Source organism: Nipponia nippon, unplaced genomic scaffold, assembly GCF_047370975.1.
Source record: "Nipponia nippon isolate SJK-2023a ecotype South Korea unplaced genomic scaffold, ASM4737097v1 scaffold_5, whole genome shotgun sequence".
NCBI lineage: Eukaryota > Metazoa > Chordata > Aves > Pelecaniformes > Threskiornithidae > Nipponia > Nipponia nippon.
In genome coordinates this window covers 40786556-41224614 of record NW_028262369.1, presented here as the reverse complement: position 1 = coordinate 41224614, position 438059 = coordinate 40786556, and the positions used below count along the sequence as shown (strand labels likewise).

At 38.7% G+C, this 438059-nt stretch overlaps 1 protein-coding gene across 9 annotated transcripts; it reads left to right on the top strand.

Annotated features, from left to right (window-relative positions):
• Window positions 1-3304: 3304 nt before the first annotated feature.
• On the top strand, window positions 3305-366258 carry DPYD (dihydropyrimidine dehydrogenase). 9 transcript variants are annotated; one of them, XM_087733357.1, is made up of 23 exons: window positions 3305-3453; window positions 24121-24231; window positions 50482-50564; window positions 103876-103963; window positions 115369-115530; window positions 124577-124773; window positions 128846-128927; window positions 132171-132258; window positions 171836-171943; window positions 175029-175198; window positions 176859-177069; window positions 186354-186538; window positions 193895-194110; window positions 225596-225760; window positions 250289-250357; window positions 252863-252946; window positions 271113-271233; window positions 271705-271824; window positions 297475-297617; window positions 316656-316835; window positions 350877-351020; window positions 361904-362044; window positions 364804-366258. In XM_087733357.1, exons 1-23 carry the CDS (start codon window positions 3415-3417, stop codon window positions 364972-364974), a joined length of 3078 nt encoding a protein of 1025 aa, XP_087589483.1. In that variant the 5' UTR covers window positions 3305-3414; the 3' UTR covers window positions 364975-366258. The 9 variants fall into 9 exon arrangements, with proteins under 9 accessions (XP_087589483.1, XP_087589486.1, XP_087589488.1 ...); XM_087733362.1 differs by lacking the exon at window positions 50482-50564 and adding an exon at window positions 7724-7853 and having other exon boundaries at window positions 3351-3453; XM_087733363.1 differs by lacking the exon at window positions 50482-50564 and adding an exon at window positions 7727-7853 and having other exon boundaries at window positions 3365-3453.
• The last annotated feature ends 71801 nt before the right edge of the window (window positions 366259-438059 follow it).

Genomic DNA, 438059 nt, shown 5'->3' with positions numbered 1-438059 from the left:
TGGCACAGCAAATTAAAGTCTGGAATGTCTTGTCTTTCTAGTACTTGAGTTGATGTGAATCAGGGGCAGTTTTGAGGGAAAAAGTGGGGAGTTGCTTGTATGATATGTCAGTATGCTGAGACCTCTAGGCTCCCTAATACATCACTGCCAGCATTTGAACGCTGAACTTTCAGAGTTTACAGTTTACCCTTTAAACTCACAGATTAACTACTGCAATGGCTGGAGGAGGAATCTTTTGTTTTAGATTGCAGGTTGTGTTCCTGGAACCATTTGAATTTGAAGGACGTGGCCTTGCTCGCTGCCTCCTGCCCTGCCCTGCCCTCCTCTGCCCTCCCAGCCAGGCAGCCATTCCCAGCACAAGGCTGTTGCTGCTGTGGTAGCAGCAAGTGCCTGCAGGCTTTCTGAGAAAGTTCACGTGCAATTATTTCTTTGGCATGTGAGCAAATTTTACCTGAAGAGCACAAGGAACAAAAGGTTAATGGCAATTTTCAAAAGCCTATAATTCAACCAAGCCTCAACAGCATTTCATGCCAGAAGTGAAAGTTAGGTCTTTAGCATCACTGCTCTGTTTCTGCTACTTTCAAAACCCTGCTAGGGGGGAGGAAAAAAAAGAAAAAATATCAGAGGCTTAGTGCTTCTTCAGGAAAAAAGCCCAAAGTATATTTAGGCTGCGTAACCTTCTGTTATTAAAATTTCATATTTCTGCTTTAGAAAAGTGGGAATACTTGTACTCTGATGAATGTTGTGCATGTCTCCCTGTTTCTGCTCGTTTATTTCATGAAACAAAGTTCAGCTGTACAGATGCTCAGTGCTGATAAGAGCACTATTTGCCACAGCTGAGAATCCAGAGATCAGAAGGGTGATCCATGGAAGACCAGCCCTCCCGAACTGCTGGGGGAAGCTGGCAACTGCAGCAGGCTGACACAGACTGGCCGACTGCCGTGGTTTGCAGACAATAAGTTGATCCTCAGGAGAAATGTGTGGGAGGGGAAATAAGAGGAGCCCACTCTACCAAGAAATATGGATTGTGAAGTAAGGCTGGGTATGGTTAGGGCTCTGAATCCCTTTCTCTGACCTGTACTTATTGGCAGAGTAAGTCCTGCTTCATTTGCAGGGGAAAATCCTACTTCTATGAAATTTAGATGGTGTTTACTATTCACTGGTTTCACGGGGCAAAAATCCTATAGGTGTCAGGTTCATTCGGCTTGGTAGGTAACATGAGGGTAACCAGGAATTTATAACCTGCAGAGCAAAAGAGAAAATGTGTATGATGACACTTTCCAAGGAGAAGTGGAGGTTCCTCAAGAGTGTTATCTGTAACAGCTGAAAACCTGGTAGGACAGAATGAAACCGGAGATCCCAGTGGCTGCTGCTAGTCTCTTCTAATGTAACTGCTCCTTTAGAACAAATGGATGCAAACCGTAGATGGTTGGACACAAAGCAGTTTTTTTCATATACATGGACATATTCCTTGTGAAAATGACTTATGGGCCTAATGCACTTGTATGGTCAATATACTGCTGTAGATCGGGAGCAAACAATGAGAAAACTCCCCAGCTAGCACCAGAGACCACTGAGCTGCTCAGCAATGTCAATATTAATGAAATGAACCAGACTCTTGGATTCGTTAGAGATAAGTACTAGCAATGCAGGGGATCCTGCTTCTGATTTTCCTGCCAACACTTTAACTGCTTTGCATGGGTGATTGTAATCAGCAAGAATTGTTATGCGATAGCGCTGAAGCAAAGACTTGAGAAAACACAGCTCTCGCTTGAGACACAAAAGACCACAACCTTATTTCTCTGCATCTTACAAGGGAAACAAAATCTCCACTGGGCATCTTGAAAGTGCTCATTTACAGAGATGGAAAGAAATAAAATAATTACAATGCAAAGAAAAATTTCCATGCTATTCCGTAAGAGGCATTCTCTCCGGAGACATGAAAGGAAGAGAAAAGGCAAACCTATTCTCTACTGCACCCAAAGGGTCATCAGTGTCCAGAAGCTACTTAGAGTTTTTCAGGCTTTTTATAAAGCAAATAAGAGTGGGAAGCCCTTTTTTTATCCTTTTAATGCTGTAATAAAGGAAAGCAGAATGAAAGCTAACTGGATAAAATGAGTGCTGTAAAGAGTATGTTGAAGACCAGATCTGGGATTCTCTTTTGAGAAGGGGAGAAAGAACCCAAGAAGTTGCCTGGCACGCAAATAGGAAAAGCAAAGGTCATAATTAAAATTCCTCTATTCTTGGGAAATGATGAGAAAAGCTCTCATATTTTGGTGGATCATAGGTGTGGCTAGTTGAAAGTGCTATCTAGAAACTGATGTTACGGTGTTTGGGTTTTATTCCAAATGGAGAATTCTTGCTTTTGCTGTTTTCTAAGGTAGTAGGGAAGGCAGAACTTCTTTGTTAGGCATGTTGCAGTGGGAATGCTTACTTCAATGATACCATAAATATTGTGTTTGAGGTATTAAACAACTGCAATGTTTGGGAGGAAAGAAACTTAAGAGAGCACAGAGGCGGTGTGACCTGGCGTGCTGGCCTTTGTGGCACTCCCTGCGGCAGGATGGCTTCTGCAGGGGGGACTCTCCTGAGGGAAGGTTCGCTGTCCCTGTGGGGAGCAGGGTGAAGGTTCAGGGACAGCCCAGGCCAGTAATGCTGGGAAGGTGGGTGCATGTGTGTAACCCCGGGAAGGGTCCTCCCTCTTGGCCTCTGGGCAGGAGAGGTGCTGTGTCCCTGAGCACAGCCGTGTTCGCTGCGGCCCTGGCGTGCAGGCTCCTCTTGTGCGATTTTCATGAAGTGGAAAAACCACCAGGGCGAGGTTTGGCCCTGTCCCCGCTTCCCTTTCCACCGACAGGGAATGGGGAGGACAACAGTGAAGGAGGTTGTGGCGTACGTGTGGACCGAGACGGGGCGAGTGCCCGTGGGCTCTGGCGAGGGGTGCTGTGGCAACCCGTGGCGCTGCGGCTGGGCCGCAGGGCACCTGCCCTTGGGGCAGCGGCGATGCCACGGCCGCGCCGTGCGAGGCCCGCGGCTGAGGGGCCGTTTCCCGGCGGGGTCTGTGTGCCGTGAAGCCCCTGTGGAGGGTTTCTGCCGAGCCGCCGCCTCTCCCCTCGGTGACCGCTGGCGCCCGCCGCGGGCCTGAGGTAAAGCGAGGCGAGCCCTCACCGCGCCGAGGCGGCGGGCCGGGACCGCCCCCGCCCCGCGGGGTGACCTGCCCCTTCGCCCCGCCGGGCCGCCCCCTGACCCGGCGCGGCTCTGCCCGGCGGGGCGGCCCCGACCCCGGCCCGGCGCGGGGGGCGCCCGCCCACTTGGGCGTTGCTGTCCGGGCTGGCGGCTCCGCCTCCTCCCGCGCTCCGCTCCGCTCCACTCTGGGACTGCGGGGAGCCGCGGGAAGGCGGTGGCGGTGCGGACACCATGGCTCGTGTGCTGAGCCGGGACCCGGTGGACATTGAGGTACCCACTCGCCCTGCCGGGACGTGCGGCTGTCGCTAGCGGGGAGGGGGCTCTGCCCGGCGGCCGCGCCCGGGCCGGCAGCGCCCAGCAAAGTTTGGCGGCGTTAGGAAGTGCCTCGCCGCTGTTGCCGCTGCCCGCCCGCGGCGTCCGGGGCCTCGCTCCGCCGCGGGCAGCCCCGCCGGTGCCGGGCAGAGCCACCTCCGGCCCCGGGGGCTGGCCTGCCGCCCGGGCGGCCGCAGCCGTTCTCGGGGGCGGACGGCGGCGGCTTGAGGCACCGCTGCGGCTCTCGCCCCGCGTCCCCTTCCCTCGCCCCGGCGAGCGGGGCGGCCGAGGGGTGTGTGGGGGCGTGAGGGGGAGGCGCCCGGCGCCTCCCCTTCTCCTCGCCGCCTCCTGTCACTCCCCGCCGGCGAAGTCGAGGGCTGGGTCTGGGCGAGCCCCGTCCCCCGCGGTGAGGTCTCCCTCCCGGCCCTGGCAGGGCTCCTGCGGGGCGGGGCGGGGCTGCTCGGGGGCCGTGCCCTGAGGAGGCCCTGGGCGGCCTCGAGCTGCCGGGCCGGGCCCTCGCGCAGCGCCTCACGGCCTTGGCCTCAGCGGCCCGCAGCTGCCCCTGGGCCGTCAGGGGTCTGCGGGCCTGCAGTTCCTCACTGTCCCGCTGCGGGCCAAGCTGAGCTGATGCACCGCACCGTGTCTCCTGGGGGTAAAATAACTGCATGGAATGCTGAGCAGGATGGCAGGAGTAGCACCCTTGCTGCAAGTGGCTGCCAGTACCTGTGGCACTTCACGTTTTTGCATGGCATTCCTTGCCGCAGGTTGGACTGGGAGCTTGGAAGTAGGGTCCGGACATGGCCTGGTACAAGGCGGAGGTGAGGTGGACTGGGACTAAGGCTCGTGCAGTGTAACGTGGCAAAGTCCTGCTGATGTTAGCCAGGTTGCATGGTTGGGACTCAAGGTAGCTTTCCCCCACCCTTCACAGGACCTTGCACGTGGCTGTAAGCTTCAGCTCTTTTAGAGAGTCTACGAAAAACAAAGTGACAATAAACCAACTTGTAGTTTGACAGTCTTGTTCCAGCCTGACACAACCTTTTGCTGTGGTATGCCTTGAAGTTTAAAATATATTAGGTTTAGGGTGGGCTACTGCAGCTCTTTGAGGGCCCAGCCATGATACATAAACGTGCACAGCAGCAGCTTGAATACACCTCTCGGTCAGTTGTGACTGAATTTCATCATCAGTTCTCATATTGAGTTTTTGTGTCCAGTCCATTTCCTAACTGAGCTGCTGCTCAAACCATGACTAACGTCCAGAAATGCTCTTGCAAATACTCTGATAAAACTGAAACATGGAATGGATGGGAAAAACGACCTATCGTAGAAGTCTTCCCAGCAGTTAGGGGGGCACTGTGGTATGAAATCAATACTGTCCGTCTTTTACCAGCTCAGTGTTTTCAGAGCAGCCAATCTGGGATTTTTCTTCAAGTGTTGAAGTTCATTTTTCTATTACAGAAGTTTGACTTTTAGCTGTACAAGTTTTTCAGTACTTTCCTCAAATTTCTCATGCAAAATATTTCTGGGATTACATTGTTTTGCATTTCTAGATATGTTTGACTCAGATTCAAAGAACAATATATTGGATTTTGTGTTGGTAATAGTGTGCAGCACTACATAATTTAGAAGACTGATGGTATTTTGAAAAAGGCTAGTGTTTGCCTTACTCTCAGGTTGAAAATAGAAGCTTTGGTCAGTATCTTCCTGTGTTTTTGTTTTCAGCACTCATTTAAATTAGCAAGGAAATCAACGCAGTCTACTTCTAACCAAATGCATTGTCCTTTCCCCATCTGTTTGAATAAATTTAGTCACTGTATTATTTGTCTCCCAGATGAATATATCAATAATTACTCATAGTCTAATTGCAGCTCTCTGTGGGTTTTTTTTTGTTTGTTTGTTTGGTTTTTTTTACCCCTGCATGGGACTTTTTTTGGGGAAAAAAAAGTAGTGTATTTTCAATAAAAACGTATTTTATCTTTTTCTTTGAAGTAGGGAAAGTGCGTGTAAGCTAAACCTATATCACTGTAGATAAACATTCTCAGAAATTTGGTTGTTGAGCAGAGAAGTCTATCAACATGAGCACTAGCAGCACAACTTGAATGTTTTGGTCATTTTTTTTGACTACAGTATAAAAACTGAATGAATGATTTCATTAAACTTATCTCAGCGGTTAGCATCTCACACAACATAGTTTGTATAATTAAAATATTAAATATGACCGTTGGAGTCTTGGTACTACTTTATCATTTATTTAGATAGTTAAGGACAGATGAAAAGACTGATGTCACTGGTTAAAGAGGAGCCAAGAATCTGTGCTAGAAGCAGCTAAAATCACAGCCAATTCTGCAAGTTATTTAATAAAAGAAAAATTCCAGGAAGCTGTCCCTGAGGAATCTTATCCCCCTTCGTTGGCTTAGCCAAGCAGCTTCAGCTCCTGGGCATCCTGTCCCTGAAATCTTTTGGCCTAACTAAAGAAGATGAAGAAATTACATAGGTAATCTTGTTCTAAAAGTCTGCTTTCCAAATTGTGGAAGACTAGGAGTGTTGTGATTAAAATATAGGGTTTTCTCCAAAAAATGTTAGTGTTAAAAAAAAAAAAACAAAACACCCCAAAAACCAGACACAAAACCCCCCAAAACCAAACAAAAACCCAAACAACTGTCAACCCTACAAAACCCAAATGCTGCCTTTTTTTTTTTTTTTTTTTTTTTTTTTTTGAGAAGGGAGTGGAATCTGGTCAAACCTATCAGAACATGCTGGGAATATTCCTTGGGTGCAGAAACTCTAAGCAAAAGGAAAAAAAGCCCTTTCCAGAATAGCTACAGGTGAAAGTACCTACCTTGGATGTATGGTGCAAGGGCTTGTCTTGGCTTTTTATTTATTGCATCCCTAGATCTTTGTAAGGAATTTTGAAATCTACGGTATGAGGACAGCATTCCCTTTCTAACTTGTAATCTGAAACTGTATGTTAAATGTACTTTCAAACTCCAGATAGTGTTTACAGGCTTCATACATACCTTTCCCAATGATACTCTGGGAAAGAAAGTCTTACTTTTTTTGCCTTCCCTTTTTTTTTTAGCTGATTCCTGACTATCATTGTGTGTAAACCATACATAATTGTATCTGTTGGAAACTTCAGGGTTCTGTAAAGAATTGAAGTTGCCAGATGAAGTACTCAAAAATTGAGGAATGGCAAAACTGAGAAGTGCTGAGTAGAATCTTAACTCAGTTTCTTGAGTTCATGCAGGATGACACAACCTTGAATGACGTTACTTAATGTTGTTCTCTCCATGCTGTGTTTTCCTGACTGCAGTCCAGTCTTTCTCTGCAGTCCCTCTAGTCATCTCATTCGGTGATGTCTGGGTGGTGGATGCTTTCTAGCTCTTTGCCATCCAGTCTACAGCTCGTGAGAGTAGGACTGCCAGCCTTCCTTGGTAAGGGCTTCTTCTCGGCAGAGCAGAGATGCTTTGCTGCACTGTTGTCACAAATCTAAATTGACAGTAAATTAACACCCACCCCCCCAACATACCTTAGTATGAAACAGCATTATCATTCTTACAGTAGGTAGAGAGTACGTTGGCATTTCACATATCTAACCTTCCCTCTGAATCATCTATTGCATATGTTTAATGGGGAGTTGGGTGTTGATGAATGGGTAATTCCTTGCTGGGCCAGCAGCTGGGTACCTGGCATGCTGTCGTAGCTGTTTCCAGATGTCAGCACTGATGCTTCATTTGTGAGAATAAAAGGAAAGGTGTGAAGGGCTAGAGCCATGTTCTGAAATAGCAATCTGGGAATTGCCTGAGAATTACCAGGGTAAATTTGTGGCGCTTTCACATATAATATAATGAATATTGTCACTGTAACTGTGTCAAGCTTTCTGTTCATTAGCTTTGGAAAGTATAGATGGCTCTTAAATCACATCTTTTTGTTTGAAAGGTTATTATAAAATTCATCCATGTATCTTTATTTGGTGTTACTTTAGAAAGCTAACATTTGCTGTGCTTCTCGTGCACTCTACTCTTATCTCTGTGGTAGTGTAATCCACAGGTATAAGTAAATTGCTGTTGCCTATTGTGGACAAAAGCTTTACAAACTACGTTAACTTCAGGGTGGAGAGGAGTGTTTTTTAAGGGCCAGACTGTGCCCATTGAGTGCTGACCTTAGTGAGGACACAGAGGAGGCTCTAGGAGTTCCTCAGTGCATGTGTGTTGATTTTGGGTTTCCTCAGCAGCAAGATACACACTGCTCTCTGAAGGCCGCTAATGAAGGTGGAATGAGGTTATAGCCCGTTTGAGCAGCTCACCAAGGATGCAGTCAACACGCCTGAACTCAAGGGCTGCAGCTGGTTCCAGGGTCAGGTAGGTGGGGGAACAGGACTTCTTGTACCATGCTCCTTGCTTCATGCAAGGGCCACCTGGGAAGTGCCCCTGAGTCTCAAGGAAGCTTTATTGTACAGCCTGCAGTTTCCATACCACTTAAAGTAGCAGGTTTGATAGCAGTGACAGTTCTTCTTTCCCTGGGATATATACTTAGCGGGTGTTACAAAGCATGGGCTACGACAGCAAGGTAGGCAAGTTTCGCTTGTCAGGTTTATTCTTCTCCTAATACAAGTGGACTAGAACAGTGAAGGACTGCAGGTAGCAAAGGCGGTGCCTTGAGGGTACGTCTGAGAGCTAAGCTTGGTGTCCTCTAAAGGGGGAAGCAGGGCAAGGATTGGAAAATAGTGTAAAAACACAGGAAACCTCCAGCAAGATAGCAGGGAATCCTACTAGTCAACATGGCTCGCAAAAGTGTCAAGCAAAGATTATGTGAATAAATAGCTGAAGCTAGCTTTCTTTGATCTAGGCTAAACTTTTATTTTAAAAAGCCCCAATTATTACAGTGTCTCTCTCTGTTGTAGGTACCTGTTAGTTGTTTGAAGTTCCATAATGAAGCTTTAATATGTAGGATTTTTTGAAGTTATTGCTTTATAGCTTGCCGTGATGATCAGATGGCTGTTCCAGATTGATGGCTGTGTCTTTCTAGGGTCATTTGACAAACAATCAGTGAGGCAACAAAACTTCCTGTTTAGCTATTTTTGTTTAATGAATTTCTCAAGCTCTTTTATTGTTTTAGTGGTTTTATTGTAGTAAACTCTTGGCTGAGTGGAACAGCAATTATAGCATGATTACCAAGACCTTGTGGAAGATTATAGACCACAATTATCATGTCTATCTTGGAGAACTGAACAATATGATTTACTCATCAAGTTAAAACCTGGTCTGGCAAGTAGGAAGGAAAGTCTTCTGTATGAAACATTTTATCTTTTTGTGTTGTACATGCAAATCCTGTTGATGCTCAAAGAATTATGTACGGTCTTGCCTCCACTGCCGATAGTCTGCTAAGTTGTAGCACTGAAATTCAGTCAAATTCTCCAAAATAATGATATTGGGGAAAAAAAAAATGACTCTTGTACTTCTCATTTTCGTTTGACCATTGAGTTTTAATGTTATTCATGAATTCAACTTCCGATTTTTTCCACATTTTAAAAATTTTACTCTTTTTGTAGGAAGGTCTTTAAAATAAGACCTGCTACTCCCACCTTTTCTCATGGTTGGGACTTATGAGAAACGCAGGCCGTTATGAGATTTACGATGGTTGTCGCTGCAGTTAACGACTCTAAAACCAAGAAGGAACTGAAATTCATTTTCCTTTCTGTTATGTAAATGGATTTCATGATGATTTTATGTTGTAGACTGGACTTGAATTTTATTCTTTCCTCTGCTTAGTGTTACATCTTTTAAGAAAGTAAAACTACATGTTGATCTAGGAAGCTGAGATCTGTAAGGTGGAATTTTGCCCATCAGATGTGACAAGAGTGCAGTGGTGCAGGGCAGCCTTTTGAGAGGCATTTGAAGGGGTGCGGTTTTAGCAGCAGGGCAGAACTTGCACAGTTTTCAGTGCAGCCGAGAGAGGTGTGGCTGTCTCTGAGGGACTGGGGCTTGCTTGGATCCAAGGTTGTACAGCTATCTCTACAAGCTAGTCTACATGCATGGTGCAGTTTTTGCTGCCCAAAGGTACATGCTGCTGCTTTTCAAATGGACACTTTTTAAAAATCTATTGTCCATCCTATCCTATGCCATTTTGCCAGTGTCAGTGAAATGCCCCAGGGAACAAACATAGCTGGCACTGAGTTGAGAACACACTTCTACTTAAAATGTTGAGAAAAGCCAAAATTCCTGGTGGCTGCAGACAAGCTGGCTTGAACGTGTCCTGTTTGTTCTGGCTACGCTAACCCTTTGACAGCACAGAGTTCAAATCAAAAACTGCTTTCTCTCCCTCCCTGGTTGCCTGGCAACCTCCCTCCTCTTATTAGCATATGATTTCTATTCCTTTTTTTATTTCATCAGTACAGTGTTACACACTCTGCTCCCTGCCCTGTGCCATCGCCTTTGAGAAGAGCAGGATTTGTGCCTTTATATGAGACTTCGGCAAGTATGTGATTTGGCAAAGAAATCAAACATTTGGGATTAGGAAACCTTTGGCCATAAATGTCTTATCAGAAGCTCAGAGGGTGGCGTTTGTGTGGGCATGTTATTCAAAGTCTTTTCATTTTCGTTTGCTGTCATTTGTATACTAAGGGCAGAATTCTTCTTGCAGATCAGCACAGCATAAATCTCTGGCATTTTTACATGTGCAGAGCATCGGTTTGTGAAATGTGCCAACAGAGATCGGCTACACAGATCTTGGTGGGCATTTTGTCATCTCGCTCTGCATGCAGTTCAAATGCAATGCCATAATTCAAAGTGTAAATATAAAAAAAGATCAGATATATCCAGGTCAAATTGGGACTGGGGGAGAAAGCAGGTTAAGAAGTAGAGCAGAGGAAATGAACTAAAGTCTCTGGTTTTCTTCTTATAATAATGCTTATTAGAAATAAGAAGAACATTTTGCCTTCAAATTGGCCAGGTGTATTCTTTTATGAAATAGAGGTGATTCAGGCTGGGTCTGAAGTTTAACTTTAAATTCCTTTTTTTCTGCTCATAGAGTCTTACAACTATAAGAAATACCCGAATCTTTTTTGTTGTTGCAGATGGCAAAGAATATAGGATTCAAGTGGGCAAGCTTCTTTAAATATAATTAGAAAAAAACAATGGCAACAACAAAAATTAGAAGACACAGTGAGGATGAAATGCCAAAGCAAGTACATTTGGGGACTGTTTCAATCAAGATATGTATAGGAGTTTTTTCTTAATATTATCCAATTCATAAGGTATTACCCATTAAGTTGTAGTAGAATTACCATTCTCAGCTCAGATTTACACCAAAGGGATCCAGTTTTCCATACAAGCAGGAAGAATGCAAGAATCTCTTCGTGAAGCAATTCTGATATGTACTCTGTCCCTGAGACAGCTCAAAAATCACTGACAGAAGAGGGGTTTATTCTCCTTGGAAATCCATCATCTGGATGACTAGCGTGTCTATATCAAACCTATAAGTGTATTTGTGAAGGGCTTAGTGTAAATGGAGGTTCCACATTAAACAGTGGTAGGCCTTAGTCAAAGCCATGAGATATTTTAATTCCTCAGATGTCAGTGTATTAGCACGCTTTGTGAGTGGTGGGAGGTGACTTACTCTGTCCAATAGCCGTAGAGTGTCAACCTTACGTGGCCAGTACTTGGGTCATGCTGCTCATGCTAAGGATGGGGAGAAATACATCTGTACCTTTGATGTGTAGTCTCAGAACAAATGAAATAACCCAATTTTTCAACATCCTTGTTTTTCTTGTGCTGTGGACTGAGTTGGGCAATTTCATTTCTGCCCTCTGTCAAAATACTTAGACCTTCTTATGAGACATCTGGTCTCTTACCAGAGATGCCTCACTAAGCCAATGTGGAATTTTGAGTGTTTTTAGGTCTTGCAGAGACTTCACCATTTGAAATTAGGGTAAGACCTCCTGTAAAAGTATTTTGTTTTTAAAAGTGCTTCCAGTATTTATACGTATAGTTGCAGAAAGCTTTATTAGTATGATAAATATTAATATATGTGATGCCAGTGTTTTATTTGTAAATTTAAAGTGATAAACACAATGAAGTCCTTGAAATGCCAAATCTTTCATCTCTGCTCAAGCCAAGGTTCAATTTTATTTTCAGTATGACATTTGCTGCCTGAAGTGTTACAAGTGACTTGACCTTAAAATTACGTTTATTTTAGTTCATTGAAATGGTTGGCCTTTCCAGTTCAACTTGAGACCAACAGTGCAAATGGGAGAAGGCAGATATGCTTGCCTGTGACTTCACTTGAAAGCTAATTAAAAATATCTAGGTGTTGAATCTAAATATTTCCATTTAGATGGGATGGTAGTCATCAGTTAAAGGCAATCATGGTGCATTCCGACATTTTAATTTCAGATTCAAAAACAATTATATATGTAATTAAAGACAGAAGTGTCCAGGCAGCCAAACTGTCTGATTTACACATCTTGCCGATGTTTGCAGGTTGTTTAATAGATGTACCTGTGCGCACACTTTGAGAATGTAGAAATGAGGTGGAAAAATTGAAAGCTGCTTTGAAAGTTTGATGTTAGTTAATCTCTTCTTCCTAATGGTGCACTTCTTTCAAGTATTAGTCATATGAGCAATGTCATTAGGTTTATATTTATTATGGAGATTGGACTCTGTGCCATTTTCAGAGAGGTTGTTGTGGTACATAGTTTATTTATTAATATGTTGCTGCACACTTTCCTTGGTTCTTTGTTGTGATTTTATTAGCTGTGCTCTGAGAGGCCTTATTTGAATTGAAACTTCTTCTGTTGGAATGAACTGTGCTGGCCAGGGTTTTCTCGGTCAACAAAACATTTAACCAACTTGAGGAGAATGAAGCAGGCTGCTGCATAGGAGATGCGTCACTGAAATTTGGGCTACAGTTCCTGAGACGGGAATGTTTGGTTGTGCTGTATGCTCTGCACAGGGCTGTCTACCCAGCCTTGTAAGAGGTCCTCATGCTGCCCAATCGCATCTCTGTTAGTTGATTAAGAAATATTGTGCTCTGAAGGGAGCCCTTTGCAGTCTTCAGTTGAGAGGACAGAAGGCAGGACGTGTCCTTCTGGGTGAGGAGAGATGGTCTGATAAATATGTGGAGGGATCTAGACGAAAGGAGAAATAAAATAGGCGCTGCAAGCAAGCTATTGCTGAATGTAACGATCACAGCATTTTGCTTTACAGCCGTTGCACTCTTAGGATGTATACTAGCATCTAGCTCATTATAAAATGCTCGGTTTTGCCTTGATTGTGGAGGGCATTCTATGAAACCCAATTCTGTTCTGCTGTTAACAATAAGCTGACTACCCTCCTATCCAGGCATGTCTAGCATCCATGCAAAACTCCAGAATGCATGTGTGAAAGTAGGTAGAAGTGTTAGAATAGGTTATTAAAAATGTAGACCCATAATGTGAGTAAAGAAGATTGGAAGTATAAAAAGAGGTTTTACACCTGGAAGTTATTATAGTTATTTAGATTGAGCGAGAATAATAACCAATTGTTTTCTAAGATGTATGACACATTTATGAAAAACCTTGAAGGATAAATGGATCTTTTTAGTATGCTACTTCCACAAAGGACTCTATGAATAAAATAATAGTGAGAGAACTCTCAGTGGATGCTGAATACTGCTAATTGATGAAATTATTACTTATTACACTGCAACTGAACTCTGCTTAGAAACACTATTTTCAGTATGATTTTTTGAGAATGACAGCTGAAATGTAAGAGGCTTTGTATTGAAAATGAATAGTGATAATTTCTTGATATCTTTGAAACGAAGGATATTTCAATGACAGTTAAAACTGAGAAAAGTGGGGTTTTTTTAAGTGCTCAAATCATGGAATATTGCTATGGAAATAAAATGAACTTTTCTGAAATCAATAAGGTAGACTTAATGTGGATTTATGAGGCATTTAAAAAAAAATTAAGTATTCTTATTTATAATAAAGCAGTCACTTATTTGTATCAGCAGTTTTCATATTATGTCATATGTTAAGGTTAAAAATGAGGTTTGTGAGATAGGGTGTAGCCATCACATTTAGGAAAACCCTAATTGTAAATTAAATCAGTATTGAAGAAGTACTCCATCACTTACTGCTCAGGGCAAAAATGGCAATGAGTACCAGATTTGGCTTTGATTTAGTATGGACGAAATTAAAGCCTGCTGTCCTTCTTGGTGTGTCATTTTAGGTCTATGTACTAGCTCTTAAGGAATGTTATCAGTAATTGGTGTGAGGATCCGTGCGCAAAGTATCGTGTGTAGTGTAATATTTTGGAATATAACTACAGGTGAATACAAGATCTGATTTCAGCCTAAACAAATTTGTTCATCAGTGTTAGAGGTATACCTCCCTCCCTGATAATCTTGGCAGTCTTCAGAATCTGAGGGACGAAGTCAGCATGTGCAAATTCACTCACACACTTGCGTGTGGGTGTGTGTGCGTGCTAATGACAGGAACATGAGATGGGAGATTAGAGGTGGTTCCCGGACTTATCCTGCTTCCATTTTAAAACTGTGTTTGATATTGCCCTTTTTTCAGTTCCAATTGAAAATGCAAAATTTTTAAAGATTTTAGTAAGCTTATACATAGCTCTCCAAAACAGATGGAAGTGAGAGAGTGACAAAAGAGTTGGGAGGAAAAAAAAAAATCAAACAAGATAACCACAACAGAAGCTGTTCTGGAACACTGGTGATAAAAGGCAGAAACGAAAAGAATACAGAACAGAAAAAATGAAAATATTATCTATTCTCAAAAAACCTACGGTCTGAGTAAAATGTCTGTAGTCAGCGGTAACCAATACTATTGACTGCTGAAGGGCCAGCTGCTCTTTGTTAGGGTATGATAAGAAGTACTTTTTGGAAGACTGTAGAATATTTGTTCTTAAGTAAAGCAGAGTAGCTTGCATGCTGCCAAACCTTGGCACCAGGTGAGGAGATAAGATGAACTGATTTAGGAACCCCAAGAAGTATTTGGCACAAAAGCAAAGTTAGCTCATTTTTAACTCCCAGCATAATGTTTTCGATGGACTTAATCAATGAGCCCTTAATGAAAAATATATAAGCAGTCTTGAGAGCTGGGTCAAAACTCTTTTAGTGCTGGAGCAGTGTTCTTGTCATACTTGCTCTCTGATTTGCTTTCGTAATCTTAGCTGAACAGCTAATCAGCTCAACTTCATCCAGGTTTGCCTTCCGTCCTGGTCCGTGGAAGGCAGGAACATGGGGATGGAGGTCTTGTCTTTCCAGGGTGACTCCAGTAACCATCAGACTATTATGCAAAAGAGCAAACCATAGCTAAAAGAGCTGACCTAAAGTCAAGCTGGAGGTAAAGACCAAATCCACATTGGATTGTTGGTTCTTCTGGCATGTTTCTGAAGCTGTCAGGTGGAGAAGAGCAGGAAGATAGCTAAAGCACTTATATAACAGCTACCTGGGTACTTTGCATCGTTTCTAGTGTACTAAATAATGTTACTTCTGTTACAGCTGTTTCTGTTACTCTGCAGTATTTGCTCTTTCTCATACCAAACCACAAACAAAGGGATGCTGATCTGAGACAAGTGTTTGTTAATATTTCCATCCTAATTGAATGACAGCTTTGTGGTCTTGTATCTTGTCCTGTAGGAAAGAGAGCTTTGTCCTGTCAGCAAGGTAGGAATTTTATTTTTGCAAAAGTCCAATACTTAAATATTTCTGCAGCTGAAATCCAAGGCTTTAGAATCATTACAGTATATTTATAGGAGAACTATTTAACTATATTTTTAGAAACCCTTGCAAATGATGAAAATAATAATTCTTCCCTGTTCAGAGGTCTCATAGCAGAAATGCCATTTGTCTTAATAAGTAAAAGAGTCGGAAAATGTTACTACATACAACACTTTATAAAATATTTTAAAAATAAGTTTTCTGTATAAGCATGTGACAAGGTATGATAGATCAGAATCCAAATGTTTGCTGGCATGTTTTTAGATTGGGCAGCCTGATCTGATTGTCCTGTTTTTTTAAGAGTATCACCTCTGCCTCTGGCCCACACATTCGGCAGTATTTAATGTCAATAAAATTTAAAAATCAAAATTGTTGAAGAAGAGTGAAGAACTCCAAGGAATTGCTTTGTATTCCCCATTATTGATATAGGTTCCATTGTCATCTATAATGCATGTGATGCCCTAAGTATTTCCGAATGTCACATTTCTTTGCTTAAAGGTGTCAACATAGGCTCACTGTGAGCTTCTGCAAAAGAAGACAATGACATGTTAAAAGGAAAAGGAAAAATTGGCAACCGTTTCCTCTTGCCTTACTTGGATGGGCTGTTAAATTTTATTGCTTGAAAATTGGCTGTGTTGTTTTTTTCAATTATCGGACATTTGGTAATATTTTAATATGTAACTTCTCACATCAAACCCTTACTGTTTATAGTATATCATTAACAAATCCTTCACACCTCCATTTTCCTTCTATGTGCTGATTTTTTTTTTCCTTTTTTGACTAGGATGCTCTAATGTATACACACAGTTACTAGAAAATCAGTAGTTCCATTGTCGGTTTTTGTATTTTACCATTGTATTAAACAGTTGCTACTGAAATTTTTGTAGAAGTTTGGACATTAGTTGCACGTCGGTAAGTTTACTTGTTGCTTCTTAATGTTGCAACAGATTTAGAAAGTTGGTACTGATAGATAGTTGGCATGTTCTTGGAACAAATACAAATGTTCATATGTGTTTCAAGCACTGAATGTACTAGATCTGTTGGATGTTGTCACTCTCATCCTCATATTTCAGGTTCATTTATTGGACTTTGAAAATCACCTTTTAACAAAGTTTTCAGAACATTGCTTTGCTCAGCTAAAATTAGTTCCGCTGATTTTGCCAATGATTAAACTTAAAGCAGTAATAACTTTTAATGCTAATTTGTCTCCTATAATCAAAAGTCAGTAGAGCATTCACTTTTCATTAACTGACATGTCTCTAATGCAAGTTTGGGTTTTGGTTAAGCAAACACCTGCAATTGAGGGTTCAATTGAGAGGTTCAATTATGGGGATACAATGGCCTGTTTTTGGTTTTGGCACTAAGTTTATTTCCAAAGGCAACTGCGCTTGCTTTCTCTTTCAATCTGTTTGTCTTCTTGCAGACAAATAGAAGTGAGATGTAAATGTATGTGTATGATAATGATCCTTTTTGCTGTGAGATATTCATTAAATGGCTCTCCATATGAGTGAGCAGCTACAAATGTTACTTAGTATTCCTCATGTAACAGAGGAATTTGATGTGTAAGTGATCCAGGCATAGATAAATATTTTACTGAGGAAACAAAATCTTCTGTTATACCTGTGACGCAAACCTAAATATTTTCTGAGGCTTTAAGTTTTGATTTGTAAAGAAGGAAGATATTTTTATTAGGAAGATGAAAAAAGGTAACTTTGAGTGTAGTTGGTTTCACAGACTGTGGAGACCATGCATGTGCTTACTTTTAAAGTAGCAGCAGTCATGAAGTTAAGGATCAAGGCTGTGACATGAATTGCTCTGTTTTTTTTCACTTAGCCAATTGCGTGGATGATTAAAGACTGTCCAGTTAGAGAGAGAGTGTATTAAAATGTTAAATGTAGGTGTAGAAGGATAGCTGCACCAAATTTTAAACCTTTCTATTTTTAAAGGCTGTAAATTAAAGAGTATTTCAGTCAACAAAATGAATACATAATAGTGAATTAAATTTTGAGTAAATCCACAAGAGCTATGCTCAGCTACACCTTCTCTGAATTTGCTATGTTACCCCTAATAGCTTTTGATGTAGTGTATTGTTTATAGTGTAAAAATGTGATCTTATCACAGAGTAGGGTGTTCCTGGAGAAGCCTCAGATCTGATAACTTCATCTTATAGTACAGTGGAGCTTGTGCCTGCTTTAAGCTGTGTGGCTTTTAATGTATACGTGCTTGTGTTAAATATGTGAATAATTCACTGAATGCTGGGATACTACTTGGATACTGAAAGTTAAGCACGGAGGGTGAGTATTCACTTTAGTTTTCCCTGTGAGCGTCAAGGCGGTTCTGCAGAGATTAGTTATGTCAAGGAGGTAGCATGCAGGGTTTCCAGCGGCATAATTTACCACCCAGAGCTCTTCCAATAGAGAATAGAAACAGTTTTTGTTTTCTGTTTTAATAAACCTTCTAGAATTTACAGTAATACCTAACATAAATGCATTGTTGAGGTAGAGAAATCAAACTCTTAATCTGAAAGTTAACGTATCAACAGAATTAGGTAAACTGTGTTTAGGGTTTTGCAATTTTGCTACTTTGTTAATCTGTAATGCATTAACTTTGCATATGTAGCAGCAAGTGCATGAGGTATACCACACTTGTGTTAATATTGACATATTCGTAACTAAGACTTCCCTGACTTCTGTGGGAGTGATTTAGAAAACTGCTCATTTTGTTAAGAGATGGTATTTACATACTGCAGGGAAATCTGAGGACCACGAAAATCTGTAGCGGTAAATCTGTTTTGGAAACTCTGCTTTAAGTATCTAGTAATGGATCTAGGACTATACCTCTAGGATACAGGTATGCTGTGATATTATTACAGGGTACAGAATAGTCTTACTCTCACTAAATATGAAAAGTCACCTGGGAAGTTTATCCTTGTTGAGAGACATGAGAGGATTGGGGCTTGTCACAGTATGATATACCGTAATAGAAATGGGTTCGCAGGCACCTTGTGACTTCGCTCACACACGCAGCTGCTTGTCTCAGTAACAGAAAACGTATCTGGTAATATACAAAATAATTCCCTGGGGGTTTCCCTTCTGAGTCCCGTGCTGTCTGGGATCCTTTCTGGTTCTAGAATTGGGTTCTCCAAAGGCTGACCGTACTGTTCCCCTGACATCTGTGGTCATTTCTCTGGCCTTCGTCGCCTCCCAATTAAACCAGGCCTGAACTACTGTGAAAGCAGTCTTTTCTCCTTTTTGAAATTTCTGGTTGAATTCCTAAGACGTATTAACAGCCAGGTTATATAAATTGTTTGTGAAGATTCTCATCAGTTCAGATCTTCAGTAAGGAAATACACATTTGACCCAAGTATCAATTTATGAGATATTCTATCGTGCATAAGCATGAGGGATAAATCCACAACATTTTCCCGTATTCTTTCAATAATGAAAAATAACACAGAGCTAGCTTCTGGAAGACATGACACCATGGATACTTATTTTTTGAAACCTTGTTTATCTTTTAGTGTTACAAACTCTCCTAGGACTAGAACTTGCTCTTGCTCATTTGGTAATGAAACTTCCACTTGTAATAGTTGGGGACTTTACACAGTGTTTGAAGTGTTGCATCTAACTTAGTGCTTCATGCATCTTTCCAAAAGGCAGACTAGATGTGAGAAGTAAAATGTGAACTAGGCAATTCAAATAAGATATTAATAGAAAGAGTTCATGCCTTAGTCATCTTTTTCTTAACTGACATGATTTTTAAACAATACTCATTATTCTGGGTCATCTAATCTCATGAAAACAAATACTTCTATCTTGAGTTCTTTGGTCTTTGACTGACTAACACTAATAAAATTAATTTCTCATTCAAATATACTAGAAAATATCAGGGGAAGAACCCCAGGTACTTGTTTCTATCAGTGAATTAACACTTGCATAGCTTTCAAATTAATTGTTTAGTATGCTCATTACTCTTAGAAAAAAATAAATATGTTCTCATTATGTTCACTTGGTGAACATATGTATCTTGCAATACATTTAATGTTACTTGCTGTGAGGGAGATTACAACTCTTTTTAAGGAAATTGGGTAGATTAATGGAATGGGGTGGGTTAAATTGCTCTCCACATGGATTCCCTAGCATGCCTAGCCTACTCCTGAATTTTAATTGATATATATAAAAGAGTTTAGCTGAGGATGCTCTGTGAAGAAACTGGAGTAAAACAGGATGTAACGTATGTATTGCAGGGGCTGGGCTAGGTAAATGTGCTGTATGCTAAGACAAAGCGGATAACCCATGGGACCACATTTTATGCCCATAATCATAGTCTGCATGTGAACAGTTGCATTTTCAGCAGCTTCATTGCAGCTGTATGTGTATTGATCTGTGGTGAACTTCAGCAGGTGTTTTGGAGCTATTCATAAGAAACTTCCCCAACAAGCTAGAGAAAGTGGACAGAATCAGTGAAAAGAGCAAATTATTACTTTGTCTTATTAAGAAGCCTTCACAGTTTTAATACTGCAACCTGTGACAGACCCTGAAGAGGGTTTTTCTGGTCCTTATTCTGGTTTTGAATTATCAGTAACAAAGATGAGGATTACTAAGGACTAAATACTCCTGATGCAACTCATTGGTTTCAGTAGGAGTTCTTCCAGAAGCAGAGTAATCTCAACTATTGAATTTTTACCAAATTTCTGTTTTGAATGGGAGATAAGGTCCATGTAACCAGGACACCTCGCTGAGGTTGTTACTTGAGGGGGGGGGGGGGGGGGGGCGGAGAGAAAAAAGCTGAAGACTTCAAAGCTTAGTGCTTTAAAGAAAAGCTTTCAACATTTGGATTAATATGTATTTTACAAAGACAATGCTAGACTAGAAGGTCTTTTTGACAACTGCCTTGAAGTTACTGCAATCCTACCTATGATGTAAATTGTACTTTTTTTCTTAAGACCATCCCTTCTCTGCCCTTGCCCCACTACTGTTGGTGTTGGAACGTTCCTAATAAGCATAGTACTTCCATAACTTTATATTTTATTTTGCTGAATATGCATTAAAAGTCATATTTAATTGCAATAGCTTCTTACGATTTCAGCTAAAAGGGTGGCTTTATGAGATGGAAATAAAATGGGTGTGACACTTTCAATGAAATGAAATTTCTATACTAGAAATTTATGTTGGATCACCACAGAACATGTGCCAAACTTGTCTTGATTTACCTGAAAATGCTGTATCAGAAAAAGGACTCCCAACTGCAGAATGTGTCCTATCCCGAATGACTGCCTTGAAATCACTTATTTTGGAGTAATATTAATTCAAATTCTTGATAAATTACTCACTGTAATATTACATGCTGTTTTAAAATTTTACAGCCTTTTCATTAATAGATGATAGTGAAGATTAGAGCTACTATTTTTTGTGTAGGCTTCTTAATCATAGCCTTTAAAGTAGAAGCTGAGCAATAAACATCTAATGAATAGCTTATGGCAAGTTTATTCTCAGAACCTATGTTAACTGTGTTGGCACAGATCAACATTACCATTTATCACTAAATTCTGAAAATTTAAAAACTGTAGCTATCACTTATACATGCTAGTCATTCTCAATGTACATTACATATGAGTAGTTTTATAGCATTTTAGGATACTTGCAACCTAAATCAATGTGTTAGTCATAATGAATACATTCACTTCCAGAAGAGGGTGTATTAGGGAATTAAACCATTCTTTGATATTTTTTAGTTTATAATAATCTTTGTCTTTTAAAAGACATAAAGGAAATCATTGTCATGGGTTATTATTAAAGGAATTCCTTAAGGTAGTCGTATTTGAGGGAGTCATCTGCAATATATATTGAGTTGTGTTCTGTAGGGACAGACCACTTGGCTTTCTTCCCAAAGTGAAGTCTTCAAATTAATCTATGGAAATAATGAAAGAAAGTATAACACTTTGGTGGGGCCCATAATCATCAGTGTTGTGCAAAGCTGCGAGCTTAACTCTACTATGCACGTTGTATGGCTGTGCCACAAGTGTGTACTCAACATGGGCTGAATTTACTTGTATGTACTTACTCATAGCCCTATTTCTTTCTCCATCAACATAGTGCCTAAAGAGATTTCTACAAAAATACAGCAGTGTTATATTCTGATTTGCAGCCATTAATGATAATGGATTTATACTTACTTTATTTTTAATCAAATAAAAGTGGCCATTTATGTAAAACACTAAATATATAATTTATAGGTTCCCCATTACTATACAAATAGCATCTTAATGTGAAATCCAAAGTTCATAGTACTCTGAAAAGTGATGTATTGTGTACCCACATCCTCCATTGGGGAACTTGAGTCTTGCCCTTTCAACATCTGGAGAGATCAAACAACAGCTCATCTGGCAAGAATGAGAATTTATGTGGCAGAATAGGCAAGGGATTGGGACAAGCAAGATCACAGATGCCCAAATAGTTCTCCTCACCAGTGAGCTCTTGCCCTGGTCAGATGGCCAGTGTGTTGGAGAGATTGGAGGTCTCAGGATTCCATTCTTGCATGTCCACGGTGGTTTATTTTTGTTTAGCTGGGTGCATACATGAAGTGTTAGTTGCAACACTCCCTCTAGAACTTTCTTCTCTGTAATTTTCCACTTACTGGCTGACCTACCTGAATTTATTTGTTAAATTTACTAAATGTCTGACTAGCCATAAGCTGCAGAAAACCAACCAGGGAACTGAAATGAATAGGAAGAAAACACCCTCGCTCATTTTCCTTTCTGACAGTTTAACAGATGCAAAAGCATTTACATTACTTTCCCATTTAGGCAGTTAACTTCTGAGCGGTTCTTAAACACCAGGGACCTCTAGCTAGAACAGCCACCTTGGTCAGCAATCCAACATTTAGGCAGATAGTATATTATTTAGGTAGTGGGAATATAAGCGATTTTTATATTGCGTATGTGATTTAGTATGTTCTGTGCCAGTTTTATTTCAGATTTAATTCTGGGACATGCCACGCTACGTAGTCCTTTTGGATTTCTGCAACTGTTGCGCTTGGAGCCATGCTCCTGCTGCAGAATTCCAACAGGAGCAAACATATGGGGGTTCTTCCGTCCTTGGCTTGCCCCACCATTTGTTCCATGTTTTAAACCAACTGGTGCTGTACCCAGTGGAGTACATCTGTTACAGTTTATTACTAGAAATTTGCAATTCATTTCCGTTTGCTGAAATAATTATAATATTCATGGCCAAGAGTACTGCATTAAGCAATTGCAAAAGAGAGTAGGCAAAATTTTGCTAAAGTGTATGTGCGATTCAGGACCTCCTGCCCAGTTTGGGTGATTTGGGCACTCAACAGCCTATCACCAATGAGTCAGATGTGCTCTGACGTTTGAGTTTGATCATCTTGAGAAATTAAAGTAGCAACTGAGATGCTGTAAGTGACATCCCTTATGTGAATGTCCCTGCTCTGTTTTAATTAAGAATGAAATAAATTAGCATAAACCACCACTGAATGCATTTGGTTGCCACATCCTGCCTGAGGTACTCAGCTGGGGAACACCCAGAAATGGAGCAGAGTCTTTGCTGCTGGAATTGCAGAGGCACATCTGATTACACCCTCTAACTCTTCCTGAAAGTCAACAGCATGTAGGCTGCTAACTAGTCTATACCTTTTTGAATGCTGTAACCTGCTTTTTTTGTCTCTTTGTGCTTCAGGCAAGCTGGGAGTTACTCTGTTGGGTTATGTTGTTATTTGCAGATGGAATTTTCAAGTAGGTGAGATTTCTGTTTTGTGGGGAAAATAGATTACTGATCAGTCCAGAGTAAGCATTAAATAGTTCATTAGAAAGTGACCCCTTTGCATTTAAAAAAAAAAAAAAAGTCCCCATAGACATCAACACAATAAAATCTTAATACAACAGATTACTTTTTTGTCATTATCACCCACTCAAGCAGACTTTTAAAATAAGGAAGTATCCTAATATAATATTCATAACCCCATCATACTTATCATGTTCAGTCTCCTTTTCTATAAGTCAGTCTCACACATCTTTGACGTATAGTAACGAAATAAGCACAGCCTATTCAGAACTATAGTGCTAAAGTCAAGTTTTTTTAAAGGAAAACTTACAAAAACAATTCCAGGAGTTACAACCAACAATATGGCTGTTTTGGTTCTCCATCACACACCTAAGTCTGGATCTGTCACTTGCATGCTGTTCACACTCACCCCTTGAATTAAACGAGGTCAGTTTTGCTACGGAAACCTGTTATTTGCCCGATTTGAAAAAGAGCTTGGGCTCCAAAAAGCTGATTTAATTTTTCGAGTTGCACTAGTGTAATGGAAGACATTACGAACTTCATTCTGCCTGTGTGGTCAGGTCATCACTGTCACTTAGAAGTACAGCTGTATTCCCAACATTTGTCTGTGTCCTTGCAAATAAAAGCATTGTAAGAGAAATGGAGTTAACTCATCAGCTCACGAGGCGTAGAAGCAGGTTCCTGTGAAGGGGAAGTTGGAATTTATACTGAAATGACGAGACATCCAGAAATAACCCAGATCCTTTAAAATATTTTTGCTTGTTTTGTTTTACAACTGTTACTTGGAGTGATATAATGAAGCAGAATTGTGCGTCTATATGCCGTACATAACAAACATCCAGGAATGGAAACCATTATCATGGCCACTAAATATAATTCTGTTTTCTAGCAGTCCTAGAAATGTCTTTAAATACTCAAAATGTAAGTGGTGTGGACAATACAAATCTAAACAAATTCGTATAAAGTTGGGCTGTAATATTGAGTAATTGTGTTATGTTTTTGCATAGCACTGTAAATAAGTGTGTGAGGTGTGATTTAAGAGGCTTTGAACTTTTTTTGAAATTTTATCTATATTTTAATATTTTCTGTTCTCTTTCTACAGAACATTCTGGCTTTAAATCCCCGAAAACAGACGCATGCAACTCTTCATTCAACTGCAGCAAAGAAACAAGTCAAGAAGCAATGGAAAAGGAATTCTGACAAAAGCTGTTCAGTAAGTGAATGTTTATTATTGCATCTGGAACACGCAATGAATCATTAAGGCTGAAATCTGAGTTGTATGAGAAATTCAAATTTGAGTTTTCTGTGTTGTTCAGTAGCTGAATTTGGCTCCTAGTTCTGTTCCTGTAGATACAAAGTTACTTTGTGATCAGCTCTTTACTTTTCAGAAGCCAGTACATGCCATACCTTTTCTGTTTTTGGTTATTTAGTAAGTCTTTGATGCAACTTTTTCCCCTTGTGTTATGGGGTCTGATCCATCTCAGGTGTCAAGTGGTGTCACAGCTGGCTCACCACCTCCGGAGCCTTGCAGAGCCAGTCGCTCTCCCTGGGTAGCCAGCCTCAGCTGCCACTTCTGTACCCTGCAGGGCTGCGGCCCACTTCCTCCTTTGCTTTCTGTTTTCCAAGAGTAACGCTGGGTAGAGGAGCACTTTGTTATCCTTTCTGAGGCTTTTAAAGGTAATTTTATTTCAGTACAGAAATAGGGGAACCCATCGCGTGTGCCTATTTTATATACTTTCGTATGTATATATAAAGCTACCTATATATGTACTGTATATACATGATCATATGTATATACATTATATATAAATACGTAAAGCTTAGATTAAAACATGGCTCTGGATTTTAAGTTTTGTGCGTTGTATTTTTCAGGAAATAGGTGGCTTTAGAATAATTATTTTTTCATTATAAACTGTCTATTCTTCAGTCTTTCTGCCATTGGAGATCATCATTTTCTCCCTAGGTATTTAGATTCCCAGTCTCAGTGTGATATTTGACTAATCCTATCAGACTTTGTTGTCTCTTTGATCTCTCATCTGATTAGAAGGTTTGTAGTGTTTTTACTGTCTTCCTACAGATTCTCTTAGATAATCCTCTAAATTCAGAAGTCTTTTAGGTAGAGTACTACTTCTTCATCTATAAACTATTTCCCTTATGGGTACAGTGTTATTGTGTCTTTTCATAGTGTTATCGAAACGTCTTCTTCCACTAAGTGGGAAAATTCAGGTTTGATAGTTGGTGTTCATTTATTATTTAAAAAAAACCCCAAACAACAAAACACAAACCAAAACAAAAAACCCGCAAAGTTCCTCAGTTTCTCAAAATTATGAAATCCAGTATAAGCAACAAATATTTGCTGGGTGGAGCAACTCGGGGTATCCTAGAATTTCAACCATACTCTAGTATAGTTTCCTGTTTTGTGGCATTGATTATAAGAATCTCTCTCTTACTGTAGCTAATATTCCTATTTTCTTATTTTATTTATTGGCTTAGATAATGTTGTAATAACTGGAAACTAATGTACGTGAAAAGCTTCTGTTTGTGAACAGAGATGATTATTTTGGGATGTCTGATGTAGTTATTGCCCACAACTGACTGTTCCTGCTGCACTGATAGTTGAGCTGCTCAGCAAGCGGCTCCTGGTCAGCTGCAGTTTACATCATTATGTTTTCAGGTGACCTGTAATCAATACTGGGCTGTAAACTCCTCTGTTTTCAGAAACTGTTTGTTAGGAAGCTCAGGTATCTATTCAGCAGGGCAACTAGGTATCTGTGTAGTAACCTGATTAGCTGTTCCAATGTAAATTATCCTAGTTAGTTAAACTTCAAACTGTAGCATACACCTATATATCTTCCTAACGGGTATGTTAACACACATTTTCTAAAGCTTCTAGGCTTTAAGATCACTCTTGATTATCTCTGAGCTTTCCCCCATATCAGCCTTGTTTGATTTTTGTATTCAGTTTATTCATAAAATGTTTGATATTTGAAGGTTTTGCTGTTAACTGTGAAAGTGCGTAGCTTTCTAGAAATTGTCTCTCTTCTTGTGTTCCTGCTCTTAGCTGTGTGTGCGTACCTCCTGGTGTCTCAAATGTTCGTGGATCCCCAAGGCCTGAGCTTCGTGGGCTGCCCAAAAGGGCACCGATTTTTAGTTCATCGCTAGCTTGCGTGCCTTGGCTGGGTTATCATTTGAAAGAAATTCTTAATGTTGTCAAATATTGCAGGGTGATGTTTTGGCATAGGTTTACAATCTAATAAACAACTTGGTTTTATAGTTCTGCATTACTGCTTGGAGATCCTTGCAGTTATTAGGACCCTGCACTGACAGAGATTTGCTCACGTGTTGCAGCTTACAGGGATAAAGATCAGCAAATAGGTGTATCTGTACATGTACACACCTTCATCACAGGTAGTTCTTATACTGTATATTATGAATTATTTGGTAGAAATGTCACATTATTTAGTTTGCAAGTCATGATAAGAAATGTAAAATGCTTGAAGAAACTGTAAAGGGGTGGTCCTTATTTTGGGGCCAGTAATGGTCCTAGTTTTTAGAACTGTCAAACTTTTCTTTACTCAGAAATATGTAGCTTACTTTTACTGTGTAAGATTTACCACACAGCTTACTATTCTGGCAGAAAAAGCCCTACAAAACTGAAAAAATCAAACCTAAACATTTGTCTGATATCCCATTACCTAAAAGGCATTAGGAAAAAATGAGAGACTTTTTACATTCTCCAGATCGTTGTTGTTGAGTGGTTTTAATAAACAAAGAAAACAAAACGATAGAATCCTTTCCTAGCCTTCTTAAAATAAGAAAGCTAACGTAGGAAAGGATACATTGACCACAATTTTCTGTTATGGTCTAAAAAGCCATTGGCAGTACGTTTAGGCCTGCTAATGAACAGATCAAGCTCTATTTGAAGTCCATAGGAAGTATATTTGTTTGCATTTCCTTAAAATCTGAATTTGGCTTTTAGCTTTGGATTCTTTTAAAGCTGTACTGATGCTGCCTTTGCAGAATTACTGTTGGAGGGAAGGTGGGAGTATGAAAATACAAAACTAATTAAATTAACAGCCCTCAAAACTCTGAACAAAAGCTGCATCTGCTGAGGCATGTACACAGTGACTTTGTAATGTCTAATACACTTCCAGATGGCAGACTTACATATTTCCTTAGAATAATTACACGAGTGAAATTTTAACTCCTAGCCTGCTCTGAGACACTTTGGGTTGCCCATTAAATGAGTTATGAAGAGGAAACTGAGTGTCAGTATCTTTCCTCAACATTGGAAAAGAATTCTCCTAAAGAAGGGTTCAATTACGCTTTCAAAAGTGCTGTTGTTTATTTACTGTTTTAGCAACCAAATTTTGTTGTAAAAATGATTTATAGCGGTAGGTGCAAGATCAGTCAGCTTTCCTTCAGAAATTTTAACTCGGAGGTTTAGATCAGAGTAGGTAAACCTCTTTATTGCTGACTCACCCTCAGTAACAGGGCTAAACCTAAGCATTAACACTCTAGTTTCTTCTGAGTCATGCTGAAAGGTGGTATAAACAGATGCCGCTAGTCTGTCTGGGGAAACAAAGGTTTCTGTTGGTCAGAAGAAATTAAAAGCAGAAGAGTTTTGAGATGGCTATACTAATAGTAAATTTTGGAGAAGGAAACAAAATTTAGATCATATTAGGTCATCAATTTACAGATAAAACTAAAGCGAAGAAATGAACTGTGGATGCTGTGAGGACTTGCTTTGATTTCGGGGTTTTCCTAGGTAGTTCAGGGTTGTTGAGACATCTGATTTATGTTTTTGTTGATGGTTTCCAATTCTCTATAATTCCATTTCTGTATGTATTCTATGCTTGCTGACATTTAAATCACGAACTAGATGGGCACACATTGTGTGCATTTGCGTTACACCCAGCACGCTGAATTCCTTGCTTTATGAGTAGGGTTTCTAAGCATTATGGGACAAGTTCTGCTTTTACCTTGTACACGTGCAAGTTTGTTGTTTTAACGAAATTCACCTCTGCAATTTTTATAAATTCATTTGTCACTGGAGAATTCAGTGAGATATTCTAGTCCAGCGTTTTATTGTAATGAAACCTTGGATAGGTGAGAAGATGATATAAACCCACCTATGTATTCAGACTTTCTTCACTTGCTACATTTAGAAATAATAGTAATAATTGCTCCAGATGGAAGAGTTGGAAGTATATCAACAAGACAAGAAAGGTAAAAAAGAAATGGGGTTTAAATTGGTTTGTAGTTAATTGCCATAGCCTGTAACAGTATTGATTTTCTGGCAGTAGTAGCGTTGTTCTTTGTCCTTACATTTGCTAAGCCTGGTCAGCATTGTGCAACAAGAGCCTCTCTTCCTTGAACAAAATAATTTTTAAGCTCAGTTGTTTTTTGCAGGGGCATCACTTTTGGGCAAGAGTCTTTAACTGTTTTATAGTTCTTTCTAGCCATTAGAGAGAACCAAATTCTTCACCTTGTCTTTCTCTGTGCAACATTAAGGTGCAGCTACCAGATTGTGCTAATGGTGGAGAGCGAGATCTGCAATTCATTGCAAGATGTAACAGATCATGTTGCTCTTTAAATTCAGAGGACAAGGTTGCTCCCTTAAAACAGCAGTAATAAGAGTTTGCTAAAACTTCAAACTGCTTTTTACTTTGCTAGTATTTCTGTGGCTGTCATTGCTCTATATGAACATCTGTAAAAAGGAATTATTTAAAAAAAAGGTTTGTAAAGGCCTCTTAGAGTGCAAATGTTCAAGCTTGCATAGAAAAACCTGTAAATAAGATGATTCTTACTTAGCTGTAATCAGTTTGTTACTGTAAGTATTGTCTTCCAATGAAATAGGAAAATGCCACATGTTTTTTGTGCCCAATCCTGTATCACAGTTACAGAATAATCAAGTTAGCAGTTCACAAATAACTGATGGGTTGAAGCAGAAATAGCGCAAATTGCAAACAAGTATATATGAAACCAGTTCACCCAAGGCCTGAAATCAGGAACCTTAATGAGTAAATGCTTTTTCAGTGAATAATTTGGCCATTTCTAGACACATATTGATGAAAGACTATATATTTATAAATAAAAAATAATCCCAAATATTGTAAAATAGAGAACATTCATTAAAGAAAATCAACTCAATTATCTTTATAATCTAAATGTATAGTTTACCTTTGCAAATATTTATTTTTGTCTTCATTGCATATGAATATGCAAGTTTAGCTCTTTTCTGAATGAATATACAATGGCAGATGTCTCTCTAATCGCTGCTCTATTCAAACATTAATTGGTAGAACATATGTAGAATTCTACTAGTCTGAATAGGTATAGGATAGCAGCAGTCTTTTTAATCACATCACTATTCAACCACTAATTGGTGTGATGATTAAGGGACATTAGAGGGAGCACTTTGACATCTGATTCTTTGAACTGATGTCTGCTCAGGCTGCACTGTATTCATCATGGCCAGACTGATTTCTTAAATAAAACGCTCTGATTCCCAAATGTGGAAAATATTGCATTAGGATCTATTGAGGTGATTAGGGAATTTGAGAATGATTCTTTTATTTAACTAGTGATTGACTGTATATGCACAAACTATTCATATGAATAATACATGGGTTACTGAGTATCAGAAAGAGCTGAGAAGTAACATCAAGAGATTTTCTCTTTTCTCATAGTGTCAATAATTAAATATTAATACACATTTTAAAATGTACAAGTTTAATCATTTAGCAGTCAAATTCCTACTCATGCATTTTTTAGATTAACTAATTACTCTGCATTTTCTCGTATCGATACCATATGCTGGCATTTCTAACCATTTTACTGGAATAAAGTGGTTTACGTGTTTATATATGATGTCACTTATACTTGCTCTAAGAAACACATGTTATAATTATTGAATTTTCTGTTTTATTTTAGTTTCAGTGTCTAAGGTATTTTCATTAGAATATCTCAATAGCTCATAACTTACCAGACTGCTACAAATTAGTGCTTTTACACACATTTTCTGTGTATCAAATTGTAAGTATTAGCTGATGGCAAGTTATGCCAAATCCTTTTTTAGTCCTCTGCAAAAGGTTCCTTCTTACCTTGTGGCTCTCCTGGAGTGCTGTGCAAAACCACCTCTGACCTCTTAACTTTCTCTGTTCAGAGTTCTTCAGGTTTGGTGTTCTTCAGATTTGATGTTGGATGATTCCCCTTCTTATAGAGCATCACTCACCAAATATTTTTAGTTCCAGGTGTATTTCTGATCTTAACCATTTAAAAACTCAAGTGTCTCAGAGTTGCAAATTATTTGATTTTACACATACATATATGACAAAAAGAAAAATGCTTGTCTGCTGCAAATGCTGAATTCTAGGTGAGTCTGATCAACTTATTGCCCTTCATTAAAGCTGAGCAGATCAGAGAGTAGAGATAGGACCAGAAGCAATCTTCACTGTTAACTTTCATCTGCTTAGCCTCATATTCTTTTAGATGTGAATTTCTGTATGTGCACTTTCCTGTGGTTATTGGATGGAGATAAAGATGCCTTCTTGTGTTGGTGTATTGGAAAACAAAACAAATAACAAGAAGACTAGCTTATCTTTTTTCAGCCCCTCTATTCCCACTTCTTTCTTTTGTAAAACATTGCCTATACTGAAACATGCTGCTCTTTTGCTCTTTCCTTTCCTATCTTAGACTTTTTTCTTGTATAGTGAAAGCCCCATCTCCATTCTGTTTAGAAATCTATAAAATTAAAAATGATCACAAGCTTTAGGTTGAGAAATTGTAAGTGCTTGAACATGATTTCTTGGAGAGAACTGTGCCATTGTTAGCCTGTTAGTAATTACTCACTCCAGATTTATTTATATTGTCGAAGTGCTGGAAGACATCTGCTTGCTAGAAGTAAAAGGAGCTGAGAGACCAATTTTAGTGTGAAGGAAGTAGTATAGCTTGTTGAATGCTGTATTTTAAGCAGGGCTGGTAGCACTGTCCAATATTAAGTTGCGCTGAAGTGTTCATTACAAGACCCTGCTTGTAGTTTGTCTGCAACTTTGCCATATATTTGGACAAAAATTTTCCGAGTACGAGTCCATCAATTCTTTTATGCATATTAAAAAAATCAGTCATATAGGCATATCAAGAAATCACTTGATGTATGAATGAACCGGTCTGGCAGAAAAGCTTGGTTTTGATCTTTTAACCAATCCTGATAGCATTATATTTAAAAAAACACTAGCATCCTCATGCTTTGAAGCAAGGATGTGTAACAGGCTGGGGATTGAAAAAGCATGTTGGCACAGCAGAACTGTCCAGAAACTTTGAAAACTTCATCTTGACCAGTTTGTGTTGTGTTTTTATCACAATGCACAGTCCTCAGGTGGAGAGCAGTTAACTGCCTCGTCACTCACTGCTCCTTTGCTTACAATATTCAGTATTTTTTGCTTACAGTAGTGTCCTGGTTTCAGGAACCCTTAAATTTTTGTTGGTGCATCTCAGGAATGATTTGAGACTTTCATAACGATTTCTTTGTTGTTTTATAAACTGATACATTGCTTGAATATAGTGTTAGAAAATAAACGTAGTATCCCATCCTAGTATTGATATCAGAAATAAAGTTTTTGGGATTCTTCAGTCTGCAAAGATTCTAGGTACTCCTTGGTACAAGAACCTTCCTTATAGCATGTGTGCTTCATATTGGTGAAATGGGAACTGGTGGGTGGTCCAGTCTATAGAGCTGTGGTCTTGCCATGTCGAAGCATATTCCATCTTAGTCTTTCTGGGTGTGTGCCTGTTCCAGCAGTTCCAGCTGTCTTCAGAAAGCTACATGTATGTGTTTTCTGCAGTCACTTCTTCCATTTCCAATCAGCCCTGTTTCTTCAGCAAGCATCTGGAACAATCGCTCAGCAAAACTTTAAGTTCCCCTCTAATACTGAAAACAGGACAACAATCTACTGTTGCTTAATTGCTAGCGAAAGTGGAAGAGATTTTCTTCTATAGAGCTAAAGAACCTACCACATGCGTTCCATTTGAAAATTGTCAAGTTGTAATTCATGTCTTTTTGATTTTTTCCTTTCAAAAAATAAGTTGAAGATTTTTTGCTCGTGTAGCACGTGAGAGGAATGTTATTAACATTGCTAAATCGAGTAAACAAATCAAGAAGCATCCAAATGACTACCTCTATAGTTGCCTTAAAGGATATGCACTATTCAGGAAAGGCAAACATAAAGGTAAAGCATTTTTTGTTAATAATGCAACAGATGGTAAAAAGATAGCAAGGGTAAAACCGAACCTTTATGGATCAAAATCACTTTAGGGAGGGGCAGTAAACTTGTTTCTAGTGTGCTAAGACTATGCTATAGAGTCTCCACACAGTTGGTTTAAATTTGGCTATGGCTGTAAATAGAAATGAATCTGATAATAGAATCATAAAAATGTTGGTTTGAGAGGGATAGTGAGACAATTTCTGGATTGGGACAGAATGAAATATAGCTAGACATTTCTTGACAGATATTTGTAAAATCCACTTCTAAAGACATATGCTGTTGGAGAATTCTCATTCTTGTTAGTGTTTAATCAATGCAACAGCAAGTTTTTCCTACAATGTATTATATTTCATTTGTTGAAGATCAAATTGTCGTCTTGTCCTTCTCCTCCTACTTGCAGAACAATTGATGATTGTTCCCTTTTGGTATAAAATCTGTTATATTAGAAGATTCCTGTTAGATATCCTTCCAGTTCTCTATTTTCGTCCAACTCTTCTTTGCTGGTCATGTTCTCTGAAACTGTTATTTTGTTGCTCTTCTTTGGATTTTCATTTTCTGCATCTTTTTCTAATCGTGATGATGAAAAATTACACATTTTTTCAGCTGGGACCTAGCTAGCACCAAGTAGAATGAAATAATTTCTTTGCCTCACACACTGAACTATCCCACAATGTGCCGTTCCTTCTGCAAGAGCATTGGATTGTCTTGTAGTCAATTTAAGGCCTAAATTCTGACCCTTCAATTTGGCTTGATTTTTAAATTCTTATCTTGCCTTTTAAAATGTTTAATATCTCCTCCTTCCCTGTTCCCTGTATTCCACTAAACATGATGTTGGTAGAAACCTTTACTACATTTTTCTTTTGCAGCTGTCCAGTTCACTGGGGTCCTGGGTGAATCATGAAGCATCTTGATTCAGGTCCTTTTCCAGTGATAGAAAACAAGCTAGGGGTTGTTTTTCAGCAAGTTATGCACTCACTAGATTTTTTTTTTTTGTCTAGACTACATTTTTAATTGGCTTATGAAAATATGGTGTGGAATACTTATAAGAAAAGTTTACTTGAGATTTGTCACATCTACCACTTATTCATGAGACCATTCATCATCTTAAGGACAGAAAATCAGATTCATTTAACTTTGTTTTTTAAATGCTCATGTTGGCTTTTTTAATATCACATTATCATTTTTAATAAAAGTACTCCATTTTCTCTGCTGGGGGCTATAATTACTGTTTCCACTCCCTTTTTTTTTAAAGGGAAACATTATGTTTGTCTGTTTTGACCTTTTGGAACCCCAAGCCCTCAGAGTCTTTGGGAGCAATTGATAGTAGTCCATGGATTGCTTCAGTTAGTTCCTTGGTGACTCAGTGATACATGAACTGCATCTGTCTGATAAAAAAAATAATTCCCAAACCTCTTTTTTCCATACTCAAACCTGCAATCCCAAGTTCTTGCTAAAAATAATACTTTTAGTAACAGTTATGGCTGTACCATGCTATCTTCATAAAGAGAGCAGGGAAGGCTGTGACTAATTCAATTCACTCTGCATCATTTGTTATTTGTCTCCTTTCCTGTATGTAACCTGTACTTCTCTTTATTTTCTTCTTACTTCTCATGTATATAGAACCTTTTTCTTATTATTTTTTTTCTTTTCCTTGCTAATTGAAATTTGTTTGGTGCCTTAGCTTTCTGATTTTATTCCTACAATGCTTGTGCTGTTCATTTATACTTAGAAATTTATATACTTAGGTATGTGTCATAGTTTCCCTGCTTTTATGATTTTGATTTCCAGGCCATGGGGGAGACGGGGAGACATGGTATGATCATAAAGGTCTGTAATGTAAGTGTCTTTTTTTTTTTTTTTTTTGCTTTGCTCAGGAATAGTTTCCCTTTGTGCATTTCTGTCAGGGTTTGTCCTCTCTCCTGCTTTCCTTTACTGATCAGTATATCTTTCAGGAGACATACCAACCTGATCCCTGTGTCTATTGAAATGATATTTTCTGAAGTTCACTGTCCTCATTCTGTTACCCTCACAACTTTCTATACTTGGAATTGATTGTAATGCTATTAGAGAGGTAAGTCATTGTAAGACACTTTGACTTTCTATATACAGCCTGGAAAACCACAGATCCTGATAATGGTAGGGCGCAGGTATTCTTTGATGTGATAACTGGCAAACTTTGTTAGTAACAGTCATTACATCAGAAACACTAACATAAAATTTTAAATAGTATCGATTTACTAATTCAGGTTCGGATCTCTGAACTGAACTAAACAGCTCAAAGACATGAATTTTGAGGAGATTGTTATTAATTCAAATATACAAAAATTATTTGGAATGTGTATCCCAGCTTGTAAAGAAGAGTTTTAGACTGAACTGGAAAACAACTTCAAAAAGAATATTAAGAGTATGAGGATAACCCACAAGGAATTGAAAAAAAATGGGATTGATGGGCAAAGCAGGAAGTACAGAGGGAAAAGTGAGAACTTTCAAAAGTCAAGTTGAGTCACACCTGGTGGAAGAAATTAAAACAAATAGTAAAAGGTTATTCAGCTATATAAAACAAATAGTAAAAGGTTCTTAAGCTATCTAAATTAAAAGAAATAAAAGAACAAGGAAAGCCAGTCTGAAGATAGGATTAAACATCGTTGGTATTGTCTGAAATCTTTGTAAATCGTTGTCCTAGTTTTAGTAAAATGGGAGTAAAAGAAGAGGTGGCTAATGGGCAGCCAAGTGCAGAAGTGGAGATTACCCCAGACAGGCCAGAAGGAAAACTTGGCGGGTTTCATCTCTGAAGTCAAAGGGACAGAAAAATGTCCATAAAAGTATCACAGAAAAATTGACATGTGAAATTACAGGCCTAAGAGTAAAGCAAGCTGTATGCTATGGTACTTGATTAAAGAATAGCCGATGCAGTTTCTGTATGTTAAAAGATGGAGAATTGATGGGCAACTATAACTCTGATAGTCTCATATCAGCAGCATGCAAAACTTTGAAAACAAATTTTGAAGCAAAGATTTATTAAACGCATTACGGTAAATATAAGATGGAATAAAACATCTTGGGCTTTATTGTTAGGGGATAGATCGTGACACACTGACAAGGTTGTGAGGTGGTGGTTTTTTTTTTTTTAAATTTGTAATGAAGTATCATCTGCTTAGATTGGAATGGTAACATGGATAAGGGACTGGCTAGAAAGCAAATGAGAGTGAGTAGTGCTTAAAAAAGAGCTTCCGGGCTTTGAGCAGAGCTTATTGAAGGATCAGTCTTCAGATTCATACCATTTAATATTTTCATTAATGAGTTTGACATAAATATTAGGAGCATGTTACAAGAAAGTCGACAGGCACTGTCAATACAGAAGGAACTAGAACATCATAAAGAACTGTGTGACGCTGAAGTTTAGAATAAAAAAAAAAGATAAGAATAAATTTAATAGTGCAATTAGGAGGCTGTACAGCCAAGGGCTGAGGATAAGAATGACTAGGAGCTTAATGGTTGGAATTAAGAGAGACGATGATTTAGAAATACCAGCTGGTCAGAGGGTGATGGTTCCATAACTGGATGAGAAAATCTGAATGTAAACTGAATGTGAAAGCAAGAGTTGTCACATCCAGTCTCCTATATACTTTAATGTTTTGGACCATAGGTGTCTGACATAGCATGCTCAGTTATTCGATAGAATTTCTGTGCCAATTGCTACCTGTTGAAAGGGGATATTCATAGTATGTAGAATAAATTACTCTTAAATCACTTCAGATACCGTAGTGACGAGTGTCATTGAAATGTTCATGGGGAAAAATAGTTCTGCCTTCAAGTAAGGTTTTGAATAGTGTGCAGTAAGGCTACACACTAAGCAGAAATGTTGAAAGGCTATCGATTAGGTGAGCACTCTGTTCTGTCTTCGGAGTCAGGCAGCGCTTCCGTGTAAAATAGCGTATGATCATAGCATTAAAACTGGTGTTTTGCTGCATGTGCGTGAAGGGGCCAAATCAAGTTTTCAAACAGCAAACCTTTTTTAGGCATTTTTGAATTTAAGTGCTTGACTTCTCAATTGCCTGTGTGTGTTTTATGGTGGCCTGTATCATCTATGGGTTCTGCTGTGTTCTCCAACCAACTCTACGTACCCTTACTTCGGCCCTTAATTTCTACAAACATTACTGTGGAAATGAGGTTCATAAACTGGGATTATGTACCTGAATATTAGTTCCTGTCCTTTGTTTACCTATGATGTGGATCATTTGAGGTTTCTCTTTACTACGTAACAATTTGTAGCTGACAGATGTAGACTGATGCTGTTAAATATCTTTTTAAGGTATGTGCTCTGATGTGTGTTCTTTTCACTTGCTACTGATACTCTGCTATGCAGACATCAAATTGCTTTGAGGCTGATTTAGCTATATAAAAAATTTCCAGGTAATAACAGTGATTTTGATGCCTGTTAGAAAGATACGTGTTAATGGAACATTTTCTCCATCCTGTAGGGCTTCATCACACGTTGGTCCTTAGCTAAATTGTGTAGTTATCTTTTGCTTTAGCGTTTCTATTTCTTGACTCCCCTTCCAGGCCTCCTGCTATCCTTAAAGTTTTAGTCCCTTGGATAAGCATTATTTCCATCCCAAAATTAAAAAGACTTTTCTTTCTCAGAAGTTGCCACTGGCTGTTGGAAGGAGTCTTTTATTGCTGTGGAATAAAAAAGGACTGTCAGGGAAACTGGCTTAGTATCTGTCCTCTTGAAACTCAGTCTAACTGGTGTTGAATCATCAATACTTTGTAAAGTATGGACTTAATGAGCATTTGTTTCTAACTTTTGAAGATTGAGCCCAGCAAACTTTTGTTTTAAAAGAAAAGCGGGGTGGGAGGGAGGCTTTGCTTTCACTTTTGTCACATCTGAAGTCATTAGAAATAATAGATATTGAAAATCTTTTAAGATTGGATCTGTAAGCTTTAGGAACAAACTTCATTTCCTTTATAATCCCACTGCATTTTTTACAATGCTTGGACCATTTTTGCTATCCTGTACAATCTGGAGGCTATTACTAACTTTTCTTTAGTGTAAAGCTTTCAGAAGCAACTTTGCAAGAACGTAAGAAGTCAATGAATCTCAGCTATTAATGCATACACAGTAACTATTTAAGAGTTGGGTGAATTTAACACAATTTTAATTGCATAAGAAATATTATTTACATTCTATTTCTCAAAGATTGTAACAGTAGTAGTATTAGTGAACAGGAATAACATATCAGCTGCGTGTGTTTTAACAGAGTACCTGAGAGACAAGAGAGCAGCGTGCATCAGAGTATGTGTCCGTTTCTTGTGCTGGAAGAGTAGTCCTGCTGTTGGAGCTTTCTCTGGAGTTTTTCTTTCTCATTTATATTTTTCTCTGCATTTATTTGCTAGTGAACGGACAAACAATGCGAGAAGGATCTTGCATATATTTGTAGCAATAAGTCTGAAAAGCTCTGTTGCCACCAGGGCTCTAGAAAAGCTGTGGAGAGGTACAGGGTGTTGCTAGGCAACACCACATGGCCACAGATAATATTTTTCTTTTAATTTATTTATTCTTCAGTTTGAGTGTGTCCTGCTTGGAGCCATTTGGGTAATAGTTAAGCAAGCACATAGAAATCAGAGAGCTGCAGGAGTGGAATAAAGGAATGCAATATAAAAAACTAAGAAAGGAAAAACCATGACACGTAATAAAACAGACCAAGAGACATGAAATAATTAGTAACGACTAGGGGAAAAAAATAAACAAGTGTGGGGAAACAGAACAGGAGAGGAAAAAAACCCAAGTAATGAAGAAAGAAAAAAAAATAGAAAAGGAAAGATAGGGCACTATTGAAAAAAAAATTAAAAATTGAAAGCTCAAACAGTGTATACACAAGGGAAACAGGGAAACTGCTGCATAAGAATAACAATTAAAATTGGAGATAAAAATGGCTTCGAGAAGAAAAAGGAGAAATTTGGTAATAAGGTTAAAAGAATAATGATTTTTGTTTCTTTTTGCTTTGCAGCCACCCTGCTCTTTCCTATTGCTCTGTTTGCACATATGCAATAGTAGTAGTGACATTCAGGAGCTGGGGACTGATTAATAAGTCCAATATGATTTCCAGAGAGGAAAAATAATTTAAAGTAAGAGTTTCAGAGTTATTTGGAAAATATTCAGTGTGTATGTTTGAAAATAGCATTTTCAAAACTAGGTTATTGCATTTTATTGTAAAATGTGGATGATTATACTAAGGGTACTAGGTTAAGCTCTGGTTGCAGGGAGGGAGTGGGTCGTTCATACTCTCCAAGTTAAACATGTTAAGCAGGGGCAGGTCTGTCCTGTGCAGTGTTCTGGGAACTAAAAGCCCTTCACTTGCAATAGTTGGAGCCACTTCTAGACTTGCGAGTAGCATAGCCATGTGAGGAAAATGCTGTGACAGAGCCAGCCCTGCTGAGAGACCCAATTTCTTAGCTCAGGAACTGTACTACCTAGCCCAAATATCTTGAGGAGCACAGTTTGTGGGACCTGAACTAGACTCCTCCAAAGAGTGCTAAGCCTAGCTCATACCAAGGAGCCTCGCATCACACTTCTCTTCTGGTGAATCTTGGCTCCATATGTCCCTGCTTGCTTGGGAATTGCTGGAAAGGTGCTTGCCTAGTACTTTGGAGCATGCTTGTATTGCTCACCTCATCTTGAACACAGGAATTTTTAAGAGACTGACAAGAAGGGGAATACAGCAGTCTGAGCTGTCTGAAGGCAGGCCAGAAGGTTTTGGGAGAAGAAAGCTATTCAGGTTGAGACTTGAAAGCTTCCAAAGGAGTAAAAACCTTACAAAGACGACAATAAATGGGACACAGAACTAGAAGAGTGCATAGTGCCATGCTGAGGTATTGGGCTGTTAGATGCTCTTCCCTCTAAGGTGGTAAATGGAACTGAGACCTGAGGCTATATATTTATCCTGGATGTTGTTTTCAAGCTGTATGTGAATAAACAGCGTTACAGCAGCATTCTCCTAATGCTCTTTCTAATGTTCACTGTGAAAAGAACTTTTGAATGCCCTGCTGACAAATGTAGCTACACATAAACCCTGTTCATTTCTGTGTATAGGAAAGTTCTTGTTCATGTCATTGCTTACAGAAAAGAAACTGATACCATTTATTCCCTTAAATTTGTATTGGGAGATTCTCAAGCTTATTAAACATGCATGGTATCTTATTCAAAGAAGATTATACTTATTTGAGCAGTTTTTCCTCAGTTATGATTATGTCTATGTGTCTGTAAATAGATGACACAACAGATGGTGATAACTTCGTAGGATCTGCAACCATTGTAATAGCCCCATACCTCTGATTTTCTGAATATTTTTTGAGAGGGAAAAAATATTTTACAGCAACAGTGTTTGTACTGTCCTACTTTGTTTTTCTGCCCTGCCCGCCCCGAGACTTGACTTTCCGCCTCCTTAGCAATGAGTGTAAGCTTTCATTTCGACTAACTTGGCTTGATGCATGATATTTAAAGATATGTAATTATGTTGACTGTTACACAGTTTTGGCTCTTAGTAAACCAGTTTTGTGGTTCTTTGTGCATTCTTATACATGCTTTCCAGTATCATGGTTTGTTTTTTTTTTTTTTTTTCTTCCATTTGTTTCTTCTGACTTTATATATAATATATTACAGAGTCTGAGGTCACTGTGTTACTGTATGTGGACCCTATAGTGTTACAATAAGGTTTTAGATACCAGTCAGTGATGAGCATAGTAAAGAATGCATATAAATATAGTAGTCTTTTCACAAATTTTTTTTCTTTATGGTATTTTGAAAAAAAATTAAAAAAAAAAAAGAAAAAGAAAGGTTTCCTCTGATTTAGCTATTTTAGATGGTAATTACTATAAAACGTATTTAAATGCTTGGCCTCCCTGAACATCTCAGTACGAGGACATGTCTTTTGAATCTCAAAGAAAATGGAAATAGAGGAGAAATTGCAACCTAGTTATTTTTCAGAGATATGTGAATTGTCAACTCACATGTCTTCTGATGACATGTCCTGCTATCATCCTCATTCAGAGTCAACATGTAGTGTAAAACATAAAAGGTGAGGTAACATTTTGTTGGTGTTTGCATATGGCATTCATAGTTTATGAATGAGCTTCAGATTATTTTAAGTCAAATCATTCTTCAGTTTTTTGTGAGGAATGATAGTGATGGAAAATCTGATACAAAGTGCCAGCGTGTAACACAACTGCACCAGGGTCTAGATACAAGGGTTGTGCTCTACTGGCTGCAGCCTTTTTCCTAATTCTTATTCTTTTGAGTTGGGTAGATGTTTCTCAAGCAAACTTAATATTTCCAGTTATTCCTCTGGGGAAATCTAGTCTCAATTTCATATTTGGCTTTGTCTGTGGTAAGTACCCTCAACTGTCACATGAGGAAATTTGTTTCATTGCTAAGTCATCTCTTATGCTGTAATACTGTTTTTCAAATAACATGGTGATCCAGAACAGAAGGACATGTACTCTTTTCTTGGTAATTCACCAAGTCAGAGGATGAGATCTTAATAGTATTTTTTGTGGAATTGTTTCAGTTTTTTGCAAAGAAGATTTGGAGGAAGGATGCTCCTTTATGAGGACGTGGCCAGTGAGCATAGTGACATATAACCACGTATGGTTATGTCAAGAAATATCAGAGGCACTGAAGTATTTTTCATGCAGAGCTATCACTGTTTTCTTCTACTTAGCTAAGCAGAAGATGGGATTTTCCCCACCCCTCCTGCAGGACAGAAACATTGGGTTGCTTGGAGCCCAGAAGTCATAGATCCTACAGTGTTCTCTGTACATCTAGTTCCTTGGTACTGTCACCAGTTCCTCAGCTCTTGACTTTGTATTTAGCATCTTTTCAGGCTCTTTCCAGGGGACTTAAAGACTATTTAAGTCTAAGTCTTTTTTATGTTGGAGAGAATTAGGAGTATACAATTTAGTAAGTAGTTCATGGAGTGTGGTTTAGCTGGTGCATGTGTGTCTATAGATGTCAATAGAAAGACATGATCTGTAAGAAGGACCTTGGTAGGACCTTGCTGTTCCGGTTTAACCCCAGCTGGGAACTAAGCACCACACAGCTGCTAGCTCACTCCCTCCACCCAGTGGGGTGGGGGGAGAGAATTGGAAGGGTAAAAGTGAGAAAACTCGTGGTTGAGATAAAGACAGTTTAATAGGTAAAGCAAAAGCCGCACATGCAAGCAAAGCAAAACAAGGAATTCATTCCCTACTTCCCATCGTCAGTCAGGTGTTCAGCCATCTCCGGGAAAGCAGGGCTCCATCATGTGTAACAGTTACTTGGGAAGACAAGTCACCATAACTCTGTCACCTCTTCATTCTTCTTCCCCCAGCTTTTTATAGCTGAGCATGATGTCATATGGTGTGGAATATCCCTTTGGTCAGTTGGGGTCAACTGTCCCAGCTGTGTCCCCTCCCAACTCATGGTGCACCTCCAGCTGCTTGCTGGTGGGGTGGTGTGAGAAGGAGAAAAGGCCTTGACTCTGTGTAAGCACTGCTCAGCAGTAACTGAAACATCCTTGTAGTATCAACACTGTTTCCAGCACAAATCCAAAACATGGCCCCATACTAGCTACTAGAAAGAAAATTAACTCTGTCCCAGCCAATACCAGCACACTTGACTAGTCAGTTCTTATAGTTATTTGGGAAAGAAGCTTATGTAAAATCATGGGAAATAGCTTAGGCAGATTAGCTTCTGCAGAATTGGTTGGGAAAATTATGTCCTGTTGTGTTATGTTTTTCTAATATTGAGGCAGCTACAGGGAGCTGTAGTGCACGGTGGACACAAAACTATGAAAGAAAATGTTTTCCATGAAAAAAATGCATGAAAAATAAGAGGGATCCTGTAAGTTGGTACTCTCAAATATGTGGGGTTAATTCCTTAAATTCTTGGTCATTCGGCTTCTAAAAAAGCAGGGGCTTTTGGGTATGTGTTTTTTCTTATGCTCTTTGTTGAAGGTCAAGAACATAATCTGTTCCTTAGGAGTACAGTTTTACCTGCATTTTAAAGATTCTTCCTTTTTTTCTAGGTTATGAGCTCTGTAAATGTTAATTCTCAATGTGAGTCTGGTCTTTACCTACATATTCTCATTTTATTTAATCTCAATGAGTCAGGGGAATATTTGCCTAAGCAGAGTAAAGAATCCCAAGGGAAAAGCAAGCTAGGTTGAGGTATGGGAAAGTACTGGGAGGGTAGGGAGTACAGCATTTGGGATATTTTTTCTCTTACTAATCTTTACTTAGTTATATTTTCACTCTCAAGTAAAAGTAGTATATTTAGAAATTCTGTGTAGAGCCTGTGTCTCTTTACTTAGACTTCACGCCCTTAAAGAATTAAATTGTAAATTTATGGTATGAGTACTGGAGAATCAGAGGATTCAGCCATCAAGAATGGGTCCCAGACAGGATCTTAAACTTCTGTGAAGGCTCTCATGTAGTGCTCAGGCTCTCCAGTAGGAAAAAGGCAAGACTACAGCTGCATTAAAAAAAGAAATAGTATCTAGATGAAGCTTGTCATATTCTAAGAGATGATGTGTATTGTTCCCTGCTACAGAGCCCTATCCCATACAGGGAAGCAGTCTTAAAAGTGTCCCTTCAGATGCAGAGGGACCGGTAGCTTGTTGCCAATTCCTCCCATTCATCTACTGATCAAGTTTAACATTTGTTCTTGGAAGAGAAAGAAAAAAGAGAGAGAGGCAAAGGTTTTCCTTCCTTTTTGTTTTCAAAGTTTTCTCTGTCTTTTAAAGCTGAGTCACAAGGGGAGGAGCATTATAAAATGTCCTGTCTAGTGGCATCACCTGCATTCTCTGCCCCTTTATTATTTCCAGCTGTGCCTCTGCTGTCTTGCATATCTTTTGTAGCTTTTTATTCTTTTCCTTTGAGTTCTTTGGTCTACTATTCTTTGCGTTGCATGCTTGGTCCTTTCAGAATGTCTTTTCTCATCTTCCCTGTATCACTACTATCTGATGTGTTATCCATTGCCAAAACACGTGGTGTCTGCATCTGCTCTAACAACAGCAGGTTGAATGCAAGCAAGATATCATACCCTTATGTGAACATGAAGGCTGTTATAAATTTGCCACTTGAAATTTGTGCGTGAAACAGCATGAAAAGGAAGTTAGCAGAATGCCATCTCAGATTGGAAGATCTTTTGCAGTCCTGGTAAAATTGCAAACTAAAGTGTTATGTATGTTTAACAAGTAATTAACTTTTATATAATTACCTGTCTTTAAGGATTAAGTGCACCATATTTTAAACTGGGAAAAGTTTAAAAAAATCCAAAATTGTCTGCTTCCACTTCAGAATTCCCAGTTATATTGATGGTATTTCTGGTAATTAATAACAAAAAACACACTTGCAGTTTCAGAAAATATCTCATGCATCGGAGTTTCCTGGTGTCAGTCCTGTTTTAGGAATATATTCCTGTTTGTGGAGAAAATGTGATACTTGTGTTTGAGTTTGCATGTGCACTATTTTTAGTGCCTGAAAAGTAATATTCCTCTTAAAAAACTGAGACAAATTAACATGGTTATGCTAATTAGGCATTGATTACAGCCAGCCGCATTTCTATTTAATATTTTGTCTCTTGATTTTTATTTGATTATTAACACTTAGAGCTGGTTTTCTGCTGGAAGTCTGCTATTTTTGATGTATTAATATCTATATTTTTCAAAGAGCCTGTCTGGCCAATGTGGCTGTATCACATAATGAAAAAATTGTTATAACAAATGTTCATGTATTATGAATGACATGCTGTCAAATGCTATGTAAATACCTGAGGGCTCAATATACTTTCTGCAGATATTAGGAATATGTACAGATTAAAAAAATACCTATTTTTCCTTTGTGAACAGCTGGTCAGGTATCAGTTTTAGGCTGCTTTTTCCCCTGTTTGGAATAAGAACCCCTTGAGAATGAGTCACAGCAAATAGGAAGAAGGAATTTAGTAGGTAGATATTGCATAGATCATAATATCTTACAGTTAGGATCAAACAATCCTTTTACTTGTTTAGTTTTTAAGAATGCTCTTAGATAAAACCCTTTGGCAAATGGCATAGGTTTTGATTAGTTGCTCAATATGAAGATAGTTTAAGGGAGCTTCCTGTATGGAATACAGCTATTGGCTACTGAATAACTTTAATAGTTGTAGCACCAACATCAGAATAAATGCAATATATGTAAGTCATTTTACCCTATAGCAGATGGGTGCTTAAGTCTGTGAGAGAACATCAATGGAACCATTTAGCTTTTTGTGTTGTTTCAGTGTAGAAAGACAGTCTGTTCCAAATCAAGAGAGAAGTCTGCTAAGAATATTTAGGTTTCATTGGAATAAAGCAGTGTGTTATATAAGTTCGCCTCAAAAGAAGTAGATGTGCTATTCCAAATTCATAACAATTGTCTATTAGTCTGTTTTTAATAATTTTTCTTTGGCATGTAATCCTGTTTAATTAGATTCTACTCTCTCTGTTGTTTCAAGATTCCATAAACTGGAGTCTTATATACCAGCTGCTAAAGCAGGAGTTACTGTCTAAATGATATTCACAATGAGTATTTGGAAGGTTTACAATTATACCCTTGCTAATAAATTGTGCTATTTTCCCCAACAGTTTTAAGTGCTAATCTTCAGAAGGCATTTTAAAATTAGCTAAAATTCTGTCAAGAGATTTACAAAAATTGTTAGCATGAAGATAATTATGTCACAGTCCTTGGACTCCGTCTCTGATTGTGTGCATAAATCAGAAAATGTCAGCTGTGTTTTCCCTTAATAATTATCCTTGCAGCAATATATTACAGTTTAGATTACTATTATAATGTTGCTTTAGGTTTATAAAACACAAGTTAGTTATTTCTAAAGTTTTATGCTGATGAAATAATTCACATTTCCAGAATAACAAGTGATTATTGGTGTTAACATTTTATATATCAATAAGATCAATATGGAAATAAGCATTCTACACTTTTTATACAGTCCCCTGAAGAAGTCAGCTTTTTTTATTACAACTTGTTAAAGGAGATCACTTCTACAGTATGGCCAACATTTTCAAAAGAGCTAGCTGATGTGGTCAGCCTTGTGGCATGTGTGGGACTTGACTTTTTAAGGAATTTTTGGACCAAAATTTGAGACTTTTCTTGCTGGATCTGTGCAGGATGTAGGTACTTAAAGTAGATTCTATAGGTCCCCAACAGTTTTGGCAATCTGTCATTGGAGCCTACCCTCCTTAAAGGTAACTAATTGAAATGTCAGTGGGAGCTACTACATCCTGCAGAATTTGGACCAGGTTGTCTCATTTTAAGCACTCGAAAATCTAGGTACAAATACATTTAATATACACATTTTAAAATTTGGATGCATAAACATTAGAAAAATTAAGACACAACATACTTTGTAGGAATCTTTTTCATGGATTATAAAGGAGAAAACAGGGGAAAAATGAATTTGTTTTAGCATTAGCATCAATAGTAAATACAAACCGAACAGGTGAGAGCTGTTCCATCTTTCAATTGCTGTACGTTCCTTATGTTTCATACACAGAGAACATTTGACAGTAAAAATGTGAGATTTACTTTCACAAATTTTTGGAAAAAAAACTCGAGCTTTCTAAGAAAATTTCCTAAAACCATGTGGAAGCAATGAATTCCAAGAATTCAGCAATCCTGCTTACCTAAAAACTTCTTTCATGGAACAGAGATGGTATTTTAAGTAACGCTTTTGATTTGGCAGTGTATCTACTAGGATAAGAGATCTACTCAACTTCAGTGACGCAGGCTGCCTTAGAATAGGTCTTATGCTGTTGTCAGATGAAAAGATTTTATTTCTCAACTATCTCAAGTTGTGTGTAAGACATTATCTGTAATACTAACACTTAGGAAAGTCTTATGTGAAGTATTTCAGGATAGAGTTAAAGTAGCAGGATATGGCTTAGTATGATCCCACTGTCATTTGACGGGACGGAAGATTTAAGGTTGCTTTCAATGGAAGTGGGGTCACTTCTTTTATCGGTACTGTATCACAGAATGGGTGAGTTTGAGTTATGGTCTTCTCAAAACTGACTCTTAGGCCTGTGATAGCAGGGCAGAGGCAGCAATGCTTTTGTGATTTAGGGCGATCCTCGGTGGTGACACCAAGCAATAGAGTGCTTTTGGTTTCTGAGCTACTTCTGCAAAGTTTTGCATTTGACCCGAGGCTAAATCAAGAATTGCTTTTCAAATGACTAAGTCAAGCAAAGAGGGCTTTTCCACCCAAGACAAAAGCATGTACAAGACAGCTAAGCTGATGAATGTTTAGAGATGTGTTTTAAAAAGTACAACTTCACTTTTGCCAGAATCCTAGGTTTTTATTTAAAACTGGAGCGATTCTTTATTAATATTCTCCAGTTATGTGAGCTAGCTTGTTACTTCAACCAGTGTCAAAGAGTGCGAATACTCTGGACTTGGTACTTGCTGACTTTCCTCAGACTGTTAGAATATTATTATAAAGTTTATGCCATGATATTATTAATATTATCACTTACTATAACTGAAGATACAGAATTATGAGCACATAATCCTTGCTCCCAAAGCTTGCAGTTTATTTTATTAACAAGAATAAATTGCAGTAGGAAAAAAAAGTCATATTTTTGTGGTTATGGGAGGAAAAGCTTTTCAACTTGTTCATTAATCTTCCTTCTTTCTCATCTTCATACATTCACCCTTCATCTTTCTCATTTCTGATTAGATGTTCCACCAGTATGCTGTGTGTGATGCCACAGATATTTGTGGGTATCCAGTCTACATCTCCCTTTTAAACTAGTTGTCATGTAGTTTTAGTTAAGATCTCATATGATAAATAAGCCATTTATTTATACATAAAATCTCTTCCCCATTCTCTTGCTTTTGGTTCATTTAAAAACCTCAGGGTATTTATGCTAGAATCCTTTAAGAAGCAATATTTAGACTTCTGTGGCTTTTTGACATGCAAGGGTAGTTTGACTCATGATGACCATGTCCCTAATTGCATCTCTGTACTTATTTTTCCTCCTGAACTTCTTAAAGGTGATATTTAGTTTAGTGTCATACAGCACTATAGATCTGCCAACAGCGATAACATATAAAGTACTATATAATTATTGAATCATGGAGTTAAAACTTCTGGACTTTATCTATACCCATGGAAAATCACTTGGCAGTAAGCCACCAAAACCAATTTTTTTTTCATTGCTTGTGTTTTGATTTTTTCCCTTTAGCTGCTGCTCAAAATGAAACACCTGGGAGTTTAATTGCCAATTATACTTAAATCTGTGAAGTATTATGGGCCAAAACATACTGCCCTGTGCAAGATGTTTATAGATATTAATGTATTTGGTAGCATGGATAATAGAATGAGCTCAATTTTTGCTACTCTTTTATTACCTAAGAATGTAAAGCTCACCCTGGTCATGGTCTACCGAAGTTTCATCATTTTCCAAACATATTCTTAAGAGTATTCTCATGCTCACAATTTCATTCATATTAGTAGCCTTTCTTAAAAACTGATATCCTTTCAGACGATCTACAAATGTAGTGCGTGAGCTGATACTCCGACCCGTGAAGAACTGGCATCTGTACACCTGTAGCTATGCTTATATTTGGTATTTCAGACACCCTGCTCTCTTTTCTCTGAGAGGATCCAACATACTGTTTTGGATGATTGCAGCTCTAACTGGAAAGCAGTGGATATGATCAGTATTTGCTCGCTCTCCTGTTCAGTATGTATGCATTAACTGATGACATAGTACTATAAGGTCATCTTCCTTCAGGAGTTTGCATCTGGCTCAGTTTTTAGTTCATTTTTTCCTAATGGTGAAGTTATTTGCTCTCCAACTGCTGTACCTTGGAGGAGAGCTATTTGTCTGAAAGTAGCTGAGAAAGATCTGGTCTAGAAACAATTCTCAGAAATGGTAAAAGTAAGTTTGTCTCCTTGCCAAATGAATTGATACAATATCTATTATTTGAGTCTATAAAATTTGTTGCTCTTTTTGTTCTGGGTTATCTATTCATTTTTGCATTGAGTTTATAGTTGAGAGGGAATATTTGTGTGTGTAAGGCTACATGGTCACAGCATTTTCTTTAGATATGGACCGCCTTTGTTGCCTTTCAGCTGATTAACACAGTATGGTCTATATAGACAAAGAAAAAATACCAGCTGAACTTACTTTTTTCAGCATTTTCCACGTGGAGAGCATCAGTTAATTTAGCTTGTATGATACAGAGATTTAGTTGTGTTTGATAAAAATCTTGCATGCTTTGGATCCTCTGTCATTTCTATGTGGTTTATACCACAAGGTCAAGAGAAATGAACTGCGTGATGCCCAGATTTTCTGAACCTGTCCTGAGATGCTGGTGACACAGGATTGTTAAAACATGGGCTTTCCTCTTTCAGCGCTTGGAGCAATGTTCCAAATGGTGTTTCCTTTAGTTTGTTTTCCTGGAGGACGGGAGGTTTGATTTTTGCTTGCACAAATACTTTCAGTTTAGTACTGATGAATCAGGAATTCTTTATTAGTTAGTATTGTCAATTTGGATTTCTTTTCTGTATTTTAAATAACTGACCGGCCTGTATGTGCTTGGAGCTGCAGGTCAATGTATGCTGATCTAAATAATGGAATACTTTATTGTAGAGTTTCCCTGTTTTTCTCGCGTAATCCCTTTGAGTTTTTGAGTAGGATTTTGCCATACAAAGTACAGCTGATTGTAATGTAAACAAAGAAAAAATATCACATTAGCCATGATTTACTACTCATACTTAAGACATGCATCATTTTTTATAAGGGAGAGAAAAGATTGCACAAGTTCCAAATGTAGCTTTGGTTGTTTCTCCTGCTCAGAAATGTATTGTTAAAGCATTAAAACTTTGTATTAAAAAGTCTGTAATCTTATTTAAAAATAATGATAGTTTAAATGTTAATTGGACAAGCTAAAATATCTTGTTAGGTTGTTTACAAATATCTAGTTATTTCTTTTCCAGTAATGCTTTTGTAGCCTTAAATTGAATGTAATTATAAAAATAAAGAATCAATGCACAAAAGAAATAACAATAGGTAACTTGTACTGTATTTATTATAACTATCTTTAAGATGTGGACTTGAAAATTAATTTGGATATTAAAAACTGTGAAAGCAATATGACCAGATAATAGTGCACATATTTTCTTTAAAGCTACTGCATAAAGAGCCTGACAATCCTGCCTTCAAGGTTGTTAGCAACACTGTTACGCTTGCAACTTGTGTTTCTTTTACACCCATATGGCAAAATTATGCCTCCCAGAGGTAAGTTTTGGTATTGGAGAAAGGTGCTGCAGAGAGCACGGGTAACCTAAAAGCCTCCTGTATTGACGAAGCCTCAAGAGAATATAAAAATCCTATGGATGATGCAGATGATCAGCGAATTCTTGTTTGCTGCTATTTCACACTCACTTTGTACAGATACAAATTTCTGTACTCCCCAGCATCTTCTGAATCAATTTTACTGCCTTTATGGGAGCAGAAGGAAAGGATCAGCACTCTGGAGTAATGGAACCAGTCACACATTTAATAATAATTAATAGAGCATAGCAAAGTTTTATTTCATTTATTGTCACAAAATTGTTGGCTTCATATTGCTTTTAGAAATATTGGTGAATTCTAATCTCGAAAAAACATTAAGTGGTTGAGGTGTCTACAAAAAATTAATCTTTTCAGTTTCTGTTATGTTTTAAAAATTAAATTCAATATGAATTAAATATGATTGGTTTGTTCCAACAACACTACCTGTTTCCTTGGGACAGAATTTATAACTTTTATTATAATTCTAAAATGCACGTTTAGGTTTCTGTTCTCATCTGCGTCTATATAGTAGCTTTGTAGCCTCACATACTGATAAAGAAAAAATTAATTTTTCTTTCAAAGAAGAAAAAAGTAAAAATTCTATACATTTCATTATGGGACATTTATAAGATGATTTCCATGACAACCATATAATAAGATTCATGTTTACTTTGTTTCTGAGTTCTCAATGTCTTTTTAATGACTCCTGTGTAATTAAAACAGAATGCATAATTTGAGGTTACATAATATAAATCAGTTTTGTTTGCATGATGTTGAATAATGTTAATACATGTCCAGTATACTGTTTTAAGAACCTTCCATGGATTTGTCCATTTGTTGCAGAACTGTGAGAAACTAGAAAATAATTTTGATGACATAAAGCACACGACTCTTAGTGAGCGAGGAGCACTTCGAGAAGCAATGAGGTAAGTCTGGGTCACCATAGCAACAGTCACAGATGTGGTAAAGAAAGAGTCATTCTTCATTATTGGGGGAACAAATGAGTTCATTGCCACCATTCAGCTCTATTCTCTAAGGTATTAATTTGTCAGTGGAGAGGCTTCCCTTGAGGCTGTACTTTGGTTTTGAAGCTGCATAAATGTTAAGCCTGACTGCACAGTAAAAAACGTAAATGTTTAATTTGTTATTTAAAATGCTTAAGGGGTGCCTTGCTTTATATTTATACTAAACTGTGAGTGAATGAAAATATTGTTCATCTAAATTCTGTAAGTGTTAAAGCAATTGTACAATGCTGTTTGAACAAACCTGTGTTTACTTTTAAATTGGATTTGTTTTTTATGTGTGTAGTTCCTGTGTACTCTGATTTTATCACCAGATTTACATGATTTTGGTTTTGCTAATGGAATGTTAAAATCTATCTGGTCTTTCATATATTGTAGAGATGTATATTTTGCTTAATATTGTCATGTCATTGCACTTAATGCTTATTAGAGGAGGTTAAAATTAGACAGTTCATGAATCTTCTGTCACCCTTACTTGCACTGTAGAGTATCTGGGTACAGGACTCCAAAGAAACTTGCCAGCTGTAGTACCTGGAAAAGGGAATGATTAGTATGCTAAAAGTTGGTGAAATCATAGACAGATTTTCTGAAGTAACTCACTGAATAATCAGGAAGATGTTAATTAGAGTATTATCTGTGGATCAGAAAATTATAGTAACCTGTAGTTTTAAGGGTTTTGAAAGTTGGATAGTAAAATGTAATGATGCAAACTAGTGCTTCATTTCACTTGCCTGATATCAGTGTAACTTATTAGACTTGCACTAGCACAGTGAAAAGTAAAAGCAACAAAAAATATTGAGAATCTTCTTGAAAAACTAATTACACCCATTTGCTTTGATTGTGTTCATAACCCCTTTAAATTTATGGATGTGTGTTGTGGTTTAACCCCAGCCAGCAACTAAACACAGCCACTCACTCACTCCCCTCCCAGCAGGATGGGGGGAAGAGAATTGGAAGGGCAAAAGTGAGAAAACTCGTGGGTTGAGATAAGAACAGTTTAATAATTGAAATAAAATATAATAATAATAATTATTAAAAAATGTGATAAAAAGGAAAATAACAGAGAGAGAAATAAAACCCAAGACAGACAAGTGATGCAAATGAAAACAATTGCTCACCACCAACCGACTGATGCCCAGCCAGTCCCCAGGCAGTGAACCCCTGGCCAACCTTCCCCCTAGTTTATTGCTGAGCATGATGTCATATGGTGTGGAATATCCCTTTGGTCAGTTGGGGTCAGCTGTCCTGGCTGTGTCTTCTCCTCTACTATGCAGAAAATTAACTCTACCCCAGCCAAAACCAGCGAATTCTCCACCCCTTATTCCATCCCATTTACGTCATGCTCAGGTCCCACACTATCCAATACATCCTCATCAACCACCCATCCTTTGATACAATACACAGATATCATTCCCTTAGTCTATGGACCAGCCCTGTGAAATGTCTGTAAAATGTCCACAAAATGTCCATTGAGTACATTTAGTCCATGACTTCGGGGCCCATCTGTTATGGTAGTCGCTCAGGACAGGAGAGGTGGTGTGTTGCGTGGAGTTACTGGGCACCAAAGCCAGCTCAAGTTGGGTCACTGCTGCACTTGCACTGCTTCTTGTAAGCCTTCTCCTCCATTGGTTTGGGTGGTTCCTGCTGTAGTAATTCCTATAACATGCAACTCAAATAATGCGTTACAACAATTTAAAGGTATATCCATTACAATCGCCACCCCTGGTCCCTTTGGGCCAGGTTATAGAGTTTAACGTTGCAATGAACTCCTCCCCTTGCTCCTAGCCTGGCTAGCAACAAGGCATTCCTGCTATAGTAATTCCCATAACATACAACTCAAATCATGGATTATTTTCACCTAGGATTAAATTACCTTGAGGTACACATTGGACTCTACCCCCGTCCTTCCGCATTACTCACAAAGTGCACCCAGGTCCTTGAGCAAAAACAATCCCACAAATAGGTTTACCCTTTCCTGAGGAAGGAATAACCCAGACTGTTTTTCACAACAAGTTCCTTATATGTGCTATGGAGATCTTATCTCCTTCCACAGTGTGCAGGGGTTTTGATTGGGCAGGGCCAGGTCGACTGGCAGATCCTCTAGTGTTAACTAGCCAAGTGGCTTCTGCTAAATGTGTATTCCAAAGCTTGAATGTCCCAACACCCATGGCTTTCAGTGTAGTTTTTAACAGTCCATTGTATCATTCAGTTTTCCCAGAGGCTGGTGTATGATAGGGGATGTGATACACCCAGTCGATGCCATGCTTCCTGGCCCGTGTGTTTATGAGGTTGTTTCAGAAATGAGTCCCCTTTTCTGACTCAATTCTTTCAGGGGTGATGTGTCACCATAAAGCTTGCTTTTCAAGGCCCAGCATAGTGTTCTGGGCACTGGCATGGGTCATAGGATATGTTTCTGACCATCCAGCTGTCGCTTCTATCATTGTAAGCACATGGTGCTGGCCGTGGCGGGCTCGTGGTAGTGTGATATAATCAATCTGCCAGGCTTCCCCATGCTGATATTTCAGCCATTGTCCTCTATACCGAAAAGGCTTTAGCCACTTAGCTTGTCTGATTATGGTACACGTTTGACATTCATGGATAACCTGTGCAGTGGCATCAATGGTCAAGTCCACCCCTTGATCATGAGCACATTTGTATGTTGCATCCCTTCCTAAATGTCCTGATGTGTCATGGGCCCATTGAGCTATAAATAGCTCACCCTTATGTTCCCAATCTAGATCCCCCTGAGCCACTTAAATTCTAGCAGCCTGGTCCACCTGCTCATTGTTTCGATATTCTTCAGTGGCCCGACTCTTGGCTATGTATCTACGTGACGTACTTTTACCACCAGGTTCTCTACCCGGGCAGCGATATCTTGCCATAATGCGGCAGCCCAGATGGGATGACCTCTGTGCTGCCAGTTGCTCTGCTTCCATTGCTGTAGCCACCCCCACAGAGCATTTGCCACCGTCTGTGAGTCAGTATAGAGATAAAGTACTGGCCATTTTTCTCGTTTCACCTTCCCCTTCAGCAGTTTCTGTGACTTGTCATGTAGGACTCCACAGAGCAGCATTCCATCTTCGATGTTTTCCCACAATATGGGGGATAAACAGGGCATGTTGCTTTTCATTTTCATTTTCAATTTATTGTACAGAGGGTCCGCTTCAGCATGAGTCACTATGGTGACATTCCAAAGTTTTGGCCCTCTGGCCAGTCCATGATCACTTCCAGGATTCCCAGGTGGTCAGGGTTTCCCATTTGAGCCCATTGTGTGATTAGTGCGACCCACTTACTCCGTGTAGCATCAGTTGAATGATGCGTAGAGGGGACCCTCCCTTTGAACATCCAGCCCAGCACTGGCAGTTGGGGTGCAAAAAGGAGCTGTGCTTCAGTACCAGCTGCTTCTGAAGTGGCTCAAATTCCTTCATATGCTGCTAATATTTCTTTTTCAGTTGGAGTGTAACAGGCATCAGTTCCCCTATATCCCCAGCTCCAAAACCCTAAAGGCTGACCTTGAGTCTCTCCAGGTGCTTTCTGCCAGAGGCTCCAGGAGGGGCTGTTATCCCTGGCTGTGGTGTAAAGCACATTTTTCACATCTTGTCCTGCCTGGACTGGCCCAAGGGTTACTGCACGAACTGTCTCCTGTTTAATTTGTTCAAAGGCTTGCTGCTGCTCAGGGCCCCATTCAAAGTTGTTCTTCTTCCGGGTCACTTGATAGAGAGGGCTTACGATCAGACTGTAACCTGGAATATGCATTCTCCAAAAGCTCATGACACCTAAGAAAGCTTGTGTTTCTTTTTTGTTAGTTGGTGCAGACATAGCTGTTATTGTATTGATCACATCCATTGGAATATGATGATGCCCATCTTGCCTTTTTATTCCTAAAACCTGGATTTTCTGTGCAGGTCCCTTGACCTTACTTTGTTTCATAGCAAAACCAGCTTTCAAAAGAATCTGAATTCTTCTTCTTCCCTTCTCAAACACTTCCTCCGCTGTGTTGCCGCACGCAATGATGTCATCAATGTACTGCAGGTCTTCAGGAGCTTCACCTTGCTCCAGTGCAGCCTGGATCAATCCATGACAAATGGCAGGGCTGTGTTTCCTTCCCCCTAGTTTATTGCTGAGCATGACGTCATATGGTATGGAATATCCCTTTGGTCAGCTGGGGTCAGCTGTCCCAGCTGTGTCCCCTCCCAACTTCTGGTGCACCCCCACCTACTTGCTGGTGGGGTGGTGTGAGAAGCAGAAGAGGCCTTGACTCTGTGTAAGCACTACGCAGCAGTAACTGAAACATCCCTGTATTATCAACACTTTCCAGCACAAATCCAAAACATGGCCCTATACTAGCTACTATGAAGAAAATTAACTCTACCTCAGCCAAAACCAGCACAATGTGTGTGAATGACTTTATTTGCATGACTCTGACTTTATGTTCACGATGCTCGTGTCTCACGTACACTGCTATGAGTAAGTGTTTGTAAAGGTATTTTGACTTGAAATGCAACCTGCCTCTTCTGAAGCCTTTCTTATTACTTCCAAATTACATTCTTTCCTTTCTGAACATTTCAACTACTGGTGTTGCAAATAACTAAAAATAATGGCATTCACCTTTCTAATTGTGATTTCTTGCTTTTTGCTTGTTTTGCTTCATACATTTAGGGTTTTCTTTCTATGTGGTGGGTTATCTGTGTAAATAAATCTTTCATGTAGTGGCAGGAAATGGAAAGTGGTTTAAAATAAACATTTGGGGAACTTTTGGCATATGAAGCTACTTTCAGTATTTTCAACAAATTGTATTTCAAGTTTTTGCTCTCCTGTAACAACGTTCTATGGGTAGGTTTGTGTTGTTTTGCGACACATGACTCAGCAGAGTTAATCTTTTAAAAACTTGGGAGCTGACAGCTCTTTGGTGATAAACATTCGCTATCAAAGGGAGCTTTGGCATTTCAAAGGTCATGTTTCTGTTACAAGGACTGCGTAGAAGATTCTCATGATTCTATGCGGTGCATACAATAAAAACCACTTTACTATCTCATAAATTTGTATCCTGGCTATTTCTGCTAGTGTACAAGCCATTCTGAGAAATAGTTATTGATTGTGAAGAGTGACAGATAGTGTGCAGTGCTGGAATTCTCTTAATTGCAGTCAATATCGTATGGCTGATTTTTTTCTTAGTTGTTTTTATGGAGGTAAAGAAAATACCTGACTAGTATGTTTTTATAAAATGCTTGAGTAACACATAAAAGGTGCGAAATGTTAACTTAGAGAGGTATATGCATGTAGGTGTACGTATTTTTCTAAAAGCGTGTCAAAAGCACTTGTTATTTTAGCCTGTATGTTTCTTTCAACCGCTACATAGTGACCCCATGTCTTTGGTGGCTGCATTTTTCTATTTGGATCCCAAGATTATGTGTAGCATATGTAATTCAAATGGTACATTTTGACAGATTAAAGCTCACTTTGTTTTCCCGTAACTATAGTGGACATAGGACCAGGCGTGGGAGGACGTAGATTTGCTGGTCTCAGTATTGTGAGATACCTTTGGGTAAGGGAAGCGTGTGGAGAGGGTTGCACATTGCACAAAGGCACTAAAATCATGTGCGCATGAAAACAACAACAACAACAAAAATCCTAGTTGGATAGCTAAGCGGATATATGTGGATCTCAGATGAGCCTTAAGTTGAGTGGGCAGTCTGCCCAAATCCTCTCTGATTTCCCAGAGTGGTAGTACTGGTCTGCCAGATGAGACATACAATGGACATTTTTCCCCAGTGCTCCTGTTTGGAATGAGACCTTCCATTTTAACTTTCTCTGTGAGAAAAATGGTCAATTTAGTATGGGTTTCAGTACATTTCTAGTCTGTGAATATCACTGTGCTCTGCATAAACAAACACTAATATCCAAGAAGGGTCTTGTTCTTTTTCCAGCTCTTCAGAAACTGAATGGTATTCAAATTAAGGATTACATGAAAATCATCTTTCTTGGTTATGTATATAGATGTATGCAAAATAAACTTTCTGAAGGGTTTTGAAATGATCGTAAAGCATATGAACTTTCTCTAGTTCTACTTTACATATTATTTTAGACTTTGAATGAGATAATGAGCTGATAGTAGTTTGCCATTACTCAGTGTATAAAGAGTGGTATTGTAAGAATTTGGTTTATTTATGATTGCACATAAAATCATAAAGCATTCAATTCAGTTAATGTTTTGCTTATTTTGTTAATGTACTCCAAATGGTTTATTTATTATTATATTTTAATGCAACTGCAAAGCTTAAGTAAACAATAAAAATACATTAGTTTTTGAATTGGGGTTTATAAATGGACAGACTATTGCTTTACATAGCTCGAATGTGTATACGATAATTTAATTGGATATTTTATGTAGTAACTTGGCAGAAAAATAGCATAGATATATACCTATAATGTCAGGTTGCATAAGTAAGAGCATTAAGCTTTTGTTAAACAGGGCTCAATTTGTTCTTAATATATAATCACTGTAAAAAATCTGGATCCTGATCCTCAGTAAAGCTTCACCTAGAAATTTAAAGGCGCTTTTAGACTGGTTTGGCTGCTACGAGGAGATAAGTATTTGAGGAGGAGGAAGTGGCATAGCTAACTGCATGCTGACCTTGATAGTCTTTTCAGAGGTGGCAAAACCAGAATGTAGGCTGCTGCAGTAACCATTCCTCTGGGAAAGTAGGGTAAAGCAGTCTTGAGGAGTCTTAAAAATAAAAAAACTCACAATGACACCCCACCCCCACGCCCCCCCAACTATAAAGTAACTTTTAGAAGTGTGGAAGAAATCCAAACCCAATTATTAATATCAATTTAGAAGAAGGTAAGGTTTAAGGAGTTACTGGGTTTAACACAGGGTGAACGACAGATTTCAGAAAGCAAGAGACGTCAGCTGGCAGGAAGGGAAATTTTTTTCCACTGAATCTGTTCACTCGCTTTGTGTAGAGGCATCCATTGTTGTTGTCAAGAGAGAGAATCACAGACTCGCTGAAGTTGGAAGGGGCCATTGCAGATGATCTAGACCGGTGGTTTCCAAACTGTTTTGATTGTGCACCAGCAAAATGTTTTTGAGCACGCACACCCAATTTGTGTATGTTTATTTCTTTATGAATTATATACATGTACCACTGTACTAATATATTATGTGCATTATAAAACACATACAAGAATAGAAATGAAAAAAGGATGAGATAAAGATGAAATAAACACTACTTTTTAAAAAAAAAAATTATTAACAGTACAAAAATTATTTTCTTCCCACATCTAAGTGTATTGTCTTGCACACACTCCACTTTGGACATCACTGATCTAGACCAGCTTTCCTGCTCAGAGCAGTGTCAAGTAGAGCAGGTTGCTCAGGGCTGTGTCCAGCCAGGTTTTGTCTATCTCCAAGGGTGGACTCCACAGACTTTCTGGGCAAACATCCTCACAGTAAAGAACAAAACCCAAACAAACACCACCAGCCACCCCCCCCCCCAACAACACCACCCCTTTATTTTTAACTGGAATTCCTTGTGTTTCAGTTTGTGCCTGTTGTTTCTTGCCCTTTCACTGGGCACCACTAAGAAGATTCTGGCTCTGTTGTCTTTATTCCCTCCCATCAGGTGTTTACACATATTGATAAGACACCCCCCCCCCCCCGCCCCCCGAGTCTTCTCTGCTCGAGGCTAAACATCCCCAGCGCTCTCAGCCTGTCCTGGTGTGACAGACACTCCACTACCTTAATCACTTCAGTGATCCTTCACTGGACTCACTCTGGTATGTCTCTCTCGTCCTGGGAAGCCCAGCACAGGACAAAGCACTCGAGTTGCATCTCGCCAGTGCTGGGCAGCAGAGAAAGATCTCCCCCTTTGACCTGCTGGTGATGTTCTACCTAACACAGCCCAGGGTGCCGCTGGCCTTTGCTGCAAGGACTGGCTCATGTTCAGCTTGTCCTTCAGGAGCCCCAGGGCCTTTTCTGCAAAGCTGCTTTCCAGCTGGTTGGCCCCAGCCTGTACTGGTGCCTGGGGTTTTTCCTCCCCAGGGGCAGGACTTACTTCTCTCTCTCCTCCCCCCCCCCCCTTTTTTTTTTCTTTTTTTTTTTTTTTTTAAACTTCATGAGGTTTCTGTAGGCCCATTCCTCCAGGCTGTTGAGGTCCCTCTGAACAGCAGTCCAACCCGTTGGAGTATTAATCGCTATTTTTGTATAGACTTCTTGTTAATAAAGGAAGATTTAAACATATTTCTTTGTACTTCGAAGTGGGAAAAGAGAGAGAAGGTTTGCTTGTCTGTTTGGATCAGTATAAAAAGACACCAAAGTTCATTTCAAATTTTCTTTTTCATTCACATATTTGCATATGGTTTTAGATAATGTGAACATGGGAGTGAGGCTTCAACTGTGATTTCCAGTTTGATAGAAAGAGTTTCTGTTAATGATGATATTCACTGTTGTCTTGACGACTGCATAAGCTGGGGTTAGTAATAATCAAGCTTCTTTTAATATGGTCTAGACTCTCAGATGTATTTGACAAATAGTTTCTATGGCTGGGAAAAACCCAAGAAAATTGCACTGTAAGAAGTTCCATGATTTCACAAGTGTTCATTAGTTTGCAGAGTAAACATTAGGGATTTAAAAACGTGAACAAAACAAGTCTGCAGCGCAAACTACAAAATACCTAGTAACCAACTTGTTAGGGCTCTGGCCTGAGATGTAGCAAATACAGGTTCATATTCTGGTTTTGAGTCAGGCAACTTGGTTTTCCCAGGTTAAAAAAGCACATCACGGAGCTGTAGAGTTAGAGAAATGCAGGCATGAAATATAAGGAAAATGAGGACAATGAAAAATGTCATGTTAAAAGCATGCCTGCTTTCCTGTATTGTTCTTAAGCTGTTCTGAGAGATGGGACCAATCTCAGGTAAGTTGAAAGGGAAGGTGAATGAGGAGAAGTAAAGATAATTGCTTCTGGGTTCCTGATCCAGGTCTCAAAGATCATCTATTCAAAGAAATCCTTCATGTTCTGGGGAGATGGAAGCCTTTGGAGTGCATTCCAGTGATCCAAAGTAGCTACTAGCCTTGTGATTAGTGTGCTTATTTGGGACTGAGGCAGTAAGTTCAAATTTCTCTTCCACCTTCTTCTATCTTTACATTTCTCTCCAGTGCAATTGTTTTAATGCTGCCTGGGGCATGTTTTTAGGGGAGGAACAAGTGATTGCTTCATATGTATTTAACAAAAATGTTGTGCTGCTTCCAAACTGCAACAACACTATGCCTTCTTGGATCACCAGCACATGTTCCTCTGATGTATCTCACCACCACCAACTAAACACTGCCCCGCTCCAGAGGACATACTAATTAGGTAAACCACTTTGATATATAGGCTTATTCATTTAGACCTTTAGTTAGACTACATTTGGCTTAGAGATATTCCTTAAAAAAAAAATAAAAATAATTGCAGAGATGTTCTCAGACTGAAAACAAAACAACCCACCAAACTGTGGAATTTAGGGAATAGACCATGCTCCCCTTAGAATTTCTTTTCTAGATATGTATCGTGACAATTTTATAAATTTATCATATTATTAATAGCATATGGAAATAAGCAGATGCTGCAGAATGCTAGTGTTGATAGTTAACATTTGGTGTTGCATAGGAATACATGCAGAATATGAGAAGCACTTGAGAACTTTTAGTAGTACTTCCATAGTAAAGATATGGCTAATAGAAATTAATTTAATTTTGTTCTGAGTGCCATTTTGAAACCAGAACTCACTATCATCCTTAGCGTACATTACAGATCAAACAGATTGTCAACACCCCTTGCATTGACCAAACGTTGGCCATATATCTTCACAGTGCAAGACAGCCCTGTATAAGGATAGCTATGACTGAACAAGCTGCTTAGGTGCTAGAAGCTGTTTAGTGGCATTAACAAAGTTCTGTGTTCCTGCAATTTTACCTTGCTCTTTGGGGGCTAATTAACTCCTGAGTCACCCACTAGCCACCCTCTGGGGGCCTAGCAGTGCCTGGGATGCATTGCTTAGATTTTGCCACAATGGAATTATTTCTGTCTACAGACAGACACTGTACAGAGCTGTAACACCAAGCATGTGTAGGAACCTGTGACATTAATGTAATTATTTTTGTGATAGTTACTAGAACTTGCATTGTCTTTCTGTATCATTTACATGGAGAATTAAAGCACTTCATATTTCATTTTGCAATTAAAAAAAAGAAGGTTGTGATACAAGTCCTTTGTTTCGAGTCACAGGTATAACTCACATTGAAGATGTTGTGGAACTAGCGATAATGTTTATTTTCTGCACTTTAGAATGTAATTGCATTGCTTTATATATTTTTAAAGTATAAATCAAGAAAACTATAAAGTGTCTTGTTTTGAGCTTGATTGTGAGATGCCCTGTTCTGTTGCATATCAACTTCATAATACCTTGACCAGAAATTTTGATACGGAATTACATTTCCAAGCTGAAATAGCTGATTGGTGCACATACATTTTTCAAAATATTGTATATAATATCTCATTTTTAATTTATGAATTGTAATTTATTTTTGATCTAGTGACACAGGCAGATGATAGGCTTGTTTCTTTAGATGTTACAGGGGAAGGGGGATCAAGATAAGTTAGACTGTTTTGCTTTGAATGTTCCTTTAGCCACCTAGCTAGCATAAAATAACAAATGCAACTTTAACTGACCTAAAGTTGTGCATCGGTGATGTTCATGACCGGCAGCTGTAAAAGGATGTAGAATTTTTTTGTGGTTCCGATTGGCAATGTAGGTTCATAGTTACTTTACATCAGAGGACTGAATTATGCCTTGTAGTGTATATAAACAATACATAGATCTAGAACAAAAGCATTGTTAGCAAAATGGCAAGCAATATAGTAAAATAGCAAAATAACAAATAATATTAATGGTTTTGGAAACTGAATTACTACTTTTGTCGATATACTGAAGTGTGCTTTGGGCAGGATCTTACGTGAACATTTTTGATAAAATTTTGCATGTTTTTCATATTCTTTCTTGTATGTATTACAGTGACTGAATGATGCTTCAGGTCTGTTCTGTATATGGTAAACACATCATTGCTGTATTCATGTGTACCATTCCCAAAATGTGTTTCAGAAGGGAGAGGAGAAAACAAAAACCACTTTTCTGTCACTTCAAGGGAGGGGAGCCTGTTTCTGCTTTTGAACCATTTAGTTTTATGATTTAAAGAAAAGAATTGGATAACTGTCAAGATTTTGCTTTTTAGCAAACTGCAGGAGATGTTGTCTGATGTTGGCGGTGAAAGAGATTTTGAAAACCACTGTGGCAGATGGCATACCACAAAGACTCCAAAGATGGCATGCAGTGGGTGCAGCGTTGTACCTTTCAGTGACTAATAGCCACTTGTCTGCAAACTGTTATGAGTAGAAAATTGCACTACAGAATCTTGAGTTCATTCTATGGGTTCCCCCTTTGTGACTGTTGAAAATGCAAGGTTTTAAAATATTTCTGAAATTTGTTCTTTGCTCCCATTAACAATCAAGGAAAAATGCTCTGGATTGCTAGAGATGATACATACAATATGGACTACGAGGCTTATGAATACCTTAGTTTCATCAGGCTATACACCTTGAAAAAGGTTTTAGTTTGTTGAATAAAAATTAAAAAAAAAAAAAAATTTGGAGATGAGTGAAGGAAATTTGCTGGTGGTCTTGCCATGAGCCATGGCTTTCTGTAGATTATTGATACTTGATTTTATGTTCCAGTGCTTTGAATGGTTTAGTTAGAAGGTGGCTTATACCATTTTAGACCATAACAAAAGTCTGGGACGTACACAGAAGCTGGGTGTGTTACAGCTTTGGCAAAGGAGTCAGATGTTTTAGTTCAAGCTGTCAAAACTCATGCTGTTTTATTTGTAAGTCATGAATTTAATCTACACTGTAGCCAGCCTATTGAGAGTGCCACGTTCCAGATGTATTCAAGAAACCCCATTTCCTACAGTAACTTCTGTTTTGTGTACAATCAGAAACCAGTCTGTCTTTACAAATGCTATTTTAAAGATATCTGCACTTCTTTCTTTTGAGACTTTTACTGTAGTTCTCAAAAGCCTCAAAAAGTGTAATCTTTCTTCCCTCCTCTGTGGTGTCCTTTGAAGTCAATGGGCTTTGTACTGCCATGGGCATCTCCGAGTATGTTCTCCTTGGAGTTCAGGATACAAAGCAAAGCGACGGGATTGAGGACAAAATATAGTCTTCATTCAAAACTGCTTTATTAGGTAGTGTGTGTCTTTGCATTGTATGTTCATTGTGGCCAGATCATCATGATCTTTTCTGATTATGGTGCGTTCAGAACCCTTTGGTTATAATAAATATTAGTAGCTACGCTTACTTCTTTGCTGCTTCTCATGAGTCCTAACTTTATATTATACTGGCTGTTGTGGTTCTGGACATAAGAGCAAACATCCATTTTCCTAGAAATGTTTTGTATATTAGGATGAGGGTGTTTCAGAGATTAAACTGTGGGTCCCACTGTGCCCCAAGATATTTAACTTCCATCAAAATTAATCTGCCCTTCCCTTGTAGACTTCTGAATTTAAATCCTGTTTGTTTATTTACTTGAGGCTATTTGGGAGAGCAAGAAAAGATTATTTAAGTTTAATGTTCCAATGGAATCAACCTGTTTATTGAAAATAAGACTCTAATGTGTATTGGATTTTTTCAATGAACTCGTTGTTAAGAAGATAAACCATCATCAATACCACACATTTGTGGCTATTTGGCTACAAAATTTTGCAGAAACAATTTTCTCTCCTCATGTCTAAGGAACACAGATACTTTACAGGAGAATCTCTTTTCTTGGAGCTTGCTGTTGAAAAGTTGGTGGGCAGCCAGTTAAGCCCTAGATCACTTTAGGTCTTTCAGGATACCACCCAGAGACTTTCACTGCTAGCACCTGGAGGCAAAGCTACTAAATTTTAGCACCCCAGGAGAGAGGAGCATTAATATTTCAGGCAACAATTTGTACAAAGGAAGCAGCTGACAGAGTGAGACAAACATAAGAGGTGTCACGGAGAATCAAGGAACAAACTAAATATTCTTGGGCAGCATCTCCTGCCATCTTGAATGCCCCATACTGCTGCCTATTACCAACTTTGTAACGTGCAGAGAATATTGGCAGTGACAAGGTTCTTTGTGGAGCAGGCATTTGCAGTGAGTTTCAATTTGTGTGTATTTAGCTTGTTCAGCCAATCTGGAGCATTTAGTTCTGGCTTGGTCTAATACTGAACTTCAAGGTGTTTTTTTGCAGAAAGAAAAAACAAAAAGACATTTTCTTCTGTAAAATAAACCCTGAACAGTTCTAAATATCACCATAGTATTTGGACCCATTCAAATGAGTTCTAATAATGGATCTGCATGTGGAACAGAATCTAGTGGAAAGAATTATAATGTGATTTCCATCAGAATACTTACAAAAGACATTGATTTACAATCTGACACCATTACAATACAATAATCATTCAAAACTGGTAAGTTTTTGTAAAGTATTTTAAAATAATACTATAACTTTTTCTACTACTATTTATTAATAGTATTTAATATTTCTACTATTACTGTACTTTAAAAATAGTGATTACCATTACTATATTCAATATTTTTATTTATTTAATAAAGTAATTACTATTACTATATTTGTAAATACTATTACCTTTATTACTACTATTCAATAGTAGTGTTTAGTGGTGCTGTTTAATACTACTAATTCTTTTATTACTGCTAGTTTATCTACTGAAGATTTTTCTACATTTGTCAGTATTAATTAGTATTAACCAAGCACTTGCTTTGTATTTGGTAATGTATAAAAAGAGAAAGAAATATGGTTTTCATCAGTATCTGACAGTATTACCAAAAGGGCAAGAAAACACTTATACTTTGAGGAGTATTTTTATTGTAGAAAAAGATATATTTATTAAGTAATTTTCCACATTTTCTTTTTTCTCCTACCTGTTATATCTTCCTGTTTGAGCATATAAGGGCTTCCTGAGCGATTCTTCCTGCTTATCTGTGTTCTTTCTAGTGAAGAGGAAAGGCACTTGAGAACGTGTAAAACAGTTGCTGTTGCCAGGGTCCTACACCATTTTGCTTGGCTCATGGCCTGCTGTTAGATGTTGGGCTGTGCCTCACAGTGTCCAGTGACTCAGTCCTCCCATTGCAAATTTACTTTCATGGAAACTGCTGGTGGTGTTAACCCTCTTCTGTCCTAAAGTGTGTTCTCTTGGGATTTCTTCTCAGATAAAATAATAAATTGGTGTGGGGATTGTTCTCCCTATGATTAAAGAGCTATACAGGGATGTTTAAAGATACTTGAATAGGAATTGTGATGTATTTAAGAGAGATTCTGGCTCCATTTTGTGTTTTCCACTAAAGAGAGCTGTGACTGCGTGGCTAAGCTTGAGCACTGCTAGCCATCTGGCTGCAGTAGCCAAAACAGAGCCTACAGCCCTGTTCCATGAACGCATCTTGCAGCCTGCACTGAGATGCAGCTGTACTGTTACCAGCATCTGGCATAACTTCTTTTTTTTGGGTAGATATAGACAAGCTTAAATGGCTCCTATGTGGAGTCATACGTTTAGTCATGGCCTACCTGTAGGGTGCCTCTGTGTCATCCTCGCTGACTCGGTCAACGTTTGTGCAAAGCCAGCGGGGCAGCGTGTGCCCAGGCCGGGGGACGCGCTGCTGGCGAGTCCTGCCTGCGGCAGGTGAGCGCTTCTCTGCTGTCTCCGATATAGCTGGCACAGGTGGCCGTGATGCAGAAGCTGCAGGGACATGGGTGTCCATGTTGGTTGCTCAAGCCTACAGGACTAGGTTAGGTTAGAACTAGGCTGAAATAAACACTACCTGCATTTCAGGAAGGGTTATGTCGGGTCTTAATGGCAACTGTCTTGTTGTAGAGACCCCCTCCTGCTTGGCCACGCTGCTCATATGTATGCAGCCATTCTAGGGTATCTTCTGCTAGAAGAGATGTAGCCATGCCATTCTAGGGATAAATTCTTCTGCAGCCAAGGTCATGGGGAAAGGCTGGTTAAAACCCTAGGAGAGAGGAGAGGACCACTGTTCACCCGGTTGCAGATGATATCCCCAATTTTCCTTTTCTAATACAGGAAGCCATTTAAGCAGAAGGGGCTATACAGCATAAATATTTTGCTCTCTTTCCTATTTGAATTAGATGTATTTCAGTAAGTGTAAAGCTCTCTCCCTGTACTCCCTGCTTCTGTGATCAATTTTTATTCTTTTATTCTACTTGAGTACACTGGGTGAGTGAAGACTTTACCCCTAAATTGGAAAGGCCTGAGTAATCTTTTGCTATTGGTGTTGCTAAACATACTTTCTCCTGCTAGTGTAACAATGTCATAACATATAAAATTTATTTTGTCTTAAAACTATAACTGCAAATAGAGCTTTGAAAGGCAAGTTCTCTTAATATTTTCTCTTCTATCATACTCATTTAATTCTTGATGTAAGACAAGAATTCATTGCTTTTGTGCTGAGAGTGTGAAGCCACAAGTTGATAATGGTGCCTCAATGTTTGTAATATAAAGTGTTGTTCCTGTAGTGTTGTCCAATTACACAATAGTAAAGCAGGGATGTAACACAGCAATGCTGCTTTCCTATTTGTTTCAGTAAGTTTAGCACAGCGGGAAATGTGGCATTCTTCCAAGGTAATGCGTCAAGCTTACAGTTGGCTGGAAGTGCGATGGAAGTTATTCTAAGACTTCGCGTGCTGGCTAATAACTCTCGCTGAATGCATGCAACTATTGTCTTATGAAATGTATTTCATGTCATTTCATTGCAAGGATTTTGTATCTTAATTTTGAGAGATGGTATTCTAGAGATATTTGAACAAGCTTCTCTGTAGATGCTATGTTTACAGCATTGCAGTTTTAGTAATCAAATATAATTTCTATATGGTTAGAGATCATGTACACTCTTTTTCCAAGACCCTGCTGAATCTTATGAAATTGGAAGTAACTACTCCGTTAATTTGGTCAAATGATGTAAATTTTTCCTCCAAAAAATCCTATTTTTTGAGGAAAAATATATCTAAAATAAGATCTAAAATGAAAATGTATGTATAATATCAACAGACTGTCTCATTTCTTTTGGAAGCTCAGAGACCTAGTCATGTATGAGCAATTTGGCAGCTGGGAGAAACCAGAGATGGCAAGGCATCTTTTCTGGTAGCGACTTTGCCATTGAGACCTGCGGGGTTGGATAGGAATCGCTTAGAATTTTTGCGGTTGGTCTCAGTTTTGACTAATTTTTACATCGCTTTAAGGCCGTTCTCCAAGTCAGTAGACATCGCTGTTGTACTGTGACAGTCAACACACCATACCTGTCTTAAAGATACATTCATATTCTTTACAATTTTGAACAGTCCTCAGCAAAATACATACATTTAAAATAGCCTGGGAGTGGCTTTATAAACTGCTCCATGGCATATCTCAGCATGTTTCAAATGTGATGAGGAACAGCCACTACTTATGGAATATTAGCAAATAGTTCACGATTAAGGAGTTAATCTTCAGCCTCATTAGCAGTCTCGGTACAGAGGTTACCAGCACATGCTAAAAACAATGTTGGGATTTCTTTTTGTGAACCACAGGTAGCTCAGAGTACATCAGTTAGTTTAAAGCAGGTTGTGGAATGGTATCATAGGTAAAAATACCACCTGTACTGCACCTGGTATGATTTAATGATTATAAAGGTAAAATTCCCCATCTCAGGCATTTTTTTTTATCCCCACTACTCATTTTTCAGTCAGCCTGCTAAAAAGAGTACCTGACACCTCTTGGTCACAGACATTTTCTCTGTGGTAGTAAGTTTGGGCTTACAGTAAAAACAGTAATTGCTACCAGCGTCTGAAGCTTTCCAAAGATCTTCAGTCACATGCATACACACACCTTGTGTGTTTCTGAATGCCTTTGGCAGCATTGATCCAGCAAATGGAAGGTTGTTTGTCACTGGCAGCATTTGTCGTTCCAGGAGGTGTGTTTGTTCCAACTGATTGGAGTTGTTTCAGCACTGACACCTGAAGAGTGTATAAAAGAAAATAAAGAGCAGAGGAGATGCACAGGGGTTAAAAAGCCAGCCATCAGGCTTGGCCCATGCTCCTTCAGGCAGAAGTAGTGTCAGGTGTGTGGAAAAAAAAAAAAAAGACCACTGACTTGGTGAGCATCAGGGCTCTGCACTGGCCTAGCAAAGCAAAGCAAACTACAGACAGTTATTAATGAGACTGAAAAAAGGGGATCAATCAGTACTGATATCCCTTAGTAATTCCTACCAGCATCAAGAGCACCAGCAAATTCTCCATGCAGTTAATATAGCGAGCTTGCTGACTGCAAATGTGTGTTGTGTATGTTGTCTGCATTTAAGGGTCCTTGTGCATCAGAATTGGCTCACACAGTGGGGAGTGGAAGAAGAGGGAGTGTTGAGTGGATGAGGGTACGTGCTGATTTGGCAAAGTATATAGGTTGAATTCCTGGGTCGATAGTGTCAATGATCAGAGTGCCTTTCCGATGAATAATTGAGTATAGGGCAGTCAAAATTTTCCTCTCAGCAGTGACATAATTTGGCATAGTATGTGCCAATATTTAATGAAGAATACACATTTGGGACTGTCCAAGCTGGCTTTAGGCTCTTACAGCTGCTTTCAGAGCTCTGAAAGCTCTATTTTGGATTGGAAAAAAAAAACCCACGTTTGAACATCACCTGTCAGGGGTTTTGGGGACAGTATCTTGTGGTAGCAATCACAAAAGGAGGATCAGTCAGAGATAAAGATCAAAACCACAGAGTGACAAAACATGTTTGTCCCTGGATATCCTGGATCAGGGTATCTGCTCAACACCTTGCTTTGCTTTGATGACTAGCGCTGACACTGAGATGCTGCTGCTTTTTCAGTAACAAAACTCCAGCTGAACCACTGAGTCTGTATATGTAATGTGCTGTGATTTTTTTCACCTGTTTCCTTACAGACAAACATACAGCGAGAGAGCAAGGCATTACAGTATGTGTTTCTAATGCTATGTAAACAGGCCTGGATTAAAAGTGAAAGAAATATCCACATTCTTTAAAAATAAATAGCATCTTTCTTTAATCCAAAGCCTCATACCTACTGCTGTACCAAGCAGAATGACTTGAAAGTTTAAACTCAGTGTTTTGTTTATTGTTACCAATCAGTAATAAGTTCCCTCCTTAAATTCCATGATTTAATGTTTTCCAGACCTTCAATTATTGTGGTACTGAATTTTCACCAGTAAATTTGTAAGCATTTCTATGCATTGTGTGGCAGAGTGTCGTCTTTTATCTTTAGTGTAGAACCCCTTTTTGGCAGTAGTAGTATTGCAAAATAATGTTGAGTCTTCAGGAGGTGAAAGGACTGTGCCTCTCAGATGAAGTGGGAATTATTTGTGAAAGCATAACCTATACAATTGTTGCCCTCCCAAATATGTCTTAGTGCTGTATGTTTGCTTTTATATTTAAAATTGCCATTTAATGATTAACGTGGGAAATGACTAGAAGAAGTGAAAAGAAATTTTCAGTGTTTTAGTGCTGCATCTTGGCTGCAGTTAGAACAATGGGTCAGTGGCACTAAATATAATCTGGTAGTTTTCTCATTTTGTTTTACCTTTGCATTCTTCCACTGTATGGATAATGGTCAGTTAATACCATTAACTCTACTGATTTCTTTTTGTTCTTAAAAAAACCCAAAACAAAACCAAAAAGCAGTGGGAAGGATTTTTTCTCATCATCTTTTCTGATTGCCAAGTTATTTGTATGTAGAGGGAAGATTCTTTTTGTATAATCAATCTGCTGCTACCCATTTTACTGCCAAGCATTCCTTCTCTATGGTAGCATAATGTTACCTAGGGAACAGCTTAAAGCTGACACATACAGTGGTGCCACAAATTAATTTCACAGTTATCAGGATATAGGGTGATAACAACAACATGAGCTACTGTGAAATTACCATTGTTCCCATTGAGTTACAGTGTAATTATTACTTTTGTGGCAACTATGCAAATAACTCATGTCACCACTGTAGGATGGGATGTGCTTTCCTTTCTCTGATTCAGTACTTTGTGCTTCAGAGACATCTTTATGTACTATAAACTAGAGCTGTGCTTTGAATTGAAATCTAAATATGGTTATATCTTCACCAAAAAAAAAAAAAAGGCAAAAAAGAGAAAAGCAACACTTACGAGACTGAAAACCCAAATCCTTTGCAGTCTGTCCATTATCACCTGGAATCAGATCTGCAAATGTGTGCTAATTTAACAAAAAAAATAATCAAACTGTTATTTTTCCATTATTTCCAGCATGAAAGTGGGAATCTTCGTTGAAAAATGGAGCTTTGGGTTAGTTACTTTTATTAAGGGACATTTTCACGTTTCTTTGCTGCCATTTTATGGAGGTGTTTGATTACATTACATAGTCCTATATTGATAGGCAAGAAAATACTTCTGGAGCAAGGTTAAGATACTGTTCCCAGTATATAAGATGGAATGTATTTTTAACCCTGAAAAATGGACCCTGGTAAAAACAAAGCAGCTGCTGTGCCTTAATGATGGCAGAAGGCAAGAAGGTCACATAATGTGGTGAAGCTGGCACAAGTGCTCCTTGTATCAATTTGTTAGAACCAGAAATAAGTATGCTTTGGAGGCTGCAGGTTAGGTTACATATTTTCAGAAAGGTAAGCTCCATGGTTTTTTTGTGTGTTTTTTTTTTTTGTTTGTTTTTTCTTTCCCATCCTTAGGCTGGGATTTTCAAAATTTCCTACAGAGAGCTTAGGTGTGCAACTTGCAGTTGTGTTTGGATAGCTCACCTTAAGCTCCTTTTAAAATTCCCATTCTAGATAAGTGGCTAATGACCAGATTTTCAAAATTGCTGAGAATTCAAGAGCTTTAAATGTTCAGATACTAAAGAAGAAAGAAAACTTTTGAGACACGCCATTTAGAAAAACATCATAGCTACTATTGCATGAAAAGAATGAGCAAATGGAACTTGATTAAATAAGTCCGTAACCAAGTGAAAATCTGTATGCATATGATAACTCACTATTATCAAAATTGTGAGTGCAAGATAAATTTCCCTGAAGAACAAAATTCTGGTGATGGGAAAGGTTTCTTTCTATTTTAGAATTCAGTGAAACTTCATTGAAAAATAATCCTAATGGAATGATATCCTCTGATTTTTTTTTTTAATTTAAATTCTTAATTTATATTTTATAGTATATAAAAAATGAAATTGGAGAAAATATTTTCTCATTTTAGTTATAATGACTTTTCAGATATTCTTTTGTAAAATATGCTTTTTAATTAAAGTTAAAGTATTTTTTTAAATTGCAAGATAGCTTGCAAACGGTATCTGTTTCCCCAGTTCTTGTTATATTACATTGACAGAAATACAGAACAGCTTGAGAATTGACTTGCGAAGGAATAAATATGAACAACGTTCTGAAGGAGCTGTCTGCGTCTGTGAGCATTTCTGAAACGCGTTATCTGTACTGCATCACCAAGATTGGAGCTGCAGAGAGATGCTGTAAATTTGTGTGAAAATACAATTGTACCTTTTTTTCTTGCATGAATGAACTACATGAATATTGTGTTTTTTTGAGGTTACAAAGAGAATTGTAGCAAAGCTACCGAAAGAGTTGGAATAAGATCCAAATGATGATGGAACGTAAAGAAAAGAGCCATGCTGGGTGTCAGCGTTCCAATATATATTATCCATGTTTTTCAAAAGAACAATTTTCTGATGCCATTTCTTTAAAACTAAGGAAAACCAGGTATGTAATCACAAAATTACAAAGCAGTGTGCTGTCCTGCATCAAAGTACTCTGCTTTTAATTGGAAATAAATAAACTGATAAGAAAAAGTCACTTCCATGAAGCTCCCACTGATCTGTCTTTCTGAATTGCTGTACCTGAAGGAGAAGCATTTAAAGCAATAGTTGGGATATTTTTCAGTAGTTTGATAGTTGTAAATTCATCTCTAGAAATGCAATGTTCTGATTCTTTCTTATCTTGAATTTTTTTTTTGGGTCAACACAACCTGCTCAGGTTTTGCACCGATGGAATATACCAGTACCATAAAACATCTGCAACTGACGATCTGGGGGGAAGTAATCACAAGATAAATAAACCTTATGTTCTGGCTCATTTATTATCCATGTGATGAATAATGGTGGAAAAGTGTGTGGTAATTAACGGACTGGCTTCATGGAATGACTCCTGTTTATCATATGGTTGTTGCTCTTTTTAGAGGTTTGCTGACAAGTATATTTATTGCAGTATGAGGAGGTCACTAATTAATATGGATGTTAGCAAGATTTCATGGCAATACTCTAAAAAATTTGATTGTTTAAAAATTTTCTTCCTGTCACCCTTCCATTTTATCAGCTCTAGATATTGAAGAGCTAAGTCAATATTTAATGCCGCATTATTGCTCAGGTGCAGTAATATTTAATCCATATAAGTTTCATTTGAAAGAAAAAGCTTGATCTTATTACGAGTTTCTGGAAAATCTGCTGCAATCCTTGCCTGCTGTTGTTAGGAGTCAGCCTTGTGGAAGCAAGTCATAAAGGTTTAGAGCTGCCAGAGGTGCTCGTTGGCCCGGTTTTGGAAGGAGTGGGCGGGAGGTCAAGGTGGGTAGTTGTGGGACTGTGGGGAACTTTTACTGTTGCCAGTAATGAGCAAGAAGCTCAAGTTGATCATAAAAACCAAATGTTGTCTTTTGTATACCTGATGACACAAACAAGCCGTTATGCTCAGGATAAGTGTTATGTAGTGACAGTTTTTTTTTAATATAAGTAGATACAATAGAATTGTTGGGTTGGTTTTTTTTAAGGAATCTAAACCTGAACTTTGTGATGGACTCTTTCATTAATATGTAAATGCAACATATCTCCAAAACTCCTTGCATAAATATGCCTGGCAAACTATAAAGCGATAATTAAGAGTAATTTGCTTTCAAAATAGGTAGCATTAATTATTGTATTGCTTTTGGTGTCATTTATTTATGGTTTCTTTGGTTTACTGGACAAATAATGATAATTCTGTGCTGCATGTGACATATCTGTTGTTTTAAAACAGCAAGGAAGGTTAGATCTCTTTCTACATTTTCAAGCAAGGGAATGATGTCAGCTCGTTAGTTTGATGGATTTCTTCCCCCTCACCCCCGATGACCAGTTTCAGCTATCCTGATGGGGAGACAGGAGGGAAGAGTGGGCTTTTTTTGGTGTTAACCAGCGAGTTTTGTCCCATTTTGTTTCCTCTGCTTTTTTTTTTTCCCCTTCCAGTATATTTTTTTAATTGTTCCTCATGTGGCCTACCATGACTTCACTAGTTAAGAGGGACTGAACCAAGTCCCGTAACATAATCTTTCTTTCTTTTGTTTATGGAGTAGCTGTTGGAAAGATTGCGACTTTCCAGGCTAATCTTACATTTTCTCCTTCAGTCTCTGGCTGGCTGATGAGTGGTCAAAGCGCTCAGCAGAAGCAGCCTGAAAGCGGAGGGCCAGATCTGACTGCCAGGGAAGCAGATTAGGACCTGGTGGTTTACAAAGGGTCAAAACCTATGTAATAGCTGAGTCACTCTCCTGCCGCATAGTCAATTTAAACCTTTGAACAGAGGTCTGTAAGCAGAGCCCTGGGAAGGTCCTTTGACAGGTTCTCATGACTCCTGTCAGATAGAGGCAACCTAATCTGATCTGGAAATATAACCTGAGCTCTATTATGTGCTGTAAGTACAGATGAGTGTGCGTGGTACTTGAATGATGGTGTAAGGGTGAGTAAAATCCTTTTTTAGGAGTGTCTACAGGCAGGACATCAAAGGACAAGACACCTGTTATTTTTATGTTCTCACAATTGACACCACTTCGTGCTTTGTGCTTGACTTTATCGAGGGAAAAAACGAACCATGTGAGAATGGGAGAAGTCCTTAGTTATGCTTCACTTGACGGAAGGTGAACTTTTAACATGGGACTTGTGTGCCCCTTCCTGTTTGTCACAGTCGGTGACCCTGAGAGACATGAACACGTGCTTACTTGGAAAAAACCCTTCTCTTGGAAGTTCCACCTACCGGAAGAGACTTAAAATGGCTTCACACAAAATTTTCTCTCCTTACCAGACTGAAAATGGTGGTCCCCTTGTTTCAAAATGATAAACCTACTATTTCTTTATGCAGGCCCACTGAAAATTAACAATTTTGATCTGTGCTCTGAAGAACACAAATAGTTCCTCTTCTCCAGGGAAAAATACATAAATCAGTGCCAAATCTAGCTAAATTAAAAAAACCAAATAACCTATTTCATTTTGGCAGGGTTGGTAATGTTCTGATCCTTGGCTTCAGGGCCAACATATTTTTCTAGGTCTACATAGAAAGATGTTCATGTCATTTCTGCCTCTACAGTAAATAAAAAGCTGGATCAGCTCTCCTATGTTGTCTCTGTAATGAGTTCCAACTGGAGTACTATCTCTCCATGCTTGGCAGCTTAGGCAGCTTTTCAGTGGAGCATTTTCTGTTTTTAGAAAGAAAGATTTTTAACCTCTTCCTTGCCTAGAAAGGTACAGACATTGTAACATAAGAGATTACCTTAAAAATAGAAACTACATCAAAGTTTTGAGATTTATGGACATTAGTATATTTTCTGTTTATCCAGAAGAGTCCTCCACATACTGACATGTCTTCTTTCTTGTTTGGAGAACCAAGAATATACTTCTAGTTTTGTTCTTCATAGTAAGATCAAGGTTCTGGCATCCATTGCACCAAATACAGCCTAGGACTGCAAGTTGCTGTCTCATATCAGCTACTTCTATACTTCTATATGGCATAAATTTCTTCTGTGTTGTTGTTTTGTTTTTTTTTTTTTAGTTACTTTGCTCAGTATTCTTTCTCTAAGCTTTTACTCATTGAAATACAAAAGCCTGCAAGAAGTTTGTTTGTAAAATGCTTTGACTGGTCAGTTTGCCGCTGACCAAGGAAACAAGTTCAGTGGTAATGAAGTTTTAACTGAAGGCAATATATGACATTGTACAGTCAAACAATAGCAAATAGGTAACACTGTCATAGAGCAGAAATGTGATCTCTACCAGCTTCCCTAGAAAATGATATGTGATTAGGGAATTCCTTGGGGAAGAATTCCCCTTTCCATTGTCCCTCACTAAGATCTGTGAAGAGCAAGCTTTAGCTTCTTATTTTGCCTATCATCAGGTTCTCATTGTGGATAAATTAGGTCTGCTACATCAGTGTGCTATTTAGTTATGAATTCCCTCCCTCAGCACACGTGGAAGACTCAGCAAAGTGCCGAGCACTTTGGCCAACACTGAGAAAGCTCTTACTCTTGCATTTAATTTTAAATGAAGCCTAATTCATATGCTTAAACTTGAACACATGCTTCAGTGTAGGCACAGCATAAAGCCACAGTGCTTAAATCTGCAAATGTAATGTCTGTATTGTATGTAGTATTTATGTTGGCTCATGGAAATAGACTCAAGTCCTGGGAACTCAGCTGTTGCTTTTTGTGTGATGATGCCCTGCCATGTGGCCAGTGACCTGCCCTGGAGCAGCTCATTTGCTGGAAGTACTCAAGGGATCAATCCTGAGTTTCATCCAGAGACTACCTACTAAGAACACTAATACTCCTGTCACACCATGGATAGCCCTGATCTTGTGTGAGCACATTTGTGTGAGGAGTAGGATTAATAATTAATGTATGTTCCCTCTGTGTAAAATAGGATAATCTCTGACAGATGGTGGTTTTTAACAAGAACACTGCAGTAATTCAGATCAGACTAAGCGTGTTCTATCTGTGCCTCAAAACTAAAAGATGTATGTGAAACCTGCATGGCTTTCTTGCATTCTATTACTAGATTTAGATCATGGACATACTGGATTTTTGAGAGGTTGTACTAGTAGTGGTGGTAGTGGGGTTATGTCAGATTTCACAGCATTATAGTAATGGTCTGCCTTTAGCTGTCAAGTGTGCCTATCTGTAGGTGAACAGCTGAGAGGAAAAACAAATTGCTACCAATAGTAGCAACTTATTAAAAAATGCAAGTCTCTGAAACAGTATTTTGAAGCAACTTTACTATTATGAGTTAATATAAGCATACAATAGTTGGGGTTTTTTATTCCTTAAATGCCTTCTATAGTGCTGTCAAGGAAACAAGATACTTAATCAGTTCTTATTCCTTTTCTACTGAGGCATGCTCACCTAAGATGTAGAGGTCAAACTGGGCACCCATCAGTACAGTCAAGCTGCAGTGGCCTCCAAGGAAAGATCATCTGTCTCGTTCTGAAAGCTGCAGAGATATATTAATGAATGATGGAATGGTTGATGTGCTATCAGGAGCTCGTCCAACATCAGCATCAGGCTGATGTGCTAGAAGGACTGCCTGATGTGCTATAAACATGTTGGATATTTAGATTCACTCATTGTGTGTAACAAACTGTTATAAAAAAGCATGCATCATGGCATACGTGTGATGGATGGGTGTCATTGCTTAAATGAAGGCTTTGAATCATAAATGTATGTGCAAGTAGCTATTTTCTTCCACTTGTAAAATACTATGCTAACTATTTCTCAGAATGAGTAATGTACCATATATAGCACCAAAACAGCGTCTAAAAGTGCTTCATATCATGCTAAGTAGAAATAGATAAGTCTATTGAATGCAGCATCTAGCTTGCATCCTTGGAAGTATCCATTTGGACCTTTTTTCTCTTGAAATGTGATTTTGAAATACTGTACATCTGTTCAACAGAATATATGTATTTTTCAAATTTATTGAAAGGTATATAATATTTTTCAAAGAAATGGGCTGATTATTTAATAATTTTTTATATTGAGAATGCTATTAACATGTGAGAATATCTTTTGGATTACTATGTCAGACAAAATACCTGGTAGTTATGAGATGTTGGGGGTGATTATTAAAGTCATTTAAGAGTTGCCCTGGTAAGTCCCTAAAGCCTGAGAGCACCTAAAGGCTGCCAGAGAACTTATGCTGATCTATAATTAAAGAGCTTCTCAACGCTGAATTCTACAGTAGGTTTCCAAACAGGGGGTCTTCCTATTCCACATTGATGCAGTCCCTCCAGGTTAACCAAGCCAGATGTACAGAAGGAGCTAGTAACTCTCTGATGCTGAAAGCTAATAGCTCAGAGGCTTAGCAAGTATGTTTGGTGTATTAGATACGTGAGTTCAAATCCCCGCTCTTCCTGATTTTTGAGTAAATGCTTGACTTTAGTACTTCTGCAGCACAGGGCTCAAACATAGGTTGTCTGATGGTCGTTGCTGTGGAGCTATGTTTTTTTTTCTTTTCCAGATGGAAAAGCAAAGTTTAAATTTATTCTTTTGTGAGCAGGTTCATAGCGATAACCTTTGGAGAAGAGGCAGGGCTCTGGTTTGTCTCTAGCCATGTCAGGTATTCAAGCAACTAAACTATTTGCAGCTAGCATCTTGGCTGGTTTTTGACAAAGAGTCTCTCATGTATACCCCTAGCCACTCTGTTCATTTAGTGTGTGTTTGGAGCCTGAGCATCTAACTTGGGTCAAACCACTTCACTGCACAGAAGGGCAGCTGGAGGTTAGCTTTAGTTAACTTCGGGGTTGCAAAGCCCAAATCTTGCCTTTGCAGATGAAACAATAGTCAGAACAATTACTTTAATACTTTCATTTTGAATTCATGGCAAGGAAGTAGCATGTGCCTGAATGGTAGAAAAAATCTAGCAGTCAAAATACAAGCTAATTCTGTGAATAAGTAGTGATGCTCGTAAATGTAAGATTTAGAAGGTAGGATATTCTAAAATCCTTCTTAAGTTTTGGAACTGTGAGAAGAGCAAATCTTATTACTGTGTCTTCAAGATGGCACGTAAGCCTGAGCCTGTAATTCAAATCACTTGCATGAATTGAGGAAAGGTAATTCTGATTCTGGTGGTGATGCAATTAGGTATGTTGTAATTCTCAAGATAAGTGTTACCATTCTAGTTGTGTTTGTGTTGAGATGAATTAGAAACAGCACGAGGGGACATCATCTTGGATAGCTAGATTCAGTTTGGACTTTGATTCCCCTCAGATTCTATTCACGTGTATTTTTTACATACCCATTCACATCTCTTCTCAGTTTTATACACCAAGGCCTCTGTTCTTCACAAGTGTAACCAAATCGGAGAGGAGAAGCAAAGAGAGTCTAAGAGCTGCATTAGTAATTGCATGTCCTTCAGAAACCCCCAGGAATCTCCCCAGCTTGGACATATTTGAGCTTTCGCTCTTCTTCATTTATGAATTTGATTCGAAGTCTTCAAATGAGGCTGGATCAATAACTCTGGCTGAGTAACTTATCTCCTTTGAAGTAAAAATGAGATGTAGTTTTGTGTTCCCTGAGTTTTGAATGCAGACATCTTCTAACACCTTCTTTTACATCATAATTTCAGTATTAGCATTAAGTCTTCAAAGTAATTCGTCTGGATACAGTACTGGGCCTTGACCACAGGAGAGAGAGATTTTATGATAGGAGCCATCCCAGTGTCATCTCCGTTTTAGATGCTGCTGTAGAGATTTGCATTGAAAGCAGCCTAAAGAATGACTGGGAGATGTGTATACTGCTTCCCACTCTGACATCACTGGGATGAGTCTCTCTAAGGCCTAATGATTGCTATTAGGTGTATGTATTATTAATTTATAGTACATGTGGTGTATGTATTTATTTAGTAAGCTATCATCTCAGTGGATCTACTGGGCAGAGGCTAGAAGTGGAGTCTGCAATGAAGAGTGGGAGCTGTAGCAGAGAGATTCAGAAATGCTAAGGCAGTGCAGAGAAATGAGTGAAAGGGAAACATGGTACAGTAAAGCAGTGTTCAAAAAGGGAGGGGTATGTATTTCCTCCCCAAGTGAGCTGAAGTATGATAATGCGGCACTGAACAAATAATGATGATAATATATAAATTCATTAATATGTAACATCTACTATCTCTTTGAGTTTTGCGTAGTACGCCATTGAGATCAATGGGCAATTGACTATAGGTTGACAATTGTCAGCTTTATCTGTTGTGTTCACAGACTGAGATCAAGAACAGAAGTTGATTTTCTCTGCAGAATAAGTTTCGTAAGGGTGTTCTGCATCTGAGAAATTACTCTCACCCACTAGAAAATATTTTCAAAACCTTAATGCCTACAGGGTCAGATTTCTGTGAAACAGTAGTCTGAAATCTGTTTTCTGTTTCCTGTAGAAGTAGATTGACTTATAAGAGTATAAAAAAAAATCAAAGTTCTGAGTTATGTCAGTACATGGCATTAGTTTTACACCTTTCAGTGTTCAAGTTCAGGTTATATATTGTAACACAATGGAAATACTCAGCGAGTATTTTCTGTAGAGTTAGGAAGAGGCTAAGAGCAGTTTATTGTAAGAACAAGGAAGATTCTGTTCTTGCCGCACTGATCTGCAGCAAGATTACTCTATTAAATATTGTTAGACATGATAGGCTATGCTGCTGTTGAAGTGGATCTGGGATACGTATTGAAGTTATGAGCCTTGCACTCTGCTTGTTTTTATTTCGTAGCATTCTGGTATTATGAAGTTAAGGGAAACGTAAGTACTCTTCCATTTTTGTTACTCCAGATATTCCTGGGCACAAAGTTGATGAAGTTATCTATCTCATGAACCTGTATTTGGGTGCTTGGGCTTTGGAAAGGATTTGAATAACTGCCTAAAAAGCAAACAAAAGCTCAAGAGTGATGATATTGCTTTGCATTTTTTTCTTTCTGCCACTGCAGTGTAGTTTGTCAGTATTAGCTTTTATTTCCATGCAGACAAATTGGGTGGGAATTTAACCTGGAAAAGTGATCATTATCATTGTACCATTGTACAAAATTCCCAATGAATATGTGTCTATTATTTTAAGCTTTTGCTTGTTCTTTTTTGTGATTGTGGTATGGCAGGGTATGGCATTCACATTGGAAGGGCTGCAGTGCTTCGTCTTCACTAATACTGCTGTATTTGCAGCTCTATAACTCGCTTGGTGTAAGTTTGTGATGCTCATCTCACAACTGGGGTGTACTTTCAAATGGGAATAAACTGTTGATCCTTTGTTCCAAGATTGGACCGGAGAAGGGCAAACAGTTTTCTGTAGTACTCAGTGTATGTTTATTGGGTTCTTGTACTAATGTTTTCTCAGTAGTGTATAATTTTTCGCTTAGAGTATGTAGACCCACAAAAAAGAGAATAAGGTGATAAAAATGAGTTTGTGTACTAAATATTTTTCCCACTTTTTGGTTGTGGTTTAAGACAACATTCCTGTTAAAATCCAGGTATTTGAATCAAAGATGTTACACCGTTAGACAGAAGTTATCGTGTCACCACGAACTGTATTTGACTTTGTTAATGGTATATCTGCCATATTAATTAAACAAGTGCTAAATCAAGGTCTATACCTGTGTGACAAAATTAAAAGCTTTAAGAATGTCTGCCCAATGAATGCTGATATTTTTTTTCATATGGTAAGTTACGTTCTTGTTACAGATTTCCCGGTGTTGGTTATAGACTGTATTTAAGAAGAGAGAGTACGGGTTTGTACAGCACTGCTGCCTGGTGCAAGTTGGTATATACCTCCCCCTGAGCTGACAGCTGCTGCAGTAATTTCAAGAAGAATCCATGTTGCCTTCCCTGTGGCTTCTCCAGGTGCTACAATGCCTGGAGGAGGTAAAATGGCACTAACTTTTACAGATGTCAACATCTGCACCAGAGTAGGGCTCTGTTGATTAAAACTTGAATAGTCTAACACCTTAACAGTAATTAACCCAAACTACTTGTGACTGTGCAAATGACATTTCATGTTACAGATAGCTTCTTCCCTCCTCCTCCTCCCTCTGAGTTTTACTGAGTTTTACTTCCATCTGTTTGTTTTGCTGGTAGGAACCCAGACAATTTTATGTGAAATATTTCTACATTTCTTAGAAATATTAATTGAAAACCATTCTTTAATAATTCTCTAAGTAATTCCTTGAATTTATTGAATTTGTTATATAGTCAGATTATTGAATGTAGTCATACTTTGAAAAATAAAAAGATTAGGATTAAACTATTATACACGAGAATTACATATATATTTGGGGACTGCAACATTCACTTTACAATCTAGATACATATCATTTAATACTACGTAGTGTAAACAAATCTGTAGGTTGTAACTTGCCTGCTGGATGGACATTACAGAAGATGCGTGGTCTGCTCTGCTCCTCTGTGAGCAGTAGACACCACGCTTGTTTTAGAAGCTCTGGAAAACACCTCTGTCTCTGTGTTCTCAGTGTTGTAAGCGATGTGCGTTTTCTGTACACCGGGACAAAGTTTCATATGCTACTTTGTGTAGCAGAGGCTGAAGGACCACAGTCTTGTTCTGGAAAAGTACTGAAGGTGGCTGCAGCTTCTGTGTAACTGACCTAGAAATGCTAAGCAGCAAGGTCTAATTAGGGAGGCGCAGATAAGGTTTGTGAGAACTGGCTGTGTGAGAATTGCATGCTGGCAATTCCTCCCCATCTGATAGGTAGCAAGGGTATGAAAGGTATGTATATTTGCAGGTAAACAGCTGTCCAGCTTCCAAATTCTTCCTAGCAGCATCTCATGTTAGATATATTTGCAGGCAAGTCTAGTTATAGGTTTTAAGAAAACCACTGTTGGGAGGAACTTTTCTCTTCTGATGTCACTTCCTTGGGTCATGTATTTTTGGTCTCTGTAGGAGCTTATAGTACTGAGGGTTGCGAAGTCCCACTCTGTCAGTGTCTTCTGTTAACTGGCAGCAGCTTTCATTTCATACTTTGAACTGTGACTTATACCTGGGGATATTCTGTTTTTCAGCTTTCCTTCGTTTTTGTTTATGATAGTGTTGAAAAGTGCGTAATGGTGAAATCTGCATATTACCTACTCATTTGTGGAAGGGAGAATAACTGTATGGTCTCCTGCAAGCTTGTTAGAAAGAGAAACTCATGCCAGATGTGACTGTGTGCCGCTTACTAAGCGTTCCAAGTAAATATTTGCCTGGTTTTGGACAGCATTTAAGATCTGCACGTATCTATTTTAAAGAGAGGTGTAAAAGCACTAGTGGCTAGTAACTAGTTTTCAGGGTGATGCTGCGCTTCCTAATGTGGTAGTACAGTGCTGCCATTGTGCTGGGCAGTCAAGATAAGGGACCTTAGTTCAAGTGAAAGGCTACTCATATTATTCCTGGGTCTGCTGTGGCTTGGATCTGGTGACCTTCAAGGCGTCCTGTAAGCATCCTCTGTGTTCCCAGGCTTTTCTGGAGCCGGGGAAAGCTGGCAAGAACTTTCTGCTGTGTTCATTATTCTAATTATTTGTTTACATTAGGATTGATATGTTAAAAGGTGAAAGAAAATGTAAAGAAAAGGTAAACTTAAGATATTTGGAAACAGGCTGAAATTATGTTGTGTATTATATATCAAAATAGCTTATTTTAGGGTTGTTTTGGTGTTTTTTTTTTTTTTTTTTTGGGCAACCAGAATGTGAACCTTGGATTTTGTGATAGTGTTGTAGCAACTGATGTTAGGAAAATTTCAAAAAGTTCAGAAAACTTAGCCTCTTGCATTTCTTCTGGACTCTCTGGACTCATAAATGAATAGCCTCAGTCTTAATCAATGACTTGTTCTCTTATAGATGAAAAGGCAGATATTCAGTCTCCAAAACCAAGTTTAGTGTTCGGCGGCAGATGTTTACATTCATGTACCTTTCTTCCCCCAAGTTACACTAATAAGGCTGAGTTACATTTTTTAGAGATTAGTATAAGCTAGAAGTATTTCCTTTTGGGCATAATTTTGTAAATTCAGTATTTTTCTTTTAAGAAGAAAGCCTCTTTAATGTCTAGAAGTTACAACATTGAAAAAATGTTGTGTAGCATTCAAAAAGTGAAACTGTCTTTTCATGTAATTGTTTCCAAAAATGGATTTTTCAGTTAAAATGTAGGAGGGCATCAGTCAATTGCCATAAAAATAAAGGAGTAAGGAAATAGAAAAATGTTGAAGTAGTGAAGCTATTTAGTGATACCACATTTAAAATCCACATGAATTATCAAAAAGAAAAGAAAAAAATCAAATTTAGGGCAGTTGACAGTGGTATTGGTCAAGGAAATATGAAGAAATTTGTAAAGCCTGGAAACAGTGATACTGAACGTAGTTAAATGAGTTTCAGTCCAGAGAATTCTCGGCCTGTGTCTGGAAACAGAGGCTTTGTGAGATAGAAATATTCCAGCAGCAAAGCTGCTTTGTTTCAGGAATACTGAAAAAACTGTTGAGATTTTAAGTGATATGTGTCCTAATGCTAATACATGTTTGAATAGGGCACTATCTGGTAAAATGGTTAGCTGCATCTTCAATGCTCTCAGAAGAAAGGGGAAATTCCTTACAAAGCAGGAGAGCTCCTTCATGCCGAGCGCTTGGCGTGGAGGCGGGTGCTGGCGCGGTGGCGCAGGAGAGGGAACGGAGAGCAGCCGGCAGGACGGCCCAGCCGGAGCGGGGCTGTGCTGTCAGCCAGCTGGTGCTGCGGGCCCCGGGTCCACCCGTTTGCGTGTGTGCTGGTTGGACGCCTCAGACTGGATGTAGGCCGGAGCACCTGTAGAACTGCAGCTGGAACGCTCTCCTGGGAGATTTGCTTCTGAAGTCATCTGCTGATCCAAAGTAGAGTGGTAACATAGATGTTCCAAAAAGCAAAGCACAGTGTGCCTGTGGCCCTGGTATCGTAATACGTTAGTGACGAGTGATGCTCACAGCCTCTTTGAGAAGCAGTATCATCTCTGCATACTACAGAAATAAAACAATAAAAGGTTGACCTTTTGTAGATCATCCAAGCAGCGGGCGGAAAAACTTTAAACTGGGATGAGCTCTTGAAACACTGTTTCACTTCTAAGCCCTAGAGCAATGCAATTAAGATATTTAAAAATATAACGAATGCTCCTGAGCTGATAGTCAATTCATTTCCACGTGCATTTGCTTCAGCAAAAGAAGCCCCATATACACAGCACAGAATGTGTTTTACGGTGACTAAGCTACGTATTATTATTGGAACAAAGAGAAAAGAAAACAGCCCCAGACAGGTATTTCGAAGATACTGCTGAATGTATTGAAAATTAATTTTTCTTTACACCATCATCCGTTATGAATATTATGTATTATTGTAGCATGTGTTCTTTGTTGGTATTCATGAATACTGCAGTATTTCAAAGGCTTGCAGGGAAAAATCTGCCTTTACTTCACAATGTATTTTTGTATTGCTGTCACTTATATTACTATGTAGTATACTCCATATAATGTCTTGTAATTTGAAGCTTCCCAACTGTAGAAGCCTCCCACTACTCATAGGGACATTCTTGGAGAATTTGTCTTCTCTTAACGCAGAATTTCATTAAAACACATACTTTGCAGCTCACTTGGTGCAGCAAGTTACAAAAACTGCCCCTCATCTAGCTCGGCTCTCTGTAGGCTGGAAGTACTTTGTAAAATTGTCTGTAGCACTTAAAGGCAGCTGTCTGGCGGGAAAGGACCTGGGGGTGTTGGTTGACAGCCGCCTGAACATGAGCCAGCAGTGTGCCCAGGTGGCCAAGAGGGCCAATGGCATCCTGGCCTGTATCAAGAATAGTGTGACCAGCAGGACCAGGGAGGTGATAGTGCCCCTGTACTCATCACTGGTGAGGCCGCACCTCAAGTACTGTGTTCAGTTTTGGGCCCCTCACTACAAGAAGGACATCAAGGTGCTGGAACGTGTCCAGAGAAGGGCAACGAAGTTGATGAAGGGTCTAGAGCACAAGTGTTATGAGGAGCGGCTGAGGGAGCTGGGGTTGTTTAGCCTGGAGAAGAGGAGGCTGAGGGGAGACCTCATCACTCTCTACAGCTACCTGAAAGAAGGTTGTAGCGAGGTGGGGGTCGGTCTCTTCTCCCTAGTAAAAAGTGATAGAACGAGAGGAAACGGCCTCAAGCTGCGCCAGGGGAGATTTAGGATAGACATTAGGAAAAACTTCTTCACCGAGAGGGTGGTCAAGCATTGGAACAGGCTGCCCAGGGAAGCAGTTGAGTCTCCATCCCTGGAGGTATTTAAAGAACAGATAGATACAGTGCTTGAAGACATGGTATAGATGGACTTGGCAGTGATAGGTTGGCGGTTGGACTCGATGATCTTAAGGGTCTTTTCCAACCTTGACGATTCTATGATTCAGAAGGGGCTGATGGTTAGAGACATACGGGGTTCTTCTCTGGAGTATACCACTTTCTAGTTGGCAGTGTGGGCTCTGTCAGGAAGATCTGTTCATTAACATGCTGGCTGAAAACAGGGAAACTCTGAGGTCTGTCGTCCCTGAGCCTCTCTTTATACCACAGATGGTTTAATTTAGAGACTGCTATATTTTGAATTTACTGAAATATTTTGAAAGAATTTAAAAGGCTGATTAGATGGAAGTGTTTTGTTTCCTTCGCACGAACTCCCATTTTATTGAATACCTTCAGAGTTATTCAATAGAATTATTAGATGCCACAGTCACACTTCAATTTCACTTTCATTCCGTAAGTGTGCATCAGACAGATGGATGCTTTATATGACAGGTGAAAGTGGAGGTTTCCTTCAGGATAGTTTCTTTTCAAAGTTGTTTATTTGCAGAGTGCAGCCTCAGGATAGCACTAATGCTTTTGTTAGCAAGTGATTTGTGCCAGCCCCAATACAAATAAAACATTTGATTTGTGCATTCTGTTGTAAACAAATGTGCACATGCTTGCTGTCTTCAGACATATCCTATTTTATCAACGTGAGGGATCCTTATTTCTTTTATTACAGTGTGTAGTGAATACCAAAGATAGCAGTGTAGTAAGTTGGTAATAAAGTGTTAGGAAACAAGTAAGAAAGTTACCTAACAGTAAATTCAGACAAGAAGTGAGAGTCTACCATGCAGAACATGTCTTCAAAATGTTGCATACAACTGGAAAATAATTTCTTTGTGTTGATCTCTAAGAAATATGTGTGAATATTCTGTTTGGATTCCTATTTAACTAAAAAAGAAGAGAGCTTCATGTTAATGCTGTTTCTGATACATTTGGTAACATATTTGAGTGGGTTAAATTATCTTATTCCATGTGGTAATCAGAGTGTACAAATCACTGTGTTTTGTTCAGTGTGTTTTGAATGTAGTCTGGTAACATTCATTAACTTTCAGGTATTTTTTTTTTTTAAACCCAGAACTTAAATGTAAAATAAAATTATTATTTAATGTTATAATGCAGTATGTATACATGCTAAATTACACCTTATATTCTTTATGAACTAACACAGAACCTACTAGATACTCCCTGTATGATTGCTATTTTGATATTTAGATACAAGAGATCAAATTGATGGGAGAATCATTAAGGGAAAGACACTTTAAAAATTAATCTGTAGGATTTCTCATTAGTGTGAGAGCATACTGTTTATTGCCATAATTGCTGCTGTAGTTAGATGCAGTGGAGAACAATGTCAAGTGAACTGAATATTATGAACAGTGTAAAGATATCCAGTCTTTCCTCATTACCAGTAATTTCAAACATACTTTCTGCTTCTTTCTTTGTCTAAAAAACCATGCAAATAAGACTACTTAGTTTTCTGAAAATGAAAAATGCTAAATATGAAATTGTTTTAATACTAACAGCAATTCAGCATATCTTAAAAAAAATCACAGAATTGTAACAGTGGTGGTTACTTGTCTGAGCTATAAAAAATGCAATATTTAGAGACTTCAAATGTCTCACAAGTTACACCTCTGTCACCCTAAATAGAAAATGTATTTTATTATCTGACATAATGCTGATATTTATTGTTGAGACTATATCTGTATCTAGCAGAATTTGAAAAACGGTCTATTCCATACTATGGGATTTTGTCCTAGAAGGCAACTGTTTCTTTTGACATGCAAAAATATAGTTTGGTTTTTAATAACTGTATGCAGTTTGTTCTCATGCAGGTGTTAAAATCCATACAATAACCTTGGTGCTCTAGTCAGTGTTCATTCACAAGTGTGTGTGATATGAAAAACAAAAATTGATGTAACATGACGTTATTTATTAAAGCATTACTCTTTTCTCAAAACAGATTTAAAAAATGTCATCGAGGAACTCTGAATCTCAATGACTTCTAAATTTACTTGTTCTGTTTACATGTTATTTTTCCTTTAAAAAGATCTAATCAATAGGCCTCCAACTTCAACAGCAGTCTAAAAATGAAACTTTTCTTTTTTAATGTCATATTAATCCCTGTGACAAGGATTCTTCATCTGACTCTCAGCAATCTTCCTGATGATCAATGACTCAGTCTAAAGTCCAGGTAACTCTTGAGCTGCCTTCACTCTTCAGAACAAGCAAAAATGTTGCTATAATTTCACCTTAGCGTACGATGAAGTTAGAGACAGTCTTCTCATTGACTTCCTTGGGACCATGATTTTATTTGCTTGGAGCAGCAGATTGAGTTCTGCTCTTGATCATGGTAGCTTTCAAATAACAAATTTCAGAAAGCTTTTGTTAAACTAAGTAAGACAACAGCATCTAACTTGAGGGTCCAGTGGAGCACCCAGGAATGAGGGATAACTCAATGGTTCTGGTATTGCCTTGGAGGCTTGGATGCAAGTGGTTTCTGTGCTGTAGGCTGCTAAAAGCTGCTAAAGTGTTCTGTGCCTTAGTCCTTCATTGTCAAAACTGAAATAATGTTTCTTTGCCTTATAGCTTTGATGGGGAGAGAAGTACAAGCCAAGAGTGAGAGATGCTCAGGTGCTGTGTTGGTGATGACTGCCTAGGTAAATGTAGGGGAATAAACACAGTCTTTTGTACAGGTGTGAACTTGCCTTGTCTGAGTTCAGAGTTGACTCTGGTTAGCACAAAGTGAAGCTCTGGGTCTCTGATAATAAGCCCTGGGATGGGCACGGAGGGAGAAACTATCTTCGAGCAGACGGTTTTGATATCTCTTGTAGAATCACAGACTCATTGAGATTGGAAGAGATGTAGGGAGATTGTCTAGTCCAATCCTCTTACTCAGAACAGCATTGACTAGAGCAGCTTGCTCTGAGCTGTGTCCAGCCAGGTTTTGAATATCTCCAAGGACGGACACTCCATAGCCAATCTGGGCAAACAAAAAATAGATGTGTCAGCATTGTGCTGAGCCTAGGTTTACGGGCCAAATAAGAAATGGGCAGAGCTAATTCTTTCACATGTCGTTATGGGCACTGATCTAGCTGTACCGCTTCCAGATCCAAAGTGAAAGGTTTTGACAGTTTGCTTTCACCTGCTCCGCGTCCCCAGGGGTGGCAGATCTGAACAGTGCTGGGGGTTGGGTGATACACTGAGAGTCAATTTGTTATATTCTCAGGGCTGCTGAGGAGGTGTCTTAAAGCTCTTTGACTTGATTTAAGGAACTACATTTCTGCATTCAAAACTGACTGACTTACCATTTTCAGGATGAACACTAATCACTGGAGTCACAATGCAGACAAGTTTTATGTTAGCAAGAAGTCATGGTTTACAAAATATTTTTGAAAATGGCTCGTTGCTTCATGATACTTGTTTCAGGTATCACTTAGTGCTTTTGTCTGTTGGTTAGTGAGGCAAAAGATGTGTCACTCATTTTAAAGCTATGGTAATAAGGCTAAGTTCTGAGCCTGCAAAAGAAATGCTGCTGGTCTCTATTAAAGGAATAGCGACAGAAAAATTCAGACGGGCTGTGTTATAACAATATTGCAGAAATAAGTTTGTCAAATAACTGTAGATGTACCAATATGAAGATTTAGTACGATACAGTGTACACGTTCATAAAGCATAATGTAAAATTAAACATTTGCATTTTGGACTATGACTCAAATATTTGTTTTCTTTTAAAAGGAAAATGTGGAAATGTGGCATTTTTGAAAAATCAGCAAATTATTATTAGTATATTTACAACAGAACTGTGGGTCTCTGAGCTGTAAATACTGGCCCCAGAATTAGTGTCTGTAGCATTCTGAAACACTTGGGCTCTTGGGACAGGATTGGCATGAGAAATTTGGCCTAGCAAGGTAAGTGTCTGTGTTAGCTAATGCCTGCTGCTGTTGGTTTTTCTTTTTCTCTCCCTTTTTCTTAATCTACATTTTTCCCTGCTTATCTTTCTATCTGCCCGGATACAGTGTGTCAGTAATTTAATCTCTTATTTCTCCAAGAATAAGGTGGTAATGTCATACTTTATATTCATGGTAAATTAATAAAATATTTAATAGATACTAGCATGAGCCATTATGAACTGACTATGTAAAAAGGTGGAATACTTGAGGGCATTTGTCACACATAATTCATGGATGCCGACTAAACTGGTTTCAGCTCTTTTGGTTGAGACAGTTTGAGTTCCACACCTTACCTTACGTATAGTATGAGAATATGGAAAATGCTGGAACTCGTGAATTTTTTGTCTTGATAGATAGAAAGGGAACATTAAATCACAACATCTAAAAATAAGTCTGATTTGTTTGTTCTGTGGAACATGAAAATTATTTGAACTATTCGTTATTATTTGTAACGTTTGTATTGTGAACTCTGGTAGTAATGAGATAGATGCATTAACAATAACTCTTATCCCTCCAAAAATGATGGAGAACCTGCCTCTATTTGAGATTTATCTCTACACAGTGACTGAGGCTTATGTTATGGAAAAAGTGTGTGTTAGAGAAGGATTAGGACAGGTATAATGTTACTGGTGTGGCAGTAATAGGATTCATCTGGCGAAGGAATGACTTCAGTTTAAAATATATGAATAGGTAGTGCTATCAGGAGCTATTCAGAAAAAATAGCTTTATATTTTCATGCTAAGCAGAAAAATGCTGGTGATGGTACAGTATGCTTACAGGCTGATGTTGAGAAATATGTCAGGAGGTTGTGTGGAGATATTTTCAGGTTCAAAATAATCACCTTAGAATTTCATTTGACCACGTAACATTTTTTATCTTTGCAAAGGCAACAAACATGCAATGTAAAGTATAAATTTAATGCATATTTTAATTATGTGCTAGAAAATTACTAATTTGCGCTAATGATAGGGAGACCCTTTTATGAATTACCAAATTGTGCAAATTAGCAAGTGAACAAACACAATAAAAAAAAAGAATAATGTATCACATAATGTACTTCATCTGTTATGATATTTGTGGTTCAGTGTTAACAGTTTATGCTAGTACATCATCTTGCACCACGCTAGTAAATGTACTCAAGTATGTTTTAGCAAAGATCATGCTGTGCTATCAGTAGAGCATTTTGCCAGAGCAGTGTCACTCCTTCATCTTTGCTGAAAAATGGGAGCGTTGTATTGCCTTATGTAATACATTGTGCATATTTCTATTGCTAGTATATCGTCGTATCCTATAAATCCTGAGGCGGGAAGCTGCTGGAAGTTATCAGATATATTCATCAAACCCTAATGCTTCTGGATTAGAAAAGAGCAACACTAAAATCACAGCAACTAAGTCTGGGATGCAGGAACAACTGGGATGTTGCTAATGTGTACTGTGTGTGTTTTTGTGTAGAGAGAGGAGGTACTAACGGAGAGTGGAAGAAGCACTTTGTACTGATTCTTAGGCTTTCTGAAATGTCTCTGTGTGACTTGTCTGAGGAATGCAGTATTTGGATCTTTGTGGACTACTTTTTTTATATATCAGTTTTAACGTATTTCTGTAATTGTTTTCAAATAACTGTGTAAAAAAGAATTGCCAAAAGGCAGACATCTGCTTATTTGTAGCAAGAGGAACTATCAACCAAAAGAGAATATTTAAATCCTTCCAGCAGGTTTTTGAAAATGCAATGCCTTTGGGAAATGGGAAAGGTACGCTTTTTCAGTTGCACTGCATTTACAGTCCTGGGATTGCTGTATTTGGTGTAGGTCTAACAATTTGAGCATATACAAAGAAGTGCAATGCCATATATTCAAGAACAAGTGATCTATCAAACCATGGTGAATCAACAGATTAATGATGTTTTTATTCATCCTAAAATTTCTCTAAGCTGCGTTTCTCTGAAAAAAAAACATTTCTTTTAATATTTTCCAGACAGCACTTAACTGCTAAGCCATCCCAGAAAATGTATTCATTCTTATGCCATTAGTTTCAGTATGGGAGGAAATGTGACAAACACTGTCTTTTATATAATCTTACTAAAAGGATGTGAAAATTCTTCCTACTTAGGTTGTAAGGGTAAAACCTAAAATGCAATATTTTTTTGTGCCTTCCTTTTAGCAACAAATGTTTGTCCTATGTTTGCAAACAGGGATGAACCGATTGTGGTCTATTTGCCACCTAAGCCTTCTTGACATTAGCAGGCCAGTGCCTTTTCTATGCTTAGCTAGTAGATGGAGTTTTCTTTGCCAATATACCTAAAAGCAGACCTAATATATAGCAGACCTAAAAGGCCATGCTATAGCATTTAGAAATCAGACCCTTTAAAAAACGTGTTCAGGTGGTTGTATTTGAAAATCCTTGTATATAATACATATTTTAGATCCTTTGGGTACTGTTATTTTAACTAGAATGCTTTTATTTACCCTAATTTTGGAGTGACTGGTAAGGTGCTAAAAATAGGGATTTAATTTATAAGGAAAATGAATACTTGTGTCACTCCTGTAATCCTAAATAACTCAAGAGATATATGAACTTTTAAATTCTTTAAAGTTTGCTTTTCAACTGTAGCTAGATAAGCAGACATAAATTTGCCATTTTTAAAGGCCATTATTCAACATACTAGGAGAAATTACAAAGATAGTGTAAACCTGTTAAGTCATCTAGTCCAGCTTTCTGTCCATGTAACTTTACAGTAGTCCTGGTTGGTGAGACTTTAAAGGTTGAACAGCTATCTTATATCCCCAATTAAGTGGTCTGCATGTAGGAGCTTTTCTGCTCTGGATGAATGAAACTGCGATAAGGCAGAAGTATGCAGTGCGGTGCTTCTGTGAACCAGCCTTGCCATCAAGAGGGTCAGGTTCTAAATTTATTTGCTGACCACTCAGATCACTCAGAAAGTGAGCCTGCATATTACCATTACTGTCTCCATAAGTTTGGGGTTTAACAAAAAAAAAAAAAAAAAAAAAAAAAAGAAAGCCTCTTGTATTTAAAGTATATATTGGTTTCATGTAAATATCAATAGTCTGGAGAGTGACTTTTGGCTATGTCATTTATTTACATCCTTATACTGTGAATACTGTAAAATTCTTCACAGGGAAGGTGATTATAGCAAAGTCTAGATATAGCACATACATACCAATCATTCAATCTTAATGAGTTAGTGTATTTACTTGTAGTAAACAAATAAGACTGAATTTTCAACTATCTACTAGTGAAACGTTACTTATATCTTTAAACTCAGGATATTAAGAGTGCAACATTGATTCTTAGTGTAATTTGTAGAGGGTTTCTCTTTGCTCTGTGCTGACCTCTGTAGTTTGCCGATATGATTTCTGTTCTTGTGTCATAAAGCTCTTTTCTTTTGCTGAGGGGATACTGGTTTTGAATCTTTACTTTCTGAATAAATTTAAGGTAGAAAAGCAAAGCCAAATTAATTCCCTTAAACAGCAAAGCATACAAGAAAATGCCACCTTTTTTAAGATGCTTAAGTATTATAGGCAGGGATATATTATTTTCCTATGGCTAAAAAATTTATGAATGATAGGCAGTTTAGAAAATTAGAACCAAAATAGCAAGCATATTTCCTTTTTTCTGGATCTTGATTGCTGAGCTTATTAACAAGTGACAGTGTCACTTATTAAGATGTCTTAGGCAAACCTCTTTATTTGCAAAAGAAGATGGAAGACAGTCATTGTACACATGCAATTTCTAGAGAAAATATTAAATCTTAGCATTTTCTGCTGAATTTTTGCAGTTTCCACACCAGTAGATCCTCTCAGGGAAAAGACAGGAGGAGTGGCACATAGTTCTCAAATAGGTAGCTGCGTCAATTTTAAGATGAGGAAAAGAGTGAGGACACTGGAGCTGTTCCTATTAGTCTGGGTGCTGGGAACTCACTTCTGGAAGACTTGCATTAGGTTGCTTTAACAAATTGCTTAAGGGCTTTCATTATAAGCAAATGAACGGTCTAACTGAGTCCCACTGGGGACTACATATATTAAAATAAAGCTCAGTTAAGCAGTCTGATAATGAACTAGAGTGTTCACCATCTGGCAGGACTGAGCTTTACTAAGGATACTCTGGCTACAACTTTTAAAATTTGGAAAAAGATGATCAACTGGGGTCAGTAACTTCTCTTCTGCATGGGAAGAAGCACCTTTATTGGGTTCACAGTGGAAACGTGACTGACCTCTTAGTTTTGTCTGGAATTCTAAACTGTAGTAGCAGCCAAAAATGTTAATTTTTTTTCTACAAGTCTGAAAACAAGGGAAACTGAAACTGTTATTTTGAATACAGAGTTCAATGAGGTAATTTGTGCTTTTGTCTGCTTCCAGAATACGGTCGATGTAGGGAAAACATTCAGGTGACACCAGCAGTAAAGCCTGCACAAGCCTCCTTGGTCTTTTACCCTCTTTCCTCCCTTCGCCCCACACCCCTGCCCCTTGCTGATGGCGTCATGGGTTTGGAAGTGGTGGGAATGCGTTGTGTGCCGAGAGCAGTGAAGCCAGCCTTGCACGTGGCTGGACTCTAGATCAACATCAGATCAGGTCTCTGGGCAAATGGCAGGATGATCGTAAAGAGAGCGCCAAGGATTCTTTGGAGCTCAGATCCTCAAAATAAGGGACGTTAGCTTATCCTGCTGTTATTGCCTTTCCCAAGACTACTTCTCCACAAAGGTTCTTTGTTTAAATCACTCTTGCGTTGACTGTGGTGGAATCGCTGGCAAGCCTAAATTGCAAGACAGATGAGCATTAGCACTATTGCTCTGATTGTTGGAGTCTCTGTGGTGCTGTAGTGAGGAAATCAGTTTCTTCTGGTTTGTAGTGTTTAACTGAGAACGTTTTCTTAAATTTTCAATTCATGCATTTTAGTTACACTATACTTTATCATAGATTGTTTATATATGTTCTTATTAAAGTATTAAATGTTTTCAGTACAAATAAATGGTAGATGTGTGCTCATGTTGTTAACGATATATTGTACAGAGTGCCATTTGTAAGATGTGCATAGATGATGAAGGCGTTTTGGGAGAAAAAATGTCTGGGACTGAGCTTGTAATGTCTATTTTTCCTGAAGTCAACCCAAAGGAGTTTCATTGGCATTAAGATAAACAACAGACAACAGGTGTTTCATATTTTGAAAAGGTAATTTACACAGGATAAGAACCATGCCACGTAAAAATAATTTCTTCTCTCCTAAAAAGACTAGAAATAATCCTTGATATAAGTCAAAAAGTCTGCAACACTTCTGGGAGAATAGTCCAGGTGAAAGAAGATTATTGTGTACAGGACAAGCTATAATAAAAACTGTCAGTTCTGTCAACCCTTCTGTCTAAGGTCTATAGAGGATTAAAAGGATATTGAACATCATGTAACAGCTGTCTCCTATGTGAAAGGGATCACTATTGTGGTGAACATAAATGTACCCGTTTAAAAAAACTCCATAAGGCTAGGTGCGGCTGAGCCACAAGTGGTTGGTTTGGCAGACAAAGTGCTGCTTTCAAGGACCTGAAAGAGCACAGTCCGAGTTCTAAATAGATAGTATCAAAGTCTTATCGACGAGTGTGTTTCTTGTGCATCTTTTGCACTACTGGAATAATATCGGATACCATCAAGTTTGGCATAATAAGCAACAAACGATATTGTGTTCCCATGGTGTTAAGAAAATATTAATTAATATGTAGTGTGAAATGTAGTCAGTTTTTCCAGAGCAGTTGCAAAATGACTTTTAACTACTTTTTTTTGTAACTTTAAAAGCTCTAAGGTTTAAATAAAAATATGTTGTTGACAGTAATAAAAACTTTAACTATACTTAGTTTTTCTGGGACAGTTTAATGAATTTTGAATGTTGATTAATACTTTCGAAAACACAGCAATTTCATAATGCCTAATATGAAACAAGAAAACGGGAACAATGCTTAGAATGAATATTGCTGTAAATCTGTAATATTTAAAATTTTTGTATTTGAAATTAAAAAAAGAGAGTTCTTTCAGTTCTGAAGTGAATGGGAGGAAATAGTCTACCTGATACATCCTTTACTCAAAAGGTGCAGGTTTGTTTGCTTGTTGTTTGTTAGGTTTTATTTTTTCTTTTCGTAAGAAATAAGTGTGAAAAATGGATAGCTATCCAGCTTATGCAATGGATTTCCTGTGTACAGGTAAAGGTGGCCTTCATATTCTTTAGTACATACTTTAATAGTTGCAGCACCTGCTTTTCCCTAAGCATTCATGTGTTTGGCCAGTGGTGTGGGTATAAAGATAAAGCTGAAAATTAAACTCAAGTACTTTTTTTTCTTCTGAAAATGTATCCTGTACTTTTGTATATTGCTAAGTTCAACTTTATTTCTTCTTACATTAATTTTAAGTAACTAAATTTGAAGACCCAGATTCCCAAATACCTTTTCTTTCATTGTACAAAGCAACAATCTTTAGGCCAGTTATGTACCAAGTCCTGCTGGAAGGAGTTTACAAAATCATTTTTTCAGAGAGCAATGGTAACTTTTTAGCCAAGCACTTGTTGGGAGCAATTAGGCCATGCAATACGTGTAAGATGTGAGGGCTGATTGCAGTACCTAAACTTAAATTCTAACTATAATACAATATTTCAAAACAGAAATTCAAGTACTATGTTTGGTGACTTTTCAGTTTAAACACATCTGGTAACATCCAGTGTATTATATAACACTATGTAAAGTCCGTCATTTTGTACGGAACTCTTATAGGATTGTTTTAAACTACTTAACCCTAGCTGGAAGTGTTCACAACAAGCTGAGACAGCTAAGTCTTCCACGGAGGATGTTTTTAAAATGGCTAGAAAGACATATGCAAAAGTAAGAGACTTTTTTTTTTTTTTTTTTTTAACATCAAACCCGAATCCCAAGACCACCTGTCAGCTTTTAAAGCCAGTGGACAAATGAATGTATTGAATTTTTAAAGCTAATTGAAACCGATGTATAGCTTGTCATTCATGGGAATTGCAAAACTGTAGCAATTTAAATACAACTTTTTTGAAGAGACTCATAGCTGCTGTCTCTGTGTTATTTAGAGCTAAAGTCTGACTTCCTCTCTGACTACGTTACCTGATGTAAACCTAGTGACACTAGTAGTGTCAAAAACGAGAGTCGAAGCAGTGTTTGATGTACCGTGGTCCTGGATGGAGCAGAAAGAGAAAATTGTTATTTTTAATAACCCCTTCCAAAACATGGTATGCTGGTAAACTGGAAAGAAAGCTTTGTCACTTGGAAGTGAATGCAAGAAATGGAAAAGAAGAACATTCAAATGAAGAATAAGAGGTACATTTTGTGTCTTAAGTTATAGAGGCTGAGGTGGAATAATTGCTGCAGGTAAAAGCGTGTAGATGGGTTTGACGTAAGAGAGCTGTGTGCACATACTTGTCAGGAACTGTATGGTTGCCATATCCCATTTAAGATCTACCACTAAGGAGGAAGAACAAATAGGTGTTGACACTCACTGGGCTTCGTGCCTTTATACAATCTGAGAGCATTATATTCCTTCACTACAGCAATAATTTTTTGTGAGACATTATCATAGTAACTTTGTTTTTGAAGTCAAAGAACTCTGAATGTTGTAGACCAATATATAACAAATGGATTATAAAAACAAAGCATAGATTTAAAGCCGCTGTAAATAAATTGCCCTAGTAAAACTCCAAAGAAGAGGTAGTCTGTGTGGGAGTGAAGGAGCTAGTGAAAGGTATTCCATACAGATTCTAGTACTGGTGATATTAAAATAAATATATTTTTAGTAATAATACTGATTTGGCATGAGCTGTATATAACATAGTTTCTAATAGAAATGTGAACCATTTATTTGATTTGCTTGTTCACAGATTGAGTCTACGAGAAAGCATAAAATGGTTGAAATGATTTGCATTATATATAAAAAAAAAATTGTTTTGATTTCTGATATGTCAAAAGGATGCTACAGCTTTTCTGATTTGGCATGTGCTGATATACATGCTTTGTGCTACAATATTCTGTAAGCCACGCTGCTTTTTTTATTTTTAATCAACTCTAATTTATACAGCAGTTTTACTCTGTAACATTGTAAATTGGAGAAACACAATTAAAGTAATGATATACAAGCTATTTAAAATGAAGTGGGTGAAAGGCAGTAGTCTATGAGGCTATACTGCAATATGGTAAGTGAAAAATTCTGTGTCCCAGTAAAATGACAGGAGGAATTTAGGAGCAGGCAGAATATAATTTCCCATGAACTGAGTCGGAGCAGGCTTCTTGCCATGGGGCGGTGCTCAGAGCGCTACCTCTGAGCTGACTACAGAGCTCTGCCTGGCTGCCTTCCCACCATTCAGCAAGGGTTTAAGAGGAAATCCCACCAATCTGCTTTTCTTCTGGTAGCCACTGTTTGCATATATCTGATCAGAGACCGAGACAGCACGGTCTTGAGTATGCAGAAGAGCTGTTCCTAGACAAGCACGGTTTTAGTGCAGGAACCTAACCGAAATGGAGGTTCTGAAGGGCTGGATGGTGGATGGCAAAAACTCAGAAGAAGGACTGAAAAGTGACTGGTGCCCACTCTCCTACACCACTGTCTTAAATACCTGCTGGCAGACACTGAGTCACGCTTTTTCTATGTTATCAACATTATCCATTAAAATGGAGGTATGCTGAAGAATGGTAAAAAGTTATAGGACAGAGAAGTGGAGAAGTTTCAGATGAATGGGGAAAAAAGACTACAGAAAACAGGAAGACAGCCAAGCAGATGCAAAGGGGAGTGGAGAGTTCCTGCACTCAAGGGGGATTCAGAAGTAGATGAGAAAAGAAGAATTATGGTCGTGTAGAGAGGCAAAGAAGAAAAGAGAAAGATGAGTCATTGATGAATGGAATGATTTGGAGTCTATGTCCATATGATTCACTACCTCTTAAGTGTCCGAAAATAACCTTGTGTGTAAGTGCCATTATTCTGCACTAGGGTAGGAGGTTTTTGTGTCTGAAGACTAACTTTCAACTCTGAGCATTTCTTCCTTTCAATAAAAAGCACATCCCTTACACCTCCTGTAGCTGCCAGCAGCAATGTCATATCTGTTTCTAATTCTGTAGACTACCTCTATTTAAAATTTGCTTCCTCTGGTCATCTTAACTTACCGACAGAGAAGTCATCCTATTTTCTGTGGGTCTGCAGAAGGCTCACAGGACCCCCAGGTGATTGAAGAGGCAGCAGTGATGATGTGGGAGTCTTTCCTTCTTTCTTCAGATATGAACTAGTATTACTAACTTATGGGATACTGTATGTTTTGTTTCTTATGATTCCTGTGCATTGCTAACAGGCTGGGCATTTTTCTTTCCAGTATTACATATCCAGGACCATGATACCTGCTTGCTTGTATAGTCTGTGTTCACTGCCTTGTATACAGTTTCTGATGCCCTTTGTGTTCAGAGATGTTTCTTGGGGATTATATGTTTCTCCTACGGTTCGTAGTTGATCCTAATTTAAGATTATTTTCTCTTTATTGTTACATTGCACATACACAACAGAGTTCTCAGCCTTGTGTGTGAGTCCCTTTTTCTGCTTCTTGACTTTGAATGAAAACAAATATTCCTCTAAGTATCATTTGTCTTTGATGCTCATCAAACCCTTAGATCAACTGTTATTGTGTTTTGGTATTTAAACCTGGCAACAAAATCTCCCTGTTGCTTTATAATCTTTTTTTCCTCTTCTATCCATTGTGAAATGTAGTGAACAGGAAGACAAAAGGGCGTAGGATTTTTGTTTGATTGTTAGTTTTGGGTGTTTGGTTTTTTTTTATAAAGAAAATAATGGCAGCATGTCTTTTTTTACAGCTGCCAGCAGTAGGTTCTCACCAATGGCTTTCCATTAAGGTAGACGATCTTTATCCTGACATCTCTTTTAAATAAGTGTATATATGTCCAAATCTCTGTTCAGGGTTGTCCTTGACCCCGTTTAAGTACAGCAAGATCAAATGGGGAGAATAAAGCCCAAGTTCTGCAAGATGAGCCCTAAGTGGTTAAAGGATTGAACCTCAAGAGAAGAACTTATGTGGTGCTCTTCACTTATGCCATCAAAGGCAACGGGCATTCAACTTGGCAATTACAGATTTACTCAGAAATAACAGATTTATTTCTTCCTTACACGTGGCTTTCTTATTCCACTGTTTGCCATCCCCAACTCAGGGTTTAGAGGTTGGAACCAAGAATAGCCTTGACATCAAAATTGGGTCTCCTGTGCAAACTGGCCTCTAGTTCATTGGACGGTATCAGCTCTACCATTCTCTTAAAATTAATTGACCAAAGCCTCAGGAAGTGTATACAGAACATCATTATGTGTGTAAAACTGTTACATGGGTATCTGGGCTATTTCTTTGAGCAGTGGATAAAGGTTTAGAAACTTCTACAAATAGTAGAGCTGGAAGCCTTTTTTCAAAACGAATGTTTGTGTCCTGCAGAAACCCACATAAATGGATTAGGATTTAATCTGCTTCTAAACCTCTGCCAACAGTAACCATGATAAAGGTTATTTGGCCTGTTTTGTGATATATGAAAATTCGATGCAACAATCTGTTGTGGAATATTACTCCAGATTATCTGTTTCATCCCTGGCCTTTCAGCATACATGTTGTTGCACTTCAGGTAATATTATTGCTAGTTAGATTGACAATCGTTTCCTGCAATTTTTAGGTAATAACTAAATTGCCCTTCTTTGTTTAGAAGCAAAAATGTGTTAAGAGCTGGTCTAGACCTAGAAATGAGACAATCTGTTGGGCAGATATTTTAACTTTAAAATAAAATACTGGGTAATATTTCAACAATTAAACAATGAAAACTATTATTTGAAAATTGGTTTTGGCTATGGCTTCCTTCTCTTTTTTCTTCTGTACGTAAGAGTAGAGAACTGGTTTCTGATATTATTTTTTCCTAAGGGAAAGATTTTGGTACAGAAATTTGTTACTTTTTTATCCTTTCTTTTGCTCATTTGCTTTCTATTCCTTTTTATGCGTAGACATACCTCATGGTTTCTTGCATCTTTTTTCCCAGTGGGTAGTATGTGTTCCAGAAATTTGCAACTTTTATTTGCCTATTCCATTTTTCTTTTTTATTACATTGAAAACACTACTTTTGAAGTGCCTTTTCCTTTTATTGTCTTCAGATGTTTGTAATCTACTGCTCTCTGTGTTGTGTGTTTTGGGTTTTTGTTTGTTTGTTTTATTAGTACCCATGCTATTAGAGGTCGATTGAATGAGTTTGTGTGTGTGCATGCACGGTTTTAGGTGCTTATTTTGCACTAACAAAATTGATAGGTACAAACCTGATAGCTGATAATGTTGGACTACTGCCTAAGCATCCTTTGCATGTGTTATTTTGTGCCTGAGAGAGATTTACAAGCACGTTCACCTTAAACAATAAATAACTTCAGTGTTGCAGCATTTAAAAACAAGAAGTTAAAGATTTTAAGTTCACTGGGGATACGTATGTATAATTTAACACTGTTCAGTATAAGATGTAAATTTTGAGCTTAGATGTGTGGGAAACGTGAATTTCTGTCATTATATAGTCACAGGCATGTCTATAAAGCTATGCCAAATGATAATATTTGCATAAATATTTATATAAATATGCTATACTTGCATAGCATTTGTAGGGGTTTTATGTCTAACTTAATTTACCATTTCACAATGAGACTGAGTTGAACCAACAGCTAAGTGCTTCCAAAATGGAAAATATCATTCCTTTTCTTTGAGTTCTTCAAGTTGGGGTTTAGTGGTGCAAAGACTATGGTGTTGCCTTTTACATGGAAATCAATATGCATATGAAGTGAATACGGTATCTTTTAAGATTCAACATAGCCTATATGTTTTTAAAGGAGATGCTGTTCCATGAGCAAATAGGGGGAAAATTGATAATAGGGTGTTATCTGATAGTTGGAAGGATTTTTCCTATATTTTTACTAAGAAATGCTGAGATATATACTCTGAGATTAACATAGGTCTGGCTTTGTCTAATTCTCTGTATTTTTATGCAGTCCAGAATAGTATGAGCACTTAAAAACATGGCTGTTTCTTTTTTTCTTTTTTTTTTTTTTTTTTTTTAATAGTGAGCATGTAGCTCTTCATTTAAATTTGGCTGGAAGCTAGCAGGTGAATGAGAGAAATTTAATCTAAATTTCTAGTTTGTTGTTTACATTATTTTGAACTAAAACCATAATAATGGAATAACCTTGTAAAATGAAAGGTGGGATTTCATAGGGTGGGAGGACAGCTAAAGAAAATGGAAAGAAGTATAATACTTAATGTTTCTTCATATGGGGACGTGCATGTGGAATTGCAGCTCATGGTAATTGTTGGCGTATTCCCTTAAGCACGGTATTTTGCCTGTGATTTTTGAAAGGATCAATCACTTGCAGCAATTTATGTAATAACTTTCTGGTGGGTGATTCTACTATGTTATTTATGCTTTTTGCCTGGTTCACCAGAATGCAATACCTTTGCTCCTTGGTACAGTAAATGCACTCTCTGATATCTATTATAGTATGGTCAAAGGATAATTTATTGTCAGATAGAAAAATAGGTCAACACTAATGTCACTTGATGATCAACCCCCCAAGTTTAATAAAACACCTCACCAGCACGCATTCTGCACAGTGCTTGATGTTTTATTAGGACTACGGTACCTTACAGTACCTAGCTATAGCGGGAGTGTAATTACTGAGCTGTCAGGGTGATAAGTGGGATTAATGGCAGCCTGGTGCACTTCAGTCTGCAGAGTGCTCAGAGAATCGGAAGATGGTATTATTATAAAAGAAAGTCTGGACTGGCATATTCATGGCACCCTCCCCTCCTCCCAAAGCTCACATTCAAGTTTGCATTACCCACGCCCCAACAGCTGACATTTTCAACAGCTGTTACTTTTGAACCAGCTCAAAAATCAAGAGAGAAATAATTTGGTAAAGATGCTTGCTAACCACAACAGGTAATCTGTATACTGCTTATCCTGCTAGGTGCCATTCTAGTCAGTTTTGACATGAGATTGTTCTATATATAATCCATGGAAATGTATTTTATGTTAAGTGCAATTCTTTTGGTCTTGGATACAGGACTGTTGTATTTTAAAGGAAACCACATTCAGGAAAGTGAAGAGCAAAAAGTCATAATGGAATTGTTGCCTTTTTTAAATGTGTGATTTTCCACTTCTATTATTTCCTTGCTGCCTACACAAGCAAAATGATCATCTGAGCCCTCATAGTGGTGTATTTTGTCTAGTGTATCTCCTTTTTTTCTGGCTTCTAGTACTAAAACTTTGCTGTCTTTCAGTCTGCTTAGAATGCTAAAAGCATCCTCTTGACTCGGCGCTCTGGCCACATCAACCCTTTGAGGTCCCCACTGGCCTGCCTTTGCTTGTTAAAGCATTTATAACGTGTGCCTGTCAGTGGGTAGTGCTGGGCAGCGGTATAGTTTACTGCCACAGCTAAACCTGCAGGTGCTCTTCTGCCAGAGCCCTCTGACATCCTGACTAGTTGAACTAGTAACCCACCATGGTGTTGAACCTGGATTTGGCTTTATCGGATTTCCCAGCTTTTGCAGCCTCTGAGACCTGTTTTCCTTAAATATTTCCTCTGGGACGTTTTCACTGTGACTAGTTCTGTGAGAAAATCCAAACAGCAGCTACCGTACATGCCTTCAAATTTGCTGGTGCCATGGTGTCTGCAATACCCAGCTAGATGATAATGAATAGGAAGATGAAAGACTAATTAATCTTTTACTTAACTGGTTTTGCCTTCTCTCTTATTCCACCCTTAATTGAAAAAGAAAACTAAACAAAAAAAAAGGAAAACAAAAGCAATGTGTGTGATTGACAAAGTCAGAGCAGTTTTTCAGGGCAGGTATTTCAGGCGTTTTATTCCTTTTAAAGTGCTTTTCATTTCTTCGTGCATGTAGTCCAAAAGCCTCTTGTAGCTTTTCTGTGTTTGAAAATATTCTGTCCCAGCCAGTTCCATAGTGTTATTACCTATCACTAAGTAACAATAATTAAGGTGGACTTGTGGAACTTATGTAAGTAGTTGTGCTCAGATAATATGTAAAAAACAAATTTTATTTCATTTTCCATAGATTGTTAAAACCACAATTTACATAAATTCTGTATGTTAGTAAAACGATACTGAAAGAGCATCTGGAATAACGTAATGAATTCTGAGATAATTAGTAGCGTGGCATTTGACCTATGATAATCACTGATATGTAAAACCAAAAGTGTGTGCCAATACCTTTATGTTTAATAGAGAACCATTTTACTTCAGCTGACTCTTACCTTTTTTTGTTAGGTTTGCTTACTGCAAATTACATAGAATACCCTGAGGGCTTAATCCTTAGATGGGACTTGCGCAAGCAACCAGGCCGGTGCATCCTCATGGATGACTACGCAGGAACAGACAATAAATCTTTGCTACTTACTATGTTCTAATATACAGTTAGGTTTTGTCATTAGGGATGACAAGAAGAGGGTCTTGGGGATTTCAGTTGAGAGTATGCATAAGACTAGTGAATTGATTTCAGAGGTCACAGACATATCACAGGAAACTTGTAGAAAAGTGACTTGAAAATTTATCAGCCGTTCTTATTCTTTGGCACATACAGTACAAAGTAATTCCTTCCTCTGTGGAAATACTGTTGCTTTTGTATGTCTGGTTGTCCAACATCCAGAATTTAATCCACGGTGACACTTCCAGAACTTCGTTAATAAATCCTCTTCACAGCACAGATGTTTTTCAAATAGAAAAATGAAATGGTCAGAAGTTTAGCAATCTTGGATTCCAGGGAAAAAAATGACTTCTATGTAAGTAGACATTGTTTCCTAATACTTAGGCATGTGTAGTCCGTATATTTGTAACTGCACCCTACTGCCTTCCTTTGTTCTGTTGACTCCAGTTTACATAACCAGTGGTGAATGGAAGTCCGTAATGATCACATAGTGCTTTGAGGTTTTAAATATTGTTGTCTCCTTGACACATTTTTCTTTATTCCTGTAGATGCTTAAAGTGTGCAGATGCCCCCTGTCAGAAGAGTTGCCCAACTAATCTGGACATCAAGTCATTCATCACAAGTATTGCAAACAAGGTAAAATCAGGATTGCAGCAGTACATGGAAGCAGATAACAGCAGTTACTTGCAGTTCTGTTAGTGAGATTGCATTGCAAGGTTTATGTTTGTAAAGTCTTAAAAAAATAGTGTTTACAACAGATGCTTTGAAGTTCAACAGTCATCTAATTTTTAATTATTTTTGCTGCTGTTCTGTGCCCGTACAGATAGTGTATAGTGCAAATCTGTTTCTTCATGTCACTTTTTCTATAAAGTTTTTGCTTTTGATGGTTTTCAAATACAAGGATATTAAAAAAGCTGAGCATCACAATGTAATTATTTAACTTTGCTGCTACCTGAGGTATTACAGTTACAAACCTTTTCTTTCATTAAAGATTTTTTTTTTTAAGAAGTGATTATAGTTTAAATTTACTTTTGGCAGAAATTTGGCATGAAGGTGGTCATTTCAAGGAATGTTTTCTTCTAGTTTATAGTAAGACACTGGTTAATGTAAATGTAGTCAGTCACTTAGACTAATAATAAAATACTACAGGAATAAATTGAACCCCCTCTTTGGAGGTACTGTACCTCTTCCTTTCTTAATAGGCTATTATACTACAATCATAATGAAATCTTAAAAACATTAGTCTGATTTGTGGTTTACAAAGGACTTTTAACAGTCAGAAATAGAAATAAATAAAGATGGCTGCAAGGTTGGTATGACAAGATTAATTAGGCTGTCTAGGATAGCCTAAAGATGACTGGATATTGATTGCCCCATTCCTTTTAAAACTTCCCCTCTGCGGAATCATCAGCTGCCGTGTGATTTATTTGTCTGTATGAGCCCAACTAGACTCATAATCTGCTGGGGGTGCTACAAAAATTTTCTGGCCGCATTCTATGCTCTAACATGTCTCACTGTGAGATGCAGCTGAGAGGGCCAACGCAGGTAAAGCTGGAGTGACGTGGGCAACAGCAGCACTGCCGTGTGCAAGTTAACAGCCACATTGCTTTTACTACACTCTGTGTTGTACGGAGAAGACACTGGTAAATTCTGCACCTTAACAAGAAGCATTAGGATAAGAGGAGATATTAAGATACATATATCAATTATAACGTAACTATGTGTTGATGTGGTTTACAGTAATTGGCATTATGCCCAGCATCTGCATATAGACAGTTTTCTTATATAATCTGTACCCTGTCAGTGCAGCATTTATTTTCATGAATGTAGGCATCTGTTTACAACCATAGTACAGTATGCGGCATATTGCTGCTTATTACCTTTTCCAGGCATCGTGAAGCAGGCAAGCTGAACAGGGAAGGTACAAGGCAGTAATGAAACTGCTAGTCTCCATCTCATCATTGTGCTGTAGTTTGTTTAGGAAACCTAAAGCAAGTTTTATGAAAGTATTTTACTAGGATGGTCTTTTCTTATTAAGGATTAGTTATGCTACTGCTTTGGGTAGGATAGCCTGATGTGTTGTTGAGGAAAGAAAAAGGGCCTGATTATCAAAACATAAAAGCTGGGAATAAGGAACCAGGGAAGATGAACTGAAGACTGCAACAGAAGATGTCAGAAGAACGAACGCCAGCAGCATCCTGGAATGAGAAATTTGGTGGGTCTTTTAGACTCTGATAGCCTCAGAAACAGAATGCCCCTTTGTGACTTGGCAGAAAGCGTAAGTCATTTTAGCAGCTGATTAATTCTGAATTCTGTGAATCTGTTACAGAGCAGAGAAAATCAAGGTGGGGTGACTGCAGAGCTTTGAGAGTTTATTTTGGCAAAGGTATACTGGAATAATATTAGGAAACTGCCTCAAAGGTGAAGTGAAGTCTTTGCCCTGCTGAAGCCAGTGGGTACACTCTTATAGGTTTTAATAGCGCTGGATTTAACCTGTCAGATGGTCAGTGAGGTGGATCAACTCTATAGAGTTTGGGCTGTTTGATGATAACTCTTTTAAATCATCTTGGAAGCTGCAGATGCTAGGTAAGACTCTGGTTTTGCCCTGAGCAGGTGACCTGATCACTTGCTGTTTTATCAGGAAATCCTGCTTTAGAAAAGAATTGCAGTATACTGCTATTCTCTCAGGAGATTTAACATTCTTTACAGAAAAACCTAAGTATCTTGGATTACTGAAACGTACTTATAGCCTTTCTTTTTGGTCCCTATCCCTATCAATAGCTTCTGTATCCACTCTGAAACTAGTTTCTATAAAAGGTATACAATGGTTGTGGTAACTGATTTTACCTCGTGTTGATGCCTGATAATTGCGTAGAGAGCAGGAAACATTCACACACAGGAAGTTTTAAAAAGTCAGGCAGTCAGTTTCTGCTAGCCGAGATGTTAGGATGGGAAATTGCATGCCTAAAATCAGCGCTGCTTCTGTGAAATCCAGTTCCAAGTGTGAGTTTACATACAGTCTTACCCTTTGCTTTCTCTCCTGTAATTCACGTACCAACCAACTTCTCAGGGAAATAAACAGTGCGTAGAGGGAACCCAGCCTTGACTTGATGGCTGCAGTCTGCTAGGCTGAATTTTCCTTTTGATGAACTAGTTTCTGGTGCCTTTGCTAGAAAATATATCTATTACCACAAATTCTGTTCTTCAGAAAAAGTAACAGTAAATTCTTCTGGTTTCCTTTATTAATAGGATTTTTTTCTAGGTATAGGTATGTACTACTGTTTTTACACTACTGCACTTTGAAACTCCTTGCTTTCTGCCAGGCAAGCAATAGATGTAAGGTGGAAGTTGAGAGAGGGGTACTGAAAGTTGAAATGATTCACCTGAAGTCCTGACCCTGGCAGAGTCTGTGTGAGAGCCCGCTACCATGGCTGCTCCTGCAGTGTCCTCTCCCCTCTTTCATTCTGCTGCTGTGGTGGTTGGGGTACCTGCACCGTACGCTTTTAGAGCAGGTAGAAAACAAGAACGGCATGCTTTTGAAAACCGCACTAAAACTTCTAACTTATTATTTTGAAAGTTTTTAATGGAACCAGTAAGTAATTTTTTACTGTTATGCATTTTTCTAAACTTCTATTGAAATAATCACTCGGATATCATTCAGCAATCTGCTTGCTGAATATTTTTGTATTATTGTCATAAAAGTGTTTACTTCACATGATCAAGGATATTTTACATGTCATTGAAAATACTTTTCAAAATGTTAAATCTTTTTTGCTGTTTTCACCTTGTAAATAAACTTTCTTTTTTAATCCAAAAGTTTATAAATATATCTGGTATCTTCTAAACAAAATAAATAGGTGAAGCGTAGAACATTCAGGTATTTGAGGTCAATAAATCCAGGAAATCGGGGTACACTTTCTAGGCTTATTGAAGTTCCTCTCCTGCTTCTGAATCTTTCTTCATCACTCACTTGAGAAACTCCCTTCAGCAGGTTACCCTTCTACTCATTTAGAGGAGATTCAGTTCAATAAATTCCGCGTCCTCATCCCTGTGTAAGCAGTAAGCAGTACTGCACGCAGGTATTTATTTAAACATGATTCATTATTAATATAGAGTATTTAGACAGCAGCATACTGAAAATGAATTACTTTGTCAGGTATTTAAGAGCTCTATTGTATGTAGTTTATTTTGTTGGAAAACTGCTATAGCAATCATAAAAGGTCAGGGATTCTTGTTCTCTAAAGCCTGAGGCTTTTTAGGTATTTACGGGCCATGTAGAATGTAGCTGTTCTGGCTGTTCTGCCGTTAGACCTGAGCTCAGGAGTAGAAGAGGGACAGGGGAGGAGGGGTTGTTTCTGGGTTGAGAGGGCAATTGAATTGCCAGACTCAATGAACCTTGAGCCTCTTTGAGAAAAAGGATGTCACTTATGCTGTATTGTGTTAGCTGCTGTGACTCAGTAGAGTTTAGGCCACGATTTCCATTCTCTTTTTCCATACAAACTGGATTACAACTCCACTTTATAAAGGTACAATCTATTCTATTGTGTCTTCCCAGTCAGTGTTTCTCTGTTCGTACAGACTGCTTGCAATTGTGTCTCTCGGAGACCAGACTCCAAATTCACCATGCACACGTTACTACTTTTGTTTCTAAACATCAGAAGATGGCAGACAAGTATCCTGGCTTCCAGCTGTCCTCTCTTTAAATACAGCCTTCACAGTGCAAAGTGTATACTCTTTGGTTTATAATGCACAAGTGCCATCTTCGTTATTTCTTTCTTTGGAAAGAAAACACACAAAGAAAAAAAAGTGTTCAGCTGCTGCAGGAGAAAGCTTCGCCTCTACCCCTGAACGAGTATCAGGAGTGATTTTAGGAATTTTATGTCCTCCTTTCCCCATGTTGATACATCAAAGCAAGAAGGACTTGGTAAAATGGAGCTCCAGCACCCGTCATCCTTTAGGACTGGCGCAATCCAATATTGTACAGCAGCAGAAAATCCTACAGCTTCCCAGATGCAACTCTCAGCCTGAACACTTGCAGCCTGTCCAGCTTTCCTCCTGCTAAGCAGAAGTGTGTGCCAGAGGGAGCTGCTGCTTAGAAAGCAACAGCTGCTCACATGCTCTACCTTTGTAATGTTCAGTGAGACAGTCTTGGAGCTTTTTGTTATCAGACACCTTTATGGTTGAGTAGTCGCATTGAAAAACAACTGTTGGTACAGTTTAGGCATGGGGATATTAAGTTGTGTTACATGGCACAGGCATAAGGAGTTGAGTGACTCAGCCTTTATAGTCTGAGTCTATAATGAAGAATTGGGGGTGCAGAAGTATCTTTTGTGTTATCACTACTCAAAAATCACACTTTGTTGCTGTAGCCCTCTGTTACTAGCTCTCACATTTTTATCTCAAGTCTTGCAGTATTACAATGATTCCTGACATTGGTTCAACAGCTTTCTCCTTTTTCAGAGAGACCATCTTCTCCCATAGTCCTTAATAATAAAGATAAACTGGTCTGAGCTGACATGTCAACCATTCTCTAACAGACTTTATCGGAGGATGTAAGCCTTCTTGTGACCAGCATTTTAAAACCCCAAAAAACCCCAGAAAACAAAACCAAAAAACCTCAAACCAACAAAACCATGGTGCCCTCTGGATAAAAGGTTGTACCTGGACTGTGCATAATGCTGGTAGGGAAATGAGGGAGAGAGAATTGAATGCCAGGAACAGTACAGAGAAAGTTGTGGAACACAGGAGTAAGTTTTAGGATTTCAGAGGAATGTTTAGGTATAAATGAAACCAAAGGAAATGTGTGGGTTTTTTTCAAGGGAGAAATTTGGTTTTTTCAAGGAAGAAATGGGAGAGGGAACAAACTGGAGGCTAGAGACGGATACCAAGGGATAAGGGTGAGTCTGAAGTTTGGGAGATTGAGAGAGAAAAGGAAAAAGTGTTTGTGGTAATGTACTGGAAATGAGAAAGAAGGAAAAGTGGGTGGACAAAGGAAGGCAAGAGCCAAAAAGCTGTGGGATCATTAAGAGAAAATGAAATGAAGAGAAGATTGTAAGGGAGAAAGGGTGGTGAGAGACGTAGGATTATGACAGGTGAGAGAAACAGAATGATGGTTTTTCTGTGCCAGAGGAACTCTGAGTAAATTAACAAAGGACATCTATATGCCATTGCAAAGACTGTAGAAAATCATGAGTCACAGTTCATATGTAAAATACTATAAGTGGGATACTGTTAATACAATGAAGGATTGTGGAAGTCAGAAAGCTGCTAGATGATTGGTAATAATTATATACAGATATGCATCACAATTAATCTTTAAGTACTACTTTGAGGCCCCAGGTTTTTGAAAGTGCTGTTTTATTCAGCTTTCTCTGTTAATCTTTGTATATTTCAGGTCACTAAATACAAAAAAACATTTAAAAGAAAAAGTAGTAATGGTGTTAAATTGATGCACTTGAAACAGTGACTTTTCTTGAGATGTCTGTTTGTACTTAGTGTAATGGAATGGCTGACAGCTGGTTTCAGTTGCCATAGTGTAATTATGTAGAATAGACTTTTGCGATGACACTATGTCAATTAAGGAATCTCTCACATTCTAGACTACAAAGGACAAAATGACAGTACAAGATATTTCTTCCGTTCTTTTTCATAAAAAGATAGTGACACTGTGTGAAATTACAGTCCTGTTATGATGACACAAGTCAAATGATGTGAAAGATTTCTGGATTGATTAAAAATCATCAGCATTATAATATAGAATATGTATGATTTGATAAGTTGCTGTTATGTTTTGTTCGTTCTTCTTCGGAAGATATTTTGGGGGGGCTGACAGACTGGGGGCGTTTCTTGTTATATTTGAACTGGTGTGTGTCAATGTGAAAAATGCTACTTATATAACAGCGTACTTTAAATAGTGGCTCTTCGGTATGTGAAAATATTTTAATCCAATACATCTTGAGTAAATTTTAAAGCCATTGCAGAACATGAACTAGAGTAGAAGGAGATGATATTTTCCCATATTTTTTGCTATGTCTCCCTTTTTCTAAACTAAACCCAGATGAAAAGGAAATTACCACTTTTTTCTTATTTTCTTTTAAAGTGTTCACTGTCCCAAAATCCTGATGAAGTCAGTGTATTCATTTTTGTTACACAAAGCATAATAATGCATAGTCTTCATTGTTTTTTGAGAAAACTGCAATATCAAAACACCTTAATACATAATGAATTTATATAAAAAGCTCTTGAATTGAATTGAAAGAAAAGATGCTATAAGCATTTCCTGATAGTAAATGCAATTTCTTCTGGTCTCTCAGTATTGATCCCATGTGCTTTAATAGGTTTTTTTCAAGTAAAAAACAGTCTCATTTGCATGCAAATTATATAATGCTTCCAAATGATACATGTGGAGATCCTCCTCTGCCTGGTTTCCACTGATTATTGATGTCTGTTTAAGGCTTGTTTTTGTTCCCTGTGTTAGCAATGTAGTATTTATTGACATTTTGATGTAGGAAACCACAAAACATCCTATCCAGTTAGATTAATTTGTTTCTATGGAAGTGCACAGGAAAAAAGATTCTATGAACAAAGGCACGAGCAGACATTTATCTCATTTAAAAATTCAGAAACATTCTAGTTTTAGACTTGCTTCCTCTGTGACGTCTGTAAGAAACTAGCCAACTGAGTCATCTTCTTATTTCAGCATCTAAAAAATTTACTCCAGACTGTTAAGGTAGCTTGCATCGTTCCATGCCCTGGAGTAATTTTGTCATTTTAATGAAGCCAGCCTCCCTTTAATTCTGATCCTTTCTCATGTACAACATGTGGCGTGTAGTTACCAGCTTGCCAGGTCTGCATCTCATGTCTATTTTGTGTGCAGCCTGCTACAGCCTGGTTTTGTGAAATAAAAGCGATCAGTAATTTTTTATAAAATGTGAATATTCTATGAATATTCTACCTTTGTCATTGGTAAATGTAATGATTATTAATACATGTATTCAGCTTAAAAAAAAGTTACGTAAGCACAAAGTCTTCATGTAACTAAACGTTTAAGATACTGTACATATACTACCGTATATATACTACAAACTCTCATTTATTACTGTAGTAACACGATGGTTTGCAGTTTTGTAACACAGTTTGTATAACACCACTTAGTGTAACTTACTAGACTATATGGTATTTCCCTGCCAGTTTTTGTCAAGTATTGGAAAATATTTTTCTAGTCATGTTTGATATGTTAGATAATAAATCAACACAGTAAAGGCAGGATAAATGTTTAAATAGAATGGAAGGACAAAGAGATGAAGCAACTCAGGGCTGGGCTCCTGAAGTCCTGCCCACAGCCCAGTCTCCCTGCTGGACTGTCCCCTGGGTATCAGGAAGGTTGCAGATGGGCACAGAGTCATGGTAGCAGCACGTGGCCATATCCTTTCCCTGGTAGTGGACAGTAGCAATGGCAATGGGCACAGCGGTTACACTGGTGTTCTGGAAGGTGGAAGAGGAGAGTTAGAGAACTGCAGCTCTTCGACGAGTATGTTATAAGTTTACCAATGGTAAAATTGACACAGGGTGACTTTTTATTGGCAGGCAGGGAAACCAAGTCAGCACTGAACCTGTACTTCCCTTTCATCTTTAGAAGTGTCTACTTTAGCACAGTTGGGGCACACTAGTGAAGCAGTGCTGAAGACTTGCCCTGCTGCTCCCAAAGATAAGTGGAACATTTTGGACTTCAGGTGTGACTGCCTTTTAATTTATCGTTAAAGCTTATTTCAGATGTTAAGACTAGAAGATATATACTCTTTGATACAGTTTATCTAATGTCTTAATGTTTAGCATGGTAACATGTACTATATATCTTTTGGTACTCTCATTTGAAGAGGACAGAGTTCCTCTTTTTTTCAGGTGCTACCACAACTCATGATCATGACAGCAACATCTCAAAACTTCCCAAATCAGGACCCCACCTTCATATACTCCATCATGTTTCCCCCAGATTAAGAGTTCAGCAGCAGTTGGCCTTACCCCCATTAGGACTTCAGTCCCAGCCTCCTCCTTACCAAACTCTGGCATGATGTTCTGACACAGGTTTCCCTAGATATCCCCTCAATAAGCCGTAATCTCAGTCCTATACCCACAGTGACCCTGGTCCCATCTCTCTGAAGTCGCTTGCTACTTTAACATACCCTGTCTTTCTGTAGCATAGCTGTGCTCAAAGTTTGGTTTGAGCTTGCAAAACAAGTAAAATATGCCAGCTGTGTTGACGCTGCCTGTAGTAGCACAGCTCAAGTGTGAGAATATACTTTACAGATATGTAATAAAATTAATTTTAAAAAGGAATAGTTTAACAGCTTTGCATTCTAGGCATAATAACTAGCTCTGTATATTGATTTTAATTACAAAGCCTAAAAATGTAGAAAATCCTTAATGAAGTTACTTAAATGGAAATACCCGTTGTTGTAATTGTTTCCATTGAACCAGAGTTGAAGATAATAAAAACAATAATCCTGGACAACACAGGAAGGGAAAATATAACTCTCATATGTAATGAAATATCAAACTGAACAAAAATTCTTTGAAAACCATTTTGTCTTTGAGTTAGTGAGAAAAATCCCCACTACTAGTTTGTAATTATTCCTTTAGAGTGGAAAAAAGGAATGACTGGGTGTAATTGTCTGGGGAACAGACATCTAGTGCCACTTAAGGTGCTGTGGAGTATCTAGGCTGGTCTCTGAGTGCCGCTTCAGAAAGACGTTGGTCTCCTGCATTGACTGGGTCACCTCGGCTGTCTGCATGGCTATGTGTCAGGGACATCTCCAATATAACTAGACTTCTGTGTTTTGCTGCTGAATTGAGCTTACAATGTCTTTACTGGTTGTTTTTAGCAGCTCTAACAATCTCTGGCATATCGAAATGGTATCATTCATCTGGAAGAGCAAAAATATTTCCTAATACGTACAACTTCCGTTTAACTAATACTCCTTTACATTGGAATAAATGAGAATTGGGGATGATAAAGTGCCTTACCGGTCACCGTAGGCAAAATGGCTGGAAGTTCTCCCAGAAGAGTTGCATAAAGGGATTGCCTGTTCGGCCAGGATTAGAATGTCAATGGATTTTAATAACGTCCAAGACAATCCTATGAAACTACACCCAGGTAGCTTGTTTGTGTTTCCAGGTGATGGACAGGGGCTCATGCTGTACTGTAGACCAGCGTCTGTAAGCAAAAGGTCCAGTTTACATCTCCAAATACATTTCTTAAACACTGGCATTCTCTTGAGAACCTCTAGCTGTATCTATAGCATATGGTTTAACTATAAGAATTTTATGCTCAGTCTTTTAATATGCCTTTAGTGAGTTTGAACCTCCCAGACCAAAGTCTTGTTACCCATTGTTGGTTATATTGTCAGATCTTGACAGTGCTCTTTTTATTCATAACTGGATTCTTGCTCTGTGTGGCATAGCGTTCACTTTGAGTAATCACTTCTGTGTACATTAGCCTACTTGACAGACAGTAAGTCACAGGCTTTGCATAGGGTCTGCTGTGACTGCGTACTCCATGTTGTTTGAATGCTACATCTGGCTGTTCTGAGTCAGCTGTCCTGGGACAGAAAGGTAAAGATATTTGTTATAAAAAGCAGTTTCGTGTTAGTGATGATTAATGAAGATTGGAATATGGAAGAAGTGGTGGAAGAGGAAGGAGACACGTTGTTTTTTAATCTCTCAGTTATTATATTATTATTTGGAGAGAGCTGGAATGAGATCCCAGCATTAATTTCTCACTGAAGAAACTTTGTGGAATGTCAGGCATGTGCTAATTCTAAGGGGTACTGTATTGTCTTCTGGCCCTTAAAGGAAACTCTAGCATTAACCCGTCTTCATGGACTTTCCTTGGTGCGGCTTTTAGAGGGGGTGAGAGGAGTGGTAAAATGAAGAAAGAACTAGAGTCTACAATTAAGTAAACTTCTATACTGACTATAGAGAAGAAAAGATAGGATGTAAACGGTTTGCTTTAATTACACTGTAATTTCATTAATGTAAATGTAATGTAAATGCAAAACTGCCATCAGTAGTTCTCCCTCTCTAAATGGGACTTCACTCCTGGCATTTCCTCTGATGCTCCCTCTTAAGAGAATTATCCAGTTTAAAAAAACAACTGGGGTTGTTTTCTCATGGCATCAGGCACTGGGAGCTTGCTAATGTCCATTCCTTAGATTTTTATTATGGAAAGAAATCTTTCTAGCTCTCATATATCAGAAACTGTTCCTTTCCTGATGTGTACTGAATAGTGAGAATCTGTGAAACTGTGAATTGTACATAACTTCTTTAATCAGTTCCCTGGTTTGCTATTTAGGGAAACAGGAAAATAAGTGTTTGCCCTGATCAGTATGTCGTTGAGGAGAAAGAGTTCAAAAAAGAATTTAGGAGTGCAATATCTACAGGTAGCTGCAGAGGAAACCTTCTCTTCTCATCACGGGTCTGGGACAATTGGCACTACTGATCTGCTGTGAAGGACAGGCATATCCACAGAGATGGTGTGCACAGATGTGTAAAATAAGCTCTTCATTCCCTGTGTCATGAAGAACTGGTAATCTAACTGGCACTTTCTGGTCAGACCTCCAACAAGGGTTACAACTTGGCTACTGCCCAATTGACCTAGAAATGGAGAAAGTATTTACAAGTACATAATGCAGGCACAGTAGTTTTCGAACGTAGATTTGTTAAACCACTAAAAATGCTACAACCACCTCAGACTGAAGATGCTTTTAGCTATTTTGCAAGCTGAAAAGTTTTATTTTTGCATAATCAACAATTCTGCTGACTTTCTTTCCAATGTTTTTGATATAATGCTGTATAATGTATTGGTACATTTAAATAATGCCATTGTTATTTAATATATTTATATATTATTTGACTAGCCAGTTAAAGAAAAAGTGTATTGTATTTTCTCTTGAATTTTTGAATTTTCGCTTCCTTGGTATGTGACTATCTTCCCCCCCCCCCCCCCGCCTTTTCTTTTTCTTCTTTTTTTCTTTTTCCTTCAGAACTACTATGGAGCAGCCAAAATGATTCTTTCTGACAATCCACTTGGCCTGACATGCGGAATGGTGTGTCCAACATCAGATCTCTGTGTTGGTGGCTGCAATTTGTATGCCACTGAGGAGGGACCAATTAATATTGGTGGATTGCAGCAATTTGCTACTGAGGTAGGTGGGACTTGCAAATGTCTTAAATTCTTTGTATGTACCTATGAGTATTGTCTAAGCGGTTGCCTTTGTTAGTGATTTGTTTTAAAAAAAGTTGGTACTAATACAAGAAAGATGTAGGAAGTTAGAATAATTATCCTTTTTCTTACAGCACATTCAGAAGCTTAGAAATGCTTTCATAATGCAACACTTCATAGGAACATAAAGAACATTATGTGTGAACAAGATGACTCTTTAGAAACACTAGTAGTTGAGACAATTTGTTTTATAATGAAAGATTTATCTAAGCCAGGTGAAATTGTGGATGTTACTGAAGGTAGGCTGCATAGGGAGAAAGATCAAGTGCACCTGCATCTGTAACTGCATGTTAAGGAGATGTAGAACTGTTCTGGGCATAGGGAACATCCTATAGCAGAATTAGTGTGCATTTGTACTGGCTTCGGGGCAAAGGAAAAGTGTCAGATGATTTAGACTTTTTACTGTCCTGTTTTGCCAAAACTGATTAAATAAGTAGTTTCAGGTTGACTGAAATATATCTCTGTGTGCATCTGTCTAGACAGATACAGAGGCACACACATGTGTATGTGTAAATTTATTAATTCTTAAAGGTATGTATATATTTTGACTACTGAAGCAAAGGTTGTTACTTGCCACTTGATGTTAGGAAGTCTTCTCAAGGGTTTCTGTTGAGGTCCATGTGCATTATTTGCGACTGTATAGTTTCAATGCTTCAATTTCCATCTGAAGAAAGACGGAAGCTACTGCTCATTTGTTAACTTCCTTTGAGGGCATGGAGAATTTGCACCAAACTCATGGTCTCAGCTGGCACCTCATCTGATCTGTCTGAAGTATCTTTGGGTAAAAATTGTGCTTTTGGTCTTCGTAAAAGCGAGGAAGTTATGGCTGTGTAAAAAAAGGCATATGCATGTGTTAAGATTGCACATTCTATACACTCCTTAACTAATGAGCAAGGCCCTCTTCTGTATCTTGAGCCATTTGGCTGATCATATTTACAAACATACAATGAAATTTCAGTCACCTTTACAAAGCCTGAGGAAAAAAAACCTTGTAGGACAGACCAAAATAGAAATGCGAATCAATCTGGAAGTAACAGCTGATATGTCTGTAAGGCCGATTTTTTTTCCTCTGCTGTCATTCATAGACTTCAAACCCCTTCTCAATGGCTGTGGGTCATGATTCGATGAGCAAATGTTGCTACCTGCTGCAAGTCTTCTCCTTTTATCTGTTTGGATCCCTCCTTTCTTCTCTCCAGGAGCTTTGTAAAGCTTCTGGAGCACCTGCTAAACTTTTCTGCTAGCTGTTGCTGAACCTTCTCTCCCCTCTGTCATTTAAGTAGCTATCCACTTCGATTTTCTTGAGATTTGAACATAGAAGCATAAGAATCAGTACAGTTTGGACCTGTTTGAACTGTATTTGTTCTATGTGTATATTCAATAGTTGGGTTTTATCAGTCAAGAGGCAATTTTATTAGCTTTTCTTCTAACAGCCTTTATTCCTTATATGTAAAAACTTAATATTTGCTGCAAAGCAGAAGTCTTCTTTTTTTCTTAAAAAAAAAAGCAAACCAAAAACAAAAAAAAAAATTAAACAGTTGTCAGGTAGATGATGAATACAATGGTGAAATATTACTGTTTAGGAAGCAAACGGAAGTAATATCTGTTAAAACTTGATTTGTGTCTCCTTTTAGCTCTAATGCTGTGATTAATAGAGAGGAATTATGGCTTGATAGATAATGCTAAATATCTGCCATTTTTCTTCAAAAATCTTTAGAAATCTATTAAAAAAGCTCAGTGCTAGCACAATGATTGATATGAAAACTGCAGAGAGGATGAATAGCTCAGAATGGCTTTGCTCCTAATGTTTCAGGTTTGTTTAAAGTGATATTAGTGTCAAGAGTTCTAACAAAATAAAATTGTTATACGGTTCTATTTAGCATTCTAACAAAAATAACATTTCATTAAATTTTATTATCCTTAATATTTTTATAGCGTCCTGAAATGTTAAAATTAGCTGTTAATAACCTTTAGATTTACTACGGTTCAACAAAGAATTTGTATGTATTGTAGTACTCATAATTAGTAATAATAAGCAGTCACTTTTGTAATTAATACTTTATTTTTAGCTTTCATTGAGTTAAATTTTACCATGAAAGTATGTATAGTTGAAAAAAATCTAATGGTATGAGTGCTTCCAAGTAACATTCATTATAAAAATATAGATTAAAATGCTGAAGAATATCATAAGGCACTACTGCTCCTACAAAAATTGGCCCAGATACTGCAAGCAAAGTGTGTTCACAGATTTACCTATACGAGTAACTTAGCAAATTGTGTAATTTAGATGTGCAACATGTGTTACTCTTAATGAGAGCTGCATGGTAATTCTCGTGCACTGTGTAATAGTTTGTCCCACAGGGGCTTATTTACTGAAAACTCCATTGTGCATAAAGCCAGTTTTAGACTTTTTTTTCCTTGGAATTTGTCTAAGGATCATACACTTGATGCATTACGAGAGCGAGTGATAAAAAGGCACAACTGCTAGCAGAGATAAAAGATAAAATTGTAGTAAAGCAGGAATGTGGGTTTAAAATGGAAAATATATGGGGATGACGTATGCCCCTTTGTGCTTCTGAACAATGACTGATCATCTGTTCATACTGCAGATAAAACTCCCTAATTGTAAAATATTTGTCTTGCATACGGTAGAATGAAAAAAAATGGCACCTCATGCCTCCTGCATTTTCCTTCTACCCTTCGATATAGTTTTGTAACTGTGTTAAGCTCATTCTCAAAACAAATCGTAATCCAGTCTGAAAAAAATGCGGATTTTGACAATTAAATGTTCAAGTGGAAAAAAAGGAAATGTCCGTTTGTATTTGTGATGTAGAATGTGTATACTGGGATGCAGTTACCACGGTAACTGTTGCATCTAGAGAATAACATGGAGTAAAAGCTCACTATTATAAATGATGAGTGTCAAGCGCAGGTTACACCTGCTACTGCACAGGTCAAAATTATATTAATGTCTTTATCTGTCTCCTTTGCCCAAGTACTTTAGAATCAGGAGACATCTCTGGTTTTGGAACACAAGTTCAGTGAAAATATACTGAAATTGCAGTGACAATACATACAGGCATGAGCTATATGACTGTCAGTCCCACAAAATAAACTAAAATTACTGGTACTCAAGTACAAGTTTGTAAGCTTGCAGTAAAAAAGAAGTGTGATCTATTACATTGTCTGTTGTAGTATTAGGAAGAAGCCCTCAAAATCTTACATTTTTGGATAGACATTACTGAACCTGTGTTTCTAGTTAATCATTCTGAATGGAGCAGCACAAGCTAAATAGAAAATGTATAATTTTAATCGCTGCATACTAGATTTAAATACTAGATCATTTAGTACTGTGACTCTTGTGCCAGCTACAGTTCTGGTGATTTGCTCCTCTCTGGAGATATATTCTGGCTGCCATTGCAGCAGAAAGAAATTGGAAAAGAAAACTTGATATGTCTTTTTCCTAAAAGATGCATTGTACAAGCTTACTGCTGTTAACCTAGGGGCATCTCAGCAAAGCGCTTGGAGTGGGAGGTGGGCTGTGGTGAGGGTCCCCCGCTGAGTGCTGAACCTCCCTTCTCCCCCAGCCCACCACTGGCAAGGAAGCAACGGCTACCCAGGGGGATTGCCACGCAGGGCTGCGCTGCGCCCTCCGGCTCAGAGTCCCTCTTTTAGTTGCATATTGACAGTTCTGATCAGTCTTTACATAGGTGGGGGGAGAAGGCGGTTCTCGTGGAGCTGCGTCTCCTGCAGCTGGATGGCCTTGGGATGGCTGCCTGGGTGCCTCACTGTCGCCAGCACGGGTGGGCGTGCTGCATCAGCAGAGTAGGATTGTTCTGCGGAGCTAAGACAGCAAGACAAACAGAAAGAAAACTCTATTAGTCAGTATTAATTTTTATTTTAACACATCTTTAGGTTATTTTCTCTTTTTAGTCATGTTGAAATCTATAATCGATTATAAAATTTTAGGCTTGTTTGAAGGGGATGGTGTAGCCTTCTACAATAGTTCAGGGGATGAATCTGAGGACTTCTGATTTCTCAGGCCAATGCTGAAAGACTTGCTAATATTTGGACAAGTTATATAAATTTCTCTACAGCATGTTTTACAGACATTAAACATTCTTTGGGTTTTTTAAGGCATTTACATGAATGTTGCTATGTCCTTTTTAGTCTTGGTATTCATGAGATTTTGAGGTATGGACTCTGCAATGTCCTAGATCCATGGGTTTTCTTGGGACCGGGATAATATTAATCTATAGTTATTATGTAGGTTTGAAAAGTCTTTAATGAGGTGCTTTAGGCCCTAGTTTTGTCAACACTCACCTACTTGCATAAGTTTGCAGTATTACAACTTTAGCTGTTAACTTGTGGAGGGAGGATCAACAAGTTTTCCTAACTAGCTCACATTTGTGGAAAAACCACTTCCTGTACATCCTGTGCTATCCACTGCAATTAAATGAAGTTAATTGTGTGACCATGTAATTTGACAATTTCAAGAACATAACTGAGCATGCAATTTACTTAATTTTTTATTAAAATCTGCGCAGAATATTATTTTCTCCTTTAAATATTCAACTGCCCCATGTTAATGTAAACCAGCCTACAGATAAATATCCATGGAAACCAGTGGGAAAGTGTGAAACTAATACAATCAGTTCCTAAATGTTACTGATTTCATTGCCAGTACTTTGCTTTCTGTGCACTAGCAAAATCTGATAACAAATCAGAATATACTAATATGTTTCACAGTAAAATAAATACCAGCTAGATGCTAATGTCTGCATCAGTAACTGTTTGGTATCTCATCATCTTAACGAAGAATATTTAATGGCAAACCTGACTAATAAACTTATTTCTATAGCCTTTTAAGCATGGAAGCAGGCATTATGCCTCAAGAATATAAAGGATTTCATTATGAAGTCAAAACTCATGTTACTAAAAGATTACATTTTCCCACTGCTCTTTCAATTTTCCCCATTTTTTTGTATTTCAGCCTTTTTCTGTTGATGAAGGTTTTGTGATGAAGATGACAGATTAACAGATGCACTTTTTACTTAAGTAATGTGACCTTCTGTGTATGTCTTGGAGACTACGAAATATGCTTTTTAGCAGCCTATCTTGTTTCATAGGATTAGGCAAAGGCTTTTTTACATGTTAACATTGAGGCTAAACTTTCAATCTATTTACTGTTTATTGAACACATGCCTTGTTTTAGTCCAGTTAATTTTAAAAAAAGGTGAATTAGACTAAAACTGACTGTATTTGAATTCTGCAAATAGGTGGAGAAGGGTATCTACAGTATATTCCTCTTAGAAAAATTCTGATTAGAAAACTCAAAAGTGACTGATGTGAGTTACTTTAATTTATTCTAATTTATATAAAAATTGAGATAACGATTTTGAATAACAGTTCTAACGTGCTCTAATGGTTTTAAATGTTTTAGATTCATTTAAACCATGCTTACTATGTCACAAAATGATTTTCATCAGGTTAGCAAAATGCATTTCTCTGAGTCACCTGCCATTCTCTGCCAAATGTCACGTCTTTTCATCAAAACGTGCTAATACTAGAGTCGCATGGTGAAGAAAAGAACCAGGATTTTATTACATGAGGAGAACAATAAGCTTTTCCCTGTCTGCATTCTGAAAAACAGCTAAAGCGAGTTGGCTAAAACTTTCCAGGAAAATTAAACTTGAATCGGATGCTCAGCAATTGAAACCACTATAGTTTGCTGAAGTGGGGAATATTGTGGAACCTTAATACAAACTTGCATTTTACTACAGTGCCTGGAATTGTGCTCTTTGTCGAGTATACTGAATGTTTTGGAGCAAGAACCAACCCCACTGCAGTGAAAGGATGTTTGATTTACAAGGGAGAAGAGAACAAACCTCCAGATTTCACACTGGAGAGAACATTGAGCAAGTGCGCTCACACCTTTACACATTAAAGTAATGCAAATAGGGAAAATGTAATATGTTATAGATGTCTGAATTAAGAGAGAATTTGTTTCAGTTGTTGGAACTTCAGCAGAATGGATTGGCTGTTTCGGTTTTGTCAAATTGTATCTCACTTGAGGGCAAATCTCCATAATCTTTTTTGTAAACTGGGATATCTTTTCTATGGACCCTAATGGACATGAAGTGTAAGAAGTGGATGGAGTCTATGTGGGTTTAGTTTGAATAGGCCCTGGATGGTGAAATAATGGTGATTGCATAGTATTTGATAAAAAGTTAAAGAATAAATGCTCAGTGTTATTAACGTCTACTAATAATCTATCTAACCTCTTTTGTTTGCATATGAGAGAGAGAGAGAAGGAAAGGCAGACATGGGGATGATGGCTGAGTCTTTCCACTGAGAGATTCAGCTTTAAAATTAATTACTTGGTCTCATTTTCCTGAATGAGTCTTGGTTACAAAGCACTGCAAAACAAAAGAAAAACTCCATCCAAACAAAAATGAGATCATCTTTTTGAGGGGGAGGTGGACAAGAAAGGCAACAGTATTAAACTTTACTTGCATCCTGACCACAGTCGGAGCAGAGAAAAATTGGAGAGGACAGGTGCATATAATGTGGCAATGAACACTTGCTTGCAAGGTAGTCATCTCTGCACAGCAAAGGATTTGTACAGAAGAATTCAGTGATATTTAATTAGGTGAATTACAGTGTAGGGAAACTTCACCATGAGGTGAGTGAAATTCTTTTGAAATGCATTGAAGCAGTTTGCTATTTTCACACAGTTACCCTGCCAGCCTTAATATGCAAAACTGCCACTGAATTCCAGATGGCAAGATATCACCGCACAAGCTGGCTGTGCTGCATAAAGACAGTTTCACCCTATTGGCAAATAGGCAGAATTAAAGTTGACCATTCAGCCTGAACTACTAGGATTTCCTGCATGAGTGCTTGGTTTCTGAAGCTTAACACTGCACTACAGTAGTGCGGCACTTTAGTATAACATTTAGTTGATGGGTATGATTATTCAATAATAAATATAAAAATAATTATGTTAATGATGAAGTAAATTTAGTGATAAATTTATTAAGCATATGCATATTCATAGTGTTCAATATGCACATTAAATGTGCGAGTTATATCATGTGTATTACTGAGTAGCCTTCTAAAACAACTGCATGAGATTAGTGGAAATTTGGTATCATTCGAGCCATTTCTGTGTGAATGTAACAAAGCAGACATTTTAAAAACATCCTATTGCATTTTGGTTATCACAGTCTAGTTTCACAGTACAATATAAGCTTTTCAGCCTGTGAAATCCATTAATAACCACATTAAACCTTCCCATATTGTATGAATTGTCAGGTTTAAATGATTCTTTTTTGAAAACAATTATCTGTCTCTTGCTTCTTGGAGTTTGTTAAAATGCTATGTCAATTTACAAAGACTGGGGGAATTTGACACAGAAATTTTAGAGGGGGAAGGAACTAATCATTGGTTTACCTAGCATGAGTGCTCAAGTACGCATGAAGAAAATGAACATTGATTCAAAACATAAATGAAAAATTCTATTCATGAGTGGAATTGCCAAAGTTTAACTTGAAAAACCTTTGCTTCTCAAGTTCTATGGAAAGTAAAAACTGTTAGTAAACTTGTTAAATAGCGTAAATATTATATTTATTAAGACAAATGACACCGTATGTATTTTAGAAGACTAGTACTTATGGAACACAGTTCTGCATTGAAATAGATGGGGAACAATGCTGTCTTCTGGTAGTTTTTGAGGTGCAGCCTTGAAGTGTTTGTGATATGACTGAGAATCCCAATGCAATGAACTCTTGTATCCTTTTGGTCTAATATTGTGCTTCTGCTACAAAGATATACTCCTTGGGTTAACTAGTTTTCCCCTTAATGCCTAAAATAAAATGAAGATGTAACTACGCTCTTACATGCTCCTAATCTTTAGTAGCCTGCAAGAGCTGTGGGTCTATTCTTTCCTTTTATAGGTTATACAAGATAGAGACTCCATTCCTTCCCCTACAATGTATGTAAATGCAGAGGACAGTGAAGTCTAGCTTAGTGAATGTAGGCTATTTCTGTCTTAGCCTCTTACCTGTATGCCTGAACAAAGAATTGATTTAATGCAAATCTGAAATAAACTGTGTGACATTGCAACTAGGTTAGGAGCCCATTGTGCTGGGTTCTTTATAAATACATAATTGTGGTCAGAGATTGTCCCAAAGTACTTTTAATAGTCAAGACAGAATGGAGCAGATCATCACCAGGTGAAGAATTGAGGCATAGGGAGAACAGTTTTAACTTTCAGGTATGCCTACAACTTTTGGACACCTGATTAAAAAGTGGAGAACGTCTGAAATAGATGAGCACCTAACATGAAATAAATCTGATTAGAATTGTGTAAGAGGAGGTATCTAAAGCATGGGTTCCCTTTGAAAATATAGCACTGAGGAGTAGGGACAGTTCCTAAAAAAAGTTTCAAAACCACCTAAGGTTGGTTACCTACCACCTCTAAAAAGTCAAGCCATAAGTGATTTATCCAGGATCACACAAGATGTTTCTTGAAGAAGCAAAGCCCCTTCACTGGTGTTACAATCCTTTGCATTATTCGCAAAAATACTTTTCTAGTAGTAAGAATAATCTGAACATTGTTTGGAAGGAAATTTTTGGTGTTACAAATATTCTCTGCCATCTGGCTGACTTTGTATTACTATTCTGTTACTGGCAGTCTGGTTCCATCTTCTCTGTAAAATTTACAGTAGTGGAAGATCTGACTTCAGACATTTATAAGACAAAAAGAATTATGGAAAGACCAAGCTCTGCAACTACAACATCCTTCATGAATGCACACATTTGGGAATCCCTATAATGTTACGAAGTGATCTGCAATAATACATCAATGATCTGTGACAATACTAGCGGAAGCTTCCATCGTGTTATTCATAACAAAATTTAAGGAGGGAATGTAACGTATGTAACCTGTTGAATGTATTGCTTTTCAGGTGTTCAAAGCTATGAATATTCCTCAGATCAGAAGCCCTTCCTTACCTCCTCTAGAAGATATGCCTGAAGCCTATCACGTGAAGATAGCTCTCCTTGGTGCAGGACCTGCAAGTTTAAGTTGTGCTTCCTTTTTGGCTCGATTGGGCTATTCGAACATCACCATATTTGAAAAGCAGGAGTACGTTGGTGGCTTAAGGTAAAAAACAATGACAACAAAGCACTATTTCCAATGATTGTAGAAAGCACAGCAAAAAACATTGTGTAAACGTAGTTTATACACGATCCCTCTACCTGTATCAAAGGAAGAGAGTAGAAGATTTCAGATCTGGAAAACTTATTTTTTATTTAAATAATTCATCATTCAAGTTAAAATAGGTACAGTTACAGGCAAGCTTGAACTGAAAATCTGGTGGCTATCCTATATTCCCTTCATATGACCTCTAAAATACCAGGGTGCAATCGTTATTATCCAATTAACACTTCAGAAAATTACGTCAGGAATCATTTTCCCTTATCCAAAACTTTTAAAACAAGATGAAGTACTTGTAGCTCTACATAGTGAAAGAATTAGTAGATGTTTAAAATGCTTTAGACAGATACTAATTTCATGGAGAATTTTAAATTTAGAATGCTTTCGTGAACTACCTTTTGCAAATAAAGGTGACAGTGAATAAATCCATCATGTATGCCTGGACTTACAGCTTTAGTAAACCATACCATAAGAGTGAAATAAACCCCCTACAATTCTCAACCTTCAACAAATTGCAGATACCAAAAGAAGTTACGTTTGCAGTTTTCCTGTATGGTAAACACTTGGCTGATATTTACATGGTGTCATGTCCTTGACACTAGAAGATTTATTTTTACCACTGTAACAATGGCTGAGATCATACCTTGTAAGTTCGTTGGAATCCCTAATTGTAAGATAAAATATTTCAGAAACTGACTTGTGGATACCAACCCATTCAAAATCAAAATTAAATTTTACACGTTGAAGATGTACTCACACTAAAGTGTTTACAAAATAAAAAGTGAAAAGAAACAGAGAGAGAAAGAAGGGTGGTGCACTCGCATTTCTCACTGAAGCATCACTGAAATCAATAGAGTTGACACCATTAATGAATTTGGTCCATAATGTCATAATGTCAAATACTTATTCAGTGCTCTGGAAGATAGAGAATCAATGCTGGAGAAGCTGAACTGATTACTTGCATTTTTCCCAGTGAGGTTCAGAAGTATTCTCCCTAATTATCAAGGTGGTAATACATAGGCATTTAACTGTGGAGCTGTTTTATTTGAACTGGTTGCCATAGAGGATTTCAAATTTAGCATATGAAATACCTATTCATCTGTTGAGTAGCACATGTTTTCCTAAATACCAGATTTAAAATCAGTTTTGTTGCTGTAAAGTAGTAAGAAATAATGAGATGTTTCTAACAATGAAGCTTTACTTGGTGACAGGTTGGACTCAGGCTGGACTCAGCAGCATAATACAGTACTTTCTGAAGTTGCTTACAGTACAATGCTGCAGTTGCTTGCTGTGTGCTTGCGTATTTGAAGCTATGTGATCTTAAGTTACATCTGTTCTTCATGTTTTTGTTTGAATTTAAAATAAAGCTTAGTCTGTTGTTTGTTCTACTGCAAAAAGCCTTACACTAAGTTTTGCCTATTCTGTTAGTATCCTTAATGGTCAAACAGTGCATTTTGATATGTCTGTCTGTCTTTTTGAGTCTTAAAAGTCTTATGGTTGGACTCAATGATCTTAAAGGTCTTTTCCAACCTAAATGATTCTATCATTTTGTGGAAGAACACATAGCAACCAAGGTCAAATTTTACTTCCATTCATTGTAGAAAGTTTTGCATCTGGTTTAAGAGCATCAATTCCTTTTGTCCTTATTTTAATCTTGGAACAGAAGGGAGGCTGGCTTGTGGCAGAAATCATCCATTATTGAGTTTGTAAGTCTTTGCAGTACATCTTTTAACAAGTTTAGGTTATTGATGGGTGTGTTTTCAAGGCTTCATAAACTATTGCAAATGGCTAACAAGACCAAATTAATTTTGGAATCAGCTGTTTGGAAGGGCAGTGCTTATGCCCTTTTTTAGTTTGCGCTGCCTTTTTTGAAGTGTTTTTAACTAGGATGTTCCTTCACATACATGTTAGATCATAGCTGACTTTAATATTTAGACAATAGAAAGCTGTCCAGTGATTGCAGTTCCTGTGGTGTGATATTTAAGCCTAGCATAAGTCTGTAGTTGTCTGGACCTGTCTGAATTTTTCATGTTCACAGGCAGATTTGCCTACATTTCATCAGTTATGTAAAATTTATCCTTTATAGTAAAGTACACATGAGCAGATCACGCTCTTGCTTAGAGACTGTGAACAAGCTTCAATGCTCATGCTCCTAGCTATGCCACTGGTTTACAACATACCAAAATATTTCTCTGACTAGGCCAAAGGGGTGTCCCTTGAGCAAAAGTAATTTGGGATCACTGAGAAACAGCAAGCACCTGTCCAAGCACCTCTAACTTGGATCAGGTTTGAGGAAGAGGTGAATTTGTGGGACACTGTTCCCATCCACTGCATCCCTCCTGCACCTCTGCCCTGTTTCCTTCTCCCTCTGTTTCTCCATTGCAGAGTCAGTCTCTTCTGGTGCTGAAAGAAATTATAGCAGAATTATTGGTGTACCAGTTGACTTTCATAAAATGTTTATTTTCATAGTAAATGTGCATGCATGTGTCCCCACAGAACTGTGTGTATTTGCATATGAACATATATGTATGTACGTATTTGTATGTACCTATATGCAGGTATACTCCACAGCATGAAACTGTTAGTAAATGTTTAATAAGAGCAAAAAATTGTTTACAAATTCTGACAGTGCCATAACACAGCCAGTGCTGTTCTGGATTCTTTTAAGAATCATGGAAATGACAGGCCTTCAACAAATATGTAGGTGGCTTGGAAAATAGAACTTTTTTTATTAGATTTCTGTATTGAATCTCTGTTGCAGAATCATATTGATACGTTAGTTTCTGCCTCAGACACCTTTTTACTTAGCATGACCTATGAAAGTTGTATTGTGACACATTCATTATACCTGATATTTAGAACACTTTTCATTGCACACTGGTCAGGAAAGGTGAAAAAAGGGCAGCATTAGAAATTATAAGGAGGAATGCCCGTTTCTTATCAGTATAATTAAAGTTGATGCAACTTAAAATGATTCTGGCTTGTCAAAGTTAGATGCTAAAGATGGTGTGGTCACTAACAATATGTAAAATAAAGCCTCAGTGAATCTCTTGTGCCAGTGCTTTGTTATGCTCCATTAATTTGACAACAGATTAGGCTGTTTGAAGCTTAGATATATCTGGGGAGAGACTTTCACTTTTCTGCAAAGTCCTTTTTTTTTTTTTTTTTTTATCTTCACTGAACAAAAGTATGTCAAGTAGAACTTCACTGTGTTTACCTGTAATGTGTTTTATGAGAGAGATTTTGAACTGGCATAAGTAGGTGTCATTTCATTGAAGATAAAGATCTGTACCAGTAGATATAAACTGAGATTCTATGCTGGCACTGCAGTTTTCCCATACAGGAGAGCTGTGATTCTGGGAACTTGAAGATGTCATTCCTAATCTTCCCCAGGAGGAAAAAATGCCATCTGATAAATGCTAAGTCAAAAAGCAGACTTGAGACCAAGAGCTGGTAGAATATCACTGACTTTGTCCATCCTGAAAGATCATAAAAAATTTATGAAGTAGAAATGGAGGAGGGTACAGTTTTAAATACCATTGCTCAAAATAGCATATGCAACACTTTTAAAAAAAAATATTGGAAATCTGATTCTTTCTTATTGGATAGCTTAATGAATTGTTACTAGAAGATCACTTTGCTTTTAGTAGCCATGAGATCTTTTCTTAAATGGATGTCTTAAGTTTGTTTAGTGTTACATATTCTGGTGAACAAAAGGAATGGAGCTGAAGCTCTTTTGGACCCAAGCTTAACATATGTTAAATGGTTACCTACAAGTGTGTGCAGGATTGGCCTCAGGGTACTGCCTTCTTGGCCTGTATTTTTAGCATTGAGTGAATAATGCTGTTTTGTCACTCTAACAATTTAAAAAAGCCAATGGTCAGGCTTCAGCACATTTACTTTCACATACGTCAGAATTAATTACGGTGTGTTATAAGTATTGAATTTTTTAACAACTAAAAAAATCCTTTTTTCCTAATAGCTGGAAGTATTTCACAGGCGTTTTTATTTATTTTAGTACATCTGAAATCCCCCAGTTCCGATTGCCGTATGATGTAGTGAATTTTGAAGCTGAGCTTATGAAGGATCTTGGAGTGAAGGTAATGAAAAATACATCCTGCCTATGTATAGCTCAAAGAAAAAACAAGAACTCTGCCAAAGATTAACAGCAAAATGTCATGCACATTAGTAAAGAACAATTAAAAGCTACGCCAGACAGAGGCAGGAAGATGCTTCCTCTTGCTCAGGGCATTTGTCTGTCTCCTGTCTGAATGCCACTAGTTTGGAAAAGGGCAATCAATAGTTCTCATCTGGCATGCCTGCATGTGATTAATTGTCTGTAAGAAACAAATTCCTAAATTGCTTTAGGGGTTCAATGTAGCTATTGGAATGATTTGATTTTTTTTTTAATCGAGTTTTTTTCGTGCAAGTTTGGCACTACTTAAAACATTCATATTTGATACTCCTCCTTTCGTTCCCTCTCCGTGAGTTTTTTCTTAATGGTTTATAATACAGTCTTGCATCCAAGTTAATTTTATAATAAAATGCATCCAATTAAACAAAGTGTTAACATGATCATCTATTATAAACAATAACAGTCATTCAACTTCTTGGAAAGTGATAGTTATGCATTATTCTGTTAAACAAATGTGTGTTGTTTATAGATAATGGGAACATTGCTTTATTGTTAATTTAGGGCTTGAGCTGAAGATTTAGATGGTATTTACAATTGCTGCACATTTTAATAGAAGTTACAAATGTAGAATGCATCACTGGATCAAGTTTTTGAGTACCAGGAGGGATAATATTTTTAACATGAAACTAAAGCGTTCAGTGAAGCAAGAAATTCTTCTTGGAATCTTTCATGTTGGTTCATATCATAAAATCAGTAGACTGTTGTCTCAAAACCCAAGTGAGAACCTCATCCTGCCCAGGTTTTATAAAAATGCTGGTAAGATGTAAGATAAGGCTTCAAATGCTACAGGTCTATTTTTCCACTCTGAAGATCCCTTTGCAACCCTTGAAAAGACTGACAGAATGGAGGTTGAGTTAGGGATGGGGCTAAAAACAGAGCACTGAGACAATTTTAGGCAAAATTGCCTGGCGTAGGCTCCTGGGAACCCTCTGGAAAACTCAGTTCCCCAAGGCTATGACAGGGTCTCCAGAATGGACTGGTAGAGCCACCAAGTCATCTTGACCTGCAAGTCCTCTGCGGTTTTGAAGTGCAGCAGAGAATCCCAATGTAAATTTGCTTCCAAGTTCTGCCATTGGTTTGTGATTGACCCTTTGGCAACCTGGTTAACTAAGTACCTTAGCTTTATACCTCTATAAGCTGGAAATATTTTCTGGTGTTTACTTAAAGCATTTCAAATCTGTGGTGGAAAGTGCTGTGTTGTGTAAATGCTCGGTACTGCTGTTTATTCAAGTAATTCTACTGAAATTAGTAAGAATTAGTCAGCTGAATAAGGATTACAGAGCAAGGCCCTAGGAGTATTATGAATCCCCACATAAAATAGTATTGCCATTTAAATTCCTTCATTAGGTTTTCATAACATATGTACACAATAGGATAAAAAAATGTAATGATAATTTATGGAATGCATTTTGTTGCCAGTGAGGATATAGCCTGTATTCTTGAAAGGATTACAACTGTACATGGCTCTTGCACCTCTGATAAAATTTATACTAAATCTCCAAAGACAAAAAAAAAGTCAGTGTTATAAGTATTGTAGACTGTATTTTACATCTGCCTTTTTTTTCAACAATAGGAGAAGTATATGAAGTGGAACATAGGCAGATTCAGTAACGAGATATACAATGACATGAAGGCAAAACTGTTAAGGTCACAAAGTATAGTGCTTACGCAATGAAGCATGGCATTTTGTAAAGTGAATACACAAGTGATATAACAAAAACTGGGGGAAAACATTCAAGTTCAGAGAATCTAAAGTATGGAGATAAAAACACACATAGCCGTGTCAGAAAGTACAAAATATCAGAAGAGGAATCACACACGCTTTACGTGCTCAAAAGCCTTGGGGTTAGGAGAGATGAGTAAAAGGCATGTGTATCTTCAATTGCATGACCTCTACACAGGAGACTGCTATAGTTGGTTTGCTGAACACGCAGCAAACACTCTTCCCTGTCTCCCTCTTCTAGCAGCTGTAGTTGCTCAACCTGTGCAGTGGCTGCGCAAAGCAGGATTGCTGGTGGAACATTGCTCTACAAATATTTTTCAGCTTTTGCTTCTGGAAGTGAGTAGTAGTTGAACTGTAACAAGTGTAGATTATAGGTGCATTTTTATTACTGTGACTTATTTCTTTCAATAAATGAACATCAATCACTGCACTCTGGGCATTGTTGCTTGTCTAAATTAGAATTAAAGAATTGCAAGCTTAAATCAAAACTGATCTCATTCAGAATTTTGAAAACCTTTGTTAGTTTACCAAACAGAACAGTCTGCTTCATTACGAGCAAGTAGGGCATGCTGTAATTTGCACAGAACGTTCTTTAGACTTACTGCCATCTCTAGCCCAGTCTTCTGCAGGCAGGTTTTCTGAATCCACAGAAACACCACTGGCTTCACTGAGGGTTTTTGGCATAAAGGTGTACTAGCTAGTGGCCTCGGTGCAAAATTCAGGCTGTGAGCTTTGAGGGTGCAGCACAAAGCAATACCATCCTTAATTTGGGACTGGCATTGCATTCTGCACAATCGGAGGCCTATCAAGTGCCTGATACTGTGCGGGAAACCATTGCTGGGTTTTCTGTTCAGAACCTCTGTTAATACAGAATAGCGTCATGTTCTTTTGTTTTCTTTATTTCTCTGTAAGAGGCTCATACTTTCACTAATGTTTCTGCAATAACCTAAACTGCTCGTTTTTTGGTTGGTGTGCTGGGTGATTGTTCCATTTAGCACATATTCCCTAAAGGAGGTTCTTGCTTCCACATCATGTTTCTTAAATTCTGATTTTCACAAGGGAAAACAACTTTTTATAGACAGCGCTGAATACAGCGATTTACTCGCAGTAGAAAACTGCCATTTTCAGCTTTACTTCAGTATTGTGTTCCATAAACAGGCTTTATTTGTTTGTTTCGTTTGCTTTAACTCTTTTAACTTACAGCAGAAACCGAGCTAGCCTGTGGTAGCCCCCATGTGAAGGTACGTTTTACCCATATCTAGTTTGGGCTGCTTGCTTCAATCGGAGCCAGTCTGGCTCGGGGGAAAAAAAAATAATTTGCTTTGTTTGTTTGCTAGAAGATCTGTGAGATGTCTGTATGCAGGACATGATAGAAATTATTTTCACAGTATCATGTTAAAAGAAAGTGGTCTTTAATTCTTTCAGATAATTTTTAGCAAAGGCCTTGCAATGGATGGAATGACACTCCGTACCTTGAAAGAAGATGGCTATGAAGCGGTCTTTATTGGAATAGGTAAGAAGAGCTCACTGTCCTGTGTTTTGTCATGTTGAAATTGAATGACTGTCTAAGAATAAACGGGGATTTGTATCTGTGTTAGTAGTGTGATGCGAGACAGCTTCAATTTGATGCATTATGAAAGTATGGAATATAAGGAAAATTTAAAAAACAAGAAGCTAAAGCTAGCTGTCTTAAGAGTTATTTGTTAAAATTTTCACATTTACATGATAGATTTTTAAGTAAGACAAGAATGTAGCTGAATGGGTTGATTTATTGTTTGTTTAAATAGTTAAAAAATGGATGAACTAAAAAATTACTCGTAATTAATTGCCCTATTGGCCTAGAGCGATACACAAGTTCAGTTTTCAATTTTTGCGAACAGCTTACTATACCCACATAATTACTGAGTCTATATGTAAGCCAGTGATACTGCACTTGGTTGCTTTTTTTCTTTCCTCCATATAAAACATGTAACATCCTTCAGATAGGCTGTAGTGAAATGTAATTATGGGATGGGTTAACAAAATAAGCTGACTTTGACTTATAATAAAACTGACATCATAGGTCTCTCTTCTCTCATATGCTAAAGAAGTCCTGCACCTGCCTGCTCTTTGAATCATTGATTCTTTTTAATGTTAGGTTAGAATTGTTATCCATTTACAAGTATTTTGAAGTACAGCTGGACCCATCGCTACCATATGATAGGCATGTTGAGCAGGCATCGTCTACAGTTGGTATGAGGCTTAATGCTCTTTATTGATCTAGACGTTGCCTAAGTGAACATAATAGGAAACAAGTTGTCCAACTGTTCCTCCTTCCTATTATTGATTACAGAGATGTAATTCTTAGTACAGCAACAACTGTTGTTTACCATCTGGGTATGCAGTATAATAAGCTTTGCAGGTCTATTCTGTCATGTGATTATAGTACAGAGCGTTGTGATTTATGTAATCCTAAATCCTCACATAGTTAGAGACCTTCCATGTATAGGAATTTCTGATGTGTCATATTTTGATGTAATTGTATACAAGGCAATAGTCCAACTTATCTTGTTTATTGTTTTAATCTATGTCTTTCAAACTGCTTTGTGAAATCTCACCAATGAGGGATTAATTAATAAATAAGCATTTGTTTTCTGAGAGTCTAGCATTTAGGAAAAAATTATCAGTCGTTTTTGGAACATCAGCAGGATTCCCCTGCATTTCTGACTCATAAGTTTAAAATAGCAGTTCAGTTAAAGGTTAGCAAAAATGACCGCTGAGCACTTTACACATAGGATTGGAATGTTTGTTTTTTGTATGTGGGTTTATTTTCTGACCTTAATAAAGTTATCCTAATATAAAATATTTCTGGTTAGAAATGTGTATAGACAACATTGTGCCATACAGATGCTAGGTAAAGGGACACAGCCAGAATTTTAATAAACAAGAGAAGGTACGTGAAGCATAATTCTCCTGTAAACCATGTGTTCGCTGATCGTATTAGGAAACAGAGGGTATAAATGCTAAGGAAGGATTATGCGTTCCTACAAAGTTTTGTTACTGGGAACTACCTTGCATTCATGATGAAGGTGGTCGCTCTCTGAACCCCCATGTCTGCCTGTCATCTCTCTTTTACAGTACTGTATAAGACACTGGACAGTAATGTGGCATTGCATACTGGTAGTGAAAGATGGAGGACAAACCAAGGGGTTACAGATTTCTAGGGTTAGCTATATTAATGCAATTAATATAAACTCTCAACAACAGCAGTTTTTCCATAATGAGTTGACCCTGTATTTCTTTTTGTGTTCTTTGCCTACTACACAAACATACATTCAATGAAATGTCACATTGGAACATTACTGTGAATCATGGGAGTAAAATAATTAGAGAGCACTACGTACATAAAATAGATTTTTTTTTTTTTTTAAAGTTCGTTGCAATTTGCTTCTGAATGAATCTGTACGTTGATGGAAAATAAACATGGTATTTTTCAATTTTCCCTACTAGTGGAAGATAGAAAAAATGCATGGGTGTGTAAAAGATGAAGTCCCTGATGGGACAAGGGAGTACACTGTGAGAGGATTTTTTCATAGCAATGAGATTTTTGAAGAGCACACCTTTAGTCATGCAAATGAGATGGAACTCAAGAATTTATCAATCAGGATTGTACAAGAGTCCACGTGATTCATGAAATGGAAGAGCACTTGTAAATAGCCAGCTACATGAAGGCAGGTGGAGATGCAAAGAGAACTCTGAAAGCTATTTTCCACGCAGTTATGCATCAGGAAAAGTCTGTTGCTCTGTGGGAATGTTGCATGAGATAGGGAACATACACTTCGCAGCTGGGTCTATGGAAGGTAAAGCATAGGTGACGGAGGTTTGATCACTACTAGCATGTGACCATATTGAAGAAAAAAGGCTTTTTGTGAGAGCTGTTTGGAAAGGTATTAAAAGTGTGCTCTAGTCAACGTATTTGCTCTGTTTCAGACCTGAAGGGTAAAGGATTCCTAAGAAGTTCCCAAAAGGATACAGGTTAACAACCTTACTCTAAAATAAATAATAATAATAATAAAAGATGCTTAGCTTCAAGTCTTTGCTTACTGAGGCATTGAGACTATGATGGTTTATCTTAAGGTGAAAGACCCTCTTCAGCGAGTAGGTCTGGTGCACGTAGGTCGCTCTTTAAAGTTCAGAAAAACACCTTGTACTAGATGTGAAAATGAACAGATGACGAGTATGTGTCACCAACCTTTGGCAACTTCTGGGGTCTCACTTTGAGTCACACCTTACCTCCATACTATTTTATTTTACACTATCTTAGCTTTCCAAAGTAGGCTGTGGCTGTGTGTATAACGTTGTAGAGACTGATGTGGAATTTGGGGTTACAAAGACATATGTTGAACTAGCAAAGACTAGATTTGAGGAAAAGCTTTCATAGTTACCTGAAGAAGTGGTAATGAACGAGATCAATCTGGGCAATGGCATACCGGAGGCCAATACTGCCCTCTGATAGCAGAACCTCAGAACAAATCGTAGGTGAATCTCGGTCACAGGACTGCCTGTTACCTGTTACTGTTTTTTTGCTTTTGGTAGTTCTTTGCTTCAGTCTCCTGGTTTTTGCCTTATCTGAACTGTATTTCATCCAACTGGTTCTTAATGCTGTACTTCTGTTTATTTCTAGAGGATCAATATGTGAATTGCCTCTTTCCTTTCCATCATTTACTCTCATGTCCTCTCAGTTTCCTCTCTACAAAGATGTATATTTTGCAACATCTGGCAGCAGACGTTATCTTGTGTTTTGCATACAAGGACCTAAGAGACAGACCATTCTTCTGTTTTTCTCCAGCAGTCCTGATTTCCGATTACAGCTAACATACGTATTAAAGGGTAGTCCATGAATCTCAGTTTTTTACATCAAAAGTAATGACAGACAATAGCACACATGAGAATTTTTTTCACAAGACTAAAAGGCAGCAGCCAAACAAAAGGAGGAGCAACCTGTTAAATATATTCTGGGAGTCTTTACTATATTTTTTAGTTCTCTTTTCATTTTCATTTAGTTTGGTGCCATTTCTAAACTTATTCAGTCTTATTTAAATGGGCAATTAAAAATACTGATGAAGAATTAGAGATGTAGAATTTCAGTCCTTAAAATTTTCATTTTAAAATTCTGTTTATCTTCCAGTTATAAGTCTTTCGGTTTTATTTTGTTATTCACAAACATTAATGAATTTCCTCAATTGAACTTTCAAAGTTTTAAAACTAACCTCTAAAACTATTCATAGAAAAAAAAACACCTTTCCAGATTTGATAGATTACATTCAACATGCTTTACCTAGAATCAGCTCTGCTTTTGATAAGAAATGTTTGTGAAGGGTTTGTGATTAAGCTGGCAAATCAGTTTGAAAATTTTGCTATTAAAAAGAAAAAAAGTCTTGCATCAGTTGCTGCCTTCTGTAAACACCATAGAGACTCAGGGCAATAGAGAATCGGCATGCTGAGAGCAAAAGGAGAAATCAATGATGGGGTGAGGGGCTAGAGGAGAGAGCGCATGGTCCTCGGAGACAGCAAAGTAAGGCAGCGAAGGGTATCTTATAGAGAACAGAGTAGTCTGAATGCTTTGTGTTATTGTGTCTCTTGGTTGATTTTCAGGATAGAATACTTACGATTTTTACAAAAAATGTCTATTTGTATGTGTCTCGCTTGGCTATCAGAGCAAATGCAGAAATACTAGGTTTTTATTACTCATCCTTCTTGAAGTTCAGCTACATTCTTTGGAAAATAGGATTCTGTGGTTCTGTCTTTTAAGGCTCCACAAAGCACTGTATGTTCTTTTTGAATGAGAAAATAGAAAACGAATTCTTTATACAACTATTTAATTGAATGAAAATGAGTGGCCTAAATATTTAAAGTATTTAAGGACATGTTTCATGTGACGCTCAAACAAATATATAGAAAGGCTATCACCATAAACATATTTTCTGCAGATTTTACGCAAACCTCTATCCTTATTCTATAACATTTTATCATAACAAAAGGGTTTTGTATGGCATTTTCATTCTTTTTATATAAGTATCAGATAAAAATATATCTTCAAAGATTGTTTTATTTGGTAAAATATTTAAAAAAACTCTTAAGCTCCCATTCCCAGAAATTGCTTAGACATTTTAACTTTAGTGTCCGTAGGCTTAAGCTTGCAGCACTAACTAACTTTCTAGTTAACTTCTCATTACAGGGCAAAAGCAGCTAGTAATGAAGCTTTCTTGTTTCTTCCTCCATCTTGTGATGTTGCTATAAAGTCAGTTTTATTAGGGTATTCAGAGGTTCTACTAAATAGTGCGAAATGGTAGGTTAGATGAGCATGAAGAGTAAATCCAAGCAGATTGTTGCTTGGATGTATCCTAAATAGTATAGCCTGCTTGCAAGGGTTAAAACCGTACATAAAAAAGAAAAAAATGAAATCCCTTGTGGAAAGAACCTTTGTGATAATTGCAGTCATTCATAGTTAATTAACATAGCATTCAAACAATAATATAATCAGATGATTCCATTGATTGGAATGAAATTACACACCAAAAAAAGAAATTAAAAGTCCAAGCATTGATGTACCTTGTTTTTAAAAAAAATCCTGTGAGATTGATTTACTGTCTCTTCCCCAAAAAGTAAGTAATCTCCTCATGCCTGTTATTATCCTCTGATTAACTATGCAGTGCCACCTGGTGTGCAGATGGGAAGAATATTACACATCAAGAGCTCTGTTCGCACCCACCCACACAGATATAAACCTACGTGGCAAAAAGTGAACAGATGTTCATTTTGCTTGTGCTATAGGAAAAAATCGTGCATCGTACTCCTGATTCATAAACTAAATTTGGAGGACATGAAATCTGCATATGGGGCCCATAGGCCCATGGCCAGCACAGACATTTATGGAGGAAATATGTCATATTCAAAATAGTTCTCATTTCAGGTTGTGAACAGACTTTTATTTGTTTGCTTCTCTGGATTTGTTTTACCTTGTATTTCTGAGTTTGCTTTTTCTTTTCACTTGCTATTTCACTTCTCGCCTCCAAAGGGAAAAGTTTAGAGGCAGAGTAATTTGAAAACATATCCCGGATTTATCTGTTGGTTGGTTGTTTTTCAGAATTGTTTTCTGTTTCTTGACATTTAAGATGTTCCCTAAAATTATGCTTTTAGGCCTTGTTGCAAAGACCTGTTTGGCTCAGCAGTAATGTAGCAAGTCATGTAAAATATAATGCATCTTGGTTAAAGATGGAACTGTAGGACAAGCATTGCACAGCCTTAGGCTGTTAGGATCTTCAGCTCTATTTTTGGAGGTTTTTTGGTGGTGTTTTGTATTATTTTATAATTTCATAAGTATTTTGACACTTCATAGATGATACAGTTTTTGCTGCAAGGAAGCCGAAGCCAAAACACCAGATAAATCACAACAAGCAAGGGAGAAAAGTAATATGTTGGAAGGTAGTGCAAGAAAGAATGATGTTGTTGGAAACATGATCAGCCAGATACTCAAAATAAATGTGTGCCTAGCTTAGTTTCTGGGTTGGTTTTATTGACGCTTGTAGACAAGGGTTGTCACTGTCTCAGAATCTTGCAAAGATGGTGCTTTTCACCCAGGATTTTAAATGGGGACAACAGTTGCCTTTCAGGCATCAGTATCCTTATGCAGTAAAAGATAATACAGGCTGCGGAGCCAGGGAAAACACTTGGAATTACATTTTATTGTGACAAAACAAAATATTCAAATCTATCTAGCTGCAAAAAGCTGTGAGACTTTGCTATTAGATGAGAATGAAGTCATCAAGATGAGTCATGAAGTCAGAGAGAGTACTTTGAACAGTTTGAAGAGCAACAGTGATGAAGACCAGTGGCAGGACTTGGACAAAGCCAATTCAAAATATTTCACAATTGCCTTACAATAACCTGAATAATTTTAAAATTAAATTTAAAAAGACTTTTAGATTAATTAAAATTAAATTAAATTAAAAGATTAGTTTTAAAAAGATCCATGAGAAGGCTAGTGATAGACACATTTGCAATTTAGTACAGAACAGGATCAAAACTATACATTGAACTGCAACTGCATGAAACAAAGTACCAAGGAAGAGGGTCTACACACGTCTGTGCAGTCAAGTATAGGGCTTCTTTATAGCTTGCCTCCTGGAGAGCCTTAGCTCATGGTGCACAGCTTGGAGAACGAATGCACCCTTCTTTAACACTGTATTTCTTAAGTTTTTCATGTCTCGTGTGAAGAGTATTATAAACAAATTGCACCATAAATTGGTCCTCATACAACACTCATTGGTCCTCAATATTCATGTTATTCTCATCTTCTGCTACTCTTTAATCTAAAAATGTTTTGTTATTAAAAAACAAAAGGAATATTGTTATATTAGAAAAGGAACTCTGTGAAAGAACCTGTTCTTACAAGCAGATGTTTGAGCTTGCTTTTATTTCCAGTGCAACATCTTTCCTGGAGACCAGCGATGCACATATATCCAAGAATTTTTATGCTTGAGGCATCTTTTTCTTCTCTTGGCATTTGTAGTAGGCTGTTCTTCCAGTTCTGTAGTCCTCACTATTGCTCTGGATATTGGTGGAACATTCCTAATACACATCAGAAGCAGTAGGCAGTTGAAAGCTTTTAGGGTTCAGATGCACAAACCAGCTTATTTGTTATTAATAGTCTTAGGACACTTTCAAAAAATACTAATAATCTGCCCTTGGGCATCCTTAAGTTATTCACTTGCAAATTACACAGATCTTCATGCTTTTATTTACTTATCTTTCCTACCAAAAAACTACTTAGCATAACAATCTCTACTGCACATGTTTTACAAAACACTCCCCTGTCTCTTTCTAAGATGCTGGACAGTTTCCCTGAAGAAATGCTCATCTAAATGTAATGATGAAATCAATTTGATGTGTATTGTTTTAAGAGTAGTTAAATTTTTAATATCTGAGCAGATTAATTAATCTAACATTATTTAGCACTTTTCGGGAGTTTATTCAAGCAGTTATTTTTAAGCATTTTGATGTTTGAGAAGTACATAAGAAGAGAAAATACTGAACAAAATGGTAATGTTAGATATTGCATTTTCATATTCTGATGTTACTTCAGTGCTTGACACCTAAAGAAAAGAGCTTTGCGTGCTTACCTATTCTTTCCAAAAGTTCACTCTACAAGTCAGTTACTTTTAACTTTTAGATGTACAAGTATTACTTATGCTGCCATCTTTTTACTTCCACATTAATATTCAGATACAGAATGAACAACCATTTAAAATACAGCTGGTAAGTTGGTGCATATCCATTTACTTTAGTTGAGCTCTCTTTCCTTGTTAGGAGAGTGCACGGGGTCCGATATGTATTTAATGCAATCAGACACTTTCTGAAATGTTGTCCTACTGAATGCTGTAGGAGGACTGACGCAATACAAAATTTAAACAATAGGTTTAGAAATTCCTTACTTTCCTTTGTCTTACTTATGAAAGATTAAAACCTGGTTAAAAACCTAGGCTTGTTGTATTTGATTTTTTTATTTTTAAAGATTGTACAGAAGTAGGAAGTGTATCAAAATCTCACTTGTTTAGTGCCAATTATTGGTGAGAAGATGGCAAGCACTTTTTCGTGTTAATGAATAAAGTTTTAAGCAGTCTTCCTGTACACATTTATGTCTCATAAATATAATGTTTCTGAACTTATATTCCTTTCACTGCCCACTCAACAACGGGTGTATCTGCTTGTTGAACTGAATTGACAAGTTAAGATAAAACTTGGATTTGTGTGGTGGATTTGTAGTACTTGTTGAAGGACTTCTAGAGATTGCTTTAGGAAACCTTCCTGCTCTGCCACTTCTCTGCTTCAGGAGAGTGGTCCCTAGGAAGCCACCAGTGGGCACGGTCAGGGCTCAAGGCTTCCATCTGACCTGGTGGTTGTCTTGTGCTTCTTGGTCATCTACTTCCCTTTTTGTCATTGCTTGGTAGTCAGGCCTTTGTTGATCTACGGACAGTTTGGTATAATGAAGGGCAGTTACCTCATTTCAGGGGAAAATCCTGACACCTGGATGTGCTTGAGGCCAGTTTTGGTCCTTCATATAACTTGGGGCACACTCACGAGTAATTCTGTTTGTCTGGGTGGGATTCACCATCCGAGGGCCTTCTGAGACCTGTAGCCTTCCTTGCCTGCAGTCCATGCCGAAGGGAATCCCTCAGTCCTTCCTTCAGGCTCAATGCATTAATGGAAAAGCTTTCCTACTCCAGTAGTATTTGTAATTTTCTTATCCAATACAATAGCTTCTACCATCATGGGAAGGCACATCCACTGCCTTCCAGATCTCTTTAGTTTTAAGGGGATGGTAGTTTTTAAAGTCAACAAATATCTGATAAGAAAATTTTGCATGTTCACTATAGTGAGTAATCCTCAACTAAGCTATGTAAATATTTTTGCTGCTGTGTCTTGAATTTTGAGTGGATAGAGATTGTCCAGCCTTTTGAACCACTTGTCATGGTCGTGACACTTGAAAATTGTTCTTTACTATTTCTAATCTATACTTTTCAGAGATGTCAGTCATATGGTTGCTTTTACTGTGAAATTAAAAGGCACTGTGTAAATACATATGTTAATGATTACTAATACTGTGTATATAGTTAGGATAGAGCATATAAATATTATAATATGTATCACATGGCAAGTTTTTTAAAAGAAAGGTTAACATGTATGCAAATATTTCTCTGAGTTTGTGTAGTGTACTGGTGTGTCCTACAGGCTTGAGATCAAATTTGACATTCCTTGTGCATAAAGTCACATAGTCTTCTGTGCACATTTTATAGTACCTAACTGTGTTCAAAATTTGTCACTTCCTTGGTGATGTCACAAGGTGTGGGGTATATACAGTAATTAAGATTCACTGTTTGTACTGTTACTGCTTTCAGTATATTAATTCTCAATTTACTGTAAATTGTCTTATAAAACAATGTTTACAAGATTAGAAGACAGAAATAAGCGTAGTAAGTACTCAGAGTGTTCGGATAATGCTAATACAAATTACATGTTTATCTAACAAAGAAAATATTTTCCAAACATTGTCCTTGACAGTGTTTTCTTTCACAGGAAATCCTTTGGCTATTGTTCATTCATTTGTGCTAAAAATGTAGTAAGCTGAACATGAACCGTTAGAGAGAGTGAAAATGCATTCAACAGCTAGTACGATGATTCAACGTTCCCTCTAATGATCTTTGGTGATTAGTTTCATAGGAAGAAAAAAATGAATAATGAGAATTTAAAGATCAACAGGTTTCAGCCAATTAATCTTTAATGTTAATACTGCAGTCGTGTTGAAATTACTAGTCACTTACCAAGTAGAAATTTGTGGTGCATTATTACATTTCTAAGAATTGTCAAGGTTTTGTTTGTTATTGTTTCATTGATGTAATGGAAAATGGTGTAACTCACTGCAGATTTCTTAGGATTTTTTTTTTTGTTGGAAATATTTCGTTGTTGGTTTGTGACTAATGATAATAGATGGTTGTTTATTTGAGTGTGATGTTTATTTTTAAATAGATTCTAAAAGTTTAGTAGATAGTGAAATTTCAGTACCTGGTTGTTATTTAAATTGAGATGACATCATTAACCATTGCCAAAGACCGTTTCTCAATAGTACAATATTTACAGCTTTTTCTCTAATACATTGGATTTTTAAAATGAGAATGAAACATATCTTCTAAAGAAACAGGTATTCTAATTTTATAGTTAGTATATTGTTTAGTAGTTAGACCTTGAAAATATCACAATTCATTATTTCAATATACAGGTGACTTAGATGTGATTGCTTTTCTGTTCGCTGGGAAACACAGGCTTGATGCTGCTGTTATGGCGCAAAACAAATCTTTTGTAGATGAAAAATGATCGCTAAATTTTTCTCTGGGAGAAGATTTCTTAACCTTTAAAGAGTTAGATGAGGGTTGCTTCAAAACCAAAAAAAGTGCTCCCAAGAAGATTTTACATACTTGGGCAACCAAATAGCAGCTGTTTACATTTTTATGTTGCTTGTGGCTCCTGAGCTTGATACTCTGCAACTGTGCTGTAGAAGAAACACTCCTGGTGGCTAAGGAAAAAGGGAAAATCCAAAACGTGAAGCAATGTGGTGCCTATTTGGAATAGATTTTAGGCAGTTTTAATGATTTGATCATCTCCCTGGGTGCAGTGGCTTATCCCCCACGTACTCCATGCAAAGCTCAGGGAGGCCCCAGCAGGCTGGCAGAGCTCTTCCACGTGGGAGCCCGAGGCTTTAGCTGAGGCCGGTTCCTGCAGCTTCCTCTGCAGCTCCAGCACAGGAGCTCGGGACACAGCATGCTACGCCAGGAGTTAGCATGGTTAGCGTGAGTTCGAGACCACTACAGATCCTGAAGTTGTCCCAGATTATAGGTTTTTAAATTGCCTGTTTGTCTCCTAACACTCAGAGTTTGAGTTCTTGCCGGTTCCTAGCAGAAAGAAATTTGCAGAGCTGGGGGAGATTGACACAGCGACCATTCTGTGCAGGAAGCATAGGGTACTTGGTTGTGGTGTCTGTGCTAATCACTGGGATAAAGTTCCTGCCTGTTTTGCTGGTGTAGTAGCTGCTTGATAATAAAACTTGGAGTTAATTTGCATTAAAAAAAACTTATTTCCTTCCCCCAATAGATAGAATCTAAAGAAATCACCCTGAATTGAACCCATGCCTTTTTTGTGCACCACTTTTACTGGAAAGCCCAATAAAATTAAGTAAAGGAAGTTTTGAAATCTTAGCACTTTTTAAATCATAGGAACATGAGTCTTAATACACCCACTATATTGGCAAGTTGGTTCCTTATTTTTCAAATGCAAATATGGGCCCTTGCACGTGCTGAATGTGGCCTTTATTGTATTGAAGCATAGAAAATACACATTGTAGCTCAGTCACTTCTGTAGACCTGCCATGCTTGCAAGAATGCAATGTGTTTAATCCGCCTTGCAGAGTGAATAATCATAGATACAAGTGTGGTGTTCAGTGTTCGTTCAGAAAGCTATAGAATATGCAAGCAAAATGTTTAGTTAAAGGAGAGTTGAGTGAATTGCAGCTGTGGCAGGAGTTGGTAGTTGTTTTTAACTGGAACCCACGTTCATTGCCTTTAATTTTTCACTTCGTTAATAACAAAAATATAAATCATGCGCCACAGTAGATCACTGGAGGGAGGCAGTGTGGTCTGATGCTCTGCTGAGACTGAGACTTAGACTCTGGCTGTTGGCCTCCTGGCTGACTCTTCATTCTCCTGTACTATCATATGGGAGTAGTGAGACTTAGCACTAAAAGGGCTATAAAAGTGCTCGGTACTGTAAAAGTGCTGTGCAGAAGCTAGACTGTGTTCTTGCTGGCAAATATCCAGGCTGTTTCTTGGCACTACAGAAGTCTTCATTCCTAACCACTTGCAATTTGTGCTGCTTCCCCAAATTTCATTTCTATTCCAGTATTTTGAAAAAGATACGTAGCAACCAAAATAGCAAATTAAATAATGCAAATTTTATTTTGCGTTATTGGCATGAATCCAGCAATTTCTCAATAGTCACAAGGAAGTTGAAATTTTTTATCAGATAACTTCTTGCTCGTGTTGTACCATTTTCTTTTAAATTTTCCCCTGTAGGATTATGCTGTTAAAGATGTATTGTATCCCACGTACTGTTTTCTGAAATGAAATTTTAATAATTTATCAAAAATGAAACATACCTTGCGTAGTGCCTAATATATATTTATTTCAACATTTCAGATATGAAAAGATCCAGACCAGAAATAGTTTGCTTACATGGTTACATCTTACTTACATGTTGGAAAAGAGCTTTGAAAACAATGTTATTGCATTTGTGTTGCCATTTTGAAGAGCAGTTTGACATTGTTTCCTTCAGTTCTCAAAGGAAAATATGCCTCTGCTGGTATAACACTCCTTCTAAAACTCCTTGTAGTAAGATCTGCCATACAGTAGGGGTTTCCATATTTCTAATAAGCATGTGGTAGTATAAGGGTCAGGGACTAACCAGTTAATAAAAGTCCAAACTCAAAATGGGGTGCCTTTCCTGTTCAGCATTGGGCAGTGATAGATACTGATAATGTTTGATTAATGAGCAACAGCCCTGTGGTGGGTGAAAACATCTGTAAGAAATGATTTATTATTTCAAAGGTATTGGAAGCTTACCGTATCTTGTAGATTTAACTATGTGTGCCTGAATAAAATAAATGAGATGCAACATGTGAAAAATGAAAACACATTAGTTGTAAAGGATGTGTCACAAGCAGGGTATTTTTGTTCAAGTACACTTTGTCGTGGGGATTTTTAATGTTGCTCTGAATATAAATCATTTAACTGGTTCATAAAATCAACCTAGTTGGAATTCTTGCATCTGTCACTGAGACAGAAATGAGGGTTAAACTTAATATGCTGGAACGTCCCTTAAATGTTTGCATTTGGCATCATATATAGCTGTTCAAACCGCACATATGAACAGAAAGGATTCTCTCTTAGAAATATAATAAAAGTGAAAAAATATAATGATGCAATTTTAACATTGAAATTGGGAAAATTAATTAATTTGTAGTGTCATTAAAAGGTAGTGTCATTAAAGTTTGTTAAATTTGCTGTAGATGTGTTTGTATGAACAAAGGTCTAATTCTCTTCTCCCTACGTAAGCCGTGTGTTTGAAAATGAACAATGACTTGTAGATGGAGGTTTTACTTTTGTGCACTTCTAGGCTAGTCTTGTAGTTGCTGGGTAGTCTTCTAGACTGCCCTTGGTTTATAAAATGACCTTCTTTATGTGGTATGTGTCTGTGTGTGTCGATCCAGTGGCAGGTCCCTTGGTTCTATTCAGAGCTGCCATGGAGTTTGGATCATGTAAAGCTTATGATGGGACAGACTCACCCCCATGAAACTGTAACATTTGTTCAGACAAGTTGGAGTGCCCTGGCTCCTGTGTTAGAGAAAACTGCCTTTTCTCTAGTTTTGGAAACAGGTAAGGTGGGACAGTGGAAAGATACAGCCTGCTTTCCCATTTTCTCATCTTATGCCAGGTCAGTGACTGTGGAGCACTCCTGTACAATGGGGAATATTTGAAAATTCTGGTCTACGCTGTTCCATAAATCTACACCTATTATTTGTGTATACCTTATCCACTTTCTTACTTTTCTGTTCTAATTCAGTAGGCATCTAAAATATTTTTCCTCTTGGGATTCAGCACTGGTTACTTAAGCATGTATAAACTCCAGCCAGAAATAGACATGTTTTCCTATCATGTAAAGAAAGTATAACCTGGTAAAGTTTTTAATAAGGTGTGCCAATTTTTAGTAAAATTGGATGAAGTACTGCTATGTCCCTTGAACCTGTTTTCACACTCTGATTTGTCTGTGGAATTTAGTGCTGAAGGGCTACAGCGTAGTAGTCACATTGTGTTTAGTTACATAGGGTCATCATTGTTTATCAAAAGTTTGGTTTAAGATCCTGTTGGATTCTATTCATAGCATTTGCTTTCTTCACATACAGCCTTTTCTGCTCTGTTCTTCATCTTGTTTTGATCTTATGGGCTCCTCTATAGTGGGAGTTAGAGAGTAGAAAAAAGCCTCTTTATCTTCAATTCTTTTTTCATAGTATCTCTAAAATAAAAAGAAGAGGAAATTAATCTTGTCCTCAGACCATGCCTTTGGCCAGTTCTTTAGGGTCCTTGAGTAATGTCATAGCTTTGAGTTAGAAGGCTCTCTTGTTCATGGAGAGGGTGGCTCGTCCTCTCATCAGGCCTTAGAAGTTATTTTTTCTAAGATGTACTGGACAGTTAAAGCAGTTATGAAAGTGGGGGGCATCTGGGTTTACTGTCACTGGATTTCACAAAATAGAGCTCCAGCAGTGATAGCAACTCCCTCTCTTTAATGTGGAAGCCACAAACTGACTACATTAAAGGAGTGACCTTTCAACCTACAAGCTGAGTGGAATTAGAGCAGCTTGCCAACCATGAGGTCTTGGTAGTATCTCTGTAGCAGGTGTTGGCCTAGAGAACATATGGAAGAACAGCTGGACACTAAGTCCTCTGAGCTCTCACAGGATCCTGACCCATGTATATTTATACGGAGAGGGGAAAGAAAAACCCAAACCAAACAAACCTAAAGAAGTCGATGATCAGAATTTATAGTAATGCTACATGGATGTTGCAATAATTTAGTCTAGCAGCCAAATTGAAACTTCAGAAGCAAAAGCTGTCGGAAGCATTGTAAATCTGATAATGTCTGCACTGAAGGATCTGGATCCAAATGCCTTCGTCAGGCAGCTAAGTTTATAACCTGTCAGGCATGTAAGAGGAAAGACCTGCTGCAAGTCTATTTGCAGGCTTCTTTTGTAAAAAAAAACGTATGTAGAAAGCCAAGCAGTTTTTCCCCTTCCCTTTTTGTGCACCAAATACACAAGAAAATGATAGTACACCCTTAACTGATACATCTTTTAATGCCTTTTTTCATTGTCGTTGTGTTTAGTGATTACTTTCAGCTTCTGAATTAAACTGGCTAATAGTGTTGTAGAAGACCTTTAAAATGCCACTGAATTAAGCTTAGGGTTAAGAACAGAACTGTTTAGTGCTGTGGTCCTGTAAGAAGAGTCTTGGTTTTGTCAAGGATCTAGTGAGATTTTCACATGCAACATGTATTTTTTTGCATACTTTTTCTTCAGTATCTTTGTGGGGAAAAAAAAGTACAGTCTAACAATGTATAACTTTTAAGAATATAAATTCTGATCTTGTTTCCACTGAAGTTATTACTAAAGCAGTTGATGGAAGCCATGTGTTTGCATCTAATGTTTGGCTTAAATGTATGTAAGCTTTTTAAGCTATATTATTACACACTATTAACAGCAAGTTTGGTGCCTGGCCTTTTGTGTATATGCAGAAATACACAGAGTAAAAGTAAAACCTTATCATGGCTTTTCCTTGCAGTCCTGAGCAGGAACCGCACAAAATACACTCTTGTTGCTTTCAGGAGTGCCAGAACTGTGCAACTACTACTGCTTCTTGACATCTCACCTTTTCTAAGCACTAAATGCAACTGTTTGAGCATCACCATTTTGTAGCAAAGACCTTGCCTTAAAGGCACAAGAGAACTTAAAGGTTGTGGAATAGGCAAGCAAAAAGTGAGACAACTCAAAGTTGAAAGGACAAGTTCATTCTCCAGATGTATATCCCAAAAGCCAGTCTTTGTTGCTAAGACTCCACAGACAACCAAATTTGTCCCAAGACTGACTTTTAGTTAAGTGGTTTAGAAGATAAGGCAACAGAACAGGAAAGAGAGAGCCTGCTTTAAGCAAGCAGTATAAATCGTAAGCCTTGTTCAGACCAAAGAATCATTTAGCAGCTTCTCTCTCCAGCTTGTCGGAACTTCAGTTAAAAAAGTGAATTGCCCTTCCTCATGTATGTATGCCTCAGTGAACAAGTGGGGGAAGGACTCTGCATCCAGCATTGTTATTGCCAAGCAGGACATGTGCTTTGAAAACGACATCCTCTGCCGTCCCTTCTCAAGAAGAACACCATCCAATTTTCATTCTTTATTTGTTGAAAAGTGTTCCCAGTTTCTCTTGAGTTACCGTAATGTGGGGAGCACTCTTTGGTATGTAACTTTTTCTTTCCATCTGTATTAGTAAAGGAAGGATGCTGACTCATGTAATTTTTTTCCCTTGCCAGTTGTACTTATCTCAAGGGTTGGTGCAGCTACTGTTTTATTTGGATCAATACACAATGGGAAGGAACAGTGTCAGATATAGGTAAGGGTTTGAATCCATGGTTTAAGTTCAATGAATGGCTTTTGCATAGAACAAGCCAAGCTTACTAGTCAAGACAGGTTTCCTGCTACATACTTAAAATCATTTGGAAGAACTGTGACTGAACATATCGGAGCCATTTCTCATATTTTAGTTAAGGAATAGTATGGCCTCATTGCATGACTATTGTAGTGTTCATAAATGAAAGTTTTCATACAAGGACAAAAAAAGTATCCTTAAGTTTCTAGATGATTTTTCATTATTTTAAAATAATTTTCAGTGGCTGAACTGATTCACATATATAAAAACATGTTATTAGGCTCTGCTTTAAGGTGCCTCTTGAAGCTTCTGCCACTTTAGAATCTAGATGTATGTTTTATCGTCATTTTTAAATTTGAAAACAGATTCAGAACTTAGTGCTCCAAGTGTGTATGGAAATGAATGACTAACTATGAGTATCCTTACTTATGTCAGGAGCTATTCTCAAAGCAAGTAGTATTCGCAGCTGTTGAAATATATTTTGCAGTCATCTCAGTGGCTGCATTGCATCCCAGAGGTATGCAAAAGTCCCATATTCAAGCCAATGTTATTTTGAAAAGACATTGATTTGGGGTCCTTTAACTGTCATCATTGTCTTCCAATGCAGTGAAACTTGGATAATAAACTACAGTATGCAAGAATTATGAACTAATGCTTTGAGATAAAGTTCATTATGTCATTGTGTGCTTTTAAAATCCTATGCTATTTTTGTTCATGTTCTTCAGCTGGGATGGAAGTGTATCTATAACAGTATGACTAATTATCTTTACATGCATTTATCACTAAATAAACTTCACACAAGACAGCAAGATTGTTTACTTAAGCAGTATAATACTGGGAATGGAAGATAGCTCTAGAACATAGGATTACATTGCCAGAATGGCACTATTTATTAAGCTATGATAGCGCTAATGTTCCTCTTTGATGTATAGCATGTGCGACTTCAGCTGAACTTGTAGAGAGCCTTAAGGATGTTTCATTGAACATTTAGTATGGCAGCAAGCCAGAATACATTTAGCCTAAACCCAGATGACAGGTTGGTAATGAGGTAGTGATTGATGACCACTGCTTCCATATGAAAACCTGCTTGATATGCTGGGGGGGAAATGCATTGCTGGCTCTTTTCATTTCGTTCCCTCTGTATTAGTTATTCTTACTCTAGAGGAGTAGCATTGGCTGCTGGTTATTCAATCCTGGTTTCACTTTTAGATGAGATTCGAGTACTCAGTTGAGATTTTAGAAGTGCAGCCCTATGGTTACATTTATGTGTAATTCAAATCCTAATTTCAATGGATTTTTATTATCAAAAATAACTGCAATTATATCACCTATAAAACACCCTATAATATTCTTATTACCTGCCTCTGTAATTTTACAAGTCCTATGATTCACCTTCTGTGCCATCTAAATGGCATTGCTTTCCCTTCTGATATAAAAAGAAAAACTTGGCCCAAAGGTTGTAAAACATTGCTCAGGCAAACAAGCCTAAACAAAAGACTACTGTTTATTTTGCCTAGTCCTCTTGAATGCTTCATTGTAAAGACACTTTGCACTGGTTATTCAGATGATGGACAAAATGTTGTTCTGTGCACCAGGAAGGATATTTAAGCCCTGTCCTTCAGCCAGATTCCAGCCTGATGTCTGAATTAGCAGTAAGAAGAGTTAGGAGGAGGCAGCAGAGTACTGCAGGGGTTATATCCATAGCTGTACACACTCAGACAGGGTGTATATTAGATGTCCCCAAAGCTGCAGGATAACTAATGGGATCACATTAAGGCCTGGTTAGAAATCACCCAGGGATGCAGCAAAGGGCGCTAGGGCAGCATAAATATCCAGTGTCAAAAGAGACTCATTATTAGTGTTTTCCCAGGCAGAAGTGTCTCTTGGTCAGGAATGGGTGAGGAAGCTCGTCACCCTAACCAGAGCAACGTTACATTCCCTCAGAGTAAAAATACGAGCAAGAAAAATTTGGATCGGTGGTAGAATCAAGAGCCAGAATAAGGAGGTGATGAAGTGGGGCTGGGACAGGTTCCGTTCCCCTCCTGCAGCTCCTGGGGATATAAGGGAAGTTGTTGTGCCTTGTGGGGGTGGAGCGGCTGCCTTTTTGGCAAGGAACTGGTGCAATGTCAAAAAGGCAGATGTGTGGTGTCTTTGAGAACGTTCATTGGACCCAAATGAGGGAGCCTCTGTCGCTGGGGTTTGCTGATGGGCCTTAATGGCAGGACAGGTTTTGACTTGATCAGGGTGCATGTCTCTGAGGCCTGTCTGATACTGCTTGGCAGCCAGGAAACAGCCACCTGTAATGAGTATTGTATGTTTGGGCTACTAATGATTACTTTGGGCAAATCCAGCAGCGCTTCTGGCATGACTCCAGGAAAGGACAAAGGAGTGGGCAAGGCAGGAAACCGCTGGACTTCCACTGATGTATGAACTGGTGGCGACTATCTTTACAAGCGATTTGTTTGATACCGCAGTTCGTCAGGAAACGGATGCACCTTCTTTTTATGGGTTGATGCTGGGGAGAACATTTTTATCAGCTTGGGAACCTGTCCAGGAATGTATAAATAAGAGCTAAGATAATCAGTAATGCCTCTTGGTGGCAGAGAGGGTCCTTGTGGAATCACAATAGTCTTCAGAGGAGACCCAAAGGCAAGGGATAGTCAGTCCCATTGTCAGGTGCAGGGAGGGGAGACGGCCACAACGCAGGGCTGGATTCAGATATGCAGTGCTGCAGTTTATGTACACAAACCAAAAATGGTTAGGATAGGAATCATGGTCTGGTCTATCCATTCATTTAACTCCGACAGAAGCAAAATCAATGTTGTTATTTTCTCTACTAAACTATACCCCTTTGATGTTTTCTTTCTTCCTATGGCTTTCACCTTTCATCTCACTCACAACCTTTTTGTGAACTTCTGTTTATTGAACAGTAAGTTCCTTGGAGAACACGGGTCTCCTTTTGTTTGGAAGGTACCCACGTCACACATGTTCAATACCAAAATAATACTTTAGAAATTAGTATCTTTCAACTAAGATATGTCATTCATTTGATGGGAACTTACGTTCCATAAATTCCTGTGTATGGCTGTAGCATCCCCAGGGCAGGTGTTCTGTCTTGAGAGCTGCAGAATTTGCCAACTCATGTTTAATTTAAACACTGCTTTCTTATGAATGTTTTAATTGAGTTTGTCAAATGTTCACACTTATAAACTGTCCCTAATTGAGATGACCACATTTTGTTGCTCACTGACCAGTGACAGGATGGAGCAGGTCCATTGATTTTTACTCTATTCCTGGAAAGACCTTAATTTTAACAAGTAGTGGCAAGTGAGGACATAGTCTTTGGGTAGAGATTAATGGCCATATGGTGTTGTTGCTTATACACTGGAAAGCTTAGTTATTTACTGTAAAATCTGACTCAAAATTCTATACGCAAAGCAGAGACTCCTACTTGGTTGTTTCCATAACAACATACAAAACAACATCAATCACTTATAGTAGATCTCCACACTCCATAATTAGGGATGCAGTTTTAAGAAGTGTGGGAGGAGTTGTGTAAAATGTTTTTATGTTAGAAACAATGTTAGGCCTTGTTCTCACAAAAGCTTATGCACAGACTTCACTTTACACAATGTAAGTAATTCCACTGACATTTATGGCTGTGTCTACACGGCTCTGATGCAGTGTCTGGAGTGACTACGTGCACCGCGCTCTGTGTCCTATCTGAATGACTGATGTATGAAGAAGGTTTGCTTGAGGGGGAGCTTGCCTTCTCTATAGGGAGCAAACTTGGTCTTGACTTGGGGTTTACCTCAATAGACAGTGTCAACAGACCACTTTAACTTGCAGCGCACGGACTTCAGTATGAGTGTAAATGTACAGTACAACAACCTATGATATTGTAGAAAAGTGATAGCAAGAAAGAACTGCTCAAAGCACTTGCTTTATGCCAAAAAAGAAAAAAAAAATTACCTGGGTATCTTTTTAATGTAGAATCTTAAGCCAATAGGACACCTGCCAAAAGTATAGACGATATTTTTAACTGGTATCAGGTATGTTCATGCCATCTCTGCACTTCCTACGGTACAGCAGTCAATGACAGATACTGCCATATACAGCTGTTACAACATCATAACTTCTTCAGTGAGCCAGTTCCGCAGCCCCATTAATCCCTTGTAGTGATCTGCAGATTGAAAAAGTTCAAAATCATTAAATGCAAGGTATTACTTCTCCACTAGACTTACTACTTTGCTAGAAAAAACTTCTTTGGTTTTTGTGTTGTTTGGTTGTGGTTTTTTTTAAATACACATGATCTATATTTTAAAGTACCAACCTGAAATACTTTAAGTTCTCCTGGCATTTTTTAAGGCAATGATATAACTAAGTTACAAGAAAACATTTTCTCCAAAGCATCTTGTAGCTGACAAATCCCTGGGCCCCTAGGCAAGCGGTGTTTGAGTTTTGTTGCTTTCAGCTGCTCCAGAGACAACGCTGGCCGTGTGAGTCTGGAAGGGAAAGGCTGAAGGGGAAAACTCTGCAAAAAGTGAGGGAGAGTTGGAAAAAAATAGTAGACAAAGGGGAAGCAAACAAGAAAAATATATCTACAAGGAAATGGAACTGAAAAAATTGAGGAAGTATAAAGGAAAAAAAATAGGTATAATGGAATGCATAAGCTGAAAAAAAAGCAAATTGAAGAAATAAAAGCTGAAAGACGATCAATATCCATAAAGATGATAAAAATGGAAAGGATTAAAATAAAGCAAAAAGCTCATATAGCTATTTTAGCCACATTTTCAATAGTTTCCTTCCTTTGATAACATAGATGTCAGGTTTTTCTTTTAAGAAAAAAAAACAAATGAATGGAATAGATGTGTTTTGCTGAATTTGGATCCTTTGTTCTTTGTAAAACATTGTTTTTCACATATACGAAAGAAGTAAGATCTAAAGTTTAAAAAAGCAGAAGTATTTATATAATAAATATATATGATATATGACTCCTGACTGGTCAGCTGTAAGAAGTTGAAAAATGGGGAAATGTGTGTATTTTGAGGATTTTTACATTGGTTTTAATTACATTACTTATTAATCTCAAAGAATAAGCATATTGCTATGTCAGCCAATATATTGGGGTTTTTTTTCAAAACGTAATTAAATCACAGCTAAGGTTGCTAAGTGACAGGTAAGAGAAGATGTATAATTAGACATGTCCAAAAAAAAGTCAAATAGTGGAAACTAGTAATCATGAAGGAAGGCTGCCATTGTCTGTGCTGACACCAAATGACCATCTCATTCAAATGTACAGTTCATTAGTCACCTCCCGCTCTGCTGCTGCAGCTGAGCTCTTACTACTCTGTGTGGAGCCAGTGAAAATAGGGGGACTTTTAATTAGGTGTTAATTTTGATTTGCTCTCTGAATAACCCTTTGACAATGTATTATTCCTAGGTTTTTAATATTAACATTCACATGTGTTTCCCAAAGGCAGAGGGTGTAGCTGCCCACCGATATATGCGAGTCTTTCTACCTGTGTCCGCTCTGTACAGGCTACTGGCAAAATAGCTATGATGTGACATGGCCTGGAGATATGATCCATCTCCTTAAAACAAGGAAGGGAAAATAGTTGCAAAAATAAGCATTTTACAATAATTAATAGATGTTGGAGGCTTGATTCCTGTCTCTAGTCATTGGGAAGCTCCTCCAGTCTCTATGGCCTTGCTAAGACCATAGAGAGTGGCATTTCAAGGACATTGCATGCTTCTCTCAGCGCCGTGATTCCTGTGTAGGGCACAGGTGGTCTGGGTGCCTCCAGAGCTCCATTTGCAAGGAGGTAACTGTTATGACAATGCTTGCACTAGCACTGTCGTAGGCAGGAAATAGTCTGCATGCTTCCTGGACCGTAAAGATTCTGGTTATGAAGGAACCACTGTTCCAGCATTTTAAAATCATATTGTGTGAATGCCCAAGAGCCATCACAACCTTGCTTCTAATGTATGATCCTCAGCAAATCACTTAAATGTCTTTGCACATCTGTAAAGCTCAGGGATAAATGTGTATCTGTTATATTTTGAGGTTTGACTGTTTGTGTAGCACCTTGAAAATAGAAAACACTACAAACAGTAAGTGCTATTTGTTACTATTGGTATTGAAATAACTCATGCAGCCAAGCGTAGAGTATAGCTTGCTGTCTGCCTAACTGATTTGCATTTCTACATGCAATGAAAATGGGAAGGTGTTGCTATAATATCACGACCTTCATTTTATAAATTTTATGCCTCTTGCAGTACAGACAGGAATTCTGCATGCTGCATTTATTATACGTTTAATTATAAGGCTTCAGAAATTTTAAATACTCTTGTTTTCTTCCTTTCTTCTTCAATGTCATGATAGCATTGCATTTATGGCATCTTTCTGATGGCTCCAATTGCAGAGTGCATCATTCTGTTTATCTCTTTCTAGTTTTTTAAGTAACCTTAGTTGGATGTATGAATTACCTTTCATTAATTAATAGTCCCCTATTCTGTAAAATCTATGCAATTGGGAATTCTGGTTTCAGTACAGTGTTCTAAACTATCTGTGTAAACGATTGAATGAATAAATAAGTAAATAGTCAAGTCCCCCAAACCTCCCCTGTGGTGCCTCAAGAGCAATCTCTTTTTATCTTGCAAAGACTGCATTTAGAAATAGCTTTGTTTCTTGCCCATTCAACAGTTTCTTCATTCAAATATTCTGAAATGTGGCTTAATTCATTACTTTATTCCTGAGCTATGAGTCTCTGAAAATGGCTTTTTCTTTTCTGTTAAATTTGTGATAGAGATGACCATGAAAAAAAGCAGCTGTCTGATACATAAGTATATATCTGCTCAGCATTTGATTGCAGGCTCAAGAGATGTTATAATCCTAATCCCTCCTTCCAAAAATTTGAGGGCATGAGCTTTTGGAAAGACCTGTACTTACAGGTATGGAGCTGTATCTGTGCGTACGCTTGGTGATATGATTGTCAGTGCAGGGTTATCAGGCTGATAGTTTTCATCGCACACGCTCTACCTGTAACATCCAGATCTGATTTTGCATTTGAATGCATAAGTGAATACTTGTTTTCTACTTACATGTGTCCTATAATCAGAAATAAAGTGGTGGTTGCCAGAATGCAGAAGTCAGAGGTAGATTTTTTTAGCAGAGGATTCTGTTTATCTGAGTCTCTCTCTTCTCACACAACTCTTGTTGCTGCTAAGGTTCAAGTGTTCAAGCAGGCATAGTCTAATTTTATATGTGAAGCAAAACTAATTTATCATTAACAATACTGGTGTGAAAGGCTTGGTTTGGTATAACTGATTTGGCAATGCCGAGCTTCTGAAAGACAGTTTTGTCAGTAGGGCAGTGGATGTGCAAAGCAAGGTTTTCCATCCACATGGTGGGATTTTTACGTGGACTTTAAGGAAGCTCCAGTATCAAGCAGTGTAAGTTGTAACCTGTTAGAAAATTACATCAGAGGTAGAATTACTGTTCTTACATGTTGCAAACATCCACGACTGTAGGTAGTGATATTTAAGAAGTTGTTTTTAAATATTGATAACTTAAATCATCTGAGAATGGAGGAAAATTGTATTCAGTTTTTGATTTAGAGTCCTTGGCCTTGTCCTACACTCCTGTCTTACAAGATTAGGGAGTATTTTTGTTGAATAAGACAAGCCTAACTCCATCACTTACCAGGAAAGGGACTGTGAGTTGGCAAGATGTGGTTTCTGCAAACAAGTATGTATGGTGCTAAACGGAAGCATGGAAGGAGGTTTTGGCGTGAAGAAGTTTCAAAAATTAACTTTCCAGTCTTGTGTGAGAGCTATGTTTCCTAGTTCTCCATCCCTGAGCTTTGTTTCTTTGTAGCATGGGTAGATGAAGAAAGGGTCTGATTCCTAGTACACTGCCGCTGGCTAGGTGGGCTCTGTAACAGATAGAAGCATATAGGGCCTGTAGAAAATGCCTGTAGATGCGTGTGAATTTCTCTTAATTTTCTGTGAGTGTCTGGTACCTGTGCCCTAATAGGGACTACTTTTCTTTTAGCTAACTGTACTAGTGGATTTTTCAAATCCCAGGGAAAAATTCAGAAATCTTTCCATGTTTTAGGACCTCAAACAGAAGGTATTTCATAGAATAATAAAATAGTTGGAGGGGACCTTTGGAGATCGTCTAGTCTAGCCCTCAGCTCAAAGCAGGGTCAGCTAGAGCAGGTTGCCTAGGACCGTATCCAGTCGGGTTTTGAACATCTTTGAATATATAAGAAGCCTTGCTCTGAAAATCTCCTGGCACTCCTGAGGTTCTTTGCCTCCAAGCCAGTCTTTCTGCTAAACAGTGCGTCAGTAATGCACAGACATACAGATCTTTTGGAAGACAAGGTATGGACCCTGAAGGTACTTCAGCCCAAATCAACCAGAGTATTTAGGCGCACACCCAGTAGGGGGTTGGTTTCAAGTACTATATTCAGTTTGTTGCATAACAGCTTTAACTCTGTTACAGTTAATGTTAGATTTCTGCAGGGAAACTTTTTTCAAAACTTGATTTTGTTGTGAGTGCTTTCACAAATGTATCTGACTTTCACTACCCAACCCTAAAAATCCCAGCTAGGTTCTTCTTCTGGCACATAGGTAGTCCCAAAAGACTGCCAAGTATGTTTCCGAACAGATTTCCAGGTTCAAAAGTTTTTGTACTAATTGTGCAAGTAAGCATGTTTATTATCTTTTAATCTTCAGTGTATTTTTTGTTTCAACTCTAAATATGTATCAATTATTAACCACTGTCAGAAGCTTTAAAAAAAAAAAAAAGTTTGGTGCTTTTTTAATTTCAGCTTTACTATTATAGCATTACACTGAATAATTTTTTCTCCTCAGTCTCTCTTCATGATTTGCATGGACAGTATTTCTGCTAAAGACATAAATAGAATGTAGCAATTTCTTAGCATAAAAGAATTTAAGATAATCTCTGTGCCTTCTTGATCCATTGATTAGCCCGAGAAAGTCTGATAGCTAACCGAGGGTTTCCGAACAGTTTCAGAATATTCAGTGGCAAATTGATGTTGACATAGTTGAAGTTGAATGTATTAATTTTGTCTTAGTGATACAGAAATCAATGTATTTTAGTAGTGACTTTGGTCTGAGTTTGATCCAAAGGGCCTAGTGCTGTGAGCAGCTAAACTTTTTCTTTGATTGTGCAGCACTCAGCCTTTGTCAGATAGTGGCCAGCACATCAAGCAGGTAGGTCTAATACTGGACAGACAGCAAGTGTCTCGACGGTGCGCAGAGATTACGTTGTATAAAAAAAGGTGGAATATTTAAAATTAGCTTAGTATGTGCTTGTTGGCATTAGAGCATATCCTCCAAGCCCTTGACAGTCTTGAACAAGTTATCTTTTAGCTCAAAATAAAACAGTGAAATAATAAAATACAGTAGACCCCAAAATAGTCTTTATGTCAACGCAACTGATTTCGGGACACCCCCCCCCAGAAACCTATCTTCAGTTTACCTCCTGAGGATTAATAGAAAAGCTGCATTTACTGGAACTGCCGAATTCTACATTTGACAAAAATTAAATCTGTTTTAAAAAGAAAGAATAGCACAAACTGCATTTTAAATTTATGCTAGTGGCATTGGATTTAGGCACTTGAAAGCAATTTCAAGAGCAGATTTGCATACAACAGAAACTTGTAAGCAAATTGAAAGTGTTGTTCAGGATTCATAGAGGAACAAAATGCATTCTCCATCTCTGACATAATTTGTCTTGAGGTTTATGAAATAATTTTTCATCGGATTATAATATTTAAAGTAATTAAAGATACAATTTGCTATTTAATAAACAATGTGTTTTGTAACTTCATTAAGGATGCTGCCTTTCTTAATTGTAATGGTCCAAAAGGTTGTCAGTGAACTGTACATTAACTGCAGAGATAATAATGATTTTATATGCTAATAATTTTTAAATGAATAACTCATGTAGTTTTTCAGCCACACGGGGAAAATAATTTACATTCCTAAAGCTTACTTTGGTATTAACCCCTTTACTTGGGGAGAGTGGATATCCTTGTATAAAATGTTCATTTGTTTTACATTAGCACTAAAGCAAGCATGTAGGACCCACTGGTGTGAAAGGATTAAAAGCAGCAGCATTAGACAAGCATGAACATTTCAGAGAGAAATCCTTGTTAGAGGGACCTATTGGGACCACGTAACTTGATTTTCTATTTATTGATCAGATGCTTCTTGTTTTTGTTACCATTTGAAACTCCACTGGGAGAGAATCTTCTTGCTCTGTAGTACTGCAAATACAAAAATACACACCAAGAAGACATTAAGAACTCATGCTCACTCCTTCGTATGTTTGTGTGGCTGGACTAACATTAGTACAGGTCGGATGCCATGTCAGGGGAAGCATACGCTCTCTTGGGACTATTTGCACCATTGGCTGCAGGCAATTTTAGGCTTCTAGTCCTCTCTCTGGACATGGCCATCTCTTCATGGACTGAAAAGGGACATAGGTTCTTACCTCTTTGACGCCTTTAAGTATCACAAAAATTAGTTGCTTAACATAAGAAGTATAAATTTCCCTTTTTGAATATTTTACTTAGCCACCAAAAGAATAAGCTTAAGAGGAGGAGGGAGCTTGTGTGCATGCCTGTGCAGATTTCTGCACCTATAAGCCAAGTACCTGGCCCATGATCTTCAGCGACGATGTTTCACTTCGTGTTCTTGACTGTTGGGCATTGAGGAGGCATTTGGAGATCTTCACCATCATTTCTCTGTCTGTTTTCTAGATAGTAGCCTTACAGCATCCGAAGTTCAACTGCATATTTCTGACTCAAAGTACCAGATTTAGTGCCCTGTCAGCAGCATGTGAAACACTCAAGGAAAACTCAGGCACTTGATGAACATGGTATAAGTAGTTAATAAAGACACTCTGTCTTTGAAAAAATTTTCGTATGAAATACAACATGCTGATGTTGGGAAAGGAATTCAGATTTAATTAATGGATTAAAAAAAAACCTTAAACGATTTGACTTCTTTCTGTTGTTGACCCTTACTCAGAATAGGGTCTGGTGAAAGTATGGCCTTGCTTAGTTATTGTCAGTATGTGAAAGTATGCAGGGGTAGCTATATAGTTGGTTTAATGTTTCTCAGCCGATCTACTTGTGTAGGAGAATATCACTTTAACAGGATATTTACATAAAACTCCTTGCTACAGCTGCTTTTAAAAGGAAAGGCAGATAAATATGTGCTTAATGATAAGGACATTGATGTGAAGTGGGTAAATGACCTGAGTGAGAAAGCTCATTGACCCTCCAGCATGTTACAAGAATGTCCTATTTGTTGCAGCGTACCCTGTACTGACACACAGCATGTGACAATCAGAAGATAAAGCCTCTGACGATGCATACTTATTATTCACCTGCAATTATAAAACTGTGTGCTATTTTTCTTAATTGATAGTGAACACTGGAGCATAATCATGTTGAAAGTGTCTCTTCAGAATGTTGCTTTAAAGAAATGAGTAAGAAAGTCTTCTCAAATGTTTTGATAGATGATTCATGGCACTGGAGCTGCTGTCGAGGAGCCAATATAGCCAAGCCTATAAATATGCAGTTACGAGAACTCTGGAAACATGCGTTCTGGTAGTGTGACAGATTCAAAAAGCAGTTTTCTACCGGAGTGGGTTTCTAAAGTTGCTTTCTTCCTGTTCTACATTCAGATACCATTGTCTAATTAGACTAATTGGCTGGCAAATTTGCCTTCTTTTAAATGAAATTATTTTGGAGGTGAGAGAACAAATACCATCAGAAACCTGAATTACTCTTTCTTTCCATAATATTTGTTTCTTTTTAACAGACCAGAACTAGGCTTTATTATTTCTAGGGAATTTCTGTTTAATTTACTATACATGGCGCATTTCCAGAAGGAATGAATATTGGCAGTCTATTTATAAACCTTTAAACAAAGTAATCATAATGGAATGACTGACCTCCACCTTACCTGCAGTGGCAGTAATGGATACAGCTCTAACAAATAACTGTTACCTGATGGTATTTTAACAAAGCGAGCTTGCTTTGAGTCGGTACATGTGAATTTTCCCGTGTTTTGTATTGTCTTCTGAAGATCCAAAATACACTGAGGATAATGAGAATGAATGATAGCTTAGATGTGTTCTTTCCTTGAACTGCTGGTTGTATTAAATCCACAGCTCTTGTGCAGACTTACAAATCTATAACATCCATTTCAGATGAATTTGGAAACAAGGGGCTGCATTCTTTTATTCTTGGCCCAGAGATTAAAATTGATCACGGAAGACACAAGGGAGCAGATTGTAGTATCACAGCTCAATGTGGTTAACTGGGATAGTGCACGGCTTCTGTTCTACTTAACTGTGCGCATACAGGTTACAAATATTATTGATTGCAAGGGTCAGTGAAGGCTGGAGGGAGGTTATGTCGCTTGATGCTATTTGGTAATTTTTAAGGTACAAGAGCTATCAACCCTCATAGCAGCTGGGACAGGTACAGTTTAAAACTGACAAATGGAGATTTATGTTTGTGGGAGCTGGCAAAGCCCTTCAGGTAGAAATAATAAATGGAAATTTGATAGCCTGTTTTATCATAGGTCAAATAATGTGCTGTAGAAGAAGGGGGGAAAAAAGATTTAATTATTACCTTTTCATCAGAATGCACTGATGATAGGTTTTCAGTTGTAGATCTGTGCTGCAGAAAAATGAATAATGTTTAGAAGTCTTTTTTTGAGGCATCATTTTAAAATATATGTAGTGATGGTTTACCTGAAGTGATTGAAAAATGCAGTGTAGGCGGAACGATATGGGAGTAATTACTGAATAAGCTTTATAACATCTTTTTGTTCTTCCATGTGGACAAAACCAGTGTATTAATATTCTAAGATTTAAGATAAGACAATATAATATGTTCACAAAGAACTGGGAAACAATATTTGTTTATATTTTATATTGAAATTTCAGAGAGAGTGGTAATTATTCAGTAGCATTTGGAAGACATTACTGGTTTACACTGAAGACTTTTATATTTAAAAAAGAAAAAAGGTTTGGGTGAATCCTTGTTATGTTTTAAAAATAGGAATAACCAGAAAGTCTGATATTTTGCAAGTATTATTTAGCGTGTGGGATTTTCTTCCTGGATAAGTAAGATTTTACAAGTATTTAATATAGATACAGTTATATAGGGTGCAAAGCTGTAATTGATCCAGTCTATTGTTTCGTAGTCACCATATTCAAACAGAATGGAAGCTATGGAAGTAGCATGCAACAGAGTAATAGTAGTGGGTTTAAGAGAAACGGCTGTAGTTAGATATCTCTGTGATTCTTCACTGTTCTATTTAATCAAATTTAGGAAACAATATTATAAAAATCAGTCTTTGTATTTGTAACACTTTGATACCACCTATCAGCTGTTATATTACTATTATATCAAAAGTACAGGACAATCTTAGCTAGTGCACGTTGTCTCAGCACACCTCATTGCAACTTCCTTACTGTACCGTGCCTGAGATCTGACCAAAGGTATTATTCCGGAATATTAATGACTTAATTATTCATCATATATTTCCTCAGGATGAATTTGCTGCTTTTGATAGATTTTTTTCTAACTGTTGCTTTGAAACAGTGTAGAGACCTAGTATTTATTTTTCTTTGTGATGCCAACTAAGCATTTGTGGTTTTTTTCTTTGTGAATGTTTTCCATCAAATTTGTTCTCGTTTTATCCATTCCCTTCATATTTACCATATGTAGCTTCTATTGATCCAGCTTTTCAAGATTTTTTCCAATTTTTTTTGAAATAAAAAATTAATGAGAGCTTTTCTATGCTAACATTTGATTTTCCCTTTGTAAACTTTCATTGGCTTTGATTATTCCAATACGCCGGCATGAGTGCCTATAAACTGGACATATTAGACAGGTAAGTTATAATGAATCTGCTTGAGGAAAGATACTGTTTCTATTGCAAACAGCTATTGTACTATTTTCTGCTTTCTTTTCAGGAGTCTGTTGCTCCCAATCTCTCCATCCAGTTTATTTTGCTTTCACTTCTACATATTCGAATTTTCTATACTGTATAAAAATCACTTTACTGTGACATATGGTTTCTGAGATGATAGATTTTTTGTGTCCTTCAAGTTGCCAATAGACAGTCCCCAAGGAGGTGATCTTGCTTTTGTGGCCACTTCACTTTCAGCACTGTTTACTGACCAAGAGTAAGCACTGGGGCCAGTTTCTTCTCCTCTGCTGTGGTGCAGCATATCACACTGACAAATAGTATCTGGCTGGTGTCTGGAGGAAGCACAGTCCCCCGTGTCTTTCCTTTGGCATTTTAGTGCTAGGAACATACTTGTGGAAGGAAAAGGGAAAGGAACTAACAACATTAGCATGTCAGATCTCAAACTTCAGCATCCCTGCTATGCCAGTTCAAGGATGCTCCTGAATAATGACAACTTATGCCAGTGGTGAGAAGTGACCAAATTCCAGTCAGGAATAAAAATCCAGTTCAGCTCTATTGTAAGCAGATTGGAGCAAGCTCTTTTCCTGGGTGGAATGGTGCATTCTTATGTTAGAGATGGATTTGACTGAGACTACTAAATGCATTTTTGCTAGTGACCTTTTCAGATTTGTCGCCAGTGTAATAAATGTTACCAAGATGACATAAGAAAGGTTTGCAGCAATATTCCACTTTATTTTTTACAGCAGATATTTCTTCAGTTACTCTGTATTACAGTTTACAGAACTCTTATGTTCCACAAATCAAGATTCATAGCAAACTGTTTCAGTGCTTTAAGTCCTGCAATAAACAATAGCAGGCAGAACAGAACCAGAGGGAAGGTAAGCAGACTTCTGCATTCATCCTTCTCTATGATGAGGTTTACTTCATAGTAATCTTCACATGTCAGCAAGTCCTTTCACCAGGACTCCCATCTAACTTCCTAGCATCCTCACTTTGACTACTACTTCAAATACGAGCAACATTAAGTATCAGTTTCCAACCTGAGAAGAAAGGCTAGAATTACCATCTGTTCCTTAATTTAGGAAGCTGTATATCTTTGTCCAACCTAGTGTCACTTCTTCTAGTGTGTCCCTTAAAGAATTATGTTTTAAAAACACTTAGTGATACTGTATGCTTCAGTTCTGAGCTATGCTTTTCTGAGAGTGCTTTTAGAGGATAAGAGCTCAGGTCAAACTGGGAGTTGAAAATTTTTATGGTGCTTAACTGAATACCCAGATATTAAGAACTGCAAAATCACAACATAGTTTCTTCAGATCTTTGTTTAATCATCTTGAAACACTCATGATTTTCACTAGAATACGTTACCTTAGTCATACTTGAGTGTTACCTGAATAATATTTGAAGTGCAGGTCCCATATGTTGACTGTAATAAAATTACGAAGAGCAATTAAGACCAGAGGTAGACTGTGGAGGGTAGGCTAAAGCCTTGAGAAAAGCTGGACTGATTATGACATAACCAAATTAGGAGTGGACTCTATATTTGATGGGGCTAATTGAGTTATGGTTCACCTTTGGACATTTTGGTCGACGTTAGATGACAATCTAATCTGATCATGGGATCACTAAATGTTGTGAGGACAGACCACAAGGCTTCAGTGTTTTGTAATCCAAGCTCACACATACAATGCTGATGGCGTGGTCATAATCCTAATTTCCGTCACTCCCGTGGATTGATTCTGAACCCTGCCTGTGACTCCCATCTGCAGTTTCTGATGCTCTTGTGAAATCTGTCTACATCTAAACTGGGATTGAACAACTGGCTTCAAAGAGAAACTGGATTATAAGAACAAATTTAGTTCTGGCTGATCTGACTACTTCATTCCTGTTATTTCAGTACCATTTGCAAGAAGTCAGATCCTTGTCTCTGTGTCTAATTTAGCAACAAAGTAAGGTGGGAGACCTATAGACTGCACTACTTCCAGGTTCAGCTACTTATTCACATGTTTTTAAAAGACATTATGGTGTGGACATAGCTGTTCAACTTAGAATGCACTGCAGCAGTTGTGTATGGCTCTTGTTGATAGATGTGAAGGGTGTTTTTTCACATACAGCGTACACAGTGTTCATTCTAACTTGAGGGTAAGAAAAGGTTAACCCAAGTATCTTGTAGTTCTTCTACTTTTCCCCCTTTTTTTTTTCTTTGAACGAGGCCTTTAGCCATCATTAGGGAATTACTCCTACAAACCTTGCAAGTGTACCTATTCCAAAGTAAAGAAATCATTAATAAAAGACAGTAGAAAGGAGCAGTTATATTACAAAATAAATCTACCAGGCTTACAAAGAAAACAAATTTGAAAGAGCCACCTGCTGTGGAGATGAGGCAGTAATCTCAACAGCAGGAAATAAACGGAGAGAGGAAGAAAATACAAAAGCATAGACATTAAAAAAGTAATTAAAACACTTATCTCTATCGACATACATAGCAAACAAAAAAAAAATCAACCACCTAGAAAACATACTCTATTGAACTTCACAACAGGAAGTAACAAAGCTGCCACCATAAAAAAAAACCTCCAGCAAAATGGGAGAGATCCTTTAAAAATACAAGCCTGAAAAGTATTTACTAATGTGTTAATCACTAATGGACTGACCTTGAGAGAAGCTGAGCACCTGCAGAGCATTTGCAACTTTACTGGGCATTTAGTCTTTCAGAATCAAACCTTTAAAAATGTAGAGAGAGTAACTCTTCGGATACCAATGGCTTTCTGTTCCATTTCTGATGAATGTCATAGCATGAGTTGTAACGGTGCATTTAATGTCATCAGCTATGTAGCACAGCTTAAGTACCATATTTGGATAACGCATTTCAGTATAGTTCATATCTAAATTGTTGCGTAATATTGATCCATGGACAGCGATGTTATCAATATTGATATGAATGAATGTGACTTTTTGTAAATAAATAGGTAGAGCCTATGCCATTGCATACAAATAGGTTCTATGATGTGTAGGGAAAACTGTAAATTTGACAGTTTTGAGAATTTACTGTTTCAATGTTATCTTTCAAGAGAACACTTTAATGTACTTAAAACTCATGGTCCAATTTATACAATTCATGGATCGTATGACATAAAATAAAACTGCTTTAAATACATAGATTTTGATCTCCATTTCCCCAGACCACAAACTAGACTTGTTGAAGAACAGAGCATTCAGAAATATTAAAGGACGCTTACGCGCTTGGAATTTACAATATGTTCTTTCTTCTCTGCCGTGCACCTTTGTAGTCACACTCTGACCATATGGTACCTGTAGCTTCAAGTCTCTGGGCAAGTGTGAAATGCTATCAGAAGTGTTACATCTGAAATATTTTTATGTGGTACCACAAGGAGTAAGGTGGAACACTCAGTGTGTAAAAGAGCAGGGAGATGGGGCAAAATGGATACTTTTCTGTTAATTCAAAAGGACCCTTTCAGAAGGGAAATGATGGATTTAGAAATTTACCTTTAGAGGGCAATTATCTTAGCTCTGTATCTAGTTCAGCACATCTTTTTAAGAAAATAAAAAACCCCATATAAACAAATATTGTTAACAAAAGTAACTTATCAGACCATGTCACTTCCTCTCTAAAGTTCCTACCAGTCTCTCTCCACCCGCCTTCCATGGCTCCTTTGCCCGGGGTACATGAGTGGGCACAACTTGTTATTCCTGTTCCTCAAGCTGGCCAAAGGTGAGGTATTGCTGTTGCAGAACCTGTGCTGCCTCATTGCTGGGCTGTGTTTCAGTTTCTTATGCTGACTATCAGGCTGGGTCTCAGCTTGTCTGGGCTTAGCCTCTCAGGTATTATTTCAGGAGACTTGCATTGCCACCAGAGCCGATAGGCAGCTAATCATATGTTTCTTCCAGTTTCTTATGAGTTTCTCACATCTTTTTCCTCGTTCTCAGTAGTTTCTGACAGTTCAAGGCTTTCCACGTGGTCCTACAATCTCCGGGGCCCCCCTTCCTTGGCAGATCCCTGTTGTGGAGACTGGGAATGGCAAAACAAGAATTTCCCCTGTAAATGTGATTTTTCAAAATCTTGTTTAACTCTGAAGCATGAGCAGGTTTTCATAGATGTGGCAAAAGGTGGGAAGACCTCCCTACCCTCTGAATTTCTACCTAATGCTCCATATTTGTATGACATGAGAACATTTAAAAAAAAAAAAAAAAGTCCCGTAAATTAGTGAATGGATTTTGATGTTGGTTTTGGTTTGCTAGTTTTAAAAGGTAGAAAAAGGGATGTGCATAGCCAGTGAATCCAGTTTTCTTTGTTTTCTTTTGAATTCAATTTGGATAAATTTATGAATGTAATGTCATTATGAAACAAAGTTGAAAGATTCATTATAAAAAATGTCAAAATAGAGTGTCTTGGCTTTTAAAAAAATAGTTCTTGGATATTCAAACACAGATTGCATTCATCAGCCTGAATTTATGTTTTTATCTGAAAGTAAAGGGTTGGTAAAAACAATCCAGCCAGTTCTCATCTTGAGAACTCTCTTCTGTCAGGATAGCAACAGCTAAGAATGCAAAGAGAGGGAATGTTGCTTGAAAGATCCTAGCTCTTCATTTGTTTATCTGGTCCAGCTTAAGTTTTTCCAAAATGTGGTGTTATCACAATTTAAAATGAATCAGACCAAACTTTTCAGCATTTGATGTGAGGAAAACCAGAAAACCTCACAATGCTTTAGTAAGTTTTGTCCCTGTAGGCTGCTGTATATTTACACTTCAACTTCAGCTCCGTTTTTTTTGTCTGGAGATTTGTTTTCAGTCAGCTGCCAGTGAAAACTACATTTGACCCTTACCGAGGACAAGGGCTTATTTTGTATGTCAGTTATTAAGACTGGCTGAGAAGTTCATTTGAAACTGCAAATCTGTCCAAACATGTCAGATTTAAGTAATCCAAACAATGAGTTCAGGTTCAGAAGGCATTCCTGTTTCTGGGGAGAGGGGATTTGATCAAAATAGGAAAGAGACACATGCTGTGCCTCTACTCCCACTTTAGTTTTCCTTTCCAGACCAGGCTAATAGTTACAGTAATAGCAGCAGTATTTATTTTCTTTTCAGACTTAGCTGACTGATGTGTTGACGTGCCTTGATTTATTTGTTGCAGCAACCAAGTGGACTAGGTGTGTTGCTCTGCATGCCAATCCCTTACGTTGCGTATGCATCGCTCTTGTATATTGTCTTCTATATCTGACAAATTGACTCTAATCGTTTAGCAATTCATATTTCGTCTGGACTAGGCAATTGTGAGAGATCTAAATTCTGTCTCTTTAAATGGAGACAATGGACTTACCACCACCAGTTAAGAAAATTAACATGCATCAGTATTGTGAGAACAGAGTGCAAGATCTTGATAGGAAGCAGGTGTTGTTTTTTCTAATATATATATGCATGTATATTTTTATATGTATATATAAAGGATATAAAAATGCGACGTTGAAGTCTGTGTTTTCCAAAGCCACTGTTATAGTGGCTAATGACTTGGAAAGTATATGGTGTGTCAGACATGGGAGAGACAGTGATGCTGAGGCATAGCCCACTGGAGAAAGGGTTGTGAGGCTCAAATGAAGGAAAGAAGGAAAGAGGCCTTCACAGTAAGAGAGTGATGCTTAGTGAGAGAGAGCTGAAGCATCTGGAGATGAAAGGCAGGGCCTAGTAAACCAGAGGGTCAGGAATAGAGATGAATTGCTTTGTATGCTGTACCTGCCCAGATTGGGACTGTCTAGATTAGCTTTTGCAAAGCTGAATTAGATCTGTCATGCAAGCTGTTATTTTCACGTTGTTTTTACTTTCACTATTCTTAGTAAATGCCGTTTTCCATAGCCCATGAGGCTTCATTGTGCGGTTTGGATATCAGTTGCTTCAGAAGCTTGTTCCCTGGCATCAGCAGGTCAAGGGACTGAGGCTTCAGGAAGTCCAGGGCTTTGGCTGCAGAAGGTGGGGGGCCGGGCATAGCCCTCTGCTTGCGTACGGGTGTGCAAAGTCCATCTGAACAACACCAGTGGAATTGTCTTTCTAGGCTGGCTCCTCTTGGTTGCCCTTCAGAAGAGTTGTTCTTCAGTGCAGGTGAAGGAAATAATTGTTATCACTAGATTTTGATACAGGTTATTTGAAGACAGGAGACCTAGAATAGTGAAAGATTGTTTCAGGATAAGAAATACCAAGTGATAAATAAAAAAAGCCTTTTAGATGGCTTGCAGGTGGATTTGGAGAGCAGAGAACTGACTACCTTTGGCTTCAGCCTAAAACCTAGGGGAAAGACCTCATGTTTTTCTAAGCATTTTTTCTTGGGTGGCTCCTGGCTGTTTTGTACTAGTGTGTGAATTCCCTTTTGCTAAAGGATCTGATTTATCTTCAAAGGGTATTTCTCTTGGTTCATTATTTTGACCTAAATTGTGTCTTTCATAGATGACTGGGGTTTTTTAAATTTTATTTCTTCCTAAAACCGTTTGCTCAAAACTACATTTTTCCTCAACAGCTGTTTTTTCATCAAATGTTCTCTCTCCTGAGAGGCTGTTGGCTATTTATCAATATTTGATCTGTCTGTAAAGTGTACTTCTGTGGGGTGGTTTATTATAAAATGGTGTCTCACTGAAGTGGATCTTATCAGTTCTTGATCTCTTTCTCTGTTTGTCAGCCTCTGTCTGCTTCTTTCTTAGCTAGCCTAGTGGCTTTAAGAAGTACTCAATCTCTCTATTTTAACAAAATTAAATGCAGTCATTATAATGGCAAACACTAAACAGCAAAAGGAGATACATCAGAATCCAGTACAACTTCAAGCAGATGCTTAGCAAAGAGCTTGAAACTGTGCCAGGTGTTTATAGGTGTAAGAGAAAAATCCCCTGCATTTCCTTCAAATGTAAATATTGCAAAATTGGTTTTCATGCAGTTTTCAGCAAAATGAAAATAGTAAAATGAATAGCAGAAAATGCCATGTATACTGACTACTTAGGCTTTTTTTTTTTTTTGTCATATCAGTCGGGCTAAACATTATTGAATACAATGCATTCTTAATCCAACTCCTTTGATTTCAGTGACACTGAACTAGTGATGGACCTGAAGCATGAACATTACAACATTCCCTTAATTCTACTCTTTCTTCAGCCAATGGGAGCTAAATTACTGATGCTGTTAGAGATGAAATAATTTTCATTAGGAGATGATAGAAGTGGCAAAAATAAGTGGAAAAAAATATTTGTGAGGGTTTCTCCTTCTTTTTGAATGGGGATAGATGTTAGGTAGAAAGGAAATTATCTTTAATGCAGGCTGCACGTCTCACTAATGACAAGAGTGTTTCTCCCAAGAGTAAACTGAGGCCTCTGAGCTGGTTTACGGATACCTCAATAGAAATAGTTGCATTACTCTGTCCTCTGCCTGTAGGCAGTCACTGAGAGCTTTTTCTGAGGTACTCTTCTTGCCATAGATAATTTTGCAATAAATACATAGAGGAAAACCTATGTAGTTTAAAAAATGATTTCTTTAATGCATTTTGCATATTGTACTTTCAATAGCACTAAGTATTTCTGGCAGCCTCTTAAGATATCCATTATTCATTCTTCATTAGCTGATATTCCAGTCTACCCAGGAAGTATGGCATTCAAAGGTCTTGAAGTTCAGTATGTGCTTTAGTATTTTCTAACCTTATTTTTCTCAATATCCAATTATAGATCAGCAATGTTTTGAAAGTCAGGTATTTAGTAACTGAGTAATGATTTTTTTTCTAAATAGAGATCAAGAAAGTGCTCAATAACATGGCATTTTTGAAATGTGAAAAATTCAGGATTTTTTTATTTGCTTCTTGGCTTGTAAGCCTTTTGAATTCACTGACAGCATGTTTTAATTTTCTTTGCTGAAGCTGTTAAAACTAAAAATATACTTTTTTTTTCTTCTTCTATTATAGTCACTTCATTCAGGGATCTAGAGGTTTAAGAAACTCATGAAAAAATCCTGAGCTTTCTTTCACTTGAGTCCTGATCTTATGCTGTAACGAGACAGATTTTTGCTGCTTCAGTAACATAAAAAGGCCCTAAACCTTCCCTACTTGGAACAGTGCTCCTCAAAGTGCAATCCTGCTTTATTGTTAACACTAACATGGTGTTTTGGGGGTTTTCCAGACCAGTATGTCTGAAAGAGGAGAGAGATCAGTCTGCTGCCATCCATGCCTGAGAATGGAGGGAGCACAGATTGCTTTGCATGCTCCAATTCTGCCTGCTTGCTCTGAGGACTCCTCAGTTCTAGTGTGTTTTCTTAGAAAAATTGTTGACATTAACTCCATTTCAGTATGTAATTATTAATTAGCATACTTTGATAATATTACGGCTTTTTAGATGTAAATATGAAAGTCGAGGCCCTGTTGAAAATACCCTGATAGATCGTTGTGTTTGCATGAAAAAAATGTTTTAGCTTCTATGTCAGCTAGGCTGTTTTTTTGTGCTGTCCAAATGTTCACACAGCAATGAGAAGATATTCTTTGATAACTAGAAGATGCTTTTTTTCTGCTTTCTTTTAATTGAAAGGTATTTGTTGCTATTATTGGTTGTGAAGTGTATCCCTGTCTGTATCCTACGGCTTCTGTATAAATGCGTGCTATTAATAACTATAAATAAATGTCAGCCAATAAGGACTTCGGGGTTTTGAGAAAACAATCAAGAACGGTAAAAAATGATGGCATAGAAATACTCGCAGATAAGACAAATCTACAGCATTGCCATTTGTCTTCCTCTCCTCATGGGTTAAGCTGTTTATTATTGCCTTATTTGTATTATCTGCAGACTAGCTGTATTGAAAGATGCCTCAAAACAAAAGGAGCAAAACCATTTCACAGCAGCAAGAGTTACATGCACGTGCAGTTAAAGCAATACAAGAAAAGCTTACAAGAGTCTTCTCTTCCCCAGTAGCTTCCTTGCTTTTGCACCCTGTATATCCTCTTCTCTCTAACCCTTTCCCCTGCATGTGTTTTGGTATGAGTGATGTGAGTACACAGGTTATCCAACAACCTTATTTTCAAGTGCCAGTACTATTAAAAGATCGCCAGTTATGTAAGCTACAGACTACAAACATGAAGCTACAGTCATTTGTGTTGTGCTTTTAGAAGCATCTGAGGGTTTGTAAAAGTGCTTGTATTGAGGACGTTTTTGAGAATGTGTATGTAACGTGAAATATATATTGGTCATTGAAATTTCCCTTGTGGTTCTGATGTGCCTTCAAATATCTATTTTAGGTCTGCCAGAACCAAACAGAGACAGTATATTCCAAGGACTGAGAATGGATCAAGGATTCTACACATCTAAAGACTTCCTACCTTTGGTAGCAATGGCAAGTAAACCAGGTGTGTGATATTATGTTTTTGATATATCAGAATGGACAGCTGGTTACACAGCAGCACATCCAATTACGAAGCACCTCCCAGTGAAGAGGTCTGGGGCAGGATTTTTTCTTGGTGTGTTGCAACCTCCGGAGTGTGGTCAGGAAAGTCAGTCCTGGAGACTGTAAAGCAAATAGTCATACATAAAAAAATCTAAGCACATGGCAAATCATTACCCCTAATAAGTTATATTTGTTATTTTGAATTATATTCAAAAGATGTCATAAGCTGCTCATTTGTATAAATTATCTTGATATAAATAGTATATGTAAGATGGTCTTGAAAAAATCTGATATTAAAGAAGGCATTGCCGACCCATATAAGCAGCTGCTTTGTCTGTTGTTGATAAATTATTTTACTTGTCCCAAGTCATGTGCTGCATGTTTTACAGACACATTTAAGGGAGCACTGGTTCCTTACCCAAAGAACTTACAGTCTAAGACTCAGGACAGCAGTAGTATGCCAGGAATTAATAAGACAACACTCAGTTCATAGGCACCAAATGCAGTCTTGTTTTATGCTTTTACATCTTTGTTCTGAGTACAGGGATGGCTGCAGTTGCTCCCCAAGGAGTATAGCTGCTTTCAGTGGCCCTGAATGTGAAGTCATAAACCCCAGATGGATTATGAGATGGGGCTTGTGATTTCTACGCCATGTTCCCTCATGGTCTAGATTCCCCAGTGTGTTGATAAAAAAGAAATCCCGTGTACAGTTTTCTGGGCATATACTTAGTGCAGTATGTGGTCTTGTACATATGACCCCATATTTGACCACACATATACCTTTTTTATCTACAAACTGATTTTCTTCGGAGCATTCAGAAATTTTTTTTAGCATCATATAGGGTTGCCTGCTTATTTAGTAGACTTTCCATAAACAAATGTGTTAAAGAATATATGTTCTGCAGCAAATTATTCTGCATATAAAAGTAAAGTTTATTACCCCATTTTATGCAAAATATTTTGGAAAGGAAATTCTGCATCCCATCTGTCCCATCTCTCTGCTGTTTTGATCAAATGCTTATTTCTGTCTGTTTTCTTAAGCTCAAAGTGAAGCTCAAATGCGCTGGGAGAAAAGAGTGGTTTTGGGATTTTTTTTGAAGAAAGAGATGTTTAAAAATGAAACAGATTGAGAATCTGCACTGCAAAACATTTGTAGATTAACAAAGGAAAAATAAATCTTGCAAAACAATCCCCTCTTGTAATAATTTGACTAAAAATACTTTATAGAATTCTGTATGGACACGTAGCACTTCTGTACTGTAAGGTGCCTGCCTGCATGAGGATCTATATACTGTGATCCGTATCTTTTAAAACGTTGCAAAGTAGCACTCTTGATTTGCCAGGATATGTAATGATATTTTTTTTTTATATATTAAGCCTACAATGAAAAAAAGGATGAACTTTGAAGAACTAACCTTTTCTGACTGACAGTCATAGATAGCTCTTTGGTGGTGTCTATTAATAAACATGGTCTCTTAATTTTCTTAGTGTCTGTCTGTAGCTGTAGCCACCTCTTGCTCTCTAAAGCATGGAATTTTAAAATAAAATATACAAGTCCTATATCCTGCACTATCCTCTTTTTTTACTATGACAGTTCTCTAAATAATAGACATAATAGACTTATTCACAGTAAAATACATATTCTGCCTGCTTATTCAGTTCTGAATACCGCTTGTTAATGTACTTTCCTCCAAAAGGGGTTCCCCTTGCAGATACATAGACATGAATTTACCTTGGAAGTGGCCTTGCTACCAAGAGCAAAGTGGGCTGCTGTGACTGATCCATTCTAGACTAGTCCTGTAATAGCACTCTGAGCTGCCATTCCCTTGCTGCACTTGTGCTTTTTCCACTGCCCAGTGTACAATTTTTGTGAAAGATTAAGTTTGTTAAAAAGAAATGAGAAAAGTTAGAGAGAATTTTAGAATAGGAAGCCTATTAGTAAAGAATAAATGCAATGCCATATACATAGGGGGGGAAATGATAGCATTTGCCATACATTAAGCATTTTACAAATGGAGAAAGAATATGTGTATTAGGATATTGCTTCTCACTCTAAATTAAAAGCATTGTTTCCTTGAATGATACTTGTGTTTCTTTACAATTGCATGTGAAAATCTGCTGCTACTATAGAAAGATACTCGTGTTACAGTGGAATGATTAAATGGCCAGCTTAGTGCTTCCTGACTGAAATTATCACCGACTGACTGAGAATATAGCTTTATATTGCTTATAGCATTATTTTTTTTTAAGTTGCCTAATCAACAGCTAGTTGTACTTAAACTTGTGATAAAGTTCAGTCTCATACAAGGAACGCACACAGTTCAGTTTTAATTAAGTATTTCTTTTATAATCGAATCATCAAATACAAGGTTAGATGACGAACACATAATGTCATTCTCTCCATGTAACTTTTTGAAAATAATTTGTAGGAAGCCACTGTAAATTAAATGTTTTCTCCCAGTGGAAGGTCTGGGAATCACTGAAATCGTAATATTCTTTCTGCCTCATGCCATAGAGAATAGCCTCTGAGAACCATGTCATAGCCAGAACAGTGTCAGTGCCTTGCAGAAAACTGACTGAGGGGACTAACTTTGAGAACTATTACACAAAACTCTCAACAACTGGTAGTCTTTTGGAAAATACCAAGTACTGTTCTTTATAATCTGTTAAAAGGTGTTGGGTTTTTTTTAACTGGGAGGGTAATAAATCTGATAAGAGAGAAACTTACTTTTTGGATAAAAATATCTCACAATGCTAATTTCAGCCTGACAGGACCCACAATCCTACAAACGTGTTGTCATTTGAATTCTTTCCAGATAGAAAGGTGCAGCTGCTTAGAGTACTGACTATGAAATTATGTATATGAGCATATCTTAAAAATGGGAATAAAACTGTCTTTCAGTGAAGCAGAATAATTTGATAGTGACACTCCATGCTTGGAAACTGTAAGATGCAATTTTACACTGCTTTGGGTACAAGTACCTTTTGAGCTGTCATGCAGAAATGGTTTCTCTACTTGAAAATGGGGTTTTCCTTTCATCTTTCAGGACTGTGTGCCTGTCACTCTCCATTGCCATCAGTACATGGAACTGTGATTGTACTTGGGGCAGGAGACACTGCTTTTGACTGTGCAACATCTGCATTACGCTGTGGAGCTCGTCGCGTGTTTGTGGTCTTCAGGAAGGGATTCACTAATATCAGGGCCGTCCCAGAAGAGGTAAAATTGAATAACAGCATTTATGAGAAGGAATATTGGTTGTTATTTCTACAGGGGCCTGAAAGTGTGCTGTAGGTACTTAAAAGACATCCACTAAAGGTTTTTTTTATAAAACTGGTCTTAAAATGTATAAATGTTTATTAAAGATCTGAGGCTCACTTTATATAGTCTCTGGTATAAATAATTTTTCTCAATTGTACCTGTTTGCTGTAAAGTCAGAGAGATGCATTTGCATACAGGGGGTAGAATTTCTTGTAAATTACAAAATATAGTAAAATTTTTATTCTTGGAAGCATCCTGGAGATCAAACAGCCACTTGAGTGTTGTAGGTGACTCTTCAGGTCATGGTTAGGTTCTAGAATGATACCTGCTGGCTGCTGTCTAATGAATCTCAGCGATCCTGACATTGCCTTGGAAGCCTATAAAATCTTGTAAGAAAATTACTTACAGTGATTTTGGTTTTGAATCACTGCCAATGGTAATAGAGCAATGTCATTCGTCACAGATTTCAGCATTCAATTTGATTTTTAGTTTGGCTTTGCACTTCGGCATTTATCAGGACATCTGCACATTTTGAAACTGACTCTTCTTCCTCAATGTATCTGTACTACAGGAGGGTTATTTTGAGTTAGATTTTCTTATTTTGGTGGTCTTTTTCCATTATCATTTATTTGGTACATACTTTACACTTTCGCATACTTGAGGATATCAGGACATCTAAGGCATCTTTATCATGAGATTTATGGTAGTTTAGTAGATCTTAGAGATCTTATAGAAGGGGAATGAAGGTACAAAAAAAGTAATAGAGGGTCTCTTGATGGATAATTTGCTTCTGTTTCTGTTACACTTCATTTAAGAATTCCAGACACAATGAGATTACTGAAGCCATTGCACAGACAGACTCATGTGCCATTCAGATTCTTATTAATCAAGAATCAGCTGTCACTCTGAACCGCAATCTTTGTTAGCAACCTGGGTAAATTCCTAAAAGTTGTCAATGTTTGTACTCATCCAGTCATGCAGAGGCCTTGAAAAAAAATAAAATAAAAGTAGCTTCAGATAGTAACGCCCATGCTAGAATGATGCCAGGCTGGATACTACATGTTCAAAAAAGGTTTGTTGTGTAAACATAAATAATCAAATCCTGAAGACTTTGCTAACACAAAATGCTGTTTGACTTCAGCAGTTTTACCACAGCAGAGATTCAGAAGATCTTAAGTCTGGATTGTCACTCAGAAAACTGTTGTTTGCACATGGTAGTCAGCATTTAATAACATCTTAAAATCATAATAAACAGAAATCAGGGCATGTACTTAGTTAATACTAGGGCTCTTCTTACAAAGATGCAGATAATTACATAAGGTAACTCTTTTGCCCTCAAAGGAGTTATGCATATTCAAAGTAACAGAGAACAATAAGAAAATATATTGGAGAAAGATTTGCATTGCAAATTTACCTAGTGCCACTGTCTAGAACTGCTTGATTTAATAGCACAGGAGGCTCTGAAGTTGGTATTAAGATGACTGTCTGTAATACTGTGCACAGGTGACTTCTACAGCAGAATGGGTGGCAGCATCTTGAGTCAAAAAATGTTTTATGGTTTTTTTCATAAAAACACAACAACGTTCAAGTTATATATTTTATTGCTTCTACTTTGCAGATGGAACTTGCAAAAGAAGAGAAGTGTGAATTTCTGCCTTTCCTTTCCCCTCGGAAAGTTGTACTTAGAGGTGGACAAATTGTTGCTATGGATTTTGTTCGAACTGAACAAGACAACGACGGAAACTGGAAAGAAGATGAGGATCAGGTTGTGCGTCTGAAAGCTGATGTGGTGATCAGTGCCTTTGGCTCCATTTTAAGCGACACTAAAGGTAACCCTGACTAATGAATTCTGTAAATGCTGATTGTTATTTTAGTTGCAGCCAGTTCCTGTGCTTTGATGGTTTTGTGAAATGAGTCTTCTGGAGGTTACAAAGCTTGTGACTGCTGGTCCTCTTCACAGGAATTTCTTTGTCCTTTAGGTATACCTCTTAGAACAAAACTTGAGGGTCTGATAACAAAACACTTTCTGTATATCGCTGTATAGAGCAGGAACTCAGATTAGAGGTACAGTTGCTCAGTATATATCTTGCTTTCCTCTCAATGCAAATGGGATCTCAATGAATACTCTTGGGGATTTCTTCTGGTCTCACTAATTAACTTTAGAGAAACTCATTATACTACAACTTTAAACTGAACTGATCCGATCTCTGAAATCTTTTCTTTACCTATTAAATTAAGACAGATTCATTATTCTGGTTCAGCTGGTCTAGCTGTCACTCATTTCTTGTGCATATGCAAGAGAACTGTGGCTTCTCTCATACACGCAGCATTTGTTAAATTCACCTGCACTTGTCTGAGCTTTTCTCATTATTTAGTTGCACTTTACAAGCTTTGGTCTTAAAAATTAACAATTATGTAGTTCCATAGTAAAGATACAGAAATTGGCACACAGATAGCATTTCAGAGACTGAATGAATTGTCTGGATATAGCAGAAAGAGAGCTGAAGAACATGAGTACAACTAAGAACATGTCAGACTGTTCTCCTCTGACACTAGGTTAGATTTAAAGAGTTCAGGCACATACATCAAATGTGCCTTGAAAGTAAAAAAAAACCGACTCAGCAGAAGACAGATTGATAAAATGAGTAGATCTTCAGCCTGGAGATGCTCATCAAGGTTAGCAGGTTCTGAAAGCCTTTGTGATCAATGTGCCTACCTCTCCAGGGCGTGGTCATGCCAGCCAATTACCCCATGACATGTTGTCATGGTCCTTTGGGTATAAATACTCTGACAGAGGACTTGGCAAGTGCCTCAGAGTGCATGTCACCAGAAGATTTGGTAATCAGATGCTGGTTCTGCCAGTGCAAAGGGAATTTCAAAATTTCTTAGCATAGTGTGGTTTTGTGAATCTTTTCAATCAAGGAAAATCATAAATCTAAAATAATCTAAGCAGAATCTAGTAGCATTTGTGGATGTACCTCAGGCATTTTCTGTGTATGCATTATAGATAACACTGTTTTAAATGAAGTTAAAGAAATGAGTTTTCTGATAGTAATATTTTTTTAGAGTTATTGGTAAAATCATACAAAAAGTGTAGTGACTTCCCAGGAAGACAAAACAGTAGTTAATGAAGATAAATTGTAGGTCCCATTGAAGAATTTTAGAATATAGCTGATAGCAGATTTGTAATCTGAATGAGCTACTCAGTGCTTCCTGTTCACCAGTCCAATTGTATATAAAGTAAAGCCATCATACAGCCATGAGAAGAGTCTAAACTCTTTCCTACAGTAAAAAAGAAGGATCAACCTGATTCCTTGAGGAACGTCTGAAGTTTATTCCAGGAGCGTTCCTGTCTTGTGTGTGTTACTATGGCTTTGGGATGGGTTTACGCAGCCTAGGCTGTTATCTAGACAGCAAGGGCACCCAGCTATGTACGGTGCTAATTACTTAGGGCTGCCTCCTGCCCTGCAGTTGCCTCCTGCACTAAAGGGCACAGGAGGTGCAGTCTACGTCTCTTTGGGAGAACAGACTCCCATTCCACTTGGAGATGTATTGCTGTATAAAGAGTCTGGCATCTATGTTGGTCCTGTTTCAGGGCTCAGTCTCTAACCCGCCCAGGAAGCAGGGAGAAAAAGTATTTTTTTAATCTTTAAAGAGATTCATGAGCGACTCCATTGGTGGAGTTGACTTGAATGAGACTTTTGGAAAGTTTTGTTGTTGTTATTTTGTAACCCTCTGTTTAGGTTTTTTTGGAAGGTTTTCTAGAACCTCATGTAGTAAATCAAATATTGGCCTATGCGATCAGTATGGTTTTTTGTGATTCATAGACCCTATGATAAAGGAGTGACTGTTTTCTCCCACATTAAAAACTGCTTCAGCTAAAAGGTTGAACTTACTGTGTTGCTCAGCCGTAATATTGTGCCAGTCTTGTATCTCCTAGTACACATTCACTGTCTAAATCAGTTGTTGTGAGGTTTTAAGATAGGAACATAAAATGGGAGGGGAACAAAGTCATGGAGTGAGCTGATCATGAAAGAAGAGAGTCATTTACCATGGGGGTGAGCAATACACCTCAGTTTCATATTGTATTTTTGGTGAAAATGCTATTAGAATAGCAATCAAATTACAAGGAAAAATGCAAGGCATTTGTTTTGGATGTTTTGAAAGTGAAAAGAAACTAAGACTTGAGGGAATAAAGTGTTTATTTTCAGCATACCATTTCAGTTGCTTTTAAATCTTTATTTTTTGACTAAGCTGTCTTAATGAAAGTCAAATTTGCTTTTCACTGTTGAGCTGGATTACAACCAAATCTCCAGGCTGCCTCAGCATGCATAACAAAAAGAAATGAAAAAAAAAAAAACAAACCACCAAAAGCATCTTATATTTTTAGTGTTTTTTTTAAAAAAAGGAAGCGCGTGTTTGTATTCGAGAGGTGGAGATATTCAGGTATTCTCCATTTAAAAGATGGAGATGAAAATACTGGAGATACTCAAAACTGGACAATGCCATGAGCAAACTGACCTGACTTGGAACTTGATCTAACTTTGAAGAAGGGGATGGACTAGGTGACCTCCAGAGGGCCCTTCTAGTCTGAATTATTCTATGACTGGATGACTCAGGTGCAGGTTGAATAAACATGTTAATTGTTGCTCGTACAAAGAGCTCTATCAATTGACCTAATGCGTAAGGCACCTCAGGGAACTGCCAATGCAGTATTGGTGTGGGCTAAGCTAGCAGGATATGTCCTCTTTGTTATTAATATTGTTAAATGCTGATGCTACTGATGTAAGAATAAAGAAAATACTATGAAAACCAGAAGGATTAAAATCAGACTTAGCCTCAGTTCAGCAAGATGTTCAGGGCATAAGCATGTGGGTGTCTGCTGTTCTGAGCAGAAATAGCTCATAGGTTAGAAAGCTTTTTCTAGTCTATTATCCTCAACAAGATGTTTCTTATTCTTGCAGAGTAACTATTAAATTTGCAACTGAGATTCTGTGTCTCACGGTAGGTATTTAGTCTTTTTTGTTTTGTTAAAATAAAATGCTGGCTGTGTTTTTAACCGGCAGTTCTAGTAGGTATTCATCCTCCCATTGGGAATCATATAAATGCATCTTTAATTTAAAAAAATGGACTCCTAAGTCCATTTTATGCTCGGGAAGTTGCTAATAGACAAAACAGGAGAGGTGCTTTCTAGACTATTTTAAGAACATTACCGCTTTACTGAAACCAGTAAAAAAAACCCCAACAAATTGTTCAAATCAAACTACTGCAAATGGAGTAAGAAAAATGTTTTGCTTCCTGTTGAAAAAAAAAAGATTTTGCAAGCACAAGCTGCTTTTTTTTTTATTGCGTAGCTTACCAGAGCCTTCAAGCCATCGTAACTGACCCACATAAACAAAGAGCTGTAAGAGAATTTTGTACCTTTCCTCATGTTCCTGCTCTTTGGCTTGGTTTGTTATTTTGGAGGCCTATGACGTATTAGTGAATTACTGAAATATCTTCTGTCACCATTCCAAATTGCAACTACTCAATATATACAAATGTAATTCTATGTACTCCCTAGTACTGTGTACAGCCTCAACAACCTACTTAACACCAGTCCAGTTGGTTTTGAAGTCTAAACTTTGAATAACCATTTTCTTATCTATTTTATTCTGATAAGCAAAAGGGAACAATATTTTTGGACTGCAAAATTTTGCACTGGAACAAATGTCCTTGTTCTGATTCATTTTCCTGAATTTCTGAGGAGAACCATGGAGAAATTATGGAAAATAGTACACTTGTTCAAAATGCACTACGAAATGCAATGCAGGACAGGGGATTAAGGCAGGGTAGGGAACTGGCAAGGTAAGTTTAGTTCAACACTGTTTAGCAGGCAGCAGTAAACAGGAGGTATTCCCATTTTCCAGTACACTGAATCTTAGCGTGATAATGTCTGTTTTATCTTCCTGGAGAGGCAAAACTGGGGAATGCAAAAATATCCAAGCAAATTCCAAATACCGCCTTTGCAAAAACCCCCGGAAATAGTAGGCTATTTGTGAGCAAAAATATGTTTTATTACATTTTTGGTAGTAGCTAGCTATTGCACGGTAACTGAAGGGCAAACTTTTATTTCACAATTCTGGGAATCAGTCACAACTTTCAGATATTTTGCTTTTACTTTTAGTAGGACTGTCATCTTGCTTGGAAACTGCAGCAGTAAACCCCAGAAGGCTTACTAGAGTATAACTACTGTGCCCCCAGTATAGTTCAACACACAGCAAAGATAAATTTTCCCAAATAGTTTACAATTTTATTATTTAATCCACTCCTACTTAATATTTATTTCTATAGATTGAGAAGCGTTTGCTAGGGAAAAAGGGGGAAAACTTGCAGAGCTCTGAGCTCATAAGTGAAAAAGATTTTAGTTTTCCGTTGTACAAATGCAGAGCTTCAAATGGTACAGAAGCCAGCGAACCTGCAGGGAGCGTTGAGTTCATCCAGTCTGCTCAGACAAGTAGGTAACTTCAGCCTGAAAGCATCAAAGCCGTGACTATCTAATGAAAGACGAGGAGGGAGGAAGAGAGGTGGCTGTGATGCCCCAGCTGGGAATGCCCACGGGGGTGACCTGGTGTCTCCCTAGTAGCACAGCATCTGCCTCGCACCCACAGAATAGACTTTTAGTCACCAAGCTTTTTTAAAAAATTGTTATATAAAACTGAAATTTACAGGCGTTCGAAAGATTCCTAGTGAAATAGGTAGGAGTTCTCCTGCTGAGTCATTTGGAATAGGATTTTTCTCCACAAGTAGGTTTACTGAATGAGTTTGAGTGTGGCAGTTCCACACCCTGAAATGATTACCAATTTCCAGTATCCAAACGTGGCTTCATGATGACTTCTAAAGCCCTGTTAACGTAGAGCAGGAATTCAGCTCTTTCACCCGACAGGCGTCAGTACACATTTGCTTGCTGGTGACAGGCAGAAAACAAAGTCAGTACCAGCTTGCAGCAGGAGCCTCTCCTAGCATACCTGGACCCAGTTTTATCCAGTCAAAGTGCTTTTTAGTCCTGGTTCAGTACGCTAGTGGGGCAGAGACTGTGAGAAGCATGATTGTGCCTTTCGTTATTTGCTGGGCATTTAGACTGAGCAGTGTCAGCAGTTAATCAGTCTATTGGTGCATGTGACAGCTGTAGATTTATATTTGAGATTAAGAAAGTTACAGTATATTTGTATTTTTCGGAAGTAATGCTACTATTCACTGTAAAGGAAGTCTGCAAGATGGATATCAAAAATAACATTAATGAGCCACTAAAGCTAAAATTACAGGAACTTATGAAATTGGTTAAACATAAAAACCGTTAAACTGTTTATTGAAGCTTCACAGATATACTGCAGCTAATGAGCATTTCTGCTATTTAAATAAGCCCAAATTGAACACACATTACATGGATACAAAATTAGTCATGGCAGTCAAACACACACAGACTCACTTTTAAAGCTTTATTTGAGGAATCTTTTCCATTTGATTTGTTTTGTTAATTAAAATATTTTTTCTGTATTCACTTATATTTTAATATTGTTTTTGCAAGCACTATAATTTGCTGCTGCTTTTCCATTTGTTTGCTCTGTGAATATAGCAAATTTGGAATATGTATTCAGAACTCTCCTTTTGTTTGGTGCTATTTGTGTTAGCATCACTTGATAGCATTAGAATAATTCAATTGTATGTTGTCTTTCATCCAGAAGGATCTTTTCAAATTATATATAATATCTCACCAGGATATGAAGAAGGCAGTGCAGCTACAGGATTGTACTTTGAATTTACAAGAGAAAAGCTATGTCAGTTTTAAACTTCAAACGGTGTGAGGGAGCAGGGATTTGAAAGACACTCTTTTCTTTCCCCCTGTCCCAAATCATGCACCAACAAAAACATTAGGTATCTAGTTTGCTTATTTTTCAGTGTCAAACAGCAATTCAGAGAACCGATAGCTGGGATCACCTCCTTTCAGGCTCAGGTTTGGCTCTTAGACTCTCTCTCACCCCTTGTAGGGGCAGAGAAGGGACTTCCCTTTGTGAAGACCAAAGTTCTCCCCTTCTTTCTGCAGGTCTAGGAGGTGGTCCCTTCGGCCTCTCAGTTGCCCCAGGCACCAGATCCAAATTGTGAGGATGTTAGGAACTCTTATATAAGATGCTTTTAAGTCATGCCCTTATTTTTACTTAACCTAAATCTTGGAGATTATAAAAAAGACAGAAGGAAATAGCTGCTGGATACCGTGTCAACCTTGCCACCAGGGAAATGTTCTGTCCCAATTTTAAAAATACAGATCAGGCAGACAAATCCCCAGGCCCTGGGGAGATGTTTCAGGTGAAGGTATGTTGGGCATTCTTTGCACTCAAAAAGCTTTTGGTATAATTATATTCGGACAACTATTTTAGCACAAAACAATCCAAAGATAGTTTTGAGAAATTTAATAGCTGCAGGATAACAGAGGTAATACCGTATTTTTCCACAAGATGAAATAAGTAGTGAGAACTTTCAGTTTTTACGTCATTTATTCTGAAAAACTACATCTCCAATAGCATGTTGTCCTTTAACACCTTTACTGTGGTTCAGTCCTGTCTCAGAGAAACAAAAGTCATCTATTAAATCCCCGATACCAAATCCCGCAGCACCAGGTTTTCCTCTGGGTTTTTTCCAAACATGTCTTTACAAGCCTGTACGTATTTAGCTTGCGAGAACTGTCTAGACCACATGCTGAGATGGTACCACTGCATGCTATAAGTTATCCTATATACGACAAATATAAAATGATCAAAAGCTGTCTTGAAGTACAGACAGTCTGAGACATAAAGAGAAAGTTAATGCATCGATTTATAAATATTACTGAAGCATTCTTAACAAAACTATCAGCACTTTCCTTTTTAAAAACAAACAAACAAAAAAACCCAAACACACAAACCAAAAAACTTATTTTCCAGACTGAAAAATTTCTCAGTCTGAAGGTTGTGTTTGGTGTGATCTTTCAGTAATTTAAATATTTTTGAAGGGAACCATTTCATCAGTTTTTGATTCTGTTACTACGCAAATACTGTTTTTGCCAAGTTAAGCCAGAAGTATGTGTGGGGTGGGAGGGATTGTGCAAGCAATAGGTCTTGAAGACAGATTAAATACTTCTGGTACGAAAACCTGCTACAGCGTTTCAGCTTAAAACTGTCTTCTGTGATTCTGGCTTCTGAACCAGTTGCAAAAAAAATACTTTGGATTTGAGTCCTCTGGATATTTGTGTATGCCAAGGGTGAGGAAGAGAGTGTAGGTGGGACAAGTAGGTGACAATGTTTGTGCCTTGCTTCCTATTTTATTATTTTGCCCTGGATTATGCACAGCCCCCACTTTGAAATACACTTCTAATACATGATTTGGAGGTGAAGGGAGATACAGAGCCTGGGAACAAAATTCCATCACAATGATGTTCGAGAAAGATGAGTTTGAAGCTTGCTGTATACTCAGGCGGGGGCAGTACTGTGACTTTGCCCTCGTATTGTAGAAATATTCTTGTCTTAAACTGGCAGGTTTCTCTTTTACATATATGACAGCACAACTACATCAGTTTAATTGACCTTGGCAATCTGCATCTGCTAGTGGTATGTCCCTGAGGGACATTGCAATTTTAAGCTGCGTTTTATTGCAGAATCTTCAGTTCCTGTAGACGAAGCTATATAAAACCCCCTCATTTTGATATATGCCATCAACATTTGCTAAAAATATTTATTGAAAAAGTGATTCTCTTCATGAAGCGACTTTGAAGTGTCTTTGCGATTATAATAAAATAATTTAAAAATGCATAACAAAAATCATGTTAATATAGAGCAAGATTATTTTTTCTGAGCATTTATGTGTATTTAATGCCATTTGTATAATGCCATGCAGTATAAAAAGTATTTTTTTTATTTTCACATCTACATTTTTTAGGACAATAATAGTTCATGTGCAGAATGCCTATATATGCTGTTTGCTAATATGAAAAAAATTAAGATATCTTAATGCATGCTCTAAAAAAAATAAGAAATTGCAGTGAAAAAGATACAAAATATATTGTCTTCATGTAACCATTTCGTTTTGATTGTGGTTTTATGGTTTTATTCTTAATATCTGTAACAAGTTTCAAAGTGAGCCTTACTTTCAGGATGTTCTGAGTTTAAATATTAAGTCAGGATAGTTTTGACTCTATTGAAATATATCTTTTTCAGAATTAAATTTCTTTAAAATCAACACTCTTTGTCAAAGCCAAAGCTTTGATAGCATAACATTTCCTGGTGGGAAAATGTTCCATATGAAAATTTTCAGTCAGGTTTAATAATGACCTGTCAAAAAGTAGCAGAGTATCATTTCTGTTGTGAGGGTTAATAAATGCAGGAAATAAATTCTAGAGGTCTAAATGAATTTCTAGAAATTGTATCATAAACATTCTTTTTTCATTTTAAACCTCAAAAATCGCATGCTGCATATTAAGTTTCACAAGAGAGTATATGGTAGGTTATTCAGGAGAAAAGTATGTTGATATGGTAAGTGCAGTACAAAGCTATGGGTGGAGGGAAAGGGAAAAAAATTTTCCTTTGTTAATATTGTTCATTAATAGGATTTTCAGAAGTGCTGGACTTTTTCCCTGGGAGGTGAATAATGCCAGCGAGAATGACTTTGTGAATGCCAGCCTCTGGGATACGCGGCGTGTTCTCAGGGAGCGACCAGAAGAACAATAGCACCAATTATTTCTTGAGCCGGCGTCGAGTCAGTCACGGCTTGTGACACTTGTGTACATTTATCTTGTACAGAAGTCTGGTTTTGCAGGCACACAGGAACCGGTTACTTTTCTGACACTACCAAACTGCTGTTCTATATAATGCATGTTGTTCTTCTGTCTGAGTCCTGTTAGTAATTACATACCTCCACTAGCTCAACAAAAATGTTCATGTATATAAAAGGACTTTTCATTTCTACTGTAAATTTATGTTTAGTTAAGTGAAAGAACTAGGACGTGGAACTGCTTTTCTAATTGTTATCAGTGTGTATTTGACAGATTTCAGCAACAGTTTTTTGTTTCTTTTATTAACATACTTGTCGTTCACTTTAATTACAGTCAGAGAGGCCATGGCACCTATCAAGTTTAACAGATGGGGTCTTCCTGAAGTAGATCCGGAAACTATGCAAACAAGTGAACCCTGGGTTTTTGCAGGGGGTGACATTGGTGGTCTTGCTAACACTACAGTGGAATCAGTAAATGATGGAAAACAAGCTTCCTGGTACATGCACAGATACATACAGGTGATTTTGTAAAACTGTTTTTCTCTTTCCCATTTCTATCTGCTTTTTAGATAGTGTTATTGTGATTGTTAAAATAATTTCATTGTTTTAGATTAAAAATACAAGTTTTAAGGAACTAATACCTAGATTATCTGGTGATTTGAACATTATAGATTCATTCAACTTGGATCACATACTTGAGTTTGTGTAGTTGAACCCAGCTTTCTTACATTATCTTAACACTAAAATTTTCTTGGCCCCAGCTCTGAATTCCACCCACGGGTAGCAAGCTTTCCTGCACAGTGCAAGTAGAAGTCCTAGTTAGTTAATTGGGGAAAAGAAGCGAGCCCATCAGTATTAAAGAGTAAAATATCTCAGTAGTGCATAAAGGAAAAATTAAACAGTGCCCAGTGTTGTTACCTGCGGAAGATGGTTTTAGTATTTTTAGATTGCAAGTGTACTAACAGTTTACAGGGCACTCAAATTATCTACATCAGAACCAAAGTTTGTTCTGATGAGGCTGATAAACTGGACACAAGAATGCACAGAGGAAAATAATGCAAAGGAGAATTTACCTGAGACGTATGAGTTTAAGGGGTACAGGCATGAAAAACCTGGTAACTGCATGTTCCCTTTCAGTGCTCCTTGTGTGCCGCTGACTGAGCACCTCTGCCCTAATTTTTCTAGTGAAAGAAAGAGCACAAAGTCCAGAGGAGCTGCAGAGGAACCTGCAGAGACAGGAGACACAGCCTGTGTGTGGAGAACCAGCTGACAAAGAGCGTGTTCATAGTGCAAGGAACTTTTTAGAAACATGATACATGATTCATTCTCCCACAAAAAGAGATTTGAACAACTGAAGTTGGGACTGTAACAGCTCGATGTCTTTCTCCCCCATCCATCTGCTCAAAACCTCTCTGATTGCATGTTTGTGCAATTTCATGCTGTTGGGGTCTGATTTCACTTCCTAAAAATACTTCAACTGAAAGCTTGTTGTTAGTATCAGTGCATATTTTTTCTCACTTGTTCTAAAGCACTGTTTGTGTCCTGCCTTCTTAGACCCTATAAAAATGCTGAGTGTGAAACATCTTTAATCCCTGACCTGCTTGCTTAATTTCTTAGTGCACAGTGAATTTGGGTAACTGTGATAGGGGGAGAGGGGAGTGTCTCCTCCTTTTTGTCTCCTTCCTCTTTAACCTCTAGAAATACATGCATCACTTAAAAACCCTCCTTTATCATGTTGCTTCCTCCTCAAAGCTTGCGTTTTTCCCCCCTCTGGAATGTATTGAATACTTTGTAAAAAATCTGAATAGTCATGGCTTGAGAATTAGAATTTTAAATCAAGCAGGCTTGTGATATTAGAGCACTTTCGTTACCCTTTGCAGGTTTCAAGGCAGCTTATTCGACCTTACAGTCTCACCAGGAAGCTAATGGGAAAGCCTTACAGCAATCTTCACAGGAAAGTTTCCAAATGTCAAGTGTCACCTTTCCAGCTGTTAGATGAATGGGTTGCCCAGGGGCATTTATTTGGATGTGCAGCCCTTGTAAAATCTGGTTGCTGTGGTGCGGAGTGCTGTAATTTGGCAATTTACTTCCCCAGTGTTTGGACCTGGTAGAAATTTTAGTGACTGGAGGAGAGTTTGTTTTTTAAAGAAGTAGTTTAGCGAAGGATTGTGTTACCCTGATGTTTATAGGGGTAGGTATGTGCATGTGCGCATGCATTTGTGCGCATGTGCGGGCGGGCGTTCAATTCACAGCTCTGTATTCTGGAAACTTCCAATATCAAATGAAAAAGCGCCCTTACACACTACCTTATTTTCTCTCTACTGTGAGATTCTAAGGCAAGCAACCTTCCTGTGATCTGAGTGTCTGAATCAAGTACACGTTAATTGTTAAATAAATACACTGATACTATTTATCCATTTGCATTTTAGTTACAGAAATAGGTAGCCATTTCCAAAATCACCAACTATCTCAGCACCAGGATCTATAAATAATGCAGTCAGCCTTCAGCAAAGTAAAACTATTCTATAGTATTTCTCAACCAACCCAAGACCATGTCAAAGACTGAAACTCAAAAACACCATCCTGACTACTTGCAGAATGCACTGTTTGAACGGCACGCTGCTTGTATCCCAACCTACTCCAGGCAAAAGGCTAAGCAAACAGATGGGCCTGATATATGCCCTGAAACTCCAATCATTGCAAGCTCTGGCACGTGGTCAAGTGAAGCATGAGATCCAGACTCAAGGACTCTCCAGCAGAAATGCCTTATGTTCAAAACCGGGAGTTATTTACAGAAGCTTCTTGGCTGCTCTTATGCTGGAAACTTTCCATCATTAGTTGCCTAAATATCTCCTGCCTCTTAACATATTCCTCCCACTATACGAAGCATAGGTTCATCTCAGAAATTATTGCCTGCAGCTGTGTCAGGTTAGTTTCTATAAACATGACCAGTTAAAGCCTAGCTAAGGATAGTTGTAGTAGAACATGTTAGAAAATATGGTCAGTCTTCCTAGAACCGTTCTTTGCAAGTCATTAGAGATCCAAACAGAATCAGCCCAACTCATGCAACTATCTACTATTCACAGTGTTTTTTCAGGATTCTCCCTTTTCTGTTATTCCATAAATGACGTAAAAATTTTTGTAAAATAATCTTGGTGATTTATTTAGTTTGGGGATTGTAATGGCCCTCACTTTTGTCCAACAGTGACTCTGATCTTGTGCAGAAGCAATATAGGCTGCTGTTCTCTTCTGTGCCTCAATTCCCATTAATTTCTTTTTGATCAGTGAATGGGATTTAATAATAGAATAGTTATTCAGGGTAATTCACAATTATTGCAGGACTAACTTCTAATTTTCTATGCCTGCCTTGAGAGCAAAGACAGCTCTCACACTGCGATTCTTCCAGTATTTTCTTCCTGGACCACTGCACCAGCCTCGATGCTTCACTCCTGCTCTATTCATACACTCACCTGTGGAGTGTTTTCCCATATGTGGCAGTCAAGTTGCCATCTTCTCACTAAAATTCCTGTTAAAAAGTGACTTTTCCTCTCTGGTTCACAATAAGTTTTCTTTTATTTAAATCTATTTTTTCTTTACTGTAATCTCCCCAATGTGGACAATTTCTTTTATATTTTTCCTAGACTGAAATGCACATGATACACTTAAAGAATAGAGGGCTGGATCCCAACTGATATAAATTGCACTTCAGTAAGATGGTATTCAGTATGAATTTTGAGCACATCACTGTGTGATTTTGAACCAGTATTATATATTTGCTATTTTTTTCTTTATCTGTGCTGTCAAAAAATATATGGGCTTTGTGTCTGAAGAGTGTAGTTGTTGAGCCTTTTATGAAGGTTGACCATTCTCATATGTTCCTCAAGCATGCATGAATGTACATTATTTCATAATCAATACCAGAGATGGGTGGTTCCCAGGAAGCTTGTCTTTGAAGCCGCTAGTTATGTTATCTGCTTCTTTTCAGGATAACCAAAGGAAAAATTGAAATGTCAATAGAACAACATATGAAACACTAGCATGGAGATGAGTAACGAAGCATTGTTTGCAAAAAGGTGGACTAAATACAAGTGCAGGAAACCTGGTATTTTAGTTGCTTACCACTAAGTAAGCAGTATGTCTGTTCTGGAAACAGAAAGCCGGGAAGGAGCTTAGAAAATCTCTGTCCAACTGGACAGAGCCCTGAGCAACCTGCTCTAGTTGACCCTGCTTTGAGCAAGGGTGTTGGACTAGATGGTCCCCAGGCATCCCTTCCATAACCATTCTGAGATTGTAGGAAATAACATAAACATATTTAACAAAGTTTAAATGTATTTAACGAAGTGAAATAATGGATAATCGGTGAGAGGATGGAAGAAGCACATGCAAGGGAGAAAAGATATATTTTAAGATCAGACTTAAAAACAGAGAAAGCAGGAGTGAGTTGAAAGTATTCAAGGAAACTCTTCCAGGCAGTAGGATTTGTAGAGAAGGCTCTCTGTGAAAAATAACAGTAATACAACTACTCACTTTCACAGTCTATCTTTGTTAAAGGCCCGAAAATGGAGTTAGACCATATCGCTGTGGTTAAGAATTTTCTCCATCTGAAGAAAATGAATGTCACATATTGTATCAGGTCTAAAGCCGAGTTCCTCTCCCTCAGCCCTGCACTATGAGGGACCGTGCTGCTTTTGCCTCTAGGCGTATCCTGGTTAGAGTAAGGTAGGGTCACCGCATGCAGCGTGCTGGGGTTTTTTCACCACCCTGTTCCAGTATCCAAAAAATTGCCGTGACTGGAACAATAAGTACCTGCAATATTGTTAGCTCAGCTGGTTGGCGTCAAATTAGAGGACTTTTTGTCCTCTATTTTTAAAAATCAAGGGAAGAGTTATTATAAATAAACCCTCGCCTGCAGGCTTTCTTTTCCTATTTGTTTGTGCAATGTCAGGGAAATCCTTCATTATAAAGACGATTTTGCTTTCAGGAAGCTGTAAAACATTTTAGTTTGCCAAAAGTTTTGCTTTGTAGAAAACAACACATCAGGGCTTAGTAATTTATTTCTTTTATAAGCATTGTGCTGAAAGGAAAAACCAGCAAAAAATAAATAGAGCAAAAAGGGAAGTGATAGGAAGGAAGGAGATAAATCTGCGAGGATGTATAGCCACTGGCTACTGAACCTTCAGCTGCATCCTGCTGCTGTGTGTTTTTAAAGACTTGGTTTATTCCACTGAAACCTTTTTTTCTCCTCCACCTGGGTCACCTCATCATTAACAAACCATTAGGCACATCTTGTGGTGCTTGAGTGTGTCTGGGTGGAATTGTTTGTGGGTTTGCTCTTTGTGAGGGAAGTTTGGCAGGGAGAATAGGCCTGTTTGCATATGGCTTGGGAAGTTGCTTATGACCAGTTTGCCTGATGGCATGCAGGAGGCAAGACCTATTCTTGCATGGGTGTATTCAACCACCTGGTTCAAAAGTCTTTCACTGCTCTGGTGGATTTTATTTTTTTATCTTGTATAGGATTTATTTTCTGTTTTGTCACAGAAAGCTCACTTTAAGTCTCTAGTTAAGACCCACTTTCAAGCAACACTCATTTTGGGTGAGAACAACTTTTAGAGATTAAATTGTCCTGCTTGGGAAAAGAAACGGTACAGTGTAACTTAAGCTGCATATTAAAGACTTAATCTGTCTCTCTCTCTATAGCAATCGATATTTGCAGTTATACAAGCAGTGAACAGTTCATGAGCGATCTACACACTGAAATATATTCACAGAGAACGTTTGAACAATTCCAGATAGCAAATGAATGAACAAATAACTGCTTTCAAAATGGAAAATCAGGTTTATTACTCACATGTGCACATAGAGTGGAATTGGCCAAAAAGCTTTCCATAAATCTTTCTTTGCTGTCATTCTTACAGAATCAAAATCAAAGAGTTCAGTGTAAGAGTTCAGTATATCAGTGTTGGTTTCAGGAGATTTCCCCAATTCCAAATATGTAGGAGACAAAAAGTGCTAACATTTTAAAAACGCTTTAATTTCAATTGTGTGACCCAGGAAGTTCTGTTTTGGCATTGCAAACAACATTTTGCAGTTGAAATTTTAGTTAAGAAAGACTAAAAAAAAGTTAAAGGGATGAAATCAAACCCAAAATAATCAAAAGACAATACTTCTTTTTTCTTTTCGTTTTTATTTTTCTTTTCTTTTTCTTTGATTTGTCAGTTAACAAAAGCTTTTGAGATGTAGAGTGCCGGGCTGTTTGGTCTTCTAAGAACTCAGATTCTTCTGGTGTAGGAAAACAGCCGTGTGGAGTATGACATGCAGGGAGCGGTGAGCACTCAGGAGGGAGGAAACAGGGGATGGCTGGCTTTTTATAAAGTGTGGCTGCATCGGATGCTAGCTGGGAGAGGTCATGATACTGAAGGGAGTTTGGTCCCACATGTTTGGGATCTTTAAAAACTGGCTTTTCTCAAAATGGCCACTGTTAAGGACGCATTCAGGTTCCCATCATTCAGGCTAGGACAATTCCACTACTTTCAGTGCTTTTAAGCCATCAGAAAATTTGGCCCCCAAACGTATCCGCTCTGTCCAAGGAATCAAAGATCTGGGGTCAGAATCTGAGACATGAATCCAGGCAGTCCCAAAGCAAAACAGACATGTGAACTCTCAGGTTTTGAACCAGCCTAGGAAACAAAAGGCACTAAACCAATGCTTATTAGTTTTCACAGGTTAAAATGGGGTAAATAAATTCCTTTTTAAAAAACAAAACAAAACAAAAAACAAACAAAAAACCCACAACAACCCAAAAGGCAGCAATTTGTAAGTGACTGAGGTTTTTACTCTGCTACAGAAGATCTTCCCCACACCTCCAGTAGTGGTTCTTTTTGTCCTGCTGAGGAAATCTGCATTTTAAGGATAGAAGAACTGCTGTGATCTTATGCTGGGACTTATTAGGAACACAGACTGTGTAGGGCTTCTTTGTGTTAGAAATTCCTCCTTTATTTCTTTGTGATTTTATTGAGTCAACCATCTGAGTGAGCAAAGATTTTTAATTCTACCTACCACAGCCTGATTAGGATGCTGTTCAGTACCCATACATGGAAAAAGATTTTCTCTCTGCAATTTTTACATTATTAGATGCAACATTTACGTTGAAAACTTTTCACTGACTCACCAGAGAAAAGGCTGTCTTTAAAAGGAAAACAAAAGTGACTGTGATGTCACAGCCATAATGTGTATGTTCTTTGTTCCAATTTTTGTCACCCTTAAAGTATTCATATTAATACAATTAAATACTAAAACAGTAATAGTTTTGCACATATTGATGTGTATCCCATTGTGTAGGCTAGAGAAAATCTTTAAAAAGGGGAGAAAAAGGTGCAGGAGTTCAAAATACAATGAGTTAGGGCTGGGTGATCCTGCACATGGATGCCTGCCTTCATTTTTCACAAGTCCCTACACTTTTTATAGATTGGCACCTGGGTGCAAAACTAGAAAGGGTCTGCCTGTGCATACCCTGTTTATTTTTCAATCTCACTGCTGCTGACTGCTATAGGGAACAGAACTGGCTGTTCAGAATGGCTGAGTAAACCTTTGGACTGAACTAGGCTAACAGTACAGGATGTGAAATAACTGTTTCATTATTATTCTTCTTCAGTTATTTCCAGCATGGCATAATATTTTAGCATGAATGCTATTTGGACCGAAGATGTTACATATGCAAGTGTTTGCATGTTTTGCTGATTTGCAAGTCTGACCACATAATAGATTATTTAAACTTTGGGTTATTATATATGAATTATTCCCTTATCAGGGTTAGTAATAAATTATATAAAAATGAATCAGCAAGAATGTCTGTGATTTTTGTTTGTTTTTTTACAGTCCTTACATGGTGTTGCAGTTTCTACTGTTCCAGAACTACCACTCTTCTATACTCCTATTGATTTAGTAGACATCAGTGTAGAAATGGCTGGACTGAAGTTTCCAAATCCTTTTGGCCTTGCCAGTGCAACCCCTACTACTAGTTCTTCAATGATTCGAAGAGCTTTTGAAGCTGGATGGGGCTTTGCTGTCACTAAAACATTCTCCCTGGATAAGGTAAGGAAATATTTTGAGGTATATTTAGCCTGTTACCATTTCTTTGTATATTTGAAAAATCTGAATCTTTTGGAAATGGCACTGTTATATCTAGCTAGTATAAAGAAAGCAGGGAAGGGTAGGGTACATTGTGTAGGTCAACTAGTCTGGGAGGTTCCAACAGTGCAGTGTAAAGGTGACACAATTTCTGATTTTCTTTGCTGTTACATTCTTCCCTTTTATTCCCCAACCTTTTAATAATAGCCAACTAGTAAGGGTAATAGTCCTTTTTGTTAAATATTGCAGTGAAAGTGTTTTCTGTGAGGGATCAGAATGGAAAGGGAATGAGTAACAGCTTTATCAAGCAGCTCATGAAAGGCGGCTTCTGTGCCAAGGACTGCCAAGATAAGCCATTGAAATTGAGTTGCAGTTGCAATGTGATAATGTGGGTGTAAGCTTGAGGCTGGGTGGGTAGTGGAAGAGAAAGATGGAGGCAACATAAAACAAGCCTATGAAGGGAAGCGTAGCTGTGCTCAAGGTTCGTAGTACAGTGACATAAACCTTCAGTAACGTGTAGTGGACGAAGAAGGAGTTAGAATTAAGTCTTGAAGGCTATGGCTCAGTGTGGCACCTAAAATAAAACATTTTGTGTCGATTTAAAGTGTGTAATTGATTGTTTGACCTGGGAATTGCATTCAGGGTGGGTTTCTGTTACTACATTCAAAATGGCAAAATGAGACGGAGCAAGAAGTTTAGACAGTGAAAGAAAATAAAAGTTTCGATAAATGTGTTGCAGAGAAAAGAAACAGGATTTGGACTGGGATGTAGATATAGTTTGACTTGTGGAGAAAGGAAAAGAATCAAAGGTAAATCATTGGGTATAGGCCTGAGTAACAGTGTGAATAATAGTACTGTGTTGTCAACCAGTGACAAACAGTAGTGTGGGCTGAAGAGAGCTTTTGAGATTAATTTGGAAAAAAGGAGCTTTTATTCTTGGTTCAGAGATAGGATGTACTAATGGATGGAGACCTTAGCAGGAGAGAAAAGGTGGATTTTTTTACTCTGCCACCTCTACATGGGTAAGTACTGTAAGTGAATTAACTGTAGAGGGTGGCCCTCTAATATGAGGAAGATCTAAGGACAAAGCACTGTATTACTACAGTGTACTGTAAAATACATCAGACTGGCTTCTGCTGTCACTTACACCTGAAGCAGCCCTAAGGAAGTAAGTGTTCTTCTGGATCGCAATGGAGATTCCAGTCTACTTTACAGGGTTTCTTATTAAAATGCTTTTTATGATATAAATGTCATTCAAGTATGTTTACAACTGACTTATGTGTATAACATACCATCAGCTGTAATTATTCAGTGCCTAGGCTAAAGGCAACTCATAGCAAGTACTGAGATTTATTTATTTATCAGTTTTATTGCTGGTATGCTCACAGTCCTGCCAGACTGCACGTTGATTACTGTGTATCTCAAGAGCTAAACAGACACTGGCTGACTTCCAGCTTGGGTGGGAGTTCAGGAGGAAAGACATGCATGTTGTAGGAAGTGATGTTGGTACTCTACTAAGCAGCAGACTCTGAGTCATTTCTCAAATGGCGACTGCAACGTGTTCCACTGGATGCCATGCTCTGGAGGTGTGACTCGGATGGAGATCTTTCAAGTGAGAGGATTGCTAAAAGCAAGTATCTTAAGTGGTTGTATTATTACTTTTTTCTTTTTTTATATTTGTTGCAATAAGATGCAAAATATTGCAGCTAGTATTTATTTTAAAGAGAGAAAGTTCAGAAGTGCTTTGGATGAATTCTAGTCCAGTGGTCATTATTTCTAGCTAAGCTTTCTTCTAAAGTCCAGTAGGAGGCAGTAGTCTTTCTCTGGTGCCTAAACTCTTGAATCCTATATTGCTGTGTGCAGTAGGTCTGTGTCCCACCCAAGTACTACCTAGTTTTTCTACTACTGTATTCTTCCCAGTAGCGCACTTCCCACAGGTGTTAAGCCTTAGTATTTGTGACATAATTTGAGATGCTTGGCTGCGAGGTGTTGCAGAAATAAAATTGCCTTTATTTATAATAGTATCATGGTAATTAATGCTACAAAAATAAAGATTTCAAATGGGAAGAAATGGGAGGTACAGCAGTTCTTATGTGAACAATGAGTACTACACAAAGACTGCTCTTGACTTAATGCTGGAATAAGGAGTTGGTAGAGTTTGGAATAATATAGGTTGGCATAATGTGCTAACTTTTTTTATTTTTTTTTAAAACTTAGCTTCTGATTATGTTGACATAAATCTTTTGCAGTGTTCAGCAGGGAGCAGAACGCTTTCTTGGGCTGTGATACCTATGGAAGTAGAGATTTCAGACTGAGCTGTCCTGCCTAGTAAGTCACAGCTAACTGCGTAGCAGGACCAGGAACAAAGATTTCCTGCTCTAAGCCTGCAGAGTCAGCGGGAGGAGGTGGAGCTGCTCCCCGGACTCTACAGGTCCCAAGAGTGGAACAGCTTCTGGGAGGAAGGGCGCTCGCTAGACACAGTTTTTGGAAGCTGAAGCTCCTCCACTGCAGTCTTGATTGTACACGATACAAGCAGGATTCTGTGTTCATCCCTCTTGTCTCCTCATTTTATCTGTTCTGGTTAGGTTTAACTTGTGCGTTTCCTTCTTATTTGCAATAGTTAAAGCCAAGTGTAAAGTGCTTGTGTGGCAGTGGGGAGCTTAGCAGCAGGAGAACTGCTTGCTTTTCCAGAGCCAATTGCTGAGTTCACCACGGTGTGCAGTCGCTGATAGGGAAAGCAGTGACTTCCCTATTGACCGTGGGCATCCTTTGGCACTTCAGCAAAAGTGACTGATGCAGGCTAAATTTGAGTGACATACAGCTAGTGAAAAGCATATACAGCCTAACCACAGATTTTCGTGCATTAACTACTGTGGGATGGAATAAGATCAGGGAGAAAAACAGGACAAATCTTGGAAGAAGGAGATCCAAGGACAGAGATAAAAAGGATTCGGGCTGGAGAGCTGTGATTCTCATATGACAGAGGATTCATTTCATATGAACTACTTCTCCTTTTCCCTCTTTCACTACCTACCACAGAAAACCCTTCTAAAATGCTAGGCTAGGGATCCCTGCAGCCCATGAGAGGCCATACTTTCTTGTATAGGGGAGCTGTTGGATAGTAATGCTGCAGTTCCAGTCCCTGAACCATAATTTACTCCCCCAGTCTTCCCAACCTTCATCTGTCTGGGCCTCACCTTGAAAGCATCACATGTTGCCACCGAGGGAGTTAGCATAGCACTAACTGTTTCATGCCGTGCTCACTCCCTTTGCAAACACCCACATACTTTGCTGCATAATTGCCTTCATGACAACCTGTGTAGCGTTTTCTGTTGGTAGGGTGAGGATTTCAACTCTGAGTGATTCAGCAAAAGTTTGTGCTTGCATACTACTGTACTATTGTTGAAACATAAAAAAAGCTATCATGAGAAATAGCTGAAATTCCTTCAGAGTATTTATACCTTTAAGTATAATGCACTCTGAATATTTTAGAAGGTACTGGATATTGTAGTGTAATGCAAATATTAATAAAAGGATACTGTACCTGCATGTGTCTGTAGGTATCTGCAAGGGGGATAGTGACTTGTAGAATTTTATTTACCAAATTAAACATCTTTGTACAGCTGCTTTGGTATCAAGTAGATTTGATTTCTTCCAGAAAAGAGAATAACTGCTTTTAAAATGGACTATCACTAGGAAAGACAAATGGTAGCAGAATAAAAATGCCCCTTCACACATCTTTTCCTACAGTCATGTCTTCCCTTTTTGACTGCAGGATCAATAGCTCGTTGCTCTGTTGGTTCAAGTAGTATTTCTGTCTTATTCAGATAACTCTGCGCCACAATGTATTGTTTGTAAATTCCGTTGGCAAGCTATTGATGGGAAATGGGGGAGCTGCATATCACAGGGAAATGGGGCAGCTGCATATCATAGAGTCCGCAATAAGTGAATACCAATTATTACCTCTTTTAGAGCTTAGATGAAGAGAAAACTACCTGCAGAATGAGAGGTACTGCATTAATTAAAGAAATAACTGTAAGTGGGAGGTTTTTAGTAGAAGTGTTATACTGAGCTGGTTTATTTATTTAGAATTTATTAGTGAGTATTGTTTAGTACATAAAATTTGCATTAAAACCTGTAATCAGAAAGTTTGTATAAACATAATATCAAAATAAGTCAGAGGTTACATGAAGTGTGCACATCTCTATACCATATCCATTACCACAATGAGAAGTTTATAGCAGAAATTTTGGTTTTATCAACTGAATTCAGGCTTTGTTGTTCTCTCACTGCATTGTATGGGCTGCTTAGAAAGAGGGAAAAAAACAACTGGGATAGCAGAAATGTTTGCTTTGAATTTTAGATGCTTCCTTCACTTCTAAAATTTAATTCTGATTAATCAGATACATCTGTCTTTATTCTGTTGTGACATGCATTGATTTGTGATGCTGTCGCTTTCAATAATGTGGAAACAGTTGCCTTTATTATGAGAACCGGCAGAAATCAACATGCAGACTAACTTCATTTTTAATCTTTAATATTTTTTTCATTATATATGGAGCAAGTTGCATGGATGATTTTAAAAACAAAGCTACAATTAAAACTAGATTAAATTTGAACTAAACCATAATGCAGAAAACTTTCTAGTCATAATAAATGTTTATACAGTTCACTGATGTAGATTTTGCAATATATTTTCAGAACTATTTCTAAATTAAAACCATTACTGGTAGAGAATTAATTAATTTACCCAGGATATATCGCATTTCTATGTGCTGTTATTGCAATATACATATTCAGGCTCCAACTAGTTCTCTCTCTGTACGTCTGCACTGTGTGCACCTCGCTTCATAATTGAAGGTGGTAAAAAATCATGGTACAATGACGCATTGTTTTCCATAACATTAGTATTTCACAGAAGTGAATCTGTATTACAAAATGTATATTTTTATATGATATTACAGCATAGTAATTTAGATTAAACTAGTTATAATTTATGGTGCCAAGCCAAAAAGCTATTTAAGATGCATTAAAATGCAGAACCATGACATTTGAAATTCTGATGTTCTTAATATGACAAAGGTTATTCTATGGAGTTTTGCTATAATATGAAATATTAATATTTCACAATACTGTTTTGATGAAGTACAATTTGCCTAGCTTGCATATGATAAAGAAATTAAATGCTTACCAAGGGAGTTCAGTGAGAATTAGAGCCCTGCCTGAACATCTGCTTGAAATGTTATTATCCTGTCCTACTGACAGCATCGCTCCCTCATTGTTTTTCAAGATTGACAGCTGAATATTGTACTGATTTCTGCAGCAAATATGTTTAGGTGAACTTTGTTTCATTTTTTAGGAATTTAGAACATGCTTTTGATTTCCATCCTATAATTTTTTTTTTATACTCTTGACATTTGTAGATGCCAGATTGAGGTCTAGTATGCTGTAGCAAAGATAGACCATTGACTTGCAACGAAATGCCAGTTGATATCTCAGTAAACAGAAATATTACTATTCTTTATTGTGTGGTCTGTATGAAAGCTGTATGGGCTTTCTTTGGGGAGACAAATGATCAGATTGTTAATGTCAAATATAAAAAGGACTGTTTGCCTTTCTACTAAATAACATCAGACAACTTTTATTAACTACATTTTTTGACCAGAAAAATGGGCATTTTACAGGATTCCTTAGCATACAAAGCTCTGTAAGTTGAATTATTTTTTGTTTTTACAAATGTTAAAATGATTATTATTGGTCTTAATATTCTTACGAGTTCTTTACATGCCTTATTTTGTTCCATCTTTCTAAAAGAATTTTAATATGAAATGCTAGCTTTATTGTTCCCCAATTTTTATATTTTTAGATCACTGCATAAAATTAGCAAAGTTTAACAGGGGAGGTAAAAGACTATTCTAGGGCAATGCAATAGAATTATTATTTTTTAAAATGCAGTAGCTATGTCATTGTATTTTACTTGAATATTTTTATACAGAAAATGTGTTATTTGGCTACAAAAAAAGGAACAAATCATTCTGTGAATCTGAGTAACTGGCAGGAAAACAGATTTTCCTCCTTTTTCCTCAAGAAAATGTATTTCTCTGATATGTTCAACTTAAGGGCCAGATCTCATCTCTACTTAGTTTTACACTACCCCTGACTCAGTATAAAGAAGCCTGGAGGCTCCCTTTAAATGCTAATAACTTTAATAGCTGCAAAATTTCTGTCTGAGGAACTGGAGAGGACTGTGTTTGACCATTCTTTCTCCTCAGTCCGTACATCTGGGGCTGTAGGGCCTTGGCACATCTTCACCCTGGAGGAATCCCAGTCTGGAGAGACGTAGCACAGCTTGAGTGACACAGTGAAAGCAGAGAGCCCAGAGTGTCCAGGACTGAGAGCTTTAACCAAGTCATTGATAAGCCAAGTCCCTTCCTACCACAGCTGAAGTCTGCACCAAGTAGATGTACACCTTAAATTGCTGCAGGCGTGCTTCCTGACACCAATGAATTTGGAAGTGAGGTAGTTTGGACCATTTTAATAATCTGTTTTTACCGTTAGTAAGTCTGGTTATTTTTGCCAATTAATACTTTGAATGTTGAAGATAATGAACTGCATTTTTAAAGAAAGAGTTTAACAGCTATCTATAAAAAGTATCTCTCTCTCTTTGTGATTGTATTTATTACTTTAGAAATGAAAAACCTTTTACAAGTTCATGATAGAACTTAAACCTGTGGGCAAGTGTTTAGTCCCACTCTTCCTGTAGCATTAAATATCACAGAAATGCTGCATTTCTTCTGCAATGAGAGCCGCGGCAGAGTCTCTGATGGAGAAGTCTGTTATCTCAAGGCATGGAGCACAATGTGACAACTCATCAGTGGAAGGCAAAGAGGGATCTGTCACACAGCAATGTGAGCATTGAGTCAGTAAACCTCATCCGTGCTAAAGGACAGATTTTTACATCAGCAAGTTGCTGTCTGTATTTTCTCTTTTCCTTTCATTCACCCTCATGGAGCGGAGCAAGCTTCACTGTGACTTGTGTGTCTTGCGCTTCCTGAGCTCATTTCATAAGTTCCATAGAGTCTTTAAGCCAGCAATGACAAAGCTTTCTCAAAGCTGCACACAAAGCTATCCATCAAAGGTAAAACTATATATATGTGCAAAACTGTTTTTCGGTAGGCTACAGGTTCCTCAATTATGTATTTGTCTAAGGATTCATTTTCTGTTCATCTGTTCGCTTCTTACACAGTATTTAGATTGTGTCTTTTTCATGTCTTTTTCTTCTGGAGCCAATGGTTTAAAACAGTAGAGCAACAGTGCACTAACACATACAAAGTGCAGATTTGATCATTAACCTTGAGCTTGTATATTTTAGGCAGCTTATATGTAAAAGACTTGTAAACCAGTCTTTTAGGTAGTTTTTAATCTGAAAACTGTTGCGTATTTTAATGAAAATCATTGTGCACTTAGAGTGGCATAACTGAGAAGCAGCTCCAGTGAAATTCAGAAGAGCGTAAAGGTTGCAATACTGGGTACTTTGCTACGTAAGCCTTTCTATAAAAAATAGCTGCCCAAAGTAGGAGTGTTCTTTCCTGCTCAGCATAATGTGTGGTGTTCTGGAAGTGACCAGTACTTAAGGGAAGATGCGATTTCTATTCATAGCGCAACTATTAGCCAATCAGTCAAACAAATGGATGGAAATTGTACAGTTGGCTAAAAATCTGAACAGTATTTCTTTTTATGTTGAAGAAGCTGCTTTGCTCTTTACTACCTTTGCTTTATTTACCTCATTCTTCTGAAAATATCTGCAAATATTTAACAAAAGAGAGACAGACAAAGAGAGCACACATGCATGATTTTCCAAAACTGCTGAGAATCTGCAGCTCCTGGTGGCTGTATCTGAAGTACTCAACAGTTTTGAATATCACATCCTGAATAAACAGGATTCTAAAAAGCAAATATGTAACATACTTGTGTAAAGTATTATTCAAGTATTATTTTCTGTAGCTGCTTTGTATGTCCTTGGAAGGTTGTGGGTAATCTTGGCAATACCTCAAATAATTTTGTGTCAGAAAGGAATTCAGCTAAAAAGGCAGTTTCAATGTAAGCTAGAAATTGCCAAGTGTAATTCTGAAATTTAGAATTTTCACACTTAAGTTTCATTCTCAATTCAGGTTTGTTGCAGACTCTTTTTAGTATTTTGCTTTCTTCAAAACAACTGACAGCATATAACTGTCTTAAGTGGAATTAACGTATTTAATAATTTATTAGAAAAAGTTGTAGTGATTTTTCTTAATAATTATATTTTTTAAATGCCTATTCAAGACAATCACAGAGTAAGACCATATTTAACATCTTGGGTTTTTCTTAGCATAAATGACATAAGCTTCCCTATTTTTTGAAATTGTCATGATGGACTTTGATAGATAACCAGAGACTTTCAGGAAAAAAACCGAAATATTTATTTTGCCATTATAGAATTCAGTAGTTCCCCCTGTCAAGTCATTGGCTGTCCCCCCTCCCCATTTGGTTAACTGCATGTGTCAGAGTTTGGTGTTTTCTCTCATTTCCACATTTTAATGATGAGAAAATCCAGAATGCAATCCGGACTTCAGTCGGTCTACTGAGATACTGAATAATAATTCAGTATTCAGTGGTCTTTATGCTTCAGTTGCTCTCATTTACAGTTCAGCATCTTTGCTGAGGTCTACATTCAGAATCCATACGTGAAGTAGATAGCTGTGGTCAAATGTTGGCTTCTGCAAGAGTCTAGGTGACGCTTTGGGACCTCACCTCTGCCCACAAACATTATCAGGCTGTGAACGTATTGGGGAAGACCTGCTTCCAGCACCATGCCTTCTCCCCTGGGCACCAGCTAGTTCTTTCTTGCTTCAGTTGTGCTTGCTAAATGGCAGCCCTGCTGTTGGATGAGCACTTTTCCCCATCTCCACCAAGAAAAACATAACAGAGCTGAAGCATCTCATGCAACAGCTGCTGCCCAAAGATTCCTGGTTGAACCATGCAACCTTGCAACATGTTTGCAGAAATGTGGTCCCAAATTGACTGCACATGGATGCTCTTAAATCAATGTCAAGCATGTATGTGGTGGTGTATAGCTTGGGTTAAAAAGTTTGCAGACATAAGCTGAAATTATATAACTAGCTCTAAACTGGCATATGTTTCTGCACACGGGTTTACAGGGGCTTAGCTTAATCATTTTTCAAGGGATTTTTGGTTATACCAGTGGAGCTTTTATGTAAAGGGACCATGCTTCTCCTAAATGCTCGAGTTATCTCAGGTCTTGAGTTCCCGCTTGGTAAATGAAACTGGTAGGGCTGTGTTTAGCATCTGATTTGCCCACACAAGAAGTTAAGAAAGCAAATTTTTGAATCTCATGGTGATATAATTGCATTTACTCCTGATTTTTGCAAAAGCAAAACGAAGTCCCATATGTTTAAAAAACCTGATAGGTTCTTATGTTAAAATACCTATTACTAATGGAATATGAGTGTATTCTAAATAACATTTCTTATCATTATTTGAGATTTATAATTATCTAAATATTTTACTATAATAGAGATTGTGGTTTTATGGAACTCCGTCCTTCAGTCAGAAACTATAGGATTTTTGTGAATAAATCTTCTAGAGTTAATTGCAGCAGGAGACAAGTGTGTCCATGCCATGAACTTCGGAATTATTACTTTAAGAATTATCCAAAATGCTCTTGTCACAGCTAATTGCAAAATCCAATTTTTGGCCTATAGAAAAAGGAAGAAGGAACACACATTTTTAATATTCCCTTAATATACATATTATCATAGTCTTTAATTGTACATTCTCACGTCATGTATTATAAGGACATAGAACTTCAGATTTGTGTAGAGGATTTCATACTACTTTAAAAAATTATTTCTACTGAATTGCACTAATGTCGTTGAATTATTATCGAGTATTGACTTTTTATACTTTAAAGCTAATCTACTTTGACTTTCCTGGTGCATTTTGGACTACGAAGCAGTTAATTACAACGCCAGCTACAGGTTTCAAAAGCAGCTATCAGCACCTTTTCACTGTTCTCGGCCATATAATTAAGCCTGCAAGACATAAGTAAGTTTACAAATTATTTTTTTCCTTAACTTCTGCTTGCCTGACTTCTCTGATAGTTCAGTGGAATATAAGAGTTTAAAAAAAAAATCCTAAAACATATTACAAATGAAAAAGACGTAAGCTAATATTATAGCTGGATGGTTTTTCGTTAGCAGCTGACCTTCTATTGCTAGAAAAAAAGAAAGTCTTGGCTAGAAGACAGTTCAATAAATGAACAGGCTATATATTGATTTTTCTTCCTCTTCCCTTGTTATGTAATATGATTTCCCTTCCCTTGCAAGGGTTGCTGTTGTACAGGATGGGGCTGGGATCATGGTCATGGAAGCGTATGGGAATGTGTAGACTAAGGAAGGCTGTCACAGCAGTCAATAAGATCTGAGAGGTGTTGACTAATTGCCTGCTAATTACACAGTAAATTGTCTAATTAAGCTGATGGTTAATTAGGGTACGCTCGCACAGCAGTCTTGTGGAATTTTTGTCTGATGTCTGGGAAGCAGCTTGTGTAATTGGCAAACTGGTAAGGACTGGCAGAGAACACGACTGGGAAGCTCGCTGCCAGTAGATGACAGAATAAGGATGCGTTTGCACAAAGGTTGTCATGTGAACACTGAGGGGTTTGTTAGCCTTCTCCAGCTACGTGGCAGCGGGCGCAACGAGAAATTTAGCTGAAAGCTACTGGAAGCTGTAAATAAAACAAGGTTTAAGTGTATAATATTAGAAAAGCAGTGGCATGTGCTCTTCTCGTATTTTAGTCGGAATTTGGACTTAAGATAATTAAGATTTTTGCTAATAAACACAGAGTATCAAAATTCTCATGTAAAGAACTTCACCACCCTGTGCAATTTGACCATGGCAGTAATTATTGTATTGTGATCTGTTCAGTGGGGTCACAAAATGATACTGTTTCCCAGGATACTCTATTTGTATGTCAATGTTGAAAAAGTATAGTTGTTAATAAGGATGGTTGCCAACCATCATAACAATCATATATGGTATTCTAAATCCTCATTAGGCATTGCGTCCATCCCTAGACGTGACAGAGTATGAAGAGGTCATAATGATGCTCTGAATTAAATGTGTATGCACTATGCATAACTATAATATGATTAATGAAAGTATCTGGATTCCAGATTCTGACCCAAAGCCGATGGAAACTGTTGGGAGTATTAAACAGTGAGAACCTGGACAGTACAGGAGTACAGACACTAATTCAGCAAAGCATCAATTCGCTGTGATTTAAATTTGTAAATCAGGAAAATAACGTGGTATGTGCGGTTTCTTAAAGTTAATTACGAACGTAAGCTTCCCACAGAATCAGCATAGCACAATACAGGATTGGGTCTTCACATGATGCCGAGATTTAATTTTGAGCTCCATATCAGCAAAATCTAAGAAAAAAATAGCTCTTTTGTATATTGTGAGCTAAACCAAAGAAAGTATGTGTATATCTATTTATTTATTAAAAATGTTTTGATGTCACAAGCAAAGTGAAGCTTAATATCCACTTTCACTCTTGGAAATAATATATTGTTTCAGAGGTCCCCATCTTTAAATTTTTTAGCATTTGCAATATGCGGTTTGGGCACAGTGCCTTCCTGGAACAAAAAAGAAAACAGGGTGAATTCCAGATCTGGATTGCTGCTGAAACTGTTGATTTTATTTTATTTTATTCTTTTTAATTTAAACCACAAATATGTTTCGTTGCCTATAGAAATAGATTTAAAAAAAAATAAAAATTTGAGGGAGTAAATTATACTTTCTTTGAATTAATTAAGCCATTTTTATCCTGTGATCTTGCTCATTCTACCTTCCTGCACCTGCATAGTTGATAATGCCTTTATGTAGCACCCTCTAGATGGTGAAATTTTGTTATGATTTTTCTTTCAAAAATTATCAGGCAAAATCATGGTACACTAAAAGCATTCTTACTGTGCCAGTCATCAGGCATGGGACTCTGAACACTAACAGGCTGATCTAGAAGGCCTTAAACCTTCTCTGGGGGGATTATAGCAATACTTGTAATGTTGCTCCTCTGTGTATATTTGCACAGAATACAATGCTGTGATTCCCCTGCATGAGATGATTCTGTGAATTGTTGCATAAAATGAAAAAGGTGTAATTCATTGATTCAAGTCAAAACCATACCTTTTTCCACATCCATCTGCACATGTGCAAAACCAAACCTCTTCAATTCATTTTTCCTTACTGTTTTTTAAGGATTATTCCTTCAAAATATTGGAGAAACTATTCTTTTAGTCTCTGACGGCACATTCAGGAACAAAGCTCACTTCCCTAGCCAACTGCAGGGACTGAAAGCATACAGTGCAACCATCACACTTGCTTTCGTTTTCTATCATGGGGCAGCAAGGATATGTTGCTAATGCATTTTATTCTCTGAAGACAGAGAAAGGAGTTCAGAGGATAATTGTTACCTTATTACGTCCTTCAAAAGGAATTTCTGGCACATGCTATTATGGTTTATGATTCAATAAATCACACACAGAAAAGGATGTTTCTGGTAATTCACACGGTATAGTAAATGTACGTATGTAAAGCCCTGTTGCAACACCAAAATCTGTAATAACTAAAAATGATGTGGCAATAATGCTGCTGTTAAACAGCATCAATTACCAACTTTTTTGAGAAACCATGTTTTTTTTAAAATGTATTAATATTTTCGTATGCAGTTGTATCTTATCATATATCTGTGCTTTATTGTGGACCCGATCAAAAATGGAAACATTTCCCACATGCCCCTAATTCATTCTTTCCCAAAGCATCTTCTTTGTCCGTTTTCAAACCTCATGCTTAAACAATGGAGCCAGAGGAACCCGTTGTCGGCATGGTTATATTCCGGTTTATTGCCTGCGATGGTTCTCTCCCTGTGCAGTTCAGGAGGGTTCCTGTTTGCCACCCTTTTATTTAATGTGTATATCAAGCCATAGAGAAGGGTTAGTAAAGTGACATTGATTGAAGTGTTTTCAATATGTCGAAACTCAGCTTTATAACTCTCGGCTGATTTAGCTTGAGCAGTTGATTGCATTATTCAGTGTTTGTGGGAGACTGGGGCATGGTTGAGAGCATGCTGAGCAAAAGTCAATCCAGACAAGATAGGAGTAATGCTGGGATCGTTAGAGGAAACATCCAGAGGCTACGGCAAGAGAATTATCAGTCCTTCCGGCTGAGGGATGTAGTTCCATTCCAGGCTGTAGCTGCAGCAGCAGATAAGAGTCAGGAGCCTACACCCCTTTTATTTTCTGAATGCAGGCCTTGCTAAGAGTATCCACGCTTTCTATGTCAAGATTAACCTACTGCCAATGCATGCTATATGGGACTGCGTCTTAAATCTATCCAAATATTGTCAGTGGTGACAAACTTCACGGCTCGAACGTCACGGAGTGCCTCAATGGGGAATTAAAAATGCGCCCAGCCCGTGCTGTCTGTTTTGGGTACACTGGGATGGAGAGGAAGGAGATGCTGGCAGTTCATCTGAACACTGTTCTTGCATACACTTGAAGCTCTTGCCCCGGGCTGATCTGTAACAGCCTGAGTCTCTTAACTCCAGCACAAACTTGAAGAGCTTGTTTTTCCTCCTTAACTTTGCAAGAATTGAGGAGAGGGTGAATGTTGGGTTCCTAGTTGCTACTGCTTTTTTTTTATTATTCTGTTTAAGTTTATGTTGCTGCCAAGAGCAGTGTTCTCTCCGAAGGTCAGTTGATTGCTGCTATTGTGTAGGAGGTATATTTTAAAGACTGCCAGGAGTACCTGGAATAGGTGGTTTCACATGAAGGTAATGCAGATCTCAAACACATAAATAAACAAAATCTTATTTTCCTGTATTCGGGGTATATTTAAACTCAGATGATTTTCTCTGCTTACATTTATGGACTTTTTTGTTTGATAGCCAGAAAAGTTTTGTGCCTTTAGGGAGAGCAGAATATTGGAGTCCATGTCGGAATTTTGGGAGTATTCATTTTTGAGTGTCACATTTTTTTAATGGCTATACTTTTGTCATTTCTTATTCCAGGCTAAAAATCTGCATTTATCTTGGGCTAAAATTGAACAAATCAATCAGCCATAAAATTCATAAGGGCATATTGTAATTTTTTTCTAGAAACAGAAAGTTTGACCTGGAAATGCAAACTTGATCTTCACTTTACGATAAAACTCTATGTATCCAAATACATAGGTGTTTTACCCTCAAAATATCATTTACATTTTCTTTTCCGTTCTAAGCGTATGGTTGGAGAAGAGTCTAAAAGTATATGAAAGAGACAGTAAGAATATATTTGAGAGTAAAGTATTAAAACTATAAACCAAAGAACATCAATCTTACAACTTGTTTCTTATGCCCCTCTCTTCAGTACTGAAAGTGATGCTTTGCTACCATAAAAAAAAAATTGTTCTTAGTGTGTGTTGGGAGTTGCATACCTGTAGATACATAAGCTCTCTTGTGATGTGTATTTCATTGCTTTTTGGGTGGTTTTTTGCTTCTTGCATTCCTCCCTTAACATAATTTAAAAAATTAGTGCCAGAGAGTGCAAGGATTTAGTGAGGTTTAAATTACCAAAAGATAACAGTTTCTACACAAAGAGACTGACAGATTTCAAGCTCTGCTAAGAATCTGTCTGACGGTGGAATTCATGCAGAGGAGAGACTTGCTTCTGTGTCAGACATCCTCCATGTGTAGCTTGCTTCAATTAGATTCAAGGGTTCACATTCCCACCATGCCTCTTCCTCATGTGTTTTCCTTATCTTTTAAGAAGTCTTTTGTCAGCCAGCCATTTCTGCTCCTAAATGAGCTTTTATCATGGGCAGTGGACCATCCATACTTGTTTGTTTTTTGCAGGATGTGCTGGACTGCTTCCCGTTTCTAAGGTAGATGTTGGAACATGACATCATCTATATTCCTGCTTTTCTATCTATAAAACAAGAGTTCACAGTGTGCTAGCTGGTATTCAAAAGCACGACATTAGTGCCTGTTTCAAAATAATGCAACTTAATAGCATAATTGAGGATGTAGTATTTGCATTCAGCATGCATGTTTACAGTGAAGTGTCTTGATATAGCTAAGCTCTCATGGACAGAAACATTAAGTGCAACAAAGAAAAACAGGGTTTTTTTTTTTGAAGTCATGGAAATGAGAGTTGTTTATTTTAAGAGATCTTATGTAAACGTAACTGGGGGGAGGGAAAGCAAACCAGCGTTTCTAGCCAATCCATGCCTGCACACATGTATCTCTTCTGGCTGGAGCTTTCCCCTTCGGTGCCATTAGCATTTTCATTTCAAAAAACGACAGTCTGCAGTGGAAGCAGTAAAAATGTTCAACCTGTGGTTTAAATTATTGATTTTTTTGAATATTGAAGCTGTATTTCAAATGGGTTTTGTTTGAGTTACTTCTGGGTAGAAGGTTCCAGAGGTAATTTGATATCTAAAAGCCTGTGTATTTCAAAGCCATTTCAGTCTTTTGAGTTCCTTCAGCTGATCAGCTGATTGGGTAAAAGACCTTATTGTCTTCTGCATTTCAGGCAGTAGATAAACTGCAGCTCAAGGTGAGCACATAGACTAGCATACAATACTCTTGGTGATTTATTATGTGTACTCGGTGTCCAATCAACTGACAAAAATAGCTCATTTATTTTTAATGCAGTAACTTATCTTCACTTAAAGAAAAAAATCTTTTGAGATGCTAGTATTCATAGTTTAGATGGGGGAACTCTGTTATCTGTATTGCTAGGTAATGATGCGTAATTAAAATTAGGTGAGTTCATGGTGCAGAATCCAGTATGTGTAAATAAAAAGTAGATGCATATATTGTCACAAACAAATTATGTTGTATTACTACAGAACACAATGGCTGCAGTGAGAGAGAAGTCACTTTTAAAGAACTGCAGTACAAGCAGCGCTTGTGTTTATATATGAATACTTTCACAAAGGGCTGGGTTGTTGATGGTTGTACACGTACAATGTGTAGGAAGTTAGCCATTCTCAGCATCCTCCTATTCACAGAAAGAAAATGTAAAAATGATATTACTATAACAAGGCTCAGATCTGGCAATGAAGCCATATTGGAATGCATATTGGAGTTCATGGGAACTTTGAAAATGAAATTAATTGCAGGAACAGGCCCAGTTAAGAAATGTTATTATCACCGGTGACACTAAATATCATAGAATAATGGGATGATTCAGATTTAAAGCAGACAGGTTTTTTCCCTTAAGGAGGCTGTGGGTTAAAGAGTACCAAAATAAAAAAATGTTTCACTAAAGTATGAATTATGCAAATTCAAAATTATACAACTTATTTCGCAAATATGCATATATAGTGCATATATGTTTATATAAAATTCAAATATATGAAGATAAGTCAGGAAAAGATGTGTGGCATAAAGAGCTTATATAATGCCTGATTGGTTTCCCTCCTACAATAGCTCTAGTTTCTGTGATTGTAGTTTAAGAATTTGTCAAAAAGTTTGTTAATATTCTTGGGATACTGCACTTCAGTGTTTCGCATTGTAGTTTACAAAATACTGCTTAAATACCATGTGGATTAAAGTTTCTGCTGTATCACTGTGTGCATCAAGTAGTTTTATCCGTGCTGTTCCTAGATGTGCAGCAAAGAAGCCTGCCCTGCTCTGTACTGGCTGCACAAACCAATGTTACCTAGGGAAAAGCTGTCTTAAGATAAGCAGAGATGTAAAAAACCAGATTCCTACTGCCTCCAAAAGCAGAAACAAGCAATCCATACCTGCCTATATACTTTCTTGTTTTGCACGTTAAGATAAGTGAGCATTGACTATAATGTATAGATTAATCTCGATACCTGGGGATACAACTTTGGGCTGAGAAGAGAATATCAGTAATTTATGGCTGTAGGGAGGAATGCTGGATCTCTGTGCTATGGAGCGCCCCTTGGTCCTGAGGCAGACTTGGCTTCATTGCTCTTGGTGTGAGGCTGTTCGTGTGATCTGGCGTGTGTCAGCAGCAGGTATATCCTGTTCCTCAGTGAGGTTTTGCAGTGAGTTGCGCTTTAAACTCCACAGTTCTGTGGTAGTAAAAAGGATGGGAAGACATGCCCTATGTCCTATTTATCACTAATATAATTATCCCTAATCAAGGTTTTTTTGTGGGGTGAAAAAACGTATTTCTCCTTATACAACTCTGTGCGTGACTTTTTACATTTAGCATCAGAATGCTTTTGAACCCTTGTCCCAGTTTTAAATCAGTATTCTGTTGGAATAAACGAAGAGCCTGCAGGTCAGGCTGCCCTCTCTAGCTGAGGACAGATTTACTCTCAGTATTCCAGTTTGGAGCATGCATAAGCCTCTTGTAGCACATCTCAGCTGGCTCTGCCATTAATAGTGCCAGAGATCTAGCCACAGCCATCATATACTTTCTTACATCCCTGTGGCAGTAATAGTGGGAACATTTACCACAGATTCCCCAAATGAAACCCTAATTCAATTGTAGTCTCTAACGACCACCTTCCTGTTGATTTCAAGGGGAATGGACTTCATGTCTACCTTATCTATGTGTGCCTGCTAGATCTTCTGATGAGCATATTTACTTAACTGACAGACCTGAGCAATGACTCCAAAGAGTGCTGGAGTTGGGGACCTAGTGTACATTTAATGAGAAAGAACATGGCCAGCTCAGAATAATTTTTTTTCTCAGTGGTAAACAGGAGAATGGTCTTGCTAGGAATTTCCACGTATCATGGCTACTTTCAGTTCTTACAAGAATATTTTAATGAACTTTGCTTTTTTTGCACTATTAAATTTGTGCTTTAAGTCCCACAGGGCTGATTTTTAAAAGCCAGTAGAATGTGTTGTTTTTCCTGGCCATTTAAAAAAATTAATAGGCGATTAACCTACTGCTATGAAAACTTCAGGTGAACCTGGAGGAAAACCAGACTTGAGACTGGGGCCTTTGTGTCTGCCACAAGCGAATGGGAATCAGAGCTTGTCCTTTGGCATAAAAAATTCTATGTACACTTCAGCACTTCTCCACATGGATTCTTGTCTGTCAGAGAAGTTAAAACATGTGCAAACACTGAATGTTTATTTATTGAGAGCTCAGTCCGGAAAACTAGAATCAGCCCAGCAGGCTGGAAATCTCCGCTTTGAGGCTCTCAAGAGGAAAAAGTCATCTCTCTCTAGATCATGGAGCCTATGTGTGGTGCCCTTGCGATAACTGATGGATGAACGCAGTGCTCTGAGAGACTGACGGCAGATCCAGACGTGCTGGCCCTACCCTTCCTGAGCGCAGCCCACCCAGGATCTGCATTCCCCAACGCCCCCCACGCCCCCCCCAGGTTGTATTCGTGGTGCCCCAAGTTTAGTCTCAGCTTTCTTGCCAGAGCTGTACTGCATCCTCATCAGTCATAACATGCTAGCAGAGTTCCTTCCATGATTCAGGGAGTCAGGAAAAACCTGTTAATCATTACAAAAATAGTAACTAAGTCAGGATGATAGTTTAATTCAGAGTGGAAGATTTGAGATTCTTGCAAGTTGATTCATAGGAAAGTAATTTCAAAAGAGTTTTGTCAATTGTTTGGTTTTCGTTATTTAGTTTAGATCTATTCTGATACTATTTCAACTACTTCTATGTCTATGAAAATAAAATCTAAGTTTGCACGCAATACTCTTATGTGTGTCCCCATTCTAGTAGCCAATACAAAGAGGAAAATACTAGTTTTATCTCATGGATTTTAAAGTAGGTGAGGCCTCTAGCAAAAATCAAAATCTATTTTAAAGATCCCGTCTAAAATTTAGTGCTGAATTAAAATTGGTTTGAATCTCTTACAAGATGTTAAAGAGTTAAAATTCATAGGGGCTGATATTTTCATGGTTTGTTTTTCCCCACAACTGTGCTATCCAGGTCTATGTATAACCAGGCTCTGAGAATGGTAGGTGGCTCAGCCTTGCAATCCCTGCTTATGCAAAAGACCTTTCTGCTTCAATAGGACTTTTGCATAGGAAAAGATAAAAGGAGTATGTTCGAAACAAAGGTAACATTTAAGAGCTCAGGTTATCAAAGTAGAAGGATTGTGGATATATTATCATTGGAATGTAAAACAAAATATTCCCCTAGATTCTGAAACCTTTCCACCTTCCCTTTACCCCTTCTTTATCTATGATTCGAGATTGTTTAGTACCACCTGGGGAATTGAGACTTTGAAAATTATAGTATTAGCTATCTAAATACCTTCCCAAATAGAATTGGTATAATTTCTTTGAATTTCTCACCCCTAAATATACACAAATGCTAATCGATGTTTATAGTATTTAAGTGTTCTTAATCCTAGTGGAAAAAGAAAATGCTGCAGGTAGGTACAAGACGTACCTCAATATTTGCAATTCATCCCTAGCAGAAAATTTAAATACATACTTCAAGGGAGTCATGTGATTCTCCTCCTAATTACTTAATCCAGCAATAAAAATATTCTGGATTATACATAAATTTAAATATAACTTTGGTGTTCTGTAACTCCCCGATGTTGATTCTTTGTGCAAGACTTACAACTCTTTAAACAGGATTGTAGTTAAAAGATTTTTTTTTCTTCCTGATTATTGAAGATATCATATTTTTCTCCCCTTAAAGGGAAGCATCTATTCTCCCCTCCTCCTAGAAGAATATAGTAGTCTTGATTTACTTATAGCAATCTGGAGGAAAATATTTTAGTGATGGGTCACAATTTACTAATGAAGTTTTACAAAACAGCATCTAGGAACAGATAGAAATACATTGATTATATGGCTTCCCTATGAGAAAACAGTAATTAAAATCATACTACAGATTCTATCAGGACATGTTAATATTTAATTAGGCAATAAGTGAGCTTGGTACAGGTGTCCGGAGTTGTTGACAGGAGCTTTGTTAATCCATGTAGTATTGTCTCTTAAATAGTTACCTTCTTGCTTTATGTATATATATATATATACATTTATATTTCATATATACTTCATACTTATATTTCATATAAGTATGAAGTTACATGCTTAATTAGCAGACATTAGAATTCCTGTGTTAGGGGTTTTGTTTGTTTGTTTGTTTAATTTCTGTGTCTATACATTGAGTGCAGAATCCTAGATGTTGTGGGCTTTAGAGAACCCATTTTCTCATTGTTTGCTGTTTCTGTCAGGGATTTTGTTAGAATTATGAGACTACCTGTAATTCTCCCCCGTTTTTTATCTAGAGGAGCTCATTCTGTGGCATTATGTGTCTTTGTTTTCAGTTCATCCCTTTAGGAACCTGCCACAACTGATGTTGCCCCACTGCCTTCTTAAAAGTATTTTGTTTAGCAGTTAGAAAACAGTATTAGAAAAAAAAAAAAACCCATTGAGTTGTCTCTAACGATGATGTTTGAAAAACTATGTTAGTTTGGCCGCCTCTTAAAGTACAAGAAGAGAATCCATTTGTATTCTCCTTGTAAGCATAACTCTTTTAGTGACTCTCCCAAACTTGCTGCTGCAAATGTGTCGTGTAATTCTTCCTTCTCTTTCCTGGATCTTACCTTTTTTTTAATTAGATCTTATCTGTGTTGGTTCCTGCCTGGTTTTCTTAGACTCATACTTTTCAAACTGCCTTTCCCTTCCCATTTCATGGGACCATTCAGTAGTACTTGCCTAGAATGAAGCCTTAAGAATTGCTGCTCCTTTATTTGATCAGTGAAGTAAATTTCACAAAAAGTTTTCCTCCCTGATTTGATGATGAAATTCCCCAACAGCTGAAAATGGACTAATATTTTTAGAAGTTTGTAAAAGAAATAATCTCTTAAGGCAAGCTAAGTTGTTGTGATTTAAATTTGCTGGAGTCCCAAGGGTAAGCATTATAAACTGGACTACTATATTTTAATTATTATGCATTAATTTTCCACCTTTGTGAATGTGCACAGGTCCTTAGAAGCCACACCACAGAAATTTCACTTTAGGATACAGGTCAAAAGCTGCAATCCATGTAGATATTTTATTTATCCATGTACTCCTATTTTATTCCATTCTGTTCCCCTCAAATCATTAGCATTGCAACGTTTCGCTTGCAGCAGAGTAATAGAATCCAGTCTCGTCATGTTGATCACTTGTGAGCATCTGCTCTGGGTTATTATCCAGAAATGCCTTGTCAATATTTCAGAGAATATGAGTTACAGATACAGAGTTTAGGTTTTGTGATAAAACTCATCAGGTACTTTCATCCAAGCTACACAAATAATGCTTTGTTGATGCAAAGAGATAACCTGTAGGACAGTAAAACTGAGTTTTTACACAGTTTCAAGACATTCTGTCCTAGTACCTTGGGTATTATCTGTGCTGCTATGATATAACATTTTGTTTCATTGCAGATAGTCTCAAGCATCTCACTTCATGTAGTCTGAAGCAGTGATTTCTGAAAGATCTGGTTTCTTAGTAGATCCCAATACAGTCCATATCGTACAATGAATAGCTTCAGGTGTATTCCTGGAGCTAAGGTTACTTAAAGTTCTAGAGATGGTGCACTTTTTTTGGTATTTTGAATTCTGTGCTTCAATTGAAATAGCAGGGTTGACCATCTGCTGCTGACTTCTTCATCAGTGACTGGTTTTCATGGGGTTGTCTCCTGGGAGGTGAAGAGCACAGTCCAGAAAAAACTGCTGCGTTGTGAAAGCTCTGGTTGCTTAATTGAATGGAAAACTAAAAACCTTCAGACAAACCAACATTTGTGACAATGAAAATTTAGGTTTTATTTTTTTGTGGTTGGAAATTGTATCATCTGTCAAAAAGTTGTGGATGGAAAATTTCTAAAGAGTTTGCTACTAGATGTTCTTACTTTGTGTTGTCTGCCATACTTTATTCTTACTATATTCTAATTTTCTTCGTTAGCTGAAGAATATCTCTTCCTCTTTTTTTTCTTCTGCTACAGCTTGTTTGCTATTTGTTTCCAAACATTGGGAAAGCTTGCTCTTGGAGTAGAGAAATGATATTTGTTTCTAAAAAAAAACCAAACCCAACAGCAACAACAAAAACCGTGCAACCAAAGCCTGAGAAATCTGCTGATCAGCTTCAGATTTCTTTCTCACAGAAGTCTGGGATGTTTAAACCTGATTTTCTGTTCTTGTTGCCTCTCACTGAAAATGAATTAATGTTTTGAGACAATTACTGAACGTTTTTCCCATCAGTCAGCTAAGGCAACCATTCATCGATTACGTAGTTTACTGTATCAAAACACTGAGATCTAAGAATCACACACTGCAAAAAGAGATCCAAAAGTGAATGTCTGACTAGAGATACAACTTTCTCTCAAGAACTGTAAGTCTACTTCTCTCTTCTTCTATGGGTATAGTTTTTGACCACAATGCAGTTTGACAGCAGAAATTTAATCATGTCCTACTGCTTACACCTTTATCAGAAAACTGATAAAATGTGTGCTCATACTGAACATTAGCAAGAAATTTTTCAAATGTCCTTCAGGTTTTTTTTCCTTTCTCTTCTCTTCCTCCCTCGCTTCTCTGTCCCTCCCAGAGAAACTGATATAAAGCTGATGAGAATTTGGATTTGCTTTGAAAGCATCTTTTGTTCAAAGACTAATTTTAACCTTGTGATAAAGATTGCTTTTTGTATTCTGTTGAATGTGATATCTAGTAATTGTTTGTCAAGGCAAAGTGTTGTAGGACATAATAAATTTTAAAAATGATCTTTTGTAATTACAGTACAAATGTCTTTACATTCTAATGTCTAGAAAACAAGCAACTATGTCAAAAATAAGAAAAAGTATTAAGTGTTGTTTAATTTTAAAGTGATATGGCTTTGTATTATGAAAAGTTTTTTTAAAAAAACTGCTCAAGGGAATGTAATTGTAAACAAAGAACAAAGCTTAATTTTCTTGTAAAATATATAACTCAACTAGAAAATATATATTTGTACATTTGGCACAAACATTATAGTTACACCTCCATTTTTTTGTACTTTTACTCACAATTTGTATTGCTTTTGTCTTGTATTTAAATCTCCTGATTTATTACTTTAGGGGGCTTTAGTTTATAAAATTAGACCTTGTAGTCAAAGTATCATGTATGAATTAACAAAGATTGGGGGACTGCTGTTGTTTTAAGAAGGGCAGCAGACCATGAGGATTGTCCCAAGATTATTCTAAGGTATAGAGAGTAAACAATTATTTTTTTTTTATACCCTAGCCTACTAAGATTATCTACAGAGCTTGGGATTTTGCTTTCTTAATCATAAGTTATCAGTAGTGATAGCCTACTGTCTGAAAATTGCATTAGTAAGAAAGGTGGTGTGCTGAGCAAGCAGCAATGATAAAAGCTTAGGTAGAAATTAAGTTCAACATCCGTAAATTTTGAAGTTTCTTATGGTTAAATCTTGAAGCACTAATGGGATGGTGTAGAAAAACATCAAATACATGGTATCCAAACTTCTAACTTGTCATTTGTCTTTCACGCAATATGAGTGCTTCAGCAGTTTTTCTCCAAAATCCTGATGCATTGCTTTTTCCCTTATGGGGCTGCAGTCTTCTGTGCTAACTTATTGATTTCGAAAGCTAGCTTGCTTGCTGGAGCTGTAGTGTTAAATTGGTTTAATAAACACAAATGGGATAGTTTAATGTTGTAAAAACATTTATGAGGTAACGGTCTATTTTTTGTAAAAAAGTTTGCATAACTCAGCTTATTCAGTCTAGAAATAGAGTAGAATATTAAGGAAGATTTACAAGCACTGTTTGTACTCCAGACTTTCAGGATATAAGATACGTACAGATTTGGGTATTTTTATCTTTGAAAACACATGACAAACAGCCGTCAAAAGACAGATAAGAATATTTTTTTTAAGTCTGTTTTTCCCCTCTATAGCATACTAGATCTTGTATGTAAGATCTGAAGAAGTGTAACTTATAAGTAACAGCAAGGATCTTTTTCAAGATCTGTACTAGTGGAGAGATCAGAACACTTACGTGTTAAATCACCAATGTGAACAATCCTGGAAGGCTGAGGAAATAATAGATTTTTAAATTCCATTCTTATTTTGGTGAGAGAACTTGAAAAATAATTATTTTACATCATTTTATCATCATATGCTATCTGTCTTCAAGAGAAGGAAAGCAATGAAGAGGAAAGAGAGGGCTAGGTCTAGACTTCATTCACAAAAGCAATGAAAAAAAAGAGGTGTCTTTATGGTACTAAATTTCTCATATCTGGCGGTGGAGAGATTAGAGCAGTTTCTGCATGGTGGGATGTTCTGAGATAAATTTTTCTGTCAAGGTGGTTTCAGTTTTTAAAAAATGCTCCCATATTCACTGAGGGAAAGAGAAGGAGAGAGTGAGGAAGTGACTTTGCTGAGGTTTTGTACTCGTATGGGAAGAATAAAGTCTGGCCTATTCCCTCACTAAAATAAAATGCTAAATACAAGTGTTATGAATTCAACGGGCAGCATTGTGTGCAACATAACAGTAGTTTGTGCACTGGAAAGTGCCAGTGGCTACATCAAACCTCCTTGGGCAGAAATCATAAGCAAATTTACTTGGCCTTGCTCCATGAGCCAGTAAGTCTCGCTATATGTTGCAAAAGTCCTACTCTAGCAGAGAAAGTCTTCATGGAAATTAATTGTTAATCTGCATGGTTGTACCTGATGGAATGGTTTTATGTTTGTAGAGGTCCTAGCTGTGGATTTAGCTTCCTGTTAAAAGGAGCCTGACAATCTCAGCTGGAAAAAATTCTGCGCTTGGGGAAATTCAGGAGAGGAAGTCAGTGCTTTGGGCCTCAGAAGAGGAACCCTACGGGGATGTCACATCTCAGCTCTGATGGAGGAGGGAAGGTGAGGAACAACTCGGAAAGAATGTATAGGAACAGGGCTGTGAGAAGTGGTATTGTTGCTTCAGGTTTCACTTGCCTTTTGTGAATGGTTAAAATTCCAGAAGGGGTGATACTAGACACAGTCTGGCTAGACAGCTGAGTCACAGAAGAGGCAAATCATCACAAGACCTTGAGTGAGAGTTGGCAGAGAGTTATGAGGACATAAGTCTGTGATGCTGTTCGTATCTATGAGGGTGTGCAAACAGCAGTGAGCCAGATTTCCAGAATGCTTTAACTACTGTGATATTGGGCAGAAAAGGATGTCTTCTTCTCTTCCAGATTTTTACATAGGTGAAAGTGTACATCAAGTTCTACTGTAATTAGCGGACACTATAGGGAAAACTGAATCTTGATGTTGGGGGGTTGATTAAAGCATTTAGAAAATAGGCTCTAAAAACATTTCACACATACTGGATTTTGAAATCTTTACAGCCTTTTCAATATATCTTTGAAAATCTGGGGAAAAGGAGTATATCATAATTTGCTTAAATACCTGCATTTTTCAGCTGCTGTGTTTTGTTGTTCAAGTAAAGAAGATGGTATATTGAATACAGTAAAGTAGAAACTTACGTTTGGGCTTTTTTTACATTGCAGTTTACTGTCTACTAACTTTAAGTATGCTGTTTTGAGATACTTGACTAAAATTACCTTAATAAGGTATTTATTTAGATCTCTTCTTCACAAAGAGGTCAGTGTGAATGCCTTGGTGTTCGTATTGCCATTTAGTAAGTAGTAACCCCGGGAATGTACAGATGCATACTCCACTTGGCAAGTATAATGCCCTCCCTCCCTAGGAGAAAGAAAGGTCAAATAAATTAACTTTGCAAAAAGTAGTAATCGGCTCATTGTGTTAAATCTTTTTCTCGTATTAATGGAAAGAAACTGACAAAGGTCACTAATTCCTATCTGCTTTCATAAGTTAAAGATGAGAAAAGCGTAATTTGAAGTATGCAGTGACTTTCATTGACTTTGGGGGCCAATGCTGCAAGGCAAGTTCTCTGTGTCTCATAGAAACCTCTCAGAGTGCAGAAAACACATGTTAACACTTGGTATAGTGTGATTAAATATATTTTTAAAATTAAAAAATCTTATTTGAAACCTTAATGGTGCTGCAGATATTTACGTTGCAGAAGACCTGTACCTTCAGGAGTGAATACCTGTACAACAGGTTTATATATTAATTAAAGGTACAGTTAATTAATTTTCTTTCCATATCCCAAATATAAATGCCTATGTGTTCTATTAAGCAACTTCATTTCAAGTGTTCATTAAAATACCATTAGCTGTAATATTTTAGGAAAAATGGGCAGAAAAGAATGTTTCAAGCTCTGCAAATCAATAGAAACACATCAGAGCTTTGATATGAAAAATCATATAGATTTATGCTTTTGGTTCTTTCTATTATATTTGCCTAATATAACTACATTAATTGAATAGGCTTGAGGCTGTGGTATACCTTTTGGAAGACCAGTTTTATGTATTCCTGCAACTGACCTCTTTACACAACATTTTTCTCCAAACTTTTTTTTTTAGTTTCTAGGAGCCATGATTATGAACTAAAAATGTGAACTCAGTTAATGAAGAGCTGTCTTCGTGGTTCTGCTAAAACAATAACTCTGAGAGAGAGGTGAATGGCTTGATTCATTTCTATGGGTCATTAACTTCCACGCCTACAGATGACAACGTTAATATTCACAATGTGAATTATTTCTCTGCTGATTAGCTTAGGAGAAACACACAATGAATGTGCTTATCGCATGATCTAACACTGTGCCGGACACCCCTTTGGGTCCCTTAAAATTCAAAATGTCCCTGCTGCCCAAACGTAAAGGTCTCTCTCTCTCAGCTTAAACAGCATGGTTGTGTTTTTACAATACAAAAATCTGTGGCGGTTATTAACTGCAAATGTGGACAGTGTGAAGCAAAACAACTTTTAGAGTGAACAGTAAGGCATGGGCTGATGAATTGATTTGCACCTTTATTTAAATTTAACTGACTAAAAAGTGCTGAGTGTTTGGGCTTTATCTTTAAGATGTTGTCTCAAACCTCCCAGCCCATTAGACTTAAGTAGTTTAGAATTCAATGATTTGATTGCAGAGTTCAGAGATTATTAGAGCAAATGAGGCCTGATCAATGCCTTGGGTCCTTTTTTTTTAGTGTGTTAATTAATTAATCAACAGGAACAGAAATATACGTGTAATGCAAATTAACTCAATCTCAAATTACCAGAATACCAGAATTGTTCATAAACAGAAAAGAGGAATCCAAAAGCAGCAGGATATTGGTGCTTTTATCTGTGTAGCACCACTTTCTTAGGTGATGTTCTGAGCTAGATATATTTGAGGGAATGATATTGTTTCTGTTGTGCTCTCCTGGGGAAAAGAATCAGCTTTTGAGGCAAAAGAAGAAATTCAGTAACTGAAATATTCATAATTCACAGTTGGCCCTTGATTCCATTTGTTGTCACTGTTTCTCTTTGTTTGCATTAACTCCCCCAAACCAAGTTGTTTTGCCGTAAGCTAGTACTGAATAGTTTCCCTAATCCCCAAGTCTACATTAATTTGCAAGGTTTCCCCACAAAACAAATTGATTTTTATGGACTATTCTGTTTACCTTTGCCAATGATTTTTTTTAGTCATTTTTTCCATAGCTTTGTCTTTTAGTGTGGTCAGATGTAAGCTAGATGTAAGCTTTGTTCTCCTCTAGTTGCTCTTAATTAAAAGTCTTCTATCCTTGGTCCTCAGAGTACATGAAAGCATTGTGCTATTTTTCCCAAGGACTGTTTATTGCTTCCATCACATGGGGAGGTAAGATACTTGATTTGTTTTGGAGTCTGGGGACATTCTCCTATTCCTGTATGTGGACCTCTGCTTTCAATGGCATGTGGGGGCCAGACCAACTCATCAGTCAGGTCATCTTTCTGTAGCAGTCAGCTTTTTTTTGGAATCAAAAAAGTTTTTAGGTTCAAACCTTGAAGTGCTTCCTGTCAGGCTTCTTGCTCCAGTTCCATTGTGGCTTTTTATGCACACAACAATTTTTATTAACAATGAAAGGGTTGTGTGCATAGCTGGGATAAAAAGAAAAGCTGGGGTTTCAGAAAAGAAAAGGAATGATGAGTGCCAGCATTTGGCCGGACAATTCCTACAAACAGGGAAAATCAGTATTTGATTAAAATGCCAGAAGATGGTCTGCCACGAACCCTGTGGGCTGGAGCGCGATGGCTATTTCAGCTGCTCTGACCTTACCTGCTCTTTTGGAGACAGCGGTAACAATTGGCCAGCCACCAGAATTGCCCATCTTAGTGAAAGAACTTGTGATACCATGTAAAATTCACCCTTAAGACCAAAGGATGTGAAGTTGGCTAAGCCCAGCCAATAGATCCTTTGCCTAACTCTCTCCCTGTTTAGCTTTCATAGACATGGCAGGAGACTGAAGAGGAAGATGATGGTAAGACAAGCTCTGTGTACATATTTCACACTCATCTCAAAGAGACAATTTTCGTTTCTGTCACTTGTGTGATTTTATTCTGTATGTACATAGACAGATTCCTTGAATCATCACATAAGTTATAAATTCCATTTTGTTTCCATGAACTGTGAGTCTCCTTGTGTCTGGGGCTGTCATGTGCTAACAAGAGACAGGAGAGGTGCCAGCGTGTCAGTCATTACAGGCTCTCTCCATCTAGCTTACTCTGAGCTAGGAGAGGCAAACAAGGAACGGGATCTTAAATAAGGACAGCGTATCCTTCTCAGGAGGAACCAAGACAAAGCAGCCCGGTGGTAATGTTTGGATTTCAAAGCTGGGAAGGATTTTTGGAAGCAGAAGCAGCAGCAGCTTGGTCAGGAAAGATAAAGTGACGCATTGACAAAGCGGAGGGGTCCTGTGACACAGAGGCGGTAGGGAGGCCGTGGAAGCCACCATCCGAAGGAGCAGCTGTCTGCTGGCGGGGGACGGGAGGGGAAGGTCCCTGAGCACCAAAGGGCATCTCACAAAATTTCAAGGAAAATTCAGGAGTGAGGAAGCGTAGGCAGAGAGATGTACACATGTTTACTGTTTCCTGTGGCTCTGTGTATCTCTTGTGGTCATTAAAGTGAAGAGTGGCTGCTTTTGAGACAGTTTGCAAAGTCTGTGCATTACCTGATTCAACTTCGTGGGATCCTGGAGAGATAAATTGTCACTCAGATGTCGGCTATGACTGAGCTCTGGGAAAGAGTGAGTTGAAGCCATGGGGATTCGGCAGCAGTTGCAGGATCTAAACAGGGGTCTCTGTTCTTAGAAGAGAGAAGAGATTGCCTGGAGACCCAAAGCAGATACAAAAACTTCAGAGTGTTTTCACATGGAAGCAGACTGAGGCTTTGTGAGTGTCCCGCAAGAGGTATAATCTAGGCTGTAATATCTTAGTCTTTGAATTCTTACCTGTAGTAAAATAAGAGAGACTGGAAGAACAACAAAACATGTGCATAGTAAGATAACAAATGGTACCGTAGGTGGCTCCAAGCATTGTCTGGCATACGCACACACACAAGCCAGCCACAAAATGGAAATCATACCACATGCGTCTTATCATAATTTGCACTGAACCCAAGAACAATAATTCCCACCAACAGACAGGCTGTTAGCTCAGGCTTAGTGCCATGCTACTGTAGCTATGTAGCTTCTGACTGCTTTGGAGCATGCAGAAAGGAAGGTCATGGTTGCTTGCAGCATAGTCAAAGTAACTCGTATCTGTTGGCAAATGACCACGTGCACCCTGTGCTTGCAGGAGTAAGGTCATATTGTCAGCGTTTCAGTCATTGACTTTGCGTATTTTATTGTGCTGGATGATGTGGTAGTACTGGCCTGTATATATGAATAGCTTTCTGGGATGAAGTCAAAGCACAAGCTCCTCTGAGGCAATTTAAAAGGAGTGAAACGCTCAAGAGGATAATGCGGAGCAAACTGATGTAAATGGTTCTTCTGCATAAACTGCAATTTTTGTAATTTGTTTTGGGAGTGAGGGGAGTATACTTTGCTGTTTGGTTTTGATTTGCATAAGTTCATAAAATGTTCTGAATTATTTTTTTCTGAAAATATAACTTAACTGTTGAGAGGGAGCTGAAGCTTTTTTGATGAAGGGAAAATAATATAATAGGAAAATTAGGGATTATTGTGATGTCCATGTTCTAGACTTATTAGGCCTGAAAATAGATGAATTGGGGAGATTACTTTGTATGATTCCTACCTATGTAAATGGACATATAATTATCTATCAGTATAAAATATTAGTGAATATTTACTGTGTAATAAGTAATTCAACTTTATAAGCAAATGAAGATTACCTCAAATTTACATACAATGTGAAGAAAAGCCCCTTTATCCTCTGTAACTGCAGCATTTGGCAGATTCAGGAATAAATAATCTTTTGTGGCAAGGGTATGCCTTATCAAACATATGCAGATCAGTGCTAATTAATGCTAATTAAGGTTTCCTGTCTATCTAGTTGGAAAAACGTCCAAATGTTATGAAATCCAGTTAGTATGCCTATTACCCTAATTGTTTTATATGGGATGATTCTTAATTAAAATATGTAAATTGACCTTAATTGCTATATACTAATGGAGGTTCATGTTATCTCACTAAAAATGACAAGATGGTGAGGAGGGGTACTTAAACAAATAATTCTGATACATTTGTAAATAAATGACCTTTACTCAAAATTATTTTTAATTGGAAATTGGCAAAAGGAACATTTTGCCATCTATGTTTCTCTTTAGTTTTAAATAATGTCAGAATTTACAGTTCGTTGTTAATATAGATACAGTGACATTGCAGCTTAATTAAGACTACTAAACAAGTCAACATTTTATGTGTTTACTGTATGTTTGAAAATTGTTTGCTAACCTCATGTTGACCTTCAGAAATGTCGTGCTTTACAATATTGATCTTAATTTTCAGTATTTTTGGTTTTAGTTTTTTATTTTGATCTCTCTTCATCATATCATTTAATCTGTTTGATAAGTAAAGTTTGGTACACTGGTATACTTTTGCTGGTGACTGGACCTGTGACCCTGACTTTTCATCAGAGAGGCTGGTAGTCAGCACCTCTTTGCACTTCACCTGTTAGCGTAGGACATGGACTTTGATCAAGTTTGGGGAGGATAGTTCACATGTATGCTGGTACATGACTGAGGCCTACACAGGTTTTTACACAAAGTCTTGTAGGCCCTCTACCCAACACAAAAGCATTATTTAAATGATGTTTTGTATGACAGTTTATAGGTGCCCCATATTGCTATTTTCTTGATAGTTATCATACCATTTCACACACACAGCAAACATTTTTCTCCTCTGATGTAGAGAATCTAATTAGAGAATCTGCTCATTTAGAGAACTGGCCCATCCTTGTAGTTTTTACTCATAATACATTTTATAAACAACTGATACATTTAAGTTTCTATTACATCATAGACATCATTGATATGTGCCTCAGTTTAGAAAGTCAGTCTGAACCGTTTCACTGTTTTGCAGGATATTGTAACCAATGTTTCTCCGAGGATTGTGCGTGGAATTACTTCAGGTCCTATGTACGGCCCAGGCCAAGGGTCTTTTCTGAACATTGAACTGATCAGTGAGAAAACAGCAGCATATTGGTGTAAAAGTATTGCTGAACTGAAAGCTGACTTTCCAAACCATGTAAGTACCACTCAGTCATAAAGATGCAATATTCTTATGTAGAATCTCCAGTTTATAGGTCTGTGAAAACTCACCTATTTAATATTTATTAAATAGAATGCGAATTACTTTATTGACATATGAGTATGTTATTAAAACCCAGACAAATCCATCCAAATAATCTTTATGAGGGAAAATTCTGTGAAATGACTGTTACACAAACAGAGAATGGTCATGATTTTTTAGTTAGGCTGATGTTTACATTCAAATAGATAATATCAAGGGAAAGAGTTGATCCCAGAGTGGATGCTTGTCAGTTCTGCTGTGAATAATTTTTTGTTTAAGATCGTACTTAAAGATGTAACTTATAATAATCATTTTCATTGTGAATTGAATTTGATTATAAAAGGAATCTTTGTGCTTTTTATTCTTAATCCAAATGTGAAAGATACTTCTAATATTTTTATAAGCAATTGGCTGCTTTAGGAGAAAGAAAACAATACTGACTTAAAGTTAACTTCACAGCAAGGACAGAGTTTTGTTAGAGCCTTCTTGGCCATGGGGAGTATCTGTCTAGAAGGTAATGAACAAAGTTGGGAGCAATGACGCCTGCTAGCTGGCATAAATGGTTTTCAGCTACTGTTCTAGTGAATAAGAACAACGAGGTGGAAAGTAAAATTCACCTCAATCATTATCTCGAATGGATAGAGCTAGAAATCCCAGAGCTTACATATCTTCTGTCTTGAAGTTACTACCTCCATGGCTCAGCTATGAACAAAATAAGTGAACATTCCTGAATATATTATGGCATGAAGACACCACACCAATCAGTTTGGTTTTGTTTTTTTTGTTTTTTTTTTCCTTATTCGGGGAGTTTAAATGTATACATTGTCACGTATAAAAATGTTTAAACACATTGTATTGATAGTACAAGTACTGTGAATTTCTTTGCTGAGGTTCATGTCACTTTATTTACTGTGACTGGGCTTCATAATGATGAAAGTGTGAACCAAAAGATAACATTGTAATTCTCTGATTTTGATTTTAACATCCTTTGTCAGAGTCCTCGATACTGCATGCAGGCAGACTGCTGGCCATTTCTGCTGTGAGAATGGTCTCTCATTGCAGTCTTCACCAAAAATCTATTGCAGCATTTTGTGCCTGAGACCAAACTGTTCTCTTCTGTGAGGAAAAGCACTAGCAACAATTTCAAAAGGAAAATCTGAATTTTCTGAGACTTAGCCTCTTGTGTGGGATGAAGAAGTCCCACTCTTCCATAGTTCCTGGGGTGAGCATCTTCTGATCATCCCTTACTATGTGAGCTATTACTTTGAGCATGTGAATTCAGCTCCTGCACGTTGGCTGTGGCTGCTGCTGTGGCATCTTTGAGGTTGTTAATGCCTGTGTGGGCACGGGGGAAGCAGCACCAGCAGTAGACCTTGGCTTTGCTCACAGGGATTTTTAAAACATGCCTGTGAACTTATCTAAGAACTGTCATAATTATAATGGTAAATTTGTTGCTAACTGAAAACAGATTTTTGTTCACTGAGTAGAAATCTCTTGGTGCTTATTTTGAAATATTCTGTATAATTAAAGCTTGCAGAATTTTTTTTGTCCCCCAATTCCTGTTCACTCCTCTAGAAAGGCTTTTTAAACCTGATGTGTTTTGGGGGGGGGGTGTTTATTAAAAACAAAAACAGTTTCTGAGAACTGTTTGGGTGAACTTAATTAACAAGCAAAGAATGACATTTTCTGCTCAAATGAAAGTCAAACAGCGATGAGGACACAAGTGATTCCAGTAAAAAAACTTACCTTGCTACCATAAATATTGAAAACAAATCAAAATTTATACATAATTACTTTTTCTATGTAATACAAGTAATTTAAGTTAAGATTTATCCTACAGATGAAAAGGATGTGAGCAAAATAGCTACTCACTAGAAGATGATCCCGCAACAGCATCCTGTCTTGTGCCATTAGGAAGAAGCAAACCATAACACAAAAAGAGCAGCTAAATTCCCCCAACGAAGCCTAGGATTTAAACTAAATTTTGCAAGGAGTTGTGCAAAAGAGGACCACCAGGCACAGCTCAGCGGATAATGTCATGTAACCGTGACATGTTGCCACTATAGATCAGGAACTAGTATCACCCTTGTGCTGTCTTCACCCCTGTAGTGTGTGGCTTCATTCTTCGGCTCTTCTGACTCCTCATTCTTGCTTGTAGCTTGTGATTATCTCTGACTGGCAGTCTTTCCCAGTCTTCGCTTCTATTAGCTTCTCCCTTCAACCCTGAATCCACTTCAAGTGGACTAGGGCAAAAGCTGCCACCAGCAGAAACTTGCTCCAATGCCACCGGCAGTGAATTAAATATTTGTAAGGGTCCAAGCAGAGGAGAAGGCAGAAAGAGAAAGTATCTGGATTTTGTACGTTTGCTTGTGAAGTATCATCAAAATCTTTGCTGTTTCAATTTGGAATTTTTTTTTAATTGTGTTAATTCAATACTACTATTACTGTTTGTTTGTTTTTTTTTTTTCCCAGAAAACACACACAAAAAGGAATTAGATGGTATGCATAGTACAGGCCCAAGAAGATTTTTTTAAATTTTATTTTAATTTTTTTAAAATCGGGTGCTTCTCTGTTAAAATGTATAGCAGTTAAAAATGGGATTGTTTTCCTTCTGGTACTGCAGACATCTTGGTAAGGTATTACTTCAGCAACTTGGCTGAGACCATTTAAAACATACGGTATTATTCAGTATTGTTTATTGTTAAATTTTCAAAGGACGAAGTTTTAAGAATGTTGTGTCCACTGCTTTCCTACATACCAAGAAAACATCCTTTCAGTCAGAGCGCTGTGAAAGTGAGAAGAAAATTGGTCTGTTTGTATTTGTCGTCTTCTTTTTACTTCTCAGATATTGTAGCGTTACTTATTTATATTGGCCTGTCTGTGATACCCAAACATCTTCCTTACATGGTTAACTAAGGGGTTTTTTATGAGAGTCTATTAAGTATTTATATTTTTTTTGTCTTACGGCCACACATAGCATCTGATACCACAGGATTTATCATTCTGTGCAATTATTAATAATGAGAAAAAGGATATTTTTTGTTCTTTACTAGTAGAGACTGAGAGCTTGACAGTGAGAAAAGATGAAACATTTATTTTATAGTCTTAAGTGTAATATTAAAATATCCCTTCTGAATTAGTGTGAAGCTGACACCTTATTGGCAAATTTTGCATCCCCACTCCCCCCAAAAAGTTCTTTGTAAAGTGCTATATTAATCTAAAACCCCAGAAAAAAATGAAAGAAAAGTATCAATAACCAGAATATTCAGACTGAAATTTAATTACTACTTGTTTGAGAGGAATGACTACTGAAACAATAATCATAGTCCTGTAGTCTGTTTCTTTACTCCCTGCTATAGAGGGACATTTTGGGCCAACGCCAATAAAAGCTGTTCCTGTGTAATACAAATATTATCTCGACATCGTAATAAGAAATAGGAAAACTCTCACTTTTTAAGGCCTGCTTAGACTGGTTCGAAATGGCAGAGAGGAGATTTGGACGTGGGGAGTCAACAAGTGGCTGGATGGGGGCTTAGCTTCTGACTGGGGTCAACCCACCACAGGTGGAAAATGCATAAAGTTGTCAGTTCATGTTAAAAAGACTAGACTGTAATTTGGACATGCAATATTTGAAGTGCTTTAGGTAATGGGACGAAAGAGCTAACACTAATGCCACAACATGTCCTACTTTCATATTTTATTTACCCAGGATATACGTGATTATATGGTTTACTGATGTACTTTCCAGCCAAAATGTGGCTGAAAAAATGGCGGTTTATGGTATATTCAAGAAATTAGTTTACTTAAGAAATGTGAATTTGACCAAGTAGAACTCACCTAATTATATGATCCGGAATGAAGACTGTGTGTGGGGCGGGGGGAATTTACTTTTACTTTAGCAAAAGTCTACAAACTTTGATCAGTAGAAGGTGGCTGAGAAAGTTGAAAATAAAATTATAAAACTTGGAAAAGAACTTACTGCTGAAATTTTATATTCACATATTTGACATTAGCTACAATATGGTCATTATCTCTGCTGGGAACTGTGACTACTGGTAGTAGCAGTATGGCTTTGTGTGCACAGTGAAGCTGGCAATCATGCGAATCATATTTGGTGATTGCAAGGGCGTGGGATATATTGGTGGTAGCACTTGTTTCGTCAGAAAAAGCATGCAAACTGCTGCTGTTCCTCATCAAAACCTTTTGCTTACGGTAGCTCAGCCTTCTCATTTGAGTTTGTAAATCACCTACTTACACAGATGTCTATTCTTCTAGTCTCATAAGCATGTCTATATATTTACACTACCTATTGGCCAAATATTTTAAGGTTTCGTATTACCCTGAAACCTCCTTAGCACCTGCACTGGGGAGAACAAGCTTGAGAAGAGCAAGGTTTGAAAGTGGTAAAACACTTCTTTACAGAAAAATGTGAACTGAGAGTTCAGTAAGAAGGTGATGGACACAGTTGCCAGGTAGTCTTTCTCCACCTTCCCAAAACTGTAATTGGTGCCCTGTAGATGACAAAGAAGTAAGCAAATTCATGAAAAACCTCAATATGCAAATTAATTTGGGTCTAAGCACGTGCAGGAGGTCACAGCAGTAGAGATAAAGGGCTTCAAAAGGACACAATGAAACAAAATAGATTGCAGGGGAAATGTCATTCCCTACAGGGCCAACAGAAGACCATCACAAAGAAGAAAATGTCTGAGAAATTCATACTGCAAGGAAGAACTGGGATCTTGGAAGAAGACGCCAAATTGAATATTTTTCAATATTGCTATATTAGTATATTGAAGTCTTAAAAGTAACTTTTTGGCTTCCTTACTGAACACAAATGAGTTTGGGCTGCTGTATGATTCTAAGGAACATACACAGGATACCAGATTGTCAGCTGTGACACTGATTCTGTGATTCAGATATCGGTGTCGTGACGTGTTGAATTGAGAAACCTCTTCTGCTAGAAATATTAAGTACTATTGGACCCCAAAACTAAGCAGAAAACTCTTGTCGTCTTAATGTTTGCTCTGCTGCTTGCAGAATGTTGCTGACAGTCTCTCTGACAGTTACGCAGCAGAGAGCAGCTTTTCAAGGCTGAAACTGTTAAAGATATATTTTTATTCAACACTTTGTTCAGAATGTCCCAGGAACACCTGTCAGGAGTAGCCATGCTAGAGAGCATGTGAGAACAGATCACTGGATCCCAGGCTGATAACCAACTTCTTTGTAGCATTGGGGTTTTTTTGGTTTTGTTTTTTTTTTTTTTTTTTTTTATGCTTTTAAATCTCCTGGAATAGTGTAATTATTTTTTTATATTATGTGGGGTTTTTTCTACCATAGAGGTATGAAATAGGGCAGCAAGTTTTGCCTGGTTTTGGTGTTTGGGGTTTTTTGTTGGTTAGGGTTTTTTTTGTTTAAATTTAGGTAACAAAACCAGATTTGTTTTAATTCTACTTTGCGAGGACAGGAGGAAATGAAGGCTTACAGAGCAAGAAAATTACAATCGAACAGGCATAAGGGAGTGCCTTGCTCCTGTAAATAACTCTTGGTGCAGAAAAATGCAATGTTCAAAAACATTTCCTGAAGTTATAAGATGAGTAGAAATAGATTTGCAACAGCAGTAGTAGTTATTTGGATGGTTTACCTGGAGAGGTTTGATTAGTTTGCTGAAGTGATCCCTGAAGTGGGGTCCTACATATCAAGCTTATGTGTAGGACCAACTCTGGTTTTAATAGCAGATTTCATCTACAGACTCTGAACAACTTTTGTATATTTATATAAACTTTTCCTTCTCTAAGTCTGCACTAATAGTAGACCTTGTAATCTGGTTACTGAGAGGAATTGACCAGAATATCTAAAATTGCTGTAGATCTCCTTTGAGACTTAAAATTAAGGGACATTAGGTGGAAAACTATTTAAGATACAGAGGAATCATACACTTCGCAGCTTTACTGTGAGGAAAAGGTCAAAGTTGGCTTTCTTACTAGATGTATTAGGAATAATTTATGTATTCTTGCAGTCATTATTATAGCTTTTATTTTTGATGGATGTTCAGAAGTCTGTGGGATGTTGTGTACAGTACCTAGTATTTACATTTCGAGATACCAGTCATTGACTTGATTCAGGTTATAAAAGGTAATAGTTTGTTTTACCATTTGGATTTCAAATTTGAAATACTTGGGAATTTGGAATAGCATTTGTAATACAGGTAATTAGGTGAGGTGAAAGGCAGAACCTTCATCTTCATCTTTGCAGGAGTCATGTTCAGAAGATCAAATTGTCAGCCAGCTGCTCTCCATAAACACCTGCTTTTCCGAGGGCTAGTGTAGATAGCTTTGCCTTTTGCATCACAAAGAAATAATATTTTATACTCCAAATACCTGCTGAGGTGTGCATCCACATAAGTGACAGACATCTTGACAAGCCACACCACCTACAAACGTGGAATAAAACATTTCTAAACAACCAGGTAGGGGTGTGCCCACGTGGACCTCACTTGGTACCGACAGCAACCAGTGTATTGTGGACCTGAATGGGGAGGGTACATGCCATGCATTCCCAGGCCTATCAGAGGACCCTTGCTGGAAGCCCAGATGCTTTTCCACATGAACTGAATAGTATGGAGCACAAGGGGAGGGAGCCACAAGCCTGGCTGCCCAGAAGCTCGAACACTCCACATCGTGGAAGTGTCCAGCAGCACAGAACAGCTACCTGGGTTCCCTTATCTGAATTTCAGATCCACAAATCACATTAAAAAACTCCAGAAGTTGTTATTGCTGCAGCTTAAACTTCCCAAAGCCAGCCGTCATGGATGCTTGGTAGGAGGTGAAAAAACCCACACAGCAGTTGTTAAATTCACCATATGGAAAAGATCCCTTTCACTACAGAAAACTGGCAGTAGGCCTAGTCCTTTAACATCAGAGGAAATCCTAGCTGAAGAGGGAGGATGAGGTTGGAATAAGGCACTCATACTGGTTACCTTGCCCAGGAACTAAACCACTTGGTCCTGGCTAATGTGGAGTGCAAGAATGAGCAAGACTCCTCAGTTTCCAATTACTACTGTGGTGGGTAGAAAGGAAGAGGCCTTGGAGCGTGGAGCCATATCATCCCCTTCCCTTTTTCTCTTCCTCCTTTACCACAAGGAAAAAGGAGGATGAAAAACAGTACAGAAAGATGCTTCCTAGAAAAGAGAGAGAAGAGAGCTAACATGAATAAAGAGCAGACACATTAACAATGTACCTCTGCCTGTTCCAGAGGAGCTTCCACTCTCCCCCATCCTGAGGGTGTCCAGGTTCAGCTCTTCATGAGCTAGCAGGATTCATTTTCCTTTGTGCAGTCTGAGGAGGAATTCAACAAGAACTCTGATTTGCACAGTGGATTTACACCAGAAGTGCCCATCCATTTCTGTAGGCACAGCAGCTTCTATTTGCAATAGTAGGTGAACAAAACCAGAGGCTAGTAACAGAAATGTTGATGTATTGGGTCCTTGAGATCACATTTTCTTATAAGGAAATCTGGGAAAGGCTCTTCCACAAGGCATAAGAAATGCTCGAGCCTCATATGACCTAAATGTTAATAGAGATGGGACTGAGCTACAAAATATGGTGCTGTAAATTTTCACTTCTGGAGGCTTAGGTGTTAGTAAAAAAAAAAAAGAGAAAATACAGGAAAATTCTCATCTATCAGCATTTTTCGATAGTAGTGTTGGCTATAGCAGATCTGTTTAAGGCTTGAAAAGTAGCAGAGAACTGGTGCATGGTCAATGTAACACCTCTTTTCTGGTAGAGATCAGGGGAACTACAGACCTTAAATCTTCTGTCCTTGTATGCAAATTGGTAGAAGCTCTTCTAAAAATAGAATTAGTAAAAACGAAAAAAAAAGAGTAAAGAAACCCCTGGTGTAGTATGCCATGCCTTGAAATATGTTCCTTGAGGACATCAAGAGAGACTCAGCTGATAAAGTGAGCTTGGGTTTCCAAAAGCGCTTGATAGGGTCCCTCACTGAACAATTTGAGAGAAATTAAGTTGACATAAGATTACAGGGAAGAAACCCACATGAATAAATAACTAGTTAAACATAGGAAACAATGTTAAGGAATAAACACTCAATTTTCACAGTGGATAGAGAGCTCCAGTAAAATTCCCTAGGGATCTGTGCTGTGTTCTGTGCTATTTAAAATGTTTATTAACAATCTGGAAAAGAGAGAGAATTTCAAGAATGTAAACTTTGCTGGTAATAGTAAGTATTGTAGGGAGATAAAGATGAGAGCTGACTATAAAGGGTTGTGAAGGATCTTGCATTACTGAGTGACTGGCCAATGAACTGCCAGAGAAAATTAAATGAAGATAAATGTAGCATGCACATGGGATAAAACAGCACTAAATTTATTTATATATACAGTAATTGATTCTAAGCTAACTATACTAGGGTTACAGTAGAGACCATCATGAAGATCTCAGCTTAATGCTGAATAGCATTGAAATAAAGCTTATCAAACACAGAATTTCTGGGAAAGGAAGAGAGAACAAAGCAGAAACCATCATTATGCCAGCGTATTGATTCATTTTTTTTGCACATTTTGAATGCACTGTGTGGTTCAGATTTTTCTGTCTCAGTAAGGGTGCAGCTGTATTGGAACCAGAAGGGTGATAGGTGGAAATGAGGAGCTGGAGACACTTCACCACGTGCTGCTGTGGCTGTGGAGCTCATTCTCATAGGGCATTGCCAGTGCCAGAGGTACATAGGGGTTGAGAAAGAACCAACTGGAAAAATTGTTTGGAGAAGGCTAGGGAGTGCATCGCCTCTGGCTCAGGGAATTCCTGTGCCACAGATTTCTTAAATGCTGGGAGAGTTTTCTAGGGAAATATTACTGTAAGCCCTAGACAGCTGCTACAGATACATGCCGGAGAAGGGGTACTGAGCTATGTAACCCATTCCTATGGGTTTACGTTGTCGATGCACAAAGAAGAGCTGTTAGATTTGTACCCAGGATCAGAAACCCTCTCCTGCCTCCCAGTCCTGTTTCAACCTTTGGACCATTGTGCCTGTATTACATTTTGACAACCTGATTAGCATGTAACTACATTACTTGAACTCAAGTAAAACTTGAGTTTGAAATTATGTGCTAAGGGTTTTGTAATTCAAGTGCTGTCTTCAATTTACTAAGGTTTGAAAGGCTACATTTCCAGAGGGTTGCCACAGATGATCCTACATATAGAAACACAAGAAAGTCTGCTAAAAATTTACCCAGAGACAATGTCTGTTCATGCATGTTCAAATGATCATGCAGTACATGCCATGCTGATTTGTCCCAACCCCTACACTATTAATTTTGGTGATTTTGTTATTATTAATTGTTTAAGAATATGGTTATTAATCTGGCAAAGAGGTGGAAACACACAGTCCGGCCATCAATGTGAGGGAATTTTGTTTTAAGAAAGCACACATCTTTTGCTGGAAACTGCAATTTGTAACTGAAAATAGAACCACATGGTAAATTCAGTGAGATTTTTACAATCAATCTATGATTCAAATGTACATGTTTGTGGTGACAAATTAGGACCTTGAGGAGAAATGTGAGAAGATCTTCTATGTTTTGCACTTGGAAACTACAGCTTTGTTGAGAAACCTGTCAAACTAGTTTACTGCAGAACTGTACTTTCTTCCTATGCCATGACTTATTTTGTTTGTTTTACTTTCACAGCTAAGGTTTGATAAATAGTAAGTAGTTCAGTAAGGCAGAGGACTATTTGTACGTACGCTAAGAATATCCTTTTGATTTGGAGAGTGAGTTATTGATCCCTGCAAGAAAAGAACAATTTTCACAGTTTTGTGAGGGCTATGAGCGCATCTTTAAAACTTTAGCCTTAGGGTAAGAACTAGGAGAAAATTAAAGCAGTCTCTGAAATACTTCGCCAACCATCTCCTAGAAAATGACCCAATCTGCTTGATTATTGGAAAAGACAAACTCCTTAATGGCTAGCATCAGCTGACGCTGGTTCAGGATGTGCTTTGGCTGTTCCTGCTAAAAATTCCTTTTTTGAAGAGATATGTGAATGGTCGTTAAGCAGGAGTATCGGCAAAGGAAATGCACTAAACATAAAGACAGTGTGATTAAAAAGATATTTCTAGAATGTAATTCTGCCGACAGTGACATGAAAAGTGGCATATTTTTGTTCATCTTATTAAGGTTTGAATTTCCTTTTATTTTTCTATGCAGACTATTATTTAGAGAGAAAAGCAAAGCCCTTAAAATCCCCAACTGTTTTCTCAGTTTGGTAAGTTACTGTGTGCACAATAGAGTGCTGCGAACTGATCTGTGAAATCCGGCTGGGTATCAGGCAGAGCATTCATTCTTTCTAGAAATGTCCTCCGTAAACTGCAACAAAGGAAATTGCATCATGCGTTAAAAAAATCTGTACACCAAGATGTCCGTTTCAGCACCCCCCAGTCTGTGCTTAAAATAGCAATAACAACCTTGGTGCAGGGCATTTCCTGGCGATTAATAACTGGCCAGGGTTAATGGCCCTCAGCAGTGCCTCGGGCCATCAACTCCTCCCAGCCAGTCATTACTCCCTGGGAAATGCCCTTTTCTGGGTAGTTATTGTTTTAATATTAGGATGTAGAAGTTGCCATTGGATAGGGAGAAAATGACCTTGTGGCAATGTTAAAAAATAAACCCCCAAATGGCAAAATTTTTGAATTATTAACAGTCAATGATCCCTCAAAGTTAAAATCTGAAGTTTGTGAGAATGATAAAATTCTGCTAGCCTTGTTACCTGTGCAAAACATTTGTCCCCCAAATACTTCTCCCCAATTTCCATTTCGTGTTTGTCATATGCAGTTGGGTAAATTACAGAATTTGATCTTTTAAAATGCACAGTAGCTTTGACATTCATTTATACTGGCTGTGATATGATTTTAGTCTTTTATGAGGCACTGAGTATATGCAATTGAGATAATCCTGCTTTTTCTCTTTCATGTAATGTATGTTACAATAATAATAAGAAAGCAAATTTATACCTGATAGAAGTAGTAAGTATATGCTGTTCCTGTAGCCCATATTCTGCGCTTAATTTCTGTAATGTGGTTTACATTTTAGGCATTCTGCTAGAGCTCTAATGAAGAAAAATATGAAGGCTAGGTCTATATTTAAAAGTCTTGCTCACATACTTATGTAGGCTAGGAATACTAAAAATAAAATCGCATCTAACTGCTGTCCTGGCAGAACCCTAGTGTAGATGCAGTTATACCATCAAATAGTTTATTTTTGTTCAGGAGCAAGTAAAGAGTTTACTTTACTGATATGAACTCTGTCGATAGTAGGAGAGCTGGGTCTATGCAGACATGTTCTAGCTTAGACAAGAAAGGCAGAGGCACATGCTTGAATCTATCACAATTGGAGCCAGCTCTTCAGTCTGATTGACAGCAGCTGGACTATATCCCAGCCTCCTGTGCTTTCTGGGGAGGGGGGCTATGGAAAGATCTCAAATTCAGAGCGAAATGTGGGAATAAAGTGTTCCAAGATGTTTTTTTCCTTACCCACTGAGAGGAACATGTAGATTAGCAGAATCCTTAGTGGGCTCTGAACTGATCTTAATGTACACCCTCAACACTGCTGATAGCTTCTGTACTTTTTATGCACATTGAGTTTAAGAGCTATGATCATAAACTTTTACATAGTCATCTTCACCAAACTTCTCATATCTGTCCCATTTCCATATTCTAGATCTCAATTCACCCTGCTTTTATATTTTAATTCCTTTTTTATATTCTGGTTGAAACTAATGAACTGTACTTGCTATTAAGGTTAAGTTTCAACTGCTAAACATGCATATCAGGTGGCCAGCAGGACCCAAAAAGCAGAACTTTTTCTCTCTTCATATAGTATTAGTCTGATGTGCTGTTATGTGAACACAGACTTGCCAACAAATTACCATGGGATAGCAAATTACTGTGTGTCAGTATGGTAACTACCCGTGTGCATATTTGTAACTTGCAGCAAATACAGGCTAATTCCAGTTAATATTAATTTCTTTGATTTTGGATATAGCAAACTGGACTTACTTACCTTGTATTTTATGAGGTTTGAAAGAGCACTGAAGCAGTTGATTGCTGCAGGTGTGCCGATTGCTGGTAACTCATAAATCAGCAGTAACTTGTTTGTGTGTCTAAACCTCGTGTGCATATTTAGTGGAGATGGTATATTCTTTTAATTGTTGAAGGAAAAATGTGACAGTAAGTACCTATTTTCTGAACACTTAAACCCAAATAAATAATTTAAAGGCTTCTTTCAAGGACACCTAAATACATCTTTTGTTATGAGCCACGTGAGTTACATGTAAACTCTAAGAAACCAAGAGTACTTTCCTGTCCTATTTCCTGCTGCTGCACCTCTCAGTCTCACAGCTCCCAGGAAGAATGCTTTTTTGCTGGTTTATTTTTACATCTTTCTCATATTTTTTTAAGCTCAGGCTTCCTAATCTATTTCAAGTTTCATTTTCTTTTAATTCTTTTTATGTTTAACATTTTTGTTATAAAATTGTAGTTATGTTGATTGTTTCTGGCTGTACATAACAGCTAGTTAAGGTCTTAGGTTTGGAAAAAAATATATTGAAGTTCTATTCCTAAATTTCAGTGTAGCATTTCTAAAAATCTGTGGCACTTTTCTTGCAGTGTAAGAATCTGATAGTCTTATTCTTAATCACACCATTCTTGGCCACCTAGCCATTTATGAGAGATAGACCTCCATACTAAAATCTGAATACACTTGCAGAATGTTTCATTTAAGTTAACTGCAGCTCAGGTGAGAGTATTTAGAGGCTGTGTGGATTTTATAGATACCCCAAATTCTTACCTGTGAGTGGTATGGGCATCTTAAGGTAAAGGGTGGGCATTAAAATGGATGTAAGTCACATTTGCATTCTCTTAATGTTGTCCTATTGGCACCCCTCTGGTTCTTAGAAGGACTTCTGCCTTTGATTTTGCCAGAGGCATCCACATTTCACCTGATTTATTTTCAGTTTATCTTTTTGGGAGCACACATACTCACTGCTGGGTCATTGATAAAATCTCTCTAACGTTAGATGGTAATTGGTCTTACAGTCCTTTCATTTGAATGAGACTATAATCCTATAAACTATTCAATGCATTTTAATTTTGAAATGTCCAATCACATAGCAGTATGCTGAACAAGTTAGATAACAATTTTATTAAACATCCAAATATTTAGTGAAAATAGTAAGGCCTCTTTCAGTTTCTCAGCATCTTCAGATAAGCTTTCCTAAAAGATGAAGAGGTGGGTGGAACTGGCAGTTGAGGAGGAAAGATTAGTCAGAAGGTAGCTGCCAACTTCCAGCCCTTAATTTTGTATCTTCTTTGCTGCTGGAGTGTAGCCAAAAAACTACTTGGGTCATCAGACATAACAGCTAGCTACTTAAGTAAATTATAATGTCTGCATGTAAAAAAAAAATAAAGCTACCCACTCATGAGATTTTCTGATGATATCTCAGATGGGAACACTGAAGACCTGCCATCATGAGGTTCAGTGCATAGTGGCACTGTTGTTTGCTGAATTTTTGGCCCAGCTGGGGGATACCAGGGGATAATAGGAAGGATATATGAAGAGATCAAGTTCAACAGAAAACATGGATTTTCATCTTCACTTCTTGAAAAGTTCTGTGCCTGACAGAAAGTAGAGTTTCTTTCTTTGTTAAGGGACTATCTTAATATAATTTTCACTTTAGAAATGTTTATATATGAAACATATTGTTCAAATTAAAATATTCATTTTTTTAACGTCTTTGTATAGTTCATGAAGCATGTTTCTTTCTTGCCTCACCTTATCTTCTCTCTTTTCCCTTTTAAAAATTCCTAAAATATGTTACTGGCAAGAAGCTATTGAGTGCTAATTTATTGCTAATCATTTGAAAAGTGCAACAGGAATTAATTTTGTATAAGAAATACTTCTGTTGATACAGGTTTATCATTAAATGAGCCTAGGGCTCCCATTAACGTGGACCTAACGAGAAACAGTGGTCTTCCACCAGGTCAGGAGGGCACTTGTTCATTTGGAATCGATGAATGTGTGTGAGTGCATCTGGTGTTTGGCTGTCTTGCAGGTTGAGGTTCGTGTGTTGTGTGGGAGGGAGGTGAATGGCATGTTGTAGGGGTGGAGATGGCCTTTCTGCTGGGCTGTGGGTCTCATCTGTCTCTCAATAACAATTGAGTCTTATTTAAAAAGCAGAGCTGTATGAGCTCGGATAGTGGCAGAAAAAGTAGAACTGAAGACTATGTTTGCTTTAGTATGCAATGAAGGGGCAGAATAAAATCGGCAGGTAGGTAACAATGAAGAAAAATAAACATGCTGGCCCTGCAAAATCACAGGAGGAGGCAGTGGAGACAGCAATGAACCAGATCTCAAAAGGGAGCAAAGATGATAGCTTGAAGAGTGCATGAGAGAACAGAAGGCAAAATATAGAGATAAAAGACAGGTTTGAACAAATACCAGACTGCAGCAGGTTCCTGTGCCTGGGGAAGGCTCGATAGGCTTAATGTCAGAATTGCTAAAGATAGGTGGCTCTCTGCTTGGTGAAAGGGTATGAAGTGATCATGAAGAGAATGAGACAAGAATACTTGTTGATCATGTATTTTTGCAGGGAGGGTTCATAGGAAAATCCAGGTTGGCAGGAACCTCAGGAGGTGAGGTGAGCTAGTCCAACTTTCTGCTCAAAGTAAATTGGTTATGAAATCAGACCATTCAGAGAAAATTATAGAGGTTTGGAGAGGATGCCCAAGCAAGTGGAAACTTAAGTGTTCTTCAAAAGAATTATTCTAGTGTCTGGAGGAGGAAGGCAAAGGTATCACAAGAAAATGAAGGTCAATAGAGAGAACAGTTATTGTTATGTTACTGTGTGCATTGTAGCTTTCTACCATCCTTTCATCCATGCTTTTCAACAGGAAAATAACCCAGAAAAACTTTTTGTAAGTGATCCTCAGTGAAGTTCTGGTGGGGATGGATCCCACTTGTCCCGCTCTGGCCATTGAAAAGATCCCGTGTTTCCAGGCCTGTGAACATTTGCAGATTGTCTCCTTTCATGAGGTGAACCTGTCCCATTAATCAGGCGGGTTTTGGGGTGTGAGGAAGCTCTCCTCTTTGTGACGTCCGATACCTAGACCAGACAGGAGAGCATAGCGTTAAGGGACTGATAGGTCTCCCCCATGCAGCTGGCGTGTAAAGCCCTCGGATAATTTCCTCAGGAAAGGACAAGCCTTATAGCCTGTTCCCACACGTCTTCTTAACGACCATACGCTCATCTATCAAAACAGCCTAACCTAAGAGCTGTTTGTGAAAAATCAGGTAAATTATCAGTGCTTTTCAGTATATCACTATGAGGATAATAGTGCACAGAGAGAGAGTGGGTGAGTTGTGGAGGATGCATCCAGGCTGACAAAATCACTTACTCCTCCCAAGCATTGCTTTGGCACCAGCAGTGTCACATGATGAAGCAGATCACAGGGCTCTAAAGTGTAAAAGGGAAGGTGTTTTTCTCCCTCCTTGCTTAGCTACATTTTTCTCCTCTACCAGCACCGATACTGCTAGTTTTCTTGAGCTTTCAAATCCGAGGAAGTGAATTAAAAGAAGCCCTGGGGGTGATGGAACAAGGGAAGAGATAGGATGGACTTCTCGGGGATGCAAAGAGACAGATTTGACCTGGGGAATTGCTGGCTGACTGAATGCAGGAGTTAGGGAACTCTGACAAAGTTATTCAGTGTGCATTTTGTCTCTTTATTTTCTACTGAGTTTGTTTTCTAATAAGTTAAGCAGCTTTGCTGCTAAGTAATAGGGGAAATAGATCTGCATGTATCTAGAAGCAGTCAGGGACGGGAAGGGATCTTAGGGTTCCTTTCAGTCAACGGCTGCTCATTCCCTCCATAGGAGCAGCCTCCAGCCCTTGAACATATTTGTTTCCAGTTGGCTTCCCCTCTCAGAGGGGCACCCTGCAGACAGTTGCCTGTGCTATTGTGAGAATAAACAGTAACAATTAGCGAGGTGCTCGAAGAACTGTATTAAAAAAGAATTGTGTATATCTGGGCAGATAATTTGATGAGAGAAGAATTTCTAAAGGTGGAGGAAAAAATCCACAAATTTGTGTTGCCTTTTGCCAGCCTTGTTTTCCATATGTGGTCTTAAGAATCAATAATGTGTCAGCACCCTGGTGTAAAGCTTTTGCTACAGGTCATAGCATGTGTCTGAAATATCGTAGAACTAGATATACCCTTTTTCTGTTAACTTCTCCAATATTGTATTGGCCTCCTCTGCTTTCTCTTTATATTAAGTCAGTGCGGAAAGTACAGAAATACAGCAGGGGCATGGCAGATCCACATGGGCTTGCAGGTATTGTTTGCAAGGAGTACTGCTGAAAATGAGTATCTGTCTTCACTCTTCTTGGATTCAGCCTTTGTTAACTTGGGTCTTTTCTTTTCAGTAACGCTAATTTCCATTCACCCGTGTATTTGTTTTCACTCATTACTAAAGAGACTAAAGTTTGAACTAGGATACGTTTCCTATGCAAAATAAAATCCCAAAGATTCTATTGAATTTCCAGGGAAGTCTTCAGCCACATGGGTACTTTTCAATGGAATTCGGAGGGTTTACCTGAAGCACTGAAGTTTTCAACAGTCTACCATTAAATGGACATACTTTTTCTAATCATGTAAAATATTTGAGTTTCCCTGAAGTGTTTCATACAAGTGCTATATTTTCTTTCATTACACATCTGTTTTGGGGATCTTATATTCCATGGTCTCTTTTTTCAGCCATCAGGAATTACCATGTCTTAATTAAAGAGTGCCCTGAAGCATGGGAGGTACAGGTGCATCAGAAGGTCTCTTTTTTTTCTGTCCATTTATTTTGCTTTCTGTCATATTCTAAGTTGGTAGGACTTTCATGAAATGTTTTAATGGAAAGTTAGCTTTTCATTTATCCACACTTTCCATGTGCATGATCTGTGCCTGCACATGTATGTGTACAAGTAGGGCCAAGGCCGTGGTAGCTGAACTCCTGCCCTGATAGTGGCTGATACAATGCTGTTTTACATGGCAGACGAGCAGTTCCAACACCAAGCTGTTCCCTTGTTTTCCTACGGGTGCAGCCAGTCCTAAAGAGCAGTCTGTTTAGCTTTGTGCTCCCTTCAAAGCCACAGCATTCTGTTATTTTACAAAGAAATGGATTTGTTCATAACCCTTGGTTTTTATTTGTTTGAGGACGTTAGATCCTAACTACTCTAGGCCCTAATTTGAAGCTGTAGCCCAGTGTACTCCCTGACATCCATCAAATAATCTCATTAAATAGATGGAATCTCACTGATAGAAGTAGAGTCATCATATGAAAATAACTGCCTTTGAAAATAAGCATTTCCATTTAGCCTGAGAAGAGAATCTTTGTTGTTTCCTGTTCGTGCTGATTTTGTGTGTGTGGTAGGGTGAGCAAATGCTAATATTTTCAAACTTCTAGCATTCAGCTTCTCTAGACTTATTTACGTGCTGATAATGCTTCGCCTGTTTTTGTGTCGATCTGTTGTATCTCACTTTCACTTCACTTTGAAAAACAAACTGGAGGTCTCAGAATAAAGTAATAAGGTAAAGATAGTGCTTTATTCAGAAGGTTTGCTACACAAAGACAGCAAAATAATAAACATTCTAATATCCCCTACTTGTTTTATTTTCATTTACTCAAATTACCTTAATTGTATTTTAATGCAAGTTAAGAAGGAAAACGATGGATGGTTAGAGATCGTTAAACTCTCCACTCCCTGAAAGAAGCAGAGAAAAGAGAAGCAGAATTATAGGTCAGCAGTGTCAAGACATTCTGCATTACTTGTCTTTATCATCATGCAGAATCTTTTTATTAAGGCAGCATAGAAAGAATAGATTTATGGACTGAAGGTACAATGTTTAATATGTCCATATCCATCTAGATTGACAGTTCCTGCTGACATGAATTTCCCAGGAGAGACAGTGTTACTGGTGTCAGTGGATGGCATCATTTACTTCAATGTTCCATTATTAAATTGATAACAAGATAATTCCTCTGCTTCTCAGAGACATGACAGGGTTTACAATTGTTAACTTTCTTATTGCATGGGATTTGATGTTCTAGGTAGTTTTTAATAAGAAGCTTATTTTTATTTCAGTTCTGCAACAAATCAAAAATTACAAGAAAGTACAGAAAAAGAGAAACCTGGTTGGGTCTACAAGGCATCAAAATCAGGCTGGTTTCTAGAGGGTTATTTTTACAACAGTAAGTCTTTGTGCTCCCGTTGTTTTTCAGTACTCCACATTTAAGCGTGTTTGTGCAATACAGAATATTTGCTGCAGTCGTACTCTTATCTTGTGAGGTGAATACTAGAAGTGTTCGGTACATTGGTAATTCTGACTGGATGATTTTGAGGATGATCATTTCATCAGCCAGCGGCCATTTGTAAAAGCAGAGGACTGCCGCAGGTGGCACTGAGTGTCACTAAGCCTCCAAGAATCTTTCTGCTGGCAAGATGTGGCATAGCTGTGACTTGTCCTGAACCTGACGTTGTGCGAGAGGCAGCGTTACAGAGGCAGGCTAGTAGTGCAAGTCTCAATAAGGTGGAAAATCTGTACCAACCCAAAAAGTCCTGTGGTGCTGTTGTTTATTCCCTTGCTACTCGCTCTTAGCTACTGAGACTGCACCTAAGAGCTATTGGGTAGGGCAGAATCTGGCCTATGGTCCATATGTTTCATACTTTCATGTGTGAAAAAACTATGAGAAGTCGATATGCAGCATGTGTGTTTTTCAGTTAGATATTTACAAGATTGTTTATTGTGTCATTGAAATAGCTAAGGATTGCTCAGTAAACTGCTCTTTATGAAGTTTTCACCAAGCACCTGGTGGACCACATGCTGTTGTAGCTACACGTGTGCAGGATCTTAAGGAAATGCCCCGCGTGCGTCGACTTGTTACAGTGTGCGGGTGAGAGGTGGCGTGGGACAGAACTGAGCGCATGTACCCCTCATTCAGACAGACAGGGGATTTTAACGCTGCGAAATAATGATTCAGCTGCCAAGAAGTTCTCCTGCCCTAATGTGCTTGTGTAGCTGTGTCTTTTCCAATGGTGATTAATGAACTAAGTATGTTATTTTTGCCATTGTTTTAGAAAGACTGTATCTTCAGTGCCGAGCTTCTTCCTAGTAAAAGCTTCCTGAGGAATTTTGGTTAAAAACGTTTGGGTTTGCTCAGACTAAGCAGGTCGTGCGGCAAGGCTATACTGTGTTGTTTGGGAAGAAGAAACACGTCTTGAAAGGAAGATTGAGGTCTTTCCATCTGACCCAAACACAAATACCTTCTGAAGTTTAGATGGATCAAGAATAATTTTGTGGGTATTTGAAATCCGGTTTTAATGTAGTCTTCGATCTCGGCGCTCCCTCTATCCGCAGCAGTTCTCCTGTTCCACATCTCTGCTTCCCAAACAGGTAGCTGTTACAAAACCAGTCCTTCAGCATTCTTGAAAGCTTCTCTTGATTTTACAGCTTTCGGGGAAATCTCTCGTAAAGATGATGTTAAGGATCTCTTTCTATTTCTGCAAGGGTTGTGCACATCAAAAATAAAATCTTGGGGTTTTTGTAAGTGTTTGAGAAAGCAGAAGGGGTGCAGGCTGAGGCCAGCAGCAGTGTCTAAATGGAGCATCTATGGACACTTGGTGCAGAACTGTCCTCAAGCCTGGTGCAGCAATGACGAGGGACAGGCAGGGAAGAGAAAGCAGAAAATACATGGGTGGCTGAAGTTCCTAAAGTGCTGGAAGATCACGCACAGACCTGGAAGAACAGGTTAGGAACAGGTACGGGCTATGGCCTCTGTTAGATGACCAAAATAAATACGGTTATTACAGGCATGAGGGTAGAGGATTGTGATTCCATTGTGTCTGTTGGGAAGTTTTCTTAAATTTGCAGGAACTGACAGTGTGCACATTTAAATCCAGTCCCCTGAGATTTTTTTCAGACTCTTTGAGTGTACTGAAACTCCCTTATTCCCTGCAGAGTAGTACAGGACAAATGGTAATTGTCTACCTAGAGTTTTACTGCTGTCTGGCTTTAAATAGATGTTCTCAGGATTGTCTGACCGAAAGTAGGCCCGGTTATTTTTTTTCTCCTTCCTTTTGTTTTGCAACCTCTTGCAGTGAATTCCGTGTGTTATGGAAGAAAGATCACTTGGAAACATACACAATGGTGAACCTCATCCTTTTTATTTCTTTTAATGCTATTGCATTCATGAGACATCCACATAGAGATAATGGAAGAGAAAAAGACGAAAACATTCACAAGGGAAATAGATTCTACTTTAAGCTTCCAGGGGATTATTATTATAAACAGAGCGAAAAAATATTTTAAGGATTATGAGAAGTACCTTGTCAGTGTCCTTTTAAGTAGAACAACTACTAATGCATTAGTTACAGAATTGTGTGAAATGTAGCTTTTTACTAGGTGCTTTAGCTACAGTATATTCATCTTATAATCACGTCCTAAATGGTACATTATATACCCTCCCTTTTCCATCTCCTCTCCCTCCAACAAAAAAAGAGTTTTGTTGTAGACCATCTTCTTCCATGAATGATCAAGAAAATCCTGGACACAGAACAGCGTCTGATATTACAAACATACGTTTGTCCCTTTATAGGCCTTTGGAGAAATCGTCTTATCACCTTGTGTAATGTCGGGGTGTAAAGACCTTGTCTAGTGACATCTGTCAGAGTGATCATTGGGGAGGGAGCGGTGTCTGCAGGGCCGCCGTGCTGCCTGACGTGGGGCGGAGAAGGCAGGATCTCTCAACAATAGGCAAAATAGCAGTTTGGATGAAGAAGAAGAGGGAACAGCATATGCCAGCTATGCTTCTGATCTGGAATAAGGAATGGACCAGGGATCCCACTGTGCTTCAATCATGCACGGTTTCGCAGGCAGCCCTCACTCAAGCTATGACAAAGCTGCAATTTAGTCAACCTTCATTTACCACTTACTACACTTTAGCAGCAGCTTTATTGTAAGATCTGTCAGTAGTCTACTTTTGTAAGCTGGGCAAGTGTGGTGCGGCCTCACCCTTGTCTTTCAAACAACTGTAATTAAACTCAAGTCAGGTTGCCACTGCAAATTTCAGGAGTCAAGAGGAGGGATGTGCTTTCTGGGGACTCTCCTGGACTTTTATGAGATACCAGCTGTTTGGGGCTATTAAAGTTGCAGGGGTGGTAATGTGGTACGTGGCATTGTAGGCACCAAAGGTGTAAAAGAAAAAAAATTAAAATAGTGAGAAGAGGCTGGGAAGCTGAAATGCGATACAATTTCTGTTTATTACTTTCAAATAAAAACTCTGATTTGTATCACTCGTTATTGTTACTTGTCTCTTGCTATTCTCTTTCGAGGTAATAGGAGATAATATTCTATGTTTTCTTTATAAATGCCAATGTGTGATTTTAGGAGTAGATTCAGACCTCAAACATCACAGATAGTCCCCCTAAGTGTCCACATACGATATTGGGGGTTTTTTTTGTCATGGGTACTGATTCCAAATGAAAAGACCATAGAAGCATTTTGGGGAAGAATAGTCACTTGAGGAAGGACAGTTTTGTTAACATGGCGTGCTGGAGGATCTGTTTCCACCTAAGAATTAAGTTTAATTTCAAGTTATACGAGAACACTGGGGAAAAAAGCAGAATACAATCCCTACTATTTTTAAATCTTCATTATTCCCTCTGAGATCATGGGTTTCATGTGAACAGTCACAGCAGAAATGTAATTTTTGCTTTCAGTTATTGTTGTTATTGTAAACCCCTGCTTCTGTCAAAAGTATGTACTTAATTTTAAATGTGAATGCTAAAACTAATCAATATTAAATAAACATGTTGTCTTAATTAACAGCTCTTTGAAACATCACAGATCTTGTTCCTCCTCTTTTGTACACTCCCAGCAGAATTTTCAAATTTCATTAATAACACTTGACATAACCTAACTCAGCTACTTGTGAATATAGTCAGCCGCCCTTGTTGTCTTACAACTTTCCCTGCTGAAAAATTTGGTTTGTTTTAAAGCTGAATTGTGTAGATTTCTGATATACTTTGGATTGTGACTGCAACTGTGAAAATCCTTATCATGTTGTCAGTGTCTGAGTTGGGTGTTTTTGGGTTTTTTTTGCTTTAGTTAGTTTATAAAAAGTGTGAATTTGACAAGATACGGTTTCTAGCTAACTTCCAGTTAGTGCATATTTTAACTAGTTTCTTACTCTAAATTTTTCTCATGTATCCTTTCTTAAAACGATTTTTCACAATTTGTGTTTTTAAGAATATTAGAGTCTTTTAAAAGAGATTTATATTTATATCCAGAGTACTCAAATTATCTTGAATATTCAAATAGAACATAGAGCAAATTTTATTTCAAAAACATGTGACCTATAGAGCTATATAAGGTTTTTCACAATTGAAAAAAGTACGGTATAGGAGAGAGAGTTTTTTTCCTCTGTCAAGAGGGGAATAAAAGCATGGCCAATAATGGTTGTGTGCGTTTAATGAAAAGCTTGGTCTTATGTTTATGCCAGAGGTGCACACAAAGGGGCACCTGCAGGCAAGGCAGGCACTTCATCAAATGCTTTCCTTCTCAAAAGACTCCCATCTTGCAAACATCAGCCAGAAAGGCAGATGGGTAGGTAGTCTGCAGGTAGGTGGGTGGTAGATTGATAGGTAAAGATTCATCAGAGCAAAACAATGAAAATAATGGAAATGATGATGATGATAAGTGGTACTGGCCTTTTAAATGAATAGATTGTAACCTCACCCTGTCTAATTTTCTCCATAGCTGCCTTCTTTTTTAAAGTATATTCCCCTCCCTTCTAAAGATACTAAATATCTCATCCTTCTTACGGAGACAATTTGGGAGTTTACAGTTTCCAACAATTGTATGTATTGGATAATTTTTCTACACCACGCTTTTCAATATTTTGCTGTGTATGAATGAGTCATTAACCCTCAGCATTACGGGAAGGTTCAAGAGAAGTGTTAAACTGACTGGGAGTGACAGATTAAGCTCATCCCAGGTATTAATGCCAACAGTAAAACTTGTTTGGAAAGCAAAAAAGATTAAAACCAAATTTCATCCTGCCTGTGAATCAAACTTACATGTGAAACTTTCATACGTTTCGCATAAGAGGGCCAAATAAACAAGAGTGTGGCCAGATGTTTTTCTGTTTTCCTCTCCCGGCGTTTCCTTTGAACACAGCCTGAGCCGGTAGTGTGCTCATAAGTTCTGTGATTTCTTTTTCTGATTTAACTTTTTAGCTGCTGCAACATAGGTCTCTGTTGCTTTTTTCTTGCAAACCTCCTCCTTCTAAGAAGTCCTCCATGCAGGAGTTCCTGGGCTGAATTCTCTGCTGATCTCTACCATGAATGTATCAACTTCAGAGCTTCAGTGTCTGATGAGCTTTGATGGGTCCAGAACAAGTGATTTTGGTTTAGTCTCAAATAGAAATTAACATTGTTACTTGAACTGACTGGTGGAGTAGTTAACATTTGTTTAACAGTAAATAGCACTGTATTCAATGGGAAAAGTGTGTGTCTAGCTGCCCTCCCAGAAGAATCCTATTAGAACTTATTTTACCTAAAAACTTGAACCTGAGAAAGATATTAGAGGCAGCAGCAGCTACAGGCAGAACCTGGACCTGAAAGGTGCTCAGTGCAGTGAGGAGGAAAGGCAATACAGAGAAACAGCTCCTGGGGAACTGGGGCCACAGCCAGCGAATAGGAAATAAAATTTGTATTGTGGGAAAACAAAAGCCGGAATTTCCCCATGCCACTCTCCCAGTCCTCCCAGATTTTCCCCACATCCTACAAGTCTCCTCCCAGTTGCCTCTACACAAAACATTCCTGGCTGCCCGTCACTGTCCTTAACTTGCATAGTATGACATTCCGTGGGATGGGGTTTGGTGTATCCTGGCTTCCTGAAGTCAGCTGGAATATTGTGTTCATACACTGCCACATTAGACTGTAAACTCTTGCACTTACGTCTTACCTACCTCTAAAGAGCCCCAAGTACTTCTTTACTATAAATAGTAAATAACTCAATTCCTCTGACCTCAGAAACGAGTACGTTTGACAGTTTTCCTGGTGGGCTCTATGTCTAGGAGAGCCTTTGTTCTCGCTTTATCGCGTGACGAAGAGAATGCAAAGTCCTCTATGTGTTTGGCTAGACCTGCTGGTTTTCCTTAATGACTTAAAAAATAGGGATAAAATAGATGACTTTGCATACTATTTTTCATCCCCAGTGAAATATACAGCTATATTTCACTATACATGCTAATAGCATACAGCTGGTAGTTCCCATATGCAGGTAGTGGTAGTTAAAGTCTGGAGTCACAGTAAAGTACTATATTACAAAATCTGGTAACATGGCTCAAAATGCTTGCATATGTATTCTTTTCAGATTCTGATTGCCAGTATCATGTGCAGCTATAGCAAGGAGGACTGGACTGAACTTTCAAAAATGGCTGAGGTAATGGTTTCCTGAATGCATTTCTGCATCTTTTTTCATTCTCCTTAAAAACGAGAGCTGCAATAAGGAATTTCTTGAAAGAAATAGATTCAAAGCGAAAAATGAGAATTTAAAACATGTCCATTATGATTTGTTTGTTCTATGTTTTCATTAAAATGATGGAAATGTAAATTTAAAGGAAATCTGTTCCATAAAACTGGTCCCTTGGATTTTTAAGCAGTACCTGGAAAGCCTTTAGTCTTTGAATCTATATGCTTTTTATTTGCATTTTAAGCAAACTGTATATTATGACGGATGCCCTGATAAAATTTAATTCTACCTTTGAGAGCCTAACTTGATCTTACCTTGCCTACAGGCACACTAGTTTGACAGCACCAGAAGAAATTTTGAATATAAAACTCTTGAATATTTAAAGTATAAAAGGCTCATTTAATGCTATTCTAGTTTTAATACAGACTTTCAAAAATGATAGCAGAGAAAGCCAGCGTATGTAATACCAGTCAGCAAGCTTCCTATCGTATAAATCCAGACTTACACAAATGCAAACAGACTATGCACCTGAAATTTCAATTCAATTTGAAGGAAAAAAACTATTTTAATATGTGTACCTGTGTCCATAAGGAATAGTATAAGAAATACTTTCTTAAGACTGCAATAATTTCATTCAGAAAGGTGTCTATATCTGAATGTAATACAAAGTTGTTATTTTTAAATAAAAGTGGTTTTATTCCACATAAAGTATCTAGAGGAAATAAAAAACAGAGTTTCAGATCAACAAAAGAAGGTTTTAACAAATTTAAGCAAAGGAAAAAAATTAGCTTGTCATTATTGCTAGCATTATGTCAGATTTAAATGTTTTGTAAGTATTATATATATATTTTGGGTGTATGTTTTTATGTGTGGATATGGGTATGGATATTTTGAATTTGTGTTTTCATATGGCTGAACGTGTATGTTTGGATATTGTTATTTCTTTATTCACAGTGTCCTAAGCCCCCCTATGATGATGTGGGAAGAGTCGTCTTTATTTTCTTTGGACATTTTAAACCTATGAGGAAAAAAATCACTTTGGGGACTTAGGGAAGTGAAATTAAACATTATCAGTAATTGGCTGGGTGATCTTCAACACTAGTCCATTTTATACCTGTATTTACCTAATTGACCATGAAATCTTTTGTGGAATCCGTGCTTGACAGGAGCAGTACTGCTTTTAAACTGACTAAGATGAATGGCTTTATTGTGCCGTTTGCTCCTCTTTTTTAACCCAGTGGTACTGCTATCCACTGTAAGACAGATATTTCCAATCTGTGTTTGCATTTATGTTACCCCTTTAGAAAAAAGTAGTTATTTAAAGGCACTCAATAACGTGTAATGTATGTGATATAACTTTCTTCCGCAAAGTAGTTGTTAGTCTCCGCTCTGTGGAGGGCAGCACACTTGTTTGGAGCGCTCTGGAATCCATAGCTGAAGAGCAGTGATATTTAATGGCACGCGTAGGATCCTACCTAGAAGGTAATAGATGTGGCTTTCCAAAGAGCAGAAGCCCCGGAAGGTACCGCAGTGCCTCTCGGCAGGAGGACGACCTATTCATAGAAAAGGTCAGCTTGTCACGGAGGCCGACAGCACCAGCTTCAGTGCGGCATGGCTGGGCTTGCAGAGCTGGCCAGGACGTGGAGGATTCCTGAAAGTGATGGATGGCTTCTCCCCTGCTCACGCACTCGGAGAGCTGCTGAACCATGGCCACACAGCAGGCAAAGTTACTCCAGTTCAATAAGCAAAAACAAAATGCAAATGCAAAACAAAATACTAGTTACAGCCATGTGGAAGGCAACGGGAGAGAGCCTCATCTCAGGCTGGAGCAGTTCAGCAGGGAGGAAGAGGAGCATGTTTGTGTGCTGCCCTTGTACACCTCGGCTCCTTTGCCTTTTTTATTGTAGCTAATAGGGGGTGCTAAAGAGAAATTAGCATGAATAATATGTTTATATAGACTTTTTTTAATACTCGTTTGACTTCAGAGACAAAAATATTTAATGACAAAAGCTATGGTACAGTACAGGCACCTGCAGAAAATTTAAAGACTAAATTCATTAAAGCAGAAAGGAGAAATTTACTACTGAGTTACAGTTCTTCGGAGCACAGAAGCACCTGGGTAACATTGACTACCGAACCTTGCTCTCAGTGCTGCCCTAAGGCCCTGTAATTACATTTCATTTTTTAACATTTTCCAGAACCAACTCTTTATTGTGCTTGCCTCTCTTTAATTTATTTTTTACTTTAATTTCCTTTGTAATTTTGGGAAGCCACATCAGTTTTTGAAATTTTTCTCTGTAATGATCAACACATTTCTCTTTCAGGCTATCATAACCATAGCTTTCTCTCTTTAAAAAAAAAAAAAAAAATCAAATGTCTAAAGAAATCTGTTTAGCATGAACAGTAAGTGCTACAGGAAAGAGTACATTACTTGAAGTTAATTTTGCATCTTTTTTCCTTTTGCATGTTTCATAGGTTGCTGGTGCAGATGCACTGGAGTTAAATTTATCATGTCCTCATGGTATGGGGGAGAGAGGCATGGGCCTGGCCTGTGGGCAGGTAGGACTGCAACCGCAATCTCTTTTATGTCTCTTCAGCAATCCTGCACTACCACATTGATAGTTACACCTCGGGGGGAAGACTCAAGCAGCAGATTACTAGCTTGGGATTTTTAGGTTGAATGTGTTTAAATATTTAGTGCTGAAAGCAAAAAAAAAATTCGACAGAAGCTGAGAATATACAAAATGCTTAGTTTTGCTGAGAACAAAAATGCATTATGTATTTGACAAGGAACAAGATGAAAACAAATAATTTCAAAAAAGAGCTCGGGCAGAATTTGTTGGTTTTCATTTCAGTGCCCTGTAGATGTCTTTTAGATCACAACCTGGTAACTACTGCATATATCAATAATGATTTTGAAGGACATGAGATATACACACATTTCATTTCACAATTTTTAGCATATTAACCTAACTGTATTTTAGAATCATGAAACAGGGCTTACATTGTGGTAGTGCCACCTACAGTTAATGTCTTCTCTTAGAAGAGCTTCTGTTCTGTAACCTATAAATTTGATGCTTTATACAGTTTAGGTTGGAATTATCCATACCTGATGTCTCTGCCGTGTAGAAATCTGATGCAGAGTTTATCAGTACATCCTGTGACTTCAGTTGTTGTTTTGCCCATGGAGAGAAAACAAACATGCACAAAAGTAAATTCTCAGACTAATATCCTTTTGAAGTTTTCAGGCTTTTGCATGTTTTGGTCATGGTTTGAAGTTTGTTTTGGCTCTGAAACATGCCCCAAAGTGGTGAACTTGGAAGTCTCTGAAAAATCTTGGTTCACAATCTAACAGGAGAGATTTTCTAGAGTTTGACCATCAAAGTTTCAGAAGTTTGAAGCCTGCTTGATTTTCCATTGTGGTGGGTTGACCCTGGCTGGATGCCAGGTGCCCACCAAAGCCGCTCTATCACTCCTCTCCTCAGCTGGACAGGGGAGAGAAAATATAACAAAAGGCTTGCGGGTTGAGATAAGGACAGGGAGAGATCACTCACCAATTACCGTCACGGACAAAACAGACTCGACTTGGGGAAATTAGTTTATTACCAATCAAATCAGAGAAGGGTAATGAGAAAGAAAACCAAATCTTAATACACACCTCCCTTCTTCCCAGGCTTAACTTCACTCCTGATTTTCTCTACCCCCTCCCCACTGAGCAGCACAGGGGGATGGGGAATGGGGGTTGCAGTCAGTTCATCGCGTTGTCTCTGCCTCTCCTTTCTTCTCACACTCTTCCCCTGCTCCAGCATGGAGTCCCTCCCATGGGAGACAGTCCTCCACAAACTTCTCCAACATTAGTCCTTCCCACAGGCTACACCCACATTACTGCATTTTGGGGAGAGGGGAAAAAGAAGAGGAGGAAGATGCAGAGCAGGAAGCATGATTACATGCCCTAAAATCGACACATACTATTCAGCTATCCCCTTGGACAGGGCTAGTAGACATCTTAATTCATCCTCACTTCCTCAGTTAAACACAAAACTTTTAAGAACTGAGGTCTGGTTGGATAACTAAACCATTAACTTTCTAAAACTTTTAGTAGAGAGGCAATAGGAGCTGTAATCCTTTCAATGCAGGTGAAGCTTTATCATAGCAATGCTGTTAGGCACAGTGCATGGGATGTTTCATTATTTTCTGTGAATGAAATTATGTCAATCTGTTCCATGTTATAGATTATTATTTTTAATGAAAGTAGTCTGGATGCTTTTCATGGCCAGTGGTCATTTACCGAAGTTATGATTAAAAATGGGAGAAGAGAAAATTATAAAAACCCTCCAGAACTACACTAGCAAAATAGTAATAGCTGTTATTAATTTTTTTCCCCGAATTGCATTCAACAACAAAGAGCTGTAGTAGCCATTTTTATAAGTTTATGAGGCAATTCCCACCCTTCACTCTGCACAGTGTTAACTCAATTGTTTGGGTTGTCCCCACCTGAGATGGCAGCACGCTGTCGAAGGGTGCAGTTTGGTCAGGGAGAGCCCTGAAGGTTTCACACGGAAGTTGAAACAGGCTCCTTTCAAGCCTGTTTTGGGGGTTTTTTTTGCCTTTTTTTTTTTAAGGCATATGTTATTTCCAGCTTTCACTGGTTGAAATAATATATGCATGTGAAGTTGCTTAGATGTGTAGTCAGTAGGGAGCTGTCTGGCTACATGAGTTTTTACATATCTTTCAGCTATTGTAAAATCAGAGAACCAAATGCAAAATCCGAGCACTCAGGGCTATCGTGTGGATTTGTGACTCTCCTTGGAGGAGATCAGATCCATAAAGCAAGAAGAAGATTACATTATATATACATATATGTTTGTATAATAATAAAATTTCTCTCTTCCCCATACAATATGGATATTCTTTTGAATGTTTAATATATACTACTCTCGTTGAAATATATTCTTGTATTTTCTTAACTGTCTCACCAAAGTGAGAGCTTAGAAAAGAATCTACTTCTTTAGACAAATAAATGAAGAAAACAAGCCATCTTTAGAGGGCCAGATCCTAGGGCTTTTCCTCAGAGTTGGCTAAAATTACATTATAGTGGCTTTAAATGAAGTTTATCGAAGCAAAGGGTGAGGATAAACTGGATAAAATAATGATACATGCAAGGAGATTTATCAGTAGCCCTTCAGGGGCCTTCCACGTGTGGTGGCCCCTGGAGGCCCCATCATAAGACAGGAAAGTGCTAGGAAGTATTTTGGCTCTACTCATTTTTTTTTTTTTTTTTTTCCCCTCGGAGCTAAAGTCAAATAGGTCATACATTGGTGGTGTGGGGAAGAGAAGGCTCAGATATGCTCTGGAAGAAAAACACCACTCGATATCTAGAAGTCAGGCCATGAGGCTTTGAGAGACAGAGCAGCTTTTCTGGTTTCTTAAATCTTTTTGATAACATAATCCACGTCTTCATAGGAAAATTTTTTAGGGATTAGGTCCCTTTTCATGCCTAAGCACATTAAATCCTCAGGAAACTACAGAAAACACTGAGATGAAAAATAACGGCAGAAAAACATGTATATGTAGTTTTACTCTTTATAATGTCTAAAATGTTCTGCCTTTTTTGTTGTTGTTGTTTAAAAAAAAAAGGGAAAGGAAAGGTTAATTACACTGTCTACTTTTTCTCCTCATTTCAATTCCTGTGGTGTGCCTAAGGGTAAGTGTAGAAATCTGGGAACATCAGATTTGTTTTTTCTCTATCCTATTTTGTTATCTGCTCTCAAACACTTCCACTGTTTTATACGCACTGTAAATTTTAAAAATTCCAGATATATCCAAATTATATATATAAAGAATTGGTACTAAGAATGGCTGTTTGTTTTATACCGAATTACAGTTCTTAGCTTTTATTTGATTTTAATTCTAAGTCATTAGTGCAGACACTCTGGCGCCCAAACAGCATAGCTAGCCAGAGGGTAATATTAAGAGGCATCTGTATTGCTGCCAATAAGTTACTTAAAGCTGGTTCTGTATAAAATGTCAATTATATTTACTAATGCTCCCTAATCATAATAAAGTTAAGGTTTGTATTCTTTCATAACAACCTGCAACTGTATAAAAGTTGAATATCATTAAAAATCATAATAGAATTTCCATCATTAGGTTTAACAGCACTAATGCACAGATTTTCTTTGGATCACATAACGTAAGTGTACAAAACATTTAATAGTAAACATAAAGACAATGTGGTGAACAGCAGATTATTAAAAAATGACAGTATCGCTTTCCCACTATAGTTCATTACTGTAGTAATTATAGCATAAAATTATGAAAATAATAAATCAATCAAACATCTGAGATGGCAGCACTCACATTTCAATGTCTGACTTGTGGTGTTGTATTTGTGGTGCACTTTTTGTCTCTTCACTGGAAACTATGCAAAGATGTTTTAAGTTTTGGTTTTTTTTACTTATCCTTCTAAGAAGTGGCATTAAATATTCAGAACCATTACTGTGATGTGAAATCAACAAATTTAGGTGTTTGGCTTTTTGGTTTTGGTCCAAAAGCCAACAAGTCTCTCCAGCTGCTCTGGTAAGAATGAATAAATAGTTGAATTGAGTTGATAATCTGGGTTTTGTTTTGCATTCCTGCTAAATTTTGTGTCATTCTTTGTTGTTCAGATGAAACCCCAGGACTAGTAAGTGTAATATTCATGTACCTAGAATAAGACCGACTAGGATGAGTGATATCCAAAGCCTTCAAAAGTATCAGTGAGTCTCCTTGGCGTAATGAGGAGTGAAAAACAACAGAGGGAAGAAAAGAGCAGCCTACAGCTGCTTGAAAGGTAGTAACAAAGATGCTGGAAGAGTAGCTCCAAAGAGGGAAGGGTGATTCTCTGTAGTGTCAGATGACAAAGCAAGGGGCAACGGCCACAAATTGCAGGCTGAATGTTTTGGGTTGGGCATCAGGAAAAAAATTCACCAAGAAGGTGATGCACTACAGGAGCGTGTTGTCTGGTAGGGCCGTGTACTCTCCATCTCCGGAGTTTTCAGGGCTCGGGCAGGCAAAGCCATGGCCAGCCTCAACTGCTGTTGGTGCTAGTCCCACTCATTGCAGGAGCTTGGACTAGCTGCCCTCCAGAAGTCCATTCAGACAACCATTTCTGTGATTCTGTGGATTCATCCTGCTCAATTCCTATCCAAAAGTACTGCATTGTTTATACCAGAGATGGGAAATGAATAGTGCATAAAAGGAAGCACAAGGACTCAGCTGTTCACTTGGGGTGAGATGATTGGTATGATAGGGAGATCTCAAGTCAAAAGCAACACATCAGTTAAATTTCCAAAGCACAGAGGATGCTTCTATACTTAAAAAAAACCAAACAACAACAACAAACAAATCTCATATTCAAAGATCTCTGCCTAAGTGAAAGAACAGAGATTCTTTATGCTATAAGCAAATATTTTAAAAGTTAATAACATCCTGGCTTATAAATATTTCTCATTAATTAGTCATACCTTCTAACCTCCAAAATGTAAAAAAATCTTTGCCTATCTCAGCATTTAAGCTATAGGTTTGGGGGATTGTTTGCTTTTTTTAGTTTATATTGAAGGAGGCATGTATATGTCTCTTGTGAGCACTGAAATCCAGATCCTGGTGGTTTAACTATTCAGATCATATGTAAAATGAACTTGTTCTGTGGTTCTTCTCTTACCTTTATATTCATTTTACTTAAACTGTACTTGCTGCAGCCTCTGCTGCTGGCTGTGTTCATGTTTATTGCCTGCAATTAGGAGGCAAGTTTCATAAACGCCCACATTGCCTCATTCAGAAGAAGACAAATCTGTTAAAAACAAAAAGCAAAAAACCAAAAAGCCCTGGTTACTCTGAAAAGATGAGAACTGGCTGCATGGCACAATTAGATTTGCTCTGCTGTACCTTGGAAATAGGAAAGATGAGGCTGCTTTTTAATTGAAGTGCACAGCATAGCATGCTAATTCGCTCTTGCTCTGCCAGCAAGGAGCTTGAAGTATTTGAAATAAATGATGCCCCAAACAGAATTTGATTATATCTGTGTTCATGTGGCATTCTACTATCACCCTACAATAATATGCTGGTTAAGTATAATTTATTGAGTTCTGCAGGCAGAATTAGTTCTCTCTCTTCTCTTTTGTATCAGTTACTGCAACAAATTAATGCAAAGTACAGCAGGGTGGTGTTACACTGTGCTAGAGCAGCAGTGGGAACATTGCCACCCAAAAGCCAGTATAAACCAGTATAATCAAAGCGAGGTTTGTGTTGATGTTTGCGGTGGAGTTTCAGGATTTATATGCCTTGTTGTTCTCTTGCATTGGCCACTGTCATCCATTTTGGCTGGGATCTTAAGAAGATAAGTCTTAGCTGATCTCACTGTGTCTGTCAGTGCCCTCTGTTGCTTTGGGGCACGTTTCAACCAAATGACCTGTTTCGGTCATGTTTCTCAGAGTTGAAACTGTTTCAAAGGTACTGAATTTCTGTAACTTTCATAAAACTAGGCAGCGGGGTAGGGGAGAGAAATTGTCGGCCGCCCAAGCTGATGCATATGAACAGGAGCCTTAACAGTCCAGCTGAGGGAAAAGCTCAGGCAGACGCAGGAAATTCAATCACAAGGCGCAGACTCCTCAGAAACAAGGATTCCTTGGTTCAGGCGGTGACGGTGTTACTCTGATGTGCAGAGATGTGCTGCATTGGGTGTTGTTCCGCTGGGAGGGTATTTGGGATGTGCAGGGGGAAGGGGTGCTGCTGATGGCCACCTCCAACTCCTGCAAACATAAATCTAAGCACACTTTTTCGCAGGCCAGGAGATGTGTTTTGTGGGCTTACGTTCCTGGCTTCCACACTGATCGTGGCCACACAACATCCTTTATGATAGTTCAATTTTGTTGTTTTAACCTCTTTGGATGATTTTTGTCACCTTCCATGGTTTCATATGTGTCTCTTCCCTTTCTCTTTCCACTCCCGTCTCCTTTAAAACCCTCCTCATAAAGTAAATCCTTTGCTGAGTTGTTTTCAAAGTAACAATTGACTCATGAGCTCTTTCACTGGAAATCTGAACAGAAAATGCTTGTTAGCTATGTGGTCACTCCGGGGTTGGTGACATCACTCACCTTCCTCCAGTACCTGAGGATTCACTTCCTTTTCTGTTGCCCTCGCAGGATTCAGGTGTGATTAAATGTCATGATTTAAATGGATTTATTCCATGTCTTTAGTTCCATATGTCCTTTATGTGCTCATGTGTTCTATTTTTGGTACCATGTAAAAGGAGACAATACTTAATAATGAGGTACGACAGTTAATTGGTATTTTGTCTTAAGAATTCTGGTTTTCGTACACTCGAGAAGAAATGAATTAAGATGCAAAGTTTAATAAATTCATCATCAGAACACTATTCTGTAATTTTATATTGCGGTTTGACAACATTTAATCCACTGTTATTGCTTTGAAGGATTTTTAATGGAATTACGCAAAAGACAAAATGGAAAATAAAAAGCAATTATAAATAGGATGGCAATGTTAACAGCACTACCAACTTGCTGAAACTTTTTAATGACATGGTATGGCTGTTAATAAGGTTTTAAATACTGTTTATGTGTGGTGACTTTTTATTTATATATGGAAAGCATTCTCTACAGAATAGATTTTCTTAGAAAATATAAAAGTGATTCTGTTTCCTTGAAATTTATGAAGACATGAAAGTAAGTTGGGGATAACCTTATTTTCAGTCTCGCTATGATGGAAGTATTTCATCTGGAATTCACGTTATGGATTACACACGTCACAAAGAAGGTCAGTTTGGCCAAAATATCAGTGACCTGCCGCTGTTTAAAAAAGAAACAAAATGGTTTGGGCTGTTTTAATGACACTTCAGTAGCCTAACTATGATGGAGTATATAGCAAGTGCTTCCCAGAAAGAAAGAAAACCATGATTTTGTTTAAAACCAAATGGCAACCTGTACTTATTCTTGCAGTTCTATTTTAATGCACTGAGAAGCTTTCAGAAAAGGGAAATGTAGGAAACTCAGGCAAGCATATTTCTGTGGTCTACATGGTTAAATGTTTGGGTTAAATGTCCAGATCCTGTGCACTGCTTTGCCTTTGGATATGTGGTTGCAGCATAAGGTATTGCAGTTGTTCATAGTGATGAGGTATGGTAAACAGGCTTTATTGGAACGGAAGTGATCAGCAACAAGTATCTATGTGCAGGTAAAATAAAATATTTTAAGATTGTTCATCTTGGCGCACAATAAAAGTTAACTACGCGGTACACATTAATAGCTTTTTCTTTCTATGGTTTCAGTTTTATGCTACCGTTTGGTAAAGTTAATTAACAGTGTGTTAACTAGTTTCTTCACTGCCTACACAAGAATTTTCAGGACTAGGCTCATACTTTTAACTTTGCCTCACCTCCTAGTAAAGTTAGTGTGCTGGGAGGCTTGCTCTTTACAGTAGACCAAATCTGAATACAAGCCCGTATGATGAGCATTTTAGAACTGAGTGGGAAATCCTTCTCAGAGCATAGGTTTTAAATTCCTTAGTTTGGTGGTTTCAAAGGTTTATGGTTTCCTCGATTATTTGGTATTTTCTGCCTCTTTATTATAGGAAAGGACTGAGAGCTTGCCTGCCTGACCACAAGAAAAAGCTATTTGTAGCTGCAGCACTGATATATTCGAGTTCTATGCTTCCCTTTAAAATATTTCATGTATGACGTAAACCTAATCAAACCTTTATGCCTTCTAGCAGGTAACCTCTGCATGAACTAAAGAGCTGAAATATTGTTTAATCATGCTGCGTACCACTTCTTTACAGTGATATGAGAAGCATTATTTTGGTTAGCTAGAAACAACCAAGATAAAATATTTTGTTCTGTCAGGGGTAAAAAGGCATTTTTATTAGTCAACACTTTACATATACCAGTGCTGTTGATAAATAAATCTTTCCAGTTAGTGTCTCCAAGAAGTTTATAAAATGTAAATGCGCAGTTTCACATTTTTCACTTGCAATGTTTAGGCCCAGTTGGTATTGGAACAAATGATTTGCTAACTTGAATTGGCATTCTGTGCTTCACCCTTTCAGGCCAACTATTATTAACCTTTATTCTGACAACCAAATAAAATAATGGTTGTGTCTGACTCCTTTAATGTTGCATTAAAATCAATAGCTGTAAATAATGATTGCTACAGTTTTAACTGACCTATGTCAATGAAACATAGAGAGAGTTTTTCCTATCATATAACAATTTAAAAAAAGCCTTATAGTTAATTTTAAAAGTAGAAAGTTTTCTAACAGTGATGTTTCTTCTGGTTGCTTAGATTAACATTTTAAATTAAAAAAGAAAAAAACAAACAAATTTGGAATAAAGAAAAACGTTATGGTTTGACCACCTGTTTAGAGAGAGGGCTCAGTTTTCAAAATAAATTCAGTTGGTTTTGTTTTAGTGCTGGGGAGAAAACAACAAGCTTTTATGTGAACTGAAAAAGGGAGTAATTGCAAAGCTGACTAAAGACAGCCACAACCTTTCAAGTCTCAGTTGTGCTTGATCTTGACATCCCTCTTATCATTGCTCTAACTCCCAACACAAATCTATGTTTTGTACTTTTGTGTACCGGTCAATCAAAAATTTCCAGCTCATTTTTGACCTTGTCTTCCCGTTGGTTATCTTTTCTGTCATTAGGTGCTACATTATCAAAGAAGGGGTGTAGGAGTGCCGTGCTGCTAATAAGGTATCCAAAGTGGATCTCCCACACAGCACTTTGATAAATGTATTCTTAAGCCTGGATACTGACCTATTTTTTTTTTTTTAAATGTACTGTTAAGCATCGTTCATTTGTGCGGCTTCAGTAGTGTACTACAATCAGGAAATGCTGTAACAACTTCTTGTTCCCATTTTTTCATTTGGAATAGAGAGAGGTGATCAAAGGCTATTTGTCTTATGCTTTTAACATCTTTCAAAGGTTCTAGTTGTAGAGCTGGAGAAGGGAGAAATAGTGATTGTGATACCAAATGAGAGTAAGAAAGAAGAGGGAGATGGGAATCTGCTAAAATTGAAATTTATTAAGAAATTCTGATTCTGCCAAAACTTTTCATGAGTCCTTTAAGGTATATTTGATTAAACACTGTTAAATTTGATGTTCCATTTTTTAATGTGCACCAATTTTTTTTAAAGTTTTTCAAAGTAGCCTAACTGTGAGAAGTAGGAACCACAGTAGTGTTATAGTCTCACGTTGGATTTTCTCAATACCTGCTGTTATCTCTCCCAGTATAGACTGGGTCTCAGAGCTCTGGCTTCTCAGCTCAGCCATGACCACAGCCTGGACCTAATCCAGAGTGACTTTATTTTGTCCAGTGACACATTGGTATCACTGGAAAAAAGGAGAATCTCAATTAGGGTCCCCCAAGTGGAACCTGAAGCAACTGATCTGAAAAGCAGCTGATCAAATCATGACACCATGCTTGCAGCTTTACTTTAAAGTAATAAAGTCCTAGCATTTAAGAATGGAGCTAGATGGCAGGGGTTTTTTAGTTCTTGTAATTTCCCACTGAAAATTTAAAAAAAAAAAAAAAATTGAATCAAGGAGCCAGGCTCTTGCTTAGATTTTTACTTTGGCAAAAACACTATAAATTTTATATTTATATAAATATAAAGAAAATTAAATTAAAATAAACAATATAAAGTCTTTACAAGGTCTTCAAATGGTAATGTTTTTGCCTGAGTGAAAAGACTATAACAAAAAGAAAGAATGTAGTCTGTAAAAGCTAATGGGAATTTCCCAAGCTATACTTCTACATCTTAATCTGCAGTGTTTTGTAAGGAAAAGTGTGCTTGTTTCACTAGTAGTACGTGCTTAGTTATATAAGCCATATGATATCTCCTCTGTTTAAAAAAATTACAGTTTTTGTTCAAATTGTAAAGAGAACACTCATTATGTAGAAATAACATAAATGTCTTCATTTACCCAGTAGACTTCTTTTAAAAGATTTTTTAAAAGAAAGGAACATTTTAGAGCATGTAAGAAAGTAGAAAATAAGCATATCCTTGAATTAAACCAGTGAGCAATAGTCACAGTACATATTGTTGCTATGGCAGTGTAGTTAAATGGTAACTATGTGGACTTTGCTTAATTCTTCTCATATTAATCTCTGATCTTTTAGAAATTCTTCCCCAAAATAAACCCCTACAACCCCACTTCATTTTGAAACCTTTTGTTTCAAAGTGCAAGTTAATTAATAAAAGCTGAAGGCCTAAAGTGGAACAAAACATTTTGATCCTCCCAGAACAAAATATGAAATTATCCATTTATGGCTGTTTTTGAATTTTTATCCTGAATAGGATTTTCCTGTACCATTGTGTTGAAGATGTCTAATGAGATTTTGAAGTTGTTTTTGTTTTTTTTTTTGCTAAACTAGTGGAAAAAGCTTCCACTACCTTCGGTATACTTTGGATCTCATTCCAAAAGGCAGTACAGTATTGACTGAAAGAGAGTCCTGAATTCACATACTGTCCTTATCTCTAAAAGTTTTTTTTGTGGCATTGGTTTCACATCACATCATATCGTAGATTATAGCCACAAGGATATAAGCTATCATCCAGCAGCTACATTTTTGTGGGGCTGACCAGACTGACCCAAAGCCTCTGAAGTCATTTAGGCATTTTTTGAAATTTTTCCTAATATGTATAGATAGCTTCACATACAACTGTGAAAACTCTCATTCCTGCCTTAGGTTAAACTGCCTCATTTCTTTCTTTTTGACAGCTGCGGTCAATAGATGTTGACCAAAAGCTGTCAAATTTCCTGAGAAATGAGGAAGCATTTTTTACTCCAGATGAGAAGTAGAAAGTTATTCATCTTCTATCTTGGGAAACCCTTCCCTTAATTTGACAGGCTTTAAACAAATTGTTAGCTTTAATTAACTTTGAAATGGGACAAATGCACAACCTAAACTGCCCCTTTCTAGCATGTGAGAAGAGAGTAAAATTAACCATGAGATTTGGAAATGGTGTCTCTCTTGCTATTGTGATTGACTGCAATTCTGTATTGAGGTACTGTGGAAATTTTGGGTAGGTTTAGAGATAGACAGTTTTATGAAGGCAATGTTGGACATCTCATAGGAGGAGGCAGAAAAGATAGCTGTGGAAAAGATCAATAGTAATATAAAAAAAAAAAAAAAAAGAGGTGAATGCTTAAGATACTAATCTGCAATGCTTTAAGCTGAAATTCCGATACTTCTACTTTTTCTTCATGTTTGAATGAATAGCAAAAGAGTAGCTCTTCACACACAGAGAGAAATTTTTATTTCTTTTTTTTTTTTTTTTTAATTCTAATTTCCTAATGGATTTCTGGATCCATGTTTGATCTGGAAAAGAAATATGTGATAGACACATATAAAAAGCATTTAAACTAACAGCTTATCAGGCTAACAAGTCCTCAGAACACTTGTGGGATCTCTGTAAAAGATGCAGATCCAGACCTACACGTTGAGCCAGTGGAATGGATTGGATAGGTAAGGAGTCTATAGAAATGATCATTACTCACTTTCTAAAGCTGCTCCAAACGTATCCTGCCCCTGCCTGCCCGCGCTGCAGGTCGTGGCAGGTAGTGCCACTGTAATGTTTGCAAGGAAATGGCAGCATGGCCTGGAAGAAGGTCTACCTGTTGCATGGAGGTTATCTGCAGACGGTGAAAGATTCTTTTCTCCATTCCTAATTTTCAGATAAGGTGGCGTTTGAGTCCTCGTGGGCTCTCAGACAGCCAAGTGACTGAGGATAGGTTTAACTCTTCTCTTGTAGACTATTGTTGAATGAAACAGTAAAGTGAGAATAGTACATGAATTAAATTTAAAAGCCAAATCTTGCAAATTCTCATTTATAAAGTTTTTCTTAGGCTACATCATTCCTGAACATAAAAGCACTCCCTCCTTTTCCCATAGCTATCCATACTATTTCGGAAAATGTATCTACTATGCACAATGAGGAAGTTAACTGTAGAACATTTTTTCATATAAAAAAATTCCTCCAATGATAATAGATGTAAGGGTGCTACAAGATTTTTTTTCTGAAGAGAAATACCTATAAGAAAGCCCATGTCAGCTTCATGTGTGTTACATTAATACAAAGACAAAATAAGTCCTCTGTAACTTAGTATCAGTATTTAAAATTGCAAACACATTGACGTAGTGCATGATTTAGCCATGAAACTCATTAGCAAGAGATATATATGAGAATAGTTTTGTGGCCATCAGAGACTGGAGGTTTACGAGAAAGACTTACGCTTGCATTAAGTAAAGTATTTTAATTTCTGAAACTTTGTTGTTTAGGTCATTGTCGTCAGTGATAGATGAGATTTAAGGACTTTACATGCAAGGTCCTAATGGATCTTGCAACATTCTCTGTCCCATCCAGAACTTCCCATCATCACAGCCAGGGTAATGGACTTGCACAAATCATCAGCATGACCTGTAATGATAACTCCAGTAGACCTGTGTAAGAAAGCCTTCACACATCAGGATTCTGTCCAAGAAGAGTTATGCTTTTATACTTCCCACAACTGCAAACCATTATAGTAATTAGGGATGGACTGAAGATTGCATGGTATGGTCCATTTTCTCTAGCACTAATTAGACAAGATCAGCTAATGTGCCCTATTGAGTGGTAGCCTTCCTTTTGAAGTTCTTGGGGGAAATTCTGTAACAGGTTTATTTTTATGACATCGTTCAGACTGACGTTTGTATTCTTTATACATGCACACATACATATGTACAGACACTCACACATATGTGCTTCCCAAGGACTGTTTGCATAGTTAAGAAAAGCACGTTCGTTACCCTAAAGTAATTGCATTTCTATCTTTTGCATTATTCAAATACTCTGAAAAACTGATTCAATTCAAGTATTAAAAATATTTCTTTTGTTAATGTGGAAAGTATCTCATCATTTAAGGTATTCTGAAGAATCAAGTGCAGTTCTCTGCCAGACAAATCTTTTCAGATCCTTATGCAAATGACTTAGTAAAAACTGGGCACCAAAACAAGGTGAGTTTGAGGAGGTGCACCTCAGTCTGTCTGACTCTCCTCTCTGCATTTATTAAACAGGCATAATAGTACTTCCCTACCTCAGAGAGGTGTTCTGGATACAGTATAAAGATTGTGCAGTAACAGGATAGGGTAAAAATGAGGACCCTGCAAGAACACTGAAAATAGGTCAGAGTAAAAATTGCCAAAATTTCCAGAAATCTACAGCCAAACATTTCTGCGGTAATCTCTTCATGGTTTTGTTTCTTTCCATGAAACACAAGGAGAGGTGACCTACTCTATGCACAGCATTTTCACGCTCCTTTTTAAACATGCAGGATGTGTCTGCCTTGGGGGTGATAGGACGTGGGAGTCATCTCATTACCAATGCCAAACGCAATCAGTAGACAACTTGCTGCTTTAATTTCTGAGGACTTATTCTTATAGTTATGGTTGTAGTTAAGCTTATCATGTGATCATTTAGAAAAAAAGGTGAATAGTTGTTTTTCCTCTAGTATATCTACCCATTGGCAATGAGTAGTTAGGATTAAAAGCTCCATCTAGCCCAAGGCTATAATGAATATTCAGGAAAAATAATTCTGTACTGCTGCTTAGGGAAGTAAAAAGACAACCCCTGTAACATTCAAATCTCCTGTGCCTTTGGAATAAACAAGCAATATTTGATTAAGAACAGGAAGACAGAAGACACACTGATGTACGTCTCATACCAAAAGAGACTTTATATGGTATTAAATTACCAACAGATTCCTGTAGGTACAGTGCATGAATCAATATTATGTTTTAGCTGATGATATTTTCACCAAGCTTTTGTTTAGATGGTGTTTGTTTAAAAAAAAAAAAATACAGCAGATAAATGAAGTGTGCTACCAACGGATGTTACAGTCCATTGAAGCATTTGTTCCTTCTTCTGGATTGACACACAGAGCGAAATTATGCTACACATTCTGTAACAATCGCACTGTATCATCATTAATAAGAGAAGCAACAAACATAGTAATGTATGATAGAAGAGATAATTTATAGCAACATGGTAGACTTTGAACCAAAAGCATGAAAATCCTGTACTACATTAAGCAGAATAATATTTTAGTTCATATTGTTGATTTTGCGAATGTAAATGCCCAGCTGTTTTTACAGCTAATAACATTTTATGTATCAAGCCATTTAGAAAATATTTCTTAACTACACAGGCTTCATCAACCACTTTATCAATGATAAAAGCTGCAGGCACTTTCATAAAGTTGGAGTAAAAAAAGATATTTATGTTGTATTAACAGTGACAGGTATTTTTTTGTAATGTGATTTACAGGCCTCAAGATTCATTCTCTTACAAGTTATGTGCTCATCCTTGAATGTTTTATAAATCAAATCTCTGCTAAGAATCAGTAAATGAGATTTGTAAATTGGGGTCAATCTTTCAGAAATCCAAGTAGACGGGGGGCCCTGAATCAGCAAAATGAATTAGGCAAAATGAAGCCTGTACATAGCTTCTTTAACTAGTTTTTGGTACCAGGCTGCTTGCCTTGTTAAATTTGCCCCTGAGTTTAAAACTTTGCTGAAAATGATAAATTAATATTCTCACAAATCCTAAGTTTTTAACTGCATTTCAAACGGGGATAATTTCTTTAGTCAATGATTGCACTTAGAAGTGAATTCTCTATTTCTAATCACTTAAATCTTTCTCAAAAGTTGTGTTCTTGTGTGACCTCTGCAAATTGTTCTCAGTCCAAAGGCAAACTTCTACAGAGACATTGTACACTATCCACTGAACTTCCCCTGGATTCTATAAATGTAGTTCATTCATTTCATATGAAAATTAGCTGTCTAGTGACATGAATATCTTCTGTTTTCAACCATCTGATGACTTATAATGCATTTTTCCAAGTCCTCAGTGCAAATATAGTAGGAAATTATGAATTTTATAAACGAATTAATAACTTGATGATCTAAAGAATAAAATGTGATGTTACAGATAAAAACAGGTGGGGATATTATTCCTCTTTGAGAATATGTTGGTTGTCTGTAGAGCATAAAAGCTCTGGTGTTCTCATGCAGTGGCTTCATGGCGTTGAAATCGCTCTGGCAGCAGGGAAGCTCAGGCATGTAGTGGCTATGGCCACTGGACACTTGCGGTGTCACTTCAGTGAGGGGAGAGAGGACGGGCTCGGGTGGCTCACTGACGTTGGCCGCTGCACCAGGAGGAATCTGAGCAGGAGGGGGCTGGAGGCAGAGCAGAGGGAGGAGGTGGAGGAGGAGGCCGGGAGGGTGGATCAGCTGGATGCTCCAGTACAGCTCCACTGTAGCACTTGCACTGAAAAGGGAAATAGTGAGATCGGTCACGTGTGTGCATGTGTGTGTTTTGGGGGTGGCAAAAGGGTAAACAGTAATTTTTTTTAAGGTATCCAGCATTATCTTTATATGGTATTTAATTAACGAGAAAATGAATTAGATAAAAGATTACGGGGAAAATATCAGCTTTAGAAATACCTCTTTCAATCCAAAAATGTCAAATTTAATGGAAATTCTTATTTTTTGTATAAAATTTAACACCTTTCCAATTCCTATCAGTGACTGTCTCACTATGCAGTAAAACACTGTGTTAACTTTTTTTTTTCATTTTTTCCATGTTTCCTTGCTGAACATTCCTATTTTTTCCTTGGAATATTAAGTGAAGTAAAATCAAAGATTTCACCTCCTTCAGTTGAGTTTTCAAATTATTTTCCTATTAAGTTACCTGTGGTTTTGGTACCTATTAAGTTACCTGTGGTACCAAAAATGGTCAGGTTTCCAAGACTGATACAAGTGAGCCTTTCAAAAGGGCTTTGTCTAAACATGTGCTGTGCAATCTGATTTGTAAACTGTTCACTAGCTTGAGAAACTGAAGACCCTTCCATTGCATTCGTTGCATTAATCTTGCTGTGGGAGAAGCAGAACTGATGGAAAATGAAGGTGTTTACTTAATTTTGGAAAAAAAAAAGGTCAAATTATTATTTCTGAAGAAAGACATGCTAGTTAAATTGTCTTAGGTAGGATGGAAATGGGGCTTATATGAATGAAAGAGATCTCCCAATAAGTTGTTCAATGTGGATTAAAATAATTGTGTTTTTTTTAAAGTGTTAGTGTGTGTTGGAGTAAGAATTTTTATGGCAGCACTATAAGCACGACGAAGTCAGCATAATGAGTTATGTGGTGCCAACATCCTGAACATTATTACAAGGATTTCTAAGGAGAAGAATTAACATAAAGGATATACAATTCATGTCTTCTAGAGGGTCTCTCATTTCTGCGTTAGGCCTCAAGGAAATTCAAAACAGAAATGAAAGTCAAAGATGCAACTACTTTCATACTGCGAGTGCAGCATTCATACATATTTCATGGAAGCTGTATGGGCGGGGAGATCACCATTTTTATTGGAATAGCACAGCTAAGTCTCAGGGTTTTACTATTCATGTCAAGCACTGTGTACTTTTCAGGAACACAGGCTGTGGGGTTTTTTTGTTTGTATTTAACCATTGGTGTAAAAAGAAAAAAGAACAAGGGAATATTTCCTGTGTGTTCACTAGACTGACAACCTTGGTGTCCACTGGATTGTTTTAAACTAAACTTCATTTAGGCTCATCCCATTTTCAGTTGCTACATAGCAATGCAGCTCTCTGAGTTTTTACAAGATCCAAATGGGAGAAAATTATTCATATATGACAGACTTAATTATCTGAGAGAGTGATAAAGATTTAGTAAATGTAAATAATTGCTGCGGTACCAATTAGCCTACCCACAGGTTATACTTGTACTAAATCTTGTAATAGCACCATTCAAGTTTTAACCAGATCACGCACCATGTTCTACGTGCATCAGTATTGCAAATTGTAAGGTATTTGTTGAAGAGCGTTATCAATAGCCAACAGAAAAAAAACAACAGCCCATACCCTAAGAGTTATATTGAACAATAACGATTATATGTGCCAGATGCAGAATGTTAGTTCCACTGAGCTGTTTGCAATGGAAAGGATAGTTGATTGCTGTCTACATGAGACGTATTCCATAAGGGAAGTAAATGCTTGGAAATCGTGAAAAGCCAACAATTGAAGATTTCGATTTCTGGCTTTAACAGAGAAGATTTTGATCTTTCATTTACACGATGGCCATCCCAAGTTATTCTCTGAAGTCAGAGGAGAGTTCAGAAATGCTGAATTACATTCTGATAGCCCTGCAACCTCGACTCATCCTTGTTGTTCTGATCAAGGCATCATCAGCAAATGCTTCAGGTTCACATTATTTTATAGGATACTGGTTATTTTCAGTATACCTTACACAGAGTGAGTCATTAAAACTGAAAAGTAATTTTTAGAATAAATGGGTAAAGAAAGTCTCTGTCATCCAAAATGATATTTTCCCCTCTCTGAGAAGGGAACGTTTTGTGATATCTTTGTCTTTTGGAAAAAAGAAAAAAAGGCAAAATTTCCTTTTCTCATGAACTAACCTTTCTGTAATGGATTTGCAGTTACTCGGTGTGTCTGAAATAAGTTAACTAATGAGATGAGGTTCAGTCCTGATGTGTAATTTCACAGAATTGCAGTATAGCACTTATAGCAAAGTTTTCTATTTCCTTGATATACCTTTTGTTCATATTACTTTTAATTATGTTCTATATTTATCTGACCTATTTGAACAGGATCCAGAGCTGGTACGGAACATCTGTCGCTGGGTTAGACAAGCTGTTCAGATTCCTTTCTTTGCCAAGCTGACCCCAAATGTCACTGATATTGTGAATATTGCTATGGCGGCGCAGGAAGGTAACCGATTCCAGTGCACAAGCTGTGCAGATTTGCTAATTTGCTGGATGGGGGAAGATAGGGGAGTTGCTGGAATAATAACAAATAACAACAGAAACTAATAAGAAAATAGTTTATTTGACGTATTTAGAATAAGCACAGTGATTAAAGGCTTCCTAATTTTGTCCATGCTTCTAGAATATAGCAATATATGAAGAGAACTATATTAGACTGTTAACAATAAATCATACATGTTTGTGTTTGTCTGCACCCTCCTATTTCTATCATATTTATACATTTACTGTACCACTGTAAATTCCCCTATTCCTACGTTTAGTAGTGAAAATGGTGTGTGTGTCCAGCTTTCTGTCTTCAGCTGTTTATTTGAATTTCTAGTTACTTCACAGTTTCACAGTTTTTCTGTTGTATTTTTTCCTCTCTTGTTCTAATACACATGATTTAACAAAAAGTGACTGACCTTTTCTTTCACAGGTGGTGCAGATGGTGTTACAGCCACCAACACTGTGTCAGGACTGATGGGACTGAAAGCAGACAGCACACCTTGGCCAGCCGTTGGTGGAGGACTGAGGACCACATATGGTGGCATGTCAGGTAGGTGTTGCCCTTTTTGATGCATGGTACTTCCTTGGAGGCTTTCAAAACATCAGGAGGTCCTTGTAGTGGGCTAAAATATCATGTCTGCAGTCACACCGAGTCCTTAAAGCTCACTGCTGGTCAATGTTTCTAATAGTCATGACAGATGGAACAGATTAAGTGTGAAGGCTCTTGGGTTGCCCTTTCCTGAATGGTAAAGCGCTGCATCAGAATACTGTGATAGGGTCACTGGAGAGGGAAGGAAATCTCTTCTCTCGTGACCCTCGCTTTTCCTCAAATTTTTCATTCTGTCACAATTGTCAGGCCCCACGTTAGACAGAGGCTAATGAAAGGGCATCGCAGGGGGAAATATCAACAATCCAAATGCAGTGTATGTTTCATAGCCCAAACTCCAGCCTTCCTCCCTCCTTCCCTCCCTCTGCACCTCTTCCACAGAGGTTATTTCCTCCTTTTCCCGCTGCGGTAAAAATGATAGACTGTATTAGGCAAACATATGCATTTTTTGCTAGCATATTCCTTGAGATATACAAGAATATCTTGTGTAGGCCATATTTCCTGCTTCACAGTTTAATTTTGAAACCAGCAGCAAAACTTTTACACTCCAGTTCAGTGCCTGCGCACACTAATGTATTAATCTATTGACCCTGTGCACTCTGTTGCTGTGACAACATGAACTTGGCCTTGCAAAGACAATACTGTGAGCTTCTTGACTTTACTGGTATGGAGATTAGTCTCCTTGGTGATAGAGGTAGCAGTAAATATACATAACAGAAGTAATAGCATCCTCCTGATTGAGTCAAACACTTTTTTATCAGACCCGCCTCCTACCTCACCCCAAAAACATAATCAGAGGAGACAAGACAGGCAAAAAATGCTTTATTTTATGTGACTGTGTTATCCTTAGAGAACTGTAAGAAATGTAGCAGAAGATACCTTTTAAACAAACTTTGATTCAGACAAGTGTATTCAGTGGAAAATTGCCTTATTGCCTTAGATAACTACATGGAATTGGGAATTTTTTGAGAACGCTGAAAAGCAAGGAAGAGATAACAATCAGAAAAAATTGTTATGCCTATTGCATAATGATTATTTCACAGTGACAGTCCAATAAGATGTTATATTTTAATATTATGCAAAATGGGAGGAAGAGGGGAACAAGAAGAGAACAGCTACAGCCCATTTCAATTTCTCTAGCGTGCCATGTTGACAGGAAAAGAATAAAGGAGGTCACAGTGGGTGCTGTGCATTAAAAATTAATAAAAGAACTATTGCAGTAGTATTTTATATAAGTAACACCATTCACATTTTCTCATTTAAGTTGCAATTTCTGAATATTCCTTCCTACCATAAGTCTGTCTAATAAAATCTATAAAATGACTGCATTATGAAAAGTGTGTCTCTTATGTCACAAATTTAAAACATGTATGTAGCGTAAATTACAGTGGCACCTGGATGCTCAGCTGTAAGGGAGGACTTACCAGCATTTCTGTGGTTTATAATTCTGTTCTAAATGTGACCTGAGGAAAAGTTTCTTTTATTTTTTATATATGTTTGCGTGTGTAAGTATAAAAATGCATTTATTTTCCTGAAGTTTTACATGTATCAGAGGAGATAGGTAATGTCACTTTAGGATGCACCATTACCTATGACGCAAATCTGGTTATTTAAAAAAATATGAAAACCACTAGAAGTGCTGCCAATTTATTATGTTTTGAAAGAGCATATTGTTGCAGACAAATATATAAAGGTTTCTTGCTGATAATTGACATCACTAGGTCCTAATCCCACAACTCATTGCTCAAAAGAAAGCCACAGAGCCAATAAAGTCAATAGGCTCTGCAACACATTGCAATACTTTCTGCTCAGCGATCAGGGTATAGCAGTATACAGATTTACAAAAGCAGAAAAGCAATTTTAAATCAAGAGAGCTAGCATGCTTACAAGAAGACAAAAAATGGGAGAGCGTGTTGTCTTGTCAGAGCAAGGGGCAGGGTGGCCGTACTTCTGAGGTCTGTTCCCGGCTGTGCCAGGACTCAGCCACGTGGCCTGCAGCCAGACACTTGACCTTTCTGTGCTTTATTTCTCCTGTCTGTGAAATGGCAGTAACACCACTTACATGCCTACAGGCTTGTTGGGAAGTGCTCTGTGGTCCTGGCATAAAAGTCGCTTTGCAGTGTAAAGTATTGTTTTTCTATTTTGATTTGCCTAAACTACTTGTTCTATTTTATTATCTGATAGAGTCAGTAAGATTTTGTTGCTTTTTCAAATAATTCCTGTCAAGAAAGAATTAATTTTTTAAGTGAAAGTCAGTGCTGTTATAGAAGCAATAATTCTGGTCCATTTTCGGTGTATTTTACCAAAGCACAGCTGGTTTATCATGTTCTCTAGTGTACAAACCTAGAGCAGATACAGGGCATAGCCAAGCTGTATCTCGCTCACTGGGTTTTTTCCAGTTGCACAGATTTTAGTTCTTTTCTGGACTAGAAATGGCGCTCGCTTGGCGCAGAGGTACCGTAAGCGTGGCAGGAATCTCTGCCTCGCGGAGTGCTGGTGAGGTCTGGAATGTACCTCAGCCCGAAGCTGGTGACCCTTGGCATCACCCAGCCAGTGAGGAATTGCTTGCAATGGAGTATATCTGGAATGCTGGGTTAAACTCGGTTTTAGATCAGTCTGGGCTTGCTTGTCTGTTTTCCCCTTCTCTTTACACGTAAATCATAGGAAATTCTCCCTGTCTTCAGTAGCGTTGCCTGCTAGTATAGGGGTTGCTCTGTCTGAAAGGGTGTTTTTGCAGAAAAGCAGAAGCTGCTGTGCTGAGGGTCCACCAGCAGCAGCAGGGACACGTTCCTCCCTTGATGTCACGTAGCGAAACATGCTCTGTCCTCTGCACTCTGTGTTTCCATTCACTCCCCTGAGAGCTGAAGGAGCCTCGTGCCTCAGTGGAGTCGTTCTCTTAAAGGACAGCTGTTCCTCAACGGTTTATAAATTCGCTATGTCCACGCATTTCTTAATACAGTGCGGGTTGCCTTCTCCAGGTGAGTGCAAACTCACTCCACTGAGTTTGATGAAGGTTTCCGTCGAAGAGCAAATAATGAAAGTATGTTAATGCCCTGTCCTAGCAGCAGCCTGACATTTTGACTTACAGTCTTCCCTGTCCTCCACTGTTCAAAAATGTGCTCCTACATGGCCACGTACTGAAGAAAGGTTTTCTGTAAACGACTTCCTCTTGGCCTCCTCTTTCCTCCGCTTCTCGTCTGCCTCGTGCGGAAGCAGCCATACGCAGGAGGGTTGCCATTTGTTTTTCCAGAAAAAAAGAGACATTTAAAAGGGAATTTCTTTTTAATTCCTTTTTTATTACTAAATGACAGGTAGTTTCCTATGGCTTGTCTAAAATAGATTAAAATAATTTTTAAAAAGTGTTATTAACATCGTTGCCAGCTCCTGAGATATTTTGAGAACAAACTTGTGTCTCTGTTTTTTTAAAACATTTTTAGAAAAATCTTGCAAAGAAGGAGAGACGTAATGAGATAACTTTAAAACTCCCATTTAGCTTTCAGTTGTCACAGTCACTGTTTTCTTCCCAGCCAGTGCTCGGGCAGTGACCTTCCTGTTTTGATCTAATTTGATCAGCCTGAAAATTGCTAAGCTATAAGAGGCGTTGCTGTTTCCTCCTTGCTACCCTCCTGTTTGTTGGGTGATTTTGACAGGGAAGGATCCCAGTATCCCAGGTGGGTGTTTGACCACTAGACTGTAGGATTAGTCTCTCTCTCTTCTCCACTTCCCTGCAAATATTGAATTATTAATACAAAGTGAAACAGCTCTCACAGGATACACACTCATACTAGCACAGCCTGCTGACCTGCACACAAGCCTGACTTGGGAGAGCCAGGTTTAAATCCCAGGTGTGAGCCTGGGTCCCAGCTGGGTCCCCAGGATTCCAAGTTTACCTTCTGACTATTGAGTGTTGTAAAATCTCTCTGTTTTTTTTCACCACCTACTTCTGTCCTGGTGCCAAAAAATGTTTGCAGGAAAAATTTCACTTTAATTTTGACAAATTGATGTTTTCTAACTAAAATTCATTTCTAATTGGCACCACGGAGCCTCAGCTGAGCCCAAGGGCTATGGTAGCCGTATGGATTTTTGTGGCCCTATTACATGAGAGGACATTGTGCTTAGAGGATCCCAGTCTTCATCCATTTTTTATAAGTTTCCAGGAATTGCCCGTTACTCAAAAAGTGGAAATGTCCTAATGAAGCCTCCAAAATGTGGTTACGGAAATAAGCCCTTGTGATGAAAGAAAAATGCTAAAATTAAGATATATCTTCCCAAACTGTATAACTATCATATATGTTTGCAGGATTAGAGACGTAGTTTTATTTCCATTAAGGGGCTTTTAGAATTGACCCAGCAGTATTTCAGGTTTGAGAATACAGAATATATGAGATTTTACCCCGAGTTCTTCCAATACGCATGCAATGCAGGGTATTTGTTTCTTAAAAAGAAGCTAATGCTGGTTTTTTTAATCCTCACAAAGAATAATGACCTCTGGCTCTGAAAGATATGTTTTGGTCTGTATAAGTATAAATTCTTTTGAAAATGTGTATTTTATAGGTACTAGAATAAGATGCCAGGTTTCCCAGAGAAATGGTAATATACTGTCAGCAGCTACACGCTTCCCTACGATTTGTTTCCTTTAAAAGTATTTTAAAATTTAAAAAAAAAGAACAAAGTTTTTTCATGAGCTTCATACTGTGCTTCCATATTCCAGATGTGTTTTATAAAGCGCAGCACATTGCAGCACAATAGGGTATCCATGGCAGGCAAAATAGAGCAGAGCTTCTGTTTCAATTTCCATGTCTTCTTGTTCTTTGTCATCTGTTTATTTCTTTGTTTTTGTCTGGAAGCCGGATCCTTAGGGGATAAATTTATAAAACCATACACTGGACTTAGCAAAAATCTTAGTTTAAAAGCAAATCTCTCTACGGTGCGCTCACTATGTAACCTTTTAATGCTTTGTTGCAAAAATATCGCAGTATTTTACAGCGGTAGTTCAAACACCTCATGTCTATGTGCTGTTATTCCTTTGTTCAGTTATTACATTCTGTAGTATTGTGGCATTATTTGCACAAATATATTGTACAGCATGTTTGAGTACATATGTTTGTATGTTTTCCAGAACACGAGAGATTCAGAAAGTTGTGTGTTATAACTTCATAGCTGACCACAAGGGATGTCAGAAAGAATATACCTAGATAGCAAATTCAGTCATTAAATGTGGGAATGTATAATTGTTGGAAACCAGCAGAGGCAGTTAATTTTAGTTACTATTGAGGTAAGTTAGCGGAGCTGTCTCTTTTTACAAAAAACCACTGTCAGACAGCAATTGTGACTTTTAAGGTAACACTTTGCGGGTGTTATTTCAATAAATTAAAATGTATACATTATATGAGTAATTGACATTATTAATAGGGGCATATATTCTAATCTGAAATGTATGAATTATATTGAAAGAGGAAAAGCTGAAGTTATAATAATAAGGGCTGCCTTTTAATTTTAATTTGGTGACACATCGTTAAAAGAAAAGTGAAAAAAAAACCAAGAGCATTCACTTTCCTAATCACAGTTCTCTCAGTGACTGTGCAGTGTGGATTTTGGTCAATAGAAATGAATGAAAAGCTGCCCATCACTGGAAACAAAACAAAATGTATGTATGCATAGGCACTTCTGTTTAGTATAAATATTTACCGAGAGTTAAAGACTATTTACATTGACATATATTTATAAAACTGTGGATGGGAGTAAAAAACAAATATATGCCATAGTACAATTTTAATTTTGTTTTATTCTTTCTGTTAAATGTAGCTCAGCCATTAAAAGCCCTTATTTGCATATATTATGTGAGGATTCACAGAGAGTCCTCTGTTTTCCGTGGTGTCCTTGCAGCAGTCTGATTTCTCTTAGTGTTCTGCCGTCACTGGTCTGTGCAGGAGAGATCAGAGCCCTAATAATAGATTTTTGACAGGGAGCTCGCCTGCTACCTGCCCTACACAAATCCTCACTGTTCATGTTTGCTTCATGGCAACAAAGCAGACAGAAGGAAAATGCCAAGTGCTGAGTTTGAGGTACAGCCCTGCCATAGCTTGACATTTCAGCAGAATAGCAGTTTATGAGATGCATAATTTTTCATCTGGGACTCAGCTGCCATTTTCATAGAAGCTTGCAGCTCATCGACTGACTGGAAGTAGGGCAAAGGTTTACAGCATAGATCAAGGTCTACATCCTTCCCATAGCTATTTAAAAATAAGTATTATTCTCAGATAAGGTCAGAGAACTAAGCATATTTTTTCCACTTTTAATATTTTTAAGCCAATTTCTTTCCCACAAAGAAAACGCTTTACACTTTTAGCACAGGTGCCGTTTGTAGTTGATTAAAAATGATCATAATTGATTTCATTCACCAAAAGATTAAACGAGTTCTGGAAAAAGAATGAAGCATGAGTCTTTACACACAGCATTTGAACAAAGCTGTGTTTTCTCCTCCTCTTACTTTGGAAAAAGCTCATTCCGAGCTTGAAATGAATGAAAAGTCTTTACTCTTGAAGTGTAATTGGTTTGTGTTTTATTATTGTTACAGATTGAATTTAAATTTTCACATTCATGCACATGTACTAGGGAAACAAATGCAGTGTAGGTACATGTAAGTGGGTGTTTAATTTAGAATTATACATCTCTGTGAGCTTCAGTAACAGTTCAGCATGTCACAGCCTCATATAGAACAATGGTACAGTACATTGGATTAATTAAAGAAGCCTTGCAGAGAACTGAATTCTCAGTATGTCAAGATTTCAATTTTATGTTAAATATTTTCTAAAGGCCAGACCCTTAAATCTCAGGGGCTGTACCAAGCAGTGAGCTGTGAATTTAACCATGGGCTAACTGCTAATGATAAGGAAAAGAGTCCAAGTTGAGGCAGCTGTAATACAGTCATTGGATTAGGCTATCAATCACTCGGTTCCCTGAGGAACAGGCAAAGACGACAAAACAGTGAAAAGGGAAATTAGGAAGGGAGGGCATGACTAGAATGAGATTCTTCACCAAATGTATCTGTTAGTTGGCTGAATCCCCCAAGCATCAGACGGAAATGTCCAGCGTTGCTCTCAGACTAAAAGCCAAGTATTTGTTCCAAAACTCCTAGAAAACCATCAAATCATCGTTAACTGTTGCTGGTCTGTACAAGGTTTTAGAAATGCAATCGGCTTTATTCTCCTCTTTTAATAGCCTGTAATTAGATTGATCTCTAAACTAGTGTTGTTGAAAACTCTGGATTTACTGTTTACATCAAAGCTCATATAGAATATGTCCAGTTGAAAGAATTCATTTCCCAGATGAGTGGGTTTTTTTAATAAACAGATAACTGTTAAGCTATCAAGTCTTGCTGATTGGCTACCAAAGGCTAATGTCAGAAGGTGATTCAGATAAAATCATAAACTCTACTCAGACACAATATGGTAAAAATAAGAGAGAATGACTGTGGCCTAGCTTGCTCAAGCACGGGTGAAAGAACATGCGGTTTTAGTCTGGGTGCAGGTAGATAAAATGGGAAATCAGTTCATACGATGGTATGGATTAACATAATTAAGTAAAGAGTGCTCTTATGGTTAGCAACTTAGAGACATAATCTGATTAACAAAGAATGGAAATGAACAGAGAAAGTAAAAGAGAAGTCAAAGCATGTTACAGCAGGCTGGTGGAGCAGAGTCTTGTATTTAATCTTGGTTACAGTAGAGGTGAATGCAGACTATGATCTGATAAGGAGGTGTAAGTCAGTCAGGAACAGAAAATTTCTCCTTCCAGTAATATCAGCAAGATTGAACCCATTGGTGTTGTCTTTGCCAGCATAAGTTGATTGTCTTTCCATGTCTGTCAGGTCTAGGGGGGACGGTGTCTCTTTCTCTTATGATCACCTCTTCCAATTTTAAGCAAACGCGTACAAAAAAATCTCTCAGAATATTTCTGTGTCGTATCTTTTGGAGATTATTGTGTTGAAAACTGATGTATTTCTATCATAAAAAACTTACTACAATTCATTTTGGAGGTCATTTAAATATAACTGCTTTAAGTATCTTATGAATTATTTATTTGAAAAATACATGGCATTTAAGTACTTTTCAGTTTATTCTAGCACAGGAATTAAAATACTATCCAGAATTTCAAGTAGACATTAATTAAAATAATAAAAATCGAGAAAAGCCCTGGTGAAGCCTACTGCTAGATTTGTTTCCCATTAAGTCTCAGTGGCTCTCTCAATCTGGTCTTGCTCACCTTTCTCCCCTGATAATCACAATGAAGTCAAAAGGTCTTTTGACTTCCAAGCACAGCTTGAACGAGAACTAGAGACTGTGATGGCATGCGGTATAACTCTCCGGTCTTTCATACAATTGAAAGGCTACTACTCACCACAAAAGTGTGTCTAAACTGTGAGAACTGTGTGCCTTATGATATCCCAGCAGCTGCTCAGTGACTGGGTAGAAGGGTCACTCTGGCTTGCCAACCGGTCTCTGGCAATCGCACAAGTTGGAGTTGGGCTTAGCTTTCTGCTCTCAGTGTTGCAGGCAATGCAGAGTACATTTTGTACGGAAGCAGTAATTCTAACTGGTTAAGCGTATGGTCATGGGCAGGAGCACAGAGAAGATAATTTCAGGTGGTAGTGTTTAAATTGGCCTGGAGGTCTGCAAAGCTTTGTTGCAGCGTTAGGTGCATGATGGATTCAAACTTGAATACAGGTTATGAGAGTCTAGGGAGCTTCAATATAGAAGGCAGAGGAAAGACCTGACAAAGAAAATAGGGTCCAAATTCATGTGAATACACATCAGTGTTACAAGCTCCCTGCTGTTGATTGTGCAGGGCCCATAATTATCTTTTCTTCTGACTTGTTATTCCATACCTGAATCAACAGCAGGGTTTGTGATACAGGTGGTACTTGAGAGTGATCAATGAGGCAACTGTCTTCTGTGGAAATTATAAACTGTATCTGTCACTCACAGAGCAGAAGTTCTAATTGTAATTCCCCCAAAAAAGCAAGAATCTGGCAGAGTTTGTAAACAATTCTGATTAACAGTTGTATCAGCAGAGGTTAAAACCCCTGAGTAGTGACCTAGTGTGTCTTAAGCATGTTCATTTTTTTTCCATATCTTACTTTGCATATTGATTTGCTCTAGTCACCAAGTGGCATATACTGGTTGTAGACCCCATCTGTATTCAGTGGAGGACATATTCTCATCTTACCTGAAAAATAAACATGTTTCTACATTTATGCAAAAAAACAAAAAAACAAAAAATTGTGATACATTTAACATCAAAATATGAGCTAACAAATAGAAAAATGACTTCTTATTTAACATTTGTTAGCATGGAGCTTCCTCCTGTTCTTTCTTCTCTCTGTGGGACAGCTCTGCTTGCAGGATAGTCCAGCTGACTACTGTCTTCCGCTGTCAGTCTGGGGATGCTGCCACTGCTGAGAGTACACCCCAACTTCTGTGTTGCGTGCTAGCTCCTCCACCTGGTTAAGTAGCTTCGGTAGCCTCAGTGGCTTAGGCATCTCTGTGAGGATGTTGGGGCTCCCACCATTCTCGCTACCTACAAAACACTGGATTGATGTGGTTTAGAAATGGGTCAGGAAGCGGCTTGAAGGCTTCACGGTTCCACAAAACTGTGCTTGCTGAGGTTAATCCAGTTGCAGGATATTTTGACAATCAGATACAGGGGTTTAGCAAAAAAAAAAGAAATAATCCTTGAACAACTTGAAACCCAGGGCATTGCTTTACATCCAGCAGCACAAAAAGGACATACTTCCTCAGTTATTGCTGCTGTCCTGCTTCCATGTAGGAGCAGCCTTTGAAAGTTCTACCACTGGTTAGCTATGATTTATGATGAACTCACCACAGTGAATACATCTTTATTCACCTAAATCCTGCTAACATTCTGTATTTTTTAGTATCCTACTTGAATGATGAATAAATCCTAATGCCAACTTCGCACATAAAATACAGAACACAAAATATAGCAGATTTGTTTAACTGCGTAGATCCTGGGTTTGTATTTCACTGGGCATCACATCGTCCCTGATAAGTTATTGCCAGAAGCATTTATAAAAGTATTTCACAACCATCGGAACATTTTTTTTTTACCTTTCAAAAGAATGCAACTAATATATAGTAGTCAGCTAAGGGGTCTGCATTTTAATGTGTCTTTTCATGCAAGCAGGCCATTGTATCGAACGAGCTATAGAGGTATCCTACTCACGCACACGATACACAAACGTATCCTACAGAATCTTTTAGGAAACCTGCTGTAGTAATTTGGTTTTCCAATTTATGATCAATTTGCAATTTCTACATTGCCAGGTAATTGCAAATATCTTCTCTATTAACATGCACTGTATAACCATCTTTACTAAGTCCTGTTTAAATCCCAAAAGACGCTCATAGCCAGGGATTGAGCCACCATTATTTGGGTTAAGTGAGAGCCGAGTGAGAACTGTTGAGAGCAGTGTCCCACTGTTTCAGAATGAGAAATCCATTGCGCAGCTGTGGCAGCTATCTAGAGAGGATGTTTTTAATGACATGACATCTGTCCATAAAATGTATGGTACCACACCTGACTCAGCACTGAGGTAAAGCGAATGCTGCGAAGAATTTTGTTACAGGCAGCTCAAAATGAGGAGAAAGCTGTGGATTTTTTTGCAAGCAGGCATGCCAATGAAGACATGGTTAACTGTGTTATGGTTGTGTCTGCCTATTTATACATGTTTCGTGGCCCTATTGAGTGACCTATTGGTTTTCAAAAGTATGTATGATTACTCCAGTTCACATTTTGGCTGGTCTGAGCTTGTCTTACTCCCTGTCAGTTATTGCTGTGCTTACACTGTTAATGCCACGTCAGCTGCTTGCCTATTGAATACACCAGCTTTGGCAGTATTTTCCCCAATTTTTGGATATATGCCCACTCAAGAGCTGCTTAAATTTTAATAGGGAGTACTCAGAGAAATCTTCTCATTCTAGGCCCTGATAAATTCTGTGCATCAGGAGCACTTGCAGAGAAGGTATTGCCAGACAAGGGTTTTAAGAATCGGTTGCTTTCTCTTATAAATTGAGGAGCTTCTTCAGAACTTGTTGAAGGTGTGATTTGAAGAATTCAGACCTCTAAGGAGGATCTGGTGGCAACTTATTTTCCCTAAGAAATGTTTTGAAAACGCCTGCTACGTGGAACAATCTGGTTTATTGAAATAACGAAGAGATTGCTTGCATCTTTGTTGTTCATAAAAACACATTAGAGGATCAGTCCTTGGCAGCTATCCAGAGAGGAGGTAAACCCTGCTAGAGGGAGAGAAGTCACCCCGAGTCTTCCTCCATCTTGTTGAGAGGCATTTTAGGAAGGGGCTCCCTCCTGCAGGGGGCTGGTACACAGATTTCTTTCCCATGTCTTTATTTTTCTTTTCTTTCAGGTGTGCTATTTTATAGCTCTGAGAACATCCCCTGCTTACTGTTAAAGTCAGATAGTGTGGGGTGGTAAAAGGGTCTTCAAAAATAAAAGAAAACTGTCACTCTTCCAAACTTGGGCTTCTTCCAGGGCTGTCTCCAATGTCCTTTGCTATTTCACTCTGTTTCTCATAAGTAAGATTCACTGAGGCAAAGGTTTGCCAGGCAGAGAAGGCAGGCAGTAGTGGTGCTCTCTTCTGCTTACGCTACCTGCATTGCCTTCCTGAGCTGCCGTTCCTACCAGGACACTTCTGTTTCTGAGAGCCCTTCCAGGCTGTCCCCAAAGAGGCCGAGGTCTTGCTAAGACACAGCTGGTGGTAGGCACTCTCAGTTCATATCAGGGCATTCTCAGAGGTGGATTCCTTTCTCGTTCCATTGACTGCATCAGAAATTTGAGGTAAGTATATTCCTAATTTAGGTACCTCTGTCAAATGCCTAAGATAGTGTGTGCCTACATTTTGTGATGAAATTCTGGTGGTTAGGCAAGTAAATGATTCTTTTTTTTCTGATGCAGGTGTAGACTTTTTTTGAAAACACAGATGTATCTGATATTAACCCAGTCCATTTTCTAATCTGATATCACAGGAGAAAGTGATATTTGTATGCTTGACATTAAAATATCTTCCAATCAGTTAATGTAAAGCATCTGGTGTTTTTCTGTATTTTAATAAGCCCTAATAACAGCACTGCAATCCCTTAATGCTGTTTCTCATATTCTTGTTACAGTAGGTATATGGCACACATTTTCTGGTTTAAAAAGCTAAAAACAAATTTCAGCAATTTAATCTCAGTGTTAGAAAAAGGATCACAGCAGCTGCTATAGTATTTTGTATTTAAACTAGTTTTTGTAAAGACTCGTGACATGCTCCCTGGGAGCTAAATATTGACAAGCATGCTCTGGCAAGTAAGATCAAGCTTGGTGAGTTAACACAGCTCAAGTCTCTGCATTGACACTGTAACCCAAGTCTGAAAACTATTATCCTACTCCATTTATTTTGGCTTTATAGGTGATACTGTCCACTTGAATTAGGGATTTCTGCTGTATTTTTAATACTGTAACTGTGGATTCATATTTGATTTAGGACCACAGTACATATAAGGTTGCTTGTACATCTGTGTTTGATGACATCTTCAGTAATGTATTGCGTATAGAATCACAAATGACAGCATAAAACCTTCATGACTTCAAACCTTTGAAATAGAAGTAAACATTGACTGTAAAATAATTTTAAGTTCACATCTATCTTTTATGCTGTAGAACACACCATGTCCTAAAACTGTGAGTCTGTGAAGGCTGTTGATCAAAAGTGAAGCTTGGACATGTATTTGTTATGGGATAAAATTTAGGAGATTAATTTTCATTTGTGTTTTGTAAGTAAAAAGAAAAATCCACGTTTTTTTCTAATTGTAAGGGCACCATGTTTATAATGCTTATAGTTTACTTTTTGAATTTCTGAATAAAGAACTTAAGCGTATTTGGGCTTCTAGTAAATTTGGCATATACACTAAACTGATTACCAGATGCATTGTGCAACATATGGCATTGTACAGTCTTTGTGTGCTTCATAGTATTTTCTTAAATTACCAGCATTTGTTTTGATTCCAAAAATGCACTTGTCTCGGCTCTCTAGCGCTTTGGACTTAAATGCTGGCTTTTCAGTGCTGAACAGATGTGTCAGAGTTTCACATGGAACATTTATGCTTTTGTAAGTCTTCCTCTTTGAGCTTTCCACACACAGTATTATGTCAGCGATAGCTCATGCAAATGGGATCTCTTCGTTTTCATATGTACATTGATTGCTTAAAATAACCTTCTGAATTCCTAGTAATTCTGTGTGACCAAGAAGAACAAGTAAGCAACTCAGTTTTGCCCAAAGATACTACCCGCAGTGTGAATCAATTCTTTAAGATACATTTTATTTTAGATTAGAGAAAAACAGGAAGGAGGGAGAACATAATTCCTTTATGGGTGACAGCAACAGTCAACAACAGTCCTGTATGATTCTATGAACAGCCCTGTTCCCATGCTTGAGGCTGTGGTTTGAGTGGGCATAAAGCTTCATCCATGAAAATGCACAGAATAAGGTACCCAGGACATTAGTATGTAATTAATATGTAATTAGGATGTTAAAAGGCATCCTTCAAATTACCAGCGGTTTTAGAGAAAAGGGCAGTGTGACACCCGGGGACAAGGGGCTCGTGACCAGGAGGGCTGACTGCTGCCTCTTCTGCTCAGGTGGATTGCTTTCTTCACACACAGATTTCCAGGCCTCCCCTTGCACCCTTTCTCTTCTGTGAGATAAAAATATTATACCTTTGTATAGCATTTGGGTATCCTCTCCTAGAAGGCACTGCGCAAATGCCAGATATTGCTGGTATGTGTTTAGCAGCAGCAGTGTGTGTTCTGATCAGTATTTTAAAATCAACAGACACTTTGTGGGCCTCTGGCTTTCTGTTAATTGGCCTTTACTTTGGTCACTGAAGACCAGTGAACGCAGTTTAGGAGTTGTGTTGCTATCATTTTTCTTCAGTGGAAGCCGAGGGGATGAGTAAGTACATAAATTAAGTCCCTTACCCTCTGAGCTGCCCTCATTGGATAACAATTAAAATGATCTGACAGAGCAATGCACTAAATTCCCTCGCATCCCCTTATGTTGCTCTGAACACATCAAACAAATGAGTATTTAGGCCTATTAATGCTGTTATTTTTTTATTAATGCAGAAAGCAGAGTAATGATACAGGTGTATAATTTCATCTTGAAATCGGCATTGAGTTGTGTGGCTGGTCACAAGCAGGACTGATATAACCATGTTTTAATTACCAACCCTCAGTAATATATCCAGAGCTAGTAAAGGCCTCAGCAAATAAGGTTTGTGCTTCCTTTGTGCCACACATAGTTTACACAGCACGGACATGCTATTATTTTGCTTTCCATTAAGGCATTAACTCTTCAGCCTGCTGTACACTCTCAGCTAAAGAAATGGCGGTAAACTTCCTGTAGTTGTGAAGGTTATTAAAAAGAAGGAACAGATGAAAAAGCCTTTCTTTAAAATTGTCATCCATGTGTGCAAGCCAAGGTCTCAGCTACAGCCAAGGTATCAACTCTCTGTTGGAGTGGGGGGGTCCTTTTTTGGAAAATTAAGTATTGTCATGTAAATTTCATTACAAAAATACCGAAGGGTAAGGAACTAAATATTTAGAAATGTATGTACCTAGTTATAAAACTGTACTTATAAGAAAGTGTTCTTGTGTAACAAGCACTGCACGTCTGTCATATAGTGTTTTAATGTCTTCAGTAGTTATTAGCCAAGTATTTCCATTATTACCATTCTGTGAGTAACTGCCATTCTTGAAACTGATTGATGTTTAGGAATAAAGCACTTTTATTACATGTTGCCAGCTTCTGAGGGCCAATCTTATAACCTACAGTGCCTTCAAAGGAGTGATGATACCTCCTCTTTCTGGAACTAATCACATCTGAAGAAAGTGAAAGGGTAAAAACATTTTTTTTTTCTGGAGAACTTTCATTGCGTTGTACACTATTCTGCTACAAAATGATTATAGTGTTTTATCTGCCAAAGGTGACACTAGGGGAAGATAACTTTACAGGAAGAGAGATGTTTGAGTATGGGCAACTAGCACTGTGCAGTGGCTTGGCTTGAGGCAGTGAATTTATTTGTGGGTTGATGAAACTGTGGTCTCAATTTTTCATTGTCTGGGTGCAAAAGAGACTTCTGACAGGGTCTGCTGCTTGCAAAGTCCTCGCTAACATTTCATTAGTTTAATTTGTGAGTTTGTGCTCTGTCTAGACCAGCACACAGATCTGCAATTTCAGGGAAGAAAAAGTACAAGTAAAAGAAAAGAGAACCCCCCGCCAAGAGTTTATCTTCTTAAGGCCATGCTGTCTTGCTAGGGCCTAGGCAATCTGTAATCATGCTTTGAGAGTTTTTCAAAGGAGGAAAGCTGTAAGAAAACATTGCAGGCAAGTTAGTGGTAAATATTGCTCAGAGGGGAGTCATAGTTTGTGGAGCTTTTGTGCATATTTTGTGCATTATTTAAATTTCTTCATCCTCGTCCTGCCTCTGTCCCTTAGAGACTGACCTCTAAAGACATAGTGCCCTCCGGCTCCAGCAGGAACTACCAGAGAATGGGAGCTTCTTGTGCTTTCCTCCCAAAATAAGGCAGAGAAAGAAGCTGATGCTAGTTTAACAGTGGCATATAATGTAATGTCAGAGCAAGTTCAGATGCTGGCACTAATTTAAGTGCACCAACATGAAGCTTGCAATGACTATATTTGTACTTTAGAGACCACCTAAAGTTGGAAAGCTTCTGCTCCAAAAATCCTTCAGGTTCTGTATTAAAATAAAGAAAGCAAGTCTTGGGAGCTGAAGAATCCTCCCAAGAAACTATTTTCAGCAGGATAGAGTGGGAACCCAGCTGTTCTCTCCTAACTCATAATTTGATCACCAAATTATATGTGGTCCTGCAAAAATCACATCCCTTCCAGCCTTCAGCCTTGTATGAACATCTCTAGTTTTTGCTCTTGCTCACATGAGTCTCTGTCTGCCCAGATCCCTTTGTGTCGAACTCCAAACTTGCAAAGTGAAATTGTCAAAAGCCCCCATATTTTGCTTCTTTTCCCAGCCCTACCCTGGTAGCAGCAGCTTGCTTTCCAAATATCTCAACAGACTCTGGTATGGCCCTTCTTCTTTCCAAATGCCCACCAGCTTACAGACACATGCAGATCCCCATGAACAGTCAAGGTAGGTAGTTTCCATTTATTGCTGGGAGAAAAAAAAGTGTCAAATAACTTCCTACTCATCCTATGGCAAGCAGATGAGTAGGGCTGTGTGCTTCAACTACCTTAGGTATAGCTATCAGTTCTCCTACTCTTGGTTGTGTGAGTCTTGAAAAACGGAAAGTGTTGAAATAAATGGCTATGATACACATAGTGTTGAAATAAACATTTATTTTAACACATTGTATGTGATGAGCCATTTATTTTAACACTTTTCACTTGAAGTGTTGAAATAACAGGTTTTATCAGGGGACGTGTCATCCACTGTTTTATGTATATGTGAATATGGAAATGTATCTACTGAGTGTGCGTGTATATATACTCACACAGATTATATGGATATGTAATAATAATATGGTAGATGTGTGTGTAGACACGCACACTATTGCACAGGCAAATACAGTGTTTTCTGCTGAAATTGAGTCATTTGTTTCACAAAATTTTGTGTTCATGCCATCGTATTTTTAATATATTTTATGTATCTATAAATAGATCTAAATATATCCGTACATAAAATTGTACATTACTAGATAGTAGCAACTGGATGAGATAGATAAATAGAGAGATAGACAAAATAAAATAGATAAACCTCAAAATAAGATAAGAATGATCCTGAGTTATGTAAAGGGAGAATGAAATACGTCATCTGAGCTTTCTAGGTACCTAGATCTGGTTTCTTTAGTTTGCTGTACTTTCATAAGCTCTGCTTCCTTTTCTGTAATGGACTTCTTGGACAAGTGGTGATTAAACAGTACAAGGTATGCTTCAGGTTTTGTAAATAACCTGAAAAGTTGTTGTACTGCATTTTTCTGTAATGCTTTTATTTTTAAATGCACTGTAGGAGCCTCAGTGCCCTGCTCAGCAGCCAGTCACCACTCTTCCAGTGTGCCCTTAGATATATACTAAATTGCCTTTGTGTGGTTAGAATTATGTATGCGCTAAAGTGCAGGCACAGGCACATAGACACACGCGTACATCCCGCTTTCTGGCACCGGGGTCATGTTGACCATAGTAGTTGTTGTTGTTAAGGAGGTTAAAACCAGCTCAAACAAAGGTAGCGCTGCCTTTGAGGCTGACAGAGGCAAGGCTGCCTTTGAACAAATCTGTAAGCTTCTGGGTAAATAGCCACAGACACTTCTACTAGGCTTTGAGTTAAACACATCTGCCTTTGCACCGAAATAAATGGGCAGCGAGACCTGCCGTGTGTTGAAGTGAAGCACTCGCATCTTTCGGGGGGAAGGATTGCCCAGCAGAGTTTGGCAGGAACTCATTTGTCCCTCCGCGATGGCTGCAATGGTCTTGTCCGGTAACTGTGGGCAATATTTCTTAGATGGGCTGTCCCTTGGCTTCCGTGCTGGTCTAATTCTCATGTCTTTTTCCTTGTGTATGTTGGGAGCATACCTCAGTTATTAGCACTACTTTTATTATTTCATCATTACTGTTGTAATTTTATTTGTTTTATTTTATTAGTACTACCACTCTCGGTAAAAGGCAAGTGTTGTCCTGGCCCAGCGGAGGAGTGCAGTGCAAAAGGTGCCAGACCTCCTTCAGCAGCGCGCTGTGCTCAGCTCCGCGGCACCAAATCAGGTGGCTCAGACTCTAAGTCACAGTGGGGAGCAATCGCAAAGCAGTCAGGAAAAAGAAAGGGCCTACGAAGCCAACCGAAGAACATGTAAAGCACGGTGTGAGACAATTTCCAGCTTCAAGTCAAACCAAAGTAGAAAGCATGAATGAAATTAAATAATGAACACCTGATAAACTGCAACAGAAAATGCTTTGCTAGGTTTCATGCAGATCGCCAGAAGTATCGATTTTTAGTGGCTCTGTAGTTTTCAGTGAGAGAATGGCTTTGTTAGAAAATGTTTAACCAGCTCTTGCAGCAATCACAAAACAATTTTTATCTGTCCTCTTGATTTTTCCTACTGAAGTTTGATATGAGTGAAAATTCCCTCAGGTCTTCCTGGATAAATAATATTTACAGATAAGAAAAATTTACTTTTTCCCCTCTCTCTTTCTCTGATTCTAACCTTTTTAATTGAGAGAAGTCTCTGATGACTTCTAAACATTTATTGAATGAGAACTCTGGTGATTTTATGAACTTTCAGCTGAAAGAGCATAAATAATCATTAGTATCAATTCAAAAACGGTAAAAATGAATCCTGAAAAGGACACTGATTTTTCTCTGTGTTTATGAAGGCTCCACCATTTTTTTCTATTCAGGTACAATTTTTTTCCAAAGGAAACATGAAACAAAATGATTGCTTCTTTTTTCCAGTCACAGGTTGGACTCAAACCCGTAGGTATCCAAAATAGAATCAAATGAGAAGTAAGCTTTGAAATAAAAAGGAAGGGGGAAATAAGTTTTGGAGAAAATATTAATACACCATCAGTTTATCAAACCATAAATGTCATAGATAGTCACAATATGCTAACAAAAACGAGTAGAATGCAGTCATTCGATACGGTTTCAAGAGCCAGCGATGGCAGAGCGACACAGAAATTGTTTCAAATCTGCAGAATCATTAACTGTATTCTGAAGTCTTGGGGTAAAGTCCTGACTTCACTGCAGTCAGCAGAACCTTCGCCTTTGATTTGGTAGTGTTGGCGCATCACCCTTCAAAAATTACCGATAAAATGAAACATTAGGTAGCCATTGCTTTGAAAATGTAGCCTAACTGTTGCAGAGACATCCCATAAAATGAATATTCCCTCAAATGCTCCATTTGGTAAATGAATAATTAAAAGTTTTGGTTGGAAATAGCCAGAGCCTGAGTAAATACTGCATTATTATTAGTAACTTTGGCAAATGGCTGTTAATGTGCGAGTAGTAATGGACTGAAGGACTGACCAGGCTGTGAAATAGATAGGGAACAGTGAAAAGAGTCTTCTCTGGATCCTGAGAAGTGTTGGGCTGTGCACCATTAAAGCTGTGGCAAGGTCCGTCTTGAAGTTGCTCTTTGGGCACTTCCTATATTTTTTAGTGCACTGAATATTGTGTGTCCCATTTAGGGACCTCGTAACAGCTGTGCATAGTCTTTCTCTCTAAACATGTCTATTCATTGGGTTTTCTTCTGCATATAAATGCATTCTCTGGCCATTTTGAAGGATGTGCCTGCTACACTGTTTCATTAAACTGCCGCGTTATCGGGTAATTGTTTAAACATAATGCCATAGCACTATCAAAAGGAAAGGTGAACTAATGGCATTTGCAAATGTCAGGGATTATCTTAACACTTTTATTATAGTTTATAAAAAGTAGGTTCAGGGCATTCCATGGCAATTATTTCCACAGAAATTGGTTATTTAAATAAATTGCTAATTATCTGGATATGACAGTATTGAAAACCCTGTTAATGAGTTATTTGATAAGTGTAGCTTATGGTGGCCACCTACAGGTGGGAGAGAGGAGGAACATATAGAATAATTGCAATCAGAAGGAATGCAATGCAAATGAATTGTGTATAACCTGCACATTTCCCTGGACTGTTTGCAAGTGCAGATGATATATATGTAAAGTACTTCGATCACCAGTACTAGGCAGCATACATGTTATGCAGAAAATGTCTTACCAAAGAATTGTGTTTTCTGTGGTTTTTTTCCTAATCCCCAAACTCTCTTATCTAGTTACTTCCCACTGCATTGGATTGATCATCTACAATGCCTGAACTTTCCCAGACCAATTCCCTTGTGTAATGCTTTTTCACCAAAGTCTTGTATTTGCTGTCATTGGCTTCTTTTGTCACTACCTTTATTAATTTTAACAGTCAGGGGGATAACAATGTCAGCTGTCTTCTGAGAATGTATTTACAGAGGGAGATGTTGCTTAGATTTTAGGGTTTTATTTTTTTTTAGCAGCACAGACCTTATCAGTAATTTATTAAACAAAAATAAGGTATCAGCTAATTTGTCTTTGTAATATTTAGGCTCTGTGGTTTAAATCTGATATTAAATTTGTAAAGAAGAACTGCAGTGTAATATAATATAATGCAAATTAAAAATTAATTTTACTGTACAATGCACAAAGTAGGGAGAATTATGACCCAAATTCGTTTTTATTCCATCTAGTAACCATAGATACAAAAATTTGCTTTTGAGTCATCTACTAACCAAAGGTATGAGAGTTTGCTTTCCTTTTAAATCTATTTCTTTTGTTGATAGAGTTTGATAAAGACGATTCAGACTGTTTCAAGATTCAGGCTCAGTATTATCAGTCTGAATTGATTCACCTCAGTTCTGTTGGCTGTTTTTTAATGGACCTGGATCATCTTTACCTAACGGCCCATTTAGAGCTGCTGCAAATATGTGTTAAAGACTTTAAACTACCACATTGGTGTAATATGTTGCAAGTGAGAATGTAGCCCAGTATTCAGGACTTCTGAGACTGCTTTTTTTCCCCATTGGTGGATCACTGGAATCAAGATGATCTGAACTGTTTCTGCTAGGAACTTCCAAAGCTACTGGGTTGCTTGAAGCTTAACGCCATGCTTCTTCTTGAAGAAGGCATTAAGTTTGGCTCTCAAGCCTCAATCTAGTGAATACTTTTGGTGCTTGACAGGATTGAGTCCTCCGGGGACTCCAAGGACTTATGAAGTTGTTATAAAACGTGTCTTCTGGCATCGGTAAGGGGTTTTTTTACTTCCTAAGGAAAAATAAACAATCAAACAAGTAAGTAGGTATAATACCTCTCATCAGTTTGTCACCAGTCTGCTATCCTCAGAGGGCAAGGGCAGCTCTGCCTACCTGCGCTGATCCGGGAGAGGCATTTGATTGACGTATGTTCTGCTTCTCCTTCATGTTATATTTTGCCTATTGCATTTCCTTGACTGCAGTCCCTGATAGTTACAAAAAATCTGTCTTTTTATTAAAAAAAAAAAAAAATAAAAGAAAACCAAAACTCTTTGTTTTAAGGCAAGAAAAAGGTCAGGGACTTTTGTATCATATAATTATTTCATTGTTTAAATCTTTCTATAATAGCAAGTATTTGTTCCATAATTAATGAGAGACTTGAAAGAGTAGTTTTCAACATAGAGTAGCATGTCATCTCCGCCGGGTATTTTTCCGTCTGTCTTTCATTTTCAAATCTCACTCCCCTGCTTGAGGCCTGGATAAATGGACTTTGTTTATTAAATCTCATTATTTTACAGCAAGGTAAATGATAGCCACATCTAGCATCTGGTAGCAGCTGTAATGCTACTATCAAGAGAGTACCATATCAGCAGTTTCCCCAGCTACGGGTGCTTAACTAGTGGAATTACAGGTCCCAACATGTCCAAGTATGTGGTAGATGTTTATTTGTTAGCATGTGAGCTGTCTTTCAAATGCATGCTGCATTTGGATCTCAGCTTCTTAAACACCATTGGATTTATCAGACAACATTCTGCAAATTCCCACTACTACTTACAGCTCTTTTAAAATTTGGCATTAAATCTCTTTTATTTCAACCTTTTAAAAACTCCTTCACCACAAATCTCTGTAATGGAATTTATTACCTTCCTGTGGCACTTATACGAAAATACAAGAAAATAGAGACTCTAGGTCAAATTCAATGCTCATTTGCTTTTTGTTATTATTTGCCTTTTTTTTTTTTTTAATAGCTTGCCATCACTATTGGTGTATTCTTTCTTTTTTTTTTAGCTTTAATCTGGAAGGTTGTTTCACCATTTCATTAGGCAGTAGGATCTCTATCACAAGTAAATCACATTGTATTCCGGACCAGCAGCTTTTATTACAGAAGAGGAAGCTTCTGAACTCTTGATCAAGAAATGCAGGGGAGAATGGCTGCACTTTCTGATGTGCTTGTTCCGTATTCTGTAGACTAAAGAGAAAAATGCTGGGATGAGGAGTGACACCTCGGTCAACCCTCTGATTGTCATTAGAGCCATTTATTTACTCTCATCAGAAGCACTCCTGAAATGTTTTTAAATTCATTTGGGTGAATTATAGATGAATGGAATACTTTTGCAATCGTACCAATTTATCACTAATTTACTGATCACCAAATGTAAGTAATAACTCATATTATGAATATCAAGAGCAGGTAGTACTAAAAAGTACCTGTGTTCCATAATAAATTCTAAGTCTCATTGCCATCTCCGCTAGGCTTCATCAAATCATATGCTTGATTTCTTTGGGCTGAATGAAGGCCTTTCTGATTACCTATTGTACTGAAACCTTAAATAAACTGTCATTTGCTCCTTTTCCTCTACTGACCATTGTACAGAGACAGTCATTTAAGTGAAAAGGTGGCTAATTTAATCAGACTGAAGAAAGGAACAATTATATTCTGGAAATATTTTCTTGTGGAACTCTTTGCTACAAGATATCATTAAGGTCAAGGGTCTATAAGGCTTAAAAACTGATTGAATGCAAACTCTCAGAGTTACATTGGGGTTAAAAGAATATAAACCTTCATGCCTCCAGGCAGATGTCAGGTTTTAACTCATGCAGATCGGGAGAAATTTCTCTCTAGCCACATGATTTCAGAGTTACCAGTGTCTGTATTCACCTTTCTAAAAAATAACTACCTCATCACAGTGAGATTCTGGAGCAGCTGTGTCAGTGCCTGAAAGCGATATAGCAAGTCTGGTGCTTACCTGTAGCCTCAATTTCAAACACTGAATATCTGACGAATTTCACGAACATCAACTTTTTGATGAGACTATTTTCAATGGCTTTGGCTGGGTAGTGTATGTCTTGACATGTATGCCCTCTGAAAGGCTTTATAAAGAAATCTGTGAGACCAAACAGCATGGCTCCATTCTTCTTGTCTCAAGTCTTACCCTAAGACTGGGCCATCAATTCTGTCGTAATATTTGCTCTTTGGACACTAGCAGTCATCCTCTTTCAGAGAACCATTCTGTTCCTTTCAAATGCATTACAATCGATCTAGCTCAAATGATGGCAAATAGTCATTAGTGTCCTGTGGAAAGTTCCCGTTCAGCTCCAGCTCCTTTCTGTGATCTGTTCTGGCATGATCTTAGATTCTTTTAGGCAGTTTTGGTGAGATTTCTAATTTTTATGAACCAGGCTCTAGTTTTCACCAAAACACACTGATAGTGCATCTTGGGTTAGGCAGTCCATTTATGCAAATGAAAGTTTATATGCTGAAAACATTGTATCTCTGTGCAGTCTCTGTTAAACTGGCAAGAAGTATCTGTGTAAAGCCTGTGAGCAGTCCTGATCCCTAACATGGGCATGGAAGAACATCCAGTGTGTCTTGATGGCAGGTGAAAGAGTCTGTCTGATCAGATAGTGAGTCTTCTGGTTTTTGCTCAGGTGCAGAGATCAGCTATTGAAGAAGGAGGAGGCGTTGTATTAAGTACACAATGAGAAGGTGTCTATCCTGAGGCAGCCCAAGTTGTCACTGCCCAAGAAGATAATTTTGTGCTGAATCCAGAGCAGGTGTCAATAGATACTGCATAGCTGAGCTTTTGGGTGTGAATGTGTTTAATACTGATGGCCCAAGGTCTCCTGTGAATTCAGTGTTGTCTGTCAGGGTTACAGTGAGGGGCAGTGGTATGTTGCAAAAGGCAATGTGAGCTGAAGACAGAGTATTTTTAATGGTTAAGACAAACCAAATTTCAGTTTTCTGTAATGGAAAATTAGCTTGAAAAAACAGCTCCTTGACAAAGTGAGAGTACAGCTGCCCTGTTTAAAGCAAAACACGGCAGGTTTTGTGACCTGAACTTGTGTGGCATCATTCTCCTCAATGACCCTTACAGCCAGACCAAAGAGGTCTTAGCTGGTGCACAAGAAAGGCAGAGGCTCTTTCTAGAGAGCAGAATGCTGAGCCAACAGTAGGTCCTACATGGAGATCAGTAAAACTCTGCCTGAGAGGAAGCGCTGATGGGGACACTGGAGGGAGGGTAGGTGCTGGACTCAGTGAGACAGGGCTGCTTGAAAAAAGCAACTTATCCTTTACTAAAGACTTTCTTAGATTAAAAATCCAGCCAGAAGACTGCAGTACTTCTGTCTCAGAAAGGGTAAAGAAAGAATGGCAAAACAGCTTGTTTGGGTTGAAGAAGTAATTTAGTCTGAAGGACATGAGGATGCTGGTCAGGCAGAGGTGTGGCGATGCAGTGGCTACTGTTTCCGCATGGGCTCTTTTCCCACACTTCCTAATTGTGGTTTCTTCTTCCTCTTGCTTTGTTCATTGCATTGGTTTTATTTCTTTCTTGCCTTTTGGTTATTTGCTCTTGCAGAAGGTCAAAGATTTAAAGATTATAAAAATACCCATGGAGGCTGTGCATCATGTCACGGTATTTCCCCAAGTTACCTAATACAGTGCAAAAAAAAAAAAAAAAACCCAAACATTTCTAGCACTTCCTTGTGTAGGTTGACAGCCAGCCAGTTCCTCTGGGAGAGATTTGTCCCTCCATTACACTGCTGTATCACTGTTGTCCAATGATAACATAAAATTATCCTAAAGGTTCTCTAAATTAAGTAGAAATTTTAAGAATACGGGAGTTACCTAGAGAAATTGCAACTAGCCTAAAAAATAAATAACTGAAAGTGTCAGCTGTCTATGCTATCCATCATTTAATAAGCAGCATCTGTATGCATATTTTAAATACTTGCATGCCATCAATAGGATGCAGCCAAAGCAGATGCATTGCAGACACAGTGTATTGAGACTTTAATCATAATTCCTCCAAATGTAGCAGGGAGTTGTCTGACTCAGCCTCTTTATACCATTTGAAAATGCAAGCTCTAGTCTTGGAGATACAACCATAAATGAATATACTTTATTCTTTTGAGCTTCTGACTATCATGTTAATAGTTAAAGGGGGCTTACTTAAAGGATTATCCAAATCTACAGACATCCAAAGAGGAAGCATATTAAGTAATATATGAAATGTCAAGTGCAGTGAAATGGCACTTTTAAACAATTTTTAGTCAGACATAAATAAATGAGATGTTCCCTCTTACTTGAACAACATCTATGTTCAAAAAATCAACCTGGTTCTTTGTGTAGAAACATAGATCTCTTTGTCTACAGTGTACTGTACGGTAAAGTATTGCTTTCTGTCTCAGACATTGTTAGTCTTTGTTCTGAGCATCAGCTAAAGTGTTCAAGCCAGCTTGGCAATGTTTATCTAAATGTTTCTGCATTTTTTTTTTTATTTCAGCCAAATTCATAATACTTTACAAGTATTGATGCCACTTGAAACCCACTTGGTGTCAATTTATAAATGAATATAACCTCTGCATCTCAGAATTTGATGTTAGTTCCTGATGTTCCTACCATCAGGGATGTGCAAGTTACATGAGGGTGTGTTCTGATGTTGCTAACAAAACGTTCCGGTTTTCTGCAGGAAATGCCATTAGGCCCATCGCCCTCCGCGCAGTGTCTGCCATAGCCCGTGCTCTCCCAGGATTTCCCATCTTAGCAACTGGAGGCATTGATTCTGCTGAAAGTGGGCTCCAGTTTCTGCACAGCGGGGCTTCTGTTTTACAGGTACCTTTTCTTTCTTTAAAACATTAAAAATAAAATAACTGTAATTAAAACCATAATGTATCTTCCTTTCAAACATTAGCATAGTGGGGGTTTTATACCACTGAAAGGAATTTTCGTGGTTTTAGCTTCATGCTTCTTGCTAAGAGACATTCATTTCAGATGGAGGAGAAGGAGGAGTTGCCAAAATAAGACTTTGGGTGTCCCAATACCGATCTGGGAAAAGGCTAGCCAGGAGTATGTTATCACTTTTTTTCTCTGACCTGTAGGATTTAAACTTTAAACGTCTCTCCCTTGTCATACAAACAAGGTTGACACAGAGTTAAGCTTGAGCTACCTGATCTTCCTTTATTCTCGGATTTGTCTTCTGCAAAGAGCCTTTTCAAGGGGAGAGGGATTTCAAAGAGCACTACTTTGGTCCCACTGAAGCCAGTTTAAAGTATCTTGTGTTTATCCAGGCATCTGTGTCCCTTAAGCATGCTTATTGGAACAGGAGGTGCAGAGCTGTACCTCCTGCATATGGTGCTGGCATCGCAGCCCATTGCATTGGAGTGAGGTGTTGGACTGCATGCAATAGTTGAGGCTGTTTACATTGCCTGATGGGTTGTTTTGAGGTCCTGCCCAGACTGGCATGGTCAGTTAGTCCTTGTCATGGAAGGAAGCCTTGGTGGCCTGTTATGGGCACCAGGAAATTGGCTGGAAATCAGCCCCTTACCTGCTCATGTATGTAGGCATGTCAGGGCACTGTTGCAGCATATATGTTAGAATGGCTGATAAGGAGCAGGTGGTGATTATGTTATATTATTCCATTGTATATTGTTACATTCTGGTAGATACTCATCCTCTTTATCTGTAGTTCCCATCATAGACAACAGCAGCTGTGGATCCTGTGGATATCAGCTTTGTGTCACTCCATGGGATGACTGGAGTGGTTTCACTCCCACAATTCACTTTGACATTAAAATTAGATTCTGTGTGACCAGCCTTTCTGCACAGCTATGGCGACTGCTGAGATTAGTCATTTGCTTGCTATGTTTCAGAAAAAAAAAAATAGGCCAACTCAGTGGTTTGGTTTGGTTGGGTTTTTTAATGCATATCAAAGTTAGCATCTCTGGGAGCTGAAGTAGAAAGCTACTGCATTTTTATAGACTTACTATGTTCTTTGGATTTATTAATACTTTTTCCTATTTTTTTTAGTTTGTATTAGAATGTTTCAAACTCTTCTTTTCCTGTGGACAGGCAAAAGATCTACCTTTCTTACACAATGGTCTGAGAGTTTCTTCCACATAAATACTAAGTAACGGTACCAATTACAGAGCAGCAATTGTCTACAAAAAAGTAGGATTGGCAAGGGAATGTTTTTAGTGCTGTAGATGCATTTCATTTGTTATTGCTAATAGAGCTGCAGTTTCGATGGTTTTGTCTGTAACAATGTTACGTGATCTGAACCAGGCAGGGTGGAATGATTTTCTGTTCTATGTCCGCTGTATCTGTTTCTGGATGACTGAAAATGAACTTTTTAATGTCATGTATGCACTTTTCCTTTACATAGACTGTGTAGCTGTTTATTTTTTATTATTTCTTTTCTTTTTTGTTGGTTTGCAAATGGTAATGGGAAATTCTGAAATATAATTTAACGCAGACATCCCAGTCAGTGCTCAAGAGAAGGAATACTGGATTTACAAAACATTAATTGTTGTTTTCTTTTTAGTAATAATCAAGTTCTCTGGAACTGGCTTCCAGAAATGACTGGGATCTATACTGGTCTTCTGCCCTTTACAGAACAATTTCTCTTTTCAACAGCTTTTTCCCAGAGATGGTGAAAAACTCTTTTCTTGTCCTTAGGCTTCACCAGTTTAACTTAAATCATGTCTAGAACTGATTTTAAATTCCTCTGGATCAAACCTATCCTCAGTTTGAATGGCTTATTTCTGTTTCACTAAATTAGGGAAGTCATTTAAACTAATCTAAGATAAATGGATTCTAAAGCTGCTGTGTAGGTAAGGGTCTCAACTAGTTCAATTACATTTATTTAAAAATAAGCCTTTAGTAAACTTCATGCAAGATTGTGAGTACAGGCCATAAGTCTTTCCCTCATCTTGGGAAAGGCAAATGGAAGGAGACGGAAACAAGTAATCCCTATAGACAGTCTTACAAGAAATACACTTGACCAGGACTAGACTGAAAGTTTTATTTGCTGCTGAGGAAAGATACATTGTGATAGACAGAAGAAGACAGCCTCATCTTCATAGGTCATCTGTGGAACTTAATTAGGATTATGAGAATAATTGCCGTTGTTTTCCTTCTTAACAGAGTCGTACAGATAGCCGGCTAATATACTTTTCCCTGAATCCCAATCTCTCTCTCACGTCCTTGGTATCCAATGACCAAGTTGTTCCTTCTTCGACAGTCAAAGCCTCTGTTGCTTATCATAATAGCTTTGACAGTTCACTTCTGCTTTCTCAGTACCAAAATGCAGAGCAACTACAGAATGTGGAGATAACATCAAATAAAGTCATCTACTGAATGATTCAGTGTGTTAAGATTCACTACATAGCAAATCCCTGAGTTAAGTAGGTAGAAGCCAGGACTGTGCTGGGGGAATTATATATGCGTCCCATAGCCTTATCTTAAATATCTGCTTTGGACACTGCTGGAGATGGTGCTGAATAGACACTTTGACTGACACATTATTGCACATTTTGTGATCTTACGTCACATATCCAAAACCACAAGGACACCTTATGACTGATTCAGAGGCAGAAAGCAAGCAGCCTGGGCTTTGGCAGTGCTGGAGTGAGCTCTGTGCTCAGCTGTGCCAAATGAGCAGTGGTCTCAAAACCTGGGAGTGGGTACTGCCACTGCTATCACTGCCCTGTTACACAAAATAGTGTGTGGATGTTTCCTCTTTAGCAGTATTCTGAAAGGTTAGGGAACGTCAGTTCATCCAGCATTAAACGCAGTCTCATACCACTTGGTCATTGGGCTTCCCTTCATTTTGCCTACACAAGAGTCCTGCGTCTTCTCTGCCGTGAACGTTCATGGGCTAAGATAATACGACGGCTTTGTGTGAGTTGATTTAATCGCAGTGTGGCGTATCTCTTAGAGAAGAGGTTTATGAATAATAAATGTACCTCCATTAAAAGCAAGATCAGGTTTTCCTCTGGAGCTGTTTCACCTACAATCAGTTCTCCATTATTTTTTCCAATTGCTTTTATTTTTAAAATGTGGGGATTTATATTCCATTTAGGAAATCATCATACGCAGGAATGCAAGTCAGGAGTCAGGTGGTAAGCCATATTTTGATATATCCTATGACCACCTCAAGCAGTATTAAGCAGGTATATTAGGGAATGGTTTGGGGAGAGAGTTTCAGTATTCAAAGTGTGTTCTGTCCCCTCCTTTAGAAGATGGAGGGCAACATCTTAGTGTCGTTACTGGCAAAAAGTTCATGTGTAAGAAAGTTTTGCAGCAGGTATAGAAAACAAACTGGATCATTGCAGTCAGTAGCAGCTGGGCTTAACATTTTTTACAGAAATTTAACAGAGCATTCTTCCAATTTGTGGAATTCAGAAACAGTTGCAAAAAGACCCCACTTGTTTTTTAATTTTTCATTAAAAATCTTGAAACATTTAAATCATTCTTCAGCTGATTCCATAGCACTATACTTTTTTGTAACATACCCAAATCCACCAATCCCTTTTCAGTACAGGCACAAAATTAAAAAAAATAAAAACTTTATTTATGGAGATAATCCTGCACTCATTGCATACCAAAAGCTCCAGAAATGCCTAGCTGCATCTTTCTGAGGTACAGTTCATTACTATAGGCTTCCAGTGAGGCTGAAGTATTTTTTTTTAATTTAAGTAAGCTTTTTTTTAAAGCTCAAATTTATCAAAATAAGAGGTATATTGGATTTTTTTTGCATCTTTTGCATCATGTGTGTGATTTACCATGTCACATTGATGGTTTCTTAGATTTTTGCAAGGCTTTGAGAGAGACATACATTTTTCAAAGTCATCTCGCTGTAGGAAATTAAAAATGGAGACAATTATAGAAAATTCCAGTGGAAAGAGAAAATGCATTATGGAAAAAGCAATAAAAGCGTAAAAATATTAAAGTAAAAATCACTTCACAGTAGCCTGTATGATTCAATTGTAGATCGATATTGTGTAGTTAATGCATTAGCAGTAGAGCATTAATTTGCAATTACCGCAGGTGATCTGATCCTCTGTGTTCTGTCCATTGACATAAATGACCTTTTGTTGAAAGAGATTCTGTAGTCATTATTTCTAGCAGATGTAGCAAAAAAAAAGGTAGAACAAAGGGATACTTTCTGAAGGTATACTCGTTTCATGGTAGAGTCTCTTAACATTATATTCTGGTATGGAATACTTCTGTTAATCTCAAATATTGGCCATTAACGTGTAAAGAATATGGGTTCCTTTCCAAACAAATTTCGTTTCATACAGAGTATGGAGGTCACGCATGTCCCCTGCTGCTCCACATGGACGTCTGTAAGGCTCTCTACATAGCAATGATTTAAAATCCACCCATATAGAGCTGCTTCCCAGCAGGGCAGCCTGTAGCTTTGCCCTGAGCCCTGTTTCAGACCCACCTTCACCCATCTCCGTCTCCCGCTTGCCCTGGACGGGATGTAGTACCTTGCAGTCCTGTTGCTACAGGCACTGTGCTCTCATCCTCACCATGTCGTATTCAGCCCGTGTACCCCTTCTGCCTTCGGGCCTTGCACCATGACCCTCCTCATCTCTCAGGCAAGGGAATAAGGTGGGAATATATCTTCTGCTGGATCTGCCCCGTGCCCTTCTCTCCTGCCCCACACCAGTTGTGTTTGAGACATCGGGGATCTGAGGAAGAACAAAACCATTCTGGAAGTTTGACAGCCCATGATAGGAAAGCAATAGCAATGTTTTTTGCCTTTGCAAGATAAAATCTCCCTCCAACACAGAATGCGGTTGTTTTTATGAGACTACTTGTGTTTTTTGTGATGTTTTCAAGGAGCATTCTTGTTGGTACCTCTTTGGAGCCAGAGTCTCAAGGGATTCAGGACAGTTTGATTATTATTTTTTCTTCAGCAGGCTTTTTGCTAAAGCATTTAGCTGAGGGATTTTTATAACAGCAGGATGGCCCTTTGTGTGTGAATAAACAAGCTTTTTCATCACAAAATAGTGGGACTTGAACTATGAGAGAGCATTGTTATTGTATTTGTGCAAATGTGAAACCCTGTGAGGAACCCTTCTACATGGTATAAAATGCCCTGAGTATCAGAAAATAAAAGCAAGGCTCTGAAAATATAATCACTGAAATGACAGGGAAAAAAAATATCAGTTCATAAACATTATGTCACATCTTAATGTTTAGATGCTACCATTTTCTCCACCCCAATCTCAAAAAAAAAACCCCGCAAAAACCTATGAAGTAAATGTACGCTGTAATCATTTATCATATTTTTCCCCATTTTTTTTAAATTAATTTTTATTAAGGTTCCTGATGCAATTTCTCTATGGTTTTTTTATGGCTACAGAACTGCAAAGGAGAGAGCTGCTTCTCCATGCACTTAATTAGTGTTCTTTTAAGCCCATTCCAGTGTCTGTTCAAGTCAGCGAAGACATTGCTGCTTGAGTTAAGTGAGGACTAGATGAGGCCAAAAAATTCTCATCCAGGAATTGTTGTTTATGCCATTTAATGGTATGGAGAGTGAAAAACTGAGAGAGATTGAAATCATGGGAGTGACAGAGCAGGGCAGTGATGGAGCAGGCCCTGTGTTTTATAATTCCAGGTTAAGTTTACACTGATGACACTTGCAAAAAATTTATTTTGTCTTGCAATGAATAGCAGTGATTTTGAATACAGAGGAAGGGTTCAGTCTTTCCTTGTGTCTAATCTCAGTTCTGCGAGGAGAACGAAGTCAGGTGGGTGGCTGCAAGTCTTAAACTGCAGGGTGCCGTTGGTGTGGCAGAGCAAGGCTGGTCTTTCCCTGCCTGCTCTCACCAAGAGCCCACCCTTCTTCGGCCTCCAGCCCATCCTTACACCAGCGCGTGGCGGGAACAGAAGCTGAAGGCTTTGCTTTCTGCCGGTCGGAGAGCGCTCTGTGAGCGGATAAGCCCGAGAACGGGCACACTTTGGCACGAGCAGGACACGGTGAAGTTTCTGACACAGGCTGTGTCTCAGGGGGTAGAAGAACAAAACCTTTCTGTACAAAGCTGTCCGTGATACAGAGAAGTTAAGATGTTGGAGCTAATTGTTCTCTCGCCAATTAAGTTGATGAGTGAAGAATAGATTGCGGATGCAGTAGCAGGCCACCAAAATGATACGAGATGAGATTCAAGGGATGGCTCTTTATATCTACCAACAATTTCAAGGAAAAAAAATACCACTTAAGGCAAAATGACTTTTCAGATGTAAGTTCTTTGATTGAGATAAATGTAGTCTCATGTAAAAATAGCAGGTTTTAGCCCATATTCCCAAAGAAACTCAATATGTGTTTGTATGTCCTTTTGCGTGTCCTCAGTCACATTTGAGCTTTGTGGCCATTTTCACTGAAATATGCCAGAAGATAGAAAGTATTTTGCTATAACAAGTTTTGAGAAAACAGAAAAGTCAGGCAGAGGAGAGAGCGTACCTGCATTCCTTCACCGTAAGCATGCACGCACCATGAGCTCACCTTTATTAGACCTCTGAGAATCCACATGGGACAGCGCTGTTAGGACTGTGTCAGCCACAGGAAAGGCTTTAATTGGCAGTCACACCTTATTAGACGTCAGAGAACCCAACCAGGAGACACAGAGCTGCTGGAAGCCAGGTATCATTAGCTCCGCTGCTCACAGAGCCATGCGCTTAAAAAAGTCTTCAATGGACGCAGCGCTGAATGGAGTGGCCCTTCTCTGCAGAGCTGAAATTTACAGTACGTGCAGAAACAAAAGAGGGAACAAAGTGCTGTTTGAACATGTCGACATAAAATCAAAAGAAAAGCAAATGTGAAAGAGAGAGGAGTTGGGACAGACATATTCAAGCGATCACTTCTGATAAACATTTCATTATTTTCTGCTTTTTTCTTAGCTCAGTGCTAATTACAGAAACTCAACCTGTTCTCAACTGTCTATCTGTCTTTGCTAATAAAAAAAGTCGTTAGAGGACTGCCACACTTGCTCCATTACAGATGATTGGGATGGAAATTGCTAATTGATAGTGAGAATTTTCTGTGAGAATTCCTTTTAATGGAAATTGGAATTTGTCAAACAAAAACAATCTAGAACGTTTTTTGGGTATAGTTGGAAAAAAATATCAAATTAGAACAGGTTTTCATTATTGAATTTTACATTTATTATCTTGCCACTTTTAATGAAAAGTTGCAATATTCAAATCAGCACATTGTAAAGTTGCGGACTGAACTCTAAGCTAATAATGCCTTTTATTTTGTGCAGTTTTGCAGTAGTTTTATGTTTTATTTGGAGCTGCTTAGGGGATTTATCTATTAGCTTTCCTTTATTTCTGCTCATTTCACCAGCTAGTAAATGAGGTCTGCATAGATAGGATTGTTATTTCATAAATTTGTAAGAACAAATTCAAGCTCATTCTATAACAACTGCTTTTTGTCATTCTAATAATGGATTCTCATGCAAAGTAGGTTTAACTATCACTGAATGGTAATAATTATTTAATAACAATTAGGTCTCAATTGAGCATCAGCTCAAATGCTCTCCTACACCAGTCACTCCCAGCCTCTGCAGAGGATTCGTTCTCTGCTCTTATCCCTGGGGACACTGAGCCTGCTTCTCTTTCCTCTTCTGCCCAGGTGCCTGCCCTGCTTCCCTGGGTCTGGTGACATAGGGACTTTAAGGGTTGAGGAGATGTGAGGAATAATTGCTTTGGCAACGTGCTCTCTCAGTCTCTCCCAAGGATCCACAATATTGCTTGTCTTTCGAAAACCTAGTACTGCTGCACCTATTTTTAGTGTGGATTCACACCACTGACGTGGATTCGTGCTGCTGCTATCTTATATGAACAAGCACAGAGCTGTCCTCCCTGTAGGTAAAACCACATGGTGTGAATTGACATCAAGTGAGTTTTGTTTAAAAGTTTACAAAGGAAAAGCAACATGGAGATGACTTTTCAAAAGACGCTCAGTTAAGTGTTGAAGAAATTGTGGGCAAGTTGTTTTACTCAGCTCAGGTTGCTTTCAGACACGAAGCTAGCTCTGTTGTAGACAGAGTTCCCCCTGTGTACCATTGTGGAGGTGACTGAAAATTGAATCTGAAAATGTACACAGCTCCTTGTTGGATATTGAAAATGTAAATAATAGGAAAGATAAGCACAGTGGAAATGCTGAGTTTCTTTTTTCGTTACTGCCATCTCCAATAATTACTTAGGGAATTTCCTGTGTTTTGTTTTAAATTATACGTATCGTAACTGCAGGGGACTTGTTTTCCAAAAAGGGAAAATGTAAAACATTCAGGATTGCAAAGCTCTGCTGTCAGAGAAGTTTTTCTCAGAAACATTATCGGTCATACAAAGGAAATACGTATGTAAGAAATTTTCCTTTTTGTATTGTAGCAGCTCAATTGAACTTTCAGTCCGAGGCTGTAGCTGGCAGTGAAATGAAGAAAGGGAGAGCAAGCAGTGGAGGAGGCTGTGCTTGGGGAAGGCACGGTCCTGGAGCCCACGGTCCCGGAGCCCACACTGGCACAGGCGTGCGCTGCCGTGCAGCTCGGCTCGGGCTCAGTGCAGGGCTAGCTGGAGTTTGGTGACCAATCTGCCAGTTTTCCCAGTGGGAGAAAAATCTTTTTTCTGCCCAGGAAGGAGGAAGCAATCTGGGAATATGAGCCCTGATGCCTTTTTGAAGTTTTTTTTCCTGCTACAACACAAGCCTCCTGACACAGCTTGATCTGGCTGGCGAGAGGTCCTTTTATCCAGGCAATTTGAATGAAAGAAACAAACAGAGAAACCATTTTTCTGAAGCTGGCAGTACGTTTAAGAAAGGGTTTAACTTCCTTCAATATCTGCGTTATGTCTTTGGTTTTCTTGCTGATATTTATTATTTGGACAGAGATAGGTAAAACAATCCCTAAGGAAATGTGGAAGTGGGTTTTTATCTCAGACACGAAGGACTCAGAGGGTCAGAACTATTTTATTCACATGAATCTCACTCTTCAATGGACACAGCAGCTGCTGCACAAATTCGTACAGGCAAGCTGATAAAGGATGAAAGTAATTTTAGCTGAAATAAAATGTGAGAGTACTAGAGGGAAAGACTCGCAAGGATGAGGGGTTAATCATTGCAGGACAGAACTGAGGTTCCAAAATGGAAAAATTGCTTTTCTGTTTGATTTTGAGAGGTCTGCAGCTTTCAAAATTCTGGTCACAGGAGGATGTCCCTCAGTAGATGGTTCTCATTAGAGTTTGTTGAAAACTTCTTTGAGGAAACTGTTTCTCATTGACAAATTTCATTTAATCAAAACAGATTTGGGTTCATGTCCCTGCTGTGTCTGATTCAGAGTGTCCTGGGATGAAGAATGCTGAAGCTTTACCCTGGATCCATTATGCATTAATGAACCTGAGTATTACCAATGGTCAGGAAATAGTGATTCTGTCATAGGGAAGTTTAAGGATGGAAAAGTTTTCCAGTTTAAACTGATAATCAAAATTCTAAAAATGTGTGGAATTAACACATTTAAAAAAATATATTATTTGGGTGACTCAAATCTTTGTTTCAATCATTTTGCAACATATTTTAGTTTTGACCTTTTCATTCCAATTAACTTGGATTGCAAATCAGACGTTTTCAAGTTAAATGGAGCCATTGCATTCCATGTTGTCAAACAGCACATATTGGTAATTCTGAAACTCTTTTCCACACGTTTTTCAGAACACGGTTCTTTTCTGAAAAGCGTGCTTTCCTAGAACCATGCTCACTTCTGACAAATATGCCTTTCCAAAAATGGAATAACGGACCAACTCCAGTCCAGAGAGGATGGCGTTCCTGTTGGTTAGCTCTCAGAAAACAAAATCTTAAAAACACTGCGAACTTCTGACTAAATGTATTATGTTACTTGAAGACTTATAACATCAAACCACCAGATCTGAGCAACTGAACTGATACCTGCTTTAGAAATATCTTTGGAGGAACTGGAGGATACAGCTCATGGAAATGGGACAAGTAAATCTACATCTACCTGACACAGCTGCTGATGCTGTACCAGCAGCTGCAGAACCACTGGGAGAACTGAAGGACTTCATTTTCCACGACAGTACTTGTAAGAGAGAGGCAAGACCTTTGGGTGTTAATAAATGAAATATGAAGTGATATTCAACATATATTTAAAGATAGTTGTAGAGCCTCTATATGTGATTGGACTGTTCATACAGGGGAGTTAGCTCATCTGCTTTCAAAGATACCTGTCATTTTGTAAATCTACAATACAATGATACAATTTGCTATAGATGGCTGATTATGAGGCTGTTTCCCACACTCCTCAATGCTCAAGGCATGCGGAATCATGTTTGTTAGGAAAGATGATCACGATCAGCACTTTTATCAGTGTGTGTGCCCACCTACTGCATAAAGGTCCACTTTGTAGTTCCAAGAACTGACAGAATGCTTTAGTGAGATAAGGAAATACAACCATTCCTCTAGGGGTAGTTGACAGGGGAAAAAAACCCAATTACTTCAGGGAGCCTTCTGAAAATTCTTGATTTTTTTCCCGCATTTCCCCTCTCAAAGACACGGGATATAAAATTGCATCATTCAGGATACTTTGATAAGTACCAGTTTCCCCACTCCCAAACACCCAGTTTAGCTGTTTAGATCAAAGATACATTAATTGGCAGAGCAGAACTTAAGGGGAGGAAAAATACATTTGAGTAGGCTAGGAATTAATGCATCGGATAAGATTCCTAAAGGATCCCTTACAGTGCTCTTATCCCCTGTGGTGCCCTCGTCTGATGAGTGGCTAATGGATTCTAGACTTTTTTCTCCTTCTTCGTTGTTGGCCACTCACTGTTGCCCAAGGTTGCTGGAGTGCAATACACGAACAAGGTCTATCTTTCATCCCTAAAAATCAGGTACCTTGGGGTCTCTGTGCCAGTGGGAATAACCGTCACCGTGGTGCTGGGGAGGCTTTTCATTACAGCCTGTCTCAGGAGGCTGCTGGGGCTTCAACACAAGCTGTGTGGCTCTTCTTGCCATCCAGCTGCTGCATCCTTATTTCCTTACCTGTGGTCCCTGCCTCAATGCTCCCTAAAGGTCAGCTCAGCTCTGCTCAACACCGTGTCAGCATTATGTTGCCCTGTTGTAGAGAGGATCCAAGCTCTACAGGAGATAGACCTCTTATCTTGCAAGCTTGTCTTGAGTGGGCTGGAGACCTTTTTCTCCTTTTAACTCATTTTGAGCTCCATTACTTACTGACATTAGCCTGTACTTCTGATTAGACTGACGGTGTACCTCCAGCTTGTCTGATGAACTCACTTGAGGTATAACAAAATAACTGAAATACTTGATTACTGACACCCGCATGACATCGGACCATCCAGTCATTTTTTTTAATATAGATTCCTATGTGAATGGTTGCCTACTCTGCAGACCCTGGAGTTGTTAGCATCTTCGAATCTTTCTTCTGTGTGTTGCCCCTCAGGTGTCACTAGTAAGTCCTTAGGACTTCTATTCTAGGACTCAGTAAAAAAGATTATGTGGTTTTTTCCCATAATTCAGACAATTTATAGATGTAATATTTGAGTCCTTCAAACTGAAAGCTGTACTAGACTTTGGAACAAATAGTAGTTCATTAGTTCATGTATATTAGCTCGATTCTAATGTTTTAAAAAGGCTATCAGCTATCATCCAAATCGGTTTTACATCTTGATCCAGTATCTGAAGCCTTGTTAAGCAACATCCCATCTGCTAACCTATATCTCTAGAGTCATTTAAGCAGCTAATGTGAATGAATCAAATCATTCCATCTGTACTGTATCAATATTTGGGAAGCTTTTTCTTACTTACAAATTTGTTCTTTAAAACAAAGAATCTCATTTTTTTCCAGAGAGTGCACCACATTGTCTGATAATCCACTTTCCCTAATGTTCTTAATCCTACAACCCTCTAGCAAAAGTAATAATTGCTGATAGAAAGTATAATTTAGGCTACGTATTTAATGTACTGGTAAGTCAGTGTTCAACGAGACATGAGGAGGAGGAGCCATCGTTATACAGGCAGCCTTTCCATAGACATTGGTATCCTGAAGGCTGTAAGCACAGAAACCCCTCTCAGAGGAGATTTTATTTGTCTGCTTACTCTCACATCGCAGCTCTTGCCACGTTATTATGAGTACTGTGTCAGACAACCAATGCTGTGTGTATGCTTTTTACATTGTAGATCTGGGCACATCTAAATCATTGTACAGGGGCTAGAAAACATACATTTTCATTTCCATAAGGAAGAGCAATGCAGCATATAGATTGCAGGGCCCAGAAAGATCTCCCTTTAGTTGAGTCAATTTTTGCAAGTTGCTTTTGAGAATAAATTTTAAATTGTATGTATGCCTTACCCAGATTACAATCATGCTCTTGCCCACTACAATAAAATTAATTTTCTTAGGGCTGTCGATTCATATGGATACCGAGATGGACACAAATAGAATCCTTCCTGAAGCATCTTGCATTCATTTTCAACTTCAGTCTTTTTCCACCAGAATCTTAATCAATAGACACTAATCAAAAAAGCAGTAGCCTGAACTATACATTGAAAAACAGCTTAGAGTAATTCATAAATGTTTCTCTAACAGGAAGGTGGATTTATGTCTTCCATTCTTATCAGGAAGAATTTTTAATAGAAAAAGAAAGCTTCTATAAAAGGATGGTAAATAATGCTAAAATTGAAAATATATTATAATATAAAATCAAAACAGTAAATCTTTTGCTTACCATTTGGGCATATCAGTAAAAATATTTCAAAGAAAGTCAACCAAATTAATGGAAAAGCAAAATTGTTAATCCATTGTAAAACCTCTCACAGGTATCTCAGAGGAATAATAGTTGTTTATCCCCTTGCTATGGTAAGAATATTAGAAACTGTGAAGTCAAAGGCCAATTTCCTAATCGGATGGCATTTTGAGAGCTATTTTATTTAGAGATCCTATGCAGTTTAGAACCAAAGCTGAAATAAGTCTCCATCTTCTGGGGAAGCAAGATGGCATTCTGCTAAATGCTAGAATTTTATCATTTGAAGAGAAAAAAAAAAAGCAAAAAGAAAGCAGCCAGTGAGACCTAAGAATATAAAAGCATTTGAGATCTCAGAAGGAGTTTAAATCAATGCACTGCTACAGTTACAGCACAGATGAAAGAGCCTGCTGTCTCAATTGCCAGGAAACTACTTAGAAACTCTCACTTTGATATTTTATTTTTTTTTGGTAGTCCGTTACATTACCACTAAATGCAATATATGGGGACATTGCTGCTTTGATGTTGTACAGCTACAACAAATGGAAACTAATATGGTAGAACAGTCAAGCTATGTGATTTGCGTTTGTATATACAAATACCTACCCATCAATCTTCTTACTTCTAGACTGTATATCACTGCCACCCATCTGCCTCCTTACTGTTACTTCTGTTTTCATAAAAATGACAATTATTTTACACCCATATTCTGAAGACAGAAACATATATTTTGGAGGGGTGTAAAAATCAAAATTTTCTCCAAGCTATTGTCTCCTACCACAAATTCATTCTTGGCAAAGGGTTTTAATAGTGCTTGAGACAGTTTCGAATAGGAGCACGACTGCTGCCAGACATTGCAGCATTCTTGTTCTCACAGATCTAGTCACACCAAGAACACTTACATTTCTTGCAAGGCAACATGTTATTAAACAGGCTAGATTCTCCGACCTGCTCCAGTCTTTTGCAGTGAACCAGCAGTACATGAGATTATAAACACACTACCTCTTGTTAGTTGAAAGTAGTGTAGGGAGGAACTGATACAAACATGTCTAGATCTGCATCTCCTCTGCCACCTTTGCTGAAATCCCTGCTATTGATGGAACAGAAAGAATGCAGGTGGGGACAGGGGTCCATTTTTGGTACCATCTTCCCCACCATCACCTGTGCAGCTGGGATTTCACCATATAATAATGAGTTTTTGTAAAAACTGAAGGTTGTGGGGTAAAGGAGAGTAGATAGAATAATGCCTGAAGAGGAGTGCATTGTTTCATCCTTGTAATGTTACAGAAAATATTTTCTCCTCTGCAACATCCCCCAATGGGAAAATGCAAGGACAACACTGACTAAGAATTCCTTTAGTGGGTGATCTGTCTGGAAATGCCTCAGCCACTTTGTCCAGGCTCTGCACAGATGGCACAGGTCTTCCACACAGTCCCCCAGAATATGCCAAAGTTTGGGCAGGAACCACGTCCATTTTTGTAGAGTGAAACAAAAATAAAATGCAACATCTGGGTATTTTTCCCGTTGCTCCTAGAAACATAGACTATGGACAAAACCTGAAAGGTCTTACACAAACACAGCTCTCGGTAAATGGTGCAGGGGATTTGCCTTAGTAAAGACTTCAGAAATTGGCATGTCTTTGTTGTGTAGTGATTCTGCTAAAAGCAAAGGCATTTACAGTGTTTTATAACTGGTGTGGTAGTACCTGTCACCAGTAATGAACTTTTTCTTCAAAATATGTAAATTAAAAGTTTCAGATTGATGTGAATGATTAATAACAATCATGTAACCTGTAAAATTTTTTTTACACAATAATAATCTCCTGACAATTTACTCCAGTTCCTCAAGTAAGATTTGTAATGGCTCTAGACCCTTTGACAAAGTTAGACTCAGTATTTATATTTATTTAGTAATAGAGTAGGCAGGTCATTTCTTAATGCAAGGCATCAGCAGGGACCTTTGCATGCCTCTCCCATCATTGCATTTTGCAGAACAGTTTTATTTAGAGCCTTAGCCTGTGATTCATTTCACATTCCCATTCCCCAATGAGATAATTTGTTGTATGTTTGATTTACCAGGAGCAAAGCAGGCATTGTGTCTTTTAGTATCTCAGACATGTCTGTATAGATTAGAATTGTAACCTACAGTTGCAACTTATACTGAACAGTTTTAGATTTCAGAATACTGAGAGCACCATATAATTGATCATACATAGCATGTTGGCCTGCTTGTCTCTTTTGGGACGTAAGGGGCAATCATTGGAGTCTGGATCTGGGGAAGAGGGGAGGAGGTCAGATGTTAAAAATGAAATTGTAGCAGTTCTACTGCCAAGGCAGAGCAGGGCAATGCAGCAAAACCAAGCTTGTGGAAAATTATCTCCCTGTATATTAGTGCAATATGAATAATATACGTTACCTTTCTAAGCAGGAAAAATGTAGCACCTTCCTCTTCTAGCCCAAGTTCTAGTCCAAAGCTAGAGACAAGCACAAGCAAGGCAGCAAGACAGCACTTGCCAGCAGGACAGCTAACAGCTTCCTGTGATCTGCACCTCGCTCTGTCCCATAGGCCTGTCTCTCATCTTCCAAAGAAGAAGAAGCTACTTTCTACCTAAATGTTTCAGGTGAAAGCCTGGGTCAGTGAACAGTTGAATGTTAATTTACTCATAAAACAGATTCACTTGGATTATTTAGGATCAAGGAGTATTAAACAGGTGCCATCTCTGCCACGCAAAGTCCCAGCACTGCTGCTTGCCAGAACCTGGGCTGATAAACCACATGAGCAACCCATCCACACTCGCTCCGTTTCTTACGCTCGTCCAGAAGTGGCTTCTGCTGGCCACAGGATACAGACTGCTGGTCTGGCACAATGGGACCATCTGTATGTTCTCAGTTATGAAGTTACATTTTTGTTCACGCTTTTGCTTCAGGATCTAAAGGAAGCGCATTCCGCTGTGTTTGGTTGGTAAAAGCATGATGCTGAGGAGAGGAGCTGAGCGGGCAGGGCTGGTTGCGGTTCAGTTTCATGCTGCTGCTCCGCTCGGTGTGCAAGACGTGGGCAGCAGTTGTTACAGCAGCACCCTGCTTGCCTTTATCTCCTGTTGAGGTGGTTTAATAAGACATTAAATGAGAGGTGGTAGCAACCAAAAGGTAGTTCCATTTTAAGTATGGCCATAGCTGGACTGCTCTTCCTTCTCTTCACACCCGTAAAATGAGATACCAGCAGAAGAGAGGGTTCAACGTTTAGCTTTGCAAGGGAGGGGAACCGTGCCTGTTCCCAGTGCAAGCAGCAGGAGCGAAGCGGAGGCATTAATGATGTGTGGAGACGGGTCGGTTCAGTTCTGCAATTTTTCCGGATGCGTGACTTTGAGTCTCACCTGCTCTATTGCCCTGCCACTTCTCTTGTGCTGAAAAGAGGGCACAGTGTCATTTAAACTGGTGATTCAGAAGCAGCCAGGTATGATGCTAAAAACCTCTCTCTGTGGTGTAGAAATTGTCATGGCTGATGGGTCAGGGTGACCTTTTATCTCAACTTTGTTCACACCTTTTAAAATGCAGCAAAGGCTTCTACATTGATTCATGGAAGATACTGTAAGCCTAAACCACAAATCTCACCATCTGATGTGTGCAACATAAGAAATTTCAAAGCTCAGAATGTTTTTGCATTTGCGAAAAACAAGGCAAAACTATTTCTGTTGGTTTTGTATGCGTTAATGTTTGAATCTCGCTTGTTCTAGGAAAGGCCCATAAACATAAGCACTTGCTTTTATCACAGTGAAATCAGTGAAAGGCATATCTTTGGTTAATTATCGGCACCATTGGGCATCATAGTCATATGGCTTCTACGGAAGAGAAGGATTGTCTGAAACCACTTGCTAATTCTGTTTCTAAGTCTTTCTACTTCAGATAACATTTTTCTTTAGTGCAGAGATTTACATTTTTCTTAAAAAATTGCCTTTTGCCTTTGGTTCTGGAACCTACTTGGCTTTCCAGGGAAGGCAAACAGTGCACTGCACATAGACTCACAGGGATCAAATGTTAGCTCTTAGTGTGATATCATCTTCTGCACATTTTTATATTATTGCAGTTCATAACGCTGCACCACAAGATGGAAAACAGTAAAAGCCTCTTTATTTATAAGGTTATTACAGGTATCCTCCAGTGTATCTCATGTGTATACATCCTGTCAAAATATTTCAGGATTTTGACAACAGTGCCTGAACTTGTTTCAAGTGATATGACATGGCTTTTAACTGTATTTTTTTACAGTTTTAGTATTTTTAAGAATAGCTAATAAAAGTGTTACCCATGCACTACAAAAATAGAGAATCCCTTGGTGAACAAAAAGGTTTAAATAAGCATCGATTGAGTTTTGCAGTTAAATAACCTGTACAGGAAATTATTATGATGTTCTCTATAATTGCTCTCGAAAAAAAAAAAGTCTTGAAGTCTATGGAAGGCGTAACAGACCTAATTAATGCCCACACCGTTTCTCCAGAGAAACAGACTTTGTGTAATGTAAATGCGCTACATAGAAAATGTTCTTGTGCTTATTTTATAGTTTGCCCTTATTTTTCCCTTGTACAGATGTAGCGTATGGTATTTTACAATGTGATGTGTACCTGTCTTCAGAATTGCAAGTCGTATTATCATTTCTGAAACATGAACAATAATTAAATATTTCCTGTATTTTTTAAGTGTTGATATCAATTACGATCCAAGGTGTGTTTTCATGTCCAAGGAGTGTGGATGTGTTTGTGCACGTGCATACATTCATGTTCTAAAATAGGTGGCTATTTCATTGTTGCGTTCATTATGTATGTAAGTAAGTGCAGGTATTATCAGGAGCATTCGTTTTAGATTTTAGAATAAAAGCTGAATCAGAGACGGAAAACACTGACACATCTGGAATTTCAGAGCATTTCCAGGGACTGGCAATTAATGGTACTCAACCAACCCTGCACCTCGTCACTGATGGGTGATTAGAGTTTAGCTAATGAGAAGGTGTTCAGAGAAGAGCCAGGGATTTTTTATTCACTTGTCAGTTTGGTTGGGGATCTCTGTGGGTTTAAATCTGAGTTGATATCCACAAAGTGGTCCAGAATAATCCATGTAAATGGTCAGACTATTCTCTGCTGTCAGTAGTTTTGTGCTTACATGTTAAGCTCTGCAGGGCAGGGATCATTGCTTTATATGTTTATAAAGCTATATTGCTACCTGTGTTTCTAAAGTATCTGAAATAAAGTGGCCTGGCCTCCCAGTGCCACTGAATGGCAAATGGTGATTAGCAGAAGGGGACCTGGCAATGCTCACCCATACTAACAGGTCACCTTAATGGGTGCTGTTTGCTGAGACACTTTCGTTGGAGCCAGATTCTTCTCAGAGGTATCCAGTGAAAGGACAAGAGGCAATGGGCACAAACTGGAACACAGGAAATTCTGTTTAAATATAAGAAAAAGCTGCAAGGGAGATTGAACGCTGGACCAGGTTCCCCAGAGAGGTTGTGTGGTCTCTGTCTTTGGAGATATTCAAACCCCAACTGGACACGGTCTTGGGTAGCCTCCTCTAGTTGACCCTTCTCTGAGCTGGGAGGTTGGACAAGACAATCTCTAGAGATGCCTTGCAACCTCAGCAAGTCTGTGGTTCTGTGATTTGCTTCACTGGCACCTAACTGGATGTGTCTGTGCTTCCTGAACAGAGCAGGCTGGGGAATACCACTGTCTGTCTGCAGGCAAAGGTCTGAGCATCACTGGTGCTTTACCAGTGTGCTTGGCATGCTTAGCATCAGCACCCCAGAAGGCACACGTGTGGCTGGGCTTGCAGGCTTATTTCTGAACAGCCTTCAGGTCTGGTCTAAGGGCTGCCGTTAGGAAACCTAGGCATAACTAGTGTTGTTGAGTCCATTTCTTTCCTGAACTGCAGTGGTGGTATCATGACATAGGATTAAGCAGCCAGTTAATATCCTGAATTCTTGTAATTCTTTCCCAGTGAAGTTGCAGGAAGGGTCATCTGATAATCAGTAAGTTCAAAGAGCTTGCTAATTCCATATGCTTCTCTGCCAGGATGTTGCTGATAACTGACTTACATTTCGTAGGTGTGCAGTGCAATCCAGAATCAAGATTTCACTGTTATTGATGACTACTGCACTGGACTGCGAGCTCTTCTTTACCTGAAAAGCATTGAGGAACTTGAAGACTGGAATGGACAGAGTCCAGCAACCATGCAGCATCAGAAAGGAAAACCAGTACATAGAATTGCTGATCTGATGGGAAAGGTATGTTGTTTCATTGCCATTCCTGTATAATGACACTATGTCTTGGCTTTGAATGCAATTCCATAATCCTTGTATGCAGTTTCTGCTACTTACCTTGGTTAACCACGGCCGCTGTCACAATTAGTCACCCAATCTTTTTTCTTCTGAGTATTAACAAATATCTGAAAGCAGCTTAAGAAGACAAACTTGATATGACTTGATATGTGATAACATTTTTACTATGAATATGATCTCTCCACTTGATTCATAACATCATGTCTTTAAAAAAGTGTAGGATGTAAAATTACAAATGCATTGGAACAAGTTCTGGAACTGCTTGTTTTAATGAAACTCAACTCGATCCAGATGGATACTAATATTGTGCCAGAAGTTCCTGGGTGTTCCAGCCAAGGCGCAACATTCAGGAGACATGAAAGACCCCTAGCACTGGACCTGACCAGCTGAGACAACTTGTCACAAACCAGCTGTTAGTTGGAACACTAGATCAGATAGGAGCGGCCCTACCTGAGCATCTCATGGTCTTTCATGTGTGCTGACTCCCAAACCCTCTGCAAGGCAGGGAAATTCCAGGTGAAGAACAGTGACATCGAATAATTTAATAGACTTCACACGATCATTTTAACCTAGAAAGTCTGTGGTGGAATAGGAATGTAAACTATGGTCTCTCTGAAACCCTAACCTCTGGACTGTCTGTCCTCTCTGCTCTAGTAGTTCCCTGCTACAAAAACATCTTTGGAGATTTTTTGCCAGATGCAATGGGTTGCAGCCACCCCAGTACTGCTCACCCCTCCACCAGGGCACCGGCTGATCCATGCTGAGAAGCAGGGAGGTGTAACTGGCTGCCTACTGGTGCCCCGCTGCCTGCTGCTCTAAGCAAAATACCTGCACAGCAGGGTGGCTGAGCTTTTGTTTCTGGTTACTAGAGGGGATCACTTTGAAGACTGATTTCAGTTATACATCATGCCTATTGATTACCCTTCCAAAAATCTGATATAACACTGTTGAAAATATTGTAAAAAGTAAAGAATTACAAAAGAATAGGATTTGGAGTGTCAAACGCCTCCAAATCTCTGCTTATCGTTGCTGATGACTGGAGTTGGATTTAGCAGGAGATTAGAGACTCCTATATTGTTGTTGTTCTCTGTGGAGCTCTGAAAATTATAACATTACCTTCCAGGTGAGAAGACAATCCTATTCCTAAAGCTCTGGATAATACGCTGCTTAAAAATAAAACAAGATATAACCAGTTTCATTTTCATCTACTTACGTTAAGCAGTTAAACCGGGCTCAAAGGGTTATATCTAAACTTCCTTCCTTTAACACCTGTAGAAACATGCACAGCATTTCCAACTCATGTAACCGAGATTTGTTGTAGTTCTTCTTTAAAGCTGCATTCAGTGTTCTATCTTTTTATTACCTTTGTATTTTACTAAACAGACAACCATTGTCAAAGATGTTTCGCATGTCCTTTTGAATAAGAAAAAAAAAAATTATAATTCTTAGTCTTTTCCGCTTGTCACTACATCAATAATTAACTTTAAAAAGGTAACGTGAAAAGATGCTTTAAGGAAGCATTTAATAATTCAAAGGAATCTTAACTTGAAACAGGTCACATGAAAAAGAATGAAAAACAAAGCCCTATGTAATCTTGTCTGGCTGGCTCTGTTAGACATTTAAAAGGAACAAGGCATACAGAATATAACTGATGGTGTATTTGATTACCCTTAGCACTGAGTTATGTCATTGGATCATTGGTGCTAAATAATAACATATAAAGTTAAGCAGGCTGCATCATTGATAAGGTAGTGATATATTTTAGGCATAAACTCCGAATGGCTCTTTGTCCAGGAATGAACATTCAAGGGAAAAGGAAGAAAAATAATACAACATGGGTAAAAGGAAATGCCATGATAAATGATCCTACTAGGGGCAATCAAATACAAAGGCCTGATATCATTAATATTTATAATATCATAATTAGCAAGACTGTGCCTAAGCAGTGTTATTAGTGTAACTAATTATGTTATCATAAACTAAGTTTGCAGTATTATAGGAATCAGTATTCTTACCTTCATAAATTATTACCAATATTGGATTTCATGTACTTGTGCCTAGTAAATTTAGTTAAGTACTGTAGTTTCATCTAGATTCAAACACAAATATCTAGCTTGCTTGGCGGCAAGTCATAACGCACACTTCTGATTTTCTTTCTAAAATAAATTTGCTAAAAAGCATGTCCTTACTCTCTGTTTGGAAAAGAGAAGATAACCTGTTGATGTGATGTATATGTTCTCATCGATAAAAGTAATGTGTAGGAATGTATATGTTATACATGGAGTAAAAACTGACAGCCAAAATCCTGCGTTACGATCTTAAAAACTTATAAGGAGCTGTCCAAGTTTGTCTTGGTATTACAGTGAGATGAAAGGCAGTTTCTTCAGTAAGACCCTGTGAGAAGCTGAACAGCAAATACTGGTGAACTTTTGCATTCAAAAAAAAAAGTGGAGATGCTAATTTTGATATGTTGTATTTGTGGTGCAGTAAATGTAAAAATATAAAGGAATCATCCTCCATTTTGGTACAAAATTCCTATTAATTTTCATATAGAATCACAGGGATAAGAAGTTCAGGCAATTGACAATTTAATGAGAAGGAAGTGAGGGACAAGAATTATTTTTGACAGCATCAAGAACCACTTGCCTTCTGATTGTACATGAATTTATTGCGCCTCTCCCGGTTTTGAATATATTACAGAGTTAGGACCGGTCCTATTCCCAGCTAAGTATGTTCATAATAGTATCTATTCTGATTCCCAGTGCAATATTGAATGTTAATGTCCATATTTTTATATAGCAGTGCACTATTCTTTTGATAATTCATTTTCTGTCCTGGTTTCAGCATCAAACGGATGCTGAGTGCAGAGTGTTGCCACAGGAGAGTGACACAGTAGAGTTTTGTCATGAAACATTGTAGTATTTGATGACCAGAGTAAACTAAAAGACAAGTACTTTCTTCTAAATGGTACACCTGACATCAAACTGAAGCTGTCTTGCCATGCAGTCACCAGGTAAATGACAAACTGAACAGTTATCATTTGTCAGTTGTTAGATTTATCACAGTAACTTCCTTCCTAAACAGAAAGAATACTAAAAATACTGTGCAAAATAGTGTAATATAATTAGCAGTTTAATAGCAAACATATCAACTTTGGGCTGAGTAAGAGAATCATGTTGATTAGTACCTGTTCATGCTTCTGCATTAATGAAACTCATACTTTCATCTGATAATTTATAGCTCTTAACATATGAGAAACATCATAGCACTGGAAAATATTTTGGAAACTTGAGTGCTGTTTTTATGTTTTTCACTGTTGCAGAATGTATTTTTTGGTACATAGACTCTAAATTTATCATCTTTGAGCCAGCTAGTAGATATTTTCTGATAGTCTTTTCAGTAGAGCTAGCTTTTTCCCTTTTGCTAACACAGCAGGTGTGCTGCTGGAGTCAATACTTGCCAGTGTCCTAGATGTGACCTGTGGTACTACGCTGCCTGTAACAGAGATTCCCACTTAGAAATGCTAACCTCCGTCGTGGCTTCCAGTCACTGGGTGATACTGTTTTCCATAACTCCACCAATTTTATTCGGTCTTTCCTGTGGTTGTAGCCTTATCCATAACCACTCCAAAGACAGTCCTAGCACAGATACTGCGTCAGACTCACAAAGGTGGACAAAGCCAGTCTTCTGGGCTTCCTTCCTCATTGCTTTTCTGATGACTTATTTAGTTGTTTTTTTTTTCTGTGGGAGGACCTGACATTTGAAGCCTTGACACAGATGACTGTCATTAATATCACCTCTGAATCACCTTTCCATTAAATGCATGGAATAAAACTTGTCAGCTTGTCTCAGCTGTAATCTCAGCTTGCAAATCTCGACATTGAGATGAGAGAATGGCAAGGTAATGATGACACCACACTGCTTCTCAGTGACTCCCTCGAGGAAGAACTTTTGTAAAAGCGCACTTACCTCAGCATGAATTTAGGACTGAGTTCAAGTGCATGATGCAATCAGGCAGACGCTTAAGATGTAGAGCATGCTCTTACAACCTGAAGTTATTAGGGTGGCTGCATAAGAGAGAGGGAGAGCACAGGTAGTATCCTGATAATCTAAAATTAACAGAATTGTGTTTTAAAATAACGTTCCTGAGTTTCTCAGGAAGATATGGGACAAGGAGCGATAAAGATAACTGTTCTCACCGGGTACCTGGGTAAGGTACAGTATTCCCCAGAGGTACAATTTGGTCTCCTATGTGTAGTCACTGACTCGCCTTGTCTGTTTATTACAGGACTCTTTTATTGGTTGCTCACCAGCCTTACTCCAGAGAGCTGAAGTGATTATGTCCTAGAAACGCACTGGTGTCAGCTGGTGATGACAGAAGTGGTGTAGTGTTTTTCTATACAAAATTCCACCTAATGTCAGCTATAAAAACCATACTTAACACAGTGGCCTCTGTACATGCCAGGTAGCTAAACATCAAAAATATGGCAGTGTATTCAGTTGGTAGGTGTGGGTTTATAGGAAGAGCTAAATATATATGGATATTTCATACCTTGCTTTCAGCACCAGAAGCTTTGCAAAAACTGATGTTTGTTTGATAATGTCTAAAGGTTAAAAAATTAAAAAGAAGAAAAAGTAGTAATTTAAGCATCCTGATTCTGGACATACCCAAAACCCAAAGAAAACTGGTTTTCATAGTGGATACTCCTCAACTGTTAAGGTTGTCCTGTATTGAAAATGTCAAACCATATCTGATAAAAACACATTTATAGAAGGTGGTTTTCTCCAGCAGACAGGGGAGGATGATCCTGAACATCACAGTGTATGAACTTCAGTGAAAATTCTCATAGCCTTAAATTTAGCAAGCTGCTGAGTTTCTCTGAATGCATGGACTTCCTATTAAGACTAAAATACGCACTTCCTTCAAGTATCTATGGGTACTGAGAGCTGAATCTTCTGAGCAGTACAAACCTGCTAAATTCTAACTTGCTTGCCGTCACATCTAAATAGCCTTCTGTATGGCAGAGAAAAAACTTTGCTATACCATCAAGATTTCATACAAAATATTAAATTAGCTTTTCTATTAAATAAATAATAAATAAAATTGAACTCCCAGCCATGCAAGAAGACTATTGCAATGCATGCACCAAGTTTTGGCTACCTTCAGATTCTTCAAGACCTCTGACTGCCTTCACTGAGCACAGGTTTTCACCCTTCATTTTTGGAAGTGCTCCTTGTTGTTCAGGAAGGCAAGTTTGTCCAGTATGGTAAAGAACTGTCCCCTTGTTTCCAGCATAAAGAAGATGGAACAAACAGTATTTGTGGCCATGTCCAGAAATACAGACCATCTCATCATATGGTGGTATAGAGACTGCAATAAGAAATCAACATTGATGAAGAAACCCTTTTTCCCATATTGCCATCACCAGTTCTGAACAAGAGTCAAAGGAGGAAAAAAATTAATTTTAGGCTGTTCGATCCTTTTTCCCATTAGCTAAGGCTTGCACCTGAAACATAGCTCTCAGCCAGGCAAAGCCTCTTAAGTGTAAGCCAGTATTGATCAAGAAACATCTTGGTTTAGGATATTATGGGAACTGTGCATCAGCACACTCAGGGACTGGTGCCACTTACGCTTGTTGGGTTGACTGAAAATAAGGCTCTGCCAAAATATATCTGAACCAGCATCTGCAGGCAGATGAAGAAGTGAGTCCTTTCCTCCTGCTTGCCCCTCTCAGTCTTCCACCTCCTCCCCTGACGTGATGAAAGGTCTCCACAGGCATGGCTTCAGCTGAGCGCCTGATGGTCCCTCTGTGGAGCATCACCAGTAGCGTTTCGGGGAGCAGACCTCTGCACCCCGCTGCACAAGTCACACTTACCACGTTTCCTGCCGTTGGTGAACCTTGAGCATTTGCAAGCCGAAAGCAATTATGAGCAATCCCTGGCCTGACCAATTTGTAGAAAAAAGGACCTCTCTAACATTATTTTTTTTTCCTAACTGGTCTATTATGGAAGTTTATGTTGTGATTATCTACAGTGCTGTTTCTCACAGAGACCGCAGGTTGTTACATAAAATGTATCTTCCCTAACGGTGAAGCCATTTGCAGTAGAAATGGGTAAAACAAAAGGAACTAGGATTATTAAAGTGGATTTAAAGTAGTTTAATCTTTGTGGGTTTTATATGTACTGTATGCAAAATTTGCTTCGAGCACTGAGTTTAAAGTTTCATATTCACAGCCAGTAAATGTGGCTATTAAGAAACAATGTATTCACGTTAACTCCTTGGCTGTGGCGGTTTTAGCGCGTTCACTGCTGGCAATGGACATCAAGCCAGGAAAATCCAACTCCTGATGCAAAAGGATTTAAAAAAAAAGTCCAGGCACTGCCAAAAATACATAATTCTTTTTTTGTACTCTGCAGTTTGTTTTACTTAGGGAAACGGCCTGGTCATACCCTGCAGCATGCATTCATTACAGTGATCTTTGACTGGCAGATGCAGAGTAATAAGATGCATATTTTAGTGCTTATTATAATACCCTGTCCAAAAACAACTTGACAAATTTGTGATTTCGACAGTATCTCATTTTGCTGGCTGTGGTGCTCTGTGATTGCCTGGTCCACGTGGCTTCCAGATTATGCATACCACCAATACTGCTCATTAAAATGGCCACAGTTCACCAGTTTCGGTAGCTTGGAACGAACTTGGAATGAATTATTATACAACAAAGAGGCTGCTGTCATGCAGAACAAAAGACAAGCAAAAGAGAGCTTTGGCTTAATGAGGCTAAGTGAGTGTCTCCCCTGCATCACCAGCTACTTGACGGCCTTTGAGCATGGATTTTTTTCTCCACAGGCCAAAACCTTTGGTCTATTATTTTGTGTTTATGCACCTTGAGGCTAATATACATTTTAATATGCTGCACATGGAGAAAAAAATCAGCCATTAGATTAGAACATGTGCACTCCCTGTTAAGTTAATGACAGCCGAACATAGAGATAAATTTAGGTTTTCATATTTAATTATAGCACAGCACAGTACGTTTAGCAAGGATAAATTGCACTATTATTATGCTTCATTTTTTTTGACATCTTTTCATATTAACCATGCGCACTTACCCCCACTTCCTCCCCAGTGTCACACATAATGTCTCTGTGCAACATCCTTCTCTAACACCACTAATTTTTCATTCTGTACAGTTGTGTATGTATTGTTGTATTTGTTACTTAGGGTTAGCTTGCTAGTTGGATAAAACCATTCAAAGCAGCCCTGGTGTTAGGTGATCTACCTAAGCAATAAGGACAGAAAAGACATAAAAGGGACTGGCCTGTGTGGCCGGCCATGGCTTCTCACGTCTGCTCCCAGAGCAGGGGTTCCCAGCCCTTCTCCCCTGGTTGCTTTCAACACAGTGTGCCCTGTCCGAGGCTGCAGAGCGGTAGCCCCTTTCTCAAGCCAGCTGAATTAGAAAAGTCAGAGAAATAATGCATGGAAGGTTAAATGAGTTCCACAAAATTTTGTAGTTGGATAATATTAATATGGGCAATGGCAGTGTTAATATAAAATGTCTCGATTCTGAAGAGTTTAGCATTGTTTTATTGTATAGGAACTGAAACAGAGCTCATGTTGCTAGGTGGTATGTGCTGTTTGTTGGGGCTTTGTACGCATATTACCTCTGTTTGTCAGAGCTGTTGCTCCAAGAATAGCATCAGGTATTAGGCCAGACCTCAGCCTTATAGAAGACAATATGAAATTAAACGTAGAGGCAAGCAGGCATGCAATTCAGCCTTTGCATGTCCTTATCAAGTTTTAATGGGAATATTTGACAATTTCTGTGCTGCCATGGATTTGATGGTGATGTTGGACTATTTGTTACTACCTGAGAGAGCTTTTAGATTTGCTTTCAGCTCTAGGCTGAGCTATTCAGGTAGCTGTGGTTCGTGAAAAATATGTTTGCATGCTTCACAAAATTAAGGAAATACTGCTATTTTCCAAAGTGGATTAGAGCAGGTAATAACTCATAGGAGATTTTCCTCCTCCCGCTGTGTGTATAAGCAAGTAGAAGATATTATGCTACAGGCTTATTCCTAGATTATTCCTTATTGGATAGTTGTTTCGTGACAAAAGACACTGTGGCTTGATGACCAGAGGGTCATGACAGGAATAATAATCACCATATGAAAGGGTGTCTGGATCTTGGTGATAAAGCATTCCTCATCGCAATCAGTCAGCACTTGCCGGTGCAAGAATTTTCCTCAATGGCAGAGATCAGCTTTTTCATATTCATTGAGAGCAAATCAGTCTCTCTCTTTCTCTCTCTCTCTCTCTCTCTCTCCCCCCTCCCCCTCCCTCTCCCCTCTCTTTCTCCAACCTTCAGTTCTGTACCAGCTTTTACTGCCAAAGAAATTTTTCTTTGTCAGGTGAAACTCATGGAGTTTGGGGATGTTTAGGACACTGCAGTATTCATGGGATTGGTATTAGTTGCAGAGCCTTATTCTTTGTGTCCTCACTGAGTAAAGCCCTGGTCAGTAGTGACTGATAGCTAATTGTCTGCAGTTCAAGCACTAGAAAATGTGTCGGCAATTAATTTATGTGTGCAAAACTCTTCTCCCTGATTTTGTAAGTGAGATTTTGATGCAAATTGCATCCGTGAAAGCAAGGTTGTGCCTTTCAAAATGTAAGCTATAATTACTAGTCTGAGAACCTGATGATATGAAATTCTTCCTCTAGAATCTACCCCTAGTGAGAGAAGTAATTTATTAACAATATCGTGTATTTCTAAGCAGTACTTCTAACCATCTTTTTATTCATTAAGAACTGGTAAAATGCTTGATATTATACGAGATGTAGTCTTACAGAGTTGCCGGCTGTATCCTACAGACATCCAGATGGCTTAGAATGATCTATGCAATTAGAAATGTCTCTTCTGTATCTACAGGTAGCTATTATTAGTAAAACCTTCTTTTATTTATGTATCCCCATTTTGTTTATGGTACTAGTCACAAACGTACTTACTGATGTGCATGTAAAGACTTGGGCTTTTAGCTTCTGAAAGACTCTTTCTCCCTTTAAACTTCTCATCTAAGAAAGCTGTTTACTTGGATAGCAAGGTGCTCTGTGGGCCACAGTGCTCTGTGCAAGGGAAGTGCAAAACAAAATCTGTGGTACTGGTCATAGACAGCAGAATAAGTATTCATTTTCATCCTGTTTTCCAAGAATTGTGTTATTCTTGTGCTAGTTTTGAGAGGAATTTTGACTACATCATCTCCTAATTCTCTTAGGAACAGATTTGGCCCTTAAGCACAGCCCTAAGTGTAGTGACATGCACAGATGTACGAGAAATCTAGGAGGAGTGATTTATGGGGAGAGGCTAGAGAAGCTAAAACTCTCAAGTGTCCATATGTCCTGCCTAAATGATGCCTGTAAACATAAGAGGTGGAGAACTCAGTGGTCTACAAATATTTGGAGTTTGCAATCAATTGAGAGAGGGGGATTTTATGATGTAGAGTGAGAACTCAACCAAGACTGATGAGTTGAATTGGAAAAAAAAAGAAGTGTTCAGGAAAAGCAGGAGAAAAATTATCCTGATTGGAAGGAAAGCCTTTTTGTAGAAATGGTGGAGGTTTCATGCTGGGTTGCTGAGATTAAAGGTAGGGAGGATTTTAAAAACTTCAATGTATGGTCTAACAGAAGTACTGCTGGGAGAAATTTCGAGTTGCCAGAAGTATGGGCTGGACTTGTAGACTTTTCCTGTCCGATTTGCACAAGCGAGCTTGTGGCCCTGTCCAGCATTTCAGCTGTGCACTAGGAGCTATCCTTGGAAGCCACTGCATCCTAACAAAGTGTTTAGATAGTGACTCAATATAAGCCGCTGGAGCTAACAGTATCTAATAACATGCAATTGAAATGTCTTTTTGCTTAAAGATTAAGATCATACTTAAGGAACGTGATTATGTCCTTTCCCACCTATTTTATTTTTATTGCTATAAAAAAACCCTTGAAGGTTTTTCTGTAATCTTGTGTGGTTTTGATCCAACCACATGGATGTCTCAGCAGTCAGAGCAGTACTTCCTGAGGTTTTATGGGCAAATGGGTTAAAAATGTCTTTCTGTTTCATTGCCCATTAGTCATACATTGGCACAGGGCAACTGGCCCCAGTAACTGAATGGAGCTGTTGGGCACACCATTTCTACATGTTGGAGTCGAGAAAAGAGATTTCTGCACTTTGCTGACCTATTCATGCTGTACAGAATTCATTAAGGCCCAGGAGCTGTGTTTGGGTTGTTCCAGGGAACAATTACAGCCGGCCTGTAATCTGCTGCTCCGCAGCACACTGGGGCTCTGTAATAGTTTGAAGGGGCCTGGCAAGAATTTTATTGATTTCTTGGGATCTCATTCAGGCTGATTGCACTTGGGTACTCTGATGGCTGATGTTTAAGAACACCTACCCTAGCTGTTATTAAGAAGGTAGGTCTAATCCTCACGTAGGTAAGACCTTGTTTGCCCTTCATTCAACTCAGCAGGCAAGTTTTAATGAAATAGCTTCCTTTCATTTTTTATGCCACAGCTCCGTTTTTGATTGCCACATTTGGAACTATCCAGTGTAAGTAAGTCACTGTATAACCCATATATTGGTCAGGATATGTCATATCGTATATCTGTTCTTTCATTAATCATTTTGTCTCTTTCCTGTTTGACTGCTTGGAATAATTAATGCATTTTTTTCTATTACTATGTTGTATTTCTTCCAACTTGCTGATTTATTTATACATAAAAGCTATAAAATACCTTGTTGTTTTATACAGTATGTCTGGATTCATGAGAAACCCAGAAGTGTATCACTGAAATAGTACATTTTTTTTTTAGATTATTCAAGACAAGACCTTGCAGTTGAGTTTAAAATAGTTGAATTCTAGAACCTATCAACTATAATTTTATTTATTTATACTACCCATCATTACAGCATAGAGCATTATATCCTAGAAGCTAATCATTACTTCCTATTTTCAGAAGAGTTGTGCTCTCATTTAAAATATTAAATATATGCCAAAAGGCATCTTTCCCAATTCCAGACCAAAAGTCTAATCCAGACTCTCCAGCAGTTTTTCACTGCCTTTACTGAGCCTTCTTTCAAATGCTGAGCACTCCTGACATTTTGAAGTGTCCATTTCAAAAACTTCCGTTTGTAAATTGAAAACCAGAAAGCTCATTGTAAACCCACAAAGCTCTATATGCAAAAATATATCTACATTTTATCTTTTGCTAAAAATGTATCACTGACCTGTAAACAGCTCACATGCCACTTACATTAGCATAAATGATATTCTGAAACCTCTAAACTTACCCGTTAAAGTGGCAGCAACCAGAAATCCTTTGGCAGCTGTACCATGAGTGTGGCTTTTGTAATCAACATTCGTAAAAGAGCACCCAGAAGGAGTGAGCATGGTCTCTCGGAGCTGCCATTCTGGGTGGTACCAAGCAGGGCTAATAAATGCCTCACGCTCCAGAACTCCCCTCTTTCTCTTCACAACAAAGTCATAATCATCCATTTGATAGGCTGCAGCCATTTTGTTAGCAATTTTATCATAGCTTGGTTTTTGACCTTCAGTGCCTGGTCTGTGGGTGGGCTTCTGTGCCTGCTGCTGTATTTTGGACTTAATTACCAGGATAAAGCAGGTGGAGGAGAAACTTAATGTTTACATTTTTCCATAGGACTTAATTTATTTCTCTGTTGTTTATCGCTGAGGTATTTTTGTCTACATAGTGTGAATTGTTTGCAAAGGTATTTATAACAACATTCGAGTGATGAATGTGCAGTCTGAAAAGCTTGAAAGTCTGCCTCCATTTAAAAAAAAGCGTTTCCTTCCCATCCAGTCTGTGTCTTTCCTTGTCTAGTTCCTAAATGACAGTTTGGGAGGGGATGCCTGTGTGAAGTCATGACCACTATTTTGACTCTATGAATACTGGTTCATAACTCAGCACGCGTTGGGAATATAGTTTTTAGTGCAGAATTGAACATTTACTTTGCAGTGGAGTCTTAACACAGTCTATTGTAAGCATCCAACTTAACTGTCTAAATATCATCCCCAGCTCGTCCACGGAGAGAGGTCTCAATTTACAGGATCTGACTGGCTGAATTGCCCTTAGGAGTCTCCAGCACAAGGACTAGAGTCCCTGACCATAAGCATTGAATTCAGATACCAGGACATTGAAACAGTTGAGCATTACACACTCAGAGTGGGATTTATTTACCTCCAGATGTGGTTTAAGACCTTACAGGTATCTGAGGCATCTGTGTAGGTCTGGATCTTGAAGCGTAGTGCTAGAGACTTGTGTTGAGGCGGATCAACCCTTTCCTGCCCAAAAGCTTAGTGTGGTTCAGACACTGAAAGCTTGACAAGTAGAAACACACAGTCAAAAAAGGATGCAGAAAGCTGTTTTCCAAAAGCATATGCTCTGTCAACCAGGGAGACCATTCCTTCTCCAGAGGGAGCAAAGAGTCTAAGTGAAATACTGACCAGGCTTACTGCTCCTAGGGTCAGACTGAAGGGGTTGAGGCATTCGTCCAAAATGTCATCCAGTGCTTTTGAGCTTTTTGAAAGAAAAAAAAGTATGTGCAGCCATGTGTATGTGCATGCACATGCAAGAAGTGTTTTGCTATGTTTGTGTTTCTCAGCTGTTCTGCAGATATGTCCCGAAACTCCAGCAAGGTTCCCTCTTGCTGGAGTCAGGGGTGCAGGAAAGACTAGAGAACTCAAAAAGCTTGGATGCCACAGCTGATGTGACCACCTCGCATGGTCACTCTCCCCAGAAATAGTGTCAGCCAGATGTTGTTCCTGAAAGTTTGTTTTAGAAACCCAGAACTGAGAACTGTGACTAGCCAACCACATTTAAGCCCATCTAGCTCAAAGACAAGTAAGCCTCCCTGTTAGATCCTATCCCAACTGACTGATGTTCATTTAGAGAGTGGAACTGGATCAGGATATGACAAATGGTTCTCGAATATTACCTAGGTACACTGAATATTTGCTTCCACATCTCTAGTGGAATAAATGTTAGTTCAGTTAAAAATCATTTTAAAATCATTCAATTCATTTGTTCATTTAGCCAGGATATACTCAGTTGCTGCTGTGAAAGGGACTGTGTTGCAATGTAACTTGCTTTCAGTTTCAAGCGTTGAGAGATTGTACAATGTTATCAGCCCAACACAAGATAATTCTACAATGCAATTGCAATGAAAACTTGGACATTCAAGAATCAGATAGGTAGTGGTGGATACATCAAAATCTCAGCTCATAACCATAGTCAACTCTCCCTGCCTCAGTCCCATAAGGGTACTTTAATTTTCTTCCTGTCTTGCAGCTCATAAACATACTTCTCTTCACAACACACACCATATGCCGTTGGAAAAGGGCTGTAAATTTTTATAGATGTGTTTGAGGGTATTGTAAAAGTATAATAAAGTAAAAATAATGCGAAGAAATAGAAATTATTGAACAACTGAATTAAAATATTAGGCTGAGATGGTTTTATTGCATTTGGGCTCTACTTGGCTTTTACAGTCAGGAATGGATAGAAGTCTTTTTTAGAGATAAGAAAATTAAGAATTTTGATTTTAACAGTGCTTATAAACATTTGCTTAAACACTTAAATCATTTCAGTACATTGCTGAAGACTACTTAGTTTTAACTCAATCAGTACAAAACTGATTTCTGATGTTTACCTTTTGAAATTGTTTTACTTGGTTTTAGGGAAATATTTCTAGTTCAGAGATGAAGGTTTTTACTCATACAAATTGAAATGTTAAGTAATTAAGTAGCGTTACAATGAAAGTAATAGTACAATAATGGTGGTGAGTAAATTACAGATACTTTGTTTAATCTGAAGCCAGTTTCAACCCCAAATGTTGCCCCTTTCTCTGGAAATCCAGCAGAGAAAACAACATGATTGCTCTCAATAGTGCTGCCCTCTTTTTCCTGTTTAGAAGTGAATAATATACCAGACAGTCATCTTGAAGGTGAAGATGGACAGTAGGAAAGTCTGCTGACTTGAGTAGCATAGCTTACCTACATTCTCCCAGACAGAAGTTTCTGCAGCTCAAAGTTTTTGTTCCAATTTGTGGGTTTGTTTTTTTTTCCCCCTCCAAAACCAGCTGGAGTACTAGACATTTGAACTTTTCCCGTGGAAAAAGCCTCTCAGAAATAGTTGCAAAGAAGTTCAAAATATTTGAGGGCTTTCTCTCCTACAGTGACTCCACAGTGGCTGTTCCTGGCTCGCCCTCCATTGCCCTCCTGCCACCCTCTGCCCATCTTGCCCTGTGAGTCCAGGCCTGGGGGATGCTCTGTACGAGCCACCCCAAACCATGAACCCTGCTCTGGTGAAGCCTGGTAACCCTCACGGCCCGGTCCTGACCACTGCGTGTAACATCTGCTGTAAAAGAGGCAGGCTGGCGATGAAAATTTTATGTTGTGGTGTTTGTCTGGGCTTAAGTTCTTGAGGAATTTTTGAAAGATAACGTGTAGCATAGTGATCTGCGCTGGAACCAAGCTGCTAGTTGTGAAGGGAGCTGAGCCAAAAAGTTCAACTTTCTTTGTGCCCCTGATGGCTTTTATATACATAAGAACAGTAAGACTTTAAAAAAGGCTACTGTAAATTTTACTATGATCTATTATAGCTGATGGTATCTTAAATTATTCTTCATCCCTTATCACAGCAATCAGAAACTTCAGATAAAGGTTGAAACCTGCTCTGCTTTGTCTTGCTACAGCGGTGTGTTCTTTTCCCCAACTTACAAAAAATAAGAAGTCTTTTAAGACATACAAAGAATACGGCATGAAACTCAGAGTGTCTGTATCTGGTTTTCATGGGGGATGCTTGAAAGGAATTAGACTATTTTCCAGGGAAAAATTCTGGCACACTGCTTGCGTGTAAATTAACAACAATGAAAGTGGTAAATTAAAATTGCAACACCAATTTCATTTTTAGCTCTGTTTTGCATTTATATAGAAGGATTTATTATTACTGTGATTTACCTTCTACTAAGAGGTGTAAGAAAGGAAAGTATGAAGTAGCAGCAGCTGTAATTATCTTCTGGAGAACTTCAGCTTGCAGAAAATGCTGCAGCATGTTTGCTGAGAAACCAAAGTTGCTGCAAGCACACCAGGCCATCCTCCCTCCATTTTCTAGGCTGGATTCCCAGCATTTTCTGACACAGCTGTTCAGCTGTAAGGTTCAGCACACATTGAAGGAAAGATCCATCTTCCATCTCAGGTGAAGCACTGACCTCCTGTATGGCCTCCACTCTTTATTTTCCTTTTTTTTTCCCTGGCTCCCTGGATATGCTGCCAATGAGGAGTGTTGGTGGCATGGAAGCCCTAGGTGGGCTGTCCCGGCATAGAACAGCAAACCAGCTCTCGGCTCTTTTCTTCAGCACCGTCAGTACCAAAGATCCTTTGTATCTTATGTGCTAGCTTAAACCCCAGGGGAAGACCATACTCCATGACTCCGTTCATTCCTTGTGCTTGCTGGATTTTCAGCAATGCTCTTTTTATAATACCGCTGGGTAAGGTAAGATTTGGCTTAGGGGCACATCCACAACTGTGGAACAAGCTCCCACAGGACCTAAGACTCAGTTAGTGCCTTTGCCTTTCACCCTGAGAGTAAAAGGCACTCTTCTAACTTTGTCTTCTCTGTGCAGAAGTGTATCTGTATTGCTGCTTGCTTTCATTTTTACAGGAAGGAAATTACTAAAATCTTACTCAAACAAAGCAGTCTGTCCCATACACAAAGAAAAAGAATAAGAGAGTGGGTGAGCCATGCAACATAGGTGGAGTTCATTAGTTAACAGTCACTGCTGGGATATTTTAATGATGAAGGTGGCATAAAACCTTTGCAAGGGATGACAACAATATGAAACAAGTGTCCATTTTATCTCGTTTCTTTTGTCTTCTGGAACAGAAACAGAGACACTGAGAGGCAGGCTCAAGAAACCTAATTAAATACTGAAAGGAAATGAAAATTAGTTCCCAGTTCTGTTGCCCAGACTGATTCTGTGCATATTCAATTTGTATTATTTTCAGAAAAAAAGTGAGACATTATAACCAGAATTCTCAAGGTATTTCTCATTCTGGAAGAGAGGAGCTAGGTGTCTGGGCTAGTCTTCAGATATGATCCATGCTCCCAGTAGTGTCATTAGGACCTGCCAAGTATTTGGCATATCTCAGATCAGTTTCATTGTTGTAAAAAGGAGTCAGTGGACTCACAAATCTACTCATTTCCGTTGGGGAAATGTTTAAAGACTTTAAAGCAAAGTTTTCCTAAGGAAAAAACAATTGATAGCAAATTATATTAAATAAGCTGAGTTCCTGTGGAAGTAATCAACACTAACTTTTTAAAGCTGTTATTTCACTTAGAAAGCAGAGTTAAATCAAAATATTATGTTGTTATGATCTGTCTATACCAGTGTCGGTATCAGTGTCACTGATACCAGTTAAAGTGTCGAAAAGAAAACTTTATAGCATCCTGAGGTTGCTTTGCTTCCTAATTAAGACTACAGCAGCATTTTGCAGAGTGTGAAAGGAATCCTGTGTGGTGTTAAGTAGGTGTAGAAAGGAGAAATCATTTATTTTAAGGACACACTTGGTGCAGGAGCTTACTTTAAGACTAGGTTGAAGATAGAGCTCATACTTTGGCTCATGCTGGAACATTGTTTATTTTCTTGGCTTTTTAAAGCTGTATTTGTACTACTATTTTTGCAAAAAAAACCAAAAGAGATGTCCTTAAATGCTAAAAAAATGCAGTGGTATCTGTGATAAATAACTCCACACTAGGACATACTTTTTATGGTTATGCGTTAAGCTTTGTCACTCTAGTTCCAGAAAGTCCCTGATGACAGAGAATAGCATTTACTGAAACTAGCTGGATGTTACAGTATTTTACTTCATTCTGCCTGGGCACTGACATCAGAAGTGCCTAGATTCCTATAGGCACCTCACTTCAGAAAGGAGAGATATGTCTGTACTTTCAAATTAAATGTGCCCGGGAATATTCCTAGGTGCTTAGGCCAGCTGGCACCGAGCAGCCTGTGCCGATGATCAGAAGCTGTTAGTCTCCAAAGCAGGTTGGCTGCCGGCAGGCTGCCTGCTGGGAATGGCTCCTGGAGTGTGCCGACTTCCAAAGCCTCTCCAGGAATTGCCTGGGACACTGATAGTCAGCACAGGCCAAAAGCGAGCAAGAAAATGTTGTAACGCTTCATTCGGATAGATGACAACATCCTTGTGCCCAGGAACATTCCCAGACACCAAATTACTACTGTGGATATAGACTGAGTGTCTTGCAAGAGACTCAGAAAAGAAGAAAAAAAAAAAAAAAAGACAGCACTGATTATGGTAATATGTGAGTATGTGAGTGGGCATGAAAGATGGACAGATGGACATAAAAATGAGCTATATTAAATGTTAGTGAAAATTGCACTGGGAAAAAGACCTCTCACAGCCTGAGGCTCCAAAATCAGGAAAAACAATTTTTAGAAAATCTCCAGAAATATCTTCTATCTAAAATATAATCAAATGTAATGTAATATAATATAAATGTGTGACTAATATATGTATTTTTGTATGATGTGACTAATATATATGTGTATGTATGTATTATCCAAGTATGGACAGTCTAAAAAAAATACCTCACTGTCTTTCCAGATGTTATAAAACAGCTAACCTGTGAGTTCGTTGCATCCTAATGGATGAATTCAGGTTGTAGGTGGGACAAAGTTGCAGTGATTCAAATGAGAGCACTCAGAAGCTATGTTTACATTAAGAAGTAGTGCAGACAAATAGGCCAAAGAGGAATGGAGCTGCAGAATGAAATGGTTGATGCTGCAGACTGGTGTCCACACAATATGCATTCCAGGGTTTTTTACTGTGTTCTAGCTCTAATCTCGTCTCATGGGCTAAATGCCCATTAGCAGCTGGAGCTCATTTTAGGTGCACTCCTGGAGCACACATTCAGGTTTCATTTCATCCAAAATAAAACCCAGTTTGTGCTCTCTGAGACTGCTCTGCCCTAAGAACCTAAGTGCAGTATGTGGGGATAATCAGGAGATTCACTTCAAAGGTGTACTCCTGATCTAAACTAAAACACTAATGTAGAGGCACCTGGAGAGCTCATGCAGCAGCATTACAGCAATGCAGAGCTAATGTGCACAATTAGCGAGCAAGCCGAGGCCACCCATCAGTGGAGCAGAGACAGAAGCCGTTAACCACTCAGAAAAGAAAATGTTTGCATAGACAAGGAAAAATTTTGTGCAAACATAAATGCATTAGCACAAAGCAGAGAAGAAAAATCTACTGGTAATTGTCTCGCATATGGGATTCTTTGCATTGGCAAGAAAATTGTTTTGCCAAAGCTTGCTTACAATAGCAAAAAGAAAAAATGCACCACATCAGGAAAACAAACTGACTCAGAAAATGTAATTTTGCATATATCTGGCTTTGATGCACTACACGAGCAAAAACAAACTTTTGGTGCCATTTGCACAAGCATGAACTTTAAAGTAAGAGCAGCAGCACAGAAGCAGAGAAGAGTTTGAATGCCAGCTAGACAGTTGAACATCAGTAAATGCTAGATAACAGAGACTGTTGGCATTGTGTGAGAATCTAAAACTGCTGACAAAAACGTACAGCATAATATTACACAATAGAACAATCAAAATGCCAGCAGGACAATGTAAATTACCAAGAAAAGTTGAACGAATTAAAATACCAGGACTATAGATACCACACAAATACTCTGCTTTCAACTACATCAAGTGAATGAATGAAGCATGTGACTAAACTGGGGCAAACAATTCATACAAGTTACATACAAAAAGTCAGAAAACTTAGCTCAAATAGGTAGTAAGCTGTAAGACCCCTGTAGCAAAGTATCTTCATGGTGTTTTAAAGGTCTGGGATGTCTTCTAGGCAGATGAGAGCTGGAAATGGATACAGTGATGCAGCCAGGATAGCACTTGCTTAATAGAATGTCCTCTGCACTCAGAGAAAAAAAGCAATAAGGCAAGTGAAAGTAAGGAGGGCATAAGTTTCATTGCCGAGGCTTTGCAGAGCCACAGGCCAGATGGGCAGCAAGCCAGCTGTAGAGAAGATAGGAAGCTGTACATATGCATGGTCTTTTAGCAATTTAACAAGGCATTATATAGACCTGCAGGTGGTAACATGCTTTCCAGCTTAAAAAAGTAAAAGTAGTTTCCATTTCTGATGCAATACTCATATATTTGCAAATGTATTAGACATAAGAATTAAAGAAGGTAACTACCACAGTACCTTTTGAGCACCCATTAGGGCGGATACAGGTGGAGAAAAATGCAATTTGAGATCAAACCTGTGGCAGAAGAATGCCAACGGTATCAGCAAGAACTAACGGGGCTGGCTGGGAGCTGGGATTGCTGCCATAGCTGTATAGATGCAGAAACAGAACAGCAAAAGCTGTAGCTGATCATGATTACATTCTCATCTATCTGCTTGAAATGACCAAGGCAATAAATCTAAAATGAAATAAAATGAGATGAAATTGCATTTGACTCCTGGAGCACTGGGATAATTGCTGACCTCCCAAAGGCTATTACCCGGCTCCTAAAAAGTAAAAACCATGTAGGATAGACCCACACCTGAAAATGGGTAAGTCAGTTTGAAGATTCTTGGGATTCATAAACCATCTCACAATACTTTTGCCTGCTTTTCAGATCTGTACAGTCTCCTGAGGTAATTACTAAACAAAACCACGCTATGAATACAACTGCTGTAATTTGCTGGAGTCTTCTCATATATAAAGGAGCTGTACAAAATATCCCACGGTGCAGCGTTGGAGCATGTAAATGCCAAGGCCATTATATCGCACAGGGCAGGGCGGGGGAAGCACTACTGTTTGCATGAGGCATACGTAGAACACAACTCCTCCAAAAAGGCTTCTACATCCACCAGCAGAGTGTAGGAGCAGCCCAGCTGAGACATACCGGAGTAATGTGTGCAAGTGGTGACTTCAATCCTTGTGTTTTAAGGGCGGGAAACTATACGAATACAAAGTGACCATCAATTATTAGAAAGCATTTTATAAAGCCAGAACTAGCACCCCCTCAGTAACCACAAGAGAATGCTGCTAAACCTTCAGTGATGTGCATTGCTCGACATCTGGAAAGGGATTGCCATGTACATCCCTGAATTCTTACCCAGACTGCCGTACACAAAACCAGGATGACTGAACAAGAATGTCAGATTCTCAAAATATTAGAAATAGATAAAATGAGGAGATTCAACGTAAGTATTATTTAAGCTGGGTATTTGTCAGTTTTGACGCAGGGGCTACAAAAAAACCTCAAAGGAGTGTTTGAACAAGGCAAAAATTTAGTGTCAGCTCATGCCCATCCATCTTTCACATTGGCCATATGAGCAGGGAGAGGTCCCATCCTCTCCTGGAGTGCTGCAGCCCCACAGGTAAGTGGAACTGTACAGTACGTGTTTGAGTTACAGCACCCAGATCATTGAGCAGAAATGTCGTTGGGTGCCTGTCAAAGCTATTCTGGGACAGAATCCTCCATTCAAAAGGATGGCTGTGTACTGGGGAGCATCGAGCTGTGCAGGTAGTTGCATTACCCCTGGAGAAACATAGGCCTAAGAGAAAGGAGAGACATAAAAACTCATTGCATTCTTAATAGACTTTGGGGAAAAGTAGAGCAAAGGACTTGATTTCAAACAACAAATCTCAAAACCTAACCTTTGCTATATTAGTCAGACTTCCGTGGCTCAGCAGTCATTTTGCAGCAATTGCTGCAGATGGTGTGATCAGGATGGGGCACTCTGGCAGGCCCACTATCAAACTGCCTCTGGAGACAGTGGAGCCTGGGCTATTTCTTGTTCACTCATGCAAACAACCTGGGAATAAAAATCTAGTTCACTTCTCATCACTGCTATTGCTACCATCACCTTGCAGCATTTTGACTAAATGGCAAAACTGAGTCAAGAACTGAAATTGTGATTTTTTTTAATAAAGCAAAAAGAGGAACACATCTGCCAGTGGAAAAATGGCCTTGCAGAAAGTGCTCACAGTAGCCTGGTGCCATACTGATGTCAGGACACGTGCATACCTCAGTGTCTGCTGCCTCAGGAAGCATTACAGCTGGTAATGGAGAAAGGAATAACAAAAAGAAAAGAAATCAGAGGGCAATACTATGATCAACAGGCTAACAACCACCAAGAAATATGACCCAGGACTCTGCCAAGATCAAACCTTTTCCTCAAGATAAATCATGAACTTGAGTGCAAGCCACCCACATCGAAGAAACCCTGTAATTTGTCCAAAGCAGAAGTGGGCGAGCAAATTTTCTAGTCTCACCCCAAATGTCTGCGTCATATGAGCAGGAGGCAAAGATATGGATAAGGAGGCACTTTTTTCGCCAGGGCTTGGTCAGCAGGACAGAAGAACACAAACTGATGAACGTGCCATTGACAAACTTTGTAGCTCACTTGTTAAACTCCACGCCACTGCATCAGCTGTGTCACAGGCAGTCTCTTTGCAGAAAATGTCTGCCCAAGCTTTATGCTGCTTGCAAGTTCCATTTTGGGCAGTATTGAAGGTGTCAGAGTAATCCTCCTAACCCAAGTTGCCAAGACAGTTGAGTTGGAATTTTTTTTTTTAGTAATAATTACTAAATTTTGTATGTGCTGTTTCCCAGGTTAAGGATGGAGAGCAGTTATATTCGTGTTTAGTAATGCCATCTCAGCTAAATGTAACTGAGGGATGTCACCACAATGAGCTTGCTTATTCCTGCATAAATGCATTTATGTGTAGGAAATTCAGAGGCCTCTGCTTCAAAGAAGTGATTGAAAGAAAATAATCCATCTGGAAGAAGGATTAAAGGCTGGAGTGAGGCACACTCTCTCACTTCTGAGGTCTGAGCACAGAAAAATGTTTGTCTAAGCCTGCAGATAGCCTGAAATGGTGGCTGAGGAGTACAAGCCCTTGTAGCTAAGCTGCATTTTGCTGCCCTGCCTCATCTTCCTGCCTGCCCCACTCCAGGTGCACACCTGATAGGAAGCGGTTTGTCCTGCTATGGTGTCACGGCTCGTCAAAGTGGTCTGCACACAGAAAGAGTGGGATATTTGGGAACAGACTTACTGCTCGTGCAGGGCCACTCACTGCATCTTCTCTGGAGGAAGGAAACGGTCCCAGCCTTCCTGAGGAGAAGCAGCAAATCTTTCCTGTGTGGTGACTCTTGCTGCCTTTGTAAGCCGCTCAGACTGAAGCTCTCCTAGGAGCTTTATCCATCAGAATACACAGCACCTCTATAAAATACGGAGAAAAAAAGTCAGGCAGATAGATGACACGGATTATCTATAATAATATAAATTATGTCATCTGTGACCTTTATAGCAGCAGCGCTGTTGTAGACAGCATTAATGTAGAGAAGCTGCACTAAGTAGAAAATTTTGTTTCCCTTTCTGTCTTATGGTCGAAATGGCTATAGATGATTTTTCTTGAGCTGTAGATTGAATCACTATAAATATCTGGCATAACTTTAACAAAATGGATTATGTCAAGAAATAAAAATAATTCTATTTTTACAATTTAAATGAGGACGAGATTTTTAAATATGGCAGGTTTTTGAGTAGTGAAGCTCTGTAGGGCTTGCGTGGTCACTCATCCGTGAAGAGGTGTGTTATCTGGAACTACCTACAAGCAAAACAGCTGAAGACATGACAGTTTTTTCAAACAACGCAAAAGAGGTGTACACGGTACGCTCCATTTTATCTTTCATTGGACACCTGTAACTGCTGTGATGAAGTCAGGTGGAATCATGTGTGCATGTCCAAGAAGAGTGGGTTGGTAGCGGTCAGTCAGTGAGACATGGTCCCGGTTCTCCCAGTCGCTGCACAGAGGCTTAACCTCGGTCAGTGTTAACTACTTGCATGTTTAAAGGTCAGCCACGCATAAAGGCTTGTAGGATCAGGAGAGGAGTTTCTTTGCAAGTATAAATTATATAGTTTGTTGTGCCGTGCCAATCCTTTTGACCTGCGAAATAGCCCGATGAGTACACAGTGCAAAGGAAAGTTTTATGTACCTCCATTGTTTATCTGTAAGGAGCACGTAACCAGTGGAAAAGTGGATGGCCGGTTGAAACAATATGTGGTTGTGGTTATATTTCATAGCAGAGGGCAAGCTGAATGCACATACTCGGAAGCCTAACTGTGCATACAAATCAATGAAGTCTTGTAGTAACAAGATGATCAGAACTCATTTTAGAGCTATTATAGTAATTTAAAACAAGATAGTTTTTAAAAATACAGTGATGTATGCCTGTGAACTGTCTTTCTGATGATTTGCACGTTAGATTTTAAAAATCAAATTCTTACTCTGATTGACTTGAGTGAAAATCTAATCAAATTAGCATTTTAGAATATACGACTATTGTAATGTCATTTTCAGAATACAATGATACTTTAGATATTATACTTTAGCTGTTATAAAGACAGATAAATATGCAAGGCAGGCACTGTGGGGGACTTGGAAGGTTGATTCTAATGAGCGCTTTTCTGTTTGTCTACATTAGGGTTTTATATAGCATCTATTACTTTGGTACCTACTCATTGACATCTCCTCACTGCTTGATGGTGATATAGGAAGCATTTATTTCAGTTTGGTGAAGGTATCACTTTTGTAATGCATTATTGATATTTTATTCATAAGTTTGATATAATATTCATTCTAAATAGTTTAGCAATTACTTTTTTTTTCAGATCTGTTTAAAAGTTTTAATAACTTCAAATGATCAAAATTCTTCATCATCACTTTCTTTCAGTGGGATATCCCAATTTTACCATATGGCTATATTCTTATAATTTTTTTTAACGTCGTGTTATATGTTGATTTGTCACATTTTCAAAACTGTTGGAAGGCCTTAATCAAACCAGAATACCAAAACTCTTCATAGGAGAGCATCCAGCATTTTCTAATCCTACCTCTCGGCAACTGAAGTGGGAGTTTTGACTGTCTAGGGGTGGAAGCACTTACTGTTAATGCCAGAACTATTTGTATTATGACTCTTAACATGAAATTTAGTGAGTTTAGATTATTGAGGTGATGATAAAAACCGTTGTATTATTGAGTTTGAAGACTCTAAAAGGCAGTGGTAGGCTCTTGGTCATAACTGCACGAGTTGACTGGAGCTCATTTGTCTGCACTGAATACTTTACATTTAAATTAGGATTGTGTGAAGTAGAGATGGAAGGATTACTGTGTGTGAGAGATGAATGAGGGAAAGCGTTGTAGTCTGTGCAGGAGGAGGATAAGTAGTGTAGCTCATCTGCCATAAGAGATGGATTACAATGAATCTGAAGTGGAAGAACGTTTGCTTAGGAATTATTAGCAGTAGTTTGCATTTAAGTAATCTATTAGTGAAATAATATATGTATAGTTATGTGATTAGTAATCTACCAGGGGAAAGCAGAGTTTATTTCTAGATATATTGAAATGATGTGCTGTTTACAGTATAGGCAAGTCAGTAATAAATCTGAGGCTTCCATGCAAAAAATACATTAAAAAAAAAAGGCAGGATAAACAAAAATCAAAACAAAACCAAAACAAAAATCTGCAAAAGTTGCAGCAGATGGGAAAAGTGTATGCTCTTACCACTTGTGCAAGGTTTAACTGTTAGCAAAAAGTGCTTGATAGGTAAACTTGCAGCTAAAATACCTATAGCAATGCTGAAAATGCACTTTTCTTTGCACACAGTGGCAGCCATGGTTATTTTACTGAATGTACTCAAAGTCTCATAGAGTGGCTTTCAAAATCTTGGTTTATTCCAGAGTCTGGAAGAGGTGGTTGCTGGTTGCCCTCTCTGCCTGGTCTCCCGTTCCCCTGAGAGCATGAATTTGATGGTTGTGACTGATTAGACTGTGTAGTTTTTATATGGCCGTGGTGCATACATAGACTTTCTGTGTCTAAGTACTGCAGGGTGTCTAGAGCTATATTTCCACCAGGGAGATGCTGGAAGGGAGTGTGGGAGAGCTAAGGAGGATGCAGATAGCGTGCATTTCACCTTGTCCTGCCCACAGGGTGCATTTGCCCTTGGGCTGCGTGGTAGCATCAGGTTGCTCAAGGAGCTTTTGAACAGGTTCACGTGAGTCATGTAGGCAGTTGAAATGCAGCTTCATGGGGCCTCACAGTTCTAGAAACAGGGCTAGGCTGCTCCTGGCACCTGACCCAGCTCATTTAGCACAAGTGGAATTAGCAAATTCAGCTTAATACAGCTCCACTCACCTTGCTGGGTCAGCAGCATCTATGATTGACAGGTCGGTTGGTAACCACAAATGCAGAAAGGATATTCATGCTTTCTTATAATCGTAAGAAAAGATTTATTTTTCCCGTTTAATAGTCTAGCTAGCACCTCTGAAACTTCTTTGGAAGGACCTAGAAAACAGACAGCCGTTAGATACTGCTAGAGTTCAGCCTCGTCAGTACATGTGCCCCAAGAAGATGATGGTTAAATCCAAAGAAACAGGTAATTTTAGGGTTGTTCTGAACAGCTTAGTTACCAGCCAGCTTGGAGAAGAAGGTGGGTAAAAGTATCTAGCAATGACATTTTTTCATATGATCAGGTAATTTACAACATTGATGTGATAAGCGCATAAGCTGAATGTATGGATATATATATACTACAGTATATAGATACACATGAAAATGTGATTACTGGACTTACATATTTTTACTTCTGTACCAGTAAAAGTACAAAATCTTGTTTGCACAAAGTTTTTTCTGATACTAAGGCTCAACTGATACTGATCCATGTTTCCTAAACGCATTTGAATACAGTTATGTTTGCTTGCCTGTCAGATATTTGTTAATAGCCATTCTGCTGACATCTGTGTTACGCTGCTGCTTAGCTGACAGAATTTCATCTGTATAAATGGGTGGAAAGTCCCTTCCTCACTTGTCCAACAAACTGGAGACAAAGTGCCTGCCAATGTTTTAATTTCTTTTGCATGTTCTGGTTAGAGAGTGAGAAGAATGCTTTCACTCCACAGTGTCATGAATATGGTAATCTATGGAAATCACAGAAAGCAGGTACTTAAGTTAAGCACATACTGTACTACAGGAATCCCTGATGAATTCAAGTCTCTTCTGTTTAGAGAAGATGTTGTTGTCTATTAAGTGACAGACTGCCAGATGTTCATGAAGTAGCACAGTAATGTGTATCAGTATCTTCTTTTCTTCACCCCAGAAGGTAACATTTTCTTTATCATCTATGTCATCCTGGCTTTTGATTGTAAATGTCTAAGCTTGCTTCAAATATTAACTCCTTTTTGTTTTATTGATGAATATTTCATGACTTGAGTACATTTGTAGAATGTAAGTTTTTGCTGCACTATAGTAAGCCTATAATCCTAAAATCTTTTCCTTCACTTGGTATATATAAGCTGCTAAAAACCAAACATTTGAGGTAGAACATGAAGAATAATTTGTTCGTGATTTTGAGCTAGTAGAGAAAATTTTGGCAGTGTTAGAAAAATGATGAAAGAAGAAATAATTGTTATTTTAAATAATGGTTTTATCTGCACGCTCAAGCATGGTACTGTATCATAGTGAGGTCACAGCAATATGTTTTCCTAGAACACACATTAATGTTCCGTTTAGTCTCAGAATTACTGCAGGGCTGGGGGTTACCTCGCCTGCTTTAAATAATCATGGTCTAAAGAGCGGGCAGAATAGTTGAGTAACTAAATGCAATCGTATATACACACGCAGTGTGGGGAGCAGAGGTTACAGGAACAAGTATATGTGCAGTAATTACAGATTATTGAGACAGTGCTGTTTACAAAGCAAATAAAAGTTCCAAGGAAAAAAATCAAAGTAACTGAAAGGCAGAGTTCATTTTTTTTCTGAAGAATTGTTGTGTTCTGTCCTTTATTTTGAGGCATTTCTACATCATTAAAGGCAGTGATGCCAGTAATGTCTCAGCTCTAAGAAACAGAGCCGTGAGAATGTGTGAACCCTTTAATACAAGGGACAAATTCTCTGTGGCTTCTTGCTAATGTAACTACAGCAGCTCTGGGGGCTGTAACAACTGGTGTTGGCCCAAGAAACTCACCATCAGATGGAAACTGATGCAGCGAAGTATCCTGTCCTCTCCATGGCACGTCGCCTGCCGGCATGCCATGGGGAGGACTCTTGCAGAATTCCCTGCTGGAGGGCTTGACATGAACCCTACGGCCATCTGGATAACTCCTTCATGCCATGGGCCCTTACCATGCAGTGTATGGGAAGGGCCCATACGTTAGCATTGCCAGACTGACACAGAGAAGAGCAGCTATTGAAGAAAATTTAGCTTTGAATGTCTGAAAGATTACGAATGTCTAAAAGAATAAGAATTAGCAGCTTCGCTTTCTCCATTGCCATACATACTTAGTTTTCATTAGTTATGCAGTTAACCAGATTAGTGGGGAAAGCTTGTGCAAAATATTCTCTCCATATATCTATGAATATGAATATGTGTGTTGTTTGCTACCTTCAGAGGAAGAGAATTTGGCTTTATTGTTGGGTTGGGATTTTTTTCCCAGAAGGAGCACAAGCTACCTTGACATTGTGACAAGATTTTGTTGTTCTTTGGTACTGGGACTTCGTGTTTTCTTCCTCTCTGGAAATGTTGGAGTCATGTTTCATTGTATTCTCGGGGAACAAAGAAGAAAGCAGATACCACTTCAGGAAACTTTAGAAATCTTTTTTTTTTATTGTTTGTTGCAAAGTTGCAAGAGGATGGAGGCAAACCACTGAATGGAAACTGTTCCGCAGTGTAAAGTATGGTCAAGGCCACATGTACGTGCAGCATGTAATAAGGATTCTAGATATATGCAGCCATTTTGAGCACGTTAGACTTTAGAAAAGCTAAACTTGAAGGATTCAGAAGCAACTGGAAAAAATCATTAAAATTGAAACTGCTTTCTCTGGAAAACTTTATACATCAAATATAGAAGTTTTCCACATGAACAAATGGGGGTCAAACATTACTAAAACCTTTGTGGTGAGGGCATATAAAATGGCCCATACAAACCTGATTTAAATTCTTGTAGCTGCTGGGTGAGGGCAGCTGTCTACCTTGCTTAAATGTTAATGTTTCCCTTATCTGATTGCCTTTCCGTACCATGCTCCCACTTTCAGGGGTCCTGCTTCACCTATTACCCTCTTCAAAGCTGTTCATTCTTGTCTGCAATCTTCGTAGCTTTAACTGTGTCTGAGGTAGTCACTTGGCTGTGTAGCCTCCCAAGCTGTTTCAGTCATAGCTTTTGCCCGCCTAGCTGCTTGTCTCCCCAGTTCTCTGAAGCCAATGAGAAACCTTCCCAGATGTAGTCCTGCCAAGGCAGCAAACGGATGAAACCCAGCTTTTCTGCACGTTTGCAGAAGAGAGTTGTATTTGGGGAGGATAGCCAAACCAACTACAGATCATAGCAATGAGTAGTCAGCATGAATTTATAAAGGGAAAACCATGTTCGACCAACTTGATAGCCTACTACAATGAGATGACTGGCTTGGTAGATGAGAAAGCACTAGGTGTTATCTTTAGCAAGGCTTTCAGCACCTTCTCCCATAGCATCCTCATAGACCAACTGGTGAAACTTGCTATAGCTGACTCTGCTCTAAGCAGGGGGTTGGACTGGATAGTCTCAAGATGTCCCCTCCAATCTCAACCACTCTGTGATTCTCTGAAGGTAGTTGACCACCTTTGTTCTTTTCAATCATTTAGAGAATTTGTATTTTCTCCTCCTTTCTTCTCTCCTTCTCTGAGGGAAAGCTGTTGGTTAAGTAATTTCAGAGAAAGATCTGTTCAGAAAAACAAGTCACAGAGAGTGAATATTAAGAGCCATCTCTTGTTTGATTTCTGAAACACACTAGTGTTCTAGAACACACTAGTGTTTGCCACTACGTGGCAAAGTTTTGGTGTGACAATTACGCAGCCATTTGCATAGCTACTGAGTATGTGGGCCTTTGTTTGGTGCATCTCTACTGCAACCAGTATAGAATATTTCAGAAGAGCAATTTGAACTCTCTTTTAGCAGTTCAGTTTGTCAGACATTTTTCAGTCTTCATTCTTGGTCTCATCTAGTTTTGCTATGTGCAAGCACAAACATCTACACTTGAAAAATGCGAAGTATGTGAAATAAGACAACTTGGCTTCAGTTCCATTTCCAGATTCATGAGGGACATCGCCGTGTCACTTAGAATTGTTTACATGTTGAAAGTCCACAAGAGGAACTTAGAGAACGAATGCATATGCATCTTCATACCACAGACTGGAGGCAACACTCAAGTATAAAAGAAATTGGATAATGACATTACATTCAATACGGGAAATTCTTCACACGTGAGGAAAACAGTATTTTTGAAACATGTTGCCTCATAGCTAAATGATACTGCTACCCCAAACTTCCATGAACCAGTGATCCCTAGTAAGTTCTTTCTTTACCTTGTGATCACTGCTCTCTGAAAATAATTTTTATGAAAATTACTGTTTTCCTGTGTTCTTTTTGTTCTTTTTTGTTCACATCAGCATATACCAGCAGGATATACTTCAGATCCACTGGAGTACTCTAGGAGACTGTTGCTTATTTTTGGTTTATGATGATACCTAGCTGTGCTAGCTGAAATCTGGGTCTTCTAACAGTAGACAGCATCCAGCCCTTTAGTAGGAGACTAAAGCAATGTAGTTGCAAAATAAGCATCCCATGACTACATCATGGAGACATACATGGACTTTTCCAGAATAAGGAGCAGATCAGTTTCAAAGTTAGAAATAAAGTCTGGGTCGTCTGACGCATATTGCACTGCCCTGTTCACTAGCCTGTTCCACCACTTAGGCTACTTGCTTGTGTGCCCACAAAAATTGCAGCAATCTGAAGTAGAGGATGCTCTCTACTTTTTACCATTAGGAAACAAGCACCTTTTTTAGTTCATAATATGCTCAATTACCTTTAGATTGATCCATGAATAAATTATAATCAAAACAGACTTATTCACCTTAAAGCTCTCCCGGCTTAAGGTTTCATTGTTGATTCATTATGTTGTCAGTTCTCTATTGGCAGGATAATGCTTTTTTATATCTGGATAGAGACAGTTTTAGTGGAAGATACTGTTATCTTTAAATGAGTAGGATTTAGCTTTTCTGGTGAGAACAAATTCATCAATGATGAATCCCTGGAGAAAATACTGAAACAAAAATCACAATGTTGCTGGAGATTTATACAGTTCATCAGTTAAAAGGCAGATTTTTGGATGTCTTGCAGGGGGGAGGGGAGAGCATTTGGATTTTTCCTTTCTTTCTGTAAAATACTCCAGCACAGTGTTTCAAGCTTCCAGTTTTGTGATAATGCAATTATAAACAATGAAATAATACCACTTAAAATATTTATTTTGGCTCCGTTCTTGATGTTATCCCTCCGATAGAAACACATTGAATTATGGCTATACAGAGACAGATGGATACAAATAATGCAGCTCTAGACATCACTGATACAGATATATAAGTAGACAAGAATTATCTAATTACTCTGCTTGTGGCAATCTTCGAAGCACTCCACATATTCATATTAATTGTTTTTTTCTAGGCAGATGTTGATATGACAAAGATATCAGTGTATGGAGAGTTTAGTGACATTGGAATATCTGGAAATTAAAAAAAAAAAAGTACTGTAGAAAGATTTCAAAAGCAAACAGAGTTAAACTCACCAAGTTCTGTGCTTGTGCTTTCATTGGGAATTGTGCTATTAAATCCCCTATATGCTTAGGAAGATATCCCCTACAATGATTAGAGGTGATTTAATTTTAAACTTTCTTAAATATCCATCTCTTCAGCACTTATTTCAACGTTTCCACTTCTGCCGTAGCCAGTGACTCTTTTCATTAAAATATTGTTTGCCATTTCATATGGCCTTTGACTCCAAAATGTTTGAAACCACAGCTCTGAACAATAAGCAGTCTCATCAGCGTTCCCTATATCTGTGCATTACTCATAAGGGGAACCATCAATAAGTCCTTCCTAAGCTCCTGAGGCTACATTTTCATGTATTATTTATTGTTATAGAAAAGATTGCTGGTTTTCAGTGTTGTTTGATGAAATTTGACTTGGCTGCTTGTGAACTACTAGACTCCACAAACAAAATAACCGGACCATTTCTATGGGCACACAGTCACCTTCTGTTAAGTCAGTGGAGGCTCACTGTGTATGCCCAAGCCTGGACTAAGACTTAGGTGTTTCCTTAATTATTTTAAATTCCATTTAATCAATTTCTTGGTGGAAAAACAGTAATGCACAGCAAAGACTGAGGTTGGATGATAGTTTTCTAGATTAATCATAATTTCATTTCTTTTTAAAAGGTACAGGTTATATAGTTTAATTTAACTGCATGCATGTCATTAGGAAACATCTGAATTACGGTACTGATGGCATTGCACACTTTTCAAAATGTCTACTGTACATTCCAGCTAACAGCTATGTTAGATGTAAAAATCTAAATACTTCCATCTCACAACTTAGAAAATAAATTAATTGCCTTTGTAATTCGCGCTTCACCTATACACAAAAAATGAATCCTTTTGCCACACTTTTCCTTAGATCACCTCTTTCATTTCATTATACTCCATATTTCTGTCTGTAGAAATTAGGAAATTGGGCATACATTAAGAGAACAGAAAAGTAAAGGATTTATTCTGCAAAGATTTGGCTATTCTTCCCAAAGATGATCTTCAGTCAGTCAAGCCATGAACAACTGTCTCATCTCTCTACTACTTCAGTTAAAACCTCAGCAAAATTAGCTTTGCTACCTACTCTGAAAGTCAGCGATTCAATTCCTGGCCAGACAGGAAAGAGTCCAAAAATGCTTTGTCATCAGGTCTCCTGCCCTCTCAAGCCCAAAGTTGTTGGCATCAGCACATAAATTATGGAGAGAAAATAGTTTCTCAGTGACACAGCTACTACTTATTCGTAGCCAAAATGTATTTCTAATTGATGCAGCCTAGCAGACATACAAGAACACTTTTTATCAAAATTTATATTTTTTAGATTTTTGCTAAAACTCTTAGCCTTTTTAAAATTCATATAAAGAATTGAGTCTCTATGCGTGTGCTTTAGAGCCTATTGATTAGATCAAAATCAGACAAATTCTTCCTTCTACTCATTTTCCTGTTTAAAATAGTTCTGCTTTTGCTGTCTTGACTTAGGTATGTAAGGCCACTACCTTACTGCTGTTTGCAGTAATATTTAAAGCCTTATTTTAAGACATCCTAGAACATTTCCTTTCCAAGATCGTGTACGGCAACTGCATAGAAAGGAGTTTATTTGATGTCTGTAAGGAAGCCCTTGAACATGACATTCAGGAACAAAGTTCCCATTGAACAGAGAAGAGCCCTTTGCTGGTGGGCAAACTGGGGCTGCATCTAGATTTGGGACAGGTGGGGTCTGCAACACCCCCCACAGTTCAGTCTTGCATTTGCCTAGATTGAGGCTTTGCCTCAGAGTACGGCTCAGTCCCAGCCTGTACCTCTTCTGGAGAGCACCATTGAGACTGCAAGTCTTGTTCTGGCTTGAAGTTAAAAATGTGTCGAGGCCACAAACCAAGTCTCAGAAGCAGGGAAGCATTTCAAGGACCTCTCCCTCTGGCTGTATGCTCAGAGTGCCAAAACCCTAGCAGCCAAGAAAGCTTTTATTTGTCATAACAAGAAGCTTGAGGTCCCAAGGTTGGGTATTGTGACTGACAGAGCTCCTTGAGGAATTTTTCTCCTAAGGATTAGCAGAAGAGCAGGGTAACCTCTTCTGGATTTACTTCATTTTAAAAAATAATAATTTCTAAATTTTTAAATAATTCTGGTTTTAAAATTCGCATTGAAATTCCCTCTTAAAAAATTGATAGCCACAGCAGTACTGTATCTTGTTCGATATGCTCTTTGAGGTTGTATTATTAGCGTGAATTAATGCTAGCAACTGCTGAGGCTATGTATCCCCTGTTACTACCTGCTAGTTTCTGCAGTACTGCAGTAGCTTCTGAACGGGGTTTAGTTGGGTGGATAAAATACTTTTGCAGAATAAGGAACTAGTTTCAGGGGAGGAAGGGCATGGTCTTTTGCATCAAGCAAAAATCCATGTTTTCTACCATTTTTCATTCACCTAAACCTGTGACTGTGGCACGCTACAGTTGTCCATATCTCTGCTAGGTAAGCAAAGGGACTTTTTCTTTCAGGAAGCTGGCTGTTTTATGAAATCTGAACCAGCACTTTCATGTTCTTGGGTGAGACATGAGTTTTGCAATTCAGTGAAATCTTCCTCTAGAGTTTGCTTAATTGGGTTCAAGGATTAAATGTTGCAGAAAAGACTGCAAGTAGAACATAGAGGTAAATTAGGAGATTAGAATGTGTTTCAGTTCATTTGGTGTTTGTTAGCCTTACTTTGACAGGTCAAGACAGCCTTCTGTTATCAGAATGCAAAATACATGTTTGTAAGCTTTAAAAATAGATATTGATATATTCAAATATCCATACCAATAATCTTAAACACTGGTGGAACCCTTCTAAGTAAACTGATAGCTTTGTGATACCTTTCCACATACTATAGAAATAAAGTTACACATTTGAATTATTTAACATGATACATTTTTATATATAAGCAAGTATGCAGAGGGGAAATATAAGACTGTTAGATGCTGACCTGCAATTCAGCTATTTTTCTGCTCTGGTATATTAATATTTTAATATTCAATGTATATTTTCAAGTCAGATCCTGAAGTTTGTATCTGATTTTTATTCACTTCTCGCTCTGGTAGAGTCTCACTGATTTCAATTTCAATTCCTGAATAAGAAGCAAGTTGCACTCAGCAAGGACTTAAGATCTGGCCCTTGGGATCGGACTCACCTTTTTACTACACCTGCTCATTAAGCATAATCTTGTTTCCTGATTTTTCTTTCAGAAACTACCCAGTTTTGGGCCTTACCTGGAACAGCGTAAAAAGATAATAGCCGACTACAAGATTAAACTGAAGGAACAGAGCATGGCTGCTGTGCTTCCCGAGAAAAAGCATTTCATTCCGAAGAAGCCCGTTGCAGCAATCAAGGTAACAAAAATACATGCTTACGCATAAGAAATGATTAGCCATCAGGCAGTTGACATGCACAGTCATTTCTAGCAGTTTGAGTTGGTTATTACTGCTTTTAAGCTTGTTAGAGGGCATCAAAGACAACTATTTATGCAGACTTTCTAGCTTTTAACCAAAATCGATGGGAGATGATTTGTGAGGTACATGTATACGTATTTCCCTAATGTCATTTTTTAAAATGAAGATATTCAGGCAATGCAACAGTAATTGTAGAACAAGGCATGGGTAATGCCTTGAAGAACGAAGCAGAACTGTTAACAATTTCTTTTAGTTTGAATGCTACAGTATGAGCTCAGTTTTGCATTGATACCTTTTGATTACTTGTGATGTGCTAAATACTTCCATCTCTCATGTAGGATCAATGGAAAAGGTTGGTGTTCAGTACATATGAAAGCTGTGTCATAGGTTTTAGACTGAACTTTTAAAGCTGGAGAATGTTTGTCTAAATAGCTGATCCACCATCTAGAATGAGTAAATGTCAAGATGAAAATAAAACCTGTGACCCCATCTACTGCATAATCCATACATTGGAGCTTTTCCTTTCCCTTAGGTAGCCAATAAATGTCAATAAAGTGAAACATCAGAAGCTAATTATTCTAGGTGTTCACTTTAGACCTTACTTAAACTTCATGTCTGAATAGGAAAAAGAAGCAAGCAAAAGATTTTTTTTTTTTTTAAATCAGAATTCTTATGTAGGCCCTTTTATAAAGCAGTGCGAAAATTATATCTGTTGAGCTTGTTGACTGTCTTCCTCATGTATGTGAGAATATCAGATATCTACAGATAGGTAACTTTCACTGTATGATCAGACCTGTAAGAATTCTTGCAAAAATAAGGCCAAACATAAAATACAATATGACCAGTGGCTCAAAATAGCACATAATTCCTAATGGAATTTTGCAGTTTACCAACACATGCAGTATTCCAAGCTAACTGGTAGAACTCCAAAACCAGCCAAGGAGAAATTTTGAGTCATCTTCCTGCTTAAGTTGAATACTTTACCGCTTCTGTCGACCTCTCTCAATGTTTTGGACTGCTTATTTTTGTTTATCTCACGCCATTGAAAATCACTCCCCTCCTCTTGTGCTGAGGTTCCCTTCTTTATGTATATGAAATGTTCCAAAGAACAGCAATCTACTCTTTTTTTTTCCCACCATGATGAGCATTTTCAAAGCCTACTTGACCTCAGAGGTTCTATGGTTCTGTTCTCTTTGCAGGGAGAGTATTGATGTAGGGAAAAAGAGAAAAAAGCAGCAACAGCCGATAACTGCATTTTCAATGAGATAGCTTGCTTCTGAAAACAGCAGAAAACCAAAAAACTGATCCCATCCAAAAGCAAATAAACAGAATGAAGGAAAAAGTTTAGCAAGAGGGAAAACAGACATAAAGACTTGAAAAAAAACATAAATAAAAACTTGAGGTCAATAATTTATCAAGCCTAACTCCAAGTACAAAAGCAAAAAAGAACCAAGTAGTAGGAGACAGATTAAAAACAAGAAAAGAGGCCCTACTGCAGGGAAGAGGAAAATTAATTCCCCAAAACAAAAACTTTTGATTATAAAGACATTGAATACTTTTGTGTGGTGTCTGTGAGGAGCTTCTCAGCCAGAGAAATCAGGTTAGTGTCTTTCTCACACCTTCATTTAAACAAAACTGAAAAAGACTGAAGCAATTAGAAGAAGGTAGGAACCACCAAAGCTGATTCTTGACAGTCTTTCAGTCTGACCACCTCTTTAGAAGGGAATGTTTTAACCATAATGAGAAAAACAGCAATGAGAGATGCCCACTAAGAAATAGGAAAATACCTGGGTTTTGCTTGAAGTAGGGAACTTGCCACTACAAAGGGAGGTTTTAATAAAGTTTATTATTAATAGATCCTTCTATTATCATATTGTGGAGAAAATCTGCCAGGAAGATTCAGAATGTTCATTAAGGAAGCAGAGTGAAACTTAATGAAAAAAGGTGACTTATCTGATACCCTTCCCTGATCAGGAATTCTCCACGGAGAGAGGCAGAGGAGCTTGGACTTGAGTGATTTATTTGTAACTGTCCAAGAAGTACTCACACTTAGAATTACAAATCCCAGTCCGTCTCCAAGCAGTTCTGTCTTGGCTGACCCTCTAGACAGAGAGAATACGTTCTGTTAGTTCAGACTAGGATATCAGGGGGTGGGAATGGTCAGCTCTTATAGCTAGTCCCAGCCTAACTCTAGTTCTCTGGAGCAGTGAAGAGGTATGCTTGAAAGCTGATCAGACCTGAGAGACAGCTGTCCTTGAAAGAGCTATGACCCCTGCTTTGGCTGGTTGTATTTTTGGAGGGTTGCTGCAAATTTCCTGATGCCTGCCCAGAACTCCCTCATCTGTCTAATCGGCTGTTGGGTTGGAGATATGTAAATTCCAACATTTGTTTAAATTCCACATTCTGCCAAAATGCCTTTTTTTATAGATTTAAAAACCCTCTGTGATTATCCAAAATCTAATTTAATTTTTGGATGGCTTTTCCCATGGCTTTTCTTTTTATTTTCTCTATTTTTCAATATTAATTCAAACTGCATACTTTGATATTCAGCAGAGTTGTTTCTTCTTTTCTCACTTGTCTGTAATATCAGAATTTCTGCCATATGTGGATATGTGCCCTGGATCTTTTCTTTTCAGTTGCATTTTTGTACAGCTCCTACACATGTATTTGCCTACCTCAGGTTACCTACTTATTACTTTCATTTCTTTCCTTATACGTTCCTGTGTTTTTTTCCTAATAATTCAGTTCTTTGTCCCTCAGGGCCAATACCATAATATTTGGTCACCATTTATCTGCTTATTTTATTTCTTCCTTTTTTACTCCACAAGTCTTGCTGTAGAGATTGCCCTGTTTGGTAGTTTCAACCCTCTGGCGTTGCTCTCTTTGTCAGCTTAGCTAGGGCATGACATGTTGTTCCACCTGTTGGAAAAAATAGCCATAGAGATCCTCAAGCTTAAATTCTTTGTGTTTGAACTATTTTTCATGCTTGTGTGTACAGATGTGTTTACATGGTCTTTTACACCTACATTTATGCAAGTCTTTTTATGCTCATGCCGTAAGCACCCAGCTGGAAGCCAGCACCTTGGGAAGCATCTAGCCACATTTAGTCCAGTGCTGTGCTTAATCTAAAAAATCCTCTTGAGAGGTGAAGTATATTGATCTAGGCACAGCACTATTATGCCATAACAGTGTACCATTTGGATCCCTCCTGGCATGTATCTGGGTGGTTCAACATGAGTAGTTTTAGCTTGTGCTTGCCTGCCTGGAAAAGACCATATTGTAATCTTCATCATAAACGTGGAGCTGTTGTATATTTCAGGTGGAACTACGCATGTGTCTCCCATAATTTATGGGACTCTAAGTCTGCTCCTCCCAAGTGTTTGCTCCAACATGAATCACAGCAATAATCTCTCCTGCAGTAGCCCATAATGATCCCTTCTCTATCACAGTACCTCAGAGAATATTCTCATTACATGTGACAGTTTAAGCAAATTGAAGTTAGTCTTCAGATATGGGGAGAAATCCTAGAGTCCAAACCTCTTCTTTCCCTCCCCCGCTCTGACTGTAGAAGGACTGCCTCAAGTGGTTCTGGAAGAGAAGAGAAGAGAAGAGAAGAGAAGAGAAGAGAAGAGAAGAGAAGAGAAGAGAAGAGAAGAGAAGAGAAGAGAAGAGAAGAGAAGAGAAGAGAAGAGAAGAGAAGAGAAGAGAAGAGAAGAGAAGAGAAGAGAAGAGGAAGAGAAGAGGAAGAGAAGAGGAAGAGAAGAGAAGATTTGAGTTGGAAGGGACCTCAATGATCATCTAGTCCAACTGCCTGACCAATTTAGGGCAGACCAAAAGTTGAAGCATATTATTAAGGGCATTACTCAAATGCCACTTAGACACTGAGAGGCTTGGGGCATTGACCACCTCTTTAGGAAGCCTCTTGAATGTTTGACCACCTTCTTGGTAAAGGAATGTTTCCTAATGTCCAGTCTGAACCTCCTCTGGTTCAGCTTTGAACCATTCCCATGCATCCTATCACTGGATCCCAGGGAGAAGAGATCAGCACCTCCCTCTCCATGTCTTTCCTCAGGAAGCTGTAGAGAGCAATGAGGTTCCCCCTCATCCTTCTTTTCTCCAAACCAGACAAATCCAGACTCATTAGCCGCTCCTCATACGACATTCCTTCCAGCCCTGTCACCAGCTTTGTTGCCCTCCTCTGGACACATTTAAGGACCTTAATATCCTTCTTAAATTGTGGGGCACAGAACTGCACACAGTACTCAGGGTGAGGCTGCACCAATGCTGAATACAGCAGGATAATCACCTCTTTTGACTGGCTGGTTATGCTGTGTTTGATGCACCCCAGGATGCGGTTTGCCCTCTTGGCTGCCAGGGCACACTGCTGACTTGTATTGAGCCTGCCATCGACCAGCACCCCCAGATCCCTTTCTGCAGGGCTGCTCTCCAGCCACTCCTCACCCAATTTATACCTGTGCCCGGTGTTACTCCGTCCTAGGTGCAGAATCCAGCATTTGGACTTGTTAAATTTCATCCCATTAATCATTGCCCAATGCTCCAATCTAGATAGACCTCCCCCGCCCCCCAAGGCTGCCATTGCGCTAGCAGCCCGTAAGAGGAAGGGCGCTATGCTACTGTATGTAAAACTGGAATGACTGTGTGTTCCAGATCATGGCTGATTAATATAACAGCAGCATTACAGTAATTATGGTGATATTTGCTATCTCAACATCTCGCTAGTTTGCTTGCCTCTTGTCAGGACAGCACATCCAGCAGAAGTTTTCGTGAGCTCTCCATGGTGTCTCCTACCGTGTTTTCTCTTGCAGCTTTCTTTTATCTAGAATGTATCTGTTGTCAAGAACAGCAAAAGTTACTTATTTTGATATGCTGTTTGTCCAGCTGCATTGTTTCACCGTGATAGTACCTGTTCATCTAGTTTTATAAAATCCCTGTGAAATTCCTTGGGTTTTCTTTAATTTAGTTTAAACTAAAATCTCTATCAACTCTATAGTCTTCTGGTTCAAATCTTTTCCTGAAACACATGCAAGCATGTTAAACAGCATCATATCTAAACCAGAAAATTGAGACACTTTGCTCTGTTAATGTTTTGCCTTTTCTGAACATTGATCGTTGTATTCCAGCTCTTTATTTTTCCTTTGTTTAGCCAACTTGCAATCCCACATCATGGCTACTTTATTTCAGAACTCGGTTGTGTCAGAGGCCTATTGAAACATAAAATTTACCATTTTTTTATTATTATTATTTATTGCCTCACGATCTTCATAAAGAATTGTGATAGATTCACCAGGCATCATTTTCATTACAGAAGCCGTATTGAATTATGTAGTAAAGGTTCATTGGAGTTATTTTGCGAGTCCCTCTTTAGCTAGTACTGCAACTGTTTTACTTGCTTTACTGAAACAAGACTTAGAGGTCCCTGAAGCCCAGAGCACATTTAATAGTGTTTTTAACTATTGGCAAAACATCTGTAATCTTTCAATGTAAAGTTAGTTTGAATGAGATTACATATTTTTGTTAGCCACTTTACTGTAAACTGACCTTGGTCATGTACCCTTAGATTCTGGTGACTTTTTCCTCTTTAATCCATAATTTTTTTTTTTTTAACATTTCTTCTTTTCACCTCTCTCTTTCTGTGACAGTACCTCACCTTTATTACCAAAAAAGAGGTGGAAAGCAGGTATCTCCCTAATGGAGATAAACACCAGTACACAGAGTCATTTACTTTCTTTGCAACATTTCATCCCCTTTCCATGCTCTCTCTGTATCCTAGCGAGGGCACTTCTGCACAACCTACTGAATCCTGAGAACTGCCCAAACACCCCATAAATAATAATGAACAGATCAAGCGCACAACTTTGCTATATAAACATCAGGTGCTTTGTTAGGAGTTTTTAATATTACTTAGTGGTGAATCAACTTCAGCATTTGCATCGTGGTCAATGATTCCTCAGAGACCTGAAGACTGAGGTTGAGGCCTGTCCTTAGGACAGGCTGTTATTCACAACAAGCAGACCTCTACTTCTGGTGATGTAAAGATTACCTTGCTTTCCTTACCTGCTGTTGCTGGCAGCTTCAAGCGCACAAAGTTCCTGGTCAGTGAACCCTTCTCCTGAACACAGTGTGACACGCAAAGTGTTTTATGGTGACTCAAAAAGTGCAATAAGAGGACAAGAATGTGTGTTCCCTTTGAACTTGCTGTATGAGATGCAGTAGCTGCACTGTGTATGGCATTCTAATGATCTAATGAGAGGCCTGTGATGTTCGTCATCTCTAGAGCATGGTGTGGTCTTTTACAGTGTGGTCTGCATGAAGAAGGACACGGCAGGTTTACAAGGAGCCATACCTGAACCATGATTTGTATTTACAAATATAGGTTTACTAATATGATGGCTGATGAAAAGCTAATCACCATAAAATGTTTGATATATTAACATTAAAAATGCAGCTACAGTAACAGGAATAGCATTGTAAAAATAATATCCTACTGAACAGATCTGCTCCTTGTGTATACTCAAAATCACATCTGCCTAGCTTAGTGACAAAATGAATTTTTTTCTGTACTCATTAGAAACATAAAACTAATGGATTCTGCTCTGATTCTCTCCATAGCAACTGAATTCCCTGCCAGTTCCAGTTGCAGGACTAAATTCCTCTCCCAGTTCGTTCAGTACATTTTCGTTGAGAAGAATGGGACGGCACAGCAGTAATCAAAAGGAGAACTCTTGGTCCCTGAGATTGCAAAGGTGTAACTTAGGACAAAATTTAACTTCCAGCTTATTTTTTTTTTATTGCTGCTGGTAATGCATAAGCCAGAAAGAACACAGCTTGACTTTCAGAACCTGGCTTCTGTTCGCAGGTCTGGCAGTTGGCAAAAAACCCATTATACTGTAAACAGTGCAAATTTGATCCGGAGGCCATTGAGATATACCAAGTGTGGAATCCCATAGTGCCATTTTAGACAGTTGCTTTTTGGAGTGAAACTGCACTTTAAACAGTGAAAGCTGATTATTTCTTGCTGCACTGTTTATTTTGTTCCAAACGTTTATGATTTGATGGAAACAAGAAGCTCTGAGGTAGCTTGAGATGCTGTAAAAGAGTGCACCTGCAAAACATCTTTTAAGTAACATTGCTTTTTTAGTCAATAAAGTCTTGCAACTTTGCAAATGAATAAAGATACAGTTTTTGCTTGAGAGAAAGAAGTGATTAAAAGACACAACACCCAGGAGTGTAAATGAGCAGTAAATCATTGACGCAGTCTTTTGAAATCACTTTCAGGCCTCTAAAACGCCATCATCCTCCCTATTTGGGATTCTAAGTCCCCAAAAGTGTATTTTGTGAGCTGTGAGAAGTGAGACTTGGTTGCAAATTCAGAAATCACCATGCCATATGCATTGTTTTTGTTATTCCTTTTGTAAGTTTGTAGCTGGAACAATCTATTTTGACCATGTTCTTCTAAGCAACCATTTCCTGAGCTATCTAATGCTAGCCTAAATCTTGGACTGTCTCCCTCCTGTCCCCCAGCTGCTTCTCTGGAAGACTATTAACCACCTCACTCCTTTCCCATTTAAAAAGCCTTTTCTAATTTCCACCTTTAAATTTATTCATGCCTGGCTTATAATCACGTGTTCTTGTGCCAGCATTGTCATTTAACTTAAATAGCTCTTTTACCTCCCTGTTGTATATATAAAGAGACGTCATATTCCTGCTCTGCCTTCATCTTCCTAGGCTAAACATCTTGTTAGGCTCTTTTTGTCTTCTCTCATAAGCAAGGCCCTCCATCCCATGATTATTTGAGCAGCCCATCTCTGCAGCCTGCTTGAGCTTTGTGGGTTTTGTTAACATCCAAACAATATTTAAAGAATACAGATGTGAATCCAGAACCTCCCTGAGAAAATTGTTAATTACCTGTGCTGTTTAAACATCTGCCTTTGTTAGACTAAAAAGCCCTTCACTACCAGGAATCTCCCCATGTTGATACTTTTACAACATGAGCAGGCAGTGGCAAGCTACTTCATTGTACGTTGTACAGCTTTTGCATTAGTTCTTCAAATTCTTCGGTACACGGACCAGTATTGCAGATGACACGTGCATTTGTGACATACAGTGGAATGTTTGGGGGCTGAATACACGAGAGGCTTACAGGATACCTAGCATTGCTGGGGGCAGTAGATCACACACAGACACATGTATTTTGAAACCTGTAGCAGAGATGATACAGACAAGCCTACATGAGACTTGAAACAAGCTGCAGCTGAATTCTACAACTGCGATTTTTCCACTGATACAGAAGACTGCAGAAACCTGAGAACTGTAGCAACCTGAAAGCTGCTGAGCAATTCCCAGTAAATCCGTGAACTTTTCTGAGTAAGACGTGGCAATGAAAATACAGGGGGGTGAGCAGTTCCGAAGAGATCACATTTGATTGAGTTAGTTACTGTAGCTCGTCAGTGGAGGCACAGTAAAGTACTGCGTGTCCAAGTCTAGTCCTTTGTAATACCAAAGTAAAAAGTATTAGCTGAAACACTTCCATAGTAGTTAATTGACCTTTTACAGTGGTTTACTTCAAATTTGCAGTGAATTTGGACCACGCACGTAATCAAGCTTGCACAGCTCTGTTGATGAGTGCTAACTCATTAAGCTGTGATAACTTGCTCACTTACAGTCATCTGTCTATACTCATCATGCTGCCTTTAGCAATGTGCCATAGCTGTTTTGTGCTGGAAGAGCATTAATGTTCTCTATGTGTTGCTGAGAAGAACTGGAAGACTTTCAGCACTGAATGAATGAAACCAAAGTATTTCACATGTCAGCAACTTAGGACAACTTAGGAGTTTAGCAGAGAGAAAACATTTGAGTGTTTTTGGAAGAATAAACCAGTACAATTTCCCTGTCCTTCTTCCTGGGTTTAGGATATGGTTAAATTTCCTACCTCAACAGTCATTAAGAGCAACTTCATAGATCCTACCACTGCATCCAGCGAACAAAGAAATTTGTCTCATCTCGTGAAGATACTATTGTAATTTAAGTGCTGAAGGCCAGGTAGGCCTCACAGTTAAAACTTCCCTGAGATGAATGGGAGTCGTTCATTCAGGAAGTAGAGCGGTTGTTGCAAGTTCTCAGCAGACTCAGGAAAACAAAGTTGGACCCATTTTTGCATTTAATTTATGTAGCAGAGCTTTCCTTTAGTACTAACAGTGATAAAGCCATATTACCCTGTTTCTCTGATGTGGCATAGGAATAATTAGGGATGCTTTGTTTGAAAGTAAGGCCGCCCAAAATAAGATGTGCAATGAGAATTTAAGTTACTGTAATCTGGGTCTTCTGCAATGAGAATTGAAAACAATAATAGAGCATTGTATGCGATTATAAATTATACAGGTTAAGTATAGCATACTACTACACACTTTAAATGGTTGCTAATCATTTCAGAATAATTTTTTGACTGATAGGAATAAGGTAAGTATTGCTTCTTCAAAAAATATTGAGAAACAGAATACAAAAAGAAATCCTTCTCATGTTTCTTGGCGATGCAAGACCAAAGGCAAACACTTTGAAGCTTGTAATTCTGGGCAGACTTGTCTGTGTCTCATATTTGGCTTGATCTTGAACATTTTTCAATTGACTTGGATCAAGTTCCGTAATCAAAATCATAATGGCTTCCTGGTGCATTACAGTAGAATGACTTTGAAGCCAGTTCTGCTCTCCTATCACTCAATGAGATTTCTCTAATACTTGACAGTTATACGCCTTTTTAAAGCAAAAGTAAAATGTATTGTTGCATCACATAACCTTCATTTACTGAGCCCAACTTAATCTTAACAATGTAGAATCTGGCACATAAAATCGAGCTTGTTTTGCAACATGGGAACTGTTGTAGAAGCATGCTTAGTAAACTCACAAAATATCCAGGGAACCAATACAGTGCCACAGAGCGAATCTCTTAAAATGCAGTCATGTGCCATACTTCCACAATTTAAACTAATTTAACTGAGGGGTAGCTGTAGTCGAGAGGACCTGGGACTTGTCCTGTCTCTGCCATTGACTCAGTGAAGCTGAACTGCCACTGAACTGTGCAGTTTCCCTTGATGTAAAGTGGAAATGGTTTCCACCAGGTAGGTCCCCAACAACTTCTTTTAGAGGGCTTGTCTTCCCCTTGTCGTATGCCCACGCGCTGTCCTGCCATACACCTTTACTTTTGCAGCACAGATGTGTAAGGTTGATGCCACAAATTCCTCCCTGTGAAGTTAACAGAACTGAATCAGGACTTGCAGGATTAGACCCACAGCTTACTTCTGTACAATATTTGCAATAAAGTGATGATCATGTCATTTGTCATTTGCGCATCTTACTAAAGACAGAAAAGCAGTTAGTGTTCTCTCTGTCGTTTTATTTGATTGTGCCCCTTTCTTTTCTTGCTGGGAGTTCTTAAATCGGTGCTAATGAGAAATGACTGAGGATTGTTTGTGCTCCATTGTGTTCCTTGAAGTTTCACACAATAATGGCAAAACAATAGCACATTCAAAATCAAGTACTAAATGTGTAACCTATTTGTAGAATGTGTTTGTATACAAATATATACTTCTAGTGCTGCCTACATTCAAAATGTGCCTGTATGGAGCATTCTTCCTATTTTACAGGAGATATGAAGGTCAGCAACTTGGAAATTTATAAGAAAAATCCTAAAGATCATCACAATGCATGGCCAAATCTTCCATATTAAAGTACTAGAGAGTGCTCCTGCGCAGCTATAGAAACTGCTTAGGTATCTTCTAAATGAGTCGATAACTTTTTCTTTTCCCTAGGATGTAATTGGAAAAGCACTGCAGTATATTGGAACATATGGTGAGCTCTGCAACACAGAGCAAGTTGTGGCTCTGATTGACGAGGAAATGTGTATCAACTGTGGCAAATGTTACATGACCTGTAATGATTCTGGCTACCAGGTAAGAGCACAGCTGTAATTAGCAGAAAGGCACGATGAGTTATCTTTCTGCTGCTGGGAAGAAAGAATCCACCTTCTGTTGATGAGCAGGTGGTAAAAACAGATGTCTAAAATATTGGATTCGAACCCCAGCGTGCTCCCAGGCTATGCCGCGCAAGCCCTGCCCGAGCTGTTTGCGCAGCGGTGAGACCACCGCCCAGCACGGCTTCTTCTGGAGGGCTACGTGGAGTGTACCGCATCTCGCTCGAGGTCACTCTCCCAGTCTCTCCCTGCTTGCAAGTGGGAAGTGGGATTCTTTTTAAGAGGAAGAAAATGAAGGAGACCCAAGTCGGATGGCAGTAAATGTAGTTCTTTGATGGTTTTCAAGTCCATAAGGGAGAAAGGGAAGAATGTATCCCTTCCCACCAAGGGGGTGTGGGGAGACAAGGGCTGTTCTTATTGCCAAATGCTTTTTAAGAAACTTAGTCCATGTTCCATCAGCGTAACTGAACTTGAACTAATTCAGGTTTCAGGCAGGTGGATTTTTGTTTTGATCTTGATTGAGGTACAAATCCTTTCTTTCTCCAGGATAGCTGCCAGGGTTTAGAGCAGCAGGTTGAAGTTTGCAGAAATCATTGTGACCAGAAAATAGCACAATTTTGAGCTGGGCCTCCTGTTTGCAGCAAAGTATTTCTCTGATTTCTGCTCAGTACGGTAACATAAGTTGTATGAAATGTATCAGCATTTCTACGTGCCATTCCTTGCCATGTCCACTGGAGCTCATGTACTAGTCTGCAGTAAAAAGGGCAGTACAGGAGGACTCATATTCTTTTAGAAAACCAAAGTACGGTCTAGCATAACCTCCATGGAATCCAATATGCAGTAAGCAGTAATTTCTACATGAATTTTTCCATTCCTCCCAGTCCGAGAATAGTTTGTCAGAAACAAATACTTTAACTGAGCAACAAATTTCCTCTATACACCATGACCTTTTGTTTATGCTTAATTCAGTCTAATCAATAGTGGGTCTGATGAATTTAACTACATACAGTCAAAGAAAGAAGTCTTCCCATTTAAAATCAACTCCTGCAATTAAAACAAGTGTTTCAGAGCAAAGGTAGACGTTTTTTCCACTTATATGAGAAAATTAATGCAGCATTTATACCAGATTAGATTACTACAGTAGCCTTTTAGCTGTCTAAATTTCTTCTTGACACTGCAGCCTTCACCTCTTCTCCTTCCGTCAGATTTCCCAGTGAAGGGGAGGATATAGCCCTTGGAGAGCAAAAGACCGTGTTTATATTTAGTAAAACTTTCTTTTCTATTACTGGAAAAAAATCAGCACCAAAAGAACCGAAGCTTAAAACCCCAGGAGGTTTTCTAAGCACAAAAAAAAAAGGTTTTCCTTAATTAATTAAAAAAGAAATAAATTGCAAAGAATTGCAAAGAAATTCTTAATTGCAAAGAAATCAACTTCCCCCCTTCAAAACAGCATTTGCTTTATGTTTCTCTTTGCTTCAAAAATATCCATGCTGCTCCACAGAGAGCTATCACCTTGTATGACTCCAGCAGAAAAGCTTTCCTTAATTTAAAGTTAGCACTGTAGTCCTGACTTCCTCTCCCTCTCGAACTCCCTTTCAAGACGTGCATTGTTGTTAGGGAGAGAGGAAGGAGTCCTTCTCAAATACTCACAAACCAAAGCTCTCTTTGTGCTAAAGCTAAACTAAAACTTGTAGATTCGGGGCCGTTAGTACCAGCTTCATGGCCTTGCTGGTTGCTACAGCAACTTCTGTGCTTTCCCGGTAGTGAAACCCCAAAGGCGGCAAATCTGCCTTTGGAGCCAACCTGCAGCACCTCCTGGTACCTCCCGTCTCCTCCCTGGCTCCCCCAGTTGCTGACTGTGCTTAGGGAGATTTGCTAAGGCACGATTTGTTTGCAGAGAAGTGAGAGTTCAGCTTTCAGGCCTGATTTTTCCTTCCCAAAACTCTTAAAAGTAGATACTCAGTGGGGCTTTTTTAATTTTTTACTTTTCTAGACTTGCTTCTTAGATATTGAAGCTTTTGCGGTTGTGTGATGCTTTTGTTTTTGCTTTTAATTGCCATTTCCATTATACCAGGAGCTTATTTCATTGAGACTGCAATTGTTATTTCACATTCAAATACACTTATCACCCTAATTGGTAATGAGGATTCACTGCATGGAAACGTGAGAACTAAAGCAAGCTCTGCCTGTCCAAAACTCAGATATCCCTTTCGAAGATTTGCAAAGGAAAATAATCATATGAGGCACAGCATGCTGTATTTTTCTCTGCTGTTTATTAAATTAGATTGTTTATGCTGTGCTGAAAATAAAAGTGAAAAGACCGCACTGTGGGCATCATCGTGCTGAAGCCGTACAGGCATGGTCTGGTGTCTCCTCTGAACCAATAACCCCGGCAGATTGCTGTCGTATGAAATATTTCCTTCACGCAAAGGAGAAATATCCCTCTGGGAGTTTAAACATCATGGGCCAAACTCCTCCTTTTGTAACCAGCCCTTGTGACCCGTGAGCTTTCGCCAAGGTATAATTTGGCCCATATTTCTAATTTTGAAGTGTCGGGGGGGGGGGGGGCGGGGGCGGGGTTGTTTTGTTCCCTGCCAGTTGAACAGTTGCTATAGCCGCAGTGCAGAAGCACACCAAGATGTGTCCAAGTGTGCTAGCGAAGGAAATGCAGACACTAAAATGGGAGCAATTTTGACCTTTTCCATGAGTGACATCGATAATGTTTATTCCTGTGCGCAGGCTATCCAGTTTGATCCCCAAACCCACCTGCCCACGGTTACTGACAGCTGTACAGGCTGCACCCTGTGTCTCAGCGTCTGCCCTGTTATCGACTGCATCCGCATGGTTTCCAGGACAACACCCTACGAACCAAAGCGCGGGCTGCCCTTAGCCGTGAACCCCGTGTCTTGAGGTGATCAGTCTGACAGCTAATGTGAACTTCATACTTGTTTGATGCAATTGATTCGCTTTCTAATTAGTCCTTGAAAATCTACTCCTATAAAAAAATGTAATATTGATAGCTGTTACAATGAACACTGTGTTTTCCAATTATTATTTTTACAACAATTAAGTTTTGAAATTGCAGAAAGGCAGCAATTAGTCAGTCGTGGCTGTCACTTGTCCACTATTTGTAACTTTCTCCTTACAATTCATGCTGCAATTTCAAAATTTCTCTATACGCTTTTTAATCTCTGTGTATTTTCTGGCTGTAAATATAATTAAGAAAGCATTTTTAATGAACTACAAATCAATGTACAAGCTAACTGTTTTCAAGGAGGCATTTTGTAATTAAACATTACATTTAGTTTTAAAAGAGTTTCTTAGAAGATGTAATTAGCTACATAGCATTCAAACAAAGCAATGTGGCTTCTATTTTTCTATGGGAAGAAATGAAAGGGAGTTTAAAATAGGATTTAAGAACTGGATTAATCACTTTCAACTACTACAGCATATGGTAGTGTATTTCTATAATCCTTTTTAATTCTTTCTCACACTAGGCACTTTATAGAATAAATTTGCTGTGCACTGACACATGCTGGACTCTTCAGATTTGGTGTTGCATGGGTAGCTTGATCGTTACTTTTTCCCCCCAGTGAACACTCATAACATCTCTCTAAAAATGGTTAAACCAGCCTATTATGAAGTCCAGGTTGCATTTCAGGATTCTGAGATGTGACAACATTTTTTTGCTCCAAGCTCATCCTCTAAATAACTTTTTAATTGTGCCAATTAATGTTCCAGAATGTACACGTTACAGGTCAGAGAGCTGATTACGTGCAAATGGAATACACACCCTGCAGACTGCGTTTGCCAAACACAGACACATAGGGCAAACTGGCAAGATGATTTCCCCTAGTGCCAATTCTTCATACTTCTTGGTTATGTATGGTTATAATAGTTTCGCAACCAAAAAGAAATATAGACTCGTCTGTCTCGCTAAACAATATCTCAGTTTTAATCCATTTTTCATTCACAGTAGGAACTTTCTAATATGAACATATTGCTGGCTGCTTTACTCCACTTAAGAATATAAAGCCTTCAGTTTCATAATAATAATAATAATACGTGATCTATCAGTTCAATTTCTTGTACCCTACATTGTGATCAGCAAAAGCTTTGATTAAAAATATACTCTGACTTCTGTTTTTTGATTTTTGAATTGTGCACTGAATTATAAATAAATGTTGAAACCAACTTGGGTTTGTTTGTGTGGTTTGTTTTTTTTTTTTTTCATTTACTAGCCAGATTTTTCTTGTAGAGGCTTGTCAGGTGGCGTTTCATGATCTCTAAGATTCACTCCAGGAATCATTAATGAGTTAATTCATGTGTACATTATTCCATTAATTGCCTACAGTGCAGAACGTAGCATGCTCTTTGCCCCTTTCTGGCACCTCTTTGCCTTTGACTTCTCTTCCTTTTGCAGCCCTTCCCCACACGCACACACGTGTGTGCACACATATGTACACTCTGTGTCACTCTGACGCTTTGAAGTGTCATTTCATTTACTATCCTTGCTCCACCAACACTGTTTTGCTGACACTTTGGGCTTGCTTGATGAGATCCCTTGGCAGGCTCAAGCCCAGCGTCTCCACTAATAGCTTTCTCTTCATACTTGAATTTTTCTCTTCATCGCTGTGGATTTTTCACACTCTGATGAAAACAGGAACAGATAGTCGTACTGCTTAGAAAATATTTGCCTGAAACTTCTTTAAAGCTCTTGGTCTTATGGTAGTTTCTTATCTTATGTGAGCTATAGAGGACTCACAGGAAGAACAAGCTGTGCAGGTTAGGGGCAAAGTTTGGAGAGTCTCTGTGTGTACGGCTTGTACCTCTTCTGAGGAGCTGGCTGATAGGCAGAAAAAAACCATCAAAATGAGATCGTCTGCAGGTAGCATTTTGTGTTCTCAGCAGATGCAAAGAAAAGTAGCTATCTTCTCCCAGGCTGTTACCGTGTACTTCTTGTATCCTACCTACCATGAACCCCGAGGGTGAAAGGCGGTGTGTCACCTGCCACTGAACTGGCCAGCTTCTCCAGGTCTTTTGTTGCTGCATCTTTTATCCTGAGGGCATCACATCTGGTAGTGTGGCTTCTTTTAAATACAGGACAATGCCAGGAGACCTAATTTAAGTATCTAAGCACATGTACATCATAAATGTGGCAGCAAAATTAGAGCTTTTCCTAGGATATTCAGCAGTCAAAGGACATCCAGTATTCCCAAGTAGCTATAAAGTAATCTTTGGAGGAGTAAAGGCATTATTTGTGAATCAAGATTATAACCAAGACTATAATTTGTTTACCGAAGAAGGAATAATGGGTTATATTATGCAGGTTTCTTTCTCACTACCCGCCCTCTCCCCCACTCTTGTTCTGCCAAGTCCGTTAACAGTTTCAGGAAATACATTCCCAAATGAATGTGAATACTTTCTAACTCTGGCAGTCAGCAATAAATCTGTGTGTTGCAGGAACTCAGAGAAATGGCCACATTTAGGTCTCCTGCAGGATTGTCTTTAACTCATCAGGGTAAGGCGAGGCGTAAACAGGCAGGGGAGAGAGCCACGAAGGACATATTCCTGGGTTTTATGGGTTTTTCACATCCGTCTTGGGAAATCCATCCCATTCAGTACATTCAAGAGCCAAGAAAACAAATCAGAAAAATCTGGTCTATTCTGCAAATGCTGTAGCCAGTTATTAGAAAAGGGATATGAATTTTCAAAGTGTAAAAGGTTCCAAATTAAGCTCATATATTTCAGTGATTTAGTTGCACGTTTAAGGAATTATGTATTATTAAAGACACGCTGGGTGAGATCCTGCAACCCTAGCCCTCACAGTTTTTAGACGTCCTATTGATTACTATTATAAAATATTGTAAACTATATTTGACAAATTAAATTATGATAGAAATGCCATAGCTCATCCTCCAGTAGCACATTCTTATTCACATCATATTTCTGAACAGAAAAAGCTCCCCGTGTTCAATGTATGCTCTGCAGTCCAAGAAATACTTGAAAAAGCTGCCAAAACTGCTTGTGTGAATCCCAATGCACCCATGCATGTTCATTGGAAAAAGAGATGTTTCGCCTTGCTAACAGACTATACAGGCAGTTTGGTTTTTGGCCTCTAGGATGAACAGACATAATATTTCCAAGGCACTGGATTGGCAACATTAATAGCCACATTTGAAAAATTACACAGGCTTTTTAAAATATATAATTTCCTGATTTAAAACGAAATATTAATTTGATCTCTTAGCAAAAATAAAGCTAGCCTTTGTGCATGAATCTGATGGGTAGCCTGTATCTCCAGGGTTGAAGCCAATGTACATGTATACTGCTCCTTGCTCTGACGCTTTACCAGTTGCTAGAGGAAGCCTTCTTTGCAGACACCCATTTCCTCAGGTCATAAAATTTGTCAGGAGCAAAATGCAAGTTACCTCTCTAGAATTGCTGCCCTTCTTTGTGTCTTGGAGGACACAGGACTTTCCACCATGTGGCCGCTGGGAGAAGTGACTCAGCAGCCGCAGAGCAGCTTGCTGTTGTCTCTGCAGTCTCCCAGCCTTCCAGCACGTATTACTGTCACCTGTGTTGTCTTTAAGCCTTTTATCTCAAGGTGGCAAAAGGGACTGCAAGATTCAAGGCAAACTATCCAAACCCCAAATGAGTGCCATCAACCCCATGCCTCATAAAACCACACAATCCGAGACTGTAGCCTTAGAAATAAATGTTAAGCATAGATAATCAATAAGAAGATCCTGCCAACATGTTCTGTATGTTTGTTTCATTATTTATCTACTGTAACACGGGGTTGGGCATATTGTTAAAATTTTATATTTTTCAACATGTTTCCTAGTAGAAAATATTTTTTTTAGCTAAAATATTTAGCTTATTGGCAAAAGTTTCATTTCACCAGGCTGCTCCACTTCTTTGATGAACTGTGGAAAATGATAGGTTTTCATTGGCAACATCTGGCAACCTGGCAGACTCTCTCGGCAGCTGGATTGGTAACTTCAGAGTTGCTTCTGGGTCTTTCATATAATTAGGCTGCTTATGGGCCATCTGGGTCGCTTCGTCTTTGCTGTTGCCATTTCCTTTCTTTTCTGAGGAACTGTAAGGTCTCCAGTTATTTCTCCAGGAGATCATTTTTTTTAATAACTCTTCCTCAGGTTGGTCTGCTGGGTCTTATGCAAATGTCCATGCTGGCCTTGCCCAGGAGCAAAGACCCTGCTTTTAGCCCTCCTTTCTTGAAGGTCTGAATCTGCCCATCGTGACCTTTTTGTGATGTGGAAGCAGAGCTTTGTATTGCTACCGAGCAGTGAAGCTGGAGGTCAGCTTGGCAAGTGGACATGGATTGCCTCTGCACAAATAAAGCCCTAAACAATCTTAAATCTTAACAGTAAACACATGCATGTGCACACTCTCTCTCTCTCTCTCTCCCCCCCCCCCCCCCCCCCCCCAGTTTAAGCAAACTAAAGTTACCACAAGGAAATGCAAGTGTTCATTTTCTGTAAAAAAACTGCAAGTTGTTAAGCTTTACCTTGATATGCCTACCTGGATGCTTTCAGACACCAAGGCTGGGCAATATATGTGACTCAATTTGGACTGAGCACTGAAACAGAAGTCCTTCCTGCTGTGGCTCAGCAGCTGAAAACTGTAGCTGTTCAGTTTATCTATGCTTTGCCAAATGCTAACATACCTCTGAACGCATTGGCATTTCTTGTGGTGCTGTAAAAATACCAACCCTCTTGCGTACACTCAGCATTACAGTGCAACGAGCAGAGGGAAGAGTTCCCGTGCTCTGCAGAGAGCTGCCTTTGCACCTTACACGGCAGGGGCTTCCTCTGCAGGGATGGCTACAGCATTGCCTTCTAGGTGGAGGTTAGACAGCACTCATCTGTCTACATCGCATGGGCCTTTCCACATATTTGGCATCCAGGATCCTTAAGACAAGGGCAACAAATAGTTTCAAGCTGTTGCTCACCCATTTTTGAGGTACTATGTAGCATTCAGGAGAATCTTAATAAATGATTTTCATACAAGTTGACTAAACCAGTAGCAACCATTGATCTGCCTCATCTTTTTTTTAAGACCAAACATTTTACTTCTTCAACACTGTGATACAGTTAAAAAGTCGCTCCTCAGCATTACTGCCTTCAATGGTGAGAGCTCTTTTGTCACATTTCAGCCAAGAAAGAGGCAGTTTGTATCAAATGCCTCCAGTGGGCAGCTCACACTGGTAATTGCCAATGAGAGTCACACACCACCAACTAAAGCTAATCATCACCCTAAAGGTCATTTTTCTCACCTGTTTAGTCTGGAGACTACTTATCATCACAGCTTTTACCTCTGCTTATTGGAGACAGGTTTAGGCCTCATCACTGAAATCTTCGTAGTCAGTTGTTGAGAAAGAATGTTTCTTGGGAATTCAACTCCTGTTATCATGCAAATCAGCTGGCCTGCAGGTCACCCACTTTGTCTGTGCAGGTGCACGATGCCGAATTTTGTAAGTCTGAGTTCAGTGAGGGAAGTCAGTGCCTTCTGTTTCTCCTATGGGTGTGCTACAGTCTCTTTTACTTCTTACGTTAGGCAAAGCGAATGATGTGGAGTTTGACAACTCTCACTGTAACAAAAGGGAGCCAAAGTGAAGGGAAGTGATCCTGCGCTGTGGTCTAGGGCTCCAGCCTGATGAAAGCATTGGGGCTGGGCAGGGCCGGCGACCCTCCCAGCAGCTCCTTTCCTGGGAGCGCTGGTTGCACAGGGGCTGCCCCAGGCCCCTCCGAAGGGCAGCACGGGCACTCCTCTTTCCTTTGCTTTGGCATAGACTTTAATAATTAATCGTCTGTCCTCTGCGCTGCTGGCAAGACCTTGGGTCACCCCTCCCATGACTTTAATGTTAAAACAAAAGCAAGCACTGCAGGATTCCTCATTGAAGTCTTTGAGAATTATTATTTTTAAACAAAATCATGCAAAAATGCAAATGGAAAGAATATAAAGTCTGTTTTTCATAAGGTGAAATATCTAGTAGGATGGTAAGCAGAATTATGTCTTGGTGTCCAGGCTAGCGCTGCAGTGATTTCCCATGCGGTCACCTGCTTCGTAACTGTAGGAACTTCCCATTATAACACATTTGCTGGTTCACCATCACATGCAGAGCAGTCTTTTTAAAGAGCCCCACGCTGCACTCTGTGGATCTTTTCTTATGATTGTGCATAGGTAAACCCCTTTCATAAGTTTTATGAGGTGCAAACATATATGCTATTTTATACTACTAGCCTATTTATTGGATTAGCTTAAGGATTTGATGCAAAAGCTTAAGATGATATTGAAAACACACATCACTTCTATTGTAGCTAAGAAAAATCAGCTTTAGAATTAGAGAGACCTTGTATCTGGCATTATGTATAGCCCTTTAGCTTTTTAGCATGGCTGTTCTTTGTTGCTATAGCAACCGAATTAACCATTTCATTAATATAATGGAATAAAACACATTTATTCATTTTTACACTCACGGGTAATCCACATTCAGCTTTCAGCATACTCGTCAAGCTGTGTCCCTTTCACCTCAGCCCCAGATATTTCCTCAGCATTGCCAAAGGGTTTTTGTTTGTATTTTTCCTTGTTGGAGAGAGAGTGAGCTGTTGTTTTTGAAGAATGTTATATTTCTTGTAATTAAATTTACCTTCATTTCATTGGCTAGCTTCTGCTTAGCATCCCTTAAGTGGAAAAGCAGACTTCACAGGCAGCATTCGGTGCAGAGAAGTGGTGTTCTTCGCATCAGAAAAGAATACATCACTTAAAATAATGAAACCTCATGCCTGTGATCAGCTTGTAGGCTAAACTTGGCATGATGTGTTCTACTGTAAATACTAACAGTATTCAGCTATGTGTGCTGCCCAAACAGTCGTGCTGCTGACCTGTGGTGTTAAATGCAGATGGAGTGCTACACTCTTTGTTTACCTTGGTTTTAATATTTCCCAAGTCGTGCCCACATGTCGTAATGGTTATTGAAATAATAGCTCAATTAAAATACTACATCCGCCCATCAGCAGAAGGAAGCGGGACTACTCCTTGTGTGTGGCACGGGCAGGGGTGGTGTCAGTCCTGTTTGCGTTGCTCTTCTCAAGCACTGGCGTTCCCGGTGCTGCCCTCACACTTGCTCCCTCCCCATGACAGCGTAGCGCCAGCTCTGCGGAGGACTGGGATGCAGCGGGGCTTGGCTGAGACCCGCACAACACCTAGTGCTCCCCTTGGCAGTCTTGAATTTTGTCCAGCAGTAACCAAACCAGGCCCCACGGTCAGCTGGAAAAGCTCTTCATAATATATTGGTGCCAGGTAGCCACGGAGGCTACGGTGGCAGGTAGGGCGCAGTTGGGAATTGGAGACCCCCTCAGCTCTAACTTGCTGCCTGGTGATTTCAGCCTTGCTTTGCACCAGCGAGGTGACAGCGAGTACAGCTCAGGCTCTTGGCTAATATTTATCTGACTGTCCTTCAAAAGCAGCTACTGGTGGAAAGTCACAGGCCAAATTTCAGCCCATGAAATTCATCCGTATTAGCAATTCCACATCTGAAGTCATTACAAATGAAGTAGCATACGTGATGCGTTCGGTTTTTTTTTCTTTTTTCTAATATAACTCTGAAGTTAGTAACGTGAAACTGAAGTTTTACTGGAAACGGAGCAGATGTGTAAATGATTTTGAGAAATGAGTTAATTAACTTTGAATGTATAAACCCTTTCATTAAAAAGACAAGACACAGAAGTAACAGCACAATAGCATATTGCCTGCTATAAGACTGTTCATTGACTGCTGTTTGAGTGAATATATAAATCATATAATTTACAAGGGCTAGTAGAGTCTATATCATTCCCTACCTGAATTAATTTTTAAATGCTTCCTCCTCAGCAATTCATTGTGTAAGAAATGCCCGAAGACTCAGAAGGAGAAAGTTATGTAGCTGGCAAGGTGAAAGACTGCAACTGGCCCTGGACACAAAAGCCTAAGCACAAAGGCTCTGTCCGCATTGCAGCTAGTGCTGGTGCCATATTCTCCTCCCGCCTTTGTTTCTCTTTGTATATGGAAAGCATCCTCCCAGCTGCCTAGTAATATAGGACCAAATTAATTTTACCATCACATATCATGATGTTGTAGGTGAAGAGTTTGGACTAGTAAATGTTATGTTGACATTAAGATTTTGAAGCAGTGGTTTAGTTTTGGGCAACCTGTCGTCTGGTGTAAGTTTAGCCAGAAGACTATATGTCCTGTAATGATTAACAGAGAGCTTGTGGCTTCCAAAAGCATCGCACCTAAACGCCTTTCCCTCCGCACAGAGGTTAACACTGGTACAATAATTAATATACATCACTATATTTTTTTTTCAAACTAAACAACTCTCTTCTTTCCTTTACTAGAACTTGGCACACTTTAAAAATAGCAAATGAGTACTTTAGACATTCAACAAATAAGATGGAGTGATTTTTGGTGGGGGACAACCCTTAGCTGCAACTCATTGGAACTCCTCTTGTCCAACCACGAGAAAAAATAACTGTGTTTCAAACAAAGCAGGGGCCTTGCCTTGCCTTCCTTTCCCTATTCCCATGGTTCAGAGAATACCTGGGGGGGCCCAGGTAAGTCAGTACCTTTGTGGCTGAGGAAACGTCACTTGGCTTCCCGAGCTGCAGCACAGCCTCATCAGCCATCGGCATCGGCTGCAGTTGTGAACCTCAGGAAAGCAAGCCCTTATCCTCTGTTAACCTCCCTTTACATTCGTAACATCAAGGTTAAAAACTTGCTTCCCTCTCTCCGCTATTCTAAGGTTGATTAACACTTGAACAATAAGCTGTGTCTATACCAAACTGGATATTATTTCACCATCTAGTGCAGAGCTCGTACAATTCAGGTACTGGTGGTGACTCCTAAGCCAAATACCCAAGTGAGTACGTGAGGGCTGTTAAAGACAGTCTGTAAACAGTAGGCATAAAAAAAAAGAGAGATTGTCTAAGATTTGTTGCTTCCAACCGCATCCGCAGCTGCTAACGGCCCCGCAGAGCGGGGTTCAGGCGCTGCAAAGCCTGGGCATGGGGACCCCTCCGGCAAACGCCTCCGGCAGCACAGACCTGGGCTTTCAACCAGGCTCTGCCTGCACCAGGCAGGTTAATAGACCTGAGGAAATCAGGTCGCCTGTTAAACAGTAGGAACAGCCGAGGGAAGCGGTTGCAGAGCGTGGGACTCCCCTTGCCAGAGCCTTTCCCGCACCAGAGGGCAGCGTTTCACCAGGCAGGTGCCTGGGCAGAGCCTCCCTCGGCTGCAGGGAGCGTACTAATTGTTAGAATCGGCTAACTGTTTGAGTCAGAAGTAATTTAATGCATGATGTAAACTATTGCCTGGCTTACAGCTTATAACTAGGTATTGCAGGAAAGCCTGTTCGCATAGTGCAGCAGGAATTTCTAAGCTTGTTAACTATTTTCCTGACAGCCTTAGGATCTGTGGTGGTACGCTGCAATCCAAATGTTTGTGTTACTACTGACATTTTATCTCTGGTGTTACATAAATGTTTGAATACCGTATTCCAGCGCAGTCTGCAGCTGCCCTTCGATAATGAATGAAAGGTGTAACCTCCAGGTTATGATAGCATACTTGCTGTCGAGTCACTACATTCAGAGGGAGAGGTTTGTTTTTTCTTTTTTCTTGGATGCCTAGCTTCATCCCAGTTACCCGTAATACGGATTTGAGGTCTTAAAAGTAAATCGTTTAGCATTGGTTATCTCCTCACAGTACCTGTGACTCGGTAACATTTCCTTTTTTTCCTACTCAAATAGCAGCACACACGCTCCGGTGCTGTGATATTAGTCACAGCGTATTTTAACTTTCCAATGGCCATCAGTACCACCGAAACAGGAGGCAGAACTATTGCCAGAGAGAGACTCTGGATACCAGAATAAAATTAGCATCATAAGAAGAGAAGGGAAAGTATTACTGTTACCCAAGAGCTGCTGAATTAGCCAGACAGAGCTAAAAATAGATTGGAAATATCTATATTATAGCCGAAAGAGTATGACTTCATATTACTTAAGCTGAAGTGGTATTTTGCTGCATGAAATCTTAGGCACACAAACAATGCCCTATATGTACTTATCTGCAATACATTGTGTGTGTGTATATATATATGCTTTATATATTGCACATTTCATATACAAGTCTAGACAGATGCTAATTATTGCTCACAGTTAAGTTGCTGTTTCAAAGCAAGTCATGTGAGACACTGATAAAAGGCTGTCTATCTCCAAAGCTATCTCCAGACACTTTTGTCTACAACAGACATTGCTTAAAGCCCAGCTGGGGAAGAGAAATGGTGTTAGAGGTACTGATGGATGCACGCCTAATATCCCTAGCAAGAGCCATCTGTACTCCTGGGTTTTCTGCAGCTGCATTATGGGGGTACAAAGAGTGGCGGGCGGGAGGTCCTAGGACCCAATGCATGAGATATTATTTATCTGCCCTTCAACCACAGGACTTGTAGATCTTCTCCTCTTTCAAGGCCTGGTCTAGTCACAGGCACATAGAAAATCTGTGCTTTTCTGAGCATTCAGATAGCCACTTCGGGATATAATTCATCTGTGCCATGTCTTTACTCACCAACACGCACTTTCACTGCCATCAGCACCAACCCGGCTGTGGATCTGGACAAGATCAAGGGAGGGTAAAGTGACATTAAACGCAAATCACACACAGGCCTTAACTGCACCAGAGTCGAGGTACTAAGGTTATTTTCCTACTGCAAGGACACAGCCTCAAAACCTGCCCCTCAAGACAACAGGAATCCCTCGGGATTTTTCTGTCACAGGAGACCCAGGCAGGTGCATTACTTTGCCCCTTGGCTGGTAAGCTACAGCCTGCATCTCCTGAGAGCTCCTGTCCTACAGGGTTTCATTACTTTTCAAGCTTTCCATTGTTCTCATTTCAGTGAAAAATGTATTGGCTTATAAGTGAATTCTTCACTACTGATTCAGAAGCACATTTCTGTAGCAGAGTCATATTTTGACGGGGTGAACACAGGCACTTCTCTGCCCTTCATTGCTCTGAAGCCAGTAGCTCCCCATCTCCTCACTCTTGCAGGACATGGCTCAACGTCACGTCTGGAAGCTGGATGGGGAAACAACCAGAATATCGGCTCTGTTTGGAAATGGTTCCTCATCTCTCTGCCTGTCTGCTCTGAGCTGCGAGCGGAGCACGCCAGAGCCCAAACGGGCCCCGTGGTCCAGCGGGGTGTGTATGCAAATCCTCCTCCTGGCTGGTGTGCAATAATTACCTGTGATTATTGCACAGTTCAGCTCATGAGTCAGCCTGGCATGTTCGCTGCCTCTGAACATCGCTTCACCCTGCACACCTTCCTGACCTCGCACATCCTATTTCTTTACAGACACCACTGCCTTCTGTCAGCTTTACGCATTCATCACACCACTAGCTCATTACTGCACACCTCAAATCAAAATTAAGGTCACCTCACGCGTTTTCAAAGTCCTCAGCTGTCTAAGGCCAGGATATCTCAATGACTCGCTCCATCCAGCTAGCCCTCGGCAGGCAACCATCACCACTGGCTCAAGCTCTGCTTCTTTCAAGCCAACCCCCCCAAGCCTGTCTCACAGCACACACTGAGCTGCTCACCCAACCACTCCATGGAAACAACAGCGAGCAAAAGTCTCGCCAGTTAAAGCCCTTAACATACACCCCAGCTTTCTCTGACCTGGCTTTCCCACAGGGATGACCATGACATGGGCCAGATGATCCTTTAAAAACAGCAGAAAACAGGGAGCTAACTCCAACAGCCCATCCATGAGGTTGGTTTTCTCCCTCCTCTCCTTGGCAGTTCTGCCCCCTGCCCATCCTCACTCCTGTACCTTTTGTTTGCCTAATTAATTGTATGTAGTGCTTACTAACATGCCAAGCTGAGTGGCAGGGACTCTGTCTAGATCACGGCTGGCTGACACCAGAGATTAGCAGGGAAGCTTGATCAGTGCTGCAGTGCACCTAGGACATGGCCCAAGGTTGTAGGCAGCTGCAGAGAGGGGATTTGCATGGTGACACTGCTCTGAGCAGCCCGTGTCGCGCCTTCCATGGTTGCTGCAAGGAATAAGGGTGAACAGCAGCCAGTGAGCCCAGCCTTTGGTTTCTATCACAGAACACAGCCTGCTTTTAAGGCACAAGTCCCTCCTTTGCACTTGAATTGTTAAATATATGTGTTGCAAGGGGGACTGCCTCACTACTGGGAGGGCTTTAACTCATTGGTGACTCATTTTAGAGCCATGAATACTGCACTGCCGCTCACAGTAGCTTATTAATGCTCTGCAGCCAGAGCCCACACCAGCCGTGTGTGGCAGGGCGAGAGCCCTGTGTCTGCTGCCTCCTCTGGCCCAGCCACCTGGGGGCTTTGCACACCTCTGCCTGCCCTGGCTGCTCGGTATCTCAGTTGAGGCCTTCAATATTTTCTGCACTTACTGCTTACTAGACTGGGCTGTAGTAATCCAGAGTTTGCTGCACACGTGACAAAAGAAGAAGAAACAAAGAAGGTTTCCGTCTTCATTTCACTTGTTAATTGAAAAAATACCACTTTGATGCAGTAACAGCACATGCAGAATAAACATAACAAGCCAGCAGTAAGAAAGCGGTGAAGCTACTCTGTCACTTCTGCTTTAGCCTTTCGGGTTCAAATGATTATGTTATCAAATGACTTCTTTATAGTATTTGCCAAAACATGTTTACAGAAAGGCTCAGGCACAAGTGTAATGTGGCATGCCAAGGCTGTTGAGAGTGCTAATGCCAAGGACCGCAGCGGCCGGGTGGAGAAGACGCCGGCTGCGACAGCACAGGGAAAAGATGCTCCTGGAGGAAGGGACAAGGGCACACGCCGACCATTTGAGCATTTCTCCTGACAGCCAGCTGAAAAGATGCAGAACTTATTTCCCAAACATGACTGCTATGAATTTGGTAAGAGCTTGCAAGTTTTAGTGTTTACAGATGGCTTAATTTGGCAGTCATAATCATTATAGGAGCAACTAATCTAATGGGAGTTAAAGGCTGCCAGAAGAAAAGTATGACAATTAGAGCAACACCCCATTCCATGAGTGCTCATAACTTAGTACCGTTACAAATAAGGTGCCCTGATGCATAAGCATCAGGTGTTTGGTTAATTGCGCTGCAGTTCAAAGGAGCACCAGCACCAAGGAATAAATGGACAGTGAAAATCACACCTTCCTCTGTCCCTCCCCACCTGGCTCCTTGGCCACACAGCTGGCATGACAGCAGGCTTAATTTCTTTTAATCCACGGGAAGAAAGCAACACATGAAATATAAGCAGTGGTCAAACAGCACGCAGCTGAAGAACCTGCCACAGGAAGACATATTCACAGCGTGCGTTTAAAGCTCTTCATTATTCCACATGTTCAAAAAAGTGTATCTGTGTCACCAAGGGCGTAGCCACAGGTACTAAGCCTACTTCCCACCAGCTGAGCTGCAAGAAAAGTCAAGGAAAGATGGCCAAACTAACCTGCATTGGCTGGCATTTGCTAACGATGTGCATGTGTACAGTTGCAGAGAATCAGCTGATGTGCAGTACCTGCTGTCCTCTTATAACTCCTCTGTGTGTCTCTGTGTGTGTGTGTGTGTAAAGCATGAGTGCGGGCACACACACACACACACACAAACCATCCCACTCCTGGTTGTTTACTGTTCTCCAGCTAATACACTAGCTGCCTATTTTCTTTTTCCAGAGGCCCTGCACTGCTGGATATATTCTTTGGACCCATTTTGAAAGCAACTTCAGAAATCCTGTAGTGTCCGTATTATAAGGATGTTGTATTTTTCCTTTGACAGTAGTCTGGTCATATCTATTATTCCCTCTCTTAAAATCCCACCTACAAGGTCTGCTGCAGAACCTCCTGCTGCCACAGGAAAGGCTGATTGCTAGGTCACTTAGTAGGGTGTTTGAAAGCTGGGCAAAATACTGCTGCTGGAACAGTGCTGACATGCTGGACTGGGACACTTTCAGGGGACTGTACCTGCTGGGGCAAAGCCACTTTTGCTGAAGAAGCTTTCTCAGGTCCAAGACAGGGTTTGTTGGCAGAAAGAAAAATACAGTCTGCATTTCTCTCATAAGTGTCCTGAGAACACCTGTTAAGGATGGAAATGAGTCAAATTCAAGTTGAGGGCAATGTAACTCACTGCAACTAAGAGCTGGTTCCTCTTTGGGGGGGAGTGTTGTCTTTTAGCCTTTCCCGGTGCCTTTCTTCCTCTGTACCAGGAAGAATCACAGTTCATCTTGGGCTCAGCAGTCACCTAAGAAGTGGGAGACCTTACTGCTGTCTCTGCACCAATTAATAGTCAATTAGCGATAAGAGGAAGAGCTCCAATAGTCTATTATGTGCATGAAATACAGCATTTGGGTGGGTCTCCCCAGAGAGTCAATGTCAGCAAACATATATATTTTGAACAGACATTAAGTCAGGACTCCTCACTCCAACAAAGCACAGTGTAGCAGAAAAGGCTTCATTCCTCTCGCTTTTGCTAGAAGATGTTTCCATCAGCAAGAAGGGAAAACAAATCTTAACCACAGACTTCAGCATAGTAGCAGCAGTAACAAAACAAGCTCCATTATTAAACTAAACTCTTGGTAAGAGCCAGATGATTTCTACAGACAATTTTGCATGCAACTGCTAGATGTAATTTGCAGAGTGAGTGCCAAATTGCCATACTAATTATTTCTGGGCTGATGTTCCCTCTGTGACATAGTGGCATTTGGAGAATGGGGACTAACCAACAAGTGAAGTGCTGAAGTGGGAGATCACTAATAGGGTTTCTGAGAAAGAGAAATATAGCAAATACTAATCTTCCTCTTCATACACTCACTCTCAATTTGCACTGAGACAATTTAATACGCAGAACTGTTCTACCTAGTTCATCTATATTTTTGGCACCATTCAAGCAAACAATGCCCACCCGTCCCTGGGCAGAGCGTGGGTACGGCTGAGCGGGGCCCCGCACCCTGGGCAATGCTGGGAGTCAGGGGGTGACCCTGGCGAGGCCTCGCCAGCCTTGAAAACCTCCGAGATGAATGTATGTCCCTCACTATGCATCTGACACACGACTCATGCACACACGCTGCGGGACACAGCTTGCCTAATTCTCTGATCTGTAATGTGCTGGGGAGGGGGGCAGGGCTGGCAAGAAGCTCACTTAATCTGAGTCTGTGAGCAGTTTTGTATCTGCTTTTATGCCTGCTCTCTCGCTAGCAGTTTGCTCTGAGTCAGTTTTTCAAATTGGATACCGCTGCACACTGCATAATATGAGATGGAAAAGAAAAGCCTTTCTGGAGTACTATGAGGTTTTTGCTTTCTGTTCTTTTTCTCTGTCTTATTTTCCTTTTTTGTTGTTGCTGCAGTACTTTATCAAGTTTAAGCAGCATAATTTTAGTCTGGCACTACAAACATAGCGTTTAGTGAAAAACAACAGGAAAAGAAAGGAGTAGGTTGGCTTCGCAGACTTTTAGGTCATATTTTCTTCTGTTAAAAACAGAATTTAAATGTGCTAAAAAGAATAATTACTGAAAGGAGAATAACCATTTAATATTTGATTGAAAAAAAATTACCGAATTGATTTAGATTTTGAATATCAAGAAGTTGATGGATGACAGTGAGATTTGGCCAAGGAAATAAAGGGTCCAAAACCAGCAATTGGCAGTGGCAGGAATATAAATGATGTTTGCTATAATGTCAGTAATTCTCCATTCGCTTTGTGTTTGACATTACTGTAGCAGGGACTTTGGGCTAAGGGAGACATATTCCCAGTTGGGACTACTGGGACAGACTGGATGGATAACACTGAGCTGGCATGAAACAACCACCAGATCAGTTCTTCACTGCAACAGCACTACACGGACAAATTTTAATTTAATTTACACCACCAAGACCACAGAGATCTAGCGACTGGTTTAAGCACACGAGAGCTCAGAATCAGTGATTTAAATTACATCAGCAAATAGGAGCTTGTCTGAGGCTGGGTCTGCATAGTGTGTGTCCAGCTCTCCCCAGTGGTACCGTGCCTGCAGTGGGAATACCCCAGGTCTCCCCCACAGAAGCGTAGGCCCTCTCTCCTAAATTCCTGCTTGGGTTTATGCCTTTCAGTGCTGTTTTCTGTGGGAAGCCGTTCTAGAGGAGCTGTATGCAAGGTGCTAAGAAAATAATGTGGAAACACAAGACTGTTTCTCTGAAGCCAAGGACTTCACTCTGCTACCAGGTTGCTCTTTTTTTTTTTTCTCCTGTGCATGCTTACTTACACTCATCATTAACTTAATCCATCCCAGGTAGAAAGTCTGCTTGTTTGAGGACAGCTCAGATACATGCTATCAGGTGTCTTGTTCCAGTTACGTTAATTTAAGGCTGTATCCATTCCCTACCACATGCCCCCCCATAGCATCTATCACATGCACCGGCAGCCACTGCTACCCAGCTAGGTGGGTTGCAGGTGATAGCAGCTGGGGTCCAAGCGTGCCTGCCAGTCGGTGCCTGACCCACCTTGCATCACAGGAGGGGCTCTGCATGCCCTGCCCAGGCTCTTGCTGCGCACAGCGGGCTGCCAACACCGGCAAAACCCAAAGCTCCCACCTCTGTCCACACGTGTGCACCACCACCCAGCACTGGGAGCAGCTGGTGAGCAACCTCCCCTTGTTAGGCATGTCACAGGACGCCTCACAAATATTTCCAGCTGTAACTGTACTCAGTTTTCACCAGTGGTGATTCTTTGAAGCTTACTATGTCTGTCTGCAGCCTACAGTAAGGTGCATTACTCACAGCCACCTCTTACCTGCAGCGGCTGTCCTTCCATCTAGAGAAGGAGAGGCCACTGCTTCTCGGCAGGGCCCTGGCACACTGGGATGCCCAGCACCACTTCAGACCCTCTCTGGTGCTACAATTGCTTCAGGATTGCCTCAGACCAAGATGAACTCATCAGTGGTTTAGCCTGTCCAAGGCTAATCTCATTATAGATAATCTTGTTTACCACATGTACTGGCCATAAAACAATGTTAGCCGTTAACTCTTGCTCTCCCCACAAGCCAGCCCGTTAGAGACACAATCGTAAAGGCCATGTGGGGTAGCTGAATCCGTGTTCCCATCCCCACAACTAGCATCGCATCCTCCAAGGACAAGGCTGACAGCAGCTTTCCCTGTGAAAACGCAGCAGCGGTGCAGCACCGGGCTGGTGCCTGTAGTCACACAGCACACCATCTCCATTCCTAACTTTCACATCCTGACATCACATCTCAGCGACAGGTCATCAACGTCTTCACTACCAGTGTGGATGCCTTTTGTGATTAAGTTTAACCCTGCCAGGCTCAGCATAGCCTCATACAAAGGAAGGATGCTAAAACTTTTCCCCACTGACATCTTAAAAGTACATCTCCTAAAACACACCTCCTGTTTGCCTTCTCCCCTCTGCTTTCATAGACTGATGCAGCAGGAGACATGAGAGGGGACCATCTCACGCTGCTGACATCAGTGCTCTCTAGTGAGATTTCTGACTCCCTGCCAGGATCTCCATGGACCACATGCACACACACACAGGGTGCGGAGACTTCCAGTTACAGGAGCTGCAAATCCTGCTGGAGGCAGGTGCCCAGTACAGCTCCAAGAGGGCAGATGTGGATGCGATCAGCTGCTCAGCCTCTCCCAAGCAGTCTGCAGCCATAGGGGAAGCTTCATCCTTCCATCCACCTCAGAAGCAGGACTGCTACTCTGCCTTGTCTCTTCTCTCCTGTGCTTTCAGATGCTTGTGCTCATTTTGGGTTTATCTCAGCTCAACTACCCTGTCATACTGCCAGCCTGTTGCAATACAGAATTGCAGGGCATGTTTACTGGGGGAAGTCTGTGTTTGTTCCAATTAAAAAAAAAAAAAAAAAAGTTTTTCTCCTAAAATCCAGGAAACCTGGAAAAAAATAACCAAAATTATTTTAATTGCAATTTCAGATTTTTCATTTTGAATCTTTTCAATTATTTTACATTCCGTGCTACCAGGTCAGCTGTGGGATATTCAGTTCACTGCATCATCTACTAGAATCATCCTATAATGGAAATGCTGAAATTTTCCTGTTCTTTTATGTCACTTGTTAAATCAATGAGGATGGCTGCCTCTTAGAACTAACTTGAAAATAGTTGTTTTTCTAGATCAGTGTCTTCATTTACTTTCAGCAGGTTGAGCTCATAATTACTTCTAAATGAAAAGCTGAAAATGAACGTTTAAATTATTTCCCATTCCTAAGATGACAGTAGTCAATATTAAATTGAGAAGTCATTTTTAAATAAACATGCAGAAGTGAAATTTTCATTTCCTTTTCTGAAACAAAAATATCCCAAACAGAACATTTTAAATTAGGTTTTTCATGTCTTTATCCAACATAAATATATCAAAATCCTGTCATTTCTGTGAAACAATTTAGTTTTACCAAAACAACTTTGTTTTCTTGCCGAAACCTTTTCCTTGCTCATGTCCTGACCAGCCCCGCTCCCGGTTTCCCTGGAGGACATTTGATATTGTTGCTAAGATCCTCCAGGGACCTTCTAACACACTTGCCGCTGGTTTCCTCTTAAAAAGACACCCTTGGACACAATTAAGGGGAAACATGGTTAAACAGGAAAAAGAAAAAAACCATCAGTTCAGGGCATGTCATCGCCAGCACTGTGTAACTGACCTCGGCTCCAGCCGCCGCCCAGGCACCGCCAGCGGGGTGATGCTGCCAAACGCAGGGCTGCCTGAGCTGCCGTGGGGTCTACAGCCTGCAAAATCCTTCCCTGATGGGCCTGCAGGGAAAAATGTGTTTTTCAGACCTCTCCTCAAATAACAATAATTTTAGAATGAAACTTCTCTGTCACCTGCCTTCTTTCCCACCACGGAGGTGCTGTGCCGAGACCTCTGCCCACAGCCGGCAGCGCCCGCTGCAGGGACAGCTTCACCCCCTTTCCCAGCAGCTCTCGGTGGGGCATCGCCCCTCCACCAGCACAGCACCCTGTTCAGTTATTGCGGGTGGGGAGAGGAAATAATGGTGGGCTGATTTCTCTTTGAACTGTGCTCCCAGGCTACACAAATACCAACACCCTCACTGCTGCATCGCCACAGATTTGTCTATGTCCTCCGCCAATACCAGCAGGTATTTCATAAATATTCCGCAAGACAACCTGCTGTCTTCCACACTGTTTCCACAGACAGCACGGTAAGTTAATTTCCATCCATAATATTTGAAAATACCTTAATTATGAATTTAGCAAGTCTGCTTACTAATGCAGTTTTCCCTAAATTATGTCATGGTTGAGTGAGAATTGAGTCATAAAAAGTAGGAATGAACACGTAGACTGAAACAAAGCTGAGGCCTTTGGAAATCTGCTTTGCAGAGCAATGGGAGGAGGGAAACCTCTTGCCTGTCTGGGACAATGTCTGATCTTAAGCTATAGATCTGGTATTTCTAATGTTGTCTATGGAAGAAGTGCTTCAACACTGTCTCTCCCTAACCCTGGTCTGCTCTTCTGCTGGTCCCTGAGCACTGCATAGGTCTTACAAGCGCTCTGCACTGGGGATCGCTACTGAATTTAACGTCATGGAGGATATTACACACTGCAGCAACGGGAGTCGGAAGGCCATGCATAATCCAGAGCACCAAGAAGTGCAACTGAAAAATTTATGCAATGGGGTTAATGCTGGGGCAGCAGTCACTTGTGCAGTGCCATCTACCAGTGCCACCTCACTAGAGCTCTCCTCAGGACAGCCCCCTGCCCTCCTCACCCCACTTTTGGCTGTTTTGCCCAGGCTTAGTTCCAAGGGTGGCAGCCCCACACCTTCAGGTACAACCCATCAGTTCTTCTTTGTGTCTCTAGTTGTTTGATTAGCAAGATCTTCATGTGTATTACCTGGGTCTCAAACTAGGTTTCTCAAGCTGCCCCTCTTCCTGGTGAAAGTTACAGGTGAGCATTAAAGGGCACAATAGGAAATGTCACATATTAGACTGTGGTCTCTGGTTTTGGTGGGCATGTTACAGGGAAGAAGGTGGTACTCACATATACAGGTCCATGCCTCAGGCTTGCTCATCCTCATGCTCTTTGATGCAGACTTGAACACCTCTCCAAACAACTGTAAGCAAGATATATCCAGAGTGCAAGCATGACCAGAGATCAGATCCATCGGCCAATCCACAATCCATCCATTGCCTGAAGTCACTCCTCCTTTAGGGCACCAACAGGGGCATAACCATATCTTGAAGTTTCTCCAGCTTTGGCAAATGTAAATACTGTGGTGTCTTCAGTCCCTGGACTACATATGAAACTAAAATCAGAAAGCAGTTGATGTTTTAATTTCTATACTGAGCTGGTTTTAGTTTTTTCCAAAATCCTGCATATAACGCAGCCAATGGCAAGGGCAATTGTGGCACTGATTACCAGGGAAATATTTGTAGGAATTAGTGATGAAAGTTTAGCTGTAAACCCATCCTACAGAACTGATTGATTGAAATTTAAAGATGCTTTGGCAAATGCTTTTGTTTTCAAAGAGTAGCAATGCCATTCTTTATACTCTGTGTTTTATATATTTGTATGCATCCCACAGTAATATATCTTCATTTATGTATTTTTAAGACGACATTCTAAAGGATGATCATACTACCAGATACCTTGGAGATCAGCTATAAGGTATTGAATAAATTGACAAAAAATGTTTTGGTTTGTATATAAAGAACAAAAGGATAAGTAAGTCACGATTGTTTGCTGCTGTTCTAATCATCCATCCAAAGGAGACAAGGTTCAAAAGTCCCTCCAAGCATCTGTAAATCCAGATATAATTTGCAGTTCTAGAGACTTTTTTTCGGGAGCAAACCATTTAACAAGCACTGTGAATATGTCAAAAAAAGTTATTTTCTCTATTACAAATGCATTGTATTGAATTTGTCTCCATGTGGTGGGTTGACCTTGGCTGAACACCAGGTGCCACCAAGCCGCTCTATCACTTTCCTCAGCAGGATGGGGCAGGGGAGAAAATGAGATGGAAAAAACCCCTTGTGAGTCAAGATAATGGCAGTTTAATAAGAGCAAAAGCAAAGGCCACATGCAGAAGCAAAAGGAAAACAAAGATTTTATTGTCTACTTCCCATCAGCAAGCGATGTCCAGCTGCTTTCCAGGAAGCAGGGCTTCAGTACACCTAGCAGTTGCTCTGGAAGACAAACGTCATAAATAATGAAAGCCCTCACTTCCTCCTCCTTCCTCTTAGCTTTCATTGCTGAGCAGACATCATATGGTATGGAACATCCCTTTGGTCAGTTTGGGTCAGCTGTCCTGGCTATGTCCCCTCCCAAGATCTTGCCCACCTGCTGGTGAGGGGGGAATGTTGGAAAGACAGCCTTGATGCTGTGTGAGCACTGCTCAGCAGCAGCCGAAACACTGGTGTGTTATCACCACCTTTCTAGCTATCAATACAAAGCACAGTACTATGAGAGCTGCTATGGGGAAAATTAACTCCATCTCAGCCAGACCCAATACACTCCATTTCTTTCCTTCAGCTCCATTAAGGAACTTAGATCGCCACTGAATTAAAACTGGTTACTATCAAATATCAGTTAGAAAACACCATCATTTTTCTTTTCCCATTCTAGCTTTAACTATGCTTTTACATGTGTCTTGGTCTCCACTGACAGATTTGAAAAAATCTGGATATTTAAAGGAATTACACTGGGAACTACAATGGCTTTCTCTGCAGGTGTTGCCCCTCTCATTCACACCCTGTTTATTAGCTATTCCAACAAAAGCAGTAAATAAACAATAAAAGAAGCAGTGGCCCTGGCAAGATGCAGATGAGCTCAGTGCTTAGCGTTCAGCGTCTTGATGTCTTCCCCAGGTGGAATGGAAAATGAGGTGGGAGTGATGGACTTGCTTGGTGGGTAGGGCAGGGGAGAGGACAGGGCTTGTTACTGATAAAGTTTTCGTTTTAGAAATCCAGAAACATTTCTGCACCCTGACCATTAAAACCCTGCCACGTGGTATAAAACAATGGGTTTAGAGACTACCAAGTGAATCTCGTGAGGACAATTTTCAATCTTAAAAGGACAAAACACAGACAGGGAAAAATGATCTTATATACATCACTACCCTGGCATCCCTCATTTATAAATGCTTGGGCACGGACTGTTCTTCTGCCAAGATGCACAATCAGCATTGCAGACCTGAAGAAAAATGTGGGAGAAACTACATGAGCAAACCTGGACCTGACGGCAGAGTCAGGGAATACAAACGGGTGAAATAAAAGAGACCGTGGTGAGATTCAAAATGTAGGCCAAGCCCATTCAGCTCTTGCAATCAAGTGTTTACCGTCTGCCGCAACACCATTCTGCTCCCATCCTTGTTCCCTTCCTTCTGAACAATGCAACGTTTCAATCTTCTTTAAATTCAAGGACACCAAGTCCCTGACTGCCCTGCTCACTAGCACTGAATAGGAAAACAAACCTGCCCGGCCTTAACAGCATCTTAGCTTACGTCAGTGATGCAGAACATATTGCTTCAAATGCATACTCTTCTGGGGGTGCCATCCATCCACACTGACAAGAAATTGAGCGTTCCCTCCCTTTATCATGTCTGAGAGAGAGGAATGTGTGAAGCAAAGCTAAATGTGTGAAATGCAAATACAAGTCGCTACATTCTGGTAATACATTTCCTATACCGTCTAGGAGTATCACAGAGCTCCGGCTCGAGGATGCTAATCTCCCCAACAGATGGCACGTCGTCCCTGCCTACGTAGAAAAGATGTGCTTCTGAAAAAGCGAAGAGGCAGGAGCAACATGAAGCATGCGAGGGGGACAGAGTGCCATCCCTCCTATTCACAGTGTTGAGTATCAGGGCCCGGGACCACAATGGAAACGAAGGGAGCTCTATTCCACGTGTTCTCTCAAAGAAGGTACAGGCCATAGGATTATTTTGTAAAAAGAAAAAAAGAGAGATTCTTGGGATCTTTTAAGTGGCAAAAACTTTTTTTAAAATAATGTTTGATTAAGTACAGGAGTAATATTATACTAGTATAATATAATGTGGAGATTTGCATCCACATTTTCTTTCCGCGCAAACACTTATGTATATATGTATAACATAAATTTCATATACAAGAAGAGTTTGCCACATTTGAGCACGGCAGACACACAGAAGTATAGCTGGTGTCACAACAGTTCTATTGGGATATCTTGTTTTGGGTCAATATAGCTATTTCTCAATCATAAACTAAGCCATAACAGAGCACTATTCTTACTTAACTACATACATTGGGCATGAAGCTCAGGGGGCCTTCTGACAGAGCTGACTTGATTCATTTTGCCGCAGACTTGAGGAAAAGTTGATGAGGTCTTTCTTACTATTTCTTACTATGAACTGCAAGTATTATAGTCCCTGGCAATCTGCTTGTGATTTATTCTCTGCATAGGTGCAGTTTGACCAATCCCAAATTTCCTTCCACAATATCATAGACATACTAAACAAGTATAACACTAATTTTATTACTAAAACCAACTTTCCCAGGAGATGAATAGTAAACTACTATTTTGCTAGTCCAAAAGGTGATCACTTTTTTTATTTCCCAAATGGTATTAATAAAGTTACTCTGTGTTGGCCAGCTTGTAGCCTTTTTGATGCTGAGCTATAAAAGGGAGGGCCAAGAGTCAGGGTACAGCCTTTGAAGTACATTGCGAGTAGAAAAGTGAATGCCAGATTCAAACCTTTAAGGAAGGTTATTTTATCTACAAGATAAAATGAAGAGGACAGGATACTGATCTTCCACATTTTTCCTGACCTGTATCTGGTCTGCACTGCAGTTAATCTAGGAAAGAGTTGCACTGTTTTGGCTGGATTAGAGCGTTCTATCCCAAACGCTTACATTTATAAAATAAATCCATGCTATTTTCACATATGAAGTTTATTCCTGAAATCCAATCAAGCTGAAATCAAGGATAACGTGGTGTCTTAAGCCACATCAGAAAAATTAATCATCAGCATCATTTAAATTTGGATTTGCACAATGATATGGGCTTCTGTTACACCTGGAGATATTCTCCATAAACTCTTGATAAGAGCTGGAAAACACCCACAGAGAATATTTCTGTTTCAAAGATTGCACTGATGTCCAGATCCACCTGACTGCTCTGGACTTACCAGGATTAAATCTCTGTAGCTGTCACCTAACTCCTCTTGTAAGTATTTCATTCAAAAACTCAGAGCCTCCAAACCTCCTCACAGCCACCGAGCAACACTGAAGATGGCTCCCAAAGTTTCATGATAAATTTGCTAGGCATGGAAAGGTCGCCTTCTGGGCAAAGGTGTCACCACCTATGTCCTACCAGGTTGAGAATTAAAACGCGTAACACTCCCAGAATCCACAAATTGATTTTTCTGCCTGTCCTATTTTGAAGAAAGATAAAAAATTTATTGAGGAAATTCTATAGAGAAAACAATTTGCATATGCCAAGCTGCTTACGAGTCTCTTCTGCTGCTCCTAAAGGCCACCGGTGTCTCAGCTTGATCCAATTACTGCATTGTACAGCTTATCACACTGACCATTTTCTTTTCCTCCTTTTCTTCAGTGCTGAGCCTCATTAAGGGGAAATATGACAGGTCCAGTCAGTGTTAAATCCAAACTCTCGGATTAGTTCTGTATTTGGAGGCAACCTTCAGTTATGTGAACTTTCATTCAACACAAAAGTAGCCTCCTGGTACTCACGCTATTTAGTGGATTGGTACCATTCACAGTAGTCGTGCTTCTCATATTGTTTTCCCCCAAATTTTGTCTCTAATAAAGATTGATATTTATATATGTGTTTGCATATATACGTATTTCCTTGAAATGTCTTTCAGCACTCTGGTAAAACACCAGTAAAATATTTTTTAATGGATTGAAAACATCCCTGTATTTTTTTTTTCACTCTGCTATTCTGAAATGTCAGAAATATCGACAAAGTGATGCTTGACATGAAAATGCAACAGTATCCTATCTTTAAGCTTGAATCATTCTGAACAGACAGAGGTCCTATTCCTTTAAATTCTCCCTGTCCTTCAGTTTTAACTCTCTTGTACAGCCTCTCAGACACACAACAGGAAATAAGCTATCGTCTTATTTCTCTACAAAAACATTTAAGAAAAATGAGTACTTTAGCTTCTCTGGGTCAGAACGTTTCCACTGTAACATTTCAGCATAAGCACAGAGAAATGGCTTACATATTAATTTAATTCCTTGTTTAAGATGTAAAAGCAAGACTTTCAAAAGCAATACACTTTGTGTACTTCAGACCTCTAGTGAAGCCCCATCACTCGCTGACCATGGCGTTTCAGAGTGCTTGTCCACAGGGGAGCCCTCTCCCTGCTGCCGCGCGTGGGCTGGGGATGCTCCCGGCCCTGCTCCCAGCCGGCTGCCCCGGGGCTGGCTACGCCTGCCCTGCCAGCACCCCACCGCTATGGCAGATCCTGCCGCTGCTCGGCAGGGTTTTTTTCATCATCATTGCTTCCATAACCATCTCATGAGTTCAGCTGTGTCCTAGCTTTTTCCTGATTTCAAAAAGTTTCAGTTTTCACTAGAAAACTACTAACTGGTTTTAACTGAGATTAAGATATGGAAAATCACAACTTTTCTGGTCCTGAGAAGACTATTTCTAAAATTCCTCTTGAGCCTATAGCTCATTTAGCCCAGAGCAAGTAAAAGGAAAGCAAGGAGCTGTAGGACCTGAGCACCACCGAACCTGACCCCCCCAGGCAGGGGTTGAGCATCCATGCTGCCTTGGGTGCTGGTACTGATGCTTGAAGGAGACCCTCCTGGTTTGGTCCTGCAGCTCCAGCTGCCTCCTTTTAACCAGGCAGCACACACATGCACACACAAACACACCCTCAACTCTGTAAGAGACTTTCCTTAAATTTTGAGGAAAGTGAAACATAAAAGCACAATTTCTAGCACCACAGGAGGAAGGGATCTAACCACACGCCCTTGCAGAGGGGGCTTGCAAAGGCAGAGCGAGGTGTGGTTCATCCCAGGGAGGCTCAGCAGACTATCTGTCCTTTACGCTTATGAAAACCTTTCCCTCCATGACGAGGTACAGAAGCTAAACTGGGCGCTGCTTTATCACAGGCTGTGCTACTCAAGAACATACAAAACAACAGGAAAAAATAATACCAAAAAAGAGGCTGAGCCTTTCCCACTCACTAATTTTAGTTTCAAAGCAAGAGGCTGAACAAACAAACACCTGACAGCACAGGCGTTTTGGGATGCCAGCTCTCGTGGGACCCCGGGGTGCACTCAGGCGACAGCTTAGCATGCACCATGCTGTGCTGCTGTCTGTGAGGCAGCCTCTCTCAAAACATTACCGTAACTTCCACAGTAGCCATTGCTTAATGAACCATGGTTTAATCCATTAATGGAGCTGAGCCAAAATGAGTAAAATCACGCTCAGGGCACATTTGTCCATTTTCTGTTGTCTCTTGAATCTCAGCTGGGGGAGGATGGACTGAAGCAGTTCTCTGACAGAGGATGCAGCCTTGTTGGGGGGAAAAAAAAGGTCACATTACAATCATCAATTGCATGACCCTTTCAGGAGGTGTTCATCAGTTGGCAAGGTGTGCCTCATCCAAGTGCAGAGAACCTCTCCAAACTCCACCCTTATTCCTGGCTTCCTTCAAAAAAATCAAAGCCAAAAAGTAATACCAAAGTTGCATCAACAATGGCACCAGCCATGGCCTTCCAGTTTATACGTCCTGAGTAAACAAAAGGTTCATTTGAGAACCAGAAAACCCCCTACCTTTTATAGGCACTTCATGCACTTTTTAAAAGGAGATGGAAGCGACATGCAGGCTATGTGCCTTTTGCCCCTCCAGTGACTTTTGCGAGGCAAAATCCAGAAGCAAATCCCAGAGCAGGGCCCTTGAGTGCAGGGAGGTGATGCTGCTTGGGAAGGGAACCGTGCTCACATAAGGGGCTGATGACACTCCTGGAGTTCAGCTCCTCGGTCTTTCCTCTCAGGGCTGTGTTTGCCAGCATTGGCCCCTCTGCTTGCTACCCCTGTGCCACCGGAGAGGTTTGCTCCCAGTGCTACTAACCGCCCGCGGCAAGCCCTTACCAGACTAGCCCCGGGAAGCTGCCTGCACGGCTCTCAGCTGCCTCACTTGCTGCAAGGGTAACCAGTCCACAGTCTGTGAACCTGCATTCACAAACAATGCAGTCTCGTTCCCTGACTTTTCACTGCGCTTCATGCAGGGATCGTCTCTGGTGACTAAGACACTGACCAACAGATGCCTTGTATTCCCAATATCAGGTACACCAGAGAACCCCTCAGTGAAGCAATGGCATGGGCAATATCTTCAGCTTTGTCCACTGCTGGGACGGCTGGATGGAAGGAGTTTCTAGGCAGTACACAGCCTTTCTCCAAGTCACTGCCGAGCTGATCAAACCTACAGCACAGCCGTCACACTGGTGTTACCCCACACTCACTGAATACATGGAGCACAGCACCTTCCTGAAGCCAGCAGAACCACGAGGTGTCTAAAATAATTAAAAAAATATAAATACAAATAAAACAATAAATAATAAAAGCTCAGGATCCTGGGTTGGGCTGCCTGCACATGTTCCGGTCGCGAGCGCTTCTCGGCACCAGGAACAGCAATGCAGGAAGGAGCTAAGGAGCAGTTCAGGAGTCAGCATGGGGCTGGATGGGCCTATTAGCCCTGGCAGAGCTCCAGTGATGCCAGATCCAGCGTAATTTTCAATAGAAATGGAAACACAATGCAGGAAGCCACAAACCATCTGTATGAAAAGCTAGCTTAGGCCTGCAGAGTTTATTAGCCTGGGCTCCTGGCCACAAGAAAATACCTAATTTGCTTCTGGACTGCAGCTAGCCCTGGAAACCACACAGGATGTTTTTGCTGCACTGCATGTAAGCAGTGAGTAGGTGTCACCTTGATTATCCAGTGTTACATATATCTTTGAGGAGGACAGTCTATTTTGCACCAGTAGTTCTCATGATGCATAATTAGAGCAAAGAAATATAGGAAGAGGTGGAAAAGCATTTCTTATATTTATTCTTACATAGATAAGCTGCAACTTTAACTATAATTCATGGAAAAAAGACCTGCTTGTGTTCAGTTTGACAAATAGCTGGATCCCACCACTCCCTAGGCTGGGCCATATGCAGCAGGGCCAACTTTCTTGAAGCTGAGGTGAAAGGGAACTTAAAGGAGGGCGTTCCTTTGGGACCAGGGGCAAAGGAGGCCAAGCTGCTGTGCACCATGTGCGTGGGCTGGTGCAAACCGTGCCAGGAGCCGCTGGGAGCCTGCCCATGCCCATGCCAGCAGCAGTCACACTGGTGCACAGGGCTCAGGAAGATCTCATCTCTTTAATAACGCCTTGAAATTAGTTTCAAAAAGGCAAGAGGGTGATTGTTCAACATACTTCCACAATTCTGGGAAAGAGCACAGTTCAGGTTTGCTCCTCACTTATATTAGTATGCTGGGAAGATGCAGAAAGGATTTAGAGCAGTCTGGCCTTGAAGGGATGAGACCCAGATTTTGCTGTCATGGAATATTAAAGCATTGGGTTCATGTTGCAGATGAAGGTACAAGTTAGGTACCACATTGCTCAGTCCTGACAGGACTGAGGCTCTTCTAAACACGACCAGAAGCAAGATTTCAGATACCATTGGAGCTTCAATGTCAGAAATCCAGGTGCCTATGAATTTAGGCCCATCAAGGGCTGAGCATCAACTCAGTGTGTACTTGGAGGAGCATGGTTTCACAGACTGAGGTGCTCAAAGGGGGATTGAGGCGTACAGGAGATTTGGCAGTAATTTTGCAAACTTCATCCTTATGCAAGTCGCTTACTTAAAGACCATTTTTAAGCTCAAACACTCCAGTTTCCCCCTGTGGTAAAATTTGAATGTTACAATAGTAAAAAAAAACACAAACAAAACCAAACCAAACCAAACCAACCAAAAAAAACCAAAAAAACCCAACCAAAAAAGCCCTATCACATGAACTATAAAACTGTGCATTCTGCTTTACCTATGTGCAGTTTGGACATTTTGTGAATTTATGTGTTCCACCCAGCCATGCAATGGAAGTGCCAGCAGACATACAAAGCTCTGTGGTCTGGGTATTTGCAATCCAGCAGCAGCAATCTGGAAGCGGGGCAGTGGCAGCAGAGACCACGCATTTGGGGACAAGTTTGCACCAGTGGTGGTGTTTAGAAAATGTGCTTATCAGACAACTCTTTCTTTGAATCTTTCCTCCAGTTCCTGTTTTGCTTCTTACCAGTGTGCCCGGTGCAGCCTCTGCCAGGACTGTGGTGCTGCATGTCGGCATGGTGACCCCGGCAATGATCCCATGAAGGTCAGAGCTCCCTGTGGAAGGCCGACAGCTAGCAGGGTGAGCTGAACCCTCTCTTGCCTCTCTACACAGCCTTTCACACATTGAGTTGCCCGAGTCGTTTTCCAAGTTGCTGATCTCCCTTAACAACCTTGTATGTGACTTGTATGCTGCTGGGGGAAGAACAGTCACTGCTTTCCAATAGAAACTAGTGCACGGAGATATTTTTTTTCCCATCAGAGAAATTTTGCCACTCTTTTAGGCTCTGCTTCTAAGGGAAAGTATGCTTAAAGCTGTGGAGAGTGTTAAGCAGTATCCCAGGTTACCTTTTAACAGGAGAGCATCACCCTTCTTCTCTTACTCTTACACTCCTTAGAAGACCTAAAATTACCATTGACTGTTGTGTAGCAAGCGAGAAAAGCTGTGTCTCATGGTGATGGACTGGATTACTCCACTGACTTTTACCTTCAAGAAAACAGGCTCCATGTATACCAGGACATTGTTTAAAAGGAATGATCATCTTTTTAATAGATCACATGCTGAGTCACAAGCTACATATTCAACAGAAAATCAAGCCAATTGCTCACTTCTTCTAAGATATCCCTGAAGGATAATCGACCTCTACCGAGCTGTTTCTTAGTTGGAAACTAAATAATTAAGCCGGAGGAATGCATTTCTCTTTCAAGTTTCTCTCTGTATTTTCTTTTATTCTTCTTCGTACCAAATACATCAGCATGAACATAAGCTATCTACTTTAATTAAAAATTAAAATTAGCTCTAGTTTTGTTTTGTTAAATCCACAGCTGAAAAACAAAAGAGACTGTCAAGACAGAAGAAGAAAACATTGCAACCTTCCTGACAGTTCTCATCCCTACCCACTTACCCAGCAAATCATAAACATGCCGTGCAGTGTCTTCTTCCTGCAGGTTAACTCAAGAGTCTTCAGCAGGATTTGCTGCACATGGACTTCAGCTCATAACAGCAGCTGTGCGGAATGTAAATAAAGAAATGGACAGTACCGTAACATGATAGATTTGTGAAGCCCCCATATTTGATAGGAATCTTATTAATTTAATCTATTACTGGCTAATTGCTTATGTACTGTAAATCTGCAAAGGTCAATCCTTGAAATCACCAAACAATAAGAAGGTATGAAACACTAACAAGTCCTAATGCAATGAGAATGTTAATCAATAGTCTAAATGAAGCCTTGTATTGCCAATGATGCATGAAAATGTATTATTGTTAGGGACTACAAGCATGGGTTTCACTGAAAGCAATAAAATAAAAAGCCATGTATTTTGAGAGAAATGCAGTATGAACAGCATCTGTAAATACTGACTGTACAATGAACTTTTTCAAAAAAGCATCTTCAAGGAATAAGCCACTTCACTGAAAAGCTACTTTCTTGCACAAAAAGTAAAAGGAAAGAAAGTGCTGATGCAATAAAGAAATACTTGACAAAGGCCAGCTCTGAATTATATAGATGTAAGAGGAGAACATTTTTATATATATTAAATACTGCATTTTAAACATATGTAAATAAATATTTGTATACATTAAACTTTCATAAACTTGCTTATAAACCTGCAGCCTCACCCCAGACAGAATCCTACAGCTATTCCATTCAAACAACTGTGCCAAGAGAACAGAGTTACTGCAGATGTTCACTGCCGTAGGAGGAAGCAGACTCTTCACCTGGAGGCTCGCTCCACTGTATTGCTTTATGCCCATTTAGAGAATTCATGCCTTCCTGAGTTTCTAACTGGTTCGGATGAACGTTAAGGAAAAATGGTATTTTTAAACCGTCTCTGAATTCTAAAAGGCTGCAGAATAGTGTTCTGTTTGTAGGAGCAATTTAGCTTTATTAAGCAGCATGACATAGACTAAGTGAGCTAAGATAAGCTTTGTACAGTGTGTTGCAGCAGTCATCAGCAGCAGCAGAAACCAATCAGTCTAGAACCTGATTACCGAGAGCTGCGCTGACACGCTGCAAGGGAAGGTGTTAAAAATCCCTCTTCTCGCTTACTCATCTGCCGAGCTAGACACCCCGTTTCACCTCTGATATTATTGTAGGAATTTCTCATGGCAGCAGAGGTTTAGCAAGCTATACTTCTCAGAAAATACTTCTGTGTTTCTCTGTTTTCATTAAACCTCTTTGCCAAACTGCCAATTGTGAAGGTCATTTCACTTGCACACCATTGTTAGAATATATTTCACAAGCAGTGTAGACAGCACTTACTGTGAAATCTGTATTTCTTATTTTCCTGCTGGTAGGAAAATAGAATACTTAAAACCAGTTGGGAACCTAAAGAGTTAGACCTGCTACAGGCAGGTCTTAAATTGCTATTATAAAAAGGTCCATTAGCAGGTTTGATCTGAGCAAGGAGGGTGTGCTCGTTTACTGTATTAGTCTGATTTCTTCCCAACTAAATTCTGTTCATGAATTTTAGGAGTATTGAATTAGAGGAATCTGGTTTTCAGGGCCAGGCATGGATACTGGGAACAGTCATATAATAATGTAGTCTTATGTTTTAGGCAGAAAAAAAGGAAGGATTATTCTTTCTGAACATTTCCTTCCTCTTTAAATCTTCAGATACTCTGCTTTCTCTAAGGTCATCGCATGGATTTAAGATACACCATTCTGGAAACTAAATTAGCCCTCATTTACTGGGAAGTTGAATGCAGCCAGACTAATAGTGGTGCAAATATAATTGGTTCCCAACATGTGTCAGTGTGTATACTCCTCAAGCCACGGAAAAGATGCATTATGGGACTAATTTTTAAATGTTAATGGATATTGGATGTTTGCCAGACACCCAGCTGTGCACAAAACATTGAGATGGTAAATAGCTCTTGATCTGTTTAGAAACAAATTATAATGGCTGTTTGGATTCCACATGACTGAAGGCATGGTAACCAGCACAGGCTCACAGACTGACCCTATTAACTGCACTAAGGGGAACGCGCCGATTTTTAAAATCAAAATAAGAGACATAAAATAAGGCTATTAAGATGCCATTTAAATTATTTCAGATTAATATTAAACAAACAAAATCCCAACAACAACCCATAGCACCTGTTACCATTGCCTACATGGCCTAACTTATTTAAGGGAGGGTTTTTGCTAGGTTTCTTTGGTAGGAGGTCAAAAAGAAAATGTTTTCATCACTCAATTAATTTGATTCTAAGCTGAGATCTGAGTGAAAGGCTTACCTTCACTTACAGAATAAAATCTCTCCTGCCACACATCAGCAATGGTTCTCACTGAGATGCACCAGGGAACAAGACCTCTCTTCATTTGATGTGTAGTTCTCATAATTTTAATTTAAAGTCTATGAATATCAGTATTTGCAGGAAATTCTCTACTTGAAATGTCTTACTAATTGTATTCATTTGGTCAGCAAAGCCCAACAGTGAATTTTTAATCAGCTGGATTAGGTGCTTTCGATTACTATACTGTAGCATTAGCAGAAAGCATCATTTCGCAAGTGAAAAGTATACTAATTGTCAGCAACACAGGAGAGCTCTTTTCCATAAAGCTGTGCGTTCAGCAGTTTGAGGCCCCTTTTCACAAATAAATAAGACAGTCACATGTATATTCAGGAGATCTTCCCCTTTAGAATTTTGCTGTTTGGGTTTGAGAAATTCTGGAAAAAAGCTGCCAAGCCTAGGACATGATCAGTCCATTTATGATACCAAAGTTTGTCCATAAAAAAACACCAAAATGGTACACAATTCCAAGCAGAAGAGCACCATGTCATTGAATCAATAGGGAATGACTCAAGACTGCCTAAGAGCTGACTATGCAATGTCATTAAATCATAGCCTGTCAATAATGCAAAATTTGTACTCCCCAAGTAACTTTGCAGTTACAGCTTTGTATCTTGAATTTGTTCTTCTTAGCATCTATTCTGTAGGTTGGTTTTCCACTGGATGCTTTCTGCTAATTTTGGTATCTTACCTAGCTCGTTCTCTATAATCTGAAATACACTAATGTATTAGGAAAGGAAGCCTGAGAGTCACTTTTCAGATTTCTTCAAAATTAATTTTCTCTTTCTCAAAACAGTGTTGCTTTCACCAAATGTAGAACGTCTACGAAAATAAAAACATCCTAACCATTAGGAAATACGTGCAATTCTAAGAGGCATTATCAAAACATGCCAAAGAAGGATTATTTTTCCCTGACACCTCAAGAGTCTTGATCCATTCTTACAGAGTAAGTATAGATCTTGGGGAAATGTTTTCCTTACCGCCAACTTCAAGTGCTTAAAAAAAGGAGACAACAAACAAACAAACAAACCCCTTCCTCAACACTGAGAACTTGCTTGACAAGTGATGAGATGAGGTCTGGCCCCGCGGAGACATGCCCCAGGCTTGCTGCCACCCCACCGCGGGCAGGAGGGCATCGCTGCCATCCTCAGCCCTGCGCAGACCTGGGTGCATTAATTCAGTGGCATTGGGACACTCACAGCAGAGGAGTTTTGCTCTCCCCAAAAAGTCCAGGCACTCATGGGCTGGGAATCACATAAAGACCTTTACCTCCACCCTGCTAGCAGAATATGAGAAAGTCACAGTACTGTCTGCAGCTACAGGAATAACAGAGAAGAGTTGGGGTTTGGACATATGAGCATTGGTGGTGAATTGGGCTTGGAAGAGGGAAGCAGGGGTGGCAACTGGATCTCCTCAGAGCTTCGGGAGGGAGGGGTTTATGCCTTTGATGCTGCGCTGAGGAGATAGGCTGTGCTGCCAGCTCATGCTTCCTCCACCATTGTCAATAGGCAAATCACAACTAGCTGATGTCCCACAAGAGCAAAAAGGGTGAAAACAAGCTTACTGTTCATTCCTCCTCCTGGCTGGGGGTCTAGGAGGAGTACGCCCATAGCCATGTGCAATTCACACCTTTATAATGTTGTAATATCTTCCACCCCAGCTGCAAGCAGACAAACAGCTGGGACTTCTCTTTCCTAGTAAATCATTGATTCAACATCAGGATTCAGACAGCACGACTACTTCAAGGACCAAGTTATACCTTCAGTTATGTTAGCATAAATCTGAAATAATTCCACTAAGGTTGGAGAATGTATTCTTAATTTCCAAAAGCAAATGAGAACAGAGTCTGACCAGCAGCATTCAGGGTTTGAATGACCTACATCCAAAGTGTGTTTTCACAGATGCAGAGTAATTTCATTAGAGTACTCTGCAAAATCTTTTACTTGCATAACTTGTTTCCATTTCTTTTTAGTGTAATGAGATTTCATGATGAAAGCCAAATACAATCTAGTATAGCAAAAGTGCATGTTACGCTGATCCTAATAAGCCCAATGAAAATCAATAATGCTGCTAGTTTCCCTGAAATCAGCCCACATAAGCTCCAAGCACCATGTTCTGCCTAAAGCAGAGTATTAGCAGTTTACATAAGACAGATATTTCCTAGTAGAAAATCTGAAAACAACCACACATGAGGAAAAAAGAAATAAATACAAAAACAAAAAGTTGGAGACCGTTGTCTCCTGTCCTTAAACTGCGGGTGAAAGATCAGTTCCCTTCCCTTTTCATCCAGTTGCTGGCTGCTAGCAAACTGCCATGCTGACGGCAGCCTGCACGAGGGTGAGTTGCCAGGCCCTGGCTTCTCTGTCTCCTGTAAAAGAAGAACAATATTGTCCACCCATTTGCTGAACAAGGACAAGAAATTTTGCTCTGAGAGCAGAAGCCCCATTTTCACTGGCATGGAAATGAGGATTATAATAAAATGGGAAAAAAACGTCAAGCGCACTGTATCAAGGAGTGGTAATAAAAATTCAGGCGACCTGCTGCAATCAACTTTGGGAAGATGCGTGTATCGTCTATCATATTTCACTCTTTTTGCTTGTAGCTTGCCCTGCATTCAGTAATGGGAAATACTGAGTTAAGAGGGGAAGAGAGGGCAGCTCTGAAAATAAAGACAAGAACGCACAAATGTCAGAAGACGGAAACGGACAGTTTATCTATATGTTTAGTCGTATATAGTATATCTGAGAGCAATACCCATCATTATGCAGATTTTTATACTGCATGTATTTCAAATAAAATTCTTCTTTGAAGTTTACCTCTTCTTAAATAAGCTAATAAATGTAGGAAGCTTAAAATATAATTTCCATTGCATTAGTAAGCTGTTTTTTCTTCACATAAGAAAATGTTTCTCTGTAATGATCTACCTTATGAATGACCTGGGGAAATAATTTCAGGTTTCTTTAAAATACAACCATTTGTTTCTTATTGGTGAGTTCGATTTCACTAAAAGTTATGGAGTGAACAGCAATAGCCTATTTGCAATATTGGATAGCCGAAGGTGCATAATTATTTCCAGTTTACTATTAAAATAATATTTAAATAATTCAGCATGCAGTTGCTGTATTCTTTTTTTAATGATGTACTATTAACAGCTTGACAGATTTGCAAGAGTGAGGCATTTTATGAATTTTTTGAATTAGAAAATTCTTACAGAAGCAAATGTAAGCACAAGCTTTTATTTTTGTATAACGATTGCATTATAAAGTCTTTCCTCAGGACAAAAATACATTGAATTTCTGCAACTGTATAACTTCATGTAAGTAGTATATTTGTATTTATTTACCAAACGTAAGTAGGGTAATTCTGAATAAAATGATTGTATATACAGACCACACATATGTAGCATATAGAAATATGTGCCATGGATACATTGGAAATGTACTTCTCCCTTTGACAGGGGGATGGGGCATGGCTCATTCTGCCTAGTTCAGAGGTTGCAACGGCTTATGCCTGTACATCACAGGTGTACAGTACTGTTGCTATGGCAACTGGCTCAAATGAGCAGGAAATTTCATTTTGATAAAGTTCTATTCTTGGGCAGAGGAAGAAGGCTCTATATTCAGCGTCACATATGGCATTTTTTAATGTTTCAGACACATTCTGTAAATAACAACAGACTTAAAAAGCAAGTCGCATTTTCCCTTCGTGGTATTAGTACCTGTAAGTAACAGCACCAAAGTGGAAAATTAATTTCAGGTGAAATGTTTCATTAATTTTAACTTATGTAAAACCATTAATATTTGTTAATCAAAGAAATCAAACTTCCTCAGATGGAAGATCTTTCCAATGCTATCAATCAAAACAATGTTTTTAAAACAGTGAAATGAAATACTTTCACTTTTTCCAGCTCTCCACACACCAGCATTTATCAACTCTATCAATTCACTAATGCTGACAGAAATTTGCTAAGCAATTCCACAGACCAGAACCTGCATTTTTCAGGGGAAAGAGGATTTGACCGAAAGCTGCCACCCAGCTCTCTTCACTAAGGACAAAGAAAAGACAATTATCACAGGGCTGGAGAGCATCTGAAGTAGTTGCCTCTTCTTTATCTTTATCCCCTGGCTCTCAGTAGCACCTTCTTCCCTCCAGGGACGTTGCACAGTGGGTTCCCAGCCAGGGAACAAATGGCCACTGCTTTCCCCCAGAGCCTGCCAGAGTCTCGCAAGCCTCCCCAAACCGATGTGTGTTCCACCTACAGAAGGGACAAAATCTACTATTTATGGGAAAAAACAATGGGGGGATTAAAGCAGGAGTCAGGGACCAAGAGGGGGACTGGAGGTGGCACAGGGTGTCAGAACGGCAGTGGAGCCCTTTGCCTGGGGGTCACACGTGTCTCAGTGAGGAGCAGGCTGGAGGGCTTGGGAAGCAAGAGACCAGATCTCCTCCACAGGTTAAAATCTCAAGAGGAGAAAAGTTCTTAGCTCATTTGGCAAACAAGGATCAGGAGGTATCTTTGGTGGGGTTTTTTTTGTCTGTTTTGGTTTTGGGGGTTTTTTTGGTTGTGGTTTGTTTTTTTTTTTCTTTTGAAATCTTGGTATTTGAAAGCTCCTAGCTATTTACATCTAGCAGCCTTATGCAAACAAGCTATTATACTAAGAACTTTTTTGGGAATTTTTTCTGCACTAATTTGTAATATAAATCATTTAAATATTAAAGAATTTACTACTACTCCTAGACTTTGTGCAATGCTTGGAAATTGCAGAGTATTAAAAGCCTTTTACCTCAGAAACACCTTTCCTTAATCTAACTAGTGTTTCACTCAGGAAAGCCATGGTGAAATCAATTCTGCTTCTGGCATATATTAAGCACTAGTCATTGTGGGAAAGACCTGTTGGCAAAACTGAGCCCTTAGCTATCATATGTCTTTTCCTAAACTATATCTTAACTTCCATAAATAACCGATGAGGTAGAATATCCTTTGCACCTCAGTATTGTGCTCTTTTATTATAAGAAAAATCTATTTTGTACTGTAATAATAAATTACAGTACAAAATAAATAACTTGCCACAATAAAATAAGAGGATTCTCTTCTCCCCCATCCCCTCCTGAACCAAGCACCTAGACCACAGTAAGATAAAGAAAAGCCAAAGAAAAAGAAAAACATCAATAAAGTTACACTGGTAAATTGAAATACTTACTATCTTGGGGGGAAAACCTGTTATTAAAATAAAAATACCTGGGATAGCATCAGGCAGCGTGACAATGAAGATGTCATTACTAAATAGGACTCTTCGGTCCCTTAGCTGTCAATAATTAATACATTATTTACACTTGCACATTCTCATTTCCCAGCTTTCAAGATTTCATTTACACTCTGATCCTTTGCTTAGCAGCAAATTTAACATCATTGTGACCTTCTTCTGCCTGACACTATACACCTATCAAGCAGAGAAAGAGAATAGCATCCAATATGTGCATTTATTAAAGCAGAAAGCTTCAGTTACTGGAAGAAGTGACAAATGCCAGCGTTTGCCACAATAAACTGGAAGAGAAACAAATTGCTCCCAAAGAAAAATCAATTAAGAAGCCATCTTAATAGTATGGTTTGTGGGAGCCTCAGCATTTGCATGTTTTAGGGAAATGTAGCTGAAGTGTTTCTAATTAAAACCCAAAAGAATTATCAAACTTACGAAAGCCATACCACAAACCGCAGACAACCTTACGTTAAGGATACACCATTTTGACTATGTGAAATTAAAATATTCTGTTAGGTTGAAATAGCATTTTTCTCATGATGCTGAGGAGATACATCCATTCCAAGGAGAAGCAATGTCAGATGGTCATATGAGATGTAAATTGCCGTTACATCACAGTGTACAAAAATGTACATATTTATTTAGTATAAGAGTATGCAAACTATCAGTATAAAATTTAACATATGTTAAAACTGTGCTGTAAGCAAGGATTGCCAGAACATAGCTGACTGGGGTAATCCTTTTGAAGTCAGTGCCAAGTTTCATGTTGGAGTTAATTTTTCTGTTTCGAAAAGCAAATATTCTGGACCTATCCTGGCACACTGGGGACAGACACTGGATGATCTTGAATGGGGAAATCCACAGAAATTTGGAGTTTGGGCTCTCAGGGAATCTTTCTGTTGGCTTCAGTGGATTTTGGAGCACGCCCTCAGTGCAATCAGAAACTTTTAGGAATAAGAGCAGCAATAGTCCTACTCCAAAGAAGGAAAAGCTGAGAAAAGCAGATAACCCAAAGATGCTTTTCCACATGCAGGCGTTCTACCGAAACATTAAACGAAATCCCAAAGAAGTTACTTTGTCATCTTTTGGTTGTGTAAAATTTATGGTCATCATTTAGAAGACCCTCTTCTAAGTCTACAGAAATCTAAAGCACTGATCTTAATTTCTCGTAACTTTACAGAAGGGGGCTGTATTCCCTTAGCCAAGCAGGCACTTCCTCCAGCTGGAGTTTGCCCATGCTGCCAAAACTACAGGATTGCATTAGGCAGAAGAGATGATTCCTATAGCGTGACAGCTTCAGGGTTAACCACACCATTGACTCTCTCGGTCTCTCCAAGCACCTCTGCCGAGTGATTGCTGCAGTTCTTGTACTTCTCTGTGGTGGGGATGGCATCCTTGTTAATCATACAGAGGCCTGGCTGGATTTGGCACTTTTTGAAATTTCATCTCAGGAGCTGTAATCAGAGGGAAAACACAGACATGCTGGACAGCTTCTACAAAATGCTGTACCATCTGCTTGACCAAAAGGAGCACACCAGCCAGAAGGAAGCGTTGAAGTGATGTGAACATGTTGTCTTAGCTACGGCTGGGCTTCCTCACTATGTTCAGGCACTGTGGATGTGGAAATCCACCAGAGACTAACTTAAATCTCAGTTCAACTATGCACAAACAACACAACAACCAGTCCAACAGTGCCATAAAATGATTGCAGTGATAACCAGGTTCCACTTTCTTCTTGTATAGCCAGCACACAGCTGTCACTGTCAAAGCTATGTAAAATAGGGAGGACTGCATTAAAAACATTACTATAACCACTCCAAAACTAATATCTTATTAATTTATTTACCATTGCATGACATATTGACTCCAGTTTCTACAGCCCTGTCTCCTCTTCATCATCAGCTGGTGATCTCCAGTTGGCACTGGAGTGGGCACATGTTGTTATTGCACCCTTGGTGCCTGCTGCATCCTACTGTCCCTCTCTCTTTTCCCAACCAGCTTTACAACAACTGATTACTACAATGCCATAAAAATTAGTTAATATTCAACAAAAGGGAGTTCATGCATTATTTTGCACTCTGAGAAATTAGTACCATTCACTGCAAATAAAAATTTCCAGGATGAAATCTTGCATGCCACTTCTTAGCCGGGAGCACAATATATTGGTTGAATTGTGTTTTCTTGTTAGCAATAGAGATTTTATAGCAGAAGCCCTGGCACAATCTTTATGATGGAGAAGCAAACAGTATTGCATCCACTCTGCCATAAAAAGTAATCATTTCTGGAAGACTCTAACACAGTAAAAATTCCAGGCTGTGGACTGGATTCAAATTGGTGAGTACCCAAAATGTGTCCAAATGCTACCCAGTTGCAAGAAGATCTGTTCTGAATTCCTGAGCTATTATGGGAATATAGTGTTTATGAGACATGCCGGATTGATGGCCTCTGCATGCAAATTCTTTTTTGCTTGCCATACAACAAGAACACATGGAAATCAGAGTGTAAATTTCCCTCTGCTGTCCATTTCTGTAAATCACTCCTTCACAAGTGATGGACCAGCCTTATTTAATGGGTTAAGAAAATGGGTTGCTCTGTCAGTACAATTGTACTTCATTTCTATTTGCTCTCATTTTTATCATTAACAGAAATACTAGTTATTAAAAATGAAGAGTTTTGCAATATGAATAATTCGGAAGAAATTTTGTTCACTCATGGACTACAAGGGGAAAGTCTAGCTCTTCTTTCCTCACTATGCACCCCTGTAACTACTGATAGCTTTGTTTTCCCAAATGCTGACCTAAAAATCAGCCAGGCAAGGACGGACCTGGCAGGGCCCATCATTGACTAGGAAGCTGACTTGTCTTTCATCTTTCCTGCCAATACATTAAGCATGCCTAAAGTTTGGTAGGAATAAATCAGATGCAATGTTTACTTCCAATTTGGCAAAGTCATCCGTAGCCCATTCCCTCCAGGATATATTTGTCAAAAGTGGGAGACTGAAAAGCGCAAGATAATCAGCACTGCTACTTTTCAAGTTCTCATTCCCATAAGGGCAAAGAAGAACAGATGAGTAAAAAACTGCAGTGTTTGTTTTTTTTTTTTTTTTATCATCATCACCAGACCCAAAAGCTCCAGCATTCTCCATGAGATAAGGAGGACCTATCTACTCTGTTCTTCCTCTGTCCTGTGCATTTTTACTTTTCATATGTGCAGACATAACAGACCCTTAGATTCTGGAGACCAGCCAGAGCAAGTCCATACAAACACAGCTCCAGAGTGGTTGTGCAGGTGGGCAGCAAGTGAACTCCTTGGATTTTGCCTCAGAGGGGCAAATGGCAGAACGGAAAACACAGCCTTCACAGGGCACTTCACATCTCGCACCCCTCCTGGCTCTCCCCACTGGGATGGCAAGGGCAGGGTGAGTGCTGGCGCATCCTGCATACAAAAGCCTGATGCCAGTGGAGAAGGACAGTCTTGTGGGTCAAACACAAGATCCCTGCTCCAAAGTGTGAGCTGAACACAGCTGAACCCTCAACTTCTGCTCAAAATAGAAGATAATACCTCAGACACTTTTGAGGACATAGGAGCTTCTAAAGTGACACAAAAGGTAATCAAAAGCCCGAACATACTCCCAGTAGGGCTCTGTCTACATGAAAGATTCTGTATCTCCGTAGAAAATTTTTTAAGGTCTGAAAATGGAAAAAGGTTGAAAATCACTGAACATTAGAACAAAAATTCATGCTTATTTAGGGATTACTGATTTCAGTGATTCCAGCTTTACCTTGGCAAGCTGTTTCCTGCTTTGCCTCCTGGTTTGGTAAAAAAAAATGCATTATTTGATTTCTAGGTTGAATTTAGCTGGCCTTAACTTACAGCTGATGGTTCTTGAAATACTTCTGTCAGTAGATTGAAGACCCTGTATTAATAAATTTCTTTGAACTATGCAAGTACCTGTAGGCTTTCTCTTCTTCAGATACGGATAAAGTTGTTATTATTTAATGGTTGGAGTCAATGATCTTAAAGGTCTTTTCCAACCTGAACGATTCTATGATTCCATGATTCTGACTAGCTCTGTTTCTGTTTCATAACATGGGAGTACTACATGCTACAGATGACTTCATCTATCATTTGGAGGAGAAATTCATTAATGTGTGAAGTACTGAAGAGGAAAGGCTGTAAGGACCACATGGTTGGTAGAAAGCCTGGCTGAATGGAGTAAAAGAAAGAAACAGAGAAGCTATTTAAAACAGGGAAGAAAAGAAACCATTGATGAAAACAGAAAGACTAAGGAAACAAAAGCAGCAGTGGCAGGGAGAGACCAGGAGGCACCCAACACTGGGGCAGAAACCTGCTCTTCTCACCGGCCTGACAGCTGGGGGCCAGCTCTGCCAAAGCCACCTCGGCATAGCTCTGAGACCCTGCTCATACCCCCTGCACCTAGTAGCTCCAGAGCAGCGCCTTCGAACATGGCCGCGCTGGCCTGGCTCCCAGGCTGAAGGTGGCCAGCACAGAGCCTGCCTGGGGTGGGCGCGTGGTGATTTTTGCTCCCCTTCCCACAGGCTACACGTATGCACACTCATGTTGGCTGCAAAACCACAGACATTATAAAGGAAATGTGGCACAAAAATACTGCAATCAAGTGCACACATACATATATGTGGGTTTATGAATTTAGTTAAGCAGAGATATAAACAGATCTAACTAGTAAGAGGGAAGGTCTGTTAATGCTCTTCACCAAATTACAGGGGTTTTGGGGTTGTTTTTTTTTTTTTTTTTTTTTTAATATATTTTGTCTTGAAGATAAGAGGAGACAGAAGCAGCTTGGGTTTTATATGGTCAGGCTTGCTGGTTTTGATAGTTTTGGAACATTGCTGATACATTAAGAAAATACAATTTGGCAGCGTCAGCCCACGCTGTGTGCCGGTCTGTTGTGTGGGGGGGGGTATGGATAAGGATCACAACACAAAATGGGAACTGTGTGTAAAATCCCAGTAACTTATCTCCAGAAGAAGAGTTTATGTAAATTACCATTAAAGCCTTTACTCTTGTTTGCTGATAAATTTATAGACATTAGCATCCAGGTAGCAATCAAGATTCATCAGCTTTACTTTTTTATAACCTGTTAGTCTCTGATAACTTCTCTCTTCAAGTGACATGCTGTAACATTGTGCGGTATTAAATGATATGCACAAATAAGTACCTAATGGTAGATTTAAAGATGTTGCAGCAGTCCAAGTTCTTTCATTTTCCTGATTATAACGGCATTTGCATAATGTATGAATTCAAACATTATTGCTGTTAAATAATGCATAAATATTCTCCCATGCTGAAATACATCTATTTCCTCTCCATGAATTATTTTGAATGTATCATTCAGTTGTTTTTCTATTTAAAAATGTAGTTAGAACTCTGCATATATCAGTATTATGACTGGAAGAAGTATCATCACAAGTAGTTGGCTAACGCTCCAAACTGTAAATGAAGTATACATTATTAAATGGGCCATCTCCTTCCTTCTTCAGAAAGCATTATCACCAGAATACAATATTTAGTATTTCTGAAATGTCAGAAAGAAATGCAGGTACATATTTGATTATCTGGCAGGTCTTAGGAAAGAAAAAAAGAAAAACAACATTTTGCTCCCCAACCTGAAGGGAATATGAACATGGTGATATATAAAAAGAGATAAATCTGTAAGAGGTGATTGTGTGAGTTCTTGAATAGCTCTTTGTGAAACTAAACACCATCAACACCCATTGACTTCCAATCCCGTATCCCCCAGATGATAGACCCTTTTATTTATATTTGATTTTATAAAATGTGCCATCCAGCAAACTCTTAGATAAATCCTGTCAACACTGTCACAGAAGTCAGTTACATCAATGACAGATGACAGGATGAATAAAAGGACTTCAGGATTCAAGTATCTAAACTTGAGCACAAAAAAAATTTGACTCAGTGCACAACATTTAACAATAAAAATGTCAGAATGAAAATAACATAAAATATATGTCCCTCCTGGGTCTATAGCCCAGCTGAAACAGTCAAAGAAAGTAAAGAGTTTAATAAAACCCAAGGACTCAAAAATATCTTGTATATATGCTTACTTAGAAATGTGCAAATGTACAGATTTGCCTGCTTCACCGTAGTGTCTTTTTCCCCTGTTTATGCCACTGCAACATCTTTGTTATGAATTATCTGCTTTTTGCAATTGCAGTGTTTAAAGTAAGATTTAAGTATTGACTTCTAATTGTATTGCCTCTCTTTTCCCTCCTCTAAAATTGGTGACTTTTTTTTTAATTACTTTTTACTTACCATGTAGACATGACTTAGTGTTTCAATTTGGACCCTAACTTGCTGGATTCTCATCTCAGTCAATTTTCCATTTGGTGAAGGTAGGAAATAATCAGGTCTCCAATAAACATCATCTTTTTTTAAAGTGTGTCATCTTTTATGATTTGTCATTATAATGCTAAACCGTGTCTGCTCCTATCAGTGCCATCACCATTACTTTACCCATATAAACCCACACACCTATATATACACACGCGCAAAGAAACTATTTACTCTGTCAAATAGATTTTCTGTCATTGCTCTTCCCTTTTTTCCTTTACTGCAGTTGATGGTATAGTGGAAATGCACTTTTAAAACCTAATAAGCTGATCCAGTGGTAAAATGAACATATTTTGCTTACACTTATTTAAAGTGACACTGCATAAAATGGGGAACATTCTGAAATGGATTTGATCAACTTGAAACTTGCAAATACAGCATAGAAAATGTCATCTCTTAAACTTAATACGCTTGTTAACCCAAATAAAATGGACCGTGAAAATTCATGTCACTTTGTAACGCACGGACATCTGAAAAAAATAAAGCCCTTGATTTACAAGACTGACTGTTATTCCACAGATTGGACCATGGAGCCATGAGTATATAGTTAAAAATACTGTGGTGTTACTCAGTGAAGATATTGCCATTTTTGTAGCTGAGCTGTGATAGGGAAAGATCCCACCTGTAAAACCTCATAATACCCACCCAGATACTGCCTAGCGAGAATTAACTCTTCCTTTCCCTTTAGTTTGAGCTATTTTCCTTCTGCAGAGGCAGGGTTTTTCCAGCCGCTTCACACCTGCATCCTTGGTACAGCAGCGGTGTCCTGCGGGCAGCTCGTGCCGAGCAGCTCTCAGGTAGCTGAACATCTGGTTAACTTTACTCAAACTAACAAGTACCATACTTGGGGCTAAGTTTTCAAATCCAGTTAATAAATCTGGGTTACTTTCTCTTGGGCAAGAACACCTGCAAGATGCAGCTAAACTGGAATATTTTTTTTCACCTGTTTGAACAAATGTGATCATACAGATTCATTCCCAATGTACAATTAGCAAAAGGCTGAAGAGACAAACGGACTGCCTAGAGCAAAGCTACCCTATGTGGTGTCTGCTGTACCTTAGCAATTTTTGCAAGTCATAAAGAAAGGACTAGGCAGGTGGAAAGAAATGCACTCTAGTTAAAAACACCTTTGTTTAATTCACGAATGAATTAATGAAGTATGAAACTCACCTCCTTATCTTGTCGTGGGTTTCCTGTCAGGAGCAGAGATGCATGGTTCAGAACGGTGACAAAAAAGAGCGGTGGTGTACATTTGAAACGCTACTTCCCATGGGTCCCGTGCTTTGATTTCTGCCTTTAATACTGATAAGAAGTGACAGTAGTTGGATAAAACAATCAAAATTGGAGTTGAAGAGCTTATAAACCTCCTGACACTTCAATAAACTAAAAGCCAATACAAACCTTAAAAAAATCATATATCTATTTTGACTCTGAATGGCCACATGGAGCAGAACTAACATGCGCTCAGAGGGCTAGAAGTTACCTCCTGATTTATTTTACCCTCATTTCATAAAGTTTAAATAAAAAAATAAATACTAAATTCTACATGGAGAAGTAAAATCTTTTATAATCTTTTAGACAGTTGCTGCCAGTTCTCAGGAGAGCTTTACGCCTGCTGCTAAATGTCTACAAATCAATATTTAATATTTTAGAAGATGAAGTCTTAATTATCCATCTCCCCTTTAAGCATCAAACCCACTTTCAGTGAAAATACAACCATTTGCTGGCTGGTGGATTGACTGCTGCTTATTAGTGCATCTTTTCCTGTTGGTCAGAGAGAAAGGCTTCCAATCACATTTCGTGTTTGCTAAAGACAGCATATATTTTGCCTGACTTTACCCATCTATAAGTTGATCTCAGTTGATTTCTAAAACTCCTACCATAGCCAATGGCACCTCCAAGCACACAATTCAGCATATCAGACTTAACCCCCTGCCCTGGCTGGAGATGCCTGCTTCTCCCCATAGGCAACAGGAAGCATAGGCAACTAGCCTGAACTACATATCCAACATATAGACAGTAAAGACTAAGCGAGAGGTAAACAGCTAATTTATGAAACCACAGCTGACTCAAAGTAAATGTGAAAATTAGAGAATGATATTCCTTAAACATTTTTAATTTGCAGTCCAGACAAATCTTATTGCAGAATATATTTTTCTCATTTGCAAGTGCAACAGTTAAATGTGTGCTAAATCTATGTAGGAAATTCTCAGGAAGGCCAGATTTTCAGATATTTGGGCAACTAAGAATTCTGATGCCTTAGCATTCAATCATCCCATGATTTAAAATCTTGCTCTAAGTGGTCTAGGAAGAGATTGACTCACCTTCTGTTTAATGGAGGTTGAAAGAAAGCAAAAGCACAGAATCCAGCACACTCTGGATCTGGATCCTTTGAAAGTGAGTTACATATCAAACTCTTCTATTTTTGATACCCACTTTTCAGTTTAGTATCTCCAAACATGAAGATTTTTATCAGAGGCCAGAAATGAAAGTCCACTGAAGCTAATAGGAAGCTTTCAGCTGATTTCAGTGGAACCTGGATAAGCCCCAGGAACACAAAATCACTGCAAAACTTAAATACGTATACTCTAATTAAGTGGAGATTTTGACACAGGAACTATCTGTTCAAACAGAGCAGACAAAAACAAATGGATTTTTCTAATAGATGTTTCTATTTTAGAAAGCCACTTATCTTCTCCTTTGTTCCTTGCACTTGATCCTGCACTGAAGTCCTGCATTGAATCTGTGGCATCACATTTATTTCTCTGGCAACTGAGTTTGGAGTCCCAGGCACGGGAATTGTAACTTCATTGCAGAAGATGAGTATGAAATAAGAGAGCATAATTTTAAAATAAATGAAAAATATCTTTCAATTGTCAATATAATACTAAAAATAAAAGTCTTTGTAAATTTAAAGGTTTAATGTAAATGTAATTTTTTTTGTTGTTTTTGAAAGCCTAAGAAAGCATGCTGTATCAGACCAAAGGTTTATTAATACAGCATGCCTCCTCTGACAGTGGTCCATATTTGATGCTTACTGAAAGAATTTAAGGATAAAAAAAGACAACTATAGTAGTTCTCTTTGCTGTTAAACACTCCAGGGCCTGGCAATCAGCACTTTCTCCTTAGAGTATATAATTCTTATACTAATATTAAGAAATATCAGAAGTTGCACTATTTGCATATCCAACACCTGTGTTGTTAAAACACTTAATGTTGAGCTAAAAAAAAAAAACATAACAGAATATCAATGAGGCCACAGTATTCAGTTTCATATCCCACTAAATCAAGTGCAGGTCTCGGTTTGTCAGTGTGTGTGCATGTGAACACGTACTCTTCTGAATCAACGATGGGCACAATTATTTCTTGTTACATGAAGACTTAGTGAAGAGTCTAGGTATGAGAAAGGAAATCTCAGGTGCCAGTACAAATCAGATTAGTGATGCGGGCAAGTCTTAATCCTGTCACAGAATTTGAATCTTTAGTGTATAAATAAGCGCAATTGCCTCTGTTATTGCAATCTCACGTTGCCCAGTGAGTTGCCCAAGGAATACACAGACACCCTGGCTCTGTCTTTTTTTGAGCAGTGTATATTTAAAGTGGAAACCTCTTTTAGAACATGACACAATGCCCATCAGGGAACCTCAGTTTCAGGTAAGAGCGTTGTTTCAGGTAACATTACGAGTAGAGGTATGCTTTCAGACCTCGGTCCCCGCAGTCTAGCACTTAACCACAAACTTAATTCAGTTTGTAGCCAGGGGGATTACTCATGCAATACTAAACAATGTGCTTACATGACACTTCCCATGAGCACCTTCCTTCAGGTCACCCTTCCAAATGACCACGACTTTCATATATGACCGTGTGGCTCTATGTGTTTAACAGCTTTATCTTCTCTTCCCCCTGTAAGCAGGCTGCTCCTCATCCCTGACAAAACCAGTACTTTAGCTTCAAATTTATTAAAAAAAAAGAAAAATCCCGACTCAGGGCACTAATTCAATCTTGCAACACAAACGCACAGATGATGTGCTTTGTGGTGGCACGGCCACAGCAGGCAACCACCCTGTGTGAACCCTGAGTGCAGCTCCCAGCCAACTCCTCCTTCAAAGAGGGGCTGCTCCCTGGACTTACCTTTCGGCAACGTCAGTCCCCACTACCTGCTTCTCTGTGCCATGCGGAAAGCGTTCACCACTGTAAGCAGCTGTCTGCAGAAACTGCTGCTGCTCTGCCAGAGGTGCAAGGCCGTGAGACGGGATGGTGTCCACAGCACCTGGGAAGAACCCAGAGGCAGGCGGTTACTCTGGACCAGCTGGCATGGGGCATCCTGGCTCGCTTTGAAACGATGACCCCTTGGCAAGGTCTTTCCGTGATCAAAAAGCACCTGAGAAGTCTCACAGAGAAGGAAGTGGGGAGAATGGAGCCTTCAGGGCATCGTGCCTTCAAAGAAACCAGCAGAGCAGCCTGGCAGTCTTCCTAGTGCAGGGAGGGTTTCCCTAGCAGTACTGTTATGTGCACACCTTTAAGTCTCCAGTCAGCTATTTTTATGGTGGCTTTAGACAAATGGAGAATATATTGAAGATGCAACTCTTTAGCAATTGCTATTTCTTTGAACAGTTTTTGTGGAGGGGTAACATCTTTTCACCCTTTCCTATTTCATACTTGTGTTCATGTGTTAAGAGAATTTCGTTGCATTATTCAATTACAATCACAGGCAACAGCCATCAGCGTGGCTCTGTTGAATTCAAGAGCACCATGCTGACTTACTCAAATTTCTGGCCCCAAGCTACTTCAAGGGATTTAATTTACTCCACGGAAAATTTCTTCAAAAGATTTTTTTTCCCCGGATGGAAATTGTCCTCAATACCATGAGTGCACAGCAGCTGTATCAGACATTTGGTCCACTAATTAAGAGAACTAGAATAATCAGCTTTAAAGCTCTAATACCCATCTCTAAATACCTCTAAATGAATTCAAACTAATATTTACACAGGAAGTAGAGCACGTTACTTCTTATACAGACATGCCATTTTGATATAACCTGGAGCATTGTTATTTTTTCTGGTTTTATTTTGGGGGAGGGACAGTCATTAATGACCTGATCCTGTCCACTTTCGGTTAAAAAGGAGACTTTCTTCTGGCATGAGTAGAAGCAAGATCAAGTCTTAAATATATGTCTTCCCTAGTGGACCAGGATACGGTGATGTGAAAGATTGCTTCGGCAAGCAGAAAAATGATCTGGAACTTCTCCTACTTTTGCTTTGTCCTTTGCATTTTTCATACTCTGTATTGACAGCTTCTAGATGTGCAGCATTCTGTGGCTGGTGATCCTTCCTACGCCTATGTACTTCGCTGTCTACAGCCCTATTAACCTCAGATTTATTAGCTAGTTTGTCAGCCACTTACACTGCCAACTTCCCAAGAGGCAAACACATTCTTATATGAAGATGCACCAAAAAGACAGCAATGGATAAAAAGTATAACCTATCTCACCCTTTTAAACTTTAAGAATATTTAAAGAAAAAGTTAATATTCTACATGTATTCAACCAAGCTTTAAAATTTCAATTAAGCTTAAAACACATATAGCAAACTCTAGTATTCATTTTACCTTCAGAAACTATTATTTTCTTACTATTTTGTATTGCTTGGGGAGGGAGAAATATGTTGACTTATGGAAAAAGATCATAGTGAATATTTGGTAGGAAAGTAAGATATTAATAATGAAAAGACACACTGTTTTGTGTGATTAAGGCTCAGCTATAAAATGTCTGAAAGGGTGTTATTTTGATTGCTGTGCTTGAGACTCCATTAAAATGATGTGCTAAAATTTAAATGGTGGGCACAGTATCTGGTGTACGGACAGAGACTTGCTTCATCACCTACACATGGAGGTGGCTATGACAAGTAAGCAACATGTACATTCTTGAACATCATGAAAATCTGGCTCTAAGTGCCAGCTGGATATTGGAAATCCAACCCGCAAGGGTATAGCAGGAGAGTTTATGAAATATTTAGATAGGTGGAAACACAAAAGTAGGTTTTTTGGCTCACACATAAGACAAGCAATGAAACTTTACTAAAAGATAATGAACGTTTTATAAGTTTTCTCTGTGTAAATCATCAAACATTTATTTTTTAGGCATGTTTCTGCAGTTAGGATACATTTGAAGTATAATCATTGTTCTCAAAGGCCTCCAACACATATTCACCTTCCTGCATGATTTGCTCTAGGGTGAGTTCACCAGGCAACATAATAAAACATCAGTTGCCTCAACGCTGCTGAGGCTATTTTAAACAAAACCTTTTCCTGTGTTTTCCCTGGTGTACATCTTTGACATTTAAAAGAGTGGGGAAGTGGTTTTATATCACCTTGTGAAAAAATTATGAGAATGCATGTAAACCTGTGTAAAAGGTTATGAGGGGAACAGTGAGGCAGTGTGGGGAAGGATATACCAGGAATTTCAGAAACTAGTGTTGAGTATCTAGCCATCCTATGTTTTATCTCCACATGCCATCAAGGACTCAGTTGGTATCTATCGCACTGAACCTAAGATGCACTTGGGACAAACAAAACCTTTCAAATAATTTGCAATAAGTTTAAATGAAAAACAGTCTGACAGAATGGATTTTTTTAAGTGGCATGATATAAAAAGCACAACCGAAAGTTTAGCAAAAATAAAATACATGATGGGCTACTGAAGCAGTCTATTTCACTTACTGAACAAGGCCATTATTTATTGAGAAAATTAAAGGAATAGGAAAGGGAAAGTAGATATACTTGAAGTTTGACAGTAGTTTACAATGATTGAAGTTTAATTCTAATGGATCTTTTCTCAACCATGTTTTTTTTTTATCTCAACATAGTTCTTCAAAAAGAATGGAAAAAAAACTGCAAACATGCTTGTATGAAGTAACTGGGGTGTGCTTTTTTTTTTTAAAAAAAAATTCCCTTGTGAAGATGTTGAATGCACTAAGTCTCTTAAAATGTGGAATACTACCAGCATCTGAGAACGTGATGGTAGGTCCAGGGTACCTATGGGTGTTGCAATCACTCACTCCTTTAAAGCTTAAGCTTGCATGGTGTCTATCAATGACTCAGAGTGTGCAAACATAGTCCTCAGAAGGAGTTAGTGCAGACCATCATGCCCCTTTATAGACTACTTAACTACAGGACTAATTTGGAGGAGTATATTGCTTACCTAGAATGCTCATTAACACACCGTGATAAGTGCTGTCGACAGTCATGTGGGTGAGCCAAATAGGTCTGGTGAAAACTAAAGGGTATATCTTGGTTTCTGCACCTGCTCAAGACAGGTCATATTTTACAGTCAAACTATTTGGCCCATCATGGAGGAGTACAAGGGCTGTTGACATGCAGGAATGTGAACTTACTACTGCTGACGCACTGCTCTGGTCTGCCCCAGTGCTGCCAGGCTTCCCCTTAGGCTATGCTAACAAAGTCCTCTTAGACAAATTCAGCTAATGCTGCAGTAAGTGTGGTGGACAAGTACAGTCCCAGAATAGTCTAGTTTGACTCCACACCTCAAACTTTCATTCACTGGAAACTGAAAAGCTGCTAGTTTGGGTCAGAATTACCATTGGCTGAGAAGAGTTTCATAAGCTGTTTTGTTGAGAAAGCTATGTAGAAGGGACTAGCTGGGTAAGTTTTTCTGACTCTGGAGACTAAGGCTGAAAATATTTTCTGAGACCATCTCCACAAACTCAAAGGTTATCTCTGGATGAAAGACTAGAGATTTGTATCTACGAATGTATTTATATGTAAGGTTTCATGAAGCTTGGAAGACAATCTGTGCTGGAAAACACTAACACAGTTTCCATAAAATAGCTTCTTAAGACAAAGTGACACAAGTGTTCTGCACAGGGATGTATATGAGCAGATATTTTTAAGTGTTAATTCTTAAAAGTTGCATAGCCCTCTCCCTTTGTGTATAAGGTTATTGAAATAAGGTATTTAAAAGCTTTCAAATAGCAAAGTTTGGCCAGTGCTTTTCCTGCAAGGTAGGCTGATGTGCAGGTAGAAGGCAAGTCTGGGGGAGTCCTGTTACAGCATATCCCATCCACCCATTCCTGTTCCTTCCTTCTACCTATTCTAGACAGGAACTTTTCTGAATATAATAGGAGTAAAGGTAATTATTTTGACTTGTGCTGTCCCATTTATGAGCTCTTTTTTAAGATTTTACCAGGCTGATTGCTGGATAATGAGGTTGTGATATGAAAAGCAATCTTCACTTCAAAAATCAATCATGCATTCTTAATTCTGCATGTTATTTTCATGGTCAGTGTTGATTACTATGCAAGTGTATTTTGCCTAAAAAATAAACAAATGTACCGATCCCAGTTTTGTCAACGTATTTCTAAACACTTACTGTATTCGACATTTGCAGCTACATACTTACAACCGCTTACTCTTCACTATCGGGTTTATTGATTGAAATGCCATTCATTTTGTGCAGATAAAAGAAATGTGGCTTAGCCTGTTCTGTTTATTAAGATGTGGCCAAGCAGAAATTTCACTTCATTTAAAAAAGCTCACATATCACTTTCCTTGCATTTGCTTCATATATACATTGTTTAAAATTCTGAAGAGAATTATTATATAATGCATTCATTCACCTTCTGTTTAGTAGAAACACTTCTATTAGCATAATGGCTTCTGCAACCCTCTTTGCTAATATTCAGTTGTTTACATGTGTGTGTAAACTGTAACATTAACTTTAACTAACGCACCTAAATAAAAGATTAATTGAGGAAATAGTGAAACACAAGGAACTCGGGAATGTTAGAGAATTGTGGAATGCAGATCTTTAACCAATCCATCAGGATGTCTAACCTGAAACCAATCACAATCTCTTTAATTGCTATGGCCAAATAGGACTCATCCCCCCTAGTGTTTGAGAGAGAGGACACAAAACTTCTACTGCTACTAGATAACAAAGGGGTTTGAAGTTCAGATTGCATGGCTTACACCCACCGATAACCTGTGGTCAAGAGATCATTTAAAAAACCATGTATTTTAAATGTTATGGCGGAACTTCCCTTAAGGGGAAAGTATCACGGTGACAAAGCATTCCCAGTTGAGAAACAATAAAGAATTCTCCTGGATCTTTTCCTTTTTTCAAATTACATTTTCATCTCTTAACAACAAAAGGAGCAGAAATTGGGTAAAATAGACAAATTATTACCTTTTTTTCCCAGCTAAGAATGGTCCTTTCCTAATCTAATAAGAAGTGTGATAATTGTCCATTTTTTCCCATAGGAAAGAGTATGCATTGAATGCTGATAGTGCAAATGACCTTGCAAACAAATTCAATCCATCAAGGGTGGTGTCCATGCTTACGGGATGCTCAGCAGGAACATGAAGTTTGCAGATGGGCGAAATTACTAAACAGAAGCAACGTCATTATGGATACAGAGAAAGATGGGGGCGGATATGGTGAGGAAAAAGCAGAGGAGCAGAGTCACAGAGCTCCCCAAAGCTGAAGATGAAACCTACAACTTGATACTGCAAAAACCAGGAAAATATTCACACCAGGAAATTATTAGTTCAAACCAATAAGCATCTGTATTTTTCCGCAGTGGTAAGATTTTTATGTACTTCAAAATGATCAGAGGAAGAGAGATTACAGGAGTGGAGGCTGAGGGATGCCCACTGCCTTGTAACCTAGAACTTCGGAGGCAGCAGCAGCATCTGGGCTCCAAAGTGCTGCCCACAGCATGACCATCCTGTGCTGAAACTCAACAAACAGAGCTGTCAGAGAAGTAAGCTGCTGAAGTCACTTTCCCACTACCATAAACTACTAACTTGAAATGGACCTCTGGAGTATAACAGGATAAATAATACCAAACAAGAACTGTTCTAATGCTAATATTGCTTTAAATTCAGAGGGATGAAGCAACAACCATAACTGAGTTATAAATGGATCATGCTGTTTATTTGTGTATATCCATAACATTATCTGTTGTGTACTGCTATAAAAAGTCATTCTTAACCTGCTTTCTGATGCTCAGTTTAACCACGGTGAATGAGACAAATGATTGCCAATGCCCAATCCTTTGGCAATGCAATGCAATAGTTATTTAAGTTAGCATAAACCCCTTGTGATCCATCCACGATTTATCAGAAGTTTGGAAATGAGTGTTGCACACTTCCTTCCTCCATTTGCTATCTTCTGCCAGCTGTGTAAGGACTCAATAAAAAAGCCATCCATCCTCTTTTGTCAACCAATAGTTCTCTAGTCTCAAGCTATAAATGAACAGCACAATAAGTTAAATGTTTGACAGGGAAGATGTATGGCTTCACAATACCGTTTGATCTATGTTTTTAAGGAGAAAACATTGAAACCCTTAGCTCTAGTTATGCTATCGATTACTGGAAAAATGTGTTTAAATAAATAATATAGAACATCTCTCTCCTCTTTTTCACCCAACCTTGGAAATTATTCTAATTCACAATCAGAAGAAACAGTAAGAAAATAAGAGGAAGTAACCAAAAAAAATAACGGCAGCAAATCCAGTTTGGTGTTTCAAACACAAAGACATTTTTTCATGATTAAAAGGAAGGATATTGATAACTGAAGTTGAAAAGATACTTTTGGAAAACAGAGCAAAAGGATAGAGCTTCCCTCATGTTGCTGTCGAAAGTCACTAAATTAAGTCAGAATCCGTGGAGAAAAACAGTTACCTCCAGAGATGACTTAATCCACTATCTCTGCTAGAAACCTATCTTGACACAGGTCAGACTGTCCTGTTGAGCTGCTTACCTCTAATGACTAATTTTGAGACTACGCTAGATGACTGGTTGAGATGAGATGTCTAATATTTAGGCAGCTAAATTTAGGGGAGATGAATCACACAAAAGAGCCTGCCTAGCTGCTGTTAAAAATCAATAGGAAGACAAGTTTTATTTGAGTGGTGCACTAGAAATGGCAAACTGGCCATTTGAACAACTCAGTCATGCTACTGGCATGCTGTAACATGCAGTACCAAAACCTGTAAGTACTGAGCTGTTTGAAACACTCCAGGATGCCTCTAAACCAGGTTAAGCAGAGCTTTCTGCATTTATCATCTGGGATAAATTGCAGCCCAGGAAACCACTGATGCGGGCAACTTGACTGGATTTTTAGAATGGTTTTCAGACAAGGAAAGCCAGGAAAGTTTGTGTTTGGTCATTAAAATCAGTAGAGCTGTAGAGTCCAGCCTGTATTTGGAGGAACCTGTATCCATGGTGGATATATGGAGCTGCTCCTATGGAACTGTTGTACCTTACAGCACAACTCTGTCGATAAGAAACAGCAATATACACAGTGGTTGAGAGAGAGGTGTCAATAGCTGGCACTCAGGAATGAGCTGTAGTTCCAGGAAATCAGGAAAACATGGGCACTGTAGTACTCTGTCAACCTTTAGGTGGACTTCAACACTGCTGGAAAAAAATCCTGCTCTGCGTTTCAGTGTCTCAGGGTAGGCAGGCCCAGACTGAGTGCAATGTCCTTTTCGATGAGCATCAGCAAGTCCAAATTAAGCCAAGATCACACCTGCACAAAAGATAACTACCCCCAACAGGGCAGCACAGGGATGTCTTTTGTAGATAAAAAAGTCTGTTATGAAACACTTTGTTCTTTCCATGTCCATCTTTTCTTGACATATGAACTTTCAGCATCCAGTGCTGTGTGAAATAACTGCAATTTTCCTCCAAGCACCTATTAACCGTGATGAGCTGACAGATGGGAAGCATGTGATCAGCCCACTCAACTTTCTGCGTACCTGCCAAAACAATGATGCTACAGAATGAAACCTGCCCTAGTCTTTAGATATTTTCTGGAGAAGCTGGTGTGAAAACTTTTGAAACATCTGTAAAGTAATAGGAGAATCAGTAGCAAACAATTTGTGAGGTGTCAGCCTGACATTTGTTTCAGATAGTACCTAAACAATGAAGTTCACAGGGAAGTAGATGTTTTCTGAAATTTAAAGTTTATGCAAAGCACAATTTTTAAGAAACTTCCTTCTAACAACAAGTCACTAATCTGTCCGTAGGAGGCAATTTTCAAGTACTTCCCACACACAGACACAAAGATTACAGGCCCATCTCTCTACTGGAAACCTTAGGCTCCTTTTTCTTTAACACATTTTTCTTGTAAAAGGAACTACAAAAGACTGAGTAATCCAGTGTTTTAAAAACAGCTTTTTAATCAATTTAGCTATCTGATTGGAAGGAGTAACAGAAAAAGAAAATATCTCAGCCCAAGTTAACTTCTCTACCAATCACACTTTTTTAGAAAGTTCTCTCTGAAAACCAGAATCAAGCTCCCACCTGACACCCCAGGAAAATACTGAACTCAAGCAAGAAAGTGCGCCCAAGCGCATTGGGTCAGGATAACCTCAGCCTCATGCTTTGTACAGCATTTGCAACTGAACCACTCACTGTGAAATGCTGCCAAATTCAGACCCAGACATAGAATTTGACACCCATTGGATGCTGCTGCAAGTGAGGAAGGAGTCAAAAATATCATGGGGGAATCAGCCATCTAGTTTTCTTCCTTCCAATGCAATTCCCAGTCCAGAGCCATGCATATACCCTGCCTGCACTACAGGTTTGTACCAGCTTTGAAAAAGGCCTAAATCTTGTCTTTCTGCATGGTCCCCTATCAAGTGCAATTAAACCCTTTTTACTGTCAGCAACTCAGTGTTCAAGCCTCTACCCAAACTCAAGTAGACATGTACCATCCCACAGCCTTTTGGAGACCCACCAGCGTGATGTATCCGAGAGCATTGCTGTGCTCTCTTGGGCTTGCTTCCCCCTACTCTCCCACAAGAGCTGAGACAAGTCTGCAAGTTCTCCTCTTTTGCTGGCCTCAGCAGCACACGTCCTGTGCAGTTGGGATTTTGGGTCAGACCTTAGACTGGTTACATGGGCGTAGTGAGGGTGCCACATTAGCAATGAAGGTCCTGCTTTTTCCTCATACTAAATATAAATTAAACAAACAGTAGGTAGGATGTATGTAACAAGAATAGTGACTGTGAGATTTCTGGGGAAAAATATACAAGATTAGGTGTTCACTGCAATCCAGGAGTCCACTGCAAGCTACTGTTGGTATCTTTGCCTGTACTAGTGGGGTCAAGTGTCACACGGATGTGCCACACGCAGATTGTCCCTGTGCTGTGTGAAGGTGTTTCCAGAAGAACTGAGCACTGCTTAAAAGATATCAAGTAACCACCATCTCATGTGCTACAGTAGTAACCAAGACATTTTTCCCTGAAGCAGAGCCTGGAAATCACAGTAAAAAGAAAAATCACAATTTAGAAATGGAATCCTAAAAGACTGCTCCTTTGAAGAGAGCTCAGTAAATCTCTCTAAATTAGCTTCTGAATAGCTCTAAATTAACTTCTATTCAGGACTAGATTAAGGCAGTCTGGGTTCAAAGGTGCGTTATGAGAGAGAGAGCCACCAAATGATCCTGCAATCATCCAAATAATCCACCTGGGATAGTCAGAGAGACTGAAAGTATAGCTCAGGCCCTTTCTCCCTCTCTGCAGTACTGGCCAGGTCTGTTCTCTTGTCTGAAGATGGGAAACCTTCATAACCAAGAGGATAGATTAGCTCTGGTGGACATGCGGGTGAGACCTATGGCACTTCTTCCCCCTGCCACTCCACAGAGTCTCTCACTGGTATTTCAAGCTGGTGCTTTGGCTCTGGTAGGCACCGTGGTACTTGCTGCAGCTTCAGGCTCTGGGGAAGCAGAGGCAGCTCAAGCAACATCAAACATGGTCAGGCTACTTTGCTGACATCTGCTTATTTATTGCTTGAGGCGTACTGGCACCATACACCTTTGTGCTGAAAGCAAACTTAAAAAAAGAAAAAAAAAAACAAAAAAAACCAAACAAAAACCCAGCAAATTTCCCTATAATATGATAATTCCTTAATAGCTTGTTCAAGAACTCCAGAAGATCAGTGCTATTTTTAAGCAAAACTAGTATCACCTACATCTGAACTCTCAAATAATTAGATTACTTTCACTCCAGAATATTCACACTGTGTTCAGCTTCACAAGTTTCTGGCTACATCTTGCAGCTCTTATATTTGGAGGCGATTCCTGTGGCCTGCAGTAAGATGGAGGAGTTTTGCATACCTTACCATACCTTTTCCCATTATTTGATCCCATTTTCTGTGTCCCACCCTCTCACAAAATAAAGAACCTGCCTCTAATGAATTTTCCCCCCATTGGTGCCAGTTTTCCTGGTTTCTGTGCCCCAGTCTCATATTTCTGACATCATTTCCTAGACAATCCCAGCCTGACATGGTATGACTGACAGGGTTACCTAGTTGCTGTTGGCCTTGCAAGACTGTTCCCCAGCAGAGACAGCTTTCAAAGATGAGGCCTGATTCTGCTTCCTTGCACCCACTCAGTGATTTCATTATTCAGAAGCACTGATATATATTTGTATATATTGAAAAGACATCACAACCGCCAGCTCTTTGAAACAAGATTCTCTTTTTAATTGAAGTGGTAATTTCAAGTATCTTATCGTGTGACTAAGGTTTGACTTAAGAAAACACTGACTAAACTCCACACTCTACGTTTGCTGCTTCTGCATAAGAAATGGGCATCTGTACTGCATAATTTAAAACATGAAGGACTAACTATTGTGATTAGTGATTAATATTAAAAAAACTTCAGCTTTAGAAAGGCATTAAGGCAATAGCTTAGCCCCACAGAAAATTGCCTTGGCATGAAGAGCATCCTGAATTGTTAATATTTATACATTGACGTGAAAGTTTGAAGTGCTAAATACTATAGATGGTCAAAACCTGCAGAAATGCAAACATATTTTCATGAATATGTACTGTAATTCAAGTAAATTTTGTTTTGTCAAGTGATTTTTGCGAATATCATTTCCTCTCTTTTGAGCATGAAGAATAAATCCAAGTGCCTTTTGTCAAAACTCCTAACTATATCATTTACATTTTTTCTTTGAGTATAGACCCTGCTGAGAGGGTGGCAAAAGATACAAGCGGAATTCACGTCTTAGCAGGAGCTTGCAAATAAAGACATGGGCACCCACAATTTTCCTCTTTTTCACACCTTGTATTCACATACCCTTAATCAGATCTTTAGGATGTTCAAGGATTCCACAAGATTGCACCTGCAGAGCCTATACCCCTTCATTATAAGGTTAAGACTACACAGAGGTCATATTCCTTATCTTAATGTTTGGTCTCTGTTTTAATCTTATGCATTTAAATAAAAGATACAAAACTGCAAATACTCCTCTTCCACTGCTGAATTTTCCAGTTCTCTCTGATGACTTCAGAAATGATAATTCAGTTTGAATTTGTGAGAGTGTCTTAAGCCAGTGACATCTGCAGAGCAGAGAATTATAGCACCTTACAAAGTTATACCTTACCTCAGTCTTCAAGAGTTCTAAAAGATACTATAAGATTCTCATCACAAAGCATAATTGTATTAAGTAGGAGTAGTGAACTCATGCTAATCACATTTAATCCCTTATTCCAAATAATGCACATAATAGATGTGAACAGGAAAAAAGAGCAAACAAGCAAAAACTTTGTAATAACGGATCTTAAGCTTCGCTTCTGTGTAATAACTCAGCCACCAGCAGCCCAAAGTTAATTTAAAAGACACTAGACACACATTATGTGACAAAAGAGGAAAAACTCGGCAAACTTAGTCTGGGAGATTAAGAAGGAAAAAAGCCTGCAGAATGATGTTTTCAATTAGCACCTTATATGTTTTCACAACCCATGACCAGCCTGAAGTTAACGACAACTTTCGTGCACCCTGCGCTGATTTATAGGAACCAATCTTGGCCATAAGCAAAGATAGAGTGAATAACTTCCTCCTTTTACCTTGGTGCCAGTTGTAAATGTCTCAAAGCAAAAATTCACCAAAGGAAAGCATTATGCACTTGGAACCGGTGTTTCTTTCCTGCTCGCACAGTCATGATCTAAGTCTCTGAATTTTCCGCCGCTTCTTGCTATGGGTTTTTGTTTCATTTTGAACAATTCTTTCTGTGAACCTGAGATCCATACCGCTGCAGCTGATTATTCTTTTCAGATGGTTTCCTTCACTAACATCCTGAGACTTAATTCTTGTTACAGTACTCTCCCTACCCTGAGGAGCACATTTCCTATTGACCAATACTCTGCTCAATTCTGATTATAATTGTAAAGGCACTGCACTGAGATTAAACCTCCTACTTCCACATCTCATGCACAGCAATCTGAGAGGGTTATTAAAATAGACTCCCTTCTGATCATCTCTGTAGACATTTTAATCTTACATTCAGTGTTTTTATATCCAAATCTTGCTCCTCACACACAGGGGGGAGGGAATTAATTGAATTGAGTGGGAGGTTGATTTGGTGGAGTCCATTGGAACTGAGCAAAAGTATATCTCATCTATTGAAAAGCACTTACCCTGAATTCTAACAAAATAAGCCCATTTTTAAACTGCTCACTTCAAAGGGAAGAGTGGGAATTGCTTGTGCTCTGCCTTTCCCCACTAGTGTTTCTATTATCATTTTTCTTAAAAACAAAACAGGCACCTGGGAAAGGATGATACAACTGCAATGTATGGAGTGGAGCGTGGTTTGTTTTTTTTTTCCCCCTGCTAATGTTATTTCTAATACGGAAACGTGAAAGGCCTTTCAGTGGAGTCATGGGATGAGGATGGACTGTAAGGGAGACGGTGAGGTAGGCAGTTAACAGTACTTCATGTCCTCTCTCTGCCCACTGCATGAAATCTAATGGGCTGGGTTCACTTGCTGGTTTTCTCACATCGTCTCACTTAAGTGGAAAGGACACAAAAAGTAGCAACAGCAGGAGAAAGCATTTGCCTAAAGCCTCCACTCAGATGTTAGTGCACAAGGCAAACTGGAGCTGCCTCCCGTTAGGACTGTGAAACTTCCCATAAACCCCAGCACCTCCCAGAACACAGCATGCTTTGAAGAACAGACTACAGGGTTTGTCTTGGAAGAGGACAGTGGACTGGGAGGACGTTGGCGGTACATTGGGTGTGCTGCTAGGTTTACTCTCATGACCTGTTAGCATCTCGGAAGAGATGTGTTCATTAGGAATGAAATCAGGATTTGCATGAGTCAAAGAAATGAGAATGTGTACGTGCCCCATATCCTGCCCTCACATTGAGGGTCTTCAGTAAGAAGGCAGAATATTTGCTGGGAAGGCCAGAGAGAAGAGAGAAAGATTAACGCTAATATAAAACATAGAGATACTCATGTGTCTGACCCCCAAGCCAGCAGCCAAGGCTCAGAAACAGACCCGTTAAATCCTAACCCCCTTCTACCTCTTTCAATAAGCTAGAACATGACTCAATATTATAGTACTTTAACGTAACATGGATAGGGTGAGCTCAAAATCTCCTCTGCTTTCCTGGGCCATGTTAGGACTAAGACTTGTGTATTCACCTAAAACATAGGTGTAAAGTATCCTTTTGGCTTCTAGGACTACACAAAGTTTCAAAGAGGCTGTGACTAGAAGACAGCACTCTCAAGAAGAACTGCTGTGGAGCTGAGCCCTTGGTTTCCAGGAGCCAGAGGTGTCTCAGGAATTACAGGCAAGACTCAATGCCAGTTACGTGTCAGTGTGGTCTCTGGAGTTCCATGTTTCCAATTTTGTCATCCTCATTTTGCTACAGTCCATCTCTTTAATACTTTTCTAGTAGGTAGGGGAATCTCAAGCAAGTCTGGCAAGTGTGATACACATGACAGCTCCAGAGCTCCCTTCCCCCAGTTAAATACAAGCCTGTAAAGACAGTCTGGGTACCTGCAATCCAACTAGAAATCCCGGGAGGCAAGACATTATTTTCTGCTAAGCTTCAGTGGTTAGTTCAGGGTGAACAGCACCAAATGCTGAAGCACAAAGAGCCCCTCCAGGAGGAGCTGCAGTTCTCTCTAGCAAGTAACACGGAGTCACAACTTAGTCTGCAACTTCAGGAGCATTAGCAGTTCTGTAGCATCTTGTTCTTCCTTATGTTAAAGCTCCCCTCACTTTCATTCAACAACATACTACTGTCCTCCTCACTATTTTTAATTAATTGCTTTTATTTACCAGATTTTACATTTGTTAATCTGATCAATATCAAATTAACCTCACCTTCAAGGTCATTAGTGAACATGCTGAAAGAAACTGTTTTCAGAAAACCCTGGGAGCAGCACGTACATCCTCCCTGTTTGACACTAGCAATCACCCTCTCTCCTGTCAATTGATCCTTTCTCACTGCTAGCCCTTCCTTTAGTATATCAGTACATTTTTATGATCTAAAAAACCCAAACTAGCCATTCTGCCATATCCCATTGCTACCTTGCCTGAGAAACAGGCCCAGGCAGATGCAGGGGGGTCAGAACCCCCAAAAACCTCATTTGGCTTTGCACATCAAAAAAAAACTGAAAGCTTTGGAGTGTGTTTTTTGAAGTGTTGCTACTACCATTGTAACATTATCCACCAAAATTTAAAGTCTCTTTTCATCCTGTACATATATCCATATAAAGCATAACCCCAAACATTCCCACACCCCATTCCAGCGTTAAGACTGTCCCCATTACCTGGGTTCCTCGCCACTAAATCTTGCCATGTTCCTCACACACAACGGGTCTTGCTCAAGTCTCCCATCACACAATTTCTGATGTACTTGTAGATAAGGTCTCCTGGGGCCAGCGCTCCATACACAGGATGTGAAGGATGAAGACAGCCCATCAGAAGGTACTGCTCTCTGGGTTCAGCTTTAGATCTATTCAGCCCTCCCCCAGTCAGTTCTGGCTGGGGAAGACAGGCAGTTTCTGAAACGTTACCCAACAGCTCCCAGTGCGCCTACACCTGCAGACGGCCAACAGCAGAATTTGGAAGCCGAGGTTGCCACAGGTCCATTACGCCTTCACCAACGATCACAGAGAGCCCGCAGCAAGTATGTGGGAATCATTCAATGGGGGAAAGATGGTGCACAGAGGACAAGGAGGCAGCAAATCCAGGGGAATAAGGTACAGGGAAGCAGCACTGGATGGAGAGCAGATCAGGAGAGCGGCTTTCAAAAACCAGCAGAGTGTAAACAGTGTAAATGCTCTAAAGTTGGGGCGGGGGGTGTGGCGACAACAGGCAGGTGTTGTGGCAGAGAAAACAAACATTTGTTTTATTTAAGGTTTGGTGTATCTAGCCTGAGATAGATGGAAAAATAGGAAAGGAGACAAGAAAGAGTAAGGGGGAAAGAGCAGAATTTCAGACAAGATGTAAACTGAGTCGAGCAGAACTTTTTCTTTCTTTTAATTTAATGTTCAGTCTGCTTCGACTCTAAAGAACAGACCTATTAATACACTTCAGAAATTTAGTACAGGAACTAGTCTACGGTTAACTCTGCAGCATGTAATCAGCTGTAAGTATGACACTGCTTATCACGTTTACTTTGTCATTACCTATAAACAGAAATATTTCAGTCTATTCCTTGAGAACCTCCCTTATTACAGCTTCTTAAAATACTCTCATAGTACTGAATCAATTTGGTAAAACAGCTTTATTTTTGGCTCACTTTCTTTGACGTCCAGATCCCAGATCTGTGTTAATATACATGGCAATTATGTTCTAACTAGAAATGCCACAATATTTTACTTTATTCATTACTACATAGATATGTAGATTTATGTGCACGGCTCATAAGTAGTAAATATTACCATTATCTGTCACCATAAAACAGTAAAAGCCTGGCTCATGAAGAACCGTTTTCTTGCCTTTCTCCTCTTACACTACAGTGAGAGGCAAAAATCAGAAATGTTTGAGAATTATTATGGCCTTTACAACATGACTGACACCTCAAAGTAAAAGAGAGCCTTTGCCTCAAGAAACTTATGGTATAAATATCAGCCTAACTCCATTGGGTAAAAGCAAACATCATTCTCATCATGATTAACAAGGAACTAAAACATTGTTTCATAAAAGCATTTCTTGAAACAGAAGAACAGGAAAATCCCACTGAGATGAGAACTAGAGACTTTAAAAAAGTTGTGCCTGGAGAATCCTGCTTGGACCTAGAGAAGCAATGGCAGAAACACACAAAAAAAGTGGCAAGATAGGCTAAAGGCAGGGGCCAAATGACAAACACAAAACCACAAAAAAACCTACGCAGAATGATCAGCATCCCAGAGACCATCATCATTAATCCATTATTATAAATATTTTTTCCTGCCTCATTGAAGGAAAAACACATTAAGAATTGAATTAACTTTACTTAAGCAAAATATTCAGCAGAGCCCATGAAGCTGATGTAATCCACTATTTTGGCAGCATGTGGCAAACCATTTCATAAGATGCTGTTGTAAAGTGATGTGTTTATTTTGTTAATTTATGTTACATCTCTGTATAATACACATTATTTTAGTAATTATCAGTGTCTAGAAACTAAAAACGTTCAAATGGGCACTTAGGTCAAGGAACATCACAGCATGTACTTAGTATTTCTAAAATCCATGCCAGTTCAGCCTTTAGGACTGGAACAATTATATCAGCGTAAAGTGTTTTAAAGCTGAGATTTCATTACATTTTAGCTGATATTTGACTTCTGTTGAAGCAGGCAGTGTTGTCTTCCCCCTCCTCCCAGGAATATGCTCCATCTACTTTGACATTTCTCTAACCATTCAGTGACCAGGTTCAGTCCACTAAAGGGCAAAAACTAATACCAAAAGGAGAAGAGGGACAAAAAAAGGGACAAGTTTGACTTTTTTGGTAGGGAGGCTGTCAATTTAGCAAGTTGAATCATCCAGGTGAAGGGCAAGAACAAGACAGTCATCAGAGCTGGCAGAAGATCACTTAGCCAAGAATGGGAGGAGCAGGAAACAAGCCATAAGAACAACAGCTCAACCGTAAAGTGAAAGCACCTCCTGAAGATTCCTGGCTACTTCTTGCAGTGCAAGAGGAGCATTTGGAACACCTACCTGTCCTTGACAGCCACGTTAACGAAGGGATAGGAGAGAGAGAAATAGGTTACATTGTTAGTATCAATATATTTAAAGGGATATGTGTATTGCGTGTGTCTAAATCTTTCATATAACATCACATTTTGTCCAAGGAATCAGGCAGTTGTATGTGTTTTAAAACACATGTAAGTGTACTTTAAAAATCCAGTTACAATTTTACAAGCATTAAGTATATTGCTTCTGCCTTCCACTTACCAGTTCCTCTAATCCCTGCAGTTTCACTAGTACAGGCTGCACAAACTGGCCATTTTTCAGCATCACTTAATCAGCATTTATGAAAATGTTAAAAAGTTTCAGGTGATAGCAGTCTGTGTCACCTTCATATGGATAACTAACAGAGAACAGAAGTACTGCGTCACCAGATTAGTCTTCCTAAAGATCAGGCATATCATACTGCATACATGCAGGAGGAGCCACAACTGTTTTATAGTTACTGATAACCTAACACCAGCTTCTAAATACTCAAAATGTGGATGTAAAACTGCAAGTCTTCCTCGCTAATGTTAAACTACTTGTGTATTAGAATTATTAGGAATGTTACATATTTCTTGGAGATTTTAGCAACAACTTATTTCCAGTGATAATAAAATAAGTTTGATTATTATGTGTCCAGTAAAAAGAAATTCATTACAGCAGTGAGGCAACGTTAGGGATTATCTTCTAAGCACAAGCAGCAAAAATCAAATTTGGAACAAAGCTGACATCCAAAATACTTGAATTGTGTAACTGTTCCATCTTCCTTACTGCTTGAAATGATTGCAAAAGAAGAAGGTTAAATGTTAACAAGTGTAAGACATTTTGACACTTTAAAATTGCCAAATACAGGGGAAGAATACTGATATAAATCAAGCAGTTTAAAACATCAGCTCTTTTTCAGTGGAAGGAGTTGTTAGTGTCTCTGAACAATAGGAACGGTAGTACAGAGGCATGCTGTTACCTGACAGAGAAAGGCAACTTAATGTACAAATACTCACTCAATAGATTTACAAAAGTATGTTGAGATTTTGTACTATAGATCACAGCAGCCCAAAGATCAGAGCTGTATTTGTGACAATTATTAATCCGTAAAAGCTTTTACTAAAATCAGCAGTCTGCAAAGTCTCAGCTAAATTCACAGTGTCTTAGACTACTTCCATTTTTAAGTGAATCACACCTGGCCTCACAATGATACACAGCTCATCTCCATAGTGCCACTTGACAAATTTAAAAAAACTTAAAACATTGCAATTTAAAAAATTGTAAATTCATTTTTGAAATTGAAAAAGCAAGAAAAAGAATTCTTATAAAAAGGGGTGCAGGGTCACAGGCTGCAACTGGCTGAGAAAGTGTATGGCTCTAAGACCACTTGCCCTGCAGGTAGTCACCTTTCACCCAAGACATGCAGAGGAAGCTCTCAGCTACTGTCTCATCTCTGGAGAGCTGAAGTTCTTGTATAGCAATTCAGTATTCACACCATTTTCTCTCTGTTTCCTTTCCCTTGCATACTCGGTCACTACATCTGGATGAACTTTTTCTTCTCCCTAGAAACGTGGTTTTGGCAGGGCAGAGCAGATGTCTGCAAAAGAGAAAAATCACAGCATTCAGTAGCAGTTGCCTAGATACAACCTCCTAAATGGCAGAAGTCTAGACTCAGTTTTTGCAGCACAGAAAATGAATGCCTGTTGTTCCAAGTGCAAGTTCATTGAGTTCTACATTGACTGTTATTGAGTTCTACTAACATAAATGTAAGTAACACTTACTGACAGATGTACCAAAAAAAATTACAAAGTAGGGGACTGACAAGTATAACATTACGTTTTATTTTTATTATAAAAGAACGATTCAGAGCATAACATTGTTTAAGTTCCTAAAAGCATTTGAAGAGCTTCTGTCTTAGTATAACAAGGATACTGGTTAGTCAGGATTCTAGCAGTTGGTAAATATTAAGTGACGCTGAAGTTGATTTGACTAACAAGATCCAAGGATTTCCAATGACGGAACTGTCTCAGAACAGACTGGAGGGCTCCCAGATTTTTCTAGGGCTACTCAGTATCTTAATACAAGAGCCTGAAGTGCATACAGCCCTAATTTCACTCTACAGCATATACCCTAAAAGCTCTGAAATTATGGATGCAACTTGCTATGGTCACAGAAGGTTCTCAAAAATGTTGAGTCCTAGAAGCCACTGAATCTGCAAGTCTTGGATCCCTAGAAACCTCATAGCTGCAGCAGATAACCAGGTTTTACTTCAAGTGTGATGTCTCACTAAGCAAAGTTTAGGCTTTATAATACTGTGCAAGTACACCAAGCACAATATATTTACTTTCCAGTAAATCTGTCTGGAAGCTTACCAAGCAGTTCTAAGTATACAAGGTGGCTGGATAGCTACTCCCAACATAGGAAGAAAATCTCTGTACCTTTCTTTAGCTATTGAGGAATATGTCGTATGTGTTGTTTAAAATCACCTTGAAAAAAAGCTCTATTTACACAATTCCTTTCTCTACAAAATGAGGAAGCTGCTGTGGACTTAAAAAGGAGGGGTATTAAGGGGTGTATTCTTTCAGATCAGAAAAAATGCAAGAGTTCAACCGGCACAAAACTTGCAAAAGCTGGAGTCAGAAATGAAACATGGAATCCCTTTCCTTAGGACAACCTATTCAGAAGACCTATGTAAAGCTTATAGATCATAGCCTGTACAATCCAACAGTCTACATTCCTGTGAAAAAAAGTTCCAAAACTTTAACATGTTTGCTTTGAAAAGGGAACTACTTTAACCATTTCCAGGTATCCGTAAGAAAACTGCAAATAAATGTCAATATTGATCTGTTGTTAGTAAGAATATTTGCATTCTGTAGACTTCAATTTTACTGAGTAATTCCGGTCACTTGCTACTGATAACAGGTGGTGATTTGGTAATTCTTCCATTGCCACAGCTGAGAACACATCCCTTGGTGGACCACAATGTGCTGCAGACTTACTCAAACAAGGTATACCACCTGGAGGAAAAAAGCTATTTAGAGTTCATCCACAGCAATGCAGGAAGTGCTTGGTGTTACCACTCTCATTCTGCTTTTGTAATCAAAAGAGCAATTCATTCAAAGTACACCCACCTCTGTGTAACAAGATGGCACCACAAACGCCTTCGTTTAAGAACTATGAGTGAAGAGCCATCTATGATAAAAAGGTCATCTACTATTAACCATACATTCTGAAGTAACTACACTCCAAAGAAGATGAGGTTTAGTTACATGTAACAGAGGAATTTGAAAATAATAACTTTCTAAAAACCAAAGTGGACTTAAATTGCAGCAAGAGATTTAGGTTAAGAAGTTTTGGGTTTTTTTTTTTGCAAAAGTCTAACAGTAAGCATAGCAAAGCAGTGATGCAGACTAACTAGAGAAGTTGTGCAACTTCTGTCTTCAGAGTTTAAATAACAGGTTAGACACACCTCTGACCAAAATGGTTAAGGTTTACCAGAATTTGCTTGAGAACTGGCAAATGAAGGTGACCTCTGGTCTATTTTCTATAAACATCAACAGGAAAATCTCTCTCTCTCTCAAGAGAGGGGAAAAAGAAACAAAAAGCCCCCACACTTTGAAACACAGCTCTTGTTCACAAAGAATGTATCCAATACCTTAGTCGATACCCAAAGGTTAATGTTCAGACAACAAAGCACAGCAGGCTGAAGAGTATTTTGTTGGCACAGCACTGTGGCTATTTACTAGCTGAGGACCGTCAATGCTTTAAAGCAGCAGCAAGGCTGGTGTCCTACCACACGCAGCAAATCACTGGTGCTTGTCAGGTGCAGCTGCCAAGAAACCTCTCTTGCTTCAGAAAAGAATAGACTAGTCCACCATGATTTCAGCTGCACAATGGAAATCTTCAAAGGATGCTGATGCTGTGAGAGGTAAGCCCAGGGCATTAAGGAACTAAAGGGGATGGGGTCAGCCCAAAGGATACTGGAGCACCGTTCCATGGAATACAGATAGTGAGAAATTTTACAGTAGACACTTTTTCATCAAAATCGCCAGTTCCAACATGTGTCACTTTTGATGACTCCTCTAACAAATCTCTTACTAGATCCTGCTAGCTTGCTTTATCTAGTCTTCGGCAGGCCATCAGTGTCAATCATCCTGAACTACCCTGACATGTAGCCTATCCTAGGGCTAGAGGCTTCAGGTTTTCAGTCTCACTGGCTTCCAGGGACGATCAGTACTCATCCTGGGAAAACCAGCATCCACAGCAGTCTGCATGCAATTGCTAAGCTCTGACACCTTCGTACCTGTTCAGCGGAAGTGAAAATATATCACATTTACCTCAGAAGCTGTACTGACTTTGACCAGGCTCGTTTGTAAAATAACCCCCCAAAATAATTCAACCAATAACTCTCCCCTTACCAACAATTTTTAAGGGCTATTTATGCATGAAAGCAACTTAAAGAAACCTACTGAAACTCCCTCAACACTCCTCTGTCCAATACAGCTCCTGCTGCAAAACGTCCTTTCCCTCCAATTTCTCATGTACTCCACCCAGTATCCCCAGGCCCAGTCGCGTTTGCTACCTCACAAGCTGCCGCCTGTTAGAGAGAACTATGTGCATGCCCGTTCGATAATTCCTGCCAAAACGAAAGAGAAGGCAGCAGATTTTTTCCTTCCCTTTCCCATAGCACTGAAAGTAAGGACTTTGACCTAGCAAGCCAACTAATCATGAGCATAGAAATAGTAACACCTTAATACGTGAGACCTCCATCCCCTCTGTCTGACAGGAAACCAGCCAAAGGGTGCAGGAGTGACAGGGAGGAGACAGGGGTTATCTAGGGAACAGGACATTCACATGCAGACAGTGCAATTATGCATGTCTCATTTCCTTATGAAACTGGGCTAAAACTCATAAAACATGCAGAACTTTTCAATAATAGGAGTGCTATTTTGAGCACATTTTCCTGAGGAAGAAAAAGTTCTTTGCTTTTCCTTTGCTGCCTGTGTGCAGAACTAACCAAGAAAGAACACAGATTTTAAACATTACATGCTGTAAACTTTGAAGGGGGAAAAACAAAGCAACATAATCCTCTTCCAAATTCAGTTTGTTGATCAGGGAAAAGTTCAGTAAACTCAGAAAACTACAACAAAGGTGTATCATGCAGTAAAAATGACATTTTTTTAAGGTGAAGCAGGAACTCACCAATCTCCTTTTGTTAACCACCCTGAAGAGACCAAACACGCGCACGTGTGCGTAGATGCACTGTAGACAGTTTCAAAGCTCAAGAGACTCAGATTGGGCAATTCTAAATAAATTATTACATTAAAAGAAAAAAACAAGTTAAAGAAAATCTCTAAAGCTTCATTATTGCGGCATACAGTTTCTCAGCAAGGCAGGAACCTTGTCACTGGTGCTAGCAAGCTAATTGTTGACTAACAGAATAATTTATAATAGATTATTGTTCTCTACAGATAGAGTACTGCAGTGCACGGATTAATTTTACCAAGGCCCATTAAGTAGAAAATAGAATGCCAAATTTCACTGTTTCAGAAAAATCAGTCTCTATCCTTATCCTCTGTGGGAATGAGGACTGCACTAGCAGGCTGCAGCTGCTCCCCAGGAGACCAGGAAGGTCAGAAATACTGCAGGTGTTGCATGACCAAGACCTGGGAAAACCTATCTTCAAATACAACCTGGACCACATTCACAACTTGTACAGCCCTTTCTACACAGACCAGGATTACAGGAGATGGGACGTTTTGCCAAAGTATTTAAAATAAAATTTGTTCACCTCAGCAAACCTCTGAACTCTAGGTTGTCTCAGCCTCTGGAATGGAATAAACTCTAACAGATACAGACTTCAGCCTCATCCCTACCTAACAAAATCAAATCTTTTTAAGAAGTCTTGCTCACTGTAAAACATGTCATACTGGGAAAACCATTTCTTGAGATGGACTAGTGTATTTATATACTGTTTGCAGAGAAAGACATAATTCTTATCTTCTTTCTAGTGTTTCAACAGATCTACTTATTATCTAAGCACAGAATTCGACAAATTAACTGGAGTAAACTAGGGTATGAAATTGCAGTGCCTTAAATACTGCAGATAAATGGCCAATTGGTGCTTTCATGCTGTAACATACTATAATAAACATAAGGAAACTTACAATGGATCAAAAGGATTTTTTCCTAAGATGGCTTACAAAACTGGAAATCACTGTAAAACACCAAAACCAGTAATCTACAAATAGTCATATGAGCTATTATTCCTGCAGGGCAAAGGTGCCTTTTAATAACATGTTAAATCACAATATACAGAAATACTTCCAAGTACATTCACTTAACTTTGAAGTTTTGCCACGCTTTTTAGTCAGAATGCTATCAGGTTTTGTTACTTCATTTACATATTGTTTTTTGCCAGTTGACATTACCTGATCAAAGAATCATTTTTGGACTTCTCCAACCAATTTCATTGCTCCATTAGAGAAAAATCTAACAATTCAGAAATAAAATTAAAAAATCAGCAACCACCTTCTGTCAAACTACTGGAATTATTTTAAAAATCTGAAATTGAGTTTGGAGTATCAACATGCTTATGGTAAAGTTTTACTAACATAATCTGAAAACTCACATTCCATGGAGTGTAAGAAGTTATTCATAAACCTTATTTTTAGTACAATTTTAATAAAAATGATGCTTTGCATTTTCACATTCTGAAGAGCTAAAAATACAACAGAAACTTATTTACATTTTATAACAACAAAAATATACAAATTACTATACAAAATGCAGTACCGTCTAAAGAAAAACAAGTTTTTGAAAATTCTAGCAGTTAGGACACTAAACCTGTATTTTCTGAAGAGATACCACTTTAAAGACTAAGTATCAATAACGGAACAGTGATTTTCTTCACTGAGTTAATAAAAAACACTTCCATGACAATTATGACTATCATTACTTTTCATTTTGGCTGATACAAATATAACCTCATAATAAAAGTTACTGAATTTATAACAAATCAAATTCAATATATATTCTTTCCTTTGAGGTTTCTGCCACAGAACTTTTCAAAACAAGAAGTATAGAAACTTCTTTTTAAGGAAATAAGCCTGGCAAGAGATGAGTAAGTTACAGTTTTACAAAAACTCTGTATTTGTAAACACTCAAGTACTGCAGATGTTTAAAGTTATTGTAAAATTATACATGTGGCAATCACTGTATGCTATCTGATACAGATGTTTTAGAGTGGAAACAGTTCAGCACAAGCTGAACCCATGGAACGGTAAATTTCAATTCACATTTTTACTTGACACATGCAAGCACATTCTGATATGCAAAAGGAAATATGATGTGTTTTTACTTTTAAAAATACGGGACATCATACTATATAGATGAAAAATTTAAAAGATCAGCTCAGTCAGGCCCTTAATTACTGTTCAAGTCAATTGGGAGACAGTCACATCAATGCCTTTGGGTGCCTGAGCTGTAAAAAGATGTTGATTCACAGAAGTTTCATGTATGAATGAATGTGATTCTGCTAGCATTTCAGATTGGGTGATCACTGTGATACCTGGAGTATAATTTAAGTCCTATCTTGGGTGTATTTCTGATAAAACAGGTAAGAACCTAATGCATTTTATTTAATGTAGTGAAGACTAATGCAAGCCCCCTACGTTATACCATGACCTTTAAAAAGCTGATAGCTATTTATTGA

What these genes read in the sequence shown, in the direction of transcription:
- DPYD (XM_087733357.1), top strand. Translation starts at nt 3,415, where the DNA reads ATGGCTCGTGTGCTGAGCCGGGACCCGGTGGACATTGAG. An exon ending in AAACATTCTCCCTGGATAAG is followed by an intron (nt 194,111 to 225,595) that starts GTAAGGAAATAT and finishes ACTGTTTTGCAG; the next exon opens with GATATTGTAACCAATGTTTC. An exon ending in CACATATGGTGGCATGTCAG is followed by an intron (nt 271,825 to 297,474) that starts GTAGGTGTTGCC and finishes GGTTTTCTGCAG; the next exon opens with GAAATGCCATTAGGCCCATC.